The sequence below is a fragment of the Coloeus monedula genome (genome assembly GCF_965178545.1).
Source record: "Coloeus monedula genome assembly, chromosome: 3".
NCBI lineage: Eukaryota > Metazoa > Chordata > Aves > Passeriformes > Corvidae > Coloeus > Coloeus monedula.
In genome coordinates this window covers 83,667,337-84,244,052 of record NC_138783.1, presented here as the reverse complement: position 1 = coordinate 84,244,052, position 576,716 = coordinate 83,667,337, and the positions used below count along the sequence as shown (strand labels likewise).

Genomic DNA, 576,716 nt, shown 5'->3' with positions numbered 1-576,716 from the left:
GAAACTGCTCTGAAATTCAGAGCAGTTTCAAATTTAAATTTTCTTTTTAAAAAAAAGTTTTGTGATAGTAATGTTGGTAAGTTAAGTATCTGCATTAAAGATTTGAATAAACGATTCATGTAATTAACAGCATATTCAAATGCACATTCTAGCTTCTACAGAATGAAGAAAGAGGGAGAATGGGTGTCTATACTAATATTAATTAATTAGCCAAGCAGTGTTAATTAGACAACTACATAATTAGGTTTGGGACAATGAGGTTTCTTTTGCTCCATTTGTTAACATTTGCTTCTTTCGCAGCCAAGTCTATGTTAAGTACAAGATCTCAGCTTACTTGATGTATGTGTTTCACGGAACCTGATAAGAAATTGTCAGATTTTCCAGTGTGACAGAAAAGCATATTCTCTGAGACACTTATGTAAATACCAAAATAAATTTTTTTTAACCTATTGGCTTTTTGTAGAAATAAAAGTACTCTAGTTCCCTAGAGAACTGCAGAATATCTGAAAGAACATGAGTGCCTGAATAATTAATTATATGTTTGATATAAAAGCATGAGGATGATTGCTTTAAATTTTAAAAATAGTAATATGATCTAAGTTTTTGTCAATTATATTCAGAAGCTACAAAGACTTTCCAAAGCATGAATAGTAATAATCAAATAAAGCTGGTGATTACTCCTTAATTGTTGTACTATGTCCCCATTCCCATGAAATTAGTTTTATTAGATAACTGCATAAAGATGTTCAGAAATGTCAACAAGCTAGGGATTCAAATTGTTGAAATTAGTTTGCATTATTAAGTTGATAACCTTTGTCTGTCTTCTTGTGATTCTATCTTTATCTTTGTACTTCATCAGTTCCTTTTATCTTCTGCTTTGCATTCACCATCTCTTGTTAGTGCCTAAATATAACTGTAGAGAATAATAGATGCTTACATCCAAATCTGATAGTATTATTGCTGTAATGATCTTTAAAAGACACAGGGAAGACAATAAAGAATGCAACAATTAGTTCACTTAGCTCTTCATAAGGATAGCATCTCTCTCCTGTTCTCACTTTTTTACCTATTTATTTCTACCTGTAGTCAGTTTTTCATGCTGTTGTCATTCCTGGAGAGCTGGCAGAAACTTTTTTCCTGGCATGCCTGTTTTCTCAGTTGGGTTTTACTCTAAAATCAATGCATTTCTACTCTTTGCAGAGCTTTACTTTGTCTGAATCTTGCTTCTGTCTAGGAGCCAGGAAGCCTATTACTATTTCATGACTCAAGGAACAAATGACTTTCAGCATTCTTCCTCAAAAGGCATTTTACTTTTAAAACTATCTCTTCTTTCTGGTACTTGGAAAAGTAAAAACTTCTCATCATGTTTTATGAGCATTTAAGGGAAGTCCTCTGAACCAGCCCAGAGTGCATGCTGCTGTAACCAGGAGCACCAAGGAAGGAGAGCAGGAAAGGAGTCACTTGCAATTACAATCATAAAATCATAGAATTCCCTGAGTTTGAAGGGACCCATAAGGATCACTGAAATTCAATTCCTGGCCCTGCACACAGCAGTTCTAATAATCACACCATGTGCCTGAGAGTGTTGTCCAAATTCTTCTTGAACACTGTCAGGCTGGTGCTGTGATCATTTCTCTGGGGAGCCTCTTCCAGAGCCCAACCACCCTGTAAGTGAAAAACTATTCCCTAATATGTAACCTAAACCCTCCCTGATGCAACTCCATGCCGTTCCCTTGGGTCCTGTCACTGGTCACCAGAGAGAAGAGATCAGTGCCCCCTCTGCCTCATCTCATGAGGACGTTGTAGACTGCAATGAGGTCTCCCCTGAGTTTCCTCTTCTCCAGGCTGAACAGACCAAGTGACCTCAGCCACTCCTCATACAGCTTCTCCTCTAGGGCCCTCACTATCTTTGGTGCCCTCCTCTGGATGCTCTCTCATAGCTTTATATCTTTATTACATTGTGGAACCCGAAACTGTCCCCAGCACTCGAGGTGAGGCTGCCCCAGTGCAGAGCAGAGCAGGACAATCCCCTCCCTTGCCTGGCTGGTGATGCTGTGCCTGATGCTCCCCAGGACATAGTTGGCCCTCCTGGCTTCCAGGGCACACTGATGGCTCATGTTCAACTTGATCAGGACCCCCAGGTCCCTTTCCATGGGGCTGCTCTCTGGCATCTGATTCCCCAGTCTGTACATCCAGGGTTGCCCACCCAGGTGCAGAATCTTGTATTCATCATTGTTAAACTTCATATGGCTGGTGATTGCTCAGCCTTCAAATTTGTCAAGGTCTCTATGCAGGGCCCCTCTGCCTTCAAGGAAGTCAACAGCTCCTCCCAATTTAGTATCACAGTCAAACTTACTTAGTATTCCTTCCAATCCTGCGTCCAGTCATTTAAGATGTTGAAGAGAATTGGGCATAAAATGGAACCCTGTGGAACCCCGTGCATCCACCAGCCCAGTGTAACCCCATTTATTACAACCCTTTGTGCCTGACCCATGAGCCAGTTGCTCACCCATTGTGTTTATCCAGCTGGTTTCTGTCCAGAAGGATACTGTGAGAGACAGTATTAGGAGCTTTACTGAAATCCAAAAAGATTACATCATCTGGCTTCCCTTGTACGTGGTCACTCCTTTCATGGGTGCTCCTCCTGTATTGCTAGTATTTAGAGTGCATGCCCTGGAAGTTTGGTGAGCTGGTAGGAAAGGTCAAGGATTTTGGTCTTCTACCATTCAAAGAAGTTCTTTAGTTAACTATACAGATGGTTCTTAACTGTCTTAGTATATGGAAACCAATGCAGGCTCTTAAGATTTTTCCTAAAACAGAAACAGAACAACACTTAAAAAAAGTAAAAAAAGTGAATTAATGATCCATGATATGAGAAAATCATAAATTTTGAAAATGAGTGGTTTCTCAGTTTGTAATTTGGCTGATGACAAGCAACTGATGAAAAACAGGAGAGGCTAAAGCAGTATAACTCAGAGTTAGAAGAGCTACACTGGTTAGCATTTGCTATCAGTGGGTGCCCCCTTCTGTCTCACTGGGGCACCCTGGTTTTGACCCTGTCTTCTGTCTACATACACATGTAAGTTAATCCTCACTTTAGATCCATTGCAAAGAATGTCAGTTTAGGAGCAGATATGAGGCAGGGAAAACTCTGGCTCCTAGATGTAGTACTTTTTGATCATAGGTGCAAAACAGCTGCAAACCACCTGGCTTTCTGGCTTTTGTATTTCAGGAATATCCAGAATATCCTACTTGCCTTACAGGTGATCACTGTAAACAAATGCCTCTGCTGAGCTCCCAACCAGCTGTCTCATTTTTGTGCATAACTACAAAATGACACATTTGCAGAGGGAAGTGACTTGTTTGTCCAGAAGAGAATGGGACCCTTGTCAATACATGCTGGGACCATTCTTTCAGAGACAGCTTTGCAGCTGGAGAATTGCCCAGCAGCAGTATGATGAAAAAGACTGACGCTGGCTCAGTCAATTAAACCAGCAGACAGCTCTTAATCTTAAACCAGCATGCATTTAAATAAACTGAGCTTCTGCATACAGCTTAGCATAGTTGGCTTCTATTTTGCAGGACTGCACGACACTCAGGTAGGAGGCTATCAGTGTCCCAAAGGCATGAAGGGGCATTTCAGCTCCTGCTCAATCTTCTCTGGGGCCTCCTCTCTCCTCCTCCCCATGGGCCTGTGAGCTCCATTTCATCTCAGCCTTAATTCCCTCCCTGAATTGTCTTGTAGGTGTTCCCATCTCTGGTCCTACCTCCCAGGTATACCTATCCTGTAGATATCCTATACCTATCCCGTACATATCTTACCTCCTGGATGGGATGGGCCAATTGGTTCATACATCTCTGTCTGCCTGACAGATCAGGACTCACATTGCTGCCTTCTCTTCAGTCCCGTTTCTGGCCTGGTCTCATTCAGCTCCTGACAGGAACACCTGGAGGGACCATGGATCTGAATCATTGCTTGCCATGTGAGGGACTACCAAAGCACTCTGTGACCAGAAGCTGGTCCTACTTTCGGAGAAAGAACAACACACTTTGGGATATGCTCAGGTGTTTTTGCACAGAAAAGGCTCTGCTTCATTGATCCAGCATCTGAAGGAGAAAGTGAGCTCTTTCATCAGCTTTTTTAAAGGATGACTCAGTTGTCTGCCCAGCAGGTAAGGATCTTCTGTGGGTATGTGATGTGGGAAAACCCACAGAGCAGACTCCGACTGTCCAAGGTGGAGTTGACAATGCAGCTCTACGTACTGTGCTGATGAACTATCCCTTTGTCAGCAGGTGGGCCACACTAGACTGTTACCTGGGTGGAGGTTAAAAGAAGCAAAAGATACAGCCCCTCCTTGACTTCAAAATGTAGAGATCTGAAATCCAAGCCTTTCTGAGTCTGGATCACTTTTCTGGTGTGTTAGCCCAAGGAGCCAAAGGATAATTACTCCAGTCTCTGTGGCTGAAGTGTTGGCAGTCTCATTGTCAAATGTATGCAGTCATTTGGTGGAAAAAGGTTATATTTGGAGAAAGGTATTTAATTAAATGCTTGATTTTATATAGTTTTATAAAAATACTAAAATCTTAAGTTACAGGCAGTTCATTGTTTGCAGATATAGTAGCTAATTACCAAGTTACTCAGATATAATTATACATGTAAGCTGAAAGGAAAACTACCTGAGCTTTTGACATTTCTGCGGCTTGATATGTACTTCACATGTAAAGCAGACATATCCACCAAATTTAATGTAAAATATTTGTGTTATAAGGAACTATTTAATTTCTAATGAAGACTTTAAAAATTCCTCTATGGAAATAATGCATGAATATAACTGAAAGCTCTGGGAGATTTTAATCTCTAAAAATTTGAATATAGCATAATACATATACTAGGAGTGTTAGGATAATTTCCTAGTACATCTTTTGCATGTCCTGTTAAGGGGAATATACCCTGTTTTGCAAGTAAAAAGACATGTGCTGGTGAGGGAGCCAACATGCATTTAGATTCAAGCTGCTGTGTTCAGTGCTCTCTCTTGCCCTGTGGGTGTTTGGAAGCTGGGCTTACTGTGGCAAGAAAGGCAGAAGAATGAAAGTCATAAATCAGTAGGTAATTGTCATTAGTGCCTGTAACAATTTGGTTTTATTATTAGCATTGGGCATTATACTCAGGATAAAGGAATTACTGTACAAATTCTACAAACTATGTCCCTTATAATTGTTCTAGTTTGCTGTAAAAAACTCCTGGAAAGGTTTTGCCTTGTGATAATTAGAAACGGTGGCAGAACCTCTGTCCTATTAAACCAGTTGGCATTTGCTGTCAAGGAACTTAACATCACCCACATAGCTCACATTTTTCTCATATAAAATTGCAAAACCTTCAAGGTAGATTTTGTACAGTTTAAACTCTGCCTGCCAAATATTTGCTGTTGTGCAACAGAGGGTAAAAGATGCTTGAAGCCAGGGAGAACAAGCAACTGAGAACATGACCTGCTTAAGAAACTAAAATATTTTGGGGAATCTAGCCTTAATTTTAGCTATATTTTTTGTTCTTTTTGTCTCAGATTCTAGGGAGATAAGTATACAAAGCCTAAAAGGGGATATTTCTGTTTGCTAAGGAGAAAATTGACTGGGGAACTCACCTTTCAAGAGATGAAAAAGATATTAGAAATAATAATGTAAATTAGAAATAATAATGAAAAATGTCTATGACTTATCTTCTTATCGTAAGAAATATCAGAAACTGTGCCAAAAATCATCTCTACAGTTTGAGGTGAGATGAGTTATTGTGGCTTGATTTTATAATCTTCTGAATTTTTTTCTATTTAATGGATTACCAGATTCAGATTAAAATGGATAAGAGAGGTGCACTAAGTAGCAAAAGCCATTTCTAACTATTAGAAAGTATGAGACCAGGGCTGGTTATATTTCAGTAATCATTTTTATAGTTAACTTCTATTCAAACATGAAACAGACTCATGTCTTCTCTAACTGATTAACATTAGGAAACAAGATGACTTCTAATATTTAAATTTCAAATTAGATAAAATGAAACTAGTACTAGAAACTGTTAATCTTAATATTATCCCAAATGGACTGGGTTTAGAAGTGAAAAATCACTTTGCTACAGGAATACAATAAGCTATTAATAGGTTCAGTTAAAATCATTATATGTGTAAAATTATGGAATCATAAAATGGTTTGGATTGGAAGAGACTTTAAAGATCATCTAATCACTAAAAGAAGATAAAAAAACCTTACAAAAGTATTTGCTAATTTTTTAAGATCATACCAAAAATCAATATAGCACATTGAAGAAAAACCAGAAGAGTTTAAAAATTTATGTGATATTTAATATATATGGAGATCAGACTCTGATATTGTTATTCAGTCAAACATCACTCATGTTTCACAGCAGTCCCAAGATTTCAAAGCTTTGGGGTGAATGCTAAAATAACATTTATATTTATTTACCAATACTATATACTGGTCACAAATTTAAATAGATTGATATATGCCTAGTAATCAGTACAAATGTTGTGACTTATTAATGAGCACTGTTGTTGGGTGTTAACATAATTCCCATTTCCTTTTTAAATTAAGTTCTTACGCTTTTATCCAGTGACTGTTTACTGCAAAATACATGCTTACTCTCTGTTTAGAAAGCATTGAGTAAAAACACAAGCTGAGGTGAGTATTTATTATTTAATTCCTTTTTGTACCTATCTACTATTGGTTCATTTGTAGCAATCAAGTTGGTCTTTTACCAAGAGAAGTCAGGAGGATTTTCTCCCCATTTTGGATTTAAGTCTGAGGATTATGAGACTCTCCTAGAAGCTTAGAGATATAGGATTGGACCCTTCTCAGCTGAGTTGGAGTTTCAAAGCTGTTTCCCATTTTTTTCATTGTCCAAGTGCTGTAAGTGTCAGACTGCTAAGCAAAAGGCAAACCTTCATCTGTGTGTTTTTTTGGAAAGATTGTTACTGCATTATTGGAAGTGGCACCTCTGATCGCAATGCAGCTATTGAACCTAAATTCTGGAAGGAAGAAATTGAACCAAAATAAATACGTGTTTGTGTGTATGCTTTATTGTCTCTTTTGGCAGTGGAATTGTCCAGGTGCTTGAAGTCATCATGATGGATTTAGATATATCCAATTTAAGTGTTCATTCCCCAGATTTGGGGACATGTAGATAAGAAAGTGATCAATAAACTGCAGTGCAGGATTGTTATTCAGAGAGATTTCAATGGGCTGGAGAAATGGGCTGACAGTCATGAGGTTCAGAAAGACAAATGCAAAGTCCTGCACCTGGGGAGGTATAAAACCATGCACAAGTACAGGCTGGGGACTGACTGCCCATAAATTGGCTTAGGAGAAAAGGCCTGGGTGGTAATGGTGGAAAACCAAGAAGAACATGAGTAGGCAGTGTGTCCTTGCACCAAAGGAAAACAGCTGCATACAGTGCTGTGTGAGCAGGACTGCAGGTAGCAGTTTGGTGAAAGTGACTATTCCCCTCTATTCAGCTCCTTAACTTCATCTGCAGTTCTGTGTGCAGCTCTGATTTCCACCGTGGAGGACCACTTAGATGACTAGGATATTTGAATGTATGTGAGGTACACGAAGAGGCTGAGAGAGTGACATCTTCTTAGGATGAGAAGGCAAAGAAGAGATGATGCTGCTTTCAGGTATTTAATAAAAGGGAATGCTCAAGAACAAAAGTTGCAACGCAGGAAATTTTGAACATTAGGAAAATATATATATACACACACACACATATTTGAGCATTAGGAAAAAAAATCACAACAGAGTAGTGAAACACTACAGGAGGTTATGCAGAGAGGCTATGAACTTTTCATCCTTGGGGATATTAAAAAATTCACAAGGTCTGGGGAAGCCTGATCTAAGCTGAGCAGTGGGTTTGACCAGAGAGGTGATCTCCAGTTCCCACCCTAAATTACTCAGTAAACTCTCAAATTGTAGATTTGTTTCTCCATAGTTCACATGTTAAAGTATACCTCATTTATCTGACTCATGACTTGAGAAATTAGATGCCTTGGCTCTTTTTAAGAATTCCTGTGGCTCTTTGCATGTTCAGGCTTCTAAGTAGCTTTAAGGCATACTTCCAGCCCCTTTTCCCACCAAACTAAAGTGTGATATTTCTTTTGTCCTTTCTTTTTCAAAACAGTTTCCAGTAGGAAGCCTAATCCTCTCTGTATAAATGCACAGTAGCCAAAACCAATGGGGACCTGTCTCTGAGAGTACTGAGAACAAAACATTGGGGTTTTTTCACAGTTTAACACCCAGATGACAACTGAAAATTTATCTGTATGTTTTTGGATACATATCTTTGAGGAATTTAATAAATTCTTAGTTACAAAAAACCTAGTACTTCAGATTTGACCAGACAGGATCCCGTGTTACACATGATTTAGGCAAAGATCACATTTCCTAGACTGGCACACTTGTTTCTAGCTGTTCTAGCATATGGAAAATCCTGGTTGTGATATGGAGATTAAATTGCTGAAGTACACCTTTAATTTTGATTCCATTTCCTCCCAAATCACTCTTTATAAAACCTGTTTGCTAAATGAAATTAAGCTCTGTAGAGAATATTTTTAAAAAAGGGTCAAGAGGGTTTAAAAATTATCCCTCTTTCATACATAAATGTACTTGCTTTCCTTAGTGTAGTGGAGGAGATCTAGAAGATAAGAATCTGATACCTCCACAAAATCTCAGCCTGGGCAAGTTTCAAAGAGATAGCTCTCTGAATTTAAGAGCTATGAATATGCATTTACTGTCATGTCCCTGGAATATTTCCAAGCCCCTTGACAGAGTAAAGATGTGCAATGCAAGTGACTAACTGTAACAGTATATAGATGTATATATCTTAGCTAGTAGCCCTTGGGTCCTCTTTACAATCAATGCAGAGAAACACACACTTTTAAGTCACTGTTCTTATCTCAGAGCCAACATTAAAAGTGGGAAAGACGTGTGCGTCATTATCACCGAAAGTTGTAAGACACAAACAATACTGAAGATGACAACTTTCATTTTAAAAATCTTGTTTGATCATATTCGCCTAAAGCTACCCATGAGTAGAGAAATGTAAGGGCTACCCAGAAGTAAGTTTTTCTTTTGTACTCAGAATGTATTAATGGGAATAAAAAGGCTTTAATAACTTCTAATTTGCTCTGCAAAAGCTACTTATTTTAGAACATAGAAAAAGACAAAATGTTTTCTGTCAAGTCATTCTGATCTGACCCAAATACATCAAACTGGTGCCACTGAGCAATATTTTTCTGTTCTATGTTATTGGTAATTAATGTATTTGTCTGGAACAGAAGCTAGGTCCTGGTTCAGAAGAAAATGTACTTGTCTGTAATGGAGCTTGTGGGCCACTTGATGGAGCCACGAGAAACAAGGTAGCCAGCCTGGCTCTTGTTGCTCCTGGTTGTCCCATTAAAATGGGAGCCTGTGTCACAGTATCTAAATCACAGATATAAAATATAGCAATGACTTTAAAGAGGGAGAAAAACTAGCCCTCCCATTGTCTCTTCTACTGTTTCAGCTCCAGCCTCTAGGAGCTCTGCTGGACCTTGCTGCTGTGACTGGCCATGCCTTGTTGTCAAACTCACAGGCATTTTCCAAGCTTCTCCCAAAACTCAAAGAAGGTGTTCACCAATGATAAATAATAATAAGACTGGGCATTGTTGAATGAAGCATTGTTTTGTTATGTGCTTGATACTGTGTATATATTGTTTCTAAAAATCCTGACAAGATCTTGACATCAATATGCAATATGCAGTTGATGTACACAAAGGCATTTTTTAATTCAATGAAGTGGATAAGGACTGAAACAAAATATATGGAATAAAAGATATGCCTTAGAAAAAGGGTGTATCTTAAATGATTGCAAATAGTATTCAAACATTCATTCAAAAGAATTTTAAAACCACAAAACCACTTTGAGTAATATTTACTGCAAAATTGTTCTCCTTTTGAAAAGATTAATTTGGAGGCAGATCAAGTGTAATTCCTTTTTGATTGCCTGGTTATGATTTGGGGTTTAATTTTTACTTAAGTAGACATAATAAGCTGAGACACAGTAGTGAATTATGTGAACAGTCTGAATTCTGTGTTACCAAAGAATCTGACCAAAGAAAAAATGCTATTTCTCTGTGACTACAATGAGATATCTAAAGGACTGTCATTTCTTTAGAATGCAGATGTTAATATTGAACAACAAATGTTGATCCTTAATGTTGGCTCATTCTGTAAAAATTATCTCTTAATACTCCTCTATATTTTATAATCTTCATAAAATCTTTATCATCAACTCAGCATCCTAATACATACAATGTAATTGTTCCATAGTTTATGTACTATCATTTGACAATTCATGAGGAAAAAAAGATTCAGTTATTGAGTAAAAGTAGGCAAAATGTAAGCTTTCTTAATAAACATGGGAACAATATTGCTTAAATATCGTATTCCATACTGAGAAAGTAAACCTTCCTTTTTCTGAAAGGTTTTCTTCACAGTCAAGAGAAACCTAATGAAATGAAATATATACATACATATAAAAGAACACATTAAGGGAAAGAAATTTGTGCAAATACAGAAATCTCAGTGAATTGAATTAAAGGACCAGTGCTATTGTTGTCATGTTTTATCTTTTATCCAAGCCGTCATCTGGTTGTTGTTTTTTCATCACAATTCATAATCCTGCCCACAAGCAGGAATTTATTAGACAAATGAACTGTCTACTGAGTTCTTTGCAAAACTTAGTGCCTTAACCTGATTTATAAGTGCATATTTGCTTGAGAGGCAGCTCTGTAGTCTTAATAAGGATAATATTAATTCTGTGACACTCCATACATCCAAGATAAGAGTTTACAGCTATGATTTATAATATATTTAAAAAGCATGCAGCCAAATCCCATGAAAAGTTTTATCACAATTTGGATTCAGAAATTAGTATTTCTAATTATTCCATGGCTGCACAATCAAAGTGATGCATGGAAACATTAAGCAGTTATAGAAATTAAGTAAATATCTGCTAGAAATATTTAATATCAGTTTAATGTCTAACATTAATGTTATAGTAAGGTAGTTTAATTTTTAACCTCACAAAAATTTTCATCCCTACACTTGAGTCAAGAACACACAAGAAGTAACACAGCAGTAGCCCTGGAAGTAGTTTAAAAATATTCCATGCTGTAAATACGGCATTTTTTTTTGTGTTTCCAATGTTTTTAACAAAGCTTGTTAGAATATTTTTCTTTCCTCATTTTAGGATCCATTTCTGGAGAATAATAAAAGATTTAGTTTACCTAGTTTCTTTTTAATTTGAAAAATATCTACACTTTCCTTTATGTGAAGGAATCAAAATTAGCAAACTGTTTTAGTTTTCCTGTCTTTAAGTTCAGTCCATGTGCAAAAGAGTTGTCCAAGAAATCCTGATGCAAGATCTGTGTTAACTCTAAAGAGATCTGGACAGAAGTTAGCTTGAGTCCCATGTACTATGAGCAAAAACAGACTGATAGCACAAGAGATTTTCAGTATTCTGGGCACAGCAAAAAAGCCATTTGGGCTAAATAAACAGCGGTAGAAAATTGTTTACTTTACAATGAAAGTTTTATTTTTCTCAGATGACTCACAAGATACAGTGCTCTTGTTTGTATGATAAAAACCAAACTGAAATTCCAGCTCAAAAGCTCTTTGAAGCTCTTTCACAGAAGTATTGGGCTCTATCTGGAAGCTCATTAGAGCTCCATTACTGTCCCTAACACAAACTTGCACAATGTTCAGATAAAGGATAATAAATACTTCTAATAACAAAAATTTGCATTCCTTGTGTGATTTCATAAAAACTTGGACAATACTTTGATAGCAGGGGGTACTGTTCAGCTAAAGATAGCCTTATTTCCCCTATCACTAGTATGTTTTAAGGACTCAAAGCAATTTTTTCCGCTGCTTTTGCTGATAATTGGTCAAGAAATTATTCCTCTCATAGATACGAGGAACAAACAGATTTTTCTGGGAACTTATGAACAATTCCAGTATTTCTTGTAATGGGAATGCTGGTCAGTTGTAAATGATTGGCTTTTAAAAGCCAGTTTGTCCTTCAAAGAATTTGACTTTTCACCTCAGTTTGTTGAAGCCACTTTTGCTGAGCATCCTCCATTGGACTGAGACTGTCTGTTACCTTTCTCCACCACCCACCACCAGTCAATGGCTACCATTTTTACTGTTGCTTCTACCTACTCTGAAGATTCCACTTTCAGATGAAAAAGGCAAGAATTTCATATCTTTATCCCAATAGTTCTATTCACAGTCTTCTCCCACAGTTCAGTCCTGATTTTCATTCCAGAAAGGATTGGTTGTTCTGGTCTGTATAGCTTATCCTCCTGTCTTTGGTGCCTTATTGACTCCTGCACTCTATGAAGCAACAATTTCTTTAACACAGTAATTAGTGCAAAAGGAGATATCTAATTTCTGTAACCCTTCAGTACAACTTTGGGGTATGATCACAGGAGCTATTTCCCTTTCCTTGCTTTATGACTTCTAAAAGCAAATACCTGAAGAACACCAGAAAAGTGTTTTCAAAGATTATAGTGATTTTCCTGTAAGCAAAAATCTTGATTACTGTTAGACTGTGTAAAACACATGCTTTTTTGGAGACTCAGAAAAGTAAGAGAAAGAGCCAATAAACTCCGTACCTGTACTAGTGGCAAACCTTCACATGTGTCTTTGTGGGCTACTGATGGACTTCTTAGACAGGGAGCTGGAAATTAATTGTACAATGTCTCAGTTTTCTTGAATCATATTAGCTTTCCCCCTGACAAAACAACAAACTGGTACAGCTTAGTGCTTTATTTCCTATTCAGGGAAATTATTCAAGACATCAAATATTCAGTAGTCAGTTTTCAAGACAATGAATTGTTGTCTGTTTTCATTCGTATATGGTTCAGCACTGTTCAATAAGGTTTCAAAGTAAATAAATGCCAACTCTTAGCTCCTGGTGGGGATTAACAGAACTCATTGACGAACTGGAAGACGGGAGCTGGAAGAAGAGCTGTGTTTCAAACTAAATAAAGGTAGACCAGTGAGCAACTCAAGCGAGAAAAAGTGTATTTGTTGCTTCCTATTAGATTGACTTCCATTAATGTATATAACTTCATCACACTGTAGCATGAGGGCCACATTGGCATTCTTATCTGTTGCCTTTTAAAAAAGTAATGAGCTCTCAGAATTTTTCAATTTGTCTTTCAGATCACAGAAACTATGGTTTATGTCAGCTTGGAAAACACGTAAATGATCCGGTTATTTCCCTGGCCATACGGCACAGTGAATTTAGAATGATAGCTCCCTGAGAGGCTGGGGCAAATAAACTGCACAGTATTAACTCTACTTTTTATTAGTGCATCACAACAACATATTTGAATTAAAAGAAAATACCTGGGACACGTACAGGTAGGTCTGTTTCTTCCTAGTTTCTTAGGATATTTTCTCTTGCCTTGCCAGCTGTATTGAAGTTTCTAGCATATTCTCTTAAACATAGACACTTAGAACTCATATGTGAGTACCTAGAATTATCTAGGCAGAAAAAACTGTGGTTTTATTTATTTGCCCCAAAGTCATGTATAATGCTAAAATGACTATTTAGTGACTCTTCTAAGCAAAGCAATCAAAGGTTCTTTCTTTATTCCATCACTTTTATTTTCTTTGCAGCAAAATTGGTATCATTACTGTATTAAAATCCAAAAGACAAAACTGGTATTGACTGTAATGAGACAATTTAATAGGAAACAATGATCTTAAGTGTGGTTAAAATATATACATATCATAAAAGTAGGTATAAAGAACTTCAGCTTCAATGAAAAATGTTTTAAAAATTAACTAATTACAGGAGTTAGTCTTTAAGAAGGTGTTAGTAAAAAAAAGTGCTGTTCTGTGAACACAATTTTCTCTTTAATCTTCATCTGACCCTCTCAATATATGGTAATTTACTGTAATTAATTATATTTTTAGGTAATTTTCTGTAAACTGCTGACATGAGATAATGTAGTATGCAATTGTTAATGTCTATGGCTTTACAGAGACAATTTGTACAGCCAACTTTAACACTTACTAATTTAACTTTTTGTTAGAATGGAACTGTTTAATTAGAGAATGAACACCTAACACTCCAATATCAAGGAAATGAAATGTCATCCTTTGGTAAAACTAAACTGCAGGTTTCAGAACACAGGACAAGTGATCCCTGAAACACAGTATAATTGGATGCTGCTGCATCTCTTGTTTCAAGATATTAATACATGCTTCAGGATATGAAGGACTTTCCTTCTATTAGTGTCTCTGCATGCAATAGTTTGGAAAGGAAATTAGTGTACACCCATTAGTTTTGAACTCTCACCGGTTTTTTATTTACTCTCTGGGAAATTTGTCCACTCTACTCCTGGTCACTATTAGAAAGCCATAACAATGGAAATTTTCAGATTACTGAATTGCTTTTTAGAGATTTATGGTGGCTGAGTAGGATTGAACCCTACATCTATCAGCCTAGATTCAGTAGTTAATAGATGGATTTTTTTGATTGCCTATTCCCAAAATAGAGACAGGGATTAAAATGAGAGAATAAAGATAAAACTTCATTTGAAATTAGTAGAAAGAAATTAAAAGAGTGACTGCTTATTAGCAGTGAAACAAAAATGTGTATGGTAAGTGATGAAGAAGAAAAGAACTAAAAAACATATTTTAACATGAGAGGAACAGGTAATGGTTTTTTAATTATTAAGATTAGAGATGTACATTGGACTCCAACAAAAATTAAAAAATCACTCCAGGGGAAAGGAAATCTCATCAGAAAGTTTATTTTAAACTCTCTTTCTTTCATAGGATTTATCTTTTATGCCTTCTGTAAAGCCTCCCTGTCTCAGTATGCTTAGAAATGCTGGGAAACACCTCGATTTATGCCTTTGGCAAGATATAGTGAAGCTTAAAACTTTGGTGGGTTTTGAGGGTGTGGTTGGTGGCAGGGGACATGGTATTCAAGTAAAGAGGTGTAAATTGAGGAGTTCAGAGTGGGGAATGATGGCCGAAGTAATGACTCCAGCTTTTAAGGTTTTAAGGTAGAGCACATGAAGGAGAGGTTTCACATTTCAGATATATTTGCATACTCCAAAGAAAAGTCAGAATATGGATTTAGTCAGTGAACAAAAGCTCAAAACTTTTGGAAATTCATCAGGTGCAATTCCTTATAGCAATTTGCGCAACAGCCCTGAAGGAGCAAGGGACAAATATCATCAAATGTGGAAAAAGCATGACGATATTTTCTACGAAAAAGCAAAAATGTTGAGTGCATGCATTGAGAACATAGAAAAAAACAAGATGCAAAAACATGTATTATAGAATCTAGAAAATTTGCAACACTAAAAAAGTCGGAATTGCAAAAATTTAAATGCAGAAAGAGTTTGAAACAGTGCAGAGCATCAATTAGGGCAATTTGATTAGGGGAGGGGTGGGGAGGGGTGGGGTGGGGAGGGGCGGGGCAGGGCAGGGCGGGGGGAGGGGAGGGAAAGGAAGGGAGAGAAGGGGAGGAGAGGAGAGGAGAGGAGGAGAGGAAGAGTTCACACAACAGTTATGCTTTCACAAATTGAGCTACCTGTAAATAGAATGCTAGCTGTATAGTAATAATGTCTTTTCAATTTTTTTTTCCTCCTGGCTTTAAAAAAGAAGAAAATGAAAAGGTCAGAAAGGTCAATACAGAAAGAGCTACAATAAGTCCTCAACAGGAGAGGGTCATTCAAAGGATCTAAACCAAAATCTATAAAGGACTGGAAGTATTACAAAATGAAGTTAAGCCACTGTGAAATAAAGGAAAGAGAAGCAAAGGCAGAGAATGACAGGAAGATTGCACCAGAGGTTAAGATAAATTATAAGAAATGTTTCAAGTAAATAGAGAACAAAAGGTCAGCAGAGGAGACGACAGGAACTCTAACAGATAAGGATAATTTATTGACATAAAGGTTGACAATGCTGGGAAGAAATAGATGAATCCTCTTTGCAGTGTTCACTGAGAAGGCCAGGGAGCAGAAGCTGGCAGAGATAATAGATGTGCTTCCACCTGTCTCCCGTTGGGAAAGAAGAAATGCGGACAGAAATCAGGATCCCTTCGGAACAGGTCACCAAATTACAGCTGCTACCTCCCTGGCCACTATCTCTCCAGCATTTGTGAAAGGCTTTTCTTTGTATCTCCTGCCATGCGATAGACTTCTCCCAAAGCTTTTCTTATCTCTTTGTTGGCACAAGTCAGCTCTGACACACACTACGAATTTGCCACAGAGGCTCAAATCCCTTTAATTTGTAGCTGCAGTAGCTGTCTCCATCTGCCTGCATCTTTTTTGTGACTTACAAATAGTGACTACTTCTGCGAATTACAATCTGTCTTCATAGTAGCCATGTTCTGCTTTCAATGAATTTGGCAGACCGCCTTGAAAGACACTGAAGAAAGGTGCCACACAGGAAAAAATGTTAAAAACTGGCCAGGATTACAGACCAGATGAGGGCTGTTATTTAGAGCTGTTATTTAGAGGGAAGAATGAAGAATACTCCCTCAAGTCAATGAGGTGATGATATATGGTATATTTCAGTACATGTGTAAGGAGCTGTTTGTGATGGATTTCAGTTTAGAAAGATGTAAAGAAAATGTCTTCATTTCTTTGTTTCTTCTAGTATCAGGACAAGATCAGAATTTGGAATATTTGCAAAGCTCTCATGGCAACCTTGCTCAAGCCAGAGAGATGCCACTGAAAGAGGTGCAATATAGTTGCATTAAATTATATTTCTTTCTTACTACGGGTTCCTGGGTATATTGTACTCTATTGTAAAAAAAAAAAAAAAAAAAAAAAAAAAAAAAAAAAAAAAAAAAAAAAAAAAAAGATAAACTAATGTTTAAAGCATCAGGCAAGTTTATTACCAGGTCAAGAAAACTTAGAGCGGAATTTCAACATTTTGATATAAATAAGCAAGATAGGCCTATTTCAAGACTCTAAAGCAGATGAATCTAAGTACAGTTCATTCAGAATGACACTAAGTCATATGCAATTTTTTCTAGTAAATGTGAGATCAAATTTTTCCTGTGTTTTTAGGATCTTTTACTATAATATTTGAGCTAAACACATTTTTGGGATTGCTTTTAGGATCTTTTACTATAATATTTGAGCTCAACACATTTTTTAAAAAATGATCATAATCAATACAGCATATGTAATTTACATTAAAAATGTTTATTTTATTTTTTCTGTTACTTTAATGGTTCTGCTAAGTCAAATAATTTTCAAACTGAGGAACTGTAAATTATTATACAAGTTAACATTAGGAATTTAGTTTTCCATAAATAACAAAAAAAACTCTAGTGAAAAGAAAAGAAGATACATAAGTTATTCAAGTATTTCAAAGGTATTGGTACTCTCAGTTTTACAGTAAATATGTACACATTTATTTTCCCTATTTTCTGTTTACTTCTGACCTCAATTCTTTCAACTATCCTTTGTTTTCTTACTTATTTATTATGACACCTGTTTTTTAGCTATACCATACATGTTGCCTATTAGATTGCAGAAGTATTTAATTTGACTTCCAGGTAAATTTTAGCTTTACTATAAAGTAACTTTCAGACTTTTTGTTGAAAGTTCTGTCTTCTGAACTTTTCTGCTGTCTATTGTACAAAATTACTGAAAACCTGTTATAATGACACAAAAACTGAAATGTAATACTGATATAGCTGACAAATCTAAGGTATATTTAAAAAAAACAGTCTCTCTAAACTTTATTTTAAATTATAAAAACATTTTTTAAAAAAATCAGATGCAGGCCTGTCAACACAATTTATTTTGTTGTTTTCTTTCCTATTTAGATACCTTCATCAAAGGTGAACTTTGCAGTTGTCTTCAGCATAATTAAGAATTCTGGAAGCTCTGTCTATGGCTTGGGATTTGCATGGTGCCTTATAAATCGAAAATGATACATGTCTAAGTATCAGTGATCCTGGATTTAGCCTTCCAAAGAAAGTCCTTGGTGTCTTCAAAGTGATCATGTTTGTAGATTCAGGACACTCCAAAATTATGTTTGCATCTTAACTTGAGTCAGTGCTCTGTGTTTCAGAGGGAAGAAATGCTTGGAGGGGTTGCTTTCAAAAATTAAAATAAAAACCTACAAAGACTCTGGAAAAAAAAAAAAAAAGAATAATCCTCTGTAAATATTTTCCAATTTGTATTTAATACATTACTAGTGGACATCATGGAAAAAATGGCTGCTGGGCATGACTTTATACTAAAAGCCTGTGAATCACAGGGTTGTTGGTTGTCTTCTGCGCTGTGCTTAATCATGCTGCCCTGATGCTTTAGGGAATGACAGAAGAGACTTTAGCCCAGCAGAAAGAGGGGTTTAGTAGGATCTGTACTGAATGCCAGTCAAAGGCAGTCAAGCTTCCTCAAAAATACAGTTTGACCTGGGATCTCTTTAAGACACGTGAAACAATACCTTTTTCCTCTTCTGTATCAGATCTTAGCTGAAGTGCCTGCTGTGGTTTTAGGATTCCCACTGCAGGAAGATTTTGGACAAACAAAAAAACTCAGTACAGAGAAGTAGGATTAATCTGATTTTTTTTTAAAAAAGGAAACATATGCATTCAGGCTTTTCAGTCTTGAGATGAGAAAACTATGGCAAGATCAGAGCCACAGTGAGGGGAAATTGTTTTGACTGCTGTTTAAGCCCCAAAAGAGCTGTGACACCTGTAAGTGACCATAAAGGAACCCAGGACTCAGCTCCCTGCATACTTGGAAACTGGTGAAGTTACATACAGGGTAGGTACTTCTGAGGACCATGGAAGTGGGAGCAAGAGCTTCACTGAGAAAACCAGTGAACCACAGGCAAAATCTCTCATATTCTAAAGTCCTGCAAAGTTTGTAGAAACCTATTAGATATTGCAAGGAAATAAGCTGTTCTCCAAATCCACTATGGGTAAGATAAAAAAAAGAGTTAAAATTGTCAAAAAAAAGTGTGTTCTGACTGAACATAAACAGAGAACATTATTTATGTGTAGACTAGCAGATGTCCAGCTAGACAGTAACAAATGTTTTCTAAGCAATAGAATGTACTGCTTAATAGGGATCACGGAATTTTTTTCCAAGAACATTTTTTAAAGAATAATTCAGAGAAAACTCTGTTTTGAATAGTGTAGAATTAATAATTGATGTGCTCTGGGACGAGGAGATAGATTTAATGGCTTGTTTTGATTAGAGTAGGTATTCTATTGTATATACCCTGGGAATCACTCTATTGCTGCAAGGTAAGTGGCAAGAATTGGTTTACCATTCTTTCGAAGTATTCTTCATTAAACATATCACTGTATGTTCAAGATATGACAAGCTTTTTACGAAATACTTAGACATACTTTTTGTGTTTTGGTTACTTTCACTGTGTTCAAATTTTTAAATTGAGATAGATAATGCTATGTAAACCAAACCACCTATGGTAAGAGTTTTTAAAAACATTCATCCCAATGGTAAATACCATCAACTATTGGTATTGTGGGGGAGCAGTGAAGATGTAATATCAATCCATAGTCATAGAATCATCCAGAAAAATAGTGTCTGATTACTCATCCTACACATTTTAAAGCAGGGAATTTATGCCAACACAAGAATTATCACCCCTATATTTTAATAATGTTTTATTTAATATTGTAGTCACACGTACACAAACCTTTTGAAGCAAATTGTAACACATTGTTTGCATGTAGATTCATACCCCATTCTTTCATTAGCATACTTAGTTTGAAAACACAAACAACAGAGTTATGCACTCAAATCAACCATATGACCAGATAAAACATTATTGTTGCAGTTGTTCATTAGACATGCACAGTCCACGCCCTTCTGATATAAACTTGAGGTACTGTTACACAAATTGCACACTTGCTTCTGTTAATAGGCTACCCAAATTTTAACCACAGAAAATCCATATTTGTGCTCAAGTAAAAGCAACACAGACCTGGATGCTACAGAGCTGTTTTGGCTAAACTATCTCTCAGGAGATCAGAAGACTGCTGTGGTTAAAAGATTTGCTGTTTTCCAATTTCTCCCATCCACTTACTGTGCATAGCTACTTCACCTCTGTCAGGAAGCAGGTAGTGACCTCAGTGCACTTGCATGCCTGAATCTCCCTTCCATCAGCCTAATGGGAAGGGAAGGGAAGGGAAGGGAAGGGAGAAGGGAAGAGAAAAAAGAAAGGAAAAGAAAAAAGAATAGAGAAAAAAAAGAAAAAGAAAAGAAAAGAAAAAAGAAAAGAAAGGAAAAGAAAAGAAAAGGAAAAGAAAATGAGTTGCAAGTCTAAGAAAATGGAAAATAGAAGACAATATAGTAAATGAAGCTTCTGACTTGGAAGTGGCAGCTCAGGCATGAATTTTCTCCCTAGAAGACCTTGAAGTATCAGGTTTCACACATCAGTTTGCAATTTTCCTGCTCTTTCTGAGTAATTCCATTATAACTATTACTCTGTTCTTCCCATCCAATAATTGCAAGCACTGCCCATATATGAGCAAACAAATGTTCATCTGTGCTGAACATTTATGAAAAAGATACTCATATTTCACAGATGGGGAAATGGGAAAAATTAAAATACCTCTTAGGATTTTCCATGAAGTTTGTGGAAGAATTGCAAGGGGAATCTGATTTTTCCAGTCTTTAGCCTTGCACAATATTTCCTGGCAAAGTTTTTGGCACACTGAGTGAGAAATATTGTCATCATACGAATGGATGGAAATTTCCAAGGAACAAGTTGTTTCTGTCACTATTATACAGAGGTAATTAATTACAGAAGATATACAACCTCTACGTAATTTTACTCTTATCTTATCTTTCTTCATTTTTTTGCTTTACCCATCATTACTTCTCAAATATATTACTAGACCTGAAGGACCAATTCTAATATACAGAGCAAAAAGGTGAATTAACATGATGAAAACTCTTGTTGCTGTGTTGCTGTGCTCTGACAGATATTCAGCCTGGGGGAAAAAAATTAAATGGCAAACTAAAAAAAACCTTCCCAGCTTGAGTAAATCACATAGAGAGGAAATAATGCTTCTTGGAGACATAATCTTGGATGCCAATATTGATAAATGGAGAAATCCCAGTGCAGAATTTTTCCTCAACATTCCCATGGCTGGAGGCCTTACTGCTTCTGGATCCTTCTGGTTCCTCCCCAGAAAATCAAAACCTTCATTTATTTGTGGGCCTTTTGCATTACCCAAGCAAACTCCATGAGTTTCAATGGAGATTTCACTGCTGCTGTCATTATGCTGTAACACTGAAGCTTTTGAAAGTTTCTCTCCAACAGCTGAGGATAAATTGAGCTGATAGGATGACTCTGTGTGCACCTGGCAAGTGGATTGTCAATTTCTTTACTACAGAATGCTCAATCCCACAGGCAAAGTTGTCTGTAGATATCAATGTACACATTTTCACTCCTGTTAACTGTAATATTTAGGAGGAATTAGTAGTTGTAGTTATTTATTGCCGCCAATAATATCTTACGTTGGAATTTGACTTCTAGCATTCCAAAAACCAGCAAGCACTGCAGAAGAAAAAATATTCTGACCAAACTAGGATTGCTTGTACAGCCATGTTTTGTTACCTGAGTGCAGCCCTTACAAAAGCTCTGCTCCAAAATTGTGAGTGTAGTCATCCCACATGAATGTTAAAAACCAGCAAATAAACATTGCCAGGTGTGTCTGAACCTGCGTTGGCAGCACGTGTAAAACACTACTGTAGCATTTGCTGCACAGAGACCTAGAAGAGTTCCTACCCCAGTATCAAAATAAGTTGAAAGCAAGCAGCAGTTTGACTTTTTGGAGGAGTACCATAGGAGTAATGCTTGATAGGAGGTTTATTTTTGAAGTAGAACTGCTACGCTTAATTAAACTTTTGCTTTCAAAATTAAATTCAGATATGAAGTTTCCATTGGAGTATGTTGGAAGGATCATTTTTTGGCCTTTCATTAGGAAAAACATTAATATACTCTTCTATCTTTTTTCCCCTTTCCTGAAAAATACAATGTCTTACCTTTGAGATCATTGGTTTAGTATCAATTAGCATGCAAATCAGTCAACAGGCACAAAAGTTACTGGGTAGAAAGGATGGTTTGCAGATGGATTTGTCCACAAGCAGAATGACCATGAATATCCTATTTCCATAGCTAACTGATCTGAAAGTTGCTTAAATTTCAAAGACAGCCTTGTATTATACTCGTATTTGTTCTAGAGACATTTACTTGGGAGAAATGCTGATTTTTTTCTTTACTACACACTCCTGCCAAGATGTAACTACTATTGACAGCAATGTAGAAGATCATCTAAGGATACACTGAGTTAGATGGTAGATCAATACTGGATAAAACAATGCAGAACTCAGGTATTTGCCGCAACATAGATCCTCAAAATTACATAGGGTTTTAAATCCCTAGAAAAATGATGGGAAATTTTAAAGATTGTACATACTGCTGGAAATAGGACCTGAATCCTTGTGGTTTTCTTCCCATTTATACATCTATCTTATGCTAAATTTCGAATAGTTTACAAGTAGCAATGTCACATTTGAGTTTTTACACACATAGATCTTATCCTCAAATATTTTTTTTTGCTGAAGTCACAATTAATGCTTTCTTTTGTAATGACTTTTGTCAGATTTCATGAGTCACCATCATTCAGATCTCTACCACAGAGTGATGGATGCAGCTGGTCAATCTCTATTACCTGGGAATTCATGGGCTGAATGTAATAAAAAAGATAGCTTTCTCAAGCATTTCTGCAAGTTTTGTGTCTCCTTTGTATCATACTTTCTGAAATAGCTGATTTTTATTTTAAGTTTTCTTGCAGGCTAAGGGCACAGGAACAATCTATTTAACCATCTGATCTTTTCATGTTACATTAGCAAATAAATTGCTCAATATTTAAATTAGCAAACTACACTTTTTTTTGGAGTCATGATCAATATGCTTACACAGAACAGCATTAATTGTGTCTGCATTATGTTGGCAGTGTAGTCTATCTTTGGATGCAAATACCTATCAGCTGTACAGTGTGATAAAACAAAAGGAGCCTCTAAATTATACACTTTTGAGAATCACAAAGGATCCAAAATCTAGGACTGGGAGCCTATGATCCTTGTGCAATGCCTGAAGAGAGTTGCATGCCTGAGAGGACATTTCTGGGCTGCTGAGGGAGGACAATCCTAGCAACAAGGCAAAGGGGAAACATTAAGCCTGGGGTATTTCTGAAACTCCATCTTCTCTGGAAATGAGACAGTAGAGGCAAGGCTGCAGATAGATTTCTCTCTTCCCTCAAGCTTGAAACCTGAATGTACATAGAGCTATTAATTCAGACAACAAACTGGAGTTGATTCTTTCTTTTAAAATGAGGTTATTGATGTTTACAGCTTTGAAGAGCAAATGGGAGTCCTAGATTTAATATATTCTCAGCTTTATAAGTATTCCAAGTTGTATCTTCCTGCACTCTATGCTCCACATGGCTTGGGCTGTTGCCAGCGTTCTTAACAAAGTATTTTAACCAGGCAGCACAGAATAAGAAATTTAGGAGGCTAAGAAAGAATAACAGGAGAAGTGAATGAAACCTAAATATCAAGCTTTGTAATGAGTGAACTTTTCAATATGCTAGTGGAATAAGAGTCTTGGGGATCAGATCCCAGGATTCTCCACATTCAGCTCAGGATTAGAGGGGCATCAGCTTCTCCTGATGGGGGGGAAAGTGCCACGTCACTTAGCTCAACAAATGAGGAATGCTCCTGTGAGTAGAGGTTTGATTTGAATACCCAATTCAAATTGTTGCAAATTTGGACATAAAGAGAGGTAGAGGCTTAAAGAAAATTGTAGCTCAAAATTTAGATAACTTTATAATGTTAAACTTTTGTGTTTGTTCTCTTCTGGTTGTTTTCGTGATTTTTTCATATCTGGTCTTCATTCTGTTCAAGTATCTGCTTGTCAGGTATTTTAAAGTAGGGGAAAAATATAACTTTGTTTTGGGACCCTGCTATTTGTCCTAATTTTCAACATTCAAATATTGGTTAAAATCATTGAATCCTTGAGCAAAACTATCAAAACAGATGTGATTGATTTCTGCTCTGTATTTCTGTCCTACTATTGGCTAGGAAAGAGTTAATTTTCTCGCAGTTGCAGTGGGGGGAGAGCAGAGCCTGGAACTGTGTGAGAATGTCTAGGCTGTTACTGTGTACCACCTATATCCTCACTGGGGTGGTGTGGCTTCAGGTGGAAATAAAAGGGAACTGCCACCATTTTTGTTCTTTTTTTTTCCAGGGGAGTGAAGTGGTGAACAGGGTGGCAGGGTGGCAGAATGAAGATGGTCCGGCTTGGAGGATTTGTTTGTCATTGGTTTTTGTTGTCTCAGACTCAGGGAAAAAGCCACCAGCTGCAGTACTGCCTGCCATTTTCTCCTTTGTCTCGGGAAGCCACATGATGCTGGCCTTGGTAACATCAGGGAGGTCGGATTTCCATAAGTATTTTTTGCATGTAATCACACTCTTTTATGCAGTATTCTTATTAGTGTTGTTGCTGTTACTGTTTGTTTTCCTTATCTCATTACTGTTTTTTCAGTAAATTGTTAGTTCAGCCGACAATCTCTTCCTTGTTGTCCCTTTCCCACCAAAGGGAGTAAGGGAAAGGGAAAAAGCTACTTGGCTCTTAATTTCCAGCTTGTTTTAAACCACAATAATTTCATGTCCTTTTTCTTACCCATATCTACATGTAGGTGTTTTCATTTGTGAACCAAGGTGTTCTACCATTGTGCTACAATTGCTTCATGATACCATAGGCGATGGATTAACTTTTCACTTGATGTTTACACCATTCTCTTTGGTATCCTGAAGTTGTGTGTTCTTTTCCTTTATTCCTTCAGCATAGAAAACTAAACACTACAGCAAAGGCCTCAAAATAGTTTGACAGTTGTTACTCTGTTGATTTTTCTCTTTATCTCTGTTTTTTTCAGTATATAGTCAATAAATTTATAAAATGGATTTGTGGAATTTGTATTTTCTTAACTACTCATCCTTTTCTGGAATGATTTGTGAAGCAAACACTTAAATGAGCCTGTGTGCTCTCTTTTGAAAAGCAGGGAGAAATCCTGAAATAGCTTGGACTCATTAAATAGAGCAGGAAGAATTTAAAACTTAGAAGACTTCATTTTAAATTTACATAGGTATCAAGAGATGTAGAGAAGCACCATATTGGCAACTAAGATCTCAATGTGACTTTGACAGATTGTTTAGGTACTTATTGTATATTCGGTTTTATTCACAGGTACATAAACAGCCTGCAGCTTTTCTGATTATATGAACATGTGAGGATTCTATGGTGAAGTAAGTCTGGGTGTGGGCAGCATCACCTGTTGCACAGGTCCTGCCTGCATGTGTGTGATTTCACCCAGTGATGTGAAGTGTCTAAAGACATTTTTGTACTGAATATTGTAAGGAAGTCTTTAACCCAGATTAGTTTTGATGGTGGACTTTGTCACCCCAGAGCTTGGGTAAGTGGTCTCTTTCAGTGTAATACAGGAAACTGGTTGCTAAGGCGCCTGAGACCCATTCAGCTAGATAGATGAATCCGTCCATTAGTGACATTTGAGACACAGTTTAATCACCTCTCATCATCCTCACTTCTCTTCGGGATATGCTACCACATAGTGCATTGAAAGAGAGGCCTTGCATAAGATCAGATGGACCTGGAGTATTGAGATGTAACATGCTGAGAGGGAATGATGAAATCTGTGTTCCTCATGCAGTATCAAACAATACAGCTGGATACATCTAATGTGATGTGACAGCAAATATGGAGAAAGAGTGTAGGAAAATCACTAATTCCACCTGAAATATAGTTGCCTCTGGGAATACATGGAATATCTCAAGTAGTGATTTCTGGAAAAAATTAGACCAAAAAGACGAGGCAGATCAACAATCCCAGAGCAACAATGTATAACCTTGAAGCACAGTAGAAGTTAGTAGACTTTATTATCCAAATTAACCACAGAATAATAACCATGAATGGAAGATAAAGCAGAGTGGCAAAACACTGTGTCCAGTGTTAGGTGATACAGATGAGTGAGTCAGTATTTGTGATGCTTTTTCTTTCTGCAGAATTTTATTACTCTTTAATGCAAGCCAAAACAGGTATCATCTTAAACAAAGCTATAGTATAATTAAATTAGAATAAAAGGGTTATTTTATCAACATGATGCTTTGTCATGAGAGAAAGCGGTGTTGAATCACAGGTGGCATGCTCCCAAATATATCAAACCAAGAGATCTTGACAGCAGAACAATGTTGTTTATGAAAAAACAAAATCAGGGGAGGTGTGATTAATTATGCCTGTTCTTGGAAGATGTCAGAATTGATTAGCAGATAAATGGATGAATGATTCACCTCCTGCAGGTCAAAGTGATTGCACAAAGCTGAAATTAACATACTTAATACAGGGGTTGCCTCAGCAGTTATCCCACTGCAAGGGAAAGCATGGGAAGGTGATATCAACTACTAGCAACCCCTCTAGCTTGTCTTGTGCCAGCTCTTGATTTCCTGGGAGATCAGAGTTCAAGGAACATTATACCAACCATCCTTTGTGCAAAAAGATACAGCTGATTTTTTTTTTTTTTAATTTCATGAATAAATGTATTTTTAGGCAATTCCTTTTACATCTTTGTTATTCTTTCTAACCTCAGTCTTTTTCAAAAAGGAAACATTGCTTAAGTTAATATGAATATGTGGGAAAAAACCTATTTAAATGAAGGAAACAATGGTCTATTTGGGAAGTTAAACAGTGTATAGATCAGTATATCTGGAGTCTACTCATTCTAATGTATAGTAAATAGTATACAGTAATGTATAGGAAATGCATTGAATAGTAAGAGTTTTGGAAAAATCTTGGAGGTATGAGAAGGTCTATAAGCCTATCGAAAGATCAAGAATTGTACTGATCTTCCAAAAAATGTTACTTCAGTCAATTTTTTTTGAGTATTATTAATATAGAGTATAACTGCTAATTATCAGTCATGATATAAAAACATAATTGGAAAAATACTGCAGTTATTTCTGCTAGCTTTCTTTTTACCTATAGAAGTGAATATGAGAATTAATCTATTTTTCTGGTATACTGACACTTCAACACTCCAACCTGTACATGTATCCTAGATTCCTGAGGAAACTGTAAGAAAATGTATTGTGGTAAAATGCTGAAATAATTTGGTGTTGAACACCAAGAAAATGCAGAATGGCAGGTAACAATTCTATATCGAGTTCAGTGTTTTATATATAAAATATGAGACCATGCATTTTGCTGGGAAGATTTAGAGACACAACAAGCAGGCTCCCACTGAGATTAGGTTACCCTGCTGCTCTTGATGGAAAGCCTCTTAGAGCTGCAGGGCTCCTTTGGGCACCAGCTGGAACTGTTTTTGAATGAAGAACACCAGAAAAAAAGGAAATATTTTAATAACGTACAGAAAAAGAGAACTCTGATATTTCCAGATTTTGAATTATTTGCATTAGCAGTTGAGCAGTGCTCTTAGACTGCAAGAAGAAATCATCTCTATACACACACACACTTCAAAACCTTGGCTGAAAGCAAGAAAAGTATGGCACTGCCATTAACCTGTGCATGACATTTAGGAGCTTCAACTTCAGAACAATTTATTACTGCAGTTTTTAAATAGGGTAGAGTTAAATGGAATTGAAAATAAAACATTTTAAAAAAATTCAAATGAAGCAAAATATGTTTAAAAACTGGTTCTGATTGTAGTCCACATGAAAACTTCTTTGTAGACTGACTAGTGGTAACTTTGTTATGAACTGCAGTGGTATAAGTTATTTTTCTCATAGACAAACAAGAATTCTTCTGCTGCATTAAAATAATGCCAAGGTACAACATTCCTGTGTCCTGACACTCTCTAGAGGACAGCTTTATATTTTGTCATTTATCACAGAAACAGTAACAAGACTATCTAACTGCTTTAATTTGCTCTGGTGAAGAAGATTTAAAGCTACTAAAAATACATGTTGCCAGATTTGGTCTCTTTTCTGTGCTTTAAGATTCCTGTACGTTTTAGTGCTATGATTTTCTGAGAAGGGTGTATGAATATCAACAGGGACATACTTGGCGAGCCTATAACATTCTGCATTAAAAAGCCATGCTGTGAACTTTTTTGTCTGATTTTCCTTCCTCATCAGGATAGTGAGCTAGATGTTTGCACAGCAGAAGTCCAGCACATTCATAGCTGTCAGACACAGAGGCAATAGAAATGTCAGCTGGTAACTAAACATCAAGCCTATCATTTTCAATTCTCTTAAAAGAACATGGCAGAGATTTCAGGGGAACCTCTAGAGAACATTTATGAACATCACAGTAAAGACACAGTCAGCAGTTCAACCAGCTCAAAAAGCAACTCAGTAGCAGTATTTCAAGGATTTTTAAGTTTGTTTTTTTCTTTTGCACTTGGAGCAATTGCGGGTTTTTTGGGGTGTCTGTTTTCCCTACTTGTTTGGCACATATAGACCTTTTCTCTGGTTCTCACAGCTTTGCAATTCCTTTACAATTAACTTTTCATCTTCAACGAACATTTATCAGAGCAACACTGAAATCCAAAAAGTTTGCTGAAGGGACAAATCCCTAGAGCTGCCTCCATCAGATTGACAGCCCAGCAGAAACCTGTACTGTAAATTAGTGAGTTTCTTCCCAGGAGCCAATAAGGCACTGATCCTAAAGATTTAAAATTAAGTGAAAAAATAAAACCCAGTCTTGAAGAAGTGAAAACAAAATACAGTAGATGCCTTCCACCTTATTTTGTCTTGATGCATATGGTATTACCTCCAGTCAGGTCTGCTGAGGTACTTACCACTGCAGTAAGTGTTTCTGATTCATGAGCACCAGCATAGGAAACACTCAGAGCTGATTCTACCAGCATAAGCCCATTCACAAAAGGGTCTGATGACTCCATTTTTTAGAACACCTTGCTACAGGTACAGAGTTTTTCTGTAACTTTCCCATCTCACTCCGTATAATCTGAAGCCATCATTCAGAAATCAAGGTTTCATCTTAGCGTTAATAGCTAAAGTGCCTTTCCCCTTCAGTAGCACTGATATCCTTAGTGGCTCTTATCTACCATTTAACATCAAAGTTGCAGTCAGGCTTTCCCACAAGTTCTATGGGAAGGAAAATTCTTTTCCAAGGAAAAAATCTGGAAGAAACCTTTTCATATTGACATTAGAGTTTTGGGGTAGTTTTTTTGCTTGTTTGTTTGGGTGTTTTTTGGTGTGTTTGTTTGGTTTTGGTTGGTTGGGTTTGGTTTTTTTTTTTTGCTGTGGTTGTATCCTTTTGCCTCTGAGAACTGCAGCAGTTGAGTATAATTGAGTATTCATCCTCTCCTTTGCCTCTTAAACCTGGCAGAATACCTACATGATTAATTTTTAGGTCTCTTTTGAACCCCAGTTTGAAAATAAACAAGCCATAAAAGCCAGAAGTCTTCTACAGTGACTTTGCAATACAGCTAAAAGTATAAGTATCATTTAATTCTATTTATCTGACTAATTAAAGCTATCTTTTAATGAAATCTGTATTTATATACACACATATAGATTGTGCCCAAAAATATGAATTATTCTGGCCACATTTTCTTTCCAGATATGATACATGCAATGAGGTACTATTGAGTCCTACTCAGCACTGAATTACTTACTTTCAAAATTCTTGCTTTTAGAGAACGTGTTCCCAGAATTAGCAGCTAAAACCAGTAAGGGACACAGGAACCTAAATTCCAAATAATATATTTTCTTTACTAGTGAGATAACAGCTAGGCAGAAATTCAAACACAAAGATGGCCAGGGCAATAATTGTTTGAGAAGTGGGTTTTTTTTCCTGGTGGTAATTGTTTTTGTTTGCCTGAAGTTGTTTTTTACCTTGATGTTTTGCTGATGGTGCTTCTTGTAAATTGCTTTTTACCATGAACATTTGCATTTTCTTTTGTAAGATAATTGCAGGCTCTATAACTATACATCTCTGCAGAGCCTGTTGGCTGCAGTTATACCTTGCTTTCGTTTTAAGTAACATTTGAGAAAGTAAAGAGAAATTATCTTAAACATTTCTTGAGAAATTATCTTGAACTTTGGGTCTTCACTTTGTCAGCCTCCAGCAGTGAACACTGCAGAATGGCAACAGGTTGCAGAATGCAGATAATGCAGAAACCAAATGCACTTTGTCCTATTCTGCTGTAATCCTCTTAAGAGCAAACAGCAGGGCAAAAGAACAATGTAGGTGGCATTATTCCAGACCCTTTTGTCCCCTGCTGGAAGACTGTAATTTTATAATGTATCTCTTATCAATTTAATAAAAGAAATATTTTTTCTGTCTGAATATAAAACAGTTTTAGTTCTCCCAAACCAATATTTTTATTTTCTTAGTAATACCCCAATTTTCAGGATAGCAGGAAAATCTAACCCAGCCTTTCAGAATTGTTAATGAAGTTATGTTATTCTATCAAGTGAAGAGGAATCCTCTAAGTCCAGGTGTTAGCTCAGTGCTGGAACTAGCCAGAATTGTACACAAACTCCTTTCTCCTGTGAGCTGGTTAGCTAATATGTTGTTAATGATTGGCTCTTTCTGTGAATCCAGAAGATGGTGAGTGACTGTGAGTTTAAACTTGCTATAAGCTCTGTGTTTCTGCAGACAAATCACAACATAATGCTACTTGCAATTTGATGTCAAAAGAGGTAAGTTCAAAGTTAAACATGGGCAAATTAATTAGTGCACTGCACTGCTTTTCCACACTGCATCTTTGAAATGCCTACATCAGGTAGTAAACGGTGGAGGATGGGAGCCAGCAGCACTAAGAGGACAGAGATTTGGAAGCCAGTCAGGGGGCTGGAACTGGCTGGAAATTCCAGCTTCAAAAAATCAGCGCTTAGATCCATACATAACTGAGGGTGTTTCACTATTGCATTGAAACTGAGGAGCATATATAACTACTGGAATAGGGACTTTTGTCCTCTCTGAGCTCCAGAGGAAGAAATCTGCAGCTAATAGGGTGACAGGCTGTCTGCTTTGGGTATCCAGCTGGAAGGGGAAAGGAGGCACTGCTCTTGGACCTGCTAATGGCCTCCTGTGCAGACAATGAAGAGAGAAAGGCAGTTTAGTGTGCTGCTAAGAAATGGCTCAAAACCATTGAAACCATTTTGATCTGTCAAAAGCTCAACAGATCTCTGCTGTATGTTCTGTCTGAATTTCAGCTGATAGCACTGTGCTCTGAAGTCTTTACGTAGCTGGAGCTGGTCTGTCATTTGGAAATTCGCTTGTAATTTAAGGCTTACAGGCTAGGGAGGCCTCACAAAAGATTTCATGTGAACAGAAGCAGTGAGCACAATGCACCCACTGGCATAATGCAATTATCAGAATTTCAGTGACATTTGAAATAGTGGTTTTAGCACCATCTTGTCACATTTAAGGTTTTCTGTCACAGGTATATGTACCCAAAGAAGCAAGAAAAGCCATTGGAAAAGTCTCATTAAATAAAAAAAAAACCAAACAAAAAAAGGGAAGTTGAAACCACTTTTAGCAGGGTTATATTATATCACCACAATAATTAGGAGCAACAGAAAACTGACAGATTAATGTGACAGCACACTGGAAAGGAAGAAGGCAATTCAGATGGATCATTGAATCAGTGCTTAGTGCCTCAAATCCCTTATCACTTAAACCAGTGCATAAACTACTTTTGGCATCAGAAGGAAATTTCATGGCAGTTTCTTTAGTAACAACTAAAAGCTGGACCATCACTGGCTCTTAGCAGAACTCACACAGAAACAGAATAGCAGAATAATTCAACATCTATTTAGGTTTGGCTGTCAAGTCTTCACCTTCAAAAATTCTGTTTAAACTTGATCCCACTACACAGCTCTTTTATTAATATAACTATTATTTTTTCTTGTTTTTCTCAATGGTTTTAGTAAAATGACAGCTATGGCAAATACAGAGGTTGGCTATAAAATGTGAAAATGTATCCTTTGTTGCATACATGTCCTTTCTAGAGAAAAATATTACTCTTTCCATTCTACTTCCAATTTTTCCACAGCAGAGGGCCATGCCACTACAGTTCTCAGCTAAAAAGTTTTTGCAGGACTAACTTAGCAGGCAGCAAAGCGTGTCTGGAAGCCTCCAGTCCCCTCTGTTTACAAAAGTTTATTAGAATGGACAAGGAGTCACAGTTAGATGCCTATTGCTGCCATTGGAAAGACTGAGACTCGGGTTGGAAGAAAAGGCCCTGTTTCCTACAGACAGGAAGTTAATCTTTTCATCTGCATCTTTTCACATTAGAGAAACCAAGAAGCTGCTGCCCATAGCATGTGGTATAATCATACAACTTGTTGTAAGCATTCTCAAGCCATTTTTTAAAACTGCAATACATCAGATAACACTGTACTCAGACATATTGATCAAGAAGTATTTAACTGGCATGTCTTTACCTAATCACTGCTCAAAAATTGTGAAAACTACATTGAAAAATGACCTGACAAAAAGACAGGTTTGCCAATCCCCAGATTTTATTTTGGGTATCAAAATGCTTGTTGCTTTTCTTAAATATCAAGTAGTACAAGACCTTTGATCACAAGGGTAACTTCTTTCCCCTTTAAATTAAATACTGGCAAGTTATTTGATTTATTTGCAATCAATTCAATCAGCTAGTTGAAGGAAATGGATCTTCATCAAAGTGTGCACTATGGAAAAACAGAAAGCAAGGAAAACACTTTCAAAACATTCTTCTGTTTCAAAGTGAACCTTTCAAGGCAGACACTGATTTGACTATTGAAAGTGTTCAGTGGCAGTAATGCATTACTTCATTTCCCATTTATGCGTGCACACCCTGAGGCTCCTCTGCAGGTACCTATATTGCATGATTGGAATTTGTTCAGACCTCTAGGTTAAATAAAACCTGCTGGTTTTAAGATCAAATGTGCCAACTGCGGTCTAGAGACACTGGACCAAATTAAGAAACAACAAATCTTACTGTGAATGTTGAAAATGGACTTTAACTCAAACAATCTCACAGAAATCTGTATTCCTGTTTTCTGAGCCCAAAAGGGGAACCAGCTTGGAAATGGTGCACCAGATACTCCAGAGCTTCTTGTGCTGGTGTCAAAGGCTGTGCAGCCATAACAAAGGATAAACTTGGGTTTGCAATGGGCCTCAGGTAAAGACAGAGCTTAACCTAGATGGAATGGAAGACTCCTTCACTGGTCCATTATATTTGGGGCATTTGAGCAAGGGTTTGGGCCCCTAATTTCCCTGTTAATTTGCACACCTTGGTCTGGTTTTGAAGGCATGTGTATATGTATTCTTATATCTAAAGCCCCTGTTGAACAAATAAAATCAACCTAAGGCAAACACTCTATGGTACTTGAAAAAAACCCAAAATTGAGTATTGTTCAGCTTTTGATTCATTGTGACAGCAAGAAACAAACTTTCATCTTTGTATGCCATTACCAGAACATCTAATTACATGAACAAACGAATTCAGCAATGTCAATGTCAACTAAATACTGTTGAGCATATTCCATGCTACGTCTCCCTTACATATAAAAGGATTCATGGTCTTTGCTAGTTTTCTTCTGCATGCTTTATGGGTTTAGGTACAGAACATGAGTTTATACTAATTTAAACCAGTATTACTTAAAATAGTACAGATTACATGTATAGAAGGGTTTATTTTTGTTTAAAATTACCTCATTTAAATTTGATTCCTAGGCAGCTTCAGCTAAACTGAGAGAAACCCAATTTAAAATGATGGGCTTTCAATTGTTCAAAATCATATGTCAAATTGATCACTACTTGTCAGAGACTGAAATATTGTATTTTATGACTTAAACATTCTCTTAAAGGACTTTTAAAACTGTATTACAAAAGCTGCAGAGAAGACTGCTGCACCCTCGATGGGGCTCTGACTGAGCCCTTACACCGCTCAATGATGAAGATAAGACAAAGTAACAACTCAGGGCTGGGGACATTCACAAAGCACAGGCTTAACATCTCCAAGGTGGAGACCACAGCCCCAGGGCTATCAGCTGCCAGGCTCCCACAGACCCTCGCACCAAGGGGTGGAGGGAGGAGAGGCTTTGGGTATCTTGGAAAAGCCTCTGGTCAGAGGTGCAGTGACTGCCCATCCTCCACTGTGCAGAGGAGCCCAGCTGAGGGGTCCTCACCAGGGGAGGGAAGCTTATCCACAGCAGAAGGGGGTGACATGGCCCATCACAGGGGCCCCCCTCAAAGGAGTCCCCAGACCCTGCACCAGAGCCCCAGAGATGATGCAACAGAGCCTCAGTGTTGCAAGGGACAGTGTCAAGCTGGCCCCTGCAAGGGGAGACACGTGGGCGTTCCCACCTGGCCCACAGTGTACATTAATCCAGGGGATTCTGCACTCTCTGGTGTGTGCTGTGGTGGGGTGTGGCAGCGTGGCCACGGCAGCGATGGGGGACCCTCACCACCAGCAGACCAAATGCAGGGGAGCAACGAGACATCATTGGGACCCTCGGATGGGTGATTGCTTCCACCTAACCCCTGTCACCTCTCCCTGTTCCCCCACCCCCCACGCACACTTCTTTTTTCCATTTGTTTCTCTATTTCTTTTCTCTTCCCTTCTCTTTTCCTCTTTTACTATTAAATAAAATACATCCATTTTTTGGCACCAACATCTAACCTCGTTTGGTTTTAATCTCGTTTCTGGGAATATTTTGAACCTTCTAAATTCTTTCTAGTTTATGCTCAGAGACTTAGCTTGCTTTGCTCTTCTGAGTTTAAACCGGATTGTAACACTACTATTTTTTAGAAAAATAAACACTCAAGCTAGATTTTCCTGTGCCCTACATCTAGCATGGTTAATTTATCTTGATACGTGAAACACTGGCATTCGATGCTGCCAGTAATTTACAAGAGAATGTTCACTTCGTGTGGCTGTAAATGCCCACTTAAAGTAAAGTTCCATTCCTTTCACCATCTGTGATCAGATTCACAAATCAAAGTCTGTCCTTGCTTACAGCTTAGGGAGTTCTTCTAAAACTGGTAGACAGAGGTCCTAAAGCACAATAAAAATGGTCACAAAAAATTATAGTCAGAGCTACTCTGCTGGTTAGAGTGAAAGATAGCTGTGTATGAGCCAGTATAAGATGCTGTGTCATTTTGGGAGCACAAGCATTGGAACGAGCTGTCCAGGGAAATGGGAGTCACTATCCCTGGAATTGTTCAAGAAATGACTGAGTGAGGCACTTAATGTTATGGTTTAGTTGGCTTGGTAGTGTTCAGTTAAAGGTTAGACTCAATGATCTTGGAGATCTTTTCCGGTTTTAATGATTCTGTGATTCTAAAACCTCTTTCTTGTGTCTATTTGAAGACACTACTGGATTGAATCTTGTATAAATGCGTTGAATGGTTTGTGTGCATTACAAATGTTTTCTTGGTTCCATTTGTAATGCAAATAAAATAGTAATATTTTCACATAGTTATAGAAATTTTTAAGTTGTATGGTACCTCTTGAGATCATGTAGTCCAACTTCCCTGGTCAATCAGGATCAGACAGATCCAGCAGTCAGTCCTGGAGCTTTTCCAGCCAGGTTCTGAATATCTTCAGGGCTGGTGATGCCACAATCTATCTTGACAGCTTATTCCAGTGTTTGACTGTCTTCACAGGAAAAATGAAATTTATTTGTTCAGATGGAATTTCTTTTTTTTCTCTTGTTCTGTCAGTGGGTAACACCAGGAAGAGTCTGGCTCCCTCATTATTCCCTCACATCTGGAATTTGCTCACCTTGAGAAGATCTCTCCTGAGACTTCTCTTTTCCAGACTGAAAAGTCCCACCTCTCCAGTTTGTTTAAATGTTTCCTATCCTGTTCCTCCTCCATCAAGGGTAAGTCTTGGTCCAAAAGTTGTCTCTGGCCCCAGTGGCATGGCCAGGATCCCTAAAGGCCAGTTTTAATAGTAAAGACCTTTTTTAACTGGGAGGGAATTTTTCTCTTACAGTTAGGTTGAGGCAGAAATATGTCTGGGGTTTTCCCTCTATCACTGCCAGGAACTGCTTACACGGTTCAGGAGCTATGTTTAGTCTGCTATCGTTTAACAGGACCTTGCTGTAGGCTTAGCTCATCAAGAAAGAGAAAGAGGAAGATTCCTGAGAGAGCTGCCACTGTCTACTACAGACTATACTGGAACCAGTTTATTATTCCCTTCAGATTTCAGGCTAAGGGCTGATAAAGGCATCCAAAACAGCCTGGGCACCTGATCTGCAGCTGGTGATAGCTACACATACAAGCGATTAAGGAAGGAGTGGTGATCAATGCAGTGGGAGTTATTAGTGGGCAGCTTCCAAATGAAGAAAGTTAATAAAAATAGGGTCTAATTAAGTCACGCTCCCTGTGTCTTATCTCTGCCTGCATGCCTGATGCAATGGCTGTTATTCAGATAACCTCTTTGGAAAGCATGAAAGAAAAGAAAGTAGTTTCTTGCACCTCTTAGGTAGGAAAATTTTTAGAGAAAACTCTTCTGGGAATGTGATTTTTTTATGATTTCTGTGGAAAAAAAATTAAATTTGACATATTTCATATTAAAACTTTCTGGGTATAACTGCTGAAGATATGTGAGACTTTGTACTTTGAGTGCCAGAATATATGAGGCCACTATTCCTACACGTTCCAACCAGTTAAAAATATAATCACCATCTCAAGAAACAGTTTCAGTAACTTTTCTAGTGTAAGCTCTTTCCTGAGGGAGTTCACATTGAAGCAGTATTCTCCTGAAGATGGCATGAGAAGTCTCTGGAGCTCTTCCTACCACCACTGTCATTCAAAGGAAAAAAAAAATTCAAGGAGTGGGTACTGCTTTTAGATGGAAGATGGAAATGCTGAAATAAATAAAAACTTTGGTAGGTAGAGTCTGGTCTCCCATGTAATTACTGTGAATTTTATATATTACCCAATAGTAAGAATAATTTAATTTTTATATGGCTGTGGGATATGGTTTCTGATTTTTGACAGTAATATAATTTATCTTTGGTTTTTAATATTTTTGCTAGGAAAAAAAAAATTGGTGGCTAATTTTTCAGAACTTTTCTTCCTCAGCCATTCAGAAGAAAATGAAATCTGTCCTTTCAAACCTTCTCTTGATTTTATTCTCTTTACCTGGGTCTCTATTGCAAAAATTTTTGAATGGACCACAGGCATAAGTTTGTCCAGCAGGAAGAGGGAAGAGAGAAAAATGGGTGTCTGTCCACTGACACAGTGCACGATCTCCTCTCTACTCCTGTGTCCAAAACATCTCCCCCTAGGAGAAGTATTAAAGAGGCTTTGCTATACTTCTCCCAAAACTCTTCAGGTTTTATATTATGAACCTTTATTTCTATTTGTTCTGCTGCATCCATAGTTGAAATACTGTTGAAATTCCCAGAAAAGAAGGGGGAATACTTTTTCTCCTCAGAAAGTATATGCTCTGTGAATAAGGTGGCTGACTGGAGAATTTTTTCTCGAACTTCTCATTATCAAAAAGATGTGGAGAATATGAGATTGTGAAGAATATGAAAATATTTTATATGTGTCAATGTTAAGATCTACATGCCTCACTTTTAATTAATTGGGAGGGATTATACTTGCCTTGCTCTGAGACAATGAATGATACACAAGCATTTCAGCACTCAGTACCAATGGACTGGCCACATAACTAAGAAAATAATTTGGTTATAGAATATGAAGTTTCTGCCAGATCTTTCCCTTTTACAAAGAACGCTCAGGAGCAGCTGTCACAGAAAATTTTAAGCATCAGATTGGCTTAGAAGAAAAAGGTTGAGAGCCAGTGAGTCTAGCAATGTCTTGGAGGGAGTTGAAATCTAGGAAAAGAATCACTTCATGGATGGAAATCAAGATGGCCTATTACTCTGTTGTGTGACTGAGAAAAAGTTTCTGTAAGTGACATGAACAAGCAAATATCCCAAAACAAAATTTAAATTTAATTTATAGTTTCAGGGCTTCCTATGATTATGTATAGTTCTAGGGCTTCCCATGAAATAGTTAAATCCTTTATTTTTTCTTCTAACTGTTCTGCTATGGCTTTGTAATGTGCCACAGCTCCTACAGGGCTGTAGGAAAATATCTGTGCAACTTCCACAACAAAAAATTTGTGTTTGAAAGATCTTATCTGATGAGAAATTTTGACTTCTGACAGTCTTTAGGATGTGACTATAGAAAACTCTAATGCACATTTACAAGTGTTTGCAAGTCTGTGTGAGTTTGTGTTGTTACTCGACAGCAAACTTTCTGTACTGTATCAACACTGAATAGCAGGTTTGGAGGCTCTGCTGCTCCATCTTATATCCAAAATTTAAAAATCCCCTTAATAGTGGTCTCTCTCTCTACTTCTCTGCTATGAGTGAAGTGTGTCGCTCCATCCACAACATCTACCCAGTTTGAACTCATTTAACTTGAACATAGTCAAGTGGCTTCTGCACAATTGTATTAGTACCCCACTGATGCGTATAAAAGGATTGAGAATTATACCTTCAGTTGATTTCTTCCTTGTCAAGCATTTCTAATTTACCACTTGTCCTGTTTTTAATCAGATTTGAGTTTCTGTCAGGCTGAGATGCATTCTGTGTTTAATTAAGCAAATTGTTGATTAAAGCCTCTGATATCATTAAAATTATTTGCTCCTTATTTTCTATTCTTTTTAACTCTGTTATTAAAGAATTATGCTGAATTTGGAATGATGAGGCTGACAGCAATATTGGTAACAGTCTAACTCTTTATTGTATTATTTGTACAACCCATATTACACTAATACAATACAGTCTTTATTACACTAGTTCAATCCCTTCTTCTAGGGCATAATAATAAGGGATCCATATACTCCCTTTAATGTTCTAACTGTCAAACCTTTCAAACACAAAGTAAATTTAGAAAAAGAGAAAGAAAAACAGAAAGAAAAAGAGAAAGAGAAAGAGAAAGAGAAAGAGAAAGAAAAAGAAGAAAAAGAAAAAGTAGAAAAATAAAAGGAAAAAAGAAAAAAGAAGAAAAATGAAAAAAGAAAAAAAAGAAGTGGTTTTGTTGCGATCAGTGTCCACAAAAATGTATATCTTCCTTTCTCATTGTATTGCAAAAGATAAAATGGCTAGTTTGATACACTTTATCTCAGTTAAGTGCAGTCTAACTGATTATTTTGAGTGCCATGTCATTCTTGCTTGTGGTAAAAGTTATTTCCACCCATCCTACCTTTGCCCATCAACTAGATTGGGACCTTAAATGTAACTGAATGTTATCCTAAATTTAACTAGAACTGACTTTCCCGTGTTCCTACTGCAGGCAACTGTAAAGTACCATCTATTTTCTAAAGTTACCAAAAAAAACTTGACATTAAAAGATTAAAAATCAAAAAAGCAATTCCCCAAGCCCCCAGTCTACTGCTAGTTTTGCTGTTCTACTTGCCATTGATGTTTCCTACTTCTTTCAGTGATTTCAAATATTCACTAGGCATATGGCAAAGTTAAATTCCCTCCCTTATTTCATCTTCTGTAGTCAAACAGTTCTTTTTTTACAGCAGTGATTACCTCCTGCTGTATGCACAGAGAGCAGCACTGTCCTACACTTCCCTAGGCTATTATAAGGAGCTTTTATTTGCCCTTCGTGTGATAGTATCGCAGTTCCTTTGCTCTTTCTCTGTTTGCTCTAGCATGATCTCGTGTTCTGAGTACAGGTGGTAGGGATTTTATTCACCCTCCTACATGAGCTTTTTACGATGACATTAATAGTTCCCCATCTTCACAGTACCTGATCAATTGATACATTCTTGACTTGATTTTTAGCATTACACTGTTCTGTTGAATCATAGTCATCCCATAATTACCTAATGCCACAGAATACCATTCTCCTTTCTCACTTCCAATGGATAAATTCCACTTCAGAGCAGAAATTCTCAGTATTGAGTGAATGACCTTTCATTTTATTCTCTTAATTAGCATTTTTAGAATATACAGCATTAAAGACAGTGTTTTCCTTATTTTGAATCTTCTGATTCTCTGCAATATGAAGGCTATCACTCAGCTTTCCATCATTGCCAGATGTCCTCAGGAGACTTCCACTCCTCATCCTAGAGTTCCACATTTAGTGGAATTTGAAAGTGACCTCAAGCTCTATCAGGAGCTCTGCTGATAAACTCTACATACTCAGATTATATATTTAAACATACTCATTTTTGTCTCTCTCCTTCCCTCTCCCCCCCCTCAATGAGTCAGTCTCTTCTCCATCTGACAGGATTTTATTAATCCTTACCTTCTTCAGCTGCACTAATAAAATGTCTTACACGACATCCCATCAGATGATTTGTAGTAATCCAGAGGTTGAATCAGTTGCATCTCATCTGTCTGAAAATTTATATAACTCTTCATGTGAACAATAAATAAAAGTAAGATTTGTTTAAACAAATGTCCAAATGATATCAAAGAATTGCATATTAATGCAACTCCTCCAAACCAGAACACACAACTGTTCATGTCTTTTTAAGTCTTTGATAAAAAAAAAAGGTTCTGCTGCCAAAAGCCTTCATTCTTCAATTTGTTGAATACATTGAAGTAGAGCTGAAAGGCAAAAAAAGGATCATTCCTCTTTGTGACATATTTTGATGTTTGGAAAACTGTTCTCACTCTGGCTTAGATCAAAATCCAGTAATGCTCTCATTTGCTTGGGAATAGTATGGGGTTTTGGTGCTAGAAATATCCACCTGTCTGCCTGTACTTCTGCTCCTGGAAGACCCGGAACACGTGGTCATGGCACCCAGCAGGTGCTTTATTGATGAGCCACAGAGATGAGCTGGCAGGACATCAAGAAAAGTTTCAAAGCTTGTCTGGTGGCAGATTTCCAATGGGATTTCATCACAACTGGACTATTTTAGCACAAAATTTGCATTCATAGGAAGTAAAAAAATTGCAAAAATAAAATATTTTTTCTGAATTTTCTGACCAGCTTTAATGTTACTTATTCTTGCTGTGGGAGAAAGCAGATAATCTCTGTGTGTGACACAGATTGTGAACTATTTAGTGTGTTGGGACTTGCTCTAAACACACTTCTGGTGTCTCCTGTTGAGGTCTTGAGAGCATTAAGGACCTATCTGTCCCTGCCCAGCTTCCCTGTGGCTTCACCCCCACCCTGCCCACAGCCCAGGACCCCATGACAGCCCCCCAGGGCCATCAGTCCCTGTGTCATTTGTGCTGAAGCAGGGCTGGTCTCCTGCTCCCCAAAGCCTTGTCCAGCCCAGACATGGGGACACATAACAAAAAACCTCCGCTGCTTCCAGGTGAAGTTGATGCTTCATTGCCTGATTGATGCTTTGATGAGAAAGGCTTTTAACCAGCCTGGTTTTCTGGCTGGGTCATAGCCCTTTCTGCTATCTAGTGGGTATACTGAAGTGTCAGAGATGGCAGCAAGTCTTATATGGGTAGTAAGGTCCATATTTATCTGAACTCTCACTGTAGGCAAGAAGGAAATGGGTTTAGTGAAGCAAAGTGCCTTGCCAGGGTCACAAGAGGAAGCCACTAGGTCCTCACAAAATTCAAACTTTTCTCACAAATTGCGGTCTTAAAGCACATTTTAGATTATAGCATGCTCTAGATTTATATGGTTTGACGTAAATGAATTAATTTGGTTTGGAACTCTGGTCATAAGGCAAAATTCAGGGCATAAAGTATTTACACTGTAGCTCTATGAATATTTTGTATTTTGATAAACCTAAAGAATAGGCCCAGGATTTAACCATATCAAAATTATTTCTTGTTATTAACTGGTATAAAGCCATAGCTGGCAATGAACTAGGATTATTGACTCCATGTAAGTGTCTGGAATAAGTCTACTTGCAAATTTGAGAAGAACTATAAATACAATATTCAGTGTTTATAAAAACTTCATGCTATGGAGTTGATCCATCTAAAAAATAGTAACCTAGGTAGCTTTTTTACAAAATTAAAAGATTTCTTTTCTTCAGTTCACATCACTTTTCCAGTTCAATTTAGTGTGATGAAATTTATGAGCTGGAACACTGGGATGAGGAGGAAGACAGAAATTTCAGCGTGTTGAAAACCAGGCCAGAATATAAGACAAGAATGTGAGTATTTAAGCTCACTGCCTGAAGAAAGGACATAAACTGATGAATAACTAAGTAGGTTAAATGTAGCTTTCTTTTATTTCTCATGTTTACAGACATTTCTAAATGTGTTACCTATTTCTGTTTGCCTTTAAATTAAGCTGATGGTGACTCAAAAGTATATCTCCAACACAGAAGACAATCTGCTGCCTTTGTGGTAGTTCCTTTAGCTGGAACTCTAGAATATTTATACCCAGCTTGGATCTCCAACGTATTGCTTTGTAGTAACATAAAAATTGTGCTCTCAAGGCTTCAGGAATCCATTTGAGAATCTAAGAAACCAAGATGATGAAGTGTCATTTCCCAGATGTTCCATTTAATATTACAGTTATTTAGGAAATGCACATTAACAACAATTATAGCCCAGAATGTAAAGTTTCTAAACTGAAAGTTGCAAACAAAACAGTATTCAGGGCTTTGCCCCAGCTTCAAATCCAACTCGCATTTCAGGATATTGATGTTTCCTTGTGCAAATAATTTTAAATGCACAGTTAAAAAAAAAAAATTTATCCTACCTAATATACGTGGTACTTAAAGCTTATGCTCCAAGGCACAAACAAGTCATTAAGCCACAGGAGGTATGAAGAAATGTGTCCTATCAGCAATTTATCCTGTATTTCTCGATACTGGAACTTCTTGGTCCATTTTAAATCATCTGGTGCTAACCAGAGTGAGACAAGATACTGAGTAAAACAGGCTAATGGTCTGATCCAACCTGGCAGTTTTTGTAAAGCTAAATCACAAACGGAGGTGGCTTTATCTTATAGATAACAATGGCAATTACATGCTTGTTAGTACATTTTGACCTAGTTTTCCCTTGATTTATGCAGAAGGTGACAACTAAAGCTAATCTATGACAAGTATTGTTAAAGCACAACTATTGTGGAGTTCTAGAATCATTTAAGAGCAAACACTTTTGTTTCTGCTGTCTCCAAATATCTTTGGAAGCCTCTATACATGCGTAAATTTTCTTTTGTCTTTGTATCTTCCAAAGTATGGCAACACTAATGGCACTTGGGTTCTGTATATTGTCACAGAATATATAATGACTGTTTATTGTCCTGTCTGCCTCTCGAATGTATTTATAAACTCAAATAACTGCTGTATTGGAAATTATAACATATCTTAGAAATTGTGACTTTGAATGAACTAAAGCATGGTATTCTTTTTTCTGCTATTCTTTTTTCTAGTACCTGTTTATTCCCCCCTCCCTTTTTTTTTTCCCCCCTTCACTCTGGAATATATCCCTTTCACCCCCATTTGGTTTTCTTAGCTGAGAAAAAAGTGAATGAAGTCTTTAAGAGTTGAGTTCCTGGTATTACTTGCTAGCAGGACTGTGAGGTCTGAAATATTTGTTGAACCAACCTTTCTGTGCTTTTATTCAGTCTTTTTGATCAGCTGGTATGATCTGCAGAGATGCTATGTTACTCCAGTGATTTGCTGTCTTTGCAGTCCTGAAACATAAGGAAGTCGATAATATTAAATAAACTTCTAGTGTTCACCTCCTGTATATTTCAAGTGCTTCCTGTCTTCACGAAATAGGTTTCTCTTAAAATGTAAGCTCCCCTGGTTATAAACGGTGATGTTTTATGGCTTAAAAAGTCCTGGATACATTTATTTGTCTTTAACAAAAAACCAGCTTGGCAATGTGTTTGGTGGCTAACCCTGCAGTGCATGGAGAGAGGCAGGCACTGCCAGCTGGGACACACCAGTCCAGAGCAGTGTGCAGCTCTGCCCAAGGAGGCTGGTGGGGACTGCAGAAGAGGCAAATTGCATTTTGCTTCTCTGTTGACTTCAGCCCCCACCTGGGACTGAATGGAGAGATTTGCATTATTCTTCAGTGCTTAGCCTGGTCACTAGAGTTCCTGTGTAAGACAAGGAGGGCTAGGGCATGTGCTTATTTCAAAAAACACTGCCAGTGAAGATGATATTTGAATGGGATGAGTTTACCTGTTTTTGGAGGTGGGAGGGCTGGGTTCAAAACCTTCTTTTCCTTAAGGAGGTGTATTTCACACTTAACTGAAGTTTCTTTAACCACCAGCTGTTCTGGGTTGACCTTTTTTTGAACTTCTTTCATTTTGCTAAAAACCATAAAAGATTCATTGCCTCAGAGACATGGATAAAAGAGGAATGCCTGGATCACAGAGCAGTGCTCAGAAAACTCAGGTAGAAGAAAGCACAGCAGAACCTCTAAATCAAAATAAAAAAAAATCAGAATATTAAAGCTCTGTCTACTTTAGTACTTTGGTTTTGGGCTGCAATGTAATACTGAGACAAATCCCTTGGTTGCCCCTAACAGTGGTTTGGCTCACAAAAAGGTTTAGGTACAAAAAAATGAGACTCCTTTCAGGGATAATGACCTTAGAAACTTTGCTTCAGGTGCTCACTAAATGTGGTCTAGCCTCTAATGGGAAAATAATGTTCCCAAGCAAAGACTGCTTCTTCCAGTGGATTGAAATCACGTGTGGTGGGGTGCCAGGTCCAGGAAGCTCAATAGTTTGAATTAACCCCCCAAATTGCATTTATTAGAGATGTAGAATTCTCAGCAACTGCCTTGATATTCTACTCCTCTTGTGCTGAAGTTTGGATCAACAGAGAAATAAATTTAGATGATATTGGATCATAAATGAAAAGTTAGATTTTTGAAATAGATGGAAGAAAGAATTCAGCCATGAGAATGAATGCTGCCTAGACGCCCCTAATATTAGACTAATTTTAGAGCAATATGCAGAAGACATTTGTTGAGACAGAAGCTATTGAACCGAGAGGCAATGGGAAACAAGAAAAGTTTTAGGTATCATTAACTCATTTTAATGTAATTTTCTTTAGTTTAGTTGGTTATTGAACTAACAGCCCTGAATACAAGATAACACATAGCTTTTCACTGAAGATATATAGGCTACGTGTACGCTCTTATGTTCCAGCTACTGAAAGTATTGCTAATAGAATTTCTGAATGCCTTCAGACCCTTCTTTTTGATATGCACAATGTCATTTGGGGAAACCACACTAATGTATTTTTTAAAATGCCTGAACGGCCACTTGTAAATTGTTTCTGTTGTTAAATGTAGTTCTGTATTCACATGCAAATGAATTATTTAATAGGATATATTTCAGTAAAATTGCTATTTTTCTTTAACAATTGCTGTTTTACTTTTTTAGATACTCTCTTAAGAAAAAAAAAATCCAACCATTTAAAATAACACAGAAAAGTAGATCTTGGACTAAACCCTATCAGTTGTTAAATGGAACTGCTTTTCAGTTACAGTGAAATGAAAGTCCATCTACTGATAAAAACAGTAGTATTAAAAGTATTGTACTGTATTTTAGAACACTTTAAATCAGATAGTGTAATCTAAAACTGCATCTCTAATCACCTGCTTTATCTCTTACTTTTGGCATGGTTTCAGCAGTTAATAAGAGAAGAGATATTTAAAGTAGAAACAATGCCTAGAAATTCATAGTTTCTTGGAAATCTGGATTAATTATAATGGCATTCATACAACTCAAATATCTGATCGTCTCAGAGAATAGTTGACATATTTAGTTGATAAAGGCTTTGGGAGAGGTGTGTTCAGCAACACACTGCAGCAATATTTCCCAGGATGATTAGAGACTTGACAGAGGGTTGCAGAGGCTTGGGTTAATAATATTTTCAGTTTAATCCAGTAAGGAGAACTGCAGCTCCCTATTTGAAAGCAGTTCTTGACTCAGAAGTGCCTTGCTCCCAAAATGACATCCAGAATCTAAAGTTAGATGCATGGGAGGAAGAAACACTAAAAGAGGAGATCAGAAATGCAGTACTTAGCAGAGCACCCCCCAAACCTGGCTGATAGAAAATGTTGGGAACTTCCCAAAATTTTGCCACAGGCCAGAAATAAGCCCTTATCTCAGGGCAACAGGCAGACATCTCTGTCTAAGCACAAGGAACATAAAATTATATTTTCTTAAGCATGTGTAACTTGACCTTTTATATTCATGCAGTAGAGTGGGCAGGCATCTTTCACGTGAGGGCAATGTAGCAGTTCCTCAGGCAGCACTAAATCTGCCTGTGCTAACAGGATGCAGCTTTGAAGGGGAGCACAGTGCACATGCAAAGGCACGGGATCCTTTTGGCTGTACTAAGGAGCTGAGTGTACTGTGTACAGCAGATTGCAACATTCAGAGGTTGAAACATTACAGTCACAACATATGTGGAAGAATCATTAGCTAAAATTTGTCACAAAAATGTGTACATCTACTTTTACAAGCAGGCTTTTACAATTAGTACATTTAATATATCTTGTGATCAACAATGACATTTGGCATTCAGCTTCTGGAAAGTGCAAATTGCCAAACTCTGGACCAATTACTTTTAGTAAGGAGCAACGAATACAATCGTAGGTCTTGGAGGAATGTGAATTAAATCCTAGGAGAGGAACTGCCACCAGCTAGCCATGTCATTAAGTAGGAAATGTAATGAATACTTATATGCTATTTTAGAAATCTTTCACATGTGGTCACATCTGGCCACAGCTGCTAGTAAGCCAAACAACATCCAGACATGAAGTGTCAGATACTTTGGATCAAAGAATAATATGCCTAACAGCTCCGATGCACACCATATCACCCTATTTGTATCTAAACTTCCATGAGCTTAAAGAAGATTGAAATAAATAAGAAAGTTTTCCTTCTGCCACAGCAGCTGAACAGTAAAATAACGGTTTTTTTCTGTGTTAGTAAAAATTACCTTTTGCATCATGGTGATATTTGAAAGCCAAATCTGTGTTAGATAATAGTCCTACCATTCAGTAAAATCACTTCTGTTCTGAAAATCTTACAATGTAAGTGAACAAGCAGAGCTGATACATAAAACAAAAGGTGGGGAAGGACAAGAAAGGAAGAGACATGGGAAAGTAATACAATAACATTCAACATCACTCTCTTATAAAGAAATAGACTCGTATCTCTTGTATCTCTGGTTGGGCCAGGACATAACTGATAAAGAAAGACATTTCTAGGTGGCAAGGCTACTGTTCAGATGGCAAGATACTGTCCCGGTTTCAGAATTCAAGAATCATCACACTACATGTAGGTTTCTTTCCTGTAGGACTTTCCTTTAAGAAATCTATGGTAGACATAGAAATAAAATGTTAGCATGTTGTAAAATCTGGCTAGTTAGCTGATTCAGGTTAGTGTTCAGCAGCTTTTCTCTTAGAAAGATCATGTGTTTTGAACAAGTCACAGATAGACCTAGCAGAGGAATCTGGGGTATTCTTAGTTAGAAATTTGCATTACAAGTGGGCTATTGATAAATGACAGGAGACAGGAGGTGTCTCTGTTAAAGGTAATGTAATGATTAGTATGCATTATGAAAATCTGCAAGTTCAATTTTGGAAGCAAAGAGGTCTGGACAATTTTTCTTCATGATTAGCTACAATTAATCTCAGTATGAGAAACTTTAGTAGGTCATCCATTCTTATAAGATGCCCTTTAGGTTGTGCTTAGATACTGGAACTGTATAATCCAAGCCACTTATAATAAATTAATATAATATATATATTCCTTCAGATAAACTAGTTCTTGAAAATTTCTCACAGTTGTTCACATTTTTAACCTGAAGTGAGTGAGGCTGGTTTGACTGTCTGAGAAAACTGCGAAAACTTCTCCTATGTTAGTCAGCCTAACTGCCGAGAATGCACTGGTTTTCCTGCTTCTGAAGCCCTCCAGCCAGCCACTGGAAAAGAGTAAGCACAAAATTTGCACCAAATTATGGTGTGCTTGAATGTCAAATAATAAGCATATGAATTAATTCAGATATAGTAACTCCACATTTATTGCAACTGCAGTTACCAAGATCCCTTTTATCCCCTTTTGTCCTGGTCATCAAGAAACTGAGGACTCCTTCCCAGTGGGAAACCCTGATTTCTTTAGACTTCCAGATTGTTTTGTGGTAGCATCCATGGGTACATCTTTACAAAGAACCTAACCTATATTTTCTTAGTGTCACTCTTCAATAAGGTTGTTTGATCACAGCTCCATCACCACCTCTCTCTTTATAAATGTCATACTGTCATCTTGCTTTTCTTGGAATCTGGGCAAGATTAGCCTCTTTAGAAGATTAGACCCACTTAAAGTTACCCACTACTGGCCTAATCTTCTTTAAAAATAAATCATTTTGGAACGAAACTGTCTTTACACTGCCTTATGTAAATTTTTCTCCTATCTTATAGATGTATATCTTGAATACCAGGTACAAAGAGGAACATAAAACTCTAGCATATAATCTCTCTTTCATAATTCTCGGAATGGATCCTTTTGAATTTAGTTCCCAAAATGTTTCAGTGAGAAAAAATCCAAATGAACAGGTTCAATACTTGCTTTTTTCCACTTGTTTCTTTCAAAACCTTTCATTGAGTTTTATATCAGTGCATAAACATTTTTATTCACTCAGATTTTTTTTTCAGAAATAACACGTTTAAAAAGTTGCAATTCCTTATCTTAGAGAATTTGTGTAAAAGAATGAATTAGTGGATTTGTACAAGTAGTAAGTTATGCTGGTATTTTCTAACTTATTTTGTTTCTACCGCTTTTGCTTTAGTAATGCTCTTCTAATATAGAGTTTTAATGTGTAATATATTTTATTATTTCTTCTTCTTTTCCCTAATATTTATTCAGCTGCAATCTGCAAACTGGCTTTGTGTGCTTTTGTGTCTTTAAATATTTGCTCTTATAGGAAGACTCCTACCTGTACATTTCTGGTGATAATTCTAATGAGGTACCCCAGCCTTCAGGGCACAGTTCTGTCAGCAGGTGCTCCATACAAAGCAATGTTCAAGCTTGCAGGTTATTTTCACAATAGTGTAATTTTCTGGAATGATTCAGCTTGCAGTGGGGGAAATACTGGCAGAGGGCCCAGAGAACTTAAGCATCTCTTTCTTCAGAACTAATATTTACGAGTAAAGTACCACATGCTTTATAATAGAAATAAAAAGTTAACATTACCAATACTGGTGGCATTCTATTGGCAGTATTTTCATGGTGGTCAATTTTCCTCATTAAAAAAACCCAAAAAAACCCAGCAACGAAAGCCCACTTCTCACCCCCAAAAGTTCAAGTTGCTCTTAGACTTGTGATTACAAAAGCAGAGGTGTTTAACATCAATTTTAAGCTTGCAATATTTGCTTGCAGGTCTCTCTTTTCACTCTATTTTTTAGTTACAAAACAAGAAATAGACCTGACATTATTCACTCTTTTGACTTATGTGATAGCTATGCACAGTGGCTACCCATTAAACAAAGGCCCCTTTATGTGCTTGTGGCAACATGTATACTATATAAAAACACCATGTAGTGCATATACGTCATAATTTTTTTACTTATGAGGAGAAGTTCTTAAAATACCATAAGAAAGAAACACATTATTAATTGATTCGGTATTAAAAATCTTTCATAAGTACGGTATTGTTTGCAAAATAGAGTAGGAATTAAAAATCTATAATTAGAGATTTTGAATTTTAAGCAGAAGTTTAAAGAGAATGCTATATATCCTCTTTCCAAACTTCCCTATTATAAGTTCATGTTTATACTATGAAAGATTGTAAAATCTAAGTTGCAAAAAAAATCAAAGCAAAATAGCCTGGTTTAAGACGTCATTCTGCCAAACACAATTTAGTCAAAATTAAGCAACCTTCCTTTAATCGATTTTTTTTTTTCAATTTTTCTCAAAGAACAGGTATGACCATCTAAAGTTTACAGCAGAGATCACAAATTTTTGTCATCTCTGTATGCTGGTCGTTAGAATAATTGCAGCCCTGAGTTGAAAAATGAATTCTGTAAACGATCTTTGCTGGAAAGTGTTTTTAAATGATCTTGCAGCAGTTAAGTGTATCAATCATCAGTCTACTTTTTGACAGTGTTCTCCCTGGTAAAATCAATATTAAGTCACACAGGTAGTACACTGTGAGAGATTTCCATTTTGTATCCACTGCCAGGGGTTACTGCCAGGGAGCAGCCACGGTGCTGCCCTGTGAGGACCGGGGAGCCAGGATACAGGAGCTGCAGGCAGTGGTGGGGGGACAGACAGGACCAGTGAGATCATCAATCATAGAACACTTCACATTGGAAAGGACCTTCAAAGGTCATCTAGTCCAATGCATTTGCAATAAACAGGGACATCTTCAATTAGATCAGTTTGCTCAGAGCCCTGTCCAACTTCACCTTGAATATTTTCAGGGATGGGGCATCTATAACCTCTCTGGGCAACATATTTCAGTGTTTCACCACCTCATTGTAAAAAAAATTGTCCTTCTTTTAGTTTAACCATTAATCCTTGTCCTTTCACAAAAGGCCTTGCTGTAACATTGTAGAAACATGTAGACAGTGGCTGTACCTACGTGATACAGCCGATCTCACTTTGATTTTGACATCAGCTGCATGCCAGACACCACAGTGAGGAGCCGAATTCAAGCTGGCATACCCATAGTGGATTTGAAGGGAAGGTGGTGTCCTGCTGGCAAGTCAGGTGCATACAGGTTCCATCTGCATAAACAGCATTTGTCCCAGGGGCCACAGGCAAGGAAGGCCAGACCTCAGAGTGTCAGTCAAACTGAGATGTGAGGGCACTCATCCTGTCCAGGGGTTACTGGCACCTGTCAGGTAACTTCGGGAAGCTTATGGGTGAACAAATAGTTAAACGTGCTTCCCTTATGCTTCAAAATTCCCTTATACTTAAAAGACCCAGCAGAAGATCTGATAGTAAAAGAAGAGAGCACAATGAATAAGAAAACAGCAGATGGTCAACTGCATTAAAAATTTGGACCAACAAGGCTAAATATTTGAAAATAGGTGATAAACATCTCCATTGACAAAGTAAAAGTCAATTGGTTACAGTGATTTACTGTGAAAGGGGGACATTGATGATGAATGTTATCAAACTGGAATGTTTCATACATGAATCCTGAATAGGATATTCCCAATAGGTTAAATATAAATTCTTTATCATGACTCTTCATTTAGTAGACAAGATCTTTCACTGGTTCATTTGAAGAGGGTAATTTAAAGTCAGTAAATGTATTTGGAAAGGCCAGATGAGAACACGATCCATTGTCTTTTTCTTCCATTGTATGTATTCAGGACACTGATCCAGATAAAGATATCTAGACAATATAGTAATAGATACAATTGCTATTTACAGCTTGTAACTTTTCTTTGCAGAGTGTCTACTGAAGATTCTTGAATTAATCATGTTTCTTCACATCTTTCATGAGATTTTAAATTTTTTTTTTAATTGTGTTTGTGAAGACCGTATGAATATCTACTGTTTATGAAATATATTTATAACAACAGAAATGTATTTATGACAACTTCTTTAAAAAGCTTTTTCAAGTTCAAAATTTTCTCTGAAACCATATTTTGCATGAAGAGCAATGGTGATTAAGAATTCTCTTTGAAGTTGAACACTTGTAGAAAAACAAATGAAACATTTTATGCACTTTTCTCTGTGCTTTCAGCTAGCCAAAAGTAAAGAATTTGCAGATGGTTTTGAAGAAGGTGGGAGGGAAGGAATCATTTATCTCATTTAGAAATAAAATTGTGCCATAATGGTGAGATTTTAATGATGGATTTTGTTTTGAAATACAACAGAAATAAATATTCAGTGCATGAGAACCCCTAGGTTTCAGGAAATTTGATGTGAGACAGTTTGAAATCAACAGTCAAGATAAAGAGCTGCTGCCTGTGAATGAAATAGATATTTATTGCAATGCTTGTCCTGGGGGAGATTAGGGTGCTGTAACCACAAGAACAGAAGCATACCACTCAATGGCACAACATATAATTTATTTACACAGAATATTGGCTAATGACTTCTGTGCTCAGATTGCAGTTCTGAAATGTCTGTTCCTTGGCACAAGCACACTTCACAGTCATGCTAACATGTCCTGGGTTTCTCTTTGGCTTTGGTGCATCTTGGACACCATAGTGGACCTGAGGAAAGAGGATACACACCAACCAAATCCTGTCTCGCAGCCCCAGCCTCTGACTGTAGCTGCACTTAGGCCCAGACTGATACAAGGTGCCAGACACCCAGGTACCAAGTGACTCCTGAGAGTCATCTGTTTTCACTCTTTACTGATGTTTAGAACCAGATTGGCAGAATAAGCTGCAAAAGGCTTGGCTACTCACGTAGCCACAAGCAGATGTCTGCAATTTGCTCCACACCCATGAGCAATCGCAATTCATTACCTGTGTTACCACCACCTTCCAGTCTCCTGCCACAAACCAGTTCTGGAGATACCAAGCTGCTAATAGCTTGTCTCTTTCCTTATTTCTTTCCTGCACATATCTAAACCACTAGGGCAGGATAGATCAGCCAAGCCCAGCCCAGCCCAAGTCTCATTCAGCAGTGCTCTTGGATGGGCATCCCCATGACCTTTACCCGTGCATCTCTGTTCTGTGAGCACACACAAGTACCACCTACACGAGCTGTGCTTTCAGATGGGCTTTATCCTTCCAAAGTTAAATATGTCTGCTACCAACACACCTTTTTCTCCTGAAGACAGTATTCTCTATCAGTTATATGCATAATTTAAAAAGCTATTTAAAGGAAAGACAAACCCTGGTCCCTTATAAAAAAGCATGACAGTCTAGGAGGTCGTCTAAAGCTGCCTAGCAATTTTCCTGGTACTATTTTAGCATTTCCTTTGAAATTGCTTCAGACAAATAAGATCATATTTAGGTACTTTGTGAATTTTGGTTTTGGGTGATGTATTATGAGAAGAGGATAAATGGCTTTCAAGTTTCAGACATAAGAAACATTCTGATTTGTAGCATAGGTAGTCATTATATCTGCTAGGTTTTCTGAGGATTTTTGTGAAAATAGTTTCAACTGCAGCCAGCCTGACACTTCATAATAAAACAAGAAGATTGATTTTAGTGATCTGAAAACAGAGGGGTAATTATATTCTCATTTTCATGTTCATGATGTGCACAATTCTCCTATCAAACTTTAATGGTTGTTGCAAGTGCAAAAACATATGCAAGAACATAGAGAAAATGCCACAAAGCTGTTAGCTTTGAAACTCATTGTCAGATAGCAAATATTATCGCTATAAATCTTAACTTTCACAGCCAGTGAAGCTGCAGGCTAGACTAGAGAAAAAGACAGGCATGGAACTGTAGCTGTGCATTAAAGCAACACACTGTACATTGCTGAAATATGTATTGTGATTAAATTAATATTGAACAGTGAATTTTATAACCTTTCCTGATTTTCTTTTCCCCAGGCAAGAATCAACACTTTTCTAACTGCAGTATCCTTAACAATTTATTTTCTGTAGTGTCAAAAGAGGTGTATTAAACACTCTGGGAAAAAACACACTCTCTGATACGGTGGCAGCAGGGTGCATATGGTTTCATAACAACATTAAAAGCTCATCTTTCCTACTCTCTCTTTCCAGGAGTTGCTGTGGGAAGGGTGACACAGAAGAGAGAGTGCAATCCCTGCGGTCTGTTCTCAGAGAGTTGTGAAAAAAGACGGCGTGGAGGAGTGCAGGGTATACTAAGTAACATCTGTTCCTAAATGGATGCAATAACATCCAACCTGCTTAGCACAAACAGAAACATGTCAAGTTAAATAGGGTAGCAGCGGGACTCCAGGTACAGCATGTGGAAGTCATGAAAATAAGCAAGTGGATAACTAATGTTTGTGACACCAGTCAGCTGCATAAAGAGGCTGGTGCATTCCCAGTGACATGTCCATTTATTAAAAACACAGGGAAATGTGGAATACCAGCCATTTGAAAAAATGCAGAAAAGAAGCATGTGTAAGAAAACTAGAGGGCAGGTAAAGTGTTTTCCCTTGGGTTTTGACCCAATCAAAATTTTAAGGGTAAAGCTGGACAGTTAAAAACATGAAAATAAGATGAGTGCAAATTTTACAACCAGAGAGCTGGACTGGAATTTGAAGGGGTAATCAGAGGGAAGCCCTTCAGGCATGCCATTGCCCATATGAGTGCTCCATGCTAAATCCTCCCTGCAGGAAACATTCCAAACACATCTTCTGTTTCAGCCTTTAATTGCAAGTTTTCATTTTCCCAAATCAAGCTGTTCTAGAAGAAAAAAAAAATTATATATATATCATTTTTGTGTCTTTCTGGAGACACTACAGAGACACGTAACATGTTGGATAATTAAATCTTTTTACACCAGTAGAAAAACAGACAACTAGGACAGAAATAAGAAAATTCACCAGTTCTTTTAAGAAAGGATAAGACTGCCTCTATCAGAAATTAGATGAGGGTTTGGGAGTTAGTTTTATACTTCCCTGCAGGGGGAAATAGTTTTATACTGCTTTTCCACCAAGTGCATTAAACAGAAGTCTGGCAGCTTCATCTAGTTTTTCAGTCGTTCTTCACTCAGTGCTACACACTGAGAAAAATTTGACTCACTCTACTCTGGTAGTGCTTTTAGTGAGTTGCTATGAAAAACAGCATGGCATTTTAACCTAACAGCATGAGAGCAAATACAGTCATGCATCTCCACTGGAAACAATATAAAATAGGAAGTAGATAATATTACCAATGCTATATGCATGATACTGCCAGCATCCTGTGCCATTAACCAAGTGCTTGTAAACATTACAAAATAGAGAACACTAACCCACAGATTTTGCTTTTTAAGGTTTGATTCTGTGGAGCCCCTGTGCCTGGCAGCAAACTCTGCAACATCCAAACTAATACATGCCAGCTTGTTTTGATTTGCTCTTTGGTTTACAGCTGGATATTGCTAAGTGGGTGCAGACTATCAGGTTTATTACTTTGGCTCCTTATTTATTTTCTTTATTTGTTTGCATGCACAGAGAATAAACAATTCTCTATTTGGCTGTCAGTAAATCTTTGGGCTGGAGTGTATGGTGTGACAGGCCTTAGTCTGAATTAATTAAGAGACAAGATCTGATCAAAGAGTGGCTTGTAGAAGAAGGGGAATAAGTTTGCTGTTAAGAGACTGCCTATGAGAATAGTCCTGGTAATGCAGGATGGCTTTCTGTGTATAAGAGGGATGGAAAGGGCAGGTAGGGAAAAGCAAACTAGCCAAAGCATTTTTTTCAAAGTTCTTTATAAAACAAACTCCATACTTTATTGTGAGGAGGGAAACTGGGGAGAAGTATCCTTAAGCATTGCAGTTAGTATAAAGTGTCTGATCTCATTTTGAAATAATATCTTATAATTTTAAATTTCTTAAGAACAGTTTTGACATTAAAGTCATCTTGAAACTATTTTTGTTCTGAAAAAATTCAGGAATTCTTTTGGCTAAATGCAGAGAGTAACTTTCTTTGGGTTTGAGGATAAAAATATGAGACAGAGAAAAAAAAAAGAGAAAAAAAACCATCTGGAAGTGGCATATCTTTGAATAAATCCAGAGGGGTGACAGTAAAAATTAACCTATATTTGCAAAGTTTTTCTAAGAAGTAACAGACTCTCTCACTAATGTAAAATTGCATCTGTCTGGAAAGACTGGATTGTATTCCGGATCGACTGGTTGATTAGACAGGAGGTGGTGTTCTGCTCAATTCCTTCAGTAGCAGGGATGAATGCTGAATGGAACAGGAAAACACATGTTATAAATAAGTGGTTTAAGGACTGGTGATATCTGGGCAATTTTAGTTTTTTTTGTTCATAGGGCAATTTTTACAGCACCAGACCTGCTAAGGTCAGATGGGCTTCATATATTTAGCAAGGGCAAAAGGATTCTAGTCCATGAGTTGGCAGGGCTAATTTAAAGGGCTTAAACTAGGTTTGAATGGGGAAGGGGATGAAATCAGGCTTTCCAGAGAGGAGCCTGAGGGTGGTAGGCCAGAGTTAGGGTTGAAATCAGCAGCCCAGCTGAAGTGCATGTGCAAGGGTAACAAAACAAGAGGAGCCGGAAGCCATTGTGCAGAAGGAAAGCTGTGACATTGTCGCCAACACAGAAATGTGGTGGGATGACTTGTATGACTGGAGCACTGCAATGGATGGCTACAACCTCATCAGAACAGACAGGTGAGGGAGAAGAGATGAAGGGGTGGCTCTTTATGTTAGGGAGTCTCTTGACACTACAGAACTTGCTGATGATAAGGTTGAATGCCTATGGGGAAGGACAAACAAGGCCAGCATCCTGGTGGGAGTCTGTTATAGACCACCCAGCCAGGATGAAGAGGTGGATGAATTATTCTATAAGAAGCTGGAGGATGTTTCAAGATCGCCAGCCCTTGGTCTTGTAGGAGACTTTAACCTGCCAGATATCTGCTGGGAGCTCAGCACAGTGGAGAAGAGGCAGTCTAAGAAGTTCCTTGAGTGTATGGAGTACAGCTTCTTGTCACAGCTGGTGAGTGAGCTGACCAGGGCTGGGGCTCCACTAGATCTGCTGTTTACAAATAGAGAAGGGCTGGTGGGAGATGTGGTAGTTGGAGGCCGGAGCACAGTGACCATGAAATAATAGAGTTCTCAATATCTCGTGAAACAAGCACGAGCATCAACAAAATTTCTGCTGTAGACCTTCAGAAGGAGGACTTTGGCCTCTTCTGGATGCTGTGTGTCCAGAGAAGGGCAACAAAGGTGGTGAAGGGTCTGGAACACAAGTATTACAAGTAGTGGTTGAGACAGCTGCGATTGTTTAGCGTGGAGAAAAGGAGGTTCAGGGGTGACCTTATCACTCTCTACAACCACCTGAAAGGAGGCTGTAGCCAGGTGAGGGTCGGTGTCCAGAGGCAGGAAAAGAGGACATAGTCTTAAGCTGCACCAGGAAAAGTTTAGGTTGGACATTAGGAAGAATTTCTACACAGAAAGGGAGATTGGGCATTGGAATGGTCTACCTAGGGGGGTGGTGGAGTCCCTGGAGATGTTTAAGAGAAGACTGGACATGGCACTCAGTGCCATGATCTAGTTGACATGGTAGTGTTAGGTCATAAGTTGGACTTGATGATTTCAAAGGTCTTTTCCAATCTAGTTCAATCTGTGATTCTGTAAACCAAATTACTCTGACACTGCTCATGGTATATACAAGAACCTTAAACCTTATTCTGAAAAAAGAATAGAAAGTGGTTCACAGTCAGTGTCAGGCCTTCTCAAATATAGGTGATTAAAGTCTGAACTCCATTGGCAAGGTTTTCTCAAAACGAGTACAGTAGGCTTCATCTTGCATAGTTTTCAACTTCCACAGCATAGATAGCTCTGAATGAGCCAGGTTCACCTCACTTTATAGACAGTGCAGAGAGAGAATTACAACTCATCCAACCCTGCTATAAAACCATGAAATGATTAAGTGAACTGTTAAAAAAAATCACTTCTTCCTCCCCAGTTCCTTACAGAATTAATGGTCAGGTGTAGACATTTACATTAGACATATGCATGCTGTTTAACGAATCCTCCTGTGACATTCCTGAGATATCTCAAAGCAGTGTCAGTTTTCTCTGTGTTCTAGACAGCGTCAGGAGCAGCCACAGTCCATCACTGCTTTGGTGAAGGGCTACTGAGCCTCACTGGCCAGCAGAGGTGGAGGCACATTACTTGATTTGCCTGAAGACATTGTTATAAAGCTTACCCAGCTGACCCTGGTAGACCCAGAATAGAGTAAAATTTTTGAGACAGAGCAGTATCTCTTTAAATATTTCGTAAATCTGCTACTGATTATTACCAGAGCTCATGTTTAAGGAGACTCCAAGCTCCAACTGGTTTAGATGTGATTAGGCCTTGTCTTTTGCATATTTTCAATAATCATTGTCATTCTGATCTCAGCATGAGTCTCATATTAAGTTTGCTTAAGGAGTAAAAAATATTAACACCTCCAATGTTTGCACTAACCCCCCTCCATCTTCAAGTGACTTGACAGCAGTACATCTCTCAAGTTTAGTCCCTGGCCTGGGAACAACACTATGATATGGATGACAAATTTTCTTACCTGTATAAAAAGAATTACTTTTCATCAATAAATCCTTTGGGTTCAATAGAAGGATAAATTTTGTTGATACTCTTTATAACTGTATAGGATTCAGAAGTGGAAGCTGGTCTCTGGAATTGCTCTGGCTTCACCTCCAAAGAGTTTATACTATTATACTTGTTAGCTTTCTTTCCAGGTCTTAATTTTTTTTCCGTGCTGTATAGCACTATATTAAAGGATGCTGAAAGAAAATCTCACAGGTTAGGACAAATAAAACCATTCTTTGGAAGGTACAAGGATGGCAAGGATTCTTCAAACTTGCCTGAAGAATGGACAGTTGGGACAAGCTCATCAACAAAACTCTCGGCAGCATGGTCATACGTAGAGCTGATGGGAAGAGAGCAAAGGAAACTGCTGCCGTAAGAAAGAATAGGCTGAACACAGCAGCAGCATGAAAATTTGCTTGCTGATAATGATGTAGATAATGTGTTACAATAAAGAAGAATGAAGGACACAGAAGAACAAAAAGCTGACTGACAAATAGTATACAGTCTCTTTATCAGGGACCAGTAAGGTGAAAGCAGAGATCCTTGAATGGAGCTTTCAAGAGCATTTTAGAAAAAGCTTTCCAAGGCATTATTTTTGCCAGAAAGGCAAATGACAGCTTCATTTGTTACCCTAAATGCTAAGATGCCTCTAAATGCAAAATGTCTTTTTTTCTACTGAGAAGTGAAACATCTGACTTGTGAGATACATGTGAGATACATGTCTTCATTTTACAAATTACTTTTAGAAATTAATCAATTTTAAAAAGTCATGGGAATTGTACATAAATTAATACTGTTTATTTATTTTAATTTACTAGTTAACCTTTGATTTTTATATAAACTATGTTAAATGCAACTATGGTTAAATTATGGTGGTGATGATGATGATGTTAAATATTCCTGTACTGTAACAGCTACTGAGAAGAAATTAACTGTACTGTAGCTGAAACCAGGGCACCTATTTTGACAGATGTGATCATTAATCAGGTTTCATAGTTGCATTAACTGTTCCTCTGCCTTACTACCCTTACAAATAGATATTTCGTAAAATTTTCTAAAATATATCTCCCTTTCTGCAAATCAGGTGATTACATAACTAAAATACAATAATTATTCACCTTTTTTCACAGTAATATAATATTCTATTGTATATATTGTATATATAATTTTAAACTGGAGTAAACGTCTTGTTTTACATTTCAGAATTAAGAAGTTTGAATGAATAGAGGTTAATATTGAGAAGTCATTGAAAAGTAAAGTCAGAGCACAACACAGAAGAGGTTTTTTTCTTTTTTTTCTTTTTTTTTAAGTGAAAGTGACTACATTTATAGGATTATCACACAGACACAGGACTGCATGGTGTTAAGTGAAAAAGAGGCATGCAATTTTTTCAGTAAAAAGCAAGTTTTACTAGTTGATGCCAGAAGCTCATCTTCTGCATCATATTACCAGTTCAGCTGCAAAATGCTTGACTGTAAACCCATCCAAGATAATTCACAATTCAATGTGGAAGGAAAAGAATCCTTCAATACTATATACAAATAGTAATAATAATAATAATAAAAACCCCAGAAAAATTATTGACTTGTAACAAACACAATGGTGTGGTAAAATACAGGAGAACAGGGGAAATAAGCAAATTTTTAGCCCATGCTGATGAACCAGGTATGGTTAAAACACTGCTAAGCAATGTTGATCCAATTTTTTTTTAGAGACCTGTTAGAACAGTTCATTGACAGATCAGACCATTGATCGGGTTTCATTTTCTAAACTATGCCTTGCTTATTAAAAATTAGGCAGATTACTGAGAAATATTAGTGGTCCATCTATTTTTACAATATTTTAATAGGTACCAGGAAATACCTAGTACATTTCCTTACATTCTTCTCTAAGCAATTCACTTTCAAATCTTTTTCTGGGTTATGTATTTAAAACCTTGTTTTTCTGTTGTTCTTTCAACTTGTTCCAAATTGTTGGTATCCTTCTTAGTGTGCTATCTTTCTTAGTGTGGTATCTAAGGCGGAGAGTTTTCCATCTTAGGCCTGCCGTGCATGGAGCAATGCAAAATAATTGCCTTCCATAAGATAACAATGACACATAATTACGGGGGTTTTTACTTAGCAAAGTGGCCACTGAATTTGTGGTAGCCTGTTAACCCCCTGATTCTGCGAGGCCATGTTCCCCCTGTTCCCTGCCCTAGCCTGGCCACTCCCTCAGTTTCTCCCTATTGGCTCCTGTACCCCAACCCCGCCCAGGGACCGCCCTTGGGCCCCTGACAAAACCACCCCGCACCCGGACCACGAGGTCTCTCTCTCTGCCTCCGAGGGCACCGGGGCAAGATGTGAATAAAGCCATTTTACCACCCTCATGGGAGACCCTTCTCTACCTCCTTCATCACCACTGCGTTGTAACGCTGCTGGCTGCCAGAGCCACATCGAGGGGCTGTCCGAAATGGACTCCGGGATGTGACTGGTCGCATGGCCCTAGGTAAACCCCTGCTGTGCTCACAGGGAGCAGCAGCCTGCTAGGCAGAGTCTAGCAGTTACAACAGGTTTTTTTACTTAGCAAAGTGGCCATTGAATTTTTTTGACCAATCTATGGTTTACCTGCTGCCTGGTAGAATATTCTCTGCCTTCCTTGTTTTTCTGTCTTTGTAAAAGCATTCCTAAGTTTGTGTCCCTTACTCTTATTTCTTTCAGTCCTTTGTTTTTCTGTGTTATATCTCTGTATGGGTATGAATTTTCTGTGGGATTTGGTCTTAGAGACAAGGAAAGGTTGCATACCAATCTTAGATTTTGTAGCAGTAATGGCATATAATTTTCCCTCTTTTCTCTGTATTGAAATAGTTTGTTCATTTGACTTAATAGTGACATTTTTCAAAACTAAAGCTTTTTCTGAACTTTTTCTTTCCCTGCCTGGGGTCTATTGTGGCAATTCTCTATGCTGAAATTTGCATTCCTTTGAACATTTTTATTGTTCCACTGCTCGCACTTGTTCCCCACCTTAAAATCACAAACTATTGCTTTGTGATCAGTTTTATCCATTATGGTTTCCTAAATTGTGAGTTAATGCCTTCTTATTCAAAATGTACTGTAAAAGAGTTGCTCTTAATTGTTGCTTCCAAGTTTTTCAAACCTATTTTTTTCAAATACATACTTCTGTATATTTCTTAAAAAAATATGGTGGTACAGTTGTCCATTACTATGTTTTGTTTCACCTGGCAATTCATAAAAAGCTCATTTCAGCTACAATTTTTCATTATTTTTTTATTAATGATCTATATCAAGCTTGTTTTATTTTGTTTTTTTTTTTTCAACCACATGCTTTCAGCAGATATTTCTCTCAATTCTTCTTAAACATCAAAAAGACTTAGAGGGTAAAGGTTGTTCAACAAATGCTGAAACAAGAAAAAGTAGATGATGCACTAATCTGTATAACCCTCTTCATTTTTTTTTTTTTTTTAAGTAAAACTTTATTCCAGGCGTTCCCAAACAATCCTGTACCTTTCCCCAGAAGATCCAGAAGCTACCAAAGCAGAAGGCAGAGTTGGTTGTGCAAACTTCTTTCTCTTAGCTACATTTGTCAGTGAAGGGTATGTGCCATGTATATAAAACACTCCAAAGAAAGAAATGTTCTTTCATACTGAAAAGGGTGTAGAGGAAATCACTAGCTGAAAAAATCCACACATTCAAAGGTTGTCTCTTTTCAGTAATTGCCTGTTGCAGTTCAGGAAAAATGGTCTTTGTAGAGGGCAGGAGAGGATTCAGAAGAGTCAGCTTCAGACTGTCTTTCTGCATTAGCAGAACATCTCAGGGAAGGTAATAATTCTGAGATCAGGTCTGCTTTGTGAATGTGTTTGTTCTTGAGTTGTTTTGGATTTTTTGTTGTTGTTGTTTGTTTGTGGTTGGTGGTTTGGGTTGGGTTTTTTTTGGAAATCATTTCCAGTCCTCTTGTGACACTTCTGGTCAAGTAGCACATCCCTATTCTCACTGTAGTATAACATCACCTCCAGTAAAATTTAAGGTTTGTGGCATTCATGCCACCTACTTCCTTGCTTTAATATTATTAATTCTAAAATAGACAGTCTTTTCTCTTCATAGAAACATCCACATTTTATCAGCCCAAAAGTTCATCTGGTCCAATATCTTTGCTGTAACAGTGGCAAATATCATGTGCTTGAGTAAAATGTTTAAATAAAATGAATCTACTAAATATGCTTCCTGTGCCAGTTTGGGCAAATTTGGAAATATATCCTCTGAGAGAAGGCAGGTTACAACCATCCCTCCCCCCACCAGGTTTGGGAAAAATAAATTTTCCTCGAAGGAAAGTGAAAGCGATAAAAACTATTTATTTAACAAACACACAGGAAAAGGATAATAATGCTAAATAATACAACCTCTCTGCTGAGAGAAGCCTCGGAAAATGTCAGAGTCCTTCCGTAGGTAGTCTCTCCCCTCCTCCTCAGAGCCGGGCTGGGGTGGGCCCCCCTCCAGGGCCTCCACCTCAGTAGAAAAAGTCCTGATGTGTTCTGACGTTGAAACAGTCCAGCAGGCAAAAAGGGAAAAAACTGAAGTCCCAGGAAAACTAAAGTTCAACTCTGTCTCCCTCCAGAGAAAAAGGGCCGAAAGCTGGCTGAAGAGCAAGCAGGGTGCTTCCCTCCGCTCTCGCTCCGCAGAAGAACGCAGAGGAGTCTGTGTGTCCTTGAAACACTGCTTTGAAAGTTCTCTGGGTTATTTTCCTCTCCCTCTCTCAGGCTCAGTTTAAAGGCATAGAAAGGCACAAAGTTAATTTCTGGGCATAGAACAGCGATATGGGATACAACATTATAAAGTCACCTCAAGACACTTCCTTTAAATGCCTTACTGACTTCCAGCAACCAACAGTTTATGGATTCCTGCTGACTATCCCTAATTGCATTAGACACTATATCTATATCATTCCTGCCAGTCTGTGAATTCCAATGCAATCATGTGAAATAGTGTGAAAATGGGAAGATCATTTGCTGAGGTGCTTTACTGCATATAGCATGATATCACTTAGGAATTAGGTTTAACCATGTAAATGGCTCTTTTCTTGGTTACTGTATAATGCAACAATACAAACATAGGCAAGAATACCTCAGCTACTTCATAACAAGAAAATAGTAATCAATGGAAATGGCAAATCGAAAGAGGATTAAAGATAAAAAGCATCTTTTTTAGTTTTAGCTGTATATATCTATATATATATAGATTAAATACCTTTATAATTGATGTATACTTTACGGTTTCAGCCAAAAATTACTGTAAAGTTAAGAAGTTATAGGGTGCATGTAACTAAATTTGAGAATCTTATGTGAAAGATTCTTTGAGGTTCTGAGCACAGTCTGTCAAGTAAATATTTTAAAAATCATGAAGCACCCTAATACCATAGAGATGGGAGAGTGCAATTACTTTGGTTCTGGTGTACTGTCTCCTGCCAAACTGATGTAGCTTTGCTGGTTTAGATTGTAAGCTGCAAGGTCTTCTGGAAAAAGTTACAAAAAAGCTCCCAAGCAAATGATAAGAAAGAACAACAAATGCAACTGGAAAGAATGGAAACTGAGACTTAAACAGCTAGGCCAGATTAGCTGGTGCTGAGCATTCTTGACTCCCATTACAGACATCCAATTCCTAATGAGTTTACACCCTATTTTAAATACTTTGCTATGGAAGTGTTCATCACTAGATAATCTCATTCTTGTAATGACTGCCAATACAGCCATTATGCTAATGAGACAGCTAGAAATGAAAGGAGATAAAAGGAAAAAAAGATAGCTAAAATCCAAAGCAGTTTTAATGCTTCTAGTTTTAGTTTAATTATGTTCTTCCAAAGAATTATGACAGAATTAGGAAGAAAGGAGAGTAAATATTGCAGATTAAAGAATAAAAACTTTTTTGTACTCATGTGAATTCTCATTTATGTTTTCATACTAAACTTAAGTAGGGCTTCCATCCTGAAGGATCTCCCTGAGAGACATATTTTGACTTCAGAGTACTTTGGTAAACTAGATGCCACTATGATGGTTAATAGGGAAAATAAAATGCTGTGGCTAGGAGAAACCTTAGGAGTTGAACTGTCAGAATAGCACAAGAAACAGAAAAAGATAGAGTGAAATAGAGTTCAAATTATTTGCTTCAAAGATAAGATTAAATGATGAAAGAGATTAAAATAGTGAAGTATGATTAAACATAGACAAAAGTGAAAAGATTAGTTTGGTTCTAAGATGTGTACCTGGCCTGTTTTTACGGTTAAATACTTCAGAGAAAATCTTCATGCATCCTTTGGACACTAAGACAAAGTCCATCCAGCCTTGAAACTAGGTTGGGAGAATCACTGCTGGTTTTTATTTTATGTCCCAAAGAAAAGATTATAGTGACTTGAGAATAATCTCATGTTAATTAGAGTTTCTTTGTTATCAGGAATGCTGTTACCCATCATAATTAGGATTATCGGCTGCTGCTTCACTTCCTGCAAGAGCCTGCATTACCTCAAGAAGAGTGAGGCAGAGGGAGTTTGAAGTGCACTTTGACCTCATTCTGACAACTAGTTCTACTGGGAAGTCTGACTTGGGAAGGTCTCTTCCTTTAAGAAAGATTTTGCCCTGAAGAGAGACCACTCCAGAACCTGATTCTTGTTTGTTAACTTCCCTTCCAGCAACTTTTCAAGACTCAAAATTGTATGTTGACTTCTAACATGATTTCTTTTTTTAATGACAGCTTTCCAGGTGGTGATGACTAGTCCTGAGTCATATTCCCATGTTGTTTTTCATTCCATGACTTCAACCATTTTCAACATCCTAGCCTGTCACATTCAGAAAAGTTGGAAAGCCTTAGAATAGTTCTCAAGAGTAATTCATTGTCATGATGACTGCACAGAGCCATAAAAGCAAAATGCTGGTAATAAATAAAACTTACAAATTGATGAAAAGCATGAAAATTGATAAAATAAACATAGGCAAGTAGGAAGGCCTTAAAAAATGCACCATTAAATTATTCTAGGTGAACTTAAATGGAAAGTTATAGGCAGTTGCTGCATTACAGAGCTCCCCAGTGAATCAGTTTTGGTTTCTCTCTCATGTTACTGTCCTGAACAAGGTAAAGGTGCACCAGGATAGTGATAAATGTGGGGGGGGAAAAAAAGAAAAAAAGAAAAAAATCATGAAAAAAACTTGGCAAAACACTAGAATACTGTATGTCAAAGACATCCAAACAAGGTAAAACTAAAACAAAGTGTTAGAAGATGTAGTCTATGTTATCATTGTGCATTTCATCAATATCTGGTTGTTTTTCATAAAGAGGTTTAGGTTAATGATATACAGAATATATGTCAATGGTGTTACATAAATTGCATAGCGGAAAATGCATAATTCTAGTGAGTCTCACCAGTATGAGAATTAGGGTAGCTCATAAGAGAAAAGGGGACAGTTTTCAGGAGTATAAATGCTTGTTAGCAAGGAAATAATGTGATTTTTTCATCTGTGTGGGATAGCACAGGAAATAAAAACCTTAAATTGCAGCAAGAAACTGTTGTAGACTAGGAGGAGATTAGACAAAAAAACTGATCCAGAACTTTTTTTGCAATAAATACATTGAACTGCTCTTCTCAGGGGTAGTGCAGAGTCTCTACTCTTGGAAGTCTTCAAAAACTGGTTAGATAAAAGTCATTTAAATGTTATGTAGTCATTGAGCATAACTGTAGCAAAACTGCAATTCATAGTTAATGCTGCAGACTTTCTGAGCCTTAGGTTAGTTTTAGATATACTTTTATCTAGTGATCTCAGGTGGAAAAAACGTAAAAATATGGATTGTTAATTGAATCATGTGTTTCAGTTAGTAGAATAAAATTTCTGTAATAGGAAATGTAAAACTAATACCTGAAACAAGAAGAAAACCTCACCTGACAACAGCTGTTGAAACTTAGGAAAGTTCTAGCTTCTTATACTTATACTTTTTTATTCTCTCCAGTAGACAAAAATCAGAACTAAACAAGACCTGAGAAGGATCTGAACAAATTTTAACCCAAATTTAAATTCCCACATTAATTGTGGTAAAGATGACAAGGAACACTGGGGGACAAATTAGGCTGTGTAACAGGGGAAATAAATCAGATTTAATGACAGAATATTTCTGTTCAAGCAAGAGAAAACCTAACAATGCTGGCAAACTAAAATGGCGAACAGACACGAAATAAGATTACTTTGGTTTGGGCACCAAGCAGAGAGAAGTAAAAGTCTATATTTTCATGCCAAAGAATTTAATTTAATCCAAGTCACAGAACAGTTTTTAACCTTTTTTGCAGAAACAAATTCTTCAGCATGGAAATGCCAGTGAATACTGAACAAATGTGTCTCCTGATGTTACACAGTCTTCAGCCCCCTCTTAGTCCACCCCCACAATCCTTCATTTGGGAGAAATTCGAGGCAACCCCTCCTACTGTCCTTTCTCTTCCAATCATCGAGAAACAGATTCCCAGATAGATATTAAGCAGTCTCAAGATACTGAGTTAATTTAGTTTGTTTATTGTTGTGGGTTGGTTTTTTTCTACACTGAGAATGCATTTGTTTTCAGTAAAGAAATTCCCTTCCCTCACCACCTCCAGTTTTCTTTAAGTGAGGCCATTTGTTTTCAGTAATGCTGAATTTTCTTCCCTCCTGCAAACATGTTCAGTTTTTGCAGCTAGAGTACAAACAGCAAATGCTCAACAAAATCGCTCACCTCTACTTTTTCTTTCCTTCCCCCATACCCTCAGCTCAGCTCCTTCAACAAGCCCAGCAGCAGAATGAATATGTTATACATTAAAAACAGCCAGAGAAGGTAATATTCATCTGTATGCTGGCTGCATTGACAGGAATTGCAGATTCAGAAAAATGATGTTTATTTTCCTCAGCTTGAAATTTTCTGAATTTCTCAACAGATGATAACACTTTGAAAAGTTGCACAGATTAATTTATTAATTTTTTTCTCATGCCTTCCAACAATTATTTTCCTCCAAAAGGAAATATTTTCTATGTCTTCTATACATACACTGTCATGTATGCTTTATATTTTTTATTTAACCAAAATTGACATAGCTAACCAGTTCTGAACAAGAAAAACCCTCCTTCTAGCAACAGATAATGAACAGTGCACCTGTTGTCTAATCAAGGTGCCAGAAACCAAGACCTCATGACAGAAATATGTAACCTTTGTTTTGTGTTTGAGTGTTATATTCCTGTGGTGCTCAATAACCTTTGTCTTACAAAAAGACTGCATCTGTGCTCTTTATGCAAAAGCTTTTCTTTGTATTTTTAAAATTGGCAGCAGTGGGAGTTTTGCTTTTGCAGGATCTGGTTTAAGGAATACAATAACAAGGCTCTCAGAATGGAGCAAGATAGGAGAAACAAATATGAATATATGCAGAAATTCAAAAGCCATCTGCATTGTCCATATTCTTCTTCTATAGAAGTGCAATGAGAGTTTTATTGCTCCCTTTAGTGGAACTAATGTCATTCATCTTGCAATGCTCCTTCTGACTATTTGGTGTCTGAAAACATCCATCCATAGCTGAGGGAATATTGAGCAGAAAAAAAAAAAATGAAGATGAGATGTTGGATGTCTTCTCTGTAGCACGGACTGTATCTGAACAGCTCCTTGTGCTCAGACTATTCAATATTGCCTTTCTTAAACAACAGTGGAAAATTGTTTCCTCTTCGCATAACTTTCATATTTGGTTTTGAATGAGCCAGGAGACAGCCAGTTGTGCAAACATCAGTATCACTGAAAGCATCGATTGTCTCCAAGATCAGCTCAGTAATCTGATTTCTTGCTGTCCGCTGTGACTGGTACAACACGCCTTTAGTAAATAATAGTAGGAGCAGAAGTCCAGAGGTCAATTTATTCTGAAAAATCTATCTATATTAATTGCAAATTATCTGTCTATATAAATGATAAAAAATTGCTGTGAATTCACTGAACCCAAGCTAGTGGATTAGTTGTGTTAAATTTAAACTTTTTTTCCCTGAAGTGTGTTGGTTTTAGTTCCAGTATGTTTCCTCCTTTCTTTCTCAAGATGCTAAGCCAGGTGAGATCCTGGTTATCTGATCTGGTTTTGTTTTTATGCAATAGCTTGTGTCTGTCTTTGAAAATACGATCCATTTTCTTGAAAGCCTTCTGGCTGCGTGATCACTATACTACAGTTTTGCATATGATTTTGCAGGATGTTACTCTGGTATATTCCCCACCTCCACACCCTAAATCTCATCATTCAACTAGCTTCTTTTTTATCCAGTCTATCATCTCCTGAACAGAACATCCCAGGCTGGTAATGGCAAGTGGGGTGATGTACTCATTTTTGCTGGGGAAAGCCTACTTTAAATTTCTTAAAACTGGAAAACTATGTCAGCATTTCTTACATGCACTTTTAAAGTCCTTTTGAAAGTTAAATCCTAGCAGGCAAATTCCTCACCAAGTAGGTTATATTAGAAGCTCAGGACAGAACAGATGATTTGGGGGTGGGGACACTACAGTCCCGACACTGGTTCCCACCATTACTTTAAAAATAGTTCTTCCTAAGACTTTGCAACTATTCTCTGGCTCCCTCTTACTGTAAACTAAACTGTTCTGTTATGAAAGAAATTTAACTTAAAAGAAATGTATTGTCTCAGCAATCTGTCTCCCCTATCCTCTCAAGTAAAGCCTTCAAGTGTTTGAAGGTCCTAATGGCCTCTCTGGCTTATATTACCCTACAGAAACAGCCCCTTGTGAAAACACCAGGTAAATTAAATTTCAGTCCACACAAACTTTTAAGCTATGATAAAGATTCTAGGATAACATGGGCTAACTGACTGTGAAGATATTAATTTATTTCACAAAGTACTGTCAATGTTCAGTTACTATATGCTGTGATTTATATGCTGATTTAAGAGTCAAGGTTGAGCGTGAAGTTGTGTCAAGATGCCAAAAGTTTATATGAACAAAACAGTCTATGGAGGAGCAAAACTGGAAATTTCTACTGTCTTCATGACTGCAAGTTCAGTAATCTTTTCAAGTCCTTTTGAAGGGATAATTTCTCCACTGTTATCACAATTTAATTTCCCAATTAACCTTCTTCAAAAACACTGTTCAGTCCTGAACTTTATCAAATAAATGGAAGGCATGCAACATATTTTACTATTAATTTGTCTTTTTTTCTGTATCAGACATATTTTTAGCTAATCAGGAAAACCATTCACTATAAATGAGGGATGGATCTCCCTTGATGTTTGTGTGATGTGTTTGTGTGTGTTTATGTTCCACCATTGACATAATCTTCCATGTGGTGAAAAAATCATAAAATGATACCTTTAAAGATGTTCAAGAAACTTCAGAGTAGTACTCCATTGGGAAGTACAGAGAAGCAACTTCTGAGAAATATGTGATGGTGAGGACTGAAAGTGATTTTTCAGGAAGAAATGGGAAGCATTTCTGAGGCAGTTTACTAGATCTTTGTAGTGGTTTCTCTAGCTCTCCTTTGCTTGAAGGTACTGGGAGCCTAGAGCATTTGAGTGTGGCTGTTGTTATTCTTCAAGTCTGATTATATATGTCCTGAGCTGTTAAATAACCAGCTCCTGCAGCTCCTATGTTCTAGGCAAAACAGCAGCTTACTTCCCATAGCACTCCAATTTTTGTATGCAGTCGAGTTATACTGGACCTCCCAGAAAACGTGGTTGTGATTATTTTCTTTTTAAGATTATTGTGCCTCCACCAACCCTTTGCACATATTTTTTGCTCACTACTAGAGACTGGCAGATCCTAAAGAAATAGAATATTCAATCTTTATTCTGCAAGTTTCAAATAAATGTCTCTCTCTAGGTATCTGCTAGACTAGGTGCCTGTCTGTATGTAGCCTCTGTAAAGTGGTGTGTCTTTGCATCTTTCACTCTGAAGCTGGGCCTTGGTGCATTCCTTAATGCAAGATTTCTGGCACTAGGAAGAGAGAGGTAACAGGTATCTTAACAGTAATTTTATAGGAGGGAGAAAAATGATGTCTGCAGCCAGGGCTATTTTGTATTCATCAGATGCTTGGTAGAAAAACAGATACCAAGACAGGAGAGGTGCACAAATCTCCCTGAAAGGTGTATCCATGAAGGTCTTGTGTGAAGAGTTAGGAAGAGTTAACAGTCACCATCAATGAAGGAAAACAAGCCTTACTCATCCCTTTGCAAAAACAGTTTGTAGGCATTTGCCATCGATATTCCTGTCTCCAGATGTTGATCAAACATGGAGACATTTGTTGCAGTCCTTAATGAGCTGCTCAAAACTCAAATGTGAGTGGGCTTATAGACACTGTCTGCAGCATTTGGTTTTGGATTGGCACCTCCCCACTCTCCCTGAAGCAACTTTAAATGCCTTTCTGAGGTACTTAACTATCTCTGTATATTGTGTGGAGATTACAGAGGTCTAAATTTTGTCTTTGAGCACAGGGTCTTGAAAAGTAGTTTTCACAGCAACTCTTGTCTTTTATAGCTCAGATTCTCAGTCACTTGCTCTCTCATCAGCCCTGTTTGGAAAAGCAGAGACTTAAATACAGGTTTCACTTTTTTTAATGACTTAAGCTCTTGAACTCTACTTCATTTGCACTATCTATCAAGAGATTGCTTCCTTGGTGAACGCAGGGCAGAGGGAAATGCACTTGCAGATTTACTTTGGAGATCAGCTATTTATTTCCTGTCTTTATTATTTGATCCCACGCTATGCAAAGACTCCCTCTCTTGCTGAGAGAGTTTTTAATAAAAGTTGGTAACTGATGCCTAGGATTACACTAATACTGATACAGTAGCAGCATTTCCTGCTCCTTCAAGAGGATCTTCAAAAAAAGCAGGGGAACAGGGGAGGCTGCCATGATCTTTCATTGTTTTACTTCCTGTAGCAGCTACTTTCAAATAACTCAATATTGCACAGATACTCCAAAACCAAGGAAAACATTCTCTCAGATTAAATACCCTTGCAAAAGTCAGCTGGTGTAGTAGTGCAGCAACTCAGGATAATATTTCCTATGAATAGGGTCCATAGTGATAGTCTCCTTGGAAATATGCACAGTGGAAAAAAAAAAAGTCTTTGGCAAGTGTGAAAGCACATTTCTGGAATTTGGCATAGTCTAGTTAGACTATAGCTATCTCTTTCTTGAATAAAGGCTGGTGCTATTCATTTGATGTTGAGACAAATCAGAAACCCTGCTGAGAACTTTAATAAGATACCTAACAAGGGAAATTCTCCACATTAGGCAGTCTGGCTAGCTGACAGTCACTGCTGTGCTATTTCAAGTTGCTTTAATATGCCTCAAATTAATATAATGGACCTCTAGCTTCCAGTTTTATGTAATCTTTATGGAAGTATTATATACATACACATATGTGCACATAATGACACATTTATGTCTCTACTACACAAGATGAAGTAGTACAGCTGGATGAAGTTATATCACCAGGTAAAATTTTTGACCATAGTAATAATCTTCCATTTCAACCTAAAAAAATAAGATTGTGTTTCAGAGACAGAAATACAGCATTTAAATTCTACTGTTGTATGCTAAGGATTTAATTGAAAATATAACTCAAAGTGAATTTCTTTAGGCCCAAACTCAATCAACTTGAAAATTAAAAGAGAAAGAGTTTGCAATGTGTTTTTAATTTGAATTTCTTATACTGTTTCTCACTTTTAAAATATAAATTAACACTTTTAAAATTAGCAGTAGCTTCGAAAAAATAGAGACTCTTGCAGTTTAAAAATGTAATGACCTTTTTTTCAGGTCAATTAAATTTGGTTGCATCTAAAAGTATGGACAAGCAGCTTCTATTGAATGACTGAAAATTATTAGTTTTTTTTTTTTTTTAATATAACTGAAGCATTTCCAAAAAAGAAAAGGTAGCTTTTGTTTTGTAAACATATATTTGTTACAAAGTTAGATGGGAAGTGTTGGAGTAATTCCTTCCATTCAGCTTGAGATAGAACTATGAGAGAGGCCAAAAGGATTATGATATATGAAACATTTCTGCTTGAGGGGACTTTGATAGGAAGGACTGTTCAATGTAAAAAGTACAGCAGAACAAATAAAAATAGTTTTTCTTAATATCCTTAAGCTTAAACATGCATGAAATTTTGGAATACATTGCTTAATGAGGGGGAGGTGCTGAAGCAGTTTGGTGGTAAGTGTTCAAATAAAAATCTCACCTGATTTTTCTATACAACTCACTTTCTCAGAAGAGATGAATCTGATCTTTGTCTTCCTGGGTGATTCATATTTCTTCCTACCCACCAAGACTTGACCCTCAGACCTTCGTTGCAGGCTTCTTGCTTGCCAAATCCTCCCATGGGATTTGTTCGTGTTAGTTTGCTAGCAAACCCTTGCATAAAGTTGTTTACCAGGTATTTAAAAAAAACCACAGGCACAATTGACTTTGCTTTGGGCATCATATAGTACTTTCTGGACTTACCTTCCTAGAATGTCATTACTTACTTGAAGCAGCCCTGAAAATTTTCCTCGTACAAGAGGAATATTGTTTTAAAAACTAATTTCTTTATTTTCTAGGTTGGATTCTTGTAATTTTACCTATTAAACCAGCTCTTTTAAAATAAAATGCTTCTGGACATGGTTACATTTTTTTCCTATCTTTAATATAAATAAGGGAAGCAGTTATAAATAGTTGATGAGAATCTGTGCATGCACAGTGATTTTTAATTGCTGAGAAGTTTCTACTACATTCAGCTTGCAGCTGGCTGCATTGTTATTGTGTTGGTCACATTTTAGTTGGCTAACTTATTTTTTGCCTTCCCAGCTATATTTTGGGCTTTGGATTATGGTTTAATAAGCCCAGATGGATTTCAGCCTAAGTAATACATTTAAATATAAAATATAGATTAAACTCATTAAAAATATTGCTTCGGCCCCAGTGTTGGTAGTTACATTTATTGAGTGATATTCCTGTAGACAGGAAAAATGATTTATATTGGGTTTCGGCAAATTGTGCTTACATACAAAAGATGATTTTGTATAATCACACTGTCAAACTTCATAGTGATGATTTTGTTCCTCTCAAAAGAGGTTCTGGGTTTCTGCTAACACACCCATATTCAAAATACCCAACTACATGCTGAGTTTGAAGAACTGCTTACCTTAAAATGCTATTACATAGCAGGCAATATTCAAAGCAGATTTGTATACTCTGGTGTTTTGTTATGGAACCTTTATTCTAGTTCGAGCATACCTCTGAGAGTTAATCTGACAGTCTGTATCCAAGCTGCTCTGAAAGTTTGGTAACATAGCAGAGCCTATCCCTTCTGAAATCAGCAGCAGATCAGTCCATGGACTTCCTGCTAAAAGGAAGAGATGGTACAATATGTTTACATTATAAAAATGAAGCATCACACACAATTATTCAATATTGTCTTATTGCAAGTTAATGCCTTGCTAATAGCTCTGACCCTGCTGCCTGCCACAGCCCATGCTCACACATCCCAGTTGGTGCATTGCTTGTGTTACAGAGGTGTGTGGGTTGTGTGGCTTCATGAGACTCCAGCCAGGCTGCAGTTTCATTCTCTGCTTTGACCAATACCCTGGCACTCCAAGTGAGCATGCTTGTGGTACTGGGAGCTTGTATGAAAATTTTGCAGTTAAAATATAAAGCAGTGATTAGTCAAAGCCCCTGAGACTATTAATTTTTTTCATTGAATAGAAAGCAAAATTTTACACAATTTTTTCTCCAAAACACAGAAAAAGGACTAGTGCTTCAGAGTCCTTGTAACTGTGGGTGTTTCTCAACAAAAACTGTCAATTTATTTTTATTGTTAGCAGATGGTCCAATACCAAAGATTTTTAATAGCTATTCTTTTATTAAATAGTACTATACAGCTGAAAAAAGTACATGTGGTAGGTATGTTTAAAAAGGCACAGAACACACAAAACAAACACTAATAGTCTTGCTCCCATGATGTAAATGTTTCAAAGAAGTTTTTCCTTTAAAAAGTAAAAAATAATCAGCCATAGTAGTAAGTAAGAAACTGGAAAAAGTATATAAGTAAACTGGAAAAAGTATATATGTAAACTGGAAAAAGTATATAATACATATTTGCCAAATCCATCTTGCTGTACTTATCTGATATTTTCTTTGATAAGGTATGTCAGTTTTTTGATAAAGGACTTACATTGCTGGTTAAACTAAAGAAGATAATGGAATAGTCTAAGAAATGTAGGGTGTAAAAAAATCTAGTATAAGGATTATGATTAACATTGTTTTGAAAGGAATTTAGTAATGAAAATATTTAGAAGTTTTCACAGAGGCAAATGCTGTTTAATATTTTAATTTCTGACCATAGCAGAGAGACTAGCAGTGTTCTGCTAATTTTTTTTTGCCATCAAAAAGGTAGGATATATTATCAATATGTGGATAGTGTAAATGTCTTAAAATGACTAAATGTGATTAAATAACCCTGTTATCAACCACAATATAATTCAGTTAGGGATCATGTTGCTGACTACTGCTGTAAGCAAGAATTTGGACTGAATAATGGGGGAGGAGGAAAATGAAAGGGTAGTATTAAGGCATGAAAGACAGACAGGCATCAGTGTAATGTGGCTGTGAAAATTGCTGAGACAATATTAAGATCTACCAGCTGCATTATTTCTTTGGAAAGAGGAAGATGTAGTGCCATTTCAATATTCAAGTGAAGACAGAGGAGTTCTTCCAACCCACCAAAAACCCACCAAATTTTATCTGGAATAGCCTTGGAAAATATTACTCAGGTGACCAGGAAAAGGAGAGCCTATATTCTATGAATCTAAGTACACACCTTCTTCGGTCAAGCAAAACAAATGTTAATGTCTGTGTTTAAACCAAGCACCAGAAGGGGAACATATTTTTTAAAGGGTGATATTGGTAAGAGAAAAGTGACTATGAATTGTTAAGGAACTGATTCAGGCCTGAAATGTCAAGTTTCCAATCATGTTTGGAAAAAACTTGTGGAGAAAGCTTCCAATAGGAATGGCAAGGCAAAGAATTAAACTGGTTTTGAATGGTCCTCCATTAGTTCAGGAAATGGTTCACATCATGCATCAGATACTGGTGGTATCTTTATGGCTGACCAAGGAAATCGGAGTTGTGAAACATTTTTCTGGTTTTGCTAAAAAGAGTTTTAAGTAGTGCAGCCAGGTTATATAAGTCATGGATGCTTCACATTAGCAAGAAACAACATTTTAACATGAAGAAAAGCATAATGACTCTAATGAAGTTTTGACTAGTATTTCCTACAAATTTCAGTGAATCCTCATCAAAATTCAGTAGCTCAAGACTGTATATTACATATACTTTTTCAGGATTCACTCCCAAGAACTAAAATTTCTCCAAGGTTTCTCTATCAAAATATTAGACAGATATAGTAAAACAGTTATCTTAAAGTGACATAAATTGATTATTCACATTTTAAACATGGAAGTAAATTAATCCTCAACATTGCTGAACAGATTTAAAAATAATTAGTTTTAATAAAATTCAAATTATTAAAGAAAATTATTAATTTGTCTTTACCTGAGACAAGTAATTTAGCCATCAGTGTCTGCTTGTTTCTTTCTTTTTCTGTCCAGATTTTCATTTCTTCCTATAGGGAGCTGAGGCTTTTTATCTCCTTTTCTTTTACCCACTTCTCAGTTTACCCTCAACAGTTTTAAGGAATGTTCTTTACATTCTTGTGGCTATGTCCACTCCATATTGAAACACTCTGCACTTTTTCTTGTGTTTAGGAAAAGATGAATAACCTGATAATAAAATGAATCCCTGCAAGTATTTTCTCCTGACAAGGAAAATGACTTTTCAAATATGGAAAACAAGAGAAATCTTCCTAGCACTAGATCAATACATATTCAGCATCGTTATATTGGAATGAAAGAGAAAATTTCCTCTCAAGATCAACATTTCCTCAAATAAAAATAATTTTGCCTTTGGAAAGATGAAAGCCATTTCTCTTTTTTGTATACTGAAATGCTTCCTTAAAAATGTTAGGATGCTCATTGTTAAGCATTATGTAGTTTGGTCAGATTGCAAAAACATAAAGATGTAGAAAATCAAATATAATGAACCATGAGTACAAATACAACGTGCTGCATTCATACAAAGATTTTCATTTTGAACAAGAGATAGTAATAATCATGCAGTCTTGCCTACTTTGATCCAGATTATGTGAGCACTTAGCCATGGATTGATTTTTAACCACTAGAAAGTGAGATGAATTACAAGGCACCCAAAAACCCCCTCCTGAACATTAGAAAAGGAAAGGATGTTCTGCAGCTCAGTGCCCAAAGGCATAACATAGCAAATGACCCAGGTGGGACAGCTGATATTCCCTCCCTGAGACCTAACCAACACATCTGCAACACTTGAAACCTACACTTGAAAATAAACAAAATGTGAAGTTTAATGAAAACGATATCTAACTTCAGTTAGTTACAGTGGAAGCTCACTAATTTTCACTTGGCTAACTCCCAAACTCCAAAATTTTAAAGGAAATGCTATCTCTCCCTTCATCTCAACAAAGATTTGAAAAACAGAGAGCCATAGGAGTACTGTATCAGAAAAAAACTGTTACCTTTCTAAAAATATATAGCATTGTACTACAGAGCATGTACATGGAACTTGCTGCATCATCACAAAAGGTAACTGGTAATACACTGGTCATACTCTTTGAGGCTCCTTTGACAGTGCTAAAAATTGAACCTCACCTTTTAATGCTCTATTGTGCTTGTAGGAATGAGACGCTTAGTTTGTGTTTTCTAGGTCTCCTTGAGATAACTGGACTGAAAGTAGCTCATAGTTGGTTTTTAGTTTTGGTGCATTAGAACTGGACTAATGTTTTAAATTGTTTACATCAGCTTTCCTGATGTGTCTGACTGGGTTCACTTACAATCAAAAAACACCATACAAACCGGAAGCAGTGTCCAGGCCTAAAATAACTCTTACCTATTTCTTCTTTTCATCAAAGTTATTGAAAAGAAAATGTGGGATCTAAATTGAACTGTCATCTAGTTCACACAGCAGGACTGAGCAGGTGCTAAACAGGTAGTTTGCTTAGATGAAAAGCTGACTCAAGTGGCTTTTTACTGAGAAAGTAGTCCCTAAGTATAATTTAGATGTAATTTTAAACATGCATAGGTTAATAAACAAACAAACAAGCAAAACAAAACCCAACGATGGTGGCATTTTTATAATATATCTTACGGACCATACTTCTACCTTAACAAGTGTGCTTTTATTACTCACTAGTCCTTTGAAAAATAAAACCAGAAATATCTTCTATTGGAACAAAAGAGCTTTTAAAAATAAAAAGTTTCACTAACAGTGACAGAGAAAGTCCAGGACAGAAGATTTGCCTAATCATTGATCTTCTTTTGAAAGTGAAATCAACAGCACTGCATGAATCACTTAGCTTAATTTCACTTTTTCTGTATTTTTATGTAAGATACTCTGTTCACTTTTATGAAATTAGTTGTTCACTTAGGGTAACATGCTGGAATAATCTATGGATTTTTAATCTTTTTTATAAGAATTAGTCTTCAATGTGCAGGAGGTTGATAGCTCATGTAATTTATGCAGCACTTAAATTTTCTTTCTATTTTCTTTCTTTTCCTCCTTCAAATAGATTCAGGACTACTTTCATTGCACTATCTGTGTAGTTGAAGACATCCACACTTCCTCTGAGGTTGTAAACTGTATTCAGTGCTTAATCATATTCTTTATGGGCATTGCACAATGGTCTTTTTATAAAATTGGAACCATCAGACATTGGAGTCCCACATCCATCTTAGAAAACAACACTTTCTAATTAAAGGTAAAATCTTTATGTTTATTTAGTAGTGGCTAATCCTGAAAATCCTTCTTTATGTAGAAGGTCTTTACTGAAGCTTCCCATTAACTTCAAATACAGTGAATGGTGACTTTTACTATAGAGGATAACATGGATATCTGCCTATCAGGATATTTCTGTCCCTGTTTTTAATATTTACTCTAAGATTTGTGATATGTGGTTACTTCTTCTGACAGTTTTACAGAGTTGCAAGGGCTATCAGTCTAAAAACTTGCTTCTCTGAGAAGGTTTTGTATGGCATTCCACAGAGAAAGAGACACCAGTCCCCTACACAGGTTTCTTATGAGAATGCCATCTTTACTTCTTCTATCTGAATCCTCATATTTTGGTTGATTTCTCATTCCTTGTTAGCACAGAATACAGGATAGATAACGATTACCAATTTAGGTTATTTTCTCTTATTTCTAATGTGGCAAAGTAGCCAATGATAAAGCCAAAATCTTTTCTGTTTTATTTTGAATACAAATATAACACCTCACTTAGTGGAATCTCAGCTGACTAACAGATTCTTTGGCAAACATTTTTAGAAGGTTGTAGCTATAGCTACAATTACCCTGGAATTGGCCTGATGTTCACAATCCTTAAAATCTGCATTCTTCCATTTTACTGTAGGCAATCAGAGATCTCAGCTAAGGAGACTCCAATATCTTAGTATTGAAAAAACAACTTTCTAAGAGGAAAAATGCCTTTAATTTACCACAGAATGCTGTAAAACAGTAAAATGCTTCTGCCTGCTAGGACAGATCAAGTTTTGCTAATGAATAAGTGTATACGAAATAGTCCTCCTGGTGTTGCAGTTGCTCTTAGCAAAGGGTGGAATCCAGTGCTCAGAGGTGAAGAATGAGTATACTCCAAGGTGCTCAGTAGTTGTTTCAGTTTGCATAGCTTGTTAATTAGAAGTGTTTGAATGCCTTAAGACGTCCCAGTGCCTTCATCACTGGGACACAATTCACAGGAAGTGCACCAGGAGGTTTTATAAGCAGAGGAAATACCATCAAGGACATTTTTCTTTTTTTTAGTTGATCAAAGATAAAGAAAAGGCTCTCTGGTTTGTTGTCTCAATTTCTGTAGTATGAGGAATCTGATTATGTTTTCAAGACACATATAAATCAGGTTTTTGTAGGTAGTTGTCTCAATTTACACCAAGTGAAAATCTGGTTTGTTGTTTTCGTTAAATAATTTAGTTAAATATCGTTGGTATACCTTAAGGTTTTTGGTTTACCTCAGGCTTACCTTAAATAATTTGCATTACATTAATAAAGAGATATTATTGATGTTTGTTACTTTTCTTGTGTTTACTTATTCTGTGCTCTGTGCCCGTTTGTTAATGTTTGCTTCTCCTCTTTAGTTTGGCATCAGTATTAATTTTTTTATCCTCTCTTCCTTACAAATTACCCTATCATCAAGTATCTTCCTCTGTCAGCTTGAAAGTAAATGTTACATTCAGAGGGTGGGCTCAAACCAGGCTCCTGTCCTACTGACATTTTTTAGTCCAAACATAAAGTTTACAATATGCTTTTTTTTTTTCAAAGATGAGTTTAAGTACTAAATACAAACTTTCTGCACTTTAGAGATTTTCTTATAAATTCAGATCTGATTCCAGGCACAAAAATCATTAATTTAGCATTGTTTGAGGTTAGAATTAGGGTTTCTCACACGCTGACTTCTTGACAGATTTTTTTTTTTTTTTTATATATAAACAATGGCATTTTCTTTCAAGCTGGAGTTTCATTTTCACTGTTTAGAATTTTCTCAATATGTTATAACAAAGTGTTCATAAAAAAGTACAGTTTCCAGAACTGTTAATTAAAAGGCCTTGCTGGGATAAATAAACCCATATGTTGTTGATTAACCACCTTTTAGGGGTCAACAGTTGGAATCACCTGCTGTGCTTATGTTAATTGTTGTCCAAAATTTTACCAGGAAGTGTTTTGTCCATATGGCACTTGCTGAAAATGTAAGGCCTATAGAGAGAATGAACAAAACCCAAAGAAAAAAGGTACCTCAGGCTATGCTGTATGTGTGGCAACTTCATGGTGGCACTTAACCTGCTCTGTATCTTATGTAAAATACAGAAAAATTTTAAAAGCAATAGAGAGTTTATGTGGGTGTATGTGTGTGTTCACCATTATCATGTCTATGAATATCTGCTGCTATTTGTAGAGAGAGTATCTTACCTGCATGTAAAGAAATATAAATGTAGGTTTTCCAAATAATGAAAAATATAAAGAGATGGCAATATGTTTTAAAGTCCAAAACTACATGGTAAAGAACTGATATTGTTGACTCTATTGCTGTTTTTCAGCAGAAGAGAAAGCACTTTTCCTTATAATACCCAATGTATACTGACATTTCTTTTTGTTAGTTAATTACCCCCTGAAGATCTCTGTCTTCACAGAAGGTGAATCACAAAAGTGTCTATAACACTGGAAGATTCACCCTTTGATTCTCCTTTTTGAAGTTTAAAAACAGAGTCACTGGAAATTGTTCAATTTTTTAAAAATTCTTTTAAAATTCTAGGCATAAAATTTTTTCACTTCCATCTTTCACAATATAAAGGATTTATTAAATTATTTGCAGATGAGTTAAAAAAAGCCAAACAAGCCCCAGACCTTAATATGTTATACAGAGATTTAAATAAGACAAGAAGTTTTGCCTAAGGCTGTCAAAATTCAGTACCTATTGCACCAAAACTCTGCTGAAATTATGAAACATTGCTGTCCAAGTTTGAGCTTCAAACAGTGACAGCAACTGGGTCAACTCCAACAAAAAAAGGTTTTATTGATAATTTCTTTTACTTACTGTGTCTTTTTTAAGAGAGAAGATCAATCAGTATTGAGAGTCTCAAACTTTAAAAATCCCTAACTTTTGCTCAAAAAAACCCCAGAGAATAATTGAGGTTTTGATTAATTTACTTTAGTTTGACAGTTCAGGAGACTGTGAGCAACATAGCTAAATACCTGGATCATAGTACTTCCAAACACAGGTGAGGAAAACAGCTATTTGCAGCATGATATTTGCTGCCCAAAAGTTTCTACAAGGTGAACAGCTGGCAGCTGGATCTAATTGAAGATCTGTCTCTGCATGCAATCCTGTCCATCAAAGAACGAGAAAATCCTGTGATAAATCTCCTTTAGTAAAAGAGGATGAATTAGCGCCCCTTTGTTTCACAGACAACCAAATTATGCTAAATGTGTGGCTGCCTCCACTCACACTGAAATGGCTGTGGCTTCAGCTCAAGAAAAGCTGGAGAAGATGGTAAGCTTGAGGATGACCACACAAAGTGCTTGACTAGGTTTAAGACACTGTGATACCACAATCTCACAGAAGAAAGCCGCTTGCTCCTGGCCCAGTCTGTGTTCATATTTCTCCTTGTCTGGAAAAACAGCTTTGTCTGGAGAGAAAAAGTAACGATATTTTGGGTTTAGGAAAAAAATAATTATGAACTATTTAAACAAAATATTGTGTTGATGCAGCTTTGCTTTATACAGAGGCAGAGTTATGTCTCTTTCTCCCCAGGCTCCTCAGATTCTGCTGTACATAGAAGCAATTGAGTATAAATATTGTTCAGCACACAACCTCTTTTGGTTCTTCATTGGTCAGAAAAACTAAAACAGATACTCCAAACCTCAGTCTGCATCTGCAGACTTCTCTCCTTTTCCACATTTAGTTCTCATCTTTGTTTTATTGGCCTGTGATCTTACTTAAGGAGTATTTTTAGCTTGTAAAATAGTTACCTGATTTAACTCTCCTCTATGAAGAGCAATTACAAACCACAAACATGTCATTCTGGATGAAATGCCTCTGAAGCCATTCAAGCTTGAATCAGTATCAGCAATGGTACAGTAAAACTGTGGAAACAAAGATGAAAATTGATTTCTTTCTCGCTTGCTTGCTTTCTTTCTCCTTTCATGCTCCTATCTTACGCCTTGCTCCCAGTTTCCCAGCTGTACAGCAAGTTTCTTGACATTTCATGGTGTCCCTCAGTACACTTTTCCTGGTTATTGTCAGGGAGGATCCAGTGGGGGGCTTGCTTTGCTATCCCATGCAGGTTCAGGGTTGGGATAATAAGGTGTTCCTTGGACAGAGAAGTTGAAAAGGTCAGTCAAGTCCAAGGTCAGCCTGAGAAGTTCAGTGAGCAAGTCAGGGTTAGCAGGGACAGAGCTGGAGATGGGCATTCCAAGAGCATCAGTGGGGCAGGGGATGATGGCCTGGGCTGGGCTGAAATGGACTCCTGGGATATGGACAGAGAGGAGGAAGGCACTGGGGCAGGCGGGGCTGTTGCATGTTGCTGCTCTCAGATCTGTGAGAGGTTATAACCATTCCTTTTGAGTTTCCTCTTTCGCCAGATATAATTCTAATGATCTCTAATTTTTTATTTTGCCCAGAACAAGCAATCACGCAGGGGTCCCCCAACTCCCAAATTCTTTTCAAATATTTCAATTGTTAGTGTTTTCCTCTAAATACAGAGCTACACTTCCTCTTTACTTATTATAACTAATAGGAGGTTAACTAAGACAATCATTCTGCTAGAACTGCAAGTTTCAGGGTGATTAGAGAACAGTTTAGGTGAAAGGAAAAGAAAAAAAATGGAAACTAGTCATGTTCAGAGAGCAATAGAGAAATGGTTGTTTAATTCATATTTCCACTAAATCTCTTTTGTTTTTCTGAGAGATCTCTTAGTTATCAAGCATATTCTCTAACAGTCACAATTCTAAAACATCCTTTCAGATTTTCTGGAAATAACTTCGTCAGATGCTGCCCATATGTCAGTATCATCTCTAGCTTCTTGAAGTACTCCAGGCCAAAGTTTTTACAGGATATTCACTAAATTTGTTGAACAGTTCCAAAGGTGAGGCATAATCCTGTTCTCAGCAATGGCTGATTATTGCTGAGGGTGCGCTTTTCTGTTATTTCTGGTGTACTGTCAGAGGTCTGATGTGTAATATTGCTGGACTTTTCCAGCTAAAATAGATTTGGTACATCCTTGGTTTCTTGGCAAACAACAACTCGACATAGCACGGGATGGATTTGCAGCAACAACATTGAAATTAAATGTTTTACAATAGCAACTCCACACTAAAGCAAAATACCTTCTGCAAATCCACTATTGAATGCTAAGAAATTCAGGCTATAGGAAGAAACTCAAAAAACTTCAAAAGGAAGTTGGAACTTTTAAAAATACCTTAATTTATGGACAATGGCTGTGAATGAGGTATGGCCAAAAAATCCCATCACAAAGCCTCCAAAATGTAAAAAAACCCCAATCAGCAGTTCAAATTTGCCTTTTCCTTTCCAAAACCTTAGAGTATTCCTCTTAAAACACAAGAATTCTGCACTTAGATTTTGACCAAACTCATGTTTTGTTTATTAAAATGTCATCTGTTTTGGTGGTTTTGAAGCTAGAACTGCTGCTCTGCTTTTCTTCTGTAAGAAATGTACTACCCCGAAGTAATCTGTTTTAATGAAATTTCACTATGGCACAAGGAATAGTATTACCAAAGAGTTGGATTTAAGCAGTCTAGGATTAAGGTTTTGAGATATTACATTGTTCTGAATGAAAACATTGATGTTTTTGAGTATATTCTCAGCTGGTGCTGTTTCTCAGTGTAGTCACTCTGATTCATGCCATGCAAGGATTGACTTACATTCTTTGTTCATTTGTACTTAAGTTGTTTTCTTTTGTATCATTCATTAAAAAAACAATTTAAAACCTGGAAGAAAAGTTTATCTATAAATAAGAAAGCTTGCAGATAACACCTTGCTTAATTTTGTACATATGCACACTCACATACTGAAGCTGTTGATGATAATAGATGCAAGGTCTAGTGCTCAGAAACCTGCTTTCAAATTTCAAAGCCATCTAGCCTTGGGTTAGGTAGTTCTGAATGAGAGAATATAACAAGTCAGAGTGACTGTGATGAGTATTCTCTACAGCTTAATACACAGCTGATCACTTATAAATATTCTACCAAAGTATTGTATTTGATTTAAATTTCTTTATCACTTTTTCTTTTGGTTTCTATTAGAAATACCTGAGGCTTTTGGAGGTGTCATTTTGCATAATGAAAGAGGTCTAACAGGAATGCAAATTTCCAGCAAATATTTTTCTGTCTTTTAGAGGCAAATTCTCATAAACTTTTCCCAAATAAAATTCTACTCCTTTGGAAGTTTGGCTGTATATTTCTATATGCTTGCCCCCACCTAATTTTGAATGTCAAATTCAATCTTGATCCAGATTATTTTATTTTAATTTAAAAAAAGGTGAATTAAAATAGTAAGCTGAAGTGGTTGAAAGTACTTGCAGACGAATGGAAATAAAGAATATAGAATCTTCATATTTCACATTACTCATCCTAGAACATCAAACTGGAGAGTTTATTCAAAGTTCTTACTGCTGAAAAGGGTCTAGTTATAAAAAAATTGAATTGTTTCTTTTTGACATAGTACAAACATGGTGCAATTGAACACAAGAACTACATTTCTTGGGTAAATAAAAGGGAAAATCATAATATAAAAGTCCAGTTTTTCCTTGGCAAGTATGCATGCTTAAAATCTTTTTGACACCAGCTCATTACGCAACAGTACCTTTGGAAACTGGAGAAGTGCTTCCACTTAAGTGCTTCTTTAATGTTTACAATACTAATTTGAGAAGATGTGCAGTCATCTTCCCATGACTCAGTTATCATTAAAAGAAACTGAAAACATTAAGTAAAAGGAAAAGATAGGTAAGACATACATAAGAGTAAATAATCTCTTTCAAACCCTCGCTAAATCAGGAAAAGATGTTTCATGAACATTTCAGAGATTTCAGTGTTACCGGTGCTGACTCAACCCCCAAGTCCACATCCTTGCTTCTTGAACACAGATGCAAATGATGAGTTTTAGTGCTATACACTGATTATCTTTAATGTCAGGAATATGAAGATAATTGCAGAGAGGGATCCATTTACACATTATTCTCCTTTTATTTGCATAAATAAAATAACTTTTATCTTTCAATTTTTGGCATGTCTGTCTTCATTCTTGCACTTTTTGATGAGTCCTTTTTCCAGCTCTCCCTTGTCTCTTGGCAAACTTATATTGCCTTTCTTCAGCTGATTTTCTTGCACTATTTCTGGAGCATTTCTACATTTTTCCCACTGCTTTAAATGCAAACTCTAGCTAGTTTAATGTTTTTATCTTGGTATTCTAAGCTGGTTTCACATCTGAGGACTAGCAAGTGCCTTTGTCTCTCAGGACTTCTTATTACAGCAGAATTTAAATGGAGGTATAGAACATTGTACTAAAACTGCCTGAAGATAAATGCTAGGTCAGTCATTCCCCAAGTAGTTTTAACTAAAGTATTCAATTAAAAAAAATACTTTTTTAAACCAATATTTCATATAATTAATTTACAGTGCTACCTCATTATTTTTACTATTATCTTTCCTTATCAATACATACTTTTCCACTACTCTGTTTTAGTCATATTTGAATTTGATTGTCTTCAACTCTGGCTCCATTTCCTGTAGCATTAGATCTGCTTTCTGCATTTTGTAGATCCTGTCCTGCATTCTCCTGCAACCTACATTCAATGAGAGATGATAACTCAGAAAATTAAAGAATAAATAGCAACAGAAAGCTAATTTATGAAATTAAAATACAGTAAGCTGAATGTTACCAAAAACATACAAAAATTGATCCAATTTTTTCTGAACACATGCACATTACTCTGTGGCTTGTCAAACCTGATAACCTCCTGTTCCGATTTCTGTGCAATAGAAAACCAGGACCATCAGGTTTTTGACATCTGTCACCTGCACTGTAGACGCAGGGGTGCATCTCAGCCCCTAAATTCAATTGCATCCCTTATCTGTGACTCTTGTGTGCTGGTCTAGAGCTGGGCAACCACTGCTTTCCTTCCTCAAGAGGCATGTGTGAAGTCTGTGTTTGGAGGGCAACGTGGAATTCCAGTGGTATAGTAGGCACAGAAGGAGTTCGTGAACTTTGGCCTCCACATACAAGCATTTATGTTAAAAGCTCTCTTTTTAATATATGGAATAGTTTACCTTCAATATGTGGTGGAAAATGATATTTATTCCTTTTTTTCTTAAATTCAGTTTCAAGTCATTTACAACTGATTACAAACAAGGAAAGCTATTTTACCTATTGTCCTTTCATTAGGAAAAAATAAACTTTTTAACCAGGTTTATGTAAGAAAACTTTCAATAATCCTGTCTACTGATATTAGATTACTGTGTGTGAGACTGTTTCCCTTACTCATATGAATCAAATCTTTTTCCCACAGACATCAAGAAAACTTTTCATTGATGTTTTTACTTACTAGTTTTTATATAGGCTCCTTTTTCTTTAATAAGGTGAGCTATTAGGGTGTTTTTCCTTTCTCATTTCTAATATGTGTTTTTGTGATTAGAAAATAACAATATAATTTAATATAATTTTAATTATTACTAATTTCATATTTGTGTCAAAGTAATTTTTGAAATGCCTTTCTGTGAAATTACTCCTATAAATTCCTATTCCTTGTTGTTTTAAGTAGCTATAACCTCTGAGGCTGATATTCTTGTATAGCATTTGACTATGCTGTTAGGAAACATCAGTGTCTGTTTTCATTCTGACAGTGGTTGAAAGACCTTGCTTCCCACTTTCTGTGTGTTTAGACATGCTGATAAATATTTGTCAACAGTTATGTGCATGGCACTAACTCGGGAACAGAAGGAAAACTTTTCAAACAAAATTGCTGTGCTTTCCATCTAGTACATGAGCGTCTTCTCTTCCACAGAAACATCCACTAACATGTCATTGTCAGTATCTCATCCTCCCTCAACAGTCAAAACATGCTTTGGAAATAAGTGCCACCTACCCATAACATACTCCAGTGTAACATGCAAACAGACACACACATCTTTGTACTCCTCCCATGCTGGCTGATTCTATCTGAAATATAGGTAGCTAGCTCCCTTTCCCTTGCAATTTCATAGTGTGTTGCTGTGAAAATAAAATCAATTTTAGTGTCAGGGGATATTTTTGAGTTGTTTTTTTTCCTTATGTTTTTCCTACCCTGAGTCTGCTGCTAGATTCTTCAGTTGCCATGGTGAGCAGGGGTGTAGGCAGTTCTTATATCAGAGAAAAAAAAAAAATCATGAAATGAATGCCAATGTGAGGAGAAACTGGCAATACTTGTTTTATAACCCACTCTGGTTCATAAATAAAGAGCTTTCCACCTCAGGCTTTCATGGGGCAACACAGGAAAAGGTCATAAAATTAGGCATTCATCTTGAAATAAATTCCTATCTTTTTTTTTTTTTTTTCAATCAAAAAGACCATGCGGAAGAGAATAGTACAGTGATTTAAGAGGGGCACTAGGAAGTGTCTTGCATCCTACTCTGGTTCTAGTGCTGCCAGTCATTACTGGACAAGGTAGGTGAAAGACTGGCACAGCATTCAGGAGCAGTGGCCTCTTTGGCAATCCAGCTTCTGGTCTCCTTTGTTGAGAAGCTCAGTCAACAGTAATTTTATTAGAAAAACACTAATTTGATGCATCAGTGTGTACTAGAGCCTCACAAATACTAGAACCTCATAAATAGAGTTAACTAGAAAACATGCAAAATTTTAGACACACACTTTTTCATTTTAAAATTTCTGTTTATTATAGAATTACAGAATCATAGAATGGCCTGGGTCAGAAGGAATCTTAAAGATAATCTAGTTCTAAGACCCCTGATGATGTGGGCAGGGACACCTTTCACTAGACCTGGTTGCTCATAACCCCATCCAATCTGCCCTTACACACTTCCAGGGATGCAACATCCACAACTTTTCTGGACAACCTGTTCCAGTGTCTCATCACTCTCACTCAAGTAAAGATTTTCTTCCTAATATCTAACCTAAACCTACTGTCTTTCAGTTGGAAGCCATTTTCCTTGTTCTGTCACTACATGTCCTTGTAAATAGTCTCTTTCCATCTTTCTTGTAGGCTCCCTGAAAGTACTGGAAAGCCACGAATAGGTCGTCCTGAAGACTTCTCAAGGATGAAAAATCCCAATTCTCTTGGCTTTTCCTCACAGAACATGTACTCCATACCCCTAATAGGGTTTTGGTGGCCCTACTCTGGATTTGGTCCTACAAGTTAATGTACTTTCAGTGCTGGGGATCCCACAGCTGGATGCAGTACTTATGATCCTTCAAAATATAACAAGTTTCCATGAATGACATAAATCTCTACATATCTGTGTGAAATACTGTTTTCTTTTCTGTGCTCTTCTTGCCATCATGACTTTATTTCCTCTACCTTTTCTTAATTTTGTTTTTCTTTTCTAATTTTTTAAAAGACAGATGTGGAAGTAGAAAACCACTAAAGAAAATACTAATTTCCTTGAAGAAAGCATGATTTGGGAAACTTAAAAGCTTTTCACAAGACACTTTTTCTTCCCCTCTTGCAGTCTTCTCTCTAGGAATACAGTACCTGAAAAAAAGTAGATGTTGGCTTTTAAATAGTGAATGTGCTACACAGCTTATTTATAGATGGAAGGGTTATTCTGAGGCATAATTAACATCTATAAGGTATCTTGACATCTTGTGCTATACAAATGCCTAGCATTACTGTTATTGACTTGGAGTCCCTTAAGAGCTTTAAGAAACTAGTCAATCTCTTAGGTTTAATTTAGACTTGGTGATCCTATAGATTAGTGATATTAAATCAATATCTCATTGGAGGAACAGCAGTATGTTCCCTCCCTACATATTAGTTATGTGCTTAATAGAGGAAATGTACTCTCTTACTTTAGAGCTAGATGAAATTTTGCTGTTATGGAAGCTTGTGAAAAGAGAATTTTAAGTTCTGCTCCTGAAAAATATCCATAATGAATTTTTTTTCTGCAGTAGGCAATCCCAAGTCTTCACTTAAGACCTGCTGATAAATTATCCATAACAGTCAAAAAAGTGATTTACAGTATGTTTCCAATGGGAATTGCTTTATATTTATATAGGGTAAAATTTGGTGGAATTAATTTTTAAATTTTCTGTAAATAGGAAGTATTTTACTAGAAATAAATACTTTTACTTGTTCAGCTTTAAGCTTCTTGATAGCTAAAAGGATGAGATAATTTTTCAAGGAAATAAAATAAATTGGTTTGCTTTTTGTATGTTTATGTGTGAGATTAAAGGACAGCAAAGCACTGCAGTTCCTAGCCAAGCCTAACCTAGGACTTGCACAGTCTTAAGCTAAGGAATGTTTTATCTTCTTGCCAGGAACAGGGAAATGAGCCGCAGAAAGCCATGAAGACACCTTCTGCATGCAAAACTTCTTTAAATCTGACGCTGAGACATAACATTTGTTCATTTCAGTTATCCCAATAAATCCCTTTATAACCGAATATTGTAGGAAAAATGCTCTAGGCAAGGTCTAGGTGGTCTGAAAAGAAATATTTTACTCTTTCCTAGGTTTTAAAATAAATTTCCTAGCAGTTTGTTTCATATGCTTAGAGATAAGAGACAAGTTCACTTGACAGATATATCATATCACAGCTAAACTGAACCATTCAGCTGCTAAGCACTAAGAATATTCCAATTTATTTGTTAATAATGATTACATCCTGAAGGCTTTAAAATAAAATCATTTTGAAAATTAAACCAAAGAACCTCTTACTAATTGGAATAATATCTACACTTAAAGAGGGCTGCAGCACCTCTCCTATGAGGACAGGCTGAGAGAGTTGGGGTTGTTTAGCCTGGAGAAGAGAAAGTTCTGGTAATACTTGAAAGCAGCTTTCCAGTAGCTAACGGGGGCTGACAAGAGAGCTGAGTAGGGACTTTGTACAAGAGCATGTAGAGCTAGGGCAAGGGAAAATGGCTTTAATCTGAGAGAGAGAGTAGGTTTAGGCTAGATACTAGGATGAAATTCTTCATATGAACGTGGTGAGGCACTGGAACAGGTTGTCCAGAGAAGTTGTGGATTCCCCATCCCTGGAGGTGTTCAAGGCCAGGATGGATGAGACTCTGAGCAACCTGGTCTAGTAAGAGGTGTCCCCGCCCATGACAGGGAGGCTGGAAGTAGGTGGTCTTTAATGGCCCTTCCAACCCAAACCATTCTATATTTCCATGAAAAATAAATCTTGATTTCTTTCACCCATAAAGAATAAGTTACACAAGCAAGGTAAGTTTGCCTCATACATATTTTGTCATTACTACCTTGACAGTATTAATCTCCTTTTGCTTGAAAAAGAAGTCTAAGGAATCATAATCTTCCAGGAAATCTCATAGAATGTTGCCTGAAGAAATTATTGCTCTTACCCTATTGATTTAAACAGCGATTCTTTGGGATGGTATAAAAGGCATGCAAGTTTGGTTCAGCAAGCAACAGGTTAAAGTTAATCCAGGTGTTTCAGATAATTCTCTTGTATTCTTTTAATTGGAGTAATTGGTACTAGCATTGCACAGAAAAGATGACTAGTGGTAGTATACTCACTGCAGAGCACAGCAAATGTTGAAGTCAAATTATGTGGCTCTGGGTATTTTTAGAGATAAACAGTGATTCACTGTGTCACAGTCCTCATGACCCACCTTTATTTCACTTGTGCAGCTGCCCATGATCTATGCATGCCTGAAAAAGAATGAAAAGGTACACAAATATAAGTACTAATTAAAAAGTCAAATAAAAATGTGGTAAGGAATGAAAATATAAAATATTCATGCTGTTGTGAATAAGGCTGGATACAGTTCAGGTATGGATATGGAGCCCCTGGAGCAGTCTACTTTCCTCTCTGTCCCAGAATATCTGACTTTTTTGGGTTGTACTGGTATGGGGGTGGAAAGCACAGGCAGCACCCCTCTAAATCCCTCTCTTTGGCATAAAAAATGCCCATGATTGAAAGGGAGAAAACACTGTTACAGAAGCTTCAGTGACAAATAGGCTTTGTGGATTGAGATACAGATTTTAGATACAGAAAAAGTGAAGACTTATCCATATGTGGAAAATGGCTGGGGAGAAGTTCTATTCACATTCTAACAGGCTATAACATGGGAAATTATAGGCTGAAATACAATTTCTAATCTCTGGATGGGATACGATTGGCATGCTCCACAATGATTCCCCAGACAACAGTAAGTACCTGCTAAGGGGGACAGAATAGAGGGTGGAGCAGAGTGGACACACCCCAGCCAGGCCCTATGGGAATCTTTGCAGGGAGGAGAACTGGATGGTACTTTGCACCTAAGAACCCACATAACACCTGACACTGAAGGGAAATAGATGTCAGGCTGCTGGGCCAACAACTTTGGCAAAATCATTTTCCTCAGATGAGCTTGGTTCATTATAATCTAATTGTAATATTAACATACATCTCTGTCCCAAAGTTAGCCGCCTCCGAGGTACCGCTGTTTGCTTTTTTCTATGTGTTTGCACCCTTGGCAGCCCTGAACTATTTTACACTCAACTGATTTGATAGCTCTATTGAAATTCACCTGATCTCACCTAGTGTCCCTGTTTGACACAAATTCGGAGGAACATCTAAAATGAATGTCCTCTAATAGAAGGCACCTTTCAGCCGCCCCTCCCCCACCAGGTTCAAGAAAAAGTTTTTCTTGGAGGTAAGTGAAAGGAAAAAAAGCCCCTATTTATTTAACAGACACAATGCACAATGGGAAAAGAATAATGTTAAATAATAAAACCTCTTGCTGTGGAGAGAACCTAGTAAATTCTCAGAGTCCTTTCTTTGGGTGTGGTCTCTCTTTCTCTCCTCTTTGAAGTGGGCCCCCTCCGGGCCTTGGTGGAAAGCTCTCCCAGTAAGTTCTGGTGTTCTGAACAGTTCCAGAAGAGAAGGAGAAGAAGCCGAAGTCCCAGGGGAAAAAAAAAATTAACTCTCTGTCTCTCTCTGGAGAAACAGAGCCAAAAGCTGGCTGAAAAACAGCAAAGGGTGCTTCCTCCGCTCTTGCTGCTGCAGAAGCACGCAGAGGAGTAGTGTGACCTTGGAGCACAAACTGCTTTGAAAAGTTCATCTGGCTTTTTTCTTTTTCTCACACTCAGTTTTAAAGGCACAGAAAGGCACAGGATTCATGTCTGGCATAGAGTGGCAATAGGGGATACACATCATAAAGTCGCCCCAAGACACCTAGAAATATTGAATCCATTGGCATTGTCAAAACATGACAGGAGGTTAAGCCTTGTCTAAAATGCAAGAGGAAATATTCCAGCATACTCTTGCCTAGGGTAGAGTAGCTCTGTAAGAGACCCCAGCTAGGAACTGTATGTGTCTGTTCTTATGGAATGGCTCATTCAAAACTGCATCTTTACATGATAGGAGCCAAAATACTCTGAGGTAAGGCTTTTTTTTTTTTTTTTTTAACTGTTTAAAAATAAATAACTAAATATACAGTGATCCACAAAAGGTAGTGTGACTATTCTTTGGTAATTGAGATACCAATCTGGTATATTTAACAAGTAAGGTTTGAAGCCCTGTTCTTGGCGTGAGTTGCTCATGCAACTCTAGGAGAGGATTCAAGGGGCTAGGAATTTCAAATTCTGTACCATCAAGGATCAAAATATGGGACTTTAGAGGGACAGGGAGCCTCCAACAAGAAAACTTAGGCAGCTCACAGTTCTGTTAGCTGACTTCCATGGATCTCACCCTTCAGCGCCTAATTCTTATGGTGTACTTGGGGAAGGTAGCTGCATAAACTGGATTTTAAGTTGCACCAGGTGGGTTCTGAATTATTGACATGAAATATCTCATTTGGACTCAATTCAGAAAAGCTGGTTGTTGTTATGCCCTATTCTCCTTTAATGGACACTAGTTAGCTCATTGAATCCATATTTCAACACAGTGTGCACATAGCTTTCCATAAAAATAAACCCACGTGAACTTTCATAGCAGTGTCTAGGAGGTGCAAATGGTACTCTGAAGAAGAATCTGATTTTAGAGGCTTTTGGCATGCCTCCTCATTAAGCATTTAAGACAGGAAAAATCTTGCATAACAGAGAATCTTAGAATAGCTCAACCATTTTTATTTCTTCTCAGTTAGAGATGAGCTTACACTGAAACTGTACCAAAATGTCATAACTTGGGCCAGTCTCTGTGTTCACAGCTTAAGTAGGGATGATCCACGTGTCAAATCAGTTTAGGCTTGCTGCAAGCAAGATCAACAGTAATCAGTAAAAACCAGAAGAGATAGTTTCTGTCCTAGCTTAAGATGAATTCTGTAATTTTGATTTTATTACCAAAGCAAACCCTAGAGCACTCAAATGTCAATTGCTACTTATATGACATTGGAGATGAGATTTTGTATTGGATGGCAAGGTTTTGGTAACAGGAGAGGGGCTACAGGGGTGGCTTCTGCAGAAGCTTCTAGAAGCTTCCCCAATGGCTGATAAAGCCAATGCCAGCTGGCGCCAAGATGGATCTACCACTGGCCAAGGCGGAGCCCATCAGCAACAGCGCCTCTGGGATAACAGATTTCAGAAGTGGGAAAAAAACCCTTTGCAGTTGCAGCTGGAGAGAGGAGCAAGAATATGTGAGAAACAGCCCTGCAGACACCAAGTCAGTGAAGAAGGAGGGGGAGGAGGTGCTCCAGGCATTGCAGCAGAGATCCCCCTGCAATCTTTCCCCTGAGGAAGTAGAGGGGCAGAGATGATGTGTGACAAACTGACCACAGCCCCAACAGGAAATACTGTATTTTGGCAGCCCAACTTTTAAAATTTTAGGATTCTAAGTGCAATACACAAAAGTAAGGCATGAAAAATCAATACAATTTCTGTCATAAGAGTTTACAAATGTCATCAGTTTTTGATGTATATAAAAGATAACACTTTTAGCTGTACATTGTCCTCTAGTACTGTGCTGTATAGATTTAGATTTTCTAAGAGGCCTAGATATTCATTTGAGGTGTTGGCTCCAAGTATTAATCCATCTTGACCTAGTTTAGAAGGTCTGATGGGATCCTAGTATGTCTAAAGGCAGGTTTTCTTTAAAATATTAAAATTTAAAAAAAAAAAAATCAGTGTGGTTCTGCCATGTAAAAAAACCTATCAATAGATTAAAGAAAATATAAAATAAAAATGAAGATCAAAGAAATAAAAATCATAATAAACAAAGATACTTTTAAGATAAAAAGAAGAATCCTACAGTCATTTGAAATTAAGTGAATTATCTACGTTTCTGACGGGTGACCAGAAAGGATGGGAGTAGTAAAAGGAAATTGAAGGCTTCCTCATGAAATAGTCTCCACAATAACTCATGACTGGAAGCCACATTTCGTGTGTCTTCTCTGAACCTGTATGGAAATTTAACTTTATTAGGAACATTTATGCAATAGGAAATGTCAATAAATTAAAATACAATATTTAAATTTATACATCCCAGGACTTATGGAAGTGGTCTAAGCAGACAAGTCATTTATTCATTTAGTATGTACTGCTAGACAAGGACAATTAGGTTCTTTAATCACTTAGGTATTTGTAAATGCCACAAGGCAGCTCTCCTAAGCTTAAGTACCTGAAGATTTCTGTATACACCCTGGTGTTGTGCATGTGTATTTTAGGGCTTTTTTATTAATTTTTTTTACCAAATTATTTGAACTGCAGCAAGACTCTCAGAAATTGTCTCATTATTTCTGATGGGGGAAGCAAGTACGGGAAGAGGTTTCATGAAGTAAGAAACATCAACTCTTTTTGAATAGAATTGTATGGAATAGAAATAGAATGGAATAGGAATAGGAATAGAATAGAATGGAATAGAATAGAATAGAATAGAATAGAATAGAATAGCATATGTTCTTTAAGATTCATATAAGACAGAAGGACTTACCTGGCTTTTTTAGAAATTACCATACAAAGTCTCCACTGGCAAGAGATAATATGTGCAAAACTCAAGCATAAAGAATCAGGCTGAGAAAACAGAGCCAACTGTGATCTTATTCTTAAAAAAACCCATTTTATTTCATGAAATGTTTAGTGTTGGGGGAGTGTAATATGGTATGTTCAAAATCATATATCTTATTAGCTGTAGAAATCCATCCAAGAAACTGATTTAATCAGACCAAACAAATATGATGGCTGATTTTTCTTGTTTTTTCCTCTACTTTATAATCCATCAAAGAGAGGCATTCTCTTCATTCATTTATTGTTAGTAAGTGCTTCTATAACTGAATGTTCAATTAAATAAGAGAAGCTTAGAGCAGGACATCAACTCTTTGCACTTGACAAAGTACAAATCATATTTTCTCCAGAGAGAAAATTTTTGATTCTTAGCCTTATCTTTTAGAGTATAAGTGATGTAGGAGCTTAGATTTCCTAGAATTACAGAGGAGAAGCAGATGAAATCTTGACACATAAATGTGCTGCCATTTTAGCTGGTTGGCAACTGCAGGATGCATGACAATGTGCAACAGATGTTAGAATATTAGTCACCATGTTTTACTTTCTGTGGTGAAGTATTTAGGAGTTATTCGAAAGATAAGCCTTGACAGCTCATGTAAGTATTTTCATTGTGCTGAAGCTGGAAAAATAATGGGACCAAGCTGCTCCAAAGAAAAGTGAATTTTCAGAGTTTGTGTGAGGTCTGCTGTTGGAAAAAAAAAAATAAAGAAAAAATGCCTAGCAGCTCCTTGTAGGTCATTATTTAAAGGCTGCTTGGATAATAACCAGGACTAAAATGGTTAAGTCTGGGTCCATGAGTAATGGGCTTTCCTCTGAGGGGGGCATTAGGCTTATCACAACTGCTGACTAGCAGCTAGTGACTCTTGAATTAAGAGACATTTTCTTGGTGAAGATTAAACTGGAAGTCTCAAGCCTGCAAAGAGGTGTCCCGTTGAAAATGTCAAACCTAGAAGACTTTTAGGATTCAGGAAATTACTTATTTCTCCTGGGATTTGAAACCACATTTTGGCTTCTTACTAGAGATAGGAAATAACTATATATAACTATATATAACTTTTTTCCACTGAGTCAAGTTCATAAATCTTAATATTAGAAAAAAAGATTATTCTCAAATTCTTATTGAAATGATTCATTGCACTGTTTTGATTAGTATTATTCTTCTTCTACTGTGTTTCTATCACATATTTTAACAATATTCTTTTCTGTATAGGTGCAAATAAAGCCATGAGGGACTTTCAAAACCACTAAGGCCAGTTCAACATATTGTATGATATCACAGACAAGGTACAAGTCTTCAAAAATCCCTTCTGTGACCTATCACCCCAACAAACAAGGCCACAGGCTCCTGTCAAAAGAAATTTATATTGAAGAGCATTCTTCTATGAGCATTAGCCTGGCTTTACAGAGAGCCAGTGTTGAATCATTGCAAATACGTTCTGAATTCTCATTTCCCAGGGGAATAGTTTTGGAATATGAAATTCAGCTTTTTCTCTTGCCTCATAATTTTTTTTTCCCCAATGAATTCCAATTGGATGGACACTTCCCAAAAAAAAGCATTCAAGCTAGCCACTCAGAAATACAGGCAGGGTCATAACATACAGGCACTAGAGGCTGAGCAGTTACATGATGACAGGAGAGAGAAAGTTCTATATCTTCCCATAAAAAGAAACACTGATCCTATGGAGACTTATGACTGTTCGATATGCAGTCATTATTTCCCTGCCCATGGGTTGAATAGTGGATTGTTCATTACTGACAAGTGGGTTTTCAGCCTTCCAGACACCTCAAATCATGCTTATTTATACTGTAAGTTGAAAAGTGAAGGTCTATCAGTAAGATAAGCATTTGCATGAGTTGTTTCAGATCTCCAAACTTTATTTTGCCTTCAAATCCATTTTAGTAGTGGTTAAATAATCAAAGAAAAAAGAAATTCCTCTGTATTACTCAGATCCCAGAGTTAGGACTGATTGTTACAAAAGACACAGCTCAATGTCAGGCAGCTGTATTGTTGGTTCTCTCATACCGTCCTCTGCTTCTAATTGATTTTACTTTAAAGCAACTTTTGATAGCACCAGAGCACTTAAAACAAACATATGATACAGAAATTTTGTGAGGGGATTTCAAGAACTTTAAAGGCTTGCATCTTATCAATACTTCAATGATATATTATTTTGCTGGCATTTTATTTGATGTTGGTTCACTAGGAATAAAACTGAAAATTTCAGCTGAGTTTTGAGGAAAAAACCCCACCATGCCATATTTTGACTAAACACCATTTTACTTTATATCTGTCATATCTTGTCAGACTATCTTATTCTTCGTATCTTTCCAAGCCTAGTTTCTACATGCATTAAGCAGAATAATGTATTCTGCCTGAAGACACAGTACCAGAAATCTGGAATTTACTGGAGACAGGTAACTGCAGAAGAAAAAGGGACTTGGACCTGAAAACCTGTAGTTATTGCCACCCCACCTAAAGACAAGATTTATAGATTTTATAGCATAAAAGTTCCATGCCTATTTAAATACTAATTCTGAAATTTAATTAGAAAATGAAACTAGAACTCATAATCTACTGAGATATTCTGGAAACTTTACTCATAAAAAAAAAAAAAATTGGTCTGACTCACCGTGAAAACTTAAGAGGGATCTGCAGGAATAATCAGTTTGGTCACAGAAATATTTGATTCGCCAACTCCCAAGATTAAGGTAAAAATATGTCAGGCTATCTATAATTTTGATATTTTTAAGATATTAAAACCTGTATGTTAAATGTAGTGCTGTTAGCAAGAATTACAAGTCAGATATCTTACAGATTGAGAAAATAAACTTGTAGGAATTAAGAACTTGTGTTTTGTAAAGTAAGGCCATTTTAAACAAATGAAAATACACAAGTTAATTTAATTTTCAAATTTAATTCTGTAGTGTATTACCCTTCATATCTTTTTGTAAAGATATTCACATTGACCCTATTGATTTTTATATAGATTTTCATATCTGAAAATGTTTCATAATAATGGAAAAAACCCAAACCACAAATAAAGCAATGCATGCCATTTAAAAACCAGCATTGTGTTGTGCAGTGGATTTAATATCCTGTTTATTGCTTTTTTTAATTATTATCTTTGGACACAAGTTTCTTTTAAAATTGCACACAGGACAAAATAAACACACAAAAATTCCCAAATCCTACAGACAGCACAACATGGACAGAACACGTATTTTCGGGTGGCCTTTTGTTTTTTAAAGACGTCATTCTTTTCTCTTCGTTCATTGTGGCTGACACCACTAAAGTCTTAATTTGATCCTTCTGTAGTACAATAATTCTAAAGAGTGAAGTTGCATATCCCTCAGTTTAAATTTATTTGGACTGTACCTGAACTTCTTCTGTATTAAAAACTATAGAAATAAACCTTCAATATGTATGTTCTGCTTTTATTGCTAATATTGGCTAAAATAGGCTATGCTGGTGGTATAATTTAACCCACAACACTAGGCAAACTAAAATTAAATTCAGTTTCATTTGATTTTTTTTACTGTCGGTGTAGAACATTTGCATCCATATGCATCACTGAAGACTAAGTTACAGTCAACAGGGAGAAATAAACACTGTCAAAGTGTGATTAGTCCAAGCTGATGTAGGTACCTGCTTCAGGAAAAGATCTGTTTTACCATCCCAATGCCTATTTCTCTGCAGTAACTATGGAGAGACCCAAAGGTGACCAGTTCAGAATATGTGCAAGGTGTTGTCTGCATTTTATCAAATGAATCATAACTCAGGAATCAGCCTGATCATATTTAACTGTTACATATCTAGGTAAAAAGCTTCTAGCTGTATGTCTGTTTTGATAGAAAATCAGAACTCATAATGACTTTTCAATAATTTATAATACCAGCTTGATTTTTGTATTTGGCATAATTTGGTTTTCATTATGTTACTTTTGCTTTGATTTCTATGTGTATGACTGGGGGAAAAGAAAGATATGCACATATCTCCTTCTTTTATGGAATGAATGAAGAGCTTAGGTAAGTCTTTATCTGTAATAATTACTGTGTTTAATTGCCACTCCAAAACATGAACTTTTGCAAGAGTAATTTTACTGAAGCATGTTAAGTATCAACTCAAAATTTTAAAACACTGTTAGGAATTTCAGTAGAAATTGTTAAACATGATTCTTAGCAATAGCTAAAGACAATCACCTAGTCCCTTTCAACAAATGTGCATCATCCATCAGATTCATGAACAGATGTCTCAAACAGGTAAGCTTAACTAACAAAAGCAAATATAGTCATGTAATTCACGACATGATTCTGAATACAGCCAACTCATTTCCCCCATCATACTATATATTGCTATAGCACCGTTTTTTTGTTAAACCACTTGTAAGATCCCAATTTATTATGAAAAGCATTTTGCTAGTTTCTGAATCAGTTTCTTTCCTTTTTTGCTTTCTTTTTTTTTTTTTTTTCAATACATATTTGCATTTTTGCTTCATAAAACCAATGCAGTGTTCCCTGCTTGGGATTTTAGCTCTCACAAATGTCATAATTCTGAAAAGTTAATCTCCTTTACTTTGTTTTCCTCTTAAAAAATCATTCATCTGTAAAAACTGTAGAGATTTTTCACCTATGTAAAATTTTAATTTCAGAGAAAGAATGAGCAAAAATAGAAAGTTTTTGAACATGATTGAAGACATACTTGAAAGTATTATTAGAGGAGTTCCAGAAGTTAAATGAAACCAAAATGAGAGCTAATACTTGACAAGTAGAGACGCTGTACATTCTCAAAATAATTAGGTGTTCAGAAAAAAAGATAATCAGGCTGTCTGGCTAGATAAAATGCAAGGGAGTTATAGGCTGTTTGGGGCAATTGTGCCATGGAAAGTTATGAATTTCATTGTCTAAAAAAACCCATTTTCTGTGATACAATTGAGCATGACTGGAAAAAAAAAAAAAAAAGATACTTTAAAAATCCTGAAGATATATTTGCAGAGCTTAGATAATGAGGAAATAAAAGATTTTTTAAAAACGAAGAAAGTTAAAAAGTGGGAGACTAATTTCATAGAAAGGGTAGAAACCCATCCTTTACTAAGATTGTGCAGAGGTAAAGCACTTTATGGAAGTGACCTTTCATCTTTCCTTTCAGGTTTGTAAATTGTGTGTCCATCCCAGTTTTAAGCAATGCTCAGGAATTAAGAGTTCAAAGAGGAAGCCACTCTTCCATATGTTCAGAAAAATATAAAGGAAGAATGTGTCTTTTTGTATGTTTTGGGTGAATAGTCACTGAAATGAAATGAAAAAGGCTTTGTAAAATAAACTCATCTGAGTCAGATACATGCTATTAAATACTGGGTTTATGTATTTTCAGATATATATAAATATTTTAGCATTTTGAGTGTTAGCTAATTTGCTCCTCCCAGAATGTGTAGGTTCTGGTGATAGGTACAAGAAAAGTCTCCAGTCTAGTTAGGAGGCTGTAGACTAATTGAATACAGTTGAGCATCAGTTTTCGATATCCTGCTGAGATGTCAATAAACATACCAAATCTGGTGCTGTTGTGTCTTCACTCTTAGATTCCAGGTGGTCATAAGTACTTGTTCATCCACTCTAAGAAACATGAAGTGATCAATTCTCTTGTGTGGAAGCACAGCCATATCAGTTGTTAGAATATCTTTGCTGTTATTTTCAGCAACACACATTTTACAGTAGGAATCACTTCTTTTTATAATTGATGCTGTCCTTCAGGATTTCCTTGTTTGCCAAAAGGGATTAAGTTGAACAGGGCAGTCAGGATCAAAGAAAACCACAATAAACACAGATAATAAATTATCTCCTTGAACACAGTAGAAAATATCTATTTTCTCATTAGGAATATTAAATGGCTATTTAATGTAACTAAAATGCAAAACAATGCAACCTTGGATGTGAACAAAAATACTCAAATAATTCACAGAACTGAAAACTTAACTGCATTCAAATGAGAAATTCACCAGGTTGTCACTGCAGAAAACTCAGTGTGCATCTGTGGGCAAAAATGATCAAGATGTTACACTGCGTGTGCAAAGAACCAATAAATAAGATAGAGAACATTGTAATTCCCTGATTAAAGTCAGTGCTGCGATTTCATCTAGGATACAGAGTCTTGTACCAGTCTCCTCAGTTTCAAAAGAAAAGCAACAAGAACACTGTTAGGAAGGGTGAGGATAGCAAAGACCTCCCATTCACTCAATATAGACATAAGCCACAAAACACGCAGCAAACAACCCAGCTGAGCACTCTACCTGGTTGAGGATGTCACCATCTTGCAAAGTGACACTGTGCTTCACAGCTAGGCAGCAGCACGTCTCTTCCACACGCTTCTGGAAAAAGTGCATCTAGGAAAAAAATTGTTCCTGAATTCATCCCACCTAGAGAACTTTGTTGCTGCCACAGACTATTCTCTGTGTCCACCCTCTCCCACTCATACATGTTGTGTTACCCTATCTCTTGGTCTTAGCACAACCACAGTGTTACTCTAGAGGCTGGCCTTGGAAGAGCCAGAGATAGCTCTGGAAAACAGCTCACAATAAGAACTGCAGCCCATATGAAATGACTTAGTGGACATGTCTTAGCATCCTTCTAGGCTGTCTTAGAACTCTTAAGGTTGGAGAACACCTCTAAGGTTTCTCTAAGGTCTAATGAGACCAACCATTAACCCAGCACCGCCATGTTCCCTGCTAAACCATGTCCCCATGTGCCACATCCACATGCTTTTCAACACTTCCAGGGATGGCGACTCCACCACTTCCCTCAGCGACTTCCCTTCCTGTTTCCATTGCTGACCACCCTTTCCATGAAGAAAGTTTTCCTAATACCTAATCTAAACCTTGCCTGGTGCAATTTCCTGATGCCATTTCCTCCTGTCCTGTCACTTGTTACTTGGCAGAAGAGTCTGAGATTCACCTTGCTACAACCTCCTTTGAAGTGATTTTGGACATGCTCCCGCACCTCTCTTTCTTGTCATGAAGGGCCAAAAACTGAACACAGGATTTGAGGTGCAGCCCCATCAGTGTCGAGTACAGGGGTAAAAAAGACGGTGATTGTGGCAGGGAGTGGAGTGGCTCAAGACATCAACTGAAGATCAGAGGAAGAAAGGCAACACCTTCATGGTATATACAATTCTGTTCCTGACTGAGAATTCTACACATCAAAGAGGGCTTCAACTCATTGGGAATGGTGCCAGAGGTATATCCTGTGACACCAAGCAGGTGCCTACCACAGTGGTGGTGCTACACCCGGGACATCTGCCTTGGCTGAGATGAAAGACACCATACATTGCCCCTCACATTACTTTTTATTGATTTTCCAAAGTCTGTACAGCTTTCTTGCATGCTTTTTCTTCTTCCCAAGAATTGATTTTTTTTAAAGCAAAGTTTACACATAGTTCAGATTTCTGCTAAATCCTTTCTTAAAATAGAAGTTGATATCTACAGCGATGTGCAGATATCTCAGCAGAGGTGGTCTGAGTACAGAGACCAAAGACATGAGGTTATTGAAGGATCTTAAATGCCTGTCATTGTGGCTTGTAAGCATTCTCAAGCATAAGGTAGAACAAGGGTTGACAATCCAGTGAGCACTAAGGACCATGTTGCCCAAGTCCCTCCTGACTGTTCTTCAGTCAGGTGGCTGAATGCACTCTTCTCCAAGGTCTGTCAGAACTGAAGTGAGCAGAATCTGTGATTGTCCTGAAGTAATTTCAGAACTTACAACTGTAATGAGTAGGTAACATCTGTCATGATGAGGAATGGAATATGGACCACACAGAGGCTGATACCTTTAACCAAGTTTTGCCCTTTTATATCACTCTGGAGCGCAGAGTATATTGAGGTATCTAGTGCAGTAGATTCACTGGCAAACAGTGCTGGCTGTGATGTCCAGAGCTGTGTGTCCAGAGAAGACTTTGGACACTCAGAGACAGCAGAGGTTCACAAGGTGATGTCAGCTCATTTCTCCACTGGGATGGACATAGAGAATGGCCAGTGGTCCCTGTAAAAAAGGACTGTATACCATGGATGTTCTGCACCCATCACTGGTCATCCTTTGTGCTGCCTCACATATCTTCCCACTTGTGAGGCACTGTCTCCAGGGTGCCTAATTCCCTTTATAGAGATCAGGTATTGTGTGCAGGATATCTGCACCCTGATGATTTGGGCATGTGCTGCATGTGGGCAAAACTTGTCTGCCATGCATGGGCTAAAGGACGGTATGTAAGTCTTGTGAAAGGCGTTTTGTGAAATGACAGGGCCTGTGCCAGCTGACTAGCAGCTGGGAAAGGATACTCTGCTTTGGGAGACTATGAATATAATAGAAAGGATGGGTAGAGAACAAGCTTTCATATTCTTAGTACAGAATTGTCAGGGAAATGTACATTGTGTAGTTAGTACTCGTTGTCCAAGCAGAGACTGTTACAGTAATGGGACCAGAAATTCTTGGAAGGAATAAGTAGAGAGTGTGAATAATTTTGAAGATGTTTTCCATAACAAATAATCTTTTAACACTGATTCTTGGTTTAGAGAAGTGAAGAAATGAGCTGCTAAAACAGCAACTGCAACTACTTCTGGCTAATATAGATATTATTCAGTAATTTATACACCTTAAATTAGAGTACTACAAGGTGTTCTACTCAGAATCAGAATCTACTCAGAGCATTTCAATGGTTCTGGTCACAAAAAAAGTCAGACAAACGATCTTTGGAAGCACATAATGGAAAGTGCCTTGCTATTCAAGCAGCATTGTTATTCTAGCGTGTCTTTAGAAAGAAAAGAGGCAGGGTGTGAAGGGGAGTATGTGAGGGAAATGATGTCAGACATATGTTTGCATCAGCAAGGAGGAAGAAGATTAATTTATACAGAAGTTGTGGAAACAGACAGGATAGACAGAAAATCCCTAATGAAGTTCTAATATGTAATTAGGTCTTCATAAATAACACTATTTACCCCATTTGTATTTCATGTCTGAAATTTTTTAACTGATCATGGGCTCCTGAAATATTTGTTCTTCATATTTATTTAAGAACTACTTTCCCCTTTTGAGAGCTTATTCAGAAATTTTATGTTGTCAAAACTTTTGTTCAGACAAGACACAGGATCTGGCTTTTCTTCCTGGGTTGGAAAGCCCTTCCAACTAATATTTCTCTGTATTTTCTATTTCATCTTAAATTTTCTATGGATATTTTTGCTGAAAAGTAACTGAATAGATGCATAAACTCATAGAGAACAGTTTAATTAATAATTCGTTTTGCCATATACATTTATTCAGCTATAGTGGAATATTGGCCAAACCAGTAAAAATGGGGTTATAATAGGGGAGAATATAAGTCAGTAGGGTCCAGTGCAGTCAATTAATCAGGCTAGTTGCTGGAATTGTAAACCAAAGTATTACTTCTATTAAAAAAAAAATAAACAGCTTTTAAAAAAAAAAAAAAAATTGGAAGTATGACAGAGAGAGCTTAAAAAAAAAAAAAAAAAAAAAAGAAGTATGACAGAGAATCCAAAATTTTGTTCCAATTTTTTCAGGAAATAAAAAACCACCCAGATTTTAGTTCTCCCACATAAGTACCCTTTCACTTATTCTGCATTAATTGTGTATTCTCAGCTCTTCATTTAAAACAAACATAGTCTTTTTATTACATGCTACTGTGTTTGAAAATTCAGGGCTCTTCATGCATACTTATTAAATGATATTTGAAAAAAATTAATGCATCTGTTTTCCACAAGGAAACTCTTGCTCTCAAGGTAAGTTTGAAACTACAGTTCCTCAGCAAGAAAGATTTCTGAAAAATGTCCATCAGTACTTTAAGCCTTGAGTCTGATACTTAGAGGATAAAAATCTGCAGATAAAATTACAATGGATGTATGGCAACACTGATTGCCTGGAGGTGCAGGTCGTTGTAATATGATGGGGACTTCAGCACTGTATTTCTGATTAATCTTTCTAAATACATACATTTTCTAGGAGAACAGTAGATTAAATAGAGAGTGTCGGGAATACAGTTAAGTTTATTTAAAGGAATGCAAAGCATAGCAGGAAATACAAGCTGTATACAGGCAGAAAAATTAGCTTTTTGTAAACTAATTCAGATAGCTTTAATTAATATCAAAGCTCATACTCTGCCCACCTTGCCAGCTTAGATTTAAGGGAAAGCTTTGAGAAATATTTATCTGAGCAGATGTCTCACTAAGATAATTGTACAGAAATACATCCAAGAATTATGCAGTCCTTTCAAAATTAATGTTGCTGAGTTTGTTTTGTAATTAAGAACATAATTGAAAATACAAATGTTTGAAATATTCATAAGGCCCAAACTTTCTGTGTATTATCTACCCTGAATAACTCTTCCACGTTTAGAATGAGAACAGAGACACTACTTGGAAAATTCCTATAGCTTGACTGGGACAAAAAACCTAGTAATAGAGTACCCCAGTTTATATCAACAGAACTTTATTCCTCTTTTAATTTCTTTTTTTATATTTACATACTAAAATTGTACTGTAAGTTTGCTTGCTGTAGCATCAGAATAATGACAGAACCTTTTTGCTGCATACAGAATGCATCTGCTTCTCTTAGGTGCACAAGCATTGATGAATTTAGGAGCTGAAGATGTACTAAATTAGGAACAACTGAGGATGCTTAACCCCATATGAGAATATCCACTGTGAATCCTATGATGGTTTTACATTCTTTTACTTTTACTGCTGCCTAAAATTAAGTATGTTTGGACAATATATGCATAGCATCTGTGGTAATATTTTCTCAAGATGAAATGTGTTCATCAAACCCTCAAAGCAAAAAATGGATAAATCTAAATCCTCTGCTGTGAAGGTTTCCTGGAACAGTTACAAATGTGGAAAGGAGGGAAATTCCTAAATTCACCTTAGATTTGTGATTGTTGCTTTCAAATGGTTCAGATGTTTTGCAGTTCGTGGTGTGTGGTGGCACAAGTTGTGATATTTGATCATAATCAAAAGCAGATTGCCTTTCCCGTCTCTTCCAGAGAATAGATGTCTGTACGTGCTTATGATGAGTTTATATTTCTTCATTCTTCAGAATGGAAAAATATTAGCAGAAACAGTTCATGTCTTAAAAATAACTTTGCATAAGGTTCTTGTTTGCATTACTCCTTGATGTAAAGAGGGTTTGGTATGTGCAATTCTGTGCATTAAACTAGGAGCAGCATTCTCAAATGCATCTGTGAAACTAAAAACTTTAATTTTCATCTTGAAATAATTCTGGCACTGGGAAGCTAAACTTACATGCTCTGAAGCACCCTGAAAGAGCCTTTCTCTTTTTTCTTGGCAAGGGAAGAGTCTTCTTTGGAATACAATTAGCTGCTAAAAATAGTTCCTGTTTTCCCCAAGAATCGCCAGTTTATATGGTTCTACCATTCCAGTACCTAAAGAGGGAAAAAGTTGCCTAGGAAGGATGGCAAAGCCTTTGAAATGAAGTTATGTAAACTACATAAACTGGTTTTGTACCTCTGTAGAAGATAATAAAAAAAAGTCTTGGTGACCTTTACCGTGTTAACTTTTTGAAATCCCTAATATTAAAAATATGCCAACAAATATTCATCTGTAACTTCATCATCTAATGGGTAGATACCATTAAGAATTCAAATTTCTGACAGAAGGCTACCAAAAATTTTGAAATTTTCAAGTCCTAACTTCACATTTCTTGATGGATTTTCTTCATATGATATGGAGTTCTCCATATCACTGTATTTATAAAGGAAAATATATTTTCCAATTTTCTTGTCCATTCTTTGTGCCACTACTTAACCTAGCTATGTTGGCTTTGCTTTTAAAATACCTTAAGATGAGAGTATATTCACTCTAGTGGTAAACTTAAAACCGGTAGGTCAAAGCACTATTTAATTTGGTCTGGCCTGACACCTTTTATGAGCAACACAACACTGTTTTGAATCCCCAGATTTGTCTCTTTATTCAGGCTAGCCCCTACAGAAAGTTCAGACTGAGAAGAAAGAGGGCAGTTTTTACAGCCATTGCTAAATAAGGCAGCCAGAAACATTTATTTTAATTAAAAAGAAAACAAAATTTGAAAAAGTGAAACAGTAGTTTTCATTTTCAAAAGGATTTCTCTAAGTGTAAGTAATGTCAATATGAATCGCAATGTCCCCACTGGCTGCCCTTAATGGTGAATTTACTGCTATAACACTCTCACCCTCCCTGATCCTGTGGCTATCAACCGCTTACTACAACTTCTCATGATTTTAATTTATGTACCCTGCACATCAGAGACTCTAGAGAGCAGTCTCAACCCTCACTTTAGGTGCCAAACCAAAGCAGCTCCCTCCTGAGGCTCAGTGGACAGAGAGGAGAGACAGATGCTCATCTTCAGGGTGATGTGGAGAAGGGGTCTAATTAAAATTTTTCCCCGCAACGGAGCCACTCTCTCTACACTGACTAAAGGAAGGACTTCAGAGATGAGCTATCTTACTTTAATGAATTCTCTCACTGTCAGTGCTAAGTTAGGAATATAAAGTAAAGTGGTGACTCCCCCTTCATTTTTGCATTTTTGTTTACTAAAAGGGATCTGGTCTGTAATTCAGGATTTCAAAGAGTTGTTACCTTTAAGAAATTATAAGAAATGTTTAAAAAAAAGTAATGACAGTGAAACTGCAGTATTATTTCAGAGGAATTCCAGAAAGAAGCTGAAGATCACTGCCCTTGTGAAGCGTTTTCTCTTATTGTTTCATGAAGCCTGTATGCAGCAGAGCTAGCCCACATTTTATGGAATGATGGTCTGTGAATTGTGAGAGCATGCAGTCACCTCAGCAACACACAGTGCACTTCCAGTGACCCTGGGCCAGCCCTGTTTGTGGCTTCAAGCAAATTATACCCATAATGGTGGTACTTAGAGGCAGAGTCTGTCTGCCTATCCTAGCAAGTCTCAGAATATGCTAGGTAACAGGCTGGGAGCAGTATTACTGTGATGCTGTGGGAAAAGTGAGTGTCACACAGACACAGTCAGCCATCAGGGGCTGCCTCCAGAAACCAAAGAAAGAGAACAAGATAAAAGGAAAGAGAAGAAAAATGAACTTTAACAGAATGTAAGAGTTAAATCTAAGACCCAGTGAAACTAATTAGGAGACTAAAGTACCCAGTGTAATTACATTTCCTTTCTCTGTCTTCCCCCCACAAGATAAAAGCATGCAAATAAAGTACCTCTTTTCCAGCAATCTAATGCAATGAAAATGTAATATATCGCCAAATATCAAGTAATGTATTTTACTGGAAAATTAGAAAAGCAATACTGTTTGTTTACTCTAAGACTGAGAATGATCTGAATGAGATCTCTTTGGTAGAAAATCTTTGTGTATTCACAGAGCTGTGTATACCACTCAGAAATGGAAAGTAATTGCTTTGAAACAATAACAAATATTCAGTCCTTAGGAGCCAAATGAGATAAGAAATAACATTATATGCTGACATATAAAGTAACCCATCAAGAGTAAATTCATTATTTTTATTATTATTTAAAACAACACTTTGCAGGCATTACCTAATTCTCCTAGCCTCTCCTGTTCGTAAATAGAGATGTAGAGATGCTGAGGAAAAGGGAATGTCCAGAATCATACCCCATCTAAAGAGTGGAAATTGAATAAAATCTCAGGAGTTCTTTGCTTTCAGCCCGTGCTCAGTTCTCTGAATCGCTTGCAAGGCATATGGAACAGGAGCCAAAGTTTAGAAAATTGCTGGTGATGTTGCAGACAAAAGGAGACATTTGTCTTCGGGTCAGACACATTAAATTGATTGTGGGATGACTCCAAAAAGACCATAAGAGGTTGAGTCATCCTACAACTTGAGTCACATGCCTTCTTCACAGGAATAACCCTGGAAGGCAGAGAGAAAAGCCCACCCTATCTCTCCCTTCCCGGCAGATGGCATGGGAGCCACTTGGCAGAAGGCAGAATAATATGTTTGATGGAAAAGGATACGACCTGGCTCCAAAAATAATGACTGTCAATGTATGGTTCATTCACGTCTGCTTTACTAGCAAACAAAACTAGAAACAAAAGATAGGAAGTGCCAAATATGCACTTCAACACTTTTCTGCAGCTTTTTCTTCAGCAAGAATCTTTTGCAGGACACCAAGACAGAGCCAGAAATCTTGCTGATTAGTTTAAAATGACTGCTTGTCTTTTAAATATTACAAGCTGGGTGCAATAATATCATGTTTAACCCCCAGCCAGCAACTCAGCCCCACACAGCTCACTCCTCTCCAGTGGGATGATGGAGACAATCAGGAAGGTAAAACTGAGAAAACTCATGGGCTGAGATAAAGACAGTTAAGTAGGTAAAGCAAAAGCGATACAAGCAGTGCAAATCAAGGAATTCAATCACCACTTCCCATAGGCAGGCAGATGTTCAGCCATTCCCAGGAAAGCCAGGCCCCATCACACACAACAGTGACTTGGGAAGACAAACACCATCACTCTGAACATTCCTGCCTTCCTTCTTCCCCCAGCTTTATGTGCTGAGCAAGACATCATATAGTCTGGGATATGCCTGTGGTCAGTTGGAGTCAGCTGTCCTGGCTGTGACCCCTCCCAGCTTCTTGTGAAGCCCTGGCCTCCTTGTTGATGGGGTGGGGTGAGAGGCCTTGATAATGTCCAAGCACTTGGCAGGAATAACAAAACCATCCCTGCGTTATCACCACTGTCTCCAGCACAAATCCAAAACATATCCCTGTACCAGCTACTCTGAAGAAAATTAACTCAATCTCAGCCAAAACCAGCTTAGATAGGCAATGATGTAAAGTGAATCAGGGACATTTCTTCCATATTCAGTGTAAAGAGATGGCAGAAGATGACTTACCATACAGGAGTGCATGTCTTAGAAACCCATTTAGGGATGAAACAAGCTGTGTTCTGCAGGTAGCTGTATTTCCTTATTAATAACATGGTGAAAGGATAAGCTTTGACTGGATGCTTAACTCTAGATATCTAAAGCTAAATGAGACGAAAAGCGCTAAAAGTGTTCACATTTTTAGGAGACATATATATATATGTATATTATAATGATGATTATTCAACCTATATTCAAGCTCTATATCAAATCTATAGGTAACTATGTATGTTTCAGTAGTAAGGATGTTTCTGCTGGTCAAACAAGAAACCCCCATATGTAGGAATGTCTCCTGCATGCCCACACTGTCATGCATTTAAAATTTACACTGCAGCCATGAGTCCTTGAAATATAAAGATATTACCAAACTTTCATTTTCATTCATTTTCCGTCTGAAAAGAGTTTTGGAGGATGGCACATTTCAAAGGAATGTGGAATAAAATGTGAGGTGAAAAGTAGGGAAAATGTTACTTGCTAGCAAAAAATATTTCTAAATTTGTTCTTTTTTCCACATCCTTCATACCACAGATATGGATGAACATGGGGCTACAAATTCAAGTTAGTGTGAATTCTGGAACAGCAGCATCATATCAGTACATCAGAAAATAAAACCTACCTAATGCAGGCATTGTAACTCAGGCTGATAAAAACATTCTACAGTAACATGCTTAAAGAGGAAACCAGACTATGAATGAAAGAGTGAGGTTACCTCTAAAAGTACTTATTTTTCTTCCCATGACAGTAAGAGAGAGGAAAGGAAAACTATTTGACTGATCAACCAAAACCTAAGACTTTTTACACAGTGCACAGTTATTCTTATTTAAGAAAAAGATTATAAAAGAGTACTTCTAAGAAAAATCAAGTATTATCTCTTTCCTATGAGGTGACTTAGGACACAAGGAAGAGTCAGGATACCTACAAGGTAACCAAGGAGAAAAGACAAAAAAGATGTCTTTGATGTCCGTAAAAGTGTAATCACATAGTCAGGTTAATAAATTTATTAAAAAGCAGCAAACATGTACAATTAATAAGAAAGGGGAACAAGGAAAAATATTTTAAAAGCTATAAAAAAAAAATCTACCTTTGGTGTTGCTTTCAGTCCTTTTCCTTCAGAATCTTTACTCTTCTGTCTGTTTCCTTTCTACATGCTTGGTTTAAAAACCCATTGGAATCTTTCCCTGGATCTCAGAATGCTTTGGATCAGACCTTACTCTAACAGGCATAGGCTAATTTGTGTGAGACATTTATATTATCGTCTTCCTGCTGCAGTCATGTGCAAAAGTTATATTTCACTTTTTTTGATGGCTTCAGTTAATGAAGAATATTTCAGATCATGCCCAAATATACCCACTGGATGTCATATTATGGCTGATCTCTCATTATAAAGATGTCATGATAAAGATGACGTACAATTTTTTGAGACACAGTATCGGACTCCCTGTACCATCCGTTCATTGTTCCATGGCTGAAAATATCAACAAACAAAAATATGTTCTCATTCTCTAACCAGAAGTCTCACAGGACAGTCAGAAAACATCTGCAAGATAATTCAATCAATGACATCACTATCTTTGAAGTTTGTACTGCACAGACTTAAAATCCAGTTGGACAAACTTTTATAACTTACTTGGTGATAGTTAATCCCCTAATTTGGTAAGAAAAGCTTAAAAAAAGTCAAGCCAAAGAGACAAAATTGAAGGTAATGTGGAAAGTGGGAACAAAGGAGAATGCAAGAATCTTAAAATCTGAATTAGTGCTGTTTGAACAAGGATTAGGAGCTTCTGATAACATTAACATAAATTTCCTATTGCTTTGGGGCAATCAGGCCCAGATGCCTCAAGTTTTCTCACAAAATTTCAGCTTTCTGAAAAATATTGAATAGGAAACTAAGACCTTAGGAATGTGATGAGAAAAAAAAATTAATTCTTCAGTGTTCTTAACTTCTTTGTATCTTACAACCATCATGGATATTATTCTTACCACGTGTATTCAGATAGTTAAATCTCTGAGCCCCTTCCCAAGTAATGGGTAATATAATACCAAAATTTGTTGTGAGATGCTGAAATAATACAAAATCTAAATGACTCTGAGGATGTTAAACCACATAAATGGCATATCATTTTTCCTAAAAAGAATGTATAGATATTCCTATTGAAGACAAATTGTTTAAACTGTTAAAAAAATCACTAAGAGGTACTAGTAAAGGGCATGATAATGTTTGCTTGGTATTAAAAGTGCTGGATGAGCCTCCAGTGCAAAGGTTTAATTGAGTATTTCTGTTAATAATTGTTGCAACAATTGCTCCTATGAGTAGAACTAATCAACCCAAAAATAAAATGAAATCTACTCTCTTAAAAATAACCTGCTTTTTACAAAAAGAAGTGCTGCTTAGCAGTTACGAAATATTTTTTTTCTTATATAAAGAATATACATTACAAAGACAAGACGTGGCTTTCAAACCTGTTAAAGTCATCTGAAAGACCTATATACTGCTCTTTTGATGTTACAATTTTGTAATCAACAAAGTAAAGCAAGAGAATTATGCAGGAAATAACTGATTGCATAATATTAGGCAAAAATATAAGAACATTTACTTTGAAACAGCAAAGCCGTCTATTCTGAAAAGTGCTTATTACCATTAAGGTGTTACATCAATAAATATTTCTGCTTGTTAAGCTAAAGTATTTTCACAAAGAAAACATATGGCATGTAGGTTAAACAACAGCTTCAAGTATCCTGAATTTGTGCACGTGCATCCTATTAGACTTTGTCCTTAGTGCTTGATAAATCAGTTGTCTTACATATTATGAGTCCAAGAATTAGAGAACATCAGTTCTGACTGTATTGATTAAAGCACAGTGTGGCAGAGAGGACACTGAACTACATTACTTTAAGGAGATCCATCTGTGAAACATCTGGTGACTCCACCAGCTAGGGAGACAGGCTTCCATGAATTCCTCGCACTTGCCAAGCTTTGTAACACAAGTAATAAATATTCCCAGTAAAAAATGTAATTTCAAAGTGAAGTATTCTGCACCACTAGAGTTATTTAGGAAGAATGATGAATATGGGGGCATACTTCTGTAGCGATATTTTTGAGGAAAGTTTTTCACTTTTCTTCCCATTCATACAATTCATTAAAGTATTTCAAATAAAATGCTGTTATTTAGATCAGACTCATGGTAACAAAATTTTGAAGGAACTTTGAGAGAAAGCAGCTACAGTATGTACTTCAGATTCTTTCCCCCACCACATACAGCTTCTTGATTTTCAGATATTATTTTATAGCCTTATTTTATCCCTTGAGCTCCAAGACCTAACACTAAGGGGCACCAGAGAACTGAACTGCATCTGTTCGGCTCCATCAGGAACGAGCTACTGAAACTAAGCTGCAAGTTACTCACTGTGCTAGGTGGAGAAGGAATGGGGCTTTGGGGGAAACACAGGAGGCAAAACAACAGTTCTGCATGACATATTGTCTGTTACAGAAAACTGTCAGTGGAAAAGCAAGGACATGCTCATTTTGAAAATACCAAATGTCTTATTATAGTTTATTTCTAGGTGCTGAAAAAGAACTCTCACTCTGTATTTCTAGGCAAAAGTTGGGAAATGTGTGAAAATATTACATGACATGAAAATGGATTTTTTTTGAGAAGCCAAGTATATCTAAACCATCCTAGCATACTGACTTTGAGTATATTTGCTTTGATCTTGGACAAGTGTAAACAGAGGAGCAAAGACTTAGGAATTAATTTTTATATTAAGTTTCAAAGGAGGTCTGAATACCAGTATGTTTTCATTACCAATTCTTGAAGTTCCACTATGAAGATAAAGAACTTTCATCATTTCATTGTGGATTGAAAATTTGTCTATTATCCTCTCATTTTCCCAACAGGACAAAAGGGAAACACCATTTAAAAAAAAAAAAAAAGTATATAAAGTAAGCCTGTTTGCCAGGTGTGGACTCCAAAACCAACTTTCTTCACCTCAAGTTTGTCTGTCAAACACAGAATAATTACACAGTCACTGCCACATATCTTAGTAGAGCACATTTTGAAAATCTCAGACCTGATGTCAGGAACCTGTTGCTTATCCCAGTTGTTTTTGGTTTGGTTTGGGTTTCCTTTTTTTTTTTTTTTTCCCTGTATTTCTGCTTCAGTTCCTTTATTCTAACAAGAAATACATAATCAAACTAGCAAAAGATAATTAAATAAATTATGCTACATTTTAGAGTGGCAAAGTTGTCCTGAATGCCTTTTAAGAGCTTGGTCACAGTCTTGTCCTGAAACAGAAAGCATTACAAAAATGCAAATTCAGTACCAGAGCCAGTATGTCAAATCATTTCAATCAAAGTTTCAAGACCAAAACTAATAATGTACCATTAGCAGGTGGTGTGAGCTGATTGACTGAAAACTGCAAAGATGCATTCTGATTTGAGTACTGTAGACCTTTCCTTACACTACTAACACTTATTTCTATATCTTGAAATAGCCTATTGAAATAAAATCCACAGGTAACTTCTGCTTGCTGTAGTATTTGACTCACAGATCTTGTAAGGCCAGATGAGACCATTATGATAATACGCTTTCACCCCCAGCATAACGCAGGGCACAGAACCCCGCTCAGCAATTCATACTTCAGGTCTGCATCTTCTGTTCGAGGTTTACCATCTCCTTTTGAGAGATATCCAGCCTTGATTTACTGCTCAAAGTGACAGAAATTCCATCACATTACTTGGTAAGATCACCCTTTTGTTAAGGGCAGTCAGATTAGGTACAAATTGTGTCCTCCTCTGATACAGTTTAGTCTCAGGTCTTTTCCCACTACATTTTTGGATGCTGAATTCAAGAACCATCAGCAAGCTGTATTAGTTCATAGACCATGTTAAAGAAAAAAGGCTTTCTTTAACCCTAAAATGGGGCAAAGCCACCTTTTGCAGTACATTGTATGTACTTTTTTCAAGGGCCATTGTCAGTCCCTCAGGATAGAGAAAGCCTCAGGAAAAAGGAAAAATATGGTTTCTAAACCTTCTACCAGTCCAATGAAGAAATTAAAATACGTGTCTTGGTTATCCTATTGCCAAATAGGATAGAAATAGATATATTTCCAAATAGCATACCTGATGTCTCAAGGTGAACACCAGGTCTTCATCTGATACTGTTCTACCTCTAGCTGGCACCTACTCTTCTCTTGTGTGGAATCCAGAAAACTTGGTGAGTGGTAAGTGATAAGTGAGTGTCCTTTCATCTTGCTCACATCGCATAAGTGAGCAAGATGAAAGGAGTGAGAGACACTTAGGCATGTGCAAACAGTATGCTTATTTAAGCAAGAGACCTTGATGGTTGGGGACAGAAGGTGTTTGGGTCTCTGACATGGGTCCAAGAGGAGACATCAGTGATATCATCACCCTAGCAGGAGAGCTAAGCCTGGCCCCTCTGCCTTTCTCTCTAAGTAGTGATGTCTAAACAGGGAAACAGACAGACAGGCAGTATTTACCCGCTCATGGGCTGAACCAGGGTTTTGCAAAACTTCTCTTGGGTAAACAGCTTGGAGTTTATGGTCATTTTGCTTTACAGCTCTCTGACTGAAAGACAGGCAACTGTGTTCAGGCATTTTACTGTGTGGCCAAAAACTGGCCAGGATGCAGAGCCTGGAGTTTCATATGCCATTTGTGATTTGCTATGACAAGGACAGGCACAGAGACAGACCTCTTCAGCCACCATCCTGCGTGGGCATGGTGTTTCATGGACACAAAGGGAAGGAGACCCTGAAGGAGAGAGGGCTGGAGAGTGGTACTGAGCAGTCCCTTCGGTGAGATGAGTAGAAAGAGTTGCATCGAGGAAGCCCTTTGGATGGGGCCATGTGGTCCCCAGTGCATCTCCCACCTCCTCCTCTTCCTCAGGCAGGAGGAGGCAGAGTTGCTGCTGCTGCCAATGCGCCAGGATAGAGCGATCTCGGCGCGGGAGGAGATGACGCAAAAGGCAGAGCTCCCCCCAAAAAAGTGTTTCTCCAGGACGAAGATGGCGGCAACTTAGCCCAGGGGCCCAAGATGCCTGTGCCCATCGGGGGCCCCCAGCCAGGCAGTTCCGCCCCGTGCGCCCGGGGACACCGCGCCCGGCGGCAGCAGCGGCGGCAGCCGCAGCCCATTGTCACCAGCAGCGGCGGCGGCCCCGGCAGCCTCCTCCTCCTCTTCCTCTTCCTCCTCCTCCTCTTCAGCATCCTCGGCAGCGCTCCGGGAGCCCTGCAGCAGCGTCTCTCCAGTTAGAGCGGAGCGGGGAGAGAAGAAAGAGACTGAGACAGCGGTGCAGGCATCTGTGCCGCGGCTCGGGGCTGAGGAAGAGGAGCAGCGGCGGCAGGGAGGAAGAGGAGGCGAGGAGCCCCTCCGTAGCCGTCCGTCGGCAGCGGGGGACGCGGCATGCGGTTGTCCGGGGGCAGTGGGCTTTTCTCAGGAGGAAGATGGGGAGCTGCGATCTGACCATGCCTGGGTGAGAGGGGGAAAGGACCAGTCGCGCAGCCCCGCCACCACCAACTCTCACCACCACTACCACCACCACCACCACCACCACCACCATCTCCTCTCCCTCCTCCTCCTCTCTCTGCGTTATTGCTCTTATCTTCTCCACGGCACTCCGCGTTGGATGGACTGGGGCTGTTTCGGGTGGTGAGACCAAGGCAGAACCACCGGCGAAAACCAACAATATCTCGGAGGAAGAAAAAGAAGAAAGAAAGAAAAAGAGAAAGAAAGAAAAAAAGAGGAAGAAAGAGAGACGGGGGGAGAGTGGAAGAGGGAGAGAGCGAGCGAGAGAAGGGAAGGCAGGCAAGAAAATCCCCCCAATCTTTTAAGTCAATGTATATTGTGGTGACACTGGCAAAGGAGCCCTCACGGTGGAGTCGGCCAGGGCTGTGCGTTCCCAAAATATGACCAGGGGTGCTTGGATGTGTAGTCGGCAGTATGATGACGGCTTAAAAATCTGGTTCGCACCCCGGGAGAACGAGAAACCCTTCACGGATTCAGAGAGGGCTCAGAAATGGCGACTGTCCCTGGCATCGCTCTTGTTTTTCACGGTCCTGCTCTCTGATCACTTGTGGTTCTGCGCCGAGGCCAAATTCACGGGGACCGGAGAGAAGGAGCAGCCGCCGCCCGAGAAGCCGGAGCCCGCGGAGCCGGAGCTGCTGGCGGGCATGGGGGAGCCGGCGCCCCCCGCGCCCCGGCTCCTCGCCCCCCCCTCGCCCTCCCTCCCGCCCTCCCCCGGCAGCAGCGGCGGCGGCGGCAGCCGCGGCAGCCGCACCAACGGCACCGAGCCCCGGCACGGCAAGGCTGCTTTCCTGGGGAACTCCACCGCCAGGCCCCTGGAAACGTGCCCCCCCCCGGGCTCCTCGTCCGGGCAGTGCTTCAGCGTGGGCGACGCGGAGGCGGTGTGCCGGCGGCCGGGGGGGTCGGGGCGGCCGCGGGGCACGGGGCAGAGCCCGGCGCCCGGCTGGGACCTGACGGATTTTTACCTTTCCTTTTGTAATTCCTACACACTTTGGGAGTTGTTCGCCGGGTTGTCCAATCCGGACACTTTGAACTGCAGTCTGGATGTGGTGCTGAAGGGGGAAGGCTCCTGCAGCCAGTGCGTCCAGGCTTACCAGCGCTACGACCAGCACGCTCAGGAGAAATACGAAGAGTTTGAGCTTATGCTCCAGAAATATTTACAGTCGGATGAGTACTCGGTGAAATCGTGTCCTGAGGATTGTAAGGTAGGAGCCCCTGCTGTGTTTCCTGTCCCTGGCTGGCGGGCTGGCGTGCCTCCCTCGGCTGTTGTGGCTGCCGTGGACCCTGTTGTGCCTGCTTCGGTCTCTGCCCCTGGCGCCGGCGGCCGCGGTTCTCACGGTGCAGGCGGTGCTGCGGAGGGTATCGTCTGGGGTCCCCCCCTTAGCGCATTATTAAAAGAGAGGAAGAGAGAGGGGAAAGCTTGAGAAAACGCAAAAAGAAGTGATCCTTAGTCCTCTGGGAGCGTAGCGCTGGATTTCCCCCTCCTCATGAATATGCGATTGGCTCCGGCTCGGCTGCCGGCTTCCAGCGGGCTGGGATGCGACTTAGCGGCAGGCAGCGACAGGGTCTGCATGACAATGAGCGGGGCTGGGAGCTGCGACCGGGCTCGGGGCTGCCCGACGTCGCTGCCTGGGCCGCCGGCCCTCGGGGGGCAGGTGGCCGCGGTGCCCCCGGGACGGGCGGTTCGTCCCCCCGCGGCGGCCAGGGACACGCACCGGAGGCTCCGGGTGGGTTCCGTCGGGCGCCTGGCCCCGGAGGCGGCGGTGCTGGACGGCAGCAGAGCGGTGCGGCGCCGGGCCGCCTCGGGAGCGGGACAGTGTTTTCAGGCGCTCTGCCAAAATCTGTGGATCTGGGGAAAGCTGGAGGACAAGGGTGTCTGTTGACGGGCACCACAGTGGCCCTTGGTTGGAACGTGATGGTGATAGCGTTTTGATAAGCCGCGGCTGTTTCCTTTGGTGCCACTGGTGACTGCTCAGAGAGATCCAGAGGTTTTTCTTTTCCTTTGCTAGAATGCAGAGGGTCCCACTTTGGCTCTTGTAGTTGTTGCCTTTTCTTTACTTTTGAACAAGATTAGTTGGCCTATCTCTCAAGACAGGGCAGAGGAAAAGAGTTGTCATCGGTACCTAAAATAGCTAACTGCATGCTTTTTTCCCGTGTTTGAGTACTTGTTAGGAGGTGAATATTTCTGCCCTGAACTGGGTTATCCCAACTACTGTAGCACTACACTAACCAATCTGAACCAAATTCTGCTTTAGCAGTGGAACACAACAATGCATGAGAATCACTACTCTGAACAGGAGGCCTGGCAGTACCTCTGTGCTCTGTAACTTCAGCAGGGCCTTCTGAAATAATTTCACGGTAACAGCCTATGCCTAAAGAATCCCATTCACCAATAACTCAATATAATTTGCACATATATTTCCCAAAAAAAATTGATCCACAGTCCCTCCAGAAGCTGAAATAACTTGCTACCTAATTGGATAAAGTAGGAAAGTTCCTGTGTTTATTTTTTATTTCTAAACCTGACAAAAGTAAGGTGGGTCACCAGAAGTGTTGACTCCACTGTTTTTAGATTGCAAACTGTGTGTGTACACACTCATTGTATATGTGCTATGTACTCAGTTACTGATAATGTAAACATATTTTATTTCCAGAGTGAATGGGGTAAGTAAAAAAGGGTATCAAATGTAGGTATCTATTGTTGTAAGGAAATTTTTGTCATTTCAGTAGCCCTATAATTAGAAATTGACCTACTATTCCATGCTGCCAAATGATCAGCATTTACATGCTTTAAGTGATTTTTTTTGTGTCACAGTTCAGTTTGACTGAACTTTACCACAAAGTGCTCAGTTGCTTACAGAGTATCAGGGTGTAAAAGGTGTTGAAAATGAACGGAACAGCAAATTTATGCTGTGTAACGATTTTCCCTTCACACATCCAATGAGGAGAAGTACTTTTTTAATGATGGAGAAAAAGTTGTTGACATTCAAATGATTGTGTGAAAGTTAAATGAACTAGACAAATGCCAGCGACCTACATTTCTGCGGTTCTGAGTGCCAGATGATAATGCTTTATGTTTTGAGAATTTGGCCAACCAATCTGTGTTAAAAATGAAAGATATTTCAGAAGAGGAAAGGCAAAAAACCCCCAAACCGTGGGTGTGTTTTCTCTCTCTCCAGGGCATCTGGTGGGCACTGCAGATGCCCACCCAGTGCGGGTGCGGAGCGCAGCGGGGTGAGCGGCGGGGCTGGGCTGGGCTGGGCTGGGCTGAGCTGGTCAGTGCTGCACGGAGCGGAGGGCCAGGAGACCGCTGTCCAGGGTGCTGCAGGACAGCGCGCACAGCCCGTGGCCAGGCAGGCGACATGCCGCTCTCTGCCCCCGTGCCCTGATTTGGTGCTTCTGGGTCCCTCTGGGGCCTTTTGATTCGTGGGGGTGATTGAGAGAGCCGAGTGGATGGCACGTCCAGAGGTCTGACGTGTGTGTTCATGTGCTTGTGCGTGGGCTGCCCCGAAGAGTGTAGAGGTGAAACTTGAAACTCGAAACTCGAATACTTTGTGACTGTTGCAATATTTTGCTGGGCTTACTGGTGTTTTATATATATTTCATTTATAAAAGTCAATTAGGACATTCTCTTTTCTTGAGTGTGTAAGTGAATATTATTTTTTTGCATGTTGGATATTTAGCTAATTCTTAGGTAAAGAGTCAGATTAGAAAATGACTTGACATCTAGCTATGTGGTTTAGGCACACATTATTTGGGTGTCGTGGTTTATGTGGTGACCTGCTTTTTCTTTTAAACGAAGTGCTAAAAATACGGCCTTTACTCAATAATCATGTGTGTAAGCCTTGGCTTAATACAATGAAAGGTATTGTTAACTAGTCTATTTGTATTTAAGATGTCTTTAGCATTCTTGGAGGGCAGCTTTGTTCACACAAAAAGAGAGATTTTCATCCAGTTAACCAATTATAGCAGATGATAAAAATTAATAGAATTTACACTGGATTACAGTCAAGAATAAACTTGTAATTGGGGGTTGCTTCCCCCTTCCCCAACTCTCCACAGCACCATACACCATCCTCAGCACTGTCATCCTCTCACAGTAAAGTGGGAAGATCATGGTGGGTTTCTCAGCCCAGCAAGTTACGCCTTTCCAGAAAGTACTGTTGGTGATAACAAATAGTACATATCAAAAATGCCCTTGATTCATGAGTCTAAACCTCAGACTTTATGTTTTCATTCTTTTATCTGAATCCAGAAGAAGATGAACTATACTTTCAAAATACTCTGTCTTCCACTACATGTCTCCTGGTCTCTGAAGCATATTTTAAATTAATTGCTTTGTATTGCAGGAGTTTGCAGGCAGGACTTGTTTGACTTATAGATCACATTTAGCTATTCTATGTGGTGGGTTTTGGTATTGGTTTTAATATATAAGTGTACTCAGTTTGTTTTTGTTGCTTGTTTTTTTTCTTTTTTAAGAGTGTTGTCCTGTAATTAAGGTCTTACAATTAAACTTTTATTGAGTTGCATTGCAGTTTTTGAAAATTTTGTAGAAAATGCTGAAAATTTTTTAAATTTAGAAAACAATTATTTTTGATGGTATCAATGAATATGCATATGCCTTTTATATTGTTTGTATGTCAGAAGACTTTATGTGTTGTTTAGAAGCTTGAAATGTCAGTGTTGTCTCACTTTAAATCCATCCTCAACTTCTTTCTTATAAATACTTCTTAAAGTCTGATGTCTCTATATATTGTTTCCTTGTCTTGACAGTCACATATTAGTAATGGCTAAACCGTAAACATAAGAGAAATATTTGAATGTATTACATATTCAACTAGATGGTGAAACAAATTGGTGTAGCTTTATTGAATCACTAAAGTAACAGAGTAACTGAAAATCTGGATCTACACTTCTCTTTTTCTCTTTGAAATTTAATTTAGATTTTTTAAAGATGTTTATGAAATCTTGCTATTGCCTATTATGAACTTGTGGTTATATTTGCAGTGATTTGTCTCAGCAATATCTATAATTTCTTGGTTTCCAGAAAATCATTTTTATATGCAGTGTGTCACAGCACAGTATTCAGACAATTAACAGAAACTGTATTGCCTTGATGTTGGAAGACACAGTTCCTCATTATGACTTGTCAATGTTCTATCAGGGGAAATACTCAAGCTCTTATTCTTACGGCAGCAGGCAATCGCTCTGTGGAATAGAAGAAAATTCTGGCTACTTCTGATTAAGAACTGGGTCAAATAACTAAGTAGGACATAAAAGTGTAAAGGGTTTTAATATTTTTCTTTTCTTTTCTTTTTTTTTTTTTTTTTTTTTTTTAAAGATAGAGCTTACATCTTTGTGATTAAGTGTCAGACGCCAGGGCTTTCTTGGCAAATGTGTTTATTAATGTTTGAACAAGATACCAGTCATAATTTCTGACACAGGTTTCTTTAACCTAGTGCAAGTTGAGAGTGTTTAAAATGTGGGCTCTCTTAGCAGTAGTTAAAATTTTGAAATGTATACTTCAGGTAAGTGCATTATAATTAAAATAACATTAAAATAATTCATTTTTCCTCATAGAATATCAAAGAGGAAAAATAAAAAGACACCAACTCTTCTTATATTAACATTGCTAAAAAGCAAACTTTGGCTGGCATCCAATGTACTCAACATGCACAGGCAGGTTTTTGTTTTTCAGGAGTTAAATATCATTCGATAACTTCTGATTTGAGGTTTATGGTATTGGTATCAAAATATGTGATAGAATAGCTGAGTTATAATAGTACTTAGTTGAAAAATGTGTGCCAATAAAGGGTTTCATCATTAAGCATAGATTATATAGTTGATAGGAATATAAAGTAGGTATTTCTGTTACTGAAGAATTTTTTTTGATCAAAGAACTGTGCTCATCTACTTTTATTTGAGTAAGAGGGTGATTGAAAGTTATTTAAAACAATTAAAATCACATTTCTTCTTAGATGTTATCTGGAAATATCAAAGCTTATGTGAATCACTACTTTCCTAAGAACTTTTTCCCAAACAGCATATGTAGTCTAATTAGGTTTTGATTTAAAATCTCCATTAAGCTGGCAGAAAAGAGCAGATGAGAAATACAAACCCAAAAGCTCAAATGATAAAAGAACCCTTCAGTTACAAAAGATCACACAGACCAGCATCTGCCACAAAGTTAGGCATTTCAGTTTCACATCTTAATCACATATTTATGTGATGATGGTTCTGTGCAAGAGTGATACCTAAGCTACTCAGAAGAAACCCATACGAATTAAACTTTGAAGATCTGTACTGGTGATCTAATACAAAAAAGAACACCTCCCTTAATTACTGAACTTTTCTGATTCTCTTGAAATATAATTCTTAATTTTAAAGCTCTTTTTAAAAATGAATACTATGCTGTATTAAAAAAAAAAAACCTCAAAATCCTTAAATGTTTACACTTTCAAAAACTTTGGTTTAAAATGCTGTGAAACTAATGTGACTGTGTAAATTGATGTTTGCAGAATTTGATGGTTTTTGATGTTATTTGTTCATGTGATTTTTTTTTAAGTAAAAACTGAATTATTTTTCAAAACTAATTTAAGACAAATATGTGGATGAATTTAGTATAACTCTTCTTGTAGTACTGGTATAATACAAGGACCAACACTGACAGTGTGCTAAGGGATTTGTGTTTTGGCCTAAAATCCTGGTACTGCAGTCTGCTTCAGTCTCCTATTTTGAGCTAGATGAGTGGTACTGCACTCAGGGAAGACTATGCTCATTCTTGTGGTCATTCAATTGCTTAAATGCTTTACTGGATCAGGAGCAGATCTCTTCATTCCTAAAAGAGAAAATTCACCAGGGTGTTCTTTCCAGAAGTACGTTAACTGCACTTAACTTCTAAAATTTTGCATCTAGTTGATGCATCAAGATACTCATCCCATTTATATTGTCAATGGGTACATCATTCCTGATTTAGGAAAGAAAATCACTGCAGATTACTAGCATAGAGTAGTTAAAGTGGATTCTGCCCTAATCAACAGCCACCATTTAATGTTTCATGGTATTAATATCACATAGTCTGGGACCTCATGGGTCTGCCCTCAATTTCACTTTGTTCACTTGTTCTCTTTACATCAAGCAGTGTGCTTCACGTGCACCTTGCAGAGACGGTGACAATCTTGCTTCTTCATTTCAGGTTCTACTGGGAAAGGTAATCAAAATGCAAATTATAGTTCTATCACTTATCCTGCCTAAAAATCATTTGGTCTATACATAGTAATTTATAACTTCAATCTTGCACTAAGATCCATAATGTATTTAGATCTGTGAATTGGCTAAAAGGGAAAAAATAACTTAGAAGCTGAATTCTTAAATATTACTTTTTGATAAGTATCAGTCATAACATCCCAGAAGATAGAAAAATAAAGTAATCCATATGACAAAAAAAAAAAAAAAAAGCTAGATATCCATTATGGGTATCCACAGAAAATATAAAAGTTCAGACTCTCTTTGTAGTCAGTGGAGATACATAGGTAATTCTAGAGTCTAAGTCAGTTCACAATAAAGTGGACATCTAAAATAGGTCAGATGCATTATGCCCTAAAATACTTATTTTATGTCTGTTGTCCCTAAGGAGGACATACTGTCATTTTATCTCAGATACAAACACTTCCACCCACTGTTGACCTCAAAAGTCACATTAGATGAATCCGAACAAAGTGATTTTGGTATAAAAATTAGGTTTGGATAAAATTACGTTCATATGCAAAATTTAACGGTGAAAAAGTTTGCAAAATTCTACTACTTGTGCTGTCCTACACCAGCCTGGTGAAATCACAAGTCTCTTTCACGTCTCAGATATCGATATTCTGTTGCTGAAGAATGTGTGAGCTATGCAATACGCTTCCTGGGGATGAGAACAGGAAAGAGCCTTGTATGACATAACGACATTTTCATCACTTTTTTTTTTTGAGAGAAGACCAAAGTCTTCTACATATGTCTTTTCCAGTTGTTATTTCTGCTGAGAAACCAGGCAATAACAATTGTAAATCATCTTAATAGATATTTTTGTAGGTAGATGTGCTAGAGATTATTTCTTTTATTCTCCCATCTCTCTTTTACAAGCAGGGTGGATTTTTTGGGGGGAGTGTAGTGTCTATGTATGAGAATTTCTTCCCTTAGTCCAAATCAGAGGAAACTCCCAAGACTACTCAAGCTCCCTCACTCAGGAAACACATATTTGTAGACATTTATGCCAGTTTACTACAATAAGCATACTGTACTTTTCTATGTACTTTTCACTGTACTTTTCTCTTGTCAGAACTGTAGAGCAAACGTCTCTAAGTGAGAATGTGTGTGAGCTTGATTTCCTTCGCAGCATCAATTGGTTAGATGAATACAAATGTAGTGAGGCACTGAAGACATATTCTGGCTTGTGGAGAGATTTGATTAATTTGATGATACGTTAAAAAAATAAAGACCAGATTTCTCTTTGAATTTGTCATTTGACCTTGTTTGCAAACAGGGTAGATATAAGAAATACGTGAATTTCTCCTTTAGAACATGCACACTGATGAGCTATAGCCAATGAGCTCCCAGTCCATAATGAGAAAAAGAATAGGGCATGGTGTAAGTGGCTCTGAAGTGAAGTTGATCAGCACTTGATATTCTCCCACCCTTCATCTCATCTCATCTCATCTCATCTCATCTCCTTCATCCAAACTGATGGACATGTGTCAAAAGCTGTGTTTGATACAACATTGGCCAAAAGCCTTTTTGGAACAACCTAGCATGACCCTTTGAAGCACTGATTGAATGCAACAAAATTGTTGGGATGAATGGTTATGATAAATGCTGAAGTGACAGACTTATGTATATGTGTTGACAAACAATATATATTGATTTTGAGAGTGGACTCAGATGTTTCATCTTTAGAAGAAAACCTCATGATTAAAACAATAGTAAAGATGATCTGAAGTTACCAGCAAACAATATGTTTCAGTCTAGGTTTTTAGAAGTTCAGTCTAGATGTTTAGAAGTTCTGCAGCAGCTTGGAAGCCATTGTGGATGTTTTAAATGACTTCAGTGAAATTAGAAGGAAATGGTACCAGGCAGATTACAAATAAAAAAAAGGTCCAAGTTTTCACTTTTGGGGTATGATACTGGTATTTTTATGGGTTTTTAAAAATGTTTTTATTTAGGTAATTTCATTATTAAGGCATTATATTTTCAAATCTATCCATTATAAAATTTTAGAAAGGAAAAAAAAAAAGATATTGTATTACGTTTGCATTTTGGAATGTGCAATATACTGCAGCTTTTAGGAGGTATTTTCCATGGAGGAAGTATGATATCTAGAGTGCTTTTTAAATGCATGTTTAATTCTTGTTGATCCTCTGCATGTTAGATTAGATGTTGCCTTCAATTTGCCTGAACACTTATGTAAATGGTATCTTGGGCCTGTCAACAGACTTCATCTCTGTTAAGCATCATAATGAAGTATCTTTATTACATTTTAATGATATTAGCAGTCCAGAATCAGAGGACATTCTTTATTAAGGGGACGGGAAAAAGATGAGATATTTAGAAATAATATTTTTCTCATTTTATTCATTCTTTTAGGAGAGTTTGCAGAGTTTGGTGATTGATATGATTTGCTGATCATTGCTCTGCATTGGTTAGCTTCCTCTCTGTAATTAAAGGGTTACATTTAAAGGTTCTTGTCAAAAAAAATGAGTTTTATATGAAATGTATTTATTTAGATAAATACTTGGATTTCAAGGGAGAACTTGAGCAACTCTTAAATACTCTAAAATCTGTATTAATTAATTACATATCTCAGAGACCTCTGTGTGTAGTGATAGACAACTAAATGTAAGATGATAAATATAAAAATTTATTCATGTAAACTTATTTTTCATGACCAGTATACCAGATGGAAAAGCTTTTGCCAGTGTGGAAAGTATATTCTTAACTCATATGATATGATTTATTGTGCTCATGAGTCAAGACAATATAATTTTTTTACTAGTGTAACTTCATTTAGAGGAGTATTTTTTTCACTGTTAAAGTTACATTTTCAAAGGCACTAAAATCATCTCTGCTGAGACAAATGTTTGTATTTGTATACACACACACGGGATTGAAAAAACAGATGTTCTTTAAAATAAAATCCAGCCTGTAGAACAACAACAAAACGGCAAATGAAAAGTCCAATTTGGTTTTAGGCTACTTACATTGGGAATAAATAATACAAGTATATATATTTTAAAAATACACCCACAAAAATTACATGCAAATTTCCTATGAATACTCTTAACATTGCCTTCACATATATTTGTTGAAACTGGATTTCTGTATGGAAGTGCTTTAGAATAATAAAGACACTTCATAGCTGGAAGTAAAAATTCCTGTGTATTGAACAACTTGCAACTTACTATGCAACTGACTGTGGTGACATCTGGTATAGCACATCTTGCTTCAAAAGTAAATTATTTTTGAAATATAAGAGATCTGTAAGTTCCAGCATATATTATCAAAATGATGAAAATAAAATTGTGTATGTCAATTGTAATCTTTATAATAAAAACATCCACAAATAATCCCAAATCCATGCTTTGGTAAAGATTAAAATCTCTGAAGGGTTTGAAGAGAAGCATTACTGTAACATCTATTCAGAATACTGCTTGTAAGTAAACTCCTTAAGTGAGTTTCTGGTGGTTTTCCAGTGGGATGTGTCTGTACTGATTCTAGCCATGTTAAAGCCAGGCAATCAGTGTAAATCTGTGGAAAAAGATCCATGTCATAAAAGCCTCATTTACTGCCTTTTTATTATTTAGCAAAGTATCCCAAATGCATCTATTTTAGGATATTGCAAATTTTATACCTCTAAAGGTATAAACCAATCCTTTCATATTTTTCCTTTTACACTGGGTTCAAGCTGTCAATATTGTGGTACAGTGCTTTAATGAGAGACTGGGAAGGTTTTATTACAAGAAAGTTTTTTTGCAGAAGGGAACAAGTATGTGAAGCTCATAGCATCCTGTATGTGGGGATGCCCCAGCATGTGCTGCCTGCCTGGAACTTAGAAGCTCTGCCCTGGAGCAGGGCCAGGGCTGAGGATATATGAGGATTAGATTCCACTGGCTTGAGGTTCTGCACTTAAAAAAGGGAAGCAAATCAAAACCGTAGCCAAGGTCCCCTGGGATAGCTTTTAAAATTCTTCTTGCATCCAGAGATGAGAGATGTTCATTTCCATTCCTGTTCTGTCGTGGAGTTAAAGTCTTGATGTAATATTTCTACAGAGAACCTGACAGAACTTGGACCAGTATTATGAAGAAGTAGGAGTTTCTGAACAAGGTACATTTGAAATATTACCCAAATTATATACAAAAAACAATTTTTGTATTTTTACTTTTTTTTCATTTATGCTTTCTGATGTAACAATCCTTGGGGAAATGACCCCTATTACAAGCTGAGTTTAGCTAACAAGATATAGTATAGCGGAAGGAAATGAAGCTTCTTGTTTTATATTCCAGTTCAGTTAGAAGTGCGTTATGGTTTCTTTTGTCTCTATTTAAATCTCATAATTGTTAAAGCTGAATCTTATAAATGCACATTTTTTGTTCCAACCTCACTATATTAATGAAATTAAATCATTGATGTAACAATAGCTTTTCAAAATCCAGGTACCAAGATTAATTCCTGGGACAAGACAAGAGTAAATGTACTGCTAGCCAGTCTCTGCATGACAAATATGAATTTAAAATATTATTTTATTTTCATTTGTAAATATAGGCCAATTTTCTTTAGTCAGCAATCTACAGTGACATAAACCAGGACTAACTCCATTGAAATAAATGGCTTTACTTACACGTAATACTCTTTTTAGAGGAGGAACATGATATGCTTTAAAACTCAAATATATGAATTCAGAAGGACAGTTTTGACTCAGATTGATTTGCTTTACAAACCTTGCTACTAAAAGCAATATTCAGAGTGCCTTAAATACTCATTTCCTTGTCTTTGAATGACATTACTAATTTGTAATTGTTGTTAGATTAATGTTTTTTTCCCCTTTTCTTTGTTGTTGTACTTGGTCTTGATTGTGTTCTCTTATTCTATTGATTTTTCAGGCACTGCTGTAGAAAAATATTATGAGCTTAAGTTGTTCAGTTGTCCAGGGAGAGGAAAACCTTGAAGAAAACAAAGCAAAATTATTTGCCTTTTCCAGCCAAGAGTGTAGGTCATCCACCAGGGTTAAAAGGAGAGACGATGATCAGTAGTATTGCTTGTTTAAATCCAGAGAAGATGCTTTGATTGGTGCAAATACACTCTGTATTTATGCTGGCATAAATACAGCTAAAATTTAAGCATAAGTTGAAGAATTTATCAGCTAGTGGAAGTTTTGCTCTGTGGTACATTTCAACACTCATAAAAAGGTAGTAATTTTAACAATGACTCATCTTAAATAAAAATTACAGGTTTGATACGCACGTATGTGTGTGTATGTATATATATGTATATGTCTTAAAGGAGGTGGAACAAGGAAATTATTGAAGTAGGATCAAGTGTTCTGTAAAGTAGACAGTCCTACAGTAGAGTCCTATGGAAATCTGAAGTGTCATGGATTATGGAAAATTAAGAAGTACAGGAAAATGTAACATTTGTTTCTGAATAGTCTCCTTTTTTCAGGGTTTATTTGTTTTCTGACGGTGTGGAAGTGTAAATTACTTTTTTTTTTTTCTTTCATCAATACTTCAGAAAGGTGCCACAGTAAAAGTAGAATACACATGCATCTATTGTTGGGATGCCCACTGACCCATCTTACATTGGTCTTCACAATGCATTTGTAGAGACCATTTGTGGAATATTTTAGATTTTTTTTAATTTCTGCTTCTCTATTTGCATATAACAACAAAGTTTATTGTTCTGCTTATGTGTGCTTCTTTCTTAAGACCAGGATATTTTGACCACTGTGATTATCTGGGAGATCAGGTTTTCATTACTGTTGTATAATGTGATTTTTTTTTTTTTTTTCTGAAATATCTTAAAGGGCAGAATGGTGTTAGTTTGTGCAATATAACCATGAATTACAGTGACTTCCCAAATATTTCTTTAGACCTTTTTTTTTAGTTTCTGGTGTTTTGTTTGTTTCTAATTGCTGCAGAAACAGTCTTCTTTAAATTATGGTATGAAAGTAAATACTTGCAGCATTTTTTAGGGTTTATTTTTGCTAAATAGTTTTTAATATACGTCTTATTTGAGGAGATCCAATGGAAGTTTGGGATGGAAGAGACCTTTTTCTTCTTTTATAGTTGTTTAGATCTGCAGGAGGAGGAGATAAGTTTTGCAGCTTGCAGAAAATATTTGCATCTCAGAGTTTTACCAAAATCTTAACTGGTAGGGAAGATCAGTAGCTCATAGGAAGGAATATGACAGCTGTGAATATCAATAAGCTTTTTTTGTTTTTTGGTTCCTCTTAAATTGTACTCCTGGGTACAGGGTAAAGTATATATGAATACAGAGATACTTGAAATTATTTTATGATATGTTCAAAAGAGAAGCAAGAGACTTGAAACTCTTTAGAGGTTTTTTTTTTCCCTCTGCAAATAAAGGCACTGTTAGAGAACTCAAATACTACATTAATTCAGCAGTTCAGGGGCCTGTAGCATGCAGGTGCATCATGAGATGCACCTGTGATATTGCTCAAAGGGCTGGTCCTGCTTCAAACTCTGTTCTTGATTTTGTGTCTTAATAGAGTTAAAAGGCAACTATTTATTTCTTAGTGAGTCTGTACACACTGGGCAGTGCACAAATCACAGGTGCCTGAGCTGGGTACAGGCAGTTGCCCTCAGGCTGTGTCTCCATCAGCATTTCAGTTCAGGTCTGGGGTGTGCTTTTGAAACTTCCCACTCACTCCCACTCTTACTGCACCTTGATTCCCCACACAAACTGGATTGCTCTCTGCTGAAAGCAAAGGCAAACAAGCGCCCCAGAAGTGCACCTGTAATGAGCTGCAAGCACTAAGGGATGTGCAGTCCCTAAAAAGGACTAGGGCTAGCCCAAAGTAAAACAGATGAAACACATGTAATGTGGGTACCAGGCTCTTGGCACTGTTTCAGTTTACAGAGTGTCTCTACAGATCCATACTCCTTGTTAATATTCATATAGCTATAGTTAAAGACACTGACATTCAACCTGGAGATAATTCCCAAAGTATCTCAGCAATTTCTTTAGGCCTGCATCTCAAGGCCCTGAGCCAAATTGCTGAAATGATTCACTGCACCTGGCTCTATATAATCATGGCAGTAGTGATCGTGTATTATCTTTTTTTTTTTTTTTTTAAATCTTCTGTTGGCATGCCTATGGAGGTGATGCAGATTTTTCCTCTATGCTTTCCCTGCATCTGCCAAGCCTCTGTGTAGCAGAGCCACTGCAGCTCTGCTGCATTTTGGGTCTGCCTCTGTCCTCATTGTGGATTTCACAGCACCTTCCCAAAACACAGACATAAGGTTGAACAGAACTGTCAGTGCTTCTTTATGGCAACTCTTGAGTTAAATTTCAGAATGGTGCAAAAATATCTAAATAATCATGAAAAGGAAAAATTTTTGTGAGGGAAATTGGCAGCAGTGAATCTAGTCTGTCCTGTCTTCATACAATACTACCCTTACTATGTTCTAATGTATTTTCTTGTTTCCTGCTAAAATAAAAAATACTACTATGATGCAGTGTTCAGGCTAGATTTTGGGTAGCCATTGAACTGAAAATTAGTTATGCAGGAAAGCCTAAGTAGCTGATTTTATTTTTTGATTATTTAAGTTTCTATATACATGCAAAGACTTAATTTTCTTTGGATTTTTTCAGAATACAAGACAAAGCTGTGCCTATGTTATGGATTCATATTATTCTTCTTCATAGAAGAATTTTTTCTTTGAATGATTAGAAAGTACTGTGCAGTTCATTAGAAAATAGGACACTGGAAGGATATTTCCCTGCTGATAGAATATTTTCTGTTAGCATGAGAAACTACTACCTTTCCAGGTTTTATTATTTTTATTGCAATGTGCCCAGTAATTATAGGTCACTGCTTTTGAACCCTGAGAATTCATGCCATATATTGACTTGGTTTTAAGTAAATTTACTGGACTTCTAGGAAGAAAATCAGTTCTTCTAGAGGTCGTATTCTAATAGTAACAGTATTGCTGACGATCTGTGGGGTTTAATGTTTTTAGCCTTTGGTAACCACCAAGAAGCTTTCTTACCTTTTACCCAGCTCAAAACCTGAGTAGGGATAAAAGGAGGCAAGAAAAGTGATATACTGACCTAGCAAAAATGGATAAAGAAATAATTGGCTGAAATTGTATCAGTGTGTGTGATTGATCAAAACATGAGGGGAATACCTGCCAGGTGATCAGCACTTTTTGCACCACCAGATGTTACTGAGCTGACCAGGAACTGCAAGGGAGACCAAGCAGCAGAGACAAGACATTGTCCAGCCAGTAGGAAAAGCAGTCAGAGTGGCAGACTGCCAAAACTGCACATTTAACTAAGGTCAACATAAGAGTAGACAAACAACACATTCTCATAAGACTTCAGTCAAATGTATCTCAGGTTATAGTCATGTTACTTTACCCTGAAGCCTGAAGGAGCTGATACTGAAGAATCAGAAAACTGAAAAGAGCATGTTTTTTGGCAGGCAGGCTGTAGGAACTGACATCCTACACTGCTCAGTGGTCTGCTCTGGGAATAAGCTTGGGAAGTAAAATTAATTTTATACCAGACCAGAAAATTGTTTGATAGTTTGTGAAGTTTCTTCTTAGTTCATATTAGGCATTAGTCAATTTATCATGCTTCTGATTCAATAAAATACTTTTCCATATTCTTTTCTATTCGTGTATTTTCATACACAAAGAGGTATCTTACTGTTAGAGATAAATTTCACTTCCAAAGGCACTTAGAATAGTGTTCAAAATTTTAATTTTCTTTAAATGCATAGCAGTCCCACCAAAATGTCATCAAAATCTGGTTCTTGCTTTGTTTCAGGCATTAAATCTGTTGATTCTTTGTAATAATTGAGTTAAGATTTCTGTTCCTGTAGTTTATACTGCTTTTTTCTGTATAGCTCCTCTAATTTTTTTTTTCTTATATCTAGTGGCAAACTGTTAGATTGAAGTGGAGACCAGGGTAGAAGGAGATGATAACATTTATAAGAATTATATTAAAGAGGTATAGCTAAACCTGTAATCAAACCCAGGAAAATATGATTTTGAATATACTGAAATACTAGTAGAGGGATATGTTGCCTAATTGCCATTTTCACATACAGTTTTTGGTCTGTATTAATGGCTACTGACTGATGAAGGCATTTAAGTGCAATTTCTTTTTTGACAGAGAATGATTTTTTGTGTATATTGTCTACATAAATGAGCATGTCTGCACATCTGCTGTAATACAAGAGTTTCCTACAGCTCTGAAACATTACAGTATGGGCGTTACCTGTGATTCTTGGCAAAAAAGATGCATGTATCAAGTCTTCACTCATTAAGCTTTTGCTATTAGCAGCTGTTTCTTGTAGACCCTGTTTCGCATGTTACTGTTATTTTAATTATCTGAAGGACGTTGGTATAGGCCACACCTCCTGGTTTGATGTAGCCAAGGTTGTGCTAAATACATTTCCAGCTCGTGCCCACCAGTAGTAAAGATGGCAATTGAAAACATCTTTCAGGGTATAAGTATTATTTTCCCTTTATTTTTCATCGCTACTTAGTCTTTTCTTTTTTCCCCTCCTTAAGCTCTCTGCCAAACCAACCTCTCCTGATAATTTTGACTGTGGGTCTTTGATGCAGTGATAATTCTGTACTAAGAAGGACAATTTTCTAAAAGGGGGAATAAAATATGAGTATCCGTGACTGAAGACCTGCAGCTGAAAAGAGTGGATTATGATGTAAAGAAGTTGGGATAAGAATAAGCTGTGTGTCCATGAAATAGATGATGATAACTGCAGAGGTAGCTTGACTTTTCATTTATTGTTTGTGTTGGTTTGATTCTGGCTTGCTGTACTGAACAGAGTACTGTGAGGAACTTTTACGTATAAATCCACAAAAAAATCAAAGTCCTTCATTAAAATGGTGTTACCTTTCGACTTGGCAACATCAAATGTGGAGTTCTGTATCTTTAGTTTAAATAATAATGAAAAACAATTGTCTGTTTTAAATATGCAGTTTTCAGTTTTGCTGAATTCTTTATTTGTCTTATGAAGAGAGTTAAGTAATGATATAATTTTTTTTTTTATTTACATTTACTTATTCATTATGTCTTTTTAACCTCTTCATTTAAAGGTGCCAGGCTTCACCCCTATAAAAAAAATCTCAGCCTTTATGCCAGTAGTGTTCCCTTTTTCTTCTCTTTCTCAACAACATATTTATTTTAGATTGTGGTTAGTGCCAGAGAAGTATTGTCATTGATCTGTACATATCAAGAGGGTCTTCCCCCCTTCAGTGGTTATACTGGGTTTTTAATTCTAGATGAAGTATTTCGTATGGTTCTTTCCCCTGTGCTTCTAGTGGGCTTGGCAGTGCTGCATTCCATCTGCCATTGTTTCCCCTTTCACTGAGCTCTTCTAAGCAACCCGAAAGCTCCTTGGCCTGCTTTGGCCTTAATTAATCTAAGACTTGTTGTGTCTGTTATAAACATTTCCATCTTATTGTTAGTCCCATTTCCAGATGATTAATAAATAGATTAAACACTCTCATCCTTTGTAAAGAACCTGAGGGCACCTTGCTGTTAACCTGTAGCCACATGGAACAGTGACCACTAATAAATGCATTCTGCTTCTGTGTTCTCCTTTTTGTAGTTGGTTTCTAGTCAATGACAATGTTTTACTTCTCATCTTGTGATTACTTAGTTTCTCTAATAGCCTTTTGTGGGAAGCATTCTCGAAGGCTTTTTGGATGTTCAGAAGACTTGTATCTGCCAGTTCTTTCTTATTTGCTATTTCTTAACATACCAAAAGAATACTAATAGGTTAAGGACACATATAAGGCATTAAGGCTTCTAACTTTAATCCACATATTTAACACTTTTGCTTTTAATTGGGTCCTCAATTTTTACTGCAGTAATGTGTGTGAAGCTGAATTCTTTCTTGGTTTCTCTCAGGAGTTACATGAAGATCACTGCTGTCCTACATGGTTCAGTATACAAACTGCTTTCAATGGGAAACCGCATAATTGTGGATTTCTTTTGATTAATCTTAAATTGCTTTGGGAGCCTTGAATAAACAGTATCCCATTCTTGAGATACATTGATCTTTTATTTATTGATTCGTTCCAGCAATTCCTCTTATGATACTTAAATCATCAAAAGTTCCTTTTCATTACTTGGAAACTCTGGTATATCTTCAGTGCTATGAGTCAAAAAGTGATGTAAAAAATAGTATGCTTTCTCTTCTATATTCTTATCTCATTTAGTTTCTCCTTTAACTTATTGGGAGGGGATTCATGGTCTCTTTTGGTCATATTTTTTGTAACTAGTTACTACATATATTCTCATTTTGTCATCCCACTTCCTCCTTCAGATGAACCTGTCACTGTTTATACATCTTATACATCAAAAGTGCTTTGGGCCAGGTGCACTGGAAAATCCACAACTCTTGCACTCCAAAAAGTAACTTGAAGCTTCCATGTTCAAAGATCTGATTGGGTTGAAGTGTAATTTATCTATTTTATTTTTATTTTTAGCTGTGTACGACTTGGAAGGGAGAGTAATGTGTTTTCCTCACAGATGGGGGCAGAATTGGAGCCGTGTGTGCTGGGTCACACAATAGCATCATAGCTGGAAAGGGAATAACAAGGTAAGCTTAGATTCTGATGAGAAATCTAGGACAAAAAAGAATCCTGGGAATTCTTACTGATACACTGTTTCTAGGTATTTGTTTTCCAAATCTTTCTCCCTGTATGTGTTGCAGCGTCTATGCACACATATGCCTCATTTTCTCAGGTGTTGGTTTATAAAACCATTGTAATATGCATGGGTTCTGAACTCATTCCTTCAGACTAACAAGCAGGTTTGGTTTTTTTAAAAATCTCTCTCCTCCAAAAATCCAGCAGGCTTGGGGATGCCCTTCTCCGCTATTTGTGTAATTGCCTGCTAGCTGGAGAACTCAGTTAAGAGGTAGAGAATTTGCTGGTCTTATGTTCGGTGTCCTCCACAGCTCGAAGATATTCAAAGGCACTTGAACATAGTGGAGCAGTGGGAATAACATGGAGTGGTAGCTGAAAGGCTTTAAATGAGATATATGTAGCGATAAATTGCTCTGCCTTCAAAACTATATGGTCTTTTTCTCTGTATTTTGAAATTTCAAGTTAGATTTTGCTGAGAATTGTTTTTAATGACTAGTAATATTAGAACTATTTTGATAAAAAATCTCCTAACCACATCTGCTGAATTATTTTTGATCACACATGTCTTGACATCTCTTTTCACCTCATACAAAACTCTGCTGTTGCACAATCCCCTCCTCCTTTGAGCAAAGAAAGGTGCTTTTATGCCACAGAAAGTGTGGAGTAACTGTTCAAATTCTCCTACCTATCACATTAATGATTTTGGACTTAGGACGGAGCAATAGTGGAACAGCTAGCCTGTTTGAAGCCATTCCCACCTGAGTATACCTACATCAATATATGCCCTCCAGGGAATGTTTTAAACCATTAAAGGCTACAAGGTTTGAAACTTTACCAAAGCTATATATATGCAGCAAAAGACCCAGAGGAACTTTTGCCTCAGTAATAGCTTCTTCTGGGTCTTCCAGCATACACCAGGGCATATTACAAACATCAAAATATGCTCAGTGGGTACAGGCTACATTTCAGTTCCTCCAGGGATGTTTTACAGGGATGGAAATAGAATCCCTTCTCTGTTCTACTCTCATAAGCATTCAAGTAGGAATTAGGAGGACAGTCTCAGGAAACAGTGTCTAAAGGATATTAAGAGGAATGACCTGGCTTTCAGAGATACTAAGCACTCATATGCTGAGTTAGGACACAAATTAGGATCTGATTTCTATCATGTGAAAAAAGTTAACACAGGAAGAAATGCTTTTTAATGAAACCAAGACAGTTTAATGTACTTGGTAGGAAAACTGTAGTCCTTTTTGAATAGGAAATTTTTTTTTCAGATTTTTTGGTGTTTACCAGTTATCATTCTGGATACTTCTATAAAATCTTCGTACAGCCACAATAAAGAATAAAGTATTCCATTATGGGGAATTGTAAGATAGAATTGGGTTGTGAGCTGTAAAACCTGCCTGCAGAGGCACATGGCAGCACAAAGGAGCCCATGGCAGCACACAGAGGCTTGTCTCCACCGGGCCCTGGGAGGAGGAGGTGTCACAGGGCAGAGCCCTAAAGAGAGGAGCCCGCCCGGAGCTGACAGATGAGTGAACAGCGAGTGATCACCCCATAGAAGGACATTGAGAAAGTGTGCTGCTGATGTGGCAACATGGGATAGGTCACGCCATATAAGGCGTTAGAAAAGTGTATGAAACCAACTCTCTCCTTTAGGATTCAGATTCGCCTGGGTCCGAGATTCAATTGCTGACATTCCATTGTATCATGAAAGTGTATTTGGGGAGGGGGGGGGGGTGGTTATTTTTTTTCCCCCCAAACATACAACAGAGACAGTGAAGACATCCTACAGGAAAATAATTGTTTTCACTTAAAGAGGTTCGTCTAGAGATGCTGCTGATGCTGTAGCCAGGTGAGGTGCAATGTCTATGTCTCTTTACATGAGAAAGAACATGGTCTCACAGACTGGCAGGAGGTGAGTTCTCCAGATGGAAGAAGAGAAATTCAGACAGTGTGGTGTGCAGATCCCTTTAATAGAAACCTGAGCTGCTTAGCTGACTTAGTACTAGGGATTTTGTGCTTGCAAACAACTCACTTTAAGCTGACATCATGTCAGGTTTTGCATTCTGTTTGGATGTGATTAGTCTTACATGCGGGGCAAGGGATTTTGTGATAAAAGTGTTTCTGCTTTCTGTTTAGGTAGAAAAAGATGATTGATGGGCAGCTGGAAAGGTATTATAATAATAGTAAAAAAAAGATTTCATTTGATTTGCTTTCCTGGTTAAGCAGCATACTAAAAGAAGCTCTTGCACTCACTATGTAAAATAGTGACAACAGGAAACTGTTTGGAGAAATCAGTCCTTACACATTAATTTTCAAAGATTTACTGAAGATCAAAAGCTTTATCGCACAGTTTGTGAACGAGGTTGATATTGTTTTCTTCCTTTCTGTAATGAAAAAAATACCTACTTATCATTTACCTAGTTATGCTGTATTAATAAAAACCTTTTTACCCAACTGTTTTCCAAAAGACTCTCATAGACAAGTTGAGCTCAAATTTTTTAGGTAGTATTTTAGTCAACAGAAGTCTCCCACAAAAGCTGATTTGTTCTTCTTCTAAGAGTCACCTCCCTGAGAAGAATTGATTGCTTGCCAGAGCTAGTCTCCTCTTGCAGAAGCTCACCATTCAAAGAGTGAAAGGGCACACATACCATCTTTACAAAGTGGAGGCACTTTCCATACTGCTGCCTTTTGGAACAGGTGCAGCACTAACTGCTTCCTTGTAGGTGACATTCCGTGGACATAGCATTTCAGGTGAGACCTTCTGGAACATACTCTGGGGCATGTTCATTTAGCACTTCATGAAAGGAAAGCAATCGACTGGCTTAAAATAATCCCTTCTGGTTTCCCACCATAAAATGGGATATATTTTGCTCTGTCTGGCCTGGCTGTAAGATGTTTCCATGTACAAGATGTTCCCATGTGCTGGCAGTCACTAGCAGTTGAATCAGTTCCTTGAGATCATCAGCAAGAATAAGCAGCAGTAGCTCATAGTTTTGCTTGTGGCTGGCATTAAGATCAAGCTGAAATAGACATTTTGAATGAGCATTAGAGAAAAGGGTTAACTATCTTTTTGAGCAGTGTAAGTGTTCTCTCTACATAGCACCTACTTTTCTAAGTGTTTTTTTCCATTAAGTCAACAAAATTAGCATTAAAAGCTTAATTAATGAGCTGTCTGTGTCCAAAAGGAAACCAGAGAATGGCTGTTACGGAAAAATGCCTATCTCTTTTTTGTTTGTTGTTTTAATAGACAGAAGATAATATATTTTCACGCATCTTTTAACTTTTAAAATGTAGAAACTGAGAAGCACTTGAGGACATTAAAACTGAGTCTAGATTAAGAATCTGCATAAATGGTCAGAATTCAAGGTACCTTAAAATAAAAAATGTTACAAACATCTCAGATACTTCTGAACTGGAAACTTGAGTGGCCGTTACAGGAAGTTTAGGCTGACTACAATGTGATGCTTTCTCTCTGTAATATCTGTAATACTATATTTATGTAATGGAATTTACAAGAAAATCTTATATAAAACCCTGGATGGATGGCTATATTCAATAAAAAATATTGTGTACATGAAACCTGTTTTCTGTTTTGTTAATTCAGGGATCAAGTGTGGTATCCCAGAACTTACTGGACCTAGGAGATCAAGTGTGTTTATTTCAGGTTTTATGAGGGTTAGTGAGTGCCTATTAATTTAATAAGTTTCCATTATACCCTCAGGGATTTATTTCTCAGGTCAGTTTTCTCCAAAAAGGCAAAATAATTTGCTTACAGAGAAACATCATCTTTCTTTCTGAGGGACCAAGTGCACACTGACAGGAAAAGTTAAAAGCACCTTCTCAAAGATTAATTTTTCTATATTATAATGAAGAGTTTTACCTGGAGTTTAATGATGTTCTGTGTCTTGAATTTGTATTTAAGTTTACTACATGCTTTAGGCTGGTAATTGGCCATTATTGAGTTAATAAAAACATAAAATTACCTATCTTTTCTTAATGTAAAAAAGCAGTAGGACAGTGCCTCTTTGGAAGGTCTGAGAGCTATAAAATATAATAAAGTAGGGTCAGTTAAATCACTTTTGAATTCCAGTTATGAACAGAATTTGAAAACAAATTATGTTTCCTTCGGTACTTTGCACTTCAGCCTAAAAGATGCTGATCACTCATAAAAGACTTAGATTTGAAGTAGTGGCCTTGGATAAGAATTGGGTAAATTACCTTTTTTTCCATTCTGAACTTTTTTATGAAGAGGGAATTTTCCAATGTGACCTTTACAATTGTATTCCATCTACTTATTGATCCAGGGGTTGAAGATGACCTAGTAGACCTAGAAGTGATATTTAGCTTGGAGTTGTTTTTCCTTGTCTGGGGAAAAAAAAGCAAAAAAAAAAAAAAAAAAAGCATCACCAGGCACCCCTGAATTTTATTTGTCTCACTGGCAAAGAGCTGAATAATGATTCTTCTGTAAAGTCTGAATAAACAAGTTTTATGAGGGGTTTTGCTAGGATTTGAAGGGATCGAAAGAAATCCCCTTATGGGCTGCAGAACGCTTGGGATGTAATTCATCTCAGCAACTTTTACTGTCCAAAAGCTACTGTCTGGGTAAGCAAGTTAACTTGGCTCCCTATGTGGTTAATGGGGAGAAATGGTTTCCTCTCTCCTCTAAACAGGCATTTAAAATAGATGGGTTGAATTACCCTCTAGAGTTTCTGCACTCTCTCCATTAATTAGGGAGAGATTCATCAGTTCCAACTTTAATGTCTAGAAGTTAGACTTCAAAGTCTTAGTTAAAACCTGTGTATCAAAGAGGAAAAAGCAGCATTTCCAAAGAATCGTCCATCTTCCTCTAATATGGGCATTCGTAATAGGGCAAATAAATATATGAAGGGAGCCTAAGGTGACAGATATTTAAGAAAGATGGGAGGTTAGGATAGTGTAATGGGTTGAACAGATGGATAGCTAAAATTAAAGGACATGAATTTCTCTCTGGTTACTTGGACAGCAGGTTAGCCACAAAACCTGCAGATCAGGTGTTGCTGTGCTCTGCAGAAAGTAGGGCTATGAATCCATCATGTTATAGATGTGCTGCTGATCTCTCCCATTGCCTTTTCTCCTGATTTTGTGTTAGGAAAAAAGCTATATGGCACTTCAAAATATGTTTGAGAAATCAAGTGCCTCTGCAGGATGTCTCTGCTTCAGAGCCTTCTGCACAGTGGAGGCTCTTGATTACTATGCCTTTGGATGCTTTCCACAGACATTCTGCAGGTTTAGATGTCTAAATGATGTGGGGCTGTTGTTTGCAAAAAGGCTTTGTGAGTGAAAATACTACATTTGCTATGTGCCAAGGAATGTAAGTTCAAATTATTTTTCCATGCAAAAGCAAGGATTAGGGAATCTAATGAACCGAATCGCTCAAGATGTACATGGTTCCCCTTCTTAGCAAATGGTGGTTTTCTGCATAATATTCTTTGTACTTCTCTACCATTCAGTGGTTTCCTTTTAACCCACACTTAAAAACAAGCTTATCTTTAGCAGCAGTCTGGATTTCAGTATTAGGGGATTTTTTTGAGAAAAATTTCAACTATTTACTGTCAATGAGTCCTTGCTGCCTAGTTTAACTGCAAACCTATTTCTCTAGGCTTTGGTTTAATGAGTAAATAAGTGCAATGTCAAGTAGAATACAGATGTGCAGGGTACTATCCCCTAAATGCCTGTGTTCATATGCTTGTTCTCTGACAGCATTGAGAGCAGTTCAACACTACTTACTCTACCCACATTGCCGGTATTATTAAGCAAACATATGGAAATACTGAAAGACACATTAAGAGGCGTTTTTCTTCCCTCCCTTTCTCTTTCTCCCCAGTCCCTCCCTTTCATCCAGGGTCATGCACAGAAAAGTGTGGGGCACAGAAAGAACAAATACTTCTCTAATTGTCTCCAGGCAGTTGTTCATAGAAGAGGGTCAGTTAAAAGTTGAAAAGTAACAATGGAATGGGGAAAGCCAAACAAAAGTTAAAGCTGCAGCAATGAGCCTGTGGTCTTCCACTTACATACCCTTTCTTACCCAGGCAACTGTAATAAGATTATCTTAAAGTTCCTTAAGCTTATCCTTAAAAGTAATCCTGCTGATCATATGACCATATTTTATTGGCTTTATTCTAGCCTTTTTGAGTCCTGGACTTGATCTTTTTATTTTCATTCTCCACACATCTCTTTCCATGACCCTTGGAACTATTCTGATTGAAACCCAAGCCAAGAAGGGAATGGAGACTAGCAGTTTATCTAACCTTCTGAAATAAAAATTAATGTGTCTCTCGAAAGCTCAAGGTGAGCCAAAATATTTAAAGATTGTGAAAATTTGCTACAATTACATATTGTTTTTACTTGATTCTTTTTGCTTTAGTAAGGTTTATATTTTCTTGTGGTCCTCAGAAACAAAGAGAATGAGTACTTGCCTCTTTCTTTCTGCTGTGAGAATTATCTCCAAATTGCCTCTAAAGAGCATGACTTAAGGACATAACACTCAGAAAGAAAAATGCAATGCCAAGAGTTTGCCTTATTTCAATGCAGTTGCTACTATGAAGCATTAATCTTTTTTTAGGGAATCTTCACTGAACATATCCATATTAGATTTCCTTCCTTTGCTTGTACCCTGGTTGCTAAGAGGAATGAATGATAAACATAAGAAACATGCCTGATTAGCAGCACAAATGTAAGGATCAGGAAGATCAGTCTGAGAACCGTGCAGAGCTCTCTGAGAGGCAGAAGAATTTGTTCTGTATTATACTGAGATGACAAGAGATTTCAAATTGTAAACCTCACAGTTGCAGTATTTATAAATAAGATTTCTCCAGGTAGTTTCTGTGTTACTCTTTAAATATTAGACAAAAAATATTTGCTATTTTTCTATCTAATCTATTTTTCTAACATTTGTCTGTCTATCTGACTTCAGTGTGAATAAGCATCTGTCACTGACTGAGCCTTGCATCATCTTTTGTCCCATCAAATGGATGTTCAGCATATGGTAGAGGAACGTAGAAGACTTAATTAGGCATAACTGTGGTATAATGGGGACAGTAGAGACCACTGGAAAAGTGGTCACTTCTGCTACATACTTGAAGTGAAAAAGAATAAGGAATGAAAAGAGTTGACATGCTAGAAGAGTAAAGAAAGGAGAAACTATTTAAAAAACGTGAACTGGGTTGTAGCACATAGTGTTGGTTTACAGGGGTGGTATTGCAGGGCTGAGGAAACAGCTAACGAACCAAGAGATAGGTCTGTGTCCCTGTTGACACATTTTTATGTGCTTATTCAAGTGGTTTACCTATTGTACTTCCAGGTCCATCTTTGTCATAGTCAGGTGTGATGGAGAAGGAGGATAGAGGGAAGGAAAATGGAGAAGGAAATCTAGGAGAAATATAAGAAATCTTTATCTGTTGTGAGGCTGAAAAAACATTAAAATAAGTCTTCACATCTCCCAGATGCAGCTTGAAAGTCAGATGTAATTTTATACTAGCTATAGTAATTCTATCAAGATCAAGCTAATTTCATGCTAAACTAGGTGAGCCTCTGTCTACCTAAAGCAAATGGCACACTTTAAACATTATGATGTGGTTATAGGACTTTTAGAAAGGGAAGAAGAAACATAAAAACTAGCTGAAAAATAGTAGTTTGCATTATGAAACTTTCAAAGCAACACTGTACAATTCATTGAAATAATTAGTAACAGCAGCATCAAATTTTGTAATGATCCACAGAGCACAAAGGATGGACTTGACATTTTGGAGAAGCTAGAGTGAGGCTTGAATAGAAAAATCGAGTGATATCAGAACTGAAGAAAAACTTGAACATTCTATGCTTAAATCTCAACGTTTGAATGTTATCCTCTTATTTATACACATAGCTCTCAACAGAAACAGGACCTCTGCTCTTGAGTACAGAAGAGAAACAGAATTAGCCATGGAATTCTTTTCTGATTCTGGGAAAATATTGCATAATGCAGATTGTTCAGAAATACTATGTTCCAAATAAGTTTTCTGTGTAGGAATTAAATAAATAAAAGGGAATGCCATAGTCTGGTTTTGAAGATAAGCTTAAATCTGAACCAGCCATAAACAAATACTGCTATTTGAAGTCTATGAACACAGCATATGAAATAATTAACTTGTGTTAAAAGAATGTTTTTGGCTTCTTGTTCACTAACTCTGAAATCTAACAATTCCAACAATTTAGAATAGATAATTTGTTAAAGTGTCATTTTAGTGTCTTGGTCAAGAATAGTATTAAGGCCCCCTTAAGATAACCTCTCAGATGCAAACAAGCACCTGAACTTGAGTTTGCCTTATTTCCAGTTTGCTGTTTTCTCAAAAGCAGTCAGTCATCTACTGTTGGCTAAACATGATAGGTAGCAGAAATTTCTATGCTGTTACTCCTTCTTTTTTAACTCCTGTGGTCCCTTTGGTGTCAGTAATGCTACTTCATGAGACAGCTGGACTGACACAGCGCAAATTTAAGGCTTGCAGGTTTCAATTGTACTTCTGAGATGTTATTTCCTTATTTTAGCTTTGATTGGCCTTGAGCTGAGAACAGATGTTGCATGTGTTTTGTGAACAGATTAGAAAAGGATATGCCAGCCCACTATGTCAATTACAATCCAAAAAAGAAAAAAAAAGCAATTAAAAAAATAAACCAATACACTCTAGAATGTCTCTACTAATTTTTTCTGTCCCTAAATTGTGATATTATATGACTGCAGGATAAAAAGACAAAAGGAGTGATAGCATTTATTGTTCAATTTCAGGGAAACTTCAGGTATATTTCAAAACATATTTGAAGCAATATTAAAAACTGCAGTTAATGCACAGAGTCACCATAAGATTGCTACTTAAGCTCACGGGGTTTGTGAAGGAATTTAGCTTCTTATCTATAAAAGTACTTTTTATGGGTTAGCAATGGGCTTCAAAAAGACTTAAATATGCTGTCACTCTAGGAAATATGTGTGTGGACAACTGGATGTATTAGAATCATAGAATAATTAAGGTTGGAAAAGACCTCCTAGGATCATCAAGTCCCACCATCAACCCAGCACTACCACCATGTTCACCACTAAACCATGCCCTCAGGTGCCATAAACACGTTTTTTTTTGAAAACTTCTAGGGATGGTGATTCCACTACTTCCCTGAGCAGTCTGTTCCAAAGCTTGACAAATCTTTCCATGGAGTAATTTTTTCCTAATGTCTAATCAAAACCTTCCCTGGTGCAACTTGGGACCATTTCTTCTTGTCCTGTCACTCATTACCTGGAAGAAGACTCTGACACCTGTCTGGGTATAACCTTCTGTCAGGTGGTTATGGAGAGACGTAAGGTCTCCCCTGAGCCTGCTTTTTTTCTGGCTAAACACCAGCTCCTTCAGCCACTCCTCCTAAGGACAAACTAAAGCTTCTGCAGACGTGGCAGTGGATGATACTGGCCAGGGAAATTGTGTGGTTTAATTTCTGGGAAACATTTTCAGGAAAACTGGGGAAATCATATTTACCAAGGGAAGCATAAGAAGAGATGGACCTGTACTAGAGTAAAATGTATCAACCTGATAAGTGTTCAGCTGGAGAGATCTACTAGAGCTGTGATATGTGTTTAATTTTATGCACAGTGAGTACTTCCTGGAAAGACAAACCAAGACAGTGCATATGTCTTTGTGAGACAGAATCCTGAATTTAAAGTATCACTAAGTTAGAACTTCGAAAGCATTGCCACCCATCAAATGTCAGTAAAATACTCATCAGCTTCATGATTTACTTCAAATATGTTCATTGCTCTAGACAGAGGCTAATGGTGGTAATGGGGTACTCTGTTGGTAGAAAAAAATAAATCTGACAGAGAAATATGATCATGGAAATGGCCCATCAAAATGGTGTAGATCATGATAATCACTTTCACCTGAGCACACTGTCAGTTAATAGATCTGTCTGCATGTATCTATGTGACCTTAACTGTTTTACATTCTTGAGAAAGTGTCTGAAAGAACGGTTGAAAAAATAGCTGGTGCACAGATGTGGCTTAGAGAGCAGAGAAGGACAAGTGAGTTTCATGTCTGAATAGTTTAGGTTATTGCTAGAGGGTGAAAATTTAGTTCATACAAGCCAGTGAGGCTTTGTCGGCGTGGCGTTCCAACCAGCTATTCACAGGTGGCGTGCTATTGTCACTGCACTCGAAATAGCACTGGCTTTTTTTAAAGCCATAATGATAATTGAAAGTTTGGCAGTCAAATATTTCAGATCATTCCTCTTTCAGCTTGCTTGGTGGAGTTAGTTAAAGGAAATACAATACACTGCATCTGGCAACTGCACGGGAGCAGCTTTTGTGGTTGAGGGTAGGCATTAAAAAAGGAAAGCTATGCATAGCTTAAGCATGTATCATTTAGAATATCACTTTTCTTACTGTGTAGGACAATGGTATCTGAGATTAGCTGGAGTGCCTGTGCTAGCAGAATATCACTAGTAACATTTCTTAACAAGGGTCCCTGGTCCTGCTGAGGAAATAGAACACAGACTATTCACTCTAAGAATCTGTCTGACTTCTTTGGACATTGTCTCATTGAAGGTAGGTAAGAGGAATCACATCAAGTTGCTTGTGTGAAGCTGTGATATTGAAGTTTGCTTGGTTTTAGAAAACTGCTTGTGTCAAACAGTTTGGGGAATGTAACAGTTCATGTCTTTCATTAGCTACTCGCATTTTTCCAGGATATTGTTTTTATATTTCATTGGATGAACTTTGACTGCGTTCAGATAGAAGTACATTAGAAAGACAGAATTTAATTTAGAATGGGATTTTCCTCGTTTTCAATCAGTAAGAATATTAGGGTTTATATCTTTGAGAGCAAAACAGGGCCACAGATTTTTTTTTCCCCCAGAGAACGCAATATACCATGTTTTGGCAAGGGTAGCCTTGCCATTCATCTTAGAAAGATTTTTCTAAAGTAACTAAAAATATTTGTTTTAGAAAGATACTTCCAAGTCTGACTCTCTACACAGCTGAACATTGTCTAATAATTTATAATTTAAATTTTAATTCAATTTATAGGTGGATAGTTATTGTTGCTAAATTAGATTGTGTTAGCTTTGTGAACTGACTTTGAATTAGTGCAAATGAGCACATAATAATCAGGGCAGTGAGAATTCATGCTGTTGAAAAATGGGTTAGCTAGTGCTACAAATCTGCTTCCCAGGAAAATGGCCAAGTGGAATCTTCAAAAGCTCTTATTTTTGCTTGCCTTCAATCAGAGATGGAATAAACTTAAAGTGTGAATCAAATAATTTGGAGGTTAGTGAAAAATGTGAACAAATCTGTAGCTAGGAGCCAAAGTTAGTGGCTGAAATCTGAAAGATCATTTGAAATGAGATCATTCTGGCTTCATTTCAAGCTTTGTTTTTAGAGAATATTTCCCAGAGACAATTTTTCCCTTGCTGGGAAATATTTACTGGGGCAGAATGATAGGGTCACACAGATTCTGATCAAGAACTATTCAATTAAACTGGAATTAGGAAAAGTTTGGCTAATTTCATTAGAGGCAGAAGCCTAATTCAGACTCTGAAGGAAGTGGCAAACCTGGTGTGACTTCTGTTAAAAAGTGTTAGATTCTTCTGTCCTGTACATTTGTGTAGTTCAGGTCCAACAGCATTGGAATTGCTGATGTTATGCTAGGCTAAAAGTTAAGGAAAAAACAGAAAACTTGAGAAAAAAGCTAAAATAAAATAGGAATTTGACTCTATATTTAGAGGGAGCTGAAAAAGAAGAAAAATACATATCCCGTATTTTTATCAGGGATGCATAAACATCAGAACAGAGGGAACAGCAAATGAACACCTAAAAAACTTATACTTAAAAATCCTAAAAATATATTTTCTTCAAATATGGTTCTCTGCTACAATATCCTGCATAAGTTGACATTTCCAAAGCATTAAGTGTGGCTCTGGGAACATTTGGGTTTTTTTCCCCCCTCTATTGTACTATTAAGAAGAAGCCTGTTTTTAAAAGGTGGAGATCATCTTTGATAACCAATATAAAGTACTCTTTAGGCATGTGATTTTGTTCGAATAGATAAAATTTCATGCTTTGTTGAAAAATGCTTTAGTTTCATTGTAGCTACTCTATACTTATCCATCAATTTTATGGTACTGGGGTAAATTTCTGCTGAAATAGAGATGGACAAAAAAGATCCCAAGGCTTGTAGGTTGAACTTAGTCTTTTCTGTAGTCTGCATAGGTGAAAAAGGTAAAAAAAATCTAAATATCATTATCAGTCCTTTTCTGTGAGTATTCCTACTAACAGCTTCTCCTGACTACTTACATTACTCTGAAAAAAAAAAAAATCTAGATGCCTTTTTTTGAGTCCTTAGTGATTTTTGCATCGCTCAATTTAGCTCTCTAGTAGTCCAAAGGAATGGAAATTGAATTTCAGAATTCAGCCTCAGGCTCTTCCGGATGTATCAGCTTTCTGCTATTCGCTCATTCCAGCACCCATGAGTCAGGACACCAAATGTTCCCAGGGAGGCTGCTTCCAGTGCCTCGCTGAAGTTGCAAGCAGTTAGTCACAGATGAAAGCAGCATGGATAAGTATCCATGTGGCATCAGGAAAAATACCATGGAGATATCTTTTTCAGCTGAATAGCACCTGGCTGAGATATTTACAGCCATAAGCAGCCTCATTGTATGTGAAAATGGGAAGGAGCTTTCCCACCATGAGGCACTGGGCAAGATGGGAATGTCAAGACAGCAAGGGTTATCTGTATGCAGAAGCTGAGCTGAATTAACTGAAGAGTGGAGAGAAATATTAAACCATTTGTGTTCTTTGAAAGTATATTCATTCCACTTTCAAATTATGAGAAGTTGTTAGATTTCCTTAAATCAAAGTGTGAGTTATATAATTACTGTATTATGATTATCTTTAGTAAAGGACCCTACATTTTGTAATGGTTTCTGAAAATAAAAGGGGAATTAACAGGATTTTTTTTTCTTTTAAAGGAACTGCTTCATTCCATATTTAAATGAATTCACTCATTGTTTGGCATTCTCTGTCTCAAGATTATGCCTGAATGGAAGATTATTCATTCTGATTTTTTCAATTTCATTGAAACTTCTTGTAAACATAATCTGTAATACAGAATCCATCAAGACCCAAGATGCAAGGACTCATAGACAGAAAAAAAATCCCAAACAAAATCCAACCCATTCTAATTATTGAATCAATTAAAATATGCTTGCAGTGATTTTATTTGTTTGGTTGATTGGTTTTCTTCAAATTCTTTCATGGAAACATGAAAAATATTTAGTTTTTTCAGCTTTAAAAAACCCAATTACCACATTTATCTTGTTATCTAGGCAAAGTAATTTATCATTTAAAACCATATGTCATAAACATTTGTTAAATCTGTATATGAATGATGTTCAAGCCAACAAAAGAAATGAAGCAGAAAAAGAAAGAAAAGCAATCAGTTTTTAGACCAGTCAATAGTAGAGCTCATATCATTATGTATGCATTACTTCTGTACAGGTAGTCCATGTTACAACTGCTTTGGCAGAGAATTAAGAAATGGAGAAATGTTGTTACTTAGGAAGACTAATTGGCAATATCACGTTTATAACTCATTTTAAACGCAGCTGCATCTCATGAGTAAGTCACTATTTTACATTTCTGAACTGGTCTGTAAACAAGAGTTTTGCTTATTACTGGGAGTGTTCAGGATGTAATTATAATTTTCTCTCTATTTGGATCAAGAGTGGCCTTATTCGGGATACTTAAGAAGACTGAAGTCCTCTACTCCACATAAGTACCGCCTAATCTGTTACGTGCTTTCCCTCATCGTAGAAGGCAGTTGTACTTACTGAGTCTGTACAAAATGCTTTATTCCTCCATGTACTACTGAGCTGAAGAATGTGTCCATCCTGTTCCACATTTTATGTTGAAAGAAAATAAAATGTCAAAGGGTCAGATTCTGCATTATAACCTACAGTCATAGAAGTTTACTTGGTGAAGACCTGTAAAGCAAAGGCGAATAGCAGGTCTTGTCCCAAAATATGAAAGGAGTTAAAAGACTTTTAAATGAATCAGGCAGCTGAAACTAAGACTAGAGCTAACCATGTTGGTGTAGATGAGAGCTAGCACCAGGCACAGTCCTGAATTCTGGTGTGTTAAAGTCAGACAAGAGGAAAGTTTGACTGAGGCATGACCAAAACTCTTTATCTTTGGCATGTAAGGGCAGTCTCTGGAAAGGGAATTCTAAACCCAAAAGTAATGCCCAGAGTTTTATGGCATATGACTTCTCTTCATTCAAGAAGCAGAGTCTTACGACGTAATCATCAAGATAAGGATTTTTGAAGACGAGTATTTCTTAGTCTCTCTGTTAGTTCTAGACTACGATGCAAGCAGAAAGGCAAAATTTCTGCACCAACATGACAATGGGCCAAGAGATGCTTTACCCTGGCATCTGCATTTTTCAGTTTTGGTTTGGACGTGGAGAGACAACAGTACAAATATAATAGAATTTCAGAGATTGATTTCTGTCAATCATATTAATAACTAATGTATAACATACATATATTTTAAAGCTGGTGGCACCACATTTTGAACTATAGTTTTTCCAGTCCTTTTACATAGAAGAAAGTTGGCTACTGATTAAGACATAAAGGAAATTAGATGCAGAAAAGAAAAAAACTGCTTAAATTAGCAAAATTGCTTAAAGCCCATTTAGGCTTCAAAGCTGTTAAGTAGTCCTGTACTTAAAATTTGGCTGTCAAGGTTAGGACTTTGGATAGGGACATGATAACTGTGCTCTTGGTGGGCAGAATTCATTTGAGAGCACACCTTACCATTTGGGACTTGCATCTGTTTTGATTAGAACCCAAGTTTCTGCCTGGTGCCTGGGTTCAGCCTCCTTTACCAGACAGACCTAACAGCTTTTCTTACCTGCAAGCTCATTTCCTCTGGAGATCTGTGATGACTCAGGTATGCTTTCACATCCAATCCTTTTTTTTTTCCTTCCACCCACAAACTGAAAAAATGTGAAGTAGACAAGATAATATTTAACAAGAGACCAAGTTACACATTTCTTTAACTTAATTCCTTTGTGATTTGCTATGTGCTTCAATTTGGAACAGATAGCCTGCTTCATGCAGTCCATGTGTGTGATTATGTCTGCCTGGTGTTTTAGTTCAGGTCTATGCCTGCACAAAAACAAATAAGAAGGAAAACACAACATAAACATAAACCCAACTCACTCCAGGGAGTGTATTAGTTTTGAATCAGAGAACGACTGGAAAGCCACAGCTCCTTAGCAGCACAGTTTATAGACTTTATACCCATAAAGAAGTCAAAAGTGGGCAAAACATTTACTGCACATCGATGGGATACTGATGTTAGAAACCTGTTAGTTACCTTTTCCCTTCAGAGAAGCTGATGGAGTTTTGGAGGCAACTTCCATTTTCACCCCTACTGCGTTCTTCCCAACACCAGTCATCTGTTGGAAATGTCCCATCAGGTATGTCTCAGCAGCAAGACAGCACTAGCTTTAGAAGACACATGGGATTGACCAGAATGCTTTTTGAATTCACAGATTTAAGCATGCTTCTTTTGGGTTCATTCTTGTATAATGAGCCAGCTCACTATGTTTGAAGAGTTTTTATCTATTGAGAAGAATATTGATGAAGAAATGAGAAAAGGGGCTTTGAAGGAAAACAGGTACAGTAAAACCTGTCAAATAAAATTAATGCAGTAGGGTTTCCTGTATTACATTACTTTTATTTAATATTCTTATATAACTACAAAAGTAAATCCCCTGAAAACTGTATTCCCACTGACAGGTTCCCTGCTATTTTATGGTGCATCCTCTATAGTTAATGGTCTATCACAGCTTCCACTGTATGTTCTGATTTGTCAAGGCTTTATTGTAGCAACAAAATTGTTAGAAAGGAATTTCATTCTGTAAAAGACTGAAAAATGAATTTTAGTTTAAATTGATTTAGCCATCTCTAAATTAGAGCAAAGAGGGGTTGGGGTTTTTATTCATTTTTCAGGTTTTATCTGTCTTTTTCTTTAATAGGCCAATTTCTTTTCTGTTGTAAACTGGAATAGTTGCTCTGAAGTTGAAAAAAAGAGCTAGAAGTTTGTCTTCTGTCTAGAATGTCTGTCTCCAGAATCACGCAAGAATATATTTTACTGCTTTCAGTGCACTGCAGATCTGAGTCTACAGATATGTACTTGGGCAACTTTTCAAAAGATATCCAACAGTGGGAGAAATTTACAATATCTGAAGGAGAGGTACAGATGCTCTGCATGGTAAAGCCCTTCACCAGTTCCTGGATTACTGATTTTGTGTGATATTTGCATTACTATTTGCTCTTCAATTTACATCTGCAGCACCTAAAAGCTGCTGTAAGGTCTTTACTATTTTTTCAAATCTAAATAACCATCATTTAAGAAATTGGCTTTTTCCCACCTGCACATACCAAAAATACAATAAAAATACCAGATGTTGTTCTGAATCCCTCATGCTCGTGCCACTGAAGACAGAGTAGACATAGAGCTCTATCCTGGGCACCCTGCTGCAATGTCAGCCTCTAGCTTACTTGATACAACTGCAGGTAGTGCTGAGGGAAAATTATAGAACATAATTTGCTAAAATGACACCCATAGGAAAATAATTTTCTGCATAAACAATATAAAAAAAAGGGAAGTGTGACAATATGACTCCTATATAAAGTCAGTGTTCGTCTGTTCTTCTGGACAGAGAAAGACTATCTGACCATGCTGTAGCCAGACAGATGCTTTTTTTTTTTTTTTTTCAACAAGTAGAATAGAATAGGCCTGAACTGCTTCTTTTGACACGTTCCTGCATATATGAATTCATAATTTAGAAACAGCTGTTGAATATCTGTTACATATAAATTATTTCTATTCTTCAAAAAGGTACAAATTCCAGTTTTTTCTTCATTGAGGTTAAATTATTGATTTTTCCATGTACAGGACTTGAGCTACAATTTTAAAGAACATCAAGTGGATAGGCAGATTTAATGTTAATATTCAGTGTTAGAGATTAAAAGAATGGTTTAGGTAAATTGTTCACCAATGTGAAAATATATGTCTGTAAAATTAATAACTTGCTCATTTGTTTCTTTACTAACAGACGAGTCTGTTGGAGCTCTGTTTTCCTTCAAAGTCCACCTTCAAATTGTGTGGCACTCTTATCAATAGGGCTCATCAGGATGCAATGACCATTAGCAACTCATTTTTGCAAGTGATGCTGCCCCTCAGCCTATTGAGGTACAGTGAACTTCTGAATGGTGGAGGAAAAGATGTTCGTTCAGCTTGTTCTCTGAACATCTTTCAGGGAAGTGAATTTTTTTGGGTGCTTCTCCCAGTTTGTCTTTAACGTCAGCATCAGTCTTATGAAAATGTTTTGCAGTGTTCTGTGGTGAAATATTACAAGAATCCTCTGTGTCTAATGATGTAGAGCAAAATGTCAAAAAAAAAAAAGCAACCCAAAAAACCAGTAAGTGAAGACTTGCATAAATTTGTCTATGTATAGTATGCAGATATTTTTCTCAAATGTGTATTTACAGTAATTTGATTTTCTTTGATAGCATTCTTACATTTCCAAGCAGCATTTTTGATCTTTATTGTATATTATAATCTAGAATGTTGCTTATGGTCTAACACTGCTGGAATTTTATTTTGGAAGTTTACTTTTATATTGCAGAAAATGTGTAGTAACAGACAGTTGCAATGAAACTAAGCTACCCAAAGTGTTTTCTGACTAGATCCTCTTGAAATAGTCCACCACTTTACTGTTAGGTTTTTGTCTGTCTTTCCCTTCCTTTTAGGACAGCAGTCTGAGGAAAGCAATTACCTGGCTGTGAAACATATTTCTTGAACAGCAGGATCTGGCTCAGTGGCTTGCTCCTTATATCTACAGAACTATTCAACAAATGATGGCAGGAGGGAAGATAGTGACCCTTTAGCATCTGCCTTTGCTAGTTAAACTGTTGATTGTTTTTTGCCCAAAGGCTGTTTTTTAGGAAGGAAGTATAGTACTTTGTTTATGATTTACATTAATTTCTTCTTTCCTGTGATCATTTCATTTGATATTAAATCCCCAGTCTATATGTTAATTAAATCTGTGTGTATATAGTCTTGCAAAAGGGAGAAAAAGAATTACTTTCAAAAGCACAAATAAATATTAAAGTGTCTTTGAACTTAAAGAAAAAGGTACATCTTTATTTAGACATAGATCTTGAGGGCTTTATTTGTTGACAAGAAAACAGATAATTAATTTGCTTCTTCAGCTGAATCCAAAGAAACATGTCTTCTGCTGATGGGTTGATAAACAGAGATTTTCTGTTGGTAAGTTCAGAGAGGAAAATGTGTGTTCTTTGTCTTGTTTTCATTTGTTTACTTTTCTTCTGGAATAAAAAAGAAAAAGCCACCTTGTCACCAGCCGTTTTCATCTCTGGCAGCAAAATATGTTCTTTTTCTTGCTTTTAATGTGCAGAGACCATTGAAGGATTCATTCTCTGCAAAGTTCAGGTGAAGGTTACATGTGTGATTATAAGGGCATATTTAACCACCCTGCAGGTGGTTGTACCCAAAGCACTTAGGGTTTTGATACCTGTGTAGAGGAATTCCTGGATAAAAGTCTGCTGAGTATAAGTAAATACATCCTGCTAGTTTCATTTATAAAATAATTTTACTTCCAAAACTATTCCAGAAAGAATCTTAAAAATAGCAGGTTGCTAATCAAACAAACCACTGGATAAAGAAGGTTAAAAAGCTGTCTATGTGATCAATAAGTGAATATTTTCAGGAAGTGTAGAGAAAAAACCTTATTATTTTGTTCCATTTGCATTCATGGTACCTTTTAAAATAGTGTATAAATAAAATATTTTGTTCAATATTTTGAAATTATCTCTTTTATAATAGAGTAATCCAAAGGACATGTGTGTGGGTGAAAAGAGTTGCTTTTCATTGCCCATGATCTCCCACCTGGCCTCTAACCTGAATGTTAACTATAGTGTCCTCAGAGAAAGTTTGCATCCACCAGAATTGTGACTTTTCCCAACAATATGAGATGATCTAATGGAAGGTATTGATTCTGCCTGAAAAGCTCACATTCATGTAATCACAAAAATTTACATTCATTTGTAAGGGATTCTAAGTTTGGAACACAGAGCCTCTTTGTTATTCACAGTTAGCACCTGCCAGAGCAGAGCTGTGTACAGTCACCTGCTTTGCTCACAGTTCCCGGCAGGCATGACTGCACTAGCCCCTTCTCCCTGCCTTTACCTAGGGAAAAAAACTCATGCATCATGCATCTAGCCTGTTTTGGAGGGTTTTTTTTAATATTTTGCACCTGCACCCTAAACAGCAGGACATCTTAAATCCTGGTCGGTGCCTTGCACTGCTTGGACCACCTCCCTCCCTCTGGTCCTTTACACATTAAAGAACCAGTTTAGCTCTGCTGGGGAAGAAAGCAAGGAGTAGCCTCCACAGCAGAATATTTAATTAAAGACATTCAGGGCTGAGTTAGAAGTACTCAGGCACCCCTGAAGTTTGAAAAATCAAAAATCCAGACATGCACTCTCCATGCGTCTGGAAATCTGATTTTTAGCAGTACTCAGGCTGGATGTGCTTTGCACATGAAAAAAAGATTCCCATCTAATTTACTTATGTTCAGATTCTGTCTCTGCCGTAATTTTAGTTGACCAGACTCAAACCACCAAAACACCTATCATTACTGTGGTGGTGAAATTTCTCCCACTTCACTCATTTTGCCCATTCTGAAGGTGTTTGCCATTAAAATCATCTGCATTTTCCTTTCCTCACCTTCCTTCATTTTCATTTGTAGTTTGTCAGTAAACTGTATCCCACATGCTTCTGTTCATGTGCATGTTCCTGCTCATGTGTTGGATGCCTCTTTTTGCTTAGCCTAGTAATATATCCGGAGTCAGAAGCAGAGATTCTCAAACATTGCCAGTGTTTAAACCTCGATTTATCTTTATTCACATTTACAGCATTTTCCCTTGAAAATTCTCTTCCAGCTCTCCTTGTGTGATATTCACTGTCATATAAAACCTGATATTAGTTTGGTGTGCTTGCCTGGTTTCCTTAGAAACCTTTCTGAGTTATTTCCTGTAAAGGAAATTATCATCCCACATTTAGGAAGGTACAGTTACAACTGAATAATGTTTTGACAGAATTATCAAAATTAAATTGCACACCTTACTTGAGCACCACATCTGAATTAGCCTAATTTATATTTTCAAATCCTAAATGCCTTCTCTCCAATATTGAGCTGGAAATGAATGTCCATCACATTTAGAAAGGCATCAGATGAAGAAAGGTCATAGCTAATCTAGACACTGAAGCATTATATGCAGTAATTTAATTTTGTAAATCTGATTGTTTTAGAGTCCTTTTGGTGTCAAACCAGACATTTGCATCAGACTCAGGAAATGTTATTACACTGTCAGTAAATTTTGCTACTAGCGTTTTTTTCAGGAGTACACAATGTGCCAAAAGTTAGTCTGTCTCTGAATTTGGTCTCTAGCACAGTGGGAGGAATTACTTGGGGATGTTAAGGCTTTGATTCTGATTCATAATCGACAGGTTCATTTGCACTGGCTGACATTTGTTTGAGACTTCAGATACCATGGGTCACGCAAGGAATTCAGACATAAAGCAGAACCATTTGTTTTATCCTCCTTGCTTGCTTATGAGCATCTGTAGCAGATTTATACACATTGCTTTACTACTGTTTTTGCACCCCTGTGTATCTGCACACCTTGTGTCACTGTTTTAGTGGTACCACAATGTTACAGGACTGGCAGTAAGTGCTTGTTCTTAGTTTGCTTCCTGAAATGTAAACAACATTTTAAAAATCCTTAGATACACATTTATTATTAAAGCAAATGATACATTATATGTACTGAGATAAATAATACTGTATAACAATATTGTATATGATAAATTGAATGCCATTTGTTGCAATTGCCTTCAGCCATGAACTCTTCACTTAAAATAACCCAATATATTGTGAATCTTTCCAAATGAACAATGATCTCAAAGGGACTATTTTCCTGAAGGCTAACATAGATATTTTTATCCACTATTATTAAATGTATATTATGAAAAGTAATGATCTTGGATTTTCTGCTGAAAATTTTATCAGCTGAGCATTTCTGGTTTCAGATAAAATCTGAACCAATTGGTCATATTAATGTACAATTACTCCCTATTTTTTTGTTCTTCCATATTTTATTTGTAAGGAAAATGCACAAATGATGTGGGTTCATGTATATGTAAACACTGGAGGCTGAAGCTTGCTTTTGTAGTGTGTGCCCCTTGTGGCCAAAACATATGAGACTAAAACATTGTGGTTCATTGCTCTCACAAACTATTATTCTGCCTGTGATGTCAGTTGATTCTTTCCTTTATTTGTAAGATTTTTGCTCTGCAATTTTGTGAGTATTCTGCTGAAACTCAAGATTCCAGTCTCTGTTTAACCTAGGATTCTATGATACATGCTAATATACCCAAAATGCAAAACATACATAGGTCTCTTTGTAGAAAGCTATGTATCAGAACAATCCTGCCCCTACCAAGTGTAACAGTGCATCATGAATTCCTTCAGATTTAAATCAAGTTTGATGGCATTTTTGAAGTAAGAAAAATGGATTTTTTAGTGATTATTGATGCATTGAAAATAAACAATGTGTACATATACATGCTGTGATATATTAAAAACATATACAGGAAGAACCTTACATATTAAGTACTTAATTTCATCATTAGTAGTAGGCTGATGTAGTGAGGTGATGTGGTTAATTAATTCTGGGCTTTTACATGCTGCACTATAAAACTCCCAAGATAAAACTAGAGCTGGGCAATGAAACTTACATGGATGCAAGCATTTTCCTAGTCACTGATCACTCTGATGCTGTTAATTTTTAAAATCTAGTTAGTGCTTAGACTTGTAATTTGCTGACTGACATGTAATCGTATCGTAGAATAATAGAATCATGGAATGGTTTGGCTTGGAAGGAACCTTTAACCACTAGATCAGGTTGTCAAAGCCTCATACAACCTGGCCTGAAATATTTTCAGGGATGAGACTTCCACAACTTGTCCGGGCAGCCTGTTTCAGTGCCTCACTACCCTCACAATGAAGAATTTCTTCCTTACACCTATACTGTTTTTCAGTTTTAAGCCATTCCCCCTTGTCCTGTCACTAAATGTCCTTGTAATATGTCCATCTGCAGATTTCCAGTTGGCTCCCTTTAGGTACTGGAAGGCTGCTCTAAGGTCTCCCCAGGCCTTCTTTACTCCAGGCTGAACAACCCCAACTCCTCCTGTCCTCATAGGAGAGGTGCTCCAGCCCTCTGATCATCTTGGTGGCCTCCTCTGGACTTGCTCCAACATATCTCTGTCCTGCTTATGCTGAGGGCTCCAGAGCTGAATGCAATACTCTGGGTAGGGTCTCACAGGAGCAGATTAGTGCTGGCCAGGCTGCTTTCGATGCAGCCCAGTATATGATTGACTTTCTGGGCTGCAAGTGCACATTGCCGGCTCCTGCTGAGCTTCTTGTCAATCAACACCCAATAGTCATAAGACTTTCATAAAATAAATTAATATTCTGCCATATCAATCTGATCTGAATCTGTGAGCATAGGATAGATTATGTGGTCAAAATAGCTAGGCAGTATCCCCTAGAATTCTGATATTTTGAGTAGGGATGGGATTTGAACAGATTGTTTTTAAAGCCATTCTAAGAGATGTGGTTTGGATTTTGCACACATAGAATTAAAGTGTTGCAGTGCAAACTGTACCTGCTTTACAGATGAGATTAAAATCCAGGCCACTAGCAGCTCTATCTTCATAGAGATAACTGATCTGGTGTCAAATGGGATTATTGAACCAAAACTGAGAAATTCAGAATGTTCTTGATATTTCAATAGGAGACCCTCTCTTGATGGATGATCTAAGTTGAGGATATATCATGCATAACACCATTTTGATGCATCCCTCTGCTAATATACACTTTTATAAATGCTTTTGCACCTGCCTCAACAACATCTAATCCATAATATTCTATAAAATCTGCAAACATAAAGAGATATGTAGCAGGTTTTATAGATTATTTAATAAAGCAAATTTTCACAAATCTGAAATTTTCTGCTAATGATTTTTTTCTTTTCAACAACCAAAAAGCTTCTCAGATGTCCTTACAAAAGGTCTTATTTTAAGAGCAGAGATACAGCACTAATAAAATTTTAAGTCTCTGAAGTACAGAATATTTTTATACTATTTGCAACATAAAATAGGAAATGCATTATTTCAGTTTATGGATACAGAGCTTTTATCAACATTTTCTAGACACTGTCCAAAAGATTCATTTATAGCTTGGCCTTTCACTATGAGTAACGTGTAGATTCTTGAGTCCTTAATATAACAGATCTGCTTTATAGTTTACTATAAGTTATAGTGAAATGCTTTTTCACAATAAAATGGGGAAACATAGTGCCCTTAAGTAGTCATGTTTTGCTGTATTTTACTGTGTTGGTGTGAACTATGTGCTGGTCTGAACTGTAAAAACCAAAATAGTTTTGAATAACTATTAGGATCATCAAATGTAAGACATTTATCCATAAAGAAGATTCCGCTTCTTAAACATTTTCACATCACAATAACTCCAGCTGTCCTCTTTCTGAGATGTTTCAGGCACTTAATGAAGCTTGAGCATTAGTTCTTTGAGAAAAGTTTCTTAAATGTTTTGGTAAATCTAGAGATGAATTTTATTTTTATTTTTTGAGACAAAAAGTCTGGTGCATGCAAAACCTATCTTTAGTATAGTGCATGCACAGTCGTTGAGCAGACAAATGCAGTACCCCAAGGAAGAATATCTGCACATTTTTGTATCTCTAAAGGAACAGTTTTCAGTGTTTTACTTCGTTGATCGGCCTCAGGTCCTGTTACAGCAGGGTGGGAAGCCAAAAAATTAATTGGAACAGTGGGTCTGTTAGCTTTACTGCTGATAACCATTGATAGACAACAATAACCACCTCTGTACTCACCCTTTCATTAAGTTCACATTAGCACACCCCAGGTTCTGAACTAAAGCAGTCTATGTAAACACATGTGGAAAAACTGCCATATGCCATCTATTTTAGAACTGTTTTCATTTGCTGTGTTTGAACAGTGTCCTGTTTTGCCTGATGTAGTGCTGGGAGGGAGACCAAGATGTCAGGTTAGTTAGCTAGTCACCCTCATTGCTCATCTCCTAAGTGTTCATCTGGCACGAGAGCTGGTGTCTTCCCAGAAAACTGTCGTGGCATGCCATGGCAGGCTGCTGCCGCATTGCTGTCCATCAGCCTCCTGCTACTCGTATTGTGTCATTAACATTGCTCTTTCAAAGATGCTTGCATTGCTGCAGTGCACAAGCTCCTGACATGTTTCAAACTATTCCATCCTTGTTGTATTTGGATTACTTCCTAGCATGTAGGATTGATGTTTTTAAAGATTATAAGAAAAAGACTAGGCTTTGTGAGCGAGAAGAGATTAGCTGTTAGCTGAGGTGTACGTAATTTTCATAGAAACACAGAATCACAGAATGGTTTGAGCTGGTAGGTATAAAAAAAAACTTCCACTAGACCAGGTTGCTCAAAACCCCCATTCAACCTGGCCTTGAACACTTCCAGGACTGGGGCATCCACAGCTTCTCTGGGCAACGTGTTCCAGATTGTCAGTGTGTCAGATCACTTTTTATGTGATCTATCACATTTAGATTTTTTTTTTTTTTACTTTTTTTTTTAAAATTTTGTATTTTGTTTGAGTACTTTTTGCTGCAGCTCTGTGTGGAGTAAAAGGGATATTTCAAGTACATGTGAAATCATGTAGATGTACTCGTGAAGATTACTGCTCCCATCAAGTCTATAGACAGATACTTGTAATTCAGAACGCAAACTGGGAGAAGAGTGCGTTAGTTATAATTACTGATAAGTAATCTGGAGGGGGAAAGAAAGACAGGAAAAGATATTTTTAAAGTGCTGTCAACTTTTTAAGATTAAATGGAAATTTTCCCAAGTAAGCAATGACATGAAATGGCAATTCAAATACCCTTTTTGTTTACTGAGATGCTTTAAGGCCTTTACCACCTGCTGAGTGCTTGGAAGTACGAGTAAGCATTGGAGTGACAGGTTTCACACTGCTATGTCATAGATTTGCACAGCAGGACAGAGTGGTTTCTGACACTATTGGCTGATCTGTTTTTCAAATAGAAGCGTGCGTTTCAAATTTTGAGAGAAAAAGGTTCTTTTCATCTTTGTGGTTCAGAGAAGAAATTAATTTTTTACATAATCCTTCCTGAAAATTATGAAGTTTCTCCAAATACAGAACATTAAGGGAATATTATGCTAGACAATAGCCTAAAGAAAGGAATATAATTTAGGAGCATAAACCCACAAGAAGAATATATGTATTTATATTTGTGAAAATTACCAGGCAGCATTATTCTGCTTAAATTGTCTCCTTTAAAACTGTTCTTTTGCAAGACCAATACAGATACCAGTTGGTGGAAAAAAAGGCAAAAGGCACAAAGTAAATCATGTTGTAACTCAATTATACTGGGCCAAGGTAGGGCTCCCATGGTGGCAGCCTGACACATTAAGTGTGGCGACATTGGAATAATTCCTTTGATCGTGGCCAAGTTGGACTTAACAGCTTTTTATTTAGGCAGTTAATTCTCAGCCTTGGTAAGGAGCAAGGCTTGCATGCCATTCTTTACAGTGACTTATCTGTGGGTTGTAAAAAATTTAAATTTATTGTTATTCAAATGTTCAATTACTGTTTGGCAAGCGTCTAAAGAAGTCCATGTACAAGAAATAAAATAAATACACATTTAAGTCGTTGGTTAATTTTCAACAAATCTCACTCATTGTTAATAAACAAATAAGGAAAAAAAAACATTTAAAATAAAACAGATTTTTTTTTTTTTTTTAATTTGTAGAGCACACAGTTTTAGGGACTCAGAACTTTCAAACAATGATTAAGACATGGGTATAGAGGCAGCTATTCTAATTGTTTTTGTAGATAAAATTATGGAGACATTGATTGATACAAGTTTTTGATCACAGACAGTATCAAGTCATCAGCAGAATTTAACAGTTTGTTCTTTCATATTTTTTGTGTATAAGGTCAGCCACAGAATTAAAAAATAATAGCAAATATTAGGAGTGTGATGTTCACCACACCAAGATAGCTTGGCAACCAAGATGTTCTCAGTAACAGAATGAAACATAAAACTGCTGTGATGGTGTGTATAAGAAGCTAAAAATTTTATGAGGGCATAAAGGGTTACCTGCCTCTCAGATTTAAAGCTGCCCTTGCTGTCCTCTTCACAGGAGAAGAAATAAAAGCCTATCAGGATGCACGCAAGGATTTAATTAAAACAGTATTTTGTGCAGGGACAAAGTTACTTCTTAAAATTACTGAAACTGAAAAAAACGCAGTTGCCGTGGAACACAGAAGACATGGATTCAATTTCTTGTTTCAGTTTTTTCACCGGAAAACCTTGAAGCCAAGCACAGCCCAGCCCAAGTGAGTACCTACTGGGTACTTTCTGGACTGAGTGTGAACTAGTCTGTGTTTATGCTCCTCCAGCTTATGTAAATAAACAGCTCATGGTGTGGAAAATTGAACCTGGTCTCTTCTTCTTAAGTGAACAAATTAACAACTAAATAGGACCAATATCTCTTATGCAGCTTCTCCGCTTCTTTTCTTCTTTTTTTTTTTTTCTTTTTCTTTTTTTTGTGGCAGCTACCACCTACTAAAGCCTATGTTGGCTTTTCTTTACTACTATTGCAGAAGAACATAGTATAAGCTACAATTACACCTTCATTTTGGTAGCCAACATACTATATTGCCTTCATCACTGTAGTTACTTGGTGCCTCCTACTCATAATGTATTTATCCTCACAGTACTCCTATGATGTTGAGCAGATGGTAAAGTGAGTCACTAGGTACAGAGCTTGACTCTTCAAGATCAGACAAGAAGATTGTGATGAAACCAGTTCTGGGTTTCCTTCATCTTTCTGACAGACCCCTCATGTGTTACTGGGAACTGTGAGAGCCTCCCCTCAAGGGACAATGGACATTGATTATAGATAGTAGATTATAGATAGTATATTAGAATCTAGACAGGTTCTTTCCTTTACCTACACCCTTGGGGAAAAAAGAAAAGAGGAAGTCCTGTGGTGGGCCTTGTCTTGTATAAACATCCAAAAGTGGTGATTCCAGCTTGGCATGGCTGAACAATATTTTAGGGTTCTCAAGTTATATTGATTATGAGACTGTTAAAGACAATTTTGAGGCACACAAAAAGTGCATCTCTCTTGAATTTCCTCTGACTCCAGCACACATTGGCTCTGACTGAGTTCAGCCAAGAGATGATTAATTTTAGTCTATGGATTCTACTGGCACCTACTACAAGTGTCTTGTCTTGGATGCGGACATGGGAGCTGTGTGTGATGTATTACACTCTTTCTGTGTAGTCTTCTGCACAAGGTACCCATCTGGCACCACTTCTGTGAGATGTGGTGGATATGACTGAACAAGGCAGATTCTTTCCTGGGAATCTTCTCATCCTCCTAGAGTGAGACACCATTGTTTCCTAGTCAACTCATTTAGAAACTGTTGTCTCTGACGCACCACTGGCAGCCTTTTTGGTGGCGGAGGTGAAGACACCTCATTTGACACTCCTAAGTGATTTTGAGCTTTCACATTATTAAACATGTATTCCATTAGCCATCTAGCATAGCAGTCACATGTTAATTTGTGTAAAACGTAAATGCCTCAGCATGATATGGGAAAGGTTCCCAGAATGTACAAAAAAAAAGACTTCTGGTATTTAGTGCTAACCTGACACAATGGGAGCAGAATACAGTTTATTAAAGCACTTCAGCTGCTATCTTTTCCCAGCAGTCCCTAGATTCTGATTTCTTTCTCTTTTCTGTCTTCTGTTGTTGCGCCTCTTATTTTACCTGTTATATTCATGGGGAAAATGATTTAATTATGGAACTTCATTTTTTACTATAGATAGTAAGAAATTTTGTTATGGAATAAGTTTCTTTGGGATTTTAGTTTTATTTTGCTCTTGTATTTAAAACATTTGTAGGGAAATGGAGATTTCAGAGAATATGCTAGTTCTGATACTTTTTGGTTTACATGGTTAATATGATTTGGCATGAATAATGATCAAAATATATTAAATTGAAATGTTTATACTTTGCACACTAAATTAAAAAAAATCACATCAGAAATTTAAAATTAAGAGAAAAAATCTAAAATTTCTAAGTTAGGATAAATTTTTAAGTCATTTTGTCTAACCTGGTTATTTTTTATTTTATTTGGATTAATGGAAATCTCTAATTTTGATTTATCATGCTATTTGGAGTGGAAGGAATAATTAAAGTCTAGAAGTTTTTATGAGGAAAGAACCCGATTTTCTTCTATAATTTATTTCACAATCTATCCAATAAGTTCTTGGTGTAAATTTTGACATTGAGGCATATCAACCACCAGGCTATCTCTCCTGAAGAAGCGATATTGCAGCTGATAGTGTTGGAGGGAAGAGGTTTACTGCTTCTGCATGAAAAGCCTGGCAAAGTAACATATAGGAGAGTGTAAGACAGTACAGATAACCCACAGCCTTAAGGTTGAGATTTACAGAAGAATATGTTTTTAATATTAAATATTAATATTTAATACTTAATTATATGGAATTTATGATTTTGATATTTTGGAAAAATAAAGTTTTGCTTTTTTTTTTATTCAGTTTTCCATTCCTAAATAATTTCATGTGAAATCAGCAACTTTAAGCAATAGTTGATGTAGAATACTGCAGAATTCTCAGAATATTTTTGCAAATTATTTTTATTATTTTAAATGTGTTATTTTATTTTGTGTCTACTTGTGAATTTACTGAGAATTAGAATCAAATTATATTTGTTAATATAATACTAAGTAGGAGAAGAATTTATTAGAAATAGTGAAAACTTACATGACCAAGTTTATCTTTAAACTTGCAATTCACTAATACTTTAGGGGGTTATACTGAAAGGAATAAGATGAAACTTTACCAAAATCCCTTCTGTCTATAGCATCTTTACCTGTGCTACTCCATGACATTTCATTTCCCTCTTTTTTTGCAGAGTTTACTCTCTACACTGACAGGTGTCAGACTTTACCTGTCCTTTAATGCTAAGGTAGTAATCTAGGGGCGTGGAAAACCTCAGAGGCTGCTAGTTTCTATTAATTTATTTTCAAGTACTAATATTTTTTGAAGGTTGCAGAATACCCAAGTGTAAATTAATGTGCATTTAAATGGTATTGCTATACACGTAAAGTTTGTCAGTCCCCTCTAAAGCTTCTCTGTACTTCTAAAGTCCCAGGGCAGTTGTAGGAATAAGTAAAAGTCTGCTTGGGAAGAAGTCACCACCTACAGTATGGAAGAGGGGTAGATTTTAGATGGCACACTGCAGGTTTGGGGCCAGGAGCTGAGAGGCCTTCATCCTGAGGAAGACAATTTGGGGAGAGTGCAGTTCTTTGCCCTCCAGGAGGTCCAGATAAGCAGGAAGAGATCTACACTGGCAAATTCTACTAGGATTAGATCATAAGGGTGACTGGCAATAAACATCATCCTAGGTTTAACAAATAAACCTGCAGTTCAGCAAACTTTAGTTGGGTTGCTGACATCTGCCCTAGGGAGTCTGCACTGAAGTATCAAACATATGATGCAATGATGCAGAACAAATTATATTTAAAATAAATGAAGGAAAGGACATCAAAATGCCCAGAAGTGTCAGGCTTGGTAGAAAAATAATCACAGGAGGTGAGCTGAGTTAGCACTAGTAACTTGTCAAACTTGGTATTTAGTCTTCAAGCAAGTGAGAGGTTGATATAGATAAAAGTTAATGTCGAGTTCTCCATGGCCTCTGGAGGTTAGTCAAGGTGTGGGTATAGTTATGCCTGCTTTTGGACAGGTCTGTTGGTCATAACCCTTTCCACCATCCATTTTGTGAGGGTGAATCCAGATATCATCATCAAAAGGAAGGAAAATTGACAAAGTGAGGAGTTTGGTTGTTTAAAGATTTTGTTGAGAGGCATGTCACATTAAAACTTAAATAAAAGCAAATAGAAACCAAAGAGTCAAGGGCTGCTATTAAGACAGGTCACTTGCAAGGGACGTGAGCTAGGTGGCAGATGGCAAGCACCTCCTTAGTGTCCCACCGAGGAAGAGCTGATGATGCTATGTATTATGGTTTCTGATGTGATGATGGAGGATGGAAAGTAATTTTTGGGGAAAAGGTCCTTGAAATTGTCTCAACTGGTCTCTTCAAAATCTGCAATCTCAAAATCAAGGGAATGCTGCGTAACGTAGAGGGTTGAAAGATAACAAAATCAAAGAACATCTCGAGAGTACTAGATTCTGGGGAATCTAATTCTGTCATCACTTCCTATAGGAAGAGAACAATAAACTTTTATTGATTTCATTATTTTGCATTCAAAGGATATGCTGGAAATGCTTTTCAGGAGTTTCAGTGAGATGCATCTTTGTTCCAAGAAATCTTACCCTCTAAGTTTCAAATATGACAAGATGAATGAGGATGACATGAAGTAAGAAAGATGCCAGGGTAAAGAAGACCAAAGAGCACAGTGATGGAATGTTATAGGGCTCAGGTTAGGCATAAGAATAAATTGCGTAAGATAATAAAGAAAAATAGAATGGTGACAGTGCCGTTTTGCCTACTCTGGTCAATAAATAATTTCGGTAATGTTGTGAGTAAAATCCATCTTTATATACCACATCAGTGGAGACAAAGACCTAAGAACTGTTGCTTCCTGGCTTCCTTCAAAGCCTGTCCTCACCCACGTGCATGGTGGCACTTCTGCTTCCTTTGCCCAGTGGCCTCCTTGATTAATCAAACTGTCCTTCCCCATCACCACTGCAGTGCCAGAAGCCGGGCTCTGCTGAAGGGGATGGGCAGCATGCCACAGGTTTCAGCACAGCCAAGATTTTGCTTGAGCTGAGAGTAGAGTTATGCCATGTTTGGCAGGCAAGCCCTGCTTGCTCCATCTGCCAGAGTGGCAGCAAGGGAAGCATCTGGAAATAGAGTCGGTGCTTCCGCCTTCCCCTTGCTGGGCGACACTCATTCTGCCAGCCGTGGGGTTGTAGTGGGCACAGAAATAGTGTAGAGATGGGTTCAGAATGAAAATCTAGGTAGGTAAGCAGACAGCTTTTGGCCAGAGGAGTCATAATACTTTCTGGCAATAGAAATTGTCACAATAGCGCCTGCCAAAGGATGTAAACAGTTATCAGGCACCAAAATTGCTAAAGAGTAGGAGATAAGGCAGAAAGATAAAACTTAAAATTGGAACATGTGCGGTGAATACCCTAGGGTATCTCATGGTCAAACCAGAAGCATTTAGTTTGTTTTTGCCACATGATGTGGCAAATCCTGCATGGTCATTCTTGCATTGAATGCAATGGTCATTGATGTTCATGATTTCAGAGAACATACCATTAAAAAATAATATAATTTATTTTCTTGAACCGCTTACAATATTCTGTCTACTTATTATTAGGAAAACAAATGTTTCTTTCATGTTTTAAATTAAAAATGGCAAGCTTATTAATGATAGAGAAACTCTACAAAATTATTCATTTTGAAATATTAACATTGAAAACCTTTTCCCAGAAGTTTATAAAGCAAACACTCCACAGTGATGTTTTGTTGCCAGATTTTGAGTTTTGATTAAGGCAGGCTTATGAAATGATTTTTTTTACCAAACCAGTAATTCTCTTTTGAATACGGCTATTCTTTAGACTTTAAAATGCAAATTAAATATAAAGTAACAGAGGCTTCATTTGTTGTAAGAGAATTTCAAAACCACTTTTTTTATTATTAAATTTTTTTTAATTAAAGAAATTATTTATCTCACCACTTAAAAAAATAACGTTTATGTCAAATTTGAGTAGACTAATTTGGTTCAAAACACTTGGAAATTAACATTTACTCTTTTAAAAATAAAAGCTGATCTTTATGCATTTGTAGAATTGATGACAAAGAAAAATTAGGTGTTTTATTATCTCACCCATCTAATTGTGAAATGACCTTTTTGTTTACAAATGGTTTTCCTATAAATCATCATTTGTAACTACGAAGGGTGCACATGACTAATAAAAACCAGAAGTCATGAAATACAAATCTATTGCACTCTAAAATGGTTATTGCAAGAAATTCCTTTTACATCCAGGTATTTGTTCAGGTTTTTTCACATCTAAGAGCATGACCACCTACTCTATCTGATCCTGATCCCTTTAAAGCCCACTTTTCCACTTGGGTTAAGAGAACTGAAAATGTATTTCAGTTTTCAGGTGGAGCAATGAGATGTGCTACAGACACTCCATGCTCTGTTTCAAGCTCAAGTCACTTCAAGCTCCTCACAGCCCAGGGCAAAGAGTCAAGTTGTCCTGTATAAATGTTTTTTTTTTTTTTTTTTTTTTTAATCTTTGGAAGTCAGATTGTTGGGAAATAGGTTTTGGACAAGACTCTGAGTAAGGACAAGGAGACATGGGAGATAGTGCAAGGGTTATGGAGAATCTTGGTCTTTTGTCTCCGTAGCACGAAATCTGCTCGGGTAGTTGAGGGTGCTTTTTGCTGAATATCTTGTTTATGGAAGTGTGGAAAACTCCCCTTGCTTGAAATATTCTCCTCATTCCCAATGAGCAGATCCCTGTTCTCTTCTTCCTACTTCCCCTCCTTTTACCCACCTCCTCACCCCTGCCAAATCATAGCTTCAGGTGAGTATTTGTGAGCAATTTATATAGTATGTGACTGAACTGAGCTTATCTCTGCAGCAAAACTAGTGTAAAAATCTTTCAATTTTACATTGAAATATATGACCTTACAGGGGGGTTTGAAGCAGGCCCCTCTTGGGGCTTTCTTAAATTAGGGCATCAGGCCACAATCCTAGGGATATACTGAGTACTGAAATGGTTGTACAATTAATATCAATATAATTTCATCTCTCTAGTATCTCTCAGTTTAAATCTAATAAGTTGATATATTGGTATTAATTGACCTGAGAGTAATCGGGTCTAATGGAAGTTCTTCCCACAAGGAAGTCCATCTGTCAAGACACAAATATTTGCTTAGTTCACCTTTATTTCCCATTTGAAGTGTATACACATCCTGTGGATACCATAGTGCTGAGTAGAGACAATTTGAGTACTGAAAGCAGTGTATGTGTGCCCCACTTGTTTTTTAGGTCAGGCATGGTTGAAACTTTGGTTGTACAGTATAAACATGAGTGACATTAACCTTCTGCACACTCCAAATGCTATTTTTAAGAAAAACTGCAGTTTGAAAGTTCATATAGAATGGTGAATATGTTGTATTAATGCCAGCCCAAAATGTTTTAATGTTTACAGAACAAAAGTAGCAATATATATATTATAAAGGTCTCAAGCTTAGCTCTGATCCCTTATCATTTTTACACAAGTGTATTTACATAATTAACCCTGCGCTTATTTCAAAAAAAGTAACTCCGTGGTTATGATGAAATACCTTTCTGCTGAATTTCTCAGAGAGGAATTCTTGACTTGAACATTTTTAATATACCCTGCTAATATTTGGAATGGTACTTCTAAAACAAGTGTAATCAGTCAGTTAAATAGAAGATTTGTTTTTAACTTGACAGAAAGCTTATTCTATACCAAAAATTAAATTATTTAATTTCTGATAGTGTGCTTTGACTAAAATGCTTCAATTCCCCTTCCAGCCTGTAAAGTTGAACTCAGACTTTCCTCTAAAACTGTGCTCATCAGTTCCATAAAACCACAGGAATTCTTATCTTCTGTTAGAGATATACTATTTTATAAGTTAGAAGTTCAGAGCTTTCACTTAGAACTATTTGAAAAATTATTTAATCATGTTCTGGTATACATTCGTTCTTGAAAATTGAAGCTGTCTATAATGCAGGCTTACAAAATGCATTTAAGCAGCCTTTTTCCTGGAAGTGGGAAATACCTGTGGAGCTATATCAGCTGTGGAAGATATAGAGATAAAATCCATTCAAAATAGAAAACAAAAAGATAAATCATCTCAGGAAGTAAACAAAACGATATGTGAAATCCCCAGTTGTAAAATTACTGGTTTTTACTGCCTAGCCAGGAAAAAAAACTATAAACGTGAGACACCTTTGCCAAGAGAGAGTGATTTTTTTGATCAGTGGGCCAACATTCCCTCCTTTTTTTGTTCCACCCCCTGTTTAGCTAAAGATAGGACAGGGAAGAAATGTTGTAGTAAATAACACAGAAGGGGAACATTATTAGTAAAATATTTAAAACCACGTATGTTATATTTATTTTTCCCTTTGTCTGCATTATATATATATATAATCACCTTGTAAAAAAGCCTTCTTGACTTGCGTGAATGAAGAAGATAATGGAGTGTCCTCTTATGGATAGCGAAGGGCCGAGTTTCTTGCACTGGGACTTGCAGGCAGTCAGGAAACCACAGTGCTTCTGGGAATGTTGGTCCCTCTTTGTCATTTCAGGATCCTTGGTGGACTGAGATGAACTTCTCTGCTTCTCATCCTGGATTTTGGCTGAGAAGGAGTTTTGTGCTGTCACAGTCCAGTGCCCATGGGGCCCCCCAGGGAGCCAGCAAGCTCCCCAAGTGTGACGATACCTGGAACTGCTATTTTAGTTTAATTTTGGCTTCAGTTTGCAAGTACCAAAAGTCTACAGAAACAGCTTATGCCTTGATAATTTAGGAAGGAACAAAGACATGCAGTCATGTGCAATATCCTTTCAGATGAGTCTGAAGTCAAGCTGGAGTGGGGCTTCCAAATGAGCTGATAATGACCTGTTCAGATTTCTTCACATCCATAACCAAATTGCATGCCATGCCACTCAGAGTGTGCCTTTTTCTGCACAATGAAGTGTTTAACATAAACTGCTTCAACACTGCTTAATGCCTTCTTATTCTGATGCTAATATGCACTTTGTGAAAACTGAGTATATACATAAGTCAAAAAGGGCAAGAAAAAAAGGAAATTTCTATTTCTCAACTTATTTATTTATTTATGTACAACGGTTTTTCTAACAAATTATTTTCAGGTATTGAGACACATCATATCTGAGGTTGGAAGGAGAGATGAAATCGCACAGAAATATTTTGTAGACATGTTTGTTTGGCTAAGCAGTCCTAGCAAGCAAAATTTTTCTCTGTTGGAGCTTTTTGGTTAAATTTGTTTGTTATATTCTTTTTTAAGCCAGTCTTTACTTAGGATGTAGAAGGAATTTGAAGGAAGTAATTTTCTTGGAGCTGTAGCTGAAGTTTTCAAGCAGAGTCCTTTAGGGTCAGTTTTCAGGGTGTTTTCTTTGGCCAAAGATTCCTGTCAAAAGTCAAAACACTCAGTTTTAGATATACTCTTGAGTATAAGATCTTTAATAGTCCTTTTAATTCTGAGGAAGGGCAGGGAAATAATAGCCAAAGATAAAGAAGATTTGAGAGAAGAATACTTAAATGAGAAAAAGAAGTAGTTGAATAATAGGATTTTTTTTTTATGTTTCTCCTCAGAAGCCCATTTGACTTAATGCAGCTTGGCATCTATATCTTATTTATCTGGTCTGTTATTGTTCAGACTATTCTTCTCATTATGTGTCTTTAAATATGAGTAGATTTGTATAGCTCAGTCTTCACACACAAATAGGCACATGGGTTATATGCAGAAATAAGTTGTTTGCTGGAGTTACCCAAATGATGAGTGAAGTTAAGAGTATAATTCTGATTTATTTGATTAAAACAGATTTTAGTTACTTTTTTCCCACTTCCGTGGCTGAAGTGGTTCAGTCAAAAAATATAGTGAAAGGAGGGAGCAAAAGTTCAAGGACAGGATCAAAAGTAACTTGGAGGTTTGTGTTTCCTTGTGCTTTCTCTCAGGGGGAAAAAAAAAATCAAATTGCCTGAATCTGTGTGGGAGAAGACACTGAAATGGATTTGGAATATGTGACCCTTTGATCCACCAGAGGAAGTTCTTTTCAAAAATACTATCAGAAGCAGGCTAACTGGGAAATTTACCATGCTGCATATGAGTTGCTGCCACCTATGTTAAGCTTTAAATAAAATCTGTTAAGGAAAATAGTAGGTAGCTTTGGGTGGGAAAGGTTAAAGATGGAGATCAGAATTATGGCAAAATGGTAATGAAAAAATTGCAATCATATTTATTCCTCTGACTTCTGTCCGGGGATATATTGCAATTTCCCTAGACTGTAACTTGCAGTTGTCAGTTCCACAGAAAATGCCTCTGTCTCGAGGGCTGCAGCAAGGTCTGTGCTTCTGTTTTGACCCTGACTGGCTTCTTGCTTCCCTCCAAGTTGAAATCACAGATCTGTCTGTAAGTTGCAATATGCTTTATTCTTGAAAAAGCTTTTAAATGTGGAACAATAATTAGTAACACACTTTTCCCAACTTTAATACTGCAAAATGCATAGTAAGGTATTTTGAAATACTGTTAGCCACTGAGTCCAATACATTTGTTACACACAAGCTGTTAAAGCAGAACTCATATTTGTCCTAAAGATTAAAAAAAGACAATGCAGTTTCTAAATTGGTTCATTAAAACTATGTATGCTTTTTACAGAGGTAGGGCTGTGAATGTAAATATGTCTTAGCATGTCACTGATATTATTTATTCCAAATTTTTCTCTTTAATTTTTTTTTTCCATTCTACTTGGTACAATCATTAACTTTTGACAAATAGTCAGTTAAAGGAAGGCACATATATCCATCACTTGGTTAATTTTTACTTGTAAAGCCAGAAACAGGCTGGAGTTGAGTTCCTCTTTGTTACCTTGGAAACAAATGGAGGTTTGACTTCAAGCAGCTCTACACTTGAAATGAGGGTGGAGCTTTGATGTTGTGGTTCTTATTATGATGCAGAAAGGGAAGGCAGTTCTTGGAGAGATTCTGCCATCTTGCACTTACAAGGATATGAATCTACTTAACGTAATAGCAACCAGGTAGTTTCATGTGATGGGATGAAAGGGAAATGGGAAAATGGCAGTTGCATCACGTCATTAGCTTTCAGCTTCTGATGTTGGGTTGGGTAGCTCCTCGTGCTGCAGAGATGCCTAGACAAAACAGGATAACTGTTGCTGTCAATTTATTTCTCTTCCAAATATGGAAAGAAAGTCTGCATTTTTCCTTGCCAATAATTTCCAGTAAAGCATTTTTGCTTACATTAATAAGTTATTTACAATTTTCCAATCAGTTCACGGACTAAGTAAAGTCTCCAGCATTTCAGGGAGTGTCTAGTAGGTCATTTTTGTTCCTGCTGAGGCAAGATTAGAAATTTGACCAAGAATCCCTCTCTATTAAATCATTTGGATAAGAAAACATTTTGAATTGTTGTTTGGATAATGACAATATCAAAATGAGGTATATTATTTAGGATTTTGTAGTTTAGTTTCTACTGTTATCTTTTGCTTATATAGTGTGAACAATAATATGTATACGTATCATCAAGCCAATTTCAAAATAGAAAGAAATAAGTTGTGGAATATTACTACTTTGTTGAATTTTCCACAATAGAATGAGATAAAGGGCCTCTGGGATTTACAGGGATATGAATTAATTCTCTCTATACTCTGGCTGTGGTGAGAACTATTAATATACCCATTTTACAGTAAATGTAATTAGGCTTTCGTTCCACTGTTGTTAATACCTGATCTGTGTGCTACTGGGTGACCCAGAAGTGCTAATTTCATCTGGATGAGGAATGGACACACAATTATATTTCTGGCAAATTAGCCAGAACACATATACAGAGTTTATGTTGACCTCTCACTTTTATGCTGACCTCTCACTGTTTTTGCTGGGCAGACAGACAGTATTTGAGCAGTCTCAAGCTTGCCACTGTAAAGCTAATTCACCAAAAAAGCCTACCTTGAACTCTTTTGAATCAGCAGCTGGTGTTTCCACGTGATCAGTGTTTGCATCATGAATCTATGGTGTTTGATCTGACAAGGTATTTCAAAGCTGGATTTGCTTTAGTATCAAGTTCCATAATTAGGCATAGCTTTTGGCAACTAGTTAATCTTTTGAAGAATTCTGTAGGAATGGGAATAGGAATAGGAACAAAGACTAATACCCTTGTTCAGTTTTGTGTCTCTAAACATTGGTTCAACCAAGCTTGTGAGCATGGGTACTACTAAGCGTGTGAATAGTGCTTAAGCAAATGTTACCCTGAGCCAAATAGTAGAAATTTGCTCCCAGCTGTGTGATTGATGAATAGTAATTGATTGGATCATTTTGGATGGATTTTTCTCTTATTATCCTCTTTCCTGTACTTTTTGATGACCTTGTTTGATTTTATTAAGAGCAATTAAATAAAATTTAGTAAGTTCTTGGCATAATGCACATTAGAGTCATAGATTATTTCCTTAAAATTTCTATTCATTCTAAAAAAAGGTATATTATCAGGAAAAACGTTGAAGAAGGGGAAAAAACACAATAAGGTAAACAGTAGCAATATTTAAATAAGCATGATCAAGACTGCAGTAATTAGATACACCTTAGAGTTCTCTTTTATTAATATTCTTTGAAATCTGCTGCTTCTGCAAACCTTTGTTTAGGAAAGTATTTTGTATGTGACTCTTGTTTATATATGAGTAGCAAGCTGTTCACAGGAATTTATAAAATCAGTTCCTAATTTACTTTTCACTTTTTATTCTTGCTTCTCAGTATTCTAGTTTCACTTAAGGTGGGTAATGAAAGCAGCCTGCTGTCTGTTTCAGTTAGTTCAAGCTGTAGTCCGCAGCCAGGGTAATTTTATGGTTTACACGTGTTAGCACAGCATTGGCATGCTCAGGTTTCCATTTCAGCAGGAGCAAGAAAACCAAATAAGTAAGCTGTTTCAACTGATTTCCTCTGTAAAAAAATATCGTGATGACATTACAACTGAGATAAATTTGTACATTAAATAAAAACCAAGAACATGTTTCCTCCAGCCAAACACAAACCACCACCAAATAATAGCAGGACTCAATTATTTGAAGTGGTTTTATTTTGGCTTGGGGTTTTTTTCTGGTTTTTTTTTTTTTTGGTTGGTTGGTTGGGGTTTTTTTTGTGGATATGGCTTTATATTCTATTTTATAGAATAAACTTTGGAGCTTTCTTGTCTCATTCCTAACTCCATTACTAATAAATAGGTGGCTCCTAATTTAGGAGTAATTTTGTTCAAGAAAGCTACTGCTTGTGAAAGGGTATTTTAGGACAGTGTGCTCCTCAGCCTCATGCATGGCAGGAACTCAGTGGTGATTCCTCTCTCACAACATCTCAGGCACTAAGGCTCCATCTCCTATGTCCATGTACTGTGATGGCAGTAGCTCTCTCCCGCCGCTGCCTGAGCCCAGCAGTGAGCAATCCACGTAGCCAGGCAGTGTGAAGCACTGCAGAGCCCCCACTGCATTCCTCCCTCTTACCAGCTGGAGCAGATCCAGAAGAAGATGATCACATTTTGGTGATACAGAGAACTGGGGAGACTGTCTCACTTCTGCTGGTGGTCGCACTTTGAAGTACTGGTGGCTGAGGATTGCTGTTGAATTCATGCTACCAAATGTGGTGTGCTTGAAATTGATCTGAATTAGCAGATCAGGCATTTGTTTCTTGTAATTTCTGGATTGTAAGTGCAAGCTGCAGAGCAATGACAATCTTCTACAGCTTTTATAAACCTGCTTCTTTCCCTGCATAATATGGCCAGTTTAATGGGATGATTCAGGTGACATGTGGGTCTTCCCTGCTTCAGGGAAGCTGGCAGGATAGTCAGACACATACAGTAGATACATATACTACCATATGGCCATTTTAAAGAGTGGTGTGGGCTTTTTTTCTGATTAGATCCAAACTTTGACCTTTTAACTACTACTGATTTACTTACACAGTATGTTCTATTGATCTACTTACATCTGAGCTCATTAAGCACATAAAATGAACTACAAGCAGAGTAAAATATGGCATTATCGAAACTAACAGAGAGATCACATTATTATAAGCCCAATACTGCTGTTTATCTAGTTCCCTGGAAGGAGAAGCACTTTGGATGCCTTCTAACACTCGTTCTAGCATCTTCTGTACTGGTTTATCTCCTGCCCCACACACAGTTTTGGTAAATGAAAGCACAGTTTCACTTCATCTTGGCCAATGAACAAGTTCATGGAAATGCTCAAGTGTTGTACCATCATAAACCACCAAAAGCATTTGTGAAAGTGCCCAGAATGTGTGGTGTTACATGCAAAAAATGCCAGGGGTCTAGTGGCCAAACATTCATTTAAAAAGTGTTTCACAGTAGTAATACATGCTTTCCTGTTGGATTAGAATAAAACACAATGGCTTTGTTTATGATCATAGTCATTAATCCAATTTTAGAGGTGAAAACATCCCACACGAAGGATGGTTTAGTTTAGATAATTCCTGTTCAAAGCTGGATGTATTTTTTCCCATTCATTTTCCTTCGTATTTCCAGCTATTTATTGGCTTAGCTACTTTTGGCACACTGTGGGACAATTCCTCTGAATTAGGTGATGCCATATTATCTCCAACTGTTATGAGGACACTCAGCATTTAACATAGAAAAGAGATGAATGAGGTAATATTCTCTTTCTTTCTTTCTTTCTTTCTTTCTTTCTTTCTTTCTTTCTTTCTTTCCTTTTCTTTTACTTTTCTTTTCGCTCTTGCTCGTGCTCTTTCTTGCTCTTTCTTCCTCTTTTTCTCTTTCTCCTTCTTTCTCTCTTTTTGTTACTTTCTCTTTCTCTCTTTCCTGTTTGCTTGCACTTGCTTTCTTAGTTTCTTGTTTTTTTGCTTTTCTTGCTTCCTTGCTTTGCTTACTTTTGACTTTCTTCCATCCTCTCCTTCCTTCCTTATTTCAGTGGTAGCCATAATTAACAGGAATGCTAGAAAAAAAAAGTATTGAAAGCAGATAAACAAGATTTCATCATCAAATAAGATGTCTCTTGGCTGTTTTAAATGTGAACTGTGCAGATTTTATTTTATTTTTTAACATAATCTTAAATAACCCTAACAATTTTGAAAGCTTAGCTAATGTTCTCCAATTAGTTACATAACTGTCTAATGACAAGTAGATGCTTTATCTGAGCAGTTATGTACGATATGTATAGATATCAATATCAGCAATACTCCTTTTCCTACTGATTTGTTTCACAGTGATACACTATTTTTTTATATTTTTTGTATGTAAATATTTGTATCGTGTATATATATAGATATCTTAATATTTATGTGTCATTATAAAACATCTATTCATATTAGTTTATTATAACCTTCCACAATTAAAATAGCTTAAAACCATGCATTTGTTGTTGTGCATTGACTAAGGCTTAGAAAAAGAGACTAAGAAATACTGCTGACACCAAATATGATTCACCATTGACTTCAGAATTTGTCTATTGAAACAGTTGATATTTTCATTCATGTTTTCATTGATCATATAATGTTATAGATGGAGATGAACAATTAATGGAAATTATGCTTCCTCTGTGGTGCAGTTATACCTTCAGGAATAATATTGTTTCCTTTAGATGGATGTGCTTGGATTCAAAGCCACAGGTCCACTGTAGTCTTGTGTTTGCAAGCTGCAGTGATTGCAAGGAAGAAGTGTTCTGTGTTTGTAGGATGGGAAGCTTTTGGGGGAAAAGTTGAATGGATTCCTTAAGGGGTCCATATACAATGTGATCCAGCTAGCCAAATCTTCTACAGGAAGACAAAAGCAAGCCAAAACTGGTGGTAGAAGTCTGTGAGAAGCTTGCTTGCCTTATGATGCAGAGGAAGAAATTTGTGTCTGCTACATGCAGATTCTGGGGGCTGGCACAATGTCCTTATCCTAAGGTTTTGTGCAGAGTTACGGAGATTTCTGAACATATTTTTGCCAAACACCAAACAAATCAATGACAGTTGCACTGCACTTTTAGCTACAATTTGTGATTTAGAAAAATGTTACCTCCGATTTAGAAAAATGTTACCTCCTTTCTTATATTCCTTTGTTTTTTAAGGAAAATCCTGAGCAAGGACATGCTTGGGCAAAAATTACAGAATTTGACCATTAGCCCTGTCTGTCTTGCTTTTCCTGTCTCTGCTTGTTGTGTACCCAATTCCCTTGAGTACTGAAAATTTTGATGAATTAGGTCATATTTACAAAGCACTTTGAAGTTGGAAGTCAGTGAACAATTATTCAGCATTATAACTTTATTTTTCATTAGAGTGAGATACTTGCTGTAAAGCAATGAGTGCAATTTAAAGTTACCATCAAAGACTACAAAGGACATGTGCTCCTTTTTGCTTTGAAAATATAATTATCATGTGTTAATATAGTCTAGGAAGTAGGCTATCTTCTCATGCACAGACTCTTGAAAAATGGTGGAGGAAGCCAGAAGACCTAATTTCCTGTTTGGATTGCTCTGGGATGTATGTAGTATAAAAATGGGGAAAGGTAAGTGGTTGCTGATGAGATTTGAAAGAAAATGTCTTTGTGCTTTAATTCTGCCTCTAGATTTCCTCAACTGTTATGCACACTTTGAGAATATATTTCTTATTCTATGAAGTGAAAAGTAGGTATAATTACAACACAAAAGGAGAAAGAAACTGAAAGATTTTTAAAAATTTTAGGGTAGTCACCCAATTTTAATCCTACAGTTCTAGAAGCTGTAGCACAGTAGAGTCATTGTCTGTCTGTCTTGTGCTTCTGGATATCATGATAGTATTAAGAACTATAGGTTTAATGGTAAATTACTATTTCTTGCTCATGCAGATAGTACCAGTAACAATACCAACTAGTAATAAAGAGCCCAGAAACATATATATGTGAGAAGGTCAAAAGGCATACTTCCAGATGGCAATAAAGAGGGCAATTTCCATTAGGTACATATATGCCAATAGCACTATGCACCTGATGCTGTAACTTCTGCCCAAACAAACCTTAACTTTGATACCGAGTGTTTGGATGGCAAAGGTCTATTTGACTTTTCTTACAAGACAAAAAACTGCTGAATGCTGTGTTGGAGCTCTGAAACATGATGATTGTAGTTTATTATACCTGAGTGGACAGTGATTAGCACTTTTATGAACAGTGATACTGATCAACAATTCCAATTCAATTATCTGTACCTTAGGGGAAAAAAATCATAAAGATGGAATACATTTTAATGGATTAATTTGATGTTAGTAGATTACAGCAAGCTTGTTAAAAACCCCCACAAACCTACAGGAAATATAGAGTATGCTACTCTAAATCTAGAGTATACTACCAGATACTGTGTGCTTATACCTTCCTTCTCCTGAGGGACTTATTTAAACAGGAGCATTCTGAAGAGAATATCTTACTTAGTAGGTGTAGAAGTAGGGTGCTGAAGAAACAGCTTGTGCTTTTGCATACTTTCATGCCTGTTCATATTTTTTTTTTCCCCCACAAATTTTATGGCAAGTATGTGAATATTTCAGAGAATCGCAAAATCACAGAATGGTCAAGGTTGGAAGGGATGTTGCCAGGTCACCTGCTCCAGTACCCCTTCTCAAGCAGGGTTGTCTGGAGTCAGTTGCCCAGGAACATGTCCAGATGGCTTTTGGACTTTTGCAAGGATGGAAACACCGTAACATGCTTTGGCAACCTGTGATTGGTCAATATCACAGCAAGAAGCCTTTCCTAGCGTTCAGAGGGAACCTCTAGTGTTTCAGTTTGAGTTGTTTCTGGCTGGTTGCCATTAAAAGGAGCCTGACTGCCCCTTTGCACCTTTACTCCAGGTATCTATACACAGTAACAAGGTCACCTTCTCTTTTCCTGACTAAACAGTCCCAGGCGTCTCAGCCACGCCTCATGGAAGAGATGCTCCAGTCCTTTGGTCATCTTAGTGACCCTTTGTTATATTCTTCTTGTACTGAGGAGATCAGAACTGGGCATAGCACAGTTTGATCTCAGTGTTTTGTTTCTTGCAGCTTTTGGAATTTAATAACATTGTTCAAAAAATGAACTTTGGCAGTAGTCTAGATAAAGCTTCTTTATGTTTTGGGGTTTGTTGCAGTTATCTATCTTTAATAAAAACATTTGCCGTATTTGTAGCATTTGAATACCATAATGACGATTATATTGATTCTACTAGGAAAACATGGGAGCACATTGTATCATTGATTTTGTATGTAATAAGGTTACAATGGATAATTGAAAGGAGAATTTAGCCCATTGCTTCTGAAACTCAATTTTCTTCCTCCCAAGCCTGCCTAGGCAGACCAGCTGGCTCCAGGCAGGACCTATTTAAGTGCAGAAATAGTGTTAAGCCACCTTAATGTGACAAATGGCAAAAAGCACTTCGTAAAAATTTCATTCAGAAACAAAAGAGTGAATTGTTGACTGAGCTTGTGGAATTGAGAGGTCAAAGGTAGATTTTTATTTCCTCTCCAAAGAGTTAAAAACCAAACTGGGGTTCTGGGATAAGAGGAGAAAAAAAAATGCAAAGATGGTCTAGTAAAAACTGCCCAAATTACTGTCTTTTTGGTGTTAATTAGTCTAAAAAACTAAATCTTGTTTTCATTCAAGTAAATCTTATGCTGCCACTGTTGGTGGTAGCTTTCGGCTACTCTCTGACAAGATGCTTTTTCCTCATCCTTCTTTAGGAGATGCCTTGAAGAATGGACTCCACTGAACTAATGCACTTACTTTCTTAGTGACGGCTGCCAAGGTGCTGTCAAAGCCAGCTGTCTCATTATTCTTCTTCCATTACATTTCCTTGTTATTCCTTGTACATGGGAGAACCATATTAAAGCATTCCCTGTGACTCTGTTATAATTGCACCCTCTGTTAGTAATTGCTCATCCATTCAAAAGCTTTGCTGCAATATTTTGAAACAAATTGACATCATTCTAGTTCTGCAGTTAATCTGCTATTCAGAAAGGCATAGCAGGGGGATGTCTTATTGCTGTACTTTCTATGCATGGGTACTTTGGAAAGAAAATTAGCTTTGGAGACACTGTTTGAACATTTTAATGAAACCATTATACCTAGGAGACTGTAATTTCTAGATTTCAGTCTGATACCAACTACTCCTGTTCATAGAATATTGTCATGCTCTGGTTGTGCAAGTCTTAATTTTGTGTTACATATTGTACATATTTTACTTCAGTGTGCATAGGAAGTTTGACATTTTATTATGTGAAGTGATAGAAATGCATGAAGAGATTTGACTGTCATATTGTCAACTTATATGGAAACCCTAATGGAGATACATTATGCAAAGCAAACTCTCTGCAATGTGATGGTCAGGCTGTTGTAGAACGGCTTTCTTTGATGTTGTAGCATGTCAGAAAAATAATGTAAATCACTAAACTGAAAGATCAAAAAGACAACTACTGTCTCCTTCCTAACAGAGATCATGTTCCCTCTCCCAAATGTAGCTCTTCACACATTATAAAGAGTTAGCCTGAAAGACAGTGGTGTAACGTGTGCAAACAGCATTAAGAAACAGAAAAGGTTTGTCTTCATATTAGTATTTAGGAGCAATAAATATCATTGACAAAAAAGCTACTTTGACTTGAATTTTTACATTGCCTGATTGTGGAGAGTGGGACAAGTACTGAAAAATGAATATGATTGATAATTTTTCCAGACAGCACGTAAGCAGCGTTTTGACAGTTAAGGATAACCACTATTTAAAAAAGCGTTTTCTGCCAAATCTTGATTTGAAAGTGAATGCAGTTTGAAATTTAATATTTCCCTGCTCCACTTCATACCCTGACAATAAAAGCCTTGTGTGACTTGCTTGTAGTTTTGTCTTCTGAGCTAATGGCATATTGTCAAGGCTGTAAAAATTAAAATTATTCTTCACAGTGAGTTGTTGTTTGTTTTTATTTTATTTTGGTTTGGGTTTTTTCCTCATGAAGATTCCCATCACATTTATAACCACTGTCTTCTCTTTTGTGAGAAACTTTCTTCTTTTACAGCCTAAGAAAATAGTGAAGGAAAAGTGCTTTATGTCAGGATTATGGCCATTTTCTCCCCTCAGTTCTATCACCTGAGGGAAAAAATATCAAGAAACTCAAGGAAATTTTGAAGTGTTTCCAAAAGCAAAGTGCTGTATCACAAAGCAGCAATACAATCACGTCCCTTATCTCTTTGCTTATACATCAAAACATACACCTTTCACAATATGTCTTTGCCATTCTGAGAGTCAACAGAAATTTTATAAAGTAGTATTTAATTTTTGAAAACATGAATTATCTGCCTACTGTATTTAGCCTTAGACCTGCACAAAAAATAGTATACTGATGATGGTGTCAAGGTGAATATTTCATCTCTTATGCTCAAAACTGAAATGAGATTTTTGTATCCTATGTTTTATTCTTCTTCTTAACTCTTCCTTTGTCAGTATGGTTTTGGCAGACACTGGTTAATGTTTACTGCTATCATTTTCCACAGCTCTATGTAACCTCTTTAATTGCAGTAGATATTAAGTAGTATTTAATCAGGAGATTTTTAAGGATCATTAAGATAAGGAATATATCCTTGCCTACTTCTAAACAATTTTTTGAGGTGCATGAAGAAAAGGCAGACTTTTATATCTTTAGATTGGATTCTGAGTTACTTGTTTCTTCTTGTTAAAGACACTTAGGACTGGTTGGTTTTGGGTAGGTTGGTTTGTTTGTTTGTTTGGGTGGATGTTTTGGTTTTTGGGGTTTTTTTGACTGTATCTGCTTTACAGAAAGTAGCACTCTTCTGGAACTGAGTTACTTAGAAGATATTGAGATTTCAGATTTTAAAAGTTGCTCATAAATTTTCAGCTTTACATTTACAGTAGATGTATCAAAAAAATATTTCCTTGACAAACAAGATGTTATAAAATTGCCTTCAGATATTTGATCATTCATGAAAAAGTTTACCTAGATTTGAGGCTGATCTACTGGACCAAGTGGATACAGAGCTAATAATTTACACCGAGAACTATGTAATGATTTCTGTCCTAAAAAATGAGGCCATTGTTCATTAATAACAGTGGAACAATGCAAATGATTTTTCACCAATTTATTATCACTGTAATGTGGCCTATATTCTAAAAGATTTATCATTTTATTCAATAATTTTCAATATATCTCTGTTTGCATTTATTTTCTGGGCCATTCTTCTAGAAAACCTGTTCCTAGTGATGTTTATGCAGCTATGTAAGGGTCTGCCTTTTGCAATAGTCATAATTACTGGGTTTCACTCAATTATTTGTAAATGTACAATGAATTTGTAACCTTTTCATAATTGCTCCTGAGGAAACAGAACTCAGATCAAGAAACCATCCATTTCGAAAATCGTTTCTATAATTTTTATAATTGCCTGTTTTTTACAGAGCTTGGTATAGCTGTAAGACTTTTGAAAGAATTGCACTTAGACATTTCCTTAACTTGTTTTCCTTTTTAAAATTTACAATGAGCATAAATCTTTCTGCAGTGAAAGAAGCGTCTGCTATAACTGAAAAGTACACTCAGAGGGCTCCTTTGGTTTTCCTATTTATATCTGGATATCTGAATTTATAATACATTTCTTTAGGCATGACTGATGTGAACTGTAGCTTCACTAGAAATTAATTCAGATTAACTATATGTGCCTCAGATATTCTGCTACTAGGAAAAACCTTTTTAACTAGAAAAAGCATTGAAGGACTAGAGGGATAAGGGGAAAGCCTTAGCACTGAAACTTTAATTTGTTCTGTTAAAAAAGACACAATAAGTAAGATGTTAACCACAGACTACTCTGAGAATATTGACTGTAGAGTCAGCTAATTTAACCTTGATGCAGACATGTAATTAGTATTGATAGAAACAACTTAGAACTCTACTTATTTCACTTTTTATAGTTTCCAGCAAACTGTTCTGTTTTGGATGTTAGCCTAATCAAGGCAGTATGACCTCTCTCCGTTGTGGAAATAGAAGAGATGCTTCCCAAACTGCTGCACGTTTATAATTCCTATTAGTTCTGGAGCTACGCAGGAACTCTGAAAAGGAAGCCCAAATTCTTTACCACAATCTTGAAGCAGCTGTATATATTAAATTTTTCCATGCTGTCTATCTTGTATATGAGGATACTTCCTGTAAAAACCTTCCCTTTTAACATTCCTCTGAAGCAGAGAGGTTTGTATGTGTATGTACATGCATATATATACATACACACTCTAAAATAAAAGCTTCATAACATAAAGTGCTCTTGATTCCAGAAAATGGAAGTACTTGTTTGTGAAAAGAAAGGGCAGAGAAGAAAACTGTTTTCCATGTCCTCTGTAAGTAGGCACAGAAAATGAGTTTAATTAGTCTAATGATCAGTGTGGGCTCTTTACTGACAAGAGAATGCTCCCTGGCTCATCTTTGCTTATCTTCTGTGAAAATGGTAGCACTCTGCTGTTCTTTAGCAGGCTAAACTGAGGTGGCCTATAAATCTTATAAATTCTATTTATCATTACCTTCTGGCAGGTAATGTCATAGTCTTACATAGAAGGGCTTTAAGATTAGGTAATTTCATTCCAGAAACAGGTGGGATGCACAGGACTGGCTCTAGCACAATACAAATCAAGTCTATCAAAACAAGTGTGTGTGCTTGGGGCTGTGGAATGTGGCAGTGTAAAAATCAAATCTGAAATTCCTTGAGAGTTATATCAAACCAAACTTGGCTTCAACCTTTTACACATATAAAAAATTGTTGAGGGAAATATAAATTTTTACATGGGTACATTCTTCATTTTTATAAATAATATATTCATAACTATCCATTCAATTATTACAGTGGGTAACATATTTCCAATACTCAATCAGATGTACAGAATTCTTGCTTATTACACCTAAGACCATTCAGAATACTTTGAAAGCTTCTCAGATCTACAGACATAAAGAATCCACGATACTAGGAATCGAATAAACTCACGTGCTTTTAGCATGCCTATGAGCATTCTAAGTGATGAGGATATAATTGTTTCTATTTCCTTAATAAGGATTAATTTATTGATAGTTCTACCTACTCCTGGACAATTTTGGCCCAATATGAAGGTAAAATATTGCACAGTGTTTTATGCTATGCAGAATTTTCTTGAGAATACAGCAGGGTTCTCAAATTGTTTCTTGAGAAGATTTTTTGTTTTCTTCTCTAAACAATGTCTTTACATTTAACTATTTGACAGTTAGTACTGGTGCTGTTTGAGCAGCCATAATTCAACAATTAATTACTGCACTTAGATTTGCCAGTGAGGCGATTGAACATAAATTATGTAATCATTTTAATTTGTCTATCAAGAGAAAGCAGGGATATGGGCAGATTTACTGGAAAATTAGTGAACTAAGATATGACATTGTGGGAAGACCAGGGGAAATGTTATGTGCACTAAGTCACTATAAAAATAATTTTGAGTGTCTTCGCACAGTGTGCAGTAATGAATAGTGAAAGATAGCTGACATCATTGAACAGATAGCATCTAAGGGTGCAACAGAGAAATAAGGATTTCTGCTGTAATGCCTCCAGTGAGAGCCTTGTGATTTTTATTGAGTAGTGCAATTGATTGGTCATCTGCAGCAAGCTGTCCAGAGCTCATATATTGCTAAAATTAAGGCAAGGCTTCTCTTATTGACTAGATTAGGGGGAAAACAGTTGGGAAGAATAATGAGAATAAATGCTATAGCTGAGCATCAGTGACATCATAAATAATGCAATCAATAAATGACAGTGTGAGATGAAGATCACTTGAGACACCAGAACCTGAGGTACTAATTTGATGGTTGGAAGGTATGGAGGAACACTGTCAAAGGCAGCAGGAATGGCAAAGACAGATCCAAAACTGTCTACAAGTAAAAGAGGAACACAAATAATACCAGGGTCCAGCTCAAGTTGAAAAGGATGCATCCATGGATATCACATGCATGTATATATATATGTCAGATACAGAGTCCTAGAGAAATTAATATATAAATATTAGCAGGTAAAACTTGGAAATGGAAAACCTCTTAACATTAAACTTGTAGATATGCACAGGATCTGATAACAACACTGATGATAGTTAGGGTTCTGTGTGCAGTTTATAAAAGCAATAGCATTGCTGGCAGCACTGGAATCAGTAGGAGGTCTGCCGTTGACTAATAACACCAAGTTAACACTTGCAGTCTGATCTGTATTAAACCAGTTACCATAGATATGCATTTGGCAGTCATAAGTTCTGGTTATATAAGCAGAACTAGCAACCTGAACAAATGCAAAACAATAGATCCCTGGAAATCATAGAATCACAAAATGGTTTGAGTTGAAGGGACCTTAAAGACCTGCTAGTTCCATACCCTCTGCCTTGGGCAGGGACGCCTTCCTTTAGACCAGGTTGCTCAGAGCTCCATCAAACCTGGCCTTGAATACTTCCAACAATGGGGCATCCACAGCTTTTCTAGTCAAACTGTTGCAGTGCCTCAAAGTAAAAAATTCTTCCTAATATCTACTCTAAACCTACCCTCTTTTAGTTTGAAGCCATGTAAAAAGTCTTCCTCCATCTCTCCTGTAGGCCCCCCTTAGGTACTAGAAGGCTGCTATAAGATCTCCCTGAAGCCTTCTCTCCTCCAGGCTGAAGAGTCCCAACTCTCTGTCTGCATAAGAGAGGTGCTCCAGCCAAAAAAGCAAAACCAGAAAAAACCTTTTTGCTTTCCCCAAAGAAGCAAGCAAAAGAAGAAGCAAGCATACCAAAAAGAGCAGCATGTTTTAGTGGCAGGATGGATTTGACTTTGTTACTGAGAGAATGTGGTCTCAGATCACAATGAAGTGCAGGTGTCTAACCTTTACCCAGTTAAGAACTTAAATGACTTTATAGGTCTGAGAGAAATAAGTGTTTAATTAGACACTAGACGTCATTCTGCTGTGATTTTGTAAACTAAAAACGTAAGCCAACTACAGATTCCATCATCACAGCTCAGTGAAAGTAGGACAAGCAAAAAGAGATAGGGCAAGACCTTCCTTTTTTTCCTGTACAATGAACAGACTCAGAGATGATGTGATATGTGACAACTATGTGATAACTTTCCCATGTGATAGGTGCTCTTGCAGCATTTTCTGCATTGCAGGTTCTGCAGTACCTAAACAAGAGCCTTGAAATCCCCCACAATTCAGGTCTGTATCAGTCCTGCATATTGCTATAGGAGAGTAAGATTGGAGTTTCTGGTGGAAATCTTATGCACTGTTCTTAAAAAAAAAAGACCCAACATTATAGCTAGCTCTTTAAAAATGCTTGTTTATTAAAAATGTGAATGATTAATGTTTTCGAATGGGCAGATGCTGAAGTGATTCATAATGTGTATAAAATGATAACTGACAAGAGAAATGAAGAAGACCACAGGGAAGAAGTAGAAGAATAAATGTCAAAAACAATGATGAGATTGTAGAATGTTAATACAAATGAAAAAAGGAAAATATTAACAGAAAGATGAAACATTATGTTCTGAAATACTTAACTGAATGTTAGTCCTAATGAAAGGAAAAACAGATCTATTAGAGAACTCCCAACTTTACAATTCGGTTATTAATCAAATTAATCATCATCTCCTATGCAACAAATATGAGAGCACAGCCAGGGCACATATTCCCCTCCAGCTACATCTTCCTTCAGACTGCAGGCACGGCTCATGCGATCAGTGCCATCTCCGTGCACCCTGGAAGTCAGGGAGCAGAGAAGGCCAGCTATGGGTTCAGCCTGTATTCGTGCAGAGGGAGAGAAGGTGAAGGGAGCAAATGGCTTCAGTGACATTAGAATGCTTGGAGAAGCTGGCAGGCAGGGTACCCTTGGTCCTGTGCTGGTGTAGCAGCTTGCAACCCCACAGAAAAAGATTAGTCTTGTCTGGTAGGTTATAGAGTAACACTTATGCTTAGGGTCTGAGCCTCATTTCCAAAGCAAAGGAATTTGGTGAGAAAGGCGTTTTCCCAACAATCACATTTTTTCACATTGTTCACTTTAAAGAGCTGCTATTAGCCTAGATTGTTGGAAGTCATTTGGAAGGGAATGTGATTTTTGAAAAACTGTGATTCTTCACAGGGGAAAATAAAACTATTTTGCAAAATTCTTGCCTTATTCTGTTGTTACTAATCAGGATCTACATTTATTTATTCTTGGCTGATGTCCCTGTCTGGAGTGTACCCCCAGGATCACACTCATCTTTTTTTCTGATACAGCCTGTGAGAGCTGCCTGCAGGAAACATGTCAGAACGTTAAGAAAACAAGGAGAGGACTGAAGCTGAAGCTAGTATGAAATAATTCAGTAGCTAGGCAGGCATGATACAATATTAAAATGACTGTACAGGAAGTATTCTGCTGAAGAACATTAAAAAAAAACATTCTTTAGGTTAAATGCATGCCACAAAGGCATGCCATAGCTTATAACATCATTTTTAGGAGCTTTTGTTTGTTTGTTTTTTGTTTCCTGATGTAATAGGCGAAGTAGCATCCCATTCAAAGTATGGAAACATTCTGGTAGAGTTAAAACTAGGATATATAATGAAATCTGTGAGACGTTCTGAAGAAAGAGATTTTTATATTAGTTTGCTTCCTTGTTCAGATATGAACACAGACACAGGCGCGCACACAATTTTATGCCTCTTAATGGTGTAGCTCTGGGAAAACTGTGTTATTCAGACTAGACTCTTGGGTGATAGGAAAGAAAATGAGTATATACCACTATAAGTGAAAGTCGATTACCCTGAATTGGGGAGTAAGGGAAGAAAAGAAGATTATTTTTCCCAGTAGCCTCCCAAAGCTAATTCTTCCCTCTTAAGCACGCACTATTTTTTGGCAAAGATTTTCATGAGGTCTTTTAGAAAATCCTTGTGGCATACTGTTTTAGCCTTCAATTTGATTTGATTTGATTTGATTTTCTCTTTGATTTTCCTATGTCAGGCTTTCTCTCTGAATGAAAGGGTTCACAAGAAGTCTTCCCAGGCTAGCATACAGGTCCTGACAATTTCAGGTGGTATTTTTTGTTTGGTTTTTTTGGTTCTTTTTTGGTTATGTTCTTTACTTTCAGGGTTAATTCAAAACCTAAAGGAAGTGCAAAGTTGCATCCACATGTATGGTATTAAAGACTTATATCCATAGAGACAGAGTGAAAATGGTTTTGTCAAAAGAGCTGGTAGCAAAGCAGCCATATGGATTCATGTATTGCTACGTAGTAATGTGCACTGGGCCAATATATAAAAAAATACAGAAATCATTTACGTACTAGTATGAATGTGAAATGGATATACACTGATATGCAAATAGTAATCTAGGCCACCTGATTGGCTTGAAGGTAAGGAAGATAATTTGCCATTCACAGTTCTTTGGCATAGCATATTTACACAGGCTTAATTTTAGGCACTTTCCAAACATTTCAGTCTTTTACAAATACTTCTGTATAGGTTTTTACTGGGATGGAATTTTCTTCATAGTAGCTCGTAGGGTGCTATGTTTTGAATTTGTGAGTAAAATGGTGTTGATAACAGATTGTAAAGCTTTACTTTATGTGAATACTGGCTTTATCTCAACCCAGGAGATTTCTCAATTTTACCTACTAATTCCCTTCTCCAGCCCACTGCAAGGAGCAAGAGAGTGGCTGCACACGACTTGGAGGCCTACCAGGTTTACACCATGTCAACTTTGTAAATAGTTTGTGGCATTTACTAGGTTGGTAGAACAAAATAAACTAAAGCAGTATTTCAAAATAAGTTCGGTATTACTGACTTGTAAACAATGCTGTCGAGACACCACTGCTTCTAAGAGACAAAGAGAAAAGTTATCCTTTCTTATTAATTATTAACAGTAAGCAAAAATAGTGTAGAGTTCTTGCTCACATTTACTTTTGTGCTGCTACTTTTAAAAATACACATGCAAAAAACCTTAATTTAACAGAATTATCATTCCTCTGACACCTTAACTTCCACTATCTTGTTGTAACGACTTGGTGATTTAAGTGTGTTGCAGCATTTGTTCATACAAATCCTCTGTCTTTCTGCCTGAACCATTGTATATATACTCTGCATTAACTACAGTACCACAAATAACCTGATCTACTGCAAGGGAAAAAAATACATGCAGGAGAACACTATAAGCTTGAAAATACCTTCATTGTGGTTATTTTTTAAAAAGCGTGTTTTTTCACTGGAGTGTCTTAAGTTGTGTGAGGTGGTGAAAAATCTGCAAATTCCAATTAATGCAAAGGGAATAAAAGGTGAAAGATTTGAGAATAGAACTCTGTTTAATTTTGGTTTTTTTTCAGCTGGTGAGATTCTTGTAAGTTAATGGTTGGCATATTGAGTTGATCTTAAAATGGACTACAGACTATTTTTATATCACGCTGGCAGTATTACCAGTAGAGGTCTAGTATGCCTGCTGCAATATTATTCAGTGTTAAAGTGTGAGCAAATACTTGCATAACTGTGATATGAAGTTTGGGGTTTGGGTTTCTATCCATGCAGCAAATGCTATTGTGGTAAAAATGACAGCTTTTCCATGTTTGCAGATTTTTGCGATTGCTCTGTTCTTTTCATCCATATGTAAATGTTGTGAATGCCAGGCAGGATTAACTGAGAAGTGAGTTAGAACTGGATGGAAGCCCAGTTACCTGATGCTGCCATGAAGTTAAGACAACAAAATCAAACCAGGAAAAAAGTTTTCCACCAGAGGGTGGTTGGGTACTGGAACAGCTCCCCAGGGAAGTGATCACAGCACCAGCCTGATGGAGTTCAAGAAGTGTTTGGACAACACTCTCAGGTACATGGTGTGGTTCCTGGGGTGTCCAGAGCAGGGCCAGGAGTTGAACTCAATGATTCTGATGGGTGTCCCCCATCTCAGGATATTCTATGATTCTGTGAAACCCAGTCAGCAGGTAAAATGCTCAACAGAATGTTTCACATTTATTTTATTGGTTAGGCTCTTTCTTTTATGTTACTTTTTGGATATACTGTTAGTGATTTTTGATGAACAGGTACACCATGTAAACACAAGACATTATTGATCAATACTAGGTGTGCCTGGAAGCTAATACACATAACTGACAGTGAAAACTTTGCTTATGGGCAGCATGCTGGAACAGGAGAAAAGCACTTCCGTTGAGGTGTTCTTAGCAGACTTGGCAATGTATAATGTATTACTTTAAGTAAGCTTTAAATCATTAGGAAAGCATCTAAATTAGTGCCTTGACTACAAGCAGCCCTAGTTATTTCATAGTTTCCACTGAATCACTGGATGCCTTCAACATTTGGGAATATGTCTCCTAATTACATGCCAAACTAGAAAATATATTAATACATTTTTAAAGGAGACTGGAGTTGACATTCTCACGTTCTAAAAAAATCTGAAGCCCAGATTTTTACTGATTTAAAATGATATTGATGTCACTGGATAAGACTGTTTAGACACATCTTGTTTTAAGATTTTTGATAACATATACTATTTAATCTCATGGCTGTTAGATTCCTAATAAAAACCTTTTCTCTTTCCATAATCTGGAACCTGTAGCAGTCTCACTTTTGTATCAGGCACCTAACAGTTCATTTTCAAGTCCAGGACATGGTACAGGCAGGCATCCACATGTAGCAAATGCTGCATGCACTCTTAAAGCAGGTACCCACTAGGTAAGAGGGCTGTCCAGCTGAAAACTGCAGGAGCCTGATGAAGCTTTTGGTATCCCTGTTACCCCCTGCATTTCTTTCCACTCTTTCCAATGCACTAATCTATTTCTCAGAATTATCTCTCATGCGCCTCCAGCAAGCTGGATTGATTTTGAATGAGCTCATATGTCATTATCTCTCCCATTAACAGTAAGGACACCATTCTCCACATCAGGCTGTGGCAGATGTAATCTACACAAGCTGCTGGTCCCAATCTTTGCTATGAAAAAACTTTGTTAAGGCACATTGAAAATGAGGTGAAGCCAGCATGCATGGCTTCGCCAAAGGCAAACCATGTCTCACAAATTTGGTGGCCTTCTATGACAGGGTAGCAGTGTTAGTGGATGAAGGAAAAGGAACAGATTTCATCCACCTGGACTTGTTCAAAACATTTGATAATGTTCTGAACAACAGCCTTGTCTCTAAATTCGGGGGACAAGGATTTGATGGCTGGGCCAGTTGGTATATAAGGAATTGGCTGGATGGTGGCACTCAAAGGGCTGCAGTAAATGCCTCCATGTCCAAGTGGAGACCAGTGAAGAGTGGTGTTCCTCAGGGATCAGTACTGGGACCAGTGCTGTTTAACACTGAATTCTTAATACTTTTTGAATTTCAGTGAGCTCTAGCATCCTCACTTACTATGTTTCTTACTAGCCATAAGTCTTCATCAAAGAAACCAAAATTTTTATACAAAGATTTGGTTATAATGATAACTTATAAGACGTTATCACTTAAGCTTTCTCCATCCCAGAGTTTTAGATTTATCATTGAGAAATATATTGGTTTTGGATTATTTTTCTTGTGTTACTTAATGGCCCTCTTCACAGATTTGGAAACCATGGAGCTAGGCGCTTGTGTATATTATTGTTTCTCTTTTTAGTATTGTCACTGCAAAGAAGGTTATCAGTAATACAAGACAAAGAATATGGAAAATGAGTGCCTTTTGTTAAGCAGAAGTAGTAGGCCCATAGGTGTTGTAAAAGGAAAGATAGAGAGGAGAAAGGAAGCTGTGGGAGAAACATGGTATTTAAAAAGCTGCTTGATTTACCTGAATTTTATGACTGCTGTTTAGATTTTAACTGTTTGCTCATGGCTGCCCAGAATGGGATCTGTGTCTTTTATGAGAACTAGAAACACCATTCCAGTTTCAGCACACTAAACAATTCCCACCTTCAAATTTAGATGGGTACATATGTTAATTCATAACCATTTAAGTACACAGCAGTAATGAGTTTCCTGCTAGGTTAATTTGTGTCATATTCAGTGTAAACACTTGATATCTGCTGGTAATCATTGTATAAAAGCCTGAACAACAGCATGATATTTCTCAGGAAAGTTCTTTAATTATCTGGGGAAAAGATGATCATTAACACCTTATTTGGTGTTTCCTTGAAGTAAGCAGAACACACACTTAAAAAAAAAAAAAGAAAATAAAAACAGTTTGGGAATATGTCTGTTGCAATATAATTAATCATGTGCCAGAAAGAGTCTTTAATAACATGGTGTGAGCTGCCTGAGACAGCTGGCTGAGCATCTAGATTGCACTGGCATTGCTTATTAATTTGACTGTATCATATGGTAAAAATAAGGCAAAAAATATTTGAGTCACTTTTTTAGACTTAAAACTTATTTCCAATAGATGTAAACCTATTACCTAACTCTGGGTGAAAGCATTTTGTAAAAACGTATTTGCAGTTTAAATGGTTGTACGTGTTTTCTGGATTGTTTGTGGTGGATTGATGATACTCTGTTCAGACTTGGCTTCTCCCCATTGAGTTTGATGAACATTTTCCTATTGATTTTAACTGGAAAATACTAGACTTTCTAGCATGACTGCCCCTGTGGAACACTTGACTGAAAACAATTAAATACTGTGAATTCAGTTAAAATATTGTGTTGAGAATATTGGGGTTTTCTATCTTAATACAGTGCTTTAAAACAGGAGGACACATAAAACACATTTGAAAGACTATTTCAGTAAAGTTGTTATTGATATTTTGTTGTAAAATACTGTTGTTTACAGTGGATTGTTATTGTCTGTGATGCAAGTAGATAGTGAAAGACTGCAATTCTGTCATTCTCCATTTGGTGTAAGGTAGAAAACCTGAACACAACTGTATTATGTCATTTGCAGAGAACGCCATAAAAAAACCCCTCTAGTAATGCTTAAATGACCTTAAATGGCTGCAGTTGAAGCATTTAGTTTTAAATTTGCTTTTGAAGAATGAGAATGTCATTCTTGGTAGAAGGGCTTTCCCAAAATTTCTCAGCATACCATTTCTATTTTGTGATGCAGAAGTGAGAAAACTGTCATCCAGTCCCAGAGCAGAGAGTGAACACTTCTGAAGGAAATGAGAGGCAGGAAATTACTTGCTAGAAGGAAAGAAACAGGAGCCTATCATGGTAGAACAGACGGTGTATAGACAAGGAGAGAACTGGAAAAGAAAACTTTTAAAAATATATTTAATAAGGAACAGTGATTTAAATGTGATCTTTGCAGCACTTAATCAGAAGCTGTAAATAATTTTTTAAAGGTGATGGCAAAATGATGATAATGATCACTTATGGTATCCAGGAAAGATATGGTCCTTTTGGTGATTACTTTCTCCATGCAGAAAGACAAGGATATTGGAGGATGTCAAAAAGCCCTCATCTTCACCATGTGAAAGAAGAAAAGATAAAATCAGGCTGCAGAAACTACAGTGCAATGTTTTTGTTGACAGTTCCTGACAAAATCTTGGCCAGATTTCTTATTGACTGATCTGTGTGCCATGTCATCTGTTATGTTCTGCCTGATGTACATTCTGTGACTTCAGAACCAGTGATGTGCGTATCAAGCGTTATTTGGTATCTTGTCAGCAGCAAAAAAAAGGTAGGCAGCATGTTGACAAAAACACCCAGCACAGTGGATAGACCTAGCTAAGGGCATGAAAGTTTTAGTGCCCAAGGGACTTTACTGATGTCTTGAACTTGTTTCCTGAAATTGTGGTGCTTGCTGGGGGTTATGTATCAAGGTTGGAAATCACTGAAAAGCTAGTGTATCTTGTATGAAAGAATGAGTATGTGTTTTAGGAGAATAGATGCACAGACATCTGTGAAATTGGTACCAGCAGCTGGAAGACTGAGAGTAGAGTAGTGCAAAGCATTTGGAGTAGGAGTAGATAAATCAAATTTCAGAAGCAAGGTGAAGATAACATTCAGTAGAGGCAAAAAATATCAAGTGCAGCTGGCAGCAATTTCAGTCTCCTTCCACTGCCTACATAACCAGTGGAGTGACTCTTTGAACTCTTTTAGCTTGAAGATAAGGCCATTGACATAATTTTCTTAGATTATGAAAGACAACGAGTGTGGCAAAAAAAATCATGCAAGCCATTTAAAGAATAGTTGAATGACATTGAGTGACTCGTATGGAAAGCAAAGAAGATAGAATTTTGAGTTCTACAAAGCGCCTGTTAGTGAGTGTGAGATTCTTCTAATACAAGACTTCAATGGAGAAACTTGTGCGATCAAGGCATGAGGAATGCTTCCAGAGAAACAATGCAAGTCCAGATAGTAGAAAGATAGATAAAAGAATACATGTTATAGTACAATAGATTCAGATATATAGTTGCAGATAATGAGAAACCCCCCCCCCTCCCCCCCCATGTATTTAGAGGCTGTCATTCTCAGAAGGACAAAGAAAACAAACATGCATGTCTGCCTGGTGTGTGGCAGTTGTACTTAACTGATGGTCTTTGTTGCCCAATAAATTTGTTTGAGGATGGCCTGCTGGTGGTGGATCCTTTGCAAATGCTCCATAATGGTATTGCAGGAGGAGTAGTTACAGCCTATAGGCAGTATCCCATCAATATTCCAGTCATGAGTACCGTTGTGGATGACTGGTAGCTTTGCACCTGGTAGTGTAGCTGAACTACCATACAAAGCCTTTGGGGCAGCCTGCTAAAAATTAGGAACAATTGCTACCTGACCTTAGGTGCCTGCAGTGTATAAAGGAATGTCTTAATAATGAAACAGAGAATAAAACAGGGAACGAAGCTTATAAAAAGGTAGTTGTATAACTGAAGCCTCCTCCCTCATGGTTTTAGGGGAAAGTGTTCAGCTTCACTCTTGTAAATTGTATAGACAATTCTTTCAAGATTAACCTCAGGAATAGTGAGAACATTGATTTGAATTGTACTGAACTCGTGTGAGGTTGGTGTGAGATATTACTCCAGATTTGTCTGTTTAAACACAGCTTCCAAACATTTCTAAATAAGTGGGGCTTCAACTCCACCTCACAGCCTATTTAAAGCTATTTATCTTAGCTAAATATATTGCTCACTATTTGGGCACTGTAATTGAATTGGAGTTAGGTATTGAGTATCATTAGATAATAATTTTGAAGACTATCATATATTATAACCAAACTAACTTTTAGTAACTACAGAAGTTGCCTAAGTTACATGACAGTATTTTTCTGGGCTTGTTTTAAGCAAACATAAAAACAAAGAATAATTGAAAATATATGGATATTTCAAACAGTATTTGCAAACTTTTTTTACCTCAAAATCTAGATTAAATTTTGTTGGAGAGTCAGACTGGTGTTTTTTATGTCATTTGAGACATCTTGTCTGTCTTCAACAGCATAATCATATATAGCAGACAGAGTAGATGGGTACCCTACCCTTTTTGATTTCAGATTTAAGGCTAGATATTTGTACCGAGGTATGTATATGCTGTTCCACATAAGTATAATTTAAAGGAGGAGCTTTTGCTGTGAACTTTGCATTCTGCACCATCTGTCACTGCCTACTTTCCTGTTGCAGAAGATACAATAAACCATTTTTACCCTCCATGGATTTCCTAGAGATCTTTCACAGTTCTCCAACACCTCTTCATCTAAATAGTGCCTGCTAGTAGTTTTCACTGAAATCACAACTAGATATAAGTTAACGGTAAGCATAATTTGAAGACTTTCCCTTCTAAACTTCTGACACTGTGGTTTAGGGAAGCATTCAACCTTGCCATTCATATCACCTTGTCCAACAAAGTACAAAACCAAACGTTTTTATTGACCTTGGTAGGTAGGGCAGTGTGAAATGCATGATTTTAAGTGCTGTTGTTATTGCTCTTTTATACCTAGCTCTGAATTATTGCAACCACTGTAAAATGTAATGGGACACTAAGTAAAAATACACATTCCACTTCTTGGGACATTCAGGAGGTTTCTGATCTATAAACAAGCTCTACTTAAAAACTAACAAGCCAACCAACCAACTAACAAATTGTACCTGGGAAATCAGGTCTACCTTGCAAAGTCCTCTTTTCCAAAAGGTCCTGCACTCCTATGGAGTTCTGTGTAGCATCAGGTCTTACAACCACAAAAGGACAAGGCAAGAAATTCACATGTTGCCCACAGAAATGCCAGGGCTTCCTCCTTCCTGTGACTCAAAGGGAGGTGGAAGGCTGCAGAGGCAACAGAGCCAGGTAACTTGCTCTCTGTGGTGCCTGCTGACCTGTGGATGGGCTTGTGATATGTAAGGGCAATTATATGGTGTTTTATGTAGATCTCTTATTAATTCTGGTTAGTTTCTTTGTCTGGGGAAAAGTTCTGGTTCTGGAAACCTTTGCAATGTTTGCATGGGGAGTAATCTGCAGAACAGAACTACACCTTTCGCTGCACATCCTGCTTCATGATTTGGGAAGGACAACAACTCCTGAGTGTTTCTTACAGTGTTAATGGATATCTAAATCTCACACATAAGTACAGCATAATAATTTGATAGCTCTGATATATATGGAAAGGATCTGACCTTTCAAAGCTCAGAGTGCATCCTCTAGCAACAAAGTGTCTGGGAATTCAACATTTTTAGGATCCCACTGAAAGCAAAACATTCTAGTCTGTTCTGATGAAAAGTGTTGTTTACAGGTATGTCCTTGCCATGTCCCAAATTGTTTTTCTCGTTGTGTAGCTACAGAACTAGGGAGAAATGAAAGAAAAGCCTAAACCATTTTTTTCTCCTGAGAATCCACAGTCAATACTTTAAATTAACTTGAGGACTGTCAGGTGCAATAGCAATAAAGCAATGTTTCTCTCTCTCCCTCCCAGGTTACAGTTTGAAAGTTAAGATATAAAGATAAAATTAAGTATCCTTATTTGCTTAATTACAAGACACCTTTTTTGTGGTGTTTTTTTTTGCTTGTCTGAATTAAAAATACTTTTTCCATACAAACTTATTCCCAGTTTGTAAATAAAAAAAAATACAGGTTTCCACAATGAAATTCTTTTTTCTCTAATAAGAGAAATTACATCCCTAAAAAATCTTGTTATCATGTATATATTCATAACAAATTCAGAAAAGAAGTGACATCCATTTAAATAAAAGAGAAGTTAAATGTTTGAAATTGCCTTTTCAAGACTTTTTTTTTTTGTATCTGTAATGATACATTTATGGCAGGGGAAAAAAAAAAAGGCAGCTTGAATGGCACTTCATGTACTGGAACAATTGTAACCTTGTCTGTTACCCAGCAGCTGCTAAAGCCCTGCCAATATGTGCTAAACAAGAGAAACACCAGTATTAAGGTATCTGGTTATTCCAGCATCCCAGAGAAAAACTTAAGGAAATTTCTGCATAAAATACAGTTCACATATTTTACTTTTCAAATCCAGTTGTTCATGTATGTTAAAATATGTTTAATCAGGAGTGCCAGCCTGTCTGTGCTGCCTTCAAAAACTCATTTATAAACACTTGCCTTCACAGCGAGGCTATATACTGTCAGGCTGTCAGTCTCTGAAATTACTGCAGTAAAATTTACAGAGTAATAATCTTTCTTGTTCAAGGAAAATACAACAGGTGAGTGTTAATTAAGTGTCAGGGAAGAATAACATCGGCCACACTTAAGTATTCTTCAGTCTACAATGCCTATAATTTCTGTACTTCCATCATTACATTCTGTCTTATCAATCATCTTCGCTGCAGCTTTCTCTGTGGGATTAGTCAGGTGTTGTGCCAGCTGCTGAACACACACATCATGAACACACACATCATAGAGAAAAAACTCTTGTTCTATGGGAATCCCAGAAGTTGTGGTAGCATGCAAATTACCTTCCAAATTAGGAACATATGTTGAATGTTTGTAGATATGTGTGCATACAATAGTAGTGAAACATTCATGTGTTTTTTGAGCCTTTACAGACGTGTGCATTAAACAGTCTTTAAGAATTCTTTTTTTTAAACATCAGGGAGATCTTGAACCATAAAATCATCTCTGTGAAACTAAGGCTTTTGGCAATAGTGTTTGACAGCCAGTATTGGCAGGGGGAAAAATAATCAGCAAACTGATTTGAAATTATATTACAATTTTTTTTTTTCAAATTATTCAAAATATTCTTAAAAGTAGATCCTTAAATTTAAGTGAACAATTATTTTTAGAGGGGTCTAGTATACAATTCAAGAGAACAGTACGAAAACTGCCAGTTTAGGCTAAGGGTTAAAAATTTCTTCTCTTGGTGTGTTTTCTGTTGCTCTTTCAGACATTAACTGACCTGTGTTTTATTTGGGAAATTGATATTCACCGTACACACCTCACAGGAATTAATTAGAATAGTGAAACCTCTCCAGATGAACTGAGTACTCTTGAGATGAAAATACTCCTAATACAGAGAACTACCTATTTAAAAATTCACAACAGAACAAAGCATTAAGCTGAGTAGTTAACTTGCAGGTTAGATAAATAAGCAATATATAAACATTAATAATAGCACTACATACACATGCTGTATCATGTAAGAATTATTGATACATTTTTAAGATGTTTTTTTCATAAAAATCTCTAAAAATGTTGCATGAATACTAAATATGCCAATTCCACCCCCAGTTTTAAGTCATCCCCAAACTATTTATGAATCTGTGATGAATTTGTCGGAAGGCATCAAATGGAAATAATGGGAATAGGTGAGAAAAGTGAGCTGTGGGAGGTGTGAGATAGCCATGAGATTTAAAACTGTGTCTCTCGTAGGAGAGATCACTGTGCATGTCTTGCAGAGTATGCCAGCTACTAAAATAGTTTGTAAAAGGGAATCTCCTCTTCTAGGTGTTTTCTGAATCTGATGCTTCATTTTCTTCTTCTTTTTTTCTTTTTTTTTTTCTTTCCTTGTTAGTTTGCCTGGTTTTAGTGTTCCAGAAAATACATTTTCTAAGAAACAATTTTGGAGAAGCTTGTTATAGTGGAGGAGTAAGAATTCTAAGTGAATTTTTTTCTTCTTTTTTTTTGGATTAGCAGACAAATAAAAAATATATGCTTGTGTACTAAAATGTGGTGGTTTCTAATCCATTTTTTTATACAGCTGTGCTCTTCAGAGGCAAACAGGGACTGGAAACAGACTGTGATTGATTTCACCAGTATCAAGTGCTCAAGAATAAAGCTTGTAATGCTGACTCTTCTCTAGGTGTGCAGATCATGGAAAAACCATTACTACGTTGCCCCATTTTTGTTAGATTGAAGATTGCCATGGCCACAGCATACGAGTACTTCACAACTGCTAATTAATTTCTTTTCACAGGACTCTTGAGATAGCACAATTTCCTTGTCCTCGTTTCCTAGAAATGGAACTGAAATACAGAGGAATTAGGTGCTTTGTTCAAGGTCACAGAGGAAGTTGGGACAGAACTTGGAATAGAGCCTGGCTCAAAAATTGTGCCTTAACTAATATACCACTTCCCTCCCCCTGAGGTATCTATGCAAAGGTAGTCACAACACAGTTCTTGGTGAATCAAAACTCCTCCACAAATAGCGAGCATAACTTGAAAGGTTTAGTTCCAGTAGGAGTACCACTACTTCCTAAGTAAAAGCGATATTCTAGAAATGTTCTTTAACAATATTTTGAAATTTCTACCTGAAACAAATGAAATCCAAACAAAATCATAGAGGTTTTTCTTGTTGGTGGTGTTTTGGGGATTTTTTTTAGGATTTTAGATACACTGCTATATTTTTGCTACCATTTTTATCATTAAGAGTGTGCTCTGGTCAAAGATTTAGCCTCGATTCTTCTTTTTACTTCCTGAACCAGTTGTACTATCTTGCTTCAGTGTTTAGATATGCCATCTAAAAGCATGTTTATCCCAGATATTACAAGCAGATTTGTAGTTGGTCTCTGGAAAGCCAAAAGGACTCAAAGTAGATTACCATAGGAAAATAAAACTTTTTCATTGTCTGTTCTGTACAATTAGTTATGTTTTGTGCACTAGCTAGATCCCATAGTTTTACACTGAAGTAAAAGAGATGAGGATACTGTAAAGGTATCAGTTTGTTTTTCAACAGTTTCTAATTTCTAAAGCAATTCCATTAGCAGGGAATATCTGGACTGAATGCATGCATCCACACTGAAGGTCCATTTGCAGTGTCTGGGTGTCTTCTATGTTATATTATAATCTGGTTTCTAAACAGACAATCTGAAATTTGCAATTGAAAATTCTCGGTTGCTTGTAAAAATCAAGTAAGATTAAATTAATAGAAGTATTTTAATGTGTAAAATTATTAATAGATGGGCTGTAAAACTATTAGCCTGGTCAGGAGAACTTCTTGTGGGCTACCTACAAAACAGCAGGGAAAGTGATTTTTTCAACTTGCTCACTTAGTATTTGGTACCTCCTGAAACTACTGCAATGGTGGGTGTAAACCCTTATTACCATCCAGCTACTAACCAAGGCTCTAAAAGTTGTGTACACTGTTATCAGTCATTTGAACCTGTAAATTCCTGAGTCAGTACAATAATTTTAACTAAAATCACTGTTACTGAGAGTTTGTCTAACTCTCCAAAAAAGTACTGTCTGGTTTGTGGCATTACAGATACCTTGTGTCTTGCCCAAGGTCTTGTGAAAAGTGAAACAACCTTCAAAAAATACATTTGTGCTGGAACTTTGTTTGGTAAAAGGTGACGAAGTAAAACGTTATGTTTTTAAACAATGAGTTCTCATAGGGACATTTTTTTAATTAGTTACCGTAACCTTATTAGATCCAGTCTTTGTATTACGTAAGATATCTGGCCCCAAATCCCCTCATAGCCTGTTACTTTTCCTATTGATCAAACGTTTCTCCACAGTGGTTTGTACAGTAAATGCTGTGCACTGGAGTCATCCCTGTATTTTGGAGTAGATTGAAAGAGACAGGGCAGCCGCTGCAGGTCAGATCTGCTGGGAGATCTGCGTTGTCATAATAAGCCAGTTTCTCAGTAACTTACAGCAATGAAGTTCAGAGGCAGCCAGCTCTAGCAGCTGCTGAGCAGACTAAATAATGATTGGAAGGAAAAAATGAGGGAGATAGTGACCTTCTATTCAGAGCCTGACAAAAGTGTGGTCGGAATGATGCTCTTGCTAATGCAGCGCCTTCCTAGTTACCCTGCATACTAGCAGGAGGCAGCTGCGCTTCTTTCCTGCCTCAGATCCTCCACTCCTGACTTCTGACATCAAGTCATTAACTTTGTTAGCCTTGCTCCTCCCTTGGAGTTTCCTAAAGGAAGGAAAGAGAAATTCTTCTCAACTCAAGCCTCATCAAAATAATGAGAGTAATTTTCAAGTACAGTACATTTTTTATCTGTAAGTTACCTAAAAAATAAAAGCATAGTTGGAATGAAACTCCCTCAAGCCTACCTGTACTTTCAGCAATTAAGGGGGAAGTATTTACCATTCAAAAGGCTTTTGCTGTTTGGATTTCCTCCAGTTCAGAATCAGCTCTATCAAATTGGCCAGTGCAATTTATTATCTCCTCAGGGACATTCAGCTGTCCCAGCTAACCTTTCTCAGAATAGATCCAGCTGTGTCCTTCTGGACAAAATCTTTCCACTCCCCTAAAGATGCAGTCATTGTAAGGATGTCCTCGACAGAACTATTAAAGATACCCTTAGGCCCAGCTCTGCATTAATGACCTATAGCTCATGACTTCCATTTCAGCTGTATATATTTTGATGTGAGGGTTAAGAAGGATAGCATAGGTTAAAGTATAGCAGCAAGATCCCCAGGGAAACAAAAGTGCAATTATTCTGTAAATGGCAATTCAGAATTAATGGTCCAGGAAAATGACTTTGCAGAGAAGTTCAGCTCCCATGATTTTATTTGGAATTGACAGCAGTTGGAAGACAGTCCATTACATGACAGCAACGCCTTGCATTTTTCTTAGCATGTTTTTTTCTGTAGATCCTGAAACTTTTCTATGTCTTGTCACAATTTTGTAAATGCTGGCAGCGAGAAATCTGGAAATGAGAAAATGAGTTTAATCTGCTTGCTCAGAATAATGTGTTCAGCTGGTGGCGACTAGATGAAATTGGAACAGAGGCATCCTAGTTCCTTCATGTAATATTAGTTTATTCTGAAAGGTACTTCAGTAATTGTGCTTTGAGAATCAGTGGTCAAAAATTAAATGGGTGATAGAAGTCAATGTTTTCAAGAAGTGCATTTTGCTTTAAATCATGTAGAAGTTAAGTATGGAAATATATACAAGACAGAAAGTAACCTAATTGAACAAATATATTAGAAAACAAGACAGGAAGGGAAATTGATTTACCCAAGGCATAAAAATGGTCTTAACTAATAGAAATATTTGTATAATATTTAATGTAATTTTGCATATTGCGTGTAAATATCCTCTTTTATATGAACACATTCAAGATAAACAAGGGGGAAAAGCCTACCTTAAATTATTACTTTCCTGTTTACAAAGTCAAAGAAACTATTAGGTCCAACAGATTATTATGCGATTAAACAACCAAAACAAAACAGTAAAAGAAGAAAAGAAATATTCCTAACTGAGCTGCTGGAGTGGAGGGTGGATTTTCCAGTGACAGAAGATAGAGTTAGCACTTCAGACTGTTTAAAAACACAATCAGCTGAGCAGTGTAGCTCACAATGATTAATCTATTTCAGGTGTGTTTTATCAGTCAGCCTACAGCCTAAATTAGGCTTGTTACTTATCAGGCTTTTACTCAGAAACTCATGTCAGGTTGTTTTATGGTCATGATTTCAATGCTGCCTTGATGGCTATGTTTATTGAATAAAGATTTAGGCTTTTGTGTTTGTTTTTAAATAACTGAAAGCAAACATGGGTATGCTCAAAATCTGTTGCTGCTTTATCTTTATTCTTCCTTGGAAGGGGAGGGGGGGTATTTTTTTTCTTGGGTGTTCATTTTTCAGGATATTCGTTTTCAGTGATCTCCATAATTTTGTGAGGCACTGTAGCCATGTTGCTGGAGAAGACAGAAAGACTTATGCTAGAACAATTTATTCTCTTGGTTGTTTAAATCTGAGGAGGGCAATTTGATGTTGGCTTATTCTGACTACAGTTTTACCAAAACAGCACCAATAGATGGTTAGAAATACTTTCTGTGAAGGGGTTTAGATTTCGTTCTGAATGGTAATTGCTTTCTAAATAGCTGCATAAATGTTGGTAGGTATGTAGACCCATGTGTGTAAGTTTTTCTTTAAAGCTTTTAAGTTTGGTTTGGATTTAAAAATTGATGTCAGCCTAGAGAGAGGGAAAAATATATAAAAGAGATAATTTTATAACTTCTTGATCTGTGGTTTTCATGATTTATTGTTTTAATAATTTTGTATTAAAATTATATTTACTTTTACCAGAATGTGTAAGGAAAGCCTCTCTTCTAGAGGCTGAGGTACCTAAAGCAGGTCTGTTTTTTCTATTTTGTTTGTCTAACAGTTAACCTTAGTGATTACAAAGATGGTGTCTTGCTCCCAACTAGGATTTCTGTGTGCTTTACCAAGTAAATCATTAATTTTATGGGTGCTAGCACCACAGACCACGTTTATGTAAATGTAAACTAGCTGCACATACATTTACATCTGTTCTTTGATCTGGACAGCTATGCCTATGAGTTAGCTCAGTATCCTGTCTGAGCATTAAGTCATAACTCTCTAGAATACAGGCATGATCTGGGTGAAGGAAAAGAGAATGCTTTAAACACATGTGGTATGATAAAATACTTGGAAACCTCATTCTGGTGGCATTTTATAAAGGTATGAGTAAGAATTTTAGAAAATCCTGTAAAGTAAAATTTAAAAGAAAACCCTTCTCTTAGACTAGTGCCTTATATGATGATTTTAGCATTCACATTAGGGCAAAGACCTAATTGTGTCTTAGACTTAAAGCATAAGGAATTTCGTTTTTTGAGTTCCCAACACTCAGAAACAGATGCACAGGCTCAGTGACACCCATACAGACGAACTGCAAGGCATTAAAGTGGGCTGACATTGGGAGAATTTTCTTCAGAGGCATAATTAAGAGATCATGGTTAGCTTGCTTCTAAGTTTGCATTTTCCAGTCCAAAATTTTAATTTCAATACCATTTCACCTTTGCTTTGAATTTCCTGGCTTTTCTGTGGCTGTCTTTTATTTATTTATTTATTTATTTTTAATGCTCTGTTAGATGCTTAGGTGTTTTTTCTAAGATGACTTGAGAATATTGTGGGTCTTATCTTAAGTGGAGTGCTCACATTTCGAAATCTTTTTTTGAAGAACTCCAAAGCCTCAGCAGGTCATTTGCTAAGTAGTTCATGGATTCTGACTAACTTTTAAGAGCTCATAAACATCTAGGTATGTGTAGCTGTGTAACGACCTGGGTACATGAAGAAAAGCTTAGGCTTTTTTAGATGCAGTTACAGCACAAATAAATATGCATGAAAGAACTCAAAATGCAATGAAAGGGCTTCAGCAATGAGGTATGAAGGTGGGAGAGCTGCCTTCCAAGAAATTCTTTAATGTTGGTTATATACAGAAAATGCAGGTAGACCAGGGAGTTACAGACAAGGGGGCTGCAGCACTGCAGAAATTCCTAATAATGCTGCCATCTATTTGGTAAGCCCATGAGATGGCTTTACCTAGACAGCATTTAAAATGTACTTTAATTGTAACTACAGGAACCTCAACTCGGACTGGGAAAGCAAAAAAGAGTGGAATCATCTCACACAATCTTATGATCACTATGAACTAGCAGCTGTGCCCCGTGCTGCCTGGAGACACTTGCACTATAGATTCTGATAAATCCCCCATAAAGTGCAGTTACCATTATTTCTTCTCTCCAGAAACTACAATTTATGTGCCATTTATCTTGGAAACTGTAGAAACTCATATATTCAAGTTTATGTTTCTAAAATAATAATAAGAGGGGATAAAAGATATGAATATAAATCCTATTCTTTTATTATGAACAAATTCACCAAAAAAAAAAAAAAACAAGTTTTTGGTGAACACAAATTGAAATTTAAAAAAAGCAAGACTAAATAAAAAGTCTAAATTTAGATTATCAGTGGATATTTTGAAAGTGTATTTAAACATAGTACTAATTTTACAATATTTTAAAAAGTAGACTGTGTTCACATGCTCATTGTATCTTTAATTGTAACACTTTTTCAAATATTAATGGTTGAAGATGGAATTTTTAGTGAATAGTACCCCATGGAAATGTCACATCTCACTTACGGGATGATTACATGCAAAATAAATTTTTATAGTAAAAATATTTTAAGATACAATAGAAAATTCTAAGCTTTACAATTCTAAACCACGAACTCATCACTAAAATAAGACCTAAAGAAAATAATAGACTTTTAAGGTTTAAAGTACTTTTGATCTTGCATTTTTCTGGATATTATTGTGTGGGAAATGGAATCCTGAAGAGACAGCCACTTCGCTCACCATCTAGGTAACAATTATCTATCTCCTCCAATGATGAAACTCTGAAATTTCGTATTTTATTTGGGAAGCCACAGTAAATATGTCATTTCTCAAATGGATGAAATACATAAGGACCATTGAGAATATAATAATTTTCATAGTGGCATATTGTATATCATTGTTTGTAAAATTATTGTAATTTAATAAGAAAACTGATGAGGCTAAATACATAGATGGTGGATATGAAAACAGGTTTTCCAAGGACCTATCATAAAAAAACCCTTCATTTTTGTTGAGATCTGGAGTAATATTTGTTCATCTTTCCAACCACATCTGTATTAACTTTTCTTTCAGATGCATTCTCGCTGCCTTGTTAACCTACTTCTCTTTTTGAATAGAATGCAATTCCCACAACGATTTTAAGCTTTGATTTTAGAAATTTTAGGCAGTCTCTGCATGTTCCTGTGCACATAGTTCTTTTAGTTTTGCTTAGTAACCTTCTTCCTCTTGTTTCCCTTTTGAAATCAAACATATTGATTATTAATTTGTTTAAATTTATTATTTGATTTAAATAATTTCACATGGGAATTAAATCATGATAACTTGAACCAGATTCATCTTCTGTCACAAAATCTTTTAAAAAGTTATTTAGGACTGTCACAGATGCTGCAGTGAAGTGAATGGTTGAAGATATCACCATCTTTCATTATTTGTCCTGCTTCTGAGACATTTTGCTTATCTTCCAGGACAGATTTTTTAGTCCATTTTTGAGCTACCTCCTTGTTCAATATGATTTTCAGTATGCACTAGAAATCTGTCTGTGCAGAGATGATATCAGCTATCAGTTTCTAATATATCTTCAAAGTCTGTCAGAGGCTTTGCTTTCAAATGGTGTAACCATGAAATTCTCTCTTTATGTCATCCAGGAGTAACTGGACTGGACAGATCACTTGGCTGCAAGTGTTTGCAGATGTAGTTCCAGTTTCTGTGTGTTTCTGTCAACTAATGGTTAGGACAGACTCAGTAAAACAGAGAGAGGGATTGCATTGAGTAGATACAGCATTTAATAGCGCTGTAATTAGAAAATGAACCAGTGTAAAAGGTCTCGAGGGTTACTTTTTCTAGTTTTGAATGTATGGCTGTGGGTTCTGCCCTTCATGTGGACCTGAGCACCTTTTAGTATTCCTCTGGCCATGGTACTGCACACCCAGAAACTTTATGGAGAGAGGAACATGAGGAAAAGCTCATGCCAAGAAGGGTGATGCCAGGTGACTACAGGTACCTCTAATACATAGCAGCCACCAGAACTTGGAGCCAGTGCAATGTTGCTGGTTCGGGGTTTTTTTTTTAATTAATTTTCTATATTCTACTTAAATATCATTCTAGACACAAAAAAAAGTCTTGAAGAATCAGCTGACTCATTGGATATGTATTTATTTTCAGCCCTGGATGATTTTATACATGAAGACCCATATACTTCCATTGTAACTGATATAATTGATTGCTTCTGTTCTAATTGGTAAAATTAAATTTGTTGAGACAGTTTTATTTTATTTCCTTTTCTGAGTGCATCACCATGACCCAACAGTTTCTTTATGTGGAAATTAAATGAGGACACAAAAAAGAAAGAATACCACTAGGGCATATTTTAATTACAAAGACATGGCAACAGTATCATATATTGCAGATACAATATATACTGGTTTCTGTGGGTCATGATCAGAAACTTACAGAGGGTTAATTCTGGTTTCTAACTTATGCAGGCAAAAATCTGTGGTTTTACGCTACTGGGGAATAATAGTGTTACATATTTTTCTGGGAGATAGTGTATAAACAGAAATTAATGAAATTCAGAGAACTGAGAGTGCTGCAATATACATTGCAGTCTTGTGGCTATTTCTGTAGAAGCAGATGTGTGTACTTCTGCACACATGTAGCAACCCTGGAACAGCATGACATGGGGAAGAGAACTGAGAGTATTCCTTGTGGTTCGCAAAGCTTTAAAGTAGTCCACAAGCAGTCTGAGGAGATTTGCTATGCCCTGTTAAATCAGCAACTGCTACAGTAATATATCATGTGAGGAAGAATGTTAAATAAGAGCTTGGTAGCTCCTGTGTGCAATACTCTTGCTACCCACCTGCTGTTGACTGCATTTCACTTTCTCTCACTGTCCATCTGCCTTTTCTATTTTCATTCTAGTTTGTGATGTACGTCATTGCTCTTTTCTGTGATGTCAACAGCCTTTGTTGTTGATGTAAACAACCGTGGACTCTTAAGAGGCTGTTCCTTGTGAGTCATAAGTACCTAGGGTATCCAGGTTTTTATTGGAATCTTTCATTCTGTGTGTGGATACCAAACATTCCTTTAGGCATCATGCTATTGCCAAGAGAGAAATTTATCAAAAGTCTGTGCCGGGAAGTGGATCCTCAAGACAAAACAGCAATCTGAGCTGGTGATACACATATTCAGGTACCTACCTGGAGTAAAGGTAGTATTGCTTTTAGAAAAACAGGAATTCCAAGGCAACAGGGAAGAAAAATCAAAATCCGTCATCATTCTTTAGATATAAAGCTATCATAATAGGTGATTCTCTTGGTGACCACTCGAACCTATGAATCCTTTTTATACCAGCCATGCCTTAAAAAGTGGCTATGAAAGCTCTCAGACTTTCTGATTGGGAGCTCAGTTTTATGACAATTCTTTATGTACTGAACAGGTCTTTATTTCAGAATATGAGTACATTTTGAACTGATAGATCCTTATAGTCCTATTGTAGTGCAAGTATCACAGAGACCACAATGCTATTAGTTGGGATTTTTTTTTTGTTGTTATTGCTTTTGAGACAATATTTCAATGTAGCAAACAGTAAAAGAAAACATATACAAGAGACTTCTCAACCAATAAAGACTAAAATTCTAAAATCAGCCAGAGTTGTTTGAATTCAACGTCTTTAAGAAATAACTTCATCTTGGAAATAAATATATATAATAAATTACTTGTAAAAGAAATTTCAATAATTTCACCAGAGAACTAACCATGTTTGAATGTGTACTACAAAATTGCAACTAAATAATAATTTTGGGTTATAATAAATGCTCTAAAAATACACTCATACTTAAATTTACTTAAATCTTGAAAAGATATATGGTTTTTGAATCTTGTAATGTATGTGTAGTGGTTTGGTCCAAAATACTCATTACTGTTTATCTCCTGTGAGATAAGAATTAGGAGAAATGCAAAGCAGGCACCAAACTTGAAAGAAATATAAAGTTTATTAACAGACCTAAAAGAAGGAAAAAAAAAAAATTATACTACCTTCAGAACTCTCCTCCTCCCCCCACCTTCCTCTCTTCTCCCACTGACAAGGTAAAAAGACAACCCTTGAGATGTTCAGTCTGTTTACCACTTCCATAATAACCTTGTTTAGTCCATTTAGAAAGGGAAGTCTCTTCTTGCTCGTGCTATGAAAACATTATCACAATGAGACAGCCACCCACTTCCAAATATTGTTCAGTCCGTTTAGGAAGAGGAGTCCCTTTCCCCAACTTGCAGCTTTTCCCGCAACTGCTTTCGAGGGTCCACTCTTGAAGGTTTTTGGGGTACAATTTTAAGGTTGAGCCGTTCAGAAACAAAAACAGAGGCCCTTTTCCTTCCCTGGGAGCAAAAGTATCTTCCTCATCTTCATCTCTAGGACTATCTCTGGGAGTGTCTCTGGGAACTGAGGTTTTCTCCTTTCCCATTTGGAGCAAAAGTCCTCATCACTTCCATCTCTCCCTGTCCAAACTTCTCATGAAATTACAGCTGCGTCAGCATCTGCCTATCTCAGCGCAGGTGCTTTTGCTTACGAGTTGAACACTCCACCCCCCATATCTTTATGGAATTACAACAGGATGCTCTGATATATCATAGCTTCACAACAGACTTTCAGCTTTAAGCATCTCCTCTCTCTCTTCCCTCAGGTTTTCAGCTCTTCACAGCACTAAAAGGGTTATCCTCACCTCGGCCTTGCAGCTGTGTGCCTTATCGCTGTTGGTCACCTGGCCTCTGCCGACAGCGGTGCCGCTTTGCTGAAATCTTGGCCGCAGTGGAGGGGAGGGGGTTCCGAGCCGCTCCGGCTGCCCACAGCCCTGCTGAGGGGGTCATCCTGGAGCCGTGGCCTGGCCCGAGCAGGGGCTGGGCCCCGCTGGCCCCCGCTGGGCCCCGCAGCCACCTGTCCCAGCAGCGGAAACGAGAGAGGGAGCTGTGGGGGTTTTGTCTATTCTTAAATGTGGATCACAGAGGCGGTCGCAACTTTAAGTGGCTTAAAGAATTGTCCATATTCAAACTGGCCAGCTGATAGGTTCTGTCAGGTCCCAGAGGAAACTGTCAGCACCCCTTAGCAAGGACATCCCTTCCTGGACTATGCTTGCTAACCTATGACAGTATGTGATACTTATTAATACTTATTTTACAGATAGAAAAGCAGAAACACATGAATCTTGCCTCCCAGTATCATTTGTACTTTCACTTTGGGGAAATAGGCAATATGATTTCTGGCTAAAGAACTGCCACTTCAAAGAACTACATATTTGTATATATAAGTTCAAGAAAGCAGCTGTGGGTATGTACTTTTTTCCCAGAGTTAATATTTAAACTGTAATGATCCTATATTAGTCTTATAGTTTTTCATGTAAAAGGAGCATTATCAAATTTATTTTCTCTCTGAAACTGTAACAAATGCACATAGATAAAAATGTAATCAATTTCCAAATGACATTCAGTACCTAATAAAATTCAGTTTATTTTGTTAGTTTTGTTGCCAGTTCTTGTGATATTTATCTCATGATAGATAATTTGCCTGAAAGCTCCTAGATTTATGCAAGTTTGTCAGTATTTTAGGTTTTATTAGAAAAACCCAACAACTTGGTGAATACCATATGACCCCTCCAAGTATCAGCACTAAGTTGAAATTAAAAGGAAACTTTTTTTAACTAGATTTTTTTCACTGATAAGTGAAAAATGCCGTTTTTTCTTTTGAAAACTACTATAATTGCAAATTAATCTTTTTTTTTCCTCATGAGTGATGTCAAATCTTTGCCACATTGCTAACGAGAGCCTGTTGTTTTCCTTATCTAACTTTAGCTCATTATAAATTGGTATTTAAATGTTTCAGCTAGGAGAGCTCAAAAGTTCCTTCTTCAAAATTTTTATGATTATTTTTCTTCTTCATAAGTGCATCTCAGTACACTTTTGGTTTGCTTTGCATGACTTCTCTATCAGAACAAATATTAGGTTAATGAGTAATGTTCTAGGACCTTATGTTTGGTGAAAATGTCCCTTCTTGAATATTAATATTCCAAGCATGGATTGTATTTTATGAGGCAGACACGTTCTAAGGACTATGCTGTTGATTGTACACAGAAAAACAAATCAACCATAATTAAATGTCATGTTAAGTTTCCTTGAAATGTCAGTGGGGAGTCACAAACGGTCTTTAGAATACTTTGAAAACAAAAATTGCCTTATATTCCCAGGTTTAAATTATGTTATCAATAGGCAGATCCTTATCTTAATTTTAATATGCTTCCTAAGTAATGAATGGAGTTTGCTGCCAATGATGCTGCTAATTGAATAACAGTCTGCATGTTTCAATCCAAGATGCAGCCATTCGCACTCATACCTGGAAGCTGGCTTTCAGTATAATTCTTTGTTTTGACCTTCTGTAATAATGTTGTTTTTCACACTCTATTCTGCATTAAAAATGTGCTTTCTTGGGACTGACCGTATCTATGCTGGAGAGGCAAGGAGCAGTGAATGCTTGGAGAGCCATGATGGAAGTTCTCTGTGAATACTGAGGTTCCTCCTCAGCTGCCATAGGAAAGGCTGACTGACTATTATAAAATGTGAAGTTTGCCTGAGATCAAATTTTGAGCTTGCTTTCCCTCTACTACATTAAGTGCCATGGACACTCTTGTTCCTTTCCTCGAATTGCTGACAAAGAGAAATGCTACTGCTTTTCCTAAAACCAAACTCTGTTATGCCGTTTAGGGGTGACCAAAAGGAAGAATATCCACTTGAACTGTCTCGCTTAATGAGACAAAGATGCTGACCAAGGACATTCTGCGTCCTAAACCAGATATTTTTATCAGGTTTTTTTCCACAGCTTATCAACTTTAACTCCACAAGCAGTAACACAAATGCATTTTAACGATTTATGTATGGAAAACAATGCATTTCAATGTATTAATTACAATTTCGTTTATTCTAAAATTGAAGAGTAGTTAGATTGTCAAAGTGGTTTTCATGACTAATATAAAGTAAGCAGTAAAAAAAGTAAGATTTGGTTTGAATTTTTAATCTCATGCAAAGCCTATAAATCTCAGTAAGACAAGAACTATTTCTGGGTTTTTTTTGTTTCTTTTATTTTTTGGTCTGGATTTCTAACACATTTGACTGTCTCCATTTTTCATGTTTCTATCCACATAGCTTATGGTAATAATGATAATGGCAAATGGAGGGCATTATTAGGGAGATCACTGTAAAATTAATGATGTGTAAGCATAAGGACAGAAAGGAAGTCGATAGAAAGAATTTTGGACTATGAGAGAAACTTGAATTTTTAAGTTGGTTTTTTTTTTTTTCATTTTAGAAATCTTTGGGTGGAGCATGTGTCTTTGCAATCTATGTAACAGCAGCCAGTGTTATTACTATATTCTTTGTTCGAACCCACAGCCAAGGAAGATGTTTCACTGACAGCAGTAAGGAGCTATTTGTTGCGACTTATTACACTTGTATTTTGTTCTCTTTTAGATAACAAAAGGTAGAGAAATCTTGGGAGATGTGGGAATGGACGACCTAAAGTGTTGCAGCAAGACAGCATAGAGTTGGTTTGTGTTTGGCAAAATCTGAACTCTTCTCCAGTTACATTTAAGGGAGAACTGTTGCTCTGTCTGATTATTTTTGGATTTTTTTTTTATAAGGGAGAAAAAGTAAATTTGGATATAGCAAGTTCATTTACAGTATTATGTAAATGTTAATGAAGCTTCTAACTGTACATACTAACACTGCTGTGGCTTGTAGGACACAAAAACTGTAATTTGGAAGGAAATTCGTAATTACTAGTAGGCATCCAGAGTCTACATCTGTTGAGGTTTTTCATCTCCTCAGAAGTGTGCATGACAACAACATTGAGCACTTTGCAAGCAAGTAATTTGTCATATTTAAGCTTTCTGTTCTTGAAAAAATGTGCTGCCATGGGTGCACAGAACTGTTCAACCTGTTTGCATTTTTACAGATCATGTCTCAATAAGTCTCAAGTGATTTACTACACTGATGAAACTTCAGTACAATTCAGACATTTCAATGTCATTTCTAGTGGGTTTTTTTCTAGTACTTTTTTTTTCTGGTGCCTTTTTAAACACCCTATTAAACTTGCACCATATTAGCACAAAAAAGTGCAAAAGGGGTGAGAGGAAAGATGGCCAGGAGAAGTCTTTGTAATTTATATATATATCTAAAGTTGTTCTGCACTTGAAGAGCTGCCCTGTGAGGCATTGCCTGCTAAAAGTACAGATTTAATGCAGAAAATCCTCCCTCTTTTCTTGGTCTGGCTCACTTCATAGGTATTGGCCTGCAGTGACCTGCAGTTTGGAACAGACTGACAAACTTGGACTGTGGTCTCTGCTCTCCTGAATTCTGCTGGTGCCATTGTGAATCATATTCCTTGAATGGAAATAAATCAGAGAACTTTACAAAATATAGATGAAAAGCATTGATTGTACATTAAGTCTTACTATATACTAATATCTTTAAAAGTGTCTTTGCTTTCACAATTCTTCTGTTAACTTCTTTGTTAACAATGCACTTATCTCCAAGGCTCTTGGGAAAAGGTGGTTGGAGTTAAATCAGAGAAGACTGGGAAATTTTGTAACAGAAGTTATAATGATACAGGAATTACAGGGTGAAATGTCATTGCTACTGACTTGATGGAAGGTGGTTGGCAGCTCAAAACCTATTCCACAATGATATCCCGCGCCCACAATCTGCAACCTTAAGCACAAGCTACGGGCGATGGGATGGAATGGAGGGCGGAGCAGAGTGGAGACACCGTGGCCAAGCTCTGTTGAAATGCTTGTGGAATGCGGCACTTATGGGACCTTGTAGCTGATAAACTGCAAAGCAGCCGTCAACCAAGCTGAACTGCCCTCCAATCCAGAGGCAGCTCAGTGCAGAATACTATAATGGGACTCTTGGCTTTCCTGGGGCACTGACAGACAAAACAAACACTCAGGTTTTCTCCCCTTTTCACCTGATGGCTCTGAAAGAAGACATTATTTGTAGTTTTAAGCACATTAACTGTGTGGGGAGGTGTCAGAGACTGAAATACTATAATTTATGACTTAAATATTTTCTTAAAGGACTTTTAAAACTGTATTACAAAAGCTGCAGAGAAGACTACCACACCCTGAATGGGGCCCGGACTGAGCCCTTACACCGCTCAATGATGAAGATAAGACAAAGTAACAACACAGGGCTGGGGACATTCACAAAGCACAGGCTTAACACCTCCAAGGTGGAGACCACAGCCCCAGGGCTATCAGCTGCCAGGCTCCCATAGACTCCCTGCACCAAGGGGTGGAGGGAGGAGAGGCTTTGGGTATCTTGGAAAAGCCTCTGGTCAGAGGTGCAGGGACTGCCCATCCTCCACTGTGCAGAGGAGCCCAGCTGAGGGGTCCTCACCAGGGGGGAAGCTTATCCACAGCAGAAGGGGTGACATGGCCCATCACAGGGGCCCCCCTCAAAGGGGTCCCCAGACCCTGCACCAGAGCCCCAGAGATGATGCAACAGAGCCTCAGTGTTGCAAGGGACAGTGTCAAGCTGGCCCCTGCAAGGGGAGACACGTGGGCGTTCCCACCTGGCCCACAGTGTACATTAATCCAGGGGATTCTGCACTCTCTGGTGTGTGCTGTGGTGGGGTGTGGCAGCGTGGCCACGGCAGCGACGGGGGACCCTCACCACCAGCAGACCAAATGCAGGGGAGCAACGAGACATCATTGGGACCCTCGGATGGGTGATTGCTTCCACCTAACCCCTGTCACCTCTCCCTGTTCCCCCACCCCCCACACACACTTCTTTTTTCCATTTGTTTCTCTCTTTCTTTTCCCTTCTCTTTTCCTCTTTTACTATTAAATAAAATATATCCATTTTTTGGCATCAACATCTAACCTCATTTGGTTTTAATCTCATTTCTGGGAATATTTTGAACCTTCTAAGTTCTTTCTGGTTTATGCTCAGAGACTTAGCTTGCTTTGCTTTTCTGAGTTTAAACCGGATCATAACAGGAGGATATTCCTACAATGTTTTCAGAAGTAACTCTGTCTAACTTCTTATTAACCAGCTATGTAAAGAATCTCTTTGGGAGAACTAAAAATTTTGCACCAGGGGTGTAAAATTTAGGAAGTAAGATGCTTCTGTCAAGCAGACTGTTTCTCAGCTATTTTGCTGATGTAGAAATGCATATATTCACAACTTAAAAATTGAGCCAGTATTTACTTTGCATTTTATTAAATTGCATTATCGAGTATTTTCATATTAGTTTCTCACTGTGCGCACAATTTTGCGTTGACACCCTGCCTGTGTTGTAAAAATCATCAACACAAGAGCTGGAGTGTTGTCAGCTTCTGTCAGAAAGGAAGGAGTGGAGCTTTTTGATGCATTTTCATGCATGCTGTTAAGAAGCAGCTTGTTTTACACTGTCTAGTACTGGTTTTCTATGTTTTCACTAAAGATAATGAAAAGCACAATTGATATTAAATAGTGAAATAGCAAATTCAGCCATTATGAACACCTGATAAGATGAATAAAAATTTTCAGAACTGATGTTGTGAAACAGGCCTTGAGTAAGAAATTACTGCCCTGTTAGGAAACCAGTGCAGATATAGAAGATGATTAGTATAGAATCATCTATTAAGTTAAAATTCTTAACAGTAAAAAAACCCCAAAAAAACAACCCACAGTTAAAAGACATATTCTTGTAAACACAGTTTCCTTATACTTTCAAGTGAAATGGGAAGGAAGAAATGTGCTGGTCAAAGCCCCCTTATTGCCTGTAAAACAATGAGATGCAATGCAATGATAATTTTTTGCCACCAGAGAGCTCTTATTGCATTGTACTAACAAAGTTATTCAAATATTTGTTCATGGGACCCATAATTAATTCTCATGAAGTGAAAATACCTTCATATTTATATTCTCTCCTGTTCTTTGTTCCCTGCTCTACTTGCAATTCCCACTGGGTTATTTCCTGTCATCAAACTGCACTAAGAAAAAAAAAAAAACCTGCATAACTGACTGCATAGCCAGAAATAGCATTTCTAAAATCACAAAAATTAATTGCTTACAGAAACTAGTTTAGCTTACTATTCTTTTTGCATAATACAGTTTTAAAACGCTATGCATCTTCCCATCACATATTGTCTAAAAGTCCCAAACTGTGAAAATTGCAGTATATTTAACATATGTGTTTTCTGAGAAGAAGAGGCAGACAAACTTGAAAGAACTGATGAAGAAAGAGGTCGCTGAACAAAAGTAGAAAAAAATTTTTCAGGATTTGGAGTTTGACTCCATTTGAGTCAATATTAGTGATGCATAGTTAAACTGTTTATGGACAGATCCGATTTCCCTTAGGGCTTCGTATATGATTTTCGTATATCACAAGGCTTTATAAGCAGCCTTCTGATGGATCAACATTAACCTTGTCTTCTGCTGTTAGCATTTAGATTTGTACTTACCTAGTATTTCACTATCAGCCTACATGCTTTCTGTACATGACTCTACTTCACCTTTCACCTTGTGTATGTCATATGCAGACTCGGTGTAAAAAACTACAAAGTGGGAAAAGCATCACTTTACAGCTGGTTTTGCACAAGTGCAGATATTATTAGCCAAGGTTAAGAAGTATTAGATCAAGCCTCTTAGGAAAGGCTTTTTAATCTTCCCAAGTAAAAATTTTTAGGATATTTTCACACATGAAACATAAATTATTAAATTTTAATTTATTAAATACAGCATATTAAAATACAGTTATATTTTCCTTTGTTAACCTTTTCCTCTGTTTGTCCATGTCAATTTGTGCCTCCCCATGTCCTATGTAATACTGGACTGATTCATTACACTTTCAAACTACTCCAGACACCTAATGATTAAACTGAATTTTGTGGGCCAAATTTATAGGTTTCAAATGCAGTTACTGGTAAAACCAAGTTAATCAGCTGCAGACCCAAACTTCTGTGTTAATGGGGCTGGCACAGTTTCTGCCAATTATGCTGCAAAGGTATTATATGATTTTATCAGTTTGACAGCTGATCTGAGAAAAAAAATCATAAATATCTAGCCTGAGTATTCTTACAGTAAATCTATGATAGAAATATTTTCTGATAACTCTAGTAATTTTAGTAAAAGAACTAATAAGACAAATTAGGATATTCAGGGTATCCTTCACAAAACAAAATGCTTTCTATCAAATCTTTAGCTAAGGAAGGAGTGAGATTTTCAGAAGCGCCCTCCTCCCTCATTGGAACCCCCTTCCCAGAGCTTCCCTAGTTTTGAAACCCTCCATTCCCATCAATCCCTCAAACGTTAACCTTAAATCTTCTAAGGTGACTCATTTCCTGGGCATAACTGGACACCTTACAATTCTACACTTCATTCGTCATGTCTTCTAACCAAGATTCTGAAACTAGTGGTGGCGTTTGTCTAGTCACAGTAATTGCCATGAGGTGAAACTTACAGTGAGTCAATGAAGAGACATGGACAGGTACAGGGAAGATGAATGATTTATTTAGGCCTCCACATCTACCTTTGGGAGAACGAGATAGGTGACATAATCCTGTTCTGCCTCCCGCTCTTGTGGACCCTCCTCTCTCATGTTCTTCCCATGGTTTTCATCCCTTCCCATAGTGTATGTGCGCCGGGAGAGGTGATACAGAGGATAAATATACCACCCGTAGTTGGAAGGAGCTTTCCCCACATCCCAAAACTCTGCCTCTGCGTGGGTTGTGACATCCCTCAGAGCTGACAGTGTATTTCCCAGTTGATTGCCATTTCTTTGAAGTCTGCATTAATTGTAGAATAAGCTAGCTAAACCGTCGGGGAGGCTGGATTTGATTTTATATTCCTGAACAATCTCTGTGAATCATGTGGACATCTGCTGTAGTTATTTAAGAATCAGGTAGTATCTACTTGTCCTCTCTTTTCCTTAATTCTAATGTCTAGCAGGATTTTGCACATGGGACTTACAGTAACCCACTCACGGATTACTTGGCTCTTAAGGTGATTTGTCAGTTGGAGTTATCTGCTTTGAATTGAGATGAGCTGCTTGACGCCTATATTTTCACTTCTGCTAACAGGAAGAGTTTGGTAGGAGAAGTTACAGAATTACATTCCAGGTACTACGAAATACTTGGTGGTGGTGTGGTATATGGTGATGTTTAATTGCAGAGACTGTGGCTAGAAATCCTCCTCACAGTGACAGCATTCTTGGTACTCTGTAAACCGTATTTGTTATTAGAAAATAAAAAATATTATATATGAGACATTTCTTCTTTACCACACTTCCTGTTACACCCATCAACACCATATATGCTGTGTGAGAAAGACCTTTAGTGAAATACTTCTGTCACATGTGTTTAATTTTGCTCTGCTTGGCTCCACAGAGCAATAAGAACTGTCAGGCAAGGTCTGCTGAGCTGACAGTGATTTCATTGTCTTGGTGAGGACTTAACTACTTGGCTATCCATAGAAATGACATGCTGTGTAGTAGCTCTAGCACTGACAGTTTCAAAGCTGTCATCTTTCACAAGGGTTGTGTCTGCTTATGTGGTTGGTATCATCCAGAGAACCCTGTAGTTCCCCCAGACCACGACCTGAAATCATGCTATTTCAGCCTAAGGCTAAATCAAGAACATCCCTTCAGCCAAGTTTTAGATTTCATCTGCAGTTCAGTTCTTCTTTACTGGCAGTTGGAGGTGTGTCTGGAGAAACAGCTCAGTGCAGGCTGCAGTTCCGAAATGCTGGGTGGCCTCAGGATTTGTGGGGAGGTCTGTGGCACAGGCCACAGTGCAGCAGCTGTGCTGCAAGCAATTCCCACATCGCCTCCAAGCTGGGAGTAAGAGACAGTCACACTTCAGGCTGCAGCTGAGACTAGTCTTGCAACCACTGTTTATATATCATAAATGAAGTGGAAAGCAATTGAGGATGGGTTGCAAATGGCAAAATTAGCATCAGTTTACAGAAAGCTTGATATTCAATTGCAACAATTGCAAAACAATTCCTGTCTAGTTCAAAAACAGTAGGGAAAGTAAAAAAAAAAAAATGGGACAGATTAGATGAGTTCTGAGTAGGACTTCAGAGTCTAAGTAAAAATGATAACGCGCTATTCAGATAATTTTTAAATTCATAATGTAGTTTCCATTCGTGGCTAATTTTTCACAGTAAGTAAATTCACAACACACATTTCCAACTGATGGTGTATTTCTGCAAATAAAAGGTAAAGATCTGATTGATATTATAATAATTAAAAAAATACTTCTCTAGTAAAGATCCTTAATTAGGTGGGAATGTCTAATTCTATTTAATGTGTTATACATGGAAATCTTTAATATTTCTTAATTTCAAAAGTATTTCTTCAAGTGGAAGAAATGTTTTACCAAACATTTTTGCTGACAGTCCAGTTCTTGGATCCTTTTTCATCTGCTCAGTCAAAGGTTGGAGTTGATGATCTCAGAGGTTTTTTCCAGCCTAATTGAGTCTGTGATTCTGTATCAGACATAAATTAGAGAAATAATTGTGACATATTGGGTAGTTGCAGAAGTTTGATTTGGGGTATTGTTCAGACTAATGCATAATTAATTGTGAGAGATCCTGGGAAAAAAATTCCTCTTGTGCAATTTAAGTCATATCAGTGACATGTATTTCATAAATTCACTTTTGTTCAACAAAAGAGCAATTACAAAGCTAGTTGAAAGGGAAGAAAATATTTTAAAAGGTATGCTATTTTTACTTCAGATACTTCCCTGCTCTGACACCAGTGTAGCGACCTGGGAACACTTTTATGTGACTGCTCTTTTCACTTACAAATTGAAATAAGGGAGAATTGAAGAATTCACGTGATCATAAAGAAAGTTTCAGACTTTATTGAAATTATTTCTGCAAAACTGAGAGAGGAAGTCTTAAAATGTTTTGAGATAACTCAGTTGTCTTTGCACGATTCAGGCCGTGTCCGCCGCAGGCGCGGTGCTACCGACCGAGAAAGGACAGCAGCCACCGATGGTTAATGTGACTTGGGAGGCACTACCCAGGGTTACAGGATATGCCAGCTCTGCACTGCTGCTCCTGAGAGCTGGCTGTAAGCATGGCTGGCAGCTTCATGTCGTGGTAGGCAACAGCCTTGTGCCCTTAGCAACTAAAACACCCTCAACAGGCCGTCTGCTCTGGGCAGGCTGTGGGAAGGCAGCCCTCTTACACAGAAGTCTGTTCCAGGGAGAGCCTTGGAAATCTGAATTGTTTCCTCTCTCTTACTCCTTGTTTCTCCCTGGTTGACATTTTGATGTGATAAATCTGTCACCATTCCTAAATCCTCAATTCATTTCGATGTAATAATCTATTATGTGAGTGGCTGATCAGGTGTAGACCTCTTTTCTGGTTTCAAAATGAGTTCCAAGCCGCAGCTAAAATACGCAGATGTCAGTTTCTTGTTGTGTGTGATGTCACATAGCTGTAAAAACAATTCACAAATATATGCAAGGGAAATATATTTTCTAAGGGATGTACAAATGATTGTGAAGAACATAAAAATTGAAAAATAGCAATATTTTTGAGAACTTCATTAACTCAGATATGAATTTGAGCATTCAGTAGAACAAAAAGAGAAGGAACTTCAGATTGTCATATTTGTTATAATCTATATTGTCATCAAAAAATAGTGAATAAAGTTGTTTAAAACAGTTGTTTTGAAATGCCATTATGTCATTTTTCATGACATTCTGTTGACAGAAAATTGGTCCCTAACTTGCAAAATCCCAGACTGTGAGTACAGTCTCTAAGTGATTTCTAAGTAAAGGAACAGGTGAATATATTTTTATCCATAAACTGGTTTGCTGCAGAATTAATTTTAGCCTTTAGAAGTCAGATTTTAATTCAATTCTATATTTCAAGATAATAATCTTCTACATAGAAACGAAATAAAACCAAAATTATTTTCAAATATTGGTTGAATGAAAAAGAAATTCTTTTGAAAATTAGGTATACTCAGGATGTGGAGCAAATCTGTGATAGCAACTGATGTGAATATAAGAGAGGAGCAAAACTAAACCCACTAAGAAGTTCCACAAAACATTATGCAGTAGTTAGATAGCTAAACTAGGAGAAGAAAGATATTAAATGTTCATTCCAAGTCCTTCTATAATGGTGAGTAGGTCTGCACAGTGCAAACTTGTTTCTTAGTCAGAAATACTTGTTAATTATCACATCTGTCACAGACGCTGCTTTAACTGAAATTGGTTTGGTTTCAAATGATAGAACTTAAGCTTTGACTCCACCAAAGTGTTCACAACCCTCACACATATGTTATTTTAAATCACTGCATTACTTTCTTAGGCAGTGCTGCATTCTTGCCCCAGCCATGCAGAGATTCAGTCTCATGAAACAGAAGAATATTTAGTTAGGTAAAAAAAAAATTTGTGGTGTTGAAATCAAGCTCCATAAAGTCTTTCAGGACCAGAGAAGATACACAACTCTATTAAATTCTCTATTCATTTTTGTTTTATCAACAAACAACTTTTTATTTGAGTGTATGAATCACTGTTACTGATAACAGAAACAAATGAGCTGTATTCCCCAGATTAACTATAATGGATTTTTTGTTGTTCTTGTTTGGTTTAATCTAATCTGAATTAGATTATAATTTAGATGGAGTAATTTGTCTGGATATAGAGAGTAAAAATGTCCAATTAAGTACATGTGAGTTGTACCAGTTGGAGAACTACAATGTAAAATTTGTAGCCAGGTCAAAATGCATTTGAAAAAAAAGACAACAAATAGCTGTGCACACAAATACATACTATATATGCAAACGTGTCTGTGTGTGTATATATATATATGTATATGCATTTATACTGATTTATAAATCCCAAATGACATTTGCAATTTTTATAAGTTCTGTATTATATAGTTATTCATTGCAATCCCTGGATTAAAAAAAATTAATCAATCTATCTAATCACTTATTTTGTACACATAAAAAACATGTTTGTAATATTACCAAAAAAATATATATATTCTAAACTAATGTTAAATAATTTTGACTACTTTTTTTTTAATCAATGTGCACAAAACACTAAAACATCCACTCATAATGATTTCACAAAGTGAAACATTTAAGACCAAATAATCTTTTCTTATTCCTAATTCATTTTGTGTGAGATACATTAAAAAAGAAATCCCTTTTAATAGGGCTAGAGGATCCTGTTTGGAATACTCTATATTTCTCTTTTTCTCTGTTACAATCGACAAAATAATGACTTTACAGACAGATTGTTAGCAGATAGATAAATTCAGGCTTTCAGCCCGTCTTTGTTTTTCACATGAGTATCAGCAACCACTGTGTAAAATCAGCAGCATACAAGTTAAACAGAAGTAGCAGATGGGTGAATTTCACACAGTCTTTTCAAAATTAATATGGATGGCGGGGAGGGGGGAGGGAAGAGAGGGAAGCATGGGAAATTACAGTGTTTTGTTGGTATAAAATGATGGAGTTGAAAAATATTAGCCTTTCACAGGAATAGAAAATGTAGAAAATAGGAAAAGATTAAGGCCCAAATGAAATGATCTGAATACTGGCTGTTACCTACTTTGGCAGATGGGAGGGAGAAATTTTATGTGCTGCTGCTATTTTTTATTTTCTCTGTATTAGGAATAAAATAATGGAAAAATTAAATTCACACTCTCCTTCAATGTTAGAAAGACCTAACAGACAATTGTTGGGTTTTAAATATTTTTAAGCTGCTGAAAAAAAAAATTAACCTTATTTGGTTGCCAAGTATTTGAAAAGTCTTTTGATATGTGAAAAAAAATTGATAATGCACTGTTGATAATAATATCAGCTGTCAGTCTACTAGTTTGGACAGCATAGCACACACACACCAGAAGACAGAATCTTGCTTTATTATTATCTTTAAATACTCTATACCTAAGAAACTGAGTTAAATATTACTAACTGAATCATCATGCATAAGCAAGAAAATAGGCATTAGACAATATACTATACATACTCCAGATACTGGCATGGAGGTATTTCGTATTTCTATTTATTTTAGCTAATCATTAACTTAAATTAGAATTTAAAGCTGCAACAAAGGACATGACAGAAATACGTAACATAATTCATCCCTTGATGTGTCTAGAAATAAAAGCAGAAAAAAAGTAGAAATCCATAGGAACAGAAATCCTGATAGACAGTTAATACCTGAATTTTTCTACAGAGATGTAAAGCATGTAAAAATCCTATGAGAAAACCAATACCTTGGTGACTAAAAATAGGTTTCATAGCTCATTAGAGTGTCTGTGGTTATTATGTGGATTCCTTAAGCAAATGTATACTTCAAAAATTTTTCTATGTGCATTTGACTTGGGAAATCTATGCAAGAAGCAATTGGCAGAGTCAGACTGACAGTACATTTAATCTGTTGCAATGATATGACGAATCTTAGTATGGGTTATTTATTCTGTTTGGTGCTGGGGAATTGGCACACCTATCTGTCAGACAGAAAATTCTGCTCTGAAATTAAGGTTTGGGTGCCTTCATTTCTGTACTGCATATCTATATTTTGCTGCAAAGTCAATAGGAAGTGGCATGGAATAGTACTGCACCTGTCATGGGGCTTATAATGGAATATCATTGAATTCAGTTTTTCATTCAGTCAGACAGAGATCTTATGAAAAAATGGACAGCTATCATACAGAGAAGACTGAACTTTTACACTTAAACAATGCCATTGTTATTAATGAGGAATTATATAGACCTGACAGAAGTCAGGTCCATTTAAAAGAAAGTGCACCTTAGATGCACAGGGTGCTTCCTCCTCATATTAGATAGAATCAGGAAGGGGGAGGGAAAAAAAAAGAAGAAGGAAGTCAAAGTATGAGTAAAAAAGTAGGAGAAGCACAAATACAGATGTTAATTAGTCCTATTTCCTCATAGTAACTGAGGTAGGAGTGGATCATAGCGCTCTTGTGACACTTTCACATCTATGTGCTTCAGTTGCCACATGCTGCTGTAGAGGTAAGTTGTAAATCCAGCATTCCTCTCAAGGTTGAAGCTGTGGACAAGAGAATGTGCTTACATTGTTCATTGCAGAGTGCCAAGTATCAGCACTGCTTCAGAGAGCTTGCTAATTTATTTTGTACAGAAGAAATGGACAGAGGATGTGTGTTCAGGGCACATGCTAGAAGGAGGGAAAATAAAAGTCTTCCAATCTGCCAGCATCAAAGGGTATTTCAATATATTATATTAGCTAAAGAACATAAGACTTAACCTCAGTGGATTTTTGGGAGCCAGCTTGAACAGCTTTGCCATAATTAGACAGTCATTCTATTAATTCACCTGCATGCTTTAATCTTGGTGAGAAATGCTGCATTTCTTTTCTTTCCTATTGTAATGCATAGTCATTTTACTTTTTCACCTTAGGGATTCTGATTAATACATGGAGGTATTGCTTACTGCCTTATGATTATGGTGGAGATGAGTGGAACAGCCAAATGAGCCTAGAATAAGGTAGCAAATTTTTCTCTAATAAAAACCTGTCTAGCTATGTTTAAAATAGTATATATATTTATATTTTAAGTGTATATATATATTTATTTATATTTTAAGTCTATATCTATACTTAAAAATGATAATTACAGAATACCTCTTGTAAACCAGATAAAATTTTCAGTTTATGTTACCAGACAATGGTAGTTTACCAGTCATTTAATGGTGCAGATAATTCAGGGCATTGTCAGCCCTATGAGGAAGGCACCTCTTCATGTCTAAATGTTTCCTGTATTTGAAGAATTTTTGTACTGAGTGTACCTATGCACTGTTTGCAGTGTAATTCTGGGGAAGCAGTGGCGATATCAAAGTTCAAGAAACCTTGAAACTTATTTATCTTAAGATTTGAAAAGACATTTGAAGTGGCATAAGAAACAATGAAAGAATAAGAAGTTCCCAGACAGGATTTAATATGGTATGGAAGTAAGAAAAAAAACCCCAAACAAAACTAAAATTAGTTCTGTTGACAAGCTAGTCTTGCAGACAGGAATTGCATCCATTTTTCACCAGGTTTTAAATTAGGACTTTCACCATTGTACTGCCCTTCCAAACTAAAGTTGATTGGTGGGATGAACTGACTGATAAACTAGAAAAAACCCTGAGTTTTGGATGCTGGGAGAAATTTTACTGACCTTAGATAAGATGCCAATGAAAAATCAACAACATGCAAAGAATTTCTGTTGGTTATAAATAACTAGTGCTAAAAAATAGAAGAAACTGCTTGTAGTAATCTCATTAATCTTTCATTAGATAACTTCATTCACAAAAGAATTACTTTTAAAAGTCACTAACATAACTATTTTGTTGAATCAGACCCAGAATACTCGCTGATCCCACAGATACTTGCACTTGTGCAAATGAGCAATCAGACATTGAAGCAATTTTCAGTACTTCTATATTTCTAAAATGTTTTTTCGATTGGAAATGAAAGGATTGATTTAGCAGGCATATAAAATGACCACCCACTGTTCTTTCCAGCCAGAAAAAACCCACTTTTTTATAAAACTAAGGTTTTGAGGCTTGAGGATGTAGTTTCCAAGACCCTACACTTTTCTCACTTTAAGGTAGTGCAGAGCAATCCACCGCAACAAAGGTAGTTGGCTCAGCATTTTAGGTGAAAATCTGTGGAATGAAAATACTTTCTTGTATTGTTAAAAGTAAGTGCAAGTCATTCAGATGCTATAAGAGTGAGCACAGGACACTAGTGCAATTAAAACCTCATTGTAAATCCTCATGCAAGATCAAATAATAAAAACATTGCTAGAAAAACCTGTGATGGGTGATGTCAAGTGGCGAGACACAGTTAGGAGAAGTAGTATAAAAGCTTTCTTATAAAATTTAAGGGGTTAATGCCTGCATTACAGTGACTAAAGACCACAGATAATATGGATTCATTGTGCTTAGGTCTGCACAACCCCAGAAATCTGGGATCCCGGAATACAGAGTTTCCAAATTGCAGGTTTGGTTCTTCAGCAGCCTCTCTAATAACGGCCTCTGGAAGGAATTGCTTGTGTCCTTTTCCATGCTATGTTTTTTGTAGTGTTATTCTTCTTGTCTTTCTTTTTTTTTTTCCCAGCTACTCTAGATTAATTATCTTTTTAAGTTCAAATATCTTTTGCACAGGATGCTGCCATGGGTCCACTAATGAGACACAGTTGGCAATGACGTTTTTATGGAGAAGGCTTCTTGTAAAGATGGGTTAGAGATCCAAAAGGCTCAGTGGTTTTCTTTCCAAAACTTCACACTTTCTGTCAAAAATAGAGTATCCAAGAAAATTTTGACAAAAGTCTTCAGATTTTAAAGAATTGCTTGAAATGACATATTTAGACAGTGTTCATATATATATAGATTGCAAACAGTGAAATAATAAGAGAAATTTTAAATTATTTTTTAATAATTCAAGCATTCATTTTTAAAATATCCAATACGCAACTTTGCATAATATAAAAATTTTCCTTTTCCAATATTAAATATATATATATATATATATATATATATATATATAAAATATAATGGTGTTTGCATTACAGTTCAGGAAATGTGCTGTTTATCATATATATGTGTGTGTACGTGTTAAATTTAATATTATATGCAAATTGAACAGAAATAACATAAGATTATGTTGACACAAACACTGTTGCCATACTTATAACATTACCAGAATAAAACATTTGCACATTATTGAAACAAATATTGACACATATGCTGAAACAAACAAATATTGAAACAAATTGATCCACAATACTGAAATGTTTTATAAATTGGTCTTTATAAAATGGTATTGGCCAGATGAGGCCTGTCCAAGCTAATTTTTACACACCTTGAATTTTACTGCCAGAATTGTCAGAAACTTGAGCAGACTTCATGCTATTTCCTGTTGGAGACACTTTCTACTATGGACCTACTCTGAGCAGTTAAATTACAGACCCCTGCATAATGTCTTTAGAAAGCACCTACCACCTGCAGTAACACCAAAGGGCTTTATTCTTATATGATGTAATGAAATGTAACTCAAGGGCAGCTTCTGTAAAACCCCTTCATGTCTCTTACTTGAGGATCCCTCCTTAAATAAAATATATAAACATTTTACACTATATAATACTATTGATTTATTTTATACTAAGTAAATAATGAGAATGTGGTATCATAGACTCATGTTATAGTTCATGTTGGAAGCATCCTTTAAAGGTCATTTAGACAAGGTTCACACCCCCCTCCAACAAACAGGGACGTCTTCAACCAGATCAGGTTGCTCAGAGCCCCATCCAACCTGACCCTGAATGTTTCTAGGAATGGCGCATCCACCATTTCTGTGGGCAACCTCTTTCATCTCCTTCATTGTAAAAAAGCTTCCTTAATGTGTTTGGTATGTTCCAAACGATGTCAGATATATTTACTGATAGAAGGTGAAATGAAAACATTTTTTGTTAAAGGGCAGAAACTCTGAATGCATCTTAATTAAAAGACGACTTCTTGAGTATTTATTTTGAACATTTAGATATAAAGTTCAACTTTTCAAATAATTTTCCTAGGAGTGCCCAAGTGCTTAAAAACAGGAAAGGAACTAAGGCCAAGCAGCATTTCAAAGTGTTTAGAGATGAGCTGAGGATGCTGAAATAGCAATAAAAATGGGAATGCTCTGATTTGAAGGTTGGGTTTTGTTGCTTGGTTTCTGTCATTCATGCCATTGCATCAGCCCACATCCTAATGAAATGTTAACACAGGAATTGCATATGTGCAAGAACTTGCTGTGGTTTCTGTGAGGCCAGCTTTTGCTGTCAAATCTTTTGTGTGGGAGGCTAACATTTAACGTGATGGTCTGATTGAACATGAATTGTTCTTAACTGGCTACATGCCACAAACTTCAAATGGAGTGCTTGTCAAGAGATGGCTAACAAAGACAGGCTAGGCAAAGCTGAACAGCCCAGGAGCTCTTTGTGTTCACACCAGAACAGGCTTAGTGAACTGATGGAAAATGAGCCCAGACAAGCCTCCAGGGTCTTCTGGTTTGTAGTTTGTCTACTTCAGGGAAAAAAAAAAAAAAATCTATATAAAGTGTTGCTAGGAATTTTCTGAGTTCTGTGGGGTTTTTTTTTGACTGTTTGAGGAGGAACTTCTTTCCCAGGCAGGGAATAAAAATTGTGCATTTTCACTGCTGTGGAAGAGTACTTTTTAAAATCTCCAAGCTGTTTTGATTTGCAGCTCACTGAGCAGTAGTGCAGTCCTCCTAATCAGGACATTAGCAGGTTTGCCAGGCATTCTCTGTGTGTAGGGTCTCTCCTAGGTTAAATTGCTCTGTTAAGGTCTGAAAATGTCTTCATTATTTGAGTGTACTGCTACTTAAAGCTTCTTTTATTGTTAGTGCTGAAGTATGTATTGACTGGAACAGTAACTAGCCAATTCTCCCTCTGCTGCAATCCTCTAGTCAATATAACCATTTGCTTGCAGAAAACAAATTCCTTGTCAAGTTTTCAGTAACAGTTTATGAATTTAATTTGCATTCAGGATCGTATTGTGCTGCTAAATGAAGCCAACAGCTAGGTTCTTCACTTTGCCTTAGTACAGGATGCATTCCTAAATACATGGTGCTGAATGCTGAACCTGCTTATACCTCCTTTCATCCTCCAAAATTTCCTTATGATGTCGTGTTGTGATGTTTGCTCACAACTTTTTTTTCTGCTTATTTGTGATAGCTTCAAATTTTTCAAGAAAATAGAGGATTTCCCTTTATGATAGTATTGATCCTTAAATATGGTCCAATTTTTTTCACCTGAGAAAGAAAACATAGCAGAGTCCATGAAGGTTTAACAGTGCAGTGCCCTTTATATGGAATGTATTCACACAGGTTTCAATTTAAAGAGATTATGCAGTCCTTTGATGGGGTGTGTTAGCTGGACATCCATTAAAAGTGACCTGAACTGGTCTGTAAGAATCTTGCATGGTATACTGAAATGTGTCCTTTAGATTGTGTACATGTTAATAGTATGTTAGATATTTCTGTTGCTTCTGGGGAAATCTTTAGAACTGTAAATAGGACATGTTTTAAAAGTGAAGACCATACTTCACTGTTGTCTAAACCCCAATCCATACTACTTTGTGACTCCCTATCATAATTACCTGTATTTTAAAAAAATGCATTTATGTGCTTGTTCAATTCCTCTACAGTGAAGCTTCTCAGGTAGGAAAAGCTTAAGAATAACACTATTTTCATGAACATTAAAGGCAAAAAAAACCTTTTATGTGTAAAGGTAAAATGTTGTGGTTTAGCCACATTTGTCCTTCAAGAGAAAGTGAAGCAGGAAAGAAAATAATGGAACAGCCTTTCGTTGACTTGTTGTGGGTATATAGCCATACAGCTTTTTACTGTCAGTGATTTACTCAGAAATCACTCCCAACACTTTTCAGCGTAGCACAGCATTAGCTAGATCAGCCCTTCTCTGTCCTCCCTTCTAACTGCATTAACCTGTTGTCCTTGAATTTCTCCTTCAAGTTGTGAACAAAGAGCTCTTCAGCTTGGGTGGAAGTGGGAAATGTGGTTATTGATTTAGTCATGAATAAATGAATGTGTGCTTGAATGTGTGAACCGATAAATGGATAGATGCTATTAGTTTTGTGTATTATAGAAAACTTTTTTTCCGTTTAAAAGCGATGTGCACAAGAATGCCAAGAGTCAGACACACACATACATTATTTCTAAGTCTTTATAACCTTTTGAGGCTATCTGTATTTATGTGCTGGTGTAGGCTACACTGCATTTTAGAGGCAGATACCTCTGAAAGCACATTGCAGTCCTTTCTGGAGGAACAAACAATTGGGAAGAGACACACTTGTGCGTCTATTTCTCCCTGAGAAGATCAGGATGCAGCTCCAGAGGGTATCCCAGGAAATCTGTGGGTTGTGTGAGGTAGATAAGGACTCAGAAGCCCCTTCTATACCAAGATTTTAAACAAAACTTTTTTTTTAAACTATTTTTTAGATTAAATAAAAGACCTATAGCTATTCCACTACATAAAAAAGTCTTATTTACCTATGCCTGGTTTCCTTTACTTGTACTAGCACATCTTCATTTCCCTGAAATCTGTGCTTTCTAGAGGTTTCTTTACACAATATTTCTAGTTATCCTAGTAGCTATGTATGTAATATCAATCATCATGTCTTGTGCAGTGTAAAAAGCAAGACTATTATATTATTAATGCAACACAAAGAAACACACACAGGACAGCTTATTTTGATAATAGATGGAAATACATTTTGTGTTGTAAAAGACAATCCGACACCAGCTTGTTAAAATCAAAACTGAAGGTTTATTTGCTTAATTAATTTGGTAAAAGCAGCCTCCTCATAGGAATATTAAATGGGTGCGAAAGTTATGTGTAGATTAGCCTCAAGGGTAAAAACTGAATTGCACTGTCATACAGGCATGATTTTCTGATATTAGCTGTATTTTAACCAAACAAAGTGCCTAGCAGCTGAAAATCAGGAATTAAATGATGAGGGAAAAATGATATTGAGGATTCCTACTAGGGGATTATTTTCCAAAGAACCTGTCAACTAAAATGAAATTAGTAGTTATTTTAATGGATGGACATTTTCCTTTGCTTTAGATGGTAAATTTTGAATCTAAAGAAAAGGGGAAAGGAGTTTATTTCCTTAGTGTGGTTGAGTGAAACAGTGCTGCTAAACAACAATAGCAGTTTGTATTTGCTGTGGCAAAACAGCTTCTTGCTGAGCCCTGGCCACTCTAGTATTAACATTACTGAGTCAAGGAGACACAGGAAATCATACAGATTAAAGTTTATTATAGTTTTTCATCAGAAATGCACAAAGGCTTCCAATAGATACACTTTACTGTTAGACAATATTTACCAAGGCAAACATATCATTTTTTGTTCTTTCCTTCTTCCATCCTGATTTTTCACCTGTTACAGAAGAAAAATACTGTTGCTGTCATAGCTGGGTATGACAAGGGGAGAGGATTTGGTAACCGAGGTACCAAGGAGTGCAACTGCATCATTGCCTTGTCTACTCTTTGTCAGGAAAGTAAATTAAGCTTCATGTCCCTAAATAAATTTCCAGCAAATGAAGGAAAGAATTAAGGGAATATGATGGAATCTGGTGTTGCAATTCTTTGGGAAATTATAATATTGCAAATTGTAATAATCCAAAACCTTGATTGTGATCCTTCTTCCATTCTGTTCAAAAAGGAAAGAAAACCCAAATAATGGGCTGGTTTTGTTTGCCTCTTGATTATTTTGATTTTTTTGGGAGATATTTACTCTGAAATGTGAGAGAGAACTATAACCATTTTTTCAAGCTTTTTCATATTCAGAAGTAGTGACATTTCTTAATGTATATGTTGCAATGAAGAAATAAGAACATAATTCTTGAAGAAGTATGTGTATATATTTCAAAAGATTCCTTTTAAATAGTAATATTTTAAAAGCAGTCATTTATTAAACCAATCAAAGAAAAATGTTGTTGTCTTTGAACTGAATTGATGAGTCCTCGTATTTCCCTTACCCGGAATAATAGACATAGCTGAAGGACAAAAAAGATGATAGTATTTATACACCACTGTTTATAAACAGATAACTGATAATACAAGCAGATACAGTGCCTCAGACACTTTTCTCTTTCCCTTTTGAGGTTTGATCTATGGATTTTTCTCATTTGTTTTCCTTTTCTGTTTGAGGATATTGTACATATATTGGTAATCTCTTACTTTCTAATTTTGTAGCAGAAGGTAGAAGTAACTGAAAGCATCCATCAGCTCAGTACTCTACACTGACTGTATTTTTTAAGTCAGATCAGCTTCCTCTCATACTATTAAGGCTTCTAATTTTTAAGCTTTCTGTATGTCTTCCGTGTTTTTCTTCTTCAGAGATGTATCTTTCTTCTCTAAAGGGTGCCCAATGCAAATTTTGTTCTTAGGAGATTTTAGATTATTTGTTATTAAAGATTTTAGATTAAGATTTCAGTTTTGTAGTTATTAAAGATTTGATCATTTGCCACCTAGCACTGACTGATACTCTGTCAGTTCCAGAGCATCCCCTATTTATGTTGTATTAGAAAAGTTTGATAGTTTGACACATCCACTTATAAGCAAAATGAATTTTTTTGTTATCTGATGCTGTGTGGGGACTAGATTCCAATGCAAAATCTATTTCACTGGTAATCTGTGGCATTGTTGACAGGGCTGCAGTAAGGTGATTTTGGCCCCCCAACTGGATTTCTTCCTTACAACATGCATGGCCTTCTTTTAACCTTCACTCCGTGTCTTAGATTAAAATGAAAGATGTAAGGATAATTATAAGATGACCAGTTTGTAATTTACCTTAAACTACTAACACATACTCTCAGTAGCAACTCCATTTTAATTTGGGTTTTGTCAGGGAATCATTATGCCTACAGATAATTAACTAATATGTTTCCCAGGCTGTGTAACAGATAGTCCTCACAGCATCTCAGCTTTGTTCAGTGTCAGGTGAATTACATTTCTCTCCTAGGCAGTTACCATTGAAGACCTTAAAATGAAGCTTTCATTATTTGCTGACTGCTTTCAGTGTGGCAAAACAAAATTCCAAACATTCTGTTTATTCTTTGTTGTCCACAGATGACAAATTAAATAAAGTGATTTCTTTGCCATTCTGGCATAATGAACATTCAAGTTTTAAAGGCAGTTAAAGCAACAATGCTTTAAAATATCTTTTAGAATCAGCAGATTAATGAGAGAAGCGCTAGAGAAAACACAGACCAAATTTGGTGCATCCATTATTATGTAATGTTCATAAACATAACATTAATTAGACATTAGCATATCTTGATATTTTGGAAGATGACATCTGTCAGATGACCTTTGTGTATTCCTGCCTGTCCTCCCTTTAGGGCTGAGCATGCCACTGCTATCAGAAGGCTGCATATTTTACAAATGTAGCCCATAGCAAATCAAGCCCTTGCCTGAAACATATCTGCAGCTGTGGTGAAGTGGCCACTCCTACTCAGAACTTCCAGAACTGGGGAACTCTCAGGTGTTTGCACAGCCATGAAGATGCCTTCCACCATAAATCTGACCTTGTCCCTTACGTCTGCCAAGCTGTATAAACCGCATTTTGTAGCTGGATCACTTAGTGACACTTGGAAGTTTTATTCAGTAGTGACTGGGAAATATATTAAGGTTCTTATCCTGAGCCCACGCTCGACTTCCTGTGGACTAAAGATCATTCCATGCAGCTTACCAAGAATATTAAGAGATCTTTGTACTGTAAATCCTTTTGCCTGCTTCACTAATATTACTTTAGATACGGACTTAGTTGCTACAGCTGTCTCCTGGGCAACATCAGTTAAAATCCTACTTCTTCTAAGAGGGCCCCTGGGAATTGGTTTCCTGTCAGAGCCTGTTGATTTCTGAGCTCAGCCCTTTTCTTGTCAGTTAATGGGTACAAATTGAGGAAATGGGCAGCATGTTAGAGCAGTGTGAATAAAGGAAGCATTGCTAAATGAGGTGGGTGGTGGAACCATCTGGACATTTGAAAACTTGCCTATTTCTCAGCTAGATAATTATCTAATTCCACTATTATTAGGCATGTGAAGTCCAAATGGCAATAACTTTGCCTGTGATTTAAAATACAACATCAAAATGCCTGGGGTTTTTTTACATGTTAAGCTGGTTATTCTTCTCTGCTGCATTATTTTTAGTAGTACTTTTTATTGATGTTTCTTGTAATTTTACTTACTAATAGCTTTATGCAAGTTATGACCTTTTCCCTTAATTTTAATAACAATTTTAAAAGCCTTTTGCATCCACTTACAAATTAACAATAGTTTTGAAGGTTTTGTAGATAATATGCATTGGTGATTGTTCACTATTTTAAATTTTGAGTAGTATGAAAACAATTGTGGAACAGTTTTATTATGGAATTCAGTCTCTAAACTCCGTCTCATAATCAGGGGCAGCTGCAGGATATGTTGGAACAGAGTGGTGGAACAGACCATCTTTTAGCCTCTTTGGTCCAACACACAGAACATTTTCCTGGAATCAGACTGAGAAATTATTCTTTGTTAGTATTTCTATATAAATTCTTACAGAGACAAATTTTCAAACAGAATAGTAAGTTGGGGGCTTTTGCTGGCTTGACAGTAGTTGTTTTTCATCTGAGAAACTTGATAACATTGAGAGAAAAGGCCAATTATAGCAACATGATGTATATAGACCTTGCATCTTTAAAGCTCTTGCATCATTTCTGGGAAACGTGGTATTTAGATAGTGCTCGTTGTTTATTTATTCACTGAACTTTACTAGAAAGTCTTTGCAGCGATAAACAGATTTTCCTTCAGAATGCATATATGCAAACTTTTATTTTACATTTATAAATGAAGAGCATCAAATGGAACACTTTAGACATATTTTCAAAGAGAAGGAAAGAAGGACAAAGCAAGAAGAAAAACAACAAAGGATGGCCAGAACAAAAGTTAGTCTGACTGAAAATGAAAAGGAAAAAATATTTCTTTGAATTTTTTTTACCACTTTTCACCTTCAATTAGGAATTCCATCTCATTGTATCTTCCATCATGTAGTTCTTGGTAAAATAAAATGAAAATTAGCAGTATTTATTCCAAATATGATTAATAACTATGATTATTAAATAGATATTTTTAAAAGTGTGACCACAATGGCTTAAATTTTTAATCCCAGCATTAGAAACCTGGTAATACTTCTATTCCACTGTTTGCAGCCCTTGATTAATCAGACACTGAGCAAAGACATCCTCTTTTCTGCCACAGAACGTATTTCCTTCCCTTGCATATGAAAATATCTATGCAGACATGACCAGTATGGTGGGGTGTTCTCTGAAGATTCAAATTTTTTGCATGTGAGACAGAAGGAAAATAAGTTTTAGAATCATGTCTCTAGTAAGACATCTCTGCCATGCTGTGGAAATTTAATGCTTTGGAAACTTTCCACTTTCAGATCTCTTGCTGTCTGGTTGGTTCCTTCCAAACTTGACATTCATTGCTTAATGCAAGACACTGAGAAATGAATTATGATATTAGAAGATGATGTCATATGGGACATTTTCTAGTGCCCCCATGTATTTGTCAGTCTAGTGCAAAGGGATAACAGCTACTGGAAGTTTATTGCTGGCTACTAAGGCAACAGAGTAGGGCTGTTTGGTTTATATTGAGTTTGAAATACAAGGAATTGCACTGGTTTCAGAGGGAAGGAAGACATAGTTGTTTTTTGTGTAAGTAATGAAAGTCAGCTATACTCCTTTTTCTTTTTAAGAACACATAGATATGAGTTTCTGTCTCATTTGTCCTCCTCCCTTTATGGGTCCAGAGAACTCAGCATTTTCAGTGGTGCCTTACTCAGAATTTAAGCAGTGCTGGTTCCATGGGACTTCTCTCAGATCTCAGGGCAGTTCATCTAAAGAGGTACTTTATGGCCAATTTGTGGATAATTAGTTTAATTAATGCCTCACACTGATGATAGTAAACCACCTGTGGCATAAAGTGACAGAGTCCACCTCTTGGAATCTAAAGATGAAAGTGCTGAAATCATTTGGTTTATTGTTGGTGTTGTTATTATTTATGGTGTTGATGCCTTTTCCTGGTCTTAAAATCAAGAGTCATACATGGTTAGAAGGGGAAAAGGGATTTTACCTTGGTATTTATTTTAAGGATCCTTAGGTGCACACGTCCAGGTCATATGCATTGAGATGCACCCCGCCGAGTGTGCCCCCAACATTGGGTATAACATTATAGGTCTCACTAATTAGCATATCTGTCAAAGATTCCCCAATGAGAGGCTCAGGTGAGCCCCCCTCCCCAAGGAACCTTCCCCTGGATGGTTCTATCTTAGTTTATAGAATATGTTCTGGAGAGGACCTTGGGGTCTGGGGCACACTGATCCCTAGCTATGAAGCTTCTAAAATGTTTAGTCTCTTAGCTTGACAAACAAGTCCAAGAATGTAGGCAAAAAGCACTAGGAATACAGAAGTTGTAAAATGGTATAACAGGGGTATAAAAGAAAAGGCAAAAAATCTTCATGGCATCAGTGTCATGGTTTAACCTCAGTGAGCAACTAAGTCCCAAACTCACTCTCCCCTGGTGGAATGGGGGAGACAACTGGGAGGATAAAAGTGAAAAAACTCATGTGTTGAGATAAAGACAGTTTAATAAGTAAAGCAAGAGCTGTGGACAAAAGCAAAGCAAAGCAAGAAATTATAATTCGCTCCTTTCCCATGGGCAGGCAGGTGTTAGGCCATCCCCAGGAATGCCAGACTTCATCACATGTAACAGGGACTTGGGAAGACAAACACCACTCTAAACTTTCCCCCCATATTCCTTCTTCCCCAGCTTTATATGCTGAACATGACTCTATGTGATAATGGGCTATCCTTGTGGTCATTTGGGGTCACCTGTCCTGGCTGGGTCTCCTCCCAACTCCTTCTGCACCCCAGCCTGTTCACTGGTGGGGTGAGAGGCAGAAAAGGCCCTGACTCTGTGCCAGCACTGCTCAGTGAAAAGGAAAATATGCCTGTGTTATCAACTCTATTTCTAGCACAAATCCAAAACACAGCCCCCTACCAGCTACTGTGAGCAAAATTAACTCTATGCCAGCCAAAACCAGCACAAATGGGAAAAATAAGAAAGTAAAAGGCCTACTCCCAACTGAGACATTAGGAAAAGCCATGCCCATTCTAAAGGAATTAAAAATTCAAGAAAATAACACACTGTTATTTATATGCCTTCTTTCTAATGAATAACAGAAGAAAACAAGAGGGACTGGTGTTCCTTCATCAGAAGAGCTCCCAGAGGTGATAAATCATACAGAATTTTTGACTTTTTATATTGTCTGCAGTTTAACTTAATCAACAGAGTTATTTGTAATGAGTTTGTCCCAGGAAGAAGACCAGGCAGGTTTTTGGCCACCTGTGCTGATACAGTCTCTGACATCATTGAGCTGAACTTCTGCACCAGCCAGCTACCCAGAGCAGCTTGAACACTTGCCAGGGAGTAGAATGCCCAGTTCACCCAGCCCCCACCTCTCCTAAGAGTCCAGATCTCTCTTCTCTCCCTCCTGTGTTGCTTGTTGTGCCCTCAGTGTATTGATGCACTTTCACTGCAAAATGCCCTTCCCACACACACTCCATAGAGAACTGCAGCAACAAATTCAAGTCAGTTAGTTTTAGAGGATTATCTACACTGAAATAGGATCAGCCCATATTTTACCAGTGAATCCATGTCTTGCAAGTCCCACAGCCCTCCCACTCTTGACTGCACCTTCAGTCTCATGTCAGGAGGGTGTCCTACAACCTTTGCACATAACCAGACACAAATACCAAGACAGAAATGTACAGTTTTTCTAGGTTTCTCCAACTGATTAATGAACCTTAATTCTGATGTATTCTGAAAACTGTATTCTGAAAACTGTATTCTGAAAACACTGCTGCAGTAAAAACAAGTGTTAATGTGCAAACCTGGTACAGAGCGTAACCCAGGGCCTGGTTCCCATCTAGTACCCATTCAGCAGCCATGTGTATTTACCTAACTGTGTCACATACAAAATATAAACTATGAGGCATTGCAGGTATTCAAAGGAGTGCTATCAAGCAAATACTAATCTGAACACTTATATAGGTAGTGCTAGTAAGTTTGGAGAATGATTTTTTATGACTAAGTGGACCTCTCCTTCTGTGTGCCTGTGTGTTCTGGTAAATTCAAGTTTTCCTCAAAACATCAGTTATTTCCATTACCATCATATCACTGGTCTTACTAAATAATATAGAATTGAGAACATAGCTAAAGTTACTTGTTTTCCTTAGAGTCACTTGAGCTTGACTGTCTTACTCTATAGTCGAAAAGGGAAAACCTGATATTGGTTTTTTTCAGCTTTTATTTGCTTTAACACACATTGGTGATGCTGTGTTAAATGACTTTGGGAATTCTGTCATGTACTGTGCCAGTTCAGAATTGCACTGTTAAAGATACAGCTGTACACAAGATTATTTTTGTAATGAAGTTTCCAGCAAACCTGAGTGAATCTAGTAGAGGAGGGAGGAGAGGTCAAGAACGATAGGAGGCAAATAGCAATCTGTAAAAGAAGGAATGGTGTCAGGGATATTGATAACCCAGTGGACTGTGACAGGTGTAGTTATGCTCAGTCTCTGTGGGACATTTATGGATACAGCTGGATGCTCTGGAAGAAAAGGTGGGGGAACTAGCTGTACATGAGATTTGCAGAATCTCAAGACAGAACTTGATGATTTTCTTCAAACTGCAACTGCTGGGCATAATCAGGGCAAGTTAAACATTGGAGATAGGTTTAACATGTAGCAGACATAAATCTATTTCTTATTTGTATGAGCTATGAATTTGTCTTTGAACAATTTTGGACTGAGCTTTTGGGAATTTTAGACATAAGTCTCCCTTAAGGTGTGTCTGTGAAATATGTCTGAATATATCTAAACTCATATTTGCCTATGTACAACAGTGAGAAATTGCATCACTATGAATATTCTCACCTTCTAGTCTCACTTTTGAAATGACTTTAGATCAATATAAATACTACCAGAAACAGTTATGACAAATTATCAGACTCTGAGCCCCACAGTTTTCTTGATCCATTTTCTTGGTCCCTGCCCCATCTGCCAATGTTCCCAAGCAGTCACAATTCTAATTTTTAAAGAGAACTACATGACCTGTCCCATAAAAAAAAATATGCCAGTGGAGTCACAAAGAGTCCTAAGATTTTTGGATTATGTCCCTCTGCTTCTGCTCTCACACAGAATTTTCTTCACACAGAATTTCCCAATTATTTTTGTGCTGAAAGGTACGTTTGGTCTGAAGTCAGTGCTGGAAAGTTGCTACAAATTGTATGCTGTGTGAAGTGACCATAGGTCATGACAGTAAGAGGAAGTTAGACTATAAATAACCAATTTTGAAGGTCGAATGTATTATTAATTTATTATTTATACAGACAGCATATAATATTTGCAAATTAGCATCTGGGAACATTTAAGGTTTGTTTAATTAAAAGTCCTTGCTGCCTCTAGGAAAAGTTTGTTTAAGGCAAAAAAACTTTATGTGAGGATGGGACTACAGGAAACACTTTTGGGGGTGCATGATAATAAGGTCAAAATTTTATTTACTGAACTTAGTGCAGCTGATTAATTATTTTTTGTTCAACAGGAACATTTTAAAAATATGTGAATACCTAGGCTTAACTAACAGGGGAAAAAATTCCTATACTCACCCCTATGAAAAAAACTCCATGGCCTAAACATTAATGTTTCATGTCTAGTGCTGTTTTAATTTCTTCAGTGTGCTTGAGGTACCTGAGTGTAGCTTGAAGGTTTTGTCCAGGATTTGCAGGAGAGCTACCCCTCCCTGTAGCAGCAACTGGAGACATCAGGTTGTTCAAAGAGCATCACCCCCTTTGGTGTGACAGCTGCATCCTAAGTTTCTTCTCCTTTCCTCATGAATCCAGCCAGAGATCTGTATTTCAAGAAGTAGAAATACTTCTGGTGTCTTCCCTTTCTTTTCAAGATTTTTGTGATTAAGATACTCACTGATGGTTTCGGAGACACAAGTTCTCTGATTACGATACTCAGACATATCTTCAAGAGTCTCTTAATCATCCAGAACTCCTGGAGAGAAGAGACAGGATTTGGCATGTTTCTTTTTTTCCCCAGAAGATAGTTTGGGATTCTCCAAGAAAAGAGGAAAAGGAAACCCATTTCTGTGTGCAATTGGCTAGAAAACTCTGCTGGGGTTACAGAGACTTGGCTTCTGGTTTCCACATTTCTTTTTTTGGCCAATGACTGTTTGCAGAGTGAATGAAGAACAAACGAAAAAGAAATGTTATACTAAGTGCTATTAAAAGTGCAAAAGCAGTTTAAAATGCATTCAAGGACTACTTATGTAGACAAATGCTATCACTTGAATTTTATCTCATTAAAAAATAGTTAGAAGTTTGTTAAAAGAATACCTCTTAATTCAAGCTATACAATTACTAATGAAAACCAGGCTAAATTTGGCTAAAATAGTTGAAACTTAATTGACAATTCAGACATAGTTCTTTCAGCTAGGATTAAGACTGAACACAAAGTGTTTGCAATTAAACAGAAATTAGTAAAAGAGGAAAAACTTCCAGTGTCCATTTGAGCCTGCATGCAAATGTAGTGTGAAACTATATGCATGCTGTAATTCAATGTCTTCCTTGGAGTTACATGAAGAAACAAGTTGTGTAAACTGTTGATACCAAACATCCTTAATTTACATTAATAGTAAAACCAGCTTTTAGTAAAAAAATACCTATTTTACTGAGAAGTAATTTGAACTCTTACTAGTAAGTCCAATATCATTTCAGTATAATTTCAGCTTACAAAGGCTTGTGGTCTTCATATAATAATACTTCTCCCAAAAGTGTTCCTAACATGTGCATAGACAAGACCACCCTCTTCGGGGTGTGAAAAGTTTAATTATTGGGACACAAGCTCTGCTTGCCCCTTATTTCCAGTATTAGAGACCTTGCCCTTTTTATTTAGTAGAACAGTTATAATTTGTTGGCCCAGGAACAGCTGAACCTGCTTGATGTGATTTCACATTCCTACATTTTAGCAATGGCAGGAATAACTAACACTGCAGGTTTTTCATGGCATATGCAGCTTTTATCTTATTTTTTTGCCTACAGTTCCATAAATATTTGATATTGTTTAATATCAGGGAGAGATGTTTTGGTGCATGTAGCTGTACATATCAAAAGAATCCACCACTTTGCTTTCATCATCAAACTAGAGGTAATAATATTTTGATGGTTGTTTCTGGTAACTGTGTAATAGTTTGTAGAATCATTCATCTAATTTCAAGGAACATTACTTCCAAAAGTGCACTCAGTCATTTAAAAAATGGTCCAAATTGTTTATTAAAGATTTCAAAATGTGGGATATGAGTACAAGATTAAGAGCGATTTTATTAACTGTGCCAATAAATTAAAGAACATTGTATTGTGAGGTATAAAACCATATATGGCCAGGCAAAGCTGATCTTTCTCCTTTTTGTAGGGGTTCTGGTGTAGTATGACACTCAGCTGCTTAAGAACTTTCTACTTCATTTTTTGTTTTACTGTAACCTGCATATTTATGCCTCTAGAAATTGGAAAATCTTGATTTTGATACAATTCCTCTTTTGAGAGCTTTCATCAGTCAGATTTTCAGGTTGTATTTCTCTCTCTGCTGCCTCTTTTCTCACTCTGGTCTTCACCTCTCTGATCTGTGTGACTTCTGACTGATTCTTTTGCCTCTTTACTGGGTGATGCGCCTCTTACAGGTAGATTTAAGCAGTTTTTATCAGTGAGTGAGCACTTATAAACCTGCTGTTGCTCTGCTTCCTAACACTTAATACGTGTCACAGAACTACAGGTACTTCTGCAACAAGATCACTGAATAATCTGAAATAATGCCCTGAAAGCAGGAACTGTGGTGCCACTTCTTATGCCCTGAAATCAAACCAAATAGAAGAAGATCACTTTCATATTTATTTGGGAAATCTTTTATGAGGTTGTATATAGTACTTTATCAAAATATAGGCTACAGCATGGGTAGTAAAATAGAGAGACAGAAGTTGCTCCTATGTAGTTCTATAATTTGTACGGGGACTGGAAATGTGACCTACTTGATAACATTCACAGTAATTATTAACATTTTCAACAGCATGCATCATATGGGCAGCAGAATCAGTGGGCAGTTAGATTTCCAGGCTAGTAAGTGAAAAGGAAGCCCAGAAAGGCAGTAATTTAAATAGAGATAATACATCAGGTAGCCAAGAGTGACAAGGGTCACTGGAAGGACAGGTAGAATAACAAAGGACTAAAAGACAAGGGAACATAATTTGAGGAAATTAAATTGGAGCAGAAACTATAAGCACAAATTAATGTTAGAAGGCTGACAGAAGGAAGGGGTTTGTAAGGACAGGAGCTGAGGGATGAGAATTATAGTGGGCTGTGTGATACGCAGAGGATCAGTAACCAAACAGTAGCTTTGCAGCATCAAGTCATGTGTGGGAGAAAGAGACAAATCTCGCTGTACAGCTAGGAGTTAAGGGCATAAGACTGCAGAAGAGCAGATGTAAGCACTGAAAGAGCTTAAAAAATGGTTAGAGCATAAGAAAAGATGAAAATGTAGTGGCAACTATGATATAAATGTTCCTGAAGTTCTGAAATTCTGGAAATAAATACTTTTTGATGGATGAAGACTTCTTGATACTGTTTACACATCGACTCCTCTCACAATCTGTGGGAATGAGTTTCACAATTGGATTACTTGTCAATAGAAAAAGGAGTCCTTAATGTTTGCTTTTTGTCTTATGTTCTGCAAATTTTTTAAGTGTTCAGTAGGCCTTGCATGAGAACAAAAAAATTAAAAACCCTTCCCTGTTCCTCTTTTCCATGCAATTTTTTACTTTATAATAGATTCCTGCAACTTCTGATTTCAACGGGAACCTATCCAGGTGCATTTCTGCATTTCTGTCTTAACAGTTCTTATCATTCTGTTTGTCTTTCTGATCACTAATGCGAACCACTATGTGTTCAGAGGACCATCAACAATATTCACAGCATCTTTTTTTGTATGGCAACAGATAATTTATTGCACCATGAAAATGTGGTTAAAACTGTTTTTCTTCATGTATGTTCACATGATTTTTATTAGTCACTATAATGAAAGGTTAAATTCAGCCCCATAGGAACAGGGTCTCCTTCATTAACTCCTTGGTGTCAGCCTTATTCTCGATTACTGTAATTTTAAAATTGTGAATACCAATCATATTTCCTTGGGCTCTGAAGCTCCTCTTGGCTTTAGTTCAAAGGCATTTCCAAAAGCTTTTGTTTCCCCATTCTGTTTCATCCATTTCACTCATATTCCATGCTCACTGAGTTTATCAAAATGCCCTATAATAATTTTCTAAATTCTGATTAAAACAAATGCTGTTGAATCTTCACCATATTTACTGTGTGTCTACTGACTTTGTTTTACACTATGTGTTGGCTAGAAATCAGATATAATGGAGCATTTCAGAAATTGGCATTATTATTTTTATTAGCTGTTGTCCTCTTATACTGAGGCTGGTTTGAATGATAGCTCAGGGCTAATTTAATTCCTAGAGAAACTGAGTGATGAATCCAGTTTATGGTGGATTTTTTACTGTTCTTTTTCTGAGTCCTTCCAAAATATCTTTGACAGATATTTGAATAGAGCAAGATATTCCAGCTGAGCAAGTTCTTCTCAGCCTTCCCCTTTAGGTTAAAATTAGAAGCTTCCTAAGCTATTTTGCAGTCAAAACTGATGCATAAAAGCAATTTATTTTTTTTTTTCCTTTGACCTTATTATCAGTGATGGTACTTTTTAAACCTTGCTTATCTGTCAGCCCCACTATGTCTTTGCCAGGTTCCCTGCTGGTGTTGAGGCCATGATGAACATCTGGTACTTGATATGGAAAGACATCAGAAGCTGAAACAGGGTTGTAGACAGACAAGAGACACAGTTGCAATAAAATTAAAGGAGAAGTAATTATTTTGGGATGTCTTCAATAAGTGCTATGTAGGAATTGCTGAAGCAAGAAAAAATAAGGTTTTGGTAAACAAGAAAGAATAATGTAAGAAAGAAAAGAGCTGACAAGGTCCTATAAACAAATGAGGCAAGATTTAGAGGCTTATGGCGAGAAGATGGAGGTGGGGATTCTGAAAAGATATACATTTCATTATTCCAAATACAGGATCACTCTTTCCAAAGTGTTCACTTTCCTAACTCTGAGCACTGGACCAAGCCAATTGGAGAAATGACTTTTAGTGTTGTACCATCTAATTGTCAGGTTCATGACACACAAAATGAACAACTGATATCTCCTGAGGGCCATTTCAGTTGACGGTGATGTCAGACCCCTGCACAGCTGTTTGACCCTGCTGGATGGTATGAAATCATTGAGGTTAGTTGGAGGTTGACATGCCTGGTAATCAAACCATGTGTCTAGCTTCTAGTGATGGATTTTAAGAGAGAAAAGCTCTAGGTAATTTAGTTTAAATGTTCTTCTTAGTCTTCTAGGTATCTCAGTTTCTTATTTGTAGATTATGGGTAATATTTACTTATTCTCAAGGAACTGTCAGTTTCTACTCAGTTGTTTTCAGTTGTTGTGTCCAAATGAATCCCTACAGGCATGTTAAAATTCATAAAGCTCAAAATGGAAAGGTCTGTACCAATGCTGAATAATTTGCTTTTTCGTTCTTCAAACACCAAGACAGAATACGTAGTTTGGAAGTTCCCAGGCTTACACGGGGTTGCTGTTCAGAGCGTTGCACTTTCAAAATATAATTGCCTGACTTTTCTTACCCGTTGCGTTTCACTTGAGTATGAATATCCACAAAAGTTTTAAAGAGCTCATGAAAGTACAGAATAGTGGATCTCAATGTCAAACAGTAGAAGGTGAGTGTTTGCTGAACATGTAGAAAGAATTGTGTGTGTGTGGGGGGGAATCTAGCTGGCAGTTTTAGCTAGAAATAATCCAGAAGGGTATATAGACAGATGAGCTTCTGGAAGAATGATGTAAATGCACTCTTCATACCTCAGCTTTCTGCTTCTTGTGAGCTGTTTTCAATGTAGCCTGTCTTCTTTTGCCATCCTGCTTTGCTACATATAAATGTTGTTACCCAGGGAAGACTTTTTTCTGAAAAATTATAGTGGCAAAAAGACATTATTTTTTTTTTGCCTAAACAGTGAGTGTAAAGCTGCCCTACATGCCCACTGAAGGAGATGGCCTTATTTTGGTAGGCTAAACAGTGTTCTAGCCTCAAATCCCTAAGATGCTTTGGGACAAAAGACAAATGCATATTTTCCTTATAACTTATTAAATATTCTGATGTCTGTGATGATTGTTTCTAGTCTCTTTTTCATCTTCTACCTTCTACGTCCACCCTTTTCCTTAAGCAGGACTATGGAACAAGTGCCAACTCTCAGAACTGTTACCTTGTACCCAGACAAACTTACACCTAGGTTGTTAAATTTATATACAAGATAAACTGTAAATGATCAATAGAGATTAAAGGTAGGGTTTTTTCCCCCTAAATATTAAAATAAATCAAAATCTGTAAACCACTTATTCTGCCTATATTATTTTTTAATTGCTGGACATATTTCATGCAGAAGAAACATTGATTTAATTCTTGTGTAGTCTAGTCTGAGTTTTTTAGGCTGGTTTTAGGCTAGGAACATATTTTTCTGCATTTCAGAAGCCAGACTTGGATAAAAGTTAAACTTAATAAGAACAATGTTTTTGTTTTCTGTATTAAAAATTTATCATTAAATATGAAGGGGTCTAGAAATCTTCTGATCCTAAACCAAAATCAATATCATTTTTATACATGCAACCGATGATTTTTTTCATAAAATATTATGTTAACCATGTATCTATACCTTCTGATGTCCTGTTTTTGTCAGTAATTTTATTTGAGTGTTCAGTTTATATCCATAGGTCAAATTGCTGGAAATACTGTCTTCTGTTCTTAAAAGTAAAAAAAAAATTGTTAATGTTTGCAAAATGAGGGTGCAGATGCAGTCACTTGTTTTTCCCTTACTATTTCCTTTTGTTAATATAATAGTTTTTAATAGAAGAGTATTTTGTGCTAAAAACTGAAATTGCCTGGCTTTTTGCATCTCATTCCTCTGATACTATTTTGGAGGAGTTTTTTGGTTCCATAGATGTCCCTTAGTGCTTATCATGCCAAGTGTTGATTTCCAATTATTTTCTACATATTCATATTAAGTATCACAACATGAATCTAAATGCTTTCCTCATCCCATTCTTTTCTTTGTAACATTGTTCTTTACAACAGAAGGCCTTAATTCATTCTTGAAAATATTCCATGTCATCAGATATTTTGTCTGAGGATGTGGACCCGAAGATGTGGTTCTGTGCATGGAAAACCTCGTAGCCTTTTAGTGACTTTAACTAAGACCATATGTCACTTTGAGAATTTAGTTCCAGTCCCCATGCTGCCACTTGTTCAGATAAGGAAAGCTACTGACGTGGTGTGTGTTAGTGGAACTGAGGCAGCACCTTTAGAGGCAAAGCACACATATTGTGCCTCAATACCTCCTCTTACTTGCTGTACAGCTTGGACTAACTCATATGATGGTTTCATGTCTTTGTTATTCCCAAGTTCCAAATGTCATTCAAACCTTCATATTCATAATGTGCAAATTTAAAAGCTAGCAAGCATTGCTGCTTTTGCAGAGAGAAGACCACTTTATGTATGCAGCAAAGCCAGGTGATGTGCTGTCATTTTTTTGACCCTGAAGTACATGAAGATGACTCTCCAAGAATTAGATTCAGCTTTCCTTCACTTCAGCTCCCAAAAAAAAGAAATTGTGTGGAAAAAACTTGTGCAACTTGCTCAATTTCTAAAGAGTATTTCAGCCATCAACAGGTTATTGATTTCAAAGATGAATAAGCATCTTAGGTACTTAGGGGAATCTGAACATCAACAGAGGGTAGAATTTGCACTGAAGGTTTATTATGCTGGTTTTGGTAGCCTAAAACTGTGTTCTCCTTTCTGTTAGTAGGAGGTCTTCAGCCAGTTCATAGAATCATAGAATCATTATAGAGTCATTAAGGTTGTAAAAGAGCATCAACCTTAACACTTTCAGGTCCACCACTGAATCATGTCCCTAGGTTATTTCATTCAATTTAGCATGTAGGCTGGTGTCAGTGAAAGTGCTGCAGATGGTTAATATCTCTGAGAATCAGGTGTTACCATTTATCAATTCACACAGCTTCTGGATTTTAAATCTGCACTTTGTCTTCTCTCTTTTCATCTGATTACAAAAATGCATTATATCATTTTAAGGAAGTCTGTGCAGCTGTGACAAATTAAAGCAAACAAATGACTCCCTAGCCTAAGGTAGCAATGGAGAGAGCTCAGAGGACCAAAAGGAATGATGAAGGTCTCATGATTTACTCTTGAGAAATTTGGAAATTGAGTTTTGTCCCAGAGAAGTCTGTAAAAATGGCTTCTTTACAGTGAAACACTCTTGTTTGTCATGCTAATTTAATTGAGTCTTGGCCAAAATCACACCATGTAAAATTTTAATAGATATCAAAATACTTGAGATAATTTGCAAAATTATCTTTCACTGTGTGAAATTAAGGAATTTATTTTGGTTTTGGTTCTGTCAGCCCAGCAGTAAGTTAAATACAGTGTGGTTGCCTCTACAAAATACAGTTGATAGAAATATTTCAGAAGCTTTAGTTTTGCTGCTCCTTTACTTTCTTGGTTTTCAGCCACCTATAGAATTGACCTTTTTTAATTGAGATTTTGATGGCGAGGTTCTGAAAATCAAAGACCTATTTGATCCTTTCATATTAATGTTAACCAGTGTGATAGAAAACCAGATGTGATTTCCGAGCTGATTGTTCCTAGGCAAATAAATTGCATTTACAAAAGCCTTTTAAAAATCTAATCTGATTTAGAGACATGTTCTGGAAATGTTTCCATTTATTTAGCATAAAGAATTTTGGTTTTAAGTTGTTAATCTATTAGTTATTAATCTATTTATTTATTAATATATCATATTATTAATGGCCAGTAGAGTAAAAAAAACACCCCAGGAGGATGGTTCACTTGTAAGTGCTTATTGAATTTACTAAAGTTAAATACTTTCACGGTATACAACACAGTATTACAGTCTCCAGAACTGTCACTGATAATCCTGATGATATTTGATTTGCAGATTTAATATTTAAGGTGCTTTTCTGTCAAGTCCAGTCATGCTCAGTATTTGTCTTCATTGCATCCCTTTGTTGTCTGGCACAATAAGGACCTGATATTGTGTGAAGCCATATTGTCAAAAATAAAAGGAGAAGTCTGTAATCATAGTCAAATATCTAATTTAGCCATAATTATTTTGTTACAAACAACTATTGTGCATCTCACCTATAAATGTTTTTGTAAGAATTTTGAATGCAAGGTGCACTAGGAATAAATAATGGTTGTCATGGTATTGACAATTTTTTTTCCTAGGATTCAGCTAAATAACTCAGACCTTGGCTCTTAGAGATTAACAAAACACACCTGTTTTACTACCTGATTAATGTTATAAGTCATAATCAGAGACTGTACCCACAGATACAATGGTGTAATTGGGATTTTGCCAGCCTCGTTAGTGTCATTGATTAGTGTGCATTATTCTGTTTTATTTCCACTTCTTCAGAAGTTTTATCTTATGATAATTTTCCTGGTGCTGTATTTTTAATATAAATGCAGTTCTGTGTTTGTTTTGTGCTTTTGTTTTTTTGTTTGTTTGTTTGTTTGTTTGTTTTTCTTCTGAGAACTAATTCTTTGAAATGTGCTTAGGCTCAGATTTATCATGATAAGATGCCTTTTTAAATTGTGTTAAGGAAAGTAAAAGGGTAATAATTTACTTATATGAAACCTGAGGCAACATATAAAAAGTATAAAGGACAGTGCAGCTGAGCAAGCCTGAAAATGTACAGGTGTCTTAAATAGCATGAACCACACAAGCAGTTTTGCTGAAAGACTGGAAGGCTGCCACAGCCACATATAGATGCACCCCAATTTTAGCTGGAGAAGGTCAGAGACAAAGAAACCTTGAGCTTTGGATTTATGCATACGCAGATGACAGTTGCCCCCTAAAGGAGATATTACAAAAGAGGTGACAAAGTCAAACTGATAAGATCTCATCAGTGGGATCCAGGCTCAGCCAGTAACTTTCTTTTTTAGACTTGCCTGAATGCCACAGCATGCGGGCAGAATGTAGTCCTGTCGTATGGAGTGGTGAAATAAGGGGGTGGGCTCAGCAGAACAGTGAAAAGTATTCAGGATGCAGACACAGCTGTAGGTTGCACTTATGTGGTGTGAGAAGTTAAGAGCATCACTCCCTTGCTTCTCTCTTCTGCGCTTCAGCTAGTGTCATATCCAAGGATGGCATAATGTCACAGATTAATTTTGTTTCAAATCTTAAAAAATTAGGCAGCTATTCTGAGCTAGATGTATAGTTCTCTTTCCAGTCAGTGAAAAATGAAAAAGGAAACTCCAGAAGCAATTCGTCTCTGATACTTGGCCTTAGTGAAAGAAACCAAATTGTTGGAGAGAACACAAAAAAAAAGCAAACCTCATAACCTGCAGAAGCTGGAAAACAGAAGTGTTGTAATGCTAGGTTTAGTTTAGCAAGCTGCAGCTTTGCTTTCCCTGAGAGCTCAGCGGAGCTGCTTAGGGCAGTGCGACCATTGTCGCCCTACCGCAGGCCATTTCGGACGGCTCTGCAGTTTTGCTCCGGCAGCTCTCAGCTCTACAACACAGTGACGGCGAAAGAGGCGAGAAGGGTCTCCCCATGAGGTTTAAGAGGATCTTTTAATAGTTACATCTTGTCCCAGTGATCCCTAGAGGCAGAGAGACCTTGTGATCCCGGTACAGGGGGTTTTCTCAGGGGCCCAGGGGTGGTACATGGGCGGGGTTGGGGTACAGGAATCAATGGGGAGAGCCTGAGGGAGTGGCCAGGGCCAGGGGTACAGGAACGTGGAGGGGGAACAATGTAAAAGGCATTCAGTAAATGAATCAGTGGGAAATACAACAACAACACATCTCCGCCTTTCATTTTAAATTGAAAAGGGACGGGCTTAATTTTTATACAACAGAAAAAATTGGTAAAACAATGCGAAATAATTAAATTAAAAGTGATGAGGCAGCTGGTTGTTGTTGACTTTGGAGATCGGTGCTGGCTGAGTTCGCACACAGCAGCTGCTTTTGTAGCTTCTTCTGCTGAGGCTGCTAGGATGGCATCTTTTTGGTTGCCAGTCGCTGCTTTCGGTCCAGGTGGCATGGTGAACAGGGAAGGGAGGTGCTGCGGCGCTCCGTGCGGTGCGCAGAGCTGCCAATACCCTCGGGGCAGGCCGGGTCACACAGTCCCCGGGCCAGCCTCGCCCGCGGGTCCGGTCCAGGGCCAGGGCTTTTCCCCGGTGCGGCCGCTGCTCCGGCGCTGATACTGCTTGGGGCCGGCCCCGCGCACAAAAGTTCGCAAAAGAAATGTATGTACCTTCAAAACCCATTAAAAAAAAAAAAAAAAAAAAAAAAAAAAAAAGAATGTAAATAGTTTGGGGAGCAGCTGGAATTTTTCCTATGTATTTTAGAGCCAACCTAAATTAAGAGTACATTCAGCGCACACACACACACATTTCCTCACAGTTGTGCTCTACACTGGGCAAAAAGTGGTGTGGTGAAGAGAATTTTCTTTAACACATATAAAAGAAACATCTGAAGTAATTAATTGAGTTTAAAGGTTTTAGGAAAACTATTTTGGAGGCTGAAAAACAAGTAACTCTAGCTTAGGAGAAAAAGAAACATATTTACACTTGTAGTATTATAATTTTAGAATGTCTGAATTATTTGTAAAATAGGAAGCTTTTTGTGTGCCCATAAATAATAAAAATATGTTTAACTTGTTTGAGCATCCCATTGGTCTGTGTATAAAAAATACCATTGTATTTTTCTTAAGGTTACTTTTCTTTGTTGGCAGAAGTAGACATAGCATAACCCTTTGTAACTCACACTTTAGGAATTAATACAGAATTGAATGCTCAGTAGAGAAGAAGTAACTCCTACCTGATGCTATTGAGCATTTCACCATTCTGCTAACTTGGCCTATTAATTATTTACACCAAAAGTACTGCTTTTAGGAGAATCTTCTTACTTATAGATACCATCCAAACTGATACCAGATTTGTGCTTGAAAAAATTCTTGACTGAAACGCCATCACACATTAGTTGCCCTGATTTAGTGTTCTGGGATGATTTTTTGTACATTTACTCAACATAGACACCCTCCAACGAGGTGTGTTTGCCTGTCTGCATCAGTTGCATTAATTTGGTCTGCTCTCAAGATATTGTTTGGTAACCCTGCACAGTGCCTGCAGAGGTTCTTCAGGTCTGGCCACAGCAGGTCATAAGCAGAGGTGCCTATGTGGGAATGTCCAGCTGTTGTCCTGACATCTCCTATTTGACTCTTGCTGAGCTGCTAGGACTTGCTATGAATTTTGTGAAGATGAATGGAATGTGGAGAGGAATCATTTGGGAAGGATTTCATGATGATATATGTTCTAAGCAGCTGGAGGTCTGCAAAGCTACTAGATTAACTCAAAGGTCTTGTAAAAGGGAAAATTTTAGTGATGGGTAAAAAGCATTTCCTGAGAATCAGGTCTTTCAGTATGAGTAACATTTTCATTTTCCAAGTCAGATGAAATCTCCAAGTATTTGTTATTCTATTTCTAATACAGGTTTAATTTTTAAAATTACTTTGTACTCTGTGACATACTGGTTGCATAATTACAGGGTTTAGTAGTCATTCCATAATGAAGCATAATTTCCATCATAATCATTGGAGAGATAGATAGATGATTGATAGATAGATAGATAGATAGACCATAATGGTTATATTTCTATCATTGACTGTGGTTTAATACCAATTTGCTTTGTTTTGGTTTTCAGTCAAAAGCACCAAGTGTGAGATGCAGTGCTAGAATACGCTGGCTGCACAGAGTTTAAGTTCCCCATGAGGCCGATGAAGACTAGAAAGTAATTCAGCTTATCTATCTGAAGAAGATACATGGTGTTTCGGTATTGAATTGTTTGCTACATTTCATTAACTGCAATAGGGTACCCTCCTTACTCTCTTAGAGATATCTTTTGTAGGTGTCTAAACCTGAACTAAGTCCCACCCACAGTCTTACTACATGTAACAGCATCTTTATTGTGAGGAGGAAAATTGCAGTTTGCTGCTCTAGCATTTTGTCTTGCAATAAATGTTAGCAAATAAGAAGCAGTAGCAGCAATAACTTGAGCTGTTACTTTTATAGCTCTTTCGTTTCATGCATCTTCAGGGGATTTTCAAACATTCGGGTTTTTAAACAGCTTCTCTACAGATGTATTCTGTCTTTTGAGATGTAATTTCAGAGGATTGGAAAAAAAAAATCAGTAAATACCTTAAAAGATATAGTCTATCTCCTGGCCTACTAGTTAACATTCTCAACCTTTCTGAAGATTCATGAAGTTAAAGGATTTTTCTTGAAATATAAGAAATTGGTTTTGTAAAAGAAATGTACTATTTGACAATTTATTATAGAGTTAAGCATAATTAACTAAATATGAGCTGGCCTGTGGCATCTATGCTTTTTTTCCCAGTGATTAGACATGACAGGATGTTATCTTCAACTGTGAGATGGAAGGTAATTCAGTTTTCACAGAACTTTTATGTAATACTGATTGAATTAGTATTCAAGATATGTGCCGTGTTTTGTGTAGAGCATTATGTGCTCACTGCTATTATTTATGACTGAGGTGTTTTACTACCTTCTAGGTATTCACAAGTGTGATAGGTCCAGAGAGATATTTGCAGTGAGTAGTGGAAAGCAGACCTTGGTGTTTTGAGATTTTAGAATCATGTTTTGCATTTTCTTTAGTGTTTTTTGGAAAATATCGTCTTTAAACCATGGAAACAAATGGCAAAAATGTTTTGCCATCACAAAAACCCTGTAGTTCTCTAGGTCAGTTTGGAAATATGGCCTTTATGAGATCATACTACAAGTGGAGGGAAATGAAGATTCAAACCAAGCATTTTGCTGAGAGATGCAGTAGGTAAATTACTGCTTCACTGTTGCATGAAATTATTAAGAGTTTTGAAATATGCGATAACATATATAGGGAGGGAATAACAGTTAACATAATAGTTTCATTCCAGAAAATGAAAACCTCAGTTTAACTCTCCCCTCTTCTAAATTTGTTTCTCAGCAGTTCTTTAAGAACAATGAAGGAGAATAAATGTTCCTGTCTTGTTTCATGCCCAGGGTGATTTTAGTGAAGTAAAGGTTTGTGGAAATAACATTTCCCTGTAATTCAAACACCAACAGGTGTAGACAGAATCTGTCTACTACTTCTGCATTCTAAACTTTAATTTCATGCCATTTTATATTTTTCATAGGTTTAGATGTTTATTTATGAAACTATTAGGCATTATTTATTTATTGGTAGCGTAACCTAGAGATATTATTAAGATTTCAATTAACAGTCCTTTCTTCAGTGTCTGGTACATCAAAACATTTACACACCACTAACATGACTTCAGCAGCCCTGTAAAACAGGAGGTATTTTAGTATGTACCCCAGGAGAGTTCTACTGGAAACTTAGCAGAGCCCGGAGAAATCTTCTTTGCAGCTATCTTAGCTTTGGGAGCATTTTAAATATTTAAAGACACTCTGTAACAGTCTTGCCTTTCTGTTGTTATGAAATCCGCATCAGTTTTCCAAAGAGAGTAAATCTAAATGTAATTGCCTTTATTCTGTGGAGAGAAACAGTTGAACTACTTTCTTTTCAGAAAAACTAAATGCCTGCATCTGATAGGACATGGCTGGATTTTTCTGTTGTAAAACAGGGCACATGTGGACCTTTGGTTTTCCCGTTCCTGAGAGCCTCCATGAACTTTGTGACAGAAGCAAACAGAGGGTCAGCGAGGCTGTTGCAGTTGCTTTTCACTGATAATTCGACAAGCTGAAGTGTATTGATGAAATTTCAAGCAGGTCACCAGAGAATGAAAATCATGCAGTAAGTCATTGCATGAGAGGTCCATTGCTGAGTCTGGCAGAGATTAAAACAAGTTTCTTACTTCTTTCATAACATTAATCAATAGGAACATGTGCTAAGAGGGTGAGCTGTTTGATTTCTTGAAATTTAAAAGAACAGACTAGTGCAAGTCCTAGCAGACAGAACCTGGTGCAATTGGATGGCAGCTAGAGTACTGTCAGATATAAAAGATGTCTGAGAGGTTGGTGGACTTTGAATAAAGAGATATAGTCAGTATATGGAAATACCTGGATCCAAACTGGCCTTTTTGTGGTTTGGAATAAATATGGACAATACCTTCTCAACAGCAGCAAATCTGTTTCTGGCACTATGTTCTAGCACCTAATTACTTACTTTAGCACCTAATTACTTACTCTAGCACCTAAGTACTGACTGAATGTTTATTCAGCACAGCTGAGAAGGTTATCTTTATGGAAGCAGAGCACCTTACTTTACGTTTGGTTGTATTTCAAAGAATGTTGAAGCATTCCTGCCCTCTTGGTAGAGAAATGGAGACCACCATCTTAAGGTGTCTCAAGCTGCTCGTGCAAAAAAAAAATGACTCACTTGATACCAAATTTTTAAAAGTGAGTCATGGTTTTATTTATAAGGAGTAGGTAGGAGGATATGAGAACTCCTCAAGTCCCCTTAGGCTTAGGAAACCCACAGTGAAAACAACTTTTAGTTGTCTGATCTGGGCAAATACTGTCAACTGTCCATTTTTCCTGGTACCTCAATAAACTTCCATTCTTACTTCATGATGTGTTAATTTGGAGGAAAAGAAGGTAAAGAAGGGAAACTATTAAGTAGTAAAAGTGGGAAAAGAAACGTTTTGCAATCTCTTGGTACCCCTTTTTCAGACTGTCTTAGAAACAGATTCAGCTCTGATGAGGAGCTGAATTCCAAGCCATCTGTGAATCCTCAAACTTGTACACCCACAGTGGAAAATGGGTATAATTTGTTTCTATAGCTGCTTATGGGATCTGCCAAACTTTTTTTTCCTCTTTTGGTTACTTCTCTTTCCCGTCTACATCCGTCTTCATCCTTATTTTCTCTGAATTTCTGACCAGTAAGAAGAGGATAGAAGCACCATCTGTTCTTGAAAAGCTCTAAGTTTGGCTTCTTCTGGTGTTAATCAGCAGCAAATCAGACTAAAGCACAGCAACTGGTATTCCTCAACTACAATGTATGTTACAGAAAACATGAGCAAAAATTAATGAATTGGTGTTTAGTTACTAAACTAAGTATGGCATGGCTACTGTGGGATTGTTTAATTACTTCACAAATACATTGACCAATCCAGATTTTTTCCTCCTGAGGACATTGCTATCTGTAATCAAACTATATCTGAATATTTTTCATTCTTTTTGGCATTTCATTTGCAGTGTTTACTTAGGTATAACCTATAATCCAAATAACTTTTCCTTCAACGGTAGCATTAAATGTTATTTTACAGCAAGTAGAAATCATGGTAAAAGCTGTGAAGATTCTTTTCTTTCTCTTTGTGCCTATTGGATGAACTGGTCTAAAGTCATATTCAAGAGAATTCACACTAATTGTAAAAGATACGTTTCATTTTAAGACAATATTGCTGCTAAAACTCCACCTGGCAATTGCACCAATAAATACTGAGTTTTTTCTTTAAAGAATTGGAAGTTCATAAGTCATTAGTGACCATGAGTCCTTAGGTGCAAATGAGTCAAAATAATTCCATAGTGTTCATGGCTTCATGAAGCAATGTGATGAAAATTGCTGTTTGAGTAGTGTGCTGAGTTTTGTGCTGTGACATTTGAAGACTGAAAATGCATGTATATGGAGTAGTTTCCTCCCCTTGTGAAAATGGAGGAGTAAAACTTAGCCGTGTTTTGTCATGACTCAATCTTAATTTTGATCCTCTGCTTTTATCGCTACAGCGTATCCAATCTTTTTCAAACCAATACAAATAAAAGCATCATAGTCAATTTCTGGTTTCTGATGTTATGACAAACTGCAGAGAAGGCCCATTATTCTGTCTCCTTTCAGTGAGCAGTAGATTAAGGAAGAATTTCACCCTAAGTGTTTTTTCACTGGAATCTCCAGATGGTCTGCTGTTACTGTGCTGCATCCTATGCACTGACAAATAGGCTGTCAGTGAAGATTTTTCCTGTAATGTACACTGTGAAACAGAGACATCTATTTGTTGATATACATTGTTTGAAGTGTGTGCAGTTTGCCATGAGACATCATGGGAAGATGACACATCTTTGCCTCTGTATGAATGCAATACTTGATTGAAATAAAACTGATGTGGTTTTTCTGAGATGTCAAATGAAGTAATATGCCAGTGGATTAGCTATGCAGAACTAAGTCAAAAGTATTTCTAATTTTTACAGTGTGTTATTGGCTCTGTGCAGGCCCTCGATATTTTCTTATGTGAGTGGTCTGACTGGCTGTAATTAGCTAAACCCACCAAAGTTTGGTCACCTACCATTAATTAAAAGAATAGAAATAGGGATCCTCATATTCAGTTCCTCATTGGGTTGAAGGCTACTGCAACATTTGAGATTTGGAAGCCTAAGCAAACTGGAGGAATTAGAGTCTTAACCTGTTACTTGTTTCCCCTACTTGCCTGTATCCCTTGTTAGAACTTCACTTGAAGTAGTTTAATTTTCCTCGCATTACTACTGCTGTGGATTTTGACCACAGAATTTTTCATGTTGTTGACTATGCTTCATGTTGATAAGTAATTAGTTTCAACCAATCTCTTACTTTTTTTTGGCTTTGCTCTTTTAAAGTGAATCCTAGTTCAATGTGACCAATATGGGTCTGCATTTAATCTCAGAGAGTTACATTTCTATTTGTTGGCAGATAATTTGGTTCTCAAACTACTTAATGCATAATCTGCATGCATTTCTTTGGTTCACTGCAGAAGAATATAATTTACCAGGAACAGGTGTACACTGGTCTCCCACAACATCCTTCTCTAAATTGGAGAGAAATGGATTTAATGAGTGGACTGTTGGATAAGAAAGTGGTTGGATGATTATGTCCAGAGGGTAGTAGTCGACAGATCAGAGTCCTGATGGACATCAGTGACAAGTGGTGTCCCTCAAGGGTCCGTATTGGAACTGCTGTTATTCAGTATCTTCAGTAATAAAACAAAGGGGTCAAGTGCATCCTCAGTAAATTTGCAGATGATACCAAGCTGAGTGGTGTGTTTGCCACATCTGAAGGATGTGATGCCATCCAGAGGGACCTGAAAAAGTGCAAGAAGTGGGCCCATGGGAATCTCCTGAAGTATAACAAGGCCAAGTACAAGGTGCTGCACCTGGGTTGGGGCAACCACCAATATCAACACAGGCTGGGGGATGAACAAAGAGGAGCCCTGCCGAGAAGGACTTGGGGGTGCTGGTGGATAAGAGGCTAGACATGAGCCGGCAATGTGTTCTGGGTGCCCAGAAGGCCAATGGTATCTTGGACTGCATCCAAGGCAGCAAAACCAGCAGGTCAAGAAAAGTCATTCTGGCCCTCTACTTCCTTCTCATGAGACCCCACCTGTAGTATTTTATCCAGCTCTGGGATCCTCAGCACAGGATGGACATTGAGCTGTTGGAGAAAGCCCAGAGCAGGGTTCACCAAGATGATTAGAGGGATGGAGCATCTCTCATATAAGGAAAGGCCAAGATAATTTGGTTTGCCCATCCTGGAAAAGGTAAGGCACTGGGGTGACCTAATTGCGAACTTTTAGTACCTGAAGACAGCCTACAAGAAATACAGAGGGACTTTTTACAAGACAGTGTAGTGAGGGGACAAGTGGGAATGGTTTCAAACTGGAAGAGAGTGGGTTTGGATTATATAGTAGGAAGAAATTCTTGACAATGAGGGTGATAAGACACAGGCTGCCCAGAGAAGTTGTGGACTCACCAACACTAGAAGTGTTTAAGGCCAGCATGGAGTGAACTCTGAGCAACCTGGTCTCAGGTTGTAAGGTGTACAAATGTAAGGTGTACCTGCCCAAGTCAGGGGGTTAGAAGTAGATGATCTTCAAGGTCCCTTCCAACCCAAACCATTCTGTGACTTGCTTTATGTATTTATTTTATGGTATTCTTCCAGAAAGAGTGTTCCTTGAAAAGGCAACATAAAAGATACTACTCAAAGCAGTCTGTCACTGCACACAGCAAAAAAGGAGCTAAATACAGCCACTACCTACCAAAAGCTTCCCATCAAATAATTCTATTGCTTCATTTCACTCATTATACAGGTGTATGTCCTGATTTCTAGCTGTAATTTTTAATTATGCTTGAACCGATTAAGTAGTTCCAGAAGTTAGGGGTTGATTGTCCTGAATAGTTTTGGGGAAAAATTCGTAGTTTCTCACTTCAGTTTATAAAGATGAGAATCTATGTATTTATCTGTTTAGATTTGTTTTCATGTTCTTCATTTTATTTGGAAATCAAGATCCATAAATAAGTAACTCATGTGGCTCTGTATGCATAAGCAGAACTGCTGAATGTTCATTGCAGCATTTAATAAGACTTAAGAGTATCAATGGTTTTGACATCACTTTTGGCTTTCTTTTTTTTTCCCTTGACCCAGACTGCTTAATTAATAATTAATTACTGCAGAGAGATTCTGCTACAATTTGGTGTTCAATGGTATGGATACCAGCCACAGTGAATACAACATACAGGGAAAATTAAATAACTTAGTGAGGCCTATTGTGCTCTAACAATTGTGCAGAAACAATCAAATCAGCAAGTACTCTGAGTACACAAAACAGGCAGTTTGACTTCTGAAAAACAGACAAGGAGATGAGTGGGAATGAGGTGGGCAAATCTAGTTTGCTTCTAAATAGTGTTACTATTCCTGTGTTAATACAGAATTACCTTAGAAAACTAGAAAGTTACCAGCAGGATTGACAGCAGGTGACTTTCAGAGCCAAATGTCAGTTGTTGACTGAGCAATCTGAAATATTGCAGACTAGTAATTTATTCAGATTGGCTGAGTTTATATCGGTTCAGTACATTTAATTTAAAAAAAAGGCTAGGATCATAAATACGCTGATCCTATAAACATTATGAGATGTAGGGAGGTGTCTATGCTAGAGAGGAGTATTTTGCTACCTTTGTAAAATTCCATCCAGATTTGACCAAATGGCAAAAATTCTTGTTTACATATGCTCAGTGGCAATTTTTGGACTCCAGCTAGCTGATACCTCCCAGCAGACTGGCCTAAGAATCTAAAATAATGTGCATAATGTGATTTCAGTAATACTTTGCTTGGACTAAGCAACATTGAACACATGCCTAAAGGCTAAAGTATTCTGAAAAATTAGCTGCTAGGTACCTTGAGTTTGTTAACCAGTGTTGAAAGAATCTTTTACTTAGATATATCTCTTTTGTCTAGATGGATGTTCACTAAAATCTAACCTCATTGAATAGATGCAAAGGAAAAGGAGCCAGTCTTATCAAACACTGTGCTGTGCAGATAATCACTCTAAAATCCTGCTAGGAAAGACTAATTGTGCCTTCAAGTTAGGTACAAAAAATAGGCAATAAATAAGTCCCTATATTAAGCAACTTCAAAAAAAGAAAGTACTGCATAGTCATTTAATGAGCATTGCATATAACAGAGTCTGTATTGGAGAAAAAATTATACACAACCATAATATACATGTACAAGAGATCATTTTTCATGTTTTTTTTTTCCTGGCTCTATGGGGCATGACTTTTAACTTTATTAAAACTTAACATGTTTTTTAGGTCAGCAATATATTGTCAAGTATGGCCTTTAAGATCATATTGGGTCTCCTCAACTTTAATAAAATAGATTGCAAATTGTATAGACAAAAAAGTATGTGAACATGCACAACAACAGTTTTAAAGTAGATTTGGAAAAGTTTACATATTATAACTTATTTTGTTATATATTTTAAAAGCATTATTGTATTTCTGCCTCAATTCTCCTTTGATTAGCTATCCAAGAGAATGTAATGTAGATTAATTATAAATTGTTAATTATATATTATTCCTCTATATTAATGATAGATTATTCCATACTTACTTATGTTGTATTTTTAAAATGTGCGTATCTGAATGACCCATACTTGATTTTGGCCAAGAATGGAAGATGGGATCAAAGATTCATTATGGAATCCCATCATGGATTACAACAAAATGTATGTCAAGGAAAGATGAAAATCACCTTTCCTTGAAAATAATCTGTTTGTGTTATTATTTTCCTTCAGACTTAATGAAGAAAAGTCTCATGAAAAGTGCAGCATTTTCCAAGCAACAAAATTTCTCAAGGACTTCCACAGTTTTTCTTTTAGTGTTTTGTTCAGGTATCTCTGTAAAAGAACAAATATCATTACCAAGTGTAGAAATGCACCTAGGAGTATCAGTCCTGTTTTTGCTAACATTTTATCATCTGATTATGCAGTATGTACTGCATCTTTAATGTTTGCTTTCTAATCCACTTATAGCTATATTATGCAGGAAATGAAATACTGGAACATTAGGAAATGAGGAAAACACATGATACCAGGGAGCTGAGAAAGCAGTAAAAATGAATTTTGGCAAAAAAGTAATAATCATGTTGTTAAAATAGGTAATTTCTTTTCATCTGTCATTACTCTGAGAAAGAGATTAATTCAGTGTTCAGAACATCAGCCAAGGTGTTCACATTCATAGAGGACATGAAAGGAAAATGAATTTATAATTACCTGTATCGTATGTAGGAGCATTATGAATAATGAGTCATACAAAATGTGTATGGACTGGGAATGTGCATATACGTCCAGAAAAATTTCAACTCATAATCTAAGTACCTGTCTGTCTGGATTATGATATAAAATAAATTCTATAAAAAATTATATAAAACATTCTTTTTGACAAATTAGATTCATAACGAGCTAATTGTACTTCAACATTACCTTCTAGAAACAAAATGATTCCTTGAATTTGACAAAGCCCTCTAACAATTGAAGGTAGGGCAGATGGCTTCACTTTTCTAAGGGTAAAATTTAAACTGTTATTACATATTTTGCATGCTAGCAAAATGGAGAGCTATGATTTGCAGTCATTTATAAATTCAGACTGTTTTGAAATTTCCTGAAATAAAATCTCAGATTCGTTTATTGGTTTTGCTCTTTGTCTCTTGTCAAATTCTTAGAACAGAAGGAACTGTCCAATCTCAAAGAGTTACTTGTGAGAAGTTATTTATGTTGTCTACTTCAGGCAAAAGCAGGTGCCCTGAATTTCTAGGTGCAGTCACAGAAGAGAGGTGGCTTTCTTCAGGATGGGGGTTCACAGCGTTACACGTGTGCTACAATTACACCGCCTGCTTTGAAGGCATCTGCCACCTTTGGTTGGCTGTACAGGGAGCTTGCCACTTAAATAAGTTCCCTGACTACGTGCTTACATTTAGGTGGGGTGGGATGGATTTAGGTTTGGCCCTTATAAAATTCTCCCTCTTTTCTACATGTTTTGACTTCCAGAGTTCTTTTTGTCCTTTGTTTTTTTGGTTTTTGCTTGTGTTGTGATTTTGCTCTCTCCCTGCCCTTCTAGCGCGTAGCATTTCCTTCCCTTCAGTTTGGAGGTAAGGTTACAACACAGACCAAGTAATCAAGTTGATTCTGTAACCAGGTTTTTAAATAGCAATAGCTGGCTGTACTAGGATCTTACTCTCTTTAAGTTTATTTTCCCACCATTTGTGTTTAGCTGCTCTCGCTTCCTACGCAGTAGTATCAGTCTTCTGAGTATTCCCATGATTTTAAGCTAAAGAGCCATGAAAAGAAAAGTAAAGGGGATTTTGAATCTGTCCTGCCTGTTTAGAAATTTTAATCTTAGTATATGGCAAGAATCTGTAGGCAAAAACTTTTTGTTTACTTGTCTTCACTAGTAATCAAACCAAAGCTCCTTTAATTGTAGGTTCTTACAATATACCAGACAAGCATAAAGGCATAAAGGTGATTTTTTTAGTTTGAAATTTTTAGAGTGTGCTTTTTGAGGAGACCTGGTCTTTGAAGTTCATAGATGCTGTTATTCAGTGTGGCTTTTTTTGGTAGCTGCTGGCTGTGTTTCCCTGCATTCTGTGGGGGACTTCTCCTACTTCCAATGTATTGGCACTTGTACACCAATGCACAAATGACTGGCAGTCAGGAGAAATTCATTCAGACCAAATGAGATCTTATTCTCTGAATTTATAGTGCATACTTCAAATGAGAAGATCAACATTCATTTAATTAATGCCCCCTGCCCTGCTCCCAAGTCATACCCCTTTAGTGTACTTAGTCCATCAAATGATGTTTCATGAATTGTCAGGTAAGAGAATGCATATTAAATTGTGCAAGAATGAATGGATTTAGGGTTTAGGGTGAAAAGGCTGATGGACTTGGCAAGAAATTTACTTAGGTAAAGTCAGGTGGATTGGCAGTAAGCAGAAACATATTTTATTTTTTGGCAGGAAAGCTGTTATGCTCAGGGAATATCATATATCTTGTTGACTGAGGTGGAAAATTTTGGAGAGATCCTCTTGTAAAATTTCTGGAATTATATCACAGCCTTTGTCAAGATGTAAATAATTCAGTATTGCAAAGTCATCTGGAGAACAGTCAGGAAAAGAAAGCAGGGATTTTTTGACGTTGATGCTTCTCTTATATTCAGAAAAAACTAGTTCCTTGATCCGTTTTATATAAGCAGAGGGACTGTGCCAGCCAATGAGATGCTGGTTTTAATCCATAAAACAAAATGCTATGCAAGTTAGAAAGAAGTCTGAGTCATTAATCCCTATAAAACAAAACAAACCAAAAGAAACCAAAACAAAAAATGAAATTAAAAAAAAAAAAGAGAAAAAGAAAATGAGAAAATGAAAAAGAAAATGAAAGTGAAAATGGGAAAGAGAAACAGAGATAGAGAAAGAAAGAGAAAAACCAAGCATTTGACTTATTGAAATGACCTCACATTGTCTTCACCTTTCATTTATCTCTTCAATATTGAACAGTATCATTAAATCATGTCTCTTCAGTTTGTTCTTTTCTCACTTTTGTTTGAAAACAATTTTTCAAGGAATTTTTAGTAGTGTAATTATTAAAGTAGAAACAGTTTCATCACTGTGAAACCCTAATATGATTCAGTTTTGTACAGCTTTTTGTTTCTAACACTATATTATATATGGGTGCAATTGGGCATCAAGGCTAACTTCTGTGAATGAATTATTGCACAATAAGGCTTCTTTAAATTAAATGTGATTTGGGGTTTCACTTGATAACTCTAATGGAGATATATAAAATATTTCTACCTTTAATGATTTTAACTTCTTGTTCATTTAATTGTGGAGAGACTGACTTTTCTAGAATGCTTACTATTTATTTGCCATTTGATTAACCGATTGTTAGGACATTTGTTGTTCAACACAACTGTATTTAATGTCAATCTTCAACTTGTGTAGATATGGATGATGTAACATATATCTGTGTGATGCATACTTCCTACTCTGAGCAGGTATTTAATGTCCTTTATGCCCAAAACCAGATGAGATCGTCTGATAAGAATAGTCTAAATATCCTCTCCGGGAGTTTTATGTGCATACGTACATCTTTATTTATAAGCAGTTGTAGTGACCTGTTCGCTAGTGGCCTGTGTGTATCTTTCCATCTGCGTGTTTGTAGGTGTGTGAACAGTGGTATATGATTTATGAGCATTATTTATTTCTCTGAAAGAAGTGTACATAGCAGCATATAACTTTACCCACATGTGCTACATACAAAGGAAAAGTTACGTCCTCATTTTGTTTATGAAAATTCTTACTATTTAGTGGAAATTGAGTTTCAGAATAGAATAAAGAACATTGATGGCATTAAATGGGAAAATTCTTATTTGTAAATACAAAGAAATCTCTAGTTAATCACAACAATGATTTTTAAGCTCATTTTACAGAAGCTATGAAATATTCAGGGTATGTACTACATCAACTTTGAGAATCATTCCATTTTTCTATCTTTAAAATAATTTTTCATGTATATTTGGTTTAGGTCTGGGACATGGTCTTTCACAGCTTTTTTTCCCCAGGCTTCAGTTAATGAAAAAACAAAAACAACTTCTTGATGTAAGCCTTAAAAATGTTGGTTTAGTGACAAGCCTGGCCAGAAATGCTCAGTTAGACTATTTTTTCTGTAATAAAATGTGTTTTATATGCAAACCTGAAACCTTTGGAATCTTTTCATATAATCGTCTTTTCCCTTTTTTTTTTTTTGATTTCTTTTTAAGAATAGTAGATTTTCATTTTCTAGTCATATCTGACACAGTAAATGAAATGAAATATAATTTGACTGTGCCTGCTGTGCCGCAGTCATACTTCTTCCTGATTGCAATGATTTCAGTCTTGTGATGCACCAAAATGCTGTCTAGTCAACTTCATTTTCTTCAAAGAGAATACAATGTTGTGAAACCATTAGACACATAAACTTCAGAAAATTAGTTGGGAATTCAGTTTTGTTCGGAGTCTGCTAAGCAGAAAAAAGATTGTGCATTGTGATATTTTCCAAACTCTGCTATGAACAAAAAAGTGTACAAGTTTCCTAAAGAAGTCAAATTTAAATTGCAAGCAAGCGAGCAATTTGTTATGATGTGAAATGCACAAACATAAGTCTTGTAAATGATAAATGCTGAACTACATTTTCTTCTTAATAGCCCAACATCAGTATATTGGTTTAAAAAAAAACCTGCTTCAGTTGTGAGAACCAAATATATTTATTTTAGTACAAACTAAATAGCTTTTTTAAAGTATCTTCTGCCTTTCATAATTGCCATGGAAGTTTTGTGAAATATTCTTGGAAATGAAAAAAGGAGTAACTGAATGAAATGGCCTGAAACTTAAAATGAAAAACCATTATTTTCAGATTTCATCTTTTACTTTATTCCCTCTTTTTCAGTCCCTAGTCCAGGAAATAGAACTTCTATGGATTTCCTGGGTTGCAGACTCTCAAATCTATAATGCTGCTTTAAATTTAGGGTTGTATTTTCTTTCTCTCGAAAGAAAAAGCCCCAAATCTATAAACATGCTGTTAGCTCTGTTATATCTCTCACAATGAAGGCCTCACCTGAAAATACCTCTATCTTTTCTATGATTCAGTAAAATAATTAAATATCAATATTTATAGAATGCTACATTGTTTAAACAGGTGTAGTTTCACTGAAGGAAAACTGACATATGTAGCACTAACTTTTCAAAATAAAATATTTGAAAACTATGACTATATGTCTTATGGTTTTACTGCTATTCTTTACAAGCCTTACAGTAACACATGGCTCACTGAGGAGATGCTGAACTGGACTGACAGCTCCTATCCAACGCACCTTTACATCCATCTGTTTCTAGATAAATTCTTATTTTCATGTTCGATGTTTAGGAAGTGAACAAAAATAAGGCTGAAAAAACAGAGAAGTAGTTTATTCTTTTATAAACAGCTATTACAAGAAGTGTCATAATACAGGCTTAGAGCTGCATCTTTTCCTATATTCAATTGTTTAGTGGAAATCTGGGGATTTCTGGGGAAAACACATCAGGTTCAGTGAAGAGAGAGGTAAATATTGTTTTAACTCATATACTGAAAAAAGTGAAAATACGACTTAAGTCAAATTTGGTCCCGCTAGGATGTGTTGCTTCATGACACATTTCTTCTATATCAGCTTTTCCTGCCTGGATCTGTTTCTGCAAGACCTTGCACACATGAGTGCTCTTGCTAAACATGACAGGATGGCTGGAAGACTGGGTAGACCTGGAGCCAATACATGTCATAAATCCCCAGCACCGCAGTGAAACCAGCTGGGTGTCAGGGGACATCGGTAGTTCAGACCTTAAAGCCTCCTTCAGTGTTGCTTTCATACTGTTTTACGTGGTTTAAATTGTATTCTGTCACCCTTAAAACCCATGAACATTGCTTTCCTCTTTACCTACTTCAGTTTTCTTGCTCTGTCTCCTTTCTTTGTTTGGGGGAATAAAAAATAGAAAAACTACCTTGAGTACAGTATCTGATACTATATATATATAGCAAATAAGGCAGTAAAGGAAACTGTAATTTCTGTGTATTTAATGGGCTACCCTGTGCTGGGAAGTCTGAAGGGCTTTATCTCAAGCCTTTGCCAGCATGGTTATAATATAATTGTTTGGCAGTGCATGCTCAGTGAGCATGGTCACTGTAATACACTCTGCCACGGCTCGTTTGGGTGTTGGTAGTAAGGATCAAAGATAATACCATGGTGTTATTGTTACAGAAATTTAAAGAGATTATAAATAGAAGTCAATATTGATATCATTTCACCCATTATTAATATGGATGGGAATAGCCCCTACCCAGAAAGTGGATGTGTGAGGTCAGGTCTCTGGCTCAAGATTCTCATGAAAGGTCCCAAGGAGTCTAATAGTAAACAAATGGAAAGAAAAAAACCCAAGTCCCTAAAAACCATGAACAAAGCATGTGATTTTTTGGGGGATAGGATGAATTCAGAAGACTTGAGTTATATCAGATATAAAATATTGAATTGTTCTCTGATTTTGCTATCAGATTAGTATTTGATTAATCTCATGCTCAGTAACATCTTACATTAGAATGTCAAGGGGAGACGGCAATTATGTGTAATAATACTAAACAGCATCTGGGGAGAAGTGATACTTAATTTTCCAAATTGTCTAGTGCAACGGAATGACAAAAAAAGTATTTCTAATTAGCATTTTTTTTCATTTAATCTTTTCAATTTTTTTAATACTTTAGAAGAGGTAGTCTTGTATCATGGTAACTTCAGTGTTAAGTTTGTTTGTTTCTTCTGTGTTGATCAGAACATCTGTTTAAAATCTCTCTTTACTCTGTAGGTGACAGTGATTTTGCAGTACCAACAATGCAGGAGGAAATGAACTTGCCCATTCATATTGCCAGACTCTGATATTCTTTTATTCTTTCCTTTTTCATGTGTCATGCTGTTGCAACATTAGTAATTTTATACCAATTAGCTGAGAATGTGTCTAACATACCATTTACCCCATCATGAACCACACCTTGTTGTGCTGGGATCAAAATTTTAGCTAACAAAATATTTTAGAACTAGGAAAAGCAAGTAGCATCACAAAGAGTTTTTGTTTAAACACTTCTGTAATTTGAGAACATCCTGTTGCCGGAAGAAAAATGTTTCTGTGCTAACTTTTAGAGACATTTCACTTTCTCCATCCTCCATACAGGGAGTGAAATTCACAAGTCTTTTTTTTCTCCATGAGATGTTCTACAAATGTTTTCAGAACAGGTTTCTTAATGCAGTCACTTTGGGGAATATTGGCAGAAAAGCATATGTACAAATATAGAATAATTAGAGGCAGAGTGTGAAATCAATTCAAACTCTTTTTTAGAGACAATTAATTATTCAATTTTTACATTGCACAGAACTTTCTTCTGCCACGCTTGCTGAAAGGCATTTTGCATTGTGGTTTTGTATGGTTATGCATAACCCTAGCATTTGCACACCCTTTTGGAAAACACATTGGTAGACTTTTGGAGACAAAATATCTCCTGTTTTCAGGAGAGAGTCATGGCTGCATGAGTTGTGGGGGGTTTTTGCACATTTTTATTTATTTTTTAAAAATGCTGACATTAATTGCATTAATGTCTTTGCATTACTCCTCGAGCATTTTTCCTTCCTGTATATGGTCAGTAACCCAAAAGACACATCTTTTCCAGTGAAGAAAGTAATGGTCTTCTCTTACATGAACTAATGCAAAAGTGAAATTTCAATCACATTAAGTAATTTGTTGTTTCCATATTTGTTCAGTGCTAAAAGCGAAAGAATAGGAGAGGCTTAAAATTACTGTCATGTTTTTACCTCAATTCCACTCCCTGAGACGAGGCCATAGATGATGCTATTTTTGTTAGAGCTGCTCCTTTGCTCCAATCTGAACACTGGTGGCTAGAAATTGTGAATTTAGGGCAACAGCAGAACAGGGGAAAAAACAAAACAAAACGAAAAACCCACCACAAAACCAAAAAAATCTGTATGAATAATTCATGTGTTCACTGTTCATTTTATGCAGAATCTGACTTTTAATAATGAGGGAATAGTATAGTTGTGGACTTGTTTGAGTCAGTTTAAGGTAGGAGAACTATAACACTTTTTCTCACTTCACTGACTTCCATCCATAAAGTGATCATAAACTCACTGTCATTATTGTAGGCTGTCGATTTTTGTGGAGGACAGGGGAAGTATTTTGTATAAAATCAGTGGTGGAAGTTCTCCTCTTCCACTGTGACTTTTTTTTTTTTGGTTGGAATCTCCCTTTTTGAACATTTTTCTTTCCTGATTGCTTCTGTCATTTCAGTCATTTATTTCCATTATTTTTCTCTTACATCTCTTTCCTTGAACAGAAAATTAGACTTTTCAAAATTTCTTGTGACTAGGTGAGATCCATTGGTATATTTTATTTCCCTTTCCCTTCCCTTCTCCAGAAAATTATTCTCTGTGCACCTTAATCTCTTATGGTGAGAAGAAGAGTTAATAACTTACAAGCCAATGGGAAAAATAAGTCTAAGTATGTTAACAAAACAAGAATGTGATCTTTTATTTTCTACATCACCATTCATGAAATTGTAGAATAATTTAAGGGCATCACACCAGTGGCAGTTTTATAGATTGTGTAGTATTTTGCTTTGTCCATAGTGAATTCTGATCCTACTGAAACGTTTTACTATTCAACTGTGTATGCATGCAGTGAGTGCAGAAGTGAAGAATTATGTTTTCTACTTCACAGTCCCTTTGAAATAATTTGCCATTTTGCATTAACAAGATGGGGGCAGCATGCAGAATTGCTTTCATTTTCTTTACACATTGGCCATACAGTTTAAAACAGTGTATATCTATAAATGGAGAAAAAATAACACTTTGATACGAGTATGGTAATCTTTGATCCATTTATATATGCACTGCATAAACAGCTTTTAAATATGCTATTATAATATGCAAGAGTCTATTTCTGTCTGTGATATTCCTGTGAGAATATCACAGATATTCCTGTGAGAGGGAAAGACGATCGGCTGCAAGGTGCAGTTGAGTGGGAGAAACAGTCTTGCAAATTACTGTGGGTAATGAGGAGGTGAGAACCATGTTCTTGTTGGTTAAGAATAACCTCCAAAAAGCACTCTTGAGTGTTTTGGCAGCAGTTGAAGCAATTGTCTCAGCTTTCCAGAGGTCTGGCAGGGCCACCAGTAGAATTATGGATGTCTATGCCTATAGTCAGCTCCTCTCAGTCTGTTGCCCATGTTGTAATTCATAGGTTAGACCTGAGTCAGCATTCATTAGCACATTGTATGAAATTATGGAGTGTTAGTATCCAAGCTGGACTGGTCTTTTGCTCCATGAGACTACTTTTCTTCATGACAACTTTTGCTGAAATATAACTTGAATCCCAGTTGAAATTATCTTTCAATGTATGCTCGTCTTGTTGAACTGCTGCATTCCTAGTGAGGTGATGCACAGTTCACAAATGTCCATTACACACCCTGTTTTACACAGTGTTTTTAATATGGAAGTCTGGTTCTCCAAGCTTAGCTGCTATGACCACAACTCAAAAAGATTTTGGGTTTCTCCAAAAACTCACCTTGGGCCATAGCATGTTTTATGGACAACCACTTAGACCAGATTTATTCATGATATTCCAGGGAAAAGAGGTCATCTAGTATGGAGTCCGTGTAATTTCCCATTTCATCATTCTTTCAACAGTTTTGGGGGTACATAAATAAATAATCAATCCATTTTCCTTGCAGCTATTGTCTATATACCTGTAAAATGCTGAATATACCTCATATGCAATAGAAACATTACTGAAGAATGTTCTGTTTCAGAGGGCACTCTGTCAGAATTTAGTCAGTTTATGCAGGGAGCAGATTTAAGTTATACTAACGTCAATGCAGAGGAGCAACAAACTTGTGTCAGTGCTGGTACTGGTTTTAACCCTAAAAAGGTACTAGTTACAAACCATGGTTTGAGATGATTGTAAGAATGGCATTTACAATATATAAGGTAAGAATATCCATACTGCAATATTGCTCAATCTTTGCTGTTTTTACGTCAATTCTGACTCATGAACCCATTCCAATGCTGCAGTCTTGCTGTATTGCATCTTATTATATCAAGTGCCAAGAGCAATAACATAAAACCTTTGTTTTTCTTACATGCTCCATTTAATCTCTAAGAGCAGGACTCAGCTCAGTGGAGTGTGCACATATACCAGCATTATACCACTCCTATTCTAGAACCACAGCAGCCTTTGCTCATAAATTTCTAGACCACAGCAATGCACAAGTGAAGCATGTAGGTGAAAACTGTGAGAAGTTTAGTATCTAGTAAATCTAGCAGTCAGTTTCTGTAGCATTTGCAGTAAACCTCTTCTAGATAGCTGTATATTAAAGCCACATGCTCTAAAGAGATTTAGCCTTGTCTTGGCACCAGCTGAAAGAATAGGATATAATGTGTGCAGAACTTTATATTGCATTTCAGTAAGCTGATTCATTTTTTATTAGTTCTGGGTGAGTGTATGTGGGGGAGGAAGTAAAAGGGAGGGTGCACTTAGTTCTAAGAATATAAATTTTAAAAAAGTCAAACTGTAAACATGGTATTTGAGTATAAATATAGAGTGTCATATTTTCAATGACACTCTTACAGTAATTAGCACTTTTTGAAAGTGTATTATTTGCCTCCAGAAGGGGAAAATATGGCTTTACTGGAGCTGCATGTAAACAGCTTCAAGTGCAAGTTGACATGATTTTTCCAAGTAAAAAAATCTAGAATAGACTGAGACCCAACAGTACTTGACACAGAAAAGCTACTGTTGATGCATACATAATACATTTCAAGAAAGCTAAGAAATCCAGTGAAAAGCTAGCTAAGACAGGACTATGGGTTGCCTAACTTTAGAAAATTACAGTGCAGTGGGCTAGACTCTCCTGAAAATGGTCATTTCAGAGAAGCAGACACATGGAAGAGGTAATGGATGACTTCCCAATGTACATGCCTGCTTTGGATGTAGCTCAAGTAAAATGTACATCACTCCAAATGACCATCATATCTATTTTCCATCCATTGCTAATATCTTCTGGTAAAGAAACTATATTTTTTTTGTTATAGAAGCTCACTTTTTCAACACTTTGTATACCAACCTTATAAAACTAATCTCTTTCAAACATCTTTCTTCCCATGTCCCAAATTTGCATTACCAGTGGAAGTTTAATATAATGATCTTCATGTGCTAGCAAGAAGGATCTTGCAAAATGGGAATACAGGATAACTGTCACTCACAATTGAGTAGAATTAAAGGCAATATTCATGCTGCACGGTACCTGGAGTAACATGTGGCCATCAGGAAGAAGAACCTAATGTATTTGTTAAATTATTTATTTTTAAACTTAGCCTCAAGTCCCACGTGTAGTTTTAAATTATTGTACTTGTTTATTTGCTTTTACTTTTACAATGGTAAGCACAAGTTGCTATGGCATATAAGATTATGTGTGATTTTCATTTGTGGTCTCAAAGCAGTAGCCTGTCTTCAGTGTGCATTTGCATGTTGTTAAGATTTCTTCTGAGTGAGCTTAATAAGTCATCTACCAACTTTTCTGACAAAGAAAATCCACTCTCAGCATCTCCAGTTTTACCCATTGTTGGTTGACATGGTAGGCATGAGGAAGGCTGGAAGAAATGGAAACTGTAAAAATACTGGAGTAATAAGAAAAAGCTTCATTTTTTTTTCAAATATCATCAAGTCTGAGGTAAAAATTAAAACCAGGCAGAGTAGAGTTGGTGCCTGTCATTTAGGTTTTTCAGTCTTATAGAGACAGTTTCTAGTTTCCCATCTGCATGTGCTCACTGTAATTGAAGCACTGTTCAACATTTACATCCAATAATAAAATGTGATCCTAGCAACCTCATAAAGAAAAACTACCTGCCCTTTCCTCAATCCTGTTTTATAAGTCAGGCATTCTTTAGATCACCAGAATGCTGTAAAGGAGAGAAGCTGTATGACTTGCCTTTCTAGAAAAACAGAACAAATCAAACCCCTTAGATATTTGTATAACTGTGCCTCCTAAGATAAATTTCCCGGGTGGGTTTTCTGTGAATCCATTAGCTGCCTTGTAGCCTTACAAGTTAAAAAAATGAATTGACATTGATGAAGATCTTGCAAAGAATAAAGTAGTTGAGGTTTAAAAGAAAAAAATAGGTTAAGTTTTGTGATGGGTGACAATTGATCACTAAAACTATACAGGAAACAAAGATGAGAGGAGAGAAAAATTTACTCAATAATCCTGTTGAAAGTGTAAGGCAAAGAGATAAAATTTCCTTAAAGGAAGAAAAGAAAATATTTCTCCAACAAAGTAGGTGATGTTGGAGGCCTGTTTGTCTCAGGAAGCTTTCACTTATACTTTTCTGTTATAAAACTTTTTTCCACTTGAGGACTATATATTCGTGTTTATCAATGTTCCTAAAATGGCAGAGGAGTATATATTTTTTTCATTTACTCTATTAAAAAAATATATTAGTATAAAAATGGGGTCATTATCAAGACAGCTAAAGAGAATAAAATTTTAGCATGTCATTCAGTAAAAAAAATATGCAAGCTTACAGTAACTTCAGTATTTTATGTATTTCATGCTGTGCCTATCCAGGCTCAACAGTTCATTGCCTCATTTGATTTTGACCACAAGGGTAAAAAATTCAGTGTTTATTGTCAAACCAGATACTGTGGTGTGAGAAAGGTAGAAGGGGAGTTGCAGAAAAGAAGTTGAAAAGAGAGCAAAACCAGAAATCCGTTAAAAATAGTTGAGACTATTCTGTTCTTGATGTACTGTACTTTCTGTTATACAATACAAAGGAAAGTGATTATAGCAAATTGGCTGTAAAAACACAGACCAGTAACATTTTGTTCTTGTTTTCTTGTGGGATAAAATGTATTGCGGGCTCTGGGGACTTGAAAGGAAGTACGTTCGGGGAGGTCTGCAGGAAGACGTGGTTGAGAGATGAGTTTCCAACTTGCTAAAGAAAATATAAAATGAGCAAACCTAAAAATAGAAATGTGAAGAAACGAGGAAGATGCACAACGGGAGAACCAAAGACGATGCACAACCAGTTAAGCTTCTTTCAGAATAAAAGAACAAGAAATAGTATCAGATTGGGATGATTATTCAAATACATGTCTTTGCTCACATTTTTATTCTTCACATTACTAAGTGTGTTTCTTCTTCTCTTTTTGTAGAAATTTTTAGGAATAAAGTGTATGTTCCATTTTTAGGGTCTCTATATCTGGCAACGCAAAAGAAACATGAAATGTCAATAGATTCCTTTGTTATACTGAAGTTGCTGAAAGAAATAAATTTTGAAAGTAACTGATGAGATAGAAAATTAGTTATCATCTCCCCTTTAACTGATGGGGGAAAAAAAAAAAGAAATGGGTATTGGCTCTCATTTTAGGGGAGAGAGCAACCTTAACTTAAAAATTATGTTAGAATTTTAAAGAATAATGCCGCTAAAGCTACCAAATGCACAACTTCACACCGAGTCACATACAGTCCCCTGTAATCCTGGCCTATCTGTATAAAGATGCATGACATCAAGTCCTTCACAATCTGCATTAAAAAAAAAAAAATACTGTGAAACATTAATTCAACTTTTTATTGTCTTTTGACTTAAAGCCTTTGGTTTTGCAGAAAAGGACATAGGGGTCCTGTGAGATACCAAGCTGTACATGTGCCAGCAAAATGCCCTTGCTGTAAAGAAGACTAATGGTGTCTTAGGCTGTTTTATACAAAGTGTTGCCAGCAAGTCAAGGGAGGTGATCTTTCCCCTCTGGTCAGCCATGGTGAGGCCGCACCTGCAGTGTGTCCAGTTTTGGGAGCCCAGTACAAGTGACAGACATAATGGAGAAAGTCCAGTGAAGACTCACTGAGGTGATTAAGGTCTGGAGCAGGAGCACCTCTCCTATGAGGAAAGGCTGAGGCAGCTGGCACTCTTCAGCCTGGGAAGTGAAGGCTCAGGGGGATGTTATTAATGTATATAAATACTTGAAAGGGAGGTGCAAAGAGGATAGACCCGGGTTCTTTCAGTGGTGCCCAGTGGCAGGACTAGAGCCAGTGGCAAAAACTGAAACATAGGCGGTTCCCTTGGAACATCAGAAAGCATTTTTTCACTGTGGGTGTGACTGAGCACTGGCACAGGCTGCACAGAAAGGTTGGGGAATCTCTATCCTTGGAGATAATTCAAAAGCCAGCTGAAAGTGATTCTGGCCAACTTGCTCTGGGCGGCTGGGCTGGAACAGGAGGGTGGGACCACATAACCTCCAGAGCTCCCTTTCAACCTCAATCATTTTGCAATTCTGTGATTCTTCAGTTAGTTGATAAGATACAGGTAATTCTTAATGTTTTGGTTCAACCGCAAATATGTTTTCAAGGCGCTTGTTGAAATATTTTTTTTCCTCGTTCTCTTCAAGGAATTCCTTTCTTCCTTCTTTGAGTCTCAGAATAACACCTTCTTCCTTTTAATTGTCACAAGTCCCTGGTACTCTATATTGTATGGACAGGATTGCAACAAACTGCTGCAGTTACAAATTCAAAATCAATTTTTAAATTTTAAAAAAAAGCTACAATAGCAAAATTGCAAAACTTCTTGGATTATAAATACGCCAAATATTTCATGTTCACCAACATTTCAAATCAATAATTTGTAGCTCAAATCAAGTTTATTCCCTGTAGCACAATTAATCAGTGATAAGTTTGCTTCATCATAACAGAAAAGTGAATACAGTGAAATACTGCACAAATTCAAAGCTACAGAAACACATGTATATTAAATATACATGACTGAAATACTATGCATGTTGTGCCAAAGTTGCAAGAACCTTTTTTTCAATTAATTTTCTTGCCAGTTCTGCTGAAATACAGAATTTGCCTTTTTATCTGCAGAAAAATTCACGCTAAAGCCCACGTTTATCTTTCTTGAAAAAGTAAAAGCTGACTTTTCCAAGTATGAAATTGTTTGTCATTCAAATTAATAACTCACAACATATAGCTAAGGCTCTATTTAATTTGAGCTGACAAAGAGGAAACAGAAGTAAAATTACTGCAATATAGAAACAGCAGAAAGATACATATTGTATGAATACCTTCTTCAAATATCTGTCTCTTTTAAAAGGAAATTTATCCAGTAAGGAACATGGGTTTCTTGTCTTAAAAGCTCCAAGTTATTGAGCAAGGGGAAACTATCAACAATACAATTACTTTCTTACATAATAATAGTTAGATAATAGATAATAAAAAGTCTTCTGAAGGTTGGTGAAATTACGTTTATCATAATGAAATCACATTATTTTTATCAATTTATATTTCAAATATACAGGTCTTCTTTTTGCTTTTAAATGCCGTCAACCTTCTACAGTAAGCATCTGTGGTTTCTTTTGGGTGGCTAGTATATAAAATAATTGTTAATATAAATTTAAAGGGTTGACACTTTAATAAATTATATGGAGTTAGGAAGAAGTGTCCATATTCCTATTGTTTCAAGCCTGTGAATCTGAACAGGTCCTTAATTGTTTGTGCTTAATTTGGACATTAAAAACCACCAACCAACCCAGACAATTTTTTCATGTTTTTTATAATGTTAGACACAAGTGATGGAGGTCTAGTAATAAACAAATTGAATGAGCTTACCTCATATAACCATACAAATGCTGGATCCTCTAGTTTCACTGCCCTGTCAAAGCAGGACACTTCCAGACACTGTGCCACCTCCTTGTGATTTTGTCTGAGTCTTGGAAAGATTAAAATTTCACAATGTCTGTTCCAGCTATACACTGTTGTACTAGTGAAGAAGCTCTTCCTAAAATGTGGTTTGACTATTGTGCTTTCTAATACTGCATGCTCTTGTTTATGTCTCTGCTGCTCAAGTAGGCTGTTGTGACTATCTCCTGAACTCTTGGTCAGAATAAATGAGCTCTTGATTTCTCCTCTTAGGTCTTCTTACTATCTTTCTAACCCTTCCCTGAACTCAGATCTTTTTTGGACAGCCTTCTTGAGCTTTGATGGCCCAGAACTCAACATTGTACGTATTGCTTAACTAAGTTGCATCTTGACTTCCAACACTTAGGCTGACTTGAAGGAGAATATTTTATGTAGATCCGGGTCATACAGTTTTAACCAAATGTGTAACAGATGTGAAAGTCTGAGGTGAAATGAACATTTTCCAAGTGCTTTGTACAGTGATATTTAAAAGAAGCCAGATACTTTTCCATGTGAATGATTTAGGTAGACAAATTCAAAACTTATGGGGCCTGTGATGTGCTGTCCTTAAGTACTGATAAGTGACTCAATTTGGAAGTGCATTTTCATACATATTTTAGCTAAAGTACCTCTGAATTTTCATACAGGATAATTAAACACTGCATGCCAGAATCATGAAAGAAAAGTATTATTATTAGCCTTTTTAGAATTATTTCAAAGCATATTCCATCTTAACCATGTACTTTAATAGTCTAGGTAAACATTAGGTTTCTTTTCATCCTTATTTTTAGCTAGTGTATTGCTTGTGTGACCGTGAGAGAGTTCTTGCTTTGATTTCTCACAAGGCTGATTTCAAGCCATGTTACTAGAATTCATTTCTCAGAGTTCGCCCATAGACTGCTGAGATAATATGGCTTTATGTGTATGCCATCAAAATTACATTAAAAAGGAAGATGGAGGAAGGAAGAGACCAGAACACACTTTTGTGATTTTTTTTCAAGATCCATACATGAAATCTCTGGTGATCTACCAATATTCTTACATCAACATTTTTCTACTGAACTGAAAGTAAGAATCCAACATATGCTAAAGAAGTTGAAGAAGTAGTGTTTTTATTGAACTTAACCAGTTAATTCAGAACACGAAGAAGTGGTGTAAGGACTTTGCATAGAGAATATGTTCACATTCCTACTTGCTTCAGCTACATTTTACTGATGCAAGCAATACCATGCATTGCTGATTAGGTTCTATATTTGATATCATGCCCACTTTTATTCACATTACCAAACCAGGATGTGTGTGCTGAGTCTTAAACAGTGAGTCATTGCTGCCTTGAACTTAGCTGCCTTGCAAGTCCTGAGATTGCCTTAAAGGCTACAGTAGGTAGTCTAAATCGAGTCACACATAATCTCTCTTGATTTGAAGAACTTGGGTAGGGGTATTCAGTAAGTTTGATTGGCATCAATAACTTGACTAGCACAAAAGGACTTGGCGAATATATTATCATGTTTGGGAAACTTTGCTATCTAAAGAAAAGTTGAGGGCAACTTGCAATAGATTGTTTCATCAAAACAAGTAGTACGTAATTTTGCCCCGAAATAATTGTTGTATCTTGAAAACTGAGCCTAGGAAGGCCTGGGGCAAAGGAAAAAGTATATTTTCAGGAAAATTCATCCAACAGTATGATTTTGCTGTTGGTACTAGTGGTATCAACTATTTTTAATGGGTGATGTTACTTTGCTATCTGAAAAAATACTTCTGGAGTGATATTCAGTTCTTAGGCCAAAGTCTCTCGTTCACTCTCCCTACAAGATACAGATGGAGAGAGAAACATTATATTTTATGCAAGAAAGCATCAAGAAGAAATCATTTCTGTGACCATCTGCTATATGCATTACAAATGGTAAATATGAATAAAATATATAAATTCAGAGAATATGATAAAAGTCTATCTCAAGTGGTAGGCTGTAAATCAATCATTTTGGTTTTGTATCTTCTAGAAGAATATGGTAAGGAGCCTTGTTGTGGTTTCACCCCAGCCAACAGCCAAGCTCCATACAGCTGCTCCCTTACTCCTCCACCAGCAGGATCAGGAAGAGAATCAGAAGAGTAAATGCTAGAAGACTCATGGGTTGAGATAAAAACTGTTTAATAGGGAAAGCAAAAGCCATTCACACAAGCAAAGCAAAAGAAGGATTTAATTCTCTGCTTTCCATGGGCAGGCAGGGGTTCAGCCACCTCCAGGAGAGCAGGGCCCCATCATGTGCAATAGTGACTTGGGAAGACTAACACCACCATTCCAATAATTCTCCCCTTCCTCCTTCTTTCCCACACTTTATATACTGAGCATGATGCCATATGGTCAGGAGCACTCCTTCGGTCAGTTGGCGTCACCTGTCCTGGCTGTGTCTCCTCCCAGCCTCTGATGTACCCCCAACTTCCTCACCAGCATGGCAGTGCAAAAAGCAGAAAAGGCCTTGGGTCTATGTAAACCTTGCTCAGAAGTGACAAAAACATCTCTCTATTGTCAACTCCGTGTTCAGCACAAAACCAAGCTATAGTCCCATACTAGACGCTGTGAAGAAAATTACCGCAGCTGAAACCAGCACAAGCCTTTACGTCCTTGGTGCTGCTTGAAAGTTCTTTAAAGGGTAGTTACTAGTCATCAGCTTCATCTTTAAATCCATTTTCAGCATCTGCCTTGGAGATGCTCTTTGCCCTTCTGTGTTCTCTGAAGTAGCCAGGCAGAGCGCATGATCCTGCTCCTTACTGGTGAAGACTTCTCCTGGCTTCAGAAGTAAGTTCTGTCTGTATTCAGCAAGCAGCATCTAATATAAAAATTTGTCCCTACTAAATAGAAAAAAGATTAAAAAGTGAAACTGTGGGATTTGATTGTCTAAAAAATTTGTTATTTGTTTTAATTTACAGGACTCTTCATGTGCCGATTCTGTATCTGTCAGCAAACATTCTCCTGTAAGCCACTGTCGCTTGCTGTCACTAGAGAGTCGCTGGACATAAGGCTGCTTGAGCAGTTTGAAAGAAAAAACATGAGGCGACAACTGTTCTTTGTAAAGCTCAGTAAAACAGAGAAAGCCTTGAAGCAGAAACCTCTGTTTCTCAAGTTGTTTTCCTCCGTCAGCATCCGCACAGTTTATCTCAAGCAGAGGTTTGTGTTACTTCCAATTTTCTGAGACGAGCAGGTGTTATACATAGATGCTTAGAGGATGTACACAAAGGAGAACATACCCTGCCTGCCATAATGGACTTGAACTGATGAGAAAAGGACATCAAAATTCAGCTTGCAGAGAAGAAGAAAAGCCAGTTCCAAACCCTGGAGCAATTATGTGACTTTCTTCCAATTTATACTCACATCTTCTTATCAAAATTTATCTCTGCAAAGAATTACTGAAAGAATATCTATGAGAATGAAGCTTTCAGAGGAATATCTCAGGTCAGTGAAGAAACAGTCAAACACAATGAATTATCATTCAAGTTAACTTCATGTTTTTACCTACGAATTTTGGGGGTCAGGGGTTTTAGCTAGTTTGGAAAAAATTGAAAAAAAATCCAATTTTTTTTATCAGCATACATTGCATATTCCAAGGGGAATTATATTTGTTGGCCAACCCTATGAGGACTGCTGCAAGTATGTCTCATAGTTGACTCCTTTAAAAAAAAAGGAAATAGCATGGAATTCACGATCAGGATTGATGTAATTTTGCACATTTTATTCTGATAGTCCTTTTGTAATGTTATTTCAAAAAGCATAATAAAAGTTTTCTTTTAATTATGACTTCTACGAGTTGATGTCTTTTTGTTAGGGCCAGCATAAGTAGTAAAAACATAATGTCCCTTTCTTTCAGTAACTCAAATTTTTCCCTTAGCTGCTCTTTTTCATATTCTTCTTTCAAACTCTCCTAAGGTATCCCAACAGCAAAATACCTCTATTTAAAGCACAATGAATATCAAATAGCCGATAGAAATTAGCAAGCACAGGCTAAACTCTAATGAATCTATTGGGAAGGCATATATATCATAGAGTTAATGAATTGTATAATAAATATGTGTTTATATATATGTGTGTGTGCAGCGAGAGAGAGAGAGAAATTTTGCATGTTGATCTGTTGGAAGGCAGAGATAGGAAAGAAGGAAGATTCAGAAGAATCTCTCAGTATCATTTGTAAATTCTTTTATCTTCAAACCTCCACCCTAGTGATAAGGCCTCTTAGGGAAAAAAAATTTACAAGGCAGAAATTTGCTTCAAAGCTTCTTACCAGAGTCTGAACAGCCATAATGGTGCTAGTAGACAAAGTCAATCTCATTTACCTCGTGTGACAGGATGGTTACATAGAGAAAACAGATGACATTTTCCTGTGTTGAGGTGGGGTTTTCATTTTTGTTTGTTCTGTCTGTACCAGTGTTAGAGAACCTAAGATATGTACTTTACATGATAATTAAAAAAAAAGGTACAAAATATAGCCTTACTCCTTTTACAGCTAACAAAACTCCTATTTTGCTTTCCTTCTCATGTAAATGTGATATAAAGTATCAGTGGTGAGAAGAAGCTCTTACAGTACACTAGTATCCATAAAATTCAAGATGCTTAATTGAATGCTGTCCCTCTAATAAAAACCACAAAAGAAATTGCTGTGAACTTCTGCTTCTTCTACAAAACCCCTTTTTTAATCTGTTGTCTTTGTCTGAAATTTGAAAGTTAAAAGTCAGTAGGGTACAGATGTATTCTAAGGGAATATAAATCCAGGAAAATATTGTCTTTGCAAACAAACCATTATGCTACCAAAAAAAAAAAAAAAAAAGGTAGGACATGGAAATCCTTATGAGTTTATGTTTATTATTTTATTTGGGGAATAGTAAACACTTTATGCTGAAAGCTCAGGATAAAAACCAAACTAATCTTTTAGATGTAAAAATGTTAAGAGAATATTTAAAGTACTTAGGAGGTGAATTTCCTCTTAATGGAGTTTACTTTAGAGATAAATGCTGACTTTCTAAGAGTCACACTTAAAATTACTACAACTGGGAAGACTGCAAATATACTTCAAAATTCATGGATCGATAAAGGAATTCCCAACCTGACAAGCTGCAGTTCTGCAAGGAGGCAGAGCATCACTTTTGTGCTGCTGAGGCTCGAAGCATGAAGGACCAGCGGTGTAAAACAGTAGTTTGTTTTTCCACTGATAAGAAATGCAAAAAGTCAATAGACAGGATAGCACAGCATACCACACTGGTACTGTGGAAGAAATAAAGCAGAGATGAAAACAGGTGGGAAGTGTGTAACAGAACAACCAGAGCAGAGATGTGAGTTTTGAGACTTATGAACAACTAATCAATAGCAACAGATGGACTCAGATGTGTCAGAAACATAAAAAGTCGGGGAAGTCTAGGGTTGATGTTCTTTCATATCTGTTGCTGAACCATATATTTTATCTCTATTTACTCAATCAATGTAATGAATGTTTAGAATTAAATAAAAAACACTAAATCTTTGGACTTAGCTTATGTTTGATTGATAGCTAAAAGTTTGGGTGACATTTTTAACCTAGTTGTTCTTTTTCTGTCCCTTCCATGTGTAGGACCTGATTGCAGTCTCAAAAGGCTAGAAAATTTGATATGAATCCATTTAAAAGGAGACTAAGCCTGCTAGTGTCCTAGAAAAGTATGTCCACATTTCTTTTTGTGGGTCTTGTCAGCCCAGCTTAAAGCCAGTATTTCCTTTGCTTCAACTGTGTGGTGTTTTACTCTTCCTGATGTATTTGGGAATTAACAGTGCGCACTTAGCCAAAGAGAGAGAGCTTTCATTCAGAATAAACCTTTGCTTCATGTATTATTTGTCATCCTAAACTGATTACTGCATTATTTAGTGGAATGAAAGCACTGACATAACATATGTGCAAAGATCTTATTTCCTCAGTTTTGAGGAAAAGGTTGGAGGGCTTTTTTGGTTTTGGTTTTGGTTTTTGTGCTTTTTTTGGGGGGGGAGGTCTTGTTTTTTTTTTGGTTTTTTTTTTTTTTTGTTTGGTTTTTTTTTTTTGTTTTTGTTTTTGTTTTTTTTTTTGTTTTTTTTTTTTTTTTTGGTATGTTTGTTGTTTATTTAGCAGCAGAAATCTCATTCTTAGCTGCAAGTTCAAATCAAGTGTACCTTGACTTGTATAAGGCAATTGACATGGCCCAGCACAACATCCTTGTCACTGCACTGGGGAGACATTGATGAATGGACTATTTGATGGATAAGGTATTGTCTGGATGGCTGCATCCAACAAATTGACAATGGCTCAGTGTCCATATGGATAACGGTAACAAGCAGTGTCCCTTAAGGGTTTGTGTTGGAGCCAGAACTGTTCAATATCTTTATTGATGACACAGAGAGTGGGATGGAGTGCACCCTCAGCAAGTTTGTGGATAATACCAAGCTGAGTGGTGCAGTCAACACACCGAAGAGAAGGGATGCATCTAGGGGGACCCTGATGGGGTTGAGGTGTGGGCCCATGTGATGCTCATGAAGTTCAACAAGACCAAGTGCAAGGTCTTGCACCTGTGTTGGGGTAGTCCCCAGTATCAATACAGAGTGCATGAATAAATTGATGGAGGGCAGCCCTGCAGAAGACTTGGTGCATGGGGAGTATGAGCTGGCAAAGTGCACTTGACAGAAATGTGCAATGGACAGAAAGTCCATTGTATCCTGGGCTGCATCAAAAGAGGTGTGACCAGCAGGTCAAGGGAGAGGATTCTGCACCTCTCTCTGTTGTGAGACCCCATTTGGAGTACTGCATCCAACACTCATTTGAAATCAATGGATCTACAGAAAAACTGGGAGCTGGTGCTGCAGATCTGTTGCATGTATTCCATGGAAAGGGTAAAAAAAGATCCAAAAATTTACACAGTGGAATGAACAGTGGTGTGATAGAGAGTTAGAGTTCCTCAGCCTGTTTTAAAGTAGCAGGTCAGTTCAATAAACATTACTGTACTTCCTTGTGAATTTTTTTGTATTTCAGTATGGTTTCACTTTTGTTTGCACAACAACAGTGCTACTGCTGTGGAAGTTATCTCAGGACATAGTGTGCTACACTAGAAAGGAAAAGAGTATTGCAAGGGAACATTGTAGTGAGTGTTATATTCACAGAACTTGTGACTGTTTTGTTTGTTTATTTGGGAAAATAGCTACACCTGACCTAAGACATGCATGAAATCTCTATCTTTTCAACACCCCATATATTTTATATGGTTTCTGTATATGTCAAGAATGTTGAATTAATGAAAATATTCTATAAATAGAGTTATTAGTTGATAATAATAGTAAATATAAACATGGAAAAATTCTAAAGTGAAACAGGATGCTAGAGAGGAAATGTTTGAACCACAGGAAAGCAGACAGTCACTGTACCTCTTTTTCTCTCTACTACTTGGATATTACTGTTTTATTATCTTCTTCTCCCTTCCCAATATGGCTATGCACAGACTTAGTGTTTGCTTTTAAAAGTAATAAAAAATCATATTAACCATCACACAGCTTTGTTTTGATTTTTTATCTCTTTTTTTTTTTAATAGAAATTTTAAGTTAAAATTTTCCCGACAAATCAAAGCTGAGACATTTACAGGAAATTTTTTTTAGCTTTTTCTAATGGAGAAATTGAAGAAGTCCAATTTTAGCAATCACACAATTTAAATATAACTTAGACAAGAAGAAAATGTGACAATAATTAAAAGTATAAGTTTAAATGCTTAGATAAAATCTACTAGAAAGAATTAATTGGTTGCAATTTCACTGCAGAAAATCACTTTATGCATGTAATGTATGAATGGAAAATGAATTTACTAATTGTACAACTTCAATTAACTTTCCTGTAAACATCTTTTTATATATACATCAGCAGTCTAATAGCAGTTGAAGATGGGATTTTTTTTTTTTTAACAGCTCTTTAGTATTTTCTTGCTGGCTTCTGAGGAGTTAGACAAAAACATAAGTCAGGAATTGGGAAAAAGACTTGAGCTGGCAAGTGTGTATGTTTGCCTTTAATTCTCTGCATGTGGGGAGCTCTGTTATGCTGCAAATCCTGTTTAAGTGTAGAAAGCTAATCTCAGTCCTGTATATGTGAAGGAATTAGACCCTGTTTTCCCACTGAGGTTAAATTCTACATTTTTCTCTGCTAGCTCAGGTTTTATGAGCTTTGAAATATTTTAGATTGAGCTTTGCCTCAGGCATGTGGTAAGCAAGGTGATTTACCTCCCTTTATTTGTCATTGAAGCAGTGGAGAGAAGTAATGTATGATCTTGAAGTTATCTTGCTGCTTAATAGCTTGGCAAGGTTATGCAATATGTAAATTACCCAAAAGTAAACAAGTTTTTCCAAGCAGCTGCAATATATATATGTATATATTTCTTTACTTTTTGCTTATTTACTTTCCATTCAGGAATTCAAACCTCTAAAAGGTCTTTATTCCAAGGTCTACAATGATGCAAGTAAAATTATTTCCCTAGGTTAGCTGCAGCATCTCTGTTCAGAGGACCAGTCTCGGCTCTTCTCAGAACTTCCTTGGTCTTGAGAAGCCTCTTGAGTACCTTCTTTTCTGACTCTTTCATCCAGGATTTGGCTTTTAAAACAGAAATGAAATAACTTGTATCCAGTGATCATTTCTCAATCTCTTAATGATTTTCCTTAGAGATAAATTCTGCCTATTAGAAAATAAACTTCTGCGTCCTGACACCTGATAAAAAGAGATTTGATTTTCCATTGCTTCTATGCAGTCAGAGTTTCAATGTGGTAATAAGACAGGGTGTCTGATAGTTTTGGTGTGTTGTTTTTTTTTTTTTTTTTTTAGGTGAATTTCATGATAATGTAGTTTCACCTTGAGACATTAAGAGGGTTTCAGAGTCCTCCAATATTTTCCAAGTAAGTAAAGAAACTTAGATTTAGGGCACCTTCACCCTGTAAGAACAAGTGTAGAAAGACTTGCTGTAAAAATACACGTTTGATGGGAGCTGTTGGATTACTTCCATGACTTTCCCACACAACAGCCTCTGCTCTTATTTCCTTCTGACATCTCAGACAAAGCATACTTAAAGTGGCAGCAAAATGATTCCCTAGTAATTTAAAAATAGACTCTATTTATATTGGAGAATCTTCCTTAGACTTATTCTATAATGAAATGCTTTATTTCTTTCTGTTGAAAAAGCTGTGCCTCGGGCTTGTTTAAGGGAAATGCTCTCATGAAGGCAAGGCATGTGGCACAGGATATGCAGAAGACTCTAGAAACCCCTGTATGAGCAAACATTTTCAGGGAGAGAGTGCCATACCTCTGTGCTACTCTGTAGCAATTTGTGGGGAAATGTTTCAGTAAATAAAGACATTCTCTCAGTGGTCATTGAAATCCTACAACCTAGAACTGATGAAATGCTCCATTCATTTCTGCAGTGTCAAAATGAACGGGAATGAAGTAAGGTTAAAAACCTATGGAACAGCGACAATTTGACAAAAATGTGAATAGTATTTTTTTTCAGCAATGGGCTGGCACAGTGCTGGGTGGATGGATGGCAGAGAAAAACCTCTTTTTACATGGTGTTGGTTTGATGCAAAGAGAGCAAAAGGTCTTCAGAAGGATCAGTGCAATTTCTTAATATTGTAAATAATGTGGGGCAAAACTGAACTGGAAAGTGAATAGGTTGTCTTCCAGCCATCCTACAGGTACTAACAATTATTTTGTTTCTAACCCCAGATTTCCCATAAATCTTCCCACTCTCTTATTCATATAAGCATCAAATCAATTACTCACATTACATAAAATTAGCCTCAGCATGGAATCAACCTTGTTAATTTTAGCTTCTTATGATTTTGACTCTTAAATAATATTAAGTGATCAGATTATAATGTACTGAATATTTCATATGTCAGTGTATCCTCTGAGTCTGTCCTGGTGATATTTTAATTAAGAAATTATCATAATTCATTAGTAGAATAGCCAAGATGTTGCTAACAGTCCTTTAGAACCTTTAAAAGTCCCTGTCAGCTTGTGGGGAGCACAGATATTGGATGAGCTTTCTTTTGCAGGAAGCTGGAAGGTTAACTACTAAATCTGATCAAAACACTTTTTCTGGAAAATTTTATGAAATATCATATCTTTTTAGGCTGAGAGGTAAGTCAGGATGTCCCTCATGCACCCTTGCTCCAAGAAGATCCAGCTGTGAGGTCAGACCAGGGACTTTGCTTGGGACTTTGCCTAGATGGGCCTTGGAACCCTTCAAGGACTGGAGCCTGCCACGCCTGGGGAACCTGTCTCTGCCTGCTCCCTTCCCTGCCTGCCCTCATGGGGGAAGCTTTCAGTACCCAGCCTGAACCCCTCTCACTTCAGTTCATGCCTGGTGTACCCTGCCCTGCCACACACAGCTCTGAAAAGCGCATCTGCCTCTCTACATCCCCTCCCAGTAGGCACTGGGGTGGCTGTGATGTCCCCCTGGAGTTGTCTTTGCTCCAGGCTGGACAAGCCCCACTGCCTCTGGCTCTAGGACAGTGCTCACAGGACACCCTCAAGCCCTGAGGGTTGTGGGGATGAACTCACTTCAGGTTCTTGGTGTCTTTCCTGTGCTGGAGGGCATTAAACTAGCCAGGGCATCCAGATGTGGTCTGACACAGTGCTGGGCAGAGGTGATAAGCCCTGCCCTGAGCTCTTGGCAGCACTCCTGCTGACACAGCCCTGGATGACATTGGACATCTTTAATGCCAGGGTTCACTGCTGGCTCCTGCCCAGCTTCCAGGGCCCCAGTGTCAAAAGCATGGCTGAAGCACATAAAAGACATTCCTGGTGTTCTCTTTGTCCACAGTTGTAGTCATTTTAGCACATAAGGCCATCAGGTAAGATTTGCGTGATTTATGCCTGACAAATCCATCCAGACCATTCCCAATCATCTTGTCCTTCTTGTGTCAAATGAGTAGCTCTGCCAAATCAGAAGAAGGTAGGAGAACAAAGAAAGCAAATTTTGGCTTTCATTACTTGGTTAAATTCTGATTTAGAAAAGTGAGATGTAGCTGAAAGCTTTGTTGCATTGATGTGAAAGGAAAAATTTCTGCTGCGGATCAGGCATCCCAAGGACTCAAACTGGCAACTTTTTACAAAGTCACCCCAAATGCTGAGGAGGACGTTTTTTTCTGACAGTGCTCTTTTTTCTGGAAAACAGTACCCTGCCAAATGCTGTTTTAACTAAAATGCTCAAAATGCCTCTGTTCCACTAAGAAGCAAAGATGATTCTGAAAACTCAGAAGTTTTCAGAAAAAACAATTTCTGTTCCTGGTTCAGTTCCTGTGAATGCTGAATGGATTTGGTATCATGGCACCTAGCAGAGGAAACTGACACAAGGCAGCAGTCGCATAAAGTAACATTGACTTGAAAGGAGCCTGGAGCAGCATTGATTATTAGAAATAGATGTTCTTCTGTACACGTGCTTCAAATAGGTTCCTGCTGAAGAGATCACAGATGCTTTAATATCTGCTTTAGTTGGTGGGACAGCACACTTCATGCTGGTTTATGTAGTCCTTCTTTTTGTTTAAGCTTCAAGTTTCCCCAAAGAACTGAGGACCAGAAAGGCATTTGGCCAATGTATACTGAGTCTGTGGTAATGGGAAGGAAGAGAAAGAAATATGAAGAAAAAGTCTTGTCAAATATATATTTTCAAGAGAGTGGTCATTAAAGAGTGATTTCAATTTAAAAACCCAAACACTTTTCACCAAAACCCCCAAACTAGACCACTGCATAATAGATCTAAAGAAATTATGAAGTGGCTTTGGCTGAATTAAATAGCAAGATGTAAAAAAGAATAACTGTATAGTGGTAGTTGGCTTGGGAAAAAAGGCAGTGCTTGTCGACACTAATTATAACCATGAAAAGAATGCAAGTTTTATTGGCATTTGTGTGGATCAGTGAAGCTCTTTGAAGACCTGCTGCATATTTCCCGGAAAAGGGTTAATGCTTGTTATTTGACATTTTTTAAAATGAAAAATACTAAGGAAATTATTTCAGGGATTTCATATGAAAAAGTGATATGCACACCTGTGTAGATGCACACAAAAGCTTTGGGTGTTTTAGCCACTGCTTGAACTGCATGCTTTAGAAAATCTTGCAAACTGACAATAAAATTTTGGATAATGGATGTTCCCTAAATACTTTACCTTGATGGGATATGATGATATTTAAAAATGCCATTTAAAAGCAATTTTTGGGATGCCCATCCATGAAGGATTTAAACACTGTGTGAAAATCTCACATTTGAAAAGAGCAAATAAAATTACCTGAACTGCAGAGTCTTATTACTTTTTGATATGTAAAATAGTTTTGCAAATTTATTTTGGCTGATTTTCTCTTTCATTTGTCCTGTTCTTGCAAGCACAATTTTATTATTATATGTTTAATACTGTGAAACATTTTATGCAATGTTACAAGATTTTAACATTTCAGTCTTTCCAAACACAAAATAAGTTAGATAAAGGGATCTGCCTAGAGTGAAATTGCTTAACAAATCTTTAGTGGCCTAAGTTTCAAAATTATGTGCTACAGATCAGTTACTCTGTCGACTTGATACGGTGTTAGTGGAAAAGGGCAAAATCATTCAGATCAGCTTGTCTGCCCTGCCCTACCCACATGCATGCCTTAGTGAGAGCAGTAGGAGATGCACTGCTAAATACATTAGAGTACAGATTGCCAGCAAATTGAGCTATAGAAGTGCAAATGAAGTGATTTAAAACACCAAATGATGTATTAAGAAATTGACCTGTACATGAAGCCTGGTCTTTTATCTTTTCTGCTCTTTTTTGAAATGAGACCTTGTGTTGGATAAAAGCAATAGGGTGCTATTAGACTCTTAATAGGCTTCCATCAATATGATTTGAGAAAAGCCAGTCTGTGCTAGCAAAGCAGATGATACAGGTAATTTCCCCTGTTTCCTTAAAAACAGAAATCCAAAGGAAAAAACAAACAAACAAAAAAAACCCCTAACCCTCTTTTGCATATTTTTGGAACACAAGTTTTTCCTTTAGAACAATTTTTGAAGTGTGTAAGGAATCTGTATGGACTGTCTGGCAAGTTGTAGTCTCTAGTGTTTGTAATCCAGCTTTTCCCACAAAGGAGTATGCTAACAGTGTGACTACCTCCAGCTATACAGGTGTTCTGTAACAGATTTTTATCTATAAAGAAATGCACCTTATGTTCATCTGCCTCGCAAGATGGGAGACTCCACAGTGCTTCATGATATGGGCTAGAGCTGAGAATTTAACATTGCTATACAGGACGAACAAGTAAGCCATGCTTACTTTATATATGTGCACAGCCAATTTCCTCTTCTTTCCCTGTTCTTTCATACCCCTGATTGGAAAATCAGGTCAATGTAGGTTCATGAAGTCATACAGAAGGCCATGAAGACAATATCTTTCTGTTGCTCTGCTTGATACCTGAGTATATTGGAAGTGCAATTCTCATGAAGAAAGAGCAAAAGCATCTTGATTACTTTCATCAGTCCTCAGAACACACTGTTACATCAGTTTTATTTTTAACATATGTTCATGCATGTGTATGATTTACTACATTGTAAATAAGCAATTAAAAATATTTGATCTTACTTGCTGCTAGGAAATTATGTTTATTGGTGGGAGGGAGAAAAAGGTAAATGTGAAGATGTTTTGGCTTGTCCTGCAGAACCAATGAAAACATTAGGAAGAGTCAGGAACAGCAACTGGCAGGAAACAACATACTTAGAATCATAGATCCAAAGAACCTTTAAGGTTGGAAAAGAACTCCAGGATCATTGAGTTCAAGCTTTGACCAAATACCACTAGGCCAATTAAACCTAAGTGAACATTTCCAGGAATGGTGACTCCATCACCTCTCTGAGCGGCCTATTCCAAAGTTTAACAACCCTTTCAGTGAAGAAATTCTTCCTGATGTTTAACCTGAACCTCCCCTGGCACAGCCTGAGGCTATGTCCCCTTGTTCTGTCTCTGGTTTCCTGGGAGAAGCGGCTGACCCCTAAAGCATTGCCTGTAACTGGCAAGGAATTAAACAGGTCCTGCAGCTCAGCCAGGACCAATGCTTGGCCCTGCTTTTCCTTGCATGTGTAAACAGGCACCCAGATCCTCCTATTCCATGGGATGCTTGAGATGTGGTAGGTGAACACCACTAAATAACTAAAAGTTACCATGAAACTCTACACACTCTCTAGAAATATGAATATATACCTCATATTCCTTTCTCCCCTTATGCTCTGAACAAGTTTTTTATTTTACTCTGGAGATTCACGATTTTAACCTCTCACATAAAGTTTTTAAGAAATAAGTTTGCTTTATACACTAAATTGCTTCCCACTTCTTGTAACAAAAATTGCGGTTTCTACCAGCTAACCAAGTTTGACTTGACTCAGGCTAAACTCTGAAAAAAGGAAACAATAGTAAATAACTAGTAAATTAGTAAGTCATCACACAAAGTCTTGACCTTCCTTATAAGATTTTCTAATAAGTGTCATAGTAAGTATTATAATAATAAAAAAGGAGCCTGAATATTTGCTTTCATTTTAATCAGACAGCAGCTGAGAAATTATTGTAATGGAATCAAGACGGTTTCATCCTTGATCTCTCAAGGTCCTCATTTCCCTTCATATCTTCTCAAACTCACTCCTTAAATCCCATATGCCAGAGGAAATATTCATATATTCACTATGTAATTAGAAAATTTCAGACCTCATTTGGTTGTATAAAGCATAGTAATTAGCTCAGTAAAGGATATTTCTTTTCTGCTGTTTTGGTTGTTTTCTTTATATGCTGCCCAAGTTTTACTGAAAAGACCCAATATGCTTTGAAAAATTATAGACCCTTTGATTTCAGAAACTGTTTAGAAACGGGAAAAAAGACATGTGCATACATGTGTACAAAAAGAACTATTAGGAATCTTTGAAGGATTGCTTGAAGATTTTATTAGTATGTTTGAGCTTATTCTGTCTTGTCCTATTCTTGTTATTTTCTTTATGGATCACGTATCTTTTTGATGGCAATGTAATTTAAAAATGCTGAAAGGTGAAATATGCGAGTGTTCACCTCTGTATGCTTATCAACTGACTAAATCTAAAAAACATTTTGTGAATGATTTTATAGTTATTTCTTTAGAAGCCCTTTGATAGAAGGTCAAATGCACAAGTTGTGAGAAGTTTCCATAGCCAATCTTCATCTTATTGCAGATGAGTGAGTTCAGTGCCATTCAATAATGATTCTTCCACAAAAAAAGAGAGCACCAAGCAAACCAATACAGATTACCTTAATAAAAGTGTGTGCACCTTAGCAGTAGTACTTTTTTATATATGTGCAAATACACTTCTTAGTTGTATTTTCATTTATAGTGTAGATTAAAAAAAAGGCATTTTTTAATTGAGGGAACACACCTGTTTTTGAGTTACATTGCTGGTAAGCCTACAAGCTGAATCACTAGAAATCTAAAAATTGTTGGCTTGAAAAGAAACTGGAATAAGTAACTCCTAATGTATATCTGATGTGTGACTCATAATCCAGTGTTTTCAGTATCTGTCTTAACCAGCTCCTTCGTTTCTAGATAAATGATTCTATTAGTGTCTAATAGTAAAACAGAGTATTTAATATTTAAATATTGAAACCACATTTTCTATGGCTAACTGAGCATTATGTCCACAAGGGAGTAAAAAATCCAGCAGGTGTTTCTATAACTGACAAATACACTTACAATACTACCTGTTAAGAGCTAAGGGAGGGAAGTTCAACAGATGGTATTTATGTAGGACATATATAGTGACAATTGTAGCTTAAAGTTAGCTCACATCTGACTCTACATTTCCTTTATTTCTCAGTTGAAGATGGCTAAGTTTCCTGCACAGAGAGATAAATTATGTATTAAAACTTGCAATCAGTGGTTTAAAATTATTAAGAAAAAAAGAGAGAGAGAAAAAAAGAAGATTTAATGTATATAATGAAGAAAGGTGTATTTAAATTCAACAACTCTTACCAGTGATCCAGGCAAAGTTGAACTCTCTTAAAGTATAAAATGCAGCTCACTGTTGTTGGTATGGCTTGGGAGACCTAGATTTTAGTGAAAAGGGTGATGTGTTTTTCTTTGGAAAATATACTGAAGCTGTGATGAGGCAAAAGTTGGTCAGAAAGTTGGAAAATACCCCAAACATAGAGTTTAAACTATATTTTTTCATTCTTCCCACCAGTTCAATTCCTCACATAGACTATTTTGGTGTCTATTTAAAACGTGAGCAGTATTCTTTTTAAAAGGTTTTGTACCTCTTTCTAAGTGTCTGCCCCATGACTATTCTATAGATGGTAAATTCTTTATCGTCAGAAGTCTTTTTCCTTTAGTCTGGTAAGTACAGTCTCAGACTTAATACATCTGTATTGCTGCTTTTGCTACCAGCTGTAGTATTGCTGTTTTATAATTTAGAGGCACTCCATCACGAGCTTTCAATTTTCCTTATTTTGGTGATGTTTAAGGTGTCTGGCTATTTTTGATTCAGAATAACGTGGTTGTGTTGCCATCTGTTGTTTGAGAACTTACTTCCTCATCCAGCCTAAAAGACCCTTAGATGTCTAGGTGGTAACATGAGAATAAATGTCTACTGATTACATGTCAGCTTCTGTCCCATGCAAAAGCCTCTGAAATGGGAAACCTGGGCAGGTTGTCTTGATCAATGCCTTTAGTTTTGTAGGCAAAATGTTTCAATTCTGTGCTATGTACCAGATGTGCATAAAATTGTGACTGAATCATTTTTAAAATTCCTCTAAACTCCTCTTTGTTTGCTACCATTCTTAAAGGCAGAGTGACATCTCTTCTTTCTTAGCATGTACTTAATTGAATATAAATAAACCATTAATGGCCTCACTCCATATCTGTAAATGCGTACTGAAAACCAAATGCAAGAAATCATTTTGTTAATTCAGGAAACATAAATGCTGTAGAATTAATTTTAGGAGCTAAGTGTTCATTTCCAATAACCTCTGTTTCATAATTCTATAATAATTATCTAAATAATGTCCCTGGTTATTTGGTGATTAACACATTTTAATGATAAAAAGATTCACTCATTAACAAGAAATGTGTGTTTTTCCTTATGGCATGGTTCTTTTCCCTTCCTTGGTGAGAATGGATGAAAAGAATAAGAAAATTTAGACAAGTACAAGCTCTGTGCTTTAGAGACAAGTTATATATCTAGCTGCACTCTTCAGCACAACAAACAAATGCTCATGGTCTCCCATTAACTGCTTCTCTTCCTTCACATCTATTTTACAACTGAAGGAAAAAACCTCTGCCCTAGTTCTGTCTCATGCTAAAATACTATTTGGCCTTAGCTGTGCTCCCAGTCTACATCTCTGTATTTGGAGCGAATGTAGAACCTTTCTATCTCATTGGGTTTTGGGGAAGTTTCATATCAAATGGAGAATGGAGTATGGAATCTGTGCTACTTACTCCATCTCGGGTCACTGTGACAGAGAGAGCTTGAACAGCAGATTACAGCTTAATGAATCAGCTGAATGAATTTTGATCCCAAACTTCCTTGGTTTAGTTCTGGAAAGAGAAGGTTCAAGTGAATATGAATGAGTGTCCTTGTTAGTTTAAATTTTAAAAGCTGGGTTTTAAAACTGGCAAAGTTTTACAGTGTCTGCCCTGCTTCTTATTTTTGCAATACCCGATCACTATAATTTTCTAGTTCCAGGAACAGGGTCCAGCAAGCTCCTGCTAAAGAGCAATCTTCTAATTCAGGTGCTAAAACCAGACACAAGTGGACCTTTTGTCCTGCAGCTCGAGCATGATAATACAGTAGAGAAGGCTCTTAACCTTAAAGAGTTAAACACAAATTTATTTGTATTCTAAATTACAGTTTCAGAAGACAAGTAAATGTCATGACTAAATGTAAACCCAGAAAACTAAATTCCTTTGATTTGAAATTAGAGTTTTGTAAGCAGCTGTACACCAAAATAAATAAAATGGACTATTGAAATAATATTTGTTAACAGAAATATCAATATTAATCATGATACCAGTCTTAAATCATTAATTCAGTACCACTGTAACTCCAAACTGTGTTAATACATTATATTAACCATATAACCATTAACCATTTAACCATTACATACTTATTTTTACCCACTCTTCAGCTTCTAAATAATCTCTCTGCTCCTCATATATCTGGGATTTTGCATATCATAAATAAAAATGAGGTCATATATTCCTTAAGCTGCAGAAAAGATTACGCAATTTGTAATAAGAAAAGTAGTTCTCTGCCTCATTAATTAAGTCTTAATTTTTTATATACTTTATGTTTTCAAACTCAGAAATACTTTTTAAAAAGTTATTGTAAAAAAATATGTATGTGACTCTGCCTGAATTTTTAAATAAATTCAGGGTAAATGCTAAGTAGATGACCAATTTTTAATTGAGTTGCTAAAACATAATTACGGAATACAGGGAATTTCTTGAACTGGAACTTTTTTCACTAATATTTGTTATAAAACGCTACTGCATTTTCCACAAAATTGCATTGGGTAACTGCAGAGAAAATGCTTAATTTCATTTTATTGCCTCTTAAAATATTTTTGCAAAAATATCTGACCCCAAAAATTTTTGTTTCGTAATTTTGAAAGGAAAGATTTTGTGGAGATGAAATTAAATATTTCATTTTGAACAAAGATACCATGAAGTGGTTTTAACATTTTCAGGAATTCTTTTATTTCCTCCTTTTTATGATTGAATCTTCTGCAGTTGTTATTGTGAATTAATGCTAAAAAGTGAAGTACATAATTGATAATTTTTCTACCTAGAAATCAGACTTAACCTGACACTTACTAGTGCTATGTGCTTTTTACAAAACTCCAGCAGCTCCTCGAAACATATGGGAAAGGGTTACTTCATGTTCAGATGTTTCTGAAAATACATTGGGAAGGTAGGATTATTTGCTTTTTATACTTAAAACACAAAGACTCCTGCCTTCCCATCCACTAACAGACACACCTTTGTTCTTTCTTCCATGAGAAATGAGGGTAGGCTCAGATATATCCAAGTCAGTAGACTGCATTTACTTGAAATAATTTTGATGATGTCTGAAATGGAAAAAATGTGGAAGGAAAGAGGTCAGCATAGTTCATATAAATACAAGTTGGTGAATTAAAAACTTACATTTTTGTCTTCCTCTTTGCTTTTTGAAATCTCACTACCATCCTGCATATTCCTGATGCCTCTGGATTTTGGACTGGATTATGTGTTCATTTCATGAAGAGAAGATAGATGAATAGCCAGTGCAATTGCCCGTGCAACTGCCTCTGTCTGTCTCCTTTCTCTAAAGGGCATGACCTATCTGGGGTAGGCATAAGCTGCTTGTTTTCTGAGTTCAGCAACAGGTCAGTTCTTTTCTCAATAGGTTTCACTACAGCCAGAATCAGCTACCAGTGTGGGGTGGTTTGTTTTGTTTTTTGTTTCCTTTTGCAAGAGGAGAAAACAAAGAAACCTGAGTCCAAAATTGAGGCTAAACAAGGGGATGGGAACCAAGGGACCGGTTCTGAAAAATGGCATATTGGTCAAAGTTTGTACCGTATTGTGGAAATATTTTCCACAGAAGTGGAGTTTTTTGACAACAATACTGATTGTATGAGTATTCTGAAGGATTTCAAACATTCTTGTCATATTCCAAAACAAGTTCAAACTCACTGACAATATCTTTAAGAGTTACACCATCCTATCTACTACAACAAACTGTAATTAACCCATGCTTACTATTCTAAGCTACTTTCTCAAGGAGGCAGGATATATTTATTGATTACATATATGTGTGTGTGTGTGTGTGTGTAGGTATACGTGTATATATATGATATATAGTATGTTATATCTTAAATATAATATAATGTATGTGGGGAGTTTATATACATGTATATAAAAAGATCCATATTTATTCACATCCATATTTTAGGAAGGAAACACCCTCTCCTGGCATTTTTTTGTGAGCTTGCATCCTAGAACTCTTTTCTTCCTGTTCATTTATGTTCATCACTGTGTTTTCTCCCTTTGGTCATAGAAAAGATCATACAGCACTTCTCAGTGGGTTTTCTCCCTACAGGCACAGAAAATATCATACACTTCTCACTGTGTTTTCTCCCTTTGGTCATAGAAAAGATGATACAAGACTCCTTCCATGTCTACTGATGCAAAATCAAACATAATATTCACTCACTTGTTCTCTTCCTGTTAGCCCTCCTGCTGACTGTTTAGAAGGTTTTCTTGTTTCTCCTCCCCTAACATTTATCCTTCCTTCACTTTTATGTATTTTTTTTTTATGGTTTTGCTTTTAATACCTGACTATCTTTAAAACCTAGGGAGGGAACAACTTCACTGCAGTTAATAGGACCCCCAAACTATTTCTATTAATGTTGCTTTGCTGACTGGAGTCAGTATTTCATCTCCTTAAACTTTAGGGTTCTTTCTCTCATATTCAGAAGTACATGAGAAGGACCTCTAGCTTTCCACTGTTCTTCTAGAGGTTGATGGTGCCATAGATTTCACTGGGAAGGAAAATGGGAGCAAGACCAAGAGTTAAGTATTTTCCTTACATCCAACTACCACCAGAAGGTTCTATAACCAGTGCAGGTCATAAGCTTGCAAGTAGCAATGTAGCTCATCACAGTCTCAGTCCTGGTGAAACTGGATTTTCTGGCTATTATGAGAAAGCAAATAGTATAATGTGGGCATTTTTTGTTGAATTTCAATATTTTTTTCTAAGGAATTTTTCAGCATTTCTTATGTCTAATATGTATTGGTTTAATTATCCAAGATGATTTCAGGGTGAGGGGTTTTTTTGTGTTTTTTTTGTTTGTTTGTTTGTTTGTTTTGCTTGGGTTTTTTTTGTTTTTGTTTTGTTTGTTTTTTCTTTTTTTTTTTGTGTTTTTTTTTGTTGAATTTCTTAATAGCAAGCCCAGAAAGTGGCATAGCATAAAAGAAAAGTATTAGCTTGTATAAATGTGGGATAAGTACATGTGCTGATTAATTTTCTTCACAGTAGGTTGCATGGTGCCATGTTTTGGATTTGTGCTGAAAACAGGGTGTTATAGATATTGCTAGGCAGTGCCTGCATAAGCCAAGGCCCGTTCTTCTTTTCACCCCACCCCACCAGCAAGTAGGCTGAGGGTGCACAAGAAGTTGGGAGAGTACAGTAAATAATTTGGATAAATAAAGAATACCTCACTAATATAACACATCTTATGATAAGATTAAACCTTTTATAATTCTTGTATTGAAATAGAACTAGACTGGGTTAGAAATATTTCTTAAATTTTATGTGCTCATAATTTATAAATTTATAGTTTGAATATATTTTTATCGCCATTAATTACAGTCGGATTTGGTAACCTTTATTCATACTGATGGAACCTTTCCCTGAGTGGTGACTACTCAACTGAGAGGTGGTTAAATACATATAGTATAATTTAAAATGGTCAAGGTACTTTTAAAATCCAGGAAAACAAAGCCAAAATCTGTTCAAAGGAAATTAGGTTGCTTTAGAGAGAGTGGTGTGCTAGCTTAATTAATGTCAGCAAGATTTTTGTCATATCAAAGATGCCAGACTAGTTATTCAGGCTTTAGGTCTTCATGGATGCAAAATAAAAGTGGGGTGGGGCTTTTTGTTGTTTGTTTGCTGTAATAACTATGTTGCATTGGTATGCCCTACAATTATATTGCACAAATACAAAAAGCTTGTTTAGGAATGTGTACTGATGCATAAAATTTGGAGGTTGGCTGCAATATTATCTGCTCCATGAGGTAAAAGAAAAATTAACTTTATGGATATTTTTTGTGCCAATAGAAAAACAAAAAAAAGTCTTTTGAATATATGTTCACATGTCCTGTTTCTTTCTCTTAAAACATTGTATCTGTCTAATTCTGTGACAAAAGAAAACAATTTGCTGTTGCTGTACCATTAGTTTTTAAAAGGTTCATTTTAAGACATTTTATGAAACAATTTTAATATTAGTCTGGCTAGATGGGATCTGATCATGACACTTGGAGTGTGAACAGTGTTGAAAAAGTGATTCCCTTGGCCCTCTGTGCTCATTAAAAAGAGACAACCCCACAGGGCAATGGAAAATTGGTCTGCAAAGAGTGTTACATACTTGAATATGTGGCTTACACAGAATACTGGCAGTTCATCCTTATTAGAATCAACCTGTATTCATAGACCAATCTATTGTCTAGAATAACTGTCTTTTTTTTTTTTTTTTTTTTTGAAAGCTGAGGGAAGGGAAGACAGAAAGTTTTCATTACTGGAGCTTTTTATATATCAATTATCATAAAAAAATATAGGAGAAGGGACAGTGAGGTTCACAGCAGATGGTTTTGCCCTTATTTTGATGGTCAGTGATAGTTATTTAATGTTCATGTTGCCATCATGGAAATTTAATGACTTCCTCAAAAATAGAAAACATTTTTCTGTCCATTCACAAAGATCTGCTGATATAATACATATGTAAAAACAACATAAATCTTACTATCTGCTCAGATGAAATAAATTTCTACCAAGAAACTACATTCAACCCAACAGAAACATTTCCTGCAACAAATCCAAAACCTAAAAGCCAGAAGTTCAGTGTGCTGACAAGATGAATAATACTGTTGTCTTTCAGACTGATAGCTATTGCACAACCTTAACTTGACCAAATATATTTTCTTGCCAAAAAAAAAAAACCAGCAAAAACCCAAACAAAAATGCTTCTTCTTTTGCCAGATCATCGAATTCGATGAGCAGACACTTCAGACCATGTTCTAGGGACACCACTGGCATAACAATGGTGGTTAGGTACATGGGAAAGAAAATATAATGTCCTGAAAACACATAGACTGTTATATAATAAAAATACTATTTAAAAATAAATAAATAAAGCATATAAGAAAGGCTCACTGTCATTATGGAGGGGTATTCAGATGTGGAAATAATGGCTGTTGCGTAAAAGGAATTTGTATGTTTTATCAAGGCATGTGAGTGCAGTTATTAGTGACAGTCATTGCTATTAGTGACCCTCAATGGGATTTACAAATTAGTAACATCTCGATTGGAGGGAATTTAAGGTTAGATTTATCCTTTCTTCTCATTTTAATAGCAGCCATGGAGATGACACAATATGGAATAAAAAAGGCACAATAAAGAAGGCAGACTACAGCTTGAGCTTTTATTTCTTGCTAGCCAATAGAAAAATGACAAAGTGATCTGGCATATAGACCATTTATAATTATAAGGTAGTTAAAAGTGGGGAAATTGTCAGTAACTGCAAGCATTTGGACAAAACCCCTGCAATTTGAGTCAATTATCTCTCCAGAGTTCTTGTTCTGAGCAAAACACATGTGTTTATGTAGTACTATTGTATTAGGACTTTATTTATACTTGGTTTTTACATAGCCTTATTAAAAATAAAAATAGAGATCCGGAAACAGTGTTTGAAAAGTTTGTTAAAATAGATCAACTGTCATTAAATAGACATTGGAATGCAAAGCATTTCTAACAGTCTGTTTTCAAGTAACAAGGGCAAAATGCAGAATCAAGAAGGGGGAGGAATGAGGTGTGTTTAATAATCCTGACTGCATCCTAAAGCAGTGCAAGGGCATGTAGCTCTGCTGAACCCCGTGAAGCTTTACCTGCCTTATGCAACTAAGTTTCTGGATAATTATTATTATTTTTCTGGATAATTATGACTTTGTTTTGTTTTGGGGTTTTTTTCCCCACTCTTTTAAGAACGGTCTTGTCCCTAAAACTGTGGAAAACTCAGGAAATTTGTATCTTTCAGTCATGTACTTTTTGAATACAATGAAATGCTATGAATTCAGAAAATGGAATCGAATTTGAGGAAACACTTGTCTTACTGTAAATATAAGTAAGCAGACTTAAATATTTCATGCAATAGTGATAAAATCCAGAATTGCTAATTCCCTGTTCGAGCTAAGGTAGACAAAATTTTTAAAGCACTCAGCACACTTTAAAAATAAAGTTCAGTAAAAACTCTGTTAAGTGAGTGTTTGTGAATCTAGCATCTATCCATGATTGAAAAGATGTTGTCTTCTCTTATGTATGGGAACACTGCTATTTTGATGAACTGTAAACTGTAATTATAATCAATGTGCACCAAGTATAACTAGAACATATAAAATTAAATCAAAAAAATACAACTTTCTAAAAGATTTCCAGCTATTTTTTATGACCATAAATGATAGTGTCCCAATCTAGAAGCATGCAGAAAATTACATACTCCTGCCTGGCATAACCAGGTGAGTAAAAAGCCCTAGGTAGAAGAGCAAAGCTATTTTTTTGTTTTGGTTTGGTTTTTTTGGTTGGATTTTTTTTTTTTTTTTTTTTTTTTTGGTCATATGTTAAACACAAAAGCAGTGGCAATTACAGAAGAAATGAGCTGAGAGTTATTTTTGGTTTTTTACCTATTGGTCTTCAGTACTTTCTCCACTGAATCCCTGTGCAGTGAGGTGATCAGGTGCTCTTCCCCAGCTGTTCTGCCCTATGGATCCATTGCTTTGCACCACATTATTTACTGTTGGAGATACAGTCTGCAAAGTCAACATCCAGAAGAAAGGCTTCAGCAGGATGGGCTGGAATGACTTAAGGATAAGGATGAATCTTTTGTTTATCTGAGGCTGTAGCAGAATCTGAACTCCAGGCCAGAGACCTGATGAAAAGTTTCTGCTCTTCAGGCTATTCTAAAAGCACAAGCAAAAAGCACTCTTCCCCTAACAAACAGAACAATCCTTATGTGTATGTCAAAGATGAGTCATTGCCATATTTTAAACTTATGTTATTTACACTAAGATAGAAAACACTTTTTTTAGAAAAAAAAATTCTTCCATTGTGGAAGTCTTTTGGAATAGGGGATGTTTCTCCTTGCTTTGCAATGGGAACAGTCTAGCCATGCTACGTATCAGGGAGGCCAAGCAAATTCGTCCTGCTGCACGGCAGAGCATGTAGCTGTATGGATGAGCACTTGGGTTCCAAGCAGATAAATTCCTTTGTGTATTGATGTAAAGTGCCAAGGGAGGTATTTGGATGAAGGCAATTCTATTTCCGTTTTGTTCTGATCCCAGAAGTGCCTATATCTATCTATCTATCTATCTATCTATCTATCTATCTATCTATCTATCTATCTATCTATCTCTGTGTGTGTGTATCTTGTATAGTCAAATATTGCTTGACTTTTGCCATCATGGATGTCTTGTCCAACCGGTAGCTTCTTGGATTTTCCAATTTGCCTTTGCATGACTTCTTTCTTTCCTTACCACCTGCTGAGATCTGCTTAGGCTATTTTGGCTGAACTTTCAGTAATCTAGAGTTTCATTACCATGGCATTTCTCAAGCAATTAAGTCCTGTATTTCTTTTCCTAAATTAATGTATTCACTTTGGTGGGACTCTGCACTTCTGAATGGATGACTTGTTCATGGAGGTATTTTCTACAAGGCAAATAATAGGGCAAATCGAACTCATGCTTATGTTGCTCATATTAGTCTTCCTACAAGGGAGAAAATGCTGTGCAGGGATTTCCTCATTTAAGCTATGAGTGGTCTGGCTTGCCATTATGCCTGCTTTTATATACACACTTGGGCTACTTTATCAGGCCTGCTATAACTTTGCTTAGAGGTAGCAAGCAATGACTTTTTGTATCTATTGGGTTCAACCCAGACAGCTTCCTTCATTTCTGGGGATAGAACACTTTAAGTAAAATTAAACCGCAAAAACTAAGTAAACATCCTCTCAAAAGGAAAGTAAGGTAGGAAAAGTTGAAGACTTTTTAGTGCAGAGTAGTTCAGTCTCAAGTGATCAATTCTATTTGCACAGTTTCTTCGGGGTGGGGGAAGTATTTGTCATGTCCAGAAAAGAGAGCAGTGCAACTGTTCTGACCTTTACTGTACTAAGTATAACTGAAGAGAGCTGAAACTGCACTTGAGCACAAATGATGAAATCCATATTGATGTGGGTTTCCTCTTCAATGTCTCCCTGCTAGGACTATGAGAACCCACCAGTTTATCTTAGGCTGTATAGCTGTGTGAATCAGTGTTCTCTACAGCTGGACAAAACAAGGCTTTTGAACTAGAAGGGAGGTGCAGAAGAAATACAGGGCACCAAACAATACTTCTATTTTGTTTGTATATCTTTTTTTTTTTTTCATGATCTTGATACCATCCTGTTTTATGACAAACAAATAATCCACAAAAGCAAGTTATGTCCCATTGTTACTGATGAATATTTATAACACAATTGAGAATACTCTCAATATGATAAGTTTTGCCAATTCCTAAGTTTTAATGTATTACAAAAGAGTTGAAATGCAGCAAAAATTCAATCTACCAGTGGGCATAGATTCAATTAATCTGAAAATAATTTTGGGCAACTAGTCAGCTTAAATGATAGTTTATCATAAACAGTAAGATTGAAAAAATATCTCAGAGCATGTGAATAATCAGCACTGAATGCTTAATAGGATTGTGAAAGAGCAGGGCTTAAATGCTCAGGTGTTGCCTCATGAAGATGTGTCTCTTATATTTTTAAACCTCAAATTTGTCCTGCTAGGGGTAGATAAGGTGTTTCAGCTAGAGAAAGTGGGAATTTCTGCAACATATTTCCTTGCACAGGGTCGAAAGGTTTTCCCTGTTAGATGAAAGTGGCAGTCTCTCACCAGCAGAAACCAGTTTGTAGCAGTTTGCTAGGACAAAAAACCAAAAATCAAAAAAAAAACCCAAGAAACCCCCCAAAACCCCAACACCCCCCCCCAAAAAAAAAAAAAAAAAAACAAACCCAACGAACCAACCAACCAACCAAAGAAGAAATTTAGATAAGCACACGTTTTAGACTGCCTATAGGCTTCTGTATGGATGTTTGTGCCAAGTTCATATGATACTGGTATGATTTTACTAAAATTCTTCAGTAACATGACTCTATGATAACAGACTGAAGAGAGTTCTTGTATGATCTAATTCAGGACCTTCCATAGGAAGAAAAGAGAAGCTTTAAAATATACTCCTTTGGCATTTTAGTACAAAATAAATATGGTTTTTTTTGCTTTTAAACAAGACTTCTGTCTATAAAGATGCCAAAATCCAGATCAAAGATGTCTCAAAAGATTTTTTTCTTTCCACTTTGTAAAGAAATTCCTGTAAAGGGATTTTTTTTCCATCAGACTTGAAATAATTTTTTTACCTTCTTGATTTTTTTTTCTCCTACCCCTACTCCAGCGAGTGGTTAGTGAACTGAAAAATTAATTATTTGCACAACCATAGGGGTGAGTGAACAGCAGCACTCTGTGTTGTTCTTCCTCTGGAGTCTGTAAAATAAGACTGAGAAACAGAAGCTTTTTTATTTTTTTAATTTCATTAATTTAATGTAATCCCTTAACAAATTTATTCAAGCATGACATACCAAAGTGTTTTCAAACTCTTTAGTGGTTTTAGTGGTTTACCTTCTCAGAATGACAAAGGTGGGTTGTTTGAAAATTTTAAAAATAATTTTCTTCTCTTAAACTGCAATTAGATATTCTTGCCCTTTTTTATCTTGGTTTTAAAAAATAAAATTTTATTTTCTTAATGTAGTAGATCTCAACTGCATTTTCCTACAGCAACTTGTTTAATTTCATTTAACTATGATGTATATTTCCTCAGTTCCAGAATTTACATTGTTGCCATTGCTTTTTTCAAATTTTTGAGTAAAAGAGGTCCTTTGCATTTACCACACTTCCAATGGAAAAGTTGATAAAGATATATTTTATTAAATATTTTATTAAATTCCTTTCAAATTTCTTTAATGCAAAGCATGTACTCAAAGGATGGGATAAATATTTCTTGCTATTTTCTGGAAACATGTATATGATGTCTGTGACAGATGTTAATAACATCTTTTTCTAACTTTCTTCTTAATAAGATGATTTTAAAAAGCTGAAGTGATTTTTTTTTTCTCCCCACCATCCACAGTTTTGTCTACTGAACCCCCATAAATATTGGTGGAATGTTAGAGTGTTTCAGTTAGATATTTATAACTATCAGAACTATGAAGGTTTGGATGCTGGCTTTTTGTATCTGTTTTTTTTCTCTTTGGAGGAATTTTTTTTTTTTTTTTTTTTTTTTTTTTTTTTAGTCTTGAGGCAATGCCAAGCTTATGTTTCTAGAATTTTGAACCTTAGGAGGCAAATTAAAAAATATGTTTCTCAGATTATTTTATTCCTTATGTTGCTTCTTAACACTTTCAAGCAAGCTTTTCAGTCTGTTATTGGATCACACTATGTTCCTTCCAAAATGTGCATAGTCATGTAGCTTTACATTTAGATAAAATTTAGGTGTAAACCATTTTTACTTCAGATTTAAACAAATATAAATTTTTGAATTAAGTTCAAGTATTTGAGTTTCAAAAAATGTCTAAATATCTGTACCTTCCATCACACTCTTATTTAAAAAAACAAGCCCTTGCCTACTTAGGAAAATATTCTTACATTTGTTTGAAAGGCTTTGTTTTCTAGTAAACTTTCTTTGATATGTCATCTATTGTTTCGTAAAGCATATTAAGATGAATTATTTCTTTAGATTCATGTAGCATACTTAATTCATTTCCTTCACGCATTTTTTTATATATTTTTAATCCTTTAAGCAAAATAGCGAAAACAATTATTTTGGCTACCTTTCAGGTGAAAGTTTCTCTGGTGAGTGACAGTCTCCCTATAAGAATTTGTCTTGGTAGTGGGGAGAAGAAGGAAGAATACATTAAAAACCACTGGTGTGTGTGTGGTTTTGAATATATGTTTTTTATAACGTGGTGTAGTGCTTGACTAGGTGGTAGCATTCTAGAAAGGAACCAGCAGTAAATTCCTTTGGAGTACTATTTCTCTTTTCTTAGAAATACCCACTTTCTGTTTGTTTCCTTTACTGTGTCCTGGCATGGCAACACCTTCTCTCATGTTTTATGAATTTTGCAGAAACCATTGTAGGCCTTTGTGGGTCAGGATGTCATATGACAGATGTCTGTGTATCTTCCCTGGGCCACAGGTACAGTTCCTTGCCTTTTGGATGCATTTCACATTTTCTGTGCTGCCTTTTCAGATGATCCTTTTCCTTTACATTTGCCACAATCTAAATTTTTGCATAGAGGTCAAGTGTTCCTATATTTACCTAGTTTTCCAAAAACTTTATTTAGGGTGCTTTTAGTTTTGAAGTCAAGCTTGAGTCACATTATAGGGACCTTATTTTCTGAAAGGCAGAGCAATTTCTTCACAGAAATGCATGCCTTGCTTATTTGCCTTTCTAATTTGCATCAACTTCGGTATCATTGTATTGCTGCTGCCAGGATTCAGGTCTTGTAAACCTGTTCATTCTGTCTCTGATCAGGTTGTCTTTTCTTATTCCATCTGTTTTTGAGCTTCAAAACCCTTGTAAATTGGGGGGTTTTAATTTTTTTCTGTTGGGTTTTTTTAGGGTTTTTTTTTTTTTTTTTCCTTCTATGCTTTCTTCATACTCCAAGTACCTCTTTTAATTATTAATTATAGCTAGCTGTTGTTTTGGCTACTGATCACCTGGAATCTAATTTGCAGTCACAGAATGTGTTAAATTTATAGATTTTCGAGAAATTCCTGGTGCCACCTATTGGTTCAATCGCAGAAATGCAGCTGCAACTCAACATCAAGGCCGGGTCAGCAGTGGAAATAAGAGTTAGCTGGATGCTAGAATTCCTTTGTGTATGCTCTTATGTGTCCGACTACATAGAACACGTAACTAAGTTCTAGTAACTTTATAAACTTTTAAAGTATTTTTTTCTACTTAAAAGATTCAAGTAAATATCAACACTCGTCCTCGTTTGAAAACTTCAATGAACATTTTGAAAGTGGGATATGGCAGCTACTGGTCCTTTCTGTTAATTTCTTCCCAGTTTATTGGACATTTTTAAGGGAGTATGTATGAATTTTAAACACACTTCCCATAACAGCAGTAGTGCAGACTCACTTCATTATAAAATATAAACTTTATCCTAATCAGTGTTTTGAAATAGACTTTTTTTTTTTTTTTTTTTTTTTTAATGTGGATATAAACATACATATAGCCTTTTGTTTTTAATGTGTAGGCTTACTGGAGAGACACAGGGTTGTGCAGACAGCTTTTAAATTACTTATTTATGTAGGGAATGCAACTTCATGTATTTTACCAGCGAGGTCAAAGTAGATAGCAACAAAATGCAGTGCATTTCTGAGCACAGATGGTTTTACTTTACAGTCACTGCAGGAACAATGAATTTACAGACCTGCAAATACACTTCTATTGTGTTGTACTGTCTGGTCACCCTGTCATAATTACATGTTAAGTTGGATTTGTATGGTTAAATCTGTGTTAATGAGAAGAATTTATGCATAATTGTGGTTGACAATTGAAGTCCTGGCAAAGATGATAGATGATTAATTACTATTAAGTACCTCTCTTGATATACCTACTCTACAAAATCAATTTTGTTTCACAAATATGTAATACTTAATTAAGTGAATTACCTAATTGTTTTATTCTCATCTAGAGTGAAATCTGACTTGATTTCTGAATTTGATTTACCGCCTAGAATGGTCTGCATGTAGATATTTCATCCATCAGATAGTGTTCTTCCCTCTAAAACATAATATTTTCAAGTTTGGCTAAACAAGAAGTGTTATTGTAAGCCTGAGATAAAGCACTACACAGGTTTTTGCTTCTTCAGAAAAATCCATAAACAAAGCAAGTACAGAAAAACCTTACCCTTTTATCCCTTTTGATTACTTTATCTATTCTCATTGTTTTCTATGAATAGAAGATTGCAGCACACTCAATTTTCCAATTTATTAGAACAACAGAGTATATAACTGTTGGACCCTTTGTGCTTTAGCAATAGGCAAAATACAGCCACTGCAGATGTGTTTGTAGTTTCAAAGCCATATCAGCACAAGTTTAGAAAACAGGGATCCTGTTCTGAAGTTTTGAACTTGTATGTTTTTGAAGGCAGCATCCAGCCCAATGGTCTGTCCTCCGAAATGAGTAGTGACAACACATAACCTTTACATGAGCAATACTCCATAATTATAACCAGTGGGATTACAAAGGAATAGTAGTGAGATGAAAGGTCCAGTAGAAATTTTATGTAGTCCTGAAACCTACTCTTAACCAGTATATATTTTAACTTGGGAGTATTTCTTTTAATCATCAGTCTGTTATATGAACACCTGGGCTGCTCTCTTTGCATTTCACATTTTACCTCTGCATGATATATTCACAGAATCAGTCTGGGAAGTAAACAGGATGTTACTTAAATTCTGGTGCTTATCTTACACACACACAAGAGGGCACATTTCAGTTCTGAAGTCACACACTAACTTCTTTCACTGAAACGTACTGTTGGGTTTTTTTGCCAAAATGGATTGCAGAAACATGTTGTTTTCTCACCTAGCAGGGGAAGGCATGATGGAGCAGGTTGGCCCAGTCAGACTGTACCCTCTCCTCTGCCAGAGTGAAAGCCCAGCTCACTGACCTGGCTTTGAAGAGCAATATCACTGAGAAATCTCAAACATAAACCACCATAGTACCAACCTGAGGTTTATGTTTTCCAACCAGAATAATACTTTAACAGCTCTCTGTGGGTTAAATGGGGCTCAGGATAATTGCTTCCTTTCCTCACAGAGGTGTTGTGAGAATTAATTAGTTAACGTTTGTATGGTGCTTCCAAGATACAAAGTGGTATGCATGTGCTAATTAATTCAATTATTATTACCTGTTTGTCATTTACACTGCCAGGAAATCCATACATGACTAATCCAGCCCAATAGTTCAGTTTTATATGCTGCATCCTAGTCCATGGATTAGAAACACCTCATAAAAAAACCAACCAAACAACGATCCAACAAGAAACAGTAGAAGAAATAAAGGTGTGTATTGTGTAGTGAAAGAGGTTTTCTGCCCAAGAGTACCATTTTCATCTAGTAAACATTAACAAAATAATGCTGTAGTGAGTGTTAATTCTAAAAACAACCCTGAAAACCATTGTGCTACATCAGGTGTTCAGGATGCCAGATCTTCAATTACAGGGTAAATTTAAACATGCATAGAAAGATGGCCTTTGGATAGGAGGCAGGGTCCCACCAGCTATGAATGTGCCTATAACCAGGATATAATTTAGATTTGGATATAATTAAGCAGTTGGCAGGCAATATCTCTGTTAGAAAGTGTTTCCAGTAGTATCATTCATAAGGCTTGAGGCTAAAGCCACTCTATATAATGACCTTACATATCTAAGAAGAGCAAGAGCTCTCTGAATGTATGTCCCAGGGTAGCAGTTCTGCACTGCAGGAAAAATAATGTATTAAAAGGAAAAGAATGAGCTTTCATGTGAACTATGACACATGAACACTTACTTCCTAGAGATGTGTTTTATCACTAAGTCAGTCATGCATCTTTTTAACAAGCAAAGACTAAAGAAATGTTATGGATATACTAAGTAAGGAAAAAGAGAAATACCCAATATAAAACACTCCTAAATGCCAAATGAAATTCTTGTAATAGGTGATGGTAGCTGCATTATTTTCTTGCATGAAATTTCCATAAAGAGTAGGAAATGCAACTTATTCCTCTGTCCACACTCTCTGGGTTTCCCAGCATCTTATTCATTCCCTTTGCCTTGTCTCATCTCTATGCAACTCTTCAATATTTCTATTTTATCCTCATCCTGTCTTTATTCATCCTGCTTCTTGGTGTTGCTATGCTTTTCCTTTTCTTCTCTATATTGCCTTTTTTGTGCAATTTTCTGCTATTCATGATTTCTTGAGACTACATTGTAGCCTTTTTCCTTTTTTTTTTTATTCTTTTCCCTGTACTGAACTTGAATATTTTTTTCCCTCTCCCTTCCCTTTTTCTCCCTTTTGCCTTTCATCTTCCCTTCCCTTCCCTTCCCTTCCCTTCCCTTCCCTTCCCTTCCCTTCCCTTCCCTTCCCTTCCCTTCCCTTCCCACACATCATAAATAAGATGACTCTCCTGGAACGATACTGTATTTCATGGAATATAAATATCATTGTGAGTTATGTTTTTATGTGTTGAAAGGACTCAGAATTGTGGGAGGAGAATGCTTTCATAGTCATAAACCCCCCTGGAGCTGGGAATATAATTTATTTCCCAGCTCTGTACTAAAGATGTCTGACTTCAATCAGCATAACCAGATGCTTAAAGGTGATGTACATGTTGCACTGTTCTGCTGATAAGACCCTTTGTCCAACATTTTAAATCCCTGGTGTGTTTGGGTGATTGATGTACAACAAAGATAACTAGAGTAGTAAGAATGTCTTTTTGGTTGTGAAGATTTCTTCCCAAATAGTCCAGATGAACCTATTATACAAACTGCTCATCCTCAAAGATATGATCTTTATTTCATAACTTATGCTAGGAGCCACACTATTACTCAACTCCAAGTCATGAATAGCCCTTATGAAAAGAAGGAGGAAAGATTGAAAAGGATCTGGTGACTTCTGTGGGCACTGTTAGTAAAGCTGATTTACTACCAGTCCTTCAATGCTAAGATGCTTCATCATCTGGAAAGTGATAGTGTGGTGATCATGGTGGAAATTCATCACCTGGAAGTGGCTGCTGGCATCTGTACTGTAGGGAGCAAACAGCTGTGGAAGCTGTGGAACTGGCTGTGTTGACTCTGTAAGAGGCGTGTGGTTGCAATCTGACTTTTCAGTTGGTTCTTACAAGTGTCTTGAACATTTTCTGACATACCTATCGAACCTCCTTTCTTCCTATGTGTATACTATATTTATATATAGATAATATTTATATTATATATATTTTAAACATGGGTATATATCTATATATATGTATAAATTTGGCCGTTAGAATGCAAGATCAGAATCTACTTTAATATTCAGGTATTATTCCCAGTACAACGCCGGAACTTTTCACTGTTGTTACTCTTAGAAATACCCAGTCATTATTCTCTCTCACATTTCTGCTTAGGACTTTGTAATAAATCCTTTTGACTTCTGCCAAAATGGGAGAAGAATATGATGAAGTAACTTCTTTAAAAATGAAAAAAAAAAAAGTGACCTCCGACTAGCTGTGAGTCAATATGCAAGTCAGTAAAAATGAAACGAATTATTTTTCCAGTGACCCTGGAAGATTTCTAAGGAAATATTTTTTCATATAAGAATCATTTTCAGGAAATATTTTTTCACAATGCCAAACCCCCAGTTACTGAGATTTCTGCAAATGTTCTTTATTTATAGTTTTTCTACTGGTGAGTTGCAGTCTTTGTAGTATTTATTTTTCAGTCTAAATCCAGGATGCTCATACTAAAAGAATTTTGTTTGCATGAATTCATGGTTCTTTCTCTTGCATAGGAACATCTTTTCTTCATACATTAGCAATTTAAGTCATATTAAAGCACCTATGTATGTTAAAGACTCACTCTTCATGTTCAGTTGCATATCTTTTGCGCATGGTTCTATGTCTAAGTACAAAAATATCCATCATGTTTCCCATCTTGTGAAGTAAATCTGAAAAATCCTTATAATCAAATGGAGACTTCAGGGCAAAAAAAAGTGAATACTTTGTTAAAAATAAAAAAAACAGTAGGCACAGAACCTCATGTCTGGGCAACAAGTAGACAATAGGAAGTACAGCATCATAAAGCCACCCCAAGACAGGTACAAAAGTTGATTAGCAACAGTCACGTCCCTAAAAGTCCTGCCCTCTACAATGCCAGTATTAGGCACCTTCTAGACATGTGAAAAGAAATTCTACATTTAGCAATCAAAGGGCTACCTGAGTAAAGGAATAGTTGTGCAAGACCCATGCATCTTCTAGAATCATAAAAAGTTTTGTGTTGGGAGCAACTTCAAGATCACCTAGTTCCAGTCCCCCTGCCATGGGCAGGGATGCCACTCACTAGATTGGCTTGCTCAGGACTCCATTCAACCTGGTCTTGAATGTTTCCAGGGATGGGGCATGCACAATATCTCCAGGCAACCTGTTCCAAAAGAAACCTCTCTGGGCAACCTGTTTTCAAAGGCAACTTTTTTTGCTGCAAAAACTTACTGGATTCCTATTGGAAGGTCACCAATTCAAATACCTTTCCAGTTCTTGCATTTTCTAATTTTGTTACCTTTATTAAAATAGATAGATTTGGATTATTTTTCAAAGAGCAGTCTTAATAGCATCTTCCCAGGGGAACTGAACAGAAATGCATACATTTGTAAGTGATGACTGAACAATGGCCAACAAACAAGGAAAAAAAAAAGAGGAGAAAGAGAGAGAGAGAGAGATAAATAAAAACAAAAGGGGCAAATCTAAAGAAAATGATTGAAAATGCTAAAGCCAAGCCTTTCATAGAAACAAACAAATGATACACAAACAATGAAGACACATGATGGGAAGTCTTCTAGAACTGGAGTGTATTATCTGTCTTCTCATAAATACTTCTGCAAAATCTACCTTAAACTTTGACTCTTTCTGTAAGGTAGAATAAAATGCAAGTTATTTTAGAGAATAATAATCATTAAAAGGAGTCAGAATAAAATAGGAATTTTAGTAAAACATGAAATAAAAAATTACTAAGCAACCCTGATCAGTGTAGCTTTAATCCAGACTTTTGTATTTTGTAGTTCTGCCTGAATTAAAAGGTGGGTAAGGAAATCAGGGTTTACTGTAGAATGTATGCATATAAAAGGCTTATTTTTTACAAGTGAATGCAGGCAATTAAAACCCGTAGATATTCTATTCTCAGCTGTGGGAAAAGCAGTAATGGTAAGTTTGAGGTATTATACATCACACTTTTATGAGTGATCAAGTACATTGTCTTGATCGTTGCCTTTAAAACCTTTCTTTGAAAAAAGCTAGCTAGAATGGTGAGGAGATATGTATTGTTTCTTCTTCACTGTACAGTTTCAAAGTGAATATGTTGTTGAAAAACAGAAAAGAGCACATTTCAACCTGTGAAGTTTACTTCTGTTTTACATTTTGTGGCAAAATTACATTTCTCCATTTTCTTAGTGGAAATTATGAAATATTTAGGAGGCTTATTCCAACTGTTCTCTACTTCTGAAAGAGAGTGAGGTAGTTTGAAAAAATACTGCAATTATTTCATAGAAAATTATTTCAAGAGAAGTTGATTCTTTAGATTATGTATCAGTGGGTTATTATGTATTCTTCTTAGAATTCACATTGTTTCACAGGGCCTGCTGCTATTACTTTTTCCAGTAAACATAGATCTGGAATTTCTTCTGAGTTAAAGACAATTTGAAAATAGCGATTAAATGCTTTTAAGCTAGAGCCAGATCCTTTTTTCTAGATGTTGTTTGCTTCAGGAAGGACTTTGCCACATATTAAATCAATTGTGAATGTCCAGTATGTCATGCGAAGGTATACCACAAGGCAGTCAAGAGATCTGAAGGTGTTTACACATATCAATCTATACAGAGTCTTAGAGAACCTTGAGTCAAAGACAAATATGTTCCATTGAGCAAATATAGGTGCAATCTTGGCCTCGTGGACACTGGGAGAAATTTTTTTTTATTGTCTTCAATAGAAATGAATGCTCCAGCATCATTATTTTGGCTCTGGTAGATTACTGAACCATACATTATCACAGACACATATCTGCAAGAAGTGCTATGCCCAGGGGGATGATACTGCTCCACATCACCACACATTTCTGCCACTGTTCTGTTTAATGTTCAGACATGTGGTGAGCTGGACTGAGCATAAAGATTTACAAAATAAAGTTAATATTGTTTAGTTGTATCAGGCACTCCCCAGGGATACAGGGGCATGTTGTTGGGGGCTATTTTGGCTCTATAATGGCTGATACTGACTTCGAGTGCCTCAAAAAACTCAAAAGAGTTTCAGTGAATGTGTTGGATGCTTCTACATGTATAACTGGTAATTGAGTTGCTGTGCTGCCTTAAACTTGGTCTTTGAATATTCAAATTCTACAGCACCTCTCAGGATATTATTCAAACACACAGTGCAAAGATAGGCATTGGCATGTGTGGCAGTGAAAACAAGTCACAGTTTTCATTTCATCTCCCTTAAAAAATCAGCAAAAAATTGACCCATCATGCTCCTTCTCTTCCATGCCAAACTGAAGGATTTTGAGGAATATTTAGGTTTGCACTCAAAAACGAATGACATTTCAGTTTGACAGAAGAGCACTTCTCTAACCATTCACACACCCTCCAAGCTCAATTATACTTTCATTTAAGGGACATATTTTGGCTGGAATATGGTTCATGAATTGGATTTTAGCTTAACTGTTGCACACCATATTGCATACATGTACAAAAATTTGATAAATTTATCTTTAATCTTCTGCCTTTTTTTCCTAAAAAGCTAATCAAGTACTAAATTCATTACAAACTTCAGACAGCAAAATTCTATAACATTTACAGTTGATGGATTTTGCTACAGTTATTTGAAATCCAGTCACATAGCTGATGAAAATTGAAATATTTTTTGTTCTTGTTACTATTTTATTTGAAAAAGAATCAGTCAAGCCACTCCCAGTTTCTTGTACTTTTTAAAAGTCTCCCATAATTTTTGAAGCCTGAGGAAGGAATTCCTGTTCCGGTGGCTGAGAGGCTTTTTCTCCTTAAGGAAGTTCCTTTGTTTGATAGTTTTCCTTATGTTGCACTTCTGCAAAATAATGTAGTGACTTTAATATATATTCTGTGTCCCTTCCTCACTGAAGTCACGTTCTTTAATTTAATCACTTTTATTGCATAAAAGATCATGATCTGCTCCTTGTTCCACTCTAGATCTCCTCTGAACTGTCTAAATTAGCCTGAGCAAAACCTAATGGAACAATATAGAACACCATGTAGGGGATTTAAATTAATGCAGTGTACATTCAGTGTAATAGCAGCTGTTTTGAATTACATGTGATATGTTTTCATGCCTTACCATCTGATATATTTACATTCTTTAGTCATAGCATCTGGGGGTTCGATTACTCCAAGTACAGTAATGGAAAGAGTACAGAAAGTAATGAAAGAGATAATAACTGGAGATGCCGGATACAGGAGAATTCATGTTTAGTGACAGGGCAACACTGTGGGTACACAGCACACTCACTACCACGGACTTTAGGAGAGCAGATTTGTGTGCTTTCAGTCCAGAAAACCAACCATAGCCTGGCTGCATTAAAGGCAGTGTGGCCAGCAGGTCGAGGGAAGTGATTCTGCCCCTCCACTCTGCTCTGGTGAGAACCCCACCTGGAGTGCTGCATCCAGCTCTGGAGGCCCCAGCATAAGGAGGCTTAGGACCTGTTGAAGTGAATCCAGAGGAGGCCATGAAGATGATCAGAGGGCTGAAGCACCTCTCCTATGAAGACAGGCTGAAGAGTTGGGATTGTTCAACCTGGAGAGGAGAAGGCTCCAGGGAGATCTTATAGCAACTTCCAGTAACTAAAGGGAGCCTACATGAAACCTGGAGAGGGACAATTTATATGGGCATGTAGTGATAGAGGAATGGCTTTAAACTGAAAGAAGGTAGTTTTAGATTAGGTATAAGGTAGAAAGTCTTTACTGTGAGGGTGGTCAGGCACTGGAACAAGTTATCCAGAGAAGCTGTGAATGCCCCATCACTGGAAGCGTTCAAAGACAGGCCAGAAGGAATTACAAGCAACTTGGTCTAGTGGACAGTGTCCCTGCCCATGTCAGGAGGGCTAGAACTAGATGATTTATATTTGGATTATGGCTATTCCATGATTCTGTGATTCTATGACCTTTTATTAAATTGACAGACAATTTCATTTATGTTTTTTTTTCTTAGTAATAAGTGATTTATGGAAGGAACTTTGTTATCCTGTTCAAGTTATATCACAAAGTTCTTTGATAACTCACAGTACTTCAGATTTCATACCAGTGGTAGAGGAATAGAAGATATAAACCTGAGACTGTATTTACTTTCTTCTCATGTGGGGTTCCTCTGTAGCTGAGAGGTTGGCAGAGCCGCTTATTTGTGCCCCAGCAGCCTTCACAGGTATTTATAAGCTTCACAGGGAAAGAAGTTATCATTGTTTCTCTCAAAGAAAGATCTGAAGTTGAAACAGTATATTTCCACATGAAAGGTGTGTCCTGCTTAAAAAATTATTATATTTTCCATAGTTTCATTTGGGTTTTTATTTTTGTTTGTTTGTGTTTTTTATTCTCCTAGAATTTATTTTGAGTTTTATTTGATGTATCTGATGATTTAATGTATACAAATTTTGTTTTATTATTCGTGGCCTGAGGCCTTTAGTTCTGTCTGCTGTTCTCTCATTGCTGCAGTTTTCTGTGTTTTACGATTGATTGCAACCATAACAACTCTATAAATGTCTAGTACCTTACCCCCAAATTTTTAAACCCTTCAAAAATTTTAAAAATATTATTGTTTTTAATCAGAAAAACATTGTCTTTTGAATAATTTAATCTTTATTGTCTCCAGGAGCTGCCTTAACCCACTGAATTCTTCTTTAAATGAAAGACTGCTTAAAGTATTTTTTTTCTTTCTACTACTTTTATTGTTAAAGAAATTTAAAATGTAAATTATTATTTCAAGTAATAAACTAGTTCAAATTTAAAAAAAAAAAAAAATACCCTGTGGAGGAAAGAGAAATAATGTTTAGAGGTGTTTCCATAAAACAAGAACACCTGAATCATACTTTGTCTTCTTTTGAGCAGTCTCTGACCAAAGGGAAGATGTCAAACAAAAACCACTGTAATATTATCTTATTGTCACAAAATCCTGGTGTATCTGGACTATCTTTCCCCGAGGACTTCAGGGAACAGTTCCTTTCACAGTGTGTAAAGGGAATCAGACAATAACTGTGATAAAGCTCATTTGCATCTCCCACTGAAAAACACCCAAGAACCAGGACACTAGATGGGTTCTTGCACTGCCTGTGAGACAGTACGGCAGGAGCAGCTGTTTGCCACAGGAGCTCCTGCACAATGCCAGACAATCTCTGCTGCAGAACAGTGAATAAAACAAGCAGGTATTTAGTCAACTACTACTGCTTGCCATAACTTTCTGCCATACTGATAGGTTTGCTTCCCAATGAGACATTGGTTTACCACACTTATAATAAACACTTAATTCTTGGTATCTCCATAAAGAGTTGTCTTTCGACACGAAGTCCTTCTTGGAAGTCACATACCTCTGTGCTCCCCACAGTACAAGGGATTGTGCCTTAGGCCTTTGAAAATGTAGCGTCTTAATTTCAACAATGCCAGCAGTATTGTACTCCCACAGGGGAAGGGTGGGACTGACTTCTGCAGTGATGAGGTACATCATCTCTATTTAGCCCAGCCAAGAAACCTCTGAAAGACAGGGCCCTTGCTTGGCTGTTTGCATATTGGCATATTGTTGCTATGTTGCTGCTGCTGCAGTAAAACAGATTATATTTCTTTTTTGAGAAGTGGCAGAAGTGACTTCCCCTTTAACCCCCTCTCTCTGTTTCCAACAGATGGAACAACAGTCCTCCTGTTCTCGGTAGGAGATAGGGGAATTAGCAGAAGTCATCTAGCTGGTCATCAGGGAATGTGCTGCTGATACTTGAACTAGAGCATCAATATTTTTTGCTGTACTGTTTGTAACTAGCACTTCTTTTGCCAGCAGCTGTTTTTGTGTTTGTTGCTGAAATTTTAAATTCCTTCCATTCTCTCAGTTTCCTTTAGCAGCAGTAGAAGCTTTCACAGATTCCTGAGAAGCCTGTCAGTTCCTTGCGGATCTGATAAACTTTTCATTGGTGTCTTGGAAGTTTCACCTTCATTGGTGCATGGGCATGTTCTAGAGGATGAAATAATGCAAAATCTCATGATCAAAAATACTAAATTCTACACAGTGTTTATGATTTTTAATGTCTAAATAGAATTTGAAAGGAAAAGACAGAACTTGCACTTGGCACCTGCAAGTTATCTAATGGTTTGAAGCTGTGAACACATAAAATAGGTGTTGGCCCATTGGACTTCCTTGCTATTTGAATTAATTCTATTTGTGACAGGCAGATTTTCATTTGTGCATAATATAGAGCCATGACAAAAATTAAGTTATTTTGATGGGTTAATTTTTTTTCTGCTTTAGGTTTTTGACTTCCAAGCAATTCTGAACATGATGTATTGTTACAGCCATGTCAGTGCAAGTTAAAAAAATTTAATGCCCTCATTCATTCTCAAAGAATTCAGATTTTATGTGATGTGAGATCTGTAATGATGCTGTGCATTAAAATGAAAGTGCAAGGAGATTCCTTGGGATGCAATTCCTTTACAGCTCACTGCCTCTCATTGATTTGAAAGGCTTCTTCACACATTATAAATGGATTTTGACCATAGCAACATTGCATTCTCTACTACTAGAAGCTGGATTGCCTATGCAGTGGCAGCTTTGTGGCTTGCCAGAATGACTGACCTTGGGTATAAATCCATATGTCAGCTTATCACAATATGATAACATGCATAGTGAAATAGGAGAAGCTAAGTTTCTTGTCAAGAAGTCCTTCGACTTACAAAGGACAGAGGGATGAAGTCAGCTGTTCTTAATGCTCAGTCCCCAGAGGAATGATAAAAGACAGAGAAGGCTGACTGACCACTGAGGGGAAGGAGATTGGAGATATCATTTTGTGTGGGTACCTCTTTAGCTACCATTCATTCATAATTCACAGCAGGACTCCTCTTATGAAATGCTGTGAAAACACAGACTTTTCACCAAATATGTGCATCTCACTTGGTGACACTGGTAATAGTATAAACATTGCATGGGGACAGGAAAAAACACAGAAACAAACAATTTCATATTCTAAAAAAGAGGTCCAAAATATCTTGGCAGTGACCAGCTTGACGTTACTGCCTCTGTTGTCTTTGCCAGCATTTAAATTAAGCTGGACTAGAATCAAATCAGTTCTATCACTACCCTGCTCTAACCTTTGGTTAAGATGATAATTTTCAGCTTGTTATAATGTTTAATCTGTATCAAAAAATGCATCACACTACACTTCTTGGCACGTTTCTGTGACTGGTGAATAGGACCCTATTTTCTTGCATGTTTACAGAATATTAATTCCACGGTCTCTTTATGAGACACTTAGAGCTGTCAGTTGCCTAATGTAGAGATGAAAAACATTTTTTCTCCTCCTGAGAAATATGACTTATTAGATTCTTATCCAAACAGAATGCCTTTTCAATAGTGCCAAACGTGCACCATTCAAGAGAAACACTCACAGAGAAAAGATCTTCACCACTACAGTCCAGGGGTATGAGTCTACTGTCCATGACTCATAATTCAATTTCAACACCTCCTTCTAGATAGATAAAAGAAATGTCTGCTTGTGTTTAGTCCTTTTGCTTGGTGTTGTCACTGGTGACATATTTGTCAATACCTGATGGCCATACTGAATCACTGAATAATGGCCAAGGCCAGAAAATTTTTGTAAGACTTTCCCCAGCAGTATTTCCTACTTTACTTCCTACATGCTATAGTTTCATCCATGTGTTTAGAAATTTTAAAATGCATGAAAACAATTTTTTTATTGTTCTTTTTTAAACTTCAGGTGAAAATCAGCACATAGTTTCACTAAATTGGTTACAAAAAAAGTGATATTTTAGCTATCCAATATGACAGATATCCAAACCCATAAATTAAGGAATCCAGTGAGTTGTTTTTATTAGTGTCATAGAGCTCAGACAATCACATAAGAGGTAATATGAAAGAAAAATAAACTTGGGGAAGAATATTGCATCCTATGAAAACATAGCAAAATGTTAAATAAGTTGCACTTTTTATTTCAATATTTTCTATTTGTTTCAATATTTTTTATTTGTGAAATTGAGTCATAGAGGAATATGTGATAGTTTTCCCTTTTTGAAAGCTGCGCTGCAAGCTCATCCTTAACAGAAAAAAAATGGCTAGAGAGGAGATCTATTTTGGCTATTATGTGGTATTCAGTATTACCTGACCTCAAAACAAACCTTTTGGAGAGGACAGCAAAAAAAGAGAGACAGATCATACTTCATACTAGGTAGGCTTTGAAAAAAGGATTAAATCAAGCTTACAAGAGTAAAGAATTTGGAAAACTTATCAAAGAAAGAGTTACAAAATAGAAAATGTCAAAAGTTCCTGTCTATTCACATGACTGTAACTCCAGCTCTTTCACTTGTTGCTATTTTATCTTCCCTGCAGCTTGGTTCTCAGGGGATAGATTGGAAGCAGATTCCAGCATCTCTTCCTCTTCTCACTTCTCCAGTTCAGGTGTCCTTGTCCTGCTGCTTTCACACTTGATGCTGGATTTGATGTATTTATTTTCTAGGGGCATCAAGGAACTTTTTGGAAGTATTTACTGAAAATTTTCTAGGGAAAATTACTTCATTAAACTGTGGACATGGTTTGAGGATCAGCTAGACACCCTTTCATAAGGTTCTGGTGGTGGACCTCTTGAAAAAACACCCTCCTAAGCCATTTAACCATGATGAGAAAAGAAAGCAGTGAGGAAGTTTCTACTTCTGCTGTGTAGATTGTATTTTGCTGTGTGTTGTGTCTCTACCCAGCAGAAACATGAATTTTTTATCAAATACCATGATTTTTTTGTTGCAAACATTGCAATGACTGTTTGTGAAAGAGAAAATAAATCAAAAGCAAACATATCCAATTCATTATAGTGTCATGCCTTCACTTTTATCTTTGGGAAGGTGGATTTGTGTTCTTTTAAAAGACGTATTCAACTGTATAACTATTTAGCCAGCTTTTTTTTTCTTTCTTTTTTTTTTGTATATGTCCAGATGATGTCTAAAATCCTTGCCACCTTGTTGTACAGAGCTCTTACCAAATTTTTGTTACTAGAAAACGTAGGAGAGAAGAATAGTGAGGAAAGAGCCATTTGTGGTCCCAGATGGTTTTTTTGGGGTTGTTTATTTGTTTGTTTGTTTTGTTTTAAATTTGTCTTTTGTCTTGTTTTGGTTATGTATTTAAAAATACATAAAATTTTCAGGTGGCCAATGATAGATTAAAGACTGCTGCTTCAAATATTCTGCCAGCTAAAACTCCTTTTGAATAGGGATACTTTAAAAGAAAGCCTTTTCAGCACTTTTTAATAGAAAAGTGAGGCTTTTGCTTCAAAAATTCTTCTTAAGTTGGTGTTTTGTATGTCATTTTTTTTCCTCCAGTACAGATCCTTTTCTGTTTTCATCAATGTTTTATGAGAGAGGATAGGAAAAAGACATGGAGAATAATTTTATCAACACCTTCACATCTTGACAAGGAATACATATTAGAGAAAGCAGCGAACAACTTGTTAGGTAAGAAACAGCAACAAGACGTGCAATTCTCTGCTCCGCTCCTGTCAGTCTTGACCAAGGATATTAATAGAGCCTTCTCACATGTATTCTACAAAACTTATGCTTAAGAAATGAGGTATTCTATTGAAAATTGTCTCCCTATTTTTTCCCTGTAATTCCCTCACCATTACAGCTCCTCCCAGTGCGAAGCTGTTGGATACCTTTACTCATATTGTGTTTGCATGAAAATGACATTTAGAGTTAAATTTTAGCAGTATTTCAAATCTAGTTCCATTCTCATTAAGTCAGTTTTGCTTAAAATGGTAGTATTTGAGCTAAAACTTTTCATAGGCACTTTGATTTATTTGCTTGCTCTGAAAACTATGAGCAAAAGTAGATATCTATTATTAATATGTGAAGATTATTTTGTACTATATACCTATTTCTGACGTATGCTGTTAGTAAGTGAAACAACGGGGCAGCTGGGGGTAGAATGTAGAAATTTGGGCCAGGAAGTAGTGGGAAGGATTCTTATCTGTTGTGATGATAATAAAATTTTCTTTCGCTTAATCAAAAATCTCTCCATGCATTTGACTTGTGGGTTTTTTGGTTGTGTTGTGCTTGTATGACTGCATGTGTTGTAAGCTAAACAGGTAGGTAAGTATACACTTAAGTGAACCACATAATGAAGGGTCTTGAGGGGATTGTTTGTACTCTGAGTTTCTTTTTAAGGTATCCAGTCATGGGCATCAATGTTGTGCTGGGATCATACTTAGAAAACAGTCTCTGTGGCACGTTGGGATGAAGGCTGCTCTTCTTCCTGGGTGCTCCCAGACTTCTGCACACATGGGAAATAGGGGGAATTCACAGTGTGAGGAGTTCTGAAGAGCCAGCCATGTGCACTACACTGATGATGGTTAGAGATTATCAGGTAGCACTGAGCAAGCAGAAGGATGGCTGTGAGTGAAGAGTCCGCAGAAAATTCTGAAACTTCAGTTACAGTTATTTTTTTATCCAAAAAAGTACTTTTTGCTGTGCCTTGGGTGAGAAGCTTTTAGTGAATAGGATGTATTTAAATACACATTGCACTGAGCAGAATGTCACCCGACAGAAATCTTTATGTTTTTCTGAACAGAACAGGTCCCAACAGTGTAAATTTCAGCTTTGAATTTTCTTTTTTTGCCCTCAAATACTCCCTTTACATTTTTAAGTATACATACAACAGACCAAAGAGATAAGAAACATTGACAGTTTCCAAATACCTGAAAAATTTTTGAAGAACATGATTGAATTAACTATGGGCATAAAACAGTTACACAATAGTGCCTGTTCTTGGTAAGGAAAAAATAGGAAAAAGGGAGACTAATAAAGGTGATAGTCTTTCATAATATTTTGATGACAGGAAAGCTGTCCTTCACGGTTACCCACAAAGAGATGGCAGGGCCTGACAGTGAGGTTAACAGGGCCCTGCAAGTAAGGAGAAGGCTATGATAAATGATGGCTCCTTTCTTGCAGTGGAAGGGCAGTCCAGAAGGCTTTGGGAAAGTGAATAGACACTGGAACAGAATAAAATATCATTTGAACAATCTTCTGATTTTTGAGGAAGGTTTTTTGTTACATTGTGTGTTATTTTTCTTCAAAGCATGGAATGGTCTTAGAATTTTCTCCTTCCAACTGTATCTTGATTAGACAAATAATCTTTGCACCTCTTATTTAAAATAACTACATAAGAATAATTACAGGGTTATTCAGGAAAACAGCTCACCATTATTTTTCATATATTTTCTTTTTTTTTTTTTTAATTTATAGAGAAGGAAGGAGAAACTTCAGTTTTAATTGAAAATCAAGCAAAATCTCACACAATCCAGATGTAAATGTATACTAGATCAAGAACAAGGAAATGTTTAGGAATTTATGCATTTAATTTTATTTCAGTAACTTTTCCAATTAGAATTAATGGAAAGTGTGCTTCACAGTTGCTGGTTTTTAGTGTGGTTGACATCTCCGTACTATGGATTCTGAAATGTTGACATTGAAAATTTGTGTGCACAGTGCTGACTTAGTTTACTTTAGTTCATTAAATCAGAGCTCTTTTCCATTTTAAATGGCAGAACTGGAATGTGGGAATGAACTGCATTATCTAGCTTATTAAATGGAATTTATTTAATGCCAATGTCCAGAAATATAGGTCATACTTGAGGACTCCCAGAGAAGGTATACCTAGAAAAACAAGCTTTAAACATATATAAGCTTATTGAGCAAAGTCAGGAAAACCATAAACAAACTGGACACACAAAAGCAGACAGGGTGGTCAAGATCCCCTAGTACTTTAGACAGTTTTATTCTTACCTTACACTGAAAAAAAAAAAATAAATAAAGCTGGCATAAAGCTCTTCTTACTAATTCAAGACAGCCTTTTAAAGAGAGAATTACTGAAATTTTTCTGTTTCTTTTTCATTTAGTTTGCATTTCAAACAAGCTAGCAGTTCCCACAGACAGAGTAACTTAGAACAGCAGTCTGGGGATGTCATCCCTACACAAAATATGTGAAGAAATGAGGAATAAAATGAATGAGCAGAATAACTGACTTTGTGCTAGTTTTATCAAGGCAGCATGAATTTGAATAATGACATTCCAGTCACTTCTGTTTCCTTGTTTATATACAGTTATGCACCAAGCTTCCCCTGAAATAAATGAGGCTTTAATTTTTCTTGCTAGCTACATTAATTATGCTGCTTTTATGCTTTTAACTAATGTGACTGTTCCTGTATCAGGTAATACATGTCTGTGTTACAAACCATCATTCACAAATACCTTCATTAGGTGAGCACTTTACAATCATTAATAATGCGAACCACCATGATAATTTATTAGGAGACATCATGACACAAGGTTCACCAGATTCCCTGGTACAATCAGTAATTTTGAAAGTGGATGTATTGGTTGTTTCCTAGCAAGCAAAAGGAAATGGTGGTGCATTCAGCTGAAGATGTGGTATGTAGCAGATGCAATATGTAGACCTAGATGTACTTTTGCCCATGTATGCAAAGTTCCAAATCTCTCCAGAAGTCTTTGGGAGTATGTTGCAGATGTGCTCACCCATCTTTTAATTTGTAAAGATGAACTGAACATTTTATCTTCTGTGTCATCACTCAAGACAAAACTCTTCTTTATCTCCCCTGTTGCAAGCAGATTGGGATGAAAATTGTTAAAGTTCTTCATACCTAAAATTGTTGATTTTATTATTCAATTTGTATTTCAAAAGAACTAACTTTAATTTGTTCTGAGAATAAATCAGGAGTAGAACTATCTAGAATTAAATTAGGAAATGTTTGGAAATTTTAGATTTTATTTTGGTCTGAAGGTGTTTGAGTGGAGATCTGTACATCCAGGTCTCTTATTCACAGCTTGAGAAGAAGGTCACCCTACAATCAAGGACACCAGTACCTACCATTCAAGCTAGATCCAAAGGAGACTCTCAGATCGGAATTTTCAGGACTTGAGTACTGCAACCAGATGAACACCTTGGAATAAGGAAAGTCAAAAGCATTGCTTCCTCAGGCTTAGACAGTTATCCAAAACATATGGCACAATTTTGCTTGAAATACTGTTTGGATCTTGTAAAACTGAATTTTGCCAACATGATTTCACATAATTTCAGACTAAAGCTAGCCCATAATGGGGAATATAAAGTGTTTGGCAGGCTTTTGCTCCTGGAAAACATTTCAGTTTGACACCTGACTGTAGCTATTTGTGCTCACAGATAGATGCACCATAAACCTGATTGCGCATGCAACATTATTATGAATAGAGCTAAATGTTCATATGTACTGTTAAACAATATTATGTGATTATGAGACAGGAAAAAAGTCTCTCTTTTCCAATGAGCAGAGTTATGATTTAACTCAAATTACATATTTTAGATACAAATTCCAGTTAAAGGAAGTATGATCTTAGTGGTTTGGCTTTAAAAATCACGGTGGCACAGTCCACACTAAAAACTTTAACTTGTTTGTTTCTTATGTATTCAGTGAAGTATACCAATTATAACCACTAAAAGGGGTTATGTCTGTTTATGTGAATTTTTAAAGAAAAGTAGAAAATTATACAGTAAATAGCTTTTGCAAACTCAGATTCAAAATTCATCTCAACATAAGTTCTAAAGTATTTCTTGCAGACATATTTTATCTGCTGTCACTGGTATCATGCCTTAGGTACAAGAGAAATTTACCTTCTGAAGAGCATGGAAAGTCTAGGGAAAGAAAGGTTCTTGCTAAAGCCCTTCTCCAAGGATTTGATTAAACATGACAAAAATCTAGAATAAGAAATTATAATCCTGTTAGTTTGATTCTTTCATGTAATGGACCTGGGATATAAAGCACAATTTTAAAACAACATGCTTTCAGTTTCTTCATTCCTATGTAATTTTTTTTGTGGTTACTCATATGAGACTAGTCTCAACTATACTGCAAACCTCTCTGTACCTCTCTAAACAGTTGTTTTATTGAGAAGGCTATGATCCATTATGCTTCTTGAATGAACATTTCCTAAATTTATAGAGATTATAAAAAAAGGAAGGAAAAATACCTCTGAGATAAATTAAAAGGTCAGACTTTTTTTTGAGACTGAATTTAGGAGCATATTATTTTATAGAAGGCTTGGTTTAGTTCCCTCCTTATTCATAGAATATCTTAAGTATTGCAAAATCTGATTAATGCTACCAAATTTTCTTGTCATGTATGCCTACACATCCCAAAAGGTTCTCTCTCTTTCCCTTTCCTTTTATTCCTTTCAGATCAACATCTATTCAGCAGAAAATTGGGCATCTGTGTCCATTTAGGTGATGATGCTGACTGCATCAGGATCTGATGATCCTGACTGCATAATTAATACTGGGATTCTTAAAGTGGAAGTGTTCTTTGATCACAAAAATCATAACCTGGGGAAAGAAGTCTTCTCTCTGATTTGGCTGTTAGGTTTTGTCACTGTTTTTTCCATATTCATCCTTTGATAATATCATGTTTGCTAAAGGATAATAATCTCGATATATGTCTTCAAATGTAAAAAGGTGATTTTACAGGACAGCACTTAAACTATATTTCAGAAACCAATTCACAGAAATGATCAGTGAAGGTATTTTTGTTTTGTTGGTTTTTTCCCCATAGCTGGGAAGTTGACTACAAACATCCATGCTTGAATTGATAGAATGAAAAGTCTGTTCTAATAGTGGTCACTGGAGTGTTATCCAGCAGTAAAGGATTTCAATACCATTTGTGATTCCCTCTCCTTTCCCAACCCTTGACCTGAGTTTATTGGTCTTCACATCACAGTTAATTGTTTGAATCTAAATATCTATTTAATATGTACAATACACATAAGCAATAAACCCCACTCTCGGAAAGAAATTTTCTTACTCTAGCAGTAATTATATCAAATCCCAAGGTCTCTGTGCTCAAAATTAAGGATGAATAAGATTGTCCAGCTTCTCCATACAAGCTGTTTTCTGAATTTCTAAGTTGCTGGTTAGTGCTATTTGCTCCCATATTTACAAGCCAACCTAATAAAATTACTAGATATTTCATGTCAGGAAATAGGAAACAATTTTCCTCTGGGCAGACGGGAGGAGATCATTAGGGAAGTGACTGCATTCACTTCTGGATAACAAACTGCTCTTCAGCAATTTAATGCATTACTGGCAACCTTCTTATCTCCTACTCTCTCGCTGATACCTGGAGGCATATTGTCCTTTGTATAGAAGTCTTAAATGTGTTATATTTTACAGGTCTCTCACATATTGTGCAGAAGATAACAGTGCAGATGTTCTGGAGAACATTTTTGAGTTGACTCCCTATGGAATTGTTTCCCACAACTGCAGGAGACTGGCTCTGGTGGCTGATGCAGTCTTTTCAAACCCTGAGTTTAATGTCTGGAGGCATAAAGTAATTTGGGCATTGAAAATAACAATACCTGGGTACAGGTTCTGCCTAAGCAACATGCAAGATTACAAAAATGAAATTTTAACAGACCTTTATACCTCACTGAATGTGAACTTTGATAACATTTAAAACTGCAAGGTTTTGATCCTGCATCCCTTGAATGCAGTGTTGCAGCCTTTTCATGTTGAGATCTCGAAATATTTTTCAAAGGAAAACAGCTTAATTTTGTAGGTGTTGGTTCTCCTGCAAACATTTTAGCTGGTGGAACAAAATAACAAGCATTTTTAGCCTCCAGCATTCTAAACATTTTAAACATAGATGGCAAGATATGGAGCATGTCTGTGATTGTTCTGGACATTTCTTATATACCACAGAATCAGTAAGAGATAAGGTAAAAAGAGAGCCCTAGGGCACTGAATAGTAATGTTTAGATTGCAAGGGATATTAGAAAGCAGACACTGTCAGAATTCTGTACCTGTATTTTCTGGCATGACGTCGCAGGGATGACACTCTGCAGTATTGCTTACAGGAGTTGTCTGATAGTGTTTAAGAGTGTCTAAACACACTGTCAATATACAAGTGAATGTGAGAATTTAACAATTGAGTGAAATATCTGAAATGCCTTTCAACAAAGTCAATATTGAGTTTTCTCTCCTTTCATATAACAATGAAGTTTCTTCACTGAAATTAAAACAAAAGAATTTCAGCTTTGGAAGTTTTGGAGAAACTGCCCACATGCCTAAAAGTTACTGAGATTTGTTGAAAGAAAAGGAGGGAGAAAAATCAAATCAGCTGACTGTTTTTGCAAATGTTAGGAACTTACTAGTGAGAGATGCCTCTGCCTGAATTAAGGTGCAAATGAGACCATATGCAGAAGTCAACAATACAGATTTTATTTAACAATAAATGTAAGCTAGAGAGATAGAAAGGAACAGAAAACGGGAGACAGAGAGAGAGAGAGAGAGAGAGAGAGAGATCAAGCAGAAGATAGTCACCACCTATGGATCCAGAGGCATTCCATTACTCCTTTTTCACACTGGGCTCCTTGGTGGTGGAGTTCCTGAGGTTGTTCAAGACTTTTCACTATTTATACATCTCATCAAGCAAAGGAATTAAAGCTCATTGGATACACAGTTCTCTTATTCTAATGGTTGAATGATTCCATCATTTCTAATGCCAATTAGTCCTCATGCTCAGTCTTTCTCTTCTTTTGAGTTGGTTTCTTGAGTTGATGGGCTGTGAGTCAGTCATCATGATCTCCCCCTGGCAGAACTATCTTTTACCCATCAGAGCTGATTTCAGCACACATGCTGAGTTGGCTTTCCTTTTGTTAGACCAGTGATATGCATAGAAGAAATTGCTTCATTACACTGTTTGGCACAGTGGGGAATTTTTTCTGGATGTGTTAACCAGGATGAGATAGTCAGATCTTGCCTCCACCAGGCCTGGAGTTAGCATCATCCTGTCACTCCATTCTGTGCTTATCTCATGGTGAAGTCTACAGAGACAGGCAACTGTGCTCTTTAGCAAACAAAACCTTAGCTGTTTCATTAAGCCTATAGTGTAGTTTTTCATATTTTCCTAAAAGAAATACACTAAGGCAAAAATTCTTTTCATTCAAAATTAAGTCTGAAATCACATAATTCTTGCAGAATTCTACTCAAGAAGGCAAAGAAATATGTTTTTAGGTTCATAAATGATTTAGACAAACATACAACATATCCAATACTGTTATGCAGAGAATCTTCTGTAAAAATCTGGGTCTTACTAAAGTGACAGATATGATTTAAAATGTTCTTCTACTATTTTCTGTCTCCCTTTCAGCAACACTGTTGAAAATCTACAAGTATGGTAAACAGGGTGCAGACTGGTTTGATCTTACCCCAGCTGGGGCAGCACTGGTCCACAAGAGGTATGCCTGAATTGGTGCCTCTGTGCTAGAGACCTTCATCAGTCCAGTCATGCTGGCCAAAGATATACAGTGGGAGGAAAACTTAGTAAGCAGAAAAGTTTACCCTCTTTGTCTCTTAATTCTGTGGAAATGATCAAATTCAGTCTGATTTAGTCTATGAATGATTGGTGTTTCTTATGTGACCTTCTGAGATGTCATTATTTAAATATGGTGTGGAGATATTTTTATTGATGGAAAGGACATCTCAAATTTTAATGTATATAATAAATCATCAACTAATAATGTATCTTTTCAGTTTTTACCAGTGAAAATCCCCATGAAATCAGACTTGAATGGTAAATTTTATGTCTCTCAAGTGTTTCTCATTCTTAGCTATTTGAAACAGCAGTGGAATGCAATCTTAATGATGCATTTCAAATATATATATACTTAATACTTGTATGCTGTATTGAGGTATTCTGAATCATATTTCAAATCTATTGCAAACATCGGTGAAAAATTCAAAATAAAAATAACATTATTATAATAAACTAATGCCACTTACTGGCTTGAAACTAAAATGAAGCATCTGCTCTATCATGGGAATTATTTAGCACCAGTGTTTTACTTTCAGAAGTTTATTTAAGATTTTAATTGGAATTTCATATCTAATGACTTGTAGGATATAGCTCAAGACTAGATTTCAAAATACTGTGGAATATAATAAATGTTAATGAAGAGAAAGTAAGATAAATTTTAAAATGTTAATATTTGCAGCAGAAGACATATTACACTCTACTCCTTTGTTCCTTGTCTTTTTTTTTTTTCTTTGGTCGTATCTCTAGAAATTTCCCTTTATCCTTTTAGTGTTCTTGACTTATTCTACCTGCCTCCTTTCCTCTAGTTACAGATGCACAGAAAAAAAAAAATTAAAAAATCTTTTTTTCATCAATTAATTCTTTTCCATTGATTTAATTATATTCTTTTTTTATCTTTAACTTTTCTAAGCCTTTTTATTCATTATTATTCTATCATTTTCTCTTTCTTCTTGCATTTTTCTCATTTGTCTCATGTAAATAATATTCTCTGCCACTACCTTTCTATAAGATTCCCCCTTTCCTTCTTTTTTCCATTTTTCCCTTGTCTTTTCCTACTTCTCATCCTCCCTCAATCTGTTGTGTTTCCCTGTACTTTTCTTCTGTTTCCTATCATAAACTGATCATTTGTCTGTTGCCAACAAATCAGCATCTAAAAGCTGGATTTTAGAATAATGTTCTGAATCTACATCCCTAGCAAAAAAAGCAAAAGTTGTAACACCATTGCTTTCATGTTATATTCATATTGATTGTAGATTACTGTGCAACACTCCAGAATGATTTATTTTCTAGTATTTATATTGTAGTGGAGCACAAATACCTCATTCTTGGATAAGAAGACTAGGACAAGTATTTGGACTACTAAGTATGGGACAAGTACAGAATGAGAAAAAATTAGGAAATAAGAGACAATAACATTATTTTTCTTCAGGAAACATTTATTATATTTTGCTCTATGGTGGATCATACTAGAGAGTGATTAAAATAAATATTCAGGGAAATGGATGAAATATATTCAGATGCAATCACAGACTGGAGTGATTCACTTTTCAAGTTTCTATTGTTGTCACTCAAGATGGTACTTAATATGAGCAATGCAGTGAGATCAAGATGACGCTCAGTAGTCAACATCAGTGATAAGAGTTTTTGAGTCTTAATTTGTGTATAATTGTGTCTGAACAGCAGCTTTTTTTTTTTTTTAATGTCCTTTTTATTACTCTGATTTACTAATAGTACAGACAAAAAAATGAAGAATGTTAATCTAGTGCTGTGTGGAAAGCAGAAGGACCTGGAAATCACCAGAGAATTGAAGAGAGTTCTTCATTCACTACTTTTCTTTGCAGAGTCAAAGCCTATTAACTGCTTTTAAAAATTAATTGAATACATATAATGAACCCCATTCCACAGGTCACATGGGTTTTCGGGAACTCTTTAGAAGAACTCATTGATTCATCACTTTAAAATGTAAAAAGTTTTCCTACCATGAAATTACAGACAGATAATAAAGAAGAGACATATGACAACAGATGAAGATCTGGCAGATTCTTCCTTCCACTCATTGCCCAAATAAACAGAGAGCAGGGCAGACTGACCTGTTAGGTAATGCCCTTGCCTTCACAAGCAGCTGGAGAGCAAGCCTTCCCTGGTACTGTTCTGAAGTTCTGTAGTGGCAGCTGAATGTGGGGACATGCAGGATCTGTGGAGCTCCGCCTTTCCCAGGTCCAGCACACTGAAAGGCTGAACAGGTACTCCCAGCAGAGACACATGCACAGTGTGAACATAGCTAGGTGCACAGACTGAGAAAAGTGTGTCTTTTTCGCCACTGCTCTCATCCCAACATGAGCAGCACTGACTGTTCCTCTGCTCTGGTTTATCATGGTGGGAGATTGTTAGCGGAGTACATAAACACCCACAGAGTGCACAAGTCTCTTGCATACCTACCTGTACATGCTCAGTCCACTTCTTAGCAGATCTCTAAGCCACAGCTTCTCTGAGTTGCTAACAATGGGCACTCAGGACCCTCCAGCTTGTGGTGTCTCATTCTTTTTTCCCTAGGCCAGCCAGTGTTGCCACCTTTTCCTTCATATTTGTTCTCTCACAGCCACCTTGTTCCCTTCCTTTCCTTACCTTTGACTCTTCTCCTTAGCATCACCTAATGTTTGTCACATCCTGCAATCCCCTGAAAACATCTTTTGATAAGTTTCATGCACTCCCCCAGACTTCTGCTGCCAGTAAGTACCATGTGCATTGAGACAGCTAGCGCCTTCAGTTGCATGCAATTAGAGGGAGAAAGCTCTGACCAGAGACAATGGTCTCGTTGTATGTTCTTAGAGATTAACCATTAGATAATTTAACAAAAATTACTCCCACATGTCACATAGAATTCAACATTTTCTTATAACAGACATAGATAAACTGCACAAATTATTTAAGATACTCATACCTAAGGAGAAAAGGGGCACAACCATTTGAGACATCTCTTATGGGAGAGAGATCTCATAAAATCATGTATATGTATTTTGCACCTCTAAAGGCTTTATGTCTTCATTCACCATAAATATAATTTGAACGAATGGTTTTATGCAGATGTAAAACTTTAACATGGCTCAAGAATATGTTGTGGCCAATATATGACTTAATATACACAAGTATTAAAAAGGAAAATAAATAATAGGTAAATAATTTACTGATTGATGGAAATAATTGGCTGGAATTCTAGTCCTATGAGGAGAACAAGTTGATATTTGAAGTTAGTATAGTTTTGGTTGCTTGAGATATGATTCTACCACCAGTTATTTTGTAATAACATGTCGAATATCAGTAAAAACATTTAATTCATTTTTTTCTAAAGAGGTTATCTCCATGAAGCATTCAATATGGTTTAATTTATGCTTTTTATTTAGGCCAGGAGGAATAAAATAAATGCAATTACAATTATACAAGTAAATGTTATTTCAAACCCTCTAGCAACAGGAAATGGCTTCATAACAAAATTATGTAACAGCTGCTATCACTACTGATCAGCTTGATAATGTTTTCTCTCTTTTTCATTTATCAATAAGAGTTATTTCATGGCATTATCTTCAACAGGTTGGGTAGTGAGGAAGAAATAAAGCAGATACAGGGTATACATGTAAATATGGAAGTGGTGAAGCAGTCTACTTTCTTTTGACACAGAAATGTCTTGGGTCTTCGTTGTACAGTGAGTCAGTTGTTACCTATATGCTTTGTTTTATTTTTGATCACTAGAATGACCAGTGATTGTTTGAAATGAAACAAGCCCTTGGTTTACATGGCATCAATATTTGTGAAAGACTGAAAGTTCTGTCTGCAAACCAGAAATAAGATGATTTTGTCATAGTTAAATTTTATGCATGGATTGTATGGTAGCTGTATAGTTAAACCAGCATAGTTATGCAGTTAGAATTGCTGGAAAGTCATCTGGGTTTTCTGGGTCAGTCGAGATATGAACAAAACTGGAAATAAATATTAGCTAAGAAAAAAAAAGTGTATTTTCCCAAGAACCAAAGAACATTGTGTGTACTGAGCAACACTGCAAATATAATGTGATAAAATGTGGAGGATGTTAATGCCTATCTTTAGAGACCTATCTGCTAGCAGTCATTGATGTAATGTGTGGAGAAAATTATTTTGCCCACAGACTTCTGTATACAATAAATTCTATAAATAAATTTGATAAAGGAAGTAAAAAGCATATATAAGTCCATAATCAGTAGAACTTATTTTAGAAAAAGAGTCAGTTTGATCCTAAAACTTGGTATTTACCAGGTACAATCAGGTATTTATTACTCCTTGCCCAAGTAGTTTTTTCTCAGTCCATCGACAGCTCTGACTTGTGTTGGAGAAAGTCCTTATGTTGTAATACCTGTGTTGCCCCTTTAAACATGCTGCTCTCAATAACATGTATATCAATCTTGTTGATTTACCAGCAAGTCACGCCTCAGGCAACCTTTGAAGTGGTTGGCTCAGCTGCCATGGATCCATTCTAGCTGCGGCTATCAGAGGAATTGTCTATTTCTAGATGACTCCCCTACTTCTGGGAAAAATGTGCAGTAGCATTTTGGCAAAACCAATTATGTTCACATGTTTTTCCTTTAAAAATAAATTAAAGATCAGTTCATTCTACATGCCAGCTTCTAGTGAACATCATAAATCTGTTGTCATTTTCATTATTTTTTTGGTATTAACTTAGCGTTTCCCACAAAATTCCTGAGTAGCATGTTACCTTACTTTTGAAAAGCACTATTAGTTCACTCCTGCAGCTGTTTTCTCACTGAAGATGGAAACAGAGATAAATCCTGTATATACTCTAAGAGCAAGTAACTTGTTTCCCTTTATGTATATTTTCAGCCTAGAATAAATTGAATTGAACATAAAGGGAGGAATTTATAATTTATTACATCTACATTAACAAGACCTAAACTACTAGGACCTAGCATTATCTAGACTGGATTTTTTAAGAGTGCAAAGGCTGCCTTAAGTTAGAGATCAAAACAAAGCATAAATTTTCCTCTGCCAGATCATTTTTGCCCTGGAGTCTTGCAAAGAAATCCCCACACAGCAAACTAACCCACCGTAATCTGCACACCTGGTCAGACAAAAAATTCTGTGTTCATTTCAAAAAAGAACTTTTAGTCGTTTGCAATTCAGCCATGTTTCAGTAATTGCTATCACTTATATTTGATTGTTTAGGGACCTTTCTCTCACCCTCCTCTGTCTTTCAATCTCCCTGTTTTTTTGTTTTTAATTGTGTGGTTCTTGAAATGCAATGAAGAGTTAGAGATGGCAGCTGTCAGGAGAAAGCATATAGCAAAAAGGATATGTAAATAATAAGCCCAAATATTCCTTCAGTCCCTGAGGAGCAGAAGCAATCAAAGACATTGTTTCTGACTCACTCAATGAAAAATAGTCTAAGCAAAGGTGCCCATGTTGAGAAAGCCAGAAATGCTTTAGAAAGTTCTAGTTGCAAAGAGAGAATACAGAAAATATTACATATGGAAATGAAATAAAATATGCAAGCATATTAAGAACTGATTTACCTTTTAAAAACAGTAATCTCATTCCTTGTGTCAGAAAAAACCACTCCAAAATATGAATTTGAGTTCTGATATGCAGTCCTGGCTAAAAGTTCAAGAAATCAACCGTCCCTTAAACATGGTAGGATATCACAGAATTGCAAAAAAATTCAGGTTATCAGTGACTCCTGGTATTCATTGAACACAGACACCTGCTCAAAGCAGAACTAATTTCAAAGTAGATCAGTTTGCTTAAGATTTTAAGTTGGTTTTGAAAATCTCCAGGAGCCTCTCTGGATAACACAGCCTCATGTATAAACACTTGCAACTGGATTATTTTTTTTCTCTTTTTCTCCAGGCAGGAATTGCCATGCTGCATTCAGCCTGTTGCCTCTTTCTGTTTTCTAGTGCGCGTCAGAGAACAGCCTGATTCTGTCTTTTCTATTCCCCCACTTTCTGCAGTGGGTGAATACAATTTATAAAGTCACAGGTGCATGTAGGAAAGTTTTATAGACCGTAACCTGAAGGGCTGTGTGAAAACTACACTTCTTTCCCAGCCCCCACCACAGTCAGAAGAGGATTTGTGGTGAATATTTTGCAATCATCTTCTATTAATTTTCCAAGAAGAAAATTTTAGTCTCCCCTCCAATATGCCCTAGCATCCTCCTCTTACCCTTTCCCAATGATACCATTTCACTAACCACTGAACAAGTTATTTTTTCTCCCCTTGACTTCTACTACACAGCCATAGCATTTGTCCTTTTTTTGTCTCAAGAATTACAAACTCCTCATTTTTTAAGTCTTATGTGATCATGATTATTTGTACCTGAAATAATTTCAGTCCTGCCCTGGAGCAAAAATGCAGTTGGCATGAGCTTTTCTCACAACACACTGCAAGATAGAGTTGGCTCTGGTATTTCTGATTTCCCAGCCTGCTTGTTTGACTAATTAGATGTTGGGCTCTGTAGATGGTTTTGAAGTTGTTTATTCCCTGTCTAATGACATTACATGTGTCACAGCAACTGGTAATGTGAGGTGCTCAGCTTAGAAAACACCCAGGAAACATCTGGGGTTAGACACTGCCAGTCTGCAGAGAGCCTTGTTTTCTCTTTACCCAAATAAAACATCCTAGAAAGGGAGGCAAAGAAAGAGATAAATAACAACATATTAATACTCAGGCATCCATTACATAGATTGCTAATACAATTTCAATATCTCAGAGAGAGGAAACAAAGGCACTACCTCTGCTTCTGCACATTTCCCCTATTCTGCAATGTTGGCTTGCAGCATTTTATTCAATTTTGGACAGTATCTACTTTTTAGTTTCTAGCAGATATTCTAGTAGTCTGTAGCTAAAAGTAAATGCATATTTTTAATAAAGGAACAATAGCTTTGGGTTTTCCAGTGGATTCTAGATTTATTCCACACTTTTCTCATAAAGTACTTTTGTATTCCAAATGATCACATCTGGCAGCTGCCCAAGTAAAAGAGCCCTGCCAGCTCAAAGACACACTGCCAGAACATTAATATTCATGCTGCATTTTGGTCTTCTCATTTGTGTACTTAACTCTCTGAGACACAGGAAGGTCCGTGGGGAACACTGATGTGGGAGCTTCAGCCAGTTGTGCATCAGGATTTCATTAAAAAATCAGAGAGGAATACAAATTTTAGAAGCATAGGCCCACTGCTGCCCTTAGAGAGGTTTATTAAATAATAGCTAGCAAGCATCAAGTGGGACTATAACCTGGAAGTTGCTGAAGCTGTTGACTATCCTAGCTTTAATCCAGAAGACAGCTAGGACTGTAGGTTTGTGCTACAGCATCTGGAAGATATTTGAGAAAATGTAATCCAGTTCCTATAGACATCTGTAATGAGGAAAGTGTAGTATTTTGCACTTTCCGAATAAAGGAAACCCACAAGAAAAGCTCCTTTTTAACCCATCAGAAGTTATGTTAGATGAACTCAGTGTGTATTAGTTTACATAAACAGATTCCAATACACATATTCTAAATGAAGTTTATTGGAAAACGTATTATTATTTTGTAGGAATTTCTTTCAAAATACATTTTTATAATATAATAATTATAAGAAATTAAATAAAAATGTATGTGTGATGTTATTAGCATTCCCAAAATTTATGCTTGCCTCCTCCATACCTTTAGGAATATTTTTATTACGTTCTCTGTAAAAAGAAAGCCATCATGCAATAGCTAGAGGGTATTTAGAGGAACTTTTTGTGTCTCTTATATTAGGAACAGTGGTCCAAACCTTCAAAGTGTTGATAGAACTCCAGTTAAAACTGAAAGTAGTTGAAAAAGTCCTCTAGTAAAATAGCATTAGTATGGAGAAATCTTATAGTTTTCCTCTCCTTCATTCTAAATGGATTGTTTTCCAACACATATATAAATGCTTTTTCTAGGCAGAGTGAGTTAGTGTGTTGTTTTGGTGCAAAGAACAGCATGGTTTATCATGGCCTCATGTGATAAGAAAGGCAGGTTACAGTGAGGGCCCAGCTCTGATCACATTCAGCACAGTCATGTCCTTTTCTTCAACTAGGTGCAGGTTATCAGCTGAACAATTTTTCTTTCCATCAGATAAAAGCACTTGCCTTCCAAATTAAGGAAGAATTCAGTATTTTTAGAATATAACCACAAGATTGACCAAATAATCCCAGATTCTTGCTCCTGTAGTATATTACTTTAACTTCTTATTGTTTGTCTCTATATAGAGATAAAATATTTAACTAACCTTTAATTATTGATGTAGTTATAAAAAGGAAAAAAATTATAAAATCGAAAAACTGGCTTGTTGTGCAGAGGGAAGTTTGGAAAAAGGTTTTGATTGCAATCAAGATTCACTTTAACTAAAATGTGTATGATAAAAAAAAATTTTAGGAATGGGACCTGTCATGTCATCAAAGAGAAAAAAATTCAAAGATCTTAAATAGATTTTGCCAAAATTCAAACAAACAGCAGGGTGTAAATAAAACAGCATTTTACCAGATTAACCTTTTTTTGACTTCAAAATTTTAAACAGATTTAGCAATCATAGACAGAGAGAATTATAGAAAGCATTGGACTTTTATTTTAGCAGAGGGCAAAAGGACAGGTCAGGGTACAGACAGCTGCTAGGAGAAGGTAACACAGTCCCTCAGAGCTTGACCATCTTTTCTGCCCAACAGTACAGAGCAGATCTTTTTATGACAGTTTAACCTCTTGCCAAACTTCATGAAGAATGCATAGCAAGTAACCATTAACTTTTGGATCTTGTGCATCACAGAAGTTCAAGTATTCTTTAGGATGAATAAACCTCTGCTAATTTTTTAGATTTTTCATCTAAAAATGCAGTGGATGAGTAGCTAATAAGACATACACAAGAGCACAGCATTTGCCCAATATTGCTGTGACAAGTTCAGCTTATGTTACAAAACTAAGATTTAAAGAATCCATTTCAGACCCCCCAGCTAGTTTGAAAAAGCAGCTTGATAATTTCAGACTATTTGCAAAAATAATTTTTATTCAATGCTGAACATGTAAACATTAAAGACCCATTTGCTCTTCTGCTATTGTGGTCAGTCACCAAAGAACACTTTTCCATAGCAGTCTTGCAGAGGAGCCCCGGTCCCAGATAAGAAATATATTTTTTTTAAACCAAGGAAAGGTATTGTGTGCTTTCCTAATAGCATAACATTTTACATCAACTGATAGAATAGAGAAAGAAAAATCTAAGAAATGCTAATGCTAAAGAGTCTTTTCTCTATACACACATACCCATATGCTGTGGAAATAGCTACACAAACACAGGGATGACTTGACTCCTCTCAGACACATATGCCTATGCAATTATATATGCACTTTCAGATATTCATAGCATTCTCTAGACCAAGATCTCATTTGCTTAACTTGAAATATTTTTCCAGAAGAAAATCCAACTTGTTTTCCTGTATTAGGTTTTCTTGAATAGATAGATATTTTCTCTTTGGCTACGTAAAGCTGCACACTTGCTCTAGAGAAATGGTATTTTTCTGCTGCTATAGCACTGTACAGGAGTACTTAGAAGGGTTAATCATTAAATAATTATGCAATGAACAAAATAATTGATTTATTTTTCTTGTTGGTGGCAAGAGAAAATTATAGCATAGCAACCATATTTTTAAATAGAGTGGTTTTTTCAGTCAATTTCCAAGCTCTCTGTACCCATATTATTAAAACAAATCCCTATTGAGTATCCCCATTTATGTTTCATAATTTGGTGCCTCCAGTGCTCAAAGCTGATAGTTGCCATTTCTTTTTGTCTTAATTCTGTAGCTGTCTTCCTGCTCAGGTAGTCCACAGAAAGCTGTATGAGTGAAATTCTGGCCTGAAGCTGCCCAATTTTCAATTGTGAAGGAACAAGGACCTTTACTTCATTCTAAAAACGGCAGTATTTTTCATTTTCCCTCAAAATGGCATGCAACCAGAAGAAGAGATCCACAGTGGCGGGCAACAACTATGAATGTGTTGTAACTAACAAAGACAGTGCTACACCACAACTCCATTTCAAAAGCAGAACAGGTATCAGATATGTTAAAGTTGAAGGAAGGTTATATTTACAAAAATTTAATTAACCAAAGTATGCCTTTTCCAAAACATGGCACTGACCTCACAAAATTGTGGTATATCATGACATAGTAGGCTACCATGCACCCCATTGCCAAAATCTCCTGTTTTCCAAAACAGTGGAAATTATTGCAGTAGAAAATACTTTAAACCATTTTTTTTAACAGCTAACCTCCCTGAAAGAAATTTATTAATTCTTACTGCTCCATGTTGTACAGTAAAATGTGTGTCCTTTGGACTCAGTAAATTACATAAGACATGCTGCAAGAAGCAACATGGTGGTACAGTAAAAAATCAGAGATAAATACAATAAGCAGCTGAACTAGTGGTGAGAGTTTTTCGGTAAAATTACAGAATTTATTTAATTTAGAATTATATAAATTTGTTGAGTATGATACTTCTTAGGACCAGGAGTACACCAGAATTGTTATTAAACAAATGTTTTCCAAGTAAAAGAAATATTTTTGTGGATTTGGCTACTTTCTTCATTCTTTCATCAAAAGGACTTAAACACAAAACTGCAATACTTAAAATGACTCTTGTCTTGTAAAATAAAACCTAAAAATTCTTTCTCTTAACAGCTCTTGAAAATATTTGCATGACAAGTGAAAAGAAGTGTCTTTTTTTTTAACAGTCTTTTCAGGTTTCTTGAGAAAAGGCAGTTTCAGCTAGGCATGCTATTTCTGCAGCTCAAATGCTTACAACTTAAATATTTATAAAGACTGAGAAAAATAACTCCATTTTCTGTAGCTGATTCTGAAACCTTTGTTCCCTTTCTTTGAGTAGGCACAGGCAAACATGTAATTTGTCCTGCCTTTTGTCTAACTGCAAACAATAGATTAAGTTCAGCTGAACATGCAAGGGAAAAGACAAAAGCAAACATTGTCAAGCACTTTCCATTAGCTGGATTTTTTTTTCTCATTAAAATGACAGAGTGCAGTGAAGCTTTTCTTCTCTTTGTTTTAATAATCGTATCCAGTGGGTATGGCTCTCAAGGAAATTGAAAGGTCAAGACATGTACACACTTATGGTTGGGGTGATAGCATAGACTTGTACATCTTCAGCTGGAAGCTTTTGGATAACAACTGCGAAAAAGATGCAAAAAAGTTAAATTATTTAAGGCATAATCCAGACGGCTTTGAGATATTATTTCTTTACAATCTAAATCTAACACTCTGTTTCAGTTTAAAGCCATTCTCCCTTGTCCTATCACTACATGCCCTTGTTAAAAGTCCCTTGCCATCTCTCTTGTAGAATCCTTGGAGCCTTCTCTTCTCCAAGTTCAGAGGTAGACCAAGCAGAGGACAGCTGGAGCCCACAATACTTTTGTGTTAGCTAGTGTGAATAAAACCCTTGCACTGTAATGCTTAAGTGTGAAGAAAATGATAGAAAATTGCACTGCAGGGTAAATTTTATAAGACAGAATCATACCCTGCATCACCCCTTGTTATGTAACTTTTGCTTGTAAAGCATAACAGCTTTTTTTCCACTGGGATATAAATTACACTAGATTTACTTAAAATTTATTTAAAATATACTACTCTGACCAATTTCATTATATTTTGATTACCTTTTGTAATAGATATCAGATGTGGTCCATGGCAGTCTGATCTTTTGATCAGATCACAAGTTCAGGTTTGTGCTACTAAAAATTCATGTGGGGGAAACAAGCAGCTTAATATTAAAATTCAATTCATTGAACACTGAAGCATCATAGGAGTGTGATGTCTAGTTTTACTGAAAACCATAAACATATATCTTAATTTGATACCCATACCCTAAGGTTGCCATACTGTTATGAGGTAGAGTTTCTGACTCTTGAAAAACTGTAAGAAAATCCAAAATTTCATTTAAAATTAGGCTTACTGACTTAAATTCTTTATTGAACTTCTGGGTAAAAGTGTGGTTCTTATGAATTTGAGTAATCACAAAGTTCATCAACAACACAGAAAAGGAGATTTCATTTACCTCCTCTGTTCTTTGGAGACATGCATTCAGCACTCTAGAGACTTAATGAACCTTCCCTTCAGAATTGCTATAGTTCTTATAAAAAGGTTTGTAATAAGACAGTCATTCCACAGAAAAAGTACATGATTTCTTACCCTCTAACCAGTCCCTGCCACACAAGATTTTAATTTTAATATTAGCAACAGAAAAGTAGATTTTTGCCCATTCTATCGTATGTGGAAATAATACTAAAAAAATCAGGCTTTTTACTCTACCAATGATTTCATTTGAAAAAAAACAACCAAGCTAAATCTAGCTTTACTAGTTCTAATTTTAATAGCAAAATTCACAGGTATGAAAAAAATAATCAAAAATCTGCTCTTAGAAATCTTTCTTAGAAAGTTTACATTGGGACACTGTAAAGCAAGACAAAAAAAATGAAAATTGCCTTTTACACTGATGGTGAAGGGGACATGCCAAGTGAAGGGGTCACTTCTTCCTCCTCGCTGAACCTCCCTGTATCTGAGCATTTTTATTTTTCCTAGGAATGAAATTTTATGATAATTTCAGTCAAATACATACACGACTTTGTGATGTTCATGGCATGCTTTGGAAGAGGCGTACTTTGGTTGCGTTTGTAAATATAACCTTCTTCCCACTTTAGCATATCTACACACGAGATAAACAACCTAACAGTCAAAAAATCTTCCCAGCATCTGTAAAGGAATATTTAAAATTGTATCTATTAAATGTTATAGATGTGCACTTTTTTCCCATTAACAATTGCATAATTTGGAAGAAAAATACTAAATCTAACTCTATTTAGTTGGTTTTCATAGTGGAATATGTTGGTATGAAAGGACAGGCTTGTTACTGTTTTGCTAAAGCAGAACAGATAGTGTGAAAATGATCATGAGATTAAATGGTGTATTAAAAGCAGATGAGCTTTGGTACAAAAAGTGGCTTTCCTGTGCTCCTCACATCACTTTGATTCCAATGTTCAGCAGACCATGAACAAAGTAAGGACGGAAATGTGTTTTCTCTTTCAGTGAGCTAAATAACGTTTCAGATTTTGCTTAGCCAAATCTCCACCTGAATTAGAAACTACACTCTGTACAGGGGAAGATGGATTCTGCTAATGAATGTATGGTTTGGTATAATTTAATTAGAAATGCTTTTAGAAACAGGAGGGTACCTGTCTGATAATGCTGAAGAACAGAAAATCAGACAGTATGTAAAAGTCCAATTCATGTTTGTGTGGTTGTACTGGGTTTGCACTACCTGGTTTTAGGGAGCAGAGGGACCACAGGGGTGGCTTCTTTGAGAAGCTGCCAGAAGCTTCTTCCATGTCTGGGAGAGCCAATCCCTGGTGGCTCCAAAGATGGATATGCCTCCAAGATGGACCAATTAGAAATGGTAACACCTCTGTGATAACATATTTAAGAAGAAATCCAAACAAAAGTTGTTGTGCAGTAATAATTGTGGCTAGAGAAGAGCAGAGTGAGAACATGTGAGGAGAACAACGTGCAGACACCAAGGTCAGGGCAGAAGGAAGGGGAGGAGGTACTCCAGGTGCTGGAGCCAGGATTCCTCTGCAGGCTGTGGTGATGACCATGGTGAAGCAGCTGTGCCCCTGCAGCCCATGGAGGTCCATGGGGATGCAAAGATCCACCCTGGATCCACGCCCCACACTGGAGCAGGTGGATGCCTAGAGAAGGCTGTCAGCCCATGGGAGACCTGTGGTGAGGAGGGCCCTGCTCCCATGCTGGAGCAGCCTGTCCTTGGAGGACTGCACCTCATGGAAGAGTGACCCACGCCGCAGCAGTGTTGGGAGGACTGTGTGCCTGTGGGATGGACTCAGCTGCAGCAGGTCACAGAGAGCTGTTGATCTTGAGATGGAGCCACGCTGGAGAAGGTAATGGGGAAGTTTCTCCTGTGGGCAGGACCCCATGGTGCAGCAGGGGAAGGATTCCTCTCCATGAGTAGTGGGACAAAATTATGGGTGATGAACTGACCATAACCCCATTCCCTGCCTCCTTGCATTGCTGGGGTAGGAGGTAGAGCTGGAAGGAGAGAGGGATAGGGGAAAGGTGTTTTTAAGGGTTTTTTTTATTTTATTTTATTTTTCATTATCCTGCTCTGATTTTGTTAGTAATAAATTCATATCTCTGAGTTGAGCCTGTGTTGCCTGTGATATTTGGTGAGTGGTCCCTCCTGCTACTTATCTCAACTCATGAACCCTTCATTAAATTTTCTTTCCTCTGTTTCTCTCCTCCCTCCCAGCAGAGGGGAGTGAGCTAGCTGCTTTTGTGGTTGCCTGGCATCCGGCCCGGGTCAACCCACGACAGTGGTGAATTTCTGAAGTTTTTCACAGTCAGGTCCTGCTTATTTGTGAACACTGAGATAAGGGGAATTTCTTGAAAAACTCTGAGCAAGGATGCAATTTTTTGATGTGCCACAAAATCCACTGTGAAACTCATTTGAGAAAACAGGTAGTTTGAAAACTAAAGCATTGAACAAATCCTATACTGAATGAATAAGGCTTTTCAGGACTGCCTTAGCAACCACCAAGCAACAATCAAATGATCATGTATCAAGGATAGCTGGCAACATGGAACAGCTTGATAGCAGCTGAGATCTGATGGTTTGTAATGTGTAGGATGTGATTACTAATTCAAATTAGAAAGCATTGTCATGTGCTTGTTTAAGATAGGGAAAACACAATGCTAGCCTAGAAACCATTACATTTCATAGACTTGCATAGCAGCCTCATCAAATAAACTCATTGCATCAACTACAAGGAAGTGAAATCCTACAGGAAATGACAGGGTGAGATCTATAAGCATTTCTGTGTCTAAGTGTATATGATGAGTGTTGTGATTTTTTTTCTTTCCCTTAACTTTAAAGGCACAAAGTTCCTATAACTGTTTTTCTGTAGGACTCTGTTAGAGCCTGTCAGATGGTGTTAGTGCCAGGCTTTTGTCTCATATAAACTTGTCACACATACCCAAATGCTTTGACTGTTGCCATTCCTGAAAGGTGAGTTCTAGAAAAGAAAATGACCTATGAAAATCCCTCCTCATGACTGCACCTGCCTGTGCTGATTCTGGTAAAGGAGACCATCAGCACCTCACAGCTGTTTCATGCATCCTTATCTTCATGGCCTGTTTCTTATCCTGGCTCTTGGGTTTTTGTGTTTGGGGTCTGTAGCTGTATAAATGGGATTATCTGTTCTCAAGCTGGACCATGTTAGCATTAGGATAGGAAGAAGCAGGAAGGTGTCCCAAGCAGGGATTGAGAATGAAGTCCCAGCAGAAGTTCTGCAGCTTGTGATATTCTCTTCCATTCTTTCATTTCTCTCTTCCTTGGTGAAAATATTTCTCTCTGTGGCAGCAAATTAACAGGCAAAGCTGACAAGAGATGAGCAGGGACAGTAGGTTGCAGCACAGTCTGGCATGTTCTCCTTGTATATAGTAGTATCTGATTCACTGGAACATGGATTTCAAGAAAAGGTCAATCAGTTTAAAGGATGGGAATCATCTATCTAGAAATGCTAGAGCTAAGTTGGTGTCAGCTTTCTAGCAGTGACAGGATAACCTCAGCTGCAGGCTACTATTTATCAGTTAACCTTGCCCTTTCTGTTGCTTACTTGAAATAATAACATATTCTTCTCTGCTTATAGTAAAAATAAATATTTTACTTGTACAGGGATGTCAGGTTAAGCCATTCTGTGCTTGAGTTACAACAAGAAACTGATCAGAGCAGATCAATAGTTCATAGAACTGAAGTTCAAACATGCCTACTAATCCACATGCCTGCATGTTCCCAAGTGTGCTGTTTATTTTATTCCCTTTATAAATTATTTAAAAAAGAAAAATCTCCATTCAAAGTAAGTCATTTTCCCAGTGAATATCATGTCAAATTTTCTGGCTTTAATTCAGTCAATTAATTATATTGTATTGTCTATAATTGTTATACTAAGGATGGGAAAACCAATATTTGAAAGTGTATTAAAATATCTTAAGACTTTTTTTTTTACAATTTAGGTTTAAAGAAATTTTTACAATGAGTGTGATTCACTAATGAGTTGATGACTTGCTGTACTTCCCTTTCAAACATTTTCTGTGGACCATTATTGACTGTGATTTCTACCATAACTGGGTGTGTAATGACAGCATCAATGTCGACTAGCACTTTTTAAAATCCATCATGCTTAAAAACAAAACAAAGCAAAAAAAAAAAAAAAAAAAAAAAAAAAAACAACCAACAAAACAAAACAAAAAACAAACAAACAAACAAACCACAACAGAAAAATGCAAAAAATGCTCAGCAGTATGGTGTTCATTATAGACTAATATTTCCAGTTTCTGACAGGTTTGTATAAACTCATCTTGACACATTGTTACAGCATTTGCTTCTTAAACTAGAAAGATTAAGTTTATTTCAGTACTTCCATAAATGCAGTAAGTACAGTCTATACATAAGGTCATCTACATGACACTAAAATTTCTGAATCCTCTGGTCTGGTCCAGTGAGATACTAATTTTTGTGTTGTAATCTGCTTTGGGGAATGAGTGCTAGGTCTCTCAGCAGCTCTGTCAGTATAAAAATACTGCTCTGAGTAATTTAGACATTACTAGTGAAAAGTTAATTTGGCTTGTTTGGTTGTTATAGTAAGTTTTCTCCTGTTAAAGTTAAAACTCTCCAAGAGTTTTGGGATTTGCAAATTGGCAATTACCTAGCTATTAAAAGTAGAAGTGGCGACAAACATCACTTCACCTTGACTGGTATCCTTAGTACAGTCCACCTAGTTCATTACTGGAAGAGTTGGATAGCCCCTTGTCCCCTCTTACTGCATGTCTGAGACCACTGGTGTTTGCCAGAAGATGCTTTGCTGAACTGAAGAATTCCTGAGGGATTTACTCAGACTCCTTACACCTCCTTAAAGAAGGTTCCAAATGCAGCAGAAAGATGAGTCAATGAAGCAGCAAAGCTGATACACCACTGTAAGGAGGATGTAGTAAGAGCACAAAACACAGGGAAAGCTGAAGGGTAAGAGTGGTGAGAGCACACCATGGCTTTATGTGTGAAGCTGCAGAGCAGTACAGCAAATCTGGTGATGTTCAGCTGTCGAGGCTTTGGTTACACAGCAGCAGTCACCCATTTTTAGCTCAACAGATCAAATGGAGTATTCACTCATCTAAGGGTGCCTGGTCAGGTCTGAGCACATGTGCTATATAAGGAAGGATATAAATAAATAAATATAAAGCGGAAAATATGAGTTAAAAAAATATTATTTATGGGTTTGATATTTAAAGACCAGTTAATCCAATTTAAATCTGTAATTAAAATCTTTTATGTCTATTCAATTTATTTTCTAACTTTTTTGGTTTTTTAATAAAATGGATTCTTTTTAAAGTATTTAATTATAATATGAGCTTTTTAGCAACATTTTATTTCATGGAAAATATTTATATCCAGAGGTGGCTGGAAGTTTTAATTGATTTTTCACACTTCAATGCAGTCAGTTTTTGCAAATACTTCTTGTGCCTTCTCAGTAGTGTCCCAAACCCAGATTTAATTTTGATGTGACAAGGGAGTTACTGTGCCTAGAATTCCAACATATTATTTAAAATATTTTTCAAGTTTAATGTCAAATTCGTTTGTTTCGTGGGTGTTGAGTTTCAGCTTGTATGCTCCAAGCATCTTCTGAGTTTTAAACTGTCTACACCGCATGAATGGTGGAAGAAAATCTGCATTCCTGGCCTGAGTCATAGTATCTTACTTTTCAAATCATCTCAATGAAAGAGAAAGACTACATAAAGAATAGGTTTTTCATCTTGAGACATCAAACTCCATTTGGTTTTTAACAGGGCAATTCTCACTGAAATTACGTTTGATGTTTTATACATATAACCAATATGTGTATGAGGATTTACAGGATTTACCTTACTCTATGCCTCAGAAAGAAAGCCTGATAAATTATCTGGTAATGGTTCATATTTAGTAGATAATTTGAAAGATAGTTCATATATTCAACTTTCATCATAATAGCTGACTATATACTCGACTAAAATTTCCTGGGTTTAACCATTAAAGTTTATGAAAAATAGCATACGTGAAAATAACAGTGTATAATATCTTTGTTTGCTGATTTTCCAATTGATAGTACAAAGTAATAGTGTAATCTGTGCTTATTAATATTTAAGTATATTTATACTCTTCCTTTCTATTGTGTTATGGACTTCATTACAATCAACATCGCTTGCTCAAAGATGAAATCTGTGCATATTTATGAAATGAGCACTGATATTATACATTGGCTGTGTTAAAGGGTACAAGTCAATATAGCAGAAGGCTTTGGTGAGGGGAGGGTTAAGGGAAGATATGTCTTTTCTCTTAGGCCAATAATGTCATTGAGGAGAAAAATTTGCTCTTTAGACTGTGGCAAAAACGTATGTTTTTCCTTACCCCTGCCCATCCCACTCTAGCAGCAAATTCAGGTAGAAAATATAATCTTGATTGGCTTCATGTCTGCTGGGCAAATCTGAGCAGCACGGTTTTAAAACTGAGAACAAACACAGAGAAAATATAAGCTGTGACAGTGGCTGGGAAAATATTCCTTCACAGTTACATGCATGGGAGTTCAGTAACCTTTTGTACACTCAGGATTCAGCATTTTATCGTCAGAACCAGAGAGGCAAGGGGGAACCCAGCTTTTGCTGCCTGAAGACATCTTCGTGTACAAGAAGTTTAATTAAAATGTGTTCTCCACTGTATTTTATCATGTGAAAGGCTGGCTAGTATTTCAGTTAATATCCCTGTAAATTCCTTTGGCAAGTGTCTTTAATTTGACAAGAGCCTTGTGAAGCAAGGGGTCAAATAAGTCAAATATATGTTGCTTCTCTGGGAATCTGTGAGTGCCTTCAACAGCAGCAGCTGGAAGGAGTGGGGAGCAATGAGATTTATACAGATGATCTCTAGTTCTGATACAAATGATCCAAATATTGAATAACTGGGGATTTTGTAGGATCATTTTCAAGACATATTTTAATCTCTATAAAGAAAATGCATTTCTCACCCTAAAAGGTCTTTTATGTCACTGAGGTCCTGTTTGGGAAACAAAATTTTTATTTTTTTCATCTGATATATATGTATTTATAGCCATGTTGAATTTTATGTTAAAAGAAATCATATATCCACAGAATTCTATGTTCTCTTTATTGAAGTTAAAACATATGTCAAATGCCAAATGACAGCTAGTGTTTCAAAACTAGGGAGCTTCTTGTGCTCTTACCTTTGCTGCCAGATCAGCCTGCGTTCATTGAAGTGATTGAAACTCTGGAATTATGTAACACTTGATAAGCTGAGGCTATATATCGCCTCTGCTCTTGGACAACTCTCATTTAGATTGTAAAGGAAGGAGACGCTGATAGAAATACAAACAGCTGAGTAATGTCCTTGACATGAAGCTCCTGTAATTGGGAATAAAATAACTAACTAACCCTAGCACTAAAAAAAAAAAAAAAAAAAAAAAAAAAAAAAAAGTTAGAGAGAGAAAAAACCCAAATTTGTCAATGAGGAAAGTAGCTCTTAGAAAACAAAAGAACTCAGCCCGTTAATATGGCTCTGTGCCATGCCTAGGGAAAGAATTTTACTTTAGCAAAGGCACGACTTATTTCCTCTGGATTTCTGCCCCTATTTGTCGATCCTCACAGAGTTGTTTATTCCTTAGGAAATCTGTGGAAGGGAGCAGAAGCTTAATTAAAGATTGCCATTACTCTAAAAGTTAGTGAGCATGATGTATTTTAAGTGCTGCAAAATTACTTATTTCACTGCATTTTACTATTTCACTTAATTTCCAAAATTTCATGCTGTCTAGCAAACTGTCAGAGTGGTTAATTTTATTTAAGCAACTGAAGAAATAACCCTAATAAGCAATCTAGTTTCAGAGTTTGAATTTACAGAAAAAATAAGTATCTTTTCAACTTGTTCTCTATCTGTTATATTTGAAGAGTTTTCTTAGATTTACCAAGCAAAAATTTATTTTGGGATGAGAATAAAGAGTAGAAAACTTAATCTGGAAATAACAATTCATCAGAAATAAATGAGTAAATAAAATCGATATTGAATTCTTAAAGTGGAGTGAGAAATTTTTGAAAGGTGAAGCTGCAAAAAAAGGGCAAGAGATTTCTTAAAATATAAAAATACTCTTATTTTTTCCAACTCCTAAGCCACATAATGTTGCTTAACATTTAAGTTCAAATTTTCAAGTATTTACCATTGCCTAAAAATCCGATATCAATAAATGCTCATCAGAAAGGAATTCATAATTAGACATAGGTAGTGGCAACCATAAAATCAAAGTAACTAATATCTTTACTTAATGGTTTTATAAGAAAAAAAGTACACAGTTTAACACGTGAACTAGCTAATACAGTAACACTTGTGTACTTAAATTATTTAAATTTGGTATAGTTTACTTCAATATGTCAATTTTACTGCAACTGTAAGATGATGAATTGTCTTTCAACCCTTCCCTCCTTGGGAGAAGTCTCATTGTTCAGAGAATCACAACAGAGCCAGCTGGCAGCTAGACTAAGAAATAATTGACCACAAATGGACCAATGGATTCTTCAGATGATTCCTTTCCAGCCAACCCCTTAAACACATGCTTTAAATTCCTGCTAAATGTATACCTCTTGGCAGAAACAGAAGAATATTCTGTAATAAAAGGTTCCTCTTGACTTGAATGTAAAGATATAATGAAATTTGGTCCTCGGAACATACTGAATGAAATGTGTATACTAAGTCTTTAGTGAAGACTGTCTTACCAGTTAACACGAATTTTTATAAAGGTTTTGTGTTATTCTTAAAATCAGAAACCCAATAAGTATGGGGTACATAGGGAAAGAAAAGGACATTTCACTAAAAAAAAAGTGTGTGTGCACTTGCCTAGTTTAGAGCAAACTTGCTAAATTAATTTAATACAGGTATAAATCTACATGCAAATAGGAATATAAGGACTAGCAACCACATTGCCCAAGTAGATATTGTATTGTGATGTCATTATAGTACTAGTTCTGCTGTTATTTCTAAAAGCTATTTTGAATACAGTGGTATTAGACTGCTACCAGATAAAACAGTTGGCAACTCTGTGCCATGGTCATTGCAAGGACACAGGACAGAAGACTGAGTAGCACAATGAAAGGTATTTCCCTTAAAAGACAATTACTTATGCTGTGTGTGAATGACTCTCTCTGTGATCATATTTAGTCAAATTAATGTATGGCTATTAATGTAGGTCAAATATATTTTGACTTCTGCACCAAGCACAGGGGAAGACCATCATGACAGTGTGAATATTCTCACTGGCTGCTGATTTTGATGCTTTAGCTAATTCATTATCCTGCTTCTGTCTCCTTGGCAATCAAATTGAGATATAATGACTATGATTCTAAAAAGACTAAGACAGGGTATATTAGAACCAGCTTTCTCAGCACAGATGTTACACTACTGTAGCTGGGCTGAAAACAATTATTTTTCTTGCAAATTCAGACACTATAAACCATTTTCCTATAAGCATGATGTTCAGAATGATGATTGTTTCTCACAGAAAATGGAATAATTATTAGACAATAAGATTCAGATTGCTTGTTTGAAAATCTTTGCATCACAGATAGGACAAAAGTAACAAAAAATTGGTAGAGATTCCCTCTTTGGGTCATTTCACTTGTCATCCAAATGATTAGATTCATAGAATCATAGAATGGTTTGGTTTGGAAAGGACCTTATAGATCATCTAGTTCTGACTCCCCTACACAGGCCAGGAACACCCTCTACTAGACCAGGTTACACAGAGTCCCATCCAACCTGCCCTTAAACATTTCCAGGCAGTAGGCATCCACAGCGTCTCTGGGCAACCTTTCAGTGCCTCACCACCCTCACAATAATGAATTTCTTCTTCATACCTAATCTAAATCTACCATCTTTCAGTTTGAAGCTTTCCCCCCTTGTCCTCTGATCACCTTTGTGGCTCTCCTCTGGACTCCCTCCAACAGGTCCATGTCCTGCTTATGTCTGTATGCCCCAGAACTGAACACAGCAGTCCAGGTGGGGTCCATCCATAAAATCCATATCTCTCCAGTTTACAGACAAGAATGCTGTGTTGAATGCTATTAAATGCTTTGCCCAAATCCAGCAAAATTTTGTCAGTTGTTGTCTTAGCCATCAAAGTTCTAAGCCTGTCACAGAAGACCACCAGATTTTTCAGGCATGATTTACCCTTAGTGAAGCCTTATTGTCTGTCACCAACCACCTCTTTACTTTCATGTGCCTTAATAAAATTTCCAGTAGGATCTGGTCCATGATCTCTCTGGGCACAGAGTTAAGAATAACTGGCTTGTAGTTCCTCCACAAATGGGGAAGTTTCCCGTTTTTCATCACTATGGACCTCAGTGGACTGTTGTGAATTCTCAAATATTCTGAAATATTCTCTAGTGGCTTATCCCCTTCATCTGCAAGTTCCCCTTGGACCTGAGGATGCATATCAGTGAGTCCCATTTAGCTGTCCACCTGCAGGTTCCTTGAAAGGTCTTGAACCTGATCTTATCCTACAGTGTGCAGTACTTCATTTTCCCAGTCCCTGCTTCTGCCTTCTGCAACTTGCATGGTGCTGCTGGAGTACTTGCTGGTGAAGATTGAGGCAAAAAAGTCATTGAGTGCCTCATCCTTCTCCATATGCTGGGTAACTAGGTCTCTGGTTCAAAGACAAAAGTGTGATAAAAAATTAAGGCTTTTGAAAATGAATTTCAGATACATCAGGAGGTTGAAAACAGGGTGACATATTCAAGAAACATTTTGTTAAGGCCTTCAAAATTGTAGAGTTGTGGCTCAGCAAGTGGAGTGTTACTTAGTGTGAAGTTTAATGAGTGCTTAATGGTTTCATTTGGATTAAATGTAAATAAATAGCATGTTTAAAGCATGCTGCTACGGATTCTGAGTTATATGTTAGATCTGTGCTTCAGGCTTAAAAAACTACTGTCAGTCATCCTAATTGTGAAAGAGTAGATGGCCAGGAATCAAATTCATCTCCTGAATTCCTTCAGCTATAGAGAATAATCTTTCCAGCTCTAGGTTTGGTTTCGGACTGAGGCTGAGTGGGAGTCTTAAAGGTAGGAAGAACAGTGGATTACTGAGATGATAAGTATTCAGATTCTCATGCTTTTGTCTCGGGTCATGTGAACAATCAGGAAAAAAGAGATGTGGAAAATAACTTTTGGAGTCACCTCAATTATGTCAGCACTGTGCCTTCTTCAGTTTGACGTAAGAGGTGTAGAGATCCTAGTGGATTTCTGAGACAGGACAGGTTCAATTAGCTCTTGTAAAAGGCTGGAAAAGGGGTTTCTTACAAAAAAAATCTGCCTTGTGGCAGGCAGTATCCTAGTTCTGCCATGAAAAGTTGTAGTTATCTGAAGGTTGCAATTAAAAAGTTTTGGTCATGTCACTTTATCAGTGGATAGATGGGACTCTTCTAGATTGTCACCTACAACCTGGTGATGTAACACCATAAGTGCTCCAAGCACAAGTATTCACTGTTCTGAGCCTTTTTTCCTGAGAGTATGCATCTTGTTCTCTAAGAAGTACACCTTGTGTGCAGCCCTGGGAATAATCATTCTGAGTCACTTATAAATTTTCCCTGGAGCTTGTGTTTTAAGACTGCTCTTGATCTAGAAGCAGTCTTAATCCATACCTTATGTCTTGGGGACTAGCTCAAGTACATGTCCAAATTCTCTACAGGACCAGGTTGCAAAGCTGGACTCTTTGGAAAATTTAATTTCAGTTTAATTGCACAATCACAGAAGCAGGAGGGAACATATGAATATTCCTGTAAATTCCTGCACAGAGTTAGGTACTGAGTGACCAAAATGTCATTAGTTGAATAGTGGTTGTAGGAGTGTTTCTTTTGTGGTATGAAAGCACAATTAATGAAATAATCTTAAGTGAGAAGAAAATTTTGTAGAATTCTTTCAATTTCATTCTTTCTCTTCCTTTTTTTTTAAATATTGGCTTTCAACATCTGCTAGAGAAATTTGTACAAAGTAGTTATGTATCTAACAATCAGTGAAATGGCCATGTTTGGACAAATGGCCTAATTTAATGCCACATTGCCATTGTGTTCTTCTTTCTATTAATCATTTCCAATACACTGCAAAGCAAATTGACCTCTAAAAACTAGGGAATCACTTTTATTATATTCTATTATCTGTGCTTTGAATATTCCTCTTTCATATCGAAAAAGGAGACTCAGGAAGAAGGAAGTACTTATTACTGAGAAATTCTGTACTAAAATATGGGTTAAGTAACATTCTAGCAATGATTCCAACAGCTGAATGCCAGAATGATGAGCTTTTATCATATGGAAAAGCTTCTTAATTATGTATTCCATAATGATCTAAAATTAGTTGGATGGCCTCTTTTCTGACTATGTAACATTTTTCAAAACATGTTCTCTAGTATAATTTTTGGTGTCATAGTGATCGTGACTACCTTTTTACACAGAATTAGTGGAATAACAGCAGTTGCTGCCAGAACATTTTCTCACAACAACCGAAATCTCAGCTTTACTTTTACTTTTGCTACAGTAGAGAACAGTGATAGTTAGGAGAGGTACAGAGAAATGCTGATTGTTGGTAACAGTTGTATGTGCAACGACTTTGTACTCTCTAATGTGCAAAATTCTTTCTTTAGCATAGCTAGCATATGGAAAAGATACAGTTATAGCCCTTCACCCACTCCTGTTAAATATATTGCTTTAATCTATCTAGCCTGTCTACTTCAATATAAGCAAGCTGAATTAAAAGGAGATTATCTTCAGAGGGAGGGAACTGTCTTTTTATCCATTGGAGATAGAACAAGGAGTGGTGGCTTAACACTGCATCTTGTCCAGAATGTCAGCAGAGGTCAGCCAGACATTAGAAAGGTTGTGGCATCACCATAACGACAGGCAGTTTGAAGAAGTACATCTTAAGGTATTTCTGTTCTTGTTTTTCTGGCATTCTGTGTCTCTGAATACAGATTTACATGGGAGTAGTTCCAAACTCACCTTTTTGAATAAAGTTCAGCCCTTTATTGTTGTGATCAAGATTCTGAACTGCCACTTTTATGGGGCAGAATATTTTCTCCTATTTTTCCTACATGCACAGCAAAATAGCTCTCTGAGGATATTATGCTCAATCTTATTACACTTTATTTTTTTTCCAATATTTTTAATTTCTGTGTGCATTTGTCCATTTTCTTGCAATGTCTCGAGCCCTCTGGCAGTGCCTGGTCCCTTTGGGAATATTTACTGTGGTTTTGTTTTGTCAAACATTGCCTTTTTATCCAGAGGTTGTCAAGTGTGTGTAGTTGTTTGTCTGCATATTGTGCTGCATGGTGTTCTTCACCTGTATATATAACGTTTTTTTCCCCAGGAAATTAAGGATCATATATGTTAATAGCAGATGCTATAACATATATCCATATAGTCCACAGCAAGAGTTTTGTTTGTGGCTTTACCTCTGCAAGCACAGGGGAAGTGCTTTACTTCATTTCTACAATCACCAGGGATTCCCTGGCTGCCTGATTAACCCAGAGCCTTTGATTTGATCAGAGCTGTGCCTTTGCTCCCTGAAAGCATCCTTAATGAAAAGAATATTTTGGGAGCTATGAAGGAACTCCTCAAGAAAAGAGATGGCATGGGGAAGAGGGAAACAGTGACGAGACGGCCTTGCCAAGATACTAAGGAGTGAAAGAGCCCTGTTAGGAGAGGAGAGAAATATGATTATGCAGTACCAGAACTGCAGTAGCCTCTGTAGAACAGAGAATAATAGAAGCAACACAAGAAGACAAAATTTTCTCTTTGAAGTCATAGATGGGAAACTCCCTACTTGGGCATGCAGATCTTTATTATATCTCTCACAGGTGAATTACTAATTGCAGTGCATTTGAGAAAGCTTTAAAAGGAATGAATCCTACTTTTATTTTTATTTATTAAAATGGAATGCCCAATTATTTAACCAGTGTAATTTTTCAGTTAAATAAATTAAGTTAAGCAATTAAAATAATTAATAAATCCTTTGCAAGTCTGTAATTCTGGTTTAAATGGGTAAATTTTGAAATAGTTTAATAATAATTAATACTACAGTTTTAATGGGTTTCCTTGTCAGACAGTTCCACTATCTACCCTAGTTGATACTTTCTGAGTAGCTATAGGTCTCAAGTATGCCTTCCTTGTCTTACCTATATTCTGTTAAATCTGGAAAGCAATAAATTTTGTTAATCATCCTATTATCATGTAAAATAAGATTACAGTTTGTGATAGCCACTTTAAGAACAACACAAAGTCCCTCATTTATTCAATCAGTATAACAATTCTGAAACTAGAGAGCTCAGGTGTTTCCCCAAAAAAATTCTTGAAACAAGAAGAAATTCTGAAATAAAACTAGTATTAAAGAAAAGAGCTATTATAGCACAATGGAATGAAGGCTCTGTTGTAGGCACATGAATATACACAATTCATTAGTATTACAGGCTTGATATTTTGAGTTCCTTTATCCTTTCCTGAAAATTTTAAAAAGAAATATATTTAGACAGGATGTCTACTTGGAAACGAATAACTGAATGGTAATCTAATATCCTGGCTATGCAGTATAACACATAAGCTCCAGGACAGATGGTTGTTTGTTGTCAAAATCTCTCATAAGGACTGGGCCATGGGCACTACTCTGGCAGGAGCTCAAGTGAGATATTTTGCCCCATGGGGATGCAAGAAATCTGTCATAATACAGAGGGTGGGCATCCTGTCACTCCCTCACAGGAGATGTCCTCTTTCTTTTGCAATGTGGTCATACCTTTGACCCTGGAGGCTTTCCATCACCACACCTTTTTCCTACCAGTTCTTAGAGACAGTAATACTAACATGATTCAGAAAAGAATAAGTTTAATTTCTCTACCACTGTTTGGGAGTTGAGAGAAAAATGTAAGAGAAGAGCGACAGCATTTTTGCCCTGATGTCCCTACAGAATTGGTTCCTTCTACCTCTCTCACTAAAACCGTGATATATACTGAAGCTGTGAAAAGTGGAAAGTTTTCACTGCAGTTTTTTTCACTGTTTGCATACATACCAAATCACTTTTTATTTCATATATGAAGCAAGAAAACTAATGTGATGAGCTGATTTCTTCATGAAAGTCTGTGTTTATATCAAGTTTATAGCTTGGACCAATTCTGAGTATCCAAAAAACAGTCACAACCTGGTTTTGTAGTAGAAGTATGTTTTCTTCCTACTTATATAATCTGAAAAGGATTGAGACAACTTTGTTTAAGTATGATTTTAAGGACTTTCTGTATATAAACATAAAAACTCTAAGTACCTGTTCTCTCCTCAAAACATGGGGGTTTTATTTCTGGGGGTTTTTTTTACCTGTGAGAAGTTAAACAACACTGAAAGTACCTCTGTGATATTCTCGTATTTTAATTAATGAATTTCTGTAATTTGAGGCTGTGTGACTATGCTAAGAATATGAAGACTGAAAACACCAATGTTTTTGTGCTTACCTCCTGTGATGAACAAGATTGGTTAGCATTTTGAACTTCCAATGTATCTCTTTACTCCAGAAAAGATAGGAAAAAATGCCTATCTGTCCCGTAAATGAAGAAAAAGCCCTACATAGATTTCAGAGGAGATACAGGAGTGAAGAATGTTCTTATGAACATCACAGATGTTCATCACAGGCACTCAGGAAGACCACAGCCAAGAATGGCTGTAGTACATCCATTTTTGTTATCTATAGCTGGTAGCTTATCTGAACCTTACTCTTTATCACTATATATTAGGAGTAAAATTTTCAGTGCCTAGAAAGAGCCTTTGCTTTGACACAAAACCTACTATATGCATTTATAGCTTTCTAAATATCATTATTGTAATTTCTTTTCTAAACACTTAGGAGGAAAACCATAAGCAGTTACCAGTGTGAGGCAAGTAGACATATTTCAGATGCTTCCAAAACAAGTTTCAGTGTTGGCCATTTAGACAATGCTCAGATATGGTCTTGTGACTCCATTTCGCAGAGCTGCTACTTTGACTCTTTCATTAAGCTGTGATTAAACATCAGTGCAGACAACTCCTCAGACGTGGATTAAACACCTTATTCCTCATTTCTTCTCCAGTTTCCTTACATCTAGTATTTTACTCCAGAAAAATTCCCAAATAAATTAATACATAATGCTCTATGAAAGTCTTGCAGACTGCCCACATAAGAAAGGACTATTTAGTTCAATTAAGAAAGATGGTGTTTGATCCATTTACTTTATGATTTAGGGTGTAGTCCAATGGGAATCCTTCCAAAGCAGTCAATCATCCTCCCCAACCTCTTCCTCTCACTCTCCCCACCTCACACATAGGTATAACAGTAGACCTCTGAAAAGGTTACTTGAAATACCAGAAGAATAAGCTTCTTAATTGAATTTTTCTTATGGTCCTAGACACTACAGAAGTGAAAAAAATTGTCAAATATATGTGTGTAAACATATATAAACAGGGGTTTATATCTAAATGAATATGCATATGTATGTCCATACATATCTACATAGAGCATTTCATGAATGTATTTTAGCTATATATTTTTGGTTTTCTTTTCCCTGAAGTTCAAATCAAATAATCCTTCACGAATACTATTTAAATTATTATTATTTTTATTATTTTATAATGTGATATCTTGGATATACTTTCACAAATTGAATTGGGTGATGAGTACCAAGCATAAAGGAAAAGATCTCATGAAGGTTAACTGGAAAGTTTTGAGATCTAATAGGGCTTCTCCTTCATCCCCGTGATGAAATGAGACCTGTCAAATGTTTTTGTTTGTTGTCCACTATGTCCAGTCGTCCTTGGTCTGGGCTGTCCCTGGGATTCAGGAGGCCAAGGCTCAAATTTCAGCTTGAAACAGACTTTGTGAGAATTATAATTTTCCTGGGTCTGCTAGGTGAGTACTGATGGATGCTGCTCTTTAAAAAGAGCTGCCTCCAGCCAAGCCTTTCTTGACAAAATATTTCCAGGAAATAGTTGATTTCCATGAAAACTGCAGGTTAAGTAAATCATTAAACATGTGCTGACAACGTCAATTCGATCAAGAATTTTGCAGATAATTCAGATCATTTTATACAGCAGAGAAATCAGCATCACAAAACTGCAGGCTTGATGCATAATTTATTGTCAATTAAAAAATAAAATCAGTAAAATGTGATTGTTGAATGCTTCCAAAAGATGGCAAGTAAAGAAAAAAACCAACACTCTGATATATGAATCAGGGGATAACATATAAACTGAGTTTTTTAATAATTTAATAATTTCAAATAATTGAAAAGTAGTGCTAAAGTGCTCAGAGTACAGTCCTTGCTTTATTTTGACCCTGTTTAGAACAGCACATTTGAATAAGTCAATTGCAGTAACCTCTCCTAAATATCAATATTTTAAGAACTTTTTCTGGCTTTGAGTCTGTCCATTGACAAATGTGGAGACTTAGTGTAAACTTTGATGCCTAATGTTTGAATACCTAATTTAGGATGAGTAAAACCTACTGTTTCTATTTCTGGATCATTTCTGAATCTGATGATCTGGGTTAGAGAGCACAAGAGAAACATAAGATAGAAATAATAATCCAAAGGAAAAATACTGAGACCAAGGTTAAAAATCAAGTATCTAAATGTTGTTTTCATATATTGGTCTATTTCCCAAGCTACTAGATGCTGCTACAGTAACAGTATGATTGATTCTCAGTCTTCCTGTTTGCATTCCTCACAAACACACTCAGAAAACCATTTAGAGGGTGAAATTTATTTTTTCAAGATTTTTGTTTCCTTATTAGACTTCAAACATGATGTTCAAAGTTGATTAAGGCTATCAGGCTGCACAAGGTCTCTGACACTAAAGAAATCCATTCATGAGATGAATCTTCAATGCCAAATCTTAGGAGCAAGAAAATTTTCACAGCTGACTTTTAATCCTTGAAAAACTGGATTTACAATGGAAATTATGACAGACCCTTAAGTATCACAGTATGTGTGGATACCTGTATTTATCGTATAAAGCATAAGAGCACTAGATTTATAGCTGTGAATGGTTTCATTAAAATGCCAGATCTTTCTAGATTTTTCCCATTTCACTAATTCAAAATCATCAGTATTCCCCAACAACACTTAAGGAAAAAAAATATTAGAATAAAATTTAATAATAACATTGATATTATTTTTAATATTGTCCTTGTAACTGAAAGCTAAAGTTGCTCTGTAATATGAATTAGCGGGGAAATTTCAGACAAATAAACAGGTAATTTCTGTTCTATTTCTGCACTTTGTCAGTCTCTGAGGACCTGAAATGTGGGATCAGTTTTAGTCTTTAAGTAGGTTAGTCAACACTTGTTCTCATTTTCTCCAGGAAATAACTACCTACCAATCTGGTCTATATCTATCAGAAGAAATTCCTTTAGAAGCATTTCTGACATATAGAAGCCTATATTCATCAAATATTTTCTAGAATTTTCTTAATGAATTGTGTGCATTTTGATATCTCAAAAATAGTTATTTTCCAACATGGAAAACTAAAATTCTAGTGAAGATTTATGTAGCAAGGTGAGTATGAACTGTGAGGATCTAAGATAATTTGCTTAAGCTGCTGGAAACAGAAAAGCAGCTGCATCCTTCAGTTCAAATTAGATGGACTTGTAGATACTGGATTAGTTAGTGCAAAGCTGTAGGTGAATGTAGATCAGAAATCACCATATGTAAAAGACAATGTTCACAGTCTGTTTCTTGCTTAACCAGCCAACAGGCATCTTAGATTCACATGCAAAGAATGAAAAAGTACATTTTTCTAATAGTTTTGGCTTCAGTTTTCAATTTTAGAATGATTCAGCCTAGGTTTATCTTAGATGGGGTCTATGTGCATTATGATACTGTAATTGTGTAGTTGTCTCATTGTCCAAAGCAAAAATTCTTTAGATTTTAAGGCAACACCATAAATATACTGAGGAAAAGGTAGGAAGAAAGAAAGAGAGAGGGAAGGAATGAGAAAGGGAGGACAGGAGGCCTCTAATAAACCTTGCATTAGTTCTACACTTGCCATGGAAACCATTACTTAGCTAATGCATAGGTATTATGCAAGACCTCCCCTATTCTCATGTTCACCTAACCCTTGGTCAGGTCGCACCCATCAACTGTGAATAGCCGCCTGCCTGATTTTTGTGGCCTTCAGTGATTTCAATCTTTCTAGGGATTTGCTACTTCTATTATATGTTGGCTGTGATTCTTTCTTCCACTGCCTTCCCATTCATATTTTAGCCAAGTGTTTTCTTGATAGCTGGATCCTGTCATCTCAGTAAAGGCATTACTTTGGCTTCTGTTCTGAAATGCACTAATGTTAGAGTTGTGCTGCAGTCTGGGTTAGTAACAGTCTCTTGTTGGAGTAGATCAGTTCTCTGCCTGGACCCTTGGAGAAAGCTCCTGGGCATATGGAACTTGAGATTCACTTTAGGTGATAGGTAGCCAAAAGCTAATCATTACATCACTTTATTATACCATTGCTGCTCTTTATGGCCTCTACATTTTCTCTTGACCTCATTGGAGCATAGCAAGGACTTGCAAATCACTTGTACTCCATTGTGTTAAGATCCTTCCAGGCTGCCTTCTCTTTTTTTGCCTTAAGAGCTGTTTTTAGATGCCCTGCGAGGTGGCAGTATAGAGATGCAAACAGCCTGCAGTTAAATCACTTTTTACTGAATGCCTATTGGGACTGCTGTATTTGATACACCTCTGTTTTCCCAACTGTAGCTGGAAATGCTCTCTCTCAGACTTTGATTCAAATATCGTGATGATGATCACATTCCTGTCCCTTGACAGAAACAACACAACCACAGATGCTAAAATGAGAAAGTGGGAATAAGCTCTGTGTGTTTGTCTGTGAGAGATTGGGGGCACTCAAAACTGCCCAAAAGGGTCTTTGCCCCACAGTGATCACACTAATGTGGAAGGCAGCCATCAGCAGAATTAAACAGCAAGCAGAGGATTTCAGAGAGATTTCTGACACAGCACAAAATACCTTGCTACAGGGGTAACAGGTCAGCAACCTCACCAGAGTATAGTGTTTTCTCACCAGGACCTGGGTCAGTGGGTGAAGAGTACAACAGAGGGCAACAAAAGATCAGGGCACCCGCTTGTCCCACAAAAGGGGTGTGCACAAACAGGACCCACTCCTGGGGCATGGGTGAGCTTCTGACCCCCACAGGTGGGGGAAACCTCATGGGGGTCAGATGGGTTGGGGTGGAACTTCTTGGAATGAGATATGAATGGAAATAGAAATCTGAAGGTATGTATGCATGTGTCTAATCTTGTGTGTTTTGTTGTGTTTCTGGTGCTGATCCTGAGCATAGTGTTTGCTGATTAATTACTTGTCATTAGTAAATCATTAAATTGCTTTGATCCTGATTTGATTTAAAGAGTGCGAATTGATCAGTTTTCCCCAGGGTCAACATCTAATCCATTAAAAAACTAGTAGCACTGCTTCAGACTTCTGAGCAGGCTATGTCAGTGAGAGGGGTTACTGAGTCATCTATGGGGAAAGGAGAGAGCAAATAAATTATTGTTCTGATGATGAAACAGTCTATAGTTCTATACAGGTTAATATTCTAAATCAGTGACAAAATTTAAATATTTTCATAGTTATATTCCATGAAAGATAGTTCATGAAGCAGCAGTTTTTTCTTTCAAGAAATTTTATATATTTCTTGTAAGCAAATTGCCGATAAAAGTCTAGACTATTAAAATTTTACGTCTAAATTTTACGTTTTCTTTAAAGCTTCTTTAGGTACGGTTTCTTAATCTCTGTTTTTAAAAATGCCAGTTTGGTGTGAATCTGCTATTTCATTCTCTATGGACCATTTCAATGATTAATCCTTAGGAAAAAGACCAGCTTCGCTTCAGAGAAAAATATTCCCCATTTATAAGACATCTGGACTACCCTGGAGTTGACTTAATAAAATGTTATAGCTAAGATAGTGTAATCATATATCATGAAGGTGAAGTATAGATAATCATCCCTAGTATTCTCCACAGCAGCATTTTTATTGTTTATATTTTTTGTAGATTTATTAAAGTTCCTGAAAAGCTTTGCTTTGACGTGTTACTTGATGTACTGTCCTGAAAACACCACATAAAAAAAGAGAGATGTTTCAGAATTTTTTGAAAAACCTTTCTATAGTTAAATAAAAATGAAGACAAGTAAGGTGGGATTGTTTGTGGAAAACAAAAAAATTTGGTGACTGTTTCCAGTTTATTAAAGACCAAAGGCTTTAAAAACATGTTTACCTCTGTCTAGTGGGTGTTTGTTATGTATATTTCTCTTATAAGTGAATATTGCTTTTCGGGTACCATATCTGCAGCAGAGCCACATGTATCTCAAGATAGTTTGTTTTTTTTCTTCATACCTGTCTCAGTAAACTGTTCAAATTTGGTTCAGATGGTAGTAGTATGTTTTTTTAATGGACATTTACTAGACTACAGCTTACCATTTCTGTCCATTGACTGTGTAATATAGCCTATAATACATTATAACTATATATCCTCAATAGTTAAAATGCACAAGCACACAGAAACAGAGGCATCACAAGAAAAAATTTCACAGGCTCTCAATTTATATATTTTAAGAAAAGTGCTAGATACTTGATCATGTCTTCACTAAGGAAATGTTAGGTTGTATTTTTCTCATATTCTAAAAGTATGTGGTTTTATTTATGTTTCCACATAATGAAACAATTAAAGTCAAAGTTTGTCTGCATATGAAAATTTGCCTTTGTTGTATCAGTAGAAAAAAAATTCTTTGCAGAAAAGTTTAGCTAAAAAATTAATGTCCAGTGTTGTTAGTGTTACTCTAGCAGAAAAGGCACATGAGATAAAAAGGTCAGTATTATTTTAAAAAATAGTGAGACAGGTGGGTGCAGATACAGATGAAAGCGTACTCATGGTTTTAGAAGTGCTAGACATAAAGATTTAAGAGTAAATAGTGACTAATTTTTTCTTCTCAGTGCTTGTAAAAAAACCACTATAATGTTTTTTTCTGTTATGTCTTTCTCCAACACATCCTCAATTCGTTATATAGAATGCATATCAGCAGTGGTGATGATTGGAAAACAGACACTCGAAGAAGTTACAAGGGTCTTGTGTAGGTTCCTGGGCAGCAAACAGAGGAATATCTTACTTCAAGTTATGCAGTGTAGCATGCTGAGTTTGTGTCACTTGCTGCAAGGTAGTAAGGGTTCATAAAATCAAGCCAGCTACATGGCTATAGATCTTCTATAATGTAACATTTATTTTTCTTTGCCATGGGCAATAGATTTTCTATTACTGAATGTGAACTAATGAACTAGCAGGCCAAGTCCAAGTTATCAATGCCTACTGAATGTGTTTCTGTGGTGTAACAGACAGGACAGGCTCAGTGGGCAGTGTTCTACCTGCCTCAGACACGGTGGAATTTTGGCTCTGAGAATGCTCCCTGTGTTTGTGCTGCTCACTGATGCTGCATCTCTTCTTTTGAAGCACATTGTAAACATTCCCGTCATACAAATCTTCTCAGCCCGCACCGGGATAGCTACTTAACAAACACAGTGGCATTACACAGCAATCCAGGAAATAAATTTTCAAGTGATCTCATTAGATAACTTTATGGACTGTTTTTCCACAAGTAGAAGACTGGTCTGACCACCAAGGACAATAGTCTGTGGGCACCCTACCACTCTGAACTTTATAGAGACATTTGTGCCAAGATAAAATGAGTCCAAAAAGACATAAAATCCCACCCTTCTGATCAGTTAGCTACTCAAACCAGTCAACAGGGTCTCCCATAGCCATTGAAGACACTGCTGCTGGTCTAGTTCTAGTTAGGGGAAAAAAGAGAGAGATGTGGACATTGGGATATGTTTTGGGGAACATGGAAAAACTGGGGCAGGGATGTATGAAGGAACTACCAACTTTGTGGAGCAAAAGCAAGTGGAATGGGAAAATGCATGGACTTGTTATGGTGATGTGACTAACAGGATATTGTTCATGTGCATGGAAACACATCATTTTTTATATATCCTGTGTAATAAATTGCCATGAGTTCCAGTTATATATCATATAACTGGAAAGAGACGCCAGTTTGCTTAAATTACATTTGATTAATGCTTTTGTTGGCTACATACAGGCTAATAAAAAATGTTTGAAGATGAAATGACTCAGGAATATAATTGCTTTTATTAAGAGATATTATTAGGTAAAATTCAGATAGTGGCAGGTTTTTATTATGCTACTTATATATCTGAAGAAATCAAAAAACAGGATTAAATAGCTTTATCTTATTCAGTCCTGCCTGCAGTCTCAGACAGCCATTACAGGGGGAGGGCACTGCATGTTGGTCTGTCATAGCCTTAAAATATGACAAGGAATGCTTTTTAAAGTTTCTGTATTTTAACCATCTGACACAGAACTAAAAACTCTAATGGTCTTTGTTTGTTATATTGGGCTTTGTTGACCAAAAGCCTATCAGCAGTTAGTGCTCTACATTCTGCAGCTACTTTCGGTATCCTCCACGGCACAAACTTCATCTCCATCTATTATGTATGAGCCAAGCCAAAAAAGGAATCCACATCGTTCCAAACGCTGCTTATGAGCTGGCAAAGTTATATGGCAGATAATATTCAGCTACATGAAATGTAGAGAATGAGGTCCTTCCAGGTCTCCTCATTAGCCCAGTATCATAACTTTAATTGTAGAGTATAGGAGAGGAAAGCCCAGTAGGAGGACAAAATAAACCTTTTCTTCTTCAAGTATCAAAACAGGCTCCTGTAGTACTGATTCAGGGTCAGTTAATTCATCTAATTATAGTGATGGTCGTTCATGAGTTAACAATTGAACAATACAAATGAAAAGCCATATGTAATTCTAGTTTCATTTAAATCATGTTATTCAGATGAAATCGTTGGAGTCTGATGTCCTGTGATGAAGTAGGGCACCCTAATCATTACCAAGATATTGGACACATCCTATTTCTGGACAGCATTTTACTCATTTTCTTTGCCCCTTTCAGTATTTCGAGGATGTATAAAATGTCTCTGCAGCAGTTTAGCTGGACTGAAATTAACTTTGAAGTGTTATGCAACAGGAATGTAGAAATCTACAGTGTTATATTCTATTTTTATAGATCTCTTTATTTTTTTAGTTCTTTGGGAACATCTAGGATTTCAACACATAACTGCTCAGATGGGTGTTTTCCTTTATGGATGTGTAGTTGTTTGCTGTACAATTTCACTATCAAAAACAAATTTTCTGTACCAACTTCTTTCAGGTGATGCAGGTGGTAGACAGAGTGAAGTTCAATAATTTTTTTATTTTTTACCCCTAGGTTTATTTTCCACTGTTCCAGAGAAATTAAAGATAACAGCCCTGACCTGTGTATTCATTTCACTATGGGTTTGGCTGGGGTTTTATTTTGAATTCAGAGGAAAAAAGCACTGGGGTGCTTTTCAAAAAAGTTTTGGGTTTTCTTTTTTTTTTGTTTTTTTTCTCCAGTTTGGTCTGGGTTCTTTTTTTGTTTGGTTTGGGGTGGAGGGTTTTTTTTGGGGGTGGGTTTGGTTTGTGTTTTTTTTGGTTTGGTTTGGTTTGGTTTGGTTTTTGCGGTTGATTGGTTTTGGTTTTTGGTTTTTTTTCATGTTAGAAAGGTGATACTTGGATGGATTTTTTTTTTTTTTCCAACCAAAATGCAGTCAGATGCTCCTTTTAACCCTCATACAGAGGTGGAATATGCTCAAGAAACACTAACACACACCTGACTCCCAGCAACTGAATGTACCAGTTCTTTGAAACTGCATTTTTACCCACAGTTATGGGAAGAGTACATAACCTAGCACTCATGATAAGACCTTGAAAAAGGACATTCTTTTTTCATTTGAAAATGCTTTGTTTCCCATATGGAAGAAGAAAGCAGTTAACTTAGATAAAAAGCACAGCACATAGGATTTAAACATTCCATTTACAGTATTCTGTATATCAATAAACCCAAAAATTCTTACCGAAATATATGCCTATTAAAATACAGGTACATGATACCAAAAAAATAAAAGAGTCTTTCATTCACAAGCAGACAATTAACATCTTCAGTTTTATGAAACACTATGAGATATTGTGCATGACTTTTTATGCTCTATGCCAAAAAGAATATTGAGCTGTATTATTCTAAAAATTAAAACAAAGCTCTTAAGAAATAAATTCTCCTTCTCTGCCCTAAATTTTTCTCCTTCACATGGTATCGTTTTGCTCATTTATTGCAGGAAATAAAGAAAAACTCTTAGTTCATTGGAATGGAAAATACGGAAATATGAAGGCACAGTCTTACCTTCATTGTAGTCTTAAGACCTATTCAATATTGGAATAAATGTTTCATTTGCTACCAAGACCCTAAATTAGAGTTACTTGCAGATGTTGTACCAAATATGACCCAAAAGCTCTTTAGGGTCATTTTATCTTGCAGGCTTGCTGTATGCCCAAATTCTGAGTGCACCTATCCTGTTCAAAGTAGATTAATCTGCTTGAAAACATCCTATAAAAAAAAAATGTATTTTTTTTCAGGTTTCAGATGCATGATTCAAGCACTTCCAATTTGATTCTGAATATGATTCAGCTGGTGAATTAGAGGGAATAATGAAATGCCACTATACCAATGAGAAAGGGAAAAAAGGATCAATCAAAATAGCACCTTTAATAACTATGAAACATGACATAAATATGAAATATGAAATTGATTTAGCTCTTAAATTACTGAGAGAAAATGGCTGATTTTCATTATGATCTTCATTCTAGATTTCTCGACACACATATTTGATATACTTACTAAATTTGAGAATCTATGACAGTATCTTGAGGGAACTGCTAGGTCAATGAACTCTAGCTTCAAATTAGGCAAATGAAAGTATGCTGGATCTCGGAGGAACATTTAAAATTCGTTTGATGAGCATTCCATGAAAATATTGAATCTAAAAAACAAATGGATTTAGAATCATTATGCATTTATTTAGATGCACCTAAAAATAATAAAAAACAAAAGATCAAAGCTCTATACACAATAACTTTTAATACTGTAAGAGAAACCACCTCTTCCTTTTTCTGAAGTGCCTAGGTAGGTCAAAACAGTGATGTTTATTTTTAAATAACAAAGGGACAGAAACAAGTACATGTCTTTCAAATTCAAGGTTCACATTCAGTTACGCCACTTTTGAAATAATACCTTAAATCTGGTCGCAAATGCGTTAATTCAATTATTTGGTTACAGATTTAGTGTTGTTACGGTTTTTGCCTCAGTTTGACTGTGTGAGAGTTTGAGTTTTGTATAGAAGAGAGAGTTCCTGTCCAAAAGTACTTGCAGTCTGTGGCTGCAATGAAAAACTAAGATAATTGTGGTTTGTTGTATAAGCTTCAATCATTGCATAGCAATTACTCATCCACTAGCAAATATTTGAAAAGCATCTCTCTATCATGGCAGTATAGGAATGACTCTGCTGTTCCTGTGAAGTAATGATTTCATCTTCGTGATGTCTCAGTGATTCTTCACATTTCAACAACTTTCAAATTAAAATGTAATTGCAAGAAGAACAACACATACATATTTTTTGTTCAGCTGGAGTGCATAGAAACTCAGACTGTCAATCAAAAAGTTTTCTTGGTTCTTGTATTTTTCTCTATGAATACATCAATAATTATTATTCTAGCTTCATTCATTTATACCAGAACAGTTGATTTTTATGCAGGTCGTACAGATGAAATTAAGTTGTTGTCTAGAGTAATCTGCTTCCCCTATCGTTCTTCACTGCTGCTGCAATAACTGAAACAGTGAAAACACTCCTGTACTAATGAGGCTGACATTTAATCATGATGTTGTAAACTAAGTTCAAAAAAAGCCATCATTCTTAATTTGCATGACTTTCCTGACAGATATTGCTAGAATGAGCTGTGTAATACTGAGAAATTTCAGTGGAGAAATATAGACAAGGACCAAATCAGTTAACAATTCTACTAATGGGTGATGTAAGGAAAATTCTTGTCTCATTTCTTTATAAACACTACATTGTTACTGAGAGTATTAAAAAGCAAACAACAATAAGAATGATTCTTGCTATTATTGTAAGAGAAAGACACAACTCTGAGGGTAAATAAATATTTTATTTACTTCAGGAAAAAATTCTGCAGTCATTTCTTTGTTACATCATGTGGATTCCTTAAATAAACTTCCAATTAAAATTGTAGTTTATCATACAAAAAAAAATCTAGCTATATAATTGTCAAATTAAAAGTTTAAGATTCACTGGAACTTGTCTGAAGTAAAAATATAGCAAAGACAGAAATAATCCCCTGAGCAGACTTCATTTAGATACTTATAGTGTTTCTTCTATGAGCATGATTATGCACAGAATACTTGTAAGGCTGGGGTTTTTTCTGTTATAAAGAGAAATAATAAAAACATTAAGAAACATTTGAAATTTTTAAAAATACCAGTAAAAAATCCAAGCTTTTTGGTTTGGCTTGGGTTGGGTTGGGTTTGGTTTTTTTTGGGGAGTTTTTGGCAATTTTTTGGGGGGTTTTTAGATACACAAACACATATGAGTTGGGGTAAGATTTTTCTAAGTGACAAAAGAACACTTACTCTGCTGTTAAAAAAGTGGATATTATATATTGTGCCGAAGTTGCGTACAGCAATTGTCCTTTCCAGATGCGAACATCATTGATGTAAAACAAAGTTGGGGAGTATGGGCAGGGGGAAAATGAAGAATGAAGCGAAATGCTGTTTAAAGCTAAATTTGTAAGCTGAGCTTAACTAGGGAAATAAATCAAGCAGAACTGTTGAGCTTCATGGAAAGTCATTCTTTCCTCTTCTGCCTATTACTTCTCCATCTAATCCAGCAAGCTATCTATAATTTGTACCTGTAAACCATCAGTGACTTTAAAGGTGGGTTCCAAAAATCCCAATATGATAGCTTCTGCATCCGAAGTTTCAGCCTACTTCAGTAGTAAAATAATGCAAACTATACTCTTTCTTCTCTGGAGTAACACCCATCTCTTGACTGTGCCAAACAATTAGAAGTAAAACAAAAAGGAAACATTAAATTTAACTTAGAACTAAATTTCTGTCTTGAACTCCTTCTACAACCAAAACCCAGGGACACTCCACAGAGGAGGTATTTTTGATAGTTAAGAAATAGTTGTATTTCTGTACTTGGACCTTATGCTTTGTACTTGGACCTTATGCATGTCTGACACATTCAGAGGAATATCGTAAGAATTCTTAGGTAGGATTACATGCCTATGATATACATGTCTGCATCTGAGCTAATTCTATAAAATCCCTTCTTAATCAACATAGAGAAACACACACTACTTGAATTCAACTCACCTGCCTTGTAGGAATAGATATGATATTGCTCCTTAATAACTACAAAAAAAATAAACATGCAGTTGGGGTTTTTTAGAACTTGGATTAGGAGAAAAGAATATGTTGAGCCGAAGGCCTGAAAAATAAAATCTTGCACAGAATACTGCTGTTAAAAGCCATGTTAATTTTTTGATAATTTTGCTCCTTTCAATTGTCTCTTATTTTCACCAAAATATCATTAAGCATGTGTCTAACAGATTTTACAGGGTGTTGTTTGAGTAGTTTAAGTGATAAACCATAGTCTTAGAAACACACAAGATACAAAAAAAATCAGATCAAATTGCTTCCTTTGCCAGGATTTCAAGGTCTGGGAGCTGAAATGAGTAACTGCTCTCATGACTCTGGTTCTCGATGCAGGAAATGAGCTGCACTGTGGAGCGATGCTAACCAGACCGCTAAATTGCATACATAAGGTGAAACATAGATGTGTCACCTCGGGTTTGTCTGCATGAAGTTATATTAATTTTGCTGAAATTTTGTCTTTAACTAAGGTTTATCTTGTGCTGTCAGAGCCTAAGGCACAGTCTAGAAAGTGGGAGGAATTGTTTCTGTCACTGGACCGTGTGGGTGGTATTGCTTTACACCTCCTACCGGGCAGCTTCTTCTTGGTCCCTCTAATGTCCCTGAACAGAGGCTACCAGCTTGTTTTAACCTCCCAGTTAGTACTGAAACATCTCATTTTTACACTGGAAAAAACTTATGAATTATTTACAACATGTTATTTATCACATATTTGAAATATTTCTTTATTTACTTTATTTAGTTAACTGGTGTAAACACAGCCAGAAATAAATCTGTTAAGTGCAAGCCTGTAACTCTATGTTCTGTCTTCCGTGTCTCAGCATTCAAAAATATTTATCCTTGGTTCAGTGTCCACCACACTTTCTAGCTGAGGAAAGGGAAAAGCAGACAGTGAAATTTGAAGCTGTTGGATGACAATAAAGTTCTTTCTCTCAGTCCACTGACTATTATGTGCTGTTCATGTGTGCACCAGTAGTACAGCCGTGAGCAGACTGAGGAGTATAAAGAAGGATTACAGAGCTCTGTGAGTGGCAGTGAGGGAATTTGGAGCACAGGTTATTTTTTCATCAGTCCTCCCAAAGAGAAAGGGTTTGAAAAGGCCAGTGAAATCTGTAGAATCAACAAATGGTTACAGAACTGGTGCCACAGCCAAGGATTTTTCTGTTTAGACAATGCCACTCACTTTGAGAAATGTGGTCTGCTTGGGGCTGGTGGGGTCCATCTGTCAGAAAAGAAGAGGAACATTTTTGGTCGTAGGCTTGCCAAGACGATGGAGAAATCTTAACGCTAAAGTTGCCAAGGAATGATAACCTCAATCTGTCCTACTCTTAACAACTGGATGCCAGGGCCAGCAATAGATGCACAGAGATTGGAGAGGGACATCACAGGTCAGCAGAAAAGCACCTGAAGATCAGCACAAAGGAATTACAGCCACTAAGTCAGCTTCACTGGGGGCCCAACTTAAATACCTCTATGTGAAGAACGTAGCATGGGGAAAAAACAGCAATTAGATGTGCACACCTGCACGGCTATGATCTTAGTAGTGTCATGGAGACATGGTGGGACTGTTCCTATGACTAGAGTGTTAGAATGGAAGGATACAAGGAGGGACAGGAAACAGAGGCAAGGAGGTGGTGTTGCCCTCCATGTCAATGACCAGCTGAAGTGCAAGGAGCTCTGCCTAGAGATGGAAGAGGAATTAGCCAAGAGTTTATGGGTCAGGATTCAAAGGAGAGCAGGGACAGGCAACATTATAGTGAGGGTCTTCTACAGGAACACATGGTAAATAATGAGGTGATTGGTGACAGCCAACATGGCTTCACTAAGGACAAATAGTTTCTGAAAAATTTAGTCACCTGCTATGATGGGGTTACGGCATTGGTAGATAAGCAAAGAGCAACTGACATCGTCTCCCTGGATGATGGACGCAAAACATGTGACACTGTCTGGCATGACATCCTTGTCTTTCAACTGTAGAGACATGAATTTGATGGATGGACTCCACAGAGATTAGTTTGTTCAGTTCTGGGGCCCTAAACATAAGAATGACATGGACCTGTTGAAGCGAATCCAGAGGAGGCCGCAAAGATTATCAGAGAGCTGGAGTACCTCTCATACCAAGACAGGCTAAGAAAGCTGGGATTGTTTACCCTGGAGAAGAGAAGGCTCTGGGGTGACCTCATTGCAGCTTCCAGCACCTAAAAGGGCCTACAAGAGAGCTGGGGAGGGATTTTTGACAAGGGTGAATAGTAATAGGCAAGGGGAAATGGCTTTAAGTTGAAAGAAGGTGGGTTTAAATTAGAAATTGTGAAGAAATTCTACACTATGAGTGTGTTGAGGCACTGGAACAGGTTGCCCAGAGAAGTTGTGGATGCCTCATCCATGGAAGTGTTCAAGGCCAGGTTGGATGGGGCTTTGAGCAACCTGGTCTAGTGGAAGGTGTCCCTGCCAATGACAGGATGTCTGGAACAAGATGATATGTAAGATCCTAATGCTTCTATGACTTTTTAAAGAGATTTGTGATAGGACTTAAAAAAAAAAAAGTACCCAAACATTTTTTAATGAAGGCTTACCTCCAAAAGAACTAGTCTTTGATTAGATCAAGTGATTATCTTTTGAATATTGAAATATTCCAAGATGAGGGAGTGCTAGTGGAGCCTGTGTTCTTGTTTATATAATGTAGTCTTCTCCTTATCATGAAGAAGATTTTCTGTGCTTGTGAACTTGACTGACTTTACTCACAATATAGGATGTGAAGAGACTGAGGACAGAATTCTGCAGTTTCTGGAAACAGAAAAAAAAAATTGAAGGAGCCCACTGGAAGTTGTGCAGTGGGAAATCCAGGTTTGATCTGCTTTCCAGAGCACCAGAGCTCTGAAGTTTAAGAGCAGGGGGGCTCTAGGTGATGGTCTCCAAGTGTGCCTTGGACTGCGTCCAGACTCCTGCTACTCACCCTGAAATAGATGATGGTGCTTGATTGCTGCAGAGCTTTGGTGTCTTGGAGAGAGGAATCCTTCAATTTCAGCATTTTACTTTTTATCTGTGTTTTCTCCAAAGCCAACACACATGCAAGAATGCTTGCACAGCAGCAAAATCCCTTCCTTCCAAAAAAAAAAAAAAAAATTAGCATGTTCTGTTGATGGCAAATGTGTTAAAAAGATAGAAAACTACTTCCCCAAATAATACAACACATATGATTTCTAATTTTGATTGCATTAAGGATATATGTGTATTAATTTATGAGACCAAAACACAAGAGAAAAATGAAAGTAAATAAAAAGGATAATTTTTAGACATAAATATGAGGGTGGATTGGTTTGGGGTTTTATATATAAAGCCTGATTTTATCTTTTGTGGCAATAAAAGAATTTGCAAGTAACTTAGAAATCATTTAACACAATAGTCTAACAAGAACTGATACAGATACAGAAAAATAATTGTTTCAAATAATAAATCCCTAAGATTTCAGAATAAGAACAAAGTGTCAAAACCTCTGAGGTTACTTTTGATCAGTAATGTCATCAAGCCCAAGCTTGCCAGTACTTTCAGATAATTATAGCATTCTACATTTCTCAATTTAAAAGACCAATTTCTGATTGCATCTGACAGTTCTTCTTATCCCTGAAAAAAACTCCGCCTGGGAAATGCTTTCATTCAGTACTAAATCAGATGCAAGGTTCTCAGTCTTCTTGTGCCTGCAACTCTATGCTTGATGAAAATCACCTTTGTTATTCTGGAATGCTGCATTTAACTAAAAAAAAAGTCTTTACACTTTAGTATTTCAGATCTGGGCCTCTAAATCTGGGAGCTGATGTTCTTGCATTATTAAAACTGCTTAATATATGGCTTTTTCTCTTTGCTCTGCATATAAGACAAACACTTAACTCTCTCTGCAAGCATATTTTATGTTCTTCTCTCCTTTCAGTAACTGCCAATTCTGGATGTTAACCTCCAGATTCTTATAGAAAGAGACTGTAATTGCCTTTATTATAATACTATAGAAAATTCTTCTAAGTCAGTAAACATAAAAAAACCCCCAGCTATTATTCAGTGAAATGGAATTGAATAAATCTTAATATTATTTTTGTACATCTTTTTGTTAAAAGCAAAATGGTGCAAGAGGATACCAAGATTCTGCCTGAGGATGTTTAGGGTAACATTACAAGTAGTGTAACAAGTGTATTTAATTATGAGGCCAGATTAGCTCTTCTTGACAAGGGAAAGTAGTGGTAGGCACAAAAGAAGCTGGAATGAGCAATCCAAACTAGCCATATTTTCAAGCAGAGTGGGCTTGCATATGAACTCTGGAAACACAGAACTAAACCATTAGTTTTCTGTGGTCATTTATCGTTCACAGAGTTGTAAAGTTCCATCTCTCAGGGAGCTAATTTCACAGTCTTTTTGCAGAGTCACAAACTAGAGTCCAGAGGAATAGTATGGTCACATATGCTATCAGAGCTCCTAGGACCTCAGTCTGGTACTATCAGACCTAATGAACTGGCGTTTGGAAACCAAACTGAATTTCAAAAGTTCCTAAGAATTCAAAAAATCTCAATGACCATTTTTGACAGAAACATTTTAACTAACCTCTAAAAATTTTACTAGAAATTTACCGTGACTCAAAAAACGTATTTTCAATCCTTCATAAGAATCTACCCAGCTTTGACTATCAAGCATTGGGTTTGGTTATATTAAGTTATAAATCAGGTGTAGTTGATTAACTACATAATTACAATGTGAAAAACTCCACAGATTTTGGGGTGAATTTTGTTGAATGGGTATTAATGTCATGTTTTACAGTCCATGCATCGTTCTGGATCCTTGTTTCTGAACTGCCTCCAATTTTTTTTCATTACTCTTTTTAAACCATTTGAAAAATATTCTTAATACCACTAAAATTAAATGGAAAAATAACTGATCCATGCCTAATTCATATTTCCCTTATTCAAGTATCCAAGGACTGTGACAGTATTTTTGGTAAAGGTACCACACTAGAATCTATAATCCATTAATCACACTCATGACTATACACTACATATAATTAAAGTGGGCATCTGAAAGGCAAACTTATACAGATATGAACTAGAAAAAAAAGCCATATACATTTATATTTTGTTACTGAGTAGATATATCCCTAATGTGAGAAGACTTATGAATATTATATTGACCTAATCATTTTTGTTATATCATTAGAAACAAAAAGTAATATTAAAGAAGCTGAACAAGCTATGTTTGGCATAAATTATATTAACCTTTTTTAGAATCATAAACTAACAACATAATCAACCTGGATTAGAAAGGGTTACCTCTTCCTTTGAAAATTTCATTTGATAAATTATACTTAGGTTATATTTCCAGAATGGTGTATGCCAGCATTAAAACTGGCATTAAGTAAACATTAAATTCCTTCAAGATTTATTCCAGGAAGTTACAAGACAAGGCTGGATAAGACTTCCTATAAAGGGAACTCTCAATTTCATCTGAAAGAGTGTTAGCAGTATTTAGCAAACATCTGGGATGGAAACTCAGGAGTGAACAATAAATAAAGAGAGAAATTCAATAACAGAATCATACAGCTGTGGAAGAAATAATTGGGAGAAAAAAATCCAGACATACTCTGAACATATGTTGGTTTTATAAGTAGAAGGGAAATCTGTGTCGTAAGGCAACTAGTGATAGTATCTTGTTTAACTGACATTTTTTTGCAAAGATGCCCAGAGAAGTTTATGTTTTGAGTATGTTATTGCTGCTGTTACTCATGCTCATGTTTCAGACTTTCGGTATTGTATTTCTGAGACCAAAAACTGCAGATTCAAAGACAAATGAAATTCTGTGAAGAGGAATCCCCTGGTACTTTTGCAACTCAAAAGCTCAGAATTTCCTGATGAGAAGATCATCGAATAAGAAAGATGTTTATGCAACATCAGGATGATACACAAAAGGAAGGGAAAAAAGGGAAAAAAACCCAAAACATAGTGCATTCTTTCTTCCTTCTAATTATTATTCTTCAGGTACTTAACACTCAGACACTTCTTCTGTTGGTTGGAACGATGACAGTGACTTCTGTAAGCCTTCCAGATTGCTCTTTGGAGACAAAAGGAAGGGAGGAATGTTTTGGCATCCATACTCAGTTGTTTGTAGCTCACACTCCATTCCAATCCTGTTCATGTGCTTACTTCAAATATGGCAAACTCTGGTAGGAAAGGGCTTTATAAATTACTCCTTCTTTAGTATACAGACTTCAAGTGGTGGAGAATTTAAAGCACCCTGTGCAATCTTGTCCCTGTATAGGTTTACCTTCTCTGCATTGATTTTTAAATTCATATGTGCAATAGATTTGAAAACCCTTTAATACACAATATCAGTGATGTTGAATATTTTGCAAAATCATGAACATGTTGATGTTTATGTATATAACTAAGACTGACTAAAAAATTGAAGGGTTTACAAAGTATGTAAGAGTTTCTGGTTTATTTTCATACAAATACAGAAATCAAATTCTTCGATTGCCAAAATATACATCCATTAAAATGACTTTTTTTTAGGATCATTCGCATCACCCATTTTAGTTACTATTTTGCAGAGTCTTTATTGTCAGGAGAAATGAATGATAGAGAAGTATCCAAAGGACAATTTGTAATAACCCACTTCTATCACCTTCCTTTTTTTAACTCCAATGAATTGCAAAAGGGACTGAGCAATTTTTGCATATACAATAGGTTCCCACATATAAGTGGTACAAACATTCTTCCTGCTTCTTGCTTTTATTTCATTAGTTATGGAATAGAGTTCTCATAGGCAGAAAAAAACATTCAGAAGTTCCTAATTGATACTGGAGTCAAATAGATAATGTATATGGCTTTCTGCAAGCCCTGACCATATGTTCCCTTCCACTGTTGACTTTAAAGAGATGCGAAAAGGATCACAGTACATTTATTTCTTAATTCTTAACTGAACGAGATGTTATAAAAAACAGGATTCCAACAGCACACAGTTCCCTGGAAGCTGTACAGTTTCACAATTTTCAGGCTCAAGAAAAATATATCTAGAAGTCTGAGCGGGCTCCTGGGAAATGATGATCTGAAAAAGATGCTAAGTGAGGTTCAAGAAATATTTTATGAAAAGACATCCCTGATTGTAGTGTCTTCAATTTATCGATCTCAAATTTTTAGCCCAGTTTTTTTAGAATACCATAAGCTGCTTTTCTTAGATTGCTTGGATAACACCAACATTTTCTCAAGAAACAAAAATCTCCCAGAAAATGTGCTGTTGAAAGGGTTTTTGTGTCCTAACAAAAAGATATCCAGCTGACTAATGAAAAGCACCTCCATGAAATCAATATGCTTGTGCTGGTTTTGAGTAAGCAAGGAATTTGTGCAATAAGTTTCAAAGTAGAACTCCTCCAAGAAATTTTCCAGTGCCGTGTTGCTATAAAATTTATTCTGCATAGTAAGGATTCTCGTGTAGAAAATTACAGAGTGAAGGTAGGTGTGCTGTCACATTAGCATTCTGATCATAAAAACAGTGGTAGACTGTTAAATGCTAATGTGTACTGTAGAAGATCCTAAGAAAGATTCAACATGTCAATAACATGTTGCTTCTGTCTGCTGCTAAATTCTCTTCTGGAGACTAAACACCAGTGCATGTGAACTTTGCCTGACTTGAACTTGGAGATCAGCCCCAGAAAAATATAACTGCTTTTCATTTTCTTTTGCCTGGTTTATTTTACAGTCATTGCTGTCTCAGCAGCTTAGATCTTCGCAGTTGTCTTCATGAAGAGGTGAGATGGTGTATGCTAGTGATGACATGAGTGTTTAACCAGAGAGAAAGTGAGAGACAGAGGAAAGCACTGGCAGGTTTACAATTTTGCTATTATAGAGGTTTTTGGAGTGTGGAGGTGGCTGGTTTTGGAGTGGTTTTTTTTGTTGTTGTTGTGGTTTTTTGGGATTATTTTGGGTCTTGCAGTAGACTATGAGTAGGTGGGAAGAACTATGCAACCACTTCTGTGTAAGAAAGTGTAGACTGGCATTTAGATATGATTTTCCTGACATCCAAATAAACTGCTCTGGTAGGATAAACAGCAAAGTAATCTGGTGACTCACTCAGTTCGTAAGTTTTTTTTGAGGACGAATAATGAAGAACTTTCTTTGTGTGGCTTTTCATTTTGCACTTCACACACTAAAATTAGAATAATCATGCTCTACCTGCCTTCCAGGAGGAAACCCAAAGAAATATCCATCAAAATGTCAGTCAGAAATAGAACGAAGTAACTGTGAAAATCTGGTGCCTTTACTTCTGCATTTTCTGAGCTGGCCATTGTTTCCTGACATGATACAGTTAAATGATTCTTTTAAAGATAGCACATTAAAAAGGAACATAACCACATTAGATTTTTCATTACCCCCAGCCCTGTAGAACCTAGGAAGATTTTATGTACATATTTCAGGAAAGGTACAGAAGGTTGATTGGGTGGCAAGATAACTAGGAGAAATGGAATAAACATTTTTGTTGTAGAGACCAATGGAATAATAAGGAGTCTATAATTTAAACCAGGGTAGTTAAAACCTCTGTCATAGCATCCTACTGAACCAGTTTAATAAGGCCTCTACAAACAGTGCTACACAGCAGATACTACAAAGCTGGGGGTGGTTGCCTTTTTTGAATTCTTACAAAGTCTCCATTTGCTTTTAGCAGTTTATGATGCCATGATGGCAGTAATGTTTCAAATAGCAGGATAAAATGAGAAAGAAGGAAAGTGTGAGTCTGAATTAACAGATATATTTATACTGAATTAATTTGAAATGTCTTTTTCTGTTAATTTTACTCATACTACTGAAAATAAAAAACTGAGAATTGACTTTAGTGTTCTGAATCCCATGAGTGCTTATGTGGATTTCTAAACCAGAACTTATTCTGATAAATACTGCTAGATTTAATAAACCTTGATCTATAAATCTTTACTTTTTTCCTAGAATATTACAGTATTTAGATACATATTTGTTGTCCTTGGACAATATCTAGTCTCATAACACTCCATCATACAAGTTCTACAGCTAACAGTTTCAAAAGCAGAGTGCCAGTTAGACTTTATTAGCTACAGATGGAAGGGTATGATGAATCATTCACAGGTATCAAGCTGTTGTAAAGATCACATTCTATTATTTCAGCCATCTAGTTATAATGCATTGACCCTTATTTTCCTAGACTTAACAAACAATTGCTTTTATAAATGATTATTATGTAGATTGCTTATAACATTATTTTCAATTGTGACAGCTTGAGGAAACAATGAAATGTTGCTGCATAATCTGTTTTCTGCCTCACAGGTATTTCCTGGTAAAAATGATCATGAGAAATGTGAAGTTTTTGAAATTATGTTATATGCAGGAAGCAGGAAGGCCCTTTAATTATGCTCTTAAGTACAGAATATTTGCTTAATTGCTTAGTAGCCCTTGTATCCTGAAAATTTAATTAAGTGATGATTAACTATTCATTATAATATTTTCCTGTTATTATTCAGTACAAGTTGCACATTAACTTTTAAAGTCTTTATCGTATTTGGAATTAAGCAACCCCAATTCTCATCAACTGCACAGACTGACTGTGATACTACAATAACTTATCTACTTCCCTTGCTCAATTAATAACACCTGATTCATCAGGCAAATCAGAATTGCCCATGGAAAAAGTCTGGCCTCATAAGCAATGGCAGCTAATCCTGTTTCCTGCATCAGGCCTCTGTTCTGTTAGACAACATGCTTGGTTGCCCTGGCCCAACTAGTTCAGTCCAGAAAGCTGTGATATGACACAAGTTGCTCAAGATGGGGCTCCATAAGAGATTATGTGGAGTTTAGAGCCCCTTAACCTCCATCTGAATGTGAATGTCTTAAGCTCAAAAACTGGTGGAAAAGGTGGTGCACCTTTTATACAATTAACTGTTGGGGTCCCACTACTTGGGACATTGGAATCCCAGCTAGTTATTCCCCTCTCTCCTGAAGTAATCCCAAATGACTTCTCACTTCTCTGGAGAACCTGTTGGTCATGAAGAATGCACCATTGTGAGGGCAGCCCTCCACATCTCCCTTTGAAGCTGTGCTGCTCTCTACAGTGAACTCCAGGCAGAACTCAAGGACAGACCTTTGCCGGGCACAAGGGGACGAGCTGCGCAGATCTGAGATACAAACATGGGCCAAAAGATTGTGACATTGTTTCATCTTTGTAGCAGAGCTTAGCAAATTGGGTTTTTTGTTTTTCTTGTTCCCACTAGATAAACTTGGAATCTTGTTTCAGGTGTCACTCTTGCTTTCTACCCCAATGAGTCATAATTGCCTTTTGGGGCATTGAAAGGATTCCTCTCTTGGAATAATTTTAAAATGTAGCAGAGGTGGGGTGAGTTTGGCCCAATTCACACCTTAAGCACTGTGTAAAGCATTACTATAGTTGACTTGCAGGAATGAAAGGAAGGAAGAGCAAGTAGACAATAGCTGTGCTCAACTATTCAGTTGCTGCATTACTTTTAGTGATGATGCTATATGTCAGCTGTTTTTAGAACTTATTGACTGAATTTCTGGCAGTCAGAGTATTGGAAAACTGAGGAGTTTATAAAGATAGACAGTAATAAAATACAAGTTTTCAGTCATCCTTTAAATAATTTTTTATGCTATATCTAAACCGTATCTCTACCCACCTCTTCAAGTAATGGAGCACTCCTGAAGCTTTCTGGTATTAAAAAACTTCTGAAGATATTATTTTGCAATGTAGTGTTACTGCAATATCATATTCTGTATATAATAATTTGCATACAGGTTGAACCCAGAAATGCTTTAGTCATGGTGCTAAACTTGTGTGTGTGATAAGCAAGTGAAATTAGGACTGAGCAGGACCCTGTTAAGGGGAAGCAGTGGAAACCAGTTCATTCAGAAACTCTACTGTGAAGTGATGAAAGAAGAGATGGTCTTTGTCAGAAATTTTGGTTCTGAAAAATCTTACAAAAGTTCTCATTTTTCATTCTTATTTTGATGGGTATATTATTAACAGTATCCCATGAAGCCTCAGGGTGACACATCCAAAATTACTGAGAGGCTTCTTTGGGGAAATTTTATATATGTCTCTTAAAACAATTTTGAATGACAGCTTTATTAGATAGAATTAACATAATATAAAATTATCTTATATATCATTTTATGATTGATAGTATCAATCATGGAGATTGATAGATATATAGTAGACTATACATATTTCTAGCTTGTACGTTAAGTATACTTGGATAATTTTTATTTAATCTTTTAATCTGAATATTTATATTTTAACAAAAACATTTAATGTTAGCATTTTAAAGAACCTTTAAATTTAATAACATTAATATCATAAGCATATTCTGGCAGAGGGAAAACTAGATATGTCTCACATTTTTGGATCTACCTACAGTCAGGACTGCCCAAGAGCAAATCTACATTCATCCTTGCTTCTGCATTTTACTGTAACACTTGCATATAAAGAAATGTTAAAGAGTTTGAGTTTGATAAGGACTATGTAAAAAAAGGCCATCATGTTTTTAGCTCAGCAATGGGTTTTAATCTGAGTACTTAACAGAGATGAGATTTAGAGAAGAAATTATAACTTGTTTTTTTAGCAGGGTCTTTTTTCAGAGGTGACCAATCAAACATACTTTTAGACTTTTTTCTTTCTAGTGTATGCTTTTTTATACTTCTACAGCCCACAACTTTTCTACATGAATGTTTTAGGTGTCTCCTTTGTCTGTTAGTGACAAATTCTCTAGACGCTTGCTAGTCTGATGATGATGTTAATTTCTGTACCAGCAGCTAAAACACCAATGATTTAAATCACAAGATGAGGCAAATGCAGTTGCACACTTGTCCAGAGGAGAAGCTCCTCCTGTGAAAAGCGCTATCCCTACTACAAAAATTACAGTACTAAGCTCACTGAAATGTAATTCACCAGAGCTCACATGTATTTTCAAGTGATATCTAAGTATGAAAATATTTCTAAGGAACTTCACAGTAGAAAAAGTTCTTGAAATGCTAACTAAACTAAGGTCTGGTAGTGGTTAAACTGTCATGAGCTCTTTCTTAATGATTGCTTCTTTTTTCTACAAAATTGAATAAAAGCCCTGCACTAAAAAAGGTTTTGCTTTGTGTGGGTTTTTGTTTGTCTGAGTATGTACCATGCAAAACAAAAACTAATAGAAACCTATTACTGGGTTTGTTGATGCTCTAGCCAAAGTGTCTAATTATTTTTATTATTATATTAAAGTGTCTAATTACTTTTTGCTAGTTTGCAGTCTCTAGGATGCTGAAATGCGCTATTTTCAATGCTTCTAGGAATGCAATAAAACACAACACGATGAAGTTTCAATTTCATATGGATGGCAATTATCCATGAGACTCTACATAATAAAGCTACTTACATAGTTGAACATTTGGTTAAACTCTTGCAGAAAACATGATGATAATTTTATCATACCAAGGTTAAGAGTTACCTAAAGAGGTAATATTCTGATATGAACTGAAGCATAATCTTCATTTTTTCATTCATCAGTCTTTTGAGAAAATCATCAAAACTGAAAACACTTTTATGTACTTTCATTTTTTGCCTATAGAAACTCCAAGGTTACATGTAATTTTTCTTTCTAAGATGGTTTAGCTGGGACTGATCCTAGAGTGTAATTCCCAGCCCACTGACTTGTGTCCCTGGGTAGCAATGTGTTTTCCATATTGTTAGGAGTTCCAAGCTGGAACAGCTTGAGACTGAATTTATGTCTCTTGGGGAAAAAGTAAAAAAAATTTAAAAAAGCTATTGCCTGGTGGTTTAGTCCTTGTTAGTCAGAAAAAAAAGTAAAGGCAGTGACTGTTTTTCTATAAATCTGAAGTAATAACACAGTAATGTTTTATCCTCAGAATGGATTACTTTGTAATTGATTTACTCCCATTTTGAAGGATCTATCCTCCATTGATTTTGTTATTTAGAGCTTTTCTTGTCAGAGCTCTTTCTTGCCTTCTAGGCTTTGAAAGAGATCAGATTATCCTGAACTCAAAGCTGTTTTCTAGTTTCAGTCAGAAAATTGGGCATACTTTTGACTTTTTTTATTCATTCTTCAGTTACTGGAAAACATTTTTTCAGAAGGTTAAGGATCCTCTATATGCCTGTGAGAGATTTGTATCTGTGTAGGAGAGAGGTTAATGTCATGAGTGAAAAGTAAATTAAAATTGTTTTAATTAGTCTGCATTTTTGTCTCTCAAAAATTAAAAGCCAGAATAAACTGGCCTGAGCATTTCTAGGACTGCAGTCTCTCAGATACGTATCATTTTGGTTCAGGTTTCCAGGCATACACTGTATATCTCAAAGCCAGTTTTAGTACAAAAAGTGTTTTCTTAAAATATCTGCTGTGCCCATCAACTATGGAGATGTAACAGGAGCACATTTTAAAGTTTTCTGTATTAGCAGAGTAAAGTACGTTGATTACATAAGGTTTAATTTGGAAGAGAATCATTTTACTTGAATTAATTAATGTTTAGCTGAATTTTAGGCCATTAACAACTTGAACATTTAAGAAAATCTTTTTGTTTCCACAGGAGACCCCTGATCTAACAGAAGCAAAAATACCCACCTTAAAAAGACAAAAGAAGCCAGAGTTATAGCATCAGTCCTTCTCCTTTTTATGGCTCTGCCTATGGAAAATTTCCACTCATAAATCCAAAGGAAGCTTGCACGTGCTTGCTGTATTTTATCTTGTTATGATTCTAATGCATATATTTTTGATAATATATTATTTTCATTTTATGCCCTAGAAATTTCATGTCTTAAAGTTCATTTACTTACATAACAGCATAAAAGTGCTCTGAAAAGAAAGCACTAAACAAAATAAATGATATGTTTTACAAGTTTTGAGGGAATAGGGATTTAATTTTTCATTTTGTGTTATTACCAAAACGAATTTCTTCAAAGGGTAGGAAGGATAAGTATCACATATTTTGTTTTTCTTGGTCTGTAGTTTTTTATTTTTAGTAGTGCAGCAAAAAGAGTTTGCACTGCTACATTAGTTCAAGAGTGACAGCTGAAAAGAGAATCACTACTAAGAAACCACTTCAAGTTAGAATTCTGTTCAGTAGGAATTCTAGTGTTTGAATATTTCTGTCTTATAAAAGGAGCTAAATCATGAAATTAATTTATTTATATTTTGAAAGAATGTGTTTTGCTTACATTGCCCTCTTGATCACACAGATATTAAAATGCAGTTGGACAGTGCGAAGATCATAACATGTTAATTATGCTTATTGGGATTTAACCCAGTTAATTAATTTTAATTTAACCAGATGGAAATGGGTGTGTCAGACTAGTTTTCAAGTAATTAATAAAACTTATAACTGACAGCTTTCCAAGTGCTGCTTTAGAAGGGCAAAGGAAAAGCACTGCTTGACCTTGATGCTGCTAGGAATGGCAAGGTGCTGCTTTGGAGTACGATCACTGAAGGCCCACAGGTTAGGAATTGCAAACAGATGGAAATGCAGTTTGAAATGAGACCATTACCAAGATGGTGGGTTTAGTTTTGGAAAGTGATTTTTTAGGTGAAATTTTTAGGTGAGCTACTACATTGTGATTTTAATAACAGTAATATCTTACTTTGGGTAGTTAGGAATGCTGCCTTAGGAAATTGTATGATTATGCTTTTCCTTCTTTAATGTTGTCTCACTTTCCCTAGGGAAAGTTTCTGCCATTCTGAGCTGCCCAGCCCAGCGCATCACCGCATCTTAATAATACACACAGATTCACAAGCAAATCAATGGACACTAGTTTGCAGTGTGGTGATTACAGAAAAGAAATACATTTTCAGGAATCAATAATGCATCTTATAATAGTTATTTTTGAGCTGGATGAGGATATGTCTTCAGAACAATCTTAGGTTTAAGAAAAGGAGTATACATCACCCAAAGGATGCTGTTATAAGAGCTCAAAGAGAAAAAAAATGCATGAACTTTACAAGCCTGTGTGAGATTCAATGAAAAATAATTTACCTCAATAATAATTAAGATTTATTAAATATTAATGAGTAATGAATTAATAATTGTATCTCAATTTGTGTTTAGATCATTGCTAATGATTTAAGTGAGGCTTGTCTCCTCAGTATGCACTGAATTACTATGTAAAGGCTGGTTTGTTCTGGGAATGACTTAGCTGGGAAAAGTCACTCATTGCAGCAGTTTTCCAGCTTTCAGAACCCCTCTCAATTATCTCACTGTATTGACTGCTAGCACAACTCAGAGGTTAGTGTGACAGCTCCTAAACTGCTGCAAATTGCATTCTGGTGAATTAAGGAAAGCTGAAACTGAGGGTTTGTTTAGTTTAGAAAGTAAACAAATTGGTTTAAGAGTCACTGTAAATAAGTTAAGACCCACTGAGCAATCCCTGTGTGAAAGACATGACTTTCTGTAAGCACATAGAACAAAGTATGCTGAAAGTGGGAGATGCTGCAATTACCACAGCTAAACTTTACTTACCTGTGATTTTCCCTATAGATTTTCCCTGTGGGACTACATAAATATAATTACGTGCACTCGGCATTCCTGGGATTTTGTAACTCAGTTGTTAAAAGAGGCTAAAAAACCCAACCTGTTACACATGTTTTATGATGAACAAAAAATATCTGTGAGACCATTACTGTCTTCCTTTTTATTTTGGCTTGTTCAAAACTAAAAAATAAAAAATAAAATATCTCTGATAAAGATAAATGATAAGAGAAATTTGGGTCTAAGAGTTTTTTAAAATATCAAATAATTTGTCACTCAAACTCCTTAGGGTTAAGTTGCTAGATCAAAATAGCATTCACTCTAAAGCATTTGATTTTGACTTTTGGAATTTTCTAAGTGTTTTTCTTTTTTAATTAATTTAATCTTTATTTCCAAATGAAATGTTTGCTTGGATGAAAGAATTGATTTTTTAAGCCAAGTTTATTTGCAAATTTGGTACAAACAGGATTTGTTTCAAATGTCCTGAAGTATCACATTTTTACACTATTTTTCAATGGCAAGGTATTTATTCAGCTATAATGATAAATCCTGCAGTTCTGTACTGAAAATGAAAGATATTCCTATTTTGGAATTAAATATGATGTCTTTACTGTTTCACTAGCTAGTCATGTAGTTCTGCATCAAGGTCACAGGAAGATTATGGATCCTAATACTTTCAATGTGCAAGGATTTAATGGCCTGAAGAATTTAGTCTTGCAGACTGCTTTTATTTATGTATAAATTCAAGATCACCTAAGTGCAAAGCCAGCTGTAAATAAAATCATTATAGGTGGACAAATCTTTTAAAGTACGCTGTAGAAATACCTCTTGTTTAAGTTGCTATGAGTTGTCTAAACTCATAATAGGAAAAAAATTTGTTTTTTCTTTCACATAAAGAAAAGTTACAAAGGTATTTTAACTTACAATTTTGGAGAAAAGAATAGTGAGTTCTTGATATACTTTCTTAAATGTAAAGTGCTGTTCAATTGTGAATGTCAGATAGTGCAAGTGGAATATTGTGCAGAAAAAATGAAAATGAAGACAATTTCATTCATCATCATAATCTCATGTTTCCGAGAATAAAGAGATCAAGAGATTTTGGATCAAGAAATAGTATTTGTCTCGTCATCTAGATTACACAGTGGAGGGACACTGAAAAAATCCTAAATGGAATTACTGTGAATAGCATGTTGCTACTAGTCAAGAAGGATGGCTAATTACAGTACAGAGTAAGAAGTATCCATCCATATTTCCCCTTTAGATTTTAGAGACTACTCCTGTTGTTAACTGGAAACATATATCTTAACAGTAAGATCAGGGAGCCTTTGCAATGAGCAAGAGCAGAGCTCTGATACAGGAACATGGAATTCAAGTCAGCTCCAATAGTGTCAGCAGCACTAAACTCCTGGAAAAGAGCTGCCAGAGCTTTACAGCCTTTGTCATCATCACCAGTCTAAGACACACTAATGGATCTGGGTCAGGGAATGGACTGCATGCTGCATTGAAAAGCTTTGGGTTTTTTACAAATACCTGTCAAAAGACTGGTGTCTAGGAATATTCTGTAGAAGTATATACAGTATTGCTGCACATCTAGAGTAGAGCATCTCTGGACACTGCTAAAACAGGTCATGTGACCCCTACTATACAAAAGTTTGATCAATCTCTCAAAGCCAAAATAGCTTGAAGTTGTTCTTTATTCAACTGTCCTAGAAATGTAAGTCAAAATATGTTGATAAAATAGAACTGTTAAACAGAAATACTTTGTTTTATTTGGGAAAATGAGTCAGATGGAGAATATTACGTCCAATGATGCCAGCAGCAGTAGGACTAGAAAGAATATCTTTATGATTAAGTATATAAATGCTTCTTTGAGGTTCACTGCGTATTTATGCATTCTCTTGCCTGTTTCTTGTCTGTTAGTGAGGTCCTGCAACGAACACAAGAACTCTGTGAGTTATTGTTGGAATGAGATTGCTGAGTGAAAACAACCTGAAAAACTGCAAAACAGCTATCAGACCACTCTGATAAGTTAGTATTATCTTTCCCTTATCCAAGAAACTGTAGTGATCATGCAGATTGTTGTGAATTAATGAATTTGCAAAGGTTCCTTCCTACATCAGTAGCTGCAAAAAAAGATGAAGAGCAAGAAATATAGCTTTATGGATATCCAGGTTTTATTATTTTCTTTTTTTTTACCAAAATTTCAGACAAGGTCTGCAAATGGTTCTTGGGCTCAGCACAGTCGTGTACAATGATGCAGAAAGCAGAAATGCCTATTGGAGAATGAAAAGCAAAAGAAAGAGTAATTCCTTTCTAAGATCTTTGGTGGCTTAGATGGAGTAAACTCCTGACATTCAAGCAAAGCATGAGACTCAACTGAGTGAAAAGAGTAACAGTGAATTTCAGGAAGACAACAGTCAAAAATGGATTGTACATTAGCTATAACTTTTACAGCTCTGCCGCACCCAACTTGAAGTAAAATTGTTAATAAGGAAAAAGAAAAAAAAAATAAAAAAGGAGTGTTCTTTTTTGTCAGTTTTAGTCCTAATTGTAACAACCTCTATCTTGAAAGTGATGCTTTGCATGATTGGTTCCATTATGTCTAGTACTGAGAGGCTGAATACTTTCATCTGCATAATGCTGTGATGGAGTATAATTAGAAAAATGCTATTTTGAGTCTGAAGAATCTTTCTCTTGTCCTACCCATCTCAAAACTATTTTCTCATTAAGGAGCTGAAAATTCTATTGTGTCTTCTGTCAGCAGTTCAACATTTGTTGTATTTGACCAAGTGAGCTAAAACATAGTGAAATAAAGTAGCATGCTGAAACACTTTCTTGAACAGTCTTTTAATATAGCCCTCCCAGAGAGTGTAGCCTCCCAAACAGTTCAGAGAGAGCATCTGCAGATATAATATCACTGTGGCTCAAGTTCTTGTTGTATATGTACATCCTCAAGGACCTTACAAGGACAGTTTTTTGCTGGCATTAGCTACTCTGTAATTGTTATTAGCCATTATTTAGCTATTTCATGAGTCCAGTACTGGTTATGTGACTGTGCTGAGATGGATGAATGAGTTCCCAGTTCACTCATAACATGAGCTCGTATGTTCTGGCCTAAGGGTTAGGGAACACTTAGAATGTCACTTCTTTGGCCTCTGTGCCTGAAAGGAGGATACCTGTGCTATAGCCTATATGGTGAACAAAGATACAATGCAGCTGCAAACAGCTGAACAACTCAAATGAGAGTATCACACTTGAAATATTACATAGATATAATTACAACATCTTTCTAGAACTAACACTTTTGATAACCTTCTTGGGAAAATAAGGATCAGATGTCCTTATCTGATTACAGTAAATAACCTACAGGCATCCCAGTTAAGCAAATTACCATCCCAATTAAGCTGCAGTTCTTGCTGATAAGTATCATTAGGTTTAATTCCATTCCTTGGGAAATGTCCTGATTAAGGCTATTTCTCAATTTAGTGGTATGTAATCTAATAGTTAAAGAAAAAAAGTGACATTTGAAGCAGAAATGTGAAAGAAAAGCTGAATAAATTGGAATATGAGCATAGGTTTGGATGAAATGCATCATAGCAAGCTCTGAAGAAGCTGGAAGAAATATTGCCACAATTGCTTCAGTTAGTTTTGGTATCTCACAGAGAATAAAAGAGTAATTCCTCTGAAATATGCTTATTTTCTTTTCTTATCGATAGTATAAGTTTGTTGTAAAAAAATCAAATGCCTCATCATAGGGAAAAAATTAGATCAGGAGAAAGAAAAATATCTATTTGGAAAAGAAACTTTTCATAGGGGCACATTGTAGGTGAGATTTTTTGTTTCTGAGAAAGAATTTCTTGTTGAAACAAGGTTTTTATTGATAGGCTATGCAGAGAGAATGTTTGACCTGGTAAAAACGTGGGAAACATAAAAGCATGTTCAATCAAATATATTGATCTAAGGTAAAGCTGGATGTCCCATATTTGACTCAACAGTGCTTATTTATAATGATATTATGCATTAATGTATAACAGGGAGGTGAGGAATTACTTGAGGAATTACATCTTGCCATGAGGGTGGCAGAAGGCAGCCAGATGCACAGAACCTCCCTTTAGGGTGCATTGCTATCAGGGGGAGTGGGGCTGGCTGGTGATCTCTAACCATTTCTCTAGGCCTTTTCCAAGAACTGCCAGTATTTTAAAAGGAAATGCATTCAGTACAGCTAAAATATTATAACTCTAAGAATTCACTGTTTATACGGAGAGCATTACAGATGAGCAGCTTGTAATTTTTAAAGCACCAAGCAAATGTCCTTAAAAAACTGCCAGGAATTTTTTCTGCCAAGGCAGTAGGGACTGAGGGGTTTTCTGAATTCTACTCTGAGTAGGGATAATGACAGGTCAGGTTCCTCAGGACTATGCTCTGACAGCAAACAGGAAAAGGAGCTGGTAGAAAAAGGTTGGTAAAAATACTTTAAGAGCTATCAAACCCCACAATTCTCTTATACTATTAGAGGGCTTAAACCCTATGTTCCCTTTAATTTGTGTTCTTATTGAATCTCTGAAATATTTAAATAGATTTTTTACTGCTGTTCAAGATTTTTTTTTCTTTAGTGGGTATTATAACTGGGTAAAGGCTTTCCTCAGGTTGGGAAACTTTGAAAATATCAGAAGATATGTTTTAACATATAAACATAGGCTGTCTTCTGTAATATGAAATCTAGAATTTTCTGCACTTCAAGAGGATTTGAATACTTTGAAATATTTTCCTCATAAATTGAGGTTTCTGTGTTTAACATGGTGTTCTGTCTAAAGCCTTCCTGGAAAAGTAGAGTCCCTAGAAAACATACTGTACCACATAAAACTAGTGGTAAATGCATGGAGAAAAGCCTGTTCTTTTACATAATAGTGGTGCATGTAATAGTCCAGTGTCCAAAAGCATATCTTGCATCACAGATGCATAACAATAGTTACACAACAAGCAAAATACTTGACACTTCCAGGAACCTTCAGTGCAGCGCATGAAGTATAAACTCCAGTGTATTGATGATAATTAAAATTAAAAAAAATCAAAAGACTGCTTGTAAATAAGAATCCAATTTCCCAGGCAATCTCAGTAATTGTAAAAAAAGGGTTCCTGTAGAGCGGCACGGTCAGAAAGGAAAATACCATTTAATCTATCACCACAGATACCTTTCTGCAGGATGTGACACACCGTAAAGGTCATTACGCCCATCACTACAGCCTAACATTTTGTAGCAGTGTGATCCTCCTTGTTTGTGAAGCATATGCTAAACAGAAAGGGAGCAGGGAGTTGGTTGTTATTTAAAGCTGACAGCCAAAATAACCCTCAGTGCTTTGCCTTCAACTCCAAGTGACCGAATGTCCAAAGGTATTCTTGAGGGATATAACAGTGTGGTGTGTGAGAAGATATCAAGTCTGCTAGTCCCAGGTGCCAACTATCCTTGCTGGTTTTCACTCATATTCTCACTCATAGCTGCATTTTTTTTTTAACAGTGGGGTTAAACAAACATACTTAAAATCCACTCCTTTTACAAAAATAAGACTTATTAATCACAAAATGAGAGATCTCAAATTTTAGGCAGTCTTGAAACACCATGGGTCCCCATCAAAATGAATGCCTTATAAATTGTCTACATATGTGTACTTTCCATAACAAAAAATAAAGTGACCTTCTACCCTTCATAAAATTCCAAATGTTGGTATCACCTCTTTGCTGCAATCAGGAAATATTCATCTAAACAAAGATAAATTTAATTGCTGTTAACTTCTGAATTCTACATTTTTAAATTTATTTATTTATTTTATGAGGAGAAATGAAAGCATTTTGGTGTTGTTTTTAGCACTGATGCCAGCTGATAAGCAATCTGTCAGTTTAAAATAAAACCATCCCTAAGCAGTGCTGAAAAATTGCTAATGGTTTAAGTAATCAAGCACATTCTAAACCTCTTAGGGCACTGTAACTAGATGAGCAAGTAGAACAGGATTTTAAAGGAGGACAGTACTCTATAGATTAGGGATGTATACTGAGAAGTGATGAAGATCTTTTGGTGCAAGCAATAAAAAAATATATTAAAAATATATATATAAAACAGTAATTTCAACAACAAAACTAAAACATTGTTTTTTAAAGTGTGGAATCTACAGCACATAGACTTCTAATGTAATGGGTAAATCAGATTGTGGTTTCAAATCCACCTGAGCATCATTAAAGTTTTGGACTTGGATAATTGCTTCTCTCTGCCTCTCACAGCTATAGAATATCAATACCATGGCCCCTGACTACTCCAACTGAATGCTTTAGGGAAAAAAGTGCTAATAATCCTCGACTAAAATCATTAGGCAAATACTTACAACGAATAGATTGTCATTTAGAGTCAGGATCGAATAATGACTTGTTAAATAAGTTATGCTAAGGGACTGACCCACACAATTATTGCATGTGAAAATCATGTTTCTAATGTTAAACAAGCTATTCTGCTGATATACGACTGCTAGGAAAAAAAGAAAGAAAGAAAAAAAAAACCCAAACTTTGAGCTTGGTATGCCTAAATTTTGAAAAATTAAAACTTTAAGAGTATAAGTATTGAGTTATCTCTACAGTTCTAGTTAAGAACTATAACTTGTAGATATAGATGCATAAGTAAGAACTGTTGCAAAGTAGAAGGGCTATAAGAGGAAAAGGGTGAAAAAAAAAAAAAAAAAGCAGCTTTATGGAAGATCAGTAGTATTGATGTAATAAAATATGTAGTGCCTGAGGGATGGAAAAACCATTCCACCTTCCCTCACTGCAGTTGCCAAAAGAGGTTAGGAGAAGTTAAGACTGTGCTGGTAAAGAGTTCTAGGGATCCCGGCACAGGAAGGATATCAGCCTGTTGAAGTGAGTCCAGAGGAGGCCACCAAGATGATAGAGGGATGGAGCACCTCTCCTATTAGAAAAGGCTGAGAGAATTGAGTTCAGCCTAGAAAAGAGAAGGCTTTGGGGTGACCTAATTGTGGCTTTCCAGTAACTGAAGGGAGCCCACAAGGAAGACAGAGATGGGCTTTTTTCAAGAGCATGTAGTGACAGGACAAGAGGGGATGATTTCAAACAGAAAGAGAGTAGGTTTAGATTCAATACTAAGAAGAAATTCTTCACTGTGAGGGTGATGAGGCACCAGAACAGGCTGCCCAAGAGCCCTGGAAGTGTTTAAGGCCAGGCTGGATGGAGCTCTAAGCAACCTGGTCTAGAGGAAGGTGTCCCTGCCCATGGCAGAGGGGTTGGAATTAGATGAACTTTAATATCCCTTCCAACCCAAACCATTCTCTGATTCTATGATAAGGCTAATCTATTAGAACTCTTGTACTGAGCAGAGGGATTCAGGAAGTTTGTCAACTGAAAACATTAACAAGAGGGATGCCACTGAACTCAGGTTTGTAGCTATCTCAGCTAATGTTAGGAGGGAAATGCTCCTGGGATCCTCTCCTAAGGTTTGGCTCTAATTACATTTAAAGGAAAGGAATAGGATTTAATCTTTGAATATAAAATAGAAATGAGAGATTAAACCATCAGGCTCTGATAAAACTCTTGAGACATTTGTCAAAGAAATAAGAGATCTGGGTTCTATCTTTTCCTCAATTTGGAGAGTTCATAGCCACATTTCATCAGAGAAAACAAATAAATAAGTCTGTGATCAGTCCTCAGAGCATGCTATTGAGAAGTCAAAAATGCAAGTCCATAGACTGCATCTTACAAAGCAGGGCACATAGAAATGTTGGAATAGTGTTTGGTTTCCAGTCCCAGCTTGTCTTAAATCCCGTGATTACTAAATATCCTCTCTAGATGTTTTTATTGCACAAAATAAGCAACTTCAAAGCCAGAGATCCAAGCAAAAGTAATTTACTTGTTTTTTGCCTTGTCTTATTTAATGGTTAACTTGAAAGTAATGATTTTGTTAAAATATGCTGAATAATAACTTCTGTTGTTCTGCAGTGTACTGAATTCTCTTTTCTTATAAGGCAGCAAATAATTATTCTCTACTGCCAGAGAATATTGTAGAGGGGAGAATCCTTTTCTCCTGTATCATCCAGCCTGCAGAAATTTTCTGGTGCAGGGTTGCTTTCTAGTTCTTCTAGATGAAACTAACAGAAAGCTTTATGCAATTCAAACAGTGACATGATCATATTTCATACCTTGGTAGTTGGTCTTCAGAAGCATTAGCATGGGAACATGTATTGCCAACTTATCCTCCTAAAAATGGTTTTGTTCAGCTTCCCCTCTTAGAGGCAGTGTCATTTCAGAGCCTTTGACTGCTAAATAAACATGTATTACATTTAAACAAGAGCACTTGAAAACTAATTCCTTTGTCACTATCCTCAAAAATTAAAAAAATTAAAAACTAATTCTTTTGTCACTGTCTTCAAATTTTGTGGGATCTGTCTTAATGCTGAAGATAGGAGCATAACAGCTTTTACTTCACTCCTCAGCTCCTGAGGTGAGCTGTTGCCACTTCCCTCCCCTCCCCTCCCTACTCACTACCATTGTACATTGTGCCTTTCCATCCATTTGTCACCCTAGCAATTCACTTTTACCCTATGTCACCCACGAAACTCTTTCATTAAACAGTAGGTACGTCCTTTTTATTGTTTTTTATTTAAAGGCATACTCCAAATTATTAATTTCTGATATATGTTTGTAGAGTTTTACACAGCATATTAATAGAATTATCCAAGCTCCTCACACGCAAAATTGATGTTTTTACTGTATTTTATAGGTTCATGATTTCATTTTGCACTACCACAGCTAATGAACTTAATACCCAAAACACTGTTGACAGGAACAATTTCTATGTGTTTTTTTCCTCTTTTCCCTAATAATAGCAGAATCTTCTCTTAAGCACTGCAACTTTTTCCAGTCCTTTTATATAATGTATGAAGATAAATTGAAAATACTTACGGATAATCCCCAAAATGGCAAAATGTATTGTTAAGTTTCCCTCACATGTTTTAATGGAAAACTTTTCCTGGAAAATCATGCATAAATAATTAACTTTTTAAAACTACCTAAAGAGAAATTTCTCTCCAGATATTAAATATGAATGACTGCCCTTTTTTCTTTATGTTCATGTTTCTTAATGTTCATGTTCTTTGCACCTTTTAGGGTGCATCTGTTTCACGTGATGAACACAATAAAACAATCTGCAGAATTTCTAAGGCTATATTATGGCTAAGCTTGTGAGCTGTACTGATGAGGCTTTACTGCTTGTAAGATTTGAAAAGCCCTGTCTAGGGGATATAGGGTTGAACCACATGAACAAGCTAAGGCTGGTGTTAGCTCAGAAATTTGAAACACACACAATTTCCCACTTATACTTAGGTAATGCCTTTGAAAGAGTACATTACTCAGTATCTGATTCAACATTTAATGATTTTCTTTATGTTTGGTTGCTTGGTGAATATAAGGACCATGTGAACCTTTTCTAGGCTGAATTGGGATGGTCAGGTATTTCTGCTGAGAAGGGATCTGGTATTTTACCAATTTTATTATAACATAAGAGCAAGAGATAATGAAAACTCATTGTATGAAACAGATAACAAAGAAATACAACAGGTCAAAATGTCAAACTGAAAAGGATAAAAAAATATGGCAAACTTCAATAACTAATGTAGAACCCCTTCCCCAAATACCAAGCTAGGTTTTTTTTTATTAGTTATTCTTGGGTTTTCCCATCTATCTCTTCAATGAATGTGTTTTCACACACATTCAATGAATGTGTGTTTTAGTTTGTTTTGTTGTGGTTTTTTTTGTTAAAATCAAGCCTTTACCTACTTGTCTTAGTTTAGTCCCACTGGCAACTTTGGCAATTACAAATGTTTTCCATGCCCTCCCTAAGTCTGCTATGGCTATATCTACTTATACATGTTTTACTTTGTCATCTAATAATTAAAGGTGAGAAGAGCATTGGTCAGAAGATTAATTAGCCTATGCCAAGGGACAGAATATACTCTTTGAATGTAGACTTATGACTATTCAAATAATTTACCTTATTTACTGATCCTTCAGTAGATAGATACTTGATGCATCAGTGAGTTAAGACCTCTTCTGATTGAACTGTTTTACAATTAACCATATACTATTATATTCATGAGTAGTCTGTGGGCAGCTGGTATACCTGTTGCTACCATTAACAATTGATCAGTTTTAACCCTAAACTTTGTAAGCAGTTCTATTTCCCATTGCTACGAACATGCTAACACAAATATAGCTCCACTGATGTAGAAGGTTTCACTCTTTCTTGGGACAAAGTGAATTCCTGATCTAGCTTTCATTAGACAGGAAATTGACAGCTGTCACATTTGCCTCCTTTTGGGTTTTTCCCTGGGAACAGACACATTAAAAGGGATATCCTCTCCACTTGGCAAAAATTATCTAGATTATCAGGAGGATGTGTTTAGCTTTGCATTTTTTAAACATAGTTTTAGTTTTACCTTGCAGGAACTGAAATTCAGCCTTCAGAACACAGCACTCTCTGAAAGAGTGGCAATTCGAAAAATGATACAGGCAATACTATTCTTAAGAGATGTATTTAAGAGTAGGGTTCTTAAGTAGATAGTATAATTCAGGGGGGTGGGGGAGGTCAGGGGTGGATAGCAGAGGTGTGATGCTATCATCTAATACCACCAGTAAAAACACACCAAAAAATTAAATATATCTATCTAGTTTTAATTTTCTGAGACTGTCTGTGATTCTACAATACAGGCATGATATTTTCTTCTGGCTTTGTTATTTAAGTATCAGATTTTTTAAGCCTAAGATTTTCCTTTAAGGAGAAAAAGTATAAAGTATTGTGAAAATTAAATAAATATGTTGAGTCTTTGTTTGAATAATATTGAAATATTGAAGATATAAGTAAAAAGATCCTAGCAAACAATCCTGTAGTCAAATGATCCAAAATAAACTAGAGAACTAATATATTATGTTATTATGGCTACTGAATATTTAGATTTAGTTTTATGTAAGCAGAACTTCAAGGATTATCCTTGGCAAATACAGTAAACATATTTGCAGACAAATTAAATATTCCCATCCAGATATTCTATCTCTAGTAATCATCAGTTATGTTTACCCTAGAATTTTTTAATATTCTGGATTCCCAATGACTTTATCATTAATCCGGTTCTGTACAATTTTATAGTATGTTTTTGGCAGCTGAATACTCATCCTTGTTGTCCAATCTGATTTCAGCTAGTGCTGGTTTTAGGTTTTATATTTCTCTACTGCAGGTGTATGTTCTTTTTTGCCTTCTTCAGCTGTTTCTTTAAACAACAGTAATTTTCCTGTCATCTGTAGGCTAAGCTGCCCTTTGTTTACATGCCATATGATCAGTGTACAGTTCCTTTATTCCTCCACTTTTTTCTTACACCAGTAGCAATCTCTGTTGCCTCTGAACAATTTATGGCAGTGTGTGTGAACTGAGGATCCAACTCAATGTGGTTAAGATTGTTCTGTGCTGATGGAGTTTATAAAGAAGCCTCTCCTTATAAGGAGACCCTGGTTTTCACTTAGGTTCAGTTCAGGTTCTCTAAGCAGCTGTTCTTCTCCAGTGACACAATGTATTGAGCAAATGCTGAACGTACATAGCATGTAAAGAGCACTGGTCTTTTCAGTGAAAGAGGAAATCAGATAAAGTATGTGTTTTATATGCAGCTTTCAAAACTGATTTTGTTTAATATTTTATCTTTAACTGTTTGCCATTGTCAGTATCACATTTAATATGAAAGTGCTTTTCAAATGTAAAAACTTGATTTTTCACAGAAAATTTGAATTAACACTTACTAGTATATTGTTTTGTAATAAGTAACTTCATATACTAATGCAACTGCATTTTCTAAATGGTGATTGGCTCCTTTATTAGTGTCTGTTTCAAAAGGAGCAAAATTTAACCACCCTTTGCTGTTAATCTTTACTACTGCGTGCAGAATCTCATTTTTTATTCAGTTTTACCTTCTCAGCTTCAGTAGTGCTTCTATTTCTCATCTAAGAACAATTTTTCCACTTGCATAAGAAGAAAAAAAAATGGAAAAGAAACTTGGAAGAGATATCACATTGTTTTCCATGTGCATTAGGAAAAGTGATAAACAGAGTCATTAAGTATATTTGCAGATTTTCCTCTAGGGCAAAGTATACTTGAGCAGGATACCATTTTCAATTTTTTTTCCCTGCAATAGGAAGAAAAAACTATTATAAAGTCTACTTTACAGAGCTAGGGAAGTGTGGGTCTCAATTAAATTGGTTTACAGGTACGCAGGCAGAAAGAAACAACTCACCCAAACCAAGCAAGGAAAGAACTCATTGCTGAAAAAATAATGAGCACTACCTCCAAGGAAGAGCAGAGTTCATGATGCCTTGTTTCACCCTCAAATAGACTGAAACGAATAGATGCAATTCCTATCTAAGATTTTCTTATCTGATGAAACAATATTCAATAGTCTTCCAACAAATTGTTTTTAAATGTAACACCTGTAAATCATAAACATGAACCACCAGGAGGGTAGCTGCTATAATGTTAGCTGTGTTTCAGCTATGTTGCAATAAATAGAGCTGAGGCAGTCTCAAATTGACTTCTATCTGATAGTCATGAGATTTTTGCCATAAGATACCAGTTATTTTCATATTATATTATATAGTCTTTCAATGACATATCAGTGTTTGGCTGTTGTGGCTTCCAGCATGTGACACACATAAAATAAAGCACCCTCCTTAAAATATTTGGGCACTTTATGTTGCTGAAAAGTTTATGTTTTCAAGTGTGATTGCCTAATATACATACGATATAGTAAAAGGCTAGATCAATTGTTATACATTGAGAGATCAAATATATATTTTATGTAAAACCACAGAGTTACACTGGCACTATCTTATCATAAGGCTAATGGAACACTAAGCAGAATAATAATTTATATTTTAAGCTTAAAGATGTTTATAATTTTATTTCAAATTATTATAGTCTTATTTCAAGATTTTTGGATTTATAATTTATTAGTGTTACTGCATTAGGTGGAATCAATAAACCATATTGTCAGTACCAGACATTCATATTAAATAGAAGGCAAAATTATAGTGGATAATTTTGAAATAGCTACTGCATCTACCAAGATTATTCATATTCTCAACATTTAGCAAGTATATTAAATAATGTGAATTTATGCTCATTAAAATTTAGCTCATTTTCCATATCAAATTTCTACACATACATTAGCATCTTTTAGCAAGGAACTTCAGAATTTATAAAAAGCATCAATATTCTGTGTCTTCAATTTAGTCTAACAGTACCTGAAAGCCAGGACTTAAGTATCAATTTAGCTAATTTCTAAACTAAAGCCATGAATAATGAGAGCTGTCAGTCAGACATCCACCAGACAGCCATGATTTCTCAAATATGAAGGTTATTGACTTAGTGCCTTCATCCAGCAGTCCCATGGACTTGTACACCTTCAGGTTCCTAATATGGACCCAAACCTGATCTCCTACAGTGCACAGTTCTTGGTTTTCCCAGACCCTGCCTGTGGTTTTTGTGACTTGTTGGTGGAGGCTGAGGCAAAAAAGTCATTGAGTACAGCAGCCTTCTCCATGTCCTGGATAAGCAGGTCTCCCATTTCCTTCCAGGGGGAGCCCACATTTTCCCTTGTCTTCCTTTTGTTGCTGACAGATCTATAAATGCTGTTTATATGACAGACTTGTAAATGCTGTTGTTGCTTCTCTTTTTTCTTTTGATCACTATTTGTTATAATTTATTGTCATAAATACTGAAAAAAGGCCTCTGTGCAATAGAAGAGTTTGCATTCGTATGTTAATATATTTCTGATTTGAACAATGTAGTGTATGAAGATTTAAATGCAGACACAATAGTAGTTTTCATTTTAATGAATGCTGAGTATTTCTTAACAATAGCCTCTGCTTCCCTACACACTTTAAGCAGATATCAGAATGCTCTTAAAAATCGTTCAAAGATTTTTCTGATTAGTACTGTACTTCCCCAAAAGAAGTTCCATTTGAGATGGTACTGGTAAATGGTATGGATTGTTAAATGGTCAAAGATGTGTTTGAGTAGTCAAATCAAGAGCTGTCAGATTAATTTTTTAAACAAAATAATGAATCTTTGGTCCAATAATCTATTCTTTTGAACACTGAAAGTAATTTATCCAACTCTTTGTAAACACAGAACTAAAACAGCTCAGTAATTTAGCTAAAATATCTCTTTGGCAAAATCTCCTATTCCAACAGAATGTCTGTTGTCTCTGAATCTACTCCACTGACTGGTGGTAGTCATTGAACTAGACTTCTTGATAGAGTTGAATTAAATAATAGTCTGGTCCAAAATGAGGCTTCATAATTTCAGAAAAATATAACACATAATTGAAAACATATTCAGAAACAATTTTCCAATACTTTCTTTGCTATAGATCCACAATTAACTCTAAGTATCCCCAAATTAAACTATTCAAATATGCTTTTCTTAACAGCCATCATTATCTCAGGCCTAACTTAGTATGCCCTCTGATTTTCAATACAGTTCCCTTTGCAGAGTGAATTATTGCTTATTGCCATCTTGTTTAACTTATTGAAATAGTCTCCTAGAGAATGAAGAAACAATTAACAAACACATTAAAGTTTCTGTGCATATGTGTACCCAGTGTTAGCTTTGGAAAAGCATAGAAGCTCTGACACTCTCACTGTTCAAAGGTGAGTTCTGTTGAACCTTCAGGTACGAGTTGTTACTCAGGACTGTTCAGGCTCTAGTTCTATGCCTAATATTTACAAACAGTAACCCTCATTTCCCACACAAATCTCCAACTCCTGCTTTGATTTTGTGGAGCTTATAATAATTTTTATTTCTCTCCTCCTCTCATGCTCTTGTACATGAAACAGTCCCGTACTACAGTAAAAAAAGAGGAAAAAGCATACCAGTGTTTTGACTTTCCTATATGACAAAGATCTGGTGGTTTGAGTCGCTTTAACTGTGGCCTTCGTTGTTCTCAATAGTGAGTATCAGTAGAAACAAGTCTATTCACTTTAATTCTTCAACATTAATTTGCTCTAAAATTTTAGAAGATGTAATCTTTTGATATTTTAATAGCATTTAAGCACTAGTAAAATTATTAATATTTAATAATTTAGTATATTTATAATTATTGATTCATTATATTTGATATTTATCTAATTTACATTTCTGGTTGCTACAGGGGAACTGTAAATTGATTGCAGAAAACTGTGTTCTCTATTGAAGACAGAGAAATCTGTACCATAGCAGAGCCTTATCCCATGGTATGCTGAATGAATGAGAGGTCTCTTATTGATTGTAGCACTATTTTTCTGCTGCCATTGCTGATAAATTCACATAATTACAGATGTGCACAGCTGTTGCTAAGCTCAGAGCTGATCCCTGTTACAATTTTTGCTGCAGTCGCAGTAGAACCTCTGATGCCAGTGTCATAATCTTCATAATCATTATTAGGTTTGTAACTACACTGATTTTATTTCATTTTTTTTTTAATAGGCAGTTAAATATTAGAGGAAGGAGTTTATGAGGATTGTCTGATTCTATCACTTGTTAGCAGTAACTCACTCTAATAACCACTCCAAGTCAGTGTATTGTAATCAGGATCAGGAGATAAGAGATATTCACTGACTGTGCATAAAATACTGAGTGGGTTGCATTCACACCCTAGGCTTCCGGCCAAAACCAGATGCTGCAGCTGCTGTTGTTTGGTCCATCTGGAAATTAGCTATAATGTGCTAACTTCATTCCCCCAAACGGCCTGTGGCTGAATTGTCACAAAACTGAGTACAATGTCTTGGGAAAGAAAAGCAAGACAAAAGAACTTAAAGATTTTATTCAAAATTATATATTCTGTGATAATGACTGCAGTATTTAAGTCCTTCAGTAGTGTATTATGTAAGCAATATGACTAACACATTCCCAGAAAAAGCAGAATTGGGTGTTATATATATGATAAGGGACACAAAAACACCCCCAAAAATCCCACCATAGAACACCCCTGATGGTCTCAGTTTCCAGCAAGAGAACACACTTGAAATGAAGGACAAACATTTTGAATAAGTCTCAGTTATATGGTGGTGCATCTGCTCTGTAAACCAGTTTTTGGAAAGGTAAGCATATTAATGAAGAGCTGTATTGTTTAGAAATAAACCTCTGATATTTCTAGGTCAATTATATATCTTTAGGCTTAGTCTTAGTGGTATTTTGATGTTATATATAATTTTTTGGCTTGAATTAGAAGCAGACAAAAAAGGGCTAGAAGAAAGTAAATATCACCACATTCATTTTACCAACAGGAAGAGGTGATACAGAGTTTTGAATGATTTCTTTTATTTGCCTCCAGTCACATAGCTGTAGATTTTGAAGGGCTTTTCTGTCTTCCAGAGATGGATATACTCCTGTCTCTGTCTCACAACCCTATGTTCAAGTTAGAACTGGGCATATATCCATCTCCCAGCACCACTACTGTTAAAACAAAGCTTTGGTTTCTACAGAGAAAAGCTGATTTAACAGATATAACCCACTGCAATGCTCTCATGTGATACTCTAGATGGAATCCACCTGGGAAGCCATGATGACACATTGTTAAAGCTAGCTCTGGTGAATTAAATGTAGTCTTAAGTAAATAGCTTTTCAGTATGATTCAAGGGAAAAGCAAGTCACTTCAGGATCCATGAATGCCAAGCTCTGAAGTAGAAGTAATAACGTTATGTGTTGGGCTGAAAATCAGGCCCTACATCTTTTACTGGTTCCTTTAACCACTTAGTTTCAAACATGCTAGTTCCTTAGTATCCTACCTTCGTTATTGTCTTTCACTCCTGTTGCTGCATTCCTTCTTCTTACTGAGTGAATAAGAGGATGGAGACACCGATTTCTGCCTCTCATGAGCCCCAACCTGTACACAGAGATTCGGCTTCAGTGTCCATTTGGGAGTCGTACCACCTGTGGGCTCCATTTATATAGAAATTAATTCATAGGTGTTGACAATATCTATAGGATCATTTCAAACCTTTATGACTCTTCTTTCAATGAAAGCTAACTTCCTTGAAAAAGTCTAGTACTACATTAAGAAGGATATACATTTGAAAATCTGGTTTATTAGCAGCTTGATTTTCAAATACTATTGTTAATTTCACTTTTTAGTCATCCTTATTGTCCTTTTTGTGAGAAAACCTCAGGCTTGTTCTTTTCACAGAATGCTGTGATCTCCTTGTCCCATCCCTGCTTGGAAGAATGGATTTTATTCAGAATACAGGCTCCTAGGCTGAGCATTTTCCCAATTCTCAATATTATTTGTTTACAATGATCAGGAGCTGCTGGAAAGCAGAACTGAACAAAGTTTGCCATCAACCCTGGATGTTGTATAATCGGAAATTTCTTAATCTTTCATAGCAAGCTTTTTTACAGCACAGCAGGTGGGTTGTAAAATCTTTCTTTCATGTATTGAAAAGTAAGCATGAAGTGAATAAGTAAATATGATATTCATATTGGAATGCCCTGTTTGCTGAATTTCTGAATAAACTGTATGTGTGCACCTTAGAAATGAAAGACTATTTTTCTTGAAGGAGGCAAATAACAGAGAGTTAAGAATTAGAAAGTTTTTGGAGCATATTACAGAATAATGTTTCAGTTTTTCATGTTTAAAACAAATTCCTATCATGAGGAGAGGGAGCAAATAAAATAGGGTGGGTTTGTTTGTTTGCTTTTTGAAGAAGAAATTTTTAGTTTTAAGAAATTTACAGATGTCTTGAAAGACAGGTGTCTGCTAAGGAAGGCAGAAGCCTCCCTTGGAATGGCAGATGCAACCCCCTTCCCTCTGAGTTATTATAATTTTGAATCAAGGGGCTTTTAGGCAAAGATGTGGAAAATAGGAATAACAGATCTTTACTATTGTATATATAACCAGTCAAACAAACAGCAATAACTGCGGCAGTAACAGCAAACAATCCCAAACCCAGTGCCAGCCTTCTCGGCTGTCGGGCCCTTTCCCCTCGGGTGCAGTTCCGCTCGCAGCCGGCAGGGGCGCTGGCGGCTCCCGGTGAGCAGGGCAGGTGCGATGGTTCCCCCGCGGCTGCAGGGGGCGCTCCGGAGCGAGCTCGGGGAGCACGCGGCACTGGCGGCCTGGGATCCCGGGAAGGGATGGGACAAAGGCTTCACAAACCCCTGGGCAGCCGATCCCGGTGTCCGGCCGGACCCTCGGGAACAGCAGGCTGGAACGGCAGGCTGGAAGGGCAGGGAGGAGCAGAAATCCCGGGTGGCAGATGAGAAGTATCCAAACGGGGAGGCCCCCCGAGGTCTGGGCAGGCAGGGCGAGCAGGGGTACGACGTAGCGAAGGCTCGAAGCAATGGTGGGGCAGGGCGGCCACAGCCCGGCTCCCAGCGGGGCAGGGAAGGCGGGCTTTGGGATCCTGGGGCTTCTCCAGCAGAAGGGAAAAAAAAAGCAGCCAAAGAAAGCAGCTGAAGAAAGCAGCCTCCCTCTGTGTCCAAATGCCTGAGACTGACTGCCCACACACCCAGGTGAAACAAAGAGTAGCCAGATGTGCCCCATCCCGTGGCCGGCTCTTTTGTTTTATTGAAGTACTCAGCCATTTGCTCCCCTAGCAACAGGAATGGGGAAAATTCCTTTAACAGAAAAAAAAAAAACCCAAGAGAGCTCCTAAAACCCCAACAACAGAGAAAGAAATAGAAAGTTTACAGGTGAAGTTTGATACTCCTATAAAGCCAGTCCATCTTTCTAGATTGCTTACACTAGTCTTGGAAATCAGCTCTTGGTAAGTCCTAGATTTTTAATCTCAGCTGCTTTTAATACTATTCAAGAATGATTTCATAAATTAACTTTTATTTTTGACTTATAAGAGGCTGAAAAATCATATCTGCTGAAGCTAATACAAGGTGTCTGAAATGCTGATAGGAATGTTGTAACTATTCTCATTGCATAAGCAGTTGCTTGATAGGATGTCCATGAAATATTTAATTAAGACTGAAAGAGGAAAACATTGTAGAGATAGCTTGAATCCAAGATGCCTCATCTGTGTGAGAAGTCTGACATGTCTCAGTTTTAGAATTTTGAATTAGAAAGACATGAATTAATATCTACCCTCCTTGTAGACAAAATGGCGTGATATGAGTGTAGTCATTTAGTAGAGGTAAATGCCATTGTTTATAATTTATTCAATCAACCAATGCTGCGTGACTGAATATGAAGATGAAGATAATCTATTTTTTAAATATTAAGTAATCTTATATTAACTTTAATTAGTCATTATTAGGTAGTAATTTATATTCCTACAGGTACTCTTAGGTAATTGGAAATATATAGAAATGGAAGCAGTGGTGGAAAATTAAAAATAGTAAGCATTGAAAATAGATAGTTATTGTAAATGTTAATGATATATTAAAAAATAAGCAATAAACTAGAATCCAAAATCTTTAAATCTGAAGTGTAGATTTTTTTTCCTGTTCTTCATCTATCAGGAACTTATTCTAGAAAAGATGAACATTTTCTAAGCTAATTAATGAATTCCTGAAATCTAAGAGTTTGGTTTTTTACTTTATACTTTTTACTCATGCAAATTAAATAGAAATGAAAACTTCGTAAAGAAATCTCTGAAATACTGTGTGAGTCTGATTGTAAATTAGAGACTTTTTAAATAAAAAAACCTTTATATTGTCTTAAATAACAAATAGGTTAGTGCTGGGAATAAGTAGTAAAAATTTTTTATTCCAAGTGAAAATCAGTCCATGTTAGAAATTTATGGTAAAAATGTGGTTTGCAAAATTTTGAAAAAGCCACTGTGTATATCCACTTAAAACTGTGGATCACATATGGTCGTGTGGACTTTTAACATCATAACAGCAGGTAAAATTTTAAGCCCAGGGTAGAATTTTCAGATAGCTTTTCAACAGTGTAGTTTTATTTTTTCTAAGGTTTTCCCCAAAATTCTGGGATCAGAATTGTCCCAGGTGACCATATGAAAACATCTGCAACATCAAGATGCACATTTTCACTGAGTACTTTTATTTCCCCTTTAGTCCGTAAGACCTAACAGGTCTGACGTGTTGTTTATTTCATGTTACTCCAGACATCTGCACTTGTCAAGGTAAATTATGGACTGAAACTCCTGATTTATCTTAAATACTTATGAAGTCAAGGAAAATTACGGTGTTTCAGATGGCATCAAAGTAAGATCAGTCCCATTCCTGTCTTTTGTCTGACCTCAAATGTATAGACAGAAATCAGGTCATTAGAAAAAAGATTCCTTCCTCTTTACCTAAGTATCCTTTTTGTCATGATTCTTTGGCCAACAGACCAGACAATAACAGGAAGCAGAGTTTTACAAGGCAATTTTATTAAAAATACAAAATGGATATTGTGAAAGACAAACCTACAGTATGCCAATTACTCTGAGAAGTAACAGTATGAGCTCATTATAGCAGAGTCATAGAAGATAATCAGATAATGCAAAGGATCATGTTAATCTGTGCACAAAATGCAATTCATATTATCAGAAAAGATGTGAAGGAAAATAGTGTAAAATTTATCATAATCCCCAGATTTCCTGACCAAAAAATCTGCACAAAAAATGCTTCAAAAAGAATTGTTTTATGGTTAAGGTGTTTCCTTTCTGTCAGCCAAGAAACTCTGGGCATTATGATTGACATCTGTAGATATCCCCTCCCTTAGGTTTCAGAGAAGCAAAAGGTTTTAATAACAATCAAGAAATGCTTATGAGGATAGACTTACTGGGTCGATCATTCATCAGTACAGTGCAGGGGTAATCCTAAAACTATCCTGAAAAATTCTGATTAATGCATGTCTCAACAGGCTAAGACATTGCATGAAGTTCAAGAAAGCCCTGGCCCTGCCTTCAGAGACAACATTTGCAATTGAAATGTAATAGCATATTATTTACCTAAACAGTTGTACTGAATAGTGTATCCCAGTAATGGTGCTGCTGCTGCTGCTGCTGCTGCTGCTATTATGGTTGAAGAAGATAAGAAGAAACAGTAAATAAAAGGAAAATCATTGAATTGATATACTAGCTTTCAATATCCCTAAAAAGCAACCTTCCTCCTACAACTCTGTGTATGTCTCTCTTTTTCCCATAACTGCACCACATCTCTTTTTCTCATTTTTTTTCCTCCTTCTCCCTGCAACATTTCTTTCATTCTGCTAGTACCAATTACTTTTTCTCTCAGAGGGCAATTTTTTAGTACCTTATTTGTTAAACTCTGGCAAATTCTGCTCTAGAACTGTAGCTGTTCTCTCTATTTCAGAATTAAAGAAAGGCCTGTGTGCCTAAAAGCTTGTCTAGTTTTTGAGGTTTTATTCCCCAGCTGTACTACTTTGGCCTAATAAATGGTTTGTCCTTTATTAGAAGTCTTGTTTGCCTGCACTGTGCACAGGGCTTGGAACATGTAATGGTGAAACTATACATATTGCTGTATAAAGTCAAGGGCAGTCCAGGTTATTGTTACTTTTTTACCAAGGTTGTTTCAACAATTTTTTCCCTAAGAATCGCCTGTACTGACTGTGCTTATATTTTATTTACATCTGTTAAACTTTAGAAAGTTTCTGCTTCTGTATTATGTACGACTGAAGCTACAGTGGGCAGCAGATTCTGTTAAAATGATAACTTTTCTGCCTTAACCATTATTTAGCTTTGTTTCACTTGTGTTCTCTCAAACTCTTAGAAATTACAGATGTCTTTTGTGTTCACCTGTCCCTCTGTGCCTCCCTCCCAGTTCACCTTTCTGTAAACCATTCTCTCTTTACTTCTCCTTCTCTTACTTAGGGGAAGCTATGAATTTCCAAAAGAAAAGGAAAAAGAAAATGCTATAATTACCAGTACAAGTACTTATCACAGGTAGGAACTGGCTACCTCTGATGGCTAACAGCAGTGTGGCTGCTTTAAAGTGAAGGAGGGAAAACTTTCTGTAACTACTAGCTAAAAGCATAAGCTCTCATTCTAAGACTAAATGATTTGAGCCAATGCCAAGGATAAGGAGAGAGAGGCGTTCCCTGCTCTGTGCAAGCAGTTTGTGGCTCTCTTTAACACTTGAGCAAGAGTGTTGAGGAATACGCCTTTCCATGGGAATTTGCAATACTAGAATTAGTGTGTGACATTCACTCTTTTTACTGGTGGGATTGATTAGAAGACCAGTTTAACCTTAAAAGTTTATAGTTTTCTGTAAATATCTTCAACCTCTTCCTTCTTTTTATTTGCACAGCTGTACACAGCTTTGGTTGGTTGTTTTTGAGCAAATTATATCTGAGAAACAGTTTCTTACAGTGGGCATGAGGAAATAAGGGATAATAAATGGCAGCTACCCATGAACACACAAAGATGACAAAGAAAACCAATGAACTAAATCAGAAAATGTCACCTGTTTGACTCAGATGGGACCACAGTACTGTTGCTGTATGAAGCTTCAGCTTAAGATATTTTATGTTATTCAAAATAGAACCTTCCAAAAAATACCATTTCCTTGTCTCATGTCAAATAAAAAGAAATAAAGATCAGGAAAATGGAAGTATTTTTCTAAAGGGGAACCCTGAAGTCCCTGACTCTGGCTCTGGGTTTTCTCCTCTTTACTTTTCTTTCTTTTCTTCTTCCCTCAGTTTATGAATAGGAAAATAATAAAAGAAAATAATTTTTACAAATTTGCAGCTCAGTTCATTCTTCCTTTATCTTTCCCTTGAGGAATTAATAGTTCTAGTCAAAATAACTATGCCCTTCTCTTTTGCATTTTCCTCCTTGAGAATGAATTATTCTAATAATTGTTCCAATACATGAACACACACACAGAGAGACACACACACAAACAAACAAACAAACACACACAAAACAAAAAAACAAAAAAACAAAAAACCAAACCCAAACCAAACAAAAAACAAATAACCAAAAAACAACCAAAAAAAAAAAGAATGGCAAGGGCTGTTTTGACTTTTGGTTTGTATACTGTGTGCTAGCATTAAAAACATATAGAATATAAATGCCATATGTAATCTACATTTCCTGCTACACTTTGGTCCTTTGCTTTTAAGGAATTTATGCAGAGTATATGTCAATCATCCTTTATCCACCTTGCACATGTTGTGCTACTTCTCATATTCTACTATATGAAAGACCGTCTTTTTCCAAAAGATATCCAAAATTAAGATGTATCTCACAGATTGCATCTGCCTGCTGCTGTGCCTGCTGTCATTGCTCCTGTCACCAATATAAATGCAAGCAATCAGAGCAGCAGTGAGGCAGACAAAGGTGGTGACAAAAGCAATAGGGTCAGGAAAAGAGGTGTCAGTAATGCCACAGTTCCCATAATTTACCTGTATGGGGAGAGCTCAGCTCATGCATTGCTGTATTTTAAAATCTGGAAAATAAGGTGTTGCTTATCTTTTTAGACTGGTTCTCTTTAGACCTTATGAAGGTTTCTGTGTGTGTTTAGCTTCCTACACTTCAAGTCGAAGCTAACTTCAGAGAGACTGTTCACAGAGCATTAAGTTGAAAATATATGTGGGCACAGACTTCCTTCCTTAAGCACAAGAAAATCCTGTTTCAAACACAAAGACAGTCTGATCAGTTACTCTATATATTAAGTGAACATCCTGCATTTTTAGTCAAGGGCTGACTATTTATGGACAGAGGGGGGAAGACAGAAACAACATCAGAGCTATGTCACAATTCTGTACTAACCTCTTAAATATGCAAATCAAATAAGGAGTGCAAACTGGTGCTTAGGGGTTCAAAGTAAGTTCATGAATGCCATTATCTCAGTTTCTCATATTTTTATGTTAAACTGTTCAGTTATAACTTTAGTATAATTTTAGAGATAAATTTAAAAGATAAATGGATTTTTTTTTTTTTTTCGGATAGAGATTCAACTGAACTTGGCAACTTAATTTCATACGAAAACTCTGTACTCTGCTAAGAGCTGATGAAGAACCTAAAATTAAAAAACTGGACTGAAAACTGATGCATAAAAAGAAAGTATACTAAATGCCCAAGTGCATAAGTTTTTTTTTTTTTAAAGAGCTTTCATAAGAGTTAATTTGAATATTGCTCATTAGCTGGCTGAAAAAAGTTCTAAAGCTTACTCAGTTTTATATTCCATACCCTTAACTGTCCTGTATTCCAGCCTAATGATAATGGGACTTGATTCTTAAACTGGACTGGAATCAAAATGTCCGAGTTCAGTTTCCAGATCTCCTATGAAGGTCCCAATTGCTTTCAGCAAGTCTGAACCTCAATTTTCATCATTAAAATGGAACATGATGTTTTTTCTTACTTCTCTTTGAAATAAGAGATTGTTTTTATGATGTGCTGCATGATACCTAGTACTAAGGATGCATGATCTCCTTTATTATCTACTTGCTCTGCTACAAAATAGCGAAATAACATTTAACTGTGTTTTGTTTCAACTGAACAGTTTTTCCAGGAGCCACCCTGGATGAGATCAACTCCTTTCCTGCTTAGCTAACTGTTCTATCTTCCATGAGTCCCATATGTACAAACAGCCCAGAGGAGCAGCTCTTTTGCAGGGTCTGCCTACTCCTGCTTACACTGCAAGTGGGTAAACATAGTTGGTGTAAGAGTGCAATGGGAAGCTCTTTACATTTCAAATACACAAAATCTGCTCACTTAGTAAAGATGTAACTGACTATACTGTGTAAGAATTTTTCTGTATTTAGACTGCACAGTAATGGTATAGTTATACCAACATACAGCTCACTTCCTGCTTACTCAGTCCAGGTCATGTTAACTGAAAACCACTTTTCTCAGTAATGTAACAGCTCATCGTAATCTATAACAATGTTCCTCTATTACTTTAGAAAATTAAAGAAAATCACTCCAGTCATCACTTCAGTGAAGAAGATTGGACTCTGGCTCTGCCAAGTGTGTAATCATGGAGTATGTTTTGCCATAACCCTAAAATGGGAGAACTATGTCGGGAAAACAATAGTGCTTGTGAGTACTATTGATTAGTCATCTCAGGACAGATCTCAGAGTGTGCTCCAGCTAATTTAGTCACCTGCAATGATATAAATTAATGTAGGTGACATTTAGGAATCTTCCTGAAAGTCACAATTTATAGATATTGCATGGTCACCTCAAAACTGAGACAAGTGGGAGATTCTGTTCAATCACAGATCTTGAAAGAATAGGGACAGGGGACTGGGCATAGCAACATTGCCATACATTAAAAAGCTTATGGTGTACATACCTCCGAAACAATGTGTTTCCTTTCACATACAAGTATTCTCAATGATAACTTGTGAAAAACAGGTAAAAACAGGAAATTCCTGAAACCCATAAAAGATGCACCTTCAAAAACCCTTTCTTGACCTACAGTAACAGTAATAAATCTTACCACCTTCATCTCTCTAGTAGGAACAGTAAATCAAAAACTCAGTTAATCAGATACATACATTACTGGTATTCTGTTTAGTTTTATTTCACAAATGATCTGTAATACCTGCAAGCCATAGAGTATTTAAAGCTGCAGATCCCCTGACTGAATCTAGATGCTCAAAAGAGAATTAATTTGGCTGCTTTCCACTTCTTCCTCACTTTGAATGTATTTATGGGAAAATTTACCCAACCAGCACCTTTTCAGTATTCTTCATCTAGAAAGAATTCCAGCAGGTCAAATGAGGTGATCCCTCCCATCTGCTCAGCTCTCGTAAGGCAGATCAGAAGTGCAGGGTGCAGTCACGAGCTCTCAACTACAGGAGAGATAGGGACTTAGTGTAGCAAGTCCAGCACAGGGCCACATAGGTAATGAAGGGACTGGAGCATTTGTCACACAAGAAGAGGCTGAGAAAGATGAAACTGTTCAGCCTGGAGAAAACAAGAGGAGATCTCATCATTGTGTGTAAATCTCTAGTAGAGTGAATAATGAAGATTGAACTTTCTTCTCAGTAATGCCAATTAAAAGAACAAGAGGCAGCAGGTACAAACTGACATACAAGAAAATCTGTTAAAACATAAGAAAAAACTTACTTACTTCTGAGGGTGGTTGAAAATGAGTTGTCCAGAGATACGGATTCTCCATTCTTGGAGATATTCGAAACTCTGCTGGTTAAAACTCTGAGCAACCTGCTTGTATGTGACCTCTCCTCTGAGTGGTTTCATACTCAATGAGACAGTTTTAATAAAGTCAAGCATTTTCTATCAATTAACCAACAGGGCATGCATTTTCTTGAAACAGAAGAGAACAAGGTTAAATTTGTTAGTGTGTATTGTTATGAATGTGAAATCTGGAAGTTGAAATTTGAAAGCCATAGAGTGTCTAAATGTCTGATTCATTCTGTGTGTTTCTTGCTGGCAATTGTATGCTTGTCAAAAGCCTCATTTATGTCCATTTAGCAGACCTAGATTTTCTGGGAAAAAATATTAGAAGAATTACAAGCAATTTTCCTCTGAATTGTTATATAGAGAGGTCCTTATCACCATGAATTGCTGTCTCTTCTTTTCCCATCTGACCACTCATTTCTGTGTTTTAGTCTGCTGGGTCCTCTTCCAGCTTTTCATTAAGAATGGACCTATGAGCCTGACAAAAGCTATCAAAATGTTCAGTTTATATCTCCCTGAAAATACTTTTCACATCTTCTTGACACTCACTGAGAAAGATCAACAAATAAACAAATAAATTTAGTTAGGATATTAAAGAATTTCCTTGAGATTCTTCTCCTTATCCTACTCAGTGGTATTTCCCAGATTCCTTTTGTTGTCATCTCACATAGAAATGTGCATATATATGCATTGACATTCATGCCATTTTGTTATTGCAGAAAAATCTCCAAAAAGTAATTTCCTGTTACATGGTAAATTGAAGGTCTCCCATGGCTTCCAGTTTTATTTTACTTGACCATTAGTTAAAGATCTGACAGTTGTTAGGAACAATCTTTGTAAGTCCTTTGGGTGGTAACTGGCAAAGCATTTATAATGTGCTTCATATTTATATTCCTTAACATCAAACTATAAAATAACAACTTGTGAAAGACTATAATTTACTAGGAGAAAACAAGTACTCATGTCTTTTATTCTTGTATTTTTGCTTCGAATGCCATAAATCAAACCTGGCACAAGATGAAGGAGCAGCTTATTTTAAGGTGTATGTAAAAAGAATTAAAACTTAAGACTATAAATTTTCATAATATTTATGGGACTGTTTTTCTTTGTGTCTTCTTTTTTTGACAAGGGCTGATTCAAGTGCAGTAACCCAGGACAGACATGAATGATAAATACACATCCAGATTTGTGGTTCTTATATTAATGTACAACATTTCTTAATATATAATATATGATAAAATTATAAATTTATAAACATAATTTCTTCAAAGAGATATCCTTGTGAAAATTTTATCACCATTATGTTCAACAGTCTCTGAAACATTTTTTTGCTGTCACAGAACATGTTGCTCAATCCAGTTTAACCTTCTGAGTACTCTTAGAAACTGAACTCTATGGCTGGTGTAGGGGAACCAAGTTCTTTAGTGCAATATGTTCAAATATGGGATACAGGCCACTATAGTATGCATATGTACACAAAATTTAGTTTAAAAAAATTCTGCCAGGTCATTGAACCCCATTCAAATAAATGAGTACTCTCACTCTGTAAAACTCAAACAGTTTTAACTAGTATTGCTTTATGTTATACAGATAAAGCCTTCACCAATGTTTTTAATGTAACTGACTTGTTTTTTATGGTGATAAAATTTTCTGTGTTGGGGACCCGAGAACTGGATGCAGGACTTCAGGTGTGGTTTCACCAGAGAGAAGTAAAGGGTCAGTGTCACCTTCCCTAACTTCCTGGCCATGGTGCATGGCTACAAGTGCACGTTGATGGCTCAGCACCCCCATGTCCTTCTCAGAAGGGCAGCTCTCAATCTGTTCACCCCCCAGCCTGTATTGATATTGGTGGTTGTCCCAGCCCAGGTGCAGCACCTTGCACTTGGTCTTGTTAAACCTCATGAAATTCCCATGCCTCACTTCTCAAGCTTGTCTAGGTCCCTCTGGATGGCATCCTGTCCTTCAGGTGTGTCAACTGCACAACTCAGCTTGGTGCCATCTGCAAATTCGCTAAGGGTGCACTTGAGCCCCTTTGTCTAAATCACTAATGAAGATTTAGTTTAAAAAGTTTCTAGTGGCATCATAAAATTCTTTGGATTCACAACAAAGTCTAAAAATAGAAGAGAGATAACAAGGAAAAAACTACTCAGAATATGGCAGTAAATGGTAACAACAACAACAACAACAATGAGATACTTCCAGGCTTATACACCATATGAAGTGGTCTGATGAGAGAGATGCCTCTCTATCACTCAGGTACAGAGTTCAAGCGCTCCATGTGATATTCTATTCCTCCTGAGTTTGTCCCTGAATCTCTGGTTCTTTCTTCCAGCAGAATGTCAGGAATGACAACTTCTACCTGTAAGAGTCACCATTTGCCTACTTTTCCCTTGTCCTAAAGCCCTTGTCCTTTGTAAACTGTGATTTCTTTGTTTAAGGTATGACATTCGTTATGATAATAAGAAGAGTATTAGAGCAAAGTTGCATCCAGAATTCAACAACGTGCTGTCTATTCAAGTGTGCTGTCTGTGACCTTCCTGCAGCAGCCACTGTCCCACATATCAATGAGTTCACAGTGGGAGTACATGAAAAGGGTGTAGATGATAAGGATGGAAAAAGATTCAAAGCCAGAAGATGTTGAAACTGCATAGAATGCCCATTACTATGGTATACAGGAGTTAGTGGACATCAGAAGACTATTCAAGAAGACTGCATGCTGAGAAAGAATGTTTTTTTGTAAAGGAAAACCTACACTGGTTTTTGAAAAGATACCCACAGAGTTAACTTTTCAGATGCCATATAAGCTTTCATGAGTTGTGTCACCTCCAAATATTCTTGTTAGTGTGGGGATACTCTCTTTTAAATTTACAGGGTCAGACAAGAATAGAGTGAAAATAACCACTTCAGAAGAGATTTTGTTTCGCTTGCTTTCCTTTGTTTTTTGTTTGTTTTTTTTTTTTTCCCCCATGAAGATAAATACGTAATTTTGAATTCAGAATGAGAGGGAAAAAGCAGAACCAACAAACATATATGTCAGGGTAATATTTCTGTTTTTTGGTGTGGGCTATACAAAGTATATTGAGTTAGCATTGCTCTGGTGTGCAATTTTTCAACTTGCCACTTTTAATTTAGCAATAAGCTTTGTGAAGAACAGAACTTTTTAAGGAAATGTAACTCTTTCCATTGTCATGAATGAAATTTCTGATCATAACATAGAAAACTTCTTCCTTACTTACTTCTATCTCTTAAATAATCAGCAAGCAAGACTAACAGTCAGGACTCAAGTTTTTCTTGTTGTTCATTCTTATGTATAAGAAAAGATAGAAAGGGATTTCTTATACCCCATCTGAATATTCTAACCAGCAATACTGGGCATGTTTTTCAGTCTGAAATGGTCTCGGTTTCATCATAATATGGAATGGAAATAATTTGTTAAAAAATTATTCTTTCCATAAAATGATAAGAAATGTATGTTCAGCCAGCTATATTTCAGATTTTCAAGTGAAGTCAAAAGAATAGGTTAAGAATTTTTTTTTTTTTTAAATTTAATGTTCTTTTAATGTTCTTTTTCTGAGAACTGTATCATTTGGTGCCATCTGGTTTATTAGAAGTGTGTTTCCTCTTCGTAAGTACTAACGAAAAGGTATTGAAAAGGTGAGTGACATCAGAAGAAGGAAAATCATGCCAAATTAGCTGAAATCTTAAAGGCTAGGCTTTTCATATGTCCAGCTTATCAGGTTCATATTTAGGAGATAATGGAGAGATAATGGCTGTCTCTGGAGGAATAGATACAAATGCAAACCGTGCTTCCCTAGTCTGCCCTGTCACGGCCAAGTACACTAAGGAATAACACCTAATGTACTCTGTCTGAGAAAAAGGATGGATGTATGAGATGCAGTTAAGTGAAAAAAAGCTGGAACATCCTTACAGAACAGTAGAACTGTGGTAGCTAAAACAATTCCTAAAACAATTTCTCCTTAAGTGATATTTCCTACTTTTTGAATAAAATACTAAAAAGAAAAAAAAAATTACTCAAATTCAGTCCAGAAATTCAGGGCTGGTTTACAGGAAGCTTATTCCTTATATACATAGAGACTCACAGTTGAATAATCTGACTTGGTTAAACTTCATGTGGGTGGAGTTCAAATTTACACTTGAAAAGATTGAGGAAATAAATTGATCTTTTAACATCATTTGACAAACAGTTCTTTTAGCTCATGTTAATTAGAAAGTTAGAGGGGTTTTTTCAGAAGTAATGATAAACTTTTTCACTTTTCTTGCATCGCACAGTAGTGTAAAAATAGTGCCTTTTAATGAATGATATGTGCATGTAATCTTCAATACAGCAGTAACCATATCTAATACTTTATGCTGGAGGACTTAAAATTGGAGAGTAAGGACTTACTAAGAGGGAAAAATCAGGACATGTCTAACCTGCTTTCATAGATTCTCTCTTAAATATATGGATTTGTGCTGTGCTTAATGGTACTTTATAGTGCTTGAAAATCATCATGGTACTATTTATTATAGCCCTGACTCTTTTCCTCATAAAGTTTGTACTTGGAGAAAATGACATATGTTGGTATCCCCCAACATTAAGTTCTGAATGAATTTTAAGTTTTAAATTGTAGCAGGCCTGAATGAATAGTCCAAACATCTATGAGGTACTTCAAGCTCTTTGCTTCCATTTAGAGTAATAACACTTGAGAGTATCCAACAACTTTCAGGAGCAGAAGTTGTATTTTATTAAAAATTTGTAATGCTTAAACACTCGTTAATAATAAAAATCACCTACAGTACACCTTGAGAAAATTTCATTGCCTGTACTAAAAACAATGTTGTGGCAGAAAAACAGAGATATGTAAAATCTCCTTTGAAGTGTTTTTTTTCTTAGTAATAATGTGTATTTAGGTACAGTGTACACAGTATTAGGTCCTCAAGAGCTGAGTTACCATTTCAGACAGAACTTGTGAATCGTTAAAGTCAGTGGTAGTGTGCCCCCAAAAAATTCCCTAAGAAAAAGGACATACAAGCACATTGAAAACATACTATTTACCATTTAGGCTGTAGAAACATTTTAATTCACATATTTAAAGTGAATTCAGGGAGTAAGAACAGATGCTTCTTTTTTGCAGTTTAAACTGTGCCATAGCAGATGATTCACTAGCTTGAATTGCGGATCTTTCATTTTCATCTTGAGTCTTTATGTATAAAAGCTTGGAAGTGTTTCAACTGTTCAAACCAATTACAATTGTCACTGCTAAATTGATTTTGAATATTGCTTGTTTTACAGTCAGTTGTTTCCTTCCAGTTCTTTTTTTTTCTTTTAGTTTAGAGTGTGTAGTATTTCTGCAGTACTGCTAAGGTGAAAGAAGAAGAGAGTAAATGAATGCATAGATCAACCCCTTGCACATAACTCTGAAATATTCATCATAAAGAAAAGTAAAATAGGAAAACAGTGCAGGGAAAGGAAAAAAGAAAAAAAAAATCACCATTTACTGTTTACAGGGATGGTAAGACTATCACAACAATTGCCCTTGAAAATATTAACGTTGGATGAATCAAATGACAAATTGTCAACAGCATGCCAGTAATTATGTCAAATAATTGTTTTTCTTTCATGCAAATAAAAATGGAAATCAACATACTTAACAGAGGATTGTATGCAGTTTAAGAGAGAGAGAAATCACTTTGAAACAGCTCAGTGTATTTACCCCTAAACTGCAAGTAATTAAACAATATTTGGATATTTCTGTTGATTCTATCCTTAGGAAAAAAAGGACTTGCATACTAAAAAAAATAAATAAATCTGTGATCTTGCTTGACTCTCCATTCAATTTAATTTTCTACTGCCTTGCAAACAGAGATTCAGTTACTAGCTTGCAAATTATAATGATTTTGTGTTCTAATATTCAGAAATAAAGAACAAACTATTTTTCTTAACAACAAGTTTCAAGGACAGTGCTGTTTTGAATATCCATGATTATGGATATTCATGTCAATAGGCCTACTTAAATAAAGAAATACGATTGTATGCAGGTTTAAAGAAGTTGAGTAATATCATAAACTCCTGATCTCAGATTTAAATTAAATGCAATATTAGCTATGCAAATTGGGAGGAACAAAATAGGCATTTTAAAGAGGAGATGTCTGTGGTAAGAGAGAATGAATCTATCCTACACGCTATTTTCCCCCATGTAGTCTTTGAGGAGTGTTTCTATAAAAGTTATGTCCTTTTAATAACCTATAACATAGATTTATAGCCAATTGACTAAAATGTCCATCAATATTAATTCTAAACTCATGTGAAAACTACTGTAAGCACGTTATGGACAAAAGCAGCATTAGCTTAACAATGTATGTATACAGTTATTTCATATAGAATATGCACAACAAATAGTGACATGGATTTTTAAGGTATTACAAATGCATTAGTGCATTCTCTTATAGGAATATTTTCTTCCATTTTATAAAAGCAGCTATGCAGTCTCATTTTGTAATTACTGCATTATTTTAAGCATTTTCCCCAAATAAATTAGCTTCTCAGTGTGTTTTCTACAGCCTTTGTATTCCTGCCTTTACCAGTACTGTAAAATAGTTTGGCATAATCAGCCTGCTCTTATCTGTCTAGACTTAAATTTTCTGTTCCTCCTGGGATTTCATTGAGTCTGCTACAGCTAGTGCTAGTGACAGATTCTCTTTGAGATCTTGAAGCTATGAATATGTGAAGAACAAGGACAAGAAAAAGATTTTTTTATTTCTTTATCTGGTACCCAAACAGATTTTGGGCTACCCAAACCTGGCTTATATATTTAGAAATTACTGTAATTTTAAATTAATAATTCTCTTATGAGACAGCTTGGTATCTCCAGCATTGCTTGAACTGGACAGAAACATTGTACCTGTTTTCTGCTTTTGATGACGGTTCTTTTCAAAACTCAATCCAAAAAATCACTGAGCTCTGCTCTCCAGACAAAGGCAATGTGGTGATGATTCCCATGCCCCAAATCACATGGTATTCAGGAAACCAAGGTTGGAATGTGTATCATTTTTTTTGCATCCTTTTTCAGATGGGGTACCAAAGGATGTCGTTCAACAGTGTGTTTTCTCTGATGTAAAAGCCATTTTAAGAACAGCTGGACACTCATTCCTCTTTCCACCTAACAGGTCCCTTCTCAGAGAGACAGAAAGGAAAGACTTATGCCGGGGTCTTCTGTTATTTACCTGAGTGTGAAAAAGGGTGTGTTCTTAGTGTGTAAGAAATCTTTACTATGGCGCTAAGAAACATATGCCAATTTTTTTTTTTTTTTTCTTAAAACTGATGAGTTTTCACAGAATTATGTGATTTGCATGAACGGGAATTTTCCTAAAAGGAACAGAAGTAGAAAATTCCCATACAGTTTAGATAGCTGGTGTAAATGGCATCATTGACACTCAGCTGTTTGATATACTTATACCTGTATACATTTAGGTGTTAATTATTCAGTGAAGAGCTGTTTTAATCACAGCATTGATACAGCAAAGGATATTCCATAAGTTAAACCAGAAAATAATAATTTCATGCATGAATAATCAAACTTCATGTCCTAATGTAGTCACGCAGGAGAGAGTCAGACAGCTCTAATACATCCAGGTTCATATGAGAGACAAGGAGGTAGAACAATGATAAATTATTGTTGTTTCTGTTCCATTTATTTAAGAGAGCTGGCTAAAACACTGTCAAATAAATGGGTCATCTAACTTTTCACTGTAGAATGATTTTTCCTGAGGTTTCCCATCAGTGCTTATTGTACCTCATCTTTTCATAGCCCTGCAGCTCTGGGATTGTTAATGGTATTTCTTAGCTATCTCAGGAAGGTGTTTTCACATGCTGCAAGCTCTCCCAGTTCACTGGCATAAGTGTATGTCATTTTCCCCATTCTGTGGCCTTCAATTCAGAGTACTACTCAGATTCTGCACAGTCTCCCACTTATTTGTGCATCATGCTGTTGGCTCACACTGTTCACCGCTAAGCCTTTTTTTTCCCCTGCTCTCTTGGCCTTTTACTAATATCTTTAACTAGCAATGATAAAATGACTATAGTATTTCATTTTAAGTGTCATTTTTACAGTAAATGGTAGCACATTAGTGTGCAAATTTTAAAAACATAATGGCAAAAAATCTTTCATCATCAAATATGTTGACTGACTTTTTAAAACAATATATATCATATTGTAAACCATGAGCTATATTATGAAATAAATGTTAAGATCCTTAAGTGAAAATGAACTAGCATAATATGAATCATAATCAGGTCCTCCTTTTTCACATTCTTGCATAGCACAACAAATAAACAAACACATTAGAGATAAATATAAAAAACATTTCATTAGACCACCTTTCTCAGGCCCCATCCAACCTTGAACACTGCCAGGGATAGGGTATCCACAACTTCTCTGGGCAACCTGTTCCACCACTCTCACGGCAAAGAACTGTCTCCTAGCAGCTAGTCTAAACCAAATCTAAACCCTCCTTTAGTTTCAATTCATTCCCCTTGTCCTGTCCCTACACGCTCTTCTAAAAGCTCTTTCTTGTACGGTCCCTTCACATACTGGAAGGCTGCAATTAGGTCACCCAAAGCCTTCTTTTGTTCCAGGCTGAACAAGCCCAATTCTCTGAGCCCTTCCTCATAGAAGGGGTGTTCCATCCCTCTAATCATGTTGCTGGTCCTCACCTGGATGCAGTACTTCAGGTGGGGTCTCACCACAGTGGAATAGAGAGTCAGCATCACCTTCCTCAACCTACTGGCCACGCTGCTTTTGATGCAGGCCAGAGCATGGTTGCCTTTCTGGGCTTCAAGCACACATTGCACAGAAGTTTCTTTCTTCTGTGTGCTTAAAGGAAAAACTGTTTGAAAATGGGTTAAGTAGTTTTGGGACCAGTAATAGCTTTCTACAGCTGCCAGCCTGTCCTTTGGCCACAGTTTCTTTAGGCAGGAATTAAACCTATCTCTCTCCAAAGCAAAGGAGAAAGACAATGCCTTTCACAACCAGTCTCCGATCCTAAAGCAGTAACTCTGTCCCTGGCTCGTTTCCACAAGCTCTGAGATGTCCTGAGTCAGAAGAAAAGCAGCATTATTTCTGTGATGTCTTTCTGGACCGGCTCAGCAGAAAAGCGCTGGCTGGGCGCGCGTGCTGGTTCCTCCAAGGAGGAGGCACTCCAGGGACCCGATGGGCTGGGCTCGCACTGCTCTGAAGGCAAAGGAAAAGAGAGCAGCTTCTGGTCTGGTCTGGCTTAGCACCCAGAACACGCAGTGATCTTAATGGCATCTGGAGGCTTTTCCCTCAGTTTTATAGGGAGTTTGAAAACCGCAGGGAAAGGGGAAAACAACCAATGGGTTACAAGCCAGGGGAAGGATACAATTCAACAAGAACCAATGGGGGAAACCGAGAGGCAGGAGTTATAACAAGGAACCCATGAACAACCGAGTAAGAGAGAATTTTCCCCAACAGGGAGAGGCTGATTGGACCCGGGCGCAGCCCAGGGGGACGTGGCTTAGGACTCTGCGCCACCCATCAACCCTCCCTCATTGTCACTGTCCTGGGTGGGGAATTCTACCCACAGGAGAGCCCTGAATTGATTGACATTCCCCTGCCCAGCGCCGCAGTGGGCTGGGTCACAGCAACAAAGCAGGGCTGTGGGTGCTTTTATAATGGAACTATTAAGTAATTATAGCTTTTCAACTTAGAAAATAAAATTGTAGTTCTCATGTCATGAAACAGCCACCATGGGGATTAAGAAGAATTCTACCTTTATCACTCGCACCATGCTTTGATGTGATCTCATCATCCTCTCTGAAGTGAAGTAGGCAAGCCTCAGCCATTCTGACACAGCCAGATGAAAAGCTACTTTATTAATGAAGGATGGAAAAGTCCATTCCCCTTCTTTTTCTGCTTCTGACTCCAAAACACTCTCAGGTCTTACCACAGTCAGAAAACTGATTCATTTTCCTGTTGCTGTGACCAGTAGCTGATCCCTGGGTCTCCCAGGTTTCTGGCATCTGAGCATGCCAACCACTGAAGTCCAAAGTCCCTCTGCCATTGCTGTAAACTCAGACCTGCACACACACAGCAAGGTGCACGTACAAGAGCACACACGTTATAGATTGCTATAGTCATCCAGTCTGTAGCTAAGTCCTCTCATCTCCTCACATACAGGGACTCACATTTACAAAAGAATCTTGCCAGGAGCTGGACCAGACCTATATGCTTACTTGTAGATAATCTCTGTCACCATGGCTTTCCCATTAGCTGACCTCCTGCCCTCTCCAGTTGCCACCTTGCAGATCCTTTCTTTTTCTTCAGTGTAAGCCCAGACTTACGATTATTCCACTGTGTGGCTCCCAAACCTTTCACCCTACTTGCCAGCTAGTCCAGCTTCATTTTCATCAGCAATTATATGCTGGTGTGTCATGGTTTAGTATAGTTTGGGTTTTTTGTTAGAGGTGTCCATGAGTTCCGCCCAGTTTCAAACTGAACCCGTTACATGGTGCAAACAGCCCAACTCATCGTGCAGGTTCATTGCCCTTGGTAGTTGCTGGTACCAGAAACAGACAAACAGATGGACAGAGAGACCTGGTCTGATTCCTGTTTCTGGCACACACCTACGCACACACACTGAAGAGTCCTCTCAAGAGGAAAAGAGTTGGAAGTTAGTTCAATGGGAAGAGAGGACAAATTGCGCTGAGTGGGCACAGGGAATAACCTGACCAAGCATTTGATTGCATGGCTGGAGGTAGCTAAATTAGCTAACTTAGGCAAAGAGGACATATGTGTTTCATATAATCAAGCCAATTAAAAAAATTAAAACAAATGAAGAAAAAAATTCTCTGCTTTGCCTAGCATGAGTTACCCATGTCTGTCACTAAAAACTTACTATGCTGTTCATCTGCATTCTGCTCTTTTCCCAGTAAAAAAAACATTATGACATTTTTGACCTGAATAAATCTATATTCAGCTCTATATCCTGTCTAATCAATACTGGAAAGTTATTGAAATACTTCCAACCAATCTAACATTTTTGTTTTTTCCTGACACAGACATGTTAATATGAGTCTATATAATTGAACCAAAAAGAGTGTAAAGCAATACAGTCAAACTTACAAGAAATGTGAGAGGTTGTGGGGGGGTGTTGTTCTTGAAGGGATGTTTTCTTGTTGTTGTTTTTCTCATGACATTTAAAACTGGATAAACTGTTAGTATTCTCTGGAAATCACCTTGGAACTGCCTGTTTTTCTATATTCCCTAAAATTATGTTTTCCTTCCAGAATCCATCATAGAGATTACTTAATATCTTGTACTACTAAGTGAGGAAGAATCTTCAAGCAAATAATCTTTTTTTCTTTCTGTCTTCTTTGACAGTCTATTATCAGCAGTTGCAGTGCTTCTAGCATGACTGGATGAAAGTAACTATTTTTGGGGAATAGAAAGTTTGTTTTTTTTTTTTCCAGGAAAGAAAATTTAATTATCTCATTAGTCAGTTCATCACAAAATATTTGGACCTGACATTCAGCAGTGAAATTTGGGACATAGGAACAATGGAAATAGTAATGAAGATGCTGATGGTGGTGATAATAAATAATAACATGATGTTCTTAATAATTCAATGAGTGATTAATCTAATAAATATAGAGACTCTTTGTCCTCCTGGAATACCTGCAAGCAGAGTAAGATTTCCCTGGAAAAGATATTTTCATTGATATCTTTGACCCAGACAGGTTTGAGTTGCGTAATGGGAACAAGTAGTCCTCAGGAGACAGGCCTTATGATATTGCTTTCCACCTATTGGAAAAATATTAGTGATTAAGACACTGCAACAAGAACAGGATTAAGTATTCTTTGCTTATAAGAGCAATTTCTTTTTCCATTCACACATGTGACTGCAAAATTTTCAAATTCATGTTCTACAAAGATGCATTATACAAGTATCCATAAGAAGTAGAAATAAAAGAAGTAAACACTTTGCTGTTTAAAAAAAAAAAGTTTGCATATATTTTATTTACATTTAATATTTCCTTAGCATTCCTTTTGATTTCTATAGTACTTTCATTATTATAGCCTACATAGTACGATATTACATGACAGGGAATAGTAGTGACCCTCATTTCATGCACAAGGTTAGGAAGAGTGACAAAAAAAGTTGTAGGCAGACTGTTCCGTGCAACCATTCAGACTTTTAGGGATGCCAGGAGACCTCTAGCACATCCCTACACTGAGCAGAACCACCTGTGAAATCAGACCACACTGCTGAAGTCTCTGTTTAGTTGGGTCCTGGAAACCTACAAGGATGGAGCCTGCACAGCCTCCCTGAGCAGCCTGAAGAATCCAGTCTTGCAACCCATCCCTAGTGCATGTATCAAACTGCTTGTAAACCAGTAATTTTTTTCTGTATACCTTATACCATACAGTCTTCATCACTGAGAAACATTTATCTCTATTTCAAGACTGTGTTTTTTGCTTTGTTTATATTTCATCTTGATCAAAACCACTTCACATAAGCCACATGGAGCACATGCAGAATTTTCTACGTTCCTATTACCAAGTCTTCTTAGTTGGTCTGAATTTAGGGAAAGGGTGCAATAGCTATGTTAGTGTGCATTCACCTTTAAGTTATTATATATAATATTATATATATATATAAGGTGCTCATTCCAAAATAACACAACCTATTAGCTATTATGTAGCTCAGGTTCATTGTTCCATTGTTATATACTCTATATGGAAAAGAGAGCATCTATAGAATGTTATTAAAAGGTACTGGGTTAAAAAAGCTATGAATTTTTATATACTCTGGAAGTTCATACAGCACAGATTTTGCCATCGAGGCAAAGCTTTCTGCCAAACCCCTTTTAAACTATTATTTCTAAAATGAAAGAAAATAGATATTTTTAAATTTAATTTTACCAGTCACTAGCAAAGTTCTTGGTCATGGATGCTGATTTCAAAATTATTGCTGATCATGATAGGAATGAACTCTATGGGTTGTACTCCGTGACTGATGATTTCAAAGTCAAATGGCCTTTTAGGTGAATTGCTATAGTTTATCCCAGCATTTTTGGATGCTCATTAAACCAGCAATGTGGAAATTGTTCTCTATCCATAAAGTGTAAGGTGTAATCTTTCTGAATTTTTTCTCCTGCTAGTGTTGATGCTGGAGACCATAGTAAACTTGTACACTGGATGAGTAAAATTCTTCCTTGTCTCCTTTAATTTTTGAGGGCTAAAAATACTGTACCTAAAAGTACTCAAACATTTTTCTATCTTAAGTCCTGCCTAGTGTTACTGTCTGCTGCATGTAGTTTCTTAGCTCAAGAGTAAATTCAAAATGAAATATATCTGTTGAGCTGTGTGAACTGTGAGTGCAAAGGACATGGCTCTGTAGAGCAGTAATAAAAGTAACATTACCTGGCACTATATTTGAAGTTATTGAATTCCTCATCATTTATCCATAATAGGAGGGCCAAGGTCTGATTTCCACATCCCTGACTGCTGAAAGCTAGTGTTACTTAGCAGAGTCACTGGAACTTTCTGTTATTTTTCCAAGTGTAAACCTTATTCACACAAATATAAGATGTGTTAAGGCCCAGGCCTATTCCATCTAACCTTAGACAATTAACTGAGCGTATAAACTAGAAATCTAAGACTGTCTAATGGAAAAGAGAAGCTTACCTAAAATTAGTCCCCCACTAATACCTTTGATGGGAGTTCCTAGTCTTAAGGACAGGCACTCAAAGATGGTTTGTCCGTTTAAAACTTGAGCGCAAACATCAGAGCTTGACAACATTTGTGCTAATCAAGGGAAAAAAAAAAAAAAAAGACATATTGGAATCAGAATTTCATTAAAATAAGATAATGATACTTAATTGTTTACGTGAAAAAAAGTTGATTTCCAGTTCAAGAAACCAAAGTGCCAGACAACAGAAGTCAGAGTTGTATCTGCTTGCCTAAGTTCACTCCTAAGGCCAAGGGAAGGATCTGAAAACTTCTATTTCAAGAATTATCGGAAGAGGGTTTAATCAGGTGTTGTCAAACATTTTTTTATTTGTTCTCCAGCTTGGGGTAAAATAATAAACTCTGCTCTATTAAAAAAAAAATAGTGGTAAAAATACGTAAGACTTTTTTTTTTTCCTCCTCATTCTCTTTGATCCCTTTTTGGGCCACAGGTGCATATTTCTAATATACTTTTCTTGCTGATGGACCACATCTCTCTAACTTGAGAAATAATATTTTGACAGGCCAGTATTTAAAAATAGTTAAGAAATTATAAATATAGTGTTATGATTATGTTTTTCAAACATTTTATGAAATAGCTAAGTAATCAGAAAAGGATACGTTTTAAGGTGGCCACCGTGCTACAAATTAAAATTAAAGAACACAGCAATACTTTATGCATTTTAAATTCATTTTTAAATGCTGGAAAAGTTATCTCTTTGCAATCTATATGCCAGGAATTATTATTGTTTAACAAAGCTAAAAGCCAAGCTAGTTCTTCATTTTGCTACTGTGTATTAAAGGGAGATCTGAAACAACACCAACTATACTAACATATCTTTCTGTAAATTATGTGGTATTCCATGTTCTTGGTCCCTTTACTCAGAGCTCAGTGACAATCTTGTAGCTATTTCAGGTTGTTTGTTTTTTTTTTTTTCTCCAATCAGTGTTTTTTCCCTAATTCACCATCAATTTACCAAAAATCTCAGTGTAAACAGTGGTGCTGACTAGGGATTCTGATGGGTTACAAGGAATTAATTTCTGTATGACAGCTGTGTCTTGTTTACAAGGTTTGTAATTCCAACCTCTGCATATTGCAAGGTTCAATTGCAGTTACACATTCCTATCTTGACAGAAAAGTTGTCTGAAGATCATCAAAATTCTTGAGGTAATCAGAAGGAAATTTGCAAACAACTGTGGACATATTTGTCTGTTCTATAAGTTTCATTCTTTTGTACACAAAAACTTCATTATTCTTATGCCAATTTAGAAGGGATTTTTTAATGATCACACAGATAATGTGGCACAGTTTAGCATGAGCCAGGCATTTAGCAACTCACATCATAAATTATGACAGAATTCCCAATTTCAATAAGACTTTTTAAGTTCAGAAGCAAGCAATTTTTAAATAACAATTAATTTACATAACTTTAATCACATTCATTATTTTGAAATATCTTGTACTCAGTATTTTTGATGGAACCACAACTTTTTGTCATTTAGTGTACACACTACTAAGACAGTCTACCCTTTTGTCAGCTACAGAAATTTCTGATAAAAACCTCTTACCTGGAATGGTAATGTTTGGATTTATTTGCTATAATGCTGTCTTGGGGTGACTTTATGATGTATATCCCATATTGCTGCCCTATGCCCAGACATTAATTTTGTGCCTTTCTATGCCTTTTAACTGAGCCTGAGAGGGGGGAGAGGAAAAAGAAACTGAGAGAACTTTCAAAGTTGTTTCAAGGACACGGAGATAGAGACAGCAGCAGCAGAGAGGAGCAGGGAGGAAGCAGCTTGCTTGCTTTTTCAGCCAGTTTTTGGCTACTTTCCTCTGGAGGGAGACAGAGAGTTGAACTTTGTTTTCCTGGGACTTTGGTTTTTTCCCTTCCTCTTTTTTTTTGGACTGTTTCAACATCAGAACATATTGGGAGGATTTTTTTTTTTCATCATGGCCCTGGAGGAGGGCCTACCCCATCCCAGCTCTGAGGAGGAGGGGAGAGGCTACCTACAGAATTTTCCCAGGTTTTCTCTCCACAGCAAGAGGTTTTCTTATTTAGCATCATCATCCTTTTCCTGTGTGTTTGTTAAATAAATAGTTTTTATCTCTTTCCTTCAAGGAAAATTCATTTTTTTTCCCAAACCTGGTGGGGGAGGGCTGGTTGTAACCTACCTTCTATCAGAGGATATTTTCCTCCAAATTTGTCCAAACCAGCACAAATGCATATGATTGCATACTAGAATACAAAACCCGTATATTTTATTTTATCTTTACGTGTCATAGCAAGCTTATCAAGTACAAGTGTGTCACTGCTTTACAGCTTGAAGTATAATTCCGCCATTTAAGAACATATAAAGTCTAGTTACCTTGGAAAATTATTATTACCATCTCTCCTGCTGTTTTCAGAAACCAGTGGTGGACTAGAAGCTTTCAGTATAAGAGTTGAAAGCGTTTCTCAAATCCCTTCCCACATGTGAGAACCTAAGACATTCATCAGTATTGTGCTACTTCTGCCCTCATCACTTCCTATTTAGGTGTTTTCTTCCTTTTCGTCATGAGTGTAGCATAGTGCTGGGGGAAAAGAAAACAAATTATGTGCGTTGTTTAACCTTTCATAATCTGATTTTTTTCTTTGAAAGGGAGGAAAGATGATCACTTATCTTCTGCTCTAAGACAATATTGTAATCTACGTTTCTTATGGGTTACGAGAAATTTTTCAAAAAAAAGAAGGAAACTAAATATTTAAGTGGAAAATATATTTATTATTTTTGCGATTTACTTAGAAAAAAGGTCAAATTTTCAATTTATTGATAAACAGCAAAATACTTTGCTAATCAGAAAAAAATTATGCTGGCATTCACTGGTAAAGGAAAACATTTTTTTGGTCTTCTTTTTTGACCATAAAACACACAAACTACTCTCTTTGCCCAGTTCTATCCTTAGAATCCTTTTCTTCCTTAAGACCTTGCAGAATATAGCTACCTAATGCTTTTATTTCTAATGGAAGACAATGTGTGTTCTTCCTGCATCATGCCTTGCATTAATCCTTCTGAATAACCATGTACATTCATTGAAGTTCGTTTCATCTGTCATTTTTTGTTCCAATACCTTGTTACTCTCCTAGTTGTACTTAATCCAAAGTCTCTTTAAAAGCTGCTCAAGAAGAAGTCTTATTTTGCATCTATAAAGGAGCATCATCTTCCCCAGTATGCTTAAATTATCTCCTGATTTTTAGCTTAATTAGAAAAAAAAAAAAATACTGCTTTCATGTTATCATTCCTTTTGTGGAGCCTGGAAAGGAGGCAAAATACTTGCACCAGGCAGATGGGTTTATGCCTCTTTCCCCCCTCCCCCTGTATGTGTAAACAAGATTTAGATATATAATATATTAAGCTCTCTGCATAAAACATTAGTGCTAGTTACTGTCACAGGCTAAATAGACTCAACTTTGGGAATTTAGTTTAATTTATTGCTAATTAAATAAACTTTTAGATACCAATTTTAGATACCAATATTCAGAAACTAAGCCAAACATTTAAGCAATTATGGAAAGCACCTCTCCTCCCCATTTCCTAATCTTTACCTACCTTTTCACTACTGCAGGCTACACTCAGTCTCTTCTGTGAAGCACAGGAAGCTGGTGACAGTCTTCTTCCTACCAGTTCTGTTTCTTGCACTTTGCTCCCACTTCACTTTTGTTCACACTCCCTTCAGGAAGGTACCCATCCTAGCACGTGTCCTCTGCAGCCTATAGGCCCTTCAGGGACTTTACCAACTCTACTATGAAATACCACCTGCTCACCTGGCCTTAACATTCCTCCACCTCAGCGTGGTCCTCCTTCTTAAATATCTTTCCCAGATGCATCACACACTTGGCTGAAGGGCTCAGCTGTGCCCGGTGATGGGTCTATGAGAGCCAGCTGAAGCTCCTGTACTTAGCCCGGGGCAGCCCCTGGCCTCTTCTTACAGAGACAATTCCTTCAGTCCCACCACTGTCAGAACTTACAGATAATGCATCCTGTTACAATATCCTATTCAGAAACACCCAAACCTGATAAAAACATGCATTCAAATCCATCTAATTTTCTGCAAGACAGAGTTACTAAAGAACAAGGGGCTTTGGCTTTTTCAACTGTTTTTGGTGGTGGTGGTAGTTTTGAGGTTGGTTTCGAATTTTTTTTTTTTTTTTATTTTGGAAACATTAATGCATATGAAGAGATATACTAATTTATGGAGCAAAGGAAAAAAGGAAAACAGCAATTAGAGGATTGGAAACAGAGACTGAACAAAGGAATCATAATGAAAAATGGTTTTGTTTACAGTGAAACAAAATGTGACCAGTCAGCTGTAGATATTTTTTTTAATCGGGTACTTTGTGCCTTTTAAATCAGATAATGTGTGCTCTAAAGTGCTGGGGATACCTTTTTTCATTTATTTAAGAAAAATAAACTAATTCTAACTCCACCAACTACAATATAAGTTTCTGCATCATGTTATCTTTCTTTGCTGGATAGCAGTACTTCTCTGTCAGTTCATATAGCATCTTACCAAGTAATTTTTGTCCCTCTAGATGATCTCAAATAGAGTGCATACAAGTGAAAAAAAGCATTTGTGTTTCTTTTTTCCATATTTTTCTCTCCCTATTTTTGCCCCTGTACTTCTTGTCATTTGTGATACAATTAAGAACTATGCAAAGTGTTTTGTATTCATCCTTGTCTAAAGTTCTGATATTGCTTTGCCTTCTTTTCAGATATTGTGTTTGAATTTTATTGAGTCCCAGTAAAATAAAACCAATAATTGTTTTCTTAGCTATAAACATGTTTTATTGAGAAATTAGGACCTGCTACTGTGGGACTGTTATATGAATCCAGATGTTGATTTTATATTGAGCTTTCAATTTCCATCCCTGTATTTTCAGGGTTATTTTTTGTTTGCAAAAGAAATTTGTGTTGCTTACGCTGTAGCTGATGAAAATGACCATGTAAATAAAGAGGTCTTTAAAACAAGTGTAAACCAAATGCCTGCTCTTACTGTTTAATAACCTTTCACTTGTTTTTCTGGTAGGTTGCATGTATTTATACACAATATAATACTCTTCAATTAAAAAAATATTTTGATATGCTCACAGGTCACTGGATGTTCAACTTCTTTATCGAAAATCAAGGATTACTTTTTTAATTGCTTTTGAAGTGTTTACCCAGTGCAGTTCCAAAACTACTTATCTAAAAGAAGTGGATATTAAGCTCCTCTCCTATAAGCTGGAAGATAAGCTTATTTTATATTTGCTTACGAGGGATTTATGCAGTTATTGTTTACTGAAGTTTATGAGAACAAAATATCTCCCCATAAAAATATTATATCCTCAATTCTGAACATGGGAAACTGCCATGATGTGCAAAATGCAGTGTGAGTAGGAATTTTTTTCTGCTCAGTATTTTTTTTGCAAAAACTAAGAAATGCCATGGGTCTTGTGGGGCAACTCATGACTGGGCCCTTCTGTCACTGTTCCTGACAAAAATCTGTAGTTGAGGTTTCATTCAGAAGCCTGCATAGGAATTGCAAGTGGACTGTAGGTTTAAATGCACAGTAAAAGCATACCCTGGTTCTAATAGAAGACATACAGGTCTTCCACCTCCACCTTGAGGGGTGACAGTTGCACTGATAGCAAGAGGGGATGGAACTAATACCTGTGGGGCTGTCAATCTCACTGTCCAGACCCCAGATCCAGTTTAAGGTTTTTCTGAGAGGCAGTTACTGGTTTCAAGAATAAAAGATTGACGTCTTGCTTCAGAATCAACATGTGTCACTTAATGTCTGGCTTAAAAGCTAAGGAAAACCAGACTTTTCCAGGAGGAAGAGAGGATGTAATGTACAAGGAATAGCCATTTTGCTTCGGCTGTGTTTTATAGCTATTTGGAAAGCAAATTGCATTCTGTGGATAAAATCTAAGTGTATAAAGGTTTACCTAGATCAGGATGTCTACTGCATTCACTCCTGATTGGAAAAAGTCATTTTCTTGTAAAGTTTTTGTAAATTTTTTCCTCTAAAAGAGGATCACACATAAAAAGAACAAAGATAAACCAATCTATTACTGTTTAATTTCTTTCTAAGCCTGTAAAAACAGAGGTTTCTAATAATTTCATAAATTAATCTATACTTTGTTTTGAGTTCAGACACTGGAAGCCAGAATGAATGGTGAAGGACATGATCCACTAATGGATTTGGGTACCTCTGTTCTGCTTTAAAACTCAAAGTACAAGAGTAGTTCTCATCACTCTTGAAATGGTCAGCTTTTTTAGGTACCTAAAATTCTATTGTTGAGGATGTGAACAGCCAAAGCTTGATGAAGTTGACTGATTTAACACCCCTTTCTCATCATCTTTCCTTGATCAGGGTCAAGGCATCATTTTTTTAGTTTGTTTCAGGGTGAGTTTATCAGTTTGCAGGCCTGAAGACAAAGAATATAGTCCATAGTTTAGAATCTTGAATTGAGGTAGATATTTTCTTCCAGACTATCATTAAATTCTCCCTGACAATAAACTATTAGTCATACTCATTTCCAGTACTCCTTGTTGAGTTCAATCCCAGCTTTTTGGCTTCTGTAAATCTCATTTTTAGCATTTGACCTTTCTAAAAGTATCATTAAGATTGTATGGATTCCTGATTTTGAAAATGTAGATTTCATTAGTCTGGTAAAGTTGAGTCCAATATTTTCTATTTGGATGGTAAATGGAAGACATCAGATTCGGAGGTTCTCAAGATGACAATGGGAGAAATTAAACACAACACTATAAATTCCAGCATTGACCCAATGCCTCCTAAATGCAGTGGGATCATAGAAGAGACATGTAGTTATGGAAGAAGTGATTAGTTTTGAAGAAATATCTTGTCTACAGTAGAGAGAGATTTTTATAACCTCAGAAAACTAAGCCATATGAAAGCTTATTATACATTTACAGGATGTGCTGAGGACTGTGGATGTTCCACTTGAGGCTTCCAGCAAAACATGTCATTCACCTACAATGCTCTGCTAGCTACAAAAGTCAAAACCAAATCTTTTGTGTTCCAGTAGAATTTTCAGTGTAATTTTTCCCATTAAAGGCAAAAAATGTAATAGTAGAAATAACAGAAAAATGGATGTATCTTTTTATTTTCTGCAATGCCTCATTCCCACAAAGTTTTATTCCTTATTGCAGTAGAAAACTCACTCTCGACTCACTTATGGAGGTTACTCAAAGATCTCTTAATTTTAGACTTTAATGATTAACACTATGAAAAAATTGTTTTTAAAATGTTCTCTGTATTTTTTTATCTAAAAGCAATGATACTTTTTTTTTAAATTTCCAGGAATACAAGTAGTTTCATAAATAAAAGAGTTGACTACTTCAAAGGAAATAGTTTTCTATATAGAATGATGATTTTTTGTATATCTATATATATATGGGAGCAATTAATGCTGATAATAATACTCTATCAAGTCATTCCCACCTGGATGCTAGTGCAAATTACAAATTCACACATTGTATGTTTGAAAATGTTGTGAATTATCTCTGCCCTGTATTTTCTCTTTTTACCCCTATTTTATTCCCCAAAGCTAACAGAAAAAACCTGAACTGTCCAATTTATATCAAGAATGAGAGAACTTCTAATTCCTACAGTGCAGCAAGAAGTGTCATTCATCATTAATGTGATGAAGATAAATGCTGCTGGCCACAAAAAGGAACCTTATGAAGATGACTGTGGCTTGCAGGAAAAAGGAATATTCATTCATCTTGACTGAACATAATAGTCTGAGAATTCAGGAAGAAATAGGACATTGGGTACATTCCTTTAAAGATATTTTTAAGACCATTTCCACTGTTACTGTTAGCATCCTTTAGGATCTATGAAAGCATTTGAAGAAAAGTCTGTAGTCAGTGCCTTTTTTTAATTGCTGCACTGGAGATTTTCCCTGCAGAGCTTTAAAAGTCAGAAAATGGTAAACAGTTAGCCACTACTTCTTTGAAACAGGAAAATAATTTTAGTTGGGTGCATGGAGGTATATTTTGAAAATCATGTCATAAATTAAAGACACCATCCCTATATACCGGTGATTTGTACATTTAGTCCATTATGCGTGACCTTATCTGTTCACATGTTTTTGGGCATTTTTGTTGGCCAGGTCAATGTACAGGAATGCAAGATGCATCAGCAGTTTCTCTCTGATGTGGTCTGGTTTTTGGTTACCACCAAACAGAAAAAAATTAATTCACATTAAGTAATGGTCTGTCAACATGAATTTGAATGCTCTAATTTGCATGTAAGAGGTTCTGGATAACATGTTTTTCTTGTGATACATACCCAGAGCATTCAAACACATAGTGTTACTCTATGGACTAATGGCGGGAAATTGAGAGTGAATTTGGATATAACACTGCAGTGAAGACAGACTTCAGCTCTGCCATTCTTTGAAAATCAGTATTTTGATATCCACTTTTCATTTTCTTCGGTGCTGAAAAAAATGTATGTGTTCTTAAAACAGCTCTTTCACTTGTCTGTTGGTGTGGGTGGAGCTGGACTGGGTTGGTTAAATGCAGTTGCTGTCACTACCATTGAATTGCCATGCCAATGACTAAACAGTTGAATCACTCCCAAGGCATTTTTTGAGGTATTTATCATTTATTTTCTCTACATTGAAATCATGGGCTTGGGCCTGGAAAGTTAATGACTTTGTTTTTCTTATTTACTATGAATTATTATGAGCATTTCTCTCAGAACTGACAGAATTGAAGCTTTTTTGGTTTTTTGCAATAGTCATTTTGAAGCAAAAAGTAGGCAAGTTGGGTCATGACTATTCCTAAATAATATTCACACTCAATTGTACAGTATGTGCAGTTGTTGAAAGAAAGGATATTATTTCCAACTTTGCAATATAATTAAAATTTTGAGTTAGCTGATTTCTGTTTATTTGAAACTTGATCTCCCTCAAGAGACAGGAAATAGGCATGGTCACATTTGTTTTCTCAAATCTACTATAAAATTCTAGAAGATTTTGAAGTCTCATTAAAAATAACCTTAAGTTTTTAGGGGCCTAGTTTCACAGTATTAGAAAAATAGTTTACTTTACTTTTAAAAAACTCGGTATTGTTTCTTCACATACAGTACTTTAATAAAGATAGCTAGCCTGGACTTAATTTAATAAATGCTTGACCATGAGATTAAATAGCTCAGAAATGTATGCTAAAATATATTTAAGTCTTGTAGAGCATGCAATAAAATCAGAAATATTCTAGATAATTTTTGACAAGCTTATAATAAAAACTCCACAGCCTCAATGGCTATTGTTGGCATTTGGCGTCATTTTTGGCAAAGAATAATTCAAGGTAATATGTATTGGAAGGATATGGTAGGATTCTTAATTTAATGAAGGACAATATTAGCTTCCTCTGACGCAACAGCAACATCACAAGTAAGTTGCAAAAAAAAAAAATATTTCACACTCTATTTATCATCTCTTAGTTTTTTTCCTTTAAGTTCTTTATACTTCATGTTTCTAATGTATTTCTGAACACTACTAAATATTGCTATCCCACAGCACTGTTAAGATGTATTACTAAAGGAAATGTCTTGATGTGCAGCCACTCATAGAACTAAAATTAGGTTACAGGTACAAAAGTGAGTTGTGCAGGCATAGGTAAAGTATGACATGTTTTACATGTTTTCCCTGTGTCTTTTTTCCTGTTACATTGCTAAACTCAGCACTATATATTATTGAAGTAATTAGCCTATTAATCAGACTCTTAGTTCTGGTTGGACAAAAAAGTTTTATTGCCGAATACATGATAACTTTTAATAAAAATTCACTTAAAATTTCTGACAATATATCCTTTTATTTAACAGTAGGTATTCTGTGTGTAAAAGAATTATCCTTATTAAAACCACAAAACATACTGTTAAAAAATAATTTTAAAAGAAGTTTTAATTGTGAACTTTAGAGAGTTATCAGCTATAATAATCAGCTATGATTGTCCATGCTTACAAAGCAGAAAACAAAGTGAACCTTACAACCTATATGTGCCTGAAGCTGTAGACTGTGTGAAGAATATATGCATCTTCATATGCATCTTCACTTTTAGGAAAGTGATGGTATAATTCAGTGCTGTCACTTGTCAAGACTAAGACACTGGAGATATATATTAGAAACCCATTATTCAGAATGCAGAAATGGTATTTGTATTATAGCAAAAAAGGAAAGAGAAGCCCCAATCTTCATGTGTTTCATTTAATTCTAAATCAGACTTTTCTGTTCACTACTAAGAAAATATAATGATATATAAAATATTTGTGCATGTTCAAAGGGCATTATAAGGCCATTCAAATTGCTCTCCTCTTAAGATGCTGTATTTTTTATTAAAATATTCAAAGCCTTCTTATCATTGTGAAACAATAGATTTTTTTAGTTGTATAAATTAGCTTTAAAAATTCATCAATAACACATTTGACCATCTTCAGGCTCAGAAAAGACAATTAAAGTTACTTTTCAAATACTTGTTTTTCCCTGGGATATATTATAAATTGTGTATTTTTAGTGAAAGAGGAGGAAGATTTCCCCATCCCTTTGTTATATAAAAATAATTAGCTAAGAAAAAAAAGCCATTTGTCTTTTGAAAAATTCCCAAATCCATTTATTTCTTCCTGTGCTGCTTGTACCAGAAATGGCATGTGCCAGATACCGTGAAAGAAACAAATTAGAATGTACAGATGTGCTGGACCTCTTCATTTCTCAAGCCTTCCTGATAACGAGTGATAATTTATGCAGTGCTGGTCTGCAAAAGGCTCTGAATCCTCTCTGCTCTGTTAAAGGGGCCCCTTTTCAGGGCTGGCTTAACCCACACCTGGGAGTGCTGGGTACTGGAGGACAGTAGCCAGCACACTCTCCTCACCCACAGGATGTCATCCAGACTCCAAATCCACCTGGTTCTCACTGCAAGTCCAGTTTAAATTTTGCTGTGGAACAAATATTCATCAGAGGCTTTTTGTGTGAGAATGCAGAAGAGCACTCAGTGGGGATTTCAAAAACAAAGCAAAACATGTTGGTTTCAGAATTCATGACAAATATGTGTCGGCTTAGTACCTGCTCCTGAGCATTTTCAAGAAGTCAGGTATGAATGTGGTGATATCCTTACACATCCTATAATTTTTAGACACTTGACTGCATCAATATATTGATGTCTGTGTCCATAAGCTGCCATTTACAGAACACCATTACAATGCTGGAACAATTTATCCGTCTTATACAACTTACACCCACGCTTTGCAGGCATGGCTTGACAACTGTTGCTATACTGACTGTGTTAACTGCTGACCCCTCATTCCTGGTCTTTCAATAAAAATGCAGTAATGTGGTTTACATTACAAAATACTGCCTACACTGGTGACCTGATACTCCTTTACACTCCTTATTTCAAACTGCATATGAAAACAGAAGAAATGGGCCACTCCACACCTTCTGGAATCAAACATATTTTTACTGGATGCATTTTGCTATTTTTTATGGAAATAAAGGTTAATATACTAATTACATCTTCAATTGGTGCTATAACAGTTGTGAAGGGGATTGCAAGATTGACAAAAGTTAACTTAAATGGCTATTTTTACTAATTTGGGAAATAAGATTAAGAGGGTTGAAAAGCTGCAGAAGACGAAGTCTTGGGTAGTCTGAAGTCATCTGGCCTTGAGATTTGATCAGCAATTGCCTGTGTAAACAGGAAGCAGAAGCCTCCATAATCCAGGTGAAAATGGTCAGCAACCTCCTACCCTACCTAGACACACACAAATCTGTGGGGCAGGATGGAATCCATGTAAGGATATTGAGGGAGCTGATGGAAGTGCTCACCGAGACACTTTTCATCATTTATCATCAGTCCTGTCTAATCAGGGTGATCCCAGCTGACTGGAAGTCAGCAAGTGTTATACCCATGTACAGGAAGTGCCTCTAGGAGAATCCAGGGAACTACAGGCCTATCAGCCTGGCCTCCATGCTGGGGAAGGAAGATACTTAATTTTTAATTAAAAATGTTTTAATGGGTTAATTTACTTTGGGGTTTTTGGTTTGTTTTAATCTTTCTTTTTTTACTGGCAGTAAGATAATATATGGTTTATATTTTCAGAATTGATTTGTTTTCTCTGCTTCCTAGTGTTCCTTAATATTTCTATCAGGGATACTTTCATGTACAGTCCTTGTGGATCTTTATAAATCTTTATAAATCTTGTCATCTTTATAAATTTTAGGAATATTATAGATTTAATTTTTTTTAGGCAATTATTTTTAAAAAAACAGATATGTTCACAAATATAGAACTAAATTTGAATGAGCTGCTGAAAACTGTGCAACACAGGGAAACATAAGTAGAACCAAGTATGAATTCTCTTGACAATTACAACAGGAACAAATTGATTGTAAATGAATTATTCTTAACAATTAGGTAAATGGAGACCTCCTACTAGCCTGGTTATGAACTTATATTGGTTTCTGCACTGTAAGCTTTCACATACTATGTGACTACTGCATGTTTTTTGTCCCATGCATTAAATTTTCATTTTAGCATTAAATAAAAGCACACAAAATTAAAATTCATGTTCAAAAGATCCATCTAGGTCCTCCAATGTCAATTCTGTGCCAGGATTTTCTTCGTACCAGTTAGCTTCAGCAAGTTCTGCAGAACAGCACTGCTCTTAATTGGTACAGTATTTTAATGAAAAGTGAACTTTAAAAGTAGGATTTTGATGGTCATATGGGCTTGAACTGAAGCATTTATCTATATTTGTAACTTTGGGGCTTATCCTGCATTCCTGTTATCTCTAACCTTCTAAACTTCTCTGAAAGATGGTGAGTTTGTGTTCATAGGAAATGAACAGCGAAGGCCATAATTAAAGGACAAAAGTTACTGCCTATGACTTAGTTAATGGCTTTCCCATATGGAATTGTTATGTTGAGAGGGGAATATATGTTAACATAATATATAGGACTACATGTATATGAATATGTTTATATAAACTCATATATGTGTGTGTGTGTGTGTGTGTGTGTGTATGTGTATAAAAACATTATATTTGGACCCAGATCCTGCCAGGGAATATTCTTATACATACTCTGAAAGACATTTTTGTTTTCAAAATCTTAGAAAGTTATTACTAGTGAAATGTTTGTCAAATGTAGTTTATCCCATCTATAAAAGGATTCACGTTAAAAAAAAATTAAATCACTGTTTGATACAACTAGTGTGGAGCACAACTGGTAAATCAGCTTCCAAATCCTGTCATCTTTTATTCCAATTTGATATGAACTAAGCTAGTATAAGACTATATAGTTTTTACTGATGAATTCTCTCTGACAGTAAAAAGCTGGGAGAAAAGATCTCCAATTTCCGTTTCACTTTATTGTTAGTCTGGAAAAATTGAAACAATTATGTCATTTTCCTGACTGTGTCCTGCCGCATGAGATACGAAAGGAAAAAAGAATCTTTATCATGGACTTCATATAAAAAAATAATACAGTAAAAACTTGAACACAGAGATAAACATAAATAAATTACAACCAAGAAATAAATCACAGAATGACAGAATGGGTAAGGTTGGAAAGGACCACTCAAGCTCAACTAGCCCAACCTCCCTGCTCAAGCAGGACGTATTACTCAGGATTGTGTGTTTTGAATATTTCTGTGTCCTTTCTGGGCAATCTCTTCCAGTTCATGGTCATGCACACAATAAAGAAGTTGTTGATATTCAGGCAGAACTTCCTGTGCATCAGTTTCTGCCCCTTGCCTCTTGTCCTATTGCTTGTCACCACCAAGAGCCTGGCTCCACCCTCTTGGCACCACCCCTTCAGATTCTGACAGACATTGATGAGGCCCCCTCTCAGCCATCTCTTCTCAAGGCTGAACAGGCCCAGCTCCCTCAGCCTTTCCTTTTAAGTGAGACACACCAGTCTCTCAATCGTCTTAGTTCTCTGTGGGACCCACTCAGGAGCTCCTTGTCTCTCTTGTATTGGGGAGCCCAGAACTGGAAAAAGTACCCCAGATGAGGTCTCCTGAGGGCTGGGTAGAGGGAGCAATAATTATTATTAAAATAACATTTCCAGTTAGGAAAGGTTTTAGCTCTTAGTGTAAATATTCTATGAAACTACTCTTCTCCTAATATGAGTAACAAATCCCACTTACACAGAGAGAATGAAGCTGCAGTGTTACTCCAATAGCTTCTGCTCAGAAAGCTCTGCACATATTTCAAAATAAAGTGTTAATATATTTTTCAACTGTTCCATTTCAAAGGACTATGGTTTGTCTAAAGCTCTATTTGTTTTTTACAAAATCATTGGACCATAAAAAACTTATATTAGCAAGGTTCCATGTCTACTAATTTCATTTTTTTATGCACCTCTTTTTATGTTTCTCTGTGTGTGCTTGGGTGGTTTTACTATGTAATGTTTCTGAAACAAGAATCCTGTCAATTTTTGTGCTAATTATCATAAAGATAGCCACTTCCTATCAGAAATAAACAGTAAATAAAATTGGTAAACTTCATAGAGGGAGCCATTTCATCTATATACAGACTTTTCCAAACCAGCTTCCAGACATCACAATCATGATCAATATATGCCACTGGATTTACCGAAAATAATACTAGTGTTATTACACTGTATGGTGATTGAATTTACACTTTCATTTTTGACCTGAAAAAATATCTGTGAATGCCATAATAGATTCATCTCATTACTTCAGAATCTCTCTATTTATATATTTCTTAATAGCCCAGTATTGATGCTACTCTTTATGCTTCTCACAACCTCTACAAGACCTTTAGGAAATAACATATCCTTGTGAGAAAGAGTGCAAATCTTCATGTGTACTTCAGCTGTGCTGCTTCATTGCAGATTTCCTGAAGAGATCTAAATGAATAGTGAAGGTTTAAGGTTTTGTTTGTTGGGTTTAAGAAAAAAAAAATGGAAAAAACAACAAATTAAGCTGTCAGAACTCTAGATCTATATTTATACTTTCAATAAAATTTTCAGATAATTTTATTTGCTTGAAAAAACTGCATGCCCATTTTCTTCTGAATTTAGTGATGTGAAGCCACTCCTCAGGGACTGAAGGTTGGAAAACCAAAATTGTGAATTGGCAGAGATGTTTTGAGTATTCTGATATAAAGCATTGATGTTAATAATGGTTGATGCACATGTTTAGCTTTCTCGATGATGTTGGTTGCCTGGTAACCAGCAAAAGGCATATGTCAGAGAGGAGTTCAAATGAAGCTGATGACAAATCTCAGCAGGGTGAGGAAAAGGAAAGCCACTGATTAGCTCACCCAAACTGGCATATATAGGAATCCTGTCATGTTTTCATGTTACTGAATATCTAAGATGATTCCAAACCTCAATTTATCACAACACTTGTGATAGTTCTTAATTAGGGATGGCATTTGTACATTAAAACATGGCATCCTATTTCTTTTCTGCAAGAAGTTAGATTCCTTCACTGAGAACATAGTTATTTGCTTAGGTTCTGGTATTTTCTTGTGTCATTCACTTTAAAGACTGATAAATATAAGTTTACATATATTATTACTGAAATAAGATATTTGCTATGCTGTTCAAATTTACTTAAACAGTCCTAACATTTACCTGATTCTTCTATTCAGTTACAGAACAGACAAGCAGGGGCCAGTAGCCTGTGATGCAAACTGCTCCCATTATCCCAACAGTCACCAGTGGAACTGTAAAACTGTTGTTTGTAGTATAAGTGGCAGCATGCCTTATAGGAAGTTGTAAAGTTAGAAAAGGTAGAAATGCAAAAGCTCTGTTTGATCACCTAACACATCTTTCTGATAACGTTTGCTGTCTACCATTGCTCTCTTTAAATTCACTTAGACTAGAAAAACTAGCAACTCTACTTTGTCGTTTTCATGTTGTAAAAATATTCTGGGGATAGGATAGAAGATAAACAGTTCTGACGTTGAATTTGAAGTTACAAGGAGTCTGGGTTTTATTTTTTTCCTCACATGAGGAAAAATTAATTTTCCTCAAAATTAATTTATTTCTCGTCTTTCAATGGTGATTACCAGACTTTTTTCAGTGAATTGTCATTATGAGCAATAAACAACTTGGTAAGTCTGGTAGTTTATTAGAGCTAGCTATGTGTTATAGCATTTCAAAATCTGGTATTGTAAGTCTTATTTATTTCACAGGACTGTTTAGTCAAAATATACATATGATAAAAAATGACATTATTTTCTATATAAGTAGCCTAAAGAGATAATGTTTTATTAACTTCTACTTTAGATTCACTGCACTCTGGTTCATTGTAATTTAGCAATACTTTGATATCATGGATCATTCAGTATTTGAGAGCAATTTAGCATTTTCCAACCAAAGATCTAGTGTTTTCCAATTAAAGTAATACTAAACTGTGGAAAACAACTATAATAGGATTGCACACCTTCCCTCTTTGCTAATGACACCTCTAATTTGTCTTTTTAATTCCAAAATGCTTTCTTATTAAGATCATCTAAATTCCCTGTTTATTTGCTACCCAAAGAATTTCTCTGATATCAAGCACTCACATTTTCTGCTTTTTGATCTTGCCAAAATCCAAACAGATGTCTTTTCCTTTTCCCTACATCATATCCTTAGTTCACATTTCTGCATGACTTTTCCCTGGGTCTGGGGAATCATGGGGCTCTGGATGGAGAAAATTAGAAATTCTGTTCAGGTTCCTGGACTGTGCCATGATTTCATATCCGTGATATAATAATGAATTTGACAGTCTGAGACTTTAAAAATTGCTGTTGTCCTCTCAGTGCTCTCTCTTCATCTGTCCTAGGAATGATTGCATAAGTTAGGAGTTGCCCATGCTGCCTAATGTGAAAGAAATTTCTGTGTGTCCCAGTTAATACACTAATCTTGCTATGCCTTGTTCATATCTGGTGGAAAGAGAGCTTTTTTAAAAGTGATTCTTAGAAGAATCCTACATCTTAGCTCACTGCATTAAGCCCTGGATGGAAATGTCTCTTCTGGAAGAGCTCTGTTGTGAGTATCAAAACACAACCTTTCTAACTTGCATACCTTAACTATCTTCTTAAAATTAGATAATGTGAAATTCTCCTTTTGGAGTGCATATGCTTGATCAGGCTTTGGTGTCCTCCTATGCTCTTGTGACATGATGGGTTTCTGGCAGTTCGGAGACAGATGTGGCAACCAAAAAATCATATACTGTTAAACCAAGGTAGAACTTAGTGACTATAAGCTTTTTTTAAAAAAATATTAAAAATATTATTATTGAACTTATTATGGGTTCAGCTCCTGTAAATATTCTAGCAAATAGAATCAGTCCAGAATCAGTCAAGTCTTTGCTCCAGAATCAGTCACATACCAGAGATCTCTATAGGAAAGCAAAGTTAATCTTTCAAAACACAGATATTTTCTCTGTTGTGTAAATTTTCCGATGTTTATGTCAAGTGAGAATTAGTCAGTCCAATGTATATTTGAATCTCCTACCTCAATTACCTTAAGAAAATAATTTGTAAAATATTCTAATAAATATTTGAGAAAAATTTAAACCATTTTCAAATAGTTCAGCTGAAATTAGATTTTAATTTAGTCATCATGGCTAAAGCAATTACTGAATTTTATAAATAGTCATCTTAAGTTAACTATGCTTATTTATACCTGTATAGGCATATGAAACTTCCTGTTTTTCTGCAACTTTTATAACTATCTTTGTCTTTAATCTATTCTGGATGCAGTCACGTGAGAATCCTCTGAATGCAATACGAAATCATATTACAAATCAAAGAATTGAAAAGATTGAACCACAATCTTAAATTAAGGCAAAAAAACTAGGAAAGACCTTTTTAAGAGCAAAATTTTGGATTTACAAAATCAGGATAGCATCCGGGCAAGCCTGTGAGTAAACATTTGTGTGCATTTTCACACTTATTTTGCATAATTTCATACACAAATGCATAAAAACAATGATTGTACTGGCTAATAGTTTCTTGTATGCATACATGATTTCTTGACTTAAAGGCTGATTTATAGGTGTTAGATCTTAGTCATTAGCACCTTGGTGCTTGTAACATTGTGCTCTTTAGCTTGAACTGCAGTAAGATTTACTGTACCACCGTATTTTAGGATTGCATTTTTAATGAAACTGCATCGACCTTAGTGCTACTTTTCATCTTGAAGCATGTATGTCAAATGAAGAAATAAGCAGCAGACAGGCAGGCAAAGATACACATTCAGATGAAGTAGACAATGGCCTGATAAAGTATTAAATTATGTGTAATCCTGAAGATTTTGGCACTGCTGAGTAATGAGAAATATCAATATTCATCTTTGCTTGAAGGAGTTGTACACATACTCAAAATCTTCCCTTCATTCCCTCATCCTGCCAGCCATGAAGTAGCCTGACAACTGTCATGTGTGTATAATTTTGAAAAGCAAAATGAAACCTGTATTTAATACTTATTTCTTTCATTTTTATAAGAGTATCACGTTTGTATACTACTTATTAGCCCATAACATTTTTATTGTGGTGGTTTTCCCATGATAAAAGAGAGTTTCGGATATCTACAGCCACCAATAGGTACTCTGATGTTTTGTATTGTATTTGTGAAGTGGATGCAAGTGGGAGCTGTCAGCTTATTACAGAATAGGTTCTCAAAAAATAATTTCTCAGATCTTTTTCAGTATCCAGATACTAGGACTTGACAGGAGAATTCTAAGGCTGGGAACAATTTCTTTTAAGTTAATAGAAAAATATCCATTTCTTAGAGATTTCTGTGAGTTTTGCATTCAGTCTATTTTTTCTTGTTAAAGCCATGAATAAAATGCAAGGTGTATTTGCAAGACTTCCATTCCATCAGGACTTCATACTCTTCATGTAATAACAGACAAAAGGTAAAATAATTTCAGAACAGCTCACAGAAACTGAGCGCGTATTAAGGCTTGCTCGGAGATACACAAAGCGCAAGTGAATCCATCCTAACAGGTATCGGTATTGTCACCTCACTCTGAGAAATATCCTGCAGTGCTACTTCAGGGGGACTTAAGGTTATTACATTACAAAAAGTTCCACTAGATAGGCCCAGTAATTCCTGTGTAAGAATTATGCCTTTACCACATAGGACATTGTTCTGATTGATTGTTCTGTTCTCAACATAAATTAGTAGCAGCATTTAGTGAGTCAGAGAATTAAATATCCAGTTCTCATTTTGAAGAAATTTTGAAATTGAGCCTATTTGGAGACATGCAAGGTAAAGCTGCAATCCATAAAGATATCACAAATATGTTGAAAAGTAGAAAGCACAGATTACCCTTATTTTATTATATTTTCCCAGGTGACAACTGATTTTTGTATGAAAACAGTTCTATATATATATAGTCTGGTATGCAGATATATACATATATCATATATGCATAAATGTTTACACAATTTAACAGTTCTAAAACTATTGCCTCCTTAGAAGATCAGTTTGCTTTTTTTCCCTGCTGTTATCAAAGATATGTGCATTTTATAGTACCACTTTGGCACAAAAGACACCATTAGGATATATTACATCAATATCTAAGTGTTAGCTTTTATGTGACCTGATAGATATGGCCTATCATCTCTCTTATCTTATTACACTCCATGCCTCTGTGCTTTGATGGCATGTTATAGTCAAAGTGTTCTGAGTTTTAAAATACTTTGAAGTACTTCAAAGTTTTATGGAAGGGGCGATTACAAATTTCCTACAAGCAAACAAGGAATACAGTAATAATACACTTTCCTTTGAAAATTACAAGTTTACTATTTTTTGCAGTGATCAGAGGCTAGCAAAATATGCTTCAAGTGCTCATAATCCCAGCATATCTGGGTATACTAGACAAACTTTTAATGTCTTTACTGGTGGATTTCTTATTTGATTTACAAAATATAAACAGAGAGAGAAACCAACCGTGATATCAAAATTATATCTAGATATGATAGTTTGTGTGCAAACAGAACAAAAAGGAGGTAAGCTAATGCTTTTTCACACTTCCTTCACCTTCTTTTTTAATGCTGTCGCTACAAGATGGTAAATATTGTATTGCAGTTTGCCTATTCAACCCAGTTTCTTCATTCTCTAATTGTTTAAATCTCATTTCTCGATGATGTCCCCTCATTACCTACACCACTAGTTGTGTTTCTGATGCTACTTACAAAGAGAAGGATTAAAAATAAATGATACAGACTGTTCTTTTTTTCTTGAACACACTCTTTCCTCATTAATCTGCAGATAAAACTTCCTGCTATGGAATCGAGTGAAGCATTTCTAAGGAGCAACTAAGTACGGGTCCTTTATAGCAGGAGAGTTCATTGTAACAGCTTGTCCCGTGGACGTCAATACACTTCAGCCACATTACTAACAGTGGCAACTTCTGATCAAGTAGAAGAGATCTTTTTCTCTTTAGGAGTCCTCAGTAGCAAAGGGAAAACAAATCAGTTACGTGGTACCAGAGCACCCTTTTGTTTAACCCCATTGCAGAATATTTTTATTTCAAAACTTTTTTACAGATCCAGGCACATTTTTCTAGCTATTCCTACACTTTAGAAAAAAAATATTTACATATTTTTAAAAAGTAATGAAATGTTTGGACTTTTAACAATTCTTTAACTTCCTTATATGGTTATCCTCTATAAATATAGTGGATAGGATGTTTTGTTTTTCTTGCATAAAATACCTGTCATTGATGGAAATGTTGTAGAATTAGAGTTTATACGTTCTACTTTCAGGAATATTGTAAATAATCCATTATGAAAAACCTTATGAGTGGCACTTGAGGATAATTTGGAGTCCCAGATAGCAGATACTCATAAATTTGCTACCTGCCTACAGTAGCATGAAGGGTCATTTCTCAAAGTTGCTGAAAGTCAGCTTAAATTGAGACTTCTTTCATGTTGCAATCATTTAGGAGGAAAGATACATATTTTTTACTAGGTCTGGTGATAGAAAAAAGACCTGTCTGTGATAGTTTTATTCCTTATAATTTTTGGTCTAATTATATAGTCCTATTAATGACAAACGTTTTGTCATAAGAGCGGGGTTTCTTCAGAATTTTCTTTAGGAAAAAACATTCAAATAGAAAGAAAGCTAGGGTTTACCTGACAAAAGAACAAGGTGACTGTGAAACTGTGCAGCAGCACATGCAGATCTTGTTTTAGGAGATGATACCTTGAAAAAATGCTGCAGTGAACCAATGCCAAGTGTGGAGGGTTGACATGTAAAGTAAACGGATTTGTCACCAGAGGGAATCACAGAGAAATCACCTGTTAATGGAAATGCTACTGCACTGCCGTAGATGCTGATTTATAAAGGCACTAAAACTGATACTACATCAAATTTATTGGTCTAAGTCAAAGACTGTGTTCTTAGAAAAACACACCTAGATTCTAGCTGCCTAGGATTCTACTGCTAAAATCACTGTATGCTTAAGAATCATCAATTCTTGTATGGGAATAACCATCCTGAAATCACTGAGCAGCTCAATACCTCTTTTAACATCTTTAAGATCCTCCAACCAGATTTGCATTCTCATTTCTTTTATTTCCAGAGGGATATAACCCAATCGGTGTGCTCAGATTTTCCTTAGTAAACATTGACATGACTGAGTGCTGTACAAGGTACACTAGGAATGGCCATACTCATTTCACTTATGCTTTTAGATAGAGCACTACTACTAAAATTTGGCCAATAACTCTGTAATTACTGCACTAATCCAGTATTTGGGAGAGCTGAGTTTTCTGAAGCTGAATAAGTATATGGATAGGCATATTTAGAAAGAAGGATGCCTCTTCAGCACGCTGCTCATATCATCTGCCTGCAGCACAGCAAATAGGTCTCATAGCAATTTTATCCCCTGATAGTGTGGCAGTCAGAATACCAAGGTTGATATGGAGAAATGTTAAACACATCTCAGCTTCTTTGTCTTCTTAATTTTTTGCGAATCAGTTTTATGTAAACCCTGAAATAAAAATTACGATTAATTCATTCATGTTACCAGAACATTAATTCTTCCTGGGCTTCTTTAGAACATTTTTCTTCATTTCTTCCTTCCTCTAGACTTTCTTACTGGTGTCTCTTCTTTTAGCCCAGACATTTGAATAAATTGCTACAGTTGTCATTTGAAAGTTATAGCTTACAGTTTTGAAGTGGTCTGGTATGGGTCATCTTGTTTTGTTCCTATTGGAGGTCTGTCATTTCTTATAAACTCTAGTGTTTATGCAGTGAGAAAGCAGAAGGTGGCAGCTCAATTAACAGAGATTGGTTTTGAAAGAGAGCCAAGGATGAATGCATTTCTCTCTCAAAAATAATTTGAACTAGAATATTCTTGGAGAAGATCATAAATATGTTTCAGGCAGAAGAAGGAATTGAGCCTGGGGTTTCCATACCCCATAACTTCTGGGTTTCAGTAAAATGAATTACTATTACATTTTTTGATGAGTTTCTTCTGTTAGAAATATCCAAATGTTTCTTTCTAGCTTAAATATAATGATATTTTTGATACAGAGGGAGCCTTTTCAAATTTTTGTGTCTCAGGAAAGCAAAACACAGCAAAAAACATTTTAGTGTTCCACCTGAAACAGTTTCTTTATACTAGATTTTTCTTTTTTTACTTGCCAACAGAAAAATAAATTTGAACAACCCTAGATCAGACTATGGATGTGCTTGTGTTCTAATGATTTTCAGCATCCAGAAATCACTTGCCTTTGACATGCATCACAACCATCTGTTCTTAAAAAAAAAAAAAAAAAAAAAAGAAACAAAACTAGAAACTTTTCTAACCTAATATATTTACATTGCATAAAAGCTACTATATGAATGCAAATTTTTAAAACCCACAAAACAAACATCAAATTATCAGTTTGCCTTCTGATATTATTTAAATGTTGGGGGACCAAAAAAAAAAAAAAAAATTCAAATCTTTCCAAAGCACACAAGACTTTTAGATTTACTTTCTTCTAAATCAACTGCAATAGGAAGGACCTCAGGACATAATGGTAGTGAATGCCTTAGGAAGGGAAGATGAAAATTGTGGGAAAGCATGTAGGTGTTTGGGATCAACATTTTGTGTGGTTCCAGCCATGAAAAAACTCTGTCCTGCATTCAACTTATGCTTATGCTGTAGGGAGGAGGAGAAGGCTATTTAGTGAATACAGTCTTTATTTATTTGTCTTTCTATCATTTCCATATAGGTTAAGTTTTAAAGAAAATTCAGGCTGTATCTTCTTTTGTCTTCTACTGTATTATTTACCTGAATTTGGTGGTAAATAGTGTAAGGTTGTTGTGAGCTACCAAGAAATTACTCTGCAGATTAACTAAAGTTACTTTCTTGTTTTAAGTGGAATTTCACATTAAAGATCTTTCAGTAATGGGGGTCAAAAAAGCAATAAATATAATAGTTGATGGTTTAAATGTTTTAAAAGGGTTAACCTGTCCAAAATGATGAAAATAAATATGACTAAGGAAATTCCACAGTTTTTCAGTCCTCTTCTGATCCGCTAAGGACATGTCAGAATTTGCATCACCTCATCTAATTTAAGCGTATCATCTGCCAGTCTTGGGAACAGAAGGAAGGCAGGTTGCTGCAATGGAACACCAGTTTCTTATTATTCCCTTTGTGGATTCTTGCAAAGGTGATATTTTGAAGTAGGCATGTGGAGTCATTTCTAGAACAAGTAGCATAAATGCAAGCTATGGATTCCCAAATATCTTTTGTTAGTTTTGTTGAAGAGGTAATATAGAAAACCAAATCCATGTATTCTCTAATCCTCTACATGCTTTTTGTGTCCCTTTCTGATTGTCATTGTCCAGCCTCCCTACTACTCCTATGTTAGTGCCTCTGATGAGAACTTTTCTTCCATATTCAGCTTCCAAAGCACAATTCTGTGTTGGCACTGAAAAGCTGAAATGGGAAGAAAATCTCACAGAAACGTTCCAAACAAGTGAGGGAAAATCCCTGCAGCCGCAGTGAAGGACTCTGTCTAAATCCATAATTTTGTCAATGTAGCCCAAATACCTCACTAGTGTAAAGAATTAATTCAAATAATCAATAATTTATGCTTTGCCACTACTCTTTAACATACACTGGGTACGTTTAATGAAGTGCAGCCAGCAAAAGAAAAAACTATCTTGTGCCTCAGACACTGATGTTGTGTCCTTAGGTATGCATCATATCATCTTCAAGATGTAAATTTCAAAAGAAGACAACTTCTTCGCATGTTTTGCTGTTTTGAATTTCCAAGAATGGCCAAGTTGGCAGATATGCCAACCAATTTAATTCTGCCTGGCACCACAGTTCTTTTCCTGAACAGTTCTTTTCCTGGTCCTCAAAGACTATTTGAAAGAACTGAACCACAAAAGGAAAGATTACTCACTACTGGACAACACATGTCTTGTCTGGAAATAAATGTGGATGTGCTTGCCAGCTGTTAATCAAAGTATACAGAAAAATAAATGATTAAAATACTAGAGAGACTTAAATTTCAGTAGTAGCCTTCTGATCTTAGTAATACAGCCCTCCTCCCAAATATGGCTCAATCCTCACAACATTGCTTCCAATCTTATTTTCAAATTTCAAGGATGCATTTTTTATAAATACATTCCTTAATCATATTCATTATAAATTTGAAAGCTCCACTTGATGTTTTCTACTTAGCTAAACCAGTGCAGACAAATTGAAAACCTTTATTACACCCCTCTCCTCTCAAGAGGGCCACTGCGGCAGGAGTTGACATGATTTGAATCACTGAGATGTTACTAGCCGTGAAAACAGAATTTAAGTAAGCAGTATTTGCTGCATGATGTGAAACTACCATTGCCTGAATTCTAAATCTTCATGAATTCTCTCTGTTACCAAGAACTGACACTGTGTTTGATAATTTTTATTTAAAACTGAGCAAATCAATATTTTATGAATTTAAAATTTTAAAAATTAGTTTTAAAAAATGCCTCAGAATGTAGCATTTATATTCCAATAAAAGTTAATCAACAGCAGAGTTATTTTTTGGGAATTGCTGTTAGTTACTATATCTTAAATTTCTGCCAAGGACTGAATTTAAACAAAAGGGCAGAAAATTTAAACAATTAACAATAAAAAAAGGCAGTTATATGTAAATATTATATGTACACTCAGATTCTGACACTGTACTGTGCATAAGTAAAATAAGCAAAGCAAAGATATAGTTTTAGATCTAAGATTTTTGTTAACTTCAATAAAAGTCAAGCTACAAAAGAAAAAATAGAATGAGATTATATTCATATGTTCAGAATTTAACAAAAACATTTTACTAGAATACTATTGAACTGATCAGAAGGACGTTCACAACTCCGATGTGTGGAAATTTGCCAATTATCATCATCACCAGGATGTTAGGAAAGTCATTTTATAGGATGAAGCTAAATAAGGAGCTAGAGTTGTTTTAGTCCTTATCAAAAATGGTGTGTAGGAAATATTTCAGACTACTTACAGTACCAGTTTCGTAGAGCAGCTTTAAAAAGTTGTATTTTGGTACCTATTAATTTTTCCTGACTGTCAATGAGAAGTACATGTATGTAGGCAACTTTCACCTCCTTACTTTTTCCTAATTATTACTAGCTGTTGGTGAGGCAAGTCCCAGGTTTCTGGGAACTGTTTAGGGACTGGGAGTTATACTACTTCATGGAAATGTTTTAAAGACAAATGCATCTTATTTGGAAAGCGCGGGGGGTTGCATTGCTGAAATGGCTTATGATTCCCATTCTTGTCCTACCTCTTGTATGACTGTGGCTCTGAAGTCCTTTTCTGAACATAGTGATAATGATAAATTGTAAATATAATGATAGAGAGGCTAGATGCTGCAAAAATGTTGGATATAAAAGAATACCATATTATTCTGCCATAAAAGAAGCAGGGGAAAAAAAAATGTACGTCTGCATTTTTCTGTCCAAGTTCTTTCTACTGTAGATACTTCTACAGAGAGTTGTTGAGGATATTGGCTATGCCACTAGGAAAGCTGTGTCATTCAGTCAGCACAATGGATTTAGGAAGGTAAAGCTACAGATCTAGATAAGTTTTAGTCCTTCCTAATGAGGAAAAAAAAAGGTATAAGCACTTTGTAAAAGACTTAAGTATGATGTGTAGGAAGATTATTTTCTCCCCTCTTATATTCTGAAGTTGACCTTTAAATTTGTTAACTGCTTTGAGTAACTGTCAATTGTCAATAGAAAAAGGAAACCAGCAAGTGTTCTATGAAGGGGAAGACAAAGTTAGATTTAATATAATTTCTCTATTTCCACTGAAAACCTGAAAAATTAGGCCCAAAAGATTCCCAGGGATGGGGACAAATGATATTTAATATCTTTATTTATAGAGATTGAAAAAAAATTCAATGGAAAAAGTGATACCTATATAATGAAAATGCATGAGGACCATTTAGCAAAATATCTCAGGCTTGCTGGAATTAACTGATCTCATATTGAAATACACTTTTTTATCTTGTGCAGTTATATCTTCTGACAAAGAAGAATAGCAGCAAAGTAAATCACAGGAAGCAAAAGCTGTGCTATAGCTCAGGAAAGTGGAACATGGATGTCATGCCTATTCATTCCATCCATTTTAGCTCTCAACACAGTAATAATTGCTGTGGACACAGCTCTAAAATCACCTTCCCTTTTGTATGTTGTTACAAGCAATTTGTAAACTTTCAAAACCAATCTGTATGTAAAAAATATATTTGTGGTTGTCATCTTAAAATCAATTTTTCCCTTTTGCCCATAGTGAAACCGATTACAGGGTATATAAATGCAAGTTTTATCATGGTAGCAGAGAAGAACTGACACAGCATAATAATTTTTTCATTAAAGTGTAAATGAGAAAATTATAATGAGGTAGTTGCATAGTTTGCTCCTGCTACTTTTGGTAAATCTAAATGTGTATATTCAAAACTGATGGTTGTCCAAGAAGCAACTTTGCAAATCTCTTCAATTTAATCTGCTCTGCTTTCCTTTCAGCACTAGTTACAGTATTTTATAAATGAGATACAAGTCTCCTGCAGTCATCAGATGGTGAGAAATCATTAAAGGCTATTTGAGTGGGAAGGGAGCTGGGGGTAGGGGGAAAGGAGCAGGAAGAATAAAAGTGCAGATCTGCTGGGTTACTTGTGCTAAAATTCACATCAGACTTAGTGATTGCAATATACTTAATTATCCATATTATCTATTAGTAGCCAGCTAAAAACACTATTAAAAAATCAAAACTTTAAAAAATTAATTATGAAAGCAATGTAAAATAAAAGTATGCATACATAAAAAAGTAAACATCAGTGAAATGGATACATCAGCATTTTCTTTTGTTTGGGCTTAAAGATACTTAATATACTTTTCCTCCTGGAGCTATAACAGGACTATATCTGCTAAGGTATTTGCTATAACTTGCAAATAAGTTTATATTTTGCTTTGACTCCATTAAATTAAGAACTAAAATGTATTAAATTGATGCTACCTTCAAGATTATTAGACCAATTTCTAGGGTCTGAGTTAACAAAATTTAAATTAATTATTCATGAGATAGATCAGTAATAAAATAGAAAAGCAGTTGACAAAAACAGGCATTGTTTCTGTTTGCAAAGGATGTAACAGAGGTTCTCTGTTGACATTTCCTCAATGTCCCTACCCACATTTGTCAAGGGAAAGTAGCAGACTGAACAAGGGGAGTTATTTTAACCCTGGTTCTTAAAATGCCCCCTGAGATTTCCTGGGTTACCTGGCGCATGTGTAAGAAGTTACCTTCCGGAGAATCCCTGTATGGACTTAGAGGTATGATCGCAACTGAGAAATCCAGTCTTTTATCACTGCACTTCAAGAGAAACCCCACTTATTTTCCTGAAAGACAATTCAGGAAAATTTCAATTTTCCTGAACGCAATTTTATAATGCTTTTTATGTCTCAATGGCAGGCAGAAAAAAAAAAAAAGCAAACACCCACAAAGAACAAAACCAAGTAAAAAAACCCAACCCCCCCAAAATAACCCCAAAGCTCTTAGATTAATTAATCTTTCATAATCCTTCAAGCGATATTTGGAGCAATCTGAACTACAGGATGTTCCATCTGAACATCAGGAAAAATTTATTCACTGTGATGGTGATCAAGAAGGTGATGGCAATCTTGACTGGCACCATCAAGAAGGTTGCCCAGAGAGGTTGAGGAGTCTCCATTCTCAGAGTTAGTCAAAAGCCATATGGACATGGTCACAGACAATCAGCTCCAGGTGGCCCTGCTTGATGAGAGTTGTTGCACCAGATAACCTCCAGAGTCCCTTGTGATCTCAATACTTCTCTGATTCTTGATTCTAGGATAATGGGAGCAAAGAAAACCTGATTTCTTCTGGTATTTGTAAAATATAGGTAAGAAAATTGTTCGCATTCTTCTAAGCAAGGATATTGTAAGTACATGAGAAACATTCAAATTCTTGTATTTGATGCTTGGACTTAAAATTAAGAGTGATGTGGTGGTGAGAGACTGTCAGTCTGATTTTGTCTCTGTCAGTACCAGAGATTTTTCCCTGGCAAGTACTAGCAGGGAAGCATCCTGGGTTTGTAATATTAAATGCTAAGGCAAAATCTTCTGTAATGTGTATTCAAGTAGGGATCAAAGCTGCTCTTTGGAATGTCCTTTGGACCAGTACACAAACATTTTCCTTTTTGGTTTGATGATGATATAGACAAGGACATAATGAATGTCCTTTTGGCATTCTAGTTTATGGATTTGGCTAACGCATGAACAGAGTTGATTGTGCCTCAGTGATTGAGTATTTTTCTGCAGCATGTTACATTTCATGGACAACAGGTAATTAAGTTTCATCCATATAACAACTTAGTCAGTGTTTAAGTGCACTTTACATTTGTATTTTTAATGGAGTGACAATTTTTCTAACCTTTCATAACGAGAACAGTGACACTTAAATGCTTTTGCTTGAGTGATGCAGATAAATCTTAACATCCAATTACTGTGTTAAAAAGAGCTGCTAAAAGCTTGACTCTGACTGGCTTCAGTTAGCAGCAAGTTGTGCATGTTTGAGATGGTCTGAAGGCATGGAGAGGTCAAGAGAGCCAGTACTCCAGGGTGACATTTTCAGATGGAGGAATCACTCTAAATTTGGAGTCAATCTACTGGGGAAGAAGATGCAGATAAATCAATCATTCAGAAGATCACTTACATCTTTGATCAAGCAGATCAGATGAAAAGAACAATTAAACTCATTGAAAATTAAATTAAACCAAAGGTAGATCATGCCAGACTAAGTTTGTTTTTATCTTTGATAACTGATCTTCCAAATAGTCTGATCTACAGATACAATGGTAAAGCACTGATGTAGTACCACATGGGAAACCACTAACTGTGCTGGGAAATAGAGCAGTAGGACAAGAATTACAAAGTAATGATCAGTGCATGACCAAAGAAAGTTTCAGCTATGCAGCTCTGTATTTTCCTATTTTCCAAATCTTGCTCAAATCACAACTGCCATGTTGGAAGAAACACTGGTGAATTGTGTGGAGATATGAATTGCAAGACTGGAGAGATATGACTAATGGAATTAAAGACCAGAATCAAGAGGAATAGTAAATTTGCTGATGCCACTAAGCTGTGGAAATGTCAAGCTAGAGGGTGTGTATAGCCAGAAATGGATCAAATAGTATGCAGGAGGAACTGAGTGTCCTCAAGTGGCTTAGGTGTTCTAGGATGAAATTTTATAATTACAGGTATGCAATTAAAGATTAGTAGCAATAATTTTACCATAGATTATTTACTGGAAATGATTATGGGAAGAAAGTCGTGATTACACAAGTTGGACACAGTACCTCATGTACACTTCAGTTTATAGAAAGGTAAATTTAACATGAGATAAAGCCAAAATTAACCTAGAGACTTTGGAAAATGTTAATAGCTTTCTATAAGGCACTGAGAAATTTCTGTCTTTGGTGCAGTGCTGTCAATGTCCAAGAAAGATAAGGAAAGAATAGTTTTGCTGAAACGATGCTTCAGTTCAGCCTCCCCAAGCACTTTAGACACTGAATTCCTTCTGAGTAGGATGCCTAATGGTTTCAGTGGCAATGTGAGGCCTTAATAAGAGTTAGGCAGACAAATACTTTAGAGGATCCAATCTCAAGTTTTGTACTTTAACAAGAGAATAGCCAAAAATAGATACAACTGCTCTTTTTAATTTCTTCAAGGACTTAACACTTGAAAAGAGAAGAAACACATACACAGGTAATGCTGGTATAAAAAGAAATAAGTACACATAGGTCATGAATAAATCCAGGCTAGAAACAAGTTTCTGACCACCAGAAAAATAAAGCTGGGTTGGGAGGAAGAAAGGACAACAATATTCTGACTGAAATAAAGAGGCCTAACACATTTCAGTACATTTATGAATAGGATTGTGAAATATACTGGCTCATAACAATAGGTCTCTAGTTCAAACCTATTTACAGCCTATTTACTTTGGTCTAAAAACATCTGGAGATAAGTTTTAATGTAACTAATCCTAAATATATCATGGTATATCACTACGTTAAACCTGATCCTTGCTGGGAGCTGAGAGATATATGGAAAGAAACTTCATTACCTCTTGGTAGCATCCTGAGTCTCTCCATCTGTATAAAGATAAGTTGAACCTTAAATGAAAGCAGTAAGCTGAGGTCAGGCTTACAAAGAGTATTTATTGATTCTCATTGATATGAGTAATTGCTCTCAATGATTATTGAAAACATATTAAAAAAATTTGTTGTCAGCAAGTTAAAATAATTGTGAATCTGGAAACATTTCCAGATTGAGTTTGCAGAAGTTCTTCTGTATATGTTATTTTCTCTTTTAGTTGCAGAATCATTAAAATAGTTCTATGAACTGTGACTTATCCTTTAAAAAAATTAAAATAGTGTTGAATTTAGTGAAGGAATCCCTAAGCAGATCTTAACAGCTTCTGTAGGGACTACAGAATTCCTAAGGCCTCACTCCTGGATCAGGTCTTGCAGGACATCTTCCCATTTTGCCTTTAACCTGAAACAGTAAGATGCTCCCCTAACCCAGATCGGTGACAGGCACTTCAGTTGCTCTGACTTAGGTAGGACCTTTGTCTTGTCTTGTCCATCTGGTTTACATCTTCCTTTTCTTTCCTCTATGAAGAAAGTAAATTAACACTGTAACTTTTTGTCCTACACTGACTTAGTCTATAACGTATGAGCCAAATAGAAGAAATGTGCAGTTTGGGATCTTTTTTATGTGGTTTCTCTGTGGAAAACCATGGCAGGGAGAGGGAGAGAAGAGGAAGAGAGGCAGATTGAGAGTTGAAGAGGGAGAAAAAGAGAGAGAAGAGAGGAGAAAGAGAGACAGAGACCCTGATGACTATGATACATTTCTGCTTTGGCTGATGTCAGGGCCTTTTCTGTTTCAAGGGCCAGCCCATGAAAGCACACTATTACAAAACCAATTTCAAATACTTTTACTACATGTTTTGTAGTAGCAAAATGTCACTGTGGGAATCATGCAAGGTTTGTAGATTCCTAGAAAACAATAACTTAAAAATCAGTCTGAGGTGTTAAGAAACACATTAATTGGGACTGAGTTTAGGATGGATAATAACTCACCCTTTTCTGCTAAAATTTATGACCCACTGTGCTGTGGAAAGTCCGTGGCTAAATACAAGTCCAGTCTCTCAGTTTGACTGTTGAAATGATACCACTGTTTCAGATGAATACTCTTGTCTATGGGCCATATAGTGTGGCCATATATGGGCCATCAAGCAAAAGTTGGAGTATTCTTAGTCCAAATTAATGCATCAGTTATAGATCAATAGCATTTTGCAAAAATATATCAAAAGTATGATAATAAGATGGAGTCAACAGCTGACTTTGAACAAGTTTCATTTATATAATTTTTACTTTGCAAAACCAGATCAAAATACAGTTTTTGATCAAAATGTGCTGCTGTCTCCAATATAACCATATGCACCTCCTTTTGCCACAAAGATAAAGGTAGTAGGACCTTCTTAACTAATATGATTGCAACAGAGTGCTGTAGCTGTCTCTAACTCTGCTTTGGATTCTGATATATCCTAGCTGAGATATTTGAATTAATCAATGCTATTTAAGGGCAGACAACTACACAATATACTTAAACCAGTATCTCTTTACTGCTCTCTCAAATTAAATATCTCTTTCATTACTATGCATTTTGTAGGTTTGACCTAGTGATTCATGAAGCAAAAATTATAGGGTCAATTACACAAACTCCAGAATGATTTTAAGCTTTTTATACTATTTTACTCACATGTGCCCTTCATTTTAGCCATTGACGTCTGACATTGGAGCTATAGTACTTTGATTAGTCAAACCAAAGCATTAGTTTTAAATTAACATAGAATGTAACAACATTTACACGTAATGATAGGACGGGACCATTTATGGAAGCATTGCTTTGCAAGAAAAACAAAGTATGAAATGAATATAAATTTCCAACAGCATTCAACTGCTGTACTTAAAGCATATTTACTCAGATAAATGGACAACATTTCATCCGGGTGATTAGAATTATTTGAATAATTTCCCCACAGACTGAATATAATTCAGGTAAACAAAATATCTTTGTTTCAAAAAGAAGCTTAGCTCCAGATACTCCCTCCATATGCAGTAGAAAAGTGGTTCAGCTGTCCTACAGTTAAACATGACCCTGATTTAGAGGAGTTTATGTTTCAGTCTGAAAGCCAATTTGAAGCATCTGTTCTCACTAAATGCAGATGATTTTTCTATGAGGAGGTTTTGCTTTAGCCACAGTAGTAGCTAAACCCCCTGCATTACAGAAACCATTGAAGCCTGCAAAAGATAGCTTTATACATGCTGAAAAGTTTTTTAAAAAAAACTTCCCTCTCCTGAAAGAAATTAGACAGCATCTAAATACACATCTATATATCTAGTTCTATAGAACTTTAGACTTCGTTTTGGAGTTTTGTGTGGTCATGAAACATTCTAATAATCAAAAGACAAAGGTTACTGTATCAGATTGCATGGCAATAGGATTTCCCTATACTTCTTTGTTATCTAGGAACTTTCTGGACAGTAAGTATGGCTCCCCCATTTCAGAGGCATGTAATCAAGTTCACAAGGAATGAGCATATTGCCCATAGCAGTACCATATTTCCTGATAAATTTGCTTTAATAAATGTGCTTTTTTAAAATATTTCAACCCAAATTTCAGAGGCTGTCCGAGGGATGTGGCATCTGAGCCAAGAGCTGATGACTCCACAGAAAATCAACATATTTGGGAGTCTGCACTTGAGATGTGCTTGAAAACTGGAAAAAACACTCCCAACACAGTGATGAGGTATCCACTTCCAGAAATGGTGGTTTTCCTGTGAACATTTGCAGGAGTGGAAAAACCTTCTAAAGATTGGGTGTATTAGTACTTCAGTCTGACATGACAGTGCCCATCAGCAACATCAGATTAAGAGTAATGTAGGTAGTGGTGAATGTAGTCATATTGCACTCACGAGACTGAAATATTGGGTGGGGCAGCCAGGGCCACTGTTGCCATAAATCCAACACAACTTATTACTCAAGGGGCAGCAGGAGCTCTGAACCACTTTGCAAGCACCCTCCCAAAGAAAGCGGTTCCTGTTAAAGACCAATTCATCCACAAAATTACTCCAGTTCATTTTCAATCCAGCTTTTGTTATGAAACCAGCTGAAGTCCAGACAAATAGACAACATTTTATTTTGTTTCAGTTTTCTGAGTAAAGCCAGATGTAGTCTAAGCATGCTGGGAGCAGGGGCAGAGAGGGCAGAAGGGCAAGATGTGCTGCAGCCTGCTCTGATCACTTTCCTAATTGACATAGCTTCAGGGAAATATATGAAGCTTGCAGGATGTTGTATTTAAATACAAGATGCTTCCAACAAGGAAAACAGGGGCATACTGGGACTCTAGTTGCATTTTGAAACCTTTAAAATGCAAAAGTTACTAATATTCCTGACTCAAGTGTCATATTTCAAAACCCCCTGTGAAGACACAATCCTCAGTGAGAAGGATGTAGGGTGTGGAAGTTTTTGATTAGTGGGAGATAAAGAGCCAAATATTCAAATTACCCAAAGTCTGTGTACCAGCTCAGCTCTGTTGCTGGCTGCGTGTCACCACTTCAGCAGAGGAGCAGCCCGAGGGACCTGGAAGCAAGCTACTCGTAAGCTGCTGAAAAACTCACCAGTTGATGGCTTCTGCTATAGAGAATCTGACATCCTCCAATCTGATGGAGAATGACACGATTTGAAAGAAAAACTCCCTGAGAGCATGTTTGTATCTTCATGTCCTTAAATGCTTTTAAAAATATGCTGCTTGGCTAGCTGTTTTCATGAGGGTTTCAGTAAAATAGTTCATTCTTTAAGTAATCTTATTTAGGTGGCATATCTGCCATATTAATGAATTTCAGAAGGTGAAGGTTCTGCTGTTATAACTTTTGGTGGGGGATAAATTCATATTACTTATTACTATCGAACAGAAACTCTCCTTGAATTTTATTAGCAATTATGCTGTAGTGGTGGGTGAGTTGCTGAGCAAGAAGTAAGTGTTTTAACATCTCTGGAGACATGGCTGTGCTAAGATTTAAAGATAATCACAACTTTTTAATAAAATCAATAGAAAGACAATAGCTTGAAAATATGCTGCTTAATTTTGGGAAAAAAAATCTGTGTGTGTAAGTGCTGAATTTTATATTCTACAAAGGCAACTACATAGTCCTTTTGCCAATATTTTTTTTCCTCCTTAGTATTATGCATACTGTTTAATGACATAAGCTCTCAGAAAGATTTAATGTAGCATCACCCTCCAACACGCCCTGCAGCAACAAGACAGACAGGGGCCATCTCTGACAGCTGTAATTTATGCTGCTGTCAGTCTGCTTCTTTAATGCAAAGCATTAGTAAATCTTTTTTGCATGGCCTTTTCAATCATGACACCTCTTCCACCTGTGTTTAGGTTCTGGAAAATCCCTGAATCTTGATAAATGCCATTCATTCCTGTCTTTGTTCACTAGATATTTTCCTAGACTTTTTAAGCAGTCAAAATGTTTAAAAGACAGTAGTTTTAAAAAAGTGAATGCTTTGCCTGCAATACTTCCTTTTCTAACTTCTTTCTTGCATAGATTTTAAGCACATTTTGATTTTTTTCTGTGATTTTTTCTGTGATTTGAGAATCTAAATCACTCATCAAAAATTTCTGGCTAACATGCCCTTTTAAGATACTAGTAGCTCAATAATAAAGCCTTTGAATAGCACAGATCTACCACATGCTTTGGTAAATGGTCCAAATAATAAATTAGTTTCTCAGTTAAAATATTACACTCATTACAACTGCATTTTTCTATTATTATTTTGACTGTTGTGGGTTTATACTGAGTGTATTGTGAGCTTTTATGCACATAATTCTTTGATCTGTCTAATTGTTCATGGTTAATATTTAATTTGCAATGGATCTGAAAACCTAGGATTAACACTTTTGCTTCTTACGTCATCTATCCAGAAACTAAAATTAGATAACTAAACTATGTCTCTACATCTCTAGATGAGTAAACTACTAGAGAAAATGTACTTTTGATAGAGATCTGGAGGTGAAAATATGGCAGAGGAGAAACATAAAACAAATGTGAAAATAATAAAGTATAAAAGAAACTATAATGGCAAAAAAACCCCAGATGTTTCTATGGGAACACTTGATGACTGGTTAATGGAAGAAAACAGCCAGCAAGTAAAGACTAAAAAATGTCTCAAATAAAGAAAAAGATGAGATGAAGCAACAAAGAAAGAAAAAAAGATTCATTAATGAAAGTCTAAATTATGATCTATTTCTGTTAAACATGCCTGGATTTGTATTGTATTTCATACACTTTACTATTTACATTGTACATATTAAAGGAAAAATGGTTGGAGTTTTGGAAACTTCTTGCTGAGAAGATAATTATTACTGGCATATAGGGCTCATACAAATTAGTCCCAGTGACTTTTTCCTTCATACTTTTAATATAGATTAGTTTGAACTTGCTGTTATTTCCTGTTTTATCTACTTCTTGATGTATTCTTCTGAAATAATGTACTGACAGAAAGAAGAGCTGGATTCTTACTTCATCACATTTTGAAGATCCTTCATGGGATCGTCATATAAAATACTGATTAGGACTTTAAATTGCGCCATTTGATAGCAAATAGACCTTTATATATATGTAGCTTGGCTATTTATTGGTTATTTTTGACTGTTAACATTGCTATTGCCAAGCAGTATTTTTACTGTATCCACACAATGTTTATCTCTTGTTCTTCAGAATGATAAAGAAGATAACAATGCTGTTCACCTTGCACAGGTAAAATAAAGGAATAAAAATTTATTTTTTAAATTAAAATGGTAGGAACAAAATATATTTCTGTGAAGACAATTCTGAATACTCTGATTTCTTGAAGAAAGGACACAATTTTATATTATTATTATAATATATATATTATTTTATATATATATATAAATTACCTGATTTTTTTTTTCTTTTAAATAAAATGTGATTCTCACACAGTTTCCTGTTGTCATGTTTATCATAGACATCATGGGAAGGATACAGAAACATGATCTTCTATAAAGCAGGTATGAAAATACCTGAGATGAAGGTGTTTAGGAAGCCTGCAGTCTTTTTTAATGTAGCTAGACTAATTTAGTAGGAAACAAAAGAGGTTGATATTAAGCAGGTCTTTTTTTCCTTCATAATTCACTGAGCTGTAAGTGCATAGAGCTAACTGAAGCATGTAAGCCTGGGCCAGGCTGTTTCCTCTAAAGTTTTCTATTTTTTTACCAGGGCACTCTCTCACTTTAAATAAGGTCCTTCCTTCAGAAGCAGCTTCTAGTTTTACCCAGCCCCTGTGTGCTAACAATTAATCCTAGGATTAGGAGATGTTAACTCAACTAGGAATACATGACACCTCTTTACAGGTTTGAGCAAAACTGATGCAAGGCTTTGACATGGATTTGGTCCTTCGTTTGGTTAGGCTGAGGTGTATGAATGGAAAATGATCTGCTCTAGCTTGTGGCAGTATTTCACATTCACAGTGAGCATCTGAAAGATATAAAATCATCAGAACAAAAATGGTTTCGACTCAAGAAGCTGAACAGAATGTTCAGAGCAAACTTGCCTGCCTTCTTTCCCACCTCCCCCCACCCTCTTCCTGCAAATACTGCTTCAAACGCCTGGTTTCAATCCAAAACAGAGAATCGTAAATTTGTTAAATAATTGGGTTTGATGCCAGTTAAGTTAAAATAAGAACTACTCAGCTTTAGTGATGCTTCCTGTTTTTTGCTGTGTTTTTCCATGGCAATATTTTTGCATCCTAGGCTTCAGACTCTGTTGTGTTCTGAGCTCCAGAACCACATCTGCTTAGGAAGTTGTGCTTAAGAGTATAAATCTATTGTTCTTGTAATTGAGGGCCAAATGACAATTAAGCAACAAAAATAATCTGGAATTAGTCAGAAATTATTTGTCCAGTTATGGTGACTGGTTTATATTGGCACATTTCTTTAGAATGCTTTTGGTTTGCTGAAGAAAATCCGTAGGAAGTAGGCAAACCTTGCAAAGATTTCTGTGCCATATTTAACTCTGAGAACCTGCAAGTGGAGCTTTCTTGGTATTTCATGGGGACCAACAGCAATTTGTTTTGTAAAAATTCAAATTAAGGAGGTATCTGCATTGCATTTTGTGTCTGACTTCAGTGCTCCTATTATACTAAGTTTTGGTAAGCATAAAGGGGTCTCCAGCTGCTCTGATTTTAGCAAATATTCATAACACAGCTAAATAAGTTTGCAGGATCCTAGGCAATCTTATATGTCTTCTGCAGAAACTCTTCAGTTTTATTCCTTTTAACAAATGTGATAGCCAGATTAAAGCTAATTCAAATATCCTGCACGTGTAATTACACTTCATAATTACAGCATGCACAAGTCTAAACGATACTTCAGTTTCATTCTACCTGGCTTGTTTGTTGGAGCAGTTGGAATTTGAGTGCTGGTGGCTTTAAATAGTAGCACAATACTGATGCAGCATGCTAGATGGTAGCAGTGGAAAAACCCAGTGTTTTGCTGATTTAATGGCTAATTCCAATGTGACCTGAACATAGGATAATCCCAGGCAGCACATTATTTCTAGCAGATAATACTGTGACTGCCTTACCATCCGCAATTAATTGTTCTTTATGTTTGTGGCAGTCACTAACCACTGAAGCTGGTGTAGGAGGCAAGTTCTCCATTTCCACTCCATAGGATGAGACTCTAACAATGTGAATGGGACAATCTATCAACTGTTTGCACCAAAGGGGACAGTCCTCTTTTGGATACTTACAGGCACAGTTTTCTTTCCTTCTTTCAGTCACATACACGTGGTGCCCGTTACTGTTTTAATATCAGCCTTCTGTTGGCTAAGCAACTTGAACTGCCTCATTTTCTGGTCAGTTGAGTGCCAAGGCAGCATCTAGGAGGAGAGAACATGGGAGAAGGGGGCAGCCAGTTTTGCTGGAAGTGAGACATTAGACTGGTTCAGCTTTATCACAAACTCACCCTTAGAGATGCGAATGTAAAGCTTGAAGTCTCAGTTTAGGCTGCCAGCAAAGGACTTTGTGCAGAGACAGCTGACAAGCTGGCCCACATTATCTCTGCTGACTCTGCTGTTGACCCCTGTCAGAAGGGCAGAGTCGCCAGCTGGGGGCTGTCGCAAGATTTGTCATCGTTTGCCAGTCAGTGTCCTCGCTCTGTGATCCCTCCTGCTGAGGTAGGGACTAACTATGGTGCATTCATTTGGCCTTTTTGTTGCACTGAAGCAAAGGTATTTGGCAGAAATCTACAGGATCCCAAAGTTCCTTCTGTATGAGGGAAAGTTTAAGAGAGTGGTGGTTGCTGTTATCACCTTGTTTACTCTTTGGAAAGCAGGATCAAGGTATTACTTGTTTTCTATTCTCAGGAAAAAAGGACTTATAGAGAAGGAGGAAAGTTATTATTCCCTTTTTATTTTTTTTTTTCACTCAACCTCTGTGTAAAATGGATCTAGAGATCTAGTTCTAGTTCACTGACCTGTTATTTTCCAACTAAAATTCGTTCTGCAGTCCATATGACACTGGTGAGTTTCAAGGGCAAAATAGTATGAAATTTGAAGTCTTAATGATTCTGCGAAGGTTTGATCTCAGAGTAACTTGACTGTGTTAACTCTTGATAATGGCTGCTGTGAAAGCTAACCTTCAGTGAGTTAGAACTTGCTTTATTAAAAATAAATTGAAAACCCAGCTATGCTTCAGCCATTTTTATGTGGATGGTTTTATATGTTCTGGTTGGCATTAACATAAACGTGTTTAGATAAACATATGTAAACATGGTCCACCCAAATTCCTGCTGGTAAATCTCTTGTAGTAATGATGAGAAATGCTGACAAAATGCAGATCTACAAACTGCTAAATTTCAATAGTATTCTAGATTACAAATAAAGACTATGCACAGCCCTTTCCATAATGACAGAAAATGCACAACATTATTTTCATTCTCCCTTCTGCTATCTGGGACAGAAGATGAGCGAAGGATGAAAATCCGTGAGTGGTGTTTTTAGCATGGTGTGCCACAGTCATTTTAGCTCATTGCGTAAAAGTAACTTAGAGACATGAAAGTGCCAGGAGGTTTGTGCAAAGAGACTATCTGTATCTCATATTATTTTCTGTCTCAGGAGGGCTCCCCTGCTAGTGAACTCAATAGTTCTATAGTTTCTCCACTGGGAGAAAAAAAATGTATCAAGTCCAAATAAGTTAATTGGCTGTGATGATTTGAATAATTGCATTTACACAATTTACAGGCTTTGTTTCATGAGGTAGAAGTATTACAAACTTCATCTGCTTTTCCTTTATTTTAATTCTTCCATAGTGAAGTCAATGCAGTATTGCTGGCAAGGACTATTCTGTGTCCCTTCAGACCACAGACAGTAGTTTAAAAAAAAAAAAAAAAAAGCAAGTTGGGATGATGGGTTAGCAGAAGCCCAGGAGAGCCAGTGTTCTCTTCTCTGCCTGTGGGAAAGAGTTTATTTTGAAGCAATGGAAAGTTACCCAAAGCAGAACAGAGAAGTCTGTGATCCACTGGGTGTTGTGTGCTGGTGGAAGCCTCATCATGAAAGGGCAGGTAAGGGGGAAAAACAAATAAGAATCTTTAAGAGACAAACACTTCAGAACACAGGGAGCTTAGGCTAAGGTCAGAAATAGCCTGAGCTAACTAGACAGCTGAAGTCAGAAAAAAGTTAGATGTGATAGAAAGGTTCTGCAAATCAGGAAAAAACCCACAAATTTCAAAAGCCTGCTCCTGCTTCAGGCTGGTGACTGCTCAGAAGGTAGGAAATTGAGACAGAAAGAAGAAGACAGAAATTATTCTATTCTTATTTCTTATCCTGAAAAGTGTTTTTTGTCTTACTGAGCAATGAGCAATGGTGATGGAAAACCCTGTACTGATGTGCATGTTTGATTATACATTTTCTGTTCATGTACTTTAGCCTAGAACATGCCTCTGATGGGATTTGGGTCATTTTGTTTTTGCTAAGGACGCATCTAAGACTTTGAGAGGTAAGGCTTCAGTCCTCACAAAGGGCTCCTGCACACATTTACCATTGAAATATCTGTACATATTGTCTTTAACCAGGGAGGGACATGCACTCTTGTAGCAAACTAGAGCTAGCAACACATAGTAAACAAAGACTCAATGTAATGCCACAGAAACAGCAAGATCCCAATTACACCTATAGATATGTTCTTGTTGTTGGAAGAAATTGACTTCAGGTTCATAACAGATGACACAATCAAGACAGGCCGTGGTTCTCATCACAACTGCATTGTCTTTTGTTCTTAGGATGTCTTGTCATAAAGGCAGCAATGCAAAAGTTAGACTATTTAATTGTTTCAAATTTAAAAAATCGTATCCAACAAAGTTATAGCTATATAATGATACAGATAATTTCCTTACTTTAGTAAGTACTAATGCAGTAGCATTAAAGATTAAATATTTCAGTAGTTTGAAGTATAATGTACCAATTTATGTTAAACTAATGTCAACAGTATACATAATCCCAGTGAAGAAAATTAGGTCCCTATGAAGTCTACATACTGCTGTTTTCTTCTTACCCTATACCGAGAATTTAGTTTTGTTTCTTTGGTTTTTTTTCTTTAGCATTTGTGGAAAACAGTGTTGGGAATATCAGAATTGAACTAAGAATGAATTTAAATAAGCAAGCTAATCTCACAGAATTATTTATGCTTTCCTCTTCCTTTCTAAGCAAAATCCCTTATTCTTCAGTTTAAGCCAAAAATAACATCACCTTTATCCTCTGGAGCTATTTCAGTTGCCTTACATACATGCATACATTATTTCTTGTGGATTAAATAGTTACTTTCCTTTTACCAGGAGAAAAATTAAGGAGAAATATAATGTTTTATACTTTTGAAAAATCTCTGTCTCTGAAAAGGCACTCAGGGGTGCAACATAAAAGCAGAATAATTTAATTCAGAAAGTTTTTTGGAGAAAAGTTGTGATAACTCCAGGTGCTAAAGGCCACCAGTTCTATGAAAGTACATAAGTTTGTCCTTGTGAAAAGACCTGAATACCCCTAATTCTTCTGATGTCATTGTCCAGCTGTACCTCAGTATATTTCTTGAGATTCTGCTCACTGCAGTGCTCAACATTTTAAAATCACCCCACAAAGCAAAAGAGTAAAAAAATGCTCCATGATGAGTATTTTTAACTTATAATTCAGTTGCAAACTTTCTAGAGACATTATCATTCACCCTTTAGTCTTGTCACTGGTGTGATTACCATGAACGACAGCATCAACATTAGTATTCCAGAGAGACAGACCAAATACCCTCCGTTGGTAGAAAAGGCCTTTTTTCCTCCTCATAATCCTGGTGCTGCAAGGAATGCCAGAGCAGGTGAAAGGAAAGTGATAGAAGGAACGAGGAAAAATTAAGAGTACAGTATAATATAAAAAAACCCAAGGCTATCGTTTTACTGCTTTTAAGATAATAAGATAATATTAGCAAGATAAATATATTTAGCTGTTATATAGTGGAAAAGATAAAAACTACGAATTACTTTGTAAAGAACCTTGTAACTTTTTCCCGTGCCTCTGTTCCTACTCAGCCCCAGCTACTGCGTGCTCATCTCTGCAAGCCTGAGTAGTCAGAGAAATCACCTCTGACTGCAAAGGGACCTTTTCACGTACTTTGAAAAGACGAGCTTGCAGGTGGATGGGCTGACCGAGACCTGCTCCCAAGATACATTCTTTTCAGTTCACTTTTGCAACAATTTGACATGACAACACATAGGGGATAAATGAAAATACACGTGGTCAAACCTTCAGTATCAGTTTCATGAAAAAAGGCATATAGGACAAGATTAAAATGTCCTTTGAAAGATAATGTCCATTTTTGATTTTTCTGCCTTATAACTGTTAAAGATTTTGGGTGTAGTTATATTATCTTGGATATTAATACCCTACATAGAGGTTTCTGTCTTTACCTCTCTGACTTATAGGCTTGATTAGAAATGACTTAACCATCTCATTTCTGAGACTGAAGGATTTGACAGGATGTATGATTGAAGAAAATAACCAGAAAGCGGAGAATAGTTTTAGAGGTAGCAAAATTATTTTTGTACTCAGGCTTTGAACAATTATTATCGCCCATGGAGAATTGGAAAAATGTAAAGGTATGATGCCATTTTGACATGCAAAGGTAGTTTTGATTTAAAACTTTTCTGAATTAAAAGAAAGTAAAGAACCCAAGCTTTTTTATTCTTGATCTTAATGAGATACAACTCCATTTTGTTCATCAGAATTGCACAGCTCTGCTTTCTGTACATGGTCTCTTCCACTACTTTCCAATTTCACTCTGTTCTCAGCTACTGGAAAGATGGCTACTGAAGCATGTTGACACCATCTGTGCTTTCAGAAAATAAACTCTTTGATAATAAAAGTAATTTTTATTTTGGAGACAATTGATGTACCATTTTCCATTCCACAGATAACCTTCTCTTATAACTCCTCTCACAGCCACCTCAAAAATAACTGGAAAAGAGGCTCCCCACCTCAGAATCATCATGGTTAAATGTCTTGTTTGCCAGTTTTAGAACTGCCACTGACTTGATATATGGAATTGTTATAGTTCTGGCATATATTTTATTTTCTACTAAGCAACGTTTTCCAAAGTTGAATGAGTAGAACCTTGAGACAAAGCACTGCAGCATTTAGTCTTTGTAATAAGGTATTGTTGTACCTCTACAGAATTATTAGTCCATGAATTACAGTGCTATGAGCCCAGCAATATGATGGAAGCAGTGTGAAATCATTTTTTGTGGATTGTGTTGCAGAACAGAGGCTTAAGAACGATAGCTTAATTTCAGGTATCTTATAAATATATAGGCAGATTCAGTTATTTATATCTGTATCATAGGAAAGATAGGAGTGTTTTAATAAATATCTCTGCAGTAGCTTGAAATATTGTGCTTTAAAATATTAACAGAATTAAACAAACAGCACCGGGGTTTTCTACCATCTAACAAAAATTAACAAAGATTTCAATTTAAATTTCATTAGCTTTTCCCATTATTAGCCAAATTTCTGGAAGGATCGACTGCAAACATTTTGATCTTATCAGTTCCTCGGTTCTGTTCCTTTGATTAATTTTAGAGTTTCTGGCAAAAGTTACATAGTTGATAAACTGTATTTCACAATATCATTGTTCAATAGATTAAATAATTGTGATATAGATGTTATATTAGGCATCATCTTTCTTCCTAATCATCAAAGTGCTTATTATACATAGGCTTTTCTCTCTTCATAATCAATATAATATTTTGTTTGTTTCCTATGGTATCAGAAGATTCATTGAAATGAAAATCATAGTTGCAACCCCCTTCAATGGAGAGGCAGAATAATGAACAGAATGTACAAAAACACAAGCTTTTGTAGAAATTTCTTTGTATTTGGGAGAATTATGTTAAGGTTTTTTTCTTATGTTAAGAATTATATTTTGTTCATTGTTGTAGCATTTGAATTCAGAATAGTGTCATTTTCATTTTGAAAGGTGAGGATCAGCAGTTTGTATACAAATATACAAAAAATATTCAGAAAGCAATTGCATTCTCAAATGGTGGTGTTACTATAGTTACTGTTACTCCCTATACTGAAGTGAAAATATGAAGAATCACCCAGACAGTGAGAAGAATTTCCCTCAGGTAGGTATGATTAGCCTATAGATAGATAATTTTGAGTGGATGATGCAGCTTAATAGATTTTAAAATCATCAATACTTATTTTAAATTTGATAGTTCAATTGAGGTTTTCTTTTCTGATTTCTGATGGTCAATAGATTTTCCAGACATTTTTGGCTTTCGCAAGACTTTATTTGCAACACTTCTCCAAATAAAACTCTTTTTCAATACAGTTCAGATGAACAGAAAATAAAGGTGTTCAATTATATTGTTCTAAAATCCTGACTATTCCGGGCTCTAAAACATGAATATAACCTCTAACTTGTCTCAGTGTTAAGAAATACTATGTACAGTTATTTTCTAACTGTGTTATTACTGCAACACTAAGTCCTGTTATCTACTACAAATCTTTCTGCTTTAATATAAAAGTCCTATTTTCTCATGTATAGTAAAGGTAAGATATAAAGTGGTAAAAAACCTGGAACCACAATGTAGATAAACTATAAAAGCAGAATTGGAGGATAAACAATTCACATTTTGGACGTTCCTAAATGTCTTCCCTTTCCTGTCTTTCTGTACTGAAGGCATGAACAGAGCAGTATTCTAGTTTAACACTTTGGTAATTAAATCAGCTTTGAATATCATAGTGATGTACATTTGTTCAGTAAGAAGAAAGAAATATTTTTCAGTGTATATAACCAGTGCAAATATTTTCTAGTATATATTTAAAGAAAAGACCATATTTTTCTGAGACACACAACTTTTTCTTTTGAGAGATTTACAGAACATGAACACTTGACTATTACTTCGATCAAAATCCTAATTTCCCCAGATGTATTTAATTTTGATACTTTGAATATTTATTACCTGTGTTTTGATGGGGGCATAAAAGTCAGAGCTGGGTATTCTAGGAGGCAAAGGTTGAAATGTTGATCCTAGGTGTTGCAATGTTGATTCTAAGTTTCATGTCTATTTTCTAGTTGCTTCAATAATACTGTAGGGCTGGATGAAAATGTCTTTTTATTAGTTCAGAGAAGTTTATGCATTTCTGTGGTGTGTTTCTTGATCCTCGACCTACTGAGAGATCTAATCCTGCACAGATTCTAATGTGGAAGTCCATCTATATTCAGCTACGGTTTTGCTATGTTCTTAAGCCATAAATCAATGCCTTTCAGCTATAAAAATTGGAAAAATTATCAGATTAATTTAAAAATTTGAAGAGGTTATCATGGCAGAATTTCTTGGCAAGTTATTCTTTCAGAATTTACGATCTCTAAAAATTTTGTAGTTTCATATTTACTTAATTTTCAGTCTCTAGACGCATTGCAAGAAAAAAGAAATCTACTTTAATTTTCACATATTTCCTGAGTTGATGCAACAGAAGAAAGTGTGTTAGCTTGCCACCTTTGCTTTGTAGCATAAAAAAGAATGAAAATTTCCTACTTTCAATGACAAACAACTTTGACATAACTTGAAATCCTTGTTTATTAAAGGAATCCCATGTGGAACAGCAAATGTTTTTTAAGAGGCCTAAACCCATCATCCTTTTGCCTTCAACCTTCAGCTTCTTGCTCTGCAAATTATTTTCTAGGCAGCAAAGGTACCTCTTTGAATGGGTACTATAACAATTTTTGGTTTATAAAAATATTAATATTGTATTTTGTCATGTTTTATTTGCTGTCTTTGAAGACAATGTGAGCATGATTGGTAAAAAGAGAAAGAAAATTATGTTCTTCCCTTTTCTATGCTCCCCCTAATCAATGCTGCTTTTTTCATTTGTGAAACAGTGAAAGCAAATAAATAATATTTCTCACGTAGTCAATTTAATTTTCATTAATACCAGATCAGTGGAACAGTTCTGCTTCTCAGAAATTTGCTGCTGCTGCTATCAGTGATGCAAACCCTGCAGATATTACACTTATGACTCTCATTTTTCCTTGGTCAATCTCACATTAAATTCACAGGATGTGTAATTGAGGAAAATTGACTATAAATAGGGTAAAATGTCAGGATTTGGTAATTGTTAATGGACTCCATGTAATAACTAGTATACTGAGATTTAAGGACTTTTTTAGTCCAAGACATTTAAGCACAAATCTTTCCAATCCAGCTTCAAATCCATCCATGTCTTAAGTGGGTTGAACCAATTTCTCTCTCAATTTCTTTCTCTTCATCTGAGGAATGTTACTTAGATGTCTCATTTTAATTCCTAGTTCAAATGAATCCTAGAATTTTGAGAATCCAGTCCTGAAATCCTTTTTGCACTAATCAGGTTCTCACAATGACAGAATGGCCACTCAGGTCATATTATCCTTAAGGCAGTGAGCACTTTATCATAGGGTCACAGACTGGCTTCAGTTGGGAGTGACCTGAAAGATCATCCAGTTCCAACCCCTGTATAGCGTATGGAGGGACACCTTTCACTAGACCAGGTTGGTCAAACCTCCATCCAACCTGGCCTTGAACACTTCCAGAGATGGAGCATCCACAATTTTTCTGGGCAACCTGTTCCTGTGCCTCACCACCCTCACAGCAAATTTCTTCCTAATATCTAATCTAAGCCTCCTTTCCATCAGTTTGAAACCATTGTCCCTTGTCCTGTCACTACATACTCCTGTCAGATAAAAAAATAACAATATAGCAGTTAAGGTATCTGTACGATTAATCTTGTAGATTTTCCTGTGTTTTTATCCACTCCCAGGATATAGTGTTTTCCCAGGAGGTAGGAAAAAGCAAGTACAGATTCTGGGATTCACAGAACAAAATACAACCAAGAATTTGCTCTATAGGTTACAATACTCTGCTGAGATCACTCAGTTGCAATATTTAGGTAATGCTTGAATTGTGCTACTGTTCGGATAGCGCACACTTAAGATACGTTCAAAACAGGTCATACTCTACATGTTGACTGTAACCAGTAACTAGGCTATGTCTGCTGCCCTTTTGGATTGTTTATCCACCAACATTCATCTGATAGTTTTATTGGTACAACTTTTGATAAACCATAACATGCAAAGTTTAAAACAGAAAAATGTGGAATGTTACTTATTTATTCCTACAGGAATAGAAATAGTACAATATAACTTGTCTGGTCAGAATTTTGGCAAACATAGTTTTATTTTTTTATTATTATTCAGTAGAAAGCAAGTATTTACTTCAATACAATACTGGAAATAATCGATTTATCTGATTACAGGTATTCCAACTAGAACTATATATTGTAAAATATTTTAAAGTTGAATCCTGATCCTTCCAATAGCCTTCTTTGAAGGAAAGTTGGAGGCTTCAATGACCTAGAGATCTGTTGAATTTTGATTCATTCGACAGTATAGAGACCTAATGAGCTTTCAGTGGAGATTGTGAGGATTTGAGAAGGGGAAATGGAAGAGCCTTTTTTGCTAACAGAAATTGTTTGATATTGATTTGATGTAGCACAATTGTGTCATGACACTATGTGCCATCAACAAATATTTCTTCAGGGGTTTAGGTTTTTTCTTTTTCCTTTTTTCTATGCCCTAAAGAAGGAGTCAAATGAAAGTTAATAGGAGAATAATTTGATATTACACTTTCTGCTTGTCTTGTAGCATAGGGTTATTTTGTATAAATGGTTATTTGGTTCCATAACTGTTCTTTATATCTGTTGGATATTACAGCAGTTTAAAGTAGATATATCAATTATCAGGGCCACTTTCATGTAGCACTTTTATGATGTTTGCTTTTCAAAGCCAACTAACATTTCATGAGAAACATTTGTAACCTCTACGTGAACAGCAAAGGTAGAGGTAGCTTAGTCAAATACTCCCTTTATGGTAACTGCTTGTTTGTTTGTTTGCTACTGTAAAAAATATCTTTAGAGAAGTTTAGTATACAGTCAAAAAAATAAAATTTTCAGGTTCACTTATTTATTGTATCTCACAATTACTTTTGCTGCTACTTCTTGGTATCATTTAAAACAGCGGCATTTGGTGACCTCTCTTTCCCATATACATACATATATTTTTTCTTTACTTTCTACTCCATATTCTTTATATTGCCCTAAGACTTTTTTAATCCTTCTTTATGATTTCTAATGACTTTCTTCAGTTTGGAGATACAATTAATGGTACAGTTACACGCATATCAGGGCTATGTTTTCCTATTGTTACCTGTGGGATTGTTTGTTTGGGTTTTTTTCCTTCTTTACACCAGTTAGATTTATTTGAGTATTATTTTTTTTTGACCTTCAGAATTTTTAGGAATTGTTTCTATATTTTAAAAGTAAACATGGAGCTTTATAGACTCACCTCTTTTTTTTTTTTTATTCTTTCTCATTCTTGTTTCAAAATTACAAGTAGAAAACACAGATTAACATATTGTAAATGCTTCTTTATTCTCCTAATAATTATACTATTCTAATGTTAACAAGTGACTTTTGAAATATATCTAATAGATGTAGAATTACAGACATGAAGAAATAGTGGATTTTCATTAAACTGAACAGCACATGCTCTGAAGCTTTTTTAAATTAACCTTTTTTTTTTTAAGCAGAATTCAAAGCATCAGAAAAATTTTGGATTCCTCTAGTCTTACCAGAAATGTTACCTCTTAAACAAAAAAGATATTGGATTTATGAGATAATAGAAAGCTGTGCAATGCAGTAGCTGATGTTTTGTTTTCTTCATCTTTGATAATATCAGAAGAAGGTCTTTTCAGCATACGCAGAGAAGCAGAATGAGGGCATATAAAAAACAACAAAATGGAGCTGTTTCCTTACACTTCATTAAGAAAATTATTATAAACACACTTTTTTTTAATAAACAACAATTCATATTAGTTCCTCTTCCAAAGTCTGTTTTTCTATAATTGGTTTGGAAGGATTTTCACTGATTTATGTAGGGAAAAATTAAATAAGTTGCAGGGCTTTCAGATTACTGCCTTCATTATTCAAGAGGATTTATTAGTAAGAACATTTCTGTGAGGAAAATAACTCAGCCAATAAAGAAAAATGATTGCTGAAATCTTCAAAGTACATAAATATAAATGTAGCCATATTGATCAGTTCATTATATAACAGACTCTGAACTGGAAAGCAGAGGACACATTAAGACCTATTTCTATTTGTTAAATTGTAGAAAATTTTATCTAAAAAAGAATCAGGCACATCAACGGCAAATAGATCTGAGAAAAAAAAATTAAAAGCAAGATACTTCGAATGATTTGAGTAGATATATTTCAAGAACATGTTACATAAATCTTTCTGCAAAGAAATGCATATTCCCAGCAAATGTTTTTGTAATAACATAGATGTGGGTCCCAGTCATGAGGTTCTGTCCATTCAGAGATTAGAAGCACTTCTTGGTATTCTGAATGAAGAAGCAGCTTAATGTAGCCATAATTTTATGCTGAGATGTCTTGTGCATGTGAGGAAAGCAAGAGGAAAAGTACTTTTGAGATTCCACTAACAAAGATAGGCACCTGATAAACTTTAGAAAACTCTGTGCTGAAAGGGACGTGCCTGTCTGATTCTCAACACCAGCTCGTGGGTGCAGACATTCCTGGCACTATGGGGCACTGTAAAATGCACTTGAAAGAAGTTGTTTGGGTTTATAAAATTAACAACTGCTTGTTCTAGGAAAAAAAAAATTAAAAGGAGAAGCTTACTTTTAGAAGAACACTCATGAAAAATGAAATTCATGTTACTCAAAGATGGTGAAGAATTTTAATTACTTGTAACACATCAGAAAATAAAACATACTTTTAAAACTTATAGAAGTTTTAAAAGTGTTGGTTTTTTTGCTAGCTGATGAGACACCAAACTGGTGCAATATGACTCCTTGAGATGGCAAATTCATCTTAGGGACAGCAGAAATATTGAAAATATTACTTAAATATGGATGATAGGTCTTTCATAAAATTCTTTCAAAAATTTCTTTTGTTTAAACAGAAAAGTTCTGGAATTCAGGTAAATGAGTGAACCCAGGAACTAAATGCAACACACTTTACAAACAGTACTGTGTTTTGTAGGACTTGCATTTTTATCTGTGTAATACTACTGGTTGACTTAATCAGATGGGGGAATAAACTGTCCATGAATCCTGGTTTGTCATTTCAGACTACTGGGGCCAAAACTGGACTGCAAAATTTGAAAAATCTTAGTTAGAAACAAAGAGATTTAAGGCAAATTTCCTTCTATGAGTTGCTTCTGTATTAGAAGAAACAGAATGAACGCACAGTTACTTTTGTGAGTAATAAAACACAAGAGAAAAGCAAACTCAGGTTTAAAGCTTAAACAGTGTAAGCCATGTATGCCTTTCTAAATTAAAGTACACTACAAATCAAAAAAAAGTTGTAATGAAGTAGGTTTTTTTTTATCCAGCACAGTGAGTGACAAGTGATTTTGCCTTTTGGCTCTGGTTAAGTAAGCTTACTTCCAAAGAAGACATGAATGTTCCAAAGTACATAATTGCCTGGAAGCAACACTAAGGAATTTCAGAAAGCCAATTCAATGTTTAAAGAAAATAATACTCAAACCTTAGCTAATCTAGCTAACATGTTTTGGGTGGACACTAGAAACTTTATAGCAGTTTCTAATGAGCAACATTTCTCACAATCTCCCATTTAACAAATTTATCTAACATTTATGTGAAAAAGTCTAACACTTTACAGGTGACTTGGCATGCCTTTTAGGATGTTGAACCTCTGTGAAGCAGCGTTGTACTTCACATAAAGTCCTGCTAACTGAATAAGGAGTGTACCATTGGGCAACTGCATGCCTGACCTACTTGTGAAATCCTTATTTTTCTAGGTGTGCACAGGTTTAATAACTCATCTGAAGTTGAACTAATCTCTAGTAGAACTGTAATAAAGTCCAAGCAGCATTTTTAATTCTATGGACCTAATCCCATGGTCTTTCAATTCATTGTAATTTTCAACAGGTTTTATACTTGAGCACGTCCTTATACACACAATCATAATATTGTAAACAGGATATATACATAGTGAGAAATTTCATTTGTTTTTTATAACCTTTCCAAAAAGCTTCATACTATTATGCTCATTAAAAAGTAGAAGAAAGTACAAAACAGACAAGTTAATAAACTAGTTAAACTCTAAAAAGGGAATTGTGGACTTACATAATGCAATAAAAATTGGGATTTATTTTTACTCCGGTCACATGCTTGGACTTGCATACTGCAGTTTAGAGTGGCACAATAATATTAGTACTATCTGAAAGAGAAGGCTGTTAATATGAATGAAATTAGTAGTGCTTTATGGTTATATTTGCACAGACAATATCTATATTTTATCTTCATCTAGTTATTTAAAGGGCTGTGATTGTCATTATCCTGTCTGTTAAGCGATAATGGTTACATGAGCTATTAACAGTGAGAAGTTATGAGCAGTCTTTGTCAGTGCTCATAGAAAGGCTGGCCTTCAAGAAGTTGCTCTAGTTGTGGACAAATTAAGAATGTGGAGTCCAATATCCTTTTTCCAACAGTCAATGGTGAATGTCCACAGAGGAGCCTAGGAACGAATCAAGTACATAGGAGTATTTCTCCAGAAAACACTTGTACTTTCCAGCAATTTGTGGGTTTCTGGAGCTAGAGAACATATCTTTGTATTTAGCAACCTTTGGTATATTTTTCTGCATAAATTTGCCTTTGAAAAAATTTACTTACTGCCTTTCCCTATAAGAATACTGATTATGCAAATGTGACTTTTTCACAATTATAACTTTTAAATTACCTATTGGTCAGCTAGGAATAAATTCTTCAGAGCAGCATATTCTTAACTGTTCCTCCTTTATCATATAAGGCAGGAATTAAAATATACAGCTTACACAGGCTATGCACAAACATATTTTTTCCAAGCTGGCCAGAGTGATATAAAGCATTACTGTCCCCATCTGTTCAATTACTACTTCTGCATTCTGAACACTGTGTTATTAAGAAATCTCTCCTTGTTCATAAAACAAATTATCTTAAATCACCCTCTCTAGTGATTAGTCTGAAGTTTTTATTATACAAGATAATATATTGTGCTCACACTATCATTTATGGTGCATCAACTGTGTTATCTAAAATTTCCAGCATAGAAGAGGCTGTAAATACTTTGACTAAAACTGAAAGAGTGACTATCTGCAATTGCAGTTTTCCTTGGTTTTGTTTATATTTTTTTAAAAAAGTAAAAGTTTTAAAACCCCCAACAGTTTTAAACAATAATAGACAGCATTAATTGATTTTGGAAGTGTGTTGCAGGTGGCCAAGATCTGAAATATAGAGTATTAATTTATGAAACAGGATTACTCTCTGAAAATTTTATCTTAGTTCGATCTAAACAATAAAGAAGTATATGTGTCTTTTTATCGCTGTCAAGTACACCAGTAGCCCCAGAAAAAGACAAGATAGCTCACAACTTTTGTGAAATCATCCTGTCTTTTTCTTTGCCTTCAGAGTGATTTCAAAGATATTTAGTTTAGAACAGAACCATTAAAATGGGTTTTCACTGGGAGAAAAAATTGTATTTTTGTGAGGTTTTTAATGGTTTTCATGAAGTTTCAGGTTTTTGTTAGTTCTAAACATTTTCAGAGTCAGTGATCGCTCTGAGCGGTGAGTGTTTGTTGTTGGAATGGATTAACCAGAAGAAAAAGTTCTTGATTTGTAAATTTGACATCACATTTGACATCAATACTTGGTGCAGCTAAAGACAAGACATTATTGCACATTCTGTTATTTTAGAATTTTTTTTCCATGTTGAAGTCAATTAGCATTATTGATATCTCAAAAATCACAGGAATGCAATTTATCTTCTTTGACCAATACAATTCCTCAATTCTTGATTGCATGAGTAGTTGGAATTTTTAAGTTATTTGCTGGAAAATGTATGTTCATTTTTGTATAAAAAAAAAAGTGTACATACACACACACACTCACGCATACACACACACACACAGAGGCTTATTGCTATTTTAATGTACTTTAACTTCTTCTGTGTTTTTGCTTAGCCATTTTTCCTAGATGATAACCACAAAAAGTAGTTTAAAAACAAAGTACAGAAATACTTCCATACTAATACATCTAAATATATGAAATGTATCTTGAATAATCTAAATTATTTTGTTAGTGCTTTTTATGCTAGTGCTGCAGCATGTTTCTTACTCATTTCTGTCCCTGACTAACCTTGTTGCTACTGATCTCTACAGTTAAGCAACGTTTCAGTTAATTAATTTCTATTCTACCTTCCTTCTTGGTTTACACCATCTTTTTTCTTTCTCTGTAAAAATTATTAAATTAATTTCTGCTCTATAAAAGCTATATTATGTAGAAGTCTGAAAATTTTAGTGTATTATCCACAAAAAACAATACGCCAATTCCTAGGTTAAAGTTTTCATTCCCTTTTAATTTGGATGCATTAAAAATAATTTTAAAAATTGTTTCAATTGCAATAGAAATTTTTCTTGTAAATATGTTCTCTCTAAAGAAAAGGTGTTAGAGGAAATTTAGAATTCTTGAATCTTAGAATTCTTAAGGTAGTATTTCTCTTCTTGTATTGCTTATTATTTTTGTTGTACTACTCAAAAATGTTAAAACCAATTTTTCCCAATTAAGAACATTCTGTAAAAATCACACTGAAAAAGGTTAATGTCACTTTTCTCTATAACTTTTCCATATAATGAATGTAATTTTTAAATACATTTATTTTTTAATGCTGATTAACTTGAAGGTGCTCTGACCTGAGTAAGAGAAGATGGAAGATTACTCAGGTATCACAATTGTGTGAATCTGTCTTTGTCATTGTCTGTATCTAGGAGTGTACAGTCATCTCGAATAAAAATAGAAAAGTGATGAGTTTGGTGGACATGTGTAAACATTCCTCCCACATCAAGCCTCCAGCTATTTTATGAAAAGGCAGCTCACGCAAACAAATGAAAAAATACAATTCTTTACTATTTCAGAGTAAAGGGATATTTCCCTGAATTTTCCCCAATAGTAGTAATACTTAAATAGATTTTTTAAAGTGGATTTAAAGGAGAAATGCAAATATATGTAAGTAATTAAATCAAAAAAGAAAGAAGAAAGTGTATTGGGTAAAAATGCAAAATGACAAAGGAGAGAGGCTGCAACAGAGATTTTTTAACTTTTCTGATTGTATCCCCATATTTGAACATGCCCCCCTTTGGAGTCAGAATTTTGAATTTTCTCTGATGATTGCATATCAGCATACCCTTCTGGTATCTCCTGCTTCTAACCAAAATCTCAAGAGTTTTTTAAGAGTCTCCTCTTACATAAATAAAAAAACAAAAACAAAAACAAAACCACCACCACCACCAACAAAATCCAAAACAAACAAAAAATCCCTACAATACAAAAACCCCAAGCAAAACAAAAATAAAAACAAACAAACAAAAAATCCCCACAACAAAACAAAACCCCAAACAACAACAAGAAAACCCACCAGAATGGTAGTTTGGATTAGTATCTTTTACTGAGAGACAGTTTCTTGAAGACCAATTAGATTATCAGTTGAAGTCTATAGCATTCATGAAATAAATGGTGACCACCTTTTTCTGAATATTGTGCCAGGAAACATAACACCCAGTGTTACTGCTGCTTCCCTATGTAGTTTTAAAAAATGCAGATGTTTGTCTGTCTCTTTGTTCCTACATAATATAACGCTATGTGGAGAAGGAGATCTCAGAAGAGATTTTTGATGTCTGTTTCATTCCTCTAAGTTAGTTCCCAAATCAAGTGCAATGCAAAGAAGGAGCATCTAGAGCTTATTGCTCAACACAACTAAAAGATTAGAAGCGCAGTGGGACACACAAAAGGTGACTAAACTCAACAAAGGGTTGAGTTAGCCTTTGGAGCTGAGTAGCTTTGTAATTATGTGGAATGAATCCAGGTGTCTATCACTGACAAAGCATAGCCTTCATTTTGGATGCACATATTTCTGTCTGGGAGATGGAGGATATAGTGATTTGAAATCCATCTAAATCAGAAATTTATTTTATCAGCAACAAAACACCCTCAGGGGAGCAAAGACTTAGAAATTAAGCATTTATTTACCTGTTTATCTTACCTAAACTGTTGCAGCCATTGACTACAGTTGTAGCAGTTCACCTAAACCAGTAATTAAAATAGTTCAAACATGCTTTTCTTGTTCTGAGGACAAATAGCACAGCTTAGATAATGGTCTTGTGTGTATTGCACCCTGGAAAAAGTTCTTCATCACCCAACACCCCAAATAATTCCTAGACATTGTCTGAAAGAGTTGAGGTTGGCATAAATCAAATATATACTAGGGACTGTACTGTCAACTAGCAGACAAAGATCATCTTGCCTCTGGTATTGTTTTGTTTAGTCCACCAGTACAGATGGTGCCATAGAATAGCTGCTCTAGACAGAGTTGCAGGGATCTGTTTTATTCTGTAAATACCTGCTATACAGACCGAAACAAGAAAGCCTCACCCTGGATTTTTGTTGTTGCCTATTATGAGAGGGTGTCTTTTTTTGGCTATTTGGTGATTAATTAATATCCAGCTGTAAGCAAGGAAGCTCTTCATTGTACCTGCTGCATTCAATATGTTCAGACTGTAACTTCAAAGTAAGCAGTAACTTATAAGATCTGACAGTGTGGCTTTAGAAGGGCACTACAACCACAGTTTAGCCTGATGTGGAGGTCAGCATCTTGTTTTGCTTCGCTAGCTCATGAGCCAATAATCTTTGTTCTAAATAAAAGTAATTGTTTTGGGTAGCATCTGATAGAGGACTCTAGTCCCAAGGTCAGAGGAACAAAAAGCATGTAAAATGGAATCCATCATTATATCATTATACCATTATATACATTAAGGTTAAAAAACACCAACCACCATCAGTAAAACAATCAGAAGGAACACTCCTCTCCCATTCATTTTTCTATTAGTACCTTTACACCTGGAAAATAAAGGGGAAAATGTAGGCCTTTGTAAAAGAAGAGGAGGAAATTATATGACTTTGCTCATTTTATTTAAACATTCAAGTGAACCTTGAAAGTTGAAGATTTTTATTATATGCTCATTTGGCCTCTCTGAAACTGACAGTTTTCACCCTGCCCAAATTGCCACTCCTTCCTTTCAGAGCAGCTATTACTGATTTCAGCGTAACAAAACATTCTATCCTAACCTGTCCTTCACAGAGAGGAAAAAAATGTTCAGACCATCTCTCAATTACAATTATAACATGTTGAGGGAATGAAATCGACTTGCTAAATTCATAATCTGCTTTAGATGTACGTGTATTAAGATTCATCTAAGAATAATTTTTTGCCCTTCTCTGATGGAACATTGAGTTCCTTCACTTACTCAAATGTGAGCTGCCTCATTTTAACACAGAATGATCAACCACAGTATGGGTATGTGCTTTCTATTTATATCCTTGATGTCATTCATCTGTTGATCAGAATAAAATCCATCAGCCATAAAGTCTCTCTTCATTTTATCAAATACTCCTGAATTTGAAAATAAGATGGATTATTTCTTACTTTATCAACCAAAGAAAAAGAAGCAAGGTATCAAGTTAGATTTTTCTATTAGTCATTCTCAATATGATGTGATAAAACCAAGCTCTATTTTCATGAAAGCTCATTTTTGATTTTGATTACAATGAACAGAATGATACTGCCATCCAAGCAATCTTTTACATTCAAACAACCACAGAAATGACAGAATGTCTTGAAAGACTGTGATAGGAATCCCTTTCTGAGTAGTGGTAATGCCCACAATACAGCTGTAAATATATAGTCAGAAACTGGAAATGCATTCCATACCAGTGACTGCATGTATTCAGTTAGATTAATTGTTTAGTAGTACTCTGAGCAGCAGCTGTAGAGACAAAATAAATGTCAGTAAAATCTAATAACAGCACACAAACAGCAGCAGTTTAGAAAGAGCCTGTTCAGCGACTCACACACTCGCACTTACAGTCTCATTTATACGCCAAATACAAATCATCTGTTTTACAGAGCATGTTCATGCCACATTGTTCTCATTATTCATTTCTACAGAGTCCAGTTGGAGCAGCCTCTTCAGCCTCGGGAGCTGGGAGGGGACTTCATCAATGTGCATGAATTTATGAAAGGAGGGTGTCAGGGGGATGAAGCCAGGCTCTTCTCTGTGGTGCCAAGCAATAGGACAAGAGGCAATGGGGAGAAACAGATGCACAGGAGGTTCCATCCGAATGTGATGAAGAATTCATTTACTGTGTGAGTGGCCACACACTAGAAGAGATTGCCCAAAGTGGCTGTGGAGTCTCCCTCACTGGAGATATTCAAGAACCATCCAGACAAAATCCCGTGCCATGTGCTTTGGGATGATCCTCTTTGAGCAGAGAGGCTGGACCAGATGACCCATTCTGACCCACCCTTCCAACTTTACCCATTCTGCTATCCTATAATTCCCATAAGTCTTCTATATTTACAGTGTTCCATTCACTTCCTCTGCAATTATTAACTAGTTCTAGTAGTAGTAAAGCAACAGATATGTCATTTTATCCACGTGCTACAGTGGATATTATTCTTAATGTCTATCTGCATCCTCAGGTGTTTAACTATGTTGACTTGGGCAGATGTGAAATGCTCATTTAAGCCCTAATTTGCTTGTAGCCCAGCTAGAACACTTAATTGAAGTACAAAACTATCAGAAGGGTGAATGGTATAGAGCATTCAGGCTCTTCATAAGAATACAGAATCTGGCAGATCTATATGTTTCATGCCAACTACCCAGAACTTCCTCTCTGATATGACCATGAAATTCAAAGGTCTTACTTCTACAGCTGATAGGAGACTTTCTGAAAAAAAAATGTCTTTTTTCTGAATTTAGCATATCAGAACTTGAACTTCTCATGGAGGCATATGAGTTCTGGTAAAGCTTCCAATAGGTCAGGTAAAATTCAGTTAAAACAGACATTAATTACAGAATAAATTCTGCTTGGATAAAATGAACAAAACATTATAAAATTCAGTTACTTTAGTGTTTATGGGTTTGGATATAAATTGTCTCTGCTTTTGAACCACAGATATTTCCACTTGTCAGTACCATTTCTTCAGTTCCTGTTCTGACAAAACCCCAAACAAACAAATCCCACACCAAGGTCACAAATCATCTAGTCTATTCCATTTATATGTATCTTTTGAGAGAAGAAAATTGGAACACCAGACAACAGCAATGTCAGGCCCACAATATGACTTTGATTGAACATATGCAATATCTCAGAAAGCAATTTGAAACTAAGCTTTCAGAAGAAGCAATTCCAGCCATTATTTGATCATTTGCAATTTTCTTCTTTGTTAAGCAGAAGAAGTTAGGGTGTGAAAGAACTTTCTAATTGCATTTTCCGCTCCTCCTTTATTTCCTCCAAACATGCTGATAGGAACATAAAAGGAATCTGTATCTTTAAAATTGAACTTGCTCTTTTTTGAGGAAACTATTTCGAGAAATGCCACTATAACTGCCAGTTCCTCAAACATATGCTCAAAGATTACCGGAAGACTGTCTTCAGAGTTAGGCTAACAATCATAAAATGATGCTGCAAAGTACCCACTTGTGTTTAAACATGCAAACAATCATTATACATACTTTCTGACTGTGGTTCATAATATCTGTTGGTTTCTGAGCAAAATTGTAGCCAGTTAATAACACATTCATTCTTTATAATATGAAAACCCAGATGGGAGAAGGTTTCTCTCAGTGATGATTCCCATTGTGTGCTTATTAAGTATAGCAGAAAAAAAATCATTAATCAAAACATAATTTGACAAATTCTTGATTATACCAATATGACTAATTGGAAAATAACAGTCATTCAGGAAAAAAGGTACAAATTTAGAATATGACTTTGCATATTTGATTGTGGTTAATAACAAGCTCAATATCAAATCAAAATACAGGCTTTGGAAAGCTAGATAATTTGTGTTAGACTGCATCAAAAGCAAAGGTATGTTATGGTAAACAGTGATAATCTATTAGTCAACACTGAATAAACAGAATTTTCTCTCTTCGGAGATATGCATCATAACTTCAAGCGCTTGAGGAAAAGACTTTGCAGGTGTTGTGGCTTGACCCTCTCTAGATTCCAGGTGCCCACCACAGATGTCTATCACTTGTCAGCTGGACAGGGGAGAGAAAATATATTGAAAGGCTTGTGGATCAGGATAAGGACCAGGAGAGGTCATTCACCAGTTACTGTCATGGGGAAGACTCAAGTTGGGGAAATCAATTTTAACAATAAATAAATCAGACTAGGAAATGAAAAATAAAATGAAATTTTATCACACCTTCCCCCTATCCTCCCTTCTTCCTAGACTCAACCCCACTCCTTTTTTTCCCTAATTCTCCTCCCAGCATCACAGGGGAGTGGGAAATGAGGACTGATGGGTTCATCACACCTTGTCACGCCTTCCTCCCTAGAGGGAGGACTCCTCACACTCTTCCCCTACTACAGTGTGGGGTCCCGTGCATGAACTTAATGAACTTCTCCAGTGTGTGTCCTTTCCATGGGCTGCAGTTCTTCACTAACTGCTCCAGTGTGGGTCCCTACTAGAGGATGCAGTCCTTCAGGACCAGGTTGCTCCAGAGTGAGTCCTCCATAGGGTCACAACTCCTGCCAGCAAACCTGATCCACTGCAGGCTCCTCTCTCCGTGCAGCCACAGGTCCTGCCAGGAGCCTGGTCCATCATAGGCTTCCCATGGGTTCACAGCCTCCTTTGGGCACTGACTTGATATAGCGTGGGATTCTCTATGGGCTGCAGGCAGATCTTTTCATCCCCACGGTCTTCCGTGTGCTTCAGAGGGACAACTTGCTGCACTGTGATCTGTAACATGGGCTGCAGGGGAATCTCAGCCTCAGCACCTGGAGCACCTCTTCCACATTCTTCTTTCCCATCCTTGGTGTCTGCAGGACTGTTTTGCTCACACATTCTCATGTCTCTGTCCAGGCTTGTCTTGCACAGCAGTTTTTTTACCCCTTGTTAAATCTGTTATCCCAGAGGTGCTACCACTGTTGATGGGTTCAGCCTTGGCCAGCAGCAGATCCATCCTGGAGTCAGCTGGCATTGGCTCTTTTGGAAATAGGGGAAGCTTCTAGCAGCTTCTCACAGAAGCCATCCAGTAACTCCCTCGCTACCAAAACCTGTCACATAAACACAATACAGCAAGATATTGCTTCAAAGGTTAATTGTTTTCCAAGAGTTATTCACAGTGACATTACTTATGCATGTCCCTACTGATACATACTATTAAAGTAATTTTATTTTTCATTAAATTTGCAGAGATAAAATTGTCTGTTTTCAATTGAAGTGTTTTCATTATTGTCTGCAGATTTGAAAAAGTGTTCCTTTGGTGTATTTAAAAGTAATAGGCAAGGGATTCAGTAACATGCATTGCTGCTTTTGCTCCTAGAGTACTTTGGCTCCAATGGTAAAACAGAGTTTATTTGGAGGCTATGGGTAAGAAGTGATTTAAAACACTCTAAGGAAGAAAATTATTATTTGAATAGTGTGAGAAGTTTATCAGCAAATTTGCAAAGAGTAATCGTACATTCTGCCATTTGAATTAGTGTTATTTTCATAGAATTATAGAATAGAATATCTGGACTTGGAAGAGATTCACAAGGATCATCAAGTCCAACTCCTGGCCCTGTGCAGGACAGTCCCAAGATGTGCCTGAGAGCACTGTCCAAACATTTCTTGAACTCTGTCAGGTTGGTGCTGTGACCACTTCCCTGAGGAGCCTGTTCCAGTGCCCAACCACCCTCTGAGTGAAGAACATTTTCCTAATATGTAACCTTAACCTTTCCTGAGACATCTTCATGCCGTTCCCTTGGGCCCTATCACTGACTGCCAGAGAGAAGAGATCATCGCCTGCCTGTCCACCACACCTCACGAGGAGGTTGGAGACTGTGATGAGGTCTCTTCACAGTCCCTTCTTCTCCAGGATGAACAAGCCAACTAACCTCAGCCTCTCTTTGTATGGCTTTCAATCTAAGCCCTTAGCCATATTTATAGTCCTCTTTTGGACACTTTCTAACAGCTTTCTAATATAAGGGGAAACTTTCTTGATCATAGAGAAAAGAAAATACAGATGCGTGCTCAGATCTGTATAGCTACATTTAAGTCTATGTGTAGTTAGTTTGTGTAGTATGATAATAAAACATTTCTGGGAAAGTAAATTAAGCAGAAAGACACAGGAAGAAAGGTGATAATATTCTGCTTCCTTTCACTTTTTTATCATGAAGCATGTTCTCAGAAATATGATCTCATTTAATACTTACATTTCATTAAGATAAATACTTATTATTTCTGGTCATAGATTATGAAATTCATTAAATTAAAAGATGTTCAACTGTTATGCTTTTAGGGTCTGTAATTCATAAAAACTTTTCATTCTCCAGTGTTGTTTGTGATCAATTAGAAAAATGGCAACTTAATTTCTTTACATTTTCCTGTGCTTTGCAAAGCATTCCCAGTGTGGAAAAAGTAGAAAACTGTTGGAAGGATTAAAGTTTGGTGTCAAATGCACATGATTAAAATTTTCTAGTTTACAGTTTTTTTGGTATTTTATGAATAGTATATGAGGGTATGGAGTCCAGTTGGCCTGGATTTTCACCAAAAAGTCCCCCACAGCAGCCTAAAATCAAAAAAGAAACAGACTTATGGCATTGGGCCCAACCAATGCTCTCAGGGGTTTCTTGGTTCACTGAAGGACTAAAAGCACTTACCTAACTTTTTACTGTATCACTTGACTTTCTTCGCCATTTTTTTCTTCTTTTTTCTCTTTTTATTTGTTCAATATATTTCTAAGTACTATCACAAACCACATAGAGGAATATTTCATACAGAAGAAAAAATAATTGTTGGTTTAGTGTATCAACTGTCCCAATATGATGCACTCTCTGTGGTAGGTTGGCCTGTCTTAAAATGACTTCATTCAAAAAATGTCAAAAAACAGACACTTTGAATTGGTAAATTCTTAAGCAGTTAAACATTGGTTAAAATATCCCATGTAGCAACCTGAAAAGAGTAGAGCTATATTTCATATGCCCTCACTTAGTCTCAGTTTTTTGGTTAAATATGGGATCCACAAATACTCTTCAGAAATCCAGTTTATTTGAAATCTTTATTGTGAACTTGATTTTAAACAAAAAGCAACCTAACAAAAGATTTGTTGCAACAAAAGATCAACCTGAAGCATGTGCACAAAAAGTCACTGTTCTCTGACAAATGTGTGACTTACATTAATAAATTGGATTAATGTGAAGAAGTAGGGCCTGTATAATTGTATGTTCATGTAATGCATATATGTTTTCTAACAAATAGGCACAACAAATGTGATGTGCCTGAACTGTGAGCATAGGACAGCACGTGTAGGTGGACTACATTTGTGGGAACAGAATCAGCTGTCTGTACAAGACCCCAGTTTTGGGGCTTTGGGATTTTAAGTCTTTTTTTATTATTTTTTAGTTTTTTGATGCCTGTAATTATGAACAGACCTAATTCTGAGCATTAAGAGCCCTCTACCTTTTACTGTTGGACAGTACTTCTACATCCAAAATAAATGCTAGCCTTGTGTAAATTATTTTGTAATGGAACGTCATCTGGAGAAGCTTTTCAGTTGAACATCCAGAGTCAGAAAAATCACAGTATTTATGCGTATAAAAATAATTTAGCCTTGATGTTTTCCCCATGTAATACTTAGATTGTGTACTTTTTCCTTTGATTGCCACAGAAGTTTGGGAGACAGGCTGGCCCTTCTTATGTATCAGATTAATTGCTTGGATGACTACACAAAACATATTAAAAAGTGTAAAGACTGTGTCATTAATTATAAGGACTAAAGTTTCAGAGGCATTGAGTGCATTACTGTGAGTTATCCAAGGCTTGCTTTTGCTTTGAAATGGGTTTTCATTCACCACTGTAAAACAGAACTTGCAATACTTCCCCAGTTCATATAGTAATTTAAAAAAAAAAAAAAAAAAAAAAAAAAAGAGGTTTGTAGGTTACATGGATACTAGGTATTGAAGTTTTTGGAGGTACATAAAATTTGAAGAATTAAACAAGCATATTTCATTTGAAAACCTAAAAGCTATTAGAATTTTGCATGCAACTTTGTAAATAATTCAAAAAACCATAATATTGTTAATTCTTTGATAAATTCATGCTAATGGGTGAAAAATGTTTGGAAGAACATTGTGAGATCTTTGGACCAAAACTGACCAGATATTGCAGCTATAATACTGCCAAATTGCCATTATTAACACAAAGAATACTTCCATCAAGAATTTGCTGTATTTATTTATGTAACATGACTAAAACCAGAGAACATAAATTACTTTACCAAAAATATATTTTTAACTTCAAATCCACTCACTTTTCAGTAGATGAAAACAAGTTTATTGGTTTTTAAGTATTTTAAAGTTTAAAATGTATTTTTATAAATTCCTGAAAATGAATAGTTCAGATATTTTTATCATAATCTTTTGCTTCAGATTTTTCTCTTTTTTTCCCTAAGACCTTTTTTTTGTCAAAAGAAGCTGTCTTTCACTTACCATACAAGTCCTTCACTTTTGATCAGAACATTGAAAACCAAAGCTTACTTTACCAGGAATTAGAGCAAAGTAAGTTGCCAGTGGCCGTGGAGAACATTTGCCTAGTTCTGAAGGATAAAAGGCACACAGGGAGATGAATCAAATGTTTTTGCTACTCATTTCACTGCTACAGGAGAGGGAAATATGATTTGGTTTTGTTTGGGATTTTTGTAGATAGGGAAGGAGTTTGGTTGTCACCTCTTTCTTCATTTCTGAAGGTCTACAAATCCAAAATAATGAACATCTAATAATGACTGTCTTATGATGGCTATGCTAGTATTGTTAAGCCAGTTATTTACTGAAACTGTGAATTTTTAATTATGCATACAGATAATCTGATTTTCAGAGTGGGATTGTTTTCTGAGTAAATCTTTGGTCACTCTTATTTCTTCAGTAAATCTGTACAGAATGATGTAGTTTAAAAAACAATATCCTTTTTCTTAGAAGAAAACTATGAAAGAAATCAATATAAACCAAACAAATTTAATTCAGAGAGGAAGTTGAAATAAGAATTTTTTGAGCAAGGGAGCAGAACACAGAAAACCAATGTGCTGAGGCCCAAAAATAACATATAATCTTGAAAAACTTATTTCAGTTCTATTCTGTTCTCCATTGAGGAAAGGGAACATCTTTCCACATTCAAATAAAAAAATAGGTAAGAATTTTTTTCCTAACTTATGTTATAATTTTCATTGTAAAACACATCTTAGATAGCATAAGAGATGGACCTGACACTTTTCATATATTCTGGTAATCCATTACATAGCCAATTAGTGTGAAGGAACAATAAATCTAATAAAAATTAGGTCCTAAAGTAGGTCCTCTGAGTTTTTTCTATATATAATGATGTGACCAAAATAACAGAACAAGAAATCAATTTAATTCTTATCTTACAAGTCTGAGCTTGAATGTCAAAAGTAATAATTAGAATTTGTTTTGTGAGTTTGTTACCAACTTCAGTAACTTTCAATTTACTAACCATTCATTTCCATTGTCAGTCCTAGTGGTGTTGTGCTGACATTTTGCTTCGCACAAGAGAGAATCATCCTTAAGGATCTCAATAAGAAAAAACATGGACACTCAAGGTTGGTTAACTGGATGATTAAGATGGAAATTGTAGAAAAGTTGTTAGCAATCTTATGTCCCTCCTGCTGCTGCGACATCTGTTTTAACATTAGATGTGTCTTTCCTTATAACATGCTGCTCAGATCCTGTCTGTGGTGAGGTTCTCCAGTCCCAGTGTTCTTTATATCTTTACAGCATTCTGACAAGTGAACAGATTTGTCAGTCTTTTACCTGTACAATGCTGAACATTCTAGATGGCACACCAGTGTTCACAAAGCGCATCCTGTTCTTACACGGTTCTGTAGGAGCAGACCTTGTGAGAGGGATGTGCAGGTAGCATTGGCAAAGACAGCACATGCTCACATCACAGTGTGTGCTCAAGTTGTCTCGTAGCCACTCCCTCTAACATATGGGTCCCTGTAACCAAGGCCTTTGGTTAAACTCTGCCTAGATGGTGCTTGAAAATCACTATCTCCTACTGCAGTACCCTTCCATGGTGGCCCATGATACATTTGCCTAATAAAATCTTACCTCAGAGGAAACCCTTCTCCAATGACACATCTCAGAACTTTTTGCCTGGCTTAGCTTTGCTCTGATTCATTCCCTTTCTTGACAGTTTTAAATAAATGGTTTTTACTGCTGTCTTTCAAATTTCTGAACTGTTTTCTAGAGTACCCTGTGGTCTGAGAGATTATCTGAAATGCTCTTAGCTAAAGGCTGTTTTCATCTCTGACCTTCAACCAAAGCAAACACTTTATCTGTGGGAATTTAAGTTCATGCATTGCTCCTGTATGTTCTCATAAATGACAGGTGCCAGCATGGCCATGCAATATATGTACTGAAGTTGTCATATCACCCAGAGCTTTTTCAATTTCCAGATCTTTTCCTCCTCTTTTCTTTTCCTGTTTCCTGTTTCCTGTTTTCCTGTTATGAAATATCAATTTCTCTGTTAAAATGCACGTTCAATAATGAGGTTTTAATGAAAATATGTTCATTCAGCCATACCATCAGTTAATTTCCTCTGGAAGACTTTCAGTGACATAGATCCAGCAAGTAATTGTAATGAGAACTTTTAAGTAAGGGCACAGCTAGAGAGAGCACAAAAAATAGATCCTTTTTTGATGCAACTGGGAGAGTAAGCTAGAGTCCAGATGTTTCTGTGAGTGAGTAAATGTTACCTATAATGCTCTAAATTCGTATTCTGTTTTTTACACTTGGTTTCTTTCATAACAAAAACTGGTTTAGGAAAACATCTGAAGTGGAGGTGCTCCTCTAAAACCACCATTTAAATTTGAGTAATCGTAAGTGCCTTCTGCTGAATTCCAGGTGAACTTCAGAGAAATAATTAATTTGAGGTTATCGAGAGATTCCCTTGACATCTTATGACAGATATTGCAAGCAGTCCTGAACATGTGGTTGTCTTATCCATGTCCTTTCTGTGGTAAGATCACAGCACACATCATCTTTTGTGTCCATTATCTGTTATCCCAAAAAGTAGCTGAAGTGTCAGCACTTTTCACCCACTCAAGCTGTGCTCAGAAGCACACTGCTTGTGTGATCACTTCAGATCAAAACAGATTCAGTTACAGAAGGAATTTAATCCATTCTTATTGGCAAATCTGACTAACTTTGACTAAAGAAGAGCAGAAATATAATATACAAGTAGCTAGTAGTTCAAAGGAAGCTGGTTGCTATATGTCAACTTCTCAAGCACAAATATGTCTCTGCATGATACTTCATGGAGGTAAATAAAGCCTTCAGTTTCCCCTTCTAAAATCAGGTTGTTTCTCATTTCCTGTGCATCAAAACTGTAGGAGCAGGGAAAGGGCATCTGTTTTCCCTGAAGTGAATTAATTCCATTGATACTAACTGGGGTAACTGTTTTGCTGGTAGGTGTCTGACTTTTGAAGGCTTTAGCAATAGAATTCTGTTGGGAACTGAGCCATAGAAATCCAGGTTTAGATGGTGACAATAGCTCCTCAAGACCCTGAAAGCTGTAAAAATAGCAGGTCCTGTGCCCTGGCATAAAGGAGGCAGCTCATTTAGTTGTATCCTTTTCAAAAGATGTTTTACAGACCAACTTCAAAGGTATATTTTACTGCTGTTCCAGACCAAAGAAGCAGGGAGGAATGGAGAGTACCTGCCTAGTCACCTGTGTTATTACCTATAATCTTCTTTAGCTGACTGTTAGATAACAAATACTCTGCTACAAACCAGCTCACTCACATTGTGCAACTAGGCTGCAATATGTTGAATACTTGATTAGATGTTCACATTTTTATGATGGCAGAAGCAAATTAATCTAGGCTGAGTTAATTGGAAATTCATAGACTTTCCCAGGCAAAATCTCAGACAGGTAGTATAAATGAAGCTGTTTAAGGATTTTCTGACTGTAAAATTGAAAGGGGAAAAAAAGACAGTAATTTTAGTAAGTTACATAATGTTATGAAATAATAGAAAATGAACTGTCATCACCTCAGTCTTGTTATATTTTAATTCACAGTTGAAATTAAACCAGACTGCCTCATTTATACCAATCAACCTCCTCCACTTAATTCCTGAGCTGAGTGGTTCAGGAAAACAAGACCCAATCTAACCAATGCAGAGAAAAGGAAGTATTGTCAAACGTTTGTCTCCAGAGGACGCTAGTATTCAGGACAGCCAGCTGGGGGGTTCTTTAAAAAATGTATCTCCATTCAATGTGGTGCAGAATATCATACTTAGAGATGCTTTTCTTGAGCCTCTACTGGCCAAGAGTATGTGCTTCAAGAATTTAAAATCTTATTGATTCATTAGTGACCTATTCCATGTTGCATAGTGTCATCCTGATTATCTTTTTTGGCATAAATGTATCATTTACAGTTGACAGGGAAAGGCAATAAACTTGCCATATAAATGTTTAGGGAAGTGAAAAATGGTCAAGTAGGATTAAATGTGCATTTAGGTTAGTATTCAGAACCATTAGCACATGACTGGGAAAAAGCTAGAAATGGGCAAGAACAACAGTTCTTGCTAATACTAGAAATAAAGTTTCCTACTATTTTTAGCTCAGGAACTTCCTGAAAAGGAATGGCAAACCTGGAGAGGATCAATGATCACGTGGCTTTCAGTAGATTTCTTTGTAGATTACACAGGAAAGGCATCTCATGACATCAGTGGGAGACGATAAAAATATGTGTCATTTAACACTTGAAAAAAATGTTTTTATCATAGCCAGAGACTGCCTGTTGTGTGAAATAAATGAGATGTAAGACAATGAGATAATAAAACAAAATAAAATATGACTTTTCTATGAAACAAGATATGAACAAAAAAATAAATCTGGACTTATTTGAATGGGAAATATTTTTATTCAGAATCTGTCTCAAAACTGCCTTAAAAAAACAATGAAAAACCACTACAAATGAAACATTAAACTTTCATCAGTCTCCAAACTTTCATACCATCAAAGTGCAGTATAAATGACGTGAACAAAGGGATTGAAACATTATGCTGCAAAAAGTATTTCAAATCTGTTGGGTTCCGATGTTTAAGTAACATTTAAAAAAGAAAAAGAAATTTAAAATACAATCTTTCCTGCTAAATGTGAAATAACTTTCTTTTTTTTTCCCTTGTAAATACTGCTTTCAGTATCTCAAGTAATTAATAGTTATTGTATAAATCCAAATGCCTTTTTAGAAATATTGGCAAGTCTTAATCAATGACCATGTATAACTTTAAACTGAATATGTTTTTTATGGGAAATAAAAACCAGTCTGTTTTAAAATAAACTGTGTTTTCCCTTGTGTTGGGAGTGATTTGAAATTATTAACAACTCTTTAAAATAAATTATTCTTGTTATTCGTAGCGTAGCAAAATTGCAAAAACATTTAGATAAAAGTATACTAGCGAGAAGAGTAAAAGGGTAAGAGCAATTCAAAGGGGACAGGGACACAAAAGTTCTACCTAATAAAATTATATTCCTTCCACACTTCCCCTATTCAAGAGTAGGTGCTATAGAAAGTAGCCAAAAGGATATTTAACATGTGTTTCTCAACTTTAACAAATATAGATGCATAAATAAATTGAAAATAGTCCGATTTGAAGTTTATTAGAACACTGCTCAAACTTTTGTGACACAGGGTGGAAAATAACCAGCAGTTACCAAATTTAATTTCGTTTGAATTTCATTACTTGCACTAGTTCTACATAATTTTATTTTACTTGAAGTTATCTGAAACAAGCATTTCAAATTACAGATTTTCTGAATTTTGAGATTTTCTTTAAAAGTATTGCTTTTTCTATTATTTTATAAGTTCCTTTACTTGCAGCAGGGCAAAGTTCCTTTGTTTTCCAAGGGTCTTGTTTTCTAATTATCAGAGAGAACAGAAGAGAAAAGTCCCTGGAATAGTCAGAGACAAGGCAGAATAAAGAAGTTTTTAGACAATCACATTTAATATCAGATTGAATAATTTATAATTTTAAATTAATTTTCATACTATAACAAGAGTCTAAGCATTTTCCTTTCTCAGATAATTTTGTTTAAGGATTCCAGTATTGCTCTCTGCTATACAAGTGTCTGCAGGAGCTTAAAAAAACCCATTTAATTCCTTCTAATCTTTTTGATGCTGGAAGCACTAAACTGGCCAAACAAAATCACTTAGTTCTTATTAATCTGTTTCATGTTAGAAGCCTGTATAAATACTTTCAATATCAGTTTTTAAAAAATAATGTAGTATCTAAATTTATTGGAAATAAGATATGAACAAAATTTATTGGAGGTTAACGAACCTTTCCCCCAGACAACTGTTTATGACTGTGGTTCTTCTATAGCTCTGTGAGAGGGCCTGGAAGATCAACTGGGATGTCCTTGTATATAATTGATAGGTGTCTGCCACAAGAGGGATTAATATTTCTTGGAAGATATCTCTCTGTTGACTTCAGAGGGAGCCTGGGTGACTAAGTTACCTTAGAAATCCCAGCCAATCACTGTTTTAACAGTTTTGGAAGGGATGATCTGAATATTATCTATGCATACTAAAAGAAAATTAAATAAGAGAGAGCATTTTCATTAAATCTTGCAAATGATGAGAGATCCTTAGAATGGGCAGCAAGAAATGCTCTAGTCCATCTGCCTGCTCCTGCTCCTGCATAATAACATGTCCTGGTGCAATGTGTCACAGTTACTGACTGTGTGTATATCCACTCACACTTTACATGTCGTGAGTCCAGTGTCGGCTGGGACTCTGCCTGGACCTTATAATAACCTCTGTGCCTGGACTTTGGCCAAGAATCTGTAGAACATTTCAACAGGTCTTTCTCCCCATCTGGTGTGTTAATTAACCTTTGTTCTATCATGGGCTGCTTCCTGCTTAGCATTAACATAAGTCTAAGGAGAATAAAAATGCTAGCAGTGAAGAGAGGGCAGGGACTGCCAAAGATAGGTTTAAGTTCCATGAAAACATGATGAAGGGCACTCACAATAAAAGCTCTGTCACTGTAGTTTTATCGCCACAATCTGTCACTTCTGCTGGTATACGATAATGTTGAGCTTTTGCAAAAAAAAAAAAGAACAAGTCGCAAAGAAAAAGCAGCTCCATTTCCATCTGAAAATTATTGTATTTTGTCACCAAGCTAGCTTGGATGAACTTGAAATTCATCAGACTCTCACAGGAGCAGCTGATATTCCTGAAAAGTGAACACAGAAAGTCAAAAATGCTGCAACATTTAACTACCTCTTTAATTTGTCAGAAATTTTGCAAATGATTTTCTAAGTCTGTTGTAGAGGCAAGCTGAATAAGGACTCATCACACAATAACCTGTGTTATCACATAGAATTATCTCTAATGTAATACTGTGCATATGAATAAACAATAAAATATAATAACTATAATATTCCATTTCTTTATCTTTTGAAAGGAACAATAACTAGTATATTTAATTACAAGTATAGATAATAAATACTGATGTGTTGCCAATCACTGTGAGGATATGGTCCTATACAAGAGAGTATTATAAAAGAGTGGTTTTACATACATCAGGGATTGCAACAGGAAACAGACTAACAGGTTTGGACAAAAGAAGAAATTCTGGTGCTAGCTAGAAACATAATACCATATCCTTTGTGTTTTAACTCTAAATATTTTAAAACTAAAACACATTAATTTTAAGGAAATACACTATGAGGCACCACTATGAGGTTCCATACTTAGGCTAGAAAGAGCTGAAAATAGACATTTACAGCAATATTCAGAACACCTACCCTTAGGTGATTAAATAAAACCTAGATTCAGAATCTGGTCACACATGGTGCATATATCAAAGTAAAGAGGTACTGCAGAGGAAAATCCTAACTTGGTTTTGTAATGCCATCTGTCACATTCTCTCACTCTTTCTTTCTATTGAGTATAATGGGAACATAAAGATTACACTGCTAATTTCATCACTTCGGTAATTCAAATTATATAGAAGAGAGCAAATCCTTGAGGTTCAAAGGTGTCTCCAAAGCAGCATTGAAGAGCTCTCATTTTCATTCTTCCTTAAAACAGAAGATTTTTTCTTGAGAGATTTATTCTCATTAATACATATAATAATGTCTTTTCCATGTCTTTTCTGCTTGATGCCATTCAAAAAGGAAAATGCCAAATAAAACAAGTAAATTTTTTTTTTATACCACAGTAGATATTTGTGCCTGTAATATGGAAGTAGGTTCTTCAAGAAAAAACTTATCCTGCATATTCACAGAACAGAAAAGTTAAAATATTTTTAGGAATGACACGAGACTACGGCAGAAGTTGAACAGTGACCAAAGCAAATTTTTACTGAAGCCTCAAAGATACATATTTCATTGCTAAGGCCCAACAAAGAAGGATCAAATATACATGTATATATAATACAAAGAAAAAAAATGGGAGATATGATATGCTCTTTAAGGTTTGAAGTGAGAGGAAATAAATACTGGAGTGCATTTAAGTTCCAGAAACAATTTCTAAGTTGTGTGATGTTTTCAGCAAAGGCATATTATGACATTAGAGTCCTTTGCTATGCAGAGATGATGCAAGGGATCTAGTGTTGGGGTTCCTCCCCTGCCATGGAGCCCTGGGAGAGGGGCTCTGGGGGGGAGGCACGGGGTTTCCCTGCCCCTGGTCAGCCTCATTCCCCATTGGTTGGTTTGGGTTCCCTGGTGTGGCCAAGGACCCTGGGGTCCCGTGACTGCGGTGTTCCTGAGCTGAGCCCCGGCCATGCGGCTGGAGAAATAAACATCTCTGAAACATCTACCACGAATCTGTCCATATATACTTCGTTTCCACAGGACTCCTGGTTTGAAATATGCTTATTGCAGTAATCCCCGCTGCAACAATCTAGTAATTGTATGTATTAGTGGGTATGCAACTGCACAGTTAGTGCCATGGTGCTAAGGAAATGAGGATAGAACATAGCATGGGTAATAAGGATCTCATATTATCTTTCTACTCAAGATTTTTTACTATTCCTTTCTGCTTGTTTCTTACCTGTAAAATGTCATTTTTTTCTGCACTCATCAGTATAGGGAAGAACTAGTATATGAGAGTGAAGTGTTTTTAAATCCAATTTCTTCTTATCTCTGAAGTGGTTGATACTTAAAATAGCAAAAAATAATTCAGACATGGGCTTGTAAAATTTTACATTTAATGTAAGACTGTTTACTGTTACTGAAGCACAAGAGTATATCATCATTTCTTAACTTTTTAAATTTTTGTTCATTTAGCCTGGCACAGACAGACATTTACCTACTGCTGAAGCTGGAAGCCACCTTCTCTGGTTTGGGTGAAAATGTTCATACCTCTGCAATGAGGACTCAGAGGCATTTTAAGACCCTTGAACTATCTTCTTTCCTGAACGGATTAGATTCTGTGTAGCTGATATTGAGCTCCTTAAGCTCAGTTTGACAAGAATCAGCACAAATTTCATGAATGGGCTTCCGTTTTCATACAAATGGAGAAATGTTGGTTTGTGAATTTACTGGAACCTGAAGACAGAGATTCTCTTTGGATATATTATTTACATTGCACAGAATAAAGTAACAAAGGCCAGTATCTCAATACTATTCTGCAGTTCTTCACATATATGTAAAAAACTTCTCTATCACTTCGGAAATAAATATATGAAAAAAATTGTATCTTTTTATATCTGGTTCTATTTCTTGTCTTTTTAGTTTTTAAAAAAGAAATGACTCATATAACATTAAAGAGGAATTTACTTTAGGAACACACATGAATAAACAGATGTTCTTCATGTCATACCATAAAAGAAATAGGATTAGTGCTTATCAGACCCTGAGGGAAGCATATTACAGAGATAAGTGTCTTTCAACACCTTTACAAGACATTTTGATACAATTATCATCTCTCCATCTTGTTTTGCACTTATACAGTCACTTACTTTTGTACAGGTATAAAATTTTTCATTTTGAGGTAATTGTAAATATTTTATGCCTTTGGTTGGCAGAAGAATATTTCACTATATATCAAGGAATAGAGAATTAAATTAAAAGCTATTAACCATTTCCATTAGTCTCAATCATTGTGACAATAGGTCTTTTATTTCCAGACTTTGTACACGATTCTAGGAAATACAGGAATATTTCATATCTAGAATTCACTGCATTAATTTCCCTTAGCATACTGAAAACTTTCACAAATAAAATTGGGCCAAAAGTGTGAGAACCAGGTGTTTTATCATTACATTTTATGTCTTATGGAAGAAATCACTCAACTCATCCTACTTTTTATTTGGAACTTTTCATTTGTTCTCAGGAAATGACATGCCAACTATCTTTAGTTTCCCACAGTTTGTATTAATGATCAAATAAGCTGATCAGCATTTATCTTTAGCATAGCAATAGAACAGTCTATTCATTTTCTGAATACATTTTTCCTTCAGAGAAGTCTGCAGCTCATCTGGGGATTAAGGACATAACGGAAATGGAATTAATGTAAACAGCAAATGTTATAAAATGCATGTAGACATCTGCTAAGATGGTAAGATGGAGAAGGCAGGATAGGAGCTCTGCTTGATGATCCAAGTTCCTTAATTTACCACCACTTCTTTAGTATTTGTTAAGACATTGTATTAGTTATTAGTTTTAATGCAGTACTTGGCAGAATGAGTCTCCAAGCACTCAGTCTCCAAACCATGACTGTTGTTATAAATAGAGTCAGCTCAAACTTCTCAGCAGAATACAGAGCACTAATCTACACACATCACCTTCCCCCTTCCCTTTTCCTGGAGTGAGGAGATGCAACTAGATGGTGATACAGAATAAAGAAACTGGAGGACTGGTTGGACTTGGGACTCCTGTTTTACTTCAGGGAAGTGAAAAGTTGAAGGTTGTGATTGCAGCTTCCTGGGTAGGTCTTGCTCCTAAGCAGTGGTTGGCCTCCCTGTGCAGAAGTTTTCTCCCTGACAGCTGAGTAGTAAATGTGTCATTTCATATCTCTGGTTTGGGCAAGTAGACACTGAGATGTGAATGCTTTATTCCACAACTTTGTTACTTTTAGATTGTTACAAACTCTTGTACGATCTCAGGAATAAAGGGTAGAAAGTATTTTCTGTGTTTTAAATCTCACTTGTCAAGAGCTTGAAAATTACAGGGGGAGCTCCATTTGGGATTTTTAAAATAGGTGTGAAAAGGAGAAATACTAAGAAGCAGTGCTGAGCCAGAGTACTAAATCTCTTCTAGCAAATTGCATTAAGAAAAGGAGTGAGGCAGCAGGAAGTTTGCAGAAAGGATTTGCTCTTCTGACTAATTTTTTCAGTTTTCTTGCTGCTGTATTGCCTTCTGTTATGAAGACTATTTTATTTGTAAAGAAAGTTCCCAGTATTTCCAAAGTCTGAAATAAGCTTTTTCATGTAATAGAAGATTGTAAAAACAATTAACAATACAAGAAATAACGTCTGCTGTAGAGCAAGCACAATATATCCTAACTACATTTCAAGATAACACATTTTTACGATGATTACTATTATTTATTATGCAGATTTTTTTTTCTATGGTTACCTAATCTGTTTTATATGAGGAATTAATTTGACATATACTCTACACTCTGTTTTGCCATATTAATTTGCAGATAGGTTTACTGGGATACCTGTCTTTTTTTTTTTTTATAGCAAATACATAAATAAGTTGATGAAGTCTAAAGAGAAAAAAATAGTTAGAATAAAATTAAGCTTAATGACATAATTCTTTTAACTTCAGCTTGGAGGCATAAAGTTTACTGAACAATATATAGATAAACAATCATAATAAAAGAAAAGTTGTTTTCAAGAAGTGTATCCAACTCATTACTTTCTCCTCTTTAGAGATCATCAAAGTTGATATTTTCATCCCCGGTCAAGAAGTAATTAGTAACATATGCAATAAAATCTGAATTTGAATTCTTAGTGTCGGTGTAGAAAAAACCAACCAAACAAAAGGAACTTTTTAATTAACACTTCTATATGTAACAAGGTTTTATTTAATTTATACATAATTTATATATATTAGGCATCAATACTGGCCTAAATTACTGATTATTAGATTCAGCATGTTCTTGACATTTTAAGTTGTGAAACTTAAATTTGGAAAAAATAACCTTAAGGCCTCACAGATTAAACCAGACATTGGACCTGTGTGTGTACACAGAACTGCGCAAAGCTAGATTATGTAAAAATAAACCAAACATTTTTAGAGTACATATAATTCATATTTGTTGTAGTTCCTAGTTCATATGTCATGCATATTTCTCATACATCTGAAGTATTTAGAATAAAAAATTGCTTATTTCATCAATGGAAAATCCTTTGTTATACGCATATATATATCTTTTATTCAAAGTTAAAAGACATCACCATAAGTAAATAATGATGGGTTTTAGTAGGGCTTTTTTGTACACATACCCATACATGCACATGCCATACCTACTGAAATTACACTGAAGACCAACATAACTGTCTATAAAATTCAGGACTTCCTTGTGTTTTTGTCCTTATTCACAGTACTTCCATTCTCTTTTGAATGTGAGCCTGACTTAAGAAAACACTAAATATCACTGAAGTGTAAGTTATTCACAGAATTTAATTATGCACCTATTTAAACATGCTTCTACTTTGGTCCTATGTTAATATCTTTGTGCACTTTTTTAATCAGAAAGGTGAGGGTTTTGATGTTTTACATGCTTTTTCAGAGGAATTTAGACTTCTAGCAGGTAAATTTTACAAAGTGTTTTAGATAAATACAGTAAGGATGTCAGGCCCATGCCCAAACCTTACCTGGGTGAACTTAAGGATCAACCATCTGACATACAAGAGGTAAGCTTCAAGTTGCCGTAGAAATTATTGAAATCAAGATCCAATGACAGGAGTAATATCTTGACATTCAGTAGAATAGAGGTCTAAAAACTATTGTTTTGCTAATTAAAAACAAATCATGTTTCTTTCTCAAATCACAGAATATTAGTCAACTTGCAATTTTTAATTTTCTGCTGTATTATATAAATTAGAAGTAGAATCCTTCTAAACTTAACCTCATGTCAGGTGCTAAACTTATTAAGTTTTATAGCTAAACTTAGTTCACATTTCAGAGATAATACCTTCCTATATTCTTGTCCCATGTTTAACAAATTGAATAGACCTTCAATAAGAAGTGCTTCTGACACTAAACCAGACTATTGATAGTTACTGAAACAAGGGAAGGGAAGGGAAGGGAAGGGAAGGGAAGGGAAGGGAAGGGAAGGGAAGGGAAGGGAAGGGAAGGGAAGGGAAGGGAAGGGAAGGGAAGGGAAGGGAAGGGAAGGGAAGGGAAGGGAAGGGAAGGGAAGGGAAGGGAAGGGAAGGGAAGGGAAGGGAAGGGAAGGGAAGGGAAGGGAAGGGAAGGGAAGGGAAGGGAAGGGAAGAACTTAGAACAGTTGAGGGGGAAAATGGTGTGAGAATTTTATGACCTTTAACAATCAGTTGGACATGTTTTTCTTACATTTTCTTTGTTTTAGAAGAGTTTTGTTAATCAATGTTTTTAACAGTATTGGTAACAGAATATGGAATATACCACTATAACTTGATTAAGCTAGTATAGCATATCAGTGTAAATTTTCACCTGCATTACTACAGTTACAAAAAACCCCTCAAATTTTTGCATGCAATTTGATGGTAAAGCTGTGCAACCTGAAGGCTAGGTGTTGCAGAAGTGGACACTGTCCACTTTTCATGCTGGCCACGTTTCCTCCTCTCTCTTTTATTTGATGGCAGAACAAAATCTTGCCTGAATGCTTGGTGAGCAATTCAGGAAGTTAAACGGCATAAATGGGTTTCTTATCTTTTTTGTGTCATAGTAAATTTGTATGAATTAAGTCCCGAAATGGACTCTCTGAAAGTTCAAACCAGAGAAGAACTAGGGATTAAGGGAGATGAGGGCACAAGAGGTCTTTTTTTTTTTTTTTTTTTTTTACAGTAGAAGCACAGAAGAAAAGTGGTTTGAAGAGATCATCGATGTCTTGGGGTGACCTTATGATGTGTATCCCATATCGCTGCCTATGCCCAGAAATTAATTTTTGGGCCTTTCTATGCCTCTAAACTGAGCCTGAGAGGTGGAAGGAAAAAAAAAAAACCCGAGCAAAACTTTCTCAAAGCAGTTTGCAGCTTGTTCAAGGACACAAAAAGATAGCAGGTTTTTTTTTTCCCAGCTGGGGCAGGGGAGTGAGGAAGCACCCGGCTTGCGGCTTTCCAGTCAGCTTTTGGCCAGTTTTTCCAGTTTCTTGTTCTCCGGAGAGAGACTGAGAGTTGAACTTTTCTTTCTCTGGAATTTCGGATTGTCTCCCATTTTCTACTGGAGTGCTTGATTGCTGTAACATCAGAGCACATCAGGAGGACTTTCCATCGGGCACAGAGGGCCTGGCCCTGGGCCAAGCCCCAGCTCCGAGGAGACCAAAGGGAGGACTTGAACACTTTCCCAGGTTTTTCCTCTACAGCGAAAGATTTTACCATTTAACATTATTTTCCTTTCCCGTGTGTTTGTTAAATAAATAGTTTTATCTTCTTCACTTTCCTTCGAGGAAAATTTATTTTTTCCCGAATCTGGTGGGGGGAGGGGTGGTTGTGCCTTCTCTCAGAGGATATATTTCTAAATTTGGCCAAACCGGAACAATCGACCATGGTCTAGCCCAGCCTCTCACTCACAGGAACAGGCTGGGAGTAGCTAATCAGTAGATTGGCTTAGCTGTAATGTCAGCCAACACTTTGTTAAAGGAGCACAAGATGATTGCATCAGTATTTGAGAAACTTACCTCAGTGGCAGATAGTCCCAACATTAAATCACAAGGCTACCAGTCCTGCTTATGCAGAAGTTCTCTGTCATATACAGCCTTGCTGCAACTCTATGGCTCAATTACACATGTTACTCTTCTGTGCATTAGCACATCTAGACACTAAATGCAAAGTCATCTATACTGAGGACATAATCAAGAATACTGAGGAAATAATTACGAATACTTAGGAAATAGAGACTATTTTGAAGAAAGTCCTTACCAATCTAAAAATAAGTCCTTACAATGAGTTATATCCCATCCATTCTCACCATTCAGGCCTGATGCTTTTTACCCTCTCAAGGCAGCTTTTGCAGGAGTAGGCAGGAGATGCCTCTATTTAGCTTATCTTCTTGCTTCAGGGCATTTGTATGAAAGCTATGTTATGGGAGGGGAAAAACATAGCCATTAGACTTTACTGCTATCATATAGCTAGGATTATTTTCTGGGAAAGTTTCTTTTTTCATGACTTAAATCCAGCCATGAAATCTTTGCTCCTGCAAGAGTCTTCTTTATAATTTATATCTAAGATAATTTTGGTGCTAATCACTGCAACTGATCCTCCTTTTCTTCTGCATTTAGACAAGCAACCTATACACTAGTGATTTTTCTATCTTCCCCTCTGAAGAAACACACATATATATGTAGAAATAAATTATATTAAAATATTTTGTAGTAGACAGACTATATGGAAATACTTTCTAGAGACAATTAATCTTTGTGCTATTGTGCTGGTACAGTATATCGCCTCTGTGGTTATACATAATGTATCTTTTGGGCATAGATCACTGACTCATTTTATTTATGTTCCTCTAAGACTGGATGCATATAACAAGCATTCTGTCTTGCTAATTAACTCCAGTGATCCCTTTAAGTCCTGATTAAGTTCTATTATTAAATTATTAAGACCTTTCCCTAGTGTTCTAGAGTTTTTTCCCTCTAATTTTGAATGACTTCTTGAAGCAATAAATAACCTTATGAAATAATTTTTATCTTTTTTTCCTATGCACATATTTCAAGACTCTCAGGCTGGCAAAGTATTAGAGTTAGAGCTTATAAAACAAGGGATTTCACCTGGAATAACTTTGAAAGGTATTTATAGTTATATTTTCATACTCTGAGTTATATCCTTACCCAATGGATTGCAGCTGTTTTAATTACTAGACAGAGTAGCAAAAAAAAAAAAAAAAAAACCTACAAAAAACTCATGAAGAAACTTCCTTTCAAATACATGGAACACTTCATGCTGAAGAATTATTTGATGCAAAAGAGAGAAGTTTTTGAAAGAGAGATACATATTACACTATGATTTACTCTATTTTTTCATGCTTTGATTATCCAACGTCTTTGTAGAAAGCAAGATTTTGCATGCATATGAGGGAGGAACAAAAAACACAAATGCAGCATGACATGCAGGATTCTCTCACACACATGTTTATGCACACATGCACACACATACTTATTGCCACTCATATATGCTGTATCCTATATACTGCTCTGATTCCTCTGTTAGCACAAAAAGATAATACTATTTGGTAATAAATAGGTCATCAAAATTTTACGATTATTTGGTGTTGAGGAGGGAAATCAGAGGTATTTAACAAAAATGTTTTAAAATTCAAGTTATATCATTTAGTGCAAAGTAGGTATGTTATATACAAATAAATGTTTTATTTTCTATTTTGCATAAACCTCTGCAAAAAATCAGATCTTTGGATTGACTGCATCAAATACTGGGAAAAAATATTCAAAATCTGGGGATAAAAAACCATACAGATCATATTTTTTTATTTGTTTTAAAAACTTTATTTTAGCATCTTTAAAATGTTGCTTTTTTAAACAAGCCCAGTAACTATAAATGGAAAAAGATGCAAGTTTAAGACTAAGCAATTTTTTTTTTTTTTTAAGAATAGCTGCTTTTCTGGTTGTTCTATCTTAATTTTTTTTCATCTAAATTAAATGGCCTGCTGTAAACTTTGGCTTTTGAAGTCCAAGTTTGCCTTTGTGAAGTAAGCACAACTGAAACCCCATGCAGACATTTAAAACAGTAATAGGATGTGACAGCACAACATGATTCAATCATGTCAGAAGATGAGAGTTGTATAGAGAGATCGGTCGTGAATTTTTTTCATCTTTCTGAACGGCTGTTGCTTTTAGCAGTTTTTCATTGAAGCAGATGACCTCTTTAGCCTCATACAAAAGCAGAAAAAGTGAATTCTGGTCTGTTGGAGTAACTGGGTCTTAGAGAAGGCTAAATATGTGTAGTGTTAAAAAGCATAAGTCCTATTGTGAAGAATGACTTTCTAATTATAAAAATGATAAAATCTCTCACATTGCAGCATCTAAATATTTATTTATCTCTGTCTCTTGCTGCTTTTTTTTTTTTCTCTCTCACTTTTGATTTTACTTTTAATTATTATCTTTTGCTTTGGCCAAACATCCATGCTATAGATTTAATCAGGCCTAACACCCATGCATTATATTTTATAATTCACACTGAGAGTTCAAGTGACCAAGGCTATAAAAACTGAAATACATTTCAAATAACTACAGGAAACATTTCATTCCCTCCATAATTGCTTCCATGTTTACACTAAGGTGGTATTTTCCTGCTGTTCCACAGTGCCAAGTGATAACACCTCTTGCTGTTTAGCAGTAAATTGTAGATATGGCAACCAAAGTTTCATTTGGGCACCCTTTATCTGCTTCAGAAAGGAAGGATTAAGCAAATAATGGTTTATTCAGTATCATGTCATTATTAGCCCTCCCAGCCCGGGAAAATTCATAAACTAATTTGCATATCAGACTTTTTTATGGTACAGTCGTGAATTGATTGTGTTTGAGAATCGAAGCACATGAAGCTGATGAAGAATGAGTAAAGATATATTGAAAAATGTTATGCATCTCAGCACATCAGGTCCAGAGATCTCACTGAATAGCAAAATGGAATTACATGCTTAATTTAAATAAGATATGATTTATTTTCATGGAATTGTAGTATCACAGAATCATAGAATGGTTTGGGTTGGGAAGAACCTTAAAGAGTGTCGTGTTCCAACTCCCCTGCCATGGGCAGGAACAACTTCTACTAGACCCAGTTCCTCAAAGCCTAGATACTTTCCTAGATGCTCATGAAAAAAGCAGTAGTTTCTTGTAAATATGTTGAGCTGATAGAAAACCAGATAGAAAACAGTTTACAATTGCAGAAACCACAAGTTTTATGTGAATGTCTTGCAAAGTGCTTTGCAGAGATTGAAAAATTTTGCTCATAAAACCCCCTGACATCTGTTATTACAAAATAACAACAAAAACGTTATGTAAGGAAATGACAGGAAATTAAATCAAAGGATGGAAAAAAAGAGTATATTTTGAGGAGGTTTAGGCAAAGAAATTGGAAACATAAACAATAAAAATGTGCAAGGTGTGACTTATTAGTTAATAATAGCAAACTATCTATTCAACTTGACTACTTTTCATATGTAGAATGTGGCTTCTGCAAAGCAATTTTGCTATTTTTTTTACTTTTAAAACATAAAACCAATGAATTGAACTACTCCAGACATATTGTCTTGACTTGAATGTCGTTCTACTGGGAGTAGACTGCCTTGTAATATTGCAGAAAGAATGAACCTCCCTGGATCTATAATTGCTAACATCCTTCTCTGTAAATCCCTCTTTGGGGCTTTTGGGTTTAGTTTAACCTTAAAATTGTTTTATCTTTTGTAAAAGTTAACACTACGGTGAATTTGCTTCTAGACCTTGAAGAACATGATTTTTTTTTTCCCTTTTCTGATTATAAGTTTAAAATGTAGTCTTCTGAAATACTGCCTTTTGTTAAAATTTATTCACATTCCTATAGAAGACAGATAGTTCATTACTATCTTTTCAAAAGGGCAACATAGTTAAATCTGCTTTTCAAAAAAAATCAGCTGTATTTATGAGTTAATAATGATGGAAACAGTTTTCATTTACGATAGTCTGTTGTACTTATGTCTCCATAGAACTTCTCTTAGGAGCAGCAGAAGCTACTTGCAGTTGAAGCAGATATTTTCAGCTGGTTTTGGTGAGAGAAATATGGGAGACCACACATGTGAAGACATACTGCACTCTATTGGTAGATTTTACTCTACAGGTGTCAACTAGACCATTTTTAAGCTCCTATATTTTATTCAGTTAGAGTAAAAATTCAAGTTCTGGGCTGGGATTGAAGAATTCTGAAGAGGAAATAAATTTCTACAGATAAGACTTCTAAACATAAAATTTGAAATTATCTCTTCTCCAAAATATTTTAGTTATAGATAAGTAAAAGTTCATTTTATGCTTCAGTTTATTTTATTAAATCGTATCATGTCCTCATACTTGCAACATATTTCAATTTGGGCCTGGACTCTTGGAAGAAAATCTTATCAAAAATTGTAGTTTCAATAATTTTCTACCAAATTGAAGTGCTTAAAATATCTCCAGTGGGAATTTTAGCCCCTAAAATAACTGAAGTAACTGAACTCTTTTCCTAGCAGTATACCTGTCTCTGCCAATCTCAAGAATCCAAGTCCTAAGCCAGACACCTCTACTGGGAACATATTCTTTGGGGGTTGCTGTGGTAATTGATGTTTTGGCATACCAAATCATAAACTATGAGTGCAAAATTTTGTGGAGATTTTAGGGATTGCTTACAATGAGTGGTTTGTTAATGATTAGATTAATTACTCGCTCTATGATGCTAACCTTATCTTTTACAGAAAATTATAGCAATAATGTTGTATATCATGCTGATAAGGAAAATCTTTGTTGTTCTAGAATGTTTTATTCTAGCTCTAGGATAAAGCTATAAAACAAAGCAGAATTATTCTAGCTTGCCCAAACTATGAACAAGATGCCCTATATTACATAAAAGATACTCCCAAGGCAGCATATGAATTTATTCCAAATCATAAAATGCATCAGTTTTACTGAATTTAGAATTAATAAAGGATATCCGTTTTTCCACAGTTGAATGGTAGCACATGCTGGCTCAACATAATCATGACACAAAACCCTGTTAAGACACCTACAGCAAAAACACAGATCGTTTTAAATTTATGCATACAAGTAGTCTCATAGTCTGGGCATGGATAGGTGCTTTGCTGACTCTTTTTCATTAATTCATGTAATCTAGTACTTTAAGTTTTGCTTGTGGAAATGATGAAATTACAAGTCTGACTTTGAGAAATGCAGAATCTAATGGAGAAAGCTGTAAAATCATATAATTCATAAGAACAACAGCATTGGGGATGCTTAATGATCTCTTCTTATTTTCCTTTCATTATAATTGATTTTAGCAACAGAGATAGTCTCCATAATATATTCTCAATTATCCAACTTGTTATGGCTATAAGAAGTTGTGGCTATTCTGAAAGTTTATCTTTCAGGAAATATAGCTTATTTTTAGTACCTCTCGGGAAAAAAATAAATAATACTAGTATTTGCAACTACTTGATTTTTTAAAGAGGTTTTCTATGAAATGACTGTCAATCTTTCTGCTTAATAAGCCATAATAATAATGGTCTCTAGGTCTCCATTGTTCTAAGGACACTCCTAAGAAAAGGGATGTAAAGAAAATTTTTCATTGGCAGAATAGTTTGCTTGAAATCTCTTCATGAGCAAAACCTTCAGCTTTCCTTCAGCCTCCTGCATTACATGCTCGAGTTCTAAAAAATTTCAGAAGAGCAAATTGGAATTTCTTTCCAGGTTTATCTCTTGAGGAGTACAACATTCACGCTGAGATTAGAGACCAGGAGGAGCAGACTCTAACATACCTGAAGTGTAGAAATGTCTTTTTGGGGAAACTGGAATGCCTTAGAAGAGAAAATGGAGATTTCTCCTTTAGCATGTCCACATCCTACTACAATATAGAGTCAGGACATAATTTCGGTGCATGTAAAATACTGATTTGAGAAAAGTTTCTGAGTTTGGGTTTTTTAGATATAGTTTTCAGTTGAAGGAATGCTATTTGAAATAGCTCTCATCTGGGCAAGAAGGGAGGTCACTATACTGGAAACCCCTTTTTTAAAAGACCCTGCAGACAGATAAAGAGCTATGTGCAAAGATATAAAATAATATGTATAATATTAATAATCAAAGAATCACAGCATCATTTTAGGTTGGAAAAGACCTCTAAAATCATCGAGTCCAACCTTCAAACAACCAGCACCTTGTCAACTAGAGGGTGGTACTAGGTGCCATATAAGGTCAAAACAACATGTTACTTACCTTCAGTATAATGGAACATCTTTTCCTTGTGTGTAGCTCAAGCTGTTGTAGGTCATGTTGTATCTTATCACTCAAATTCAAGAGTCAAAAATTCTGTTTGACCGACCTGAAGGTCCACTGTTATATGTCTAAATTTCAAGTTCGTTCAGCAGGATGTGCCGGTCAGCTGAAAAAATTGTTTTGAATTCGAGGAAATCATCAAGAAGAAATTCTTGGCCAAGGACATGTACATTTTATATCTTCTATACTTATATAATAGCAGATGAATCAAATTTCACAAATATCTATTTCATTTATGTGGGTGTAACTAAAAGACCAGAATGACCTGCTTATGTATTTGTGTTTAGACTGACAGGGTAATTTTAGTTTAGTATATAGGCAAAATTAGTCACTAAACTTTAGCTGGTGCTCACCCAAACTACTTTACTCCCTATTAAATAAGAAAATAATTTGTTTGCCTTTTCCTAGAATTTTGATCAATATCAATTTGCTGAGATTTCCTGGTCAAATTTAATTTCTCTCTTGTTAGTTTTGTTATAGCATCATATCAGTATCTTCTGCATTTTTTAAGAATAAATAATTTGATTCAGTTTTTTTCAGTTATATGGTGTTTATACACCAAGCAGAGCTTCTGTTGCTATATTTTTCAAGTTTCAAAGACTATAAAATATTTTGGTTTTATTTTCATTGGAGGGCTTTCCTTATATTTGGCTTATTTAGGATAGCACTTAATTGGGAAAATGTTTCAATAATTGTATGAGTTGGAAATTCTAGAGGTTCTTTTTCCTTCAGTGATTCTTCTATATAAGTCAGTTTGCAGATCTGATTTGAAATCCTTGGGTTTCTTTGATATTTTTTACTGGATACTTTAATGTCTGTTGGATTTTATAATCCATGCAAGCACGATTTTTTCATAGCAGCTTCCTCTTTTTCTTCTCTTACGCATCACATATGAAATAAAATAAACTGATTCTCAACTTAGTATTTCCTATTTACAGAGTGACAGCCTATTTATAACCTATTTAAAATTAAATTAATGCAGCCTATATTGTGAAGTTCACTATTGCTTTGTACTATTAATTTCAGTTAACTAGGTCTCACTTGCCAAGATGAGCAAAAATACTTCAAACTTGAAATTTAAAAAGACAATAATGATTTAAGAAGAGACAAAAATACTCAACAAGGTGTGATGGCATGATGTAAGTTATTTCATCAGATGAAATTCTTGTGGGAAATATATACTTTAAGTATTTTAAAATCAATATCCAAATCTTCTGTCTCAGAATTACATGAACTAACCTGCTGATTATGTCAGTGTTAAGACACTGGAAACAAAACAAACAAAAAACTCAAGCCAAGAAACATGTGAAAAAGTAATTTTCTTTCTTCTTCTAGAAGCCCCAGTGCAGGCTAAATGATCTGTGGCTTGGAAGCTTCATTGCTCAGCAGGAGTGTGGATCTGGATCAGTTTGTGGTAGACCCCTCCACTCATGCAGCATCTCTTTGAAACATCAGTGTTTATGGAAACATTGGTATTCCAGTTCTTTCATGTCTTTCCTGGTCTGAATTCTAGTTCCTTTTGAATCCCAGTCATAGAACATCAACAAGGCTTTTCATCTTAAGATGTCTAGACAGATTATAATACCAGAACCTTAGCTCATAGATAGTTCTACTACTTCTACTGATGAGCAAATCCATGTTTTCACACGTTTTACATTCATGAAAGTCAGTGGGTGTTCCAGGGTGCACAGAAACAGTTGAAATAATTAGAAAGCAATTTCCACATGATTCTCCTCCTCTCCCTGGAGCATTCAACAGAATTTCCTTAAAGCATGGATTTGGAAAAGAGAACATTGCTCTGCTGGGATTATAAAAATTGCTAGCTTTCACAAAACTCTAGAAATCATAATATTTTCCACTTACAGTTGACTTAGATAACATATCAGTCATAGAGTGTGGTTTTCTTTTCCATCTTCATTTTCCCCTACACATGTAATTTCCACAAAACTGTAATACAGTCAAAAGCTGACTTACAAAATAGACAATAGTAGTTTGAAGAAGTGTTGCCATTTTCCTGTATTTTTATCTTTCTGAAAGCAGTAGGTTATTTCAGAAGGAAATACCAGAAATTTCCATGACTAAACAGTTTTAGAAATGCTTTTGGACTTGAAGAGAATAGGTGATTGTCCCAGCTTCCCCTTCAGTTTTCCTCAAGGCTGTGTAAGGCAAGATGTAACCAAATATGCAAGTAGAGAGGACGGAAGGTCTCCTACCTTTGCTCCCTCTTAAATCTCCACAGCTGTACTGTGGACTCTGGTCATTATGTTCCATTTAATTAAAATGGATATGGAAAATAAATGTTTTTGTAAAAATAGAAAAATAGGAGAAGTTAAGGAATAGCAAGGAATCACTCTTTTATTGTCAGAAAAACAGATTCAGTGCAAGAGCTGTCCTATTGTCATTGTCCTTGCCCTTGTAGAACTCGAGTATTTGTTTATTTTTTAGTTCATGATCTTGAATGGCTTTTCCTTCACACCACAAACAATGATGTGGTAAAAAGTACTTGTACAAATTCTTTGCTGACACGGTAATAGGCTTTGCTTACATTCATGACTTCAAGAAGTGACTGTCCCACAAATGTCCCTGAATTGGTAACAGCTTTTTTTTCTTTTCCTATTGTAACATTTTTAATGGTTGTTTATTACAGTACTTTTCTGAATACATATGTATCTTTAGAGTGCTTGCTTTCACTGCTTTCAAGTGCTCTGCTTTTTATTGTCCTGAGCTTCTGAGGCAATATAATGAAGATAACCTTGATTTTTTGTTGTTTCCCCAAGTGCCTCATATTTTAACTCACTGAGTACTGCAGAAGCCAAGGACTACTGTGTTTTACTCAGGAGCAATCTAGAGAATCTAGAGTGCAATAGAGTTTCAGCAAGTTATAGGAAATGTTTCACATACTGACTACATGCATGCTACCAAGTCATGCTCAGATCCAAAATGTAATACCTGAAAATCATGAGGGTCATCATTGTTTCCTAAAGGTCGTAAGAAATGTGCACAATATCTGATACTTAAAAAAGAAATCCAGAGAAGAAAAAGAGCAAGAGAGAAAGTTCTGGATCCTAATTACCCACACTGTTTAATGGTTGTCTCCTCAGCTCTGCCTTTGAACTGCTACAAATACTATGTCTACCACAAGGGCTAAAAGCTCTGAGCAGCATGTGAACCAATTGGTGCCATTTGGTCTTCACCTTCTACTTGACAGAGCAGAGACTATCTTTTGTAATATTGGTATTGTTTATATTGTCAGCAGGCTTGCTTTCTTGCTTAACAGTCTTTTTAGACAATGCATGAATAAAGAAAAAAGATTAATCTAAAAACCGACAGCGAATAAGACTATTTTATACAAAGCATGAGGGAAGTTATGAGAGACAGTATTCCATTCACAGCTCGTGCTTCAGTCTTGGTTTGGAAAGGCCCTCAGGTATATGGTTAACTTGAATCCCTCTGAAGTCAATATATTTACAAGTGCATAATATCTGTGGCTGTTATTTCACAAAGTGTTTTTTTAGTGCATCTGAAGGAGGTGTGCTAGGGGAAAACAGAGGGGCATCTACAGAAATGTTATCAGTCACCTCTGTGTCAGCCTGACAACAGCAGCACAGTAGAGAATGCATTCGGGGATGGCCCATGAGGGGTTGTTGCTTACAGATACAATGTCCCTGTTCTTTCCCAGAGGCTGTGGTGTGTGCATGAGCGGTAACTCCCAGGAGCAATTCATGCCATGGCAAAATTGTCTCCCTTTTCGTAGTTTGTATGCTCCAGAGCTTAGTGGCATGTAAGGAGGGGGATGCAACAGCACTGTTTCTTTCTCACTGCACTTCAAGGAGCTCTGTCAGGCGTGTCATGCTGCAGCCTCTGTGTCCCTCTTGATAAGTCCCTAGGTCAAAATCTAGATTTTTTCTCAAAGTGTTTTGGCTTAGAGGTACTCTAATCAGATCACATCAACTATTTAAACCACCTTAAACCTATTAAAATTCAAGTTAGATACCTGAATTTTACCTCACCTTTCCACTTGCCTGGTGCTTGCCTCAGACACGTTAGTGTGAGTAAATGGTAAAGGCACCGGAGCTTCCTGTGTCTCTGTATTCTTTCATGATAGAAAAACAGCTCTTATTAATAACAGGAGGAAATTAAATCTGATGAATCTCTGTTAATGGCATTAGCGAGGGGTGAACTTGGCATGGTAATTTTCTTTGGGGACCTGTTGAAATCTGCACAGAAGGGAGTCCTGTTGTGTAACACTGCTTTGAATGTCTTTGCTGAAGAATTAAGGCAGAGTCTTTCCTTCCTACCCTGATTTGTTTTTCTTTTTGAAGGAGTAGGGACATTTATTGTGATCCATGGAGGTTACTGCTCTAGAAAGCTAAGAAAGAATATTTCATCAGAGAAAACAAATATACTTGTAGAAACAAGAGTGAAATTTGATAACCTTCTAATCTATTTATCAAAGGGCCCGCAGTTCCATTTCAAGGCAGGTGAAGGAATACTTACTGAACCCAGAAAATGAATCTACCTCCGCAGAACTGAGATAACTAAAAAGGGAGAAAGAAACAAGCACAAAACCGTTAGCACCTGCCAACTCTTTTTAAGAGATTAGAATGCTTAAAAAGACAGAGAGCAGCTCAATATTCCCTTTTAAGTTTCTCTTGCCTGATTTCTCATGCATGCTGCTGTGCACCGCAGTGAAACAAACAGGTCACATTTCAGCTCCTCAGAGCTGCAAAAGCACTTTATGGCATAAATAGCAAGTAGCTTCTCTTCAGACTTTGTAAGACTTCTTTAAGATATGTATTTGTGCCCCACTGATTGACTCTTAGGAAACTGAGTGAGGCTAAGCAGTTGGCAAGAAACTTAGTTCCCTATGTGACGGTAGAGTTATTTTACACATGAATGCTCAGTGATTTAGGAATTGTTCTGAGTTACATCGAAATATCCTACAATTCCAACAAGTTTCCTCTTTAATCAGTGGAAAACACAGTTTACAAATAGGCTTCTTGTGAAACTGTGATGAAAGCAGCACTGCTAGTCATGCAGATCAGAGAGCATATATCCCAGTGAAGCCAACAGGAATACAGACAAATGCTTTAAAATGGGAAGAGATATTTCTGGCAGAAATGGGGGGCCTGCTCCACCTGTGAAATGCTAAAACTTGCTGGAAAAAAGGCCTGGAGCTGCCAGAGTGTGGACCACACACCTCCTGAGAAGGGACAGTCAGGTGGCCCATTGTTTTTTTTTTGCTTCATCACCCTTCAGTTTAGCCAGAAATTAGACCAAACAAGGGCTGAGGGGACATTGTTCAGTTTCAGAAAGAAGTGGCTCAGTGCCCTGAGCTGCCTGGAGAGATGCAGTCTATCCCTGGCTGGGAGCAGGAAAAGGGCAGAGTTAAGGGGAGCAGCGCAACCAAATAACAGAGAAGTGGGGTCTTCACTGGTCTCATAGCACCCATGGCTAGGGCAGGACCAGGCAAACCTGCAAGGCTGTCCATCCTCAGATGGACAGGGAGGTATGAACCTTTCCCTTCTCAAATGTCTTCCCCTAGTCAGAAGCCAGGCACCCAGGAGAGCTCCACGCTCTTGCTGATCAGGCTGACATGACCGGTCCTATCTTTTATCTCATTTCGCCCATTAAAACAAACAAACAAACAAACAAACAAAAAACCAAACAGAACTACTGACCTCTGCCTTCATAAGACACCACTTGGAGTCCTGCATCCAACTCTAGGGTCCTCAGCATAAGACATGGACTTGGTAGAGTGGGTCGAGAGGAGCCACAAAGTCAAACAGAGGGATGAAACTCCACTCCCATGAAGACAGGCTGAGAGACCTGGGGCCATTCAGTCTGGAGAAGAGAAACTTTGGGAAGACCTCATTGTGATATTTCATTACCTTAAGGAGTCTTATAAAAAGGAGGGAGAGAGAGTTTTTATATGGGCAGATAGTGACAGGGCAAGGGGCAATGGTTTTAAACTGAAAGAAGGCAGGCTTAGATTAGACAATAGGAAAGAATCTTTGTTGAGAGAGTGGTGAGGCACTGGAACAGGTTGCCCAGAAAGGTAGTGGATGCCCCATCCCTGGAAGTGTTCAAGGCTAAGTTGGATGGAGCCCTGAGCAACCTGATCTAGTGATTGGCATCTCTGCCCATGGCAGGGAGGTTGGAACTAGATTGTCTTTAATGTCCCTTGCAACCCTAACCATTCTACGGTTCTATGAATCCAGGTGAATAGTGATATGCTTGAACAGGTCTTCCCTTCACTTACTGATATTGTTATGGACTACATTACTTGTTCAGTTTTGCTTGAAAGTGCAGATAATAGGTAGAGAATATGTAAGACACTGACTGACCAGAGATTGCACCCAGGTACAAAATTCACTTGCACGGAAAATGTTGTTGACAGAAAAGAAAAATACCTTTTTGCAAACTCTGCAGAGAAATATTGATATTAAAAATATTACATTTTATGAAGCATCCTAACAATAACTGGAGTTGAAATTAATCCATTGTGCTCAAATTAAGAAGCCAATGTGAAAACTCTTTTGGTATACACAGCATTTTAACTTCAGTTTGTTTCCCCAGTTCCTGTTCTATACTTTGAAGTTGTACTACAAAAGGACTTAACTGTCAATTTTCTCACTGATCCTGTAGGGCTGAGATAAACCAAAGTACAGACCACATTAGGAGAAAAAGTGAACCTGACCTTCTTCAGAATGGAGACAGCACAAGGGACAAAGCAAAACATTTTATAACTGCTCAAGCCTCCTGGATGCATTTACACAAATGTCCCTTTGCACATTCTGATTTTTTTTTTTTTAAGTATATTGCATAATGATACTGCATATTCATTATAGGAATGTTAAAGTTTCTCTGCAGCCCCTTTAGCTCGGGCCAATTCAATGACAAAACATTGATCAGCACCTGGATATGTGTTGCAAGCCCATAATTGCATAATAGCTTAAACACAATGTGGTCATCAAAGAATATTTTTATTTCCTAGGATGTCTCATTTTTTATTTAAAGCAAACCCATATTTTATCACAAGAATAATTTAAAATGAATGTTAATTTAACAGACCTTATTGATTGAAGTTCCAAAAGTCTTTAGTGATTTTTTTTTCTAAATTTGCTTTCAATTAGCTTGTGTTCATTTTAATTAATTACATTGTGTTCCCTCAGCACTTTTGTGTTTAATCAGGATACAGCAGAGAAAGATTTTGCTTTAAAATCTTGCATTATCTCGTATATGCTTATTTATGGAAAAGCTTTTGTGAGTGGGTGTAGAGCAGTTCAGTCACTATGAATGAAGTAGAAATAGGACCCTTTGTATGTATATGCATTACTTTAATGGATGAATATTAGTGTCTCATATTCACATTTATTGACCTTTTACTCTGTATTACTGTTTGCGTATTTGTCTTCCTGTGGGTGGTGAGAGTTACCCAGTGTTGACAATGCCTTTGAAAACTTGAATTTTAAAGTATAAAGTATTTACACAGAGCTGCACAGCACTGGAAATTATTAAAATTAAACAGTTATAATTAATTTCCATGATGGAATTATGTTTTAAAGTTACAACATTATACAAATTGTGATTATTAGTAACAAATTCTTTATCCTGGCTTGTCTTTTGCTAATGTTGGTTTCTCTGCTCTTTAGAAACTTTTCCAACTTGCAGACTTTTTTCTCATCTTTTTTATAGAAATAGAGGAACAACTTTTGAAATGATTATATAAATCTAACAAATCCTGTGACAGCTGCCGTATTTTACAGTTTCTATGAGAATCCATAAAATATAGTGTTTTCTTCGAAATTTGCAATTATACTGGTATAAGAATAACCAAGTCATTTAACTATACAAGAAACTCCTCTTTTCTTAAAAAGGGGTCTATTTGTAAGTTGTAGAAGAGTTTAGGGAATATGTTTAAAGTCACCCTCCATTGCATCAAACTTTTTGAATAGTGGCTTTACATGGATTCAGACCTTTTTTATCACTACATAAGGAAAAAAACTCTATTTTTTTCTTCTAATTTTCTGAAAAAAATGTAAAGAAAACTGATGTATCAGGCTAAAAATGTGGTAAAATACTTTCTCTGAACATGACTGTTAACTATATGTAAGTAAGAATAAATATCGAGTGATAGTCTGAAGTTTAGAGGGTCTAATAGCAATCTGATGATATCTACATGGAAGTCATTAAGAAGACAAACACAGGCTCTTTACAGCAAAAAGATAACAGACATAACTTAAAGCAAAAGAGATTCCAAAATATAATCAGAAAACATTTTTCTTCCATGAGGACCATCAGGAGTGGCACAGGGAGACTATGCAGGCTCCATGTTTGGTGAGGAGGTTCAAGAAAAATCCCTGAGCAACTCTCATCTCACAGGTGGCTCTGCTTTCAGTAGAGGGGTGCTCTAGAGATTTCCTGAGGCCTTTTTCCACCTGGATTATCCAATGAAGCTATTTCATGATTCTCCAGCTGCGCTTCAAAACCACCATATCATATAGACTTTAGTGACCTTTTTTGTGATGAAAGCATCTCTTCATTCAGTACATGCCTTATTGCTTGCAAATATTATTGAAATCAGATCCTCAATTTGATTCTCCATTTTGTGAAATTGAATCTTGAACGTACTGTTTTATAAGAGTGCATGATAATTATTCTAGCTTTGTGATTTTCTCAGTCTCAGTCTTGGGTTTTCAAATGTTTGGAATAGGTAATGTTAAAACATGACTTTGCATACGCTTAAAAAGACACCACTCCATGATGACACTGTCTATTGTTAGACAAAAGAAATACAAATCAGTCAGTCAATCAATCAGTCAGTCAATCAACCATATAAGTTAGTGATTTGGTCTGTGGTTCAGTAAACAAAGGATTTAAGTAATAATGTCTGCAGAACTTTTGAGAAGTGTAAAACAATTTTGAATTACCACAAAATTGATGAATGCAGGTAAACCAATTAATCATAATATAAATCAATTAATCACAGGTATTAGAGCGTATAAAGAGAAAAATATTGCTCCTGATTTTTCCCTAATTTTTCCCAGCAATTTTTCTTAAGGGATGAATTCTGATCTCTCCTTTCTTGTGTCTTTTGCTTATAGACTATTTCAACATAAAAAAGACCAGGATGAATGAATCAATTTCGCAATAAAACAATAAGAGACGTTCATTATTGCATTGAAATGAGTCCTTGCCTTTCTCTGTCCTTCAGGAAAAAAAGATAATCAACAGTCTTCATTATAAGATTTGTCAGCATGATACAGCTAATAATGCATTTTAAATTGAAAATAAATGGCAGGGTTGACATTTATATACAACACTAGAATGTGACGGGATACTGTATGCGGTGGTGTGTGTCATTGGCTGATGCAGACTGAACACATTATCCCCACTGCTCTTTTTGTACATAATTCAGTGTAATTATTTAATCTTTAATTCTAAACAACTACCACTTTGGTCTAGCTCCAGCATTTCTTTTTTACAGGAGCAAGATAGACACTGGAATTATTTTTTCATCCCACAAGGAGGACTTCCTGATGGGAGAAATTATATATCAAATTTTGACCTGAAATTACTTTGCAGTTTGTCGCAAAGTCCTTGGCATGTCTTTTAACTGGTTATGTTCAATTCAAAAGCAGAATTGTATGCCAAAAGAGTTGTTCCTAATTTTGTGGCTACAGCACTTTTTGGAATTAGAGTTTACCACTAATATTGTTAGTGTCCAAATTCTAATATATTTTTGAGCTATTTAGAAGAAGGTTAAATTTACAGACAAAGAATATCGGAATCCACAGAACACAAACTCTTCTTGTTTGCATGGATGCGTGTCCTTTAATGGAATAATTGTATTTTAAAAATCAAAAACAGAACCAAATTTTGCAATGGGTAGTTTTCTCTATGATAAGGTTTTTGTAGGGAAAATGTCACATTTCCCAAATATAGATATCTCATTGCATTCTGTGATTCACTTGTGCCATGATCTGTGGATGTAAGGCAAGAGTACCCAGTAAAATAAATTTTAATAAACTTTCTTTACTATTTGGATATATTTCATATGCTTAGAATAAGTAGTGGCTTATCAATAGACTGTGAATAAACATATCCCCTAATATAGGAGTTTATAGTAGAGGAGATTAATCTCTTTAAATCTCTGCATCCCTAGGGTAGCTAGGCAGGCTCTTTCAACAGGTTGAAAGTTGGAGCTGATGTGTCTACACAGATTACACAGAAACTGAAGAAAAAGATCACTCTGGCACCTGAAGTGCCCCGTTAGTAATGTTCCATTAACAATTTAACTGATATAATCTCTACCTCTGCAATACAACTACAGCCTTGCTTGAGCTAAGAATAAGACTTCCTTTTAGAAACTGGAGGCAAGAATTCCACCTGCACTTCCCTTTCCAACAACTAAACCTCAGCCTAAGATATTTGGTGCTGATAGGTGTTTGAGCCAGCTACAATTTCACAAAGTGTATCCAGAGAAATTCAAAAAATAACCCCAAACCCATATTTGATAAAACAGATCCAAGATGAGAGAGTAAAGTGTAGAGACTTAAATAACTACATTTTAAATTATCATACCTAAAAGAACAAGGCTTGTTTTGTAGTTCCTTACTTCTGGTGGGAGTATTGTAGACAACAGAAGTGAGGTGACATCAAACTGGGGAGAATGGAGATATCAAAATATATCTCTACATTTTGAAGTTATGCCAGCAAGGAATTGAATGAATTTAAAGGGAGAGAGGCCATCACATATGCTGCTGTATTTCTTAAGTCTCCTTAGACCTTTCTTTCTCTTTTCTCTTGTACGACTGTCTAATTGTGTTAACAGAACATGCCTTTTAAAAAGATATTAAAAATTAACTCCTGTCTTGACAATTGCATTTTGAATTAAGTTCTTGGAAGACTCTTCATAAATAGGACTGGGAAATCCTACTTATTATTCAGTTTGCAACAACGCATACAAACTCCTGGCACCAGAGATTGTTTTGCTGACATTGAAAGCAAGGGCCAGAACAGCAGGGTTAACAAGTGTTCTTTCTGAAGTGCATCCTGGGATTCTGTACGTACACCTAGAAGGCTGATCTGATGTACCTGTGACAGGCTTCAGAATTTTCCATCTCATATTTCCTACTACACTGAGTGGTAAAGGTACAATGTTTCAGTATTCATACCAGACAGAAGGTTATGTGGGAGGACATAAAAAGCCTTTGGCTTTGACTGACCCTCTGGCAAGGTTCTATGGCCCACATCCCTCTTGCAGGCTTGGAGTCTCTCACAAACACGTGTGCCAGGGGAGGTTTAGATTTGATATCATGAAAAATTTCTTCCTTGAAAGTGTAGTCATACACTGGGACAGACCATCTGTCTGGAAACTGGAAGTCTTCAAAAAACTTGTAGACATGGTATTTAGGGACATGGTTTGGTGGTGGACTTGGCATTGTTAGGTTAGTGGTTGGATTTGATGACCTTGGAGGTCTTTCCTATTCTTAATGATTCTGTGAATCAGCTCTTCATGCTGGTTTGAACCATGACTCTTTCCCTCCTTTCTGCTCATGTTCTGAGCTTTTCCTCTTCCTAAAACTCAGATGAATCTTCTGGCCTCATCCTTTGATATTACAACCCAAAATTTCCCAGAAACAGGATTTTTATTAAGGTTGATTAATGCAGAAACTCTTTATTTAAATATTTTGCCTGTTATTGCTGGTCCACAGGGAATTAAGCTACAATGTGGGATCAATTAGCTGTATGAGAAAATAGTGCCTAAATGCTTTTAATCCACATAACATGGGAGTGGCAGTGAAAAGTGTAGCTCCTGTTCTGATAATCTCCAAGAAAATGGTTTACTGAGAAATCTCAGTAAATTAGATTATCACTATTCTCCAAAATGAGGCTGTCTCACAACACTGTTCAAAATCAACTCTGATTACAATACAACGTAATATCCCAAATCACCACCTGTTTACTTGAGAGTAACAGTTCTGGAAAAAAATACAATGGAAAGAATTTTTATAATTACAATGTTGAGACTACAACAGTACAAACCAAACAGGTTTTATCTACTTTGACAAACTTGTGGGAATTCAACATCTCCTGGATTTCTGACTTTGTCACCAGTTTTTTTGTATCATTTTAACTATGAAAGGGCTGCAGGGGTCATCAGTTCTGTTAGAGACAATGGGATTTGTGGTGTTTTAACACCCATAAGACTAGATGACTGTAAACAGATTTTATTTTTAAAACTTAAAAAATTGAAAATTTACATTAAAATTTAAAACATCAAAATGGGACTAAAAAACCCCTTAGCTCCAGACTTGTTAGTAGTCTGCTTCATTGCTGGATTTTGCCTATTGCAATTAATTCCTAAGTAGTGTAACTGGGCCCTGGTTCTGACCAAGAATTGTGGCTCCTACACAAGGCTGTGAACAAATAGGAATTAAATATGAGTGCATTTAGTGCTAGTGAACAAGTAAAAGAATTGAAGGCAAAATATGAAGTGAAAAAAAATTCAGCTAGCACAGCATGGCTGGGAATTAATTTAGTATAGATAAGTCACTAAGAAGGAAAAAGTAGACAGGAGAGATTTCCAAGTTTCCAAGCAGCTTGTTAGCATTCATGAGAGTGGATCTTTAGTAATTATCATGACACATGGATAGTTCATAGCCTAGATGAAGGATTCTGTGTGTCAATCAGTAAAAATGTAATCACCCGAAAAAAAAGATGTCTGAGGCTGGTTTCTGAGATTAACCAACTTTGAAGGAATTTAGAACTTAAAAATTTTTAGAACTTTAATGGCAAAGGAGCAGAGGAGCTTAACGTATTATTTTCTCATTCTGCTGAAGAGGACAATTTTGCCACTCTACTCAGCAGTTGTCAGGCCGTGTCTGAAATACTGGGTTTGATTTTGTTTCCTGTTATACAAAAAGGTTTGGACAGGCTAGAGAAGGTCCAGAGAAGGGCACAAAAATGATCAATGGGGAACCTGCCATATGAGGAAAGGCTGAGAATTAGCCTTGAGATGAAAAGGTTTAATGGAGACCGCATCACTATGTTCCAGTATCTAAAGTGTGTTACACTTTTTAAAGAAGATGGAGACTTCCTGTCATGGTTTAAGCCCAGCTGGAAATTAGGTACCATGCAGCTGTAACGCAGTACTTGTGCTCGAGGCACAAGCTCTGGCGTGCCCCAGGTCAGAGTCAGTCCAGCTGCGTTACTTCTGCGCGTCGCTGAAGCGACTTCGGCATCAGGAAGGGAGCTGCTGGCTGGGCTGGCTCGCTGGCTTCTTTGCAGAGGGAACACGGCAGGAGCCGATGGGATCGGCTCACGTTAGCTCGGAGACAAAGGAAGAGAGAGGCTGTTCTGGTCTGCCTCCTAACAGGTTTATTGTTAGAAGTTTTCCAACCTGAACAAGCTTGAAAGGGATGGAATGCGATGGGATCGCCTCCGAGGCTTGTCCTGGGTTTTATAGGGAATTTGAAAACCGCGGTGAAAGGGGAAAACAACCAATGAGTTACCAGCCAGGGGAGGATACAATTTAACAAGAGCCACTGGGGGAAACAGAGAGGCGGGAGTTCTAACAAAGAACCAGTGAACAACCGAGGAACCGGGAATTTTCCCGAACAGGGGGAGGCGGCTTGGACCCGGGCACTGCCCAGGGGGTGCAGCTTAGGCTTCTGAGCCGCCCCTCGACCCACCCTCTGAGTCTGCCTCTTCGGGAAACTCGATCCAGGGGATGGGCTGGGATTGATTGGCATTACGCTGCCCCAGCGCCACAGTGGGCTGGGTCACAGCAACACAGCCGCTCACTCAACTCCCCTCTCTGCCCCTCACACTGGTGGAATGGGGAGGAGAACCACAGTGAGACTTGTAGGTTGAGATAAGAATAGTTTAATAATAAAAAATAAAGTAAAATACACTAGTAATGGTAATTTATAGCAATAATGATAATAAATAGGAAAAAGTAACTGATGCACAATGCAATTGCTCACCAGCAGCTGATCGATACCAGAGTCCCCTTCCCAAATCCAGATCAGCCCCCACTTCAGGATAACTTCTCCTAGTTTATATTCCAGGCATGATGTTCTGTGGTGTGGAACATCCCTTTGGGTCACCTGCCTTGGCTATGCTTCCACCCAGTTTCTTTTTTTACTTACTCACTGTCAGAGCACGACTTAGGATAAGCACAACTCAGCAAAAGACCAAAACATGAGTGTGTTATGAACACCATCCTCATTCCAAATCCAAAACACAGCACCATAACAGCTACTGAGAAGAAATTAGCTCTACCCTAGCTGAAACCAGGACACTTCCTTTTTACAAGGAGTCACTTTGAAAAGACAAGGGGTAATGGATACAAGTTACTCCTGTGGAGATTCCAGTTAAACACAGGAGGAAAATTTTTCACAATAAGAAAAATCAGCTATTGGAATAAGCTCACCAGGGAAGTGTGGGACCCTTAAGATTCATCTGGACAGGGTGCTGAGCCGTGTTGTCTAGATTGTTGCCAAGAAAGGCTGGATCAGCTGACCATTGATATATTAACTTTCTAAGATAATTCACAGGCTTGCCATTGCACAGATTGGTATTAGCAAGGGTGAGATTCCTGGCATGAAGAAAAGCAGCTGATTGCAGGAAAAAATTTATTTGGTTCTGTGTTTTTATCCCATTACATATTCCACAAAATACCATTGTGTACAGCACAGGATGACAGACTGTGCTGTCAGTGCTGAGTTCCCAAGATGTCTTTGATATTCATAAACATGACATCTGAATTTCAAAAAAAAAAAAAAGAATAAAACCTGTCAATATGAGAAGTACAGCTTCATAAAAAAGGAAAATTAGTTAGGTCACAGGCTAGCAGAGAAAGATCTGCAATTACTGTGTTGAGTGCATTTAGGAAAGAGGTATTTTGGAAGAGTCAAAGCAAAGCTACCAGACATAACAGGTTTTGATTAAGGAACAAAAATCATCAAAAAATGACAGAGAAAACTTAAAAATAGCTATGTTTTCAAAAAATAGCTATGTTTTCAAAAGCTTTGGAGTGTTTAAATTTCAAACAAATTTAAAGTTCAAAAATAACTTCTGGCCTAATTTTAAGTAAAAATATGTTAATGTTTAAATAAATAATAAGTCCTGTTTGCTGCTGCTAAACCATTTTGATTATGTGTTCTATATTTTCTGCTTTTCTTTTTTCTCAGTCATTTCTGGGGAATGTCACTCAGGAAACACGATGTGTGCTTCTGATGTTCCAGCTGGCCAGAAGCCATCTAAATGTACAGGTTTAAGCTGCACAGTAACTTTAAGTTCATAAATTAACAGTACTGCACAAAAAGACATAAGGCTTCCTTACTCCTCATTTCCAATTAGTCTCTTCTCCCATGCTTGCAATTCACAACGCTAGATCACAGGTCTAATTCAGCTGAGAATGAAGTCAGTAAAAAAGACCTAGTCCTTCAAGGACTTGTATTATAAAAAAAACTAATCTGTTTTCCTTTGTAATTTATCCTTCAGGATTTTTTTTTCTTTTATTAAGCATTTAAGTTCTCCTTTTAGTATATATGGCGCATATCTTTTTACCTTATTTTATTAAACACAGTGGGCAAATCAGAACAAGCATTTCCACTGGCTGCTGTTGCAGGTTTCCCATTGGCTTTGACAACAAATATGAGTGTTCAGTCAACAAGGAGTAGAAGCTTACAAAGTTTTCTGAGTCTGTAGTTGCGCTTTGGACACACATCAATAAAGCCAACACATGATTTATTCACAGTTGTGGCCCATTGAAATTAGGAATAATTCCCTAGATGGCAACAGTCCACAGGACAACTGTCACTCATAGGGCTTTATCAATAAGCCATCCCATCCACAATCTTATTTCCATGATAGTCAGCAATAGCTTCTGCATAGGAGGAAGCCAGAAATTTCAGAATAAGTCATTATAAGGCATCCAAGACACCTTGTGTGCACCTGCATTTTAAGTATCTAATGCTGTAACTCTCCTGAAGTAAGTCATGTAAATGTCTTTACATATGCAGAATAAAGCCTAGAAGTTCTTCAAAAAGAGACCAAGTACACCCTTGTAAAGTATCTAAGGTGAACTGAGTTTTGTACTCTGAAGCTCTGCAAAAATATTTTCCTCTGGAAACTATACAACTGGCTTTACCTTGGAAAGATGATTTTCTGAATCTTAGTTTCTTGTTCTCAAGAAAATATTACTGTATGACTGCCAATCCCAAGCATTACATGGAAAAATATTTGAAAAGTTAGATTTTTCAATTTCATTACTCATTTGCCTCCCATTTCTGGGGTATAAAACAAGACCAGAAAATTGTGCCTCCTGTCTACTACACTTATAATTTTATAGATTTTTTTCTGTCACCATCTCCTTTCTGAAATGTCATAACTTAATCTTTCAGTCTTTGTTTAGAAGTCCCTAAGACAGAAATGCTGCCATCTCTAATTCTGTGCCTCCCTTTTGATGTGGGGTTATCTGTTTCTGGGTGCAGTATTCCAGGTAGGCATGTGGCACTGACTGTGCAGGACACTTTTTCTATCTCATTTCTCAGGTTTCATAAATCCACTTGTCCTTTCCAGCTGCAACTGCGCAGAGCTCACTGAAGAGCAAGACCCAGATTATTTTCCAGGATTGACATGTTAAACATAAAATCCCTTATGGTATACACAAATAAAATTTTGTCACAAAATTTCTTTTCTTTCAATTCTTCAGCACTGAACTTCAGAAAGTTTTCAGTTCAGCTGAAGTTTAATTTCTTTTTTTGAACTTCATTAATTTTTCAGTACCCTTGTTTTCTTCTTGTTTAGCTTTCTTTCTAATGCATTAATACATTAATAAGCAAAACATTGCATATATCTGAACATCTGAGACACCCTGCTTTTAACCTTTTGTACTGATGAATACTGTTTTTTTCCCTTTTGTTTCCCACTACCCATTTCGTATACATGACTGTATACTACCCTCAAACAATAATAATTTCATTTGCTTATTGCCTTTCTTTAGAGACTTGGTTAATGGATTTTTGAAAAAGTAAATAAATTGTCATCAGGATCACATTTTAATTTTTATGCTTTGGAAGAGTTTGAATTCATTACAGAGAGGATTTGCCTTTGCAGAGATGAGGTTGTTTAGCCTTTCTCATATCACCATCTACATTTAATGTTATTATTCCACTTTTAAATATTAAGCAACTTATTGGCTTCCAGACATGTTTGTGGCTTACTTTTCAGAGAGTTTCTGAATGACAGGGAATCATTCTGAGGTACAAAGTATAATATTTTCTACTGTTAATCCTGCTAATCTATTCACTTTTTTAAATGACAGACTGTACAATTTCTGGTAGCACATCTGATGTTTTACACTCAGGCTCTTTGGTAGTCTTCCAACATTGTCTTCTATTTGCTGAACAAGCTGTAGCAACAACAAATAAAAGTAAATTTGAAGGGCAAAATATTTTCCCTGATGCTACTGACCTATGCAAATTGTTGGATGTGTCAGCAAATAGTTACATTCAGGCTTGACCCGATGTACCACAGGAAATCATCTAAGAAAAACTGCGATTGAGTAAATATTTGAAAATCTGAGAGCAAACAACACTTGTTCAGAGCGAAAAAGTTCCCCTTCCAACAGCTTGCATAGCAGTTTTGCATAGCTCAGGCAAGCCCCTAGGAAAAGAGGGGACAATTGTTACTGTAATGACCAAGTCTAATACATATAATGCCATAAAAATAGTGTGGTAGTGATTTAATGTATGCATTACAAGCTCATCCTGTTTCATTTGTGTGTAACTCTTCTCCAGTATCTCTGTGGAATACACAGCATCTTCTTGAGTATAGTTATTGCGTACCAATCAGTGAAAGAATACTAATGAATTATGAAAAACATTGAGCCCCAAATCCTCTTATTCTCTCTAAGTTGGCACAGCATTTAACAGAGAGCCTCTAGGGGCACATTTTAGCTGTAAATAAATTGATATTGATGTCTAATGTATAACAAGAATATAGAAGTTTCAGAAAAATGCCTGGAATTGAGATAGCATCGTATAATCCAACAGGATCAAATAGAAAGAATTTTATAGCAAACACTGCACATTATGATATTCAGTTTTCCACAAAGGTACTTCATCAAGCAGTGAAAGCATTTTGATATTTCAGATAAAAACATATATTTTAGATTTAATACTATTAAAGATGATATAAATCAGGCAGAGTAAAAACAAGGAATATTTCTCTTTATGGAGAAAGCTGCTAGTACAGCCATTCACAGAGCAGTATCACACTCATCATGCAATTAGATAAGATGAGGGGGGTTTTGTTAGCTGAAAACTACCTAATATGACCTGTCTTGAAATTTCCAATTTTCAGTCTTGCATAAAAAAACCCCTTTTTTCTTCCTGGAAGAGGCATGCAGAACTGATCCCAACATCAGGCACTATGAAGACAAGTGTCATATACATTGTACATACTGTTAATATCAGCTATTTCTTTGGCAGAAGTGTATATTAGTACTAAAAGCTGACCTTCTCCTCTCAGGCTGGAATCACTGAGACATTCCTGGATCTTCTCTGGAAACTCTGGAAGCACAACAAAATTCAAAGGAATTAGACCTATTTTCTCCCTTCCAAAAACTTCCAGACATCCAGGTATGAGGACAGGTTAGATGACTGCTAACACAGAAAATGATTGGGAAAAATAAACAAGCATTTGCATTTTGGAAATGTAGGAAAAGAAAGGAGGAAAACAAGAATAAAAATAGAAAGAGAAAAGAACTGTATCATTCATATCTTCCTGACAAGTGAGTGAAGCAAATATACTCAACCTAAGCAAAAGAGAAGGTTTTATCAATCAGAAAGGCTAGTGACATCACTTGCTTCAGAGATACTAAAAGTTAGTGGGTTTATTTGCCTATTTGCTTAACAGCTTTGAATTCTGCACCCATGATTAGCTTTTGGTCTCAATCTTGAGCAGTCAGTGCAAAACTATGTAGTCTATGAGCTCTTAAAGACTGCAGACTATCACTACAGTACCTGCTGACTATGCACCAATCCCATCATCAGAAATATCTCGAGATTTTTTTTCTACTACCAAGTCTCAAATCTCATGCCCTGAATCTAAAACTTTCTCAAAGTGATGTTTATCTCACATTCTCCTAGGGAAAGCCTGATGGAGCCCCTCTTCATGGGGTGTATGAGACATGACAACTGGTCTGGCATACAGAATTAGGTAGAAGTCACAGATCTGTCTTGTCTTCAATGGAACCATAATTCCATACCTTATCTTTGCATTTGTTTTTTCTAATTGGCCAATAAGGAAGATTTAGTGGCTTAAACTGATGAAGAACCATTACAAGTTTAGGAGATATAAAAGATGCATTAGATTTTAAGTGTCAAAACCTGATAGATCTAAGTATTTGAATAGGAATTTCTAGTTGTCAGTAGCACTTGAAAAGTTCCACTTTAATCTCTGAATGCCAGCAAGAATTTCCAGTAATAATCTCTGATTTCAATATGGCTCTTAATGGTGGAGAATTTACCTGACAGAGATTTAATTTTGTGTTTAACTGCATCAGCCATCTCTGTCTACAGGCACGTTACATTATATGACTGCAGTGCTTGAATAATTGGATAGGGTCTTAGCCATCTTAAATTTATTTTACTTATCTTTATATATGAGCAAATGTAGCAGAAAGAATCCAAAATATACCTCAAATTCTCTCCAAGGTAATTCTCCAAGGTAAATCCAGTTGAAAAAAAAAAAAAGTTAAAAGACATCCAATGAATTAAGAGCCTGTTGGTGAAGTAGAAACTTCAAAGGCATATGGTTAGATTACAGAGAAAAAGCAGAAAATTTTTAAAAAGTAACATGGGTTTCCTAGGATGGTTAAAAGTTTGTAATATCATAAATACTGTGTTATATGGTGTAAAATCTCTGAATGCTGAACTTATAGATGGGAGCTGTCACTGGGGTCAAAGCTGCAGGCAGTTTGTACAAATCCTTAAATAGACACATGATGCTTCCAAATCTTCTTGGAAAAGAGAAGTGAGATTTTATTGCAGTTTTTATGCTGGTGATTAACAGATTGGCAGGTGAAACAGCACAAGGTATGTGAAAATTGTCCTTTGCTCTGTTATCCCCTGTGATGATAAGCATCATTCTGCTGTGGCAAGTGTCTATGCCCTTGCAGAGCCACCCCAGACTGGTGAAATACTCACTTGGGATAGCTCTTCTTGGGTGAGTTTATTGTTGAGCTTAATTGTAAACTGTTTGGAGAGCTTATTGTGCCCTCCCAGAAAATATGAATTGTCAATTGCATGGTCACAGGTTGTCATGGCTCTGATTGCAATGTCATATATATTCCCATCTGGGCCAAGTTTGGCTACCTGGGCTCAGCTTTTAGTACAGCTGTGTGGCTTTTAACCAGAACTGTGTGAGAAAAAACTGTAAGAGAGGAAAAAGTCTCCTTTCCTTGGGAGCTGCTTTTCAGCTCAGCCACTCACCCTCTTCAGATATCTGGATGTTTCACTTCGATGTCATAATAACAGCATGCAACTCTGAGGTCTTTATGTCAATCTGTAAATTAAATGTAAGTGGGAAAAGTAGCACAGCTCTAGGACACTGAGTGTAACAGTGTTGAATAGTGCAGTGGAGCCTCTGGCCCTGTTCTTACATTCAGAACGTCTAGAGAAAAACGTAAGGACAATCTGCTTTGCCTCTAAATAGTTTACACCATAATAAAGTTCTCTTAATCAATTCAATTAACCATGATTAAAATAAACTTACATCAGTGATACATATGATATTTCTGGAAACTGCACCATACAGGCTCCTTCCTTAGTTTTAAGTTCTGGGGGTCTTCTTTTTCTTTTTAAATATATTTCGTGTTCTAAAGCATTTATTTTCTTCTCTCTTCTAGATTCATTAACTCCTTTTCTTTAGCTTTTATCATCTTATTTACTGAATTTTCATAGAATCAAGAATCATAGAATCAGCACATAGAATGTGCTGAGGTCAATAACCCATCCAGGTTATTGAGTCTGACTCCTGACACAGCACAGGACACCCCAAGAATCACACCATGGAGCACTGTTCTTGAACTCTGTCAGGCTGGTGCTTGACCACTTCCCTGGGGAGCTGTTCCAGTGCCCAACTGCCCTCTGGGTGAAAAACCTTTTCCTGATATCCAACCTAAACCTCCCCTGGCACAACTTCCTGCTGTTTCCTCGAGGCCTGTCACTGGTCCCAGGAGTGAAGAGATCAGCACCTGCCCCTCCACTTCCTGAATGATCAAGATGAAAATTCAGTATTTAGTTTGAATAAGTCTTATGATTAAACAAGTTATAATTCCAAATGGAAAGAGAAATTAGAGGCATAGGATACTTCTTCTCTGTGTATGTTTATATCAGCTTATGGCAAGTCCCCTCATCTGCCAGGAATCTGCAGTGGCAGTTGCAAGTTGATTGGAAGCCCCCAGAACCTCTAAGGGAGTCTCTCTTCTGAGAGATGCTGGAGTTTAGCAGGCAGTAAAAATTAGGTCCTTAATCTGAAAAGCAGAGGATATAAAGACAGGGACTCTCCTTGTTTCCTGCATACACTGGTAATCAGTGGTATCAATCTTCTGAATACTGTCATGGTGAGCTGATTTACACAGACTACCATTGATGCCATGATGATTCTTTGCCTTTTCTTTTATATACCTTTTATATATCCTCAGTGCTTTTAGCATGCATATTTGTAATTCCTTAAGCCTGATAATTTAGCATAGTCCTAATATTCCATTAAGCCAGGAGACCAAACATCCTGGAGGCCTCACAGTTGGGGCCAGAAAGCCCTATGCTATCCTGAGAAACCAAGGTCCTCTCTAGAACACATCCTGTAAACTGAGATAGTCCATCCAGGGGGGAATTCCTTGGGATGGGGGGATATCATGCTATTAATTCAAGCCTCTCATTGGAGAATCTTTGATAGATGTGCTACTTTGCAAGGTCTATAAATTGTGTACACAATCTGTCACGTGTGTGCATTTCGTGTGCATTTCGGGGTGCATTTCGGTGCACTCCACCTGTATGAAGTGGTGCATCTTAAGGATCCTTAAATAAATACCAAGGTAAAAACCCCTTTTTCCTTAAACCGTATTTGGTGCTTAATTTTAAGACCAGGGAAAGGCAACACCACTACTTGAGAAATGAGGCAAAGCAGAGTTGAACAAAATTACTTTCCAGCCTTAACACATCGCTTGGCTCATGAATTCAGATGTAATTTTAGAAGGCTGTAAAACTTTAAAAGAGGCTCCTGACCATTGTGAGCTGACTTGAAGCTAGTGGACCTTAAACTTTTCAGGAGAGCTGATCAGACACTTTAAACATTATTAATTTGCTTTTTTTTTTTATAATTTGAACATTTTTATATAGTATCTGATTAGATGGAATACTATTAAGCTCACAAAATCAAAGACTAGTGCCTCCTTTTTTTAAAAGACTACTTATTTCCATAATGAGTTATTTAATCTTCAATTTTCTTTAAGCTCACCCAAAGGGATGTTTATGATCTTCAAAAGAAAGTTTCCTTGCTATATTAAGAAACAGCTAAAACTGAATTCTGATACAGAGGATGAGTTCAGGTTTCAGGGTATTATGAAACAACAGTGAGGTTTATCCTGATGATGACCTCAGTTGATTGGATGGCTAATCACTAGAATGACAAGACTGGTGGATGGGTTTTTTGCACATTTTTGCTTTGCAGAAACTTGATTTATTTTGGCAGACAGAAACCCTATAGATCTTTCCTATATATGTATATACTTTCTCAAGTATCAAAGTGAGACATTGATACCATCTCCTCTGCAGTAATGTTTCCATAATCAAAGAGACATATTTCTATTAGGAGCTGGCATATTTGCATCTTTCAGTTCATTGTTTCCGATATAAACAACAAAGACGTGAGCAGAGCAGCTTGGTATTCCACATCTGTATTTGGTTAAAAGAAATCTTGTTTCACAGCATATGAACTGAAGCTGAGATCAACAATATTCTGGCAAATAAATTTCAACCTTGGTTTACCTTTCCTCTATCTTCAAATAAAATAGCATGTGTGTCTTTCAAATGAATTTATTTATACAATGGGTAAAATAGGGAAAGAAACAAGTTTGTCTATTTAATTTAGGAAACGCTAAAAGCTTTTGCCTCTTAACACAATAGTTTGCATTCTGTGGCATCAAGATCTTCTGAATAAATATTTAAATATTTATCTTATGATATTCCATCCATGCAGATACAGAAAATATTCATTATAATAAAATAGAAACAAAATCAAAGGTTAAAATAACCACAAAACAGATGTGTTTGTTCCCAAATTACTGTAAATTTCAGGCATAAGTATCCATAATAGGAAACAGACATTCTCATTTCCTGGTACAGTCTTGTAACAAAAGGAATTTTAAAATTGTACACAGAATGAAATAACTGGAAAATATAATGTCTGTTTTACAGGAAGTTCAGATTGATATTTTTTATTCATTCTGCATCAGATTTATTAAAAAAAATCAGAATAAAAATTTCCCAGAAAAAAGTGGTGGAGGTGGGAGTGAGGAGAGTGAGGGTTGGTGTAAATGCATATACAAAACAACTTCTCCAAAAAACATAACAGCTATGAATCAATATCAATAAATAAAATACAATAATGTGACATGTATTTAAATGAATGGATAATGAGGAATGTTTGGGTGCGGAAACAGAATGACAATAGTTTATTTGGAAAGAAATATTTGAAACCTAATGAAAAATAATTCCCCAGTCAAAATTATTTGATTTTGATACTGATGAAACAAAATGAAAATTATAGCTTAAGGGGGAAAAAAATCTCCTTTTAGAGACTGTTCCTACAAAACATTTTATTTTCAGCAACCCACATATTTGAAACCCATTTGTTATATGTTTCCTACTGCATGTAGTGAAGAACATTTAGTCACTGGTGGTACCACTGATATTCTTTGGCAAAGATACCTTGTGGAGAGTATTTTTCCCTCCTATCTGGTCACTGTTGCTGCATTATTTGTGTGTTTTTCCAGCCCTATCGTGAGGTTGCCCAAAGTCTCAGAATGGGACTGGGAACAAAGCCCAGCAAAAGAGAAATACCAACAGCAGTCCTGCAACCCTCATGGGCAGAAGAGTCTCTGTAAAAGCTGATTTTTATTCCATAGTACACATGCAAAATGCAGTTTTCCTGAACTCAGACTGCCCTTAACGCTCAAAAATGACAAAGTTCCTTGGGGAGTCCACATTTGTAACACTATCCTTGTCAGATTTAATCAGGTTTTCTACCAGTTAGCCATTTATATTTTGGTTATGTAGTCTATATAAAATACACTTGTAAGCTATCTAATAGACATCTCTGCTTGTACAACATGATATCTCAGGTCCTGATGAACAAAGCAGACACTGAGACTGACCCAAGTATTTCCTAAGGAAGATGAACTGTCACTCAAACAAACACAAAATACCCTGGTGATCCAAATACAAAAAGCCTTTTAGAGGTTGCACTTCATAGATGTAGCATTTCTTTGTTGCTGTAAAACACTCATAATATTTGAAGTGAGTTTCACAGCAAAAGTTTTATCACTGGGAGAAATAGGTGTGCTCTTCTGAGATTCCTCGATGCTACATAAAATCCTTCATTGTAATCTCATCCCCTTATTTCCTATATATAGTGTTTAATATATTCATCTTTTGCCTGGTCAGTGTTTGGGCACAGTTCTAAGTGAATGAGTGAGTATCTTTATTTGTGGAAGTAATGGTTTAAAAAGTTTTTCAGCCTTTGCCAGTAGCTTTTCTCCAACTCTGTTATTGACAACATCTCGGCTCATAAGTATTACTACTGTTATTAATGCCTACACTTTGAGATTGTGGAATACTGAAAAAAACAACAACAAAATAGATAAAATGAAGTAAGGAAGTTAGGCTAAAGCAGATACTTTAAAAATATTTCATAAAATGTTGAAATGAGAACCCTACAAGACACAACATTATTGGCTGTGGTAATGTCACAGAATACCACAGATTCACCCAGACAACAGCAACAACATAAAAGTAAACCATGGAATTTAAACATATGGCCTAACTTTAAATGCACACATAATGACTTTAAATAGTTCAAACATCCATAACTCTATGAGTCAGGCAAAGATTAGACGTGAAATAGACATCACCCTTTGCATATAAGAAGTACCTTCTGTACCAGCATCTTTAGGGTTACAGAAAATCATGTGCTATAAGTGAGGCTGACAGGGAACAGATCTCACTGTCCATACACAGCTTGTTCGCTGTCAATGAGTAAGCATGTACTGGGCACCACTAAGGTAGAATGTATCAAAATCTGAAGGCCACATCACTATTCATTTCTATATGAATGCAGTTTCTCCAGCCAGTTCTCCTGAAAAAGCTCAGCTTGCTTAAGAGGTTATTCCATGAATATTCTTGGAAAAATTAATTAATTAGTCTGTCACAACCTGATGTACTCCTGAGTATACATAACAACTGCAGAATTTTTCTCAAAATACTCACAAACTTTGGGACAAGTTGAACTGGAATCATATCACACTTTCTGAAGGCAATTTGTTTATTCCAATAAGGTACAATTTCCTGATGTCATTGAAAATGTGAGTGATCGAAACACCTCTCAAGTTCATAAGGGGCCTCTTCCTTTCCAACTGGTAGGTGAAATTATTCAGTTGTGCTCTCTTTGAAGACTTCATTTTCACAGTGAGGAATAGATATGCTTGCAAAGCATCAGTTAAAAGCAGTTAAAATTTATTTTGATTCAGAAAAATTACCATTTTGAGAGAGAATTTCTGTTGTGACTTCTCTCTTCCTACTCTCTTTCCCTCCCACCATTCTCCACATCTACACAGTAAGAACTGTCAATGATTTTTAAGTTCCCTTTTGTGTAATTATTGTGACAACCCAGCCAATAACATCAAAGTTTCCCTCAGTGAGGAAAAAAATCTTTTTTATGGAAAATGGTTCAAGTACTTCCTGGAAATGACAGTCCACAGGGGAAGGGGCAAAAATGAGCTGAATTCATCTCTTGAAAACCAGGAAGAATTGACAGCTGTAGAGAATGAAACTGATTGAGCTTTTCCATTCTGTTCTACTGATACCTCTCATGCAGTGTGACTCAGATGATTAAGGCTACGTACTCAATCTGTTCTGACACAACTCAGGTTATCCGGAATCATGTGTATTGTGCGTGTATGACTGAGTGAGAATGAGATGGGGAGGGAGGGCAACTGTGGGCATATATGCATGGTAAATACAACTTTATCTTCTAGTTGGTTTTGCAGTCTTAGCAAAGAAAATCATAGAATCATAGAAGCACAGAATCATACAATCATACAATCATAGAAGCATAGAATCATCGAAGTATAGAATCACAGAATGGCCTGGCTTGGAGGGGACCTTAGAGATCATCTTGTTAAAATTAGTTTTGTGCAGTTGCACAGCCAGTTGGAAGTCTGCTAGTGTAATGACCCAGGCTGTGGTCAGCCAATGAACTGTTCTACGCAGCCATACTGTCCACACTGGGGGCAGCAGCTCCTGGCCCCTCTCTAGGTGATTAATGTAACAGTATTAACTAAGAACTCTGGTTGCCTTTCAAGACTGGAAAGAATAACTCAGACACTGTCTAACCTCATGTGTGATATGAGATACAGAATATCCAAAAAAGAGACAATACCAAGACTGCCAGTCTGCACACAAAGACAAAAATAAGTGTTCTTCCTAATGTCCTGAGAGAAAAAGCACAAAATGTGTCCTTTTAGTTTCTCAGAATTCTCCATATCTCCCCCGCCTTGCTTTCTTCCTTTTAACTCTGAATCCTTTTATTACCTCTAATCATTTGACAAGTAGATGCAGTTTAATGTCTCGTTTGTGAAGCTTTCATTCTTTGAATTGCTGAAGCTGGTTATTTGTGTTGGGTTATTGGTCACTGAAGTCATAGAATATTTTTTCTGCTTGAAGCTGTGTCGCGGGTTTGGTTTGCAACCGGGCGGAAACACCAATTTAGTGTAGTGGTTTGGTCCAAAATACTCATTACTGTTTATCTGCTGTGAGATAAGAATTAGGAGAAATGCAAAGCAGGCACCAAACTTGAAAGAATATAAAGTTTATTAACAGACCTAAAAGAGGGAAGAAAAAAAAATTATAGCACCTTCAGAACTCTCCTCCTCCCCCCACCTTCCTCCCTTCTCCCACTGACAATGTGAAAAAACAACCCTTGAGATGTTCAGTCTGTTTACCACTTCCATAATAACCTTGTTCAGTCCATTTAGAAAGAGAAGTCTCTTCTTGCTCATGCTATGAAAACATTATCACAACGAGACAGCCGCCCACTTCCAAATATTGTTCAGTCCATTTAGGAAGAGGAGTCTCTCTGCCTGCGTGTGAGTCCTTTCCCCCGACTTGCAGCTTTTCCCGCAACTGCTTTCGAGGGTCCACTCTTGAAGTTTCTTGGGGTACAATTTTAAGGTTGAGCCGTTCAGAAACAAAAACAGAGGCCCTTCCCCTTCCCTGGGAGCAAAGGGTCTTCATCATCTTCATCGTTAGGACTATCTCTGGGAGCATCTCTAGGTACTGAGGTTTTCTCCTTTCCCGTTTGGAGCAAAAGTCCTCATCTGGTTCATCTCTCCTTGTTCAAACTTCTCATCACATTACAGCTGTGTCAGCATCTGCCTATCTCAGCACAGGTGCTTTTGCTTACGAGTTGAACACTCCACCCCCCATATCTTCATGAAATTACAACGGGATACTCTGATATATCATAGCTTCACAACAGAATTTCAGCTTTAAGCATCTCCTCTCTCTCTCTTCCCTCAGGTTTTCAGCTCTTCACAGCAGTAAAAGGGTTAATCTCACCTCGGCCTTGCAGCTTTGCAGCTGGAATGTTGAATTTTTCTTATCGCAGTGGAGAGGGGGGAGAGCCGAGCCGCTCCGGCTGCCCACGGCAAGGCAGTGGGGGGGGTTCCATGGCTGGAACAGGTCCCTGGCTCCAGGATGGCCGTGGCCCAGCCCAGCCTGGCCCAAGCAGGTCCTGGCCGGGCCCGCTGGCCCCCACACGGGGCCTGCAGCCACCTGTGCCAGCGCCGGAAACGAGAGAGAGCTTGGAGGGGGAGTTTGCCTATTCTTAAATGTGGATCACAGAGGTGTTCACAACTTTAAGTGGCTTAAAGAATTGTCCATATTCAAACTGGCCAGCTGATAGGCTCTATCAGTTCCCAGAGGAAACTGTAAGCACCCCTTAGCAAGGACGTCCCTTCCGGGACTATGCTTGCTAACCTATGACAAGCTTATACTGTAGAAATGAAATTAATCCCAAATAATAAATTAATCTGCCCAATTGATAATAAGTTTTTATCACAATATTGTTAATAATTTAAAACTAAGAAGATTTTTATTATGATCACTCTAGATAGGCACTCATACATATTTATATTCATAAATATAGATATATAAAGCCAGCATTAACTCGTGCTCTTTTTCAAAAGTTTAATCTTAATTTTTTCCTACAGGTACAAAGTAAAGTAGATTTAATTTATCTAGGTGAGCAAAATTGCCACTAAATCCTTCTGAGATTTTATAGCTATGCTTCTGTATATGAAAGATGACTTTATTCTTATGTGATTCTATCTTGCCATCACTGTGTCTCATCTAATAGACAGGACTGTATCTCTTTCAAATGTATTGTCTAAAATTATGGTAATGGTAAAGAGATGAGATGTTTAGATATATTGAGGTATTTAGTCTATGTGGTTGCCATGATGCATCAATAATCCAGTTTATCTTAGTTCTTTCCCTTGTTAAGAAAGATTAAAAATAAAACCAACAGAAAAGCATGGGTTTTTTTCTGTTCTTTGAGTTCAGTTTGCCAGATTTCTGTTAGTACTATGATATTTCAAAGGTTTCAATCACGTCCCAAGCAAGCTGAAAACACAAGACCATTCTATTTTTTTCTACATTATATCTATGCAACATATATAAAAGGTTATAATACGTAAAATAATTTATAATTTTAAGAAATCACAAATCTTCATCATGTTAGTTTCGTTTGGTTTTGGTATCTTCACTTCAATGACTAAAGTATCTGTTAATGAAAATGATTTTGTCTTCTGAAGTTCTGAATTATTTTTTTAAAATCACTAGATTGCCTCTTTTTTTTTCAAAGACTATTGATAATTTTTTATTCTTACATTTTCTCTATAACGTATGTAGCTTTCCCATCTTACAACTCAGTTTAGTTCAATTTATGTTAGGAGTGATTTTTAGCTTTGTTTCCTTTAAATGAGAATATAATACAGTGAAAGCTTCATCCACTGCTGCCACAGTCCCTCTTTCCTTTCCTTGAAATATAATCCAAGGCATTTGTTTTATTGACTTGTATCTTGAGAAAGTGCATGTTTTGAAAGAGCAAAGATTCTGCTCTAGAAGACTTAATGGAAAAGATAGAGGATTTTTCCTCCCTCTGGCCATTTAACACATGGTGTCCTCACATCCACCTTCCATCTTTTCCATTGACACATTGAAAATTACATAGGAAAGCACTAATAGAATTAAACTAATACTTAAAAGTTTTCCATATGAAATATTTTATAAGAGAAACATTTATTGTATTTATAAATATTTGAGTTTAGCTATTCATGTTCTTTAAGAAGGAAAAAAGCCTCATATCGAAGCATAGTTTGTAAAGTGAACACCACACTCAATATACAGGCCAATGTGTATTTCACTGATAGTTTCAGGTCTTGTTACATAATGCATGTTTTAAAATTCTGAAAATTTTGGACTTGCTAGGAGGTAGAGAAAAATTCCCAACCAAGCAAAATCTGTATTTCCCTGCATAAAAGAAGGAATACTGGCCGATCAAAGGCCATAGTATCTGCTTTACTATTAGAAAAAATTCAAGAAAATTCAAGAAATTTCAGTTCCAGATAATGGACTTCTACTAAAGCTAAAAAGCCACTACTCATTGTCCCTGAAACAGAGAAAAGACTTTGGATTGCTCTGGATCTTCTTACTCAGCTGGGTCAGCCGTGGAACTATGCAAATGCTAGTGGGCAGAGTTGCATGAACAAATATGAGATAGATTCTTCCACTTCTATACTCTCTCCTGGGTAGCACATATTTAAGCATGAAAGTAAGATGGCTGTGTAAAACCTTTTGTGCTTATAAAGTGCAGGAAGGGTAGGAGAGATTATTTGGGGTGTTTGTTAGGAAAGTAGGCATTTAAATGATGTCTGATGTGGTAAGAGAAGAGAGGGACTACGTTCTGGTCTACTAGGTAACCCACTACAGCTAAACTGCAAACACATATATAATTTTCCTTTTTCTCCAGAAAAAGACAAAACTGCTTACTGGCTGCAGTTCTTGGCATACTATTTCCAGACAATGGCTGAGCACTGTCTGGAAATGTAAGAATTAGCACAGGCCAAAGCTGTGAAGGCAGTGTACTCACAGATACATGGATGAGCCTTGTCTAGTACTCTGTGTAGCCTCACTGGGTAAAGCAGAGCAAAAGGGAACCAGAATATTAAAAATATCAATATAGACTATATGCAAGTTTGAAATCAGCTGCAGGGAAAAGAAAATAGGAAAGGATACAGAGTGGGAGGCATTCATCTGAGAAACAGATCTCAGGAACAGGTATATTCATGCATTCTTTAGAAATACGGACAAGAATTCAAATGTAATTTTGGGACAAAGCTGAGGATTTGTGAATCAGAGGAGGAAGATGATTTGTATGAACTGAGATTGGATACACAAAAATCTTCACAGAAGCCCACAATTGCGTTATTTACTTCTGCTTCTGAATAAAAATTTTCTGTCTTGCTTAAGTAGACACATGGGTTTGCTCATTTTCTTGTTACCGTGTACGGTGCACTGTTCAATATCCTTCCTAAAAACTGATGTACACTTTCAAATATGAGTCATTAACCAACGTACTCCTATTAGATCTATTTTATGAAGAGAACATGTGGGTTCATACTAAACAGGTTTAAGGTGTTAGTGATCAGGAAAGACCATCTGTGAATATATAACTGTTACCTGACCCAGAATTCCTGTTTCCAAACAGCTGACTATGATCACTAATTAAAAATAGAAAAACTCTTGCTTTATTTCACCTAACCTTGAATCCTGTGTGCAGTTTTGGGTGCCACAACATAAGATATAAAGCTCCAAAGGAGGGCAACAAAGATGGTGACAGGCCTTGAGGTGTGGCTGAGGTCACTTGGTATGTTCTGGAAGCAACTGAGGGGATACCTCATTGCAGTTACAACTTCCTTGAGAGGGGAAGAGGAGGGGAAGGCACTGATCTCTTCTCTGAGGTGACAGGACCCATGGGAATGGCATGAAGCTGTGTCAGGAGAGATTTAGATAGGAAAATGTTCTTCACCCAGAGCGTGGTTGGGCACTGGAACAGGCTTCCCAGGGAAGTGGTCACAGCACAAGCCTGACAGAGTTCAGGAAGTGTGTGGACAATGCACATGGTGTGACTTTTGGGGATGGTCCTGAGCAGGGCTAAAAGTTAAACTCAATGATCCTTGTGGGTCTTTTCCAACTCAGCATATTCTGTGATTCTGTGATTCATTGTTGCAAATGTCAGTAAAGCAATTGAAGTATCAAAACTGTGGTGGGTGATGTAATCAAGAGTGGGAAAAAAACTTTCTGTTTAAAAGTTTATTTAAGAGCAAAAGGTGCATACATCTTCAGGTCTTCCTTCTCATTATTCATGTACTGTGGATATGAAACTTTAGTAAGCAATTAATATTGAATTTGTAATGAAAAAAAACTATGTTCTACAGAATGCAGTAGCAAAAAATGCTATGAAAAGATATAATCACAAACCATAGATTAGTAATAAAGGCTTCATTTTATCACCTAGCAACCTTACCCATACCTGCTACTGTTGCAAACAATCTAAAATAAAAGATTTGTGATTCTGGGGTTACTACATTGAAATTAGTTATACAATTTATGCTGTTATTGACATTCATAAAATTATAACCAATGAGATGGAACATACTGAAATAAAACCAAACTCTCATCTAGATTGGTCATTTCAGGTGTCAGTTTTCTTTTTTATTAAATCAGTCCTAGAAAGAATGGAAATGATAAGCTGACTATATTGTTTTTCAGTCTGTGATTAATGAAAGGTTGTTACTAGGATTTTCAGATAATTAAAAAATACAAAAAAGGAATGCTATGTAACAAGCAAGATAGCAAGTATCTATACAGTAAATAATGTACTCCAAAACAGTTAAGTGGAAAATAAAATGGGCAGCAAACAAACCTCTCTGTACTCAGTCACACGGGTTTTTAATCACCTTTGTAGCTTGGTGTCCTATCTAATTTTACATTAATTTTTTCCGTGTCCAAAAGAGTTTAATTATAATGAAAAGCATCATTGTTTGGAAGACAAAAGGTAGTAAAAATTAAAATCAGCATGTTTATTTTACTTTTCTGTTTAAATGGTAACAATAATTGCAATAATCACAGGTCCTGCAGCCATGGCTATGCAGCATCAGATGAGACCATCTTTAAAGTGTTCCTTTTAGCATCCAAATGTAGACATTGGTTCTCACTGTGGCAGATTTATCCCCTAGTCTGCAGCTGTTGGTGCTCAGGAACCGTAATGCATGTTTTAATGCTGTGGACTGGATAAGGTTTTATTTGAAGGGAAGCAGCACCATCTATTGCAACCTGATAGCTTAGCTCTAGATGATATAAAGAGAGACATGGCACGAGCCCAGTTTTCAACTCTTTCTTGCATGCACTTTCATAAATTTGTCCTTGTCCAGCTCCTAACGAGATTAGGATCTCACTTGGCATATGATAAAATGCAGGGACAGGGGTGTGTTCCATGCCTGCATGCATCTAATAAAAAGTCAAATCTAAGAGACATACCTGTTTACAAACTGAGATAATATAATAGCATAAGCCTGGTCCTGACTAACTGTTGCTTTTAAATGACTTGGCTGGAGATTTCATTTCTGAAGTGGGAGAACAGTCAAAAGTTAAGAGCATATTTTACCCAGGTGATATTCTCTCAAAATTTTCGTCCAAAAGCAGCATTAATGTAGGTGTGCAGTACAGTATGTTCTTCTAATAATGACAGTGCTATTGTCATCCATCTATATTTTTGGTTCTTCTCTTTTTTCCAGACTGTCTACAAAGCCTGGCTCTGTTCCCAGTATTTTGAAGTCACACAGTTTCACTGCAGCAACAGAATTCCTTGCAAGCAATACTGTTTGGAGGTTCAAACGAGGTGTCCCTTTATATTACCAGACAATGATGATGTCATCTATGGAGGACTATCAAGTTTCATCTGTACAGGTATAGTATAGAGAAACTAATTTCAATTGTTTTCATAAGTCTAAATGTCATGGATTTAGTTCTAACTCTGAGAGCCTGAAGGTATTCCACATCAGAAAGATTTGTTGGAGGTGCTAGGATTTGAGCTCAAATCTAGTAATGCACAGTTATGATGCAGCCTGCCAGTCATCAGCTTTACAAACCAAAATTGCTACAAGAAATTTTTTTCTGGTTATTTCTTACACTTAATTATTTTGTGGAGATTTCTGTTACTTCATGTCACACAATACTCAGAGTAAAGAGGTTGCATATCATGCAATATTCAGAAAAAAAGAGAAAGGCAGGTCCAGTTTTTAGCATATTCACCTTTGTCTGCCTGCCTTCTTATGCCAGATGAATCAACAATCTGATGCACAGCATTCAAAATTGTCCAGCAGCTGTCAGAAAGTGTTTAAGAAAAGATAGTGAAGAAATTCAAGAATCAGTTGTTCACCTGTGAAGAACTAATCGTTGCTTGTTTCCTCTTGAGTCTTGTTATTCCCAGTAAACTGGTAAAAAGGAATTTCAATACTTAGATCATTTGACACCTTTGTCCAAATATCAGAAATTAAACTGCCATCACCTCTACATTAGGGCTTCACTGGAAATCTTGATAGTAAATAAGTTGCCTAAGGTAAGCTACTTAAAAACAGAATCAATTATAAAAATCCATAAATTTTATATACTATCTCAGATGCAGGCATAAGGAACATGGCAACTCACTTCACCTTGTACCCCGTGTTTGGATTTAGGGTGATTCTGGTAGCAAGGTACTTACTGGATTTTTTCCTTGGAGATTAAGCCTACTGCACACAATCAAGCAATATCCATCCATATGCAAAAGAAAATACCATGAAAAGTGAACTGAGTTAAAATTTCTTATCACCTATAAGGTAATGATCCTTAGCACTTCAAGGCATTTTGTAAAAATTAGTAAATAGCCTTCCCACATGCATACGCAGTAAGCAAGTGAGCATTATTGTCCAGTTTAAGGAAGTATAGTAGAAGTGAGCGACTTAGGAAAATTTTGTTTACCACAAGTACACAATCTATACATATGTCTGCGTGTTCATGTATATACATGTGTACACACACACATACACAATGACAAGAAACCAAAACAACAGTAAACAAAATCATCTTGGCATGTATTTCAGAAAATCTGTGAGGAAATACATATCCATCTCTTCTTTTTCCTAGTATAACTCATAATCCAAATTCCTTCCTAAAACACACAAAATAGATGATTTTGAAAAGATTCATGTGTCTGAGTTTGGGATGAAAAAGCAGCTTTAGGGGAGGATTAAACTCATTTTATTTCAGGTATTAATAATGTGGGTATCTACACATAAACTCTGTGACAAAGCTCTCACTAGAGTCACTGGTGTAGTCAGTAGAGCTGAGAGCTATTTAATTCACCTTAAGTAGGCACCTGCACCAGATGAGAGGACTTGCTCACATTGCTGGCTGTACTCTATTTGTTTTAGTTGCTGTTAGTCACCAAGGTCTTATTGCAGACACTTAAAATCAGGGTGACCTAAATCTCATCTCAGCAGTCCACTAACTAATATTGGGTTGAACTTTTTGCCCTCTCAAGTCCAATGCCAGCAGCGGCAGAGCAGAGCTTGTATTCACAGACCCTGGGAATGAGTATGCTGGCCCTAGACAGTGTGCAAGAGAAGATGCTGAGGACAGGTACAAGGGAGCAATTCAAACTTTGTTTGGAATAGAGGCCCATTTTCACCCTTATTAAGCAACAGCTCACCATAAGAGTACTTCCTGCCACTAAACAATGAGAAATTAGGCTATAGTCTGCTGTGGGAATAAAGAATCATACCTCTCTGCAGTTTAATGAAAACAGATTTTTTTCATGCAAAGTAAAGTGAGTTCAACAGCAGATAAAACACTACCTCAGCATAGCTTGTGACTTGACAGATAATTTGAAATCCTTTTGCAGAAAAACAGCTGAAAGCAGGTCACCCATGTCTTGAGGGACATCTCCTACTGCACTTTCTGCGAGTTTCTGTCTGGCATACATGTTCTAGTTATTAGTCTGTCTCTTCACTAGAAAAACACAAAAAGTAAGGTCAAAAGGTATTTTTCTTTAACATTTAGGTGTCAAGTAACAAGAAAAGGTATACAAGGGATAGCTGGTTTTCTTTGGTATTGACTAAAGCCCAGAGCGCAGGATGAAAAATGTTACATGTAATTTTCCCACTGCAGCCAGGTAGAGGCCGGTGTGGTTCCATATCTCCATGCTGGGAGGTGCCTTGGCAGTAGGAGCTGCCAACTCTGGTTTCAATCCTGTCCTACCACAGCAGTTGGTCAGAGCACAGAGACCTGCTGGAGGTGAGGGCCTGGCAGCACTGGTGGACAACAGGGAACCCACATTACCTCTCAAGGCAGGATTTTTGTGGTGTTGGAATCTGAAACAAAAAAGTACTGGAGGCTGTAAAAGGAAATAATAAGAAGGGTTTTACCCTTCCTTGGAAGGTTCACATGATGAGAAAACAGCACAGGACTAGATATTTTTCCCCAAGAAATACTGCAGTAGTTGTATTTGTCATTAAATTAAAAAGAAAATAAATTGTAGTTTATAATATGGATTAATACTGACTTCTTGGAAATTTATGAACTCATGTAATAAGCAACAAGTATTCTAGCCTGAGAATGTCTAACTTGATCACCTCCAAAGAAAGCATATAGTAGGGAAAGGAGAAGGCATGCTGCACTTGTTATGTATCACCAGAACTCATCTTTTGTAGAAATGCATATGAGGGTGTGGAACAACTGCAGTGCAAAAGAAAGTGCTTGGGAGATTAATCAAAACAATCAGAATCACAGTGTGGTTCTGATTATGGAAATATGCAGACAGATAGAAAGAATTTAGTGTTCCCTTCTTGTCTCCTTTCTTCTTGTCCCCTTTCTTCCAGGGCAGAAAGAATGAAGTTGATCCTTCCATCAGGTGCTGTGTTGTAACATGCTGGTTTTGATTTTCAGATTCATTAAAACTAAGTGATTACTTTCAGTTTCGGCCTTTGGAGTTTATATCCATATGATTAAAGTTTCCAGTGGTTTCATCCAATGTTTCTTTCAACAGCTGTCTAGAACTGCCCATGCAAACTAAAATCTCATTTGAGGGAGATAACAATAGTTTCCAGGTGTACATACACACGCATGGCAAATTACATTGAATTAGTCCCACACAAAGTTCCAGGTCAAGGTTTTTAACTGTAACTCCTAAGAAAACAGTGTTCATACCAGTAGGATTATTTTCCATTGTAGATGTAGTCGTCTCTTCCTTAACTAAATTAGGAGATGGGCTACAGCATCACCCTACCATGCCCCAACCATTAATGCACATTTGCTCTACAAAATTAGACTAGAGCTAGAGTAAGGAAAAATCCCTTCAGAGGCATTTAGGGTTGACATGAGATAGATACTCAATACCAGCCACTTTATTGTACCAATCTTCTCGTATTCCCAAAATTACTTGTTAATATGGACATAGCCTATTCTGACTGCTGGGAGAAAATGCTGTCCATGTGCCAAGTCTGGACCACTTTAGAGTGCAGATTTAGTGCTAATTGTGTTGCTAAGGGCTTTCTTTGTAATGACCATGACTTATGATCTCTTTGTGCCCCGTGATATAACAGGGCCATCACCCAGCATCAAGTCTCAGGCACGAAATCTCAGCCACATGCTCACACTCTTTATCTGTACAATAGATGTCATGGCATTTAATGGAGAAGGAGAGTTCCACTTTGAAGGAATGGAAGGAAATGTAGTGAGCAGTAACAAGGCAGAGATGCATTGCAATAACTTCTTCCAAAAGTAGCATGGCACCCTTTAGTTCTTCCTAAAACTCCTAAGAGCAGTGCCATCAGAACAAGTCTTCTGCCATCAAGAGGAGAATCAAATTTGTCTATTATCCTGTGTTGAACAGACCTCTGATACTTTTCAATTAGAAGTAGAAAGTAAAGGGAGAGAAGAGGTAAGTAGACAGGTGATTCAGGTGCTTTAAATCACTAATATCTTTCAGTTCATATTAATTTAGACTCCTAATTTTATGTGTTCTGATTAACATCTCAGTTGTTTGGAATGAAGAGCATGAATCAATTTTTGGCAAATAACAATGACATATATTTATGTGATCCATGCAAAGTAACACTTCCATGGAAACTCTACCTCCTTTAGAGTAAAGAATTCACTGTAAATGTGGTACAGTATGAAACTGTCAGTCATACTTCATAGCATACACTGACCTTTCTAAGGACATAGTGAGAATTATTACAGAGAATTCTCATCAATCTGTAGAAGTTTGATGCCTAAGAAAGCTCAGCAAAAGTATTAGAATAAATTCTTTAAACTGCAGCTTCCTCTCAAGGGGCAGATGTGTGACTGGGTTTCACCAACAGATTTAGCTATAGTGTGTCTGTTTCAAAACAGATGCCCTGATTTCAGTGCAATTTGAAAAGCAATTTCCTTGAGAAAATGTGATATAAAGAAAGCAAGACAATCTATCTCTTTTTTGTAGAACAATTCAAGAAGAGAAAATCTCTCTGAATTCAATCTGCTTTATGTTGTTCTTGACAAATTAAAAAAAACCTACATATTTGATCAAAATTCTTCCTCTAAAAATGTCTCATAATAATGTGTGATTTGCCTCGTGTCTGCACCTCTTAGTAGGTCCTAAAATATCAAAATATTAAGCTAACACAGACAGCAGGACAAATCCCTTTTATGTTTGACAAGCATGGTTTAAATCATTAGTAGCTATGGATCTGCTTGCAGGGAAAATTTTACATGGTTTTTGCAGCAAAATCTGTCAACTAAATAGCTCATCTTTTTGAGTCTCGTGTTCTTCTAGTCTTGAATACTGGTGCTTTCCCATGAGTGAGGTCCCATATCAGAATAGGTTTATTTTCTGTAAACCTTCTTCTCCTAGAAAAATGACCCAGACAATTAACTTACTGATATCCCTAAACTTTCTATGGTGACACAGTACTTAGATATGTGTGACCTTTTTGTATCATATCACAATAGTACATCCTTTTAATCAAAGATTCTACACATAGAAGCAAAACTGGAGGGAACTGGGAAAAGCCAAACGCTTTCTAGAAGCAAGTTTTCCTGTATCTCAAAACAGTAGAGGTGAAAATCTTCACTGTATAGTTTTGAGAGTCAGCTATTTACTCATTGTTCTGACTTGTAGCAGCTCAGTTTTAGAGGGGTAACACTGATTTACACCAGCAGCAGGAAATTGGCCCTATGCATAATTTAGGGAAGAAATTAATGTATTGTGAAGAAACACAATGAATTCTTCTTGGATTTGGACACATACACATAAGAAAATGTTCATGAGACAACTATCTGTAATAATCACCAACATACAGTGATAAAAAAACTTAAAACACAGCAACACAAATCTCCAACCCAGATCTCCTCCAACAGCTGGAATGGAGTCTGTAATGGAAGTCAGCCTTTTCAAAAGAGCTGAACAGTCTTATCACCAGTTTAAGAATAATCTGTTTGACTAAAGAATAATTTATTCATCTTCGATATTCTTCTACATATAATTTTATTTCATTTTTATAATATGAAAGGTATAAAATACATGTCTAATCATCATAATGTGTCACAGACACAGCAATTTAGAAATTGAGAAGACCATCTGGATGAGATCAAAAAGTGCTGGCTTCCAGATCAGTTGTAAGCAAGCAGTGAAATCTATTCATATAATATCTAATGTGTTCTCTTGACTTCCATAGTTGGAAAATGTTAATATTAAAATCTCAGAAATATTTCCTCAGAAACAGAAATGTCATGCTGAGTGCTGGCATTCACTGATACAATGATGTCACTGCTGGATGGATCACTCTTGGCAGACATTATTTACTTTGGGCTTCACAATAAAATGGAATATTCAAAACTTCTGGTATACTACATCCACTTCTCTTGTTTCAACGTCTTTACTTCAAGCACAAGAAGCTTCATATACCTCTCAAAAATAATCATAAATCTGTGTGAAAAATGACCACAGGTTAGAGCTCTACAGAAACAAAAAGAGGAAAAAAGCATAACATATCATAAGATCTGTTTTGTTTCTCTGGCTTCCCAAATACTTATCCAGCAATGATAACGCAAATATCAACCAGACCAGTTTCCCATGATGCAGAATAGTATGGCTCCATAACTCTTTCTATAGCAAAAAAATCAAGAAGCCAAGTCAGATCACCTGCTGCAGATTCAAATCCAGCCGCAAGTGTCACATATCCTGACAGTGCTGAGAGTCATAGGGGTGCAACCACTGCTTTTACAGGCTGGTTCCTGCAACTGCTCTGGCAGAAACCACAGCAGCCTGTGAGTTAGATGGTGATCTAGCTGATCAGCAGACCATGCATGCGTAGACAGTCTTTGTGATTTCAATTTTTGTTTAAGAACTTGCTTGAGGTTTGCTGCTTTTTCTGCAAAGCACATTCCACAAAGTGAATATGATACTCATGCTGTCACTCCTTTTTCAGTCTGATTCAGCTGAGCAGGACATACAGGATTTATCTATTCATGTCTCCATTAACAATCTCAGTGGAACCAGTAGCCTTAATACTTGCATCAGCATTAGTAACACAGTCCCTACAGATGTTACTTCTGTGCTGATTATCAAAATGTTATCTTCATGTGGAGAAAAACCTACCTGATTACAAAGAAAAGAGAGAGCTTTTGCATGACCTTTGTGAGTGAAAGTATATCTGTCTGGAGAATGGTTTGAAACCAAGTCTTCTGGCAAATTCTAGCTCCTTGATTATAATAAAGGTCCAAGAATCTCCATATGGACTAAGATTTATGCTGGTGAAAGATAGCTGAGTGCTGGGAAGAGTTGGGAAATGAAGAACTGAGAATTTTAAGTAAAATGTGAAAAGCAAAATTCATTTCAAGCCAGTAACAGCTGTGAGGTCAGCCTCAGGAATACAATTACCAAATATCCAAATAACATAAAGTAATGAGGTGTACAAACTGAACTAAAAGACAAAAGTGGAAGGGGGAAGCCTTGGTGGTTTGAGAAATCCTTTTTATTTCTTATACGCAAGTATTTAATTTTTAAACAAAACGGAAGTCAAACAAAAGGGAGAGAAGCAAATGCACAGGCAGTGGGAACAAGGACAGGTAACCTTGGAAAAGCATAGAGATGAAATCAGATTATGTAAGGATGGGGCAAGGAACTGAACGTGGCAATGGATGCAAAGAATAAAAAGAAGGGCTTCTATAGGCATATTAGCAAGGAAAGGAAGGCCAAAGGAGGCGTATCCCCATAAACAGTGTTGGAAAACTGATAACAATGGATGAGGAGGAGGCTGAGGTACTCAACAACACTTTTGCCTGAGTCTTTAATGTCAACCTCTCTCTTCCTATATCTCTTGACTGGATGGACAACAGGATGTAGACTGGAGGAGCAAAGTCCCTCCCACTGTAAGTAAAGATCAGGTTCACGATCACCTGAGGAACATGAATGTACATAAATCTATGAGACCCAATGAGTCTCACACCCAGAGACCCAAGGTAATTGGCTGATGTAGTTGCCAAGCCACTCTCCATGATATTTGAAAAGTCATGGCAATCAGGTCAAGTCCCAGATGACTTTAAAAAGGGCAACATTGAACCCATCTTTAAAAAGGTTAATAGTAGATAGGTCAAGGAAGATGCTGAGAACTAAAAACCTGTCAGACTCACCTCTGTGGCTGGAAAGATCATGGAACAGATCCCTTCTAGAAGCTGTGCTAAGGGACATGGTGAATGGGAAGGTGATTTGAGACAGTCAGCATGGCTTCACCAAGTGCCTGACCAACCTAGTGGTCTTCTACAATGAAGTCTTATTTAATATCTTTTTTAATGAAGAGATCGAGTGCACCCTTAGTAAATTTGCAGATGATACCAAGATGAGTGGAGTGGTTGACATGCCTGAAGGATGTGATGCCAACCAGAGAGACCTGGAAAAGCTCAAGAAGTGGGCCCATGGGAATCTCATGAGGTTTAACAAGACCAAGTACAAGGTGCTGCCTGGGTCAAGGCAACCCCTGATATCAACAGGGGCTGGGGGATGAACAGATCAAGGGCAGCCCTGCACAGAAGGACTTGAGGGTGCTAGTGGATGAGAGACTGGACGTGATCCAGCAATGTGCACTCACAGCCCAGAAAGCCAAATGTGTCCTGCGATGCATGAAAAGCAGCGTGGCCACCAGGGCAAAGGAGGTGACACTGCCCTTCTGCTCTTATGAGACCCCACCTGGAACACTGCATCCAGCTGTGGGGTCCTCAGCACAGGATGGACATTGACCTGTTGGAACAAGTCCAGAGGAGGGATACCAAGATGATCAGAGGAATGGAGCACTTTTCCTATGAGGAAAGACTAAGAGAATTGGGATTTTTCAGCCTGGAAAAGAAAAGGCTTTGGCTGCCCTAGTTGTAGTCTTCCGGTACCTGAAGGGGGCCTGCAAAAAAACATGGAGAGAGACTTTTTTATAATAGTGTGGGGTGATAGGACAAGGGGAATGGTTTCAGACTGAAAGAGTAGGCTTAGATTAGATATTAGGAAGATATTTTAGGAAGAAATTATTGTGAGGGTGGTGCGGCACCAGAACAGGTTGCCCAGAGAAGCTGTGGACTCCCCATCCCTGCAAGTGTTCAAGGCCAGGTTGGATGGGGCTTTGAGCAACCTGGTCTAGTGAAATGTGTCCCTGCATATTACAGTGCGGATACTGCAACACGTGTATCAAACAAGGAGGCCCGTGGAAAAGAAATATCTATGGACCGATTCTTGATAGATTTTTCAGAGATGTTTATTTCTCCAGCCCCATGGCCGGGGCTCTGCTGAGGAACTGAGGCTATCACGGGACTTGAGGGTCCCTGCCCACGCAGGGGAACACAAAACAACCAATGGGGAACGAGGCTGACCAGGGGCAGGGAAACCCCGTGTCTCCCCCCCAAGGGACCCCTCTCCCAGGACCCCATGGCAGGGGGGGGAAGGCCCCAACATTTCACTTGTTTATTTTTAACAAAAAGACATTTAAAACTTAACATTGAAAACAACTGGATAAACATAACAAGAACAGTTTCAAAACAAAACAAGCCACCCTCCTGAGTCTTTAAGTGTCCAAACAGATTCTCTGGAACATCTTAAGGCTGACAGAAGGGAGACAGGACTCTCCGGGCATGCTTTGTGGGGAAACTGAGGCAGGAGAGGGTTTAATTTCTTCCCTCCTCCTTTTCATCCCCCCCTCGGCATCGGAGAGGAGTTGTAGGGAAAGGGAATTGTATAGGGAAGCCATGGGGTGACAAATGGATTAGGAATAAACTGGGGATAGGGTAAATTTAGGAAAGGGTTTATATTTGGTATAGGGTAAAAGGGGAAAGTAGGTTGTGGGTAGGGAAGTTGCTGGGATGGATATTGTTTATAATTTTGTGCATAATGGCAGCCTTTGACAGGAATACCCCCAGGCCCAGTAACATTCGCTGCCTGTAAACCCTTCTTTCCTTGCACTATATCAAATTGCACAACTTCCCCATCTCCTACACTTTGCAGGTAATTTTTAGGGTTATTCCTTTTAATGGCAGTTCTATGGATGAATAAATCTTCCCCTGTATCATCTCGTGTTATAAATCCATAGTTGTTTTTGACATTGTACCATTTCACAGTTCCTGTGACTTTCGTTGCTACAACTCCTCCTATCACACGCTTGCGTGTTCGTCGTGGCTGCTGGTCCCGCGTGGCCGCCGCCTCGCCGGCTCCGACGTCTCGGCCGGGCCCCCGCGTTGGGGCTGCTCCGCGCTCTCCGAGCGGCGCTGCTCCGGCGTGTCTGGGCTCTGCGCAGCCCCGCGTTGCCATCGCCGCTGGCTCCGTGCCCTGTGAGTGGTTCCACTCTACCAACTCCACGCTGCTTTGGGTGCGGCCCCGTTCCGGCTCGGCGCTGCGCTGCGCGGCTTCTCGTGTCGCTGTGGAAAGCGCCGCTTCTCCCTCCGCAGGGCTCTCCGAGCCGTGTGCTCAGAGCGGGCTGCCACGCCGATGCCGGTTCCTGGCTGCTCGTGGCCCACGGCACCCGCGGCGCCTGCGGCATCGCTCCCTCACTCGCGGCCGCGTGGCCGGGGACCCCGAGACAGGGATGGGGTCCGCGATAAGGCGCAGACTCCTGAGGGGGCCGGGCGCATCCAGTGCAGGAACCTCCACTGGCATGGCTGCAATCATGTGCTCCTGGGATGGCCGCCTCATGGCCTTGGCCACGGGATTATGGCCATCCTCTGCTCTAGGGGTAATGGGACCATAAAATGCTCCTCAAGAGCTTCGCTGATTACAAGGGATGCACAGAGAGGTTCTATCACTCGTGCATGTTTTGTGTGATCCCTTATCTCATCCCAGATCTCATGCCAAAAACACTGTGAATAATTCCAGTAATTCCAGGACGATTAATATCAAAAAGTAAGTCTCGAGAAATATAGAAGAAATTTTTGAAAAGCCAGTTAAATAAATGTTCTAGATCTCCCAGAACAAATACTTTCTTGTTTTGTTGTTCAAGGATTCCTTTAACTTCTAGATACATTTCTTTCTGTGACTCAGAGAGCCATATTTCCCATGATTCTTCCATAGTCCAGAGAGAATATCCAAACCAAGGCAAGAAGAGAGAGATCTAGAGTGGTTTTTACTCATGAATTTTCTGTCCTTAGGGATCGGTGTCTTGCCCGCAATTCTCTACCATTTGTTACAGTGTGGATACTGCAACAGGCATATCAATCAATGAGGCCCTTGGAAAAGAAATATCTATGGACCGATTCTTGATAGATGTTTCAGAGATGTTTATTTCTCCAGCCACATGGCCGGGGCTCTGCCAAGGAACTGAGTCAATCACGGGACTCAAGGGTCCTTCCCTGCGCAGGGGAACACAAAACAACCAATGGGGAATGAGGCTGACCAGGGGCAGGGAAACCCTGTGCCTCCCCCCCAGGGCTACATGCCGGGGGGGAGGGCCCCAACACCTGCACACAGCAGGGAGGTTGGAACTAGATGATCTTTAAGGTCCCATCCAACCCAAGCCATTCTATGATTCTATTAATATTTTGATAAAAGAACAAACTACATTTTTCAAGAATATGTAGCCAGTGTTTTCTGGATTTCTAGTTAAGTCATACGTTTGTAAACCTCTGACTGAACAAACAGACTAATTAGATCCAAGGGCCAAAAGTCTGTATTTATGGCTACAAACAAGTACGTGGTGAGGAACATGTGTTGTGTTCAGTACAAATGGTCTGACTAAATTTATCTAAATTTTCTACACTGTCATATGAATAGTGTCTCTGTGGTTAATTGTTTATTTAATATGTAACTGCAAATTCAAAACCTAAATTTAATTGATGAATTGAAATAAAGAGGAAATGTAATTTTACATTAAGGAACGTTCAATTCGTCTTTGAATGTGGAGTTGTCATCAATTTATTTATAATTCAGTAAGTGCATATGAACAATTTAAATACCTTTTGATTGCCAATTTATATACATAGCTTTCATTTCAAAGAAGTCTGGGTTTTCCAGTAACAAGAAAGACAAAAAATATAGTTTGAAAAGTAAGCAAGTCTCAGTGGGATCAAAGCATTAACCATTCTCTGTGTCTCTTCAATTACTACTAATCATTTGAGCTACTGCAGTTCACAGAACAAATCATAATTCCCTGCTTTGAGAGGCATTGCTTGTATGTTGCAGTGTTTAAAAACAGACTTATGCATACAAACTCCAAAGATGGGTCTTGGAAAATAAGACCATTTTTTTATACCTTCAATAAACAATTGTCCAGAAGTTCCAAATTGCAATTGAATTTCTTAAAGAAAAATGTGATCCTTTCAGCTATGATCTAGAGCGAGAATAAATAATTTTCAACCTTTGGAATGCTGCATTAAGTTTCTGACTGTAGAAGTGGAAAAAATGGTGAGGTTTACTGTAGAATAAACTCTGAATCTACAGAACACGAACAAGTTCCTTCCATTCCTGTATCTTTAAAAATTTGGTTGAATCCAAAAATATATGAAACTTTATTTGGACTCATATATAGCATAGCAGACTATTGTGTCAGTTATGTAAAAATATGCCAGTCTAGGCATCTTAACGTTCTTAGCATACCTAACACATATTTTGCTTAGTTGAAGATCAATATTATGGAAGTAGGAAACAAAGCATTCAGTTTTATCATATTTTAAGGCGTACTGCTTTTCTTTACAAGTTATTCACAAAATGCAAGCAATCTGGTGCCTGGACCTAAGAATGTTACAACTAAATTGCTTTTTGAAAGTAGTATTCTTGTTGTGATATTTTAGAGAAAATGTGATTCTTGTTCCAAGAAATAAAGCTGCTTTCAAAATTACTGTTCTAATATTTCAACACAGATAGATTTTTTCCTAGAAAAACCTAGTTCTACCACAGAGTGTATTATTTACTGCAGAATTTAATCCAAGATCAGTTTAAATGGAGAAAAGGTGTTTGTCCATTATGTTAAACATTTTTACATTTGAACACTAGTTAAATAGCCAAATTAGGTTATTTTAATTTATCAGAGAAAAAGGTATGTGAGAAGCAAACAGAACACTTTGGTTATGTTAATCTGTGATATAGTAATGCAGATAGCACTGACAATTTCCAAAAAGATAGAGTTCATCTTAGTGTTCAAAAAGTCAGAATCAGTTCAGGTTGAGTACCTCAGTAAACTTTGTCTCAAAGGCAAAAATGACCTAGCTGTGTAATCAGAAACATCAGGAGATCCAATCATTGTATGGCAAGGAAAGATTGTTTTCACCTCTGGGATATGTTGAAGACAATATCCAACTGGAAGAACTCAGATGAGGTAGGGTAAACATATAGATTCACAGCTCTGTTTGGAAGCTGTTCTTGTGATGCAGTTTCATTTACATAGGTTTGAAAACTGAAATAGCCAATATCATCAGTACATCATTATTTGTTATTTAATGCCTGTCTTTATGTGCTCACATACTGAAAGAAGAATTTCAAGGTTTTTTGTGGAAACATCCTTGTTGATTAGTTCTTACTTCATCATTGGTTGTTACTTCCCCAAAAGGAAGAATTCAAACACCTTTATCATTCAAATATCAATAATTGCTTTTTAATGTTGCTTCTTTACACAATCATGCTCAGCATCATACTTCTGCTGAATGATCTTTTGATGCTGCTTCCTGTTAGATGGTGCATATTCCTTCAACATCTCTAATTATACAGAATGGCAGGACCTCTGAGGGCCTCAGTCTCACCCAAAGATATGGATTCAATAGCTTAGACTAAATGTCAGCTGTTCCTTCAATCTACTATTTCTGCCAATCCTTGTGCCTGGTATTTATTCTTGTTTTGTGTTTACCCCACAGGGCTCTATGAAAACTATCCAACCAATGCAGAACCAGAATGCTGTGATGTCAGATGGGGACTATTATCAGATCATCAACCCAAAGGGACTATAAAAACAAGTGGCTCAACAACGTGTCACAGGACATCTCTCACAGTTTCATCAGCATCAAGACTGTGTAACAGCAGACTTAAACTGTGTGTTCTTGTATTAATTCTCTTACATACAGTACTTACAGTCTCAGCAGCACAGAACTCAACAGGACTGGGCTTTGGAGGCATAACAACTTTGGAAGATAATTCAACCAATGAGGAATAAAAGAAAGGATTCATCTTACATGACAGAAACACAACAGGCCCAAATTACTACAGTCAAAAATAGCAAGGACTGAGTGCTTTACCCTCAGATCTCTTCTTGAATGACCTTTTGGGTAAAATGAAAATGGGCCGCTACCCAAACAAGGACACATAAACACAGCTTTTTATTGACTAAAAGGCTGTTTGGTGACTTAACTTTCTCACACCATTTTATACACTGTGTTTTAATGTTTGGAGTTTCTTTTTTGTTTTGTTTTTTGCACTTGTTAATACAGGATTTTATTTTTGGGACGGTTTCTCAAAGCTAAATTAAGTCTTTTCTCTGTCGATATATTTCTAGTCATTGTGTGTGTTCATCTGATAGTTCTGTCTTTTATGTCCTGTCAGTTTCTATTAGAGGAATGACTGCTATGATTTCATGACATAGCAAAAAAAAGAAAAAAAAAGAAAAAAAAAGAAAAAAAAGAGAAAAATATAGAAAAAAAACCAACAAAAAGCCCACAAAAACCCCAACAACGACCCATAAAAAGAACAACAAAACAAAATTTAACCAAAAAAGAAAAAAAGAAAAAAAAAGAAAAAAAAAGCAACCACAAGAAGAACCCCAAACAAACCTTACTGTCCTCTTATCCATGGGAACCATTCATCTCCTTTCCCTTTCCCATCTACCATCACAGACAACATACATTTGCTTTTGTCTGTGTAATCACAATGAATGGGTACACAATTCCAGTGTGCCTCTGCCACTGTTGCATAAAACAGTTGACTGAGCAAACCAAAAGGAGCATGAAGGGGGTTCCTTTTAGCTGAACAAACAAGTGCTCTCCTCACAAGGTGGGATCGGACAGTTAAAAAGTGTAAAGAAATATATAACAAACTGTTGCTCCAATACCCGTTTTGAAGAAGTCCAGTCCTTTCTCACTGGTCAGTTGAACAGGAGCAGCCTTTTCTAGATATGCTAAGTAAAACCAGTTATGCTCAGCAAGTTGAATAGTTGGGAAGCCTTCATATTGGAGGTGAAGGATTGACATTCATTGTGAATCACGTCTTGAGTTCTCCTGCTGTCACATAACCAGCAGCTTTCCATAACAAATGGGAGCCAGAACCTCCAAAATTCAACTCTTTGTCTCAACAAAATTACACTAGAAGTCTTTGAACATCTACAAAACAAATTATCTCTTTGGTTTGATTCCATTGTTTTTCTAATACCTACATGTTGTTGAAAGTAACTCTAGTTTATTAAGGATGCACAAGAATGTGTTAGCACAGATAAAGAAACTATTTTTTTTTTAAATATATAGGACAACCGTTTTCATAAATGTGCAATAAAAACAGTAAAGATATACTAGGATACGAGTAGTCAAGAGAAAAGATTGTAATATGATTGCTGATTTTTCATTGTTTGGGGTGGTTTTGAATTTGTTTACTTTTATTTTTGTGGGAACATTTCACCTGCTGAGTGTATGAGAATTTGCTTTTTAAAAAGGCTTTTTAGAGTTTACAGTAGAATCAACGGAAGGAAAAGTTAATAAGGGCTGTTTTTAAAAACTTTACATTCCTTCCTATTCTCTAACTACACTTGGGAAGTGCACTTTAGAGATGTTTGCTGTGTAGCTGGGAAATGAAGGAAAACTATAGAAAATGTTCTCTTAGGAAATAAAATATAGTTACCTACTTTCTAGCTATGAAATACCCCTTGATAAATATTAATGTTGTAAGAACATTTAATCACTGGTGCATAATACATTTTTGTATACACTTTACGGTCTGTTGAATTCTGGAGAAAAACAAAAAGAAGATAATCATGCTGCTTAAGCGGTTCAAGATGCACATGTTAAGCTGCGAAGCTAAAATATTTTGCAAGAGTATTTGTTTTGATAGTGTTTTGCTACAACCTGGACTGAGGAGCCTAAAACGATCTGTGCAAATACGACAACAACAAAAAGCACCAGCTAATGCAAAATTCTTCAGCACTGGTTTGTTTCTATAATTCCTCCCTTCCCTTCCTTGCACATGCTATATTTTGTTCAATAAAACATGGTGCTTTTTATTTATTTTCTTTTCTGTTAGAGGCACATGTATTAATTATAGTGAATTGATGCAAAATTGGGGGAAAATGTAGAAATGCAAAAGAAAAAGCCTTAACTAATGGTAGAATGTAGACTTTTGAAAGGACAGAAATGTTACTGAAAAGTGATGGAGCAATAACTGGGCAGTGCTCTGGTACTGTACAACAGCTGATAAGTCACACTACTGAGAAAGCTCTTACTAGGTGAGCTCTTGTTCAACTGACCTCTTAATTCTAGTAAGTGTACATGGTCAGTAAACAGTTTGTTATAACCTTTATCTACCTCTGCTGTGCAAAGGCCATCCAACATCCATTTCTGTGATGTTCCTCATGGTTTTTTGTTCACACCATTACTTACTGTCATCTATTTTTACACTGTACCAATGCAGTACCTAGTCTGGTTCATCTCAATTGAATTGGCACCTGAAGAAGAGTTTTTATTATTTCTCTTTCGCTTCATGGTGAATTAATGTAGAGAGCTATCTTTAAGGTATTTTATTTCTTCTTTTCTGCTCTTCTTCATTCTTCGTCACTTATTTTTTTACAAAAATGTTTTCAAGTGGTGTCAGTGAAAAATTACTCCTCCACTGCTTGGCTACAGTCAGTCATGTGTCATACAATATGAGAGAGACAGGAGGAAAAACAGTGACAACAACATCACATGCATAATGTAGCCTAATTCAACCTGGGGAAAATGAAGCAGAAAACAATTACAGACTTTCAATTACAAGTACAAGATGTAATAAATTCATCCCCCTTTCCCTACCTGGAGTTAGTGCCTGCAGTTCAATGGTCTGTGAATTTTCTCTGTCATCTTTTTGAGGTCTATTTCTTTAATTTCTGAAACAAAGAGTCATGTTGCAGTTGAATACTGCTGGGGTATCTGTTTCCATTTTCACTCTAGCAGTGTGGTAAGCAGCTTCTCTTGGTGGTACCTGGGACATCAGGAGTAGACAAAGACTCTTCTATGAAGTTAAGCAACATGTAATCATGTATGATGCAAAATTCCATCCCATCCATTTTTCATTCGTAATAGTTTTCCTGGCACAAACTTAAGCATGCTTGATATTGTGCACATATTACTTTTTTTCAGAATAAATTTGCATCTTGCCACTGCTATAACTGCCATCTTGTTCCATTTCTCCTTGTACTGTATGCCTAATACATACATGATAAAGAGCTGGCTTAACAAAGAAGTAATACTAAAATATTTCTGCAAATGACTGACGAGAAGAAAAAGAAAAAAAGAATATTTATTTTATGATCATATGGAAGAAATTAATTTCCCATGTCTTTTATCGTCTTATTTTCTGCAATAGGGAAAATGCAGATTTTGTGCAATATGTTAATACTGCTAAGCCAAATGTCATATAACATAACCAGAGCTATATGTTATTTCTTATTGCATTTGCATTCAGTAATACAGTATATTGATGCTTTTCTTTCATTAAAGAGACAGTATCTTTTTTCTTTTTTTTTTTTTAATATAGCAGATGAAGGCTGTCCTTCTGCACACCATAAAGACAAAAACCCAATAAAATATTAGAATGAAGTTTTAGTTCCATAAATGATGAAACCAAGCCATCAGCTGCCAAAGAATCTGTGGAACAATAGTTACAAACCAAACAAAGGTATTTCTCTTGAGGGTTAAAAATAATTTTATTCTGCATAATTAAAGAAGAAAGAATAAAAGAATGAGAGATGTATTTCAAGCAGCAGAGATAGCAGGTTTCATCTGGTACATGTTGTGACTCTCAGTTTATATAGTTATACTCTTCTATTAAAGAGAGAGGGACAAAGACATTATCTTCTGCTCTCCCTGTACCTGTTATGATAATGAATCTCCTTTTTGTAAGCGTTGCCTCTCTGCACAGAAGATACCTACCTTTCATGAGAGCTGAAGATAGTACATGCACACAAATTTACACAGTGAAACCTGTCTTAAGTGACTATTCAAAGCACAAGAAAAACTCATTTGTGGAGTAGACCTAGTTTTTAGGAAATTTCAAGATACATGTGAAGAGTCACCTAAGCAAGGGGTCTGTGAAGGTGCCTGGTCCTTTACTGCAACTTTCACTGTATGTCCCATCAGTGCCACAGCCCCATGATAAGCCCTTCTTAGGCAGGCTTCAAGATGGCCTCAGAGTCATGCTGACTTCAGTGAGCCTTGATACAGGTAAAGGCATGCACCCACAAAAAGTTCATGGTAGCACATAGGTCTCAATTCGTTATCCCATAATCTCATAATCTTTACTCAGGAATTGCTCATGGGCATAGTGCATAAACAGAAGATCACTGGGTTCAGCCCTAGTCAGGTCTTAACAAGAGATTGGCAAAATCATATTTATGGTGAATGGTTCTATTTTCTTATTATTGTCACTCATATTAGTTTGGTGAAGGAGTGGTTTCAAAATTGAACTATGAGCACAGAGGACAAACTACCAGAAAATTTGTCATTGTGGTGAAGAAATTAAACAGCCTTTGTGAGGTAAAAAGAGACTGTCATCTTCCAGCAGCTGTCAGCAGTCTTTTAGAAAAGCTTGGGAAAATATTATGTCCAGTTCTGAGCATGATAATTCTCATTAAAGCTAGATGTTTTGATGAGAAGTAGGGCTGGAGCACATACCATCTCAGCTGAGGGATATAATTTGCCAATATTTTCTACAGCAACTGTGAGAAATTACATTATTGACCACTCTAGGTGCCCAGTACTTTCAAGCATTTTTTCAAATGTTAACAAGCTTGAGGTCTCCCTGGGGGGAGAAGAAGGAAGAGAGAACTAGTGTCATTCTGGGGGAAAAAAAGAGGCTGGGCCAACTTGGAAATTCCATCTGAGAAACAGATATAATTCTTCAAAATACAACCAAGTTGCAAAAAAAAAAAAAAAAAAAAAAGAAAAAAAAAAAAAAAGCATATGTAGGTGTAGATCTATATAGAAATAGACCTGTTTCAAAAAGAGAGAGACAAAGATATATGTTCTCTACAATTATTACAAATACAGCATACTGTAGAGCAAAAATGCCAAAGGATAAGACCTATAAAAAAATAGAACAAAATTACTGTATTTATATTCCTTACTCTGGAGTGTGAATCTCCAGGTAGAATTTCAGCTGTAGAAATAGATTTTATAATAAAAAAGTAAATAATTTGGGCAAAAGGGGCACGTTTGGTTATTCTTTCCACCATACTGTCTCCTGTGAGTTTAGTTATTCTTCTGAACTTCTTGTAATCATTGACTTATGCAGGAAGATCCCAGCACAGACCTCATCCCAGCAGTTCCAGTGGCTGTAAGTGGCACAGGAGGTCTCAGTCATGGGTTCTAAGGGATAGCCTGTGTTCAAAGTGCTGACTCTGCTTCAGTATTTCAGTCCAACCTCTAGGCTCTCGCTCTCTCCTAACACTATGTTCATCTCTTGGACACACATGAATTGACTCCGTTTCCTCTTCAGAGAGGCATGTGCCTGCCCTGCTTACACCTTCAGCCTCAGTCAGGCCCCCCTGCACAGGTCAGAGGAAACACTACTGCGCTTTAAATGCAATATGTGCACTGAACACCCCAAACAGCTGAAACAGGGTAAACGTAATAAGCATGCTTTGGAACCAGCCCTCTGAGTAAGCCAGCTGGATATGTCTCTAAACTCTTTTGCTATTTTCACCCTGTCTCAGCAGAAGGGGTTTATCAACCTGTCTTTGTCAAATCTCTCTGCAGCAGTTAAGACATTACTTCTCCCAGCTGCTCCCCTTGTACGATTTTGCCAGGATTTATTGTCCAGGGTAGGACAAGAGAAAAGAAGATGTGATGTCCCACTCCAGCGGAAAATGAAGGACACCGCGATGAAGACTAGAGTGCCAGCTGGGACAACTGTAACACAGACATACAAACCTTTCCATGGAGTCTTTAGCAGTGGGGGAAATTGAAGATAGAAGAAGGGTACTTTCTGTCAAAGGGATAAATCAGGCAGTAGAGGGATATATTTTCAAAGATCACTACAAGATGTATTTGAATGTATCTTTAGTCAGGATACTGAGCATTGCAGCACCAAAATTCTATGTGTCTTATAAGTGATGAATATACACCTCTGAATTAAGGCAGATGAAGCATAATACACAGTAGGAGCTGGTGATACAAACCAAGAATCTACTGAGGAAGGTGCTACCTAAGCCAATGTTCTACATAGAATGGGATAGTCGTATTTTACTCTTGCTCTCTTGGGGTCATTCTTGGAGCATCCAGGAAGTTCCTATGTCTACCTGGGATTCACATTTCTGAAGGTTTTTTTACTGGACAGGCTCCTCCACCGCTTTTTTGCACGAAATGCAGATGTAGGATGAAGTGGCAACATGATACCATCTAGAATGCAGTGACTGAGTTTTCTGTGAATGCAGATCAGTCCTTCTCTAATCAGCAGACTACTCTTTTTGAATGAGAGTGAGAAATTATTTTTGTTTCTTTTCTAGTGTTTCTCCAGTAGACACAAATAAATGAACTAGTAATTGGTCTAGTATAAATATACAAGGTGTGGTTACTATGCACATATAGGATATAGATGCTCTTTTCCTCCTCTGAGGAATGTTGATAGATTAAATATTAAGCAGTCAATAACCTGATAGCATTATGGAATTTTGACAGCCTTTATTATAATTTCCACAGGGAATTCAAGTGTGCTCAGTTTTAGCTATTTCATTTGATGACAAAGGGCACCTTGCACTTTACAAGATTAAGTTCCTATGTGGCAGTGGCACTTAACTATTGTAAGCTAATATTCAGTTTTCTTGGAAAACTGAAAAAAGTGGAGCAGCTACATAAGTTGGAAGATATCAGACCTGCGACAAACAAGAAAAATAGTCACTAGCTATTTTCAGTTTTGTAGAAAACCAATAAAAACAAGGGCAAAAGGAAAAAAAAAGTCTTTCTCCTTCTCTCCCTCCACCTTTCCCTTTCTCTGACAGCGTCACCAGTCTGAACTACGACATAATTTTGCCTTGGTAGCCCTCTGAAAAATTAAATACATTTGATAGGAGGTAAAATTCTCCTATTTCATATTTCCTATATATGTAGAATATAAACCAGAACAAAATAATGAAAAACCATGAAGCAACTGATGAAACAAAAGTATTTATTTTTTCATCCAGAGAGGGATGTTCTTACATCATTTCCTATTCATCATTAGTTCACAGGTCCACTGAATTCAATGGGACTCATGCTTTTCATTTAGATGGAACTAAGATTAATGCCATGGATCAAAACCTGCCAGTTTCAGAGAAAGTCATTCCACTGACTTCAGGGAGGATTTGAAAAGCCCAAGGTCCCTTTGAGCACAGATAAATTCACATGGATAAGATAAATAAATGTGTGATCAGCTGAAAGATTGAAATGTTCCTAAGGTTTGTCCAAGGGTTTGGTCAAATAATTAGCTGCAGCTCTATGCAAAAGTCATGTTGAGCCAAAGCTTTGAGCTTTGATTTGATAGACCTTTCTTTTTCTGAACTCTAAAAAGTTTCATTCAGGGTTTGAATATGCAAAAACTTACACAGGATTATAAATACAAGAAGAAAGACAGAAAAAAAATTATATTTTCACTCCCACAAGTGAAAATGAAATTTAAAAATTCTGATAATTTCATTTTTTTAAATTAACCCTTAATGACAATTTATTTATGTAGTTCTTCAGAAGCTGCTTGGTTTCACTTGTTTGTTTTCCTTTGTTTTGTTCAAAATCAGATTTTTGGCCTTTTAAAGATTCAGATTGAACTATGCAGCTACAAATTACAAGTTTCTGTTAAAAGATTTGCAATTAAAATTATTCTACTGTTCTGTTCCTTCCAAATTGTATGACAGAAAGCTCATGTTAAAAGCAGATTTATTTAACTGTGTTTAATCTTGTTTCTTTTTACTTTTCTTTGTTTTTATTTTCTTTCTCCAGAGTTAAGGACTGGATTTTATTTGAAATGGGCTAAACTGGCATCAGTGTTTTTTAACTATATGGAATGTCCTATGATTCTTAGCATTGAAAAGAGGGCTATGTGGTCCTGTCAGAAAAAAAAAAAAAGCTGTAAATTGTAATAATATATTAAATATTGTATTATTATAGCAACTTTAGTTAAGCAACTAATACTATCTTTAATTTTTTACAGAGAACTTTGATGAAATAATTTATTACAATGACTCACAGAAAAAACTTGTTTTCAAAATGACAGGAGAAACTGTTGAAGATTGTGAAAAAAATACTAAAAATAATGCTCTACTAAGAATAAATTTAAAGATGCAAACAGTGAGTCTGACTTTTTGGGTCAGGGTTTTGTGACTTAAATTAAATTCAAGGTGTTGGGGGGAATAATGACTTTAAATAATGCTTAAATTTAAACAAATTTTTTTCAAAATAAAAAGAAAAGAGATTAAAAAGTCAAAACACTTATGTTCTGGCCTGGACTGCAGTTACCTATTTCATAAATTGCCATCGACTAAAATATAAAGATTGAGGTAATTTCCTCATATTCAACTGGTTTTCCAGGCTGTGCCGTATAACACAGCAACTGTATTTTACAGCTGTTCAGCTCAGATTTCTTATGAAGGGAATAAAATTAGAAGAAATGAAAAATAATATCCACAAAACAAACAAAAGCATTTTATTTTAAGAAGATGTATGTCAAATTTCAATGGTACAACATCTACAAAAATACATGTTCACTTATTACATATGGGATATTCAATGAGGATGTGAATTCATAGTTGGTAGTAGATACTTGGCAACCTGGTTGCACAAGGATCAGTTCTTCTTAAAAAGGATTTGCAACCAAAAACAGTTCAAAGAGGTGAGTATAGAGATGTTTACAAGTCATATTTCAAATGTTTTAGGAACTATTTTGGGTAAGAGTAAATGATAGCAACCTGTCTGTGGAAATCAATGCTGACCCTCCTGATAACATGAATCAAAATTCAATGAAGCCAGTTTAAGGTCCTGCAACAAATCACAGATGAAAACCAAAAGTTATTTGTAACAATCTGAACTGTAAATATGGTAAGGAAATAAACCAGAAGTCTCACAGTTTCCTCACAGATGTGTAAGCTGAGACTGCTACTCACACCTTCACAGCCACCTACCTTTTGTCCTACCCACCTGCTCACACAGGTAGGTACCTACAGCAGGTGAATGAAGTCCACTACAACTGTTCTATTTCAACGTACAGAGTACAAACAAGTTTGTACAATGTACAACTCCTTTTGCATGTTATAATGTCTGTGTTGAAAACAGATTTTCCTTGTAATGAATAGCATCCGACACTGTGAAGGAGACCAATTTCTCTGATTCAGTAGATTAAAATCTGAGGTCAGGGAATGTCAGTTTTTCATTAGGCTTCCTATATGGAGATGTGAGGACTACACTTCATTTCAAACCTGTGGTCAAGGTCTCCTCTACTGCAATGAGATCGAGGTTTCATTTTATGTATGCAACATCATCAGGCATAAAGTGAATGACCTCTAAGTGTGATTCCTATTTCAAGAAAACCTTCTGGGGCACAGAATGAAATATTTTTTCTGGCTGGCCATTTTCTCATGTGGATGAGAAAGAGGAAACAGGGCATGAGTAAACCAAAGTAAAACTCATTAAGCATTTGATATATGTACTGTTATTTCAAGAACCCTGTTGTTCTTTCTTTTTCTTTATAACATATTTTCCATCTTTTTTAGTTTATGGTTGGATTGCTCCACTTTCCTTAATAAAACCTCACAGGATTATACTAGTCTATGCTCTATACTGGAAGTGGTGGATGATGTTCTTCAAAAGTAAATGTATTTACCAGATCAAGCAAGCAAAGATTTTTTTCAAGCCTTCACTCCTACCCACTTAGTTTATCCAGTCCTCTTCCATGCCCAGTTGTTTACTATGGCCTCCTGTTTAGTATGCCTTGAGCATTTCATAGAATCATGAATTGTAAAACAATTTAAGTTGGAAGAGACCTTCAAAGATCACCTAGTTCCAACGCTCCTGACATGGGCAGAGATACCTTTCACTAGACCAAGTGGATCAGAGCTCCATCCAGCCTGGACTTGAATACTTCCACAGACGGGAGATCCGTAACATCTTCGGGCAATCTGTTCCCATGTCTCACCACCCTCACTGTAAAAACAATCTTTCTTGTGTCCACTCTATACCTACTTTCTTTCAGTTTAAAACTATTCCACTTGTGGTGTCACTTCAGTGTCTATGTCTTGCTAAGCCATCTTTATACTTTGAAAGGATCCACAGAGTCTTCTCCAAACTGAACAATTGCAACTCTCTCATCCTAACTTCATAGGAGAGATGTTCCAGCCATCTGACCATTTTCTTAGTTTTCCTTTGGTATACTCTATCTGGTACTGGGGACCCCGGAGCTGGATGCAGCATCACATGAGAATGCTCATCACGCTCTTTTAATGCAGCCCAGGAAAAGATTAGCTTTCTGGGTTGTAAGAGCAAAATTATAGCTCATGCACAATTTTTCATCCTCTGATGTCCCTAAGTATTTCTCTGTTTGGCTGCTCTCAATTTGTGCATCCACCAGTCTGTATTGTTACTGGGGATTGCCCAAACCCAGGCATAGGATCTTGCACTTGGCCTTGTTTAACTGAATGAGGTTCACATGGGCCAACCACTCAAGGCCGTCAGGTTCTTCTTGGTGAAATAAATCCCTTCCTTCTCTCAAGCATATTTCACAACTCAACTTGGTATCAGCCACCAACTTGCTGAGGGTGCACTCCATCCCACTGCATCTAAATAGATTAGGTCCCAGTACAGGCCCAGAGGGACGCCACTTAAACTGCTTTCCACTTGGACATTTGGTTACTGACTATAAGACTTTAGAGATGGCCATCCAGCTAATTCCTTATCCATTCAATAGTTCATCCATCAAGCACATATCTCTCCAGTGTAGCATATCAAGGATGTTGTGTGGGACCATTTCAAAGGCCTTACAGAAGTTCAGGTAGATGCCATTTGTAGTTCTTGTTTTGTCCACTGATGCAGTCACTGAGAAGGCCACTAGATTAATCAGGCATGTCTTGTGTTGGTGAAGCCATGTTGGCTGTCTCAAATCATCTCCCTGCCTTCCACATGCCTTGAAATAACTTCCTAGAGGATCAGTTCCATCATTTTACCAGGTGCAGAAGTGATAATGATTGGTTAATGGTTCCCAGGGTCCTCCTTTTCTACCCTGTTTAAAATATGGGTGTGCTATTTCCCTTTTTCCAGACACTGGGACTTTACCTGATGGCCATGACTTTTCAAATATCACGAAGAGTGGCAACTACAACAGTTAATTCCCTCAGGACCCTAGGAGGCATCTGGTTGCATCCCATGGACCTACTCATGTTCAGGTTCCTCAGGTGGTCTTGAATCTGATCTTCACTTATGATGAGTGGGACTTTCTTCCCCTCGTCCTTGCCTTGAGGTTCAGTGACTTGAGAGATTTACACTCTTACAAATCTTTATCTTTCCAGAACAGGAATGCATCACTTATTTTCAAATGCATGGACTACTTCACCTTATCTAAGAGTGATTTAATAAAGATGGAGGAATTATATGAGGAATTATGGTTTTTTCCCCAAGGACAATTAAAACAGAGCAATATGGAGTTAAAATTAAGCATTTTACTTTATTTATGCTATTTCTCAGATACTTCAGGGAAGTCTTGGCTTCCTCAAAATGCTTTAGGAAGCTACCAGGAGAAGAGCTTAAATTAAAGAAATCTTAAATGCAGAAGAACATAAAGGTTGCAGAAGTAGCTAAAACTGGAGGTACAGCTGAATGTACTACATACACAATATATGTAGTCAGAAACTAAGAGAAGGACTGGTAGGCATAGGCACACAATCCTGTATGAAATTTAATAACACAGGGTACGTAACAATAAAAACAAATAAATGTGGAAGCCTGTGTCTAGTACTCTACCAAGTGAGAATCTAAAAGTTAAGAGCAAAATTAAAAGTGACAGCCAAATTTCCCAAACAAACCACAAGTTGATTCAAAAAATTTAGGATTTTTGCGATATAAAAATTATTTGTAACTTTGTGGGGTGTGCTATTTCAGGGTTGAGTTATGTTAGAGGGGTGTTATCACCATTTTAAAGGCATCCTCTACTACTACTGAAACTAACTTTTCAGACTTCTCTGGAAAATTACTTCTCATCATAAGGGGACCAATCCTCTTGTCCTTGATAATATGCTGCTCTGAGATTATGATTCCAGTTAAAAAATAAAAAAATCAAAAAGCTGATTATTAGCTTTTAAAATATAATTCTGAATCAGTGTACTGACCCTTTTTTTTCTGAGGCAGCAAAAATTTTATATTTGGAAAAAAGAAAATGAAAAACCTGTTATATTAAATAGATTGAAGGATACGGCAAATCTATTTTAATGCTATAATAAGAACTGTGTTTATCCAATAGTGAAGAATCTTAATAAACTTACTTTAAATGATCCAAATTATATGGCATAAGAAATACACCTTTCTTGTCAATATTAACTTTGTTATGCTTACCATTATATGCAGTGTCAGCTCCAAATCAAATATATATTTTATTTCTATCAGTTACACAATATATAGTAGGAAGATGATGTATTCCTACTTTGTCAAAGTAATATATAGTTACATATTTATGTCAAGGTATCTTATGATTGTGACAGAAAAATTCAGGTCTTGCACACAGAGCTGTAAAAATCAGCCTTGCAAAAAAAAAAAAAAAAAAAGTATTAAGAACTGAATCCAAACCCCAAATGTTTTGAAATATCAAAGGATACATGGAAACCATGTCAAAGTCAGTTTAGACTCACGTGACTTAAAAAATGCAGGAGGTTCTGGGAAACTGAAGGAAACTGGCGCCATGGCTGGTTGGGTAGAGTCATCCATACAGCTCAAACCCTCTAGGTCCAAAATCCAGTCACACAGTTATTCCCACTCCATTTGGTGGAACATCATGGGCTCAGAGTGACGATGTCTTGCCTGCAATAAGGAATTCTGTAGCTTTTAGTCCTCACCATACCAGTATGCAGTTCTTGGCTTCATTAATACTGTGAATTTCTACTCACAGATGTACAGTTTTTTGGTTACTCAAGTGGCTGGTTTACTCAGTAGGAGGAGTCCTGCGACAGTCAAGAAGTACTTCCAGAGCTGCTCTATGGAAGCTTTGGAGATTGTATTATATTCATGGTATTTGGGGTGGGTTTTTTCTGTACCATTATTACATGAGGTGTCATGGATGTTGATACTGTACCTTCCAGAAGCAGACAATGTGGGGCAAAATGTACCCACAGAAAAGCAGTTATGAATTTTTCATCTTCAGCCAGAGCACTAAGTTAATCAATAACACCAATCTATCCTGACTTTGAACTTGCACAGTATTTTGTTAAAGCAAAGATGGATATGAGACAAACGTTCCATATGGTCTGAAAGGCCTCTTTCTTTCTAATGCTTAGCATTTAGAAACTTGAAATTTAATTTCTCTGCCAGGTCCTGTATTGTGTGCAATTGAATCAAAAACCTAGAGCTAAACAATCTCTACTCTTATCTTCTGGAAATCAAAATTTCCATTTAGTGTTGATGCTCTGTCTCCTTTATAATTCAGACCTCATTTCACTTCTTAAGAGATGTCCCTGAATTTTAAACCAGCATAAATAAATTTCTACTCTAAGTAAAATGCATTAATTTATCCATTATAAGTATAATGAATTAAATAAACAAATAAATGTAATGCAAATTGAGGCTTACACTGCCTAGCTGACATCTATCATCCCTACAGTAAATCTAGAGCTCTGGGTCAGATAAACACAATCTATAGAATATGTGGGAAAAGAAAGTTCTTCATTTAATGTAAAAATACCCAGAAAACTGTTTAAGCTAGTCAGAGGAAATGCAAACTTCCCCCATTCTCCATATCTGTCAAAATTACATATTTTTGCAATAATTTACTCACCAGGATTCAGACACCATATTCAACACTGAAGGGAAAATGCATGCAAGAATATCAAATGTAATTTTTCTCTTTATGTGAGGTATCCCTTCTCCAAATGCCCCAGGATAGAACTGAAATGAAGAAGAGGAGATTTAGTAATATTTCTGATATTGGGGATGGTAGTGGTGGTGAGTTAATTTTCTTATCTTTCTCATCTTCTTTCCTCTTGCCCTCCTTGTATTATAGCACATTCCCATATTTTTTTTCAAAAAAGTAGTTTAAATGTATGCAGCACATAGGTGATGGTGGTTCAATTTCTTTCTGTGGCTGAGATCTGCTTCCTTCCTGCAAGTCCCCTCACTTCCAGGCTAGTGGGCACAGTCCTACTGGTCTTTGTCTTCTTTTGCCACCATGTATGACATATTTCCAGTTTCATATCAATGGAGACAGAAAAGGAGAGCCTGGGAACAAGAATGAAATAGTCAGATAGAGGGCAGATAAATTTGTTTCCTTCATATTCTTTTTTTTCTCCAAGTCTCAGGATTTTGGTGTAATACATTTCACCTCATCCATCACATGGAAGGGCTTCATGACTTATTACCTCCTTTTATCCAAAAAGTGATCCTCCAGGGATGTGGCTGCTCAGGACACCTGGCCCAGAGAAAAGGAAGGCAGAGTCAGATGTTCCATCCACCATGAGGCACAGGATTTCCAAATCCCAACATTTTGTTTTGCACTCACAACCTTTCTTTAAATTTGAATATTTTTTTAATCATTGGAGAAAAAATTCTAGCCAGTTCTATCTACCTTCAAATGGCATCGTGATCCCAGAGTCATGAATTTAATTTTCTGTTAGTACTATTAGCCTGTCACTTGAAACAGCTGAGTATTTGCTGGTGAGTTATTAATGCAACTTCCTTTACTTTTTCATTACAGTAAGCCTGAACAGTCAGCTATTCTGAGTTCATCAAAATTCCTCTAGAATCAAATTGTAAATGTAAGGCAAACAACAAATGCAGGAAAATAACTTTGCAGAGGTTTGTTGTTGGTTTTGATTATTTATAAGTTTCACCCCAGACAAACTCCGCCTGTTAAGAAAAATCTATCCGTGTATGATGACAGAAGGTAGTTCAGGGACCCTCTTGTGAATGACATATTGACTAGCAGAACCTCAGGTCCTGTGTTCAATGTACTGGTTTCTTTTTTCCCGTCTAAATATTCTTTAAAACAATGAAATGTGAGGCAAAGAATGAACGAAAATTTTGCATATATTTCTCTGCCTAATTTCATCTGGCTTTTCCTCAGGATATTACCTGAATCAAGCAGCTTCAACACTATTTCTTAATAATCTCAGAGCTTCCAAAAACTAATTGATTTTCTTTACCAGCCTCCAGGTGGCAATCACAAACTTCCATAAACTTAGCCTGCTCTACCAACTCTTCTGAAGCAGCTACTGCATACAGAGAATATGCTGTAAGCAGAAAGCAGAAACAGGTATCTCCATGGTGACTATGATACTGTGTTGTTTGTCATGGGTGAAACTAGATGAAACCATGTTCATGCTTCTAAATTATGTATTTCATCTCATTAACTCCTGAGCAGATAATCTTGAAAAAAAAAAGTGTTCTGTTGAAAGATGTACTTTGTCTCTCACAGTGCCTGTAGATAGCTTATTATCCATGTGGCATTTTCAGCCTTCTGGACAGTGACCGTAGTGAACATTCTTGAAAAAAATCTATATGGATTTTTAAATTGCCTTTTCTACCCAAGTAAAACCTAATAATAATTTGGCGTATGTACTTGTTTTTCTCTCTCTCTTATCAGGGATTTGAGTGAGACATTGCAAAGCTATGGCAGGCAGAGAAAGAGATTCTGCACTTTCCCTCTCTATCTAATTCAGCTTTTAAAGAACTGAGAGGCCTTCAACAGGATCTTGATTTTCAACATCATTATCATACTCCGAAAACTGAAGATGGAAAGCTCTGGTCTGCATGTGTGTTTTATTTTGAACATTCCTGTTGAGAAAGATATAGCTAGACATCAGCAGATAATTTTTTTTTCAAAAGTGTTTTAAGATCATAAACCCCACTGACTTTTGATTTTAATTTTGTTTTTCTTCCAGGTCTATTGCTCCTAGATCTTTACCTGTAGCTCTTTCAGTCTTAGCTCTCATATAGTTGAATTCACTTGAAACTTTCTACTTAGTTGCATTACAGCTAAATGGAAAACAAAACAACAAAAGACTGATATAAAGAATATATTTATTTTACCTAATCTGATGAGAACCATGTATTTTGATTATGCTACACTTGGTTTTGTCTTTAAAAAAAATGGCATAAAGAAAAAAAAAAAAAGAAAAATTGTGGAAGTAATTCAAGAAGCAATAAGAATATCCGGAAAAGAAAATTTAAATAATTAAAAACAATAAGAGAAGCCACAGGGAAAAAAATAAAGAAAAGAAAGAGCAGTTTAAGAACTGTTTTAAGTCCTGATTATTAGTTCTAGGAAAAAAATCCACCCTCCAGTAGGCTTGAAGGAGCAAGGAAATAAGACTTTTGTACCCAGTCTCCTGTTTGCTGGTGAAAATTACTTTTAAGAGGACATGAAAAAACAGTAATAATTAAATAATTTCAATCAACTTGAGGTAGCATAAAGACAAGACAGAACCTTATAGACTGATACTGTCTGCCTTAATTATTTACCATTTTCTACTTTAAGTGTTCTTCAACATTTTTCTGGAGCATTTATTAGGTACAAAGTAAGAAACTGGCAGTCTAGGTGTGTGATTTGATGTAGAAATTCCTGTGATGATGCAGTCTGTTCGTATCTTGGGCTTTTTACTGCCCTCCAACACACACACACACACACACACACACACACACACACACACACACAGACACTGTTGTGTGTGTTTTTCTTGTCCCTGAGCAAAGCCAGATTTCCAAAGTCAAGCACATTTCCATTACAGTTTTAAATTCCCCTCTGTCATTCAGAGATAAGCTAAATTTCATTTCTTATAGTCAAATCCAGAAGAAGTACAAAGGTTTAGTATCACTACATGAAAAAAAAAAATCAGGTAATTTCTGATTTTAAAAAGAGAAAGAGACTATCTCCATGCTGTCACCATAAAAAGTACAAGGACTCTAGTTTCATGAATCTGAGATATTTTTCCCAGCTGATAACTTGCGGTTCTCTGTAGGAGCGGTTAGATGGCAGTGTTGTTACATTGTTCAAAGCAACCACTCATTTCTGGTTTTGTCAGAAACCACCACTTCAATACATTACAAAGTCAAAGCATAATTACCACTAATGCTCCCCCTCTCCTGAGCAATGCCATCAGGGTATATCCTGCAAATGAATGGAAACTGTTAATTATAATTATATTAGACACCCATATTGTACATTTCAGCAGCGCTTGTGTCGTCTTTGGATCTTTGTTTATCATTACACAGGAGATATTAAAGTAAAAGGATGGAGACCACAGTGACAACACTCCTTTATAGTATGAAAATTATGCATCCTATTTCATTAACAGCTCAGCCCAATAATTTAAAAGTGCTTGTAATTGGATTATTCTGTGCCCATATTTTACACATATGCCACCAAAAAAAAAAAGAAGAGAAAGTTTAATTAATCTTTTTTTTTTAGATTGTTTGCAATCTAATTAAGATGTTTGCTTTCATTGAGAAAGCAATAATATTTCATATTTATTTTGCCTTGAAACATGTATCTTCATTTTCAACCCAACCTCCAGGGAACTGTTTCAAGTAGAGCTATAGTATGTGTACAGTACAAAATCCTGTCTCTGAAGAAACTGGGGAAGAGCATGTACTTTCTTAGCTCTTCATCCTTTCTCCTTCTCATCAATTTTCCTAATTCTGTTTTCCTTTTCAAAAAAACCCTAGTTTATTCTTACTTTCCTGACCTTTCCAAAAAAGACATGTCATCTTTCGCTTAGCATTTTATTTAGCCGATATTCCACTAACTGTCTGGTGCACCTCCCTGACATTTTTCAGCCATGCTGAATCCTGACTGCTGCACTGACTGTGCAGGTGTGTTACTTTCCTTGAACTTCTGCTGAGTCTTCCTAGAGCTTGCCTGAAATTAGTATTAGGAAAGTATCCCTTTAAGCACCCACAAACACATTCATTTGTACTATTTTAACTAAGCCAGTATGACTAAATTACTGCAATGCAACCCTCTGCAGTGGTGATGCAATTGTACTGCTGTAGAAGACCTGCTGGCTGTAAATGTACATCTTTTCCAGTTATAGCGGGGCTGAGTAAGCTGTTAAAGCCTGCAGTAGATCCTTACTTAGGTCCCAGCAAACATCTCTACCAGTGTTTTCTCCATCTGAAAGTCAGCTTCCACAGTTCTATAATGTTCCATGCAAAATGAGCCAAATCTGCAATGAATTGCACATCATTTTGAACTGATTAAATCATTAAGCATGCAACGTTTTCCTAATCAAACCAAGATCATAAACTGGAAAAGAGCTATCTCACAAAAGTGCAAAATAAAAGTGCCAGGACTCAGCTTTTCCTCACTGTAACGAACAGAAGGTTGTTCAAATAGCCTTTTACTGTCCTAAATCATACTGCAAAATAGTTGGCTGCTCATACCCATTTTTTACTTTTAAGCACCACACAGATATTTCTCCTTGAAAGGCAATGCCTGGGTATTTTTTCTGTTCCTGCTACGATTTTACAATCTTCCTCAAACCTAATTTGGTCTTCTACCGGGATTTCTGCCATGTGGCCAGTAGTCTGGAAGCTCCAGGAGCTGCAGGGCAAGATGAGGTACTCAGGGCTGCTGGGGACTGTGTGTACAGCAGAGAACCTTGAAGGCTTCACTGCAGGCAGTGTTCCTTGGGCTCCCCAGGTTATCAGCACTGCAGGAGCTTGCCATGGGGCGTGCCCATGGAGGAGGGAATCAGAAAGCCAGCTCTTAATGAAACAGATTTTTCCTAAGAAACCTTCCTGGATCCAGTTGGGAAATTAGAAGAATTTGACATGTTTTGGTGGAACATTTGAAATGTTGTTAAATGTGCATTTCCCAGTGGAAGGCTTCCAGACAGCTGTCATAAATTCAGGACAAAGGAGATAAACAAACAATTGAAGACACCATAACCATTCTCTTCTGTTCTTTGCATTAATGCCTCAGAAACTCACTTGCAACAAAATCCTTTGAGTGTATTCACTTTATCTGCACTCAGAGACAATTCTGTTGACATTTTGCCAGTCTTCAGATAGAAATCATCTTCCAGAAGAAGTGATAGCGATTCAGCACGAATATATGATGAATATACCTTCATTCATCTGCAACACCCAAGCAGACTATCTATTATATATCTGTTCTCCACACAAAGAATTACTCATAAGCAATTATTAGATCAGTGTTGACATTGCCATATATTTAGTCAGCTCCCATGTCCTTGTTATGTCTCAGGGAGATATACATGTAGATCATCATATATATGCAACTCTCAAGAAAAAAAATTATGAAACAGAAGTGATAATAGCATATTTATGACTGATCATTATGGAAGATCTTACTCCAGCATCCTTGAGCTTGGTATCGTGGCCTGACATAGTCATCCAAAGTTTCTTAGGGAGAAAATTAGAAACTTATTGAGTGAAATGTCACGCTAAAGTTCTCATAGTAGGAACATCTAAGAGAGGTAAGACAAACTAAGCCTAAGAATGCTTCTTACTTTTGCTGAATAGAAATAAATCTTCAGCAAATAGGTCAAACCTGGACGTAAAACTTTGGGAGACTTAAAGTTAATTGAATTGTACTCTAGTCTGTAATCCCCATATAGACAATCAAGGTTCCTCTCTCACACAAAAACATTTCATTCAACTTACTAAGAGGCCATCCTGGCTACATATGAACCTATAAAATATAATGTTGATATTGACCTCTTTGATCCCAATGTAACCTCTTTCTCAAAAGCTGGTAATATAGTGTCCCATGAACATATTATCATGCAAGGCCATTCCACACTCTTCATTTAAAGTCAAGTTTCAATTCAAAGGTTTTCGCTCTCTTATTTAAAGCTCTCCAGAAAAGAGTGACCTAAAACATTCACATTTATTTAGGGCAACCATTTTTCACTTGAACATGAAAATCTGTCAATAGGGAGACAATTGAAAGTAAAAAGTAAATTCACACTGAATTCTCCATAGGAGAGATATCACATATGTACCGTAACTTGATGGTCAGTTCAGAAGGTTGTTGGAACTCCCAGTCAATCCCACAAGACTTTATGACAGCTTTGCTATCATTTTGTCTCGCTCTCTGTGGCATGTATGCATATACCACAAATCTGTATTTGAAAGCCAAGGCAAGTAGATATAGCTAGACATAATTCATTTCAGTACATACAAGTTTCAGGTTTTCATTATTCTCAGTAACATCATTCATTGAAAAATAGACATTCAGAATTTTATTTTATTTTCACACAAAAAAAGATTTAAAAATAACCTCTCTCTCTCTTCAGGTATATGGGAACCAGGGAGACTATAATTAATGATATGTACGCTAAAATCTTGTGAGCTTTTCCAACTGAGTTGCTCTTGAGGTTGGATAAACAGAGAAAGACAAACAAAGAAACAGGGAGAGAGAGAACAAGCATACTTTTTTTTTTTTTTTTTTTTTTTTTAAGAAAATAACAGTGGAAAAATATAAAATAATGGACATTCACCACTCTAAGGACTCAACGCACAGGAAACCACATACAAGCACACTGCAAACAAAAAACGGTTGACAGGAGTTTGTTTAGATTAGCTCTGTATTTAAGTCAAATTATTTTTCTAACGTAATCCAACAGAAAAAGAAGGATTCCATATAAAGATGTATGGTAAGATGGTAAGTAGATGCAAGGTCATTAGACATCTTGAAATCGAAGACATGAATCTAGAGTGACTATTAGATATTTTGCATTTATTATTTTCCTTACCAAATTCTTTTGCTTCATGCAAGCCACCCATCATTTTTATATAGGAAAATATAGCTTTTAATGATTTTTTTTTTTCACTTAGCAATTCATATTTCAAAGGCAGAATGAATAATAAAGCAGACAAGCTCACATGTTATTTTCTTTATTCAAAATTTT

At 36.5% G+C, this 576,716-nt stretch overlaps 1 protein-coding gene across 1 annotated transcript; it reads left to right on the top strand.

The window, feature by feature from the left end:
- Positions 1-116,808: 116,808 nt before the first annotated feature.
- Positions 116,809-555,605, top strand: NALF1 (NALCN channel auxiliary factor 1; the record flags this gene model as incomplete). Its single annotated transcript, XM_082278047.1, has 3 exons — positions 116,809-117,630; positions 541,713-541,884; positions 555,310-555,605. 3 exons carry the CDS (start codon positions 116,809-116,811, stop codon positions 555,603-555,605), a joined length of 1,290 nt encoding a protein of 429 aa, XP_082134173.1.
- Positions 555,606-576,716: the final 21,111 nt, after the last annotated feature.